Consider the following 509446-nt stretch of genomic DNA (forward strand, 5'->3'; position numbering starts at 1 on the left):
TTCAATTCAGAAATTTCAATCATCAGAATTCTCTCCCCCTTTGGGCTCTAAAAACTGTCTAATTAAAAGCTGTTTTCTGCATCTGGAAATAGGTGCAGCTGTAAACTTAGGGAACATGATCTTTTCACTTTATAGAGAGTTTAGTTTCATGGATGAGCCATAGTCCCAGCTATGCATTTGCAAATAGTTTATGGAAAAAGCTTAGGGCTTTCAGAAGTCATTAATAATAAAAGTTTGGGTGTCTTCTGTAGTCTTTCTCATTACTTCACTTAAAACACAAACATGATACCCCAAACTCTTGAGAGCTTTAAGATATTTGATAGAATTAAAAATAATTGCAGGATAATTTCTGTGGGCCATAGGAGACCATTCATGCCATCTACATAGGCAATCCAGCCCAGGTCGGGTAATTATGAGGCATTTTTTTCACTTGAAATAATGTAATCTATATGCAGCTGGGAACTAGGAGACTTTCCTGTGATTTCAGGTTTTTCTTTTAGACTAGTAAAATCTTTACTATCCTCATCCTAAAAAGAAAGCCTCATTGGCTCTAACTTGGACTGCCTCCCTGGAGAAGGGGAACGTCCCTGTAAAGTCTTGCTGTAGGCTCAGAGGAAGACTTAGTAAGGTATGCATTATCTCACAGGAGAATTAAGCAATTATGTTTAACTGCCACTTAATTTTTTATTATTCTACCATTCCAGTTTCAGGCAGCATGGATATTAACTTCAGAAACCTGACATGCCAGCAGATGAGAGTGAATATGCAACAGTCAATTATCTGCATTGGCAATGATACAACATCTAGTGTACCTGTGAGGTAGGGAGGACGTGATAAATCCCAACTGTCTGATCACATAAGATACATAATTATCAGTAGCTTTTGGTGTAAATCTCAAAAGGGAATCTTACCGCCTACAATTCCATGGCAGTTTTGGTAGCTGGTGCACATGGGGTTCGGCAGAACATCAGATCCAGTTGGTAGGTGCACGTGTTGATGGCACTCCAGCAACAGACAGAAGTCTCTTTTACTTGAGAGTTTTGCCTCAGTGTAGTAGTGGGAAATTATACTCCAAGGGAACTTTGAAATGGGTCCTTTCTTCTCATGCCTATTTCTCTAAGAGCCAGAGACAACTCTGAACAGCGAAGGTGACTGCCTAAAAGGGTTAACCACTGAGGATTAAAACAAACATATGAAAGTCTGAACATTTTTAACCTTGTACAAGTTATAATCAGGATCACTGTTTACCTCTGATGGAGATGTTAATATAAACCAGCTCCTATTTAGAAAGAAAAATTCATGTTATAAGAAAAGAAAATGATCCAGGCACCTGTAATCATTTATTTAATCAATGTGGTTTTAGTAAGCCCTGCAATTAACATAATAACCAAGTGCCCGTAGGTTCACCTTCAACAAGGACTGTGTCTTAGGGGAGTATGTGAAAAATATAAGGAAAGGTAATCAACTATTTAATAGCTTTTATTCTACACATTTATAAAAGTAACAGTTTTGCCAGGGAAATAGTTTTCACCCAACCACCATATATCTGAAAGTATTATGCTGAAGTATAAACTCAAAATGAGGCCAAGTAGGATCAGTAATACTGGGGCTCATAATGTAGGAGCTGAGACTTCCCAGGTCTGGAGGAGTTCCATGACCCTAGAAGAGCAGGTTCTATTTTCACTTGGAGCAACAAGAATGGTAGACAGAGGTCCTGCATCAGCTACACTTTTTAGTGTTGGTGAAAATGAAAACCATCCATCTGTTTTGATGCCTGTTCAATCACACAAGAGAAAGCCGTGAATGGTTCCCCGCTTTGCACAGTCCAGTTTGCTTAGGGAGGACGTTTTCCCTGGGCATGTGGGAAAAATGGGGAAAACCGTGATTTCATCTGTTACACCTTTTTTTGCACACACTTTTCAGCCATATCATTTTCCTTGTAAAAAAATGAAACTATCCGAAGAGTAAAAATTGACTTAATGTCACAAGAACCAAGTTTACCTGATTCCAAGGAAACAAATTTACCTGAATTTTATAGAAACAGAAGCCAGTGGGTACTTTCACAGCATCCAAAAGCTGGGCCTTTCACACTGGTACCAGTTGATTTTTTTTTAATACGGGGCAGCCTCACTGCTGGCCTGAGAAAGAAGGGTAGTTGCTTTGGGATAGAACTGCTCTGCCTTCCAAGGTGGTGGCTAGAGTGTCCTGCCCCATTGTGCAGAAGGCTGAGGAACTTGTGTCATGCCCTTTGAAAGCATCTCATGGACACGGGGAAGTGAATGCAGTGACCTGGTCATAAGCAAAACATAGTGAACTGTGGCACTGGGCGTATTTCTCATAGGTGACTTCAGGTGGGTCTTCAGGTGCTACAGAATAAATGGCAAGTGGTCCTTTAAGATGTATCAGTCAGCGTACGGCAGCGACAGAAGAACTGAAAAAAGTGGAAGGTGCAACAGGGAAGGTTATAGTAGAAAAGGGATGAAGAATTGATTTTAAAATGGAAGACCTTCCTGAAAGAATTCAGGTACTTTGTTCCTGCCCAGTCCCGTCAGCATTTTGCTTGAAATTTCCCGTTGAAACACCATATGCTACCCATCACCGTGTCTCTGGGGGATAAAAGGAGGCCTCAACGACCCTTCCCTCACCCCCTGCCCTTTGTAAGAGGAGGAGTGTAGCCTGCAAAACATTATCTACTCAGCATCCTGCCTCTTGCCCTTAGAGAAATAGAGGCAGGTCCAGAGCTAACTCCATGTTCATGTGGATGAGCTCTGACTCGTGTAGAACAGCAATTATGTAGTGCCCTGGGGTGGTGGAAAGTACTAATGCGTCTCTGCTCCTGACAACAGTTTAGTTCCCTTACACGTATCAACGGGATCCTCTCAGCTCCAAGCCTTGGCTGTTAGTAAGGCTCCACCAGGACGGGGAAACCTGTCTAAAGAGAGCTCCCTGCCCAGCCCTGCTTTCACAGTGAGAGGTGAAGGAAGTTCTCATTCTCCCACACAGAGTTGTTCAGACCCAACTGCTCTACCTGTAGCTTCAACATATCTGGGACAGTAAGGAACCCCTGTGTGCCATCTGCCTGCGCTTGACATCCCAGAACACCTCTGAGTGACAGCCTGTGTCTTAAATGTTGATACCTGGGACTTGAAAACCAAAGCCTGGTTGCAATAAACAAAGCAGCAGTTCTTCTAGATGCTGAGCACTGTCTCTGCCCCCCCCTGCCCTGCCCCGCCCCCAGCAGTTTTCCCCTGAAGGAGAAGGAAAGAGGAGAAATTAGGGATGTCAGAGAGAAGGCTGCTGTCCACCAAAAAGAGAAAAAAAGAATGGCAAATCTTGGAACTGATGATGCCTGGATTATACCACCAATGCACAAGTTCCAGAACAGAAAGGTGGGAGAGTGATAGAGCCAGTGCTGAAAGCAGAAGCAAGACCTGCGGAGCCGGCACACACGGCAGGGGTTCCCACGCTGTCCACAGCCCAGGAGGGGAGGGGCAGGATCCTCTGGATACAGTCTACACCGCGTCCCAGGGCCACTCGCTCCAGGGCTGAGTTCAGGGCACTCCATTGTCCAAGTGCTGACCTACCTGCCAACCTTCCCTTTTCTCCTTCTCCCAACAGGTTACTCTGTCCTCTGGGGCCGCTCTCTCAGCGACCTGCTAGACTTTAGCCTCCACGGACAGAACTGTGGAGCCTGAGTGCCAGTTAAAGTGAAGTTTCATTGGTGTGAGGCCTTGAGTTCTCCTCCTCCAGCAGAGCTATTCTTTGCTTGAGCATCCTCACTTGGGTCTCATGTCTCTCCACCATGGCCATCATCTGAGACTCCAGCTTCTTCAGTTTGTTTTGATGCTTCTTCTTTGCTTTCTCATAGGCAGCCACCAGGTTGCTATGTGGGAACAGAAGGAAATGAGAATGAAGATTTATCCTAAGTAGCACTGAGATGCACTGCACACTGTCCTGCCCACTGGGTAACCTGGTCCAGTAAGTACCACTCCAAACAGAGGACACTCAGCCTCTTCAGTAAGAATTTGAAATCAAGTGGTTAGTATTTCAACACTCACTGCCTCTCGTGTATTGACTTAACCACGATTCATTCAGCCTGACTGCTAGAGGCTTGTCGCTAACGTATTGGGAGGGGTTTAAACCAACAATCCAGACTGGCCACATCCAAAACAGATGAGCAGAAAAGGTAGCTGAACTCCAGAAATCTGTCATGGAAATACAAATAGTGGATCTACTTGCTGTTCCATGGCTGCTTGCAGCATGCTCAAGTGGCAGTTGTAGGAGAGAGTTCCTCACACACTGCAGTCTAAGTCACCTCACCTAGGATGAGGACAGAGAGGCACCAACTGTTTCCCTTTATGCTTTGGGCTGATGGGATTCAGAGCACACAGGCCATAAGCTAATGCTGCCAGCCAAACACAGGACACAGGCCTCTGGGGAGAGAGGGCAGGGGCTGAGCCCAGAGCTAGGAAAGTCCCCATACTCTCCCTGGTCCAAAACAGCACCCCAGATCCCTTCCATATACTGTTAGGTTCTCAAAGTGTAGTCTGAGAACCGACCCCCAGTATTCCCAAAGCCCTCTCAAGGGAAATCTGTGAGGTCCTTTATTTTCTAACTACAGATGTACATGAAGCTGGGTTTCCTCAGTATGTTTCAAAACAACATATTGCCTGGAGAAGCAGATGTGAGAATCTAGCTGTCCCAAATTAAACCAAACATTAAAGATATTTGTAAAATTGTAGAAACAGTGCCACTCTTTTAATTATTTTTTGGAAAATAGTAATTTTTAAAATAAATGCCATTTGTATTATATGTAGTGAGTTGTGGGGTTTTTTGTAAATGAATAAAAAAAACTTAAAATTTGTTTTAGTTTCTCAAATGAAGTTTATCAAGACAATTTTTAAGAACAAAACTCTTTGAGGTCCTTTTTTACAGGGGTCACGAGCCCAAAAAGTTCGAGGCTGCTGTCTTAGAGCAATGCTCCCTAATGTGTTCCACCCGATTTCTGAATGCTGCTCAAAAAAAAAGTTGTGTAGCCAATTTTGCTTGGAAAACGTTGGCTTAAACATAGGCTGATTTTTTTTTTTTTTTTTAACTGAATGACTTCTCAGAACCTTTCCTATATGAAGTGTTAGGAAGGGACCACAGTCTGCTGCATCTCCCAGACACATCCAACCCAAGGACGTGTCCTTACAGAGCATTTCCTAGGTTTCTGTGGAACACTGGGAAGTAATACCCTAGGGAAGGTCAGGCCCTAAGGGAGACAGCTGAGGATTCACTGTTCTCTACAGTTGATTTCCAGCAATTATGGAAACGTTCTCCCTGGTGTATGAGTCCAAGTACTACTGTGGATTACGAACGGAGAATTTACCTGTTGGCTCGCTTTAGGTCATTAACGAACTCCGCTGATTGCTGGTGTCGGATTTCACTGCTCTTGGTGAGTCTTTCCAAGGCATTCACCAACTCTTGAACTCTGGCCTTTAACTTCTTTTCTCTGTATCAAGGAGAGATGCAGCATGCTGTGAGTAACGTGAGAGAATGGAGATGGCTGCTGCCCTGGCAGAGAGGAGGAGGGCTTAGCCTGCCAAGTCCAAAGGCAGGAGTACAGACCAAAGGGGAGACACTAGAGAGCACAAGAGCGCCCCTCTGCAGAGCCCGAACACCTCACCACTGCAGTCTCGAAGGCCTGCTGGAGTCTGCTTTCAATGATAAGGGCCCTTTAGAGATCTAAGTGCGTGTTGCAAAGGAACAGGACAGGAAGTTGTTTCTCGTCTTCCAGATGGGGAAACTAAGCCCACGGAGAAGTTCCTTCTTGCTGTGGGCGGACCAGATGCTCAGCAAGCAGAGTGCAGTCTGACCACAAACCCCTGTTCTGGTCTCTGTGCTCTTTTCCAAGTGTGCTAAGCATCTCCTGAACCATGCGGGGATTCAAGAGTATAAACCTGGTCTGGGTGCCTACCTGGGATGAGTCCCTTCTCAATGAAATCAACACGATCCTACCAGGCAAAATAAAAAAAGGTGTGGTCGTGGTAGAGGGAGAATAGGTATTCTTATCATTTTGCAGGTTCTTGATCACATTTCAAGTACGGAAGTTATATTCGCGCTCATTGGACTCCCCCAGTCCCTGGCTTCAAGTTCCATTGGGTCTTTACTACTGCAGGGACCCAAGCCAAGTGACTTAGGAGGTTTTTGGTGTCCAGTCAGCTTACTGCCTTCCTCTAATTCCCACGAGAGCACAGACCTGGGCAGGGAGGCGTTACCGACCGCCCTCCTCCCTCCTGAGGTCCCCATCACCGGCACGGTGCCACTCTGTTCTGTCGCACGTGGCACGCTCGACACAGTCGGCTGTAACCTGCTCAGCAGACTCCCCCACCAGCATGCAGGCCCTAGGGCGGCAAGGACCTTATTTGGTTTCTTCCCCGATGTATCCCCAGTGCCGAGCGCCATGCTAGCGGATAGCTTCACAGTGACAACAGCTGTTAATAAAACAGGTCACTTAAGGTATGGGATACCTTGGAGCATACCGAGTAACCAGGATTTATGGAAGAAATTCCTCTAAAAACAACTCATGAGTGTATGAGAAATGTAAATTAGCATGATGGTTCTGGAAGGCATTTGCCAGCATCTAGCAAAATAAAAAATGAACCCATCCCTTGACTAAGAAACTTTATAGGAATTTTTCTTACAGAAACAGTATGAGTGTAGGTTCCTATACATGCGATTACAGTTGGATTCACTTCAGCTCTGGTTATTATAAGCTTAAGAATGGGAAACAACCAGGGGGCTGGTTAAGTCACTCAAGGTCTCCTAGTGGTTCTCTTGAAATGCTCTACCCTGTTAATAAAACATGCAGACTGACGTGCACTGGAATGGAAGAGAAGCTGATACACTGTCAAGTGAAAAGGGTGAGTTCTATTGGATGTCATGTTTCCAAAAACAACCAAAAATGTGTGAATAGCTGATATACTGTAGTGACTGACTAAGGCTAAACACTCAACAGTGCTGAACTCCCTGAAGGAGGATGACGGGATGCTTTCACTGACTCACCGCTTTCGCTGCTTTCACCTGACTCATTTCGAGTTGCTTTAAGTGTTTATAATTTTGGATGCTTTTGTAAAGTGTGTGCGGAGTCTCAGTTGTGCTTCCTGTAGGATGGGCCTGGGGGGTGACCTTCAAGGGGAGGACTCTCAGGTGCTCAGTGGTTCAGCCCTGGTTCTCCCCTCCTGGCTTTTCAAGTATCTAATCTTTTAACATTTCTGCCTCCAGCTACTCTAAGTGCAGTTTCAGCTTTCCAAATTCATTAATGAAGAAAGGAATTGCAACACAAAACTCCAGGCCTGCTTCTGTGAGTGAGGATAAGTGTGCATAGCCCCCAGTGACTTCCTCCCACCAGCCCTAAGGGAGCTGGAGCCCCCACAGAGCCTTCCAGCTAGTGCCTCCTGGTTGCTGAGGTTTCTCCTGGGCCCTAGCGGCCACCAGGAAATCTCAGATCTGGCTGCATTTCCCACTGGAATCCCAGAGTGGCACCATTTCCTACCAGAAGTGAGAATGGCGTCTCAGGAGGGCGGCTTCTCCCTCCTTCCCCAGCCCATCCCCTCAGCCTTGCAGGCAGCCTTCCGTCAGCTGAGGGAAAGTTAGGAGAGCATGAAAGATTTCTCCCCTCTTCCCTCTGGCTACAAAGAATAGGGAAGGGTTATTTGTTTTACATTTTGTTACTGTTTCAAATTCTTTTAAGTCGATTAATAGTGCAAAAGGAAAGAAGAAAATTATGAAGAGAATTTAAAATCTAACCATGAATTCAAATTCACAACATAAAACTGCCTGGAGCAATATGGCTTCTTCCCCACCCCCTAATTACATCCACATCCCTGTCCCAACCCCAAAGGGTGAGTGTGCAAATCCCAGCTCCCGCAAAACGAAGGGCCCAGGCCCCTGGGGACTGGAGGGAACCTTCCAGAACTGGCAGACTCCAATGGAGGATGGAACCCAGGACGGCAAGAGAGGCCCTCATAGACCCTGCCCAACCCTGGCTGGGGGTGAAGGGAGATGGGGACAGGGCTGGGAGTGGGAAGCCATCTCTGGGAGCTGAGAACTGTCCCCAGAACCCCTTAGGCCTCGGGAAGGGAGGGAGATGGGAGTGAACTGCCGTCCAAACAGCAGGGTAGAAAACCATGATGCTGATTTATTTAAAGCTACAAAGACAGGCTAAACCCCAAACTTAAACCTAAAATGTGAGTTACTTTATACCTGTTTTTGTTGGAGCAAGGCAGACACCCGCAGTAAGAGTCACGCCTCTGGTGTCGCTTGTCTGGACAAACGCTAAACCCCTGTGCAGTAGCAACTCTAGGGCCGCTTCCCACACGCAGCCTAGAGGTGTCAGGAGGCCATTTGGGCACTTGAAACTCGGCCAGTCTGAACTGAGATGTGCTGTAAGTGTACAATACACACTGGAATTTGAAGACTTAATATGAAAAAAAGAAGGTAAAATAACTGAAAAAACATTGATTATATGTTGAAATGATAATATTTTAGATACACTGGGCTAAATATGTTAATTTCCCTTTTACAGTTTTTTAACGTAGCTACTGGAAAATATAGTTACACACATCATGGCTTGCCTTTGTGGCTCATGTGATGTTACTAACGGACAGTGCTGCTCTAGAGCATGTGTTTATAGTAACAGTACCAGGGGTATCCCTGGATTCTGATTCAGTAGGTTTGGGTTGAGACCCAGGAAGTGTAGTTTCAAGAAGTGCTCCAGGGCTTCCCTGGTGGCACAGTGGTTAAGAATCCTCCTGCCAATTCAGGGGACACAGGTTCGAGCCCTGGTCCGGGAAGATCCCACATGCCGCAGAGCAACTAAGCCTGTGAGCCACAACTACTGAGCCCGTGTGCTGCAACTACTAAAGCCCACGCGCCTACAGCCCATGCTCTGCAACAAGAGAAGCCACCACAATGAGAAGCCCACACACCACAACGAAGACCCAACACAGCCATAAATAAATAAATAAACTTATTAAAAAAAAAAAAAAAAGAAGTGCTCCAGGTGACTAAAATAGCATGGTATTGGCATAAAAAGAGACACATGATCAATACAACAGAATAGAGAGCCCAATTATGATAAAGGAGCCAAGAGTGTGTGTGTGTGTGTGTGTGTGTGTGTATAATGGGGAAAGGACGGTCTCCTCAATATATGGTCTTGGGAGAACTGGACAGCTACATGCAAGGGAATGAAACTGGATCACTGTCTTACACCATACACAAAAATTAACTCAAAATGGATTAAAGACCTGGTAAGGCCTGAAGCCATCAAACTCCTTCCTAGAGAAAACACAGGCAGTAAGCTGCTTGACATCAATCTTGGTGATAATTTTTTGAATCTGACACCAAAAGCAAAGGCAACAAAAGCAAAAATAAATAAATGGGACTACATTGAACTAAAATTCTGCACATCAAAGGAAACCACAAAATGAAAGGGCAACCTACTGAATGGGAGAAAATGTTTACAAATCATGTATCTAGTAAGGGGTTAGTACCCAAAATATATAAAGAATCCATACAACCCAATAGGAAAAAAACAACCTGATTAAAAAATGAGCAGAAGCCAGGGTTTGAATGAAAGAGAAAATTAAAAAAAAAAAAAAAAGAAGAGAGAAGATCTAAATAGACATTTTTCCAAAGAAGACAAACAGATGGCTAACAGGCATATGAAAAGATGCTTGACATCACTAATCATCAGGGGAATGCAAATCAAAATGACAATGAGATATTGCCTCATACCTGTCAGAATGGTTATTATAAAAAAGACAAGAAATAACAAATGTTGGTGAGGATGCAAAGAAAGGGAACCCTGTGTACTGTTGGTGGGAATGTAAACTGGTGTAGCCACTATGCAAAACAGAATGGAAGTTCCTCAAAAAATTAAAAATAAAACTAACATATGATCCAGCAATTCCACTTCTGGGTATTTATCCAAAGGAAATGAAATCCCCACCCTGAAAAGATATCTGCACCCCCATGTTCACTGCAGCACTATTTACAATAGCCAAGATATGAAAACAACCCAAGTGCCCATCGGTGTATAAATGGATAAAGATGTGGGATACATATACAATGGAATATTATTCGGCCATAAAAAAGTGAAATTTTGCCATTTGCAACAACATGGATGGACTTTGATGGTATTATGCTAAGTGAAATAAGACAAAGACAAATACTGTATGATCTCATTTGTATGTGGAATCTAAAAAAACAAAAAGCGGGCTTCCCTGGTGGCACAGTGGTTGAGAGTCCGCCTGCCGATGCAGGGAACGCTGGTTCCTGCCCCGGTCCGGGAGGATCCCACATGCCGCGGAGCGGCTGGGCCCGTGAGCCATGGCCGCTGAGCCTGCGCGTCCAGAGCCTGTGCTCCGCAACGGGAGAGGCCACAGCGGTGAGAGGCCCGCGTACCGCAAAAAGATAAAAAAATAAAAAAAATAAATAAACAAAAAGCAAGCTCATAGATACACAGAACAGACTGATGGCTGCCAGAGCTGGGGCTGGGGGCGGGCGAAATGGGTGAAGGGGGTTAAAAGGTACAACCTTCCAGTTATAAATAAGTCCCGAGGATGTAATGTACAGCATGGTGACTATACTTAATATTACTGGACTGCATATCTGAAAGGTGCTGAGAGAGGAGATCTTAAAAGTTATTACAAGTAAGAAATTTTTTTGGTAACTATGGTGACAAATGTTAACTAGACTTATTATGGTGATCATTTTGCAATACATACAAATATTGAGTCATCACGTTGTACACCAGAAGCTAATATAATGCTATATGTCTATTATACCTCAATAAAAAAGAATGCCTCAGGTGATTCTTATTATTGTGCAAATTTGGGAAACTCTGGTAAGGCAGCAGTGCTATTTACCTGGGTCTACAAATAAGCTTCATGTGGTCTTGAACTCTCTGAACTTTTATGCAGAATTACACGCACGGTTCTACTTTTCTGAAGACCACAGCTTTCCTCTGATTTTCAAAGGATGACCTGAAAAACACTGAGAGCCATAAACCTGCTAATCCAAGTCACTTTGGAACCTCAACCATTCATTTCCTGTTCCTTCTAACTTCTGATTCAAATTTGCTTGGCTTTCAGTTCAGAAAGAATTTCTATGGTTTGTCTAGGTAATAAGGCTAAAAGGAACACTTTCATAGGCTCCACGCAGATGAGAAAGTACAAATTAAACACTACATGTTCCACTTGCCCCTCCATGGTCATGTGTTCACACGGTGTTTTCCGGAACGACCAGAACTGTGTAATCCCTTCCTTGTGTCTTCACACTCAGTAATACAGACCCTCAGGAATATGCACCTACAGCAGCAAGCAGACAATCCTGGCTCCTACTCTCACCACGCAGACCCACAGCCCCCAGCACACACGGGGGTTTCGCTTACAGGTTCCGCCCCATCCCCAGGTTCACCTTTGGTCACAAAAGGTCCTCCGAATCTTACTTTAGCCACGCAGCCGGAAGTGCTTTTTATTTTTAACTGAAGCGTAATTGTCAGCAGTGGCATACACACAGGGGAAGTGAGAGGCAGACTCAGTGGGAGTTTGCTGGTGACGAGAAAATCCAGGCGGGCAGCCTGGGCAGGAGACGGCCTCGCAGGCCTCTGCAGTGAGGCTGTCAGTGTGCCCGGGGGTCTGGAAGCAGGATTCTCGGGGCCATCAGGGAGGAGGCCGCATTCTCCCGCAAAGAAAAAGGCCAGCCACAGTGCTTTAATCACTAAGTCCAGATGAGGAGGCTGGGGAGGCAGGGCAAGAGCCCGGGCCTGATGAGGTGGGCAGTGGCTGCACCAGCCAGGAAACCTTCCAGAGGAGCTGTAATCAGACCAAACCGCAGGGAGTCGCAGCCACAGGGCCTGGAATTTCTTTGTAATTGCTCATTATGTGGAATTAGACAACGAGAGAGAATGGTCTGCCTATGTGGTTCCTCTTCCCCACCTTCCATTATCAGGCTTCTGTCTCCACTGAAACTGCTCATGAGGCCACCGATGATCTGGGCATTGACGCATCCAAGGGTCCCCTCTGGCCTGATCTTACCTGTCGGCACCTTCTCCTCTTCCCCGGGCGCCTGGATTTCATCCCACTTCCCCAGCTGTCCGTGCCGTCTTCTGCCCTGGCTCCTCATCCTCTCCTCCACCTCTACATGCTGGGAGTATTTAGGACTTGGGCCTGGGCCCTATTTTGTACCCCACCCTTTCTTTTTTTTCTTTCTTTTTTTTTTTTTTTGCGCTACGCGGGCCTCTCACTGTTGCGGCCTCTCCCGTTGTGGAGCACAGGCTCCGGACGCGCAGGCTCAGCGGCCATGGCTCACGGGCCCAGCCGCTCCGCGGCATGTGGGATCTTCCCAGACCGGGGCACGAACCCGTGTCCCCTGCATCGGCAGGCGGACTCTCAACCACTGTGCCACCAGGGAAGCCCTACCCCACCCTTTCTTGACTTGATTCTCTCCATTCGCATTTATTTTCCTAGAAACTACCTACATGCTAAAAACTTCTAAATCTTCAGGCCTTTCCCCGGAGCTCTGGACTTGTCCTTGTGACATCTCTACTTAACAGGCATCTTCAGTTCAGCGTGTCCAAAGCAGACTTTCTGAGACGGCCTCCCCGACCCGCGCTTCCTCGCTTGTCAGAGGCCGGCAAGGCCATTCACCCAGTTGCCAACACCCGTCTTCAGTCAGCCTTGACCCTCCCTTTGCCTCATCCTCCACGTTCGCTCAGCAGCAAACCCCACCTACCAAATGGGTGCCATTCCTGCCACCATCCAGGCCCAAGCTGCCATCATTTCTCTCCTGGACAACCACAGGAGCCTCCTCACTGGTGTTTCTGCTTCACCTTTGTACCCCAGAATCTAGCTTTCACAGAGTGGCCAGAGGAAGTTTTTAATATGACAACTCAGATCGTATTTATTGCCCTGCACTTGGAATAACGTCCATGGTTTTACTCTAAAGGCCCTGCCTGACCCAGCCTTTGGTATCGCCCTCCCCCTCGCACCCTGGAATCCTATCCATTCTTAGCACACACCAAGCTTCTTCCCAGGACGGAACCCCGTGCAGTCAGCCCCCTCTGCTTGGGATGAACTTCCTCCCCATGGCTACTTTTCCTCCTTCTCATCTCAGCTTAAATATCACCTCCTCAGAGCAGCCTACCCTGACCACCCATCTAAATCAATGTCCCAGGGTAATGACATCCCAGCACCCTGTCACTTCCCCATTATTCACTGCAACCTATATTTACTTTTTTGGGGAAAAAAAAAATCTCCGCAGAGAATATGACCCTATTTCTTTCCTTCATGGTAGCCATGACAGTCTATAACTACTTCTCTTTTAGAAAATCCAGCCAGCAGTAACAGCTCTAAGTCCTTTACAAGGAGGAAGTTACTTCTCACCACAAGCCTTGGAGGTCAGTGCTCTATTATTATTCTAGTTTTCTAGATGAGGCACTTGAGGCACAGTGAACAGTCTCGGCAGGTGCGCCTGCGGAGCTGGGATGCACCCAGGGGTCTGTCTGCGAGCCTGCCCTTCAGCATCTTGCTGAAGTATGCTGATTCACAACGAGCAGACAGTGGGGCAGGAGAGCAGACAGCTCTCTGGTGAAGAGCCCAGGCCTGTGGAACTAAGGAGGGGGTGTCCCAGATAATCATGTTCTGCAGGTGTTGTGCTGGGGTGAGTTTGCCAGGAGTAGCCACAAGATGACAGCCCAGACCTCCCTACGACCACGTTTCTCGCACATCTGCACGCTGCTGCCTTGCCCATGCTACAGGGTGCTTCGATGTCCTCCATCACTCTGCCTTTATGTGATCCAGGGCAAGGCCTTTTCTCTGAGCTTTTGGAACGTGGGGGGAATGACAGGGATACAAAGAAATCTCAGTTATCCAAGCAACGCCTACCTCAACCCCCAGGATGAGCACTGGTCTTTCCCGGTGCCCTCTGAGGCCGGCTCTGGACCTCAGCCGTTTGTTGACATGATAATGGACTCACAGGTGCACGTTGTATTCCATTAACGTCCTGCAGACCCCTGTGCATTTATGGAATTCTGAGCACAACTTCCACTGCCTGACTGCTCTTATAAATCAGCCACATAGGAAGAATCAGCAAGTGCAAGTTTAATAAAACAGCACCTTTAAAAATAATGGTCCTACTAATAAAATGGTGAAGATTCTGCTGCTTGTTTGCTCAGTGGGGTCTCCCTCTTTAAAGGACTCCAACCAGTTCCCTCTTCATTTCAATCCGCTATGTGTACGGCTCAAAAACAGTATTAAATCCATAGCTGCTGAAATCGGGGTCAATCAGTGCCATCTTCTTTCCTTTCATGGACAGTTGTTCTTTCCTACCAATCTGGAAGATTTCTAGAGCTGGGCAGATATTTTTGGAACTCGGACATGGATCTGAACTCAAGGAGGCTTGCTGTGGCTTGTTCTAAGGCCCTCTGACAACCACGTGCTCTGCGGGCACCGATGGACGATGAGTGGTCTGTACCATCAGGGGCGCAGAGAAGAGGTGACACAGGAAGCTTCCGGAAGATGAGTGTCCTACGGGAGGGGATGAAGAGGAGGGGTCCCCAGGTTGAGAGAGATGGGGCAGGGTGGGGGGATAAAGCAAAGGGCATGCTCTCGGAAAGATGAACTGCCCAGATGAATCTGGACCGCAGGTTACATGTAGGGAAACATTTGAAATATGGGCTAGGAAGTTAAGTTAGGGACCTACAGATGATCTTGCAGGCCAAGCCACTGAAGGTGTACCTGCAGAGCAGCATGATCAGAAGTGTGTTTTAAGGTATTTTTGGTGGCAGAACACAAGGTGAGACTAATGGCAGAATGACCCATCGGGATGCTACTGAGTTCTGAGGGATTGAGGGCTAAACTCAGGAGAAGGCAGTGCAAATGGCATGGGATGGATGGGACTCTAACGGAAAAAAACAATACAATCTGCAGACAAGAGACAGAGATAGGAGACTTCAAAATTATAATCCTAGATCACTAGAAGAATTTACTTTTTTTAATATAAATAGGAATTCTGAAAAGAGGCCAATTTCAAAGGGCAGGAGGAAACAGGATTATAATTTCTGTTTTAGACATGGTGTGTTTTAAGGCTCTAGCCTGATATTCGGGGGAGATGTCCAGTAGGCAGAGAGAAATGTGGCTGAGATCACTGAGGGATCATTTAGAAGGAACAAAGTCACCAGAGTCGTACAGCTGGGTAAGTCATGACCCCTGCCCGCCCCCCCAAGGGACTCTCCTGCAGGCAGCGGAAGGTGAAGCAGGGGAAGAAGAGGCAGGCACGTAAGAAACAAAGCAATGATGTGTTCTCTGATAGAACGCAATCAGGGCTCACTAGAACCAAAAAATAAACACATTTTATAGACAGGGAAGAGGCACAGTGCTGTGAGTGCCTGGGACCTGGGCTTTGGTGGTGTGAGGTCAGAGGTGGCAGCAGCACTGAAGCCCCAGAGGCACAGAGAGGGCGGGCGGCCTGGTGTGGCTCAGGGTGGGAGGGGGCATGTGATAGGGCAAGGGTGGAGAAGGAGGCAGGGGTCACATCACACACTTGCGAAGGAGCTTAGACACAGACAGCCGGAGTCACTGGAAGGTCTTAGGTAATGAGGTGTGGTAGGCAGAGTTCTAAAATGGCCTCTGAGATTTTGGCCCCTTAGCATACACACACCTCCCAGTTATTCATTCATCCAGGTGCTGCTGTGAGGGAATTCTGCAGATGTAATTAAAGTCCCAAAGAGCTGATCTTAGGATAAGATGATTCTGGGTAGACCTGGTGGACTTAGGTGAGCCCTTAAAAAGGACTGGGCTCTTCCTGGAAAGAGATTTGAAGCAGGGACGGGATGTGATGAGAGGGAGGTGTTTGCTGCTTTGAGGACCAGGAAGTCTGTGCAGAAGGAGTTCTAGAGGCCTCTAGGAGTTACCCCTGGCCAAGAGCCCCAAGAAAATGGGGTGTCAGCCCTACAACCGCCAGGAGCTGACTTCTGCCAACAGGCAGAACGAGCTTTGAAGCAGATTCCTCCCAAGAGCCTCCAGATAAGAACAGGGCCCTGGATGACGCCTTGACTGCAGCCTTGTAAGACCCTAAGCAGAGAAGCCAGTCATGCTGCCCTGCTGACCCACAGAAACTGTGAGCTAATGAATGGGCATTGTTTAAGCTGCAAAGCTTGTGGTACTTTGTTACACAGCAGAGGAACACGAGTGTGAGGGTACCATCAGATCTGCATCCTGTAAAGTTACTCTGTGACCATGAGAGAGCCCTCTCTTACGGGGTCATCCTCAGGCGCACACAGATGCGCTCCGGGGTCTCCTTCTTAGACAGAGTTCCCCCAGAGTTCCCTCTCTGCACAGCGACCTTCTCCCACCAGCTGTCTTCGCTTCTTGCCTTTCCCCTTCTTAACCCACCCCAACCTGAAGTGGTCGCTTCCTTGCTTTGAAACATGTTCTTTGCTTGGCTTCTGTGTCAGCGCTGTGGGTTCACGTGTCATCTGGAGTCCCTTCTATTAGGAGTAATTCAGCCAGCGGTGGAGGCCCACGGGCCAGGGCTGACCGGGGAGTTCCCACTCCGCCTCTTTGAACTCCGAGACGCCGCCTTGTGTATCTTCCTGGATGGCCCAGCTCCACCCCCCACAGGGGCACATCCACGTTCTCCAGATCTGGTCTCTTGTGACCACCCTAACCAGTCGGGGCCCACCTGCCCCCGATGTCTCCTTACAGGGATCTGACACACAGCCCTCTCCCGGCAGCAGCGGCTCGCCCGTAACTCATCAGAGAGATGAAAGGAAGTCTAAGTGCCCCTTCTCTGCTGATGAGTCGGGCGCATCCTGTCCCTGGACAGAGCGGCCGCTGTGATTTGTTGATTGCCTTCACTTAGCGTTTTATAGAACCATCTGGCACTTGCAGACACAGGTGGCAGCTGCCAGTGCCCCGAAGCTCTCAGCAGAGCCCCTGGCGGGCCTGTGACTAAATGAGCACAGCCTCCTGCAGGGACAGGGCGGCCGACCTCTGCGGTGCCTGGGTGGGAGCTGGAGCTGGTCCTGCCCTGCCTTGGGGCCCAGGGACAGGGGTGTGGAAGCATCTGAGGTGATGCTACATGCTGCTGCTCACCACGTCACAGCCCTTTCCTGATTCCTCCCTGTCCCTCAGCACTGAGGGGCACAGCATCCTTACCTTTGAACCGCAACGACCTGCGCTCTGTGCGTCTGAGGAAGTCCGCCCTCACCACCAGCACTTCACGTGCCCTCAGCCTTCGGTGGACAGATGGGCGGCTGTGTACCAGGAGCACAGGGATTCCCGTCCGCCCAGGCCACGCACACTACGCCGGGTCCAGGTGTAGGTGAGCCCACACGAGCGGGCTCAGCTCACACTCACCTGTAAGCAAACCTCTGCCAGCACGCGGGGGTCCGGCAGAGACGCGGGGGGCGGGGCCTGCGATTTCCCCGCTGCCTCACTGTGTGACCTTGGGAAACCGCTGGGCCTTGCAGTGCTGGTCTCTCCCCACCCCCCACCCCCGCCCCTGCCTCTTCCCGCATCATATGGAGACCACCACCTGCCCCTCACTGCTTTCTAAGCATGGCGAAGATGGAACAGCCTGCTCAGCTGTGCTCGGCTCCCGAAGGCACGCTACACGAATACCGCGTTAAGTCCAAAGAAAACTCATTTCTGAAAATTCCCTCTCCTTAACCGCATTTGTATAGTTTACTTCTTGGGTGGTTCAGTTAAATTTTACTAGGACAACGAGCAGGAGAGGGATCTGGGATGGAGAAGGGTTTTGTAGCACGCAGCCTATGCAGACGACGGCAAAGACAAGGTGCCCTGATAAAGAAAAACCTCATGTGCAAGACTGGAAAACCTGGTCATCCAGATGGGGTTTTAGGGCAACCCCGGAGCCAATAAACGTCCATGGAAGTGGAGGGAATGAAATCAGACCAGATGGGAGGTAGCCGGTAAATGTGTGACTGCACGGAGGCCTGGTTTTGCTCCAAACAGAAGAAGGTTGGGAGCAGACACACCGAGAGAGCAGGGTTGCAGGGCAGGGGCCCCACCGAGGCTGCAGCCCTGCTAGGTGTTGCGGAGACTAGGCTGGGACAGGGCAGGAACCTAGGACCAGTGACTGGAATGTCACAAGGCACCTGCCTAGGGGCTCTCCTCCAGAAAAGACCATGCCTAGCCTCTGCTCCATCCCCCTCTCCACACTCGCTCTTCTCAGTCTGGTTCCCCTGGCCCACAGCTTTGGTATTGAGAACCATCCTTTTCCAAGGTAGGAATATGTCTGAAAATTCTGGGAAGGTTCCCTCAACTGACTCAACCACTAGTGTGGCGGTGATTTAATACCTTCAAAGAAGGTGGTAGTCTCCACTGGATTTTTAAAAATAAAAACATCCCCAAACCTCAGCCTTTAGGTGTCTGTATTATATATCCTCATGAAATGACGATTCCACTTTCTAAGCTATATTTACAGTATAATTATGTTATTTTCCTTTTTCCTGTAGCCCTGTGGGTTCTTTCTTGGCTCCATGTATCTGGGGCTTGATTAGAAATCCATGCTAAGCAACTTAGGGCTGGCTATTGGAAATCCATTGTGACTGACAGAACAAATGAAATCCCTTTATGCTTAGTCAGCAGAACCTGCATCCTGCTTGTGCCAGCAAGGCCTCTGAGGTTCGGGGAACTGGAAAAATGCAGGGGCTTAGCTTACAGATACAATATCCAAATGGCTCCCTGTTGGCAGCAGGGGGTGGTTTGCATCCCGAATTTCTGGCGCAATCACGTCATTAGGATTAGCTGAGGGCATTTTCTGTGCAACTTCTCTCTTCCTGCCTCAAGCAAAGCGATTACCATTTAACCACATGGCCAGAGGCACTGGCAATGTAAAAACTGAGCTATTACAGCTTGGAAGGAAAGACAAAAAGTGGCAGTGAGTAAATCAGGAGGGTAGTGAGGTTCCCCACATGGCAGCCTGCAATCCACCCTTAGCCTGGAGGCTACACTATAAGATAAACAGCCCTGGCTGGACCAAGACTGCAGCCTGAGCACACACTGTAGCCTTCCCCTCCTACCCCAAATCCCCTCAAGCACGATGGAAACTAAGGAGTGCTCTTCGTCTGCCAGAAACCATCAGGAATCATAAAAAAGGAAAGGCAGATTTTTATTCTTCTTGAAAAAGGAAACCACAACTCAAAATGCACACAGAAGCAAGCTGCTAAAAAAGGAAGAAAGGGATTCAGAGGTGCTTCAGTGAGAGGTGCTGGCCATTAGAACCGGAGGGGACCAGACGCTTGGGTCAGATATGCGGCCTAGAGACCAGTTGTCAGCCGGGAGGAATAGAAAGCCCAGAAGGCAAGCTTGTGAGCCAAAGCCAAGAAAGAGTCACAAAACTCAACCTTAAAAACTCACATGTGAGGAAAGTTAATACAGTAGACAAAATAACATTTTAGAATAAGTATAATAAATATCCTCAGAGAGATGCAAGAAGATATCATATCATGACACAAGAGATGATAAGTTTCATCAACAAAATAAACTCAACACAGCATCCAAACACCATGATGGCTCTAGCTAAGGAATAAATGAGTGAGCTGGGAAACAAAGCTGCAGAACCTCCCCAGAACTGCACTATCCGATCGGGCATTCATGGCCACGTGAGCTACTGAGCACTGGAAATGTTGACTGGTTTGAATCTGAGATGTGCTGTAAGTGTAAATTTACTAGATTTACAGTAGATTTTGAACATTTAGTAAAAAAAAAAAAAAAAAAAATTAGAAGAAAATAAGATATCTCATTAATATCTTTTAAAAATATCGATTTATATTTTGAAATGATATATTGGATACAATGAGTGAAATGAAATACGTTGTTAAAGTGGACTGTACCTGTTTCTTTTTACTTTTTAAATGTGGTTCCTAGAACATTTAGGACATCAGGCATGGTTTGCATTACCTTTCGACTGGACAGCCCTCCTCTAGAACGGAGTGCAGAAGGGTGGCGAGAGTATGAAAAGTTAGGAATATGGAAGACAGATCCAGAGAGAAAGAAGAGAGGGAAAGAAACAGCCGCAATAGAGGAAAAACGTCCAGCAGTGAATCAACAATGAGACCGTCTGATTGGAAAGAGCCAGAGATGCGGAGGGAGGCATTCTCACTGAAGCTAGAAACAAGATAAAGATGCCTGTTTTTTTTTCCTTCAGTTAACTTAATTACCTTTATATTTGAGAAATACGATACATGTATAAAGCAGCCAAAGAAATTGTTAAAAATTCCCTAAAGATCCAACAAAATTTACTTGCAATATTCCATCCCAGTGATATGAAAAGATGCCTGATTTGTTCCTCACCATTTAACACAGTCCTGAGATTCTAGCCAATGCCACACCACAACCAAAAGTACAGAAAGAGGCCTCTTCTACCTGCAGGTGAAATGACTGTATATATTCTCCCCGTCATTCCCCTTTCTGGCCTCCAGGTCTGGGCCAAAGAAGCCCGTATGGGCGCCTCCTCCTTCCCAGGCAGCCTGTAATGCTCCACGAGGAGCACACGGGGAGAACCTGGCACCCAGCCGTCACTCCTGGAATAAACTGCCCGGCGGGGCTGTGAGCAGGGCGCTTACCGACGGATGGCGTTGGCGAACTCCGCGGCCAGCTCGCTGTCGCTGCACGCCGTCCTCAGTTCAGCCAGAGACAGAGCTGGGGAGGCAGCGTCCGCAGACTCCTGAGGACGCAAACACAGCCGGGTCAGGTCTCGAGCCAAGCCGAGGGCACCCGGAGGCAGACGCGGGAGGTGACGGGCGGCGGCGGCGGCAGCTCCGCCCCTCGACGTCCCCTCGACGTCTGCCGCCGGCTGCCCTGCGCTCCGAGCCCTCACAGGGAGCCGCGCACTGGGCTGAGCCCTCTCCACACATGTTCTCTTATCTGATCATCGTGACGATCCTCTGAGGCAGATACTGTCATTATCCCCTCTTTGCCAAGGAGAAAAACTAGGGCACAGGGAAGTTACACTGCCCCAGGTCACCAGCAGGGACACGGTGGAACCAGGATGCCAACTGATGCCAGGTCAGTGCCCCTCACCACTGGGTTAAGCCTCTGGTAGCTCATAAAAGTGGGAAACACATGTGAGTATCCTTGGGTCGTCCCTCCCTTCATCCCGCGTCCCCTGGGGAGAGAACCAATCTTCCCTAGAGTTAGGGGCTTTACTGGGTTCAGTGTAATCATCTAGAAGACCCAGGAAAGGAGGAGGACAACAGAAGCACACATTCACAGAAGATGTGCCTTAGCATCAGACAGGAGCTTTGACACCACCTAAACCAAATCCTCCCCTTTTACAGATGAGGAAACATAAGAGCCAGAATGCCTAAATCCTAAATGGAGTTAGGACGATTCACAAAGCAATGCTCACACCCCTCCGAGCGCTCTGCCTTCTCTGCATTTAGACAGAGGGCAGCTGCTGTGCTGTGAAATAAGCACAGGGGACGGCGCTCACCTGATAATTTGCTCAGCAGACATTTACAGAGGGCTGACTACAGCCCAGGCTTGAGAATAAAAAGCCCGTGATCTGTTATACTGAGACAGAATGTAAACAGAAGGCTGTATCATGATGGAATGAGTGCTTCCATTAAGTATGAACCTGGCTCTAGAAATCCAGATGACAGGGGGCACTGGGTCCCCTCAGCCCACTGGCACAGAAACGCCACCACACGGGGCTCCTCTGGAGGAGCCCGCAGCACCTGAACTCCCCCCACCCCCGTGCTCCTCCAGCTCTGCTTTCCCTCCCTCCTCTCCGCCTGGCGACCTGCAGACCGGAGCCCCCATCCACTAGCCTTGGAGTCTCCCCAGAGTCCAACACCCTCTTCTAGTGTATACAGCGACTCCCCTCGGGGTTAACATTTCATAAGACTTCTTAAGGACAAGGGACAGCTTTGTCTCACCCAGTGCCCTTCACTGAACACGTCTGGTAATCTCTGTTGCACACAGACAAGAAGTGAAAAAACCTAGTATCACGTGGGCAAGATCTGGGACTCAGCTTGTTGGCTGGAGGGAAGTTTTAAACCAAGCATGACAGCCCCCCGCCTCAGAAGCGAGAGTGGATGTTCTAGACCCCAATCTGGCCTGCCACCTGTTTTTATAAAAGGCCCACAGGGCAAGAATTGTTTTTGTTTTTAAAATCATGGAAAAAAAATTCTAAGGAATATTTTGTGATGTATAGAAATCATATGAAATTCAAATTTCAGCGTCCATAAATAAAGTGTTAGAACACAGCCATGTGCCTTTGTGTCTGTATTGTCTCTGCCTTCACAGTACCATTCCGCAACGGCAAAGTTACGTAGTTGCAGCAGAGTCCACATGACCCCAAAATCCTAAAATGTTAACAGTATACCAGCCTCTGCTCCAGACTGCTTGCCTCATCTGCCAACAAGTAAGACCAAATGAATAGCCCAGAAGGGAGGTATTATTGATACAGTAAATGAATCTAACTTTTTTTTTTTTTTTTTTTTTTGCACTATGCGGGCCTCTCACTGCTGTGGCCTCTCCCGTTGCGGAGCACAGGCTCCGGACACGCAGGCTCAGCGGCCATGGCTCACGGGCCCAGCCACTCCACGGCATGTGGGATCTTCCCGGACTGGGGCACAAACCTGCATCCCCTGCATCAGCAGGCGGACTCTCAACCACTGTGCCACCAGGGAAGCCTTGGATCTAACATTTAAAAAAAATAAATTTATTTATTTTATTTTTGGCTGCATTGGGTCTTCGTTGCTGCGTGTGGGCTTTCTCTAGTTGCGGTGAGCGGGGGCTACTCTTCGTTACAGTGCGCGGGCTTCTCATTGCGGTGGCTTCTCTTGTTGCAGAGCACGGGCTCTAGGCGTGCGGGCTTCAGTAGTTGTGGCACGCGGGCTCAGGAGCTGTGGCTCACGGGATCTAGAGCGCAGGCTCAGTAGTTGGGGTGTGCGGGCTTAGTTGCTCCGCAGCATGTGGGATCTTCCTGGACCAGGGCTCGAACCCGTGTCCCCTGCATTGGCAGGTGGATTCTTAACCACTGCGTGACCAGGGAAGCCCTGGATATAACTTTTAAAAGGCAAAATAAACAGCTTCCTCTAATTTCATTACCTGAACAACACAGAGCACTCTAATAAAGCTCCTTACCCTAATGTAAGAAAATAAAAAAAAATAAATCATCTGGCCTTTACCATCAAAGAGATTTCTGTTCTTTGAAGCCATTCCACGAAACACAGAGCTTCCCCCAGTCGAAATAAATACTAAGAACCAGGGGGATGCTCAGTCCCTGGGCCTCTGGCAAGAGCCTGAGCAGTCCGTTTGCACCACTCCCTAAGGGCGCACGCATGAACGCTGGGGCTCTCTCAGGCTCTGTCCCAAAGTGACTGCTAACAAACTCAAAAGGCTGAGCAAAGATTCTGAAGCTGTTGGCACAGAACAGAGCCCCAGATCCTCCCGTGTGAAACAGCCCTGCAGAGGCTGCTGCTCACCATGATCAGACTCCCCAAGCACCGGGCACGTGGTTTCAGGGTGCACCCACATGGTGACATTTCCAAAGCTCAGACTGTGTCACCTCACCCCCTGCAAAAACCCCTCAGCGATTCCTCCCCATCCTCAGGACGGCACAGCCAGCTGGTCTCCCCAGCCAGCGTATGGATTCCTCCTCCCTCCAGGTTTTGCCCTTGCCATTCCATTGGCCTAGGGTGGACTTCCTGGTCCGTCCTGGCCCTCTTCCTCAGGCTAGCACCCACTCTCCACTGGCTCTCAGTTCAGGAAACCTGTCCTGAATCTCCAAATCTGGATCGTGGGTCTGGCCTGTGGCCTCCCCTCGTGCCGGGCATTGATCCTTGCACCCAAGACCATTGTGTCCCTGTGTTGTGATCATCTATTTGCCCACTCCAGGGCAATCTAAACTCCTGGAAGAGCCTCCAGCATCTTGCCTGGACCAAATCACATCCATCACATGAATGGATGACTGAGAAGCAGCTGGGGCCTCAGGAAAGTGGCCCAGCTGGGTACCATGGCTATGGACTCCCTTGGTGCCCTTGCAGGTGAGAGGCAGGCAAAGGGTAGCTGTGGCCTCTGTGGAGCACGTGTCAGTTCTTGGCTGTTTTAGCTGTTTCTTCACTGCCACACAGTATCATCAAGGTGCTTTCTTCGCAGGTACACTACTCTCGTGAAGACATCACTGCATCTGGGCTGTAAGGGGCCACTCATTAGACCAGCAAGTCAGCGTAGGCCCACAAGTCCTGGGCCTGAGACAAAGCGGGGTCAGGAGAAGCTGGCGTTTGTTAGCAACAGAAAATCCGACGCACAGAATTCCAGCACCCTGGGGCGAGGGATATCTTTCTTTAAACTCTGGACTGTTTTTTTCTCCAGTGCAGTATCTGGAATCACTCTGAGATAGAGGCTGATGGAATGAGCTTGGATTCTAGAAAAAAAGACTTGTGGGCTAATGAAAGTGTGAGTTTGCAAGATGACATCATCGATAGCCCACTCTCTGTGATATCCTCTGGGTAATGCGGGGCTCGCCTTCCTCCTTCTCTGACTCATGGTGCTTCCGGCCTCCCACCTCTTGGAAGTCGAGGAGGAAACAGACGAGAGGAGGAGTGGCCATCAGCCAAACTGGGGCTAAATCTTGATTCTGCCATTCACGAGCTGTTGAGACCCCCTCAGTTCTTTTAAACCTCATTATCCTCATGTAAATGGGGATAACTCTTCCTTCCTGAGAGTCGTGAGACTTAAGGGAGATGATACATGCAATGATCGGGCCCAGAGTGATCAACCAACGATGGTCACTGTGTGACACGGGATAGAAGGAAGAGGTGGAACCAGTATCAGACTCCTGGACCACTGCATAGATCGCTCCCTGGATCAGACCGTGATCTGTGAAAATGCTTCAACTGTATGTAACAGTTGAATTGTATGGAATTTTAACTGTCCATAAAAGTGAGATTTTTTCAAACTGTGGATTTGGTTCTTTGCCCGCAAAATGTCCCCTTCTTTCGAATTTCTAGAATGGCTTTCGGCTCCTATGCAAATAAGGAAGCTGAGGCAGCAGGGTGGTGGGTGGCGGTGGCTGGCGGGACCTGGGCAGGCGGCGAGGCCCGAGCCCCAGGGTCCCTGTGCCCCTACCTTGCCGGCCTTGTCCTTGCCGCCGCTGCTGGTGGAGCTGAGGGACCGCGTGCGCTGCTCCTTCAGCTCCTCCACCTCGGACTTCAGGTGCTCGATGTGCACGAGGTAGGCCTGCTCCTGGGCCTCCCGCGTGCTCAGCTTCAGCTCCAGGGCCTTCTTCTCCTTCTCCAGGAGGTACAGCTGGGCCTTCAACTCCGCCATCTCCTCCTGCGGAGCACAGAGCGCACGAGGCGCCCACAGGGTGAGAGCAGGGCTGGGCGGGGGAAGGGGGTCTGTAGCTACCACCCACAGCCCGGAGGGAGGGATCACTAGGCAGCTGGGGAGAACACGACCCTGAGGAGACTAGATGGCCGTCTTCGCACATCTTAAAGGACGGACTCGTGCACCAAACCATGCGCTTGTCACCAGGCACCGGAACTGAGATCAATGGGTAGAAGTTACGGGCAAGCAGACCTTGGCTCACTATAAGGAAAACCTCTCTAACAACTGGAATACCCCACGCCCACGTCCCCAGTGGTCACATCAGCCAAGACAGAAACCAGTTTTCTGGCAGGCAGAGGCCAACCTTCATCAAAGAGGTTGTAAAAGGGTCATTCATATTAGGCTGGGTCTGATTAGGTCCCTTCCAATTCCCATTTCCTTTTCCATTTTCCATAGCACCAATCCACATATGTAATCACCCCTGATGGCAGTCTGGGGCCCTGAGCTGTGCCAGGCAGCTGGGAAGCGTGCAGAGCAATGATACTGCCCCCAGCTCTTCTCTACTTTAGGCCCCAAACGAAATGAATCGAAACAGAGCCCTTCCCGGGTGACTACTCCTCAGGTAACTTCTTCAAGTATCTTAAAGAAGCCAAATCAGAGTTTGCTATGGAGAGAAAGAAGTGACTCCCAAATGGGACCGTGCTGTACTGGGACCAGAGCCGGGCAACAGTGGTAATCACCAGCATTTATTGAGCATGCAACACTGTCTTAAATGTTTACACTAAGTACCTCACTTAATCCTCCCAACCTGAGGTAGGTATTATGAGTATTTCCATTCATGGAAGGGAAACTGAGGCATGCAGAGGGAAATCCACCAGCTCAGCCCACAATTACTGGGTAAACTGTGGAGCCCGAGTTTGAACCCAGGACGTCTGGCTCAGAGCCCAGGTAACCACTAAGCTATACTCCCCCTCCCCTGCCCCGCTTTCAAGGTGAGCCCACGCACGACTCTTGTCCCTCACCTCTGCTGGACGGCAAGTCCACCACCCCATGTCCACCCGGTCTGTCTCCCCAGCTATCTTTATCATCTTACTTCATAACACTGAGGCACTGCCTTGAGAGGGATTCACCAAGGTCACCCCGAAGTGACCCTCCTCTGAGGTGACAAGCCACAGGCCTGCTGTGCTCTCCTGGGTAAGCCAGACCTGGAGAGTAGATGTTCTCACCTCCAACATGGGGAAACACCTAGAGGGTACCCACCACGGCCAGTCATACTCAGGGCTGGGGGCGTTAGCCATGGAGAAGGCCATGTGCCGAGCCGAGCGACCACTGAAAAGAAGACGCCAAACCTTTCCTAACAATGACATAGAACCAGGATGAAAGGTGTTTCCATACACTGAATCTTCTCATCTTTTGCCATCAGGAGCCGGATTCTGAAGGTTCTGACAGCACTGCATCCTGAGCTAACGTGGACAGTCATACCCAGAACAACCATACAGACACAAGCTTGAAAGAAGTAAAGATGAATCCATGGGTGCCAGAAACAAAGCAGGCACTCCACCCAAGAGGAAAGGCAAGGTGGCCACAGCGCCAGCCACCTGAGGCATCAGGCAGGCAGGGAGGCCCCAGGCCCTGGGCTTTTAGCACCTATGCAAGGGCAGGGCAGACAGCCAGGACTGAGACCACCCCCCCCCACCACAGGAGCCAGGACTCTCCAAGTGCCGCCTCGAGAGGAGACGAGAAGACTTCCTCCCTGTGGCGAGGATGTGGCGAGGAAACGTGTCATCACTCAGGCTTTGGGTGGGAGAAGAAAGAAGAGCCTCTTCTGAGGAATCACGTAGGCATGAGGCATGTGTAGATATGCTACAGGAATCCTCAGCCAAAAATATGGCAAAAAGTAGCCCTAAACCTCTGAAACCCACGGGCCCCAACAGATCTAAGGACACAACCATTTACAGGGACATCTCCACCCAGGACCCGCGGGACCCCACGGAAGACACAACCTCCACCAAGGAGGAGCTGGCACCCACGTTCTCCCCCCAACACACACACACACGAAGAGAAAACAGAAGTGAGTCACGGTGAGGTAGAATCGGCACTTAAAGAACCAGAAGTCACAAGGGAGAAGACAGAAAATAAATATTTAAAGCAATTAAAGAGGAAGAGGAAGAGGAGTCACAATGAAAGGATAGGATGTTCAAAAAAGAAGAGTGGTTTTGAGAAGGAGCCAAGTCAATCATCTAGAAATCAAAAGCTGTTTACTGAAGACCAAGTACAAGAAGTGAAAAAAGCCAGGAAACTCGAGTCTCTCAGCAGTTGTAGCCTAGAACCAAATGGTGAAATCCGACAAAATCTGCAGCAATGGATTTGGTGTGGGCAAGCACACATCCTTGAACATACCGTTAGGGACATACAGGGAAGGGAGGTGACTCTGATGTTTTTCTGCAAAAACTCCTAGTGAGGGAACCCAATGGCTGCCCCTGGGTCACGATATGATGGGTTATTTCTCTTCCAGCTTTCTATAATTCCTATTTTTTTGGAAAATTTCTCTGATGTGTATACATTTTATTTGCAAGTAGCAAAGGGAATATTAGAGCTTTTATTTCACCAAAAATCTCTCTCCTGGCCAAAATAACACTGAATTTGTCGCACAACATATTGGCCTGAATATAAAAGAAATCTGGAGTCTTTGGCCAAAGGAAACATGATGTTTGGAAGAAGTAATGGAAAGGCAGCTTCACAGTTCATGCCACAGGGTGCAAAGGCCCACAGAGAGGGGAAAAGGTACTGCGGTTATGGACACAATGCCCGGCTCCTGGGCAGTGAGAGGGGACATCAGCCAACGTCGCATGAGGATTCCCTAGCAGGAGTCAAGTGAGGGTCTGAGCTGAGACGGTGAGGCCAATATCTGACCTGAATCTGCTGCCACGGCCCAAAGTCCTCCCAGGCTTCACCCAGAGTCCAGCTCGAGCAGCCACCGAAGGCAGGGACGTGCTGAGCAAGTCACCCCGGAGGGTGACAGGGGTGAGGGTTACCGATGTTCCACACAACACCAAAGGGACAAGGGGGTCAGGAAACCAGGGCTCTTGTCCGAATGCCGCAACTGGCCTCGCCCTGTTCTCCCCGCCTCACCTTAACGTCAGCATCAACCCGGGAAGCACCTGCAAGCATTCTGGAGACCAGGGCTCTTTTCACGCGGACAGAGGCTGCTCCCCACCTGCCCTGCAGAGGTCTCTCCTGGCTTCTCTTGGAGACAAGGTGTTCCATTCTGGCCTGGGACCCCCTGAGGTTTCTCCAGTGCTCAGCTCACCTCTCTAGGAACACATCCAGCTCAAGTGACCCCCAGACGTACTGAAACCATCCCTGTCTACACATGAGGCCCTGCCTGTCCTCCAGGGGAGAGGCGGCTGACCACAGATGGGCTGACCACTTCCGAGAGGCCTTTTCATATTTCCTCCTGGTGACAGAGGAGTGAACGGGACCCGGGCCTGAGAAGAGCCCCCCATGCGGATACCTTCATGGCCATCAGCTCCTGCATCAGCACCGCGTTTTCGAGGTCTAGCCGCTGGCTGTCTCCCCGGGGCTTGACGTCGTAGCTGAGAGGATCGATGTGGATGCTTTCCAGCTCCAGCATGGTCAGCTTGACGGCGGCCCTGTCATTCCTGAGCTGCTGGATGTAATCCTTCAGCCTCTGCTCGTCTTCCTTAGTAAACTCCGTGTCGCAGCTACTGGCTGTGGAGCTGGTTGTGCTGAGAAGACAAAGAAAACCCATCGCACTTCCAGTCGCTGCCAACAGGTCTTTTTTCCCTCATTCTTCTCCACATCCTCCCCTCTCCAACAGTATTTAGATGGTAATCCAAAAACAACAACAAAGAAAGCATTCTTCATGGCACAGTAAATTGATACCACCTTTTGGGAGAGAAATGAGTATGAAGAATATCAGAAAATGTTTACACCCTTTAAGACAAGGTGTGGACCCTAGAAGTGAAGTCTAAGGAAATGATTCCATAGAAGTAACAAGATACATATGTACAAAGACGTTTCACGGAATGCAAAGTTTAGTGAATTACAGTACATATCAAAAAGAAGGACATGATGTGGACATTACAGGAATAATTATGGCAATGGTGGAGAGAGTTTGAGTGAGGAAATAGGATGAAAAATATTTCATAAAAATAGGTGTATATATGCATAGGACTTAAAAAAAGGGATATGTTAAGGGAACAAAGCAAGGTGAAGAACAAAATACCTATGGCATGACCTACAGATTGTTTGTGTGTGTGTGTGTGTGTGTACACATATGCATTGTGCACACACACATCCCAGACTGCTGACAGCAGTCCCCTGGGGGTGGCAGCTGGAAGGAGTGGTAGTGATGGGGGACCCTCTGTGTGTGTAATATTGCCACAACTTTAGAAAGCAGGGTGCCCCCGGGCCTCCAGAGCTGTTCCTCTGTATCATGGCTGAGTATAAAGTCCACCACAGGGACTCAGGCTGGTCCAAGGGGCCCCTGGCCACCCATGCTGAATGGTGACCAAGCAGGGGCTGGCAGTTCTGAGGAGCACCTAGGGCTGAACCCCGGGAATGTGGTGGTCCATGGAAGTTTCTGTGGGTTCCAGAGTACCATGGAAGGGTGAGAACCACAGGAAAACTGAGGCTTGGTGCTCAAGACGGTTGTAGGCTGTCCCCACTGGCTCAGAATGAAGCCCACTGTACCCAGTTCTCAAGCACTTGAGGCCAGCATGCACCTACGGCAGTTTCTCTGGACCCACCTACACTTGACGTAGCCCTCATGGAACTGGCTTTGGAAAGATGGCAGAAAAACAAGCAGGGGCCCATTTAACTTTCATCACAATAGTGCAGGTCGGCATTATCATCTCTGACGTTACAGATTTGGAAATGGAGGTTCTGCGTCATTAAGTAGCTTGCCTGGTCATGAGGATGGAAACTGGTGCAGCTCCACTTGGGCTGCAGTCTCCCCATTCCACAGCCCTGTCTCCCCAAGATTCCTGTTGTTGGAAGCTGTGCCAGGAGCAGGGACTGGTATCCATAGGCTGTTGGCTGCCCTGAGGCCAGGCCTGCCCTCCTCAGCTCACACTGGAACAGGGGTAACAGGCCAAAACCCCAACACAGCAGATGTATCTCCTCCCCATAACCTCGATGTGACCAAGGGCCATTCCACTCTTGTACGTGACACATTATCAAGAAGTCGAGGCTTCCGGGAATAGAAGGGTGACAAGAGATGGTAGGCCATGCACACAAGGAAGAGAACTTCCTAGGGCCTGGGGTGGTCTTCAGGTCAGAGAACCCCTGCCAGGACTGGAAGCTCCCAAGCACCACAGACTCTCTGCGGCCCCTTACCATCCTTCACCCCCAACCCCCATCAGGACAGGTGGGATGTTCCTTAGAGATGAAGGGAGCAAGATCAGTCTGACCAACACACAACAAACACCTTTTCAGAGGTTGTGATGGCTAGTTACACGTGCCAGCTGGGCTAGGCTATGGTGCCTAGCTGCTTGGCCAAACACCCCTCTTAGATGTTGCTGTAAAGGTATTTTTCACATGTGATTGACATTTAAATCAGTAGACTCAGTAAAGCAGATTACCCTCCACAGTGTAGGTGGGTCTCATCCAATGAGTTGGGGCCTTAAAAGAAGAGATGGAAATCCCCTAAGGAAGAAGAAATTCTGCCTCCAGACTGCCTTTGAATTCAAGACTGCAACATCACCCCTTCTTGGGGTCTCCAGCCTGCCTTCCCTGTAGATTTAGGACTTGCCAGCCCCCATAATCAAATGAGGTAATTCATTAAAATCAATCAGTCAATCAATCAGCCTCTCCATCCATACACACACACACACACACCTGTTGATTCCGTTTCTCTGGGGAACCTGAATACAGCGGTGCTGCCTTTACCTGGGACCCGAGCATCTTATACACTTTGTAGATTTAGAGGTAGCACGACTCAAACTCTCTGTGCCTAGTTCCTTATCTTTAAAATGAAGGTAAATACAGTACATGCTTCCTAAAGTTGTGGTGAGGATTGAATGAGGTAAACCGAAAGTGTCTGGAATAGTGCCCAGCACACCGTAAGCACTCAGTAAATATAGCCATCATTCATTCATTCAAGAAATATTGGGGGGGCTTCCCTGGTGGCGCAGTGGTTGAGAGTCCGCCTGCCGATGCAGGGGACATGGGTTCGTGCCCTGGTCTGGGAGGATCCCACATGCCGCGGAGCGGCTGGGCCCATGAGCCATGGCCACTGAGCCTGTGCGTCCGGAGCCTGTGCTCCGCAACGGGAGAGGCCACAACAGTGAGAGGCCCGCGTACCACACAAAAAAAAAAAAAAAGAAAAAGAAAAAGAAATATTGGGGTACTTACTGTGGGTCACTTTTCTAGGCCCTAGAAAAATCTCTGCCTTCATGGAACTCATATTCTAACAGGGGAGACAAGTAAAACAGACAGCACATCAGACAGGGAGAAGTACCAGGGAGAAAAATGATGCAGTTATGGGGATCACAAAGAGGGGATGGGGTGATTCTTGCAAATAGAGTTCAAGGAGTAGACATGAAGAAGGTGAGAAAGGGAGCTATGTGGGTATCTGGAGGAACAGGGAGCCAAGCAGAGGACACAGCAAATGCAAAGGCCCTGAGGCAGCAAGGCCGGCTGGCCAGCAAGAATAAGACTGTGGCTGAATGGGGGTCAGCCAGGGGAGAGGGAGGAGAGCTGGTCAGACAGGAGGGTGTGTATGTGGGGGGACAGGGTGCCACGTCACATAGGGTCTCGTAAGGGCTGTGTCTTTTTCTCTAGAATTAGACTTAGAAGCCACTGGAGGGTTTGTAATAGAGGAGTGACGTGATCTGCCTTCCATTTTAACAGGATCCCTCTGGCTGCTGTACTAGGAGAGATGCAGGGAGGCAAGGGCAGAGGCAGGGAGACCTCTTGGGGGCTACCGCAACAAGCTTGGGGGAGACGGTGGAAGCTGAGAAGGCAGGAAGGAGGTTAAAAATTACTCATCATCAATGTTATGTGTTCTCAAGCTGTATTTTAAAAAGGACGAGATGGGACAAGCAGCAATACCCTCCAGCTGGAACACTTCAGGTGCAATTGCATAAAGAAACAAAGCAGCCCAAGAGAAGCATGAAGGAGCAACCGGTACTGCCAGCAGAGGGCGCTGGGGAGCCAGCGGGGGCTTCTGAGGATGACAGCTGCCCAACAAGAGGGATTCATCCTAGGGAGGAAACAGGGTCCCTCCCTCAGGATCTCAGCCTTCTTTGGTAAAGATCTGTTTTGCAAACAGCTTGGTGACAGGCATGCCTTACACAAAACCATTCAACAGGACTCGGAGCTTGCCTTTATGGATTGTCAACACAACGTGGAAGGACAGATGCCTAAGTTTCCACACATGAGTCACAAAATTAGACCGAACTGAAGCGGTGGCCCTGTTCACGGAGCACTGTACGGGGTTGAATGTGGAGATGCGCTCCCAGGCATGATGTGTTTAGATAGCGCGGCTCTGGGAAATAGCAATACTGCTCTTCCAGTGAGTGGGGAGGAGGCTTCAGGTAGGAGATCCTTTCCTGTGAAGCTGGGACCCAACACGAGAGGCTCACTTTACAACTGTAGTCCTTCTTTTCATTAAAAGTCGCTTTGGAAAATTTTAAATATAGAGAAAACGCAGAGCTAAGCCAATACCTGGGTGACCTTTTTGTCATATTTTCTTTGAAATGCTTTTTTAGAAATATAACATACTTGAGCCACCCTTTGATTCCTGTCACTTAAAAAAGAAATTTCACGCAAATCAAAACTACAGTGAGGTACCACCTCATGCTGGTCAGAATGGCCACCATTAAAAAGTCTACAAATAACAAATGCTGGAGAGGGTGTGAAGAAAAGGGAACCCTCCTATGTTGTTGGTGGGAATCTAAGTTGGTATAGCCACTATGGAAAACAGTATGGAGGTTTCTCAAAAAATCAAAAATAGAATTACCATATGATCCAGCAGTCCCACTCCTGGGTATATATCCAGACAAAACTGTAATTCAAAAAGACACATGCATCCCTATGTTCACAGCAGCACTGTTTACAATAGCCAAGACATGGAAACAACCTAAATGTCTATCAAAAGATGAATGGATAAAGATATGGTATCTATATACAATGGAATATTATTCAGCCATAAAAAAGAACGAAATAATGCCAGTTGCAGCAACATGGATGCAACTAGAGATTATCATACTAAGTGAAGGAAGCCAGAAAGAGAAAGACAAATACCATTTGATATCACTTGTATGTGGAATCTAAATTACGGCACAAATGAACCTATCTATGAAACAGAAACAGAACCAGGGACATGGAGAACAGACGGGTAATTGCCAAGGGGGAGGAGATTGGGAGAGGGATGGAGTGGGAGTTTGGGGTTAGCAGATGCAAACTGGTATATATAGAATGGATAAACAACAAGGTGCTACTGTATAGCACAGTAAACCATATTCAATATCCTGTGATAAACCATAATGGAAAAGAATATGAAAAAGAATGTGTATATATGTATAACTGAGTCACTTTGCTGTAGAGCAGTAATTAACACAACACTGTACATCAACTATACTTCAATAAAAAATTTAACAAAAATTTCAAAACTCTAAGGATGGTAGAAGTTAGAGTTCTTTAATTATTCTGCAGGCCCTGAAAGGATAATATGTTGGCATATTTTCCATTTAGCGGGACTGGTGTTCCCCAGTGGTTGTCAAAGAGCAGTCGAGGGGCTGACCACGGCAGCATCCCCTGGGAACTTGTTAGGAATGCATGTTCCCAGGCCCCACTACCCAGACTCACAGAGTCGGGAACTCGGGGGTCAGCGGGTGACCAGCCATCTGTTTTAATGCACTCTCCCACTGATTCGAGGCACAGCCTGGTTTGAGAACAACTGGTCCACCCCACAGGATAACTGGGCATTTGCAAAGTAGCCTGTAAAGTAACGGCACCCCGTCAAAATTCTCTAGGGAGAGCCACTGTGCTCTTGGGCTGACCTGGTGGGTACCAGTGATTTCTGAGCAGGTCTCTGACATCAGGCAGACCTGAGTAAACATTCTTCCTCTGCCAATGCCTAGCGTTATGGCCCAGAGTACATCACCCAACCTTTCTGGGCTGTGACAAAGTGGGGATACTAACAGTTCCCATGTCACCAGGCTATGGAAATGAGACAATGGGTCCTGAGGCCGGCAGCCCACACACAGCACTTGCTCTGGGCGGGGAGGAAGCACAGCTGTGCCACTGGCCCTGAGACACCCAACACCAGGCTCAGGGCCTCCCTCCAGGGATGTCAGCCACCTAGCAGGTCCTGCAGAAAACCATCCGTCTGTGGGGAAAGCAGAGCAGCAAGTGTTGACTGGACTTGCAAACCCCCAGAACTGCCTGGGAGACACCAACATGGGGTGGAGGCGGGCAGAGGCTGCCAGGCTTTGGGTGGTCCTGGAACCCTCTAGGGCCTGGCGCCCGATCCCAGGCCAGGTGAGGAAGGCTTTTGTTTCACCATCCCTGCTGTGGGTATAGTTTTAAGAAAGGAAGAAAAGAAAAAAGGACAAAAGATCTCCCTCCACTGATTTTACCCCTGTGGGAAGCTCAGAACTGTAAAGTGCTTTTCCAGGGGAAAGTTTAATTTCAAGGTAAGCACCTAGCCCCGCTGCCCCTCTCCAGCTTCCCACTCTCCCTTCCAGGACACCAGCGGGGAACAGATCAGGCGAGGTTAATTACAATTCTGCTTTGTGCTCTTAATGGTCTACCGCGGAATATGATTATGACAATGGTAAGAGGAGGGGAAGCCGCGGCCTTTACTCCGGCCTCCTGCAGACAAAGGCGCTGTCGGTCTCCCGAGGGCCTGCCGCCGGCTGCCGGCTGCCGGGCTGGGGTTAAGTCATCCATTAACTCTCCCGGCTCGGAATGCCGGGTGAGCTCAGTTGTCAAGGGGGAATAAATCACTTTCCCAGTGGGCCGAGTTACTCCTCTCCAGGGTGAGAGGGATTGCGGGGAGGGCTGCAGAGGAAGCAAACCCCAGCTGGTCCCAGGATTCTGGGGCCGCACATTTTTATCTTCTCCCCTGGTTTTTCGAGGAGCTGGGCCAGGTTGCGTGGGTTTCTCCTTACCATGATGCTCTCTGCTTGAGCTCCCCTCGGCTGGCTCTGCTCTGCGTCCATTAGTTGCCAGCTGACAGCTGATCTGTTTGCTCACCGCACACGAGCGCACGCCGGCCAGCCTGGGGCAGCCCACCCTCCTGCCTGCCCTGTTCACAGTGGGACGTGGATACAGCAGTTTATTTAAGCAGCCGTCGATTTCAAATGTCCTCTCTTCTGTCCCTCTCCACCATGTCCCAGCCCTGTCCTCAAGACAACTCCCCATCCTGCTTTTAGAAGAAAAATCCTTTTTTTTTTTTTTTTTTTTCCAGCTTCCTCATCTTGTCTCGGCAGAAAGAGAAAAGAACATGTTTCTTTTGCCTTGAAAACAGAGGTGGATATTTCCTGAAGTCTTTATCAATGTCTTACCTGGCCCCAGTTAGGATCTCATTTACACCAAGGAGGAGCTCATTTTCAGAAGGAAAGTGCCACCAGGGGGCCTTCTGTTGTCGAGCATTTTAAATTTATTTGAAGGAGGGGGTCAGGCCAGTGACATTCGACCCCACTCCTCTAAGCAGAAGCTTGGGCCTTGTCAACTGCCTGAATTTTGCAGTGTTGTGCTGGGTATCCCCCCATGCCCCCCTACCTCTTTTTTTCTGACAATTCTTTGTCACATAGGACTAAAAGTCCTCAACACAATCCAAACCTCTTAGGTCTGAATGCTCTCAAAGGATGATCAGAATTCTCAAGGAGCAGTTTGGGGAGGAAAAATTATCTAAAAAAATACAGTTGAGGGCTTCCCTGGTGGCGCACTGGTTGAGAGTCCACCTGCTGATGCAGGGGACGCGGGTTTGTGCCCCGGTCCGGGAAGATCCCACGTGCCGCGGAGCAGCTGGGCCCGTGAGCCATGGCCGCTGAGCCTGCGCGTCCGGAGCCTGTGCTCCGCAACGGGAGAGGCCACAACAGTGAGAGGCCTGCGTACCGCAAAAAAAAAAAAAAAAATACAGTTGACTCTTGAACACCATGAGCTTGAAGTGTGCAGGTCACTTATACGCAGGTTTTTAAAATAAATACAGTACTATGTTTATGATGGGGGCCGGGGGAGTCCATGGTGGGTCCTGGAACGAATACCCCGGTGGATACCCAGGGGATGACTACATGGGTAGGGGAAATCTTCTGCCAGATAACTGAAGTCCTCAAAAACTGCCTGGTTCCAGAAACTCAGCTGACAGTGGAAGGTAAAATGAGAGACACATTTAGGGGACGGATTCTATTCCTGCAGGTCTTTATATGGTGCCGTTACGATGGGGTTGGAAACCAGGCATCTCTAAAACAAATATTCAACTGCTCCTGATTTGGCTGCTGATAACACACCAAGATAGACACCATCTAGACCTGACACCTATACTGCTGCTAACAATTTCTCTGACATTAAAAACATTAAACATTTTACAGTCGGCACTCCCTATCTAAGAATTCTGCATCTGCGGATTCAACCAACTGCGGGTGGAAAATCTTTGGGGGAAAAAAAAATCCAGAAAGTTCCAAAGAGCAAAATTTGAATTTGCTATGTGCTGGCAACTATTTACATAGCATTTACATTTTATTTACAACTATTTACATAGCATTTACATTACATTAGGTATTTTAAGTAACCTACAGATGATTTAAAATATATGAGAGGATGTTTATAGGTTCTAATGCAAATATTACAATGTTTTATATAAGGGACTTGAGCATCCTCAGATTTTGGTATCCACAGGAATCCTAGAACCAGTCCCCCAAGGATACTGAGGGGTGACTGTAAATGATTTTCAACATCACTAATAATTAAGAGGCACAGAGTAAAATATTAAGGGCATTTTTTTGCCTAGAGATTGGCCAAATTAAAAAAATGTATACTACCCAGTTTCAGCAAGGGTGTGGAGGAAGAGGTCCTCACACACTGGCTGGATCATGTATGGAAGGGCTATTTGACATTTGAAACAATAGTCATTTTTGAGTCAGCACATTCTGCTTCTCAGAATTGGTCCCACAGAAACTGCACGAGGTGGGTAGGTATAAGGACAAGGATGGTGACTGCAGCAGTGTTTTAATAGTAAAAAACTGGATACAAACATCCAAACAAGAGGAAGCTGTCTAAATACATGACGAACTGCCATCCAATGGAAGACTGGGCACTACTGAAAAGAACGACACACATGGCAAGATGCCTGAAAATATAATAATAAGGGGAAAAAGCAAGTTTCGAGAGAGTCCACCTTAACAGGGTCCTTACTGGGTTAAAATGAGATGGAGTCACATTTTTAAAGATGCCATGTGTTGGTCTGCTGACGACACACCCTCCGCCTTCTTCTGGGACCTACCCATTCTCTCTGCCCACGTGGCTCCTGCAAGAACTGTCATGGCCACGGATGACTGGGTAGGCACTTGAGCCCAGCTGGGCGAGATGTTCCTTCCCAGGATTTTCTTACTTGACACCAGAGAAACCAGTCAGCCTGGTATACTAAAGCAGGTGGTGTGCTGGTTTTCTGTCATCTGGGGAGCAGCCTGCAGCAGGGAAGAGGTGAAAGCCATGTGCGGAGTCCGGACTGGCCAGGTGTGGTCTGGCCCGGCTGTGCTCAGGTGGCCGGCTCTCCTCTCCCCAGGTACGTGGCTCCTCTGTGGGAGACCTGATATCCTTCCACCAAGACCCCCTTTTAAGCTATTTGAGTATGTTTCTGTCATTGGCAACCAAAGGTCTAGGTCATAAAAAATGGACACTTAAATCTGTGAGGATACGCTCCAAACTGTGTGCAGTGTCCTTTCCAGGGATGGTCCTAGCATGGAGAATTTTATCTCATGCTTGGATTTTAACTGTTCAGTTTATTTTTACAATGAGCATATAATTCTTTTGAGATCAGCAAGTTAGGTCTTAAAAAAAGAAAAGCAAAAGCATTTCAGGTCTCTAGTTCCCATAGAATCTAAATGATAAGTGACAAGGACACTTTTGCAGGAGTCCTGAGCACCATGCTGTCATGTGCAGGACTGTGTCTGAGCTGGGCTTCAGAATTTACCAGCACTTCTAGCATTAATCCCAAGGACTTTGGATGGACTCTCCTGGTACTTGGATGGGGAAAGCACCTCTGCTTTTCAGAGGGAAGTAAAGACGCCTATTACGACAGGCAGACCTAGTCTGACTCTCATGCCCGGAAGCTTGCTGGTGGTGGGGCACAGGCCAGTCCTAACTGGATGGCTGTTTCAATCCCATTTACCCTTTCAATGGACGTGATTCCACTGTCCTCAGCCTTTCTTTCCGTCCCAGTGAAAGTTCATCTTAATCAAGACCGACTTAGAGGGTGAGGGCTGGGAGCTCCACCACTCTCCATTCCAATTTGGGGATTACGCCCCAGTGTGAGTGGTCAGCCAGGTGGGACCCCGGCTCCCTGGATGTTCCCAGAGCTCACTGCAAGGCTGCAATCACCAGTCTCACAAGCCTCAACCCAATCCACACCTGATGGCAGGACAAAAGGGACTCCAGCCTCCATGAGGACAGACTTGCTGTGGCTTATTCTATCTTGGCACCTTGTCCTTTCATAGATTTAGATTGATGATTGTGCTTCCACCCAGTGAGCTGAAATTGTGATGCCTGACCAAAAGGGTGGGCTTGACTAAGAATTCCTATTCCCACTTCTCATCAATTTAGTCCATTTGCCTCTCTGTTGTGATACATTGATAAAGCTATCCAGGCAACCCACGTTACCTAGTTACTCTGTCCATTAAGATAATTACACTTTCTGATGCGGTGGCCATGGCTGTATTTTTGCAAAACATGAAATGTTTCAAAACTGAAACAGCAGCATCCCTGGGCTCGACTACAGAGTCAACTGATGGGCTGCCTACCATTTTCATTCTCCTTGCTGGTAACTGCCCCTCAGCTGCTCCCTTCTGAAACCATGACCTTGCTGTTACCGGGGGCTGCCCTGTGCTGCCAGAAAGGTGTCTGGAGGCCTGGTACTCAGCATTCCCTTCCTGAGACCTGGAGGAACAGCTGGCTGACTCTCTGATTAGAATTCTGCCAACTGGCTACAGTGGGAGGAGGGGAGGCGAGTGATGGAGCCACATAAAGCTCCAACTCAGAAAGCCTCTTGTCTTTCTTTCTTCCATAATCTTGACATGTGGGAATGGCTGAGTGGAATGGCAAGATTTACAAACAAAATTAATTATTATAATTATGAAAGCATCTGGTGGTCTGGGACTTTTTTTCTGAGCCACACTGAACATAAGCAGTCTGGCTGTATCAGGTCCCAAGAATGTGTGTTGCCACATGAATGCCTGTAACCCCCTCTCTGAGCTGCTCTGATTTGGGTGGGAGTGTGAAAGGGAATTTTTAAGGAGAATTGAGTAAAATCTGAGCTAAAGGTCTCTGTACTTTGATGCAAAGATCCACTGAAGACTGAATTTAGTTCAAGAGCCCTTCTTCAGTGAGGTCATCCTTGCAAACTGAAACTATGTTCTGAGTTTATGTCAACCTACAGAAGTACATTACCTAAAATTAAGCTTCTCTAAGAAGGCTGTCTCAAAAACCAAGGCTCATCCATACATTAAAATATTTCTAAGAAATATTCACAATCAGGGTCTCCACTGAATAGCTGGTGAGAAAACATTCCCACTCCTGACTGGCTCTAAATTTGTCTCTGATTTAGATTAAAACAACAAAATTATTTTGCAGGTGGGGAGGGATGAGCAAAAGATCTGTAACACACCCCTTATAAGCCACTGAAATGGTACACAATTCCTGTCAACCCAATTCTTGTGTTCACTAATGCAACAGAACAGTATCATTGACAACATGAGAACTACATTTTTATGCTAAATGAAGGTAGAAATTATACACATTGGGAAAAGTCATTAAGAAGAGCATCTGCTTTCTGTGTTTAAACAGAAGAATCTGGTTTTAAGAAAAAAATAAATGATAATCTGTGCTTCCCCAAATAAGACAATTGTTGCTGCAGTCCAGAGGAAATAAGTCCCTTGTGTTTGTGGGCACCTGACCAAGTACATTACTGGGAATGTCCCCTTTCCTGAGGCACCAGGTCCAGGACAGTTAAATCTGCACTTAGGCAGATGGCTGGGTCCTACCAGTGGGAAAGACAGATGGGACCATTAAGTTTCTCTCAGGTACCGAAAAAACATCAGTATCTCTCCTTTTGCTCTTAAGATTGAATCCACCCTTATGTGGCTTTGGTCACTTGACCTTCAAGCAGACACTTTTTTTTTTTTTTTTTAAATCATGAGATCCAACCTGGCCTAGTGAAAAGAATAATATGCTTGGTGCCAAAGTCCTGGGCTCGGGTTCTGATTTCCCTCTTATCTATCAGCCACGTGACCTTATTTAGGCAAGTCACTCTCTCACCTCTGAGCCTAGGTTTTCTCACCTGTACAAATGGGGTAAGTTACCCTTCCTGTCTTTTGTGATTTGGTTACCACATGACAATCTCTAAAAAGTACTTTCTAGACAGAACTGGGATATAAAGGGAAGGCATTCTATTTGCAGCAACAGGGATGGACCTAGAGATTCTCACACTAAGTGAAGTCAGACAGAGAAAGACAAATATATGATATCACTAATATGTGGAATCTAAAATATGATACAAATGAATTTATTTATGAAACAGAAATAGACTCATAGACATAGAAAACAAACTTATGCTTATCAAAGGGGAAAGGGAGTGGGCTGGGGTAAGTTAGGAGTTTGGGATTAGCATATACACACTACTATATATAAAATAGATAAATGACAAGGTCCTCCTGTATAGCACAGGGAACTATATTCAGTATCTTGTAATAAACCATAATGGAAAAGAATCTGAAAAACAAATATCCATATATATATATCCATATATATGTATCCATATATCCATATATATATATCCATATATCTATATATCTATATGAATCATTGTGCTGTACACCAGCAACTAACAAAACATTGTAAATCAACTATAATTTTACAGAAAGAAGGAAAAAGGGAAGGCATTCATGTTTTTAGGAGTTTTGGTGGCAAGAAATGAGAAGGTCATTAGAAAAAGTTTCATTCTGACCCTCCACCCCACATCCAATAGAATCCAATGGCTTCCGCCAATTATGCTTAGCAAGGTGTTCACTGCTTTCCTCCCCATCTTTTTCAAGTACCCACTTCAGTTTTCTAGATCCACAGATACTGATCTTGAACCCAGGTTCATGACTAAGTGTCTGCTAAGCACACGCTATGATTATGCATCACTCTACAAGGCCAAGAGGGGAGAAGGGAAGTCTGTTGCCTGAGAGGGGCTTACAAAGGACAGACGCACAAGAGGAAGGGAGAGAATGGAGCCTGGAAATAGGATGCGGTCTGGGTCTTGGGTGCTTAAGGACCATCTGCAGCACATGGGCCTTCTTCACCGCCCCCAATACTTCTTGAAAATCAAGGACTATAACGAAATGGAGGGTAGAACCAAAAGGGGGAAGTGTACCGGACAGAAAGGTAGGTTTGGGTTCTACCTCCTTGAGCAAATCACCCCTTCTCCCTGGGCGGCAGTTCCCACACTGGTGAAGTGAGAAGGCGCTTTCCAGCTCTCCCATTCTGATTCCTGGGAGCAGGATGAAAGCTGGGGTGGGGGTGGGGGGTAGAATTCTGCCCTCCCGCAAGCCTCACAGTCCTTAAGAGCCGGGTCACTGCACGTCAAGCCTAGTGAGCGGACTACCCGTGGGCACGCATCCAGCTCGTGGCAGAAAGGCCGAGAATTACCTGGTGTGGCTGTTAGAAGACAGGCTCTCCCAAGGCTGCACACTGCAGCCGGCCACAGCAAAGGCTCCCCCGCAGCTGCCGTCCAGCTTCATGAGCAGGGCCTTGGCGGCGTTCTCGGCTGTCTTCCGGCAGTCGTGAGCTCGCTTGAGCATCTGAGTGATGTTTTCATCCCCTGACGGGTCTCCTGCGTGGCAGAGAAGCCATGGGTTAATCAGCGCTGGTCTAGAGGAGTGAGTCTGGATAATCAGTAGCCAGTTACTCAGGGTGGAGGTGGCGCAGTAGAGAGGAGTCCAGTGGTGGATGCCAGTGAAGAGATGTGCGTCCCGGGCCTGGCTCTTCACTGAGAAACTACACTGAGGAAGGCATCTTCTCTGATCGGGCCTCCACGGTCCTCCCCGACAGATGAGGGGCTGGCCAGTAGGAGCTCTGTGGTCTGTTTCCAGCTCTAACCTGCTATGATTTTCTAATTCCCCAGGCTCCTGGCTGCTCCCCGCGTCCAGCCCCAAGTCTCCTGCGTGGCCCTTCTCCCCTGCGCTGGTCAGTACTTCCCTGTGAATGAGGCCAGGGAGAAACTGAGGCCAAACGTTGCGATCTCTCCACAAGTCTGCAGCTTTGCTGAAAGCTTCGTGTAGGCACGAGACACAAAACTAATGGTTAAAACGAGACCTTGAGACTGGCTCTGACTGTCCTCTAGGGACGCTATCCCTGACCTTTCTCTCTGAGCTAGGTCATGGCCAGGGGCGAGCTCCCCTGCCTCCAGAGGCCAGGAAACTGGGCTGGAGCAAGACGTCAGGGTCGTGGCCACCACCACAGAGCCAGACAGGGAATTCCCTGCCCAAGACAGTCACTTTCTTGTTGTGTTTTCAAAAACCATGCCGGCCAAATAAGTCATTGGGTTGTTACCTCTGCAGCCCAGACCCATGATCTTCCAAGTATGTATATATGAAATCTTATGCCAAAGCCTAAGATACAGAACTGGTAAATTTGGAACTGGCTGAAGTGGGCAGGGGTGGGGGGCATACACTCAGCTTCTCCACCCTCCACGCCCACCACTGAGGCCCAGAGAAACTCCTCCAGCTTCCCAGGCACAGTTAGAAAAGCACTGGTCTAAATCATCTAGAATGAACGCCTGTGCAGTCAACAAGAAACAAAGAAAAAACCCACAATAACTGATACTGTGGGTAAATGTTACAACTAGTACTTGCTTCCCTGTGCAACTACATGGCACGTTAGGGCAGGCTGACAGGTCAGCAGCCATTGTCAGCAGAATGGAAGAGTTTTTTTTTTTTTTTTACATCTTTATTGGAGTATAATTGCTTTACAATGGTGTGTTAGTTTCTGCTTTATAACAAAGTGAATCAGTTATACATATACATATATCCCCATATCTCTTCCCTCTTGCATCTCTCTCCCACCCTCCCTATCCCATCCATCTAGGTGGTCACAAAGCACCGAGCTGATCTCCCTGTGCTATGCGGCTGCTTTCCACTAGCTATCTATTTTACATTTGGTAGTGTATATATGTCCATGCCTCTCTCTCACTTTGTCACAGCTTACCCTTCCCCCTCCCCATATCCTCAAGTCCCTTCTCTTGTAGGTCTGTGTCTTTATTCCTGTCTTAGGGAGCTGCTAAAAAGTCAGTCAACGCTCTGCTTTACAGAGGAGGGGGAGGAAACGTGGGTGTGCGTGTCCCGCAGGCTAAGATTCCCTGGACCTCCCTCTGGCCACTTCTCTGACAACTTTCATGCTTTTTTCTCCTTCCACAAAAAAGGTATTTTACATATGTCGCACCAACTGACTGCTCTCTGAATTCTGAAGAGGCGTATTACTGACTGCCACATTTTATAAACAGACCCATGAGCTACCCAGGATTATGTTAATACAAGGCATTTTATTATTGATTTTAAATATTTAAAATGCAGATTTATTTAAGTCCTTTCAGCTCCTACCAAGTAACTGTGCTGCGTAGGTACAAGCCTCATAAAAGGTACCTTTCAAGGATGGAACAGTTTAAGACATTCCTCTGATACAAACTGGAAATAAGATGATTGATTTTTTCCTTTAACTGATCATTTTCCTTAATACTTACATTAAAAAAAAAAAACCTGACAGCAGGCCAAGATCATTTTAGAATCTGTTTAAGAGGAGGAATAAAGTTTTATAGTTTGGTTAAAAGACCCTGAAAAATGAGGTTCCTAATGGAAATGCTGGCAGAGTTTCTACTTTCTGGGCTGGGATGGTAATCCTATTTAAAAAAAAAACAACAACCCAGAAATCCCAGAGAGGGGGGTGGAGGATGGTCACCCATACCAATGGAGGCCTGCTTCCTCGCTGGGTGACTTGGATATGAAGCAGGAAATTAATACCCAGGATACTTCATTCCCTTCAGACTTGCTTCAGATTCCTGTCCATGTCAAAACTGAAGGAGGAAAAATAGGTGAGTGTTCAGTGCAAAAGCTAGAGCCCATGCAGGGAGCAAGGAGCTGGCGAGGACAGGGGTGCATTCTGGAGGTCCCTGACGGCGACCTTCTCTGCAAGGTGTGTCCTGGAAGGACTAGCTCTAACGTGGGCTCACAGCCCACAAGGAAAAGCCAGTCCATGACAGGTGGCCTGGTCCCCAGCCTGCCCACACTGCCCACCTTTGACTCTGGAGTGGTCTGGTCAGTTTTTTGTTTACCTGCTGTGCCTTCTCAGGAGAAGCTGCTGTTATCAGGTGTAGGCTGAGGGAGTTTGCAGGCCTCAGCAACAGAGATGGCAACCTCTGTCCCTGGAGCTTTCTTTCCTCCCAAACACTATTTCCACTGCCACTGTCCTCTTGTTATCTCAAGGCCCAGAGCCACAGTCACTGGTGAAGTTTTGGCAAACGATGGTAACTAGGATGCCACACTCGTGTCTTTTTCAGTTCACAGCCCTTCTAGTTACTCAACAGTGAGGGTCAGCAGTGGGAAGCGGCGTGGATCTGGAGGGAGGAATCACGCCAACAGGACGCATGACCCCTGGGGTGAGGGAGGGGCAGGGCTTCGAGGTGGGCTGGCAACACCTCTACTTCCCCGCAGGGGCAGGACGGGGCTCCTGGGGCTGGCATTCGGTGAGGCTGACAAGAGCAAGGTATGAAACGTTCCTCTGCATTCCCACGACACCTGGAGACCAGGTAGGGGGAACCCACGCTTCCAACCTGCTCAAAGGAACAAACCTGGAGAAAAAGCACAGCCAACAAAAGCAACCACAAGAGGCAAAGGCCTTGTGGGCGGCAAAGGGACCCTCAACAACCAGCATCAGAGAGAGGCTGTGGGAAAGCTGGTCCCTTTCATCGTGAACCTGGGCCTCCCACTCCATCTGGTTCTACTGCCAGCCGGGGAGAGTATGTTTCCTGAGATGGTTTGTTTGTTTTAACTTGTCTGTAATGCTGTTTCCACTCCAGTTCTTGCTGCATTCAACATAAACAATTTACTCACTCAGTCATGAGGAAAAAATGAAAAACACACTTGACAAGGGAATTTCATGTTGTCGGGAGGCGTGCCAATGCCAACAGCCGAGATGGGGGCAGGAGAGCAAGAGAGGCGGGGGACGAGGAGGAAGGGGACGGAGGGACTCCGGCCACACTTACCAGGAGACGACCCCACACCAGCCGCGCGGAACTGCCCCAGGATGAGGCTCTGCTCGCTCTCGGCCAGCGCCAGGAGGAGTTCATAGGCTTCGATGCACTGCTCACTGAAACAGAAGCACACGGCATCCTCAACTCGGGCAGAGGATGGCGAGCCTCTCCAATGCAGCGCTGTGCCCGGGGTGGGAAGCAGCTCGGAACCTGGCTCTCAGCCTCGCCGTCCATGTCAGCAAGGAAATACCCAGGGATACTCCTGGCCAGAGCCAGGGTCTTGCTCTGTTATGTGGGCCCCCTCCCCTGCCCGTTTTTTTTTTTTTTTAACTTTAAACTAGGATCTAGAAAAATACAAGAGAAGCAATAACGATGAGGGAGGCAAGTCTGTTGGCCCTTTGATGATCAGCTCAAAGGGAAAGGTAATACGTTCCTGACGGCCAGCCTCCGAGATGCTCTCCATTCGCCCTCATCTCTACACACTGCTATCCACACCCTTGGAATGATCCCCTTCCACGTTGTTGCAGGGTTGGTCTGTGTGACTAAGTGAATAAGGCAGAAGTCATGGGATGTCATGTCCGAGATTAGGTTATTAAAAAACATGGTGATTTCCATCTTGGTCTCTCTCTCTCCTCCCTTCACTTTCCCTCTTGGATCATCCTCTTTAGAGGAGGCCAGCTGCCGTGCCTTGAAGACTCTTGAGTAGCCCTATGGAGAGGCCCATGTGGTTAGGAACTAAGGTGCCTAGCCAACAGCCAGTGAAGGACTGAGGACTCTACCCAAAGCTTCTTTGAAGCAGATCTGCCAGCCCCAGCTAAGGTTTCAGCTGATGCAGCTCTGGCTGAGAGCTTGACCAGAACCTCATAACAGACCCTGAGCGAGAACTACCTAGACAAATCATTCCCAGATTCCTGATCCTAGAAACTGTGATGTAATAAATAGTCATACAATAATAGGTAATTCATAGAGCACCCTAGAAAGGGGACTATTTTGACCCAGACCCGCCTATTCAATAGAATGGCCACTAGCCACATGTGGATATTTAAATTAAAAAGAATTTAAGGTAAATAAAATGAAAAATTCAGTTCCTCCGTTGCAATAGCCACATTTAATATGTTTAACAGCCATGTGTGGCTAGCAGTTACCATATTGGATAGCACAGAGAACAGTTCCATCATCACAGAAAGTTCTATTAGATGTTTGTACAACTGTTTCATGAAACACTCACAAAACCTCTGACAAGAGTTTGAGAATGGATTTCTAAGAGGAAGAAAATTAGTCTCTCTTTGGGTACACCAGGTAGAGGATCAAAGAGCGACTTCTTGAAAGTCACTGCTGCCTGTGACCCCACATGGACCCACGTCTGTACTGGATGGAGTGTGTGCCTAATGCCTCAGTCATCCTGGCTAGATGCCTGCAGTAGTGAAATTCTCACCCCCCAAGCAAAGAACTGATTAGCTTCTCCAAGCTGAGCAGGGGAAATGTTGCTTTACACAACACTTATTAGTCAACAGGCTGTTTTTTATTGTCTTTACTTTCAAGGTCCTTTACTAAGAGATAAGGAAAAGGGTCCAATGACTGCCTCTGGGTACTGGCAGCTCCTCCTCTCAAGGGCAGTTGGTCTTTCAAGTTAGAGATGCTGGGACATTGTTTCTTCTGTACGGATGAAAGGCAGACTGCTGGTGCACAACGGCCTGTTTCAAGAGTTGTCATAGACGATTATCTGTTTGCTTTGCTGTGTCTGTCAACTAGTAGGATTGCTTTCTTGCTTTGGTCTCCTGTATTTAGGTTTGATATTGTTTTTTGAAGAAGCAATGTTTCTTAAAACAATACTGAATTTTGTAAAGGATGCCAAGAGTAAGATATAATCGCTACTCTGGGACTTCGGTAAATATGCCCAAGTGGTGACACTAATAAATCTATGAAAACAATAAAGCATAGTTTCGTAGCTTTTACCAAGCAGTAATTTAAAAATAGATAAATTCCAAAGCTGATGAGGCTGAAAAAAAAAAGTGGTACATTCATATACCCCTTGCTCATCAATGAATGAATCATATTCATTTCAACTGGTTTGTTTTTATGGGAAAAAACTGGCAGCACGCCTGAAGAGCCATGAAAATATTCATACCCTTTGACCTATAATTCCTGCTTCAGGGGTTTTATCTTGAGGAAAATACTCACAAGAATGAAGGCTTTTGTATTAAATTATTCACCATAGAATTATTTTCAATATCAAGAGTCTGCAAAAGTGTACATGTCTTTTAGAGAAATGAGTAATAACACCATATGAACTTGAGGTAGGGGATACAGCGAGTCAAAATAAATGGAGACTTTTAAGCAACGTTCAAAACGCTAACAAACTGAAGGAAGAGAGTGCACCAAATTTACAACAATGTAAAATATATATGAATATGAATAAAGACTGGGAAAAAAGATTAGAAAGAACAAGACTTGAACATGTAACACAAAACTTGATGTTTTGAGGGATACTACTCGAATGAAATAATATTTAAGTTGACCATGCGAACAGAAACATACCTGTCTACTAATACCACACTCATTACCCTTATTTTCTTAATTGCTGCCACCAGGGTGCTAATTGATTTTCAATATATATCACACTAGCATTTGCTGGTTATGTTTTCTACTTTCATGCAGAAGCTTGCTATGGATGCATTTCTAAATTAAAGTGGCTACTTGCCTGCCCCGCCCCACTTCCTACCTGTACTGTAGGGCCAGCCTCAGCGCGGTGGCATTGGATTCGTATTTCCCCACCAGCATGCTCATTCTCTCAGCGTTGCTTTTGCATTCTTCCAGGGTTATGGTCAGAAGGTCATTTTGGGATTTGAGGTGTTCGATTCGGCTACAAAGGAAGGAAAATCACGTTCACAGTTTTACACCAGGACTACAATGAATTTGCCAAGATTTTAGCTATTGACTCTAGATTCCGGCCAAAATGCACGTTGGATGTGAGCACATCAGATGTTTTAGTAAATGTAACTGACGACAAGTAATGAAGGAGAAGCTCAAAGCTGAAGAATCACTACATTCTGTGTGAATGAGAAATAAAAAAATAAACTCCTGGTTATTTCCCAGCCAGCCACAGATGAGCCATTTGCTAGGTACTGCACTAGGCTCTGGAGATATACCAAGGAAAGGAACCAACCACGTGACCTCAGGCCCTCATGAGAGTTACAACTGGTATGCTTCCACGAACCACCGTCCACAGGGACAAATGAAATCACAGTAATAGCTACCATCTGTTGAGCCCTTGATCAGGAACTCTCCTAACAGCCCTCTGAGCTAAGTAGTATTAACCCCATTTCTCAGAGGCGGCACGGAAACGGTAATTAATCCTTGGGATTTGAACCAGGCAGTTGGACCCCAGATCCTTGACTCAGAACACTCACTACGAGGCAGGAGCAAAAGATGAATCAGCGAATGAACAAGAAACTGCACTTAAGGGGCCTTTGAATGGCAACTGTGGATCGTGTCCAAAGCTCCTTCCAGCTTGGACAGACCCCTAACTGCTAACTACTGGGAGGATAACTACTGGGAACTTTAAATTTTATAGGAATCAGAACTGTACGTTTAGGGCAAAAGTTCATGGCAAAGTCAGAAAGCAAATCAGAAAAAGGTTAAGCCTTCAGCCTCTCTGTTTTCTGTCCCAGGACACTGATGATCTGGATGCAATGATTCATTTCCCATGGGACATGCCCATCTGTAGTACTCTGACCACCAAGTCTTAAAGAGACACAGGGTTTCACACACACAAAATGTTAAGGGGCTTGGAAGTCATTTGCCTTGAGGATAAATCTTAGGGGCACATATCTTAGAGCAGATTACGGAGACACTTGGCAATGCAGGACATGGCCGGCGAGTGTACAGCTAAGACCGCTGTGTGGCTTTGGCAACAACAAGGTCAGTTCAACGTAAGGTGTTACAAGGACACAGTTTTCTGTCCTTGTTCACATTCAGACTTCCTCAAACAGTCCCCACTCTCTCGTTTACTTCTCAACTTGCTCCAGTTACATGCAGTCCCTACTAATTAGATGAAATTGTTTACTCAGCTCACAGACCTCCATGTGGTCAATTCTATCTTAGAGGCCTTCTCAGGCAGTACCCCTGTAATCGGGTATGGCTTTCTGCTTGAAACGTTCTCCTTTACTTGGGTCACGATAGGTGTCTACTGGTTTTCTTCCTACCCGAAAGGTCATCTCTTCTGTCTCCTTTGCCGACTCCCTCTTCTCTATAAAATCTGTGAGGGTTGATGTTCCCTCAGGACTCCATCCTGGGCCCCTTCTTCTATCAACAATCTCCCCCTGGGGGTGATTTTATCCAGTGCCACAACTTTATTTATTTTATTTTATTTTTTGTGGTACGCGGGCCTCTCACTGTTGTGGCCTCTCCCGTTGCGGAGCACAGGCTCCGGATGTGCAGGCTCAGCAGCCATGGCTCATGGGCCCAGCCGCTCTGCGGCATGAGGGATCTTCCCGGACCGGGGCACGAACCCGCGTCCCCTGCACCGGCAGGCGGACTCTCAACCACTGCGCCACCAGGGAAGCCCCAGTGCCACAACTTGAACAGGCACTTATATTCCCATGGCTCCCAGATTTCTTCAGTCCAGACCTCTCTCCTGAGTGCCAGTCTCACATATCCAGGGTTTCACACGGACACCTCCAATTTAACATTCCCAAAGGGGACTCTCGATCTTCCTCAAACCTTATCTTCTTCCATCTTCTCCATCTCAGTAAATGCCACCGCCGTGTACCCAACACCACTAGTAAGACATCTGAGACTCTCCTTTGAGACCATCCCTTTTTCTTACATCTGTGGGTTTTTAACACCAAACATATACTGACCCCTTCACATCACCACCACCTGGGCCACGCTGGTCCACTGCAAACCTGGCTCAGCTTCCACTCCTGCCTACCTCCTTCCATTCTTCACACCTGAGTGAACTTTCAAATTTTAAATCAGATCTGTTCTTCCCCTATATAAAACCCTTTAACAACTTCCAGTGACACGTAAAGAGTAAACTCTGTCCATGGCCTCAAAATCTGTATCCCACCCAGCCCTGCCTATTCTGCCACTTTATCTCATGGAACTCCTCCTTTCACTCATTCTATTTCAGTTCCACTGGCATTTGGGCAATTCTAACTTCATGCCAACCACTTCCCAGCCTTGAAGTTGGTAAGCTGGCCCGTAAGTCTCCTCCTAGTTTGTCATATGGCTGTTCCTTTTTCCCCTGAAAATCTCAGTTGACATGTTCCCCCTTCAGAGATGCCTTCCCTGGCTGCCTACTAAAATCAAGCCTTCCTCTTATTCTGTCACAGTGTCCTATTTATGTGGAGCTTTCTTATGCTCTTATTTACTTGTCTCCTTTTTGTCTAGCTCCCTTAACAGGATATAGCTCCATGAAAGCAGGGATCTTGTCTGTTTTACTTTCTTTTGCATACAAATAGTCCAGCATATAGTAAGTGCTTAATACGGATTTGTTAAATGAGAAAACACACTTTTGAGTAGATGTGACACCCACCCCTGCTCCCCCCTACACAAACACAAGTTAAAGGCTGTAATATTTTTGGAGGGTAATAGGACTCCAACTCTGAGATAGGTAGTTAAATAACAGACACCAGAACATACTGGTAGATTATTTACAAGAATTCCCATGTTCTAGCAGTAGCTGTGATAATATAGAAAACAATGGAGGTGAGGTAGAGGGGCAGGGGTCCATCAGCTGGGCTATTTAACAGCTCTGGACTCAGGCAAGTCATTCAAAGTCAAAGCCTTTGTTTTCTCATTTGCGAAATGGGACTATTCTGCCTTCCCAAGTTGAGGGTTAGGAGGTTGTCAGTGGGAGCCTTTTGTAAGCTGTTAAACTCCATGATAACGTGAGCTACAAGCACCAAAGAGTTCCCCCTTCTTTGGTCTCTCCTAGGTGCATATAATTGAAGAGAAAGGAACCTCCCTTCAAATTCAACAACAAAGCAGGCTTGTTAAATCCCAGGATCTGTAGAAAGGAGATCCTCATGACACAGAGGGCCCCTGAAGGCATCTGACTTCATTAAACTGCAAAGGGCATATCTGATTCAATTTTTAAGCACTCCTCTGCCTGTGATACTGAGAGGGCTGCTTCTTTACTGCTACAAGGCAATCATCAGGATTGTCACTCTTAAGTATTTTGGATTTAATAAGGAAACCATTTAATTTCAAGACTTAAAATGACCTAGATAGCCATATTTCCTTGGTTCTCAAGTGCTATATTAAACAGCTTCAAATCAGGGAGGACTAAAAGGATAATTCAATTTATTCAGGTTTGCCATACACCAGGGGAATGGCATCCACATTTCTTACTGGTTAGCTCGTAAACCTTTCCAATTCTGACTGTGCTCTCCCACTGAAGACTGCGAGGTCAGGGCAGCCACAGCACGCTTGGATGCCATCACTAGTCCATTCTGCCACCGCGGAGCCAATTCTGAGTCGTTACCATGGCTTGCCCCTGGTCCTTCTCTTTTGCTTTTTTAGCAGCTCTCTTTCATTGCTGGGACAACACACAAGCCAGTCTTTGCCAAGAGGCAGGAGGGAGGACAAACTCAAACCACCTCTGGCGTAAGATTTAGGAAAAGAACCCATAAAACTGGGTACACACAGTTGAATTATTCCAAGCAGGATAGTTAGACCTACTTAGATAATCAGAACTAAGTAGGATAGGATGTAGGGATGGGGGGATGTGCACATTTGCAAAAAGCATAAATAAAATTAGGCAACCCTCAGTTCGAGCAGGGAGGATTAGACCAGCATGCCTGCTCCATCGCAGGAGCGCCTTCATCAGACTGCTTCTGCTGGCTCCAGGCACCCCCGGGTGCTGAGTCCATATCCCAGGGCTGCTCTCTGTGGTTCTCAGCAGCTCAGGCTGCATGCTTGGGAGCCATCTTGCCATCCTGACCTACCTGTCATTCCATATGGACTGCTCCCGGGACTTGCTCCTTAATTTGCCAGGGCCAGTGCAAAATGAAAAGGCGGGGCCCCTGGTTCATAAATTATTAAGAATTTAAAACAGTGACAGCAGAGCAGTAAAGCAAGTGTGGGGTCCTTTTAAGCACGAGGCCCTGTGCATTTGACGACAGGTCACACGATGCCCATGAAGCCAGCCCTCCTGTGATGAACAGGATGGTGGAAACTCCCCACCCACCAGCCTGACAGCATCACTCTATGTCACAACACATAAGCCAACCTGAGTTGATCTTTGGGAAGGGAAAGGAGTTGCCCCCAGTGCCACCATCCAAATATGCAGAATTTCTCCTTACCTATTCAACCGTTCCGTTTCCACCTCAAACTCCCTAATTTTGCTTTCCGAGATGGCAGATCCATGGGAGTAGAGTGTCTGGAAGATCTCTTGGATGTTGGAGCAGTCCTGGAGAGAGTGGGCCAGGTGCTCCGCCACACTGCTGGATACCTGTACAGGTGAGCATTAATTCCCCTCTGGACAGTGTCACTTCAGAGACGCTGGTTCCCAGGCATGCTTTGCATGCAAAACAATTGAAAGCCGATGTTCCTTGAGAATCAGGCACCAGGAGATATCTACCCCGATCTTTCTCAGTTTGTATAATATAATGCTAGTATAAAAAGTTAACTACTGTGAAACAGTACATAAAACAGTGTCAAAATGCAGCAGCATCTTCTAAGCTGCATCCTGGGCAGCAGGCATGTGGGATCATGAGTGTTTAGAGACCTAAAATTTTGGATATTAAACAGAGGCTGGACATCCTTCCCCCTTCCGAAACCCCCTGCCACCCCCAGACTTGTCTCCGGCTGTTGTAGTTAAGGGAAGCGTCCCACTCCTTTATGTTCATAATTTGGCTTTGGCATGGAATCTGGGTGCATGCAATTTCTGCCCAGCACAAAAGTCTAAAATAGGGCCCTAAGAGTGCTGTTCACATTTTCCCCACCCCTGAGGATCAAATAGCTGGATTTCCCAGCCTTACCCCAGAATTCTAAAAGACATCCCCAGGGAACTGAAATTCCCTTTTCACCATTTATCAGCTTACAGCCCCACGGGGTTCAGGGCTCTACAAATGAAAACTCTAGTACTGAGCTGGAAGGTTCTGGTCTGTCACAGCATTGGCCACACTTCAAAGGCAGCAATCCTCCTCACTGGAGAGCACCTTCCCTTTCAAGTGGGATGTGCAAAAGGTAAAGTTCTCTTAGAGCTTCCTGACTTACTCCATCTCTGGGGAAGCAGGATGATATAAAGCAGATACTTTAAGACTTTCATCTACATTGCCAGTAACCAGACCTAAATCATTTCTTTCTGAATGGTTTCAGCTAGAGAAAAAAAAAAATCTCCCTTAAAGCTGAAGAAGTGATTCACCACGTGCAAACCACTATACATTTTCATTGGATCTTTTGGAAGGAAATCAGGTATGATTTCTTATTATAACTAACTGGTTTACTGGGGGTGAACTTTGGAAGTTCTTCTATCATGGATAAACCACTGTGTAGCTTTACTGGGTACTTTGTTGCCTTGCTTCTCATGAACACTCACCCCTATGCTGCTGATTTCTGAGCCCAGGACTGGCCGATCAGACGATGAAGATTCGGACCTGGTCTTTGATAGCTTCACTCTCTCAGCAATCTTAAAAAACAAAACAAAAACTTTTCAGAAAACAACACGTAACTCCCCATATAAACTGTTGAGACTCTGTTTATACAGGGCTACTCTTTAACTGTGGCAACTAAACTGCTTCATCAAGTCTTAAAAACGACTCACTTGTCCAGTTTTGCTGCTTAACTCGCGGTTTTTCAACCTTAGCACTTCTGACATTTTGGGTTGGATATTCTTTGCTGCAGGGGCTGTTCTGTGCATTGTGGGGTGTTTAGGAGCATCCGTGGCTTCTAGCCATAAAATGCCAGTAGCACTCCAGCTATGACCATTAAAAAGGTGTCCAGACACTGCTAAATATCCCCTGGGGGGCAAAAATCACTTCTGGTTGAGAAACACTGGTTTGACTTAATAAACTTGATGGTTGAGAACCGACCTTCTTGCGGAGACGGGTAGGGCTACCGGGGAGAGGACATGTATCATTCAAACGGTCTCTCTGGGGTAGACTCGACTTAGGAGCGGGGCGGGGGGGCTGTGGCTGAGAACGGAGGGGCTACTTCTCACAGCTGCCAGGGCCTGCCCATCACAATCTATTTTTCTGTTGGCAGGGCTGTCAGTCCTGTGAGCGGGGAGATCATTGGTTCATGACTCAGGGTCCCCTCCTGGGCTGAACCCTATCCTCGAGAGCAGCCCTCCACCCACCCCTTCGCACCGCAGAGCCTGACAAAACATCTCACTCTCCACAACGACCTGTCAGCTGTGACACGCTCCAGCTGGCTGATTAATGAGAGCTGGTGTCCAGCCTGCAGCCGAGAGAGACTTAAAACATTAGTGGGTTATCTCTCCCTGCAGCTCCAGCACAGGAGACCTCTGAGGGACCCCAGGAAGCCCCTGGGGGCCAGCTGAGCTAACTGCATGCCTGCACAGCCGCCCTGCTCCACAGAGGCTGGGGCAGCCAGGTAACAGGAGGTGTCCCTGCCGTCCCCGGGAGCTCACCTTGGCGATGGGGATATCATTGCTGCTGCTGCTTGTGCTCAGCTCTCCGGTGCTGGGGTTAACAGGGCGATTGGCGGAAGTGAGGCGGCCAGGGCTGGAGGGCCCTGTGGCCTGCACGCTCTGCAGTCTAGTTTGAAGCTCTCGAACCTGAAAAAAAGAACACCTTCAGATACAGCGGGTGGGTTCCCCGGCCAAAGAGGAGAACGGCCAGATTGGCGGAGGAGAGGGTAGAGCTTTCATTTACGTTAAGAAACCGGCTTCCCTGAAAAGCTAAGTCAGTTGAGTCCACATAGAATGCACTGTTGTTCTTAACTAGTCCGCCACGTGCTGGCCAAGTATATCTGTTCTTCAAAAGTACAAAGGAAACGTGTTTCCTAAGGCACTGGAAGCTTCCAGCAGAAGTAGAATGACCACCTTTGAGGGATGTTTATTCATTCAGCCTCGTGTGCCTGACACACATGGGCACAGGGGACAGAACCCAGGATGAAATCTGTACTCGCGTGGACCTCAGAGCTCAGCAGAGAGAGACAATTTCAACACAAGCGCACGTGCATGCTATAAATATCTATCCAGAGTTTGCAGGAAGCAGAAAAGGCGAAGAGAGTGACTCCACCTGAAGTCATTAGGGAGCCATGGTTGAGTAGAGCCTCACAGGTGAACAGGGCTTAAGGGATGAGATGAGTAAGGGGCTGGCTTTGGTGGTGGGGCAGGGAGAGTAGCTTGGATGACACACTGTGTCTGAAGAACTGCAAGTTATTCAGTGTGCACAGTGTAGGACAGAGACCTGCCCTGGGAAGGAGGTGAGGCTAAGATGACAAGGCAGAGATGGTACCCATGGCTTCTCTCCAAGGGACTTCGAGATGAGATTAACCTGGGGACAGTGGGAAGGAATATCTAAATAGTCCTTTGGTACAGAGAAACACAGGGCCCTTTCAATTACATTTAGAACACACATTTACCTGCACAGAATTTAAATGTCCAAATCCTGCTTCTCTATGGTTATGGCTCACGGACTTCCAAAGAGAGACATGTTCCAAGTAAGTGAAGATGATTGTTAGAAATTGGTCTCTCTGATGACCTTGATCACAGTTTTATCATTACGTACAGTATCTATCTTAAAGGGCCACACTGACTGCAGCATCCAAGGGCCCTTACAAATGGGCACCAGACCCCACTGGGAAAAATTAGCACCAGGACATCTAAGGCAGGGTTTCCCCAACTTGTCAGTGTACCAGGATGTCCCAGAGGGCTTGTTAAAACACAGAGCCCAGGGTGCCACTCTCAGGGATTCTGATTAGTAGGTGGAGACCAAGCCTAGGAGTCTGCGTATCTAACAAGCTCCCAGGAGATGCAGCTGCCAGGTCCCGGTCAGGGGCTCGCACCTTGAGCAGCAGTGACCTAAGGGACTGCCAAGGCCACGTGGTACTTGTGTCCCCGGCACAGAAGGAGCAAGGCTGCACCCCTGCCAGCCCTGACGCCAAACCCTTCCAGGCAAACCCTTCTCTAAAAGCGACTGGAGAGCTTTTCGTATTCAATATCTTGCATGTCTCCACTCTGCTAAATTGGGAACCAAAAGTAATTGAAATTTCAATAATTCATCAGCATATTAGAAGCCAAAATAGGAAAATTCCCTCGGAGAGAACTGCATTCAATGGTGAAACAGCTCAAAAGTGCCTGATAGCTGGCTCTGCTGTGGCTTCCAGTAACTGGGGGTTAACAGAAATGTGTGTCGTCCTCATAAAGGGCCAGACACAGAGCTGCCCTCAAAATAGTTTAAAGGCTAGAAAAACACATGCCTGTCAAAGTCAAGTGGTATTGCTGGGGGGAGATTACAGGGCTCATTCTGGAACCGTCCTGATAAACTGTGCCTCTCTGTGCCCCCATGGCAGAGGGACAGGACCCATTTTTCCATCAGGCCAGCTTCCTGGCACCGGGGAAACCACTCTGGTAGAGACCATGGATTTCAAGTTCCACCACTGTGAAAGTCTGACGAGGTCCTGAATAATCAACAGTGTTAGCACCACTCCCAAATCTAAAAAGTGTCTGAATCATTCCCAAAACAATCAGTGGTCTGGGCTTCCTAGAATCTCAACTGGCCCACTCATCTCTCTTTTAAAAAAGCAAAAATGGTCCTGGGCATTTTATAAAAGCATCATTAAAACTACCCATGTTATAAAAAAAAAAGTTTCTTCTTCTAATCACTAAAGTCAAACATGTCCACTGTAGAAAATTTAGATGACACTGAAAAATGAAGCCAGAAAAAGTACCTATGTTCTTTCTTACTCTACAGAGTAAGAGCTTCTAGTCATTTTCCATGGTGTGCTTGTGCATGGGCACGCATGCTTAAAATGATTTCTAAATCTAAATACCCATTCTCATATTAAAAGCTCTGGATGCGGAGAATGTCTTTGAAAACTAAAGGATGATAATCATGTTTATTTTGGTCTACCGTTTATTAATTAATGATCATGGTTAGGCAGTGAAAAAAATCCAGCTGAAAGGGGTGGAGTGAGTCTGTCATGGAAAGAAAGAGAGACAGCTGGTTGAGTTAAATAGCCTCTCTCTTCTGGCTTGGGAGGTGGGGTCTTAATTTAAATGAATAAATGCACAGAAATGAAGGCTATAACCAATCTCCTGATTCAGCTTAGGTAAGGCTTAGGAGAAGGGAGAGAGACTGCTGTTAGAGTCCTCACTTTTATTCTTACCCATTGTAGTAAGTGGAATTGTGTCCCCCTCAAAAGATATATCCAAGTTCTAAACCCCCAGTACCTGTGAATGGGAACTTATTTTGAAATACGGTCTTTGTAGATGTAATTAAACTAAGGATCTCAAGATGAAATCATCCTGGATTTAGGGTGGGTCCTAAATCTAATGACTGGTGTTCTTGTAAGAAAAAAAGAGAAGGAGATTTGAGACACAGACACACAGAGAAGAAGGCCGTGTGAAGATGGAGGCAGGGATTGGCCACAAGTCAAGGGCTACCAGAAGCTGGAAGAGGCGAGAAAGGATTCTCTCTAGAGTGCTTGGAGGAAGTGCAGCCTGCCAACACCCTGATTTTGTAGACTCCAGAATGGTGAGAGAATATGTTTTTGTTGTTTTATGTCACTAAGTTTGAGGTGATTAACTAATATACCCATCTTTCACTGAAGATATGTTATTAAAGAAAATATCTTTCTTTCAACCAGATATGTGGTTTGGAGTCAGGGGGTAGCTGGGAATCACAGGAACCCTACGTAGGAATCGATACTGTGGGAAAGTAATTCATCACCCATAAAGCCTTTTCCAATTGCTGTTGACTTCTTCAACAGCAGAACACAGAACATGACTTCAGTGGCCATTTTTTCATTTCTCCTAAAGTGAGTATGGAGCCAGGCCCCATCTAGAGGCCCAGAAGAGAAGTTTGTCTGTTACGTACATTTGAAACCTGCAGAGTATGCAGGTGAGATTCTCGTCTTTCAGTGGCTCAGAGTCCTAGGCTCAGATGTCTGCCCTAGCCAGACATCTCGTGAAACATGCTCTGAGAAGAGACACCAACAAGGAGTGTCCGCGTTGTGAAAGAAGCATTATTTTGCCTTCCCAGAGTAGGAAATGCCGGCATACAATCTGGAAGGTTGGGTAGCTGTTTAACAAGCAAATAAAAAGAGGAAAAGTCATGGGGGGCTCTGAAGGTTCAAGGAAGGAAATGACAATGACAGCAGTCTGCTTCTCTCGCTTAGGGTTCAATGACTTCCCAAAGAGCGAAAAGGGCTTCATAAAATCATTTTATTAGAGAAGAGAATGGACTGGAGTGAGGAAGAGAAAGGAAGTGAGTCAAAGCTGCACGTGAGAAATGATGAGGGCTCAAATACCATCAGTGAAGTGGGAGCAAAGATGGCTAATACTCCCTAGGTCAGCATCGTCCAATAGAACTTCCTGTAACAACAGGAATGTTCTATAGCCCTCCGTCCACAACGGTAGCCACAAGCCACATGTGATGCGCCTAGTATACCTAAGGAACTTTATTTTTAATTGTACCGTATTTTAATTAATTGAAATTCAAATTTACATAGTTTTGCATGGCTAGTAGCTACTGTATTGGTCAATGCAGTTCTAGAACGATTCAAGAAAGGGACAAGATACCCAAACTTGTGGCTGGAATGACTTAGCGGATCATGGTACTACTCAGCAAAATGGGGAAAACATAAGCAGCTGATTTCTCAGAGATAAACAAAGATGCTAACTTTGGATACACTGAATTTGAGGAAACCATCAGATGTATGAAGAAGGATATTCAGTCAACAATTAAAAATATAATCTGAGGGAAGGAGATCAGAACTGGATTTCTACATGTGGATAAAGTTGCCAAGGGAAAAGGTGCAGCCATGTGGGTGGGAGGAGAGACTCTACGTAGCTGGTTGGACCGAAGGCTCAACTGAGGACAGTAGGAAGGGGTAGCTTTTGCTCTAAGAGAGAAAGAAGAGGTGAGAATAGATAATAAGAAAGGTGTGTTTGCAGACTGGAGAATGAGGATGGGAAACAGGAGGCTCCCACCTGATGGTTTTTGTCTCTCTTAGAGACAAGAGTTAAGGTCCTCTGCTAGGAGAGAAGGAGGGAATAGTAGCTGTCAGAAATGAGAAAGGGGGCTTCCCTGGTGGCACAGTGGTTGAGAGTCTGCCTGCCGATGCAGGGGACACGGGTTCCTGCCCCGGTCTGGGAAGATCCCACGTGCCGCGGAGCGGCTGGGCCTGTGAGCCATGGCCGCTGAGCCTGCGCGTCCGGAGCCTGTGCTCCACAACGGGAGAGGCCGCAACAGTGAGAGGCCCACGTACCACAAAAAAAAAAAAAAAAAAGAAAGAAAAGAAATGAGAAAGGAAGCTGACCAATAACCCAAAGAGAGACAGAGAGACAGGGAGACAGAGAGACAGAGAGAAAAAGAGAGAGAGAGAGAGAGAGAGGCTTAACCAGCAGCACTGAGAAGTCAGCTGAGCTTTTTCATTCTAGACAGCAGACTGATTCAGGCATTATTTTCTTCAAACCCCAAAGACCTCATGAAAATGGTAGTAAAGAATAAAAAAAGAATCAAAACCGTAACAGTGAAAGGAATGTGCTTGGGGCATTAGCGGACAGAGGATTTGGGCGCATTCCTTAAAAGCAGAGTCGAAGGAAGAGTACTGATGAAAGAAACAAAATGGAAAAAGGCAAATTCTATAAACTATACAAGGGGAGGTGGCCAATCTACCCAGAAGAAGGTTGGCAGGCTTTAGATGCAGCCTCGGCAGGTACTACGAAGGACAAGAATGAGAAGTAGCGCTGAAAACAGGAGGGGTACCTGTCTCTATACAGAACAAATGGAAATTTCCAGCATATGACAGCCTCAGCTAAAGTAAACAGGCCTCCTATGAAAAATGCATAGAAATGCTGCATAAAAAGGAACAACGAGAAAGAAATTCATTGCTAAGGTTCAAAGAAAGATAGTAAAATCTCCAGGTGCCAGAAACGAAGTGAAAAATAAGGTTAGAGAGGTTAGCAGGGAGCCATGGGATGGAGAGCAGGGCGTGGAGTGTGCACGCCGGGGTGTGTTGTGGGGAGAGGAACAGGGGCCCCTGCAGGCCAGGCTTTTTGAGCTGATCCTCCGGCATCAAGCTGGGAGCCTTCCTGCCCAACCCATCTGTGAGAAGCGGACTCAGCACGCTGCCCTGGAAGCCGGAAAGGAGCCCCTGGGCTGTGCAGACGGGTCAAGCCTAAGAAACCAACATCTCAGACCTGTGACACATTTGGGTGTGGAGTCCAAGTTTATCCTAGCTCCCTAGTGTGGGACCCCAATCTTACAAATTCACACTGAAAACTGGTCTGGATTTTGCCAGGCCACTCACTGCCCCAGAAACCTAACTGGTAAACCACCCAATATCATTAGAGAACAGGAAGAGACTTAAGCCTCCCATGACGGGGAGCCCAGGACCATGGAGCTGCTCAACATGGAAGGATGACTGCAGGGAGAGGAGGATGAGACAGGAGAGCCAGCAGGCTAAATCAGGAGATGAATCCACTGGAGGAGAAATCAGAATAAAGCAACCAGTAAACCACATCACAATCACAAGTATGTTTAGGGCCCTTAAAGAGATAAAAGGAGTAATTTCTGTACACAATAAATTACGAAACAAAAATAGGCAGATATCAAACAAGAATAGGTAGATAAAAAAAAAAGCCCATGGAAAACGTAGTCAATGAAATAAAATCAATGTACAGGTTAAGCTTTAGACTGGATAAAATTGGAAAGAGAAGTAGTGAACAGGAGCACAGTACAGAGAATTCAGAACACAGCATGGGCAGCTAAAAAAGGACAAAATATGCAAGTGTCACTGGGTGGCTTCAACACACTTTTAAAGGAGTTCCAGAGGACAGGAACACAGATAATGACAGAGAAACACTATTTGAAAAGATAACAGGTGAGTTTTCCAGATGTAGAGACCAACGTAAATCCCGAGACTTAAGTATCATGTCAGGTGCTAAGTAGTTGTGGCAGTTTTTAGATGTGTCTGCAAATGCTTTTTTTTTTTTTTTGCGGTATGCGGGCCTCTCACTGTTGTGGTTTCTCCCACTGCGGAGCACAGGCTCCGGACGCGCAAGCCCAGCGGCCATGGGTCACGGGCCCAGCTGCTCCGTGGCATGTGGGATCTTCCCGGACTGGGGCATGAACCCGTGTCCTCTGCATCAGCAGGCGGACCCTCAACCACTGCGCCACCAGGGAAGCCCTGCAAATGCTTTGATAGTCCCTCCGTAACTGGACTCTAGTTCCCCTCTCGTTGCACACGCGTGGCCTGAGAGATTGCATCTGATGAACAGAGTGTAGTGAAAGTGCTACCACATAACTTCCAAGGCTAGGTTAGAAAAGGCAATACAATTTTGCCTAGCTCTCTCTTGGGATGCTGGCCCTTACACGCCACCGACTCTGTCGTGAGGAAGCACAGGCCACATGGAGAGGATGCTGGTGGGTGCTCTGACCAACAGTCCCTGGTAAGGTCCAGACAGCAGCTAGCCTCACCCACCAGACAAACGAGTAAGGAACCCTTCAAGACGACTCTGGCTCCAGCCACCATCTGACTGCGACCACATCTGAGCCCAAGAGAGAACTGTCTACTGGAGCCCGGTCATCCCCAGGAGGATGCAGTTATCAGTAAATGATTGTTGTTTTAGGTCTCCATGTTTGGGGCGGTTTGTTATGCAGCTGGTGCTAACTGGAAGAAAAGGATGAAAACACGGCGTTATCTAGAAACACTGCGGTGCAAATGTAGAGCGAGGGGAAAGGATAAAGAGAGAATCTTTTTTTTTTTTTTTGCAGTACGCGGGCCCCTCACTGCCGTGGCCTCTCCCGTTGCAGGGCACAGTCTCCAGATGCGCAGGCTCAGCGGCCATGGCTCACGGGCCCAGCTGCTCCACGGCATGTGGGATCCTCCTGGACCAGGGCACGAACCCGCGTCCCCCGCATCGGCAGGCGGACTCTCAACCACTGCACCACCAGGGAAGCCCAAGAGAGAAGCTTAAAGCTGTCAGGTGGGGAGAGATGACACAGGCTCTGGGGCAGGGGGGTAGGTTTGTTTCACTCACTACTGTATTCAACACATTGAACAGAGTCTGACACAGCATCAGTCTCAATACAATCTGCTGAACATCGCCAAATAAAACTGTCACCCGAAAATCCAATACCTAGCCTACTACAGTAGGCTTGAGTAATGGCCCCCAAAGATGTCCACACCTGAATCCTGGAAACCTGTGAATATATTACCTTAGGTGGTAAGAGGGAGTTTGCAGGAATGACTGGAAAAGGCAAGGAAGCACAACTGAGAAGGAACACAGCCCTAATGACACTCTGATTAATAAATCTGTGTTATTTTACGCCACTGGTGGTTGTAATCTGTCTAAGCAACAAGAAACTATACCCCTATCATGAAGAGTGTGGGCAAAAATAAAGATATTCTCAAAGATTAAGAATTAGGCACCCGTAGACCTTTGCTGAAAGAACTTCCCAAGGACACAGGCTTTTCAGGAATTAGAACATTGAACTCAGAAAAAGAATGGGGTAAGAGGAATAGTGATAAGCACAAAAACTGGCGGAGATGTAGGGGCAGGAGGAACCTTCCTATGCTGCCGGTGAGCGGACAGATGGGTGGGCCAGTCTGGAAAGCTGCACTTCAGGACTTGGTCCAAGTAAGAACACGCACACCCCAGGACTCTGCAACCTCACTCCCGGACATGTATTCCAGAGGAATTTCCACACAGGACCAAAGAGGACGTGTGCACGGGAATATGCACTGGAGCGCTATTTGTGGTAGTGGGAGGTCTGGAGGTCAGGCGCGGTAACCGTGGCGGGGACACGACAGAATGTCAGGAGGCCATCGGACCTCATGCATACACAGCGACATGCACAGACCTTAAAAAGCAGAGCGCTCGGGGGAAACAAAGAAAGAAGTCTACAGCACGACACGACTGATGTAAATTAAAAACAACACACAAAACATCGTGTATAAGGACACACATAAAAGTGAGGGAGAGGGAGTGGGGGAGAAAAGCAATACATAAATCAAAAGAGGGCCTTTTCACGATCAATGAGTGTGCTTTAACAGAGGGGTGTGATTAGTTTATTTCTCTGCCCCGCAGGCCAAATTGAAAAAAAAAACCAAACAAATGAAAGAAAGTAAACACAAAGATGGGCACTAGGGAGCCTGAGAAATTGTGCAGAGCCAGAGAGCGAGATGCTGGCGAGGAGGAAGAGTCTGGGGCTAGAGCTGTCGCGGACAAAGATCGCTGGGGTGGGCACAGAGGTAGTTTTCCGGGAAGGCGGGCAGTTCACCGGGAGAGTGAGGCAGGGGCGGGCATAAGCGGAGCAGCTACTGGCCCTTTGCTCTCCCCAGGACCATGGTAGGAGCACAGACAACGAGATGACCGAGTGTGCTGATGAAGGCATCTGTGAATGTGGTCCACAGATGAGTGACAAGCACGAAAGAAAGGTGGCACCGGAGTCCTGAGTAGGATGAGAAACATTATTATTAGCCACAAAAGAACGAGCCTGTTCCGCCGATGATAACGGAGGAATGGTCGCTGCGTAGCCGTAATTTCAGGCGGTTAGGTCGTAATCCATAGTTTCACTGTGAATTGGGGCTGGCTGAGATGAGATGATTTCTACCCTGCAGCGGGCTGAGGATCACGGGGCCAGAAAAGTTCTACTGAACAAGCTTGAGGCGGTGAGTCTGGTGGAGTCTCAAAAAAGCTGCCTCCTCTAAGTCCAGGCTTGGGGAGTGTTTTGCAGAGAACCACTTTATCCTATTGGAGATTTTATAAGACTTTTCCTTCTTGGAGCCCTCCAACAGATAAGAAATCAGAATTTATTTACAGAAGGAGGAAAGCAAGCCCAGCAGCATTTCCATTCTCTGAAGATGTGATGGGTGTATTGTGTTCTTTTGTTCTACAGCCCACGAAGGAACCTGGACTGGATTACCTAAGTGGCTGTGTCAGGGAAAAGGTCAGCGCTTTGGCTGTCTTCCTCATTTCTTACCAGCTTTCAAACAAACGGAGTCAGCTACGTGCTTTATAGCCAAGAGTTCGCCTTTACGCAGCTGGACTTCCTCACAGGAGCAGAGGCTGGAGAAGGGAGACAGGGATGGATAAGCCAACACCGGTGCCCACAGCTAAAAAAGTTGCTTCACAGTTTCCGTGGCACAAATGTGCACAAAGCCCTTTTAGAAACAGTTTCCAAAGAAGACACGAGGAAATCAGAGTTTTGAGGGTTCTCTGCCTTGGATTGCACTTAAAGCTTCTTCGAACTACAGAGAAGGGGGTGACAGGCTTTGCCAATAATGCTCCGTCGGGCTCAAGACAAATATATGCACACATAGCCCTTTCTCTATGAAACAGATGTATTTTGTCTTCACTTTGTGTTGTTTTGGAATGCCAGGAAGACCGATGGGTGGTACCCTAAGTAGTCTGGCACCCACGTTACTATAAGAGAGGGTGCTTTACTTCTGGTCTGTGTGGAAGCAGGAGAAGAAATGGGAAAAAAGGCAGAAAGAACGCAGGAAAGGAGTCCAAACAACAGAAAAATGAATGCTGCATCCCACAGTAAGGCTACCAGAGCTGAAGCTTTGGTGCTAAGAGTTAATGTCAGCATAGACCATCATTAAACTTCTGTGGGCCCCAGTTTTCTCATGTCTAAGAAGGGTATAATAGTACCTCTTGTAGAATTCTCGTGCAGACTAAATGAGATGTGCATAAATCACTGCTCATCACAAGTAAATGCTCAAAACATGTTCAGTGTCACAATTCAGGCTCTGCAACCTGCTTTGCCTTCAGAGGTATCTATTTTTAGTCCAAGAGGGGTATGTTTAGCCTGAAAATATCCAAAGAATGTTAATACTATTAATATTATTAATGCGTCCTTAAAAATAAACTATCAAGACTGCACTGAAAAAAAATGCATGGGTAGGTGGCACCTTGTAAAACTATTTTCCTTCATCAGGTAGCACGGAAAGTCCTCCCCTATGCCAGGCAATGCACCTTGCCTTTGGAGCCCCAGGGTGCCCGTGTCGTGCTAGATTCTAGGATGAGCACACCCCTCTCCGCACCCACTCCTATAGCTCACGTGACCCGGGTGAGTGGACAGACAGGGTTGGGAACCTCTCCTGTTTCAGATGCAAGATTCATCACTGCCATACTGTGGCCCCTGGAGGAGCAGGCTAGGCATGAATAGAAAGTGCCAGAAGGCTGTGGTTCTCTCTCATTTCACTCCACCTCTGGGGAGAGAGGTAAAGATGGCTGGAGAGGCTCTTGGAACACGCCCAGTGATTGAAGGACGCTGCCTTCCCTTTCCCGTCTGGGAGATGGCTGGGATCACAACAGGGAAGTGTACGAGGGTCCTACACCCCATTCATTGATTTGGTGGCTCATGGAAGGGCCTGGGCATCTATCCTTTGAAAGAACTTCCCAGTGATTTCTGTCACGCATGTTGCGAGCCACCTTGAGATGGATGAGTGGAACCGCCAGTTTCTCTGGCACCCTGATTCCTGTCCAAGTCTATCTGGTATCACACTCAGAGCAAATAAATCAGCAGTGTTAGGAACATTTACGGCTCAACAAATACCCATGTGCTCCTTCATACTTCTCAGCCCCTCTACGGTTAGGTGGAGCAGCTGTACAGTTCTGGCCAATGGGCTGTGAGCAGAAGCATTCAGATATAGGGGTGACTCTGTTCAAGTGATGTTTTAGATAATGGGTTACCATCAGCCTGGGTTCCTGAGTGAATACATGGAGCAGAGATCTGTGCTCATCTCTAAACCTGCATTGGACGTGCAGTGCAACCAGAAAATAAGCTCTTTTGGTGGGCCACGCCACTGAAATTTGGGGGGTTAGTTTGCTACTGCTGTGTAACCTATCCTCATCTTGACTAATACTCCAGTCACACAAAGGAAGAGCCAGCCGGGACTCCCAAACTGAGGTGGAAGGAAACACTGGAGCAAGATCGCCCTCCTCTCAGCTCCTTCCTACAAGGCCAGATTAGGGCTGGGAACGTGAAAACAGGGTTGCTGTCTTTTGTGTGTTTTTTTAAAATAAGTATTTTATGAATTTAAACTTCGCTAATATTGGCATCTTCTTCCTCATATAAAGAAACTCCTAAGAGAAATGGAACAGGTAAGATATGAACAAATTTCCATCAAGGACAAAAGAGAATAACTGTGCTTGTGTGTGGATGTCAAGTTATTAAAGCTGGGAGATACTGATCATGGCCCATAATCCATACTTTATTTTTTTGTTTCAATTTGAAATTAAGGAAGAGTAGAAAGAAAAAAAACATGCCTATCTTTTCACAGCCTAGACTTACTATCCTCTTAATATTTTAGCATAGTAGCTTCCCTTCTATTTCTGTGAGTCTACTTCTATATATTAAAAACCATACAACTGGGCTTCCCTGGTGGCACAGTGGTTGAGAGTCCGCCTGCTGATGCAGGGGACACGGGTTCGTGCCCCGGTCCGGCAAGATACCACATGCTGCAGAGTGGCTGGGCCCGTGAGCCATGGCCGCTGAGCCTGTGCGTCCGGAGCCTGTGCTCCGCAACGGGAGAGGCCACGAGAGTGAGAGGCCCATGTACCGCATAAAAAAAACCAAAAAACAAAACAAAAAAACCATACAACTGTAAGAATACACACTTAAAAAAATAAACTAGGACACTACAGAAGTGTTCAAAATATCCTTTGACCCGTACTCGTAGGTACTTTCTCCCCCCACCCCCATAACTATTATGAGATGGGCTTAAATTGTTCTGCTCTATTTTAAATATTTTTGCATACACACATGTAGAATTCAGGCACATTTATACACATATAAATTCACAGGAAATATAAAGTACTGTTTTGCAGTCCTGCATTTTCAATATACAGACAAGAAAAGTATCACAGAGAGGGAGGCTGAGTGGGAAGAGTTCACATGAGATCTAAGGCTAAATAAGGCAAAACGGAGATGAATCTTTATTTAACCTATGTAAGGTCACAACAGTTTCACTTCTAGAAATATCTCTGCTGTTACTGATTTTTAGTTAAAAATATCAAAGTGATACTGACGTAGCCTATCATGGGAGATAATTCAGATGAAGTGAATGGCTGCTTCAGAGACAGACCGGCTCTGGACACCTCAGCATGAGGCTTTACATCTTATCTCCCAGTAGGGGTGGTCAGCCTAATAGTAAGTACATATTATAAATGAATTAATTAGTAGAAAGAAGTACATAATAAAACACATGGTTAACCTTTAAGGTCATTACTCTTTCTAAGCAGACTCCTTCATTTGGTTTGGACTCCTCTTTCCCTTTAAGCATGAACACTGATTGTCAAGTGCCCTTCGAGATAACGTGGGCGAACACTGAAAGTGGATTCGATCAGGTGTTCAGAACCAGTGCAGTAGTTAGAAACAGGCACCAACAGATTTAGAACTAATGGCTTTAGGGGTAGCTCTTGGGCTCATACAAGAGGATGCTCAGTAAATCGCCACAGGCGGTGAGTTTACAGGATGAGTGCTGCACGCTGCACACATGCCCGAGTAGGAAAGTGCCGGACCCCTCACACCTACGAGATTCCTCCTGCATTAGAAGGACTATGGGCAGACGCAGTGCAGCACTACTCACCCTGGCAGACTCGCAAACTTAAAAGTGGCCCAAAGGATATGACTCACAGACTTAAAAATGGCCCAAAGGGTATCAGCCTGATATCCCTAAAGGAGAAGGAACTGGGAACTGAATCCAACCACATGGCCAACAATTCAATCAATCACATTTACATAATTAAACCCCAATAAGAACTTTGGATTCGGAAGCTTGGGTGCACTACCCTGGTTGGCAATGCTCTAAGTTGGCCACACATCACAGCGCAAAGGAGGTAACACCTTTCAGGACTCCAGGGGAAGAAAACAGTTGGGAGCTTTGCCTTCAGACCTCTTCCAGATTTCAACTATATGTCTCTTAGTTTGGCTGGCTCTGATTTGTATCTTTTTGCTATAATAAAACTATAACTGACTTTGCAGAACTTTCTGAAGAGTTTGTACAAAATCTCATAAAGAATGTGTGTTGGGCTTCCCTGGTGGCGCAGTGGTTGAGAGTCCGCCTGCCGATGCAGGGGACACGGGTTCGTGCTCCGGTCCGGAAGGATCCTACATGCCGCGGAGCGTCTGGGCCCGTGAGCCATGGCCGCTGAGGCTGCCCGTCCGGAGCCTGTGCTCCACAACGGGAGAGGCCACAACAGTGAGAGGCCCGCGTACCACAAAAAAAAAAAAAAAAGAAAAAAAAAAAGTGTGTTGCCTGTGTTTGATTCAAGTCTATGGTTCAATGGGACACAGATTCATGAGCCAGTGGTCACATCCAGTTTGCTTTACCAAACTATCTGAGGAAAGCACTGATAATTTTTGCTACACGGCAGTTGACCTAAACAATTAGGTAAAAAATACGTAATATAGAGAGGCTGGACCTGCCATCACATATCCCTCCTATGAGTTCTCAGGGCTTCTCCTGTGTTTATCCCTCCCTATCACTTGACATGTACCATTGTAATAACCTGTTTATTTGCCTGTCTCCCAAACATCCTTCAGGCCAGGGTCTGTGTCCTGTTCATCACCGTACCCGCTCTGCCTAGCACAGAGAAGATGACCAATCATGTTTACAAAATGAATGAATGAAGAGCCACATGCTTCCCTTTCTAGAGTAATTAATTCTACTTTGCCTAAATTACACCAGCTCCTTTCAGTGTGAGGAAATGAGTGGTTCTATTACAGAGCATGCAGACCTAAATGATTACCTCATTTAATAATGAGCCAGGACCAGTAATAAAAACTGTCTGCCTGTTGTTCCTTAGTCACTGCTCTGCCAAGTAGCCCAATCTGTTAGCTGACATTAAAGATCTAATTTAATTAAATCTTGAACAAGGCTCAGAAAACCTCCTGAGAGCACTCTGTTTAATTACAGGCAGGGGGCAAGCACCAATCCTATTGATCTGGTCAGTTCAAATTCTATACAATGAACGTGGGCAACGGAAAAAAAAAGTGGCCTCTATTGCTTTCCACACAACTTTGATGAACTCTGGATTCTGAGTTGCTAGAAAGACAGGAAAGGCCAACCAGCCATGTTATCGGGTGGTACCACAAGGATGGAAATGAAACTAGAACTCAGTCATTCCTCAGAGCTATATATCATGAAGAAGACACAACGACCAACCACAAAAGACAGATTTCTCTTCAGGGGAATAAAATATATTGGGTGGTGGTAGGTAGAAGTCATCCAGCATTTAAAATCTAGCAAACTGGCATTTACAGGCATCTAGCAAATTCTGACACCCACAATTGTCTTGAAATAAAGAGAAATAAATCTAATTCGTGGGTATGTATACAAATTCCTGAGGAAATTTCCAGTTGAGGAAGAGAAACAAGTTCCCCAATATATTTTTATTTGGAAATATAAATTATATAAATTTATATAAAATATATAAATTTATATAAATTTAAATAAAACCGTATTAACTGCAAAACTTACACGGTAATAAATGTGATCAGAAGAAAGATTTTGAGTATTGTGTGTGTGTGTGTGTGTGTGTGTGTGTAGTTATTCAACGTCCATCTAAGAGTTCTAAGAGTCCTTCAAATATATAAGAATTCTTGGGGGAAAAAAGATGGTATGGTGTTAACCTTTCCAGACTACTAACCAGGTATCTCTGGATTTCATCCCAAACGATTACTGATAATTTTTGAGCATTTACTACATGCCATGCATTGGTTAAGTGCTTAGATAATTCATGAGGATTACCTAGTTTCCCTGCATGGGGTACTATTATTACACCCACTTCATGGCGGAATAAACCGAGAGGTTAGGTAACTTGCCAGAGACTCACAGTGGCTTGGGAGATCAAGCTGTGACTCCAGGTGGTCACAGATCCCTGGCACAGAGTGTGGTACCATCACACTATGCTGTCCTTAATACTAACCTCCAGAGTTGGAGAAAATACTCGAAGGGGAACTGGCTTTTTCTCCTTTGCTAGTCACAGTCAAGGGCTGTCTTGTGCTTTAGTAACCCAAGTTAGAGGAGGAAATTTATTCTAAACCACAATATGTAATTAGGCCTACGACCAACATTTCCTTCACAAAGTAAGCACCATCAGAACGGGCACGCTAAGCAAGCACACCTAATTAGGGCATTAGTCATAATGATCAGGGAGTGTAGCCCAGGAAATTACAGGTGCTGTGGGCCCTAGCACTAAGTAAATGTCCTCAGCTTGCCCAGAAGTCTTTGCTGACTGCAGTGATTTACACCTGCTGTTGCAAGGACGGAGACTTGCATCCGATACAGCTGGGTTCTGAAAATAAGCTTATGCGTGTGAGTTCACACAAAATGACATTCAGATATGAGAGTTAGGAATGCTGGCAATAGCCACAAATGAGGAAAAGAGTTGATAACATTCAAAAATAGTAATTTCTTCTATATTCATAAATAATGGCAATTATGAAAACTGCACGTAGATTAAAAGGAGAATGATGTACACACACTGATCTTACTGAAAAGCAAGTTAACAAGTAATGGTGTGGGCTTCCCTGGTGGCGCTGTGGTTGAGAGCCCACCTGCCGATGCAGGGGACACAGGTTCGTGTCCCGGTCCAGGAGGATCCCACATGCCGCGGAGCGGCTAGGCCCGTGAGTCATGGCCACTGAGCCTGCGCGTCCGGAGCCTGTGCTCCGCAACGGGAGAGGCCACAACAGTGAGAGGCCTGCGTACCGCAAAAAAAAAAAAAAAAAAAAAAAAAGAGTAATGGTGTGATCAACTGGATGTATTTTTTTCTCCTCTGTGTGCAAAATTACCAGTCACAGCACAACTCGAAAGCAAGCTTCTAATATTGCCACAATGGAGAAAGAGAATAAAGTAGGTCTAATAATTCAAAGTGAAGTTCAGAGGGAATTGTCTGTGATTGCAGAATTCACTGCTTCACCTCCAGTCCAATCACAGATCAAATTAACAGCCAAACAAAGAAGTACTTGTGGGTTCCTAAGAAAAAACTCCATCTTTGGAAAAGTGAGTGCTTTAACAACTCTGCCAAACATTTCTATCCTGAAACATCAGCTCCTTTAGTAATGGCTGTATTTCCTAAGCAAAGTGGTTCTCAAACCTTTTCAGGCCATAGAGCCATTTAGTGAGCTGGGGTGACTACCAGGAATTACACACACACACACACACACACACACACTCTCTCTCTCTCTCTCTCAGAACACACACACACACACACACACACAAATATATATATAAGATTATTAACTTTAATGAGTCTGCACTAGAGGAGAGGACATGTCACAGTAGACTCAGTATGGATATGTGAGAGCAGGTACTATAAGTTTCAAGAAAAATTTACAGAAGAAACTGCAAAGGGGAAATTCTGTATATTTTTGCAAATTATAAAATATTGTTATCCTACCTCAAAGGAAGAACATTTTAATTGAGCTTGGGGAAAGATGTGTGTACCCAGAGAATAGTTGAGAATCACTGCACTGGGATACTTTTTAGCATCCACTTAGATCTGCGATTGCAGAGAAGAGCGTTTTTAAAAATCTTACCTGCACGTCTCAGAGCTTTCAGAATACTTTCAAGAACGACTTCATCATCAGAAAGGGATGGTGATTCACAAGACTAGAAACGCCACCAAATTCTTGGGGCTGCCCTTGGCTCGACCAGCTGGCTGCTCCTTTGGCCCCAGCCCCCAGGGAAAGGCCTGGCACTCACCCTCCTGCGCAGCCGGTCCCGCTCCTCCCGGATGGCGTTCATGGTGGCCTTGGTCCTGTTCAGCTCCTCCTCTTTGCTACACAGCATGGCAGTCAGGCTCTCGTTCTCTTCCCTCAGCCCAGCCAGCTCCTTCTCCCATCGAGACCGCTCTTCAGCAAGGTTGGGATACAGGTCCCGGCCAAGGACCCCTTCGATCTCCTCCACTGTCTGGAAAACACAGCCACAGAGACAAGCCAAGTGAGTTCCCTGGGAGAAACGGGAGGGGGAGAAAACAGGCCAGCTCGGGGTGAGTGTGCCCAGAGGGGTGGGTTCCACAGTCACTTCACTGCAGAAAGTAATCAAGACTGGCGAGAGCCCCCGATTATCTATCCTCTCCCCATTTTCAGATGAGGCTCTGTCACTTGCCTGGGTCACAGTCTGTGTGACCCAGCAGTCCCCCCGGTAAGAAAAGCACAATCCCTTCCTGGTATTTAAGTCTATCAGTAGTGCTAACTGCCAGGTCCACACAGATGTTTATCTCTCTCACCCACGGTCCAGAGTCGGTGAATACACATAACCAGACAGCAAGCCAGTTAGTGATCCAGGTAAAGCAAATGTGAGGTTGCAAACTGCATACAAAATCTAACTTGAAGTTTCCTAAATTACAGGCTTCCCATGTTCCAACTCAGCAATAGGATAGGTCACATCACTGTTTACAGCTTTTAGTGTCACAACAGAATCAGAAGGTGTGAATGAGGTTCAGTCCCAAGATAAGAAAGACAAAAATAAACCTCAGTGACACAGAAAAGAGTAAGTTCATTGTGGAGGTTTCTAAGACAGGAGGGATTTAATTAATAACACAGCTATGTGCTTAAAAAGAACAGAATCTTAATACTATGTGGAGAGTTTTTTTTTTAATTCATTAAAAACACCAGTATTAATGGAGAAGAAACACGCATAAAATTCGAGAAAAAAAAAGGAACAACTCATTCTGTTTGCTGTCAGAAACTATTCATTCACAATTACTGTCCTTTGGAAAAGGAAGCATGCACCAAATGATCTGGAAAGACGAGGTGGGATTGCCATGTAGGGGTAGAGGCAGTGAAGAGATGGGATGGGAAACAGGTCTCAAAAATGGGTGGCGTAAGGATGTGTCACTCTTGGATGCTCACATTGGTTCCCTGATGAGGACAGTTACCCAAATCGTGCTGCCACTTTCCACATGCAGTGCTTTGTCCTTCCTCTCAAGTCAGAGACTCATGTCCTACTCAGCCTGCTCTGTCCCTTGCTGGCTGGCAGACACCCTTGGCTTCCTCCTTCCCTCTCAATGCTAAGGCTGGGGCTAGTACCCAAGCTGACATTACAATCAAATACAGGGTCTGGAGATTCCAAAGAAAGAAATACTAGTGGTTACTTCCCCAAACCACATCAACTATGTATTTATAATTGTGATGAATAAAGATGGGAAACCAGATGTATTATAAACATGAATCATGGTTTACCTCGAGAGACCACGGCTCTTTTGTGAAATCCAGGATTCCTGTTGATAGAAACTTGCGCCCAGAGTCCTCAAACATTTTTCAAATAACACATCACATTTTCCCTTTTATATAGGCTCCTCAGACTTTTCAGTTTGAATTGTGATGCCTAGGTCACTAAGCTCTGGTGAAGTAACATAAAGATACCAGAGGCCCTGTATCAAGGGGACTTGACATTCCCATTGCTCATGATGAGTTTGTGCAGATGCAGCAGATTCTTCTCACCTGGTCCTCCCTAAGCAGTAAGATAAATGCACATGAAAGGCGGGACTGAGGTCCAGTCCAGTGCACTCAGGATAGATGACTCGTTCAGGCCCTGAACTTCCCCCTTGTTAGCACCATGAATAGATAACTCCGGAAATAATATTCCAGAGACCTGAAAGCTTTAACAAAATTTCCAAGTTAATCTTACAACCCCAGAGTGCTACATGATGAACCACACTAAAATGACATGGCTCAATACTAGTAATCTAATAGTTTCCAAGGAAGTAGTCATTTTTTGCAGCAAAGCCAGTGATCTTGACTATTGATATAATGACTTTTTCTGATGTGAGTCAACCCAGCAAAAATTTATAGGGCTCCTGCTTCTCCCTGGTGGCCCAATCTTTAGTATGGCTTTCTTAGAAACACTCACTCTCTAATAGGTCTTTGAGTAAAACCACACTTCAGAAGAAAGGCACCTGATCATTTCCCTCATATGATCTGAAAAGAGCCAGAAAGAGAGGATGGGGGTTGTGGGGGGGTCCTACCTTAATAGCCAAGTCACAGTGCTCGCTGGCAGTGGTGAGCTGCTCAATGTGCCTGTCCACCTCTGCCACCGAGAGGCTGCAGCTACTCTTCTTCCTGCAGCAGACCACATTCTCCAGCCCCGTCAGCACTCTCTGCAGCTCCGAGTTCAGGTCGCTGCAGTTATCTGCAAGTGGATGCGGATACGACGAGTTAAGCAGGCAGGTGGGCAATGAGCGCTCTCTGTTTCGCTTATGGAGAGGAACCCATTCAGATGAAATGGATGGCAGTGGAGCTGGACATGTCCAAGTTTAACACCGGTAGCCTGATCTCCCAGCCTGCTGGCCTTCTGAGGCCTGGGGCCAATGCAAAGGCTTTATTAAGGAGTTTCAGACCATGGCCATTTTCTAGACAGCCATGCCATGCCGCATTCTCTCGTCTTTCACTCAAAGGCAGACACAGCTCAAGTTTCTCTAGTAAGAACAAAGAAGTGTCCCCAGAAGGGGCTGTTAGGACATCTGGTCAACTTTCCTGCTCAGCCATTCAGATAAGGACTGATTTCAGGAAGTGTTTCAGCTAAAAAGGTCTCATAACTTTATTAAACAAAACAAAAAACAAAAAAAAACCCAGAGTGAGCAGAGACACTAGGTGTTTAAAAAAAATAGCAACTGTATAAGGGACAGTCCTTGCCCTCAGCGGGCTTATAATCAGGGCTTTTCCCCCTGATATAACCAATCAACAGGCTCTACCACTGCAATTTATACCACTTCTTCCATCAGGGGGAAAACAAACTATTCTAACAAATTCCATATTGTTCTCCATGTAAATGTCTTGTAAGCAATTCTAATAATTTGATTCTGACTTAAAAGTCTGGGTTACTTTTAATTGCTGGACACCCAGGGCTTAGTCCAGGGAGGAGAATTAATTATAATCTTAATGTAAACTAGACATATCTTTTTTTTGGGGGGGTCGGGTATTTACTTTATTCTAGACACAACACCAAGCTCCAAGGATGCAATTTCTTGGAGATTTTTTTTTTTTTACATCTTTATTGGAGTATAATTGCTTTACAATGGTGTGTTAGTTTCTGCTTTATAACAAAGTGAATCAGTTATACATATACATATGTTCCCATATCCCCTCCCTCTTGCATCTCCCTCCCACCCTCCCTATCCCACCCCTCTAGGTGGTCACAAAGCACCGAGCTGATCTCCCTGTGCTATGCGGCTGCTTCCCACCAGCTATCTATTTTACGTTTGCTAGTGTATATATGTCCATGACACTCTCTCGCTTTGTCACATCTTACCCTTCCCCCTCTGAACTAGACATATCTTAAAAGATAATTTTGGGGGGGCAAAAATCCCCTTAAGTCAAATATAAATATGTCAACCTATTTTGGATTCTATGTATCACTATGCCATTCAATTCTTTTATTTTTTTATTTTTTTTTTTTTTGCGTTACGGGGGCCTCTCACTGTTGTGGCCTCTCCCATTGCGGAGCACAGGCTCCGGACGCGCAGGCTCAGTGGCCATGGCTCACGGGCCCAGCCGCTCCGCGGCATGTGGGATCTTCCCAGACCGGGGCACGAACCCGCGTCCCCTGCATCGGCAGGCGGACTCGCAATCACTGCGCCACCAGGGAAGCCCTATGCCATTCAATTCTTATAGCAAGACAGGTGTTAACTACAGCGATTTATCAAAGTACACCTTTCCCTTACACTCGGCCTGACTCCTGTATGAAAGAAGCTTAATGTCTTCACACTTCCCTCCTCTGCCCTTCTCATCGCAGGTTCCATGCCCTAAAATAGTCAATTGCCTTTGGCGCTCACTTGCAGAAGACTTCAAGAAAACTCCGAGCATTACACTAAGAGGATTTCTCAGAATATTCTGGGCAACTTTATTTCACTGCCTATATCTACAAGTTACCTAAATCTAGACAGAAGAGAAGTGTGACGCTTTCACTGCAACCAATGAACACAATGATTCCCCCTCCTCTCCAACCTGTTTTCCCCATCTCTCCCAGCTCTGTGAACAGCACTACCATCCTCCCAGTTACTCTGGCAACCTTGATTTCCTTTTGTTTCACACCCTAAATCCAATCCATTTTTTGACTGCAACCTCCAAAACATATCCCCAAACTGACCTCTTCTTACCACCTCCACTGACACCAGCCTTGGTCCCAGCCACCATCATTTCTTAACTGAACCACCTGAACAACCTCCCACCTCCAGTCCCCAGCACTGTAGCCAAAGTGAGTCTCTTAAGGACATAAGCTGGATCATGTTACTCCGCTGGCCCAAACCGTTATATGGCTTCCCACTGTCATTCAACTAAAGTCTAAACTCCTTACCAGAGTCTCTAAGGCTCTGCACGATCAGCCCTGTTGATGTTTCAACCCAGGCTGTACCATGGAACTTCCTGGGGAGCTTGTGCAAAACACCAATGTCCAGGCCCCACCCAGGCCAATTAAATCACAATCTCTATGGGTGGAGCTTTGGCACTGGAAAAATTTTTTAGGCTCCTCAGATAACCCTAATGTGTAGTCGGGGTGGGAACCACTGGCTTCTCTGGTCCTTGCCTCATCTGTCCACCTTCCCCCACATCACTATGCTGTGTTCACGCTCCTGCCTTCTCTCCATCCTTGGAAGATGCCAACCTCTCATCTGCCCCAGGGCTTCCTTTTCCTTTGTTGTTCCCTCTGCTGAGACTGAATTCTACCCAAATCTCCTCCTACATTCAGCTCTTAGCTCAAATGCCACCTCCTCACCAAGCTCTTCTCTGTCTAAAGCATGGGGTTCCATCTCTTCCCCCTTAGTCCCTGTCCTATTATCCTATCTTCTCCATGGCAATTATCACTATCTGCTCTGACCTATGTGTCTGTCATCTCTCCTCTACTGAAGTGTAAGCTTCAAGAAAGAAGGGACTTTGACCTTCCTCCTCATTTCATCTCCAACACAGGATAGGCAATCAAGAGTTATTTTTAAATGACCAAATATAAATACCACATCATTATATATTTAAGAGTCAGCAAGACTAGAAATAGACTGTCAAAAGCAGCATGTTTTACATCTACCTTATGCTTTTCGTCCTCAGTATGGACCATGCCCTGAACTGCTGACAACAGGAGGACAATCCCCACTGCCGAAGCCCTCTGGAGATGGACGGCAGGTACCCATCACCAACTCAAGACAAGGACATCCAGAGCCAGGCGCAGCACTCCTTAGTTCCCACACACGCTGATGAAACTATCTCCGGAGCACACTTAATTCCAGGGTAACAAATGGAGAAGTTTCTCCAAAGGATCATTTACCTTGAGGTGCAGGGTTTCCTGGTACCCTGAGCTGAAGTTAACACACACCCCTGAATTATTTGCATTATTCCTGAGTGGGATGAGGAAGGAAGATGTCTCTATTCAGCCATTCATAAGGATTTCCCTAGCACGGCCCCACCTGATGCAATGATCACCCTGGACGTGTCTGCTGAGGGGTCTTCACAGCAGGACTGGAGAGGTGCCACCAGGTTGTGTCCTGAGGATGTTGGGCTACAAGCAATGGGAGGCAAGTGTAGGGACCTGATCAGTCTTTCTTTCTCATTCTTTAATCAGTTGCTGAGCCCTGGCCTCAGGCTAGAAGCAAGGTACAGAGATGAGCATGAGACTTTCAACTCTGAGAGGCTCACAGATGTACGTGGCAAGAGCCACAGTCCTCTCTCCCACTATCCTGGGGAAAGTAACCACAGAGAGCATGATGCAAGTATAGGACGGAGCATCAGGAAGATGGAGGACTTCCCTGGTGGCGCAGTGCATAAGACTCCGCACTCCCAATGCAGGGGGCCCGGGTTTGATCCCTGGTCAGGAAACTAGATCCCACATGCGTGCCGCAACTAAGAGTTCGCATGACACAACTAAGGAGCCCACGTGCTGTGACTAAGGAACCCATGAGCTGCAAATAAGACCTGGTGCAACCAAATAAATAAATAAATAAATAAATAGGAAGATGGAAGAAGGCATTTAAATTAACATGCAGACTGCAAACAGCTCAGGAGCATATTCTATTCATACCTAGGAGGGCTATAAATGCTTTTCTTGGTCTCAGGAAGCCCAATGTGTATCACACAGGCTGGATGATGAACCCCACACACTCTTGCCTATTACCCACTGGTTTTACATAAGCCCCACCAGTAATCAGGTGACCCTTGGCTGTCTTTTGTCAGTGTTCCCAGTTTGGGGCCTCACAGTAGGACAGGGTGGCCAGGCTGGCAGAAGCAGATATTCTGGGTCCCCTGTTGGTGCTGTCGCATAGCACCAATCACTCACCACCACTCACCCCACCATCAACGCTACTCAATACAGGGTGGCCTTATCTTTCAGTTGGTGGCATATTCTTCTAAATATAGACTTTGAATAAATCCTCAGTTCCTTCCCTTGGCCTCCAATGCCCTGCACGGTATGGGCCCTGCCAGGCACTGGAGCTTCAACACTGAAGGCCAAGGTAGTTGGAGTCTTTATAAAAGACCCGAAGTTTAAGTTACGGGACCAGAGGAACAAGATAAGCTCAGACCAGGGACCAAGAGCTCCAGAACAAACAGAAAGTGCCTCATTTATAAACCACAATGAAATATCATCTCAGGCCCATTAGGATGGCTACTATATCAACAACAACAGAAAATAACAGGCATTGGTGAGGAAGTGGAGAAATTGGGGTCCTTGTGCACTGTTGGTGGGAACAGTAAAATGGTGCAACTGCTTTGGAAAACAGTATGGCAGTTTCTCAAAAATTAAAAATAGAACTACCATGTGATCCAACAATTCCACTGCTGGGTACATACCCAAAAGAATGGAAAGTAGGCCCTGAGACAGATCCTTGTATATCATGTCCATAATAGCCAAAAGATGGAAATAACCCAAGTGTCCATCGGCGAATGAATGGATAAACCAAGTGTGGTATATACATACATCAGAATATTATTCAGCCTTAAAAAGGGAGGAAATTCTGACACATGCTACAACATGGATGAACCTTAAGGCTATTAAGAGCTAGGTGAAATAAGGCAGTTACTAAGAGACAAATACTGTATGATTCCACTTATATGAGCTATCTAAAGTAGTCAAATGCATAGGGGACAGAAAGTAGGATGGTGGTTACCAGGGGCTGGAAGGAGGGGGACGGGGCAGGTATTGTTTGATGGGTACAATTTCAGTTTTGCAAGATAAAAAAAGTTCTGGAGATCTGTTGCACAACAATGTGAATATAACTAACAGTACGGACCGGTACACTTAAAAATGGTTAAGATGGTAAATTTTATGTAATGCGTCTTTTACTACAATGAAAAAAAAAAAGGCTCCTCATTTAGGTGATGATCACAGTGACTTTGGTTTGATCAGCACTCTTGACACTTCAGAAAGGGCTTTCACATACATCATCAAGTTCCACCCCAGCAGGAAGGTGGTAAGCCTCGCTCCACAGAGGAGGAATCTGAGACTCGAAGACACCCAGTTACTCACCCACGGCTGCACAATGCGGGGGTGGGGGGTGGGCAGGGCTCGAACTACAGTGTTGGCCTTCTGTGTCCAGGGCTATCTTCACCACACTGCTCCAACCCAAAACAAGTACTGCTGTGTGGACAAGAACAGGCCAGCTCAGCCAAGCCTGTGAGGGTACCTACTCATAGCCGTTGTTTCCCAGGAGAGGCAACAGAGGACATATATCAGAATTAAAAGAGGAATATTAACTGTGAGTGGGCTCGGAAAAATTAATGATGTATGATGTAAGTCTTAGAACAATCACTAGAAAATAACGATGAAGAGGCATAGCCAGAAGCCAATAAATAGAATAAAATTCTAAAAACTATGCGGTTAACCCAAAAGAAGGAAGACAGGATGGACAGAAGAACAAAAATTCAGAAGGGGCAAACAGAAAACAAATAGGAAACTGAAAGACCCACAATCAATCAATCATTAACTACATTAAATGTTCACAGACTCCCGAAAAGGAAGATACTGTCAGCATGGATTAAAGGCAAGACTGACACTATGGAGAGGATGGTAGTTATCAAAAACAACAACAACAACAAGAGAAAAGAACAAGTGATGACAAGAATATGGAGAAACTGTAACCCTTTCACATTGTTGGTGGGAATGTAAAGTGGTGCAGCCACTGTAGAAAACAGTTTGGTGGTTCCTGAAAAAGTTAAACATAGAATTACCATATGACCCAGCGGTTCCACTCCTAGGTACATACTCCAAAAAACTGAAAGCATAGACTCAAACAGATGCTTGTATGCCAATGTTCACAGCAGCATTATTCACAATATTCAAAAGATGGAAATAATCCAAGTATCTGTTGACAGATGAATGGATAAGCAAAATGTGGTATAAACGCATGACAGAATATTATTCCGCCTTAAAAAGGGACAGAATGCTGACACTGCTACAACATGGATGACCCTTGAAAACATTAGGCTAAGTGAAATAAGTCAGCTACAAAAGGACAAATATTATATGATTCCATTTATATTAGGTACCTGGAATAGGCAAATTCATAGAAAGTAGAAGAGGGACTTCCCTGGTGGCTCAGTGGTTAAGAATCTGCCTGCCAATGCAGGGGACATGGGTTCGATCCCTGGTCCAGGAAGATCCCACATGCCGCGGAGCAGCTAAACCCACGTCACCACAACTACTAAGCCTGCACTCCAGAGCTTGCGAACCACTACTGAGCCCACGTGCCACAACTACTGAAGCCCACATGCCTAGAGCCCGTGCTCCACAACAAGAGAAGCCACCACAATGAGACGCCTGCGCACTGCAACGAAGAGTAGCCCCTGCTCACCGCAACTAGAGAAAGCCTCCATACAGCAACAAAGACCCAACATAACCAAAAAAAAAAAAAATACAAAAAAATACAAAAAAAGAGAGAAGAGAGGTTACAGTAGTTGGGCAAATGGGGCAATATTGTTTAATGAATACAGAATTCCTGTTTGGGAGGATAAGAAAATTCTGAAAATGGATATTGGTGATGGTTGCACACCTCTGTGAATGTACGTAGTGCCACTGCACTGCACACTTGATGTGGAACTCCGGTGTGAAGGGTCACACGAGGCAGACCTGCTGTGGCACCTCAGGCTATGCTGTGCTTTGTAAAGTAAAGCTAATGGCTTGGTTCCGTGTCCATGGGACAAACAGGATGTCATAGTCCTTTGCAGCAACTACTCATTCCTCTACCAGAGGTTATATCTTTATAAAAATGAATTTGAGGTAGCACATAGCAAGCAACCACGAATAAGGGAAAAACACAATGACTGGGACCAGGGAAAGGCTGAGGAAGCAAATGGAGGTGAACACAGCTGCTAGGGCTGACTCTTCTACTTAGTGCCGTGCTCCCTGGCAGCCAGGGCAGAAATGAATGCTCTCCTGTCAGAAAGGGGGAAGCATTCCAGTTGCACAAGGGACGCAATGTGTTTTTAACAATTCGATGCTAAAAAGAGTTTAGGTACCTGGGACTTCATATGTGGTGTGAAGCGATGTGATTGCGAGTCTTTTCAGCCACCATTTCCCACATATGCAGATTTCATATGGTTTCTTCTGATACTAACTTTCAATTAAATTTAAGCTGTAGACCATTCAAGTACAACGTAAAGGGAATTCTGGGCAAGGCTAAGCTCACACAATCTTGGCACTCTGCCTTCTAGCTGTCTAATTTGCTGTAGAGATGAAACAGAGGATAAAAAAGAATAAATGGAAGGGACATCTCCCTTCAACCAGAGGATGCAAACTAGCCCCCTGCAGCCAAAGATGTGTTTTGTTTGGATGGCAGGGTTTCATAACTGGTGCAGCCTTTTTTTTTTTTTTTTTTTTTTGCTGTACGTGGGCCTCTCACTGCTGTGGCCTCTCCCGCTGCAGAGCACAGGCTCCGGACGCGCAGGCTCAACGGCCATGGCTCACGGGCCCAACCGCTCCGCGGCATGTGGGATCCTCCCAGACCGGGGCACGAACCCGTGTCCCCTGCATCGGCAGGCGGACCCTCAACCACTGCGCCACCAGGGAAGCCCTGGTGCAGCCTTTTTTAAAAAACATTTTTGAATTAATTGCCAGCATTTAAAAATTATTAGAATTTACAGCTATTCCTGTAAAATTAGAAGGTCAGGAAATACCGGGCCCAGCTCTTCCCATGACAGCAATGGGCAGAGTGGCCAGCAGCTGCCCCTTTGGACTCGTCTGGCCATGGTGCTCCACTGTTCTGCCTGCTTTCCTCACCCCATCTGCTGCCCACCGCTGTCAGAGTCTGCAGCACCTGCCCGGGTGGGCCATCTTTTCCAAACGCAACTTGCCCCAGTTAGACTTCTGATAGCAGCTGGAGAAAAGACAGCTCAGGTTCTACTTTTCTAAGGAGAACCCAGAGCCTTAGGTTTTTATGTTGCTGTCTAAAGGAAGACCCAAGCACCTGGGAAATCTGGAAAGGAAGCCAGAGGACATTCATGGCTATGGAAATGACGCCTCACCAGCATGCTTTCTTGGTTAAACACATACTAGTGGGCAAAGCTGGTCTTCCTCTTTCCTCTCAGGATCAATTAGACCTATCCCCAGTGCTGTACACAATAAGCCATACCAGAGTCGGTTCATTTTGAATACGGTGTTAAAGGCTGACTCTACTTTTGTTGAACCCCCTGTCAGAACCCTAACCCAAATAAAAATATGCCTAAATAGGCTAGATGTTAGAAATATTCCCCTGGTCCTTTGATTCCAAGCAACGTGCATTTACCAGAATGAATCTGCTCCAAAATATGGTCCCAACTTCAAACGTACTTACTCCTGGGGCTCAGCATTCACTTCACAGTTAATGGTTATGTGTCTGCCTAGTTTGGAAGCTCCTCATTCTCTTTTCATAATGGTTCTTTTTAAAGCTTTGCCTTAAAATCTGCTCTTCCAGTAAGCCTTCCCTGATTACCTATAGTCTCGTATTTACTTCTTTCTTTGAGGCATCGCATTCCCCATAATTACTTATTACCTGACACATGGACCCTACGAAGTCTGGCTCTGGGGAGCAGGGACTCTGTTCATCCATCCTTGTGCTCCTAGACGCTCACAACACGGGGCACGGAGTAGTACTCGACAAAGACCGCATGAGTTGAACGTGTAAAGGTAATGAAAGACTTTTTCTACGCTAATTTTTAAAAGTATCAAGTTTTTTTTTTTTTTTTTTGCGGTACATGGGCCTCTCACTGCTGTGGCCTCTCCCGTAGCAGAGCACAGGCTCCGGACGCACAGGCTCAGCAGCCATGGCTCACGGGCCCAGCCGCTCCGCGCAGCATGTGGGATCTTCCCGGACTGGGGCACGAACCCGTGTCCCCTGCATCGGCAGGCAGACTCTCAACCACTGCGCCACAAGGGAAGCCCAAAAGTATCAAGTTTTATTAGACTGCTCACTGACCAAGTATCATCAACTTGGAAAATGTGCTTGTGGCATGCCAATGTGGTCTGCAGAACCTCTTCTCACAAAAACAATGTCCACAGCGATGGGTGGGGCTGCAGTAACACTAGTGAGGTCTGTACTTTATTACCATTATAGACGAAATAGGCTTCCAGGGCTGGTCTGGGCAGCTAACACTCCTCTATGACACTGGTTTTAAGGAAAAAGATGTCATGAGTTCCAAACAACCCAAAAAACAATCCAACCTGAGAAGACATGGTCTGCTTAGAAAATAAAGGCTGCTTATCTTAGGAAAGGCGTTCATGAACCTGACAATCATGGGAGCTCATTCTGAGCAAACGTGGTGGATCGATGCCTTTCCATATCTAAAACTCTAAGTCTCTTTTGGGCACTGAAAAATTACTGAATAGTAGAGTTTGAGGGAAATATTTCAAAGTACCACAAAGTGAAGTGGAGCCATAATCTCTCCTGCTCTCAAGCTTGGTTACTCTGTAAGGAAAGTTCTGGAATGATATTAGGTGGCCTCCTTGGCCACTCGGCCCTGCTAACATTCACAGACAGGCCTCGTTTGACCAGGCTCAGATCCCCGGGAGGAAGCACACAGGCTCCTTAGAGAGCCCCCCGTGAGTCAATGTTCGAAACTTCTAAGCCTTCCCTGGGCTTGGTTCTCAGGGATGACCAACATCATGAACCTCTTGGGATAAATTAAGCTGCCCAGTTAAAGTAAGGAGAAGAAAAACAAAAGCAACACAGGGCTTGGGCTGTTCCATCGTCATGTCAGGGTACTAGTTTCAGTCCTGTCTAACTTTTCCAACCTGGGGACTGGTTTCTCAAAGTTTCAGAATCAGGTTACCAATGATCTGATTCTCCTCTAAAAATTCTCTGCTGGAATATAACTGCCTACTTAGTGCCTCATTCCTAACAAAAATCCAGTTTCCTCTGGACAGGCTGCCTTGCCTTTGTAAACACTTCTCTCCCACTCTGCAGAAATCATTTTTAGAGAAGGCGGGACTGCTTTCCCTGCCCTGACCCCGCTTTGTCCCCACTGCGAGGGGCTGCTCGACACTTTGGAAGATTTCTCCTGAAGCCTTTAAGCCTCATGGACCATTAAGCCAGGAAAATCTGGCTTCAACATTAAACATATTTCATAGTCACAGTCATGCCAAATAGCCAGGTTTCATGTGTAAATTCTTCCTTGGTTGTCCTCCAAAAACTACGCACAAGGAGGAAATCTCTATCTAAATGATCACACCAGCAAACATGGTATCATATGCTTCCTGTCCTCGCTAAGGGTTTAATAGTTCAGCATCGTTAAATTCCATAAAAATAAGAATTTCTCACCTAAAACCAGAAAAGATCTCAAAACACAGAAGCAGAATCCATCACAGCCTGTGCAAAGGTCCATCAGATCAGGGATTTTGTTTGGTTTACAGCCAATTGCTCCAGACAAGCTTTGCTGTTCCATGAACCGAGTTGGGAAGACAGCCTGCTAGAGGGAGTGCACCCCACAAACGCTCACAAGCATGACGCAACGCTGAGCCCATCTCACACATCTGTGCTGGGCTCTACTGCAACTCCCAGAATGGTTTGGTCTAAGGGTGTTGTTTCTAAGATGGAGATCTGCAAGATCTCCGTGAACAGCAAATACTCTGCTAGTAAAGCCAGGTGCTGTAATCAGACAGCTGCTCCCTAAATTCTGCCACCAGTACTAGAGACCACAAAGGAGGGCAGTAAGCGGAGCACACCATCCATAAGCATGCTTCACCATTTAAGCAAGGGTGTGTAAAAGCAAAGCCATCTATAGAAACACGGGCAGCAACAACAAAGACAGCTGCTTAGCTGTGCGGTCTTGGACAAATGACTTGCCCTCTCTGAACTCTGTCATCCCAGTTTTACAGATGAGGAGATTTACAAGGCCTCCTTCAAGGCTGAGGATTGAACATGAGGATGCATGTAAATGTTCAACACAAAGTAAGGGAACAAAGCATGTTAGTTATGATATGCAGCCTCCCTCTGAACTAGAACTCTTGGCCAAATTACGAAATAGAAACCCCAACTCATAATTCCTACCTTATCTTTGTCTACTTAATTACCTTTACTTTACAAACGATTATGTGACCAGGTTTGAACAGAGGTAATGCAATTTATTTTAAGATGCAGTGTGATACCACCGGGACCTTTCTGCTGTATATGACTGCTTAGGTAAGTCAAAACCCTTTCTAAATTGCTGGTTTACTCCTCCAGGCTCTGAGGACCGCGCCCTGGAGCCAGCTTATCGAGGGGGCAGCCAGGCTGTGATGAGTGGGGTTTGAAAACAAAAGAAAAGTGCATTCTGATGAAGGGAATACTCCTGTTTTCTTAAGTGAAGATCGGCAAATATACTGCAGCAAACTCTGTATATAAAACCCAGCTCAAGAAAACCTCTGGGTTGCTAATGCAAGTTTGCAAATATAGCAGGCATAATGAAATGGCTGCTTTTTAATGATTTCCTATGATGGTGTTTATAAATGGTAGCCTTTTTCCCTACTGAAGCAATTTAATTGGAAAATGGCACAGGAGTAGGAAGACGCAGCCAACCAGTTCCAATGAACACGCGGGGGCGGGGCTCAGCTGGGGCCTTAGACAGGTCCTCCTCCTTGCTGTCCCGGTGCCTGCCCTCCACGGGGACCTGGCAGGTACCGGCCGTGCCCACAGCACTCTCCTCCTGCCCCCTGCTCTTTGCTTGCATCGTTCCCACTTATCCCACAGCTTTCTGCTTAGATGTGACTTCTGGCCACGTCTTCTGATGCTCCCACTTGAGGGTGTTGCTAGGGGCCCCTGTCCACCTCCTTTTGTGGTCCCACTGCCAGTCATTCCGTTTCCTTTGCATCCTCCAAAGAACCGTGAGCTCCAAGATGGTGTTCACTGTTACTCACATATCTGGGAGCCTCCGACGAGCGGGCACTGTTACTTCGGTAAACAGGAGAGCCGAAGTCCCTGCCTGCATGGAACCTGCATTCTAGTGCAAGAGACTAATAAAGACTGGTGATACATATATAAGGAAATAAATGCAAACACGAGGTATCATCGGGTAGTGCTAAGTGCTGTGAAGAAAAATGAAGCAGGGATGGGAAGGGAGTGCCTGCAGTGTGAGAGTGAGTGACAGTGCCAGGACTCTACCAGGGGGCTGGGGAAGGCCTGTGATGAGAGGACAGCTGACTGACATGCATCAGAGAGGCATGTGTGGATGCAGAAACCCTGAGGCCAGAGATGCTGGTCAGGTCTGAGGGACAGCAAGGAAGCCGATGTGGCCAGAGCTGGGAAGAAAACAAGGAGAGTTGGGGAGGGACTTCCCTGGTGGCGCAGTGGTTAAGAATCCGCCTGTCAATGTAGGGGATGCAGGTTCGAGCCCTGGTCCGGGAAGATCCCACATGCCACGGAGCAACTAAGCCCGTGCGCCACAGCTACTGAGCCTGCGCTCTAGTACCTGCGAGCCACAACTACTGAGCCCATGCGCCTAGAGCCTGTGCTCCACAACAAGAGAAACCACTGCAATGAGAAGCCCACGCACTGCAACGAGAAAGCCACGCGTGGCAACCCAAAGCAGCCAAAAATAATTAATTAATTAATTTAACAAAAAAAAAAAAAAAGAAAGGGAGAATTGGGGAGGATGAGGCCTGAGGTGGGGATGCCCAGGTTCTGGGGGCCCTACAGGCCAGGGTAAGGAGCGGGGATGTCACTCTGGAAGTGAGGGATTTGAGCGTGGGAGCAGAATGATCTGATGGCAGGTTCTGAGTCTCACGTGCCCAGTCTCCAGCACAGCTCCCAGTGAGCTGCTGCATACATGAATGAAGGTCTCTACTGTGGACAGAGGACATACACAGGCATCAGGCAGAGAGGGTCCCTTCCCCCACAGGAGCCCAGTCTTGTCAGGAATGATACTACCAACAGTTACAATGAACATGTATTTTTACTGAAGGAAAAGATGAAAATAAACAATTTGGGAAAACAAAGCCAGCTCACAGTACAGACAAGCAGACAATGGCTCCTGTATGGGGTGCCCGGGCTACAGATGGTCCCTCACAGCTGGAACCCTGAGATGCCCCGCAGTGAAGGCGCCCTGCCCACTTGATTGGGGTTTGCCCTCCATTCCCGCAGCTTATTTGATTAAGAAATTTTGTTGGGGCTTCCCTGGTGGCGCAGTGGTTGAGAGTCCGCCTGCCGATGCAGGGGACATGGGTTCGTGCCCCGGTCCGGGAAGATCCCACATGCCGCGGAGCGGCTAGGCCCGTAAGCCATGGCCACTGAGCCTGCGCGTCCGGAGCCTGTGCTCCGCAACGGGAGAGGCCACAACAGTGAGAGGCCCACGTACAGAAAAAAAGAAAAAAAAAATTCAATGTGATGTAAGAAGGAAACCAATGGGGCAGCAAGAGTCAGCACAGGGACTTGCACAAACTGGTGCTCACAAGATGCTTTTGGAGGAGATGCATTTAAACTGAGACTGAAAAGCTGAGAGGTGCATCCCTGCCGTGAGCTGCTGCTGAGTCTCCTCTTCAGCGGGTGGCCCCCTAGGCTTGGTCTCCAGGTCTCTGCAGTTCTCACTCTTCACATCGAATTCCATTGCTTCAGTAACTATCTGCAAACAGCCTGATGTCTCCCAACTGCTTTCTTTAGCCAGACCTTTATTGGCTTATTTATACCTACTGCCTTCCCAACATATCCACCCAGATACCTCCAGATGCCTGAAACTTATGCCCAAACAAAACACAAGATCTCTACCCTACTCCACCCTCCCCCAAGCAAAACAAAATACAATTCAGAGCAAAACCACCTGGTCCTTCTTCCCTGCTTTCATATTGGTGATTGGCCCTACTGTCTATCCACTGTGCAAACGAGACACTTATGGTAGATCCCCACATGCCTACTTCCTCCTTCACCCTGTTACTGATCCTTTAGCAGATCTTGCCGACTTTCTACACTCATCTGCTTTTCCACACCTCAACTGCCACCACCCTAATCCTAGCAACAATTTTGCCCGCCTAGACTTTTGCAGTGGTTTCCTAGCTGGCCTCCCCCATTCACTCTTTTTTATTTTTTATTTATTTTTTTTTTTGCGGTACGTGGGCCTCTCACTGTTGTGGCCTCTCCCGTTGTGGAGCACAGGCTCTGGATGCGCAGGATCAGCGGCCACGGGCCACGGGCCTAGCCGCTCCGCGGCATGTGGGATCTTCCCGGACCGGGGCACGAACCCCCGTCCCCTGCATCGGCAGGTGGACTCTCAACCACTGCGCCACCAGGGAAGCCCCCCCATTCACTCTTGATCCACTGATTCTTTCTCTTCACCACAGAGTAACTGATTCAAAATGCAAATTTGATCATTTCATTCCCCCGACCCCCAACTATCAAAATCATTCAGTGGTTTCTTGTGGGTCTTTGAATAAAGGTCAGACTCTCCAACATGGTATATAAGATCTTGCACCATCTGACTCCTGCCTACCGCTCCAAGCCTCCACCTCACATCTCTGTGCCCTCCACACAGGATGATCTTTTCTCACGGCCTTGAATACATCTCTCCCTTCTCCCCTGAATGCCGTTTCCTCTTTTATGTACTCAATTCCTACTTATCCTCCAGATCTCAGCTCAAATGTTACTTCCTAGAGGAAGCTATCCTGGAAATCCTAAACTGAATCCCTTTGATACACTGTCATGGTACTATGTTCTTGGTGTTATAGCACGTATATAGGTTGATAATTAAACATAAGTGTTTAATACTTGATTAAAGTCTCTCTCCCCAACGAAATTTTGAGTTCTATTATAAGTCGTAGTATACTTTCTCTTCCTTGTCCTCACTCTTTTCCCATCTCTGCCCTGTGCATGAACATCTCCTAAGATATAGTGCCTCTCCCCATTTTGACTCCACACCCTTTCAACCATAGGGATCTCCTTACCTTATAACTTCAAAGCCTTTATCCTCAACCCCAATCTCTCCAGAGATCTAGTTAAGCATCTCCAAGTAGACCAGAGGTTTTGCAACCTTTTGACTGCAACCCATAGTTGGAACATTTCACTTGGCAACTTACAACATATAAACATCCAACAAATACGTTTCGTGAAACAATACTGTCATGCTGTTTTTTTCCTATTTGATTTCATTTTAAAAATATTTTATTTTTTTACATAATTTCAAGACCCATTAATGGGCCACAACCTGTAGCTTAAAACACACCATACCAACACACTGTGCCAGGTATTTCCACATGGACATTTCTCTACAACCTCAGACATAATAGATCTGTTTCCCAACTCATTTCTCAACCAAGCTTCCTTACTAAGGAACATAATCATTCTCTTAGTCATTCAGGATGAACATGTTAGTCATTTTGGATTCCTCCTTACCCCAAAGTTGCTGAAACCTATTGGTTCTTCCACTGTGATATGTCGCTACTTACTCCATCCTTTCCATTCCTGCCATCTCAGCTCAGATTTTACTGTAACTTGGAACACTGCTACAGCCTTTTTAACTGGTTCCCTACTTCCAGAATTTTCAGGCAAAAGGTGACGTATATTTGAATCACAAGGCAGAAAGGGAATTCAGCTCTTTGGTTCCATTTTGACCAACAAAGGAGTATGTAAAGACCTGAAATGGATGTGCCTTCATCTACTCAATAAGCTCCTTGACTAATTAAATTTTAATTCAGGCTGCCTTATGTTTCTAAAGTTCCTATTACAATCCAGAAACCGAACTCCGGCTTTGTGGTAGGCAGGCAGACTCACCCATGTCCGCAGTGACCATGGTGGACTGGTTTTCAGGGATGGAGACAGAGGTCTGGTCTTGGTCCACACTGCGAGAGTCCTCATTGACCTCGTGCTGACTCTGGCTGAGTTCTGATCGCAGTTCCGAGTACTCATCCTCCTCCCTGAGAAAAAAAAAGGAAGTCAGCCTCCACTGACAGAGACGTATGACAAATCCCTAGAGAATATGTCTTTTAAGGACAAGATAAAGACACTCAGAAAGAAAACAGACAGGTCTCCTCTCCAGGCCACATGGATCAGGATTCCTCTCAGACCAAATAGATGGGCACATCTACGGTCAGCGTTTGAAATTGAAAGTTTGCTTCTGTGTCAACATCCATACCTATACACCAAACAAGATTCATCTATCAGTCTACCAGAAACTTTTCCCTTTCAAAGATTTCCTCAAGAAATTAGATTTCTTCACCCCCTCAAATTCCGAGGTGAAAAAGAACTGAGACTACTAGCACTGAGGCCACGGTGAGCAGAAGCATCAAAAGTCTGGTGATGGTGGCGCAGTGGTTGAGAGTCTGCCTGCCGATGCAGGGGACACGGGTTTGTGCCCCGGTCTGGGAAGATCCCACATGCCGCGGAGCGGCTGTGCCCGTGAGCCATGGCCGCTGAGCCTGCACGTCTGGAGCCTGTGCTCCGCAATGGGAGAGGCCACAACAGTGAGAGGCCCACATACCGCAAAAAAAACCCCAAAAAACCCACAAAAGTCTGGTGAGTAGGAGTGGCTCAGACCATCACCAGCAGGGTCCTACTGGTGGGTTTCCTTCTGGGAAGAGGACATAAGGAGTATTGAGGCTGCAGCGACTAGAAAACCAGCACCTCATCTGTGCAGATCAAAACCAATGCTCCGAGAAGTATATGGGTCAGCATGCCTGAGAAATATCACACATAGTTTCTCTAAAGGAAGTAAATGGAGTTAGGGGATAGGAAAGGAGGATGGGGTGAGGAGAAGAATAGAATCAGTGAGTGAGAGAATACCACACAATGGTCTATTTCCTCCAATTTGCGTTTGCTAGCAGGAAGACAACATTGAAATGCAACCATGTTTCATCTGCACAAGCACACCCCACCGCCTTCTCAGCCTCTCATGGAGCCCTCACCACCTCTGGTCTCTGAATTAGCTATGGGCAAGCTAAGAAAACTCAAAATTGGAATATCTATTTCAAAGCACACGCAGACCTTCTCCCCACACCACCACAAACACCACACACACACTGGATACAGAAATGGAGAGAGCAAAAATTAGCCCTCTTTGAAGCATTTATTTTGCAAGTAAGCCAGAAAAGAAAATTGTCAAGGGATTTAACTCTGAGGTTGGAAAGTCCACAGGTGTGTCTGCTCAGCCCCAGGGGGAGGGTGTCTGTGAAGAAAGGAAGGAAGAGAAGAAATTCTCTCAACCTGGCATTCACTTCAAGTTGCTGACGACCAGGGGTGGGGTGGGCAGAAGGTCCACAGTTTTGGGTGGACCAAGATGGTGAGTGGTGTTCAGTGGAACTTGGGGAAGAGGCAACTGCCGTTTGAAGCTGGAGAGACACATCTATATTAGAGAAATGGGAAGAACTCTCCAGAGTTCTTGGTTCTCTCAAGAAATTAACATCCTCTCAGGGAAGGAATTCAGCTGAGCCCCTGCTTTATAAAGTATTTCTAATAAGAGCCACACAGAAATCTGGGAAGACTTTAAACAGATATAAAACCCCCAGACAGTCAAAATATGAATCAGAATGGGGGTGGTGAAGGCAAAAAATATAGGTTAACGTTCTATGAATAAGTTAATTATTAGACATCTGCAAAGTCAACAATAATTAGGTTTAGGAAAGAAAACAATGAAAAAGTACTCTTAAGAATCACCTGTTTGGTCTAGAGGGTAATTGTGCCCTGATACATCAACTCTCCTTTCAATCAGCAGTTAAAACCCTGATTTTAGTTAAGGGGAGATTTTGTGTATGATGAATAAATTATCTTTGTTGCATGGCCAATGTAATCAGCTTCAGCTTGGCTGAGACTGTTTTCCAGCCAAAAAAGCCAGATAAATGCTGCCGCTGTATCTCTGGTATAAATGGCATTTGAAAAATCTTTCATAGCCACCTTCAACCCTCTTGGCTTGGCAGGTCCCAAAACACATAGTGCCTGCCAAATCTCCTGCTTTGTAAACATTATTTTATTAGGATGGATTTTATAAAGGAGTGAATAGGGAAGGGGTGGGAGAAGGAAGCTGTTGAGGGAAACATTCCTTACTGAGGTCAGAGCACAGACTGAAGAATGATACCACACTAGAAATGTCACCTTCGACAGAAGGCTTTCAGTGTCATGCAATGCAAACTAAGGGTCCTCATTCAAGGTATTTGATTGAGCACCAAAACAAGGATAGGATGGCAAAAACCAAACAGATGCTGTCTTCTGGGAGTCAAATATGTTCACAACAAATTCTAACCTAAGAAGGATGCTCCGGGCAGACACAGGAGGAGCATCTGGGGCTGCAGGTGTGCAGTGACCAGGGAAGACTTCCTGGATGGAGCAGCACTGAAGGTGAGTCTAAAGGCAAGCAGGTTTTAGATAGGTCACGAGGGTGCAAGGGCACACGCAGAGACTCAGAGGGGCCCGTGAACGTGAACTTGGACATGTGGAGCTTGGGATAGAGGTTCGGGATAGCTGAAACCAAAATGGGGTGCAGGATGGAACCATGAGGCTGGAGGAGCACTCAGGCCACTTGCTGAGTGGGCAATTTTGATCAGAAGGAGAAATGATTGTATTGAAGGAGGCAAATAATCAGGGTTAGATGGCAGAAATAAAGGAAAACAATGTGTGAAATCGAGGAATTCAGAGGAAGGAGTAAGTACTGCTGAGAACTTTCATGGAGACAGATAAACTAAGCAGCAGGGAAGTGCAGATGGTCTGTGTTTTTGACCTCACAGGGAGAGGCTGAGGTGAGCACATACCATGCATGGTTCAGGTTCCCCCTTATGGTCACCATAATGAAGGTTACAGTGCAAAACAACACAAGCAAACGACGTAAACAGTAGTTAGAGGTAGAAAGCAACCTTGTGAGAAGATCGCGTGCATTTCTGTGTCCCAAAAATGAGGCATTAAAAGGTTAAACTGAACCTAACATGAGAAAGTTTGTGCAACCCTGTTTCTCCAGCTGACTTGGTAAAAAATCTTGGAGTTGCATATCTTTGTCATCTCCTGAACATCCTTATTGGCATCGTTCCTGAAAGGAGATTGGAATCTGCGACTGGAAAGTGACAAAAGCCAATGGTCTCCGGGCCCTTTGTAAGTTGACAGTCAATCTGGGACTGCAGCACTTGCAGAAGACTGATGCTGGGGGTTCTCTCTCTACTGTTTTATTCAGAAGCATTGGTCCATCCAGAGAAATGGAACAAGAAGTCAGAAACACCCTGCTGGTCCATGGCAGTTTTACAAAGGCAAGAATTTGAGGTGTGTTTTTAAGGCTGCTCTGTGCAGCAGGGCATCACCTAGCTGGTCAGGGTGTCTAGCAAATGACACAGCACTGGCATCTCAAAGTGACTTTATTGTTTGCTTCCTTCCATGGTGTATATGGTAACTTTTGGTAAGTGACATCTTATTTCTTTGGGGAAAAAAATGCCTCCCCCAAGAACACTAACTGCTAATGCTGGTGATGAAAAGGAAGAAAATATGAAAAGGTCCAAGAAGTGATCAATTTAAGTCAAAGAAACAGAAGCTCTGATAAACTGATAAATGTTGCTAATTGTATGCTACTGTGGCAGTTTCCTAATTATGGAATTACAAAGTTCTCAGGTGTTTTTCTTTGGAACATAAGGGATCATCTCACAGGATTCTAAATGCACATTATTTCATTTACTTTGAAGCATCTGTGAAGTGCTTCCACGTTGCTTAGAGTTGCAATGATTAATGCTCGCTACTAGCTTAACAACAAAAAAAACCCAAAAACGCTCCTAAGGGGGCAGGGATTAGATTGTACACACACCTACGTAACTAGCAGAGGCAGACAAGTCACAGACTGGCAGACTGGAAGGGATCTTGGTGATCACCTAAGACAGGATCAATACCTTTGTTTTACAGATAAGACCACTGAAGCTTCCAGAGCCTAAGCAACTTAGCTAAGACTATACAACCAGTTAGCAGCACAGCCTAATTCCTAAACCTAGTACCAACAAAACAATAATATGATGGCCTAAAGAAAAGATTTCTTTTTTTTTAAAGATTCTTTCTCATTATTAGCTAGGGGTGAAATGATCTAATTAGAAAAGGAAAAAGTCAATGAAAGTATAATTCTTATCATGCTTTCCAGACCTTGAGCTGAAGTACTATGGAATCAGCAGCAGTTAATAAAAATATTAACTTCAGTAGCAGTCTCTATACCTGTTTTATTTTGGGGTGCACATTCATGCCTTGTCACTGGATTGGAGTGACTGGTGAATGAGACCCAGAAGAACATCTGCCTGCCTTGGTAACTGCCAGTCAACTATGTCCAGCTAGCCCAGTCTACCTGAGTGTGTGGTCTGTCTTCTGAAACACATTCTGTCTCTCTTGCAATTAAAGGCCGACTTGCCCTGAAATGGTCATCATTCTTTTTTTTTTTTTTTTTTTTGCAGTACACGGGCCTCTCACTGTCGTGGCCTCTCCCGTTGCAGAGCACAAGCTCCGGACGCGCAGGCTCAGCGGCCATGGCTCACGGGTCCAGCCGCTCCGCGGCATGTGGGATCCTCCCGGACCGGGGCACGAACCCGTGTCCCCTGCATCGGCAGGCGGACTCTCAACCACTGCGCCACCAGGGAAGCCCGGTCATCATTCTTTGAAAGAACAAAGATTTTTTTAGATACAAGGAGGAAAAGTATTCCTTTCAGTTCTCTTAGAGGATCTATAGCAGGACATAAGTGATGAGTAAATACCTCTTTTTATTTTTCCATATAGTACAGAGGAAGTTCAGACTCATCTAAGAATCTTATGGTGAATAACTGAACAAATGGGACTCTGAAATGCTCTCCTATGTATATAATAATCCATCCTTGTCATCAATGAAGACCAGTTTTAACAAGGTCTGATATAAGATTCATATTCAAAAACTTCAAATAGTGAACAAGGTTGGAATATGTACCACATAGGAAGACAGACAGAGAGAGAAAGCTACCTTATCTTCTTGGGTTTTATTTTTTGTTTCATTATATTCTACTCTTTAGGCCAGAAGTTACATCAGAACGACATGTTTTACTGGGAAAGAAAGAGGTTTTGCTTACACTGTTTGAGATGCAGCAACATGAAGATGGTTAGACAGATGTACCACACAGGCCCAAGTGTGGGCCTGAAGATCAGGAGAAAGGTCGGGCGCATAGCATCGGCATGAGATTTTAGCGAATGGATTATGTTGGAGTACAAGGAGGCTTTGGATACTATCTCAGTCACTAAATGAGGAGCATTTTGCAGACAAAGAAGCAGAAAGGTCAAGTGCCAATGTCAATGTGACACAAATAGGAGAGGTCAGTGCTTTAGGGCTGCAGCCATCCTGGTGAAAGGCATGGGGGAGAGCCCAGGGTAAGAGCCAAGGCTGAAGATGGATCTTAGGGACAGAGGAGAAGATCTAGGACATAAAGGGTCATGCAGGTTTGAGAAGAGTACACCAGTTGGGAAGGAGGATTTAGGGTTAAATGCTGCAAAAAAGGGCCAGAAACAAGAAAAAGGTCACCGGATTTTTCGGTTAAGAAATCATTGGTGGGCTTCCCTGGTGGCGCAGTGGTTGAGAGTCCGCCTGCCGACGCAGGGGACATGGGTTCGTGCCCCGGTCCGGGAGGATCCCACATGCCGCGGAGCGGCTGGGCCCATGAGCCATGGCCACTGAGCCTGCACGTCCGGAGCCTGTGCTCTGCAGCGGGAGAGGCCACAACAGTGAGAGGTCCGTGTACCACAAAAAAAAAAAAAAAAAATCATTGGTGATTTTCAAAAAAGTGTCTTAGCTTATGCTGCTGTAACAAAGTACCACAGACAAGCATAAACAACAGGAATTTATTTTCTCATAGTTTTAGACTTTGGTCGGCAGTCCAAAATCAAGGTGCCAGCATGGCTGGTTTCTGGTAAGGGCTCTCCTCCTGGCTTACAGATGGTTGCCTTCTCACTGCGTCCTCACATGGCAGGGAGAGAGCTGGAGAGCAAGCGAGCTCTCTGTCGTCTCTTTTTATAAGGACACTCACTAATCCTATCATATAGTCCCCATCCTCATGACCTCGACTAAACCGAATGACCTCCCAAAGGGCCCCATCTCCAAACACTGTCATATCGAGGGGTTCACCATGTGAACTGGAGGTGGGGGGCACAATTCAGTACATAGCAGAGGGAGCTTTGGCAAACTGTTGGGGTCAGAAGCCAGACAGCTGTGGGCTAACTAGCAAATGGGAAATGAAGTAGAAATCATGAACCACTCATGAGAGTTGGCAGTGAAAGGTTGATGTTATGAGAGCAGCTTTTGGGAAAAGAAAATAATCTCCTTGGGAAACAAAAGATCTCATGTTTAATTTGCTTAGACATCTTTTTTCCTCTCCCAGATCCAAAGTGAGCTACTGACGTATTTTTCCGTTTTACCCATCCCATTATATAATCCCCCCAAGTCAGATGAGCGTTAAAAAAAAGCCACAACATACAGTTAAGTGAAAAAGCACATATTGCAAAACAGTGTGCGCTATATGATCCAATTTGTTTAAAATATTCATGAATAAAATTTTTTTAGAAGGCCATAAATACAAACTGTTCAGTGTTTATTCCAAGCAGATGCGATTTAGGACACATTAGGCAGGGTTCAGTTAGGAAAACAAACTCTTCTGGGTGTTTCAAGTAGGATTTAATTTAGGTAGTTTTGTGCTTACAAAACCATCGGAAGGAAGGACTGGAGAAGAGAAAGGTGGGTGGAGGCCACCCGGGGCTGTGAGATTTGCCATCAGAGCTGTGGTCCCCTCCAGGATGAGGAAATTGCTGCTGCCTTCACACCTGCCCACAGCTCCAAGGTCAGGCCAGTCAATGCAGGACCTCATGTTCACCAAAGCCTGTATGTCAGCTGCCACCATTATGGCCTGAGGGACAATGGCTCCCACCTCCTTTCAGCCTTCCAGATCCAGGTGAATGGATCTCACTGGCAGAACCAAAACTGTATCCTAGAGCCCAGCTGTTAAGGGAGTTTGGGAAGCAGTCCCCAGGGTCAATCTTCTTTGATTTGGGAGAGAGTAGAGAGAAGGGGTGGGAATGGTACCAGGTGCCAGACAACATCCTTCATGCTGTCTACAGTACTGTCTACAACATCCATCCATACTACTGTCTTTGGCTACTTGACAACCATACACATCCTCTCACACATTCTTAAATTTCCAAATTGCAATAGCAATGACATCAAGCTTCTGTAACTATCCCTCGTTCAAATGTAAATGTACTCACCTTCTCATCAAAATGGGAGACCCAAAGTCCCATCGGTAATTATATCCATTGTTAGGTGAGCCTTCCTCTTCTAGTTTAATGACAAATTCACCCAGGTATCACGTAGTCTAACTATTAAATGCTAAGCTTCACCAATACCAACTCACCTTATATAACAGGAGAAAGTAAGAGAATAAAAAGGAAATGGCATATATACATAAAAAAGCAAGAAATTATACAGTCTAGTCATCCTGGAGACTCCGTGATCAATTAGCCATTATCAAAAATCTCTACGGGTCGAATCGTTTTGATTCCTACTGCAGCCCTGTGGACCAGTACAAGAGCCAAGCCCACACTGACTCCAGTAGTGAAGTGGCATAAAAGACCCCATTTTAATGACGTCAACTCCCACCCAACATTCCCGACTCCCACGGCCTCCGGACTCCTATGTTATACTAGGGAAGTTCTGGCAGTTCAACATTATTTAATGTAATCCTCCAATGACTCTAGTTTTCATTTAATCAAACTGCTGGAGCTAACACACTAAATCCAGAATGTCTGATAGGAACAGTTTTATCAGTAAATTCATCATCAATCTAACACTATATTCCTCCCTCCCTGGTCTAGAACACTTAGGCCCTAATCCTATACATATTCTTCTCAAGTTTCTGTGAATATAAATGAATAAAATCTTATAAATCTCTTACATATTTTAACTGTATCTTCTACTTATCCCCCCTGGGGCATGATTGAATTTGGCTACTTTTAGGCCTAAAGATAAAGAGGAATGGAGTAACGGTGAGGTATAATGTATCTGGTACCCTCTACCTGGGATCGGATTGCTACAGAGTCTCCAAGCAAGGTAGGACTAACTTTATCAGACTGGGAGTGGGACTGCTTCTGCAGTAGGGGAAATTCAGTGGCGTTTGCAGGCTCTAGGCATTTTGATTCATTTGAATCTACCCAAATGTGTCCATTTAAATTCTCACCATTTCATCTTTTCCTATCAGTGCTTAACCTTTAACCTAAGAGATCTGATGTGGCTTTGAGTTCAACTTATGTTAAAATTCAGCAACCTGCAGTGTCTGATTCTTGACTACAGTAGCCCTGTGGCTATAAAAGATGGGAGAGTCTTCTAGAACAGAGAAGGTTCCTGGTTCTCTGATTGTGACCTGAGAAAAAAAATTTAAACTATGAGACTGTCATATCTTTTTCTTATGTAATTCAGTATGGCTTAAATGTAGATATATCATAAACCACTCCCTTATTGATGATTTTTCAGCTTTTCCAATAAATTCTTAACTCAGGCCCTGATTGAAGTGACAAGAAAGTCTATAAGGTGCCAGGAATGTACCTGATTAGCATGACAATTCTCTATAGCCTGGATATGCCAGGGCAGTTAGAGTTCGTCCAAGGCATCTGGCTCCTCCTGCACTGGGTCTATTATCGCATCTCAGGACCTGAGAGCAAACCAATTTCCTGGAGTGATGGAGGCTGGGAGATACCTTGGCTGCTAGAGCTCAGAGGACAAGAAGAGCCTTGCCTTACTGGCCCACATGTCTGCTAGTCTTCCAGCCTTGCAGGGAGTCCCCACCTCGAGGAGGGGCTAGCGCATTTACATAATGAAAACTGGCAGAATTTAATGTGACATCTGTACAGATGCAATCTTCCTTTAAATAAAAGGTACCGATAAATGTTTATGCTCAAGAAGCTCACTGTAGATAAAGCGAGAGAGTGGCATGGACATATATACACTACCAAACATAAAATAGATAGCTAGTGGGAAGCAGCCGCATAGCACAGGGAGATCAGCTTGGTGGTGACCACCTAGAGGGGTGGGATAGGGAGGGTGGGAGGGAGGGAGGGAGACGCAAGAGGGAAGAGATATGGGGACATATGTATATGTATAACTGATTCACTTTGTTATAAAGCAGAAATTAACACACCATTGTAAAGCAATTATACTCCAATAAAGATGTTTAAAAAAAAAAAAGAAGCTCACTGTATTTTAACATGAAGCAGTTTGGCCATTATATTCAATTTAAACATCCTGAAATTGAGTTTTCTAGGTGATGCGTGATGCATTTTTTTCACAACTCACTGAGTCCATTTGTCTTCACCTTCTCAAGTGTTTAAAAGTGCAGCATGTTTTAATGGAAATTACAAATTTGCCAGTGTACTCTGTCAGCCTCCTTAAAGTCTGCTATAATCATTTCTTTGGGCTGAAAATCCTTTTCTGCTCTTCTAACCTACAATCACTCTGAAGACCAGGATACAATTTAAAAGACTTGAGGTTCTAAATTGGAATATGAGATGTATTGTGTGGCTCCAATTCAGTGCAAAATTTTCCACAACTTTGCCCTGAAACAGAGGCCCAGCAGTACTCTCATCAAGTAGCCCCATCATTACTGTAACTCTCAGAGTTGGAACAAAATGCATCCAAAGTTTCTTCTAACCCAGGACTTCCAGAGGGAGAGTTTAAAGAAGCTGCCTCTAAAACTGTTTTAATTGAGGCCTATACAAACAGGCAGAGTACAAAGCACTCTTTCTCCATAAAAGTCAATGCCAACCATTTGTTTTCCTGAGGGCTATTCCCTCAGCATGGGCAGGAAGATAAAAGTTCTCTTCCTTGACTCAGTAAGTCACTTAAGGCAAAGCCCTCTTGTGGACAGCAGGGCAGACACCAACTAAGTGCTGTGTGCGGGAGACTTAGGGGCCAGCTGACTGATGAGCAAGGAAGGCAGAATCCCCAACAATCACTTTTATGGAAAGAAAACTGAGTAAAGGCAGAGATATTGCGGGTTCTAACTCCACCTCTATCTGCCCTCTCTTAAGGGTAACTTCAAAGTAGTCACTTAACATTTTTAAGCCCCAGCTTTTCCACCAATAACGTGATAGATCAAATCTTCCTCCTCCCCAACTGCCCGCCTTAGGAGTTTGTACGAGGCTACGTCAATGTTGGTCAGTCAACTTCAAGTGAGCTCAAAAATTTTTTAGATTATCTAGAAGCATACGTGATGTTTAGTTAAAAGCCACGTTCATAAATCTCTCAAAATCCCCAAGGGATGCACTGAGTTTGTATATCTAGAACAGACCTGGTGAATAAAAGGGCTGGTAGGGATGCTGGTCTCTAAGACAGAAGAGGCTCCATTTAGAACCTGTTGATAAAGCATCTCAGTCAACCTCCCCTTATCAGTCAACTGAGGATTACAACTCCTACCCTGTCTACCTTTCAGGGTTACCATGAGGATCAAGGTCAGAAGAGAAGAATGGACGGGAAAGCACATGGTTAACAAAGTAAAGAGAAAATACTTATCAACTGTAAAAATATTAGTTCCAAGTAAAACACTGTTATAATTCATAGGGGTGACTTCAAGTCCGAAACCCAGGTTACCACCCAGACGGGCAGAGAGGGAGCCTTGACTTGGAGCTGACTACCTGATGGTGGTGCCTTGCAAACGGTCTATCTTCTTATTGAGCTCAGCGATGATGCTGTGGAGTTCGGTGATGCGTTCCTCGTACCGAAGCGTCGTTCGCTCCTGGACGTCCTCATGCTCTCTCATGAGGTGGGACTGCTCGCACTGGGATCGAGAGAACAAGACAGAAGTGCCAATGAGTTGATGCACCTACAGGTGAGTGATTCTAAGTTTTATGGCCTCAAACTATCACAACCTCAATGTTGAGTATGCCCCAAATAAACATACACCTGCACATTGGCCATGAATCCCAGAAGACACAACAATAGCTGAACTTCACAAAGCCCCTGGTGGACATCTGAGTCTTTACCTTTCAAGCTCTCATTTGCTCTTTGGGGAAAGGTCCCTCTGCCATGGCACACTATCCACACCTCCTGTTGTTCCTCAGCCACAGAGTGGGCAGATACCTTTTTTTTGGAATCTGAATCTTGAGCGCATGGATCTAAAGTTGCATGCTGTCAATTCACTTGATTGAGGGTCCTGATGAGACTGCCCTCCAGTTCCTGCTACCTCTATCCCCAGAGCTTTCTTCCTAAGTTCTTTTATGGCTGCTCATTTTTTTCCTTTTTACCAATTCATTCCTTTTTTGCTGAAGTTTGCTAGGGTATGTTTCAGCCACTTTTCAATCAAATAATCCTAAATTGTATGACACCATTTCTTATCTGGCTGGTTATCTGCACATATAATGTTTTCCAATATCCTTTCCTACTAGACTATAAACTCCGGGAAGGCAGGGGCTGGGTGTTTTCATGACTTAGCCCTAGCACCTGGCACACAGCCTGGTTCACTGTGGGTGACCTAGGCGTGCGATGGGACGAATAAATCGCTGCGTTTCAAGAAGCTGAGGAGCTCCCCTTGCTCAGCATTTGAAGGATTAAGAAGCAGCAGATGCTATAAAAACATTTTTGCATCTTGAGTTTAAATCCTAAGGAACCTGTTCATCTCCTTCACTTCTCTCCCCTCTCCTCAACCCCCAACCAGTCACTGTACATTTAATCTCATTTACATAATAATAAAACACAAGTCAGTGATAGAACAAGGAGTCAAGCTTCTGGCCCTGTCTACTGCGTTCAGTCCTGATTAATTTCCTGCCCAGCAGGAACTTAATTTTCGGCAAGGTTTTCCTAACGCCAAGAGCCACACGTACTTGCCAGCTTTGCACTTTCAGGGCTGGGGGCAGGCGGGCAAGGTAAGACTTCTCACCCACCACGTCCAATGTTCTCCCCGTCCCTAAATCTGCCAGGCTTCCAATGGTGTAACCCAGAAGCTACTGGGCAGGGACACAAAGCCTTCAAAACAGACTGCTACCTGAAACAGAAGTACTCAGCAAAGTATGATAAATACGTTGGTATAAATCATGGCAGGGACCATATCTATGAACAACAGCTTGATCACTATGAATGTAGTAACTTCCTGGGTGCTGCTCAGAGCTCCAGAAATAAGACTGGAGAGGAACCTGTACCACAGACCTTTGTGAGATGGTGACTTTCAGAGAAACAGTGATGTGAACTTCTGTTCTTAGTGACAACCCAAAACGTCAAATAACCTCCACTCAAGGTCCAACGCACAGGAAGTAAGTGGAACCAGAGGCCAGGAGGAAGGGCAAGTGAAAGTCTCATCTACATGGAAGCTTTCCTAACCAGAACAAAACCATGACAGGCCACAAATACTCTTCCCATGAACTTATGCCTTTTCACCTGTGATCCACCACTTTAAGAGGAACAACAGGGGCTTCCCTGGTGGCGCAGTGGTTGAGGTCCGCCTGCCAATGCAGGGGACACGGGTTCGTGCCCCTGTCCGGGAGGATCCCACATGCCGTGGAGCGGCTGGGCCCGTGAGCCATGGCTGCTGAGCCTGCGCGTCCGGAGCCTGTGCTCCACAATGGGAGAGGCCACAACAGTGAGAAGCAGGAAAAAAAAAAAAGAGGAACAACAGAAGTCCACAAAATGACAGTGTCTCACGGATAGTACCTGTCAGTAAATGAAAAAGCTTCTTATTTCTCTCCATAAGCAGAATACTGCTTCTCTCCATCCCCGCAGAATATCTATGAGCTTTTATTACTGGTCTGTTTTCCCATCTTCAAATTGTGTATGTGAGTGTGTGTGTGCACATGTGCACGCACGCACCTGCATGTGTGTAGTATGTGTATGTGTGTATGTAGCTGACGCTCTCATGAAGGTCACCAGTTCCAGATCTTACAATAGTTATAAGATAATGCCCAGTCTGACCTTGATCTTGTGGATGCCATGACTCCTACTACTTGGTCATCTTGCTGGTTCCTGCTCTGGGGTTTCCCATATTCCGTTCTCTAGGGCTATAAACTGCTGTGAAACGCTTCCCCTTACAAACTCCACGAGCTCCACTCTCCGTGAAATTCCCCACTTATTCCTCCTCCTTCAGTCTTTACAGGTCAACAGGCCGCCACCACCACCAAGGCAGACAAGAAACTGCAAAATCCACTTAAAAATGAGGATGCGTAAGTGTTTATTCAAGAAGAAGGAACAGGATCAACTGATAACCACCAAGCCCACTCTAGGTGCCCCTGTTGGCTGTTAGGAGCTATCTGAGAGGTGAGCTCCTGTGGGGCTGCCTGGCTTGCAGGGAGATCAGATGGTTGGTACCCAGATAACGAGAGCATGAGAGCTGGTGTCGTACCATCTTCCCCCTGCCTCTAACTGGAAAGTCCGCCTGGAGGGTATGAGTATGAACAAGACTCAACAGGAAGCCCAATAATTCAGTGAGACAGAACAGCGCTTGCAGCTGAAAGGATAAAAAAGATTCATAATGTCTATTTGGAACTTAGGAGTTCATCTGGGAGTAGCAACAAGAACATCTTAGAGGAAAAAATTTCTCAGCTGAAGGCAAAGGTTACATTCCTATATTTTTCCATATGTATGTTTTTTCACAATGGTGGAAAGCCTCTATAATTTAATACTTCCTCTAAAATAATAGATATATCTTGATTTCCTAAACTATGATACGGTGCTAGGTGCCATAGGGAGGGTCACTATGACACCTACCTTGAAGGGAAATGTGGTCGCAGCTTCCAAGCAGACTTCTCTGCTGGTGCATAAGAAACATGGACAGGGCTTCCCTGGTGGCGCAGTGGTTGAGAGTCCGCCTGCCGAGGCAGGGGACACGGGTTCATGCCCCGGTCTGGGAAGATCTCACATGCTGCGGAGCGGCTGGGCCCGTGAGCCATGGCCGCTGAGCCTGCACGTCCGGAGCCTGTGCTCCACAACGGGAGAAGCCACAACAGTGAGAGGCCCGCGTACCACAAAAAAAAAAAGAAAGAAAGAAAGAAAGAAAGAAACATGGACAGAATTGGAGGGGTGGGGGGGAAGAAGAGATGATAGAATGGTGCCCTGGAGAGTCTTTTCCCATTGAAAAGAGAATACTGGAAAATAATTATCGAAACTCCTAGCCTCCAGATGAATGAATGACTGAGAAGACATAGCTCAGGACATAGCTCATAGTTGATGTTACAAACCAAAATCCCCTCGAGGTATCTCATTAAACACGCTTCACCCATTCCATGCACACTCATCATGCCCAGCCAAAGATGAGCGGAAGCGTTGCTCTCCAAGCTGAATGAAAAAATCCCTTGAGCTTTTCCAAGCTGTGGTGCTGGGAGAAATGCATCAATTCCCACAAGGGCAACAGTGCAGGATGAAACAAGTCATCACCTGCAGGAGCCAAAAGAACTCAAAAAAACACTCTTGTTAAACAGCTCCCATTAAACTGCACAAGACCAAGCCCAGGAATGGGGCACATCAGTGTGTTAAAAGTGGCAGATGAGTGGGGAGCACCCAGGACAGACAAAGCCATTCTGTGAGCAATCAGTGCCTTCCTGCCCTGGGGGCCTCCCACACAAGCAGGACTGGCCTGTTAAAATGAGGCCCAGTTCAAGTATCACACTGCCCATGCCTCTCACTAACCCAAGTTTCCGAGAGTGTTTTTTAACCCAGGAGGCTATGTGATTTCGGGTATTCTGTTTCACAAGGACACAGGCTAGGTCAAGCTGTATACTGCACCTCCATATGAGAGTCACTTATGGGCAGGTATTCCAGTAAAGCCTCATTTAAGAAGGTAATATAACAATGACAACCAAACAGGAAAAAGAGTATTACTCCTATGACCACTGAACGTTTGCACAAGTTTTTCAATTTTAAGTTACAATTTAAGTACATTATAGAAATTTTTTTTCTTTTTTTTTTTGCGGTACGCAGGCCTCTCACTGTTGTGGCCTCTCCTGTTGCGGAGCACAGGCTCCAGATGCGCAGGCTCAGCGGCCATGGCTCACGGGCCCAGCTGCTCCGCAGCATGTGGGATCTTCCCGGACCGGGGCGCGAACCCGTGTCCCCTGCATCGGCAGGCGGACTCTCAACCACTGCGCCACCAGGGAAGCCCCATTATAGAAAATTTTAAAGAATGATAAAAAGACATCCACTTTTTCATAATCCATTAACAAGATCCTTTTTCAAATGGTGTTCATTCTTCTCCAGTATTTTCTTAGGTATGTGGGGCACCGCCAGGACCATCATAAGGGATGCACATCACATAAGCATCAGCACCCTGGTGGCAGCCTGCAGGGGCGTTTACCAAGACTCTGGTTCACCTCCATCCATGCACGTGGAGGAATATTTCTCCTCCCCCATGAAGCTGAATAAGGCCATGTGACTTGCTTGTCCAGCAAGATATGAGTGAATACACACCATTTTTGCCTAGAAGCATTTAAGTGCTTCTGCAGGCTTTCCCGTATTCTCTTCCCCTGGGCAACACTCCAGATGGTAGAGGCTATCAGCTTGGGAGGCTGGGTGAGGACAATGCAGCAGAGTTTCCTGCCAGTCCCAGTGAGCTCCCAGCAAGAAGCCAAAAAATAAACCTTTGATAATTTAAGCCACTGAACATTTGGGGTTATTTGTTATCATTGCATATCCTGATGATACAACCACTTTATAGATGAAAGCAGAGCAAATGCACAGGGACTATTTATTAAAACCCAGATAGCAAACAGAATGCTCTGCAAAGCCCTCAGAGTCCTGTGTATGCCATCAAGGGGCTGAGGCTGTTGTAGCCACAGCCTTCTCGCCTCTACTCCCTTCCAGCTCCCTGAGCTGTGGGCTTAACTCCTCCTTACCATTTACCTAAAGACCTCAAGTGACAGCAGAGTGATCCCCCCTTGGTCTCTTACCCTGAACCACCTCTGGTGAACTCCAGGAAACATGAACGTTATGCCTTACAATACCAGAGGAGAGTTAGGAAACCCCAATAGCTCTCTCCTCAACCCCCTGGGAGCACCGAAATAGAAAAGTAGACAGAAGGGGGTATAAAGCAGGGAATTCTAAGTCCTTCCAGCTCCCATCAAGCCAGCTTTAGCCACCAAAGTCAACTACTCAGCAACAACTTTCTGAACAGAAAGCAATGGCGGCTTCTTCTACCAAAACTTGCAGACGAGGGATTACTTTCGCCTCCTTACTGTATAGAAACATCTCACAGGGCTTCCCTGGTGGCGCAGTGGTTGAGAGTCTGCCTGCCGATGCAGGGGACACGGGTTCATGCTCCGGTCCGGGAAGATCCCACATGCTGCGGAGCGGCTGGGTCCGTGAGCCATGGCCGCTGAGCCTGCGTGTCCGGAGCCTGTGCTCCGCAACGGGAGAGGCCACAACAGTGAGAGGCCCACGTACCGCAAAAAAAAAAAAAAAAAACAACAAAAAAGAAACACCTCACATAATTTCAGCTGAGCAAAATAAGAAATGGTCTTAAACAACATGCTACTGTTTTTTTCTTCTTCTATTATTACAGAGAATTTTACCCAGGGTCCTCCAACCTATACTGCATTTTTGACTGATCCTACAGTACAGCAAAGCCAGAAAGCCTAGGCTTGCAGCATCTTGCCTGCCATGAATTTCTGGAGGTCAGTATCATTAGGAAGCTGGATTTCTCCTGCAACTACAGACTTGCAGTTTGAAAGGCAAAGAAAGAAAAAAAAAAGATTGGGATTAGATAGGATGGAATTTTGCTTTTCCTGAATTTCATCTGGAGCTTAATACATACCCTGAGCTTTTTCTCTAGGTTTCCGCTCTCCTATCATATGATGAAGCAAATTTAAAATCTATATAAATACTTGTCTCTAGCCACATAAATGAGTGAAACTGCCTATATGCAAAAATGTTCAATAAAAACAAGCAATATCATCATTACAACCACTAAGAATAAAACCCTTTAGGCTCATCTCTGCAATTGGTGCAATCCAGGGATAAAGCTGTGAGTCAGCCTTGAGACAGACTGGCCTGAGAACTTGAGCCCTTGTTGGAAAAACCCTGTGTAATGTGGTGATGCTAAGAAGCTTTATGGCTTTATTAATGTTCTTCACTGGGTTTTGTCTTATTCCACAAAGGCCACTGATCTTTAATCATCACATTAGTCCCAGCTGTCAAACCTAAGGGTATTATAAACTCCATTCTTGAAAAATGCAATGCCATCATTCATTCGTTAACCCTCTCAACCATCGTGGGAAGAGGGTCGGCACCACTCCCTTTTAAAATAGGCTAAGAAGTTACTCTACTTTCTCAGGGTCACACAGGATTGATCACAAGTAATTCCACTCAGGATATTTCTACCCTCATTCGAAGTCCTTGCCCAGGTTCTCCTGAGGGCTAGGGTGGGGAACCAAGCCAACTAAACAAAGAGGCTCAGCAGAAATGGAAACATCATTGACAAAACAAAACAGCTAGAGCAGTGTACCGAAGAGTATAAACAAATAAGGAAGGAATGGGGGGAGGGAGATCCTGGCAAAGAGAAGGCATCCATACTACCTCTGTAAGTATCTCATACAAGAGAAAGATTAAAGAAAACACTCTCTTCATTACATTTAATGAAAACTATATTTGTCTTCTTCCTAAAAGCAGTAGAAAATTCAGAACACTTGCTATCTAAAGACAGAGAGCTTAGAAATAGAAGGTGTACTGTATTACTACTGACCAATTTCAAAGGGGCTCAGAAGCTTGTTTTGATATATCTCCTTCTGTAGTACTTTTTTAAAATGCAGTTACTGAAAATAATTGTTGGTATTAAACGCAAAGAAAATATGCTGAAGCCGTATATAACCTTCGCCACTTTCCCACCAGTCTGTTCCCCAAGAAGGTGTTTAGTGTTGGTGCAAATCGCATGCGCAGGTCTGAGCACCTGTTTGATTTGGGAGGGTAGATACTTAAACCAAATTAATCTGTGCCCTATTCCCCACCCTCTCTGAGATCCCCAGGGCAGCCTGGGCAGCTTAAAAAACAATACAGGACTAGTATAGCTATGGATTCCCACGAAACCTAGATTCATACCCTGACTTTAGGTGCTTTCTAGCTCCATAATCTCAGGCAAGATATTCAAATTCCCGGGCCTCCCTGGTGGCGCAGTGGTTGAGAGTCCGCCTGCCGATGCAGGGGATACGGGTTCGTGCCCCGGTCTGGGAGGATCCCATATGCCGCGGAGCGGCTGGGCCCGTGAGCCATGGCTGCTGAGCCTGCGCATCCGGAGCCTGTGCTCCGCAACGGGAGAGGCCACAACAGTGAGAGGCCCGCGTACCACAAAAAAAAAAAAAAAAAAAAAAAAGATATTCAAATTCCCTAAACCTCACAATTTCTTCATTTGTAGATGGGAATGTTAAGGTTTTCTCACCACAGGTCATTATGAGAACTCAGTGAGATAAAGCATGAGGAATGCTTGCTATACTGTCTGGCACAAAACAGAGCTAAAGAAGTGTGGTGATCATCACTATTGTAGGCTAATAGTGGCACTGTTAATCAGATCCCCCAGGAAGCTGTGATGGACAGACTCTAAGGTGACCAGATGACCCCTGTGTCTCTTTTGTGTGATTACCATCTCACTGAATCTGGGTGGGACGTGTGACTGCCTTTAACTAACACAATGTGGCAAAGGTGACGGGATGTCTCTCCCATAATTGCATTACATTATATAAGACTGTCTTGCCAGAAGATTTATTCTAGAATCTTTCTCTCCATTGCTGGCTTTGAGGAAGCAAGCTGCCATGAATTCTACAACCACAGAGAAATTCTGCTAATGATGTGAGTGAGCCTGGAGGTGAACTCTTTCCCTGTTGAGTGTCCAGATGAGTGTGCAGCTCTGCCCACACCGTACGGCAAACTTGCAGAGGACCTAGTTAAGCCATGCCTGGGATCCTGATGCACAGGAGATAATAAATGTGTAAGATAATAAATGTGTGTTGTTTTAAGCCAGTAAGTTTGGGGCAATTTGTTACACAGCAGTAGGATACAAATACAGAAGCACTTTGCCTTCCCTATCACCTTGGTATTGGGGGTCCTTTACTTAGCTCTTCCCTTCCCATCACTATTAAAACTCCACCGACTTTTGCCCATGTATAATGAGCCTTCTTTTATTCAACTAGTTCTAGTATCACCATTAATAATTACTCAACAGATTATGAAGCTCTCTTTGATTATTTCTGATGAACAAAAGCACCATTTATATTTTACATTTTAATCATAGCTCTGTAATATTTAGAGAGCTGGTAAAACTTACTAAAGCCACAGACTATACATTTATACACAAACTTGCTCTTCCACCATCTGGTAAAGTCTCAAACACGAATCACTTACCAAGGCATGTAACAGAGAAAGCACGGCACAGACACTTCCTTGCTCTCAATTTTTCTTGCATAAATCTCATCTTTATAAAAGGTATAAGCCTGGCAACACTAACCTTTTTTTTCATGTTCTTTCCTGGGTTCCAGTATCTGAACTGGGAAGACATTTCCAGAGAAAGGAAGAATAATTTTTAAGTATATTTACTGTAAGTATACAAGCAAGAGAGTCAACTAATGGTACTATGATGTAACCATCAGGGGTAAAACCAGCCAACAAAACTATTACATGAGACTATCTTGACCATAAGTTAAGTCAAAAGGGAGCTGAATCAATCCTTGACATAGCAGACAAAAAGTTTCCCATTCTCCTCTTATCATCCTCTGCACAAGCTGCTCTGTCTTTGAGACTTAAATTTTAACAAAAACCTTCCTGGTCATCTTTTAAAATCCAAGACTGGGGTACATGCCAGCTTCCAGTTAAAAGCACTCACAATTTCTTTTTCCTAAAAAAAAAATTCTCACCAATAAGAACTATTAACAATGGCTGGCTTTACACCAGCTTAACACCATTCTATTTTTTCTTTAACGCAAAAATAACTACTTTCTCAAAAAACAAAAAACACCTTAAGAAACAACAACAAAGCATTTAAAAAAGTTTTAATTCACCAGAGTCCACTATAAATATTATAACGCTGTCTTTCCAGTTTTTTCTATCACATTTTTGTTACTTTTATAATCAGAAGGAAACTATAAAGTTTTCATCCAAGTAAAAATTGAAAATTTCTGTCTCTGTAACATCCTGTATGAGGAAAGAACACTGGTAGCCTTGTCTTGGCTCTGGGGCTGGCTGCTCATTTGACCTTGGGTAAGCAAGTTAACCTCTCTGGGTTGCCTGTCAAATGTGGAAGTAGATGATCTCAAGTACAAAGGGTCTTTCCTCTCTACTCGAACAGTCTAAGATTATGAAACATGAGTTTTCAAAACCTGCCATAGGTCATTCTAGACCGATGACTGTGGCAGCCTCGTTCTTTTAATCTCTCTGAATTCCCACACAAATATAGAGAACCTACACATCAAAACCAAATGCTTAGAGATAAGGTATCCTCCTGAACAACGAAACAGAAGCAGGTAGGGACAAACCAACAGCATCCACAAGACCTAAATGGTGTCTGTGTGGGCAGAAGCAGAGGGAAGAAAAAGACTGAGGGACCCGAGAACTGGAAACCCCCAGAACAGCCAGTAAGTATACACAGGAAAGTGAGGAGGGCCAACTGGGAGGGGTTTTGCCTGAGCCAAGAGTGAGTGAGCAAGGGGCCCACAGTAAGATCTGAAGGGGCTAAGGCAACTAGTCCCTATGAACTTTCAAGACCGGCCCTAGGACTCTCTGCCAGGAGGACAAACTGCTGGGAGTAGGATCAAAATTGAACAGGATAGGGTAATAGAGACAAGGGAAAGAACAGATCGAGATAGAAGCAGGTGAGGGGAACAGAGCCAGGAAGTGTCGGAAAGCAGGTTGTCATATTCGTGAATACAAGGAAGCTCTATGAACTTAAAAAGGCCATGTTCAACTCTGCCTCCTAAAAGTTCAAAGAAACTATTTTTTCACATAAAAATGAAAAACAGAACAGTATTGAGGGCAAATCCCACATAAAGTTACAAGAAAGAAGAATGAAAAAGAGCAGAATAACGTCCCTATAAACCATGAAAGCATGCCACAAAATAGAGAACCTCTCTCCCCACAAAAAGTCCCAAACAATAGACTACTATTTCAAAATAAGCTGAAAGACTTTAAAAAGATGAAATGACATAAAACATGGAAGAACATAATTCAAAATTAGAAAAACTCAGAAAGAAGGTAATAGAACACACACACACAAAAGAAATAAAATAAAAATGCAGAAATATATGACTAAGCCAGAAGGCACACAGGAGGGGATAAATACAACATATAAGGCCTAAGAAAAACAGAAGATGGAGAACAGGAAAAACAAGGTAAAAAGGGAGAGATATAAAGGATTTGAGATAGTGACAGATACTGAAGACAGGCAAAGAAGATCTAAGATATAAATAATAAGCATCCTTGAAGAAAAAGAAAAGGCAAGGGAACAAAACTAATATTAAACACTATAATTAGAAAAAACTTCTCTGAAATTAAAAAAAAGATTACAAAATATAATCAAAAGAAAACACAGCAAACATGAGAATATCAAACCAGAATGATTAAGAGTTACTCTAGCTTTTCCAGTCAGCGGCCTGAGGTGACCTCTAAAAATGGTTCACTATTCACTTGACCCAGAAAATCCCACAAAATCATGCAAGTCAAGAGGTTCAAATCTTCGTGTTCACTTTAAGAACACTCGTGAAACAGCCCAGGCCATTAAGGGTATATGCATATCCGAAAAGCCACCAAGTATCTGAAGGATGTCACTTTAAAGAAGCAGTGTGTGCCATTCCGTCATTACAATGGTGGAGTTGGTAGGTGTGCCCAGGCCAAACAGTGGGGCTGGACACAGGGTCGGTGGCCCAAAAAGAGTGCTGAATTTTTACTGCACATGCTCAAAAATGCAGAGAGTAATGCTGAACTTAAGGGCTTAGATGTACATTCTCTGGTCATTGAGCATATCCAGGTGAACAAAGCCCCCAAGATGCGGCATAGGACTTACAGAGCTCATGGTCAAATCAACCCATACATGAGCTCTCCGTGCCACATTGAGATGATCCTTACTGAAAAAGAACAGATTGTTTCTAAACCAGAAGAGGAGGTTGCCCAGAAGAAAAAGATATCCCAGAAGAAATTGAAGAAACAGAAACTTAGGGCCCGGGAATAAATGCTGCAAAAAATAAATGCAAATAAAAGTAAAAAAAAAAAAAAAAAAAGAGTTACTCTAGTAAAATTACTGGAAGGAAGGAAGTTAAGAAGGGAGGAAGAAAGAAAGAAAGAAAGAGAGAGAGAGAGAGAAAGTTGTATTATTAACAGACTTTGAGAGCAACACTCTATGCCAAAATAGAATAAAGAAACATATTCAAGTAAAGAAAAGAAGAGTCAAGGGTTTTACAGCCAGCAAGAATGCCTTTCAAGTAAGAAGGGCAGAGACACATTGTTATTAACAAGCAGGAAGTTGGTGAAGATTATTCCCATGAGTCCTCCCTGAGGAAATCTACTAGAGAATAGCTTCCAGCATTAAACAAACAAACAGAGGGACATTGACATAAAGACCATGATAAACATGAAATATATAATTTACTTGTAGAAGACTAAATAAGGGCTAAAAGGAGAAAGTCTAAGATGTAATGGCCATAGGGTCAGGCAGTGTAGATATAGTACAGTTGCAAAAAACTGGGGGAATGAGGAAAGCATAATGAAAAAAAAACTTTAAAAAATTCTTCTCAGTAACTGTATTTGTTATGATAGTATTAATGTTATTATTTTGAGACTGATTGTATATAATATGGAATGAAGCAAATGAGTAATTATGGAATATTCTTATCCAATCATCCTCTGTAAACTTCAGAACCAAGATTTTTAGTGTGAAAGAAAGGATATACAAATAAAATACAGAAGCTAAGTAAAAGAACCCTGTAGTCTGAATTTAAATTGGAGAAATTATTACGAGCTCCTAAGGTATTTTATCTTAAAATGTATAAATACATACATATGTAGATAAATAAATAAGTAAATTAAGAATTTCCTGGCTATGTTTATAAAAGAGGCCTAAAAATAATGACCAAACTGGAAGCAATAAACACCCTTAGCACCCAGACTGCAGCCTTGAAATACCATTTTCTACAGAGAAAAACCAAGGCTACATGGAGAATGCTTAATTCCAGTTTTGGAGTGAGAAATGTACTAGATGAGCCTGGAGTAAGTACTAAGCTCCTGTCAAAAGACTCAGGAGCCAACTTGAAGAGGTTCTTACTGGCCAAAAATAGTATACTTTGAGTTTCTACAAGGAAAATAATTATAAAGGACTGAAACCCAAATATGTTTAAATCCCTAAGTTCATTGTATTTTAAAAAGTAACTGGCCACTTTTAGAGGATCATAAATAATTCATTATCTTGAAAAATGTTAAATAAATCAAAAGAATGAAGCAATGATTCTGCTTTTCCTCTGTGAACTATATCATTGTTTCAATAAATCACAGATGATGGGAAATGTCTCTATAAAAGCACTTCAATTAATAACTAAGAAAGAAATGGTAGAACTAAAATATCATGATTTTGTAAAGTCTTGATGAATCAGTGAACTTGGGCATTGAGTATCAAGATAGCTGCTAACATCTCAGAAGGCAAGACAACCAGATACTATGTGCTTCCCAGTGGAAAAACAAATACCCTCTACAGTCTTGCCAGAGGGACTGGCCATGAATCTGACTGGTCCTCTGGATCCAGGGCCATTCTGCAGGAAATACAGGGGACAGAGGAACATGCTGAAGTGCACCATGGGTGAACAATCAGCAACATCTGGACTGTGGGAAACTCCATAGGTCAAATGGCCAGCTTTTTTTTTTTTTTTTTTGCGGTACGCGGGCCTCTCACTGTTGTGGCCTCTCCCGTTGCGGAGCACAGGCTCCGGAAGAGCAGGCCCAGCGGCCACGGCTCACGGGCCCAGCCGCTCCACAGCATGTGGGATCTTCCCGGACCGGGGCACGAACCCGTGTCCCCTGCATCGGCAGGCGGACTCTCAACCACTGCGCCACCAGGGAAGACCAAATGGCCAGCTTTTAAAAGACTAAGTATAAAGCCAATAAAGAACGGAGGGAAAACCTGTGGATTAAGAGATTTAAAGGAAACACGTAATTTTTAAACAGGCAAGACAAAGCTCCACTGTCTAGGGACATACAAACTCCAGCGATAAACTGTAAAGAAACAGGAAATATGACTATAAAAGTCATGTGGGGAGGAAAAGTGGGATTGGGATGGGACATAAGGAGGGACTTCTGGGATGACTGTCAGGTTCTAATTCTTGACCTGGACAGTGGTCATGAGGAGGTCTGCTCATCAAACCATCATTTGTTTTGTGGAGATTTCTGTATCTGTTTCATCTTAAAAAATAAAGTAAAAAAAAACCTTTCCAGATCCCTTACCTGTGCCTTGGCCAATTTCTTTTCCAGAAGGTCCCGTTCCCGCTCCGTTTGCTGCAGACGTTTATTAAGCTCCACTATATCTCCCTTGAGTGATGCCAGGGCTGCCAAGTGAAGCTGCAGTGACGGGAAGAAAGGAGCACAAGGTTAGACCCTTCAGCAGACACTCATTTCCTTCCCTTCATTTCCTGTAATTAGTGTGATCACATAAAAATAGGTATCATCTACAATGGGACACCTTGGGTGATATTAATCTCAGGGGACAATGGACGGAAATCAGGTGTGTCACAGGCAAGCTGGATTATCTGGTCACCCTAAATGTAACAGGGAGAACACTATTATGTGCGGGCAGTAGGACCTAATTTTGGATTGTCTAATAAAAATAGAGAGGAAAGCTGCTCATTCTAGGGGCTTTCTCCGAGTTACTCAGCAAGGATAAGATTAAAGGCTGGTGTGGACTGCCTGCTTCTCAAGAAGCAAGGAAAAGGCAGGACCAAATTAGCTTTTACCTTTGGGAAAATATGCGAGTTGAATGGGGCAATTCAATTTTTTTTTTTCAATTCAATCACCCATACTGCCGCATGTCCAGACGAACCAAAGGGCTGAGTATTAAGAAAAAAAAATGGGAGAGCTCATTGTTTCCGATGTTCTCCTCCTCAAGTTGACGCATTAATTTTCTTGCCAGCTCCTCCCTTCCTCATTGTCCCCCAGACAGACTAGATTGACCAGATGATGCTTCTGTGCAAGCAGGCCTCTCAGAATCAGAACCGGAACTCTGATAAATTATGCTATGGCGAGAGAAACCAAGAATCCATCGCTACACCTTTCCCCAGCCACCTCTCTCAGGGTAAGAGGAGCAAGAAAAGAACGTTCTTCAGCAGATTAACAAGCGTATCACGCACTTCCAGGATCTCAACCCGCTCAGCTTTCAGCTTCTGCACATGGAGCCTGGGATGCACACATGCCTACCACACATGTGCCTGCTGTGGCTTTGCAGGTGGATGGCTGGGACCATCCTTATCATCTGTTCAACCATGTCTCCTGGAGCAGCACCTTAGAGCCTTCCTTGCCCTCTGAGTCACTACTTCGCTGTCTTCACTGTCAATCCCAGGTGGAGCACAGACCATCCCTGAGCTGAATTCCACATGACACTTGGGTGAGTGATGCGAATCAGAGCAAACCCTCCCTCTACACAGGGTTTCTGTAAAGCTTCTGCCAAGAGGATGTAAAGTGAGGAGTAAATAAATTTGATCTTTCAAGATGTACACAGTGCAGTGGCACACAACTCCACTTTGAAGATTTTAATTTCAGGTTTAGAAAGATGCTCTTTTCTGCAACCTGCCCCTCCATGCTGCGTGGAGGCTGGGAGGCTTGGGGGAGGGTGAGTAGGCGAGAAGGAGACATAGGGCGGGGGCTAGGGTTTCAAAGCGGTTGTTTGTGAGACTATCACAGCAGTGACTGCGACTTCACTTAACTGCATCGGGGCTGCAAACCAACAGATCAACAGCCGATTTGAAATCAGGAACGCTTGAAATTTAAAAAAGGAAATGTCAGGCAATCTGGTGCTATTTGTCTTCTCATGTAGGGCTAGGGCCGCTCAGAAAAGGTCACTTTGGGTTTCAGATACAGGGTTTCTGTGATGAATTCTCAGCACAAATACCAGTGTTCCCATTGTACAATTTTTTGGAGGCAGTTTTGCTCCCAGCGTGGGGAGAGGGATACAAATTCACTCCCTTACATAGCTGGGTTGCCCCTTCTGCCTCTGAACTGTCAATCTGAGAATGCTCCTTTAGCGACAGACACTGTGGTCTGCTATGCTATTATGTCTGGTCTTGGGAGAAGACCCACCACCTCACCTCTGACAGGAAGGATGAAATACATGGAGAGCGGACATGTTCTTTAAGATATATAGGAGCAGAAACAAGGAGCCCAACTATGAGAGCCTAGACTTGCTTCCTCTCTCATCCATCTCCCATCCTACTTCTGGGGGAAAGGGCTGCCTGCAGGGGTTGGGGGAGAATTCGGGGGAAAAGCTGACAGAGGAGACTATATACTCCATACTGACCTCATGAACTGGGCCAGATGGGGAGACACACAGAGTGGTTATTTCCATCACAGTACAGGGCAGAGGGGTCCAGGCTGGGTCACATTCTATGGAGGACAGCCCTGGGCTGAGAGACGGTAACACCAGCACTCCAGATTGCCAAAGGATCCATCAGATGTGCTTGTGGGGCAAGTCCCTTTGCTTCTCTGGATGGAAGATGCCTATCTATCAAATACGAATTGATCAGTTTTTCTTTTTTTTTTAAATTAATTAATTTTATTTTATTTATTTTTTGGCTGTGTTGAGTCTTCGTTGCTGCACGCGGGCTTTCTCTAGTTGCGGCGAGCAGGGGCTACTCTTCGTTGCAGTGCACAGGCTTCTCACTGTGGTGGCTTCTCTTGTTGTGGAGCATGGGCTCCAGGCGCGCAGGCTTCAGTCATTCTGGCTCACGGGCTCAGTGGTTGTGGCTCGTGGGCTCTAGAGCACAGGCTCAGTAGTTGCGGCTCACGGGCTTAGTTGCTCCGCGGCATGTGAGATCTTCCTGGACCAGGGCTCGAACCCGTGTCCCCTGCATTGGCAGGCGGATTCTTAACCACTGTGCCACCAGGGAAGCCCCTCAGTTGTTCTTAACTTGAAGATTCCTTAAGAATATCATGAATGTGTTGGGCCCTTCTCCTAGAGGAGGGTATAAACTTGGTGCTTATGCATGTGTTCCGCCTAATTAAGATGATGACACACCCCGGAATCTATCTATGAACTCCGAACTAAGAACCACCTGGACTAGACGCCAGCTCTGTGATGCCCCCAAGTTTTGCAGACGGTGTCAAGTGTCATAACCACAGATGTCTGAGTGGAGGAAAGGCCTTCGGCATGTGGCATCTCCCACTTCCACATCTGCGAGTGAGGACTGAAACCCAGAGACTGACCTGCTCACTCCAGGTCCCGTGGAGAGCCTAGCATCAGAACCAAGGTCACCATGCCCCTTCCTCACTATGCAGTGTTGTATGTGACAGTGATTTTCAGGGTTCTTTTCCCTGTGGATGAAAACTTTACTTAAAATGTTTGCCTCTGATTATAAAAATAATGAATATGTAATAGAAAAATAAACTGGAAAGTTGGCATTCTAAGTTTTTGGTGGTGGCCTTTGGGTGGTTTCAAACTCTTCTGGGATACTTTCCTGTTTAATTTTTTTTTTTTTTTGTAAGAGAAAGAGGCTTTTGTATTAAAAAAAACAAGAGTTGGGCTTCCCTGGTGGCGCAGTGGTTGAGAGTCCGCCTGCTGATGCAGGGGACACGGGTTCGTGCCCCGGTCTGGGAAGATCCCACATGCCGTGGAGAGGCTGGGCCCGTGAGCCATGGCCGCTGAGCCTGCGCGTCTGGAGCCTGTGCTCTGCAACGGGAGAGGCCACAACAGTGAGAGGCCCGCATACCGCAAAAAAACCAAAAAAACAAAAAAACAAGAGTTGTCACAGTGTTTTCTGCAGGTGAAGGCTGTAGCATAGAAACCGTAAACGGTTATTATCTTTCCCTGCTGCATCTTCTTTCCCTGTCCACCAGCAATTCTGATAGAAGGTAAAACTTTAAAAACCAGGTGCAGTATACACTTGTTCCTTAGTGTCACTGACAAGTACTCAGCAGAAACTAACTACAAAGGGTGGGACGTGCAGTGTGGAAAGAAGTTTGCCCACAAGTTGCAAGACGTGTTGCTGAGAATGTGTCTGACCGACCCCTCTCTCATTCCCACAACTGAGCACAGGATGAGTCCTGTTCTCACCACAAGGAAGAGTGGACGCTCCCTGCCAGCTGCAGCTCCGGAGCTCCCCTGTTCCACCTTGTCAATCACCCAGTACTCAAGAGCTGACTGGATCTCCTTCTTTTGGGGTTTCACCCCCCTCATTCTGGCAGACCTGGTGGTATCCCTGCAAATTCAATAGCTAGAGAGTTTTCAAGCAATGCTACAAGTATTATGACAGAACCTGTGTAGACCTGTGTCAAGCCCAGCATTAAGAAAATAAGAGAATAGAGGTCTTTCCGGGTAAATTTTAAAAGGAGTGATAGTGGGTTTAAATCCTGGAAAGAAAAATTTACCACAGCAACCAAAACTGTCAACTATCTATAATAGAAAAATTATATTTGCATCATTTTTCAGGATCTCTTTACTTATATTCTGGCTTCTGAAACGGCCTCTACCTTGAGTCAGAGCTTCAGACACATGGACCTCCAAGTACCATTAAAAGATGTTTCACTAACCAAAGAGACGTTTGCAGACCGTGCTGGTCTCTTCCCAAACACACTTTTCTCTTCATGCTCAGGAACAAGACCTCGATTCTTCGTTGGTCAGACTACTGCTCAGCTAAAATATCCCAGTTCCCAGCCTCCCTTGCAGCTGGAGCTAGGTGTAGCCATGTGACAAAGTTCTAGCCAAGGAGACAGAAGCAAAAATATGTGGAAGAAAAAAAAATATGTGGAAGTTCTGGGAAAATCTTTTTGAGGGAGGTCATGCTGTTTTTCTCTTCCTCCAGCCTTGCTGCTTGGTATATTAATGTGATGGATGGAGCTCCAGCAGCCATCTTGCATCAGAAAGATGAGGTCCACACTGTAGGGAGTGGAAGGTGCCTGAATCCCTAACAACTTTGTAAAGCCACCCTACTAGCTTTGGACTGCCTAACTCCAGACTTCTGTAATAGAATAGCAAGAACAGACCTCCGCTGTATAGGCCACTATTATGTTGTGATACTCTGGCAAATGAAGTTGATCTGAGACTAATTTATAAAGAATCAGATAAACCTGGGTTCATGTCTCGTTTATGATTCTTGTTAGTGATTTGTCATTGGACAGTTGATTTAACTGGTTTTTTATAAAAGGGTTTTTTTTGCTGTCGTAAAGGTAAAATGAGATGGCCATCCATAAAATGACCAGCATAGTGTCTGAAACCAAGTAAGCATTCAACAACGTGCATTTCCTCTTTCCCAGCCAGGTTTTAAGCCAGCAAGTTTCAAGTCAACAACCTTCTCAGATGAAGCCTCACTATAGGTAGTGAGAGGTACATTCAGATGAGGAAGTAACACAGTCCTGTCTTGGAGCAGCACACTTCCTGGGGGTTAACAGCACAGGAATGAGAGGGCTTAAGCCTTGGGACTTTAGCAGAAGTCCCAAGGCTTAAGGAGCTGACTGTCAAGGCTCTTAATTCTCTGTGAAATTTTAACCCAAGGCCTCAGCAAGGTTGGGATGGGACCATGACACTTCCTAATACAACTTTGGGTCTAGCACCTGAAGGATATAAATCCATGCATACCTCATAGTTCTGGAGATAAAAGATACTAATTCCCTAGGCTGTTTTGAGCCTGGCTTCACATTCATTTTACAGTGTGTATCCAAAGGAAAAGTAAACCACCTGGAAATTTGGCTTCAAGACAACTGTCAAAATGGTGGTTATTTTTGGATGAAACATTGCTTGACTAATATTTCACAGTTCAGCTGGCTGTAAAGACAAGCTTGCGAAGCCTCTGAGAGATAAGGTGTCCAGCTGCCGGGAGCCCGGGGTAGGGAGCAAGCAGTGCCTTTGTGACGGTCTCTCCTGGTGGCTGCTCCTGGGCTATGTGGATAGATGTGCTTCCTGTTACCCATTAGCCATGAGACAAAGGGCTTCACACTTCTTAGGATGCCCTTTTAAGCCAGCAGCCCAATGACTCTAATGAGCCCCCAGGAGCACCACTGTGTACTTATGGTTATAAGATGCTTCTTTATCTTGCTACTACTGGCAATAAAGACAATAGAACAGATGCCGGTGCTTTCCTGATCACTTGGCACCCTCCTATGCATTATCCCACTGGGTCTCCATCATACCACACCTCCGTGGCCTACAGGGAGGCTATGATTCCCAGTGTGCTGAGGAACAAGTACTCTTCCCAAGGGCCACAGCTGTTGAAGGGGTCCAGAACCAGAATCGAGGCTGCCAAACTCTAGGTCCACCATTTTACTCATCTTTCTGGGACTTGGGTCTGCTCTTTTACAGCACTGCCTTCAAAAGGACCAAAAGCTTCCACAGCCACACCTGAAACAGAGGAATGAGTTCATCCTCAAGTCTCCATCCAGAGACCATGGAGTACTAATGGTGACATGGCTGAGCTAGGCTTTTCCGCTTTGTTGGCAGGTAAGCTCACTCAGAGGAAACTGTGTTCTTTCTCTCGCTGTACTTGGTCTGGCTACCTGAGATGCTCCTGTAAGCCATTCACTGCCAGGGTGCCTCTATTTCCCTCCCACCAGTGATGATGGGAATGCCCATCCTGTCCTTCTAAGTGGGCCACTTGCCCTCCAGCTGCAAGGTATACAACATAGTTCTTGTTCATATTTGAGTGAGACAATGGGTAGTGCCAACTGCTTCCACTTAGAGAACTGTTCTCTTCCTTAAAGGGGAAGAAATAAGGGCAACTAACCTTTACTGAACACATATTCTTTTTTTTTTTTAGAGACTTAAAAATATTTATTTAAAAATAACATTAATTAACCCACTATATGCTGAACACACACTCTTGACAGGCTCTGCACTAAGTGCTTTCTACACTTTACCTAACTCAATCAGCTACAGAGTCCTGCAGAAGAAAGGACACAACCCCAGTGCCAAGCTTTGGGAATATTCTAAGAATTCCAGGCAACTCGATAGTAGTAAGTCATAACATTAATAGTTACCATTTGCTGAATGTTTAGCGGGTACCAGGCACTTGGGCTAAGCACATTTCATGCAGTACCTCATTTAACCCTCACCGCAATGCTATGAGACCAGGTATTATCACCTCCTTCTGACAAATGAGGAATCAAGGCACAGAGGAGGGATAAGAAATCAGCCCAAGGGCAGGGAACTGATAAACAGTAGAAGACATATTAACACACAGACACTCCATGCTCTAATCGTCTCTGCTGTGTGCTTTGCTGGTACTTCCAACTCAACATGCCACTGCCCTCCTGGCTTGCAGGATACACATGTGTGCATGTATGTGGATGGGTGGGAGGATGTGCACACTGGCAGAGGCAGGGACAGGGGGTGAAGCAGGGGGCAGCGGGAGATGGCGTGGCGAGCCCTCTAGTGACAATGATGAAGCTCAGGGCTGGCGGTCAGCTCAGCTCAGTGTCGATTTGGAGACTCTCTTTAACTTTCTGTGCTTTTTCATCTTTTTGAGAAGGGTCTGTACCAGACGGCCCCACCCTGAGCTCTGTGCTTGGGGCTCTTCATACTTTATTTGCCCACTGGTCCCAGAATGGATTTGCTGAAGCTCACTTCCCAAGGAAGCTTCATTTATATACAGAACTGATCAGCAACAATCTTTCCCCTAGAAATTTAAAAATCACACATAACCTTATGGCTGGCGAGGGAACTCAAGAACATCTAGTTCAATTCCTTCGTTGTAAAGGCATTAAACAGACTCAGAAAAACAAGGCTCATCAAATTCAGATTTCCTCATTCCCTATCCAGAGGCTTCCTGCTCTCCCATATGGCAATCCAGGAGCTCCTGGGTAGTGAATAAATGTCTATATCCAGCCCCATCCTTCAAAATAGCAGGAGACATCTGTACACGAGAAAGCAGCCTCATTCAGCTTCCCCTGCAAGACTCCCCACGTGCTGGGTGCTCTAATTCAGATACATAAAGAACAAAATCCCTGTCAAAAGGGGAACGTTCCTTGCCAGATGGACACAATCAGGCCTGTTCAGTGGCTTCCAGGACTGGAACATTCCTATTTACAGCTAGAATTCCAGCTAGGGGCACCTACTGTGTAATATTTCAAGAAAGGATGCTCATAGCCTTGAAATGTAAAAACTCATTAAACACCATCTACAAGATTGCCCCGCTGCAAGCTAATCACTTTTTGCTGACCTAGACCAACTCAGAAAACAGGAGCTTTTTGTCTTTCATTTTATCTGATGATTTCATCGGTCAGTGGTCCCTGAGTTACTTTTTAAACCTCCACTGAAGTTCAGTTGTCGAAAACAGCACTCTAAATCCCCTTCAACATGGTAGCACTAAAATACCACCCAATAGACAAACTGATCCCATCCAAGAGTGCCTGATGTAGGTGATGGTGCCAAATCACAAAGCAGGACCCAGGTACCAACTGTGAAAACAGCAACACCATCATCCCTAGCACCCACCTAAGGCAAATGGGTGGGAGACGGCTCTCAAGGAGGGGAGGTGTCCAAGACTGATCCTCCCAACTTTGAAGATAACCCTCAATTCCACTCCATCTTCAAAAATATGCTCCTCTAAAAATAAGCCACACTGAATTTGTACATTGCCTTGGGTAGTATGGTCATTTTATCAGTATTAATTCTTCTAATCCAAGAACAATGTATATCTTTCCATCTGTTTGTGTAGTCTTCAATTTATTTCATCATCCTATAGTTTTCAGAGTACAGGTCTTTTGTCTCCTTAGGTACGTTTATTCCTAGGTATTTTATTCTCTTTGATGCGATGGTAAAAGGGATTGTTTCCTTAGTTTCTCTTTCTGATCATTCATTGTTAGTGTATAAGAATGCAAGAGATTTCTGTGCATTAATTTTGTAGCCTGCAGCTTTACTGAATTCATTGATGAGCTCTAGTAGTTTTCTGGTGGCATCTTTAGGGTTTGCTATGTATAGTATCACATCACCTGCAAACAGTGACAGTTTTAATTCTTCCCTTCCAGTTTGGATCCCTTTTCTTTATTTTTCTTCTCTGATTGTTATGGCTAGGACTTCCAAAACTATGTTGAATAAAAGTGGCAACAGTGAACATCCTTGTCTTGTTCCTGATCTTAGCGCCACTGAGTATGATGTTAGCTGTGGGTTTGTCATATATGGCCTTTATTATGTTGAGGTACACGCCCTCTAAACCCACTTTCTGAAGAGTTTTTATCATAAATGAATATTGAATTTTATCCAAGGCTTTTTCTGCATCTACTGAGATCATCATATGATTTTTATTCTTCAATTTGTTATGTGGTGTATCACATTGATTGATTTGCAGATATTGAAAAAAAATCCTTGCATATGAACTAGAACAAATATTTTTAAAATTTGTCTGGAAACACAAAAGATCCCGAATAGCCAAAACAATCCTGAGAAAGAACAACAGAACTAAAGGAACCATACTCCCTAACTTTAGACTCTACTACAAAGCTACAGTAATCAAAATAGTATGGTGTACTGGCACAAGAGACACACAGATCAAGGGAAGAGAACAGAGAGCCCAGAGATAAACCCACATACTTATGATCAATTAATTTATGACAAAGGAGGCAAGAATATACAATGGAGAAAAGACAGTCCTTTCAATACGTGGTGCTAGGAAAACTGGACAGCTACATGTAAAAGAATGAAATTAGAAAATTCTCTAACACCATATACAAAAATAAACTCAAAATGGATTAAAGACCTAAATGTAAGACTGGATACCACAAAACTCCTAGAGGAAGACATAGGCAGAACACTCTTTGAGAAAAATCATAAGCAGTATTTTTTTTTGATCCCTCTCCTAAAACAAAGGAAATAAAAGCAAAAATAAACAAACAGGACCTAATTAAACTTAGAACCTTTTTCACAACAAAGGAAACCACTGACAAAACAAAAAGACAACCTACTGAATGGGAGAAAACCTTTGCGAATGATATGACCAATAAAGGGTTAATATCCAACATATATAAACAGCCCATGCAACTCAACATCAACAAACCAAACAACCCAATAAGAACTGAATAGACATTTTTCCAGAGAGAAATGCAGATGGCCAACAGGCACATGAAAACATACTCAACATCGCTAATCATCAGGGAAATGCAAATCAAAACCATAATGAGATATCTCACACCTGTCAGAATGGCTATCATCAAAAAGAACACTAATGTTGGCAAGGATGTGGAGAAAAGGGAACCCTCGTACACTGTCGGTGGGAATGTAAATTGGTGCAGCCACTGTGAAAAACTGTATGAAGGTTTCTCAAAAAAGTAAAAATAGAACTACCAAAGGACATGGCATTTCCATTCCTGGGTATATATCTGAAAAAAAACATAAACACTAATTCAAAATGATACATGCACTTCAATGTTCATAGCAGCATTATTTATACTTGCCAAGATATGGAAGCAACCTAAGTGTCCATAAATAGATGAATAGATAAAGAAGATGTGGTATATATATACAATGGAATACTACTCAGCCATAGAAAAGAATGGAATTTTGTCATTTGCAGCAACATGGGTAGACCTAGGGGGCATTAGGCTAAGTGAAATAAGTCCAACAGAGAAAGACAAATACCATATGATATGACTTATACGTGGAACTCAAAAAATAAAACAAACCAGTGAATATAACAAAAAAGCAGCAGACTCACAGATACAGAGAACAAACTAGTGGTTACCAGTGGGGAGAGGAAAGGGTGTAGGGGAAATATAGGCGTAGAGGATTAAGCGGTACAAACTATTAGGTATAAAATAAGCTACAAGGATATACTGTACAACACAGGGAATAAAGCCAATATTTTATAATAACTACAAATGGAGTATGACCTTTAAAAATTGTGAATCACTGTATTATACATCTATAACTTATATAATATTATGCATCAACTATACTTCAATAAAAAATTAAAATGTCACATAATTTTTACTGGAAATGATATTAGCTAACATGTGGACGTTTGCTATGTGCCATTGCTATATTTAAAGCACGTAACATGCATGTACTTTCTTAATTATTCTTCACATAGCCTTTGAAATAGGTACTATTGTTAACCCCAATTTAAAGAGGTAGGAATTGAGACTTAGAAGTTCAGTAACTTGCCAAACTAGTAAGTGGCAGAGCTAGAATGAAAACCCTTGTCAGTCTAACCCCAGAGCCTGGTTCACAACCATGCCTCATGCTTTGCAACAGAATACCCTAGCACTGCTGAGATCCTTTCATGAAACTATTGAGAAGATAAGGTCTCAGACAGAGAGTTCTTTTTATGAGGGGAAAAAGCGCAACTGCAAAATTAGCATGAGGAAAAAGGTATTAATTCTTTAAAACTTCCAACATTTTGAGAAACACAAGACCATTAAGCTGATATCAGGCCCAGGAAAGCAGAGAAAAATTAATCTCTGGATATGTCCATACCCGATCTATGAGGGAAAGTTAAGAAGGGAAATATTGAAGTGTAGGTGAAAAAGCTCTAACTAAACAGAACATAGGAGAAAAGGTTATCTTAACTGATAAATCTTAAAAAATCTAAACAGAATATTTTATATATATATACACACATTTTAAATTTTACTGTACAATAGTTGCTGGTAAAAACAAGTCACAGCATTTTCCACTACTAAATTCTTACTTTTTGTGGTGTTATTTTCAAGGGAAACCAAAATTACATGCAATACAAGGATATCTGGAAAGAAACACAAACAAAATAAAGACACAGCAATAACCTGTCAGCACCTGCTTAAATTTCAAGGTGGGTTGCATCCTAATGGCACATCACGAAGGAGATCAAGATGTAACAGTTAAATCCTGCTAATCAGAAGACATGAATATTTCAGTGTGTACTAAATACTGATGTGATCCCTGAGGCAGAAAGTCCCACAGAGAATTATATGAACAGGAGTAAAAGACTTCCTTGACAAGGTCTGCATTGTTCCTAAATTTTTATATTGATCCAATTTAGTAGGTATCAAATTCTCTTTTCTAAAGAAACCAAGTACCTTTAATGGTGAAACACTCCATAAACTTTGCAGATCAGGAAAAACCAAGGTACTTTAATAGCAATAGTTGAGTGCTTTGGAAGTTCCTTATTTTTTACTGGATTGAGGACAATGTTTTGTTCTTTGGGAAAACAAGTGAAGATTTAGATTTGAGTGTGTGTGTGTGTGTATACATATACAGATACATACTTATACACACATACAGATATTAACACACATATATATACATATGGACTTTCTATGTATACAAAACTCAAGGCACATGATCTCAGTCTTTTCATTTAAGCACAGGAGACAGCCAAGATGTTGACTATTGAGATATTCAGTACAATCATATTCAAATGTATTCCCAACATTTGAGAGAGATTTTCACATGCACTATTTCTTGTAAAGAAAATCCCTTTAAAATGCTTGATGCCCTAAACAAGTTCCCATTTCAGGGAAGTCTCAGGCGGGCCCTGGCTTCTCCTTCCTCACCATGGGGCTGCTGACTGATGGGCCATTTCACCGCTCACTGCTGCGTCTAATCCAAAGCACCAGGAAAGGGTAGAAGACACATTTCAAATCTGCTCAGTGTTCTCTGCCATCAGGGGCCCTGCTGACTGCTTCAGAGAACAGTGTGCTTAGAGAGAAGAAAAGGTCTGAATCTTCTCTCCTTTCCAAATCACCTAACCCAGTCAATACTAGTCCCAACCAGGACTTGTTCCCTGAAAAGGAAGAAAATGAGAGAGGAAGAAGAGAGAAAGTGATGGGGAAAACAGTTCAGTGGTTAAGGACATAGGCTTTATAACAAAACAAAAACAAATAAAAACCCCAGACCTAAGTACTAGTTCAAGCTTGGTTAAGTTGTTAAAAATTTCCAAGCCTCACTTTACTCATCCTGTAATGATAGCCAACCATACAGAATTGTAAAAATTAAACGAACATACTACAGGTAGCTCACCTGAACACAATGCTGCCTGGCAGAAAGTTAGCCACAATGACTGTTGTCATCTTAATTATCATGATCATCTTGCCATGCCTTTGTGCTTGCTAAAAAGTATCAGGATAACTTGGGGCCCTAAAAGCGTTGATGGGCTACTTTCCTATCTCCTTGTTTACACAAACCCTGATTAAACAATCAGAATGACTCATCATTACCTTGAGGCCCAGCTCACATTAGTCACAGTGATCTACATTTTGCCTGCCTTTCAACATGTGCAATTGGATCAGCAGCTCCCTACATCCTGGCCGGGCCTGCAGGGAAGCAGGCAAACACATTTATCCTCAACAGCCTAGAAACTGGAGGAGCCTTACGCCCAGTCTATATTCCCCACCTCCTGGCTCCTCATAGCACAAGGTAAGAGAGGGTCAGGAACCAAGTGGGACATATACAGGGACCCCAAAATGAACCTCCATAAAAATGTATCTGAAGACAGAAGAGCTTAGTGTAAGCAAGGATATGCACAAAGACCTGTTCGTGACAGTAAAAAAAAAAAAAAAAAAGAAAAAGGAAAAACAGTGGTTGAATAAACTGCATGATATGCATAATAAACTATGCTGCCAACAAAATAGAGAAATATATAATTAACGTGGTAATCATAACTTCCCATATGGATGCTGAGTCAATTCATTCCAGCTGCTTTCCACCTGTCCCCACCCACCAGCCTTCCTTCTCCCCTACTGCTCCTCTAGCCTTTCACTCCTCTTTATTTTTCATAACTTATTACTCCCTGACAATATATCACACGAGTTTTTTGTTGAGTCATTCCCCCATGAGGCTATAAGTTCCAAGAAGGCAGACATGTCACGGAACTAGGGAAGTAGCCAACGAACAAGATGAACTGTGCCTGGTACATGTGAGGACTTCAGACAGATTTGTTGAATGGATACATTTAGAAAATTAGAAGATACAGATAAAAGAACTTACATTATCCTTACCCCTACCACCTAGAGATATCTGTCAAATATTTTTCTATGTGTAAATAGAAGTAGCTTATAAAATAAAGTAAAAATAACTTAGATGAAACAATGTCTAACGTAGTACTGTCTTCCATACTTCAAACTCTCTGAATAATTCACTGTATTGTTAATATCCCCTCTAGGTCACCAAATGGCTACAACAGTTCTCCATCCCCCAGTGGTCCCTCCAGGATGTCAGTGTTTTGGGTTTTTTTTTGATACATGGTACTTAGGACCAAGCACAATACTTCAGATGAATTCTGGCTAGCACACTTCTATGTGCCAGGGACCATGCCAATTGCCTTATATGGGTTTTCACTGAATTCTCACTCAACAAGATAGAAGTAATTATTACTTCATTCTGCAGATCAGAAACGGAGGCACAGTAAGGTTTTCTAGTACTTAAAACCAGAACCTCCCCAGCTGACCTACCCTATTCATCAATACTGCATCTCATTTACCCTGGGTATCCAGGGTCAAATGTTTTTGATCACATGATCTGATGTGGCCCAGGGAGAGAATCTGAGGATCCAAGACTGCGGACTTGGATGGCACCCAGCACCAGACAGTTTCTAGCAGTGCCGCACAAACTGGGAACATCCCTGGCACCAGAAGGGAGTTGCAGTGAGATCCCCTGTACTTGCTTTGTCAGTGCCCAGCGCTGGAGGCAAGAAGCACTGTGCAGGTGAAGGGCAGGGAGAACTCTGTGGCCAGACAAACCCAGACCCCGTTCCTGTAAGTGAGCCAATAACCCACCTAAGCAGGTGTGCCCCCCACCCATCTGCCAGTGGCGGCCTGGCCAGCGCCTGGGGAGTGTTTCACAATCCCTTGCCAAATCACGAAGATGTCAGAACTGCAGATGAAAGATGTAATAACGTGAGCAAGTGAGCCACGGACTAGAACAAAACACTGTGGTTTGGGTCCAGCTTGACAGCATTCCGGCTCCTTTCCTGTAAGGAGCTGCTTTGAGGGGGAAGGCACCCTACCCTCCCACTTGGCCTCTAGAAACCACAACACAATACGAATTCAAAAGGCACCTGACAGCTCAGCATTATTTTTAATAAACAAAGCCTCCCTTTCTTCCCCCTCTACCTACAAAGAACACGTTTTATCACATGTGCCTTGACAACTTTCTCTCTTACGAACTCATTTATTCCTCTTTCCTGTTCCCTCCATTTCGCCAGGCAAACTCTGAAATGCTTAAGTACAGTGGAGGGTGTGGTAGAGCTCACTGCAGATGGGGAAGCTGAGGACAACGTGAGGTCTCCTGCATGGGTGTTTACCTCCACCCCGCCGCTGTCGTGGGCCTGCTATAACGCCCTTGGAAGAGAAGCAGCAGAAAGGATAAAGGGGAGGCCACGCCGGATGGCTGATGAAACAAATTCCTTTGGGTGCAGACAGTATCAGTCGCCTCTGACTTTCTCTAAATGGAAGGAGCCCCCAGTGGGGAGACACTGTCTTTGAGCCTCTAGTGCACAGCCCCCAACAAACCCAAGCACAGTCTGACCTCACGGAAGGATGGCGGCAGAGATAGACACGCTGGTGGCTCAGGAAGGTGGGGAGCTTTGGGGCAACCAAACGGCACACACTCTCCTAGAAGGAAGATGTTCTCTCATCAAACAGTTTGGATGTGGCACTGCTTTCTTCCCATCATCTAGGTTCATGTGCAAACTAAACTCTTCCTGTGCTTGCAAGGGAGGAACTGCCCATTTTCCCAAGCTCACGAAGTGCAACCTTAATCATTAGATCCAACACACCAGAGAAAAAGAGGTGACACCTAATCCTGGAGTTTCCTGCACTGTCTACGCTCTCCCCAGCACCCCCTCCCTCTTATCTCCTTAGAGACATGGCACTAGAATGCAAACAGGAAATTCCCTAAAGCTGTCCAATTTTGTTTCCTGTAAGCAGAAAGGCAGTGTACAGAGAAAGTATTAAAGACTCCTAGGCTGTTTAAGAATTAAACATTTCTACCTATATAAAAATATCAAAGGAAATCCTAAATCTGGCAGTGACTAGAAATACTGGCGTTTCAACAACACAAAACCAAAATTTACTCAAACTATTAAAGCTGAGCTTCGCTGCTAAGGAAGTTGACACTGTCCATCACTAGGCACAGGACTAAACACAGGGCTGGAAAACACGGTGAGCAAGCTTTTGCCTGATATTCAGAAGCCATCTCCTCAGAGGCCCGAGTGAGTTGCCCTGTTCATTTGCCCTGTTGTCAAGATTCTGAATGCTAGTGTGGGTCATATTATACTTTAAACGCAAACACCATTCTGAGATGAGTAAACAAGGTTGACAAAATCCAAAGGCTCTGTGAGATAGTCTTCCCATCAGTCTTAATCCAGGCCATCATTTATTTAAAAAAAAAAAAATTGAGTTTAGCTTTGGGCTCCCAGAAAAATATCACAAATGTGAAGCAGGATTATTTAGCTCCAAGGCAAAGAAGGATGAAGGCAAATCAGCACTAGCCGACAGGCAAATGACGAGCTCTTACACTGAGGGCAGTCACCAGTGTACCCAGTCCAAGATAATGAGTTTACATTTCAGCTTGAGGATTCACGTTTGCTCTCAACACCTCTCCTGACAGTGGAGCTTGTTGTGTCTTCAAAGGTGCAGTAACGCTATGGAATTTCTCTCCGGGAAAACCTTTCAAGACAGGGGCCAGTCTCCTCTCTCCGGGCTGACGTGGGTACAGTCCTGCCTGGGAATTTAGTCTACTGCCTCTCAAAATTCATTCCAGTCTGATTCCCTCATTTTACACCAATAGATGTGCCGGGCGAAAACGGTGAGTCAACACACAGAGTATGGAGGACGTTTCTTTTCATGTGGCAAAGGAAAACTGAGGTTATTTCAAGGGAGGCAAGGGCACCACAGAGTAAGCTTTTTTGATTTGTTTTCTTGGCTTTTTAAAATCCTGGCAATCATGCTCTGGGTAACAGAGCAACATTTACAGAAGCACACGATCGGAGCACTTCATTCCTTGCTGCACTGTGGCCCCCAGAGCTGTGGCATTTACATACCTTCAGGGCCAGGGTTACCCAGAAAATGACTGCAGTGGAACTGGATATTTAAAGTGACTGATACATAAAGGATTAGCTCCACTTCCCCCCATATAGTGGGCTAGAGAGAAAAGGTAAAAACCACCACCTTAAATTTGCAATGGAACAGGTCTCAACTCCCTTTTGACCTTTAAAACAATCTTTCCTGGGTCAGAGAAACCTAATCTACAGCTACCAACTTGCCCTTTCATTGGCCATCTTAAAAGAAAGTAAAATTATTCAAAAGTTGCCTGCTATCTCAAGATTTTAAAAATTAGAAATTTATCTCATCTCATTCCAGATATTACATTCTTTTGGGCAACAGATTTATGTTCATGAAGAAAAAGTGGGACCCTATCAAATCATTTCCTGGGGAAACAAAGAGACTGAGAGTCTCCTTTATAAAGCAAGGTTAAGTTGACTTTTCTTCAGTTACTCCACATACCTAGTGCAGTATAAACCACGGGCTCGCCACAGCAAGCCGACTTGGAGCTTCTGCACTGTACATGCTCAAGTCAACGTGGCAACTAGACAGCCTTAAGGAACTGATAACTCAAATGAGGAGTGTCAGAATTTGGCTGAAAAGGTGCTCTTTTTTTCTTAATAAATTCCAGATGTTAAGAGTAGCTACCCATCTAGAGGCCAGTTCTTTACAGAATCTGTTCTTTAAAACCTTCTGAAAAAATGTAATTGCGTTTCTTTCTCCCACTGCATTTTATGGACAAAAAGGCAGTTATTCATGTACCTCAAAAAAAAAAACTTTAAAAAATTAGTTATTCCCCGTAAGTTAAACGATTTCCACAGAAATACATTAATGGAGTATATGGAATGATAAATCTATGCTATGAAAGATGATAATAGAAAGCAGACCTCACCTATGGTGAGTTCAAATTCCAGAATATATCATATGCACAAAAGTCTTGTGGTTTATGGAATTCTGAATCTCTAAGTTTGAATAGTGGGTGCAGGCCACAGCTTTTCTGATGCGTCTTTTTTTTTTTTTTTTTTTTAATATATTAAGCCTTTCCAGCAAGTGGGGTGGGGGAAGGGAAGAAGAAGGCAAACAGATTGGAGGTGGGAGGGGTGAGCAGGACAGGGACAAAGATTTGGCGAGGCTAATACCATGCACTGCCTTTTACCCCTTAAAGTCAGTACAGCAAAGATCCCCTGAATTGGGGCTAGACCAGTAGCAACAGCTTAGGCAGGCTTCAGCCCCCATCATATCCACAGCTCTCCTGCAGGCATCCAACAGAATCAATCATGTAAAGATGGTGTTGGCTAAGAAAACAGAGCTTTAAGACAAGCTCCCTGTGGCCCCCGCCTCCCCCAATCCCTTGCCCCAGAGCATTCTGTATAGAAATTCTGCAACCGCCACAGTCCACACTACCCTGCCGTGGGAGAGGGAAAGAGGAGACACTGATTTGCATCCCTCTTGCTGTTCTGTGGGGAAGCGGGAAAAGGGAAAGGATAAAGGGGAAGGAATTCAATCCAAAGGGCAGAGGGAAAGGGGAAATAGAATGGATATGCCATACACATGGAGGCGGCCACTAATTCTGAAGGAAGCCAAGAAACCCAGAAGGAGAAAGGAAATATGAGAAAATAATTACAGGAATTAGCATGATAGGTTTAAAAAAAATGGGCCTGTTGGGGAAAAAAGAAAACCCCAAGCTCACAGATACAGAGAACAAGCTGGTGGCTGCCAGAGGAGGGGCGTGGGTAAAATGGGTGAAGGAGGTCAAAAGGTACAAACTTCCAGTTATAAAATAAGTATGTCCTGGAGACGTAATGCATAGCATGGCGCCTATAGTTAATAATACTGTCCTGCATATTTGAACGTTGCAAAGAGAAGAGATCTTAAAAGTTATCATCACAAGAAAAAAAATTCTGTAACTGTGTGGTGATGGACATTAACTATACTCATTGTGGTGATCATTCCTTAATATATACAAATGTTGAATTATCATATCATACACTTAAAAATAATATACTCTTGTATGTCCATTATACCTCAATTTGTTTGTTTGTTTTTTGAAAAAAGCCCATTCGAAAAACTTCTTTTCACAAGACAATTCCTGCACCTAAATGTGACAAGCCTTCATCTTGCATCACCGCCTGTAATGCCATCCCCACAGTCTCCCAGCCAGCATTCCAAGGAGGAGCTTGCATGCTCAGGTAACTGGGTGGAGTGGACCGAAAATCAGCTCAATCAGCTCTTTTGTTCTCAAAAAAGAACTCTCTCATTCAGATCTGGTCCAACTGCTTAGGTGCAGAGCCAAGGGGTTAATGTTCAAGTTCAGAAACTCTGTACGGGTCACATTCTGGCCCTGCGGAGACCCAAGGGCGCGTTTCTTAAAAGTGCGTCGACTTGCTGTCCTCCCGATGACAGGTCACCTTTTGAACTACTGGGGGATGACCTGGGAGAAAAATAGAAAGCTTTGCAGCCAGGCACTCCTGTGTGAATGTAGGGAACAATCAGAGGGCTGCCTAGAAAACAAAATGCCTTATTTTTTTTTTTAACAGTAGCTATTCAGGTAGCAAGAGGTAATTCAGAAATGGCCAGCAAAGCACAATGATTGAGGGATTGGCATAAATAATACATTTCTATTCTGCTCCAGCATTTATGCACTGCACAATTTCACTTTAGTTAAATAAAGTACTTTCTTCTGGGGATGGCAAGTACGTGATACTATGGCCACAGCTACTATAACAGAATAAGATGGATCTACCCCACATACATCAACTCTGATGTAAAATTCTTAGGATTTTTTATAAGATGCACAAATGTGTATTTTTTGGGAAAGGACAAGATCATTAGCAGGTCTGGCCTTCATGGAAAGGAGTAATTAATGGTGTCTAAATTAAATTTTTTCTTTCTTTCTTTTTTTTTTTCTTTCTTTCTTTACAGAAACTACTTCTTTTAAACAAGGACATGTGGAGTCATAGGATTACTTCTTTCATCTTTTTTCTCCTTTTCTTCAATGGACTTTATTTCTACCCCATGGCAGAAACCAACCTTCTCTCGTAGAATTGGGCAATATATCATATATCGTTTTCCCATCTCTTAGGCAGGAAGTTACATTTCTGAAAACTTCTGACAAACCACAACTGCATGAACGGTGCCTTGCATGTATGTGTGCACGCACATGTGCACCCACGCACGCGCCTCTGCGCCTATAATTTAAAGTATCTCAGGGCCCAACCTCGTCTACCCCCGCCCACTCCTGTTTTCTTATCTGTTCTGTGGAAGCTAATACCTACCCTATCCACTTCCCAGGGATACCGGGAAAAGCAGAAATGTTTATGTAAGTGTTGTATGTTGTAAGCACTATTAAAATGTTAGTTGTGATATATGATACAGTTCAAAATGTTATTTACTGACCTTTATATGTAACTCCCCTTACTTGGGTCCTTAAAATTCATCTCCAACACACTTTATAAAGTTTGACAAGAAGTCACGTCATGGTCTACAGGCTCTCTGCTAATAGTCAGTAGTTAGAGCATAAGCAATCACCTCTGACATGTCCTGCTCCCACAAAGGAGCCTTAAGTAGCACTGATCTCTAAGGACAAGACCTGAAATTTGAGGGTCAGGATCCATATACTGCCAAATCACTTTCAATATCATTACACTAATAGGAGTCTCCTAAAGTAAAGGATGGGTATTTGGTTCCCATACTGGGATTATTTCATCCTGAACTGAGACTTCACTGAAGTGCTGGGGATGAGCGTCCCTAAAGCTTTGGCTTCAGATAAGCTGGGTGTTCTTGAGAACCATTTCTGTTTTGTAGGGGTGTTTGGCCATGCCCTTATCAAATCACAGAAAGTTCCTGGAAGTTTACTCAAATGTCTTCCCTCAGCACAAAACCCATCTAATCGCAAACACATACATCCACAAGGAAGTTCTGAGACAAATTCTGCAGAGCACAACCACAGCATGCTACAAGATCATTTCCCAGCAGAAGGGAGCCATTTTCTTGACTCTAAAGACTAACAGATGAAGCACAGACAATAGAGCTGTTTCATCACTCTGGTACAGATTAGCCTGCATTTCTGCACCAAAACGTATTAAGCTCCTGTCTGGCAATTAGCTGACAAGGGCAAAAATGCACAGACAAGCAGAAGGTGGAAACCCCTTTAACCCAGGAAACCTCACAGGTGGCTCTGCCTCTCGTATCATTTCACAGTGGTTATTGGACAGCCTCCAACAAAAGAAGCAGCTATGGCAAAGAAGTTCTCCAGAAATTGTGAAGTTTCAAGGCACAGAAAGTTTCAGAGATGTCTGCTTGTCAACCAGGAAGTCCTGGAACTCGTCAGTAATCGACACTCTTGCAGGAAGCCCCCTCAAAGAAAGGCTCCCTGTCCTTCCCTGTCCCTATGATCCATCTACCAAGAGCCGAACTTTTTGACTTAGAAAAGGTAAAATGGAAAGCTATCTAATTGTGGTTGGCCGTCTTCAGGCACTGTGGGAGCCCTGGGAAAGAAAAGGATTATTACTTAAGGAAAGGATTCTGTGTGAGAACATATAAGATACTTTTTTCCACTCAAGGAGTGGAAGACAATAGCGACACATACCAAGGACAGTACAGACCAAATGAATATAATTCAGCTCAAACAATCCAGGTACCTGACTTCATACTGATGACCAAATCCTGTTTAAAAATGAGACTGTCACAGCTTCTATCCATGTGACCACGGAACAACGCAAGTAAGCATCTTTAGGTGTCAAATCACCTCTTGAAAATTATTTAACAGCCAAGGTAAGATTTTGGAGTTATTACAGCTACTTAGCTTCTTCAGCAATTCATTTGGATACAGAATATGCTCCACTGCCGTTTCATACTATATGTGGTTACCTACTTCTTACAGCTTTATCGCTGAGAAATCTTTCCTTTGCACGTCCATCTCTTCCCCTTTGTACAAAGCCTTGTCTGAATAAAAAGGGATGGGGTCGCAAGTATACCATGTTACTCTTTCCCCACACCTTTTAAACACTGACAGAACCCAGAACAAACCAGGCTACAAGAAAGAAGACCCCCCAGGTGTGGCCATCTGTCCATCTTAACATAATTACCTACATGCTGGAGGTACCATAATTTAACCATCAACCCATTATTGTATGTGTAACCAATTTTCCTTGTTGAATAATGCTTCAATGAAGAACATTAGGACAAATTCTTAGAAATGAAATTAGCATTTGGCCAAAGCTTCTGAGTGTGAAACTGCCTCCCCCACAAAAGCTATTGCAAGATATACTTCTGCCAGCTCTATCTATTTTGCTTTACTCCCAACAGCCCTAGATATATCACTTAAATATGTATTTTTTCCCAATATGGTTCCAAGATGACTTTTAGTCTTCATTTCCTTGATTAAATTTAAACTTTTCCCCTAAATCTACTGGACACGTGGCTTTGTTTTTTAATGGCCTGTTCACATTCTTTGCCCATTTTGACACGATGTTGACTTCTTAGAGTTTGATACGTATTACAAATATTAACCTTTCACCATATGTATTACAAATCTTCTTTCCCAGCTGTCTATTCACCTTTTAGTTTACATAGCATTTTTGACATCTGTATGTTTGATATTTTTATGTTGCCTCCATAAATCTTTTCCTTTACAGATTTTTCCCTCGGCTTTTTGTTTAGAAAGTCCTTCTCCACTCTGTTCAGATAGTTACCTACATTTTCTTTATTGTGATTTTTTAAAATGTGGTCAGTCATTTTTTTAAAAAAATTATTTATTTATTTTTGGCTGCATTGGGTCTTCGTTGCTGCCTGCGGGCTTTCTCTAGTTGTGGCGAGCAGGGGCTACTCTTCGTTGCAGTGCGCGGGCTTCTCATTGCGGTGGCTTCTCTTGTTGTGGAGCACGGGCTCCAGGCGCACGGGCTTCAGTAGTTGTGGCATGTGGGCTCAGTAGTTGTGGCTTGCAGGCTCTAGAGCACAGGTTCAGTAGTTGTGGCGCACGGGCTTAGCTGCTCCACGGCATGTGGGACCTCCCAGGACCAGGGCTCGAACCCGTGTCTCCTGCACTGGCAGGTGGATTCTTAACCACTGTGCCACCAGGGAAGTCCCTGGTCAGTCATTTTTAAAAAAACTTTATTCCATGTGGAATTTCATTGTATACATATATTACAAATCTAAACTTTTTGTTTGTATTTGTATTTATTCCAGCATTACTGAATAATTAAACCTTTTCTACTTATTGCAGCCATTATGATATAGCTAAATCCTTTTTACATTATTTTAAATTATAGTATTAAAATGTTAATGTTTCATTAATGTACAATATCCCCTTTTTATTGTTTTTCAAAAATATTTTAGCTATTTGTTTATTTTTCCAGATGAAATTACTATGAAGATTTAAAAAATCTCACAGGGCTTTGGAACAGAACAACATTAAACTTCCACTCTCCCCCACAAGTCAATGTGGTCATGTATAAAACTGAATTCCATCTAATAACACAGACAGTCCATCTATCAACTGTAATTTTCATTGCAGTGGCTCTCGTTAACCAAGACACAAATTCCTTGAGGACAAACACAGTGTCTGCTTTGCTCCTCGGTGTGTTCCATTCCTAGCATCTAGTACAGCGCAAACACACATACAATTACTAAATGAAATCAACGCGACCTAGAACTGTTTTTGTCTCGAGCATCTCATTTAGTATCTCTTAACCCAAAATAGCTAAACCAGCAACGTAATTGTGAATGCACCTGGTGTGTGTAAACTGAGCAAAGGTGTACAAGGGGTTTATAGGCTACGGCACCCAAACCTGGCCAGTGGAATAACCAGCTTCAAAGATGGTGTCCTGGGCTTCCCTGGTGGCTCAGTGGTTGAGAGTCCGCCTGCCGATGTAGGGGACACGGGTTCATGCCCCGGTCCAGGAGGATCCCACATGCCGCGGCGCGGCTGGGCCCGTGAGCCATGGCCGCTGAGCCTGCGCGTCTGGAGCCTGTGCTCAGCAACGGGAGAGGCCACAACAGTGAGAGGCCCGCATACCGCAAAAAAAAAAGATGGTGTCCTTCCTAAATTACCACAATGGGCAAAAGAAAGAGGAGGGTAACACTGCCGTAAAGATGAACTAAAATCAACAGATTAGGAATTCATGCTTGAGAACTGCAGGAACTTTACTAGAGTGAGGTCCTTTTCATATCACTGCCATGGAGAAGTAGAGATCAGCTAACTATTTTTTTTTTAAAGTCCTAGACCCAGTGCCAAGAGAGATTTCGGACATTTAAAGAGCGATGGCCCAGGACAAGGGTAGGTAGAGAGGGAAGTGTCCTAGGTCAGAAAGATGGCCTGAATTAGTGCTCCTGACCTGTCTTCTTCCCAACGCCTTGCTGAAGAGACTCAACTAATAAAAATCAGCCAGCTGATAGAGGCTGGAAGGAATGATGGTGAATCGCACCCAGATTGCTGATAAGGATCACCTGCATTATTCATGACATCTACAGAATGCCTCTTTTGATCAAACAACTTACTAGATATATTTACAAAGATTATAGCACTGTAATAATGACAAAAACTAAACAACTGAAATACATAAATGCTCATCTATAGGGAAGTGAATGAACAAACTGTCCATATTCACATTCTGCGGCTGTGAAAAATAAAGATCTATTGGAGATTTTAGAAAACCATGATATCTTGTTAAGTTTTAAAAAAAAGAAGACAAGGATGTATATATAGTCTGATCTATTTTTATAAAAATGTTCACCACATATATAAGTACTTGTATATTGTAATGTGAGCACAGATGGGTGTTGAAGAATAAATACCAAGTTGGTAACATGGGTTAAGGAAGGAGATGGAATATATGGAGGAAAAGGGGCTGAGTTGGCTTTTGCAGGGTACACTCGGCCCTCTGTATTCTGGAACGAAGAACCCGCGGGTACGGAGGGCCCACTGTACTATGCTATTTTATATAAGGGACTTGAACATTCATAGATTTTAGTATCCACAAGCACCCTCGAACCAATCCCCCCAGGGATACCGAGGGACAACTGTATACTTCTTTGTCATTCGATTTGTTACAATGGGCGTGCATTGCTTCTGTGTCTTGAAAGGAAAAGCTAATATATTATTATTCTCCAAAATAAATAGACATGTCAAAAAATTTTCCAAAAATGGATATTAACAATGCAAATGTAAAATTATCTCAGAATTATCAAATGTAGAACAAACAAAATAATGAACCTCATTAGAACATACTTGAGATAGTCAAGCTTTGATGACTCAAAGCTGGAAAGAGGTACTATAATTAGTTTTCCTTTGATTTCAGGGACATTTATTCTGCTTATCTCAAGACAGAGCTAATAAACCAAATGATTTTGAAAGGTCCTAAATAATGGTTCTCAACATTTGGGCATATTCCAGGAAGGCTAAGTTAATTTAGCTATTCATAGAGTGGCACATTTGACAGGGAAAATGTAAATCAGATTATTGCAGTTAATGTTTGATTAGCCACTCAAACTGGAGGAGAAGCAGTGACAGGTAAGTAGAGATGATGCTACAGCTGCTGTAATTTATTTGACTTCTGAAAGCCTTGTTTGACTTGCTTGGGAAAAAGTTTAGGAGGCTGTATGAGATTTGCATGAGATGGCAAATTTGCTGTGGAGCCCCTAGAGGATAAATTAAAGGCCAACCACATGATATTCCTTACCATACACTCTAAAACATAGTCAACTCTAAGGAAGAGATAAAATAGTCCTCAGTCAACCATCCTTAGAGTACTTTTCATGAATGTTTTCAATCTGTGGGTCATGACCCATGAATGAGTCTAGAAATAAATTTAGTGTGCTGTGATCAGTATGGGTCTAGGTGAGAAAAAGAAGTTTAAAAAACACTGCCTTAAATACTACCCCCTTTCTTTTCCTGCCCCCATCCGTACATTTCCTACTTCCAACCAGCAGGAGCAAAACACTTTCTCTCAAGTCTGTATGGCCACATTCTGTGCTGATTTTCAAGGAGTTAATTTTTCCATTAAAAAAAAAAAAAAAAGTCAGGTTAAAATATCCATTAGAAAAGGCAAGAGATAACTCTATTTTCTCCACCTCTCAGCAAAGTGTGTGTTATAATGGGTAAGAGGCTTTGCCTTTGGACTTCTCCCTGAGAAAAAATTTGTAAATTCCCTTCTCTTGTATATTAAAATGTCACATAAAAATAAGGGAGATTACAATAATAAAGTTATAATGCTGGGATCTGGCTAGGTTCCTAAGGATTGCACTCATGGCCCAGCACCAGAAGCTGTAGAACAGAGAGGGCCTGTAGTAACTGTATGCAACGGTAGTAAACCCTCAAATCTGAAATGTTACTTCTTCAGCTGGGCTGCTGGCACTTCGAAAGCCAAAGACTACTGCTGCCAGCAGAATCCTCAGGGTAAATGACCTTTACATTTGAAGCTCCAGCACGTGCCTCCCTCTCAGAAGTAAAGCACTGATCACAAATCCGATGGCCATGGGTGACAGCTCCCTTGCACCCCAGACCTGTACATCCAGCTGCCTACCAGACCTCTGTACCCAGAGGGATGCAACTCAATATATTCCAAACTCAACCTGTCTTCCTCCTTTACAAGCCAACCCACCACACACACCCACTGTGCTGCCCTGTGGGATGCTTCAACTAAATGAATAGGTGCCAAGAGCCAGGTTCTTCATGCCCGTTTATCTAAAGCCAGAGACTCAGGCATCCTTTCTGAATTCTTCCCTCTCTCTTATCATCAGTTTCTGTGGATCTTACCTCATACAACTTTCTAGAAAGTGTTCACTCTTCCCCATGCCTCCTACCCTCATTCTAGCTCAGGATACTGCTGCTCACCTGGATTACAGCAACAATGCTGTCACCAGTTTTCCTGCTTTCTCTCCAAACCGTTCTCCAAAACCAGAGCCAAACGCAATACTCAAAATGCGATAATGAGTGTGTCACTTCTCTTGCTAAATATAAATAACCACAGCCCTTCAATGGCTGCTCTTTGCCCTCAGGTAGAGTCCAAATATCTCAATGTGGCCTAATAACCCCCCTGCCCGCAAGCTATCTTCTCTTGCCAATTAGAACACACTGCAGTTCTCCAGATAAGTTAACCCTGCGTCCCCACCCCTGCCACTCATCTCCACACCACACGCAGGTGGCCTCTGGAAAGACTTCTTGGACCCTGGTGGGCACAGCGCACCTGTGCTTCCTCACTACTCTCAGAGCATCTATCACACCACTCAACACCTCCGTTGCTTGGGTCTCCTCCACCAGGCCTGTGAATTCCTTGACGAGTGGACTGTGTCTGACTGGTTTACAACACCCAGCACTGTGCCTGGTGCAAAGCAAATGCTGACTACATATATGTTAAAGATGAACATGAATCAGTTCCTCCGTCTGGGGCAATGGGAATCATGGAAAAGCCAAACCAGGCACTGGAGGTCATTGCTGATTTGCACAACTGCACAATGTGGACTTCCAGCAGTGATTAGGAAATCATAAACCTCTGAGGTGCAGAAGGATGGAAAACCTAGAGCTGGAAGGTCATCCAATGACCCTCTGCTACACAGTCTAAAAACAAGAGTGTTCAAGTCAATTATGTAAGTCTGTTTATGATTATAAACAATATGAACATTAAGTGTATTTTACCTTTAAAACCTGGTTTTACTTTACATAAAGAAATTATACCAAAAAAATCACAATTGTAATAGCTATTAGATTTCTCCCTGGCCTTTCCATTTTTTAATCCATATGTTTGTGTTTCTTGTTAAATAGCTGTAATCACAGCATATGTAGCTTGCTAATTTAGTGTTATTCTGTACAGTTTTTCCCAAGTGGGTACACAGTCTTCATATTCATAATATTAATGACAGAATGCCATCAAGTAAACACATTATAATTTTCTTAATCATATTTAGGCAGTTTCTAATCTTTAGTAGTTTAAATCATGCTGTAACAGATCCATAAAAATATATATATACATTTTTTTTCTAATTAGGACACGATTTTCTTCCCCCCTCATTTTAGAGGATTCCTTTGCCACTGGAAAGAACCTGAAAAGAATGCATGCTTGGGACACTGTCCACGTGAACAGTATTAAAAGGAGTGGCTAGTATAATTATGGAAGAAAGGGCTTGCAGATCAAAACACTTGCCTGGGCTTCCCTGGTGGCATAGTGGTTGAGAGTCCGCCTGCCGATGCAGGGGACACGGGTTTGTGCCCCGGTCCGGGAAGATCCCACATGCTGCGGAGCGGCTGGGCCCGTGAGCCATGGCCGCTGAGCCTGCGCATCCGGAGCCTGTGCTCCGCAACCGGAGAGGCCACAACAGTGAGAGGCCCGCGTACAGCAAAAACAAAACAAAACAAACAAACAAAAAAACCCACACATGCCTGGTAGAGGAATGAGCAAGAAAGGAAGCTGTAAGTGGTGATGGAGAAGACAGAGGAGGAAAGAGATGCTGCTGAAATAGAGGATAAGCAGGAATTCAGACAGGCAAGGTCCAAGTGGGACACGTTCCTGAAGGGCCAGAGAGAAGCAATTCTAGAGTCACGCTCGGTTCTCAGAGAGTTAACTAACACTCTACCCTGCAGCTGTCCTTGCTCAGAAACAGGACATCCCAGGGGTGAGTGGACCATTTGACATCTCAGAGCACAGCAGCTTTTCCAGCAGTGCTAGGTATCCCATATAAACATGAAAGCCATGACTGACAGCAGAGGATTCTGACCTTTTTCTAGCACCCGGGGGAACAGAAGGCAAGAAGAGGAAGACCAAAAAGGGGAACGTGGCTACCAGGGCCGAAAATTTATTTAGGAAGGACACTTTGGGAAGCATAGCGGAAGGAACAGTAGAATCTCAACCTACTCGGCCATGAACATGGGTCACTCCATGCTACCTCCTTGCCCCCAAGTCCAGACCTTGCAGGGACAGTTCAACTTCTGCTAACAGCCGGGTTCCTCCCTCAGCTTTCGATAATGAAAATTTGGTTCAGCACTCAAATAAATGTTATTTCTCACACAACTCTCATCTTCTGTCGTTCTTGTGTTGACCTCAACAATTTCCTCATCCCACTTTCACTGTCAAAGAATAATAAAATCCTCCTTGGTAGCTCATTCTTAATGAACATGCTGTTTTCTTTTCCTCCCGTCCTAGAAGCACAAATCCAGCTCCAATGGAAGGCAAAGGGGATCTGAAGTCTCCCTGCGAACACAGAGCTGTAGTCATTACAGTTCTATTTCTACCTATTCCCTTTACCTTATCAAAAAATCTTAACGTTCCTACATCCTCTAAGAAGCCAGGTTGCTGGGAAGCCTTGAATTCAGCAGAGCTTAAAAAACAGAGGAAAAAAATGGTCAACAAGTCATAGTTTCCTGTTAGAAATGCCGTCTATCTCCTGCACCATCCCCCATCCCCATGCCTCTTCCAAGCCTCGTTCAATACCCTACGGAGACCCTTTAAAAACACGGTCTGTGCTTTCAGCAGTAACTGACATCCCTGTAAATCCATGTAATGTTCAGGAAATAAATCCAGTGCTCTCTGCTGCCCGTACAGCAACATTAATCTCAAGAACAGTACCACGGAACACCCTCCCCTCTGCCTCCCCTCCCCTCCCTCCATCTGCTTTAAGTAGGGCAAGTATTTTACTCATGTTAATTGTTCTGACAGATGAGGATCAACCCTGCTTTAATCCATTTGCAGCCTAGCACTGGGTACGTTTATCTTCTCAAATGCTGTTAGAGGCAAGTACACTGGCTGTGGGGGACATGAGAGCTACTTCAGGGCAACGCTCTGTACTCTTAAGTGACTGACTCGACAGTCCTTAGAGAGGGAAGCAAAGGGAAACGCGTCCCCAAACTGGTTTAAGGTCTTTTGGTGGCCACTGTGGTTGTGTTTTGATCCTTTAAAAACAGTAGATAGTAGGACTTTATTAAATTAAGACAAATTATATTGATTTCTATTGATTTCTTTTCAATTGTTAGCGTGTCTTCTCATTTACCAATTAGTCACATGCAAGTTCTTTAAAAGACAAAAAGATACAGCGGAATTTCATCGGATTTTGCTATAAAATTAGACAACCCAATTAGGAACCGTGAGCATTTTGTAAGGGTATGCCACCTGCTTACAGGTCACACTGGGGAGCAGCAGAACCAAGGCCTGCCAGTGTTTACAAGTGTATAGGCCTTAACTACAGGCACACCTGGGTTCAGATCCCAGCTCCACCATTTGTCACCTCCACACCCAGCCACCATGGACATAGCAGAGTATTGAATGATTTAGCACATTTAACACCCAGCCCGATACTGTTCCCCAGCCGAGGGCTTTGGGTATGTCCCCTTAAGGTACTGTTATGTGTACCTAAATCCTGGTTTTAATTACCTGAAAAAGTAGCTTCATACGCTGTGCTAAATACTTCCTAGATATTTCTACTCCCACCCCAGAAGTACATCACGGAGGACTTGTACAGAGAATGAATGCAGTGACCTGACACCCTCCTTCTCCAATTTTAGGACAGGTGTAGCCGGTCACCCTGTCCTCCCTGAGCACTGTTTCCTCACTGGCATCTGGACTCCACTGGCCCATCTCCACTGCTTATCCCCCATGTGGTTTTGAATTTGCCACTTTCTCATTCCTAATTCCTCTGTCTACTGGTCTTATTTCTATTTCCACTTCAATTCCATCCTGTCTCCTGTGCTTTCAAGGTAATAACGTTATACATTTCAAGTTTTCAGTACAGTGTTTTCAGTTCAGAAATCCAGTGAACAAAAATAAATATGGTACGACTCAGATTTATGGGATGTAGAACAGAGAGAACCCATCTGCAAAACTCACTTATGACCCCCTCACAGACAGGACTAATGATTTCTTCCTCCTTCCCCTCAGCCCTCTGCTTTCAACCCTTCTCAGCCTACAATGGTAAGAAGAAAGTGAACAGAGAGGAGAATATTCTTCTAGATTTGGGCTCTTTCTCTTTCGACTTCCAGGTAAGGGGTGGCCCATGATCAGCTGCTTAACAAAAAGTCCTATTACAGACATGAGAAACGCTTATGCTATAATGTGACTTTTTTTAAAAAAAACCATTTTTCAAATTGAAGTATAGTTGATTTACAATGTTGTGTTAGTTTCAGGTGTACAGCAAAGTGATTCAGTTATACACATATATATGTAATCTATTCTTTTTCAGATTCTTTTCTATTATAGGTTATTACAAGATATTGAATACAGTTCCCTGTGCTATACAGTAGGTCCTTGTTCTTTACCTGTTTTATACGTAGTAGTGTGTATATGTTCATCCCAAACTCCTAATTTATTACCCAGCACCCCCCCACTATCCCCTTTGGTAACCGTAAGTTTGTTTTCTATGTCTGTGAGTAATGTGACTCCTTCTTACCCAAACAAATATATTTATACATTTGCACATACATTTGCATCTCAACAGTATAAAAAAATCAATTCTTTTCTCTACGTAACAGAAAATATTAAAACGTAAATGGTAAATATATCTGGATGCAGGATTTTAGGTTATTATGGTTTTAGCATTTTTCTGATTTTCTGTATGTTACATGATGAGTAGAATTACTTTTCTAATCAGAAAAGTTCTAATTATGTAAAGTCATTTATGGCCTGCCCATCCCCATTCAGCACCCTATTCTGCATGCCCTCATTAACCCTGTTTACAACTTAATCTAAAATGATCCTGAGTAGCCACTTGCAATTTTGCAGAGCAAAAGCTTCGACTTGCCAAATTGATTAAATTATATTAATGTAGTAGTGCCTTAAAACCTACATATATTCTTCCGAGCTCCAAGTTGAATACTGAGACCAGTAAATGTCTACATGAACTGATGACACCCATTAAGAACAACTTTGTTTAAATCACCAGACACAGACAATTTAGACAGTTGCCAAATTTAGATAATTCCTAAAGATGGATTTTGATGGGAAGCTTTGATTCCCAAGAAGCACTTTTCCTGGTTCTGCTCCTAACAAAATAAGGCTGGACGTGCACAGGCTCCTGTAAGACCCTCTCGGGCAAACTGTAGACTAGCACCACTTGTCGGAATACCATGACCAGCCTTGATATGTCCTGATTAGAATTTAGAAGTGGATTCTGGTGAGCTACACCTTTACTGAGACTCAAAGAATTTACCTTGGCTGTTCTGTGGTTTGTAATAGTTGAAGTTAATATTTAAGAAACTAAAAGAGAACGTATGTACTCCAAAGACTAAACTGATAGCATTCAGTGAAAATACCTTGAATCTCTGACTATGAACAGGAATATAAATGAGAGGATGCACTGGCCTTAGCTACCTTCTCACTGTGCACTGCTGTTGGAGAGTGGAGTCAAATCTGACTTTACTCTCAGGGCCTCGGTTTTCTCAGCTGCAGAATGGGATAACCAGTCCCCTGGAGATGATGTGGTGAGAGGGTGCATATGAAGGAATGGAAATAGTAAGTCACAAATACGGGCTTACAGTATTCATCCCCAAAGGCAAACCTGAAACCAAAATGAAGATCATCTGCCTGGATAGTTCCTTTCTCCCCATGTAAAAGTCACAGTTCCAAAACCAAAATTGCATTAAAAACAAACAAACAAGGGAGATATCACCTCACACCTGTCAGAATGGCTACCATCAAAAAGAACACAAATAATAAATGGTGGCAAGGACGTGGAGAAAAAAGAACCCTAGTACACTGTTGGTGGGAATGTGAATTAGTGCAGACACTGTGGAAAACAATATGAAGATTTCTCAAAAAAAAAAAAAGCATAACAAAATCCCTAAAAACAGAACTACCAAATGACTCAGAAATTCCACTCCTGGGTATATACCTGAAGAAAATGAAAACACTAATTCAAAAAGATACACGCACCCCAACGTTCATAGCAGCATTATTGACAATAGCTAAGATATGGAAACAACCTAAGTATCCAACAACAGGTGAATGGGTGAAGAAGACATGGTGTATATACACAATAGAATACTACTCAGACATAAAAAAGAACAAAATTTTGCCCTTTGCAACAACATGGATGGACTTGGAGGTTATTATGCTAAGTGAAATAAGTCAGACAGAGAAAGACAAATAGTGTATGATATCATTTATATGTGGAATCTAAAAAGCAGAACAAACTAGTGAATGTAACAAAAAGAAGCAGATTCACAGATATAGAGGACAAACTAGTGGTTCGCAGTGAGGAGAGGGAAGGGGGAGGGGCAAGATAGACAGAGGAAAATAAGAGGTACAAACTATTAGGAATAAAATAAACTGCAAGGATATATTGTACAACACAGGAAATGCGGCCAATATTTTATAATAACTATACATGGAGTACAATCTTTTACAATTGTGAATCACTATACTGCACACCTGAAGCTCATGTAACATTACACATCAATTATACCTCTCTGAAAAACAAGATGACAGTGGCAGTGGTCACTGTGCCGAGGAAGAGCGAGTTCTGTTACCCGTGGCTGCAGCCCCGCCAGCAGCTCCCTGTCCTGCGCCTGCCTGTAACAGTCGCCACGCGGTAGGGCGCTCTCCCCACCAGCTGTGGCTCATCAGCATCCTCTGTTCTTTCCTAACAGCCCAGCCAGAGCCTCTCTGCAGCTCCAGGGCAGAACCACCCTGCGCTCCGGGTCAGCTCAAGCATCCTCGAGCGTTTCCCAGGGCACAGCCACAGCGCTCTTCCTCACCTAGGGTTACTCCTTAACCTGTCAGTTTAGTTTCTACACTAGGGGAGCTCCCCATGGCTGAAGTGCTTTTACGGAGGTCTTTATAGGAGAGAAAGGATGAAACTGACTTACACACTATACAGAATTTCTTTGTTCTGTTAGCATTTACCGGATGGTTTCCGTGAAAGGTGTTCTAGCCTTCCACAGCTTCGTGTCTATTCTTCCACCAGAGCACTCAAGCCAGACCCAGTGTTCCACTGTGGTGGACTGGACACGCCTCCTTTTTCTAACTAGATGGTAAGTGATTCATTCAATACGCACCTATCAGGTACCTCTTAGGTGCTAGGCATTCTGTTAAGAATGGAAGTAAAAGACTGCTAAGATGCTCTTCAGCTTCAAAAGGAAAGGCCTCAGAAAGCTACACAGAGACACTCACATGAAAATATTAAAGCATCTGATATCTCCTTTCACTTTACAACATCCATCATGGTGAACTTTTTTTTTTTTTGGCCGTGCCACAGGGCATGCAGGATCTTACTTCCCCCACCAGGGATCGAACCTGTGCCCCCTGCAGTGGGAGCGCAGAGACTTCCACTGGATCACCAGGGAAGTCTTGAATTTTATATTTACATGCCGGTCTCCATACGTGGTGATGAGCTCCTAGATTTACCTGTTTCCAGTTCCTAGCACAATACCTGACACACAGTTGGAACTCCGTGCAGGCTTAGCCCGTGAGGAGCTGACAAACCAGATAACAGAGAGGTGCATACTGAATAACCGTGCTGCCACAGGAAGCTTGTGTTAAGGGCCACAGTGGAAGTTCCAATAATTTATCACAAGACACAAGACAGTTCCGTGCAGTTCCCACTTGAGATGGTTTAGAGGATCTTTTTGGAGAACGGGCATTTGCCCTAAGCCTGAAAGTAGGATTTCAACAGGCATGAAAAATGAAAGTTCGGGGGGAGGGAGTGTCCCGGTGGCCAGAACAGCTTAAGTGAAAGCGTCGTATCATTTACAATGGGTACAGAGCTACCAGGAGATAGGCTTTATGCAGCTGGGGCTTTAGGTCTCCCAGTGGCCCCATCTGCTCCTGATGTTATGATTTAAAAGGTTAGAAGCTGCTCTAGTAGCCAAAAGGCAGGTTCCCTACACTCCTGAGAGAAAGGCTCTGACTCAAACTAGAGAGAGATCTGAAAAGTTTAAGCTCTGTGTGAGTGTGTGTGTGTGTGTGTGTGTGTGTGTGTGTGTGTGAGAGAGAGAGAGAGAGAGAGAGAGAGAGAGAGAGTGTGAGAGACAGAGACAGAGAGAGACAGAGAGATTTTTCCTTTAGAGTACAGTAAGCTTCTCTAAATTTCAATGTTTTCAATATATGACTCTTCCCATCTATCTTTTCTTTCTTCCTTCCTGTAAAACTACTCTTAAAAACATTCTTTCTGGGCTTCCCTGGTGGCACAGTGGTTGAGAGTCCGCCTGCCGATGCAGGGGACACGGGTTCGTGCCCCGGTCCGGGAAGATCCCACATGCCGCGGAGAGGCTGGGCCCGTGAGCCATGGCCGCTGAGCCTGCGCGTCCGGAGCCTGTGCTCCGCAATGGGAGAGGCCACGACAGTGAGAGGCCCGCGTACTGCAAACGAAACAAAACAAAACATTCTTTCCTTACTTACCTCAGAAGAAAGAAGAGTGTACCACTGCTGTTCGGCCCCTGACTAAGCAACCTCCCCGCCGCACCCCCCATACCTCTCTCCTCAGGAGGGGCCTGGCTTCACTTCCAAATAAGCCTGGAGGGGACACTGCATTAGTGTCCCAAACGACAGTCCAACCTCCCCTGCACTGACAGGAATACTGTATCCAGCACAGAGAAGGGCGGGAGTCTAAGCATACCCACAGCCAGTCAGGCGTCTGGAGGAATGTGCTGATGCAAAAGCCCCATCCTAGGAGCGTCACGGGGAAGCCGGACCATCCAGAGGGACGGGAACTATCTGGAAACTATGACTAGTGAGGAATGACTGTCAGGTTTCTCTGAGGTTCTGCCTGAAGAACAACTTGGGGAGAAGGGGTGGGAGGTAAAGAACTACCATCATTTTGTTCCTTCCACCTGCTCCCTCCTCTGTCACCCCCTCCTTCACCCCCACCTCACAATTCCCAATTCTATTTTTCAGTTGTGCAAACTGAAGCCCACGGAGGTTACAGTGACTATCCGAAGTCACAAAGCTGGTTAGCAGAATGAATGTCTGATGCCACCTCCCACCCCGACAAAGCTCAGCAGAGGAGACAGCTGGCATTTAATTTTCAGTGATATTCCAAAGACCTGTCACCTCTTAACATTAGAGTTTGCTCTTATCAAGAGTGGTTTCCCACTTATTAGCACCATGTATTTGTTGAGATGAATGTGGATAATATCAGTGCTTTGGAAGAACATAATAGGATAGTTCAGGTCCTTAACCCAAAGCTCTGTTTCAAGTTAAGACAGCCTAAAAAAGCTACAACAACAGCTTCTAATTCTCTGCCACCCACTCTCCCACCAACTCAATTAATTTTCCTTAACTACTAGGTATAATTTAACTTCTTTGTTTGGACTGGTTAGAAAGATGTTGGAAGGAAAATCAGACCAACTTGTAAAACTTTATTTTGCTAATTTGTGGAATAGCACATGGCTTTCCTCTATAGCAGTTCAGTTTCTATAATCCTATAGGAACCGATGTCAACCAGGCTTGCTTTTATTAAAAAATATCGAAAGAAGAAATGGACAGGTGTAAGTCAAACGAAGAAGTCTGCAACTGTAGAACACATAACCTCTGTGTAAAATCTTTACATTCCACTGACAGAGGTGTACTAGATAGCTGAGCACTTCAACCTCACAGCTCATGGCCCACGGGCACAGCCGCTACGCGGCATGTTGGATCTTCCCGGACTGGGGCACGAACCCGTGTCCCCTGCATCGGCAGGCGGACTCTCAACCACTGCGCCACCAGGGAAGCCCTTCAGTTTCTCTTGATGAAAAACGGGTGAGAGCACCCTTAGGGGACTAAGTTGTCATGACGATCAGAACTTAGACAAGGGAGTCTTTGTCGGTCTGGGGATACCCTCAGGGCAGGTTCACTCCAAATCCCACAGGGATACTGGGGCTTTCTGTAGGAATCCCGTTTGCGCAGGGAGGGAGACAGCACCCGCTTGAGACACACCCTGTGTTCCCCAGAAACAGTGCCACCTGACCCCAAGTTGGGATTTCTCTCAGGAGCCAAGAAGGCACTGAGAGAGTGCCTATTCTTAAAATAGAGATTAAATACCCACCCACCTATGCCCACAGCCTAGAGCCTAGTTCCATTTGTGTGTCTGCTGTAGAATTCTTAAAATAGGTCTCCACGTTTTACTGGGACTCCTGAATACCATTCCAGCACTAACATCATTCAGAGTCGAAGCTGGTTGTGTAGACCTTGTCTCCCAGGTGGTAACGAATGCTCAGCAAGCTCCCAAACACCCTGTAAGTATCATTTAGTCCAGCAGAGAATGTTGTAATAAAACACACCAACAAAAGTATGTGCACCCGGCCCGCGGCCCAGCCTGTGCTGGTGGCCGGAGCCCCCGGGCCGCCCCTCGAGAGCAGGCGGCCCTGGAGGCCAGCGGCTGGAGGGGTACGGCCTCTCCAGCCTCACAGGCGCCCAGGCAGGGCCTCCGTCCCGGGAGTGGGCGTTTGTCTGGCCCGCGGCTGTACACGGCCGGGCCCGCTGTCCCCCTCTCCAGCCGGACAGCAGGTGCCACAAGTCGGGCCCCGGACCGCGGTGAGCGTGGCAGCCTGACTGTCCGGGGTCGGCCCGGAGCCCCCTCCCAAGCTCCCCCACCGAGCGCCACCAGCCTCGTGTCCCTTTGCTGGGAAGCAGGGTGGTTGTGAGGGCTCCCAGTGGGCGAATGCAGGCAGCTGGTCCCAAGGCGTGATGGTTCTGCATGGCTTGTCGGGAAGGTGTCCCTGGGGGCCGAGCAATCAGCTGTACTTCTCTCGTGAAGCACCGCTTTCCATTTGCCTTCCTTTGCCTTTCCCCTCACCCTTGCTGTCCTGGGATTGCACCTCCTAATAAAATCTTAGCGCTTAAACTTGGCCTCAGGCTCTGCTTTCTAGGTAATTCCTTAGCAGCCTTTGGTCTTTCACTCTGTGCTTTACTGAAAACTTCACAGCCACAATAGCAAACAAAATTAAGATTCTTTTTGGCTCTGGCGTACTGTCCTATTAGCCCTGAGCTGCTACTTGAAAAAGCAACCAGCTGAAACCAATACTAAGTACATACATTTATATACACATACCTCTGTGTGAGTTAGTAGAGATTAAAAATTTGTTTTTCCATTAAAAAAAAAAAAAGTATGTGCACCCATGACCAAAAGAGAAAAACCAAACGGACTCTCCCAAAGAGGTTAAGTTATCACAAACGTGAGCCCCACCAGGTTAGATGGAACCCACGTTACAAGCCGGCCTCCTTACAGCCGTATTGCATATGCAGAACAAGGTGGGTATAAACAGATCAGATCTGGTGTGCGCCCCGCTTGAGCATGATCTCGTTATCATTCTAGAGATGCGAAAGGAGGAGCAAGTAAATCAAGCCATCAAGGAGCCTCTTTCACTCCCAGGGTTTTGCAAAGGGCATGTGAAGGCGGCCATGCATTACTTAAGAGTTAAGGATGTGGCGACCTCACATGGGAATTGAAATAACAGAGAGAGCTTATATCAGAGCCAGTTTGTCCAGATTACACGCAAGCCCGTCCCTTGTTCCCGGATGCCCCCATTTTCGTTTATAAGTTCATCACAGCCAAGATTGGATACTGTCAAGCTTCATGTAAAGAGGAGACCCGGCTGACAAACTAAATTCATCTCATTATTTACCAAAAGGAGGTAAAAAAGATTCTAATTATTCTAGCACCATCATGAAACAGGTAACCAAGATTCTCAGGTAACCAATTATTCTCTGCCATAGAATACCATACAGTCCGAATTTAGCTTCAAAGGACAGCCACAGTGACTGCAGGGGTATGGCTGCAAAGTTTATATTATTTAATAAGTAAATGTGATCAAGAGGCTGAAGGCTTTATGTTTTCATAATCATTAAGTAGAGATGTATTACGTAAAACACAACAGCAGAGAGAAGAGGGAAATCAAGACTGAGATTGCACACACTTCTCAGAGGGTATGGTATGGAGATGCCAACCCACATTTAAACCTGAAAGTCAAAGGCAAGGTCCTATACACACATCACCTCATTTAATCATAACAGCCAGCCCTTCATGGAAGGTGCTGTTGATATTCTCATCTGAGTGTGAGGTGACTGAGTCTCAGAGACGGAATGATGTGTCCAAGAAACACAGCTGGTCAGGCAGAGGCAGAACCAGGAATCAAAATGTTTGCCCGACTCCAAGTCCCTGCCTTTTACTTAGGTAAACGCTGAGCTCTGTGAATGATAGAAAACAGAGCAAAGAACGCTGCAAGCCAGAATTAGACAGTGTAAATGAGAAGAGGATACGAAACAAGGAAAAGTAAATGGGAGAAGAGAAATGCTCGTTCCTCCATGGGACAAAGCTGAACTTTTCACAACAGATTTTCTGCATGCAGAGCCCAGAGGCAGCTTCTCCTTGGAGAAGGCAGGCGGCCACTGAGCCCTGAGAAGAGCAATCACAGTGCAGAGTATCCAGGGGGCCAAAAGAAGCACCTGAGCAGACTCTTTATCACCTGAGACTGCCCACGGCTTCCAAAGGCTTCTACCGGTATTCACGAAGCAATCCAACGTGTGCAGTCCGAGCGGGGGCCCTCACTTTGCTCTGACATCCTCTCTGGAAGAGGCTGATGTCCTAGATTGTGACTAACAGTCAGCTGTCACCTGTGCGTGAGGCTCTCAGCTGTGGTTCTGGTGGAGGGACTACTATAGACCATCCCCTGATTTCACAGGACAAGAAAAAGAAACTTTGAAGTTTTAGCCTAATTTTTCACGTAAACAGAAGAGAACGGTGCTTGAAAGGACCAGACGACTGCAGCAGAGAAGGACCGTGCAGGTCTGTCGAAAGACATTCAGCATGGTTATGGGGCAGGTCAACAGCAAGGGTAACCTACTAACAAGCAGACCCCACTTACACATTCACGTGGATGCATCCTGTCCTCCTGAGAGGTCGGCTCGAAGGGACAGGCACTAGCTTCCACAATGCTACCTCCACTCAACCATTCACGGTCTCTGACTGCCACGTCAAATTCTAGTTAAAAACCAGCACTCTCCTGATTTATTATCTACCTCACGCAGATTCAATGCAACGGCCTTTTATTTTTTAAAAATCCAATTTGCCCCCAAAGGATGAAGATTTGTGGCTACTGAGAAAAGGTCACAAGAATGTGCAGCAATCTTTGCACGGAATTCCAAACGGAGAGCTCCCCAAAAGTCATCTCTGTGTTTCCTCCCCTTTTATCAGAAAAGATTTAGAACTCACAGACGACTAGAGAATTGTACTGTGTATTGCCTACCTCGATTTAATGAATGTCAACCTTTGGTCATAGCTGCTTCCAGATTTTTTGAAAGGAAATATTATGTTACAGCTATCCTTGAAGCCCCCTTTTGTATCCATCCTTGACCCCATTCTCTTCCTCACAGCCACTCCACTGAAGCTGCTATGAACCTGCCCTGCCAGGTTTCCATACACCATAACCTCCCATACATGTGTAAAACTGTTCATCTTTCTTAAATTGTAAGTGTTCTCTTCTACATTGCCTTTGATATGTTGCTTTCCGCCCCCTCCATTCACCATTACAAGATTATCTATACTGATACAGCAATATTAATGAAGTATTAATTTGAACTGCTTCCTCTTCACAACCTTTAAGAAGTGTTCATTTTAACTGCTGTGTAGTATTCCATCATCTGACGATCCCACAGTTTGTCAATTCACTTACCGCAGGAAGTTTCAGCTGCCCTTCATTTATTTACCACTATAACCAATGCTGTGATGTCGAGTCCTCTATTTGTCTCCCTGTACGTGTGGAGGAGCATCTCTGGGACATACCTAGAAGTGGAATTGCTAGACTACCTTCAGTCTTCCAAGAAGCTGCCCATATACTTTTCTAAATGGTGGTACTAATTTACACTCCCACGAGCATCGCATGAGAATGGCTACTGCTTCTCATCCTAATACAAATCGTACAATTAGAGTTTAATTTTTGATAAATGAATGGGTGTGAACATCTTCCTTTAATATTTATTTCTATTCACATTTCAATGTGATGAAGAATTTGAGCTTTTGAATCAGAATCCTGGCTCTGTAATCTGTAGTTCATGTTAACACTGGTAAAGTTCCTTGGCCTCATTAAACTTTGGTTATCATGTATGTAAAATGGTGGGTACAAGAATAGCATCTTCCTAGAGGCATTATGATGATTAAATAATGTGCTTAAAGCACTTAATATCAATGCAATGTGTCTAGCACATAGCAAGTGCTCAGTAAATGTTAGTTGCTATCCTCCTCCTCCTCATCATCAAAAAGTAGTCTCAAGGTAAAAGCCTGCCCCCTTTAGGTGTAAGCCCATTTTACAGGTGGTGAAACTGAGCCTGAGAAGTTAACCAGATGGACCCTCCAGGATCACTCTGACTTGCTAAAGCAGAGCAGGGGACTCCAAGCCCCACAGTCTACCTATCACCATGCTGCCCTGCCTCACATATCCCTCTGTAATCAAGCTGCACAACAGTCAGAGAATAAATCAAAGTGAATGCAAATCAGCTAAGCAACCAAGAGGCTTCGAGTGCTGTGGGAATGACCAGAATATGGTCAAATCATGATGTAAGCTTGGAAAGAGACGTACTTTTTGATCAAGGACATGGGTGGGTACTACCACATTTAATTTTAAGAGGCTGGCCGCTTACTTTTTATTAGCCACAGTCTTAATTAAACGGTCACCCATAAAGAGGCAGCCCATAACCACCACCGACCCAGCTGTGTGATGCTCCTGCAGGAGGAGCCCCAGGATTCCTCCCTAGCTAGGGGTTACTACAGCCGCATTTGCCTCCCCAGGTCCTGGCCTAAAGGGCCAGTCAAGGTCCAGAGACAGCCTGTCAACCCAGCCAAGCCACCTGCAGCCCGCCACCCCTCCACCCGGGCTCTTCTATCAGCATCCAATCAGGTGTTAAAAGTGCCCATGAGGTCCCTGTATTTCCTCCCTGGAGAGCTGCTATGACAATCTTGCTCAATCTTGCTGTTGTAAAGTGAGCAAACTGCACAGCTTACAGGTCAGGTGGCCAGATGTGAAAAAACTAGCTAGTCGTCTTTTGCTTGAATTCGCAAGGCTGCTCCAAGTCATGAAGGCTTGGACAGGCTACTTGGTCTCCATTTCCATATGAAGCTCAGCAGGGAAGGGCTCTTAGAAGAACTCTCCAATGTTAGGAAACTTTAAATGACATACTCCACAGGAAAAGGAGGGGCTTGGAACACAGAAAACAAATGGCTCTGGATCAAAACAAAGCAAAGCTCCAAATCTAGGGAGGAAAACTTGTTCGTGAGTCACGGCTAAAGAAGGGAGAGCTAGTCGGTATTATGCTCCCTTCTGCTGGTAAAACTAAATGCACAGACAAAACAATCACAAAAATTAGGGTGGGGTGGGGCAGAGTGAAACGCAGAAGCTGCTACAATAAAATCTACCAGGAGCTGGTACCGTAGTACAGAAATACCTTAATGGTTCAAGAATTAAAGCATCTAGAGACGCAAAAAGGCTCTGCCAACGAAGCCTGGGCAGGGGTGAAGGGAAGGGCATGAAGATACCCACCAAGCTGATTCCTTTCCCTGGGGACCTGCCTCATTCTGAGAGGCAAAGAGAAACAATAGATGCCCCTCAAGTTTCAGAATGGAAACGTCTCTTGAAAACAAGCCCATTACCACAACTACAACCGTCTTCAGGGCCAAACGGAAGTACCCTGAAGTGGGAGAGGAGGATGAAGTGGAGGCCAGAGCTCGGTGCCACTCCCAGCGGGTGTGATCAGGGCCGCTGGTCCTCTCTGGATTATATGAATAGTTTTGAAGGCGCAGAAATCATCAAATGCAAACATTCCATCACCTCCTTTTGGCATTATCCATCACACTGCATGTAAGTTTCCAAATGTCACTGTGGAGAAGGTGGAGACTGTTTACCTGTCCACGCTCCTGATTTTTTTCCATCCCGTCACGACAAACGGCAGAAGTGGGAAGGGTTGGGAAGGGTGGTCTGCCCCCATCGGTCTCCACAGCAGCTTTCCACACATTTTTCCGAACAGGGTTTGAGAATTCTTTGCAAGTGTCTACTCTGTTCTCAGTTCACCCAGCCTCCCAGTCAGCTGTCTACACCTCTCACTTCAGGTCAGCCCTGGCCTTTGCTGCTGCCGCTCTCCTCTCCTCTATCCCTTCAGAGGAACGAGGAAGCGGGGTCTCTTCTCTTTTTTAACGTGGCCCTTTCTGGCCCTGGCTCAAGCAGGAGCATCGGTGGTCCTGGTGAAAGAGAGTTTCACGTGGGGAAACAGGGCTTGTCCTGAGCATGACGTTACAGAATCCAGAGGGCACCCAGGCCCTCCCGCTGGACCATGTTCTCCCACAGCCAGGCTGCGGCCTTCAGCTGGAGCAAAGGAAGGACGGGCAGATGGAAGAAAGAGGGGCGCAAGGGAAACAAAGATGACAGCTGTAGGGGCTCCCTGATCTCACAGAGATGCAGGCAGAGATTTCCTCCCTACCTCTGGCAGCACTGCTTCTTGAGCCACACCTCTGTGCACATGAAGGGCAACAGAAAGGAAGCAAGCTCACGGGGCTAAGGGTGGTGCCACCATTTATGAGTTTCTTTTCTATGTGATGGTGAAGGTGACACAATCGATCATAGAAAAGTGGCCAAAACAAGCAGCCTGCTGGTAGGCCATCAGTCCCCAGGACTGCACCTTCCACATTCTGCTGGTCCCAGGGCCACATGTCCCACCATCTCTGTCCCTCCCTTTACCACGGCACCCTGCCCCCCCAACCCGGCCCCAAACACGTGCCCACACCTGAGAGTAACCAAGGACAATACCTGGAGATGTTTTGATAAGGCCAACTATTAGGTCAAGGCACCCTTTGACAACCACCTTCTAAAGTGCTTTCTAGAGGGCTTCTGATTCAGAAAAGAACATTCTCTGGGAGACTTTGTTCTCAATGAGAATAAACCATGAGAGGCAAGGTACCAGTCTTTCACTAAAAGCTTTTCCCCCTTCTCCTGAACTTAAGATTATATACTCACTGTAGAAAATTTGTAAATAAAAAAAAACCATAAGAGGAAAATATCACTTATAACCCCACACACTATTTACAGGTTAGCATATATCCTTTGCACATACTCGTAAGTGACACATACATAAAGACACATACGTATGGGGTTTGGGGTCATGTGGGCAGATAGACTCCTAGCTCTGACACTAATGGTGTGATGTACAGTTTAACAACTTAAGCCTTTTACTTTACGTACTTGCAAAAACGAGAGTTATACCACCTTCCCCATAGATTTGTGAGGGTTAAGAGAGATGATACAGGCTAAGCACACAATTCAGTCCAGACACGGAAGCACTTGCTAAGTGACAGCAAGACATCATCACTAGGAAAGTTTCTCATTTATTTGGGCTCTGTGTTAGTTTCCTATTGCTGCTGAAACAAATTACCACAAACTCAGTGACTTAAAACAACACATATTTATTATCTTATGGTTCTGGAGGTCAGAGTCTAAGGTAGTTTCACTTACGCCAACATTAAGACTCACGGAGGCTCCAGGGGAGAATTCATTTCCTCTCCTCTTCTGGCTTCTGGTGGCTGCTGGCACTCCCTTGGCTTAAGGCCTCTTCCTCCATCTTCAAAGCCACAGCCTTGCTCTTCAAATCTCTCTCAGACTCTGACTCTCTGTTTCTGTCATCACATCTCTTTCTTCTGACTTTCATCTTCCTGCCTCCCTCTTATAAAGACCCTTTTGGTTATATTGGAGCCACCTGGTAATCCAGGATAACATTTCCATCTCAAAAGTAACTTAGTCACATATGTAAAGTCCCTTTTCTCCTGTAAGGTAACATATTCATAAATTCTAGGGATTAGGAGGAGGGTGCCGTTATTCACCTACCAGATGCTCTCAGCATAGACGACGCTAGTTGAGGATGGTAACATGAATATGTTGGAAATATTTTTCTTCAGTTTGTCTAAATTCTTCCCATAAAAGTAACATAGTTGTCGTCAAATCCGACTGATCTATTCTTTGGTCATTTCTCCCACTAATTTTTTTTTTTTTTTTTTTTTTTTGTGGTACGCGGGCCTCTCACCATCGTGGCTTCTCCCGTTGCGGAGCACAGGCTCCGGACGCGCAGGCTCAGCGGCCATGGCTCACAGGCCCAGCCGCTCCGTGGCACATGGGATCTTCCCGGACCGGGGCACAAACCCGTGTCCCCTGCATCGGCAGGCGGACCCTCAACCACTGCGCCACCAGGGAAGCCCCTCTCCCACTAATTTTAAGCCTAGGAATTCCTTCCATATCCAGTCAGGTTCATATATGTGTACATGTGCACGTATCTGTGTGTATCTGACTCACTGTTACAAATCCAAAAAAATACAGAAACACATAAAGTAAGAGTAAATTCTGCTTCGCATAAGAAACCACTTCATAGCTTGGGATCCACTCTGCCAGAGGTGATGCTCCTCATTCGCACACACATGTGCATCTCCATTTGTTTGTGGGGCCAATTTGCACACTTAAGTCTAGTCCGTCTGGGAGTTCCTTTACACCTGAATGCTACACATCTTGGAACTCCTCCTCTAACCTGTTTCTCTTCTGAAGAATGATTAACCAAAGCACTATCTACGTAATAGGTGTCACTTTTCTATGAAAGCATGTTTTATGGGCTATTCCTGTTTTTTTTTTTCCAGTTACCCACACCTGGGGATCAGCCCGCTGCCCGTTATACTTCATGTCTGCAGGTGCCACCATTCACCTGGCAGCTGTTGCACAAACTGCAGAAATAACACTTGGGTAAAATTAACCTGCCTCCAGAGGACTCATTCTTTAAACCCAAGTCCATTAAGTGACATAAACATCACATTTCTGGTTTTATGGTTTGGGAAAAAGAAAAATGGTTCTATTTGACAAGTGAATGGTTCTGCCTTTGAATTTGTCACAAAGAAGCCCAGGAATCCAGCAGGTGTGCACAATGGCCACTTATTTGTCATCACTTCTCCAGGGCTTTGAGGAACACTTAGTGCACACAAAACAGGACTGAGAAACTTCTGTTGAGTGAATGGGGAAAAGAAGTCCAGCACTGCCCCACAGAAAATGACATAAGGCTATCTGAAAGGCCTCCTGATGCCATGTGGCTGCTATGTGATGACCACTCCACTCTAGTCAAGGCTTCTGCAGTCTTGAATTCCTCTATCAACAGTCATTTCTTGAGGACCCATTGCGAAAACATATCTAGATGCAGTGCAAAAAGCAAATGAAATAAACCAGACCTAAAACAACCACAAAATAGATAAAGGAATAAGCATCCCTGCAGCTCAAGGGGCGGATCTCACTTCTCTGCTTTCTGTGGCAACATCACAGCCAGGCTGGCGGTTCCGTCGCTGGGGGCAGGGATGTTTAACTGTGAGTGAAACCAGGTCATCGCAGCTAAGAAACATCTGTACCCGTTTCTGATGGTGATTATGCCACAGGCTTTCCGAGGGCACAGTGCAGAGTAGACATATCAGACCGTTCGCTGAACAGAGCAGCAAAGGAAGCCAGCTCCAAGATAGCATGTAGATCACACTTGGTGAGGACAAAGGCAGACTTCGCGAAGGCATCAAGCAGTAATTATTCAGCAGTAGCAGCAGTGTTCTTAGTAGAATGTGCTCCGAAGGGGACAGCAGTGTTTCTCACCATCACCCAGACCTCGGCACCAAACACCAGGAAGGCAGCGTCTCTGCCAGTGCTCACTGGCGGGAAGCAAATTAACAACTATCAGAACCTAGTGAAGTCTCACTTAGATAATCAGACTTACAATCTGGCTGGAGCCAGACACAAACTGTCCGAATTAGTCTGAAATAATTTAGAGCAGCCCAAGATACACTTTTTCCATCTCTGTATCTGACAGGCAGGTTAAGCTCCTATTTAAGTGTCACCACACCCCTTTAATGCACTTCAGATTGCATGTGAAATTTATCACCTGTCTACGGGCTCTGGGCCTGACAGTGTTGGGACCCTGCCAACCTGACAGAAGCCACAGGCCTAAGAAGGAAAGGGGGTCTTCCCCACCTCATCAGAGCACCCTTGGAAGAAGCAGCTTCAAGAAGCAGCAGGATGGAGGGCGCAGGGGACAGCCAAGCAAACATGTCCACAGCCATTTCTACCTTTGGGATGTTTGCTGACAACTGAACAAAGTTTTCATTTCTCAAGCTCCTTTGATTGCAATCTTCTCAAAAGTCTTTGGCAGCTCCCCACTGCCTATGCTCCAAATGCCGCTATTTGGCCTTGAAGGCCGCTTGCCTGACATCACCCCCTCTTTTCAGTTCCCTCTGCTCCTTCCCATACGGGTCAAACTGGTCAAGTCACAGCTGCCTTTTCCTGCATATGTCATGCTCTCGGGGGAGAAGGCTGCTTTCTCCTCCAGATATTGAAACCCTATCATCCTTAAAGAGCTGGGTCTCACTCAGGGGACCCCCATGAGCAGCTCAGGCAGAGGCAGCGACTCCTTCTTTCAGTTCTTTACTTGCACCGCTCATTTGGCAGATACAGGCATTCACCACAGTCATCCCTGAACCTACTGGTGACAGACATGAGCTGGTCCCGTGCTCCATCTCTGCCTCCCTTGCCCTCCCTCAGCACCCAGTGCCAGGTCTTAGAAGATGCACTACATGAGTGAGAACTCCCCTTCTGGTATCGGGCTCTCAGACCATAATGGGGATTGGGCCCCCAACGCCTGTGAAACCTAGGAAATAAAGTGCTTAATACGTAGTGCCCTGTACAAACTCCAGGAGGCCAGGTGGGTGCAACACGAGGGGACAGTGCTGGGTGAGCATCAGGGAGCGGCGGGGCCTATCGTAAACTGGAGAGCGTGGGCCCCATTTACCACTGGGTGTCTGCTTCTCAGCTCCAGCATTTGTTGCCAGGTGGGAATGTGGGCTCCATGTTGCTAGATAATTCTGCAAGGAAAAAAAATCCAAATATCTAGATTTGCAAGTGAAATATTTTGATGTGCAAGGGCCACTTACTAATTTAAAAAAAAAACTGTGTGGGTAAATAGAAGCACATCTGTGGGTTCCAGGTGTGAGTCTGGTGCCTGTGATCTAGAACCTCCGCTGATGGTCTCAGCATCTCTCTATTAAGGGTGTTGTCCTGCGTGTAACAGTGAAAATAAAAGAGAGCCTCTGCCCTCAGAGAGTCTGAACCCTAGTTCTGGACATGGAACAAAACTGTGGTAACATGAGCAAGAAATGGCAGCATGTGCTAATATTGCAGAAGTAGGACTTTAGACCTTTTGAAGTGAGAAGGGTTGCCGTGGGCCAGGTGGTCACTGCGACAGGCTTCTTTCTTCTTAAAAGAAGTTCTCAATATGACCCCTCGTACACAGGAAGTCTGATGCCTCAGACTGCAAGGGACAAAGCCAATTTCTTTAATTTCACCTCCTACTATTTCTCAGGCTGTAGCAGGCCAAAACAACAATTAGTGACGGCATCAAATATCGAGGACCTACTTCATACAGGGCACTACAATATTAAGTACTTTATCTCATTGATTTCAGAGATAAATTAAATAAAGCACACTATTTCATTCAATCCTCACAGCAACCGTTTGAGGGAGTATCACTTTCATCACTTTATAGTTGAGGAAAGAAGAGGGAGGGCGTTAAGTAACCCAATCAAGGTCATAGAACAACTGTGAAGCCAGGTCTTGAACCCAAAGCTGCAGACACCACAGCCTGTGTTCTTTGTACCGTGCCAGGCTGCCCTCCAAAAACCTAGACAGGAGGAGAGGTGAAGGGGAGGGATGTGAGGAGGAGAGTGAAGGCGTGTCACCTGAGTCTGAGTGTCTCAACGTGACCAAGGGTGCACGGATAGGGCTGTGCAGATGTGACAGGTGGGAGATGGGCTGCTGGCATGCAAGGAGAGACAGCGCTTCAGATACGAGGAAAGTGGGTGCACTGCAGGGCTCCACACCTCCTCATGTTTATTAGTCTGGCATAAAACAGGTCTCCTTCCATGTAGAGACATGGCAGCATCCACAGAAGGTGGCTCCACTTGTTTGTGTCTCTGCTGATGTAAATATTTGAGTTTAAAGGGTTTTTGCATCTTTCTGAGCTGCGAGACAACAGGGGCTGTCCTTCTGTTCCCATCTTCTCCTGCCACCTAGTAGGTGCTTGGGCATTTTAAAATAAATGAAGCTTGGACAATTTCTATATTTCTAGAGAGCATTTAAGAACAAAACCACACCCCAGCTAACCTTTTAGAAATGTGTAAATGTGACAAAATTATTTCCGAAGACAGCAAAGAAACAATGGGTCTGAGACCCAAGGGGTCTCACGCTGGGTTGTAGGCAGGACTGCACAGGCTAAGGTGAACAGTGTCACATTCTAGTTTCTGTGTTGGGGGTGGACTCACAAGTGTTGTTACACAGAAATAAAAGTGATTTCTGCATAGACCAGAGATGAGCATTATATAAACCGAAGACTGTGACTAACCCATTTCTGGGCACCTGAATTCCAGAAGTAAATAATAAATGGAGTCACACAATATAGAGAACAAAAAATCCATAATACAGACTGCAATAAGATAAACTGCCCAGTTTCAAAGCAATCTGTGTATGATTCATGCCAGGGGTCTTTAACCTGGGTTCCTCCCCCTTGATTAGGAACTGCAGAATCCCCTGAGAGTAGACTTGAATGTGTGTGTATTTTCTCCGGAAGGAAGCGTTGCAGTTTTCAGATTCTTGGAAGGATTCCTTATCTAAAAAGAGGTAACCCTAGGGCTAGAAAGGGCAGGAAGTGAAGCAGCAGCACTGCAGCAGCTGGCACCCAATGTCCTGGGCTACGGAACCAAGCCCTGGGATGCTCCAGGAGATGGTGAGGGTGGGAAACCTGTTGGGTTCCCACGTGGATGAGATCATTACTCCCCAGTGGTTGCAGACTTCCTGAAGAAAATGACAAAGAGGAGAAAGAAGCAACAGCTCGCCAAGGCTGACCCCGCCCTCTCCTTTCCCATCTGCTAATTTACACAGGAACAAGTGACCCCATTAACACATCCTGGACCTTCGGAGGACAGTCCTGAAACCCAAGGGAGGTGTTTTCCTGGTTTCTTTCAGGTGAAGGTCATTGATTTTTAAAGATAAAGGTGGACAGGGATTATAGTAACATACATGATAATGGCAAACAGGATTTGTATTTATTATTGTTATTTTTTTAGGTACGTGTGGAAGGTGCTAGAATGATGACTCCTAATGGGAGAAAGAACACCTCTTGACCACGAGTGAAAAGAAATTCTGCAGTCAAGAAACTGACAAGGTGAACAAGTTTTAATGTACAATTTGGGAAGTGGAGAAAGACACTTAGGTAAAAACTTAACACCTAGCTACAGTGGAAGGCAATAAATATGATAAATTAGCAGAGAAGGGGTTTCAAACCTAAAAGGAAAAGATAAAAGGGAACTGGAATATCATCATAAACACACAGACTGTGGGTGGTAAACAGCACGAGCCTGAACTTCCAAAGGAAAGGAAAGGCGATCTTATACAATTATGGCCTTGGTAGAAGGGAAAGAGAAAGAGGAAGGTGTGTCTTGTTCAGTGAAAGCCATCCAGAGGAGGGTACAGGAGAGCAGCTGTGTGTCAAGATGACAGCTTCAGAGTGGAACCATGAGTGGCTATAAGAATACATCACTGGCTGCCTGCCTGCACAGACCGTCTCCCCATTCGAAGGCAGAAGACTATACGAAGGAGGGCTGCGGCAGGGCTCCTTCCACCCCAAGACGTTCTGGTTCAACTTGAAGAAATGTTCTCACGTACTGAACTGCCCAGTTCCATTTAGTTATGCTACAGCTTGGGTCTGTATAGCAGACTGAGCTGATACAGGATTACTTTTACTCATTTCAAATACATAGAAATGTTGGATAAAACATAAGAAATTAAAAAAAGAATCCAGAAGCAAAAATATCAATACCCCCAAACAAAGAGAAATTTCAAAATTTGAGCAATGAGGGGGTTTGAAGCTAAACAGTACCCCCAGAGCTATCCAGGTGAGACCAGGGGGGAGGCCAGAAGACCCCTTAGCTGGACTTTGTGTCAGGCTGTACCTGTAAGTGTATTCGCATTTCTTGAACAAAAATTAACTTGACCATGCAGCAGACAAAGGGCTAACATTCTACACTGGATAATCTGCAGGTTATTTGGAGTATGGCAGTTTATTTAACATCAAACATTTAAATTCTTACGTTGAACCATTACACATGGGAAAAAAGATTCCGATCTATTCCCCTAAAACTGACTTGCCACCACGAACGCTTGGATCGGGAGTTAGAAACGACTGGCCCACTGCAATCTAGCCTTCCCACCCCTCCATAACCTAGGGCCCTAGGTTTGACGAAGCCCCGATCCACGGCTCCTTGCTGGTAACTTACAAAACCCAAGAACCAAATAGCTTTTGTTTTTCTCCCCCGTTATGAGTGTTGCTAGACAAACTTCTTGCATTTCAGAGTTGATTCTTTTGACATTCTCATTTTTCGAACTTTACTTAAAATTTGAAAGAAATATTTAAACCATGTTCCGGGTCATACTCCAACTCTTAAATTTTTAGGTGCTCTTTTAGTTCAAAGTAAGTAATTGAATTATTCAGGAAGGTTAGTTTAGCAAAGGTTCATTAATGCCCAAGACACACATTCCTTTTTCTTTAAAAGGGGAAACTCTTACTCTGCTAGAGGGACATATTAAACCAAGCAAGTTTTTACAGCTAATTGAGACCAGGGGAGCCAGAAATGAAGTAGTTTTCTGATGGGCCATCCAAGCAACATGTTATCCGACAGGCTCCACTCATGCTAGCCAGAAAAGAGGTGACAGCAGCAAGAAATGACCCTCCCCACCCCATTCTCTTCATCTTTCCTCTCCCTCCCTCCCTCCCAGGCCTTACTGGCTGCCAACACCACCAATTAAACAGCAAACATTTCTAGCACCAAACAGGCTTTCCTTCTTCCATGACCCTGTGCAACCTCGATCCTCCATTACTAATCCCCCCTTTCCCCGAAGCCACCAAACATCCACTGTCTGCTTTTCTTGCCTTAGACACCTCCGAACCAATTGAGATGAACAGGATTCAGTGTTCAGTTTGGCAAAGGGGGAAAAAAAGGGAGGGAAGGAGGAAGAAGTTCAAAAAATAAAGCAACCCTGTGTTCTGCCTGAATGCTCGGAGAATGTCAAGGAGAAATGACTCCTTAGTCGTTCCTTTAAAAAAAAAAAAAAAAAAAAAAAAAGACTCACATAGTCCAAGCAGTCACTTTGCCAAAATCAATTCTCCAGAACTAATAACCTACACTGGGGGAGCTGCTCCATCAGTTAGAGTTTACTTTATAAAAGGTTTTCTGCAGGCACTGCCACCAATTTTCAATCTTTTTTGACAACACACACGCATACACAATTTGTCTAGACCCATCTCTGTAGTTCTTTCTTTGGACGTGTTCTTGTATTAACAGTCACTCAGCTATGTCTCCGGTGTATGTGGTGAGGACACAAGAATACACACGCCATCTCCATCCAGCACGCAGCACACACTCATACACAGAAGGAGGACTCGGTGTCTAAGGCTGGGGACAAAACTTAAGGCAAAGACCACACAACTACTCTCTTTACTTAGAGAAGTGAGACGATTTATTGGACTTTATGACTTCTGCCCCAACTGTCCCCTCCCCCATACCTTCTACTTTCCTGCCCTAGCCCCAGTGCAGACAAAAGTTTGCCGTACTTGTACTTTTTCTAGAGGTATAGAAGTTTCAGACTAAGAAAGAACAAACAGAGGCTTAACAAATTCTCAACCCTATTTTTCCACCTACATCAACAATGCCTGCTCGCTGCCAAGCTCACACGTGACTTTCAATAATGCTCAAACTGGAAAAACATTTGACAGTATTTGACTGCTGGCTACGTAAGTAAAACATGTACGATTTCCATTTCCCCCTTTCCAAACTTTTGAGCCACCGGGTCAGGAGCTCTTTTGGTGCAGAGCCCCCTTCCCATCAGTATGGAAACCCAACACTTAGGACCAGAGGCTGTGGACCCGCATTTCCGCTGGGGCCTCACTCGGCCACCACGGGGACTGTGCGCAGCTGTGTGACTGTCACATAGATCAGCTTCTCCAGTTCCTACCTTGTCAAGTGCTGCCGTCCTCCTTGCCGGGCACAGAGTGGAGCCTTAAGGACGTGGAGGTGTGCGTGTGGCGGCAGTGCAGAGTCCAGGGTTGGTCTTCCCAGCCGGCCGCCCATGTAGTAGCCTTTTAATGAACTCAGTGACTCAGCGGCGTCCCCTCCCCCCTGCAACTGGCCTCCCATCTCACTCCTCTCCATCGCAGGGATGTCCATGTGACAGCACGGTGTCTCCACTGAGACTAATCCCATATCAATAAGAGCTTTCAGCACGACCCAGACCAGATTACTCTGGCTCACAACCACTCTGCTGACCTTCCCCGGGGGCCAGAGAATACTCCCCCAGCGCATACTATTTATGGAAGAGTTGACATAAGCCGGATCGCTTGGTGTGATGATTTCACTTCCAAACTTTGTGGCTTTAACAAAGCAACTAGGCATCCAATATTCAACCACTCAACCAGGCGCTGAGGATTTTACATAGATGCAGCGATAAAAACCACTCTTGGGTTCTATGAAACACAACCACCATGGCAGAGTATCGTTCCTGTATGCACCACCACTGCCACCAAATCAAAACATTACAAATAAAGGCTGCGTATTAAACGATGGGTTAAGACGAGCTCAAAAATACCAGATGTATGGGTTTTGCTATTAGATGTCTTTGCCACAGAGCCAAGGCAAGGCAACGTGGTGTCTGATTCTCAGATTAATTTGGACTAAATGCGATACGTTTTCAAAGAATGCTGAAACAATTACTAAGACTGGTTCTTAACCAAAACAGTCTAAACTGGTTCTGAACAGAAGTCAATGAAACAAAACGTGAAGGTTCCAGGGAACCAAACCGAGTGGGCCAATTCCCTCCCCTTTCCCATCTTTTCCAGCAATTTTTATCCCTGTTCCTGGTCTCTCTCTACAGCCTTTCTGAGCAGACAAGATAAATAAGAGGAATGAGTACAGAGCCTACAAACTGTCAAGGAGATAACTGGGTGTTCCCAGAGAAGCCGACATACATGCCTGGAGAGACAGTCTTGAGGTTTTGCAAGAACAATTTCATCAGCATTACGTGCAAGAACAAGAATGCTAGGCCATATATAAAGTGATCACAAAGGATTTTTCCAGCACGAAATGTTAAGCTGTGAAACTATCTCAACAGATGAAGCCCTTTGCACATACAAATCTCTTCTCAGAAAAGCTCTACTTATTGAAAAGCAAGGTTTTTAGTTCTAAAACTGTGATGAGAGCCATTGAAAAAGTCAACCTCTTTTCCTTAGAAATGCATTAAAATCGGGAAAAAAATGCACCAACTAAAAATGTACTTTTAGTATTAAAATACTTGAAGCTTATTCAAGTCTCTGTTCAAACCAGTTGGGCAGGTGGGAGGGAGCTGCAGAGAACATCACAGAGGAGAGATACGGGGAGGGGGGTGCAGAGAGCAGGCTGTGGGCTACAGAGGCGAGCTTCCAGGTAGAAAAACATGAGGGGAAAGCATGGACATCAAGGACCCAGGAGAAGTTCAGTAAGGGTGGGGATTCCTTCCCAAGTTGCTTGCTCTCCGTCCCAGAATTCTAATTATTACCAGAGAGGAGGGTAATTCCAAGTACTTTCTGATCCTAATACCTTTTGCAATTTGTCAGATATTAGACCTCAAATTCAAGGTGGATTAATTTGGAAAATTAAATTGAATCCATTTTGAAGTCTTCGTTTTACATGCAACAATTAATAAATGCAAATAGGCAATAATAGAGGATACAGACAAATACTTAGAATTTAAAGGGGAACTGTCTGTAACTTTCCCCTAAACCCATGACAGGGCTGAAGCAGGGGGTATGGAGCTGGTTTCTGGTTTTTACAGACAGAGCGGCAGAGACTTCCATCGCTGAGGGCTCCTTCCTGCTCTGGGTTTCGGAGGCAGGCAATGCAAATGCTGGTCTTCGCCTTCCCCCTCTCCCCATCTCCTGACCCTGCCTTACTAGCGTGTTCCCCAATGAGGTCCTGAAACATGATGTCTTTTATGTCGGTGAGATGAGGGCCCTGCCTGAAGCTTTCACAGAATGTGCTGAAATGAAAATCTACCCATAAGGTGAACAGAGCAGGCCCAGGAGGCAGCGGAGGTAGATCAGAGGTCTGACAGCCACAGGCCCCCGAGTAGGTCAGCATCTGAGGCCCGATCTCCTCAGCTGTAATGACAGTATTATCACTGCCCTGCTTGCGTCCTCAACAGGACCGAGCTGGTGCCTGCATGGCCAGGTAGGTGACAGTGGCTTTGTACTGTTGAGAAGGTGGACAAAATATGATGGCGAAAACAAAATCCGAGCCTAGCGCTGCCATGTCCCTTGTGTGCCTTCCTTCCCTTTTTAGGCTCCTTTGTAAAATGTGGGTAGTCATTCCTGCTCTGTGTACCTGCTAGTGTCAACATGACGCTTAAACAATGCACTCGAAAACAAACATTACAAAACACAGGATGTTATCAGAGGACACACTCTTATCAGTCTCAAAGGCTTTTCTATCCAAAGACTAAGTTTGCAAAGTATAAATAGCTCCAAGGTTGAAAGAAAGTCTTAAAGAACATCTTTCTATTGTACAGTAGGAAAATCTCTTACTTGCTTTACGTACAGGAAATCTAACAGTTTTGAAACAATGGATTAGAGGTGAGATGGTAAAGAAACGATGAGGGTGGCACGAGGGGGCAACAGAACATTCTCCCAAATAAGACTGCTGAAACCAGCGCTACAGGCGTGAAGGAGGAGTTGATGCAGGGCACAGACCAGCTTTGGGATCCGGCATCTGTAAGGTACCTGAAGGCACAACACAGGATGGGTCCTCTCCGTTGCCTCAGCCTAGGAGGGTCTGCCCAGCCTTCTGCCAGCATGTGAAAAAGCCCAAAGCTGGCAGCCAACTCTGTGCTGGCATCCCCAGTGAACAGTGACAGCTATGCACCTCAGTCCTGCAGGGCTGCCCCAAACACACAGGTTTACAATGATAGGTCACTGGAGTCATTCAGTCTAGGTATCTCGTTTACAGATAGGGAAACCGGAGGCCTGGCAACAAGATGAAGGCACTTCCCCAAGAAAGGCAGCACCCAAGCCTTGCTAAGCACCCTGGTCCCTGAATGAACTCTTCACCCAGTGTACGTTCCACTAGCCTGGGGGGATATTTTTTCTAACTGGAATCCCTAGTTTTTGCCCATCTGTCAGTTATGTGCATGAACACCATAAGACTTTAAATTTATCTTGGAGCATTTTCTCCTCCTGGCTTGATAAAAATCTTTGTTCCCTATCTCTCTTTAGGCCACTTATTCTCCAAAAATTTAAATATTTCAGGTGCTCTGAGGAACCCCAGGCTTGAACCATTTTGAATGTACAAAATGGGTAAATCAGGTAATTGGTATATGAATCCTTCTTAACATTTACACAGCTCCTCAGGGTTTCCATAAGGTCTTTCTCATTTGATCCTCACAACAGCTCTGTGATATAGCCAGGGCAAGGATTACTTCCCCACTTTATGTGCTGCTCTAGGGAGCTTCAATGATGTACCTGGTGCCAGCACTAGAGTGGAACCCAGCTCTTCCTTCGCCATTCATTCAAATTAAGAGCCTTTTACATACCAGGCATGGTGGTTGAAACTGAGGAGACAAAGACGTATAAAAACAGAGCTCAATGGGAGTTCCCTGGTGGCCTAGTGGTTAGGATTCCGGGCTTTCACTGCCGTGCCCTGGGTTCAATCCCTGGTCAGGGAACTGAGATCCCGCAAGCCGTCCGGTGCAGCAAAAAAGCAAAAACAACCCCCCCACCACGCAAAAACAAAAAACAAACAGGGCTCAATTTTTCCAGGGAGCTGGCATCTAGTGGCAAGACAAACACACATTATAAAGACATGAGGGCTTCCCTGGTGGCGCAGTGGTTGGGGGTCCGCCTGCCGATGCAGGGGAGACGGGTTCGTGCCCCGGTCTGGGAGGATCCCACATGCCGCGGAGCGGCTGGGCCCGTGAGCCATGGCCGCTGGGCCTGGGCGTCCGGAGTCTGTGCTCCGCAACGGGAGAGGCCACAACAGTGAGAGGCCCACATACCGCAAAAAAAAAAAAAAAAGACATGAATTCAGGGGTTAGAAGCTTTGGAATCAGACAGACTCACATTTGTGACTAGACCATACTGTTTACTAGTTATGTGAGTATGGCAAGCTTTGGGCAAGCCTCTTTAAACTGCACTCTCCTCAGCTCATAGGATTGCCTCGAGAATTAAATGAGATAACAGACTAAAGATGTCTGGTACAGGGCCTGGTTCATGGTAAGCACTCAGTAAGTATTACCTGTTTTAATGAACATTAACACAGTGCAATGATAGAGACACAGGAAGGCCATTACTGGAGCAGGGTCCAGCGACACCCACCCAACTTTGGGAGACAGTGTTTTTGGAGGAATTGAATCTTAGAGAATGCCTTTAATAAAGGGGTTGTTCATATAAAAGGATCCTTCTTTTCATCCGTCCATCCATGTAGTTATCCAGTGTCTACTGTGAGCACAGCACTTTAGAAAATGATTCTCAGCAGGGCTCCCTTAAATAAGGGGTTTTCCTAGAATGCTTAAAATATCAGCTCATTTATGAGTTATACTCACATGACTTTTCAGAGTTATACCTACTGGGTGAAATGGGGCAAATCTGTGCTCCATTTTGACCCTAGCCAGTGGTAATAAATAGCTTAATAGAAATGCATCTATGAAAAGAACCTCAACAAAATGACCTTATGAGAAGGAAGCTGGCATCTAGCTGTCCTTTACCCTTTGATGGACAAGACCAATTCCTTTCTACAAAGTTTCTTAATCTTATGCGGAAGGAAAACTACAATCCTTCAAGAACACCCAGCAGCTCTTTATAGCTGGCCTCTTGAACGTTTCTCACCTGTCTCAGGCTGCTGCCTTGTGTTAAAAAAAAAGAAAAAAAAAAGGACCAAATCCTCTGGATAATGATCTTTACTACTTTCTTTCACTAAGTTCTTTGAGATAGGATAAGATTTTCATTTTCATCTGAAATGCGAGGTGAAGAAAAACTGAAAAAAAGCAAGTCTTCCCACCATAAGAGACAAGTACAATTGCTATAAGAAGGTAACACTAACCTTTTAAGTTTACTACAAACTGAGACTAAGAGGAAGTCACAGACGTTTTAGCTAACAAGAATACCACGTAAAAAAGCAAAAACACCTCCTTTTCTGGAAAGCTTCAGTTCTTTCAAGAGACATCTCTCACCTCAAGAATTATAGAAGTCCCCATGACATTACCCAAAGGCAATGTCACCAAGAACATGGGTCACAAAATCCACACATGGACATGTATATTACAACTCACTACAAAATTCAAGGGCCTAACACTGAGGTCAGATCCTGAAGACACTCTGTGAGGGGTTAAGGGATGTGGAACACATCAACATCCTATAGTGGTCTAATTTCCTACAGTGGTCTAATTTTATCCAAGGACAGATCCTAAAATACTTCAAAAGAAGTGGATTGATACAGACCGCCTCTTCAATTGTCGTCCTGAAATAATATCTCTTACAACCAGGGTTTTTATAGGAGCTGTATACCCAACAGAGCAAGATTATATTCTGTATCTAGAGTCTAGGTATCCTGACAGGCTCTTATATTCCAAGATTGACGTTCTAAGCAATTCATTACTCCACACATACAAAACTCATTCAGATTTGAGGGATTACTTGACATGTTTACCTAAAGTCATAAAGAACAGACTTATTAAAATGCTTCAGAAGTAGAGAAAGTAAGGCTTCAAAAATTATTTTCATTCCCAAATGTTATTGCTCCCAATTGTCATTTGTCAACAGTGCCCAATCAGTCATGCTCTGCCTAAGCAACATGTAAAACATCAGCCTGTACCTATGGCAATTCCACGGGGCTCCTCCAAACAGAGCCCATAAAGACCACAAAGGAAATAGAAAGATGACAGAATATATACACTTTGAGACCTATCCTGATTTCCTTTAGGCTTTGGGTACATGACTACCTTTATGGATGCAGTAATTTTTATTGTAAAGACCTGGTACAGAAATTTCTTCTGGAAAAGAGTTTTATATTAAGTTGTCAAGGAAAAAGCAAGTTATGTTTTTTTCCATTCAAGGACACCATTGCACTCAGAACAGGAAAGTAGCTGCTTTCAAACACTGGACTGTAGCTCCTGGTGTAAGCTGATCCTGGACACTCTCCTTCTTCTGTGGCCATTTCTACAGGGAATCATCTACTTCCTGGATCATCACACTTTGGTCAGGTCCCACACTTATCTTACCTACTCTTCGTAAAAAAGAAACGCCAAGACTGGAAGAAAAAAAAAAAAGTGGGGTTGGGGAGGAATGGAGAGTGTTTTCATTAAATTTATAAATATCTGTGTCTAGAGTGTTCTTGCATTTTTTGCTAATAAAAATGGTGTCCATGCTTATAGCCATCTGTGTCAGCAGTGATAAGATTAAGATACAGTCTCCACCTGACTTAATGGACATATGGTTGAGTGTTGTGTTTTCTTTTTATGTAGCGACCACAATTTGATCTACCCTATTCCATTTATTAGGCTCTTGTAGCACATATTTTAGCATTAACAGAGGGAGAAAATAGGGCAGGGAATGTGGTGACAAGACTGTGGCTGGCAACAGTGAAGCGTTAAGCCCTCAACAGTATAACAGGACTTTAAAAATTTCCCCAGACAAGTGACTGACCAGGAATTAAAAGGCATCTAAATATACCTTCCCATAATTTGCCCATATTCTCTCTCTTAAATATTTATTGTGTTTAATATGAGTTTTGTGCTCTGCTAAACTGAGGGTGAAGGTAGTTTAGATCTTGCATACAAGGTCCTTATCTTAAACCCTATATTTTAGTCTGGGACATAAAGAATATAAGACTACCATCCCACCCCCCTCATTCAACACACACATAAAACCAATTTCGAGTATGAGTCAGCCAGTGTATCTGATGAATATATGTCCCCAGACTCAGTGTGGTTGGGATGCAGAAAGGGGCTGGGAATTTGGAAGTCCAGTGTGGTGAGGAATTTGAAGATGGAATTTGCGGAGGTGAAAGAGGATGTGTATGTGTGTGTGTGGGGGGACACAGGCCATGAACATATGTACCCAGGCAAAAAGAAGAACTTGATGTGAGTGAGCATAGGAAGGAGAAGAAACCAAGGTTGACTGGTACCAGGGAAGCTCCCTAAATGAGGAAATTACTTCCCAGGAAGAGTCACATGAACATAATTTACTTTAAAATAGTCTAGTGCAGAAAACAGGACAAGGGTGTTAATCTACCCTCCAGGTGTCGTGATCTACCCGAAGCAGGCACACCTACTGTGGAAGTGTTTGGCCAGCATTTGAAAGATGCTCATCAGAGGCATCACTCGAGAGGCAGCTACTTCAGACTCTTCACCTCCCTCTTCTCAACACTAAATGCTTTGTAAATTAGTTCAGTGGAGGTTGGCCAAGATTTCTCACTGGTGAATCCATGGTGTTTAAGATCTGGGGATTGGCTAGAAATGTGGACTAGGCACTCCACCCAAGGATGAACAAGCTCAGAGCATCTGAGGAACCCAACCTTACCCTGTGCAATGGTGCCCTCAGCCCAATTCTGCAACAATCCCGTGTGCAGCCACTGGCTTGCAGGCTTCCTGTCACCTGACCCTGACTCAGTTAGCAAGATCCCACCTCAGAAATGTCACATTTGCTTCAAAACAATTTTTCAGGTAAGGTATTGTCAGAGCATCTACAAGTTCAGAGAACAGACTCGATGACTGTTTCCTGCCTACTAATGGAATGAAGTGTTCACATATATAGCCGGGTTTGTAGGAGTCTGCTCTCATATCTGAGACATGATTGAGGGAGAAGACGTATCCCTCTTCCACCTCAACTGAAGGTGGTTGCTGATACCAACCCCAACCCCCACTTAATTAAACATAAGCAAATTGGCTTAGAGGTCAGTTTGTAGCACACTTGAATGGAGATGTTTTATTTGAAACAAACATATCATAAAAACTGACATTGTCAGAAGCATAAAAAATGTGAGGAGTGATGTGTGAAACATGCCTGAACAACTGAAACTGAAAACTACATGGATTTTCATTAAAATCATAACCTAAACATGCTAACCTAAAAAGTCAAGCATCTACATTTTTTTAACTTAAAAAATATATATATTTATTTGGTTGCGCTGGGTCTTTAGCTGTGGCAGGCAGTCTCCTTAGTTTTGGCATGCGAACTCTTAGTTGCGGCATGCATGGGGGATCCAGTTCCCTGACCAAGGATCTAACCCAGGCCCCCCGCATTGGGAGCACGGAGTCTTAACCCCTGTACCACCAGGGAAGTCTCAAGCATCTACAATTTTTAAACTCATACAATACATGGTTTCTCTCTGAGGATGTCCCTATTATGCTGTAAGATTACAAATGATTATAGAAAGAGTACCTATTTGCAGCTTAATAAAGTGCACTAAGGTCTGGCATTTAAAAAGTGATAGATATTTGATAATTAGGATCCCATTAGATCTTTCAATAAGAACACATCAGTACATAAAACTATGTTGATGTATAAATTATATATATAACCAATCTTTATCAATTCACTTACAGACAGTACACACCTATCCAATGCTAAAAGGCAAGAAAAAGCCAATTCCCCTTTCTCTGCCAAGCAGCATGCTATGCATTTCCTTCTCGCTAATCTTAAATCCCTAGATATTTTGAACATGAACATTTGTTGCTGACAGCCACCGGCAGACAAAGCTTTATGACCTGACTCCGCTCCAGGGAAGGCCACAGAAAAGGCTTCATACCATTCTTAGAAAGCACTCAACTGTCACATGCAGCCTGATTTTTTTTTTTTTTTTTTTTTTTTTTTGCGGTACGCGGACCTCTCACTGTTGTGGCCTCTCCCGTTGCGGAGCACAGGCTCCGGACGCGCAGGCTCAGCGGCCATGGCTCACGGGCCCAGCCGCTCCGCGGCATGTGGGATCTTCCCGGACCGGGGCACGAACCCACGTCCCCTGCATCGGCAGGCGGGCCCTTAACCACTGCACCACCAGGGAAGCCCGCAGCCTGATCTTTTAAAACCAAAAAATCCCACACTGCAGACAGTGTCACTATAACATTAGCATTCTCAGTTGTTACACACATGCATGCAAGCACAACAAAGATGTAAGCCTCTAAATATAACCACCTTTATTTTACAATGCCAATATTCAAACCCCAAATCTCCACCCTTTCAGGCAACAGTGATCACTGCCTGCAATTTCATTCTCTCAACTCCCAGCCCCTTACTCCAAAGATGCAAGAGACTGTTCCTCCTACTGTTCACGTACCAACACTGACTGTATGCCAAGACACTGTGCCAAGCACAGAACACAGAACGACAAAATCAGTTCCTGCCCACAAGGAGCTCAAGGGGAGACATTCTCGCACTTTGGTAGATTGCACAGTTTCTAAGGTGTCGGTCCTCCTCTGATTGCTGCTTTAAAAAAAAAAAGGGCAAAAACAAAAGCCACCTTGTTCCATTGCTAATCTACCCTCCCTTCTACTAGTGCTTCCCTTTCCCATACAATTCTGAGTTCTCTTTACCTTTGATTTACTTTAATTGTTTTACTCTTTAATTCCTCCCAAACACGGCTTCTCTGTTTGTAGTGCTCCTTCTTTCTTCTGAAGTGTACTTGTTTTCCTTGCACTTTAAAATTCGACTTGCTTTCCAGTGAAAATGTTCCTTGACCTGTATTTCAGGATAATGTAACCAAGACTGTTTCTACAAGATTATGATAACTGAAATTGCTACTATCGTGTGCTGGGGGCATTGTTGCAATTTGCCACTTTTTCTACAGTCTCTGTAACTTACTGAAAGCCCCATACCTCCCTAACTCAGGGAACTAGGAATAAACATGAAAATAATCAGAGTCCTCAAGGAGCTAAATTAGTGGGCTAATAAGATATTCCATGAGGTATTAAAATATGAAACAGAATGCAAACACTACCCTGAGAGTTACACAGAACCAAGGAGGCTTGGAAGGGAGAGAGAACGAAATGCTTTGTAGAAGCCATATGAAATGTAAAGCCTTCTGGTCTCACAATATTCGTGGCTTTCAGTAAGTGCTCATAACCGCCACGACCCTTCAGGCAGTTCATAGCAAGCAATGTCCTAATAAAAATATATCGTTATAAAAGGAGAACAATAACGTAGCCTGAAGACTGCATGGAGCCTGATGATGGAAGGCAGGCTGTACCCAACTAGCTGCCCAGGGACTTGACAGCCTCGTGTCAAAGCATGTCTGATAAGAGAGGGAATGCACGCTGAGGTCCTTTACAGGAAAGAGAGAGGGCAGGACCCATAACCGTGTTCTGAAGCTGCCTAACTCAAATGTATGGTCGATTTCTAATTCCTGACGCATGTGCTCTTTCATACACACTCACGGAGCCAGCAACTTCCCTTTGTTATCCCATCACCCACAGTTCTGTAAAAAGCTACTCTGTCCGGAAAAGGACACACCAGCTAATCCTCAAGTCCTATGGAATGCTAAAGTATTTCCCTGCAGGGTGCATCATTTATTTTTTTCCCCCCACTTCCTAAGTCCACCTCATTTCTGAGGCACAGAACACAGCACAAGGGACGCAGGCAGCCAAGTCAGAATTTGTCAGACTGGCGGTTTTTTGCAGTGCTGTTGTCTCTCCTGTGTCCCTCTTCCCACCAGGTCTCCACACTCCAGACTTTAAATACAAGGTCACGCACAGTGGTGTGAATGCACAAAAGCCGAAAGCCACACACCAAGCAGCTCCTGCTTCGGTCCTGAAAGGCCTTCGGCCGAGGTCCAACTGCATCCCCACCCCCACCCCCCGCCGCTGCCTCATTCCCTTGGGCCTGCTTTCAAAGCCTGCAAAGGACAACAGAGCTGAGGACAGAAGGCACCACCACATGCTCAGTCCTCTGCTCAGGGGTCCCTTCTTGGGGGCCACATCCACACATCGCATAACTTGACTTCCCATGCATGTTCCTGTTGCACTCCTATATTGGGCATCGTGGATACAATGGTGAACCCTTGAGTAAATTAGAGTTAAACTTGGGAATCTAAGAAACAAACACTTAAAATACAATGGGACATGTGCCGTTAGAACAAAAGCAGGCATGAGATCTCACAGCATGTTAGGTCTGTTCCTTGACTCCTTCACCTTCTCCATCCAACCACAAGGGTTATCAGTTCCAGAACCTCACTTCTGAATCTCTACTCTTCCCCTGCTCCACCACTCACTCAGTTTAGGTCACCAGCATCTCCCCTGGATTACTTCTGTCTGCTGACTGTTCTCACCACTTCTAATCTCATCTCCCTCCAAGTCACGCTCCACAAGGCAGCCAGGTACATCTTTCAAAGCTTAAACTTGATGTGGTTCCCCCCACTTCCAACATAGAAAAATATCAGCTAATGGATCCTCATCACCATCAGGATAAAGTTCACATGGTAATGCCATTTGTAACCCCTCTGTTTCCCCATGTCTCATAGGCACCTGGCTCAGCCATACTGAAAAACTTGTAGTACCCCCAAATCACCATGCTCAACCCTGCCCCGGGACTTTGCACACAAACCATTCCCCTCTCTTCAGAAAGCGATTCTCATTTCCCCCCAACCCCCTTACCCTTTACTTATCTAGCTGTACCTAGTCCTTTAAGTTTGGCTATGGATATCATTTCCTCCAGAAGCCTTTCCTGACCACCTTAGGCAAGGCTACCTGTCTCTCCTTTAAATTCCTCCTGTAAAACTTATGACCTTGTATTATAATTGCTTGATAGCTTATCTCTTTTCTCCACTAGATATCAAACCACTTGGGGGCCTAGAATGGAACTTTCCATAGAGTCGTCTCTTGATGTCTATTGAAAATAAGGGATCATAAGGACAGGAACTATGACTTTATATCTTTGTCCTTAGCATAGCGCCTGACAGAGGCAGACAATTGTTTATTGAATGGAAGGTCTAACTCAGTTTGGAAGCTTTGGTGGAAGGTTTCATACAGGAAAAGATCATCTGAGTCTTGAAAGAAAGAAAATGGTTCACCTCAGGTTTGGTACAGCCAGGTTGTGACCATGCTGTCAGTGGCTGTCACTCTGGGAAGATCCTCAAATTAAAACAAATGCCAAGCCTGTATCGGGACAAAACTGCAATTCAAAAAGTTACATGCACCCCTATGTTCAGAGCAGCACTATTCATAATAGCCAAGATATGGAAGCAACCTAAATGTCCACTGACAGATGAATGGATAAAGAAAATGTGGTACATATATAAAATGGAATACTACTCAGCCATAAAAAAGAATGAAATAATGCCATTTGCAGCAACATGGATGCAACTAGAGATTATCATACTAAGTGAAGTCAGAAAGACAAATACAATATGATATCACTTATATGTGGAGGCTAAAACATGACACAAATGAACCTATCTATGAAAAAGAAACAGACTCACAGACAAAGAGAACGGACTTGTGGTTGCCAAGGGGAAGAGGGGGTGGGGCAGCGATGGACTGGGAGTTTGGGGTTAGTAGATGCAAACTATTATATACAGAACAGATACACAACAAGGTCCTACTGTACAGCAGAGGGAACTATATCCAGTCTATATCCATAAACCATAATGGAAAAGAATATAAAAAAGAATGTATGTACGTGTATAACTGAGTCACTTTGCTGTACAGCAGAAATTAAACAACACTGTACATCAACTATATTTCAATTTTAAAAAAAGACAAAAACAAATAACACAACAAAGAAAACCCCAAATGCCAAGCCCACCAACCCATTAGCCTCATCCTTCCACATCAATCACAGCTGCCAGAGACAGATTCTGTCTTCCCCAGTACAGGAGGAAGGACAGTTGACCCTTGAAAAACACTGGTTTGAACTGCGTGGGTCCACTTAAACATGGATTTTTTTCAGCAGCAAGTACTATAGTACTATTCAATCTGTGGTTGGTTGAATCCATGGATATGGATGTGCAGATACTGAGGAATGTGGGTGGCCACGGAGGGCCCGCTATAAGTTACATGGGGACTTCTGACTGCACGGAGGGTGGGCGCCCCTAACCCTTGGTTGCTCAAGGATCAACTGTGCTTCATTTTGGTACCAGAAAAAGATCACTAAGCTGAATTATTAAGACTAATTTTTTTTGTACAACTGAACCGTGGACAAGTATTTGTCACTGTGACTCAAATAACAGTAGAACTGGTTTGTAGATAAAATAACAAACTTATGAGTACCAAAGGGGAAAGGGGATGGGGGAGGGATAAGTTGGGGTCAGCAGATACAAACTATTATATATAAAATAAACAACAAGGACCTACAGTGTAGCACAGGGAACTATATTCAATATCCTGTAATCAACCATAATGAAAAAGAATATGAAAAAGAATTGTATATACATATAACTGAGTCACTTTGCTGTACACCAAAAACTAACACAACATTGTAAATGAAGTATACTTCAAAAAAAAAAAAAAAGAACTGGTTTGTTATGCTTTCACAGATGTTCAGAAGAAAGAATAGTGCCAAATGAATATCTTACATCAGTGGGATGTTATTAAAATCACCTAATGGCATCAACATATAAATGGATACCTTGAAGTTTAAGCCTTATGAAAACTCTGGTCATGTTCAACACGTATTCTGCCTGTGCCCTGTGAATAATATACATCCTCAGACTTTCAATGAGAGATCAAAATTTTCTTCCGTTTCAATGACTTCAATATCTTTGGACAACCCTTCCCCTCTCCCCACTACCACCCCACCCCCCAAGAAAAAGTCCTGAAAACCAAACCAAATATAATGGTATGCCTGCTGGGCCCCAAACAGGTGGCCATCATTATGACTCCATTTAAACGTAAAAATAAGCTTTCAGACAACAGGACCTTTTCTTTTTCTTTATAATAAAACACAAGTAATTTAAAATTTGAATCAAATTCCTATCACATTCACCTCTCCCTTCATTACCAGATTGCCTCAGTTACTATCTCCAGCCCAAATAGAAACCATCACTTAGTCATTTGACAAATACTTACTAAATGCCTAAGATATTCTACATAGGGGCTGGAATGACCACACTGATCTCTCAAAGTAGCCACCAACTGCTTTGCTGTTCAGTCAAAACTGTTCCTTTCCAACCGGACAGCTACGTGTAAAAGAATGAAATTAGAACACTCACTAACACCATACACAAAAATAAACTCAAAATGGATTAAAGACCTAAATGTAAGGCCAAACACTATCAAATTCTTAGAGGAAAACATAGGCAGAATACTCTATGGCATACATCACAGCAAGATCCTTTTTGACCCACATCCTAGAGAAATGGAAATAAAAACAAAAATAAACAAATGGGACCTAATGAAACTTAAAAGCTTTTGCACAGCAAAGGAAACCATAAACAAGACCAAAAGACAACCCTCAGAATGGGTGAAAATATTTGCAAATGAAGCAACTGACAAAGGATTCATCTCCAAAACATACAAGCAGCTCATGCAGCTCAATATCAAAAAAAACAAACAACCCAATCCAAAAATGGGCAGAAGACCTAAACAGACATTTCTCCAAAGAAGATATACAGATTGCCAACAAACACATGAAAGGATGCTCAACATCATTAATCATTAGAGAAATGCAAATCAAAACTACAATGCGATATCATCTCACACCGGTCAGAATAGCCATCATCAAAAAATCTACAAACAATAAATGCTGGAGAGGGTGTGGAGAAAAGGGAACCCTCATACACTGTTGGTGGGAATGTAAATTGATACAGCCACTATGGAGAACAGTATGGAGGTTCCTTAAAAAAACTAAAAATAGAACTACCATATGACCCAGCAATCCCACTACTGGGCATATACCCTGAGAAAACCATAATTCAAAAAGAGTCATGTACCACAATGTTCATTGCAGCTCTATTTACAATAGCCAGGACCTGGAAGCAACCTAAGTGTCCATCAACAGATGAATGGATAAAGAAAATGTGGCACATATTACTCAGCCATAAAAAGAAACAAAACTGAGTTATTTGTAGTAAGCTGGATGGACCTAGAGTCCGTCACACAGAGTGAAGTAAGTCAGAAAGAGGAAAACAAATACCGTATGCTAACACATATATATGGAATCTAAAAAAAAAAAAAAAGGTCATGAAGAACCTATGGCAAGACGGGAATAAAGACGCATACCTACTAGAGAATGGACTTGAGGACACGGGGAGGGGGAAGGGTAAGCTGGGGCAAAGTCAGAGAGTGATATGGACATATATACACTACCAAATGTAAAATAGATAGCTAAGTGGGAAGCAGCCGCATAGCACAGGGAGATCAGCTCCGTGCTTTGTGACCAGCTAGAAGGGTGGGATAGCGAGGGCGGGAGGGAGGGAGACACAAGAGGGAAGAGATATGGGGATATCTGTATATGTATAACTGATTCATTTTGTTATGAAGCAGAAACTAACACACCATTGTAAAGCAATTATACTCCAATAAAAATGTTAAAAAAAAAAAAAAAAAAAAAGCTGTTCCTTTCCAGTCATCCCTTGTTTGATAACAAGCCCCTCTCCTTCCCCCATTCCAGGGGTCAGGAAACTATGGTGCATGTGAGCCAAAGCTGGCCTGCTGCCTGCTTTTGTAAATAAACTTCCACTGGAACACAGCCACGCCCATTCATTTACGTGGTGACCGTGATTGCCTCTCCTGCTACAACGACAGTTCAGTAGTTGTAACAGAGACTGTGCTGCCCACAATGCTTATGCTATTTTCTTTTTGGCTCTTTATAGAAGTTTGCCGAGCCCTGCCCTATCTGTGGTAACTTTTTCCTGTGGGTTTCCTTCCCACCTCCGTGATTGTATCTTCAGAGGCTTTTGTCTTCTGTTGCCCTGTGGAAGTGGAGGCTGGTACTCCCCAGAGTTCTGTCCGTCATCTTCTTACTGACACGTATTCCCTCCCTCTGTCATGGTTCCCGTGGCACCTGAACATCCTCCATCACACACCTGAAGCGTTAAGTGTATATGTAAGGTGCTTTGTCTTCCCCAACAGACAAGGCTCCTTGGGACAGGGCCCATGTGCTACAGCTATAACTCAGCATAGCTCCAGGCACATGGTAGCCACTCAAAAAATATCAACTAGGTGGATGAGTGTTTACAAGGCATTTCAAAAATATCTTTAAAGTCTCTGGGGAAAGTTCAGCCATAATCTCTTGAGAAAAAAACAATCATTTGATTCATGAAGTTTCTATCCTTTTGTGTTATCAGTTTTGATCTGTCTATAAGTGGCATAGGTGACAAAGCAGAAACGGTGAGAGGGGATTTCTCATCCAATTAAGAGTTGAAAGTCTGAACTTGCCATTTACTAGCTGTACACACTTAGTAAGGCATCTTAGTAAGATGCCTATTCTCAGAGCCTCAGCTGCATCATATGTAAAATGGAAATAATAGGTGGTTGCGAAACCAAGAATGTGTGTAAAGTGTCTACCACCTTGTCAAGCAATTTAAGTGCTCAATAAATAGAAGTATTATTTTTATGGACAAGTTCTTCTATTTTAAGGCTCTAAGTACACTGGCAATGAATGTGGCTGTAACTGGCATCTCTGCGTTAGAGCATCACACTAATTTTTCATGGCAGGAGCCCAGGTTCAGGTTGTTGTTTCATATTTTACATTATAAAGACAAGTGGCTGGGTCTTAAATGAATAATTATCCTTCTAAATAAAAGATTAAACTCTAAGAGAGGAGATTTTCCCTCTCCCCTGTAAAGCTTCAGTTAAAAAATATTAGTGCTTATATTAAATGGACGCATCAACAAACTGTCCTGTAAACTGCCTTTTCCGGATAAGACTTCACCATGACTTGCTGTTCCAGCTCTGACACATACATTAGAACTCAAGTTGCAAACTTTTAAGAGTAGATGTTTTGGTAATCAAAAAGACAATATTGTATAAATGAACTTTTAAGGTCTTATTATTGCAAAGATACTTTTTCCAAGTTAATGAATATATGTGAAACTTTTTCTTTCTTTAAAGGTAGAGCTTATTATATGGAGGCTAGAACAGAGATACTTAAATTCTGCACATGTCAAAACAAAAAGGAGTAATACCAATAAATTCACTGAAAGGAAACACACAGATATCCCACCAGTATATTAAAATATTTGGAGAGGCTGGGAATTGAGGAGTGGGGGGGAGTGGAGTTTTAAGCTGATGAGAGGAAAAGCTCTGCCTTCCACCTATATCCCTTCATTAATGTTCTGGTGGCACTGTGTGACTATGATGGGAAGCCAAAGCCCTGTCATTTATCTTTTAGAGTGAGACCACAGAATCCAGGCAGAGCCCACTGAGCACTGTTCATGGCAGCGCTATCCTATCTACTCCCAGAAGAGAAGAGAGACACTGAGAGGTCAGAAAGGACACATGCGCCGTGTGTGTGCGTGCGCGCGCGCACACATCACACCCAAATACTCCTCTTCCAACTCAGCACATTTTGGGGGGCTGAGGAAATAGGGAGTAGATAGGCAAAACAGAATTCTTTTTGTTTTGTTTTGTTTTGTTTTTTTTTTTTTTGCGGTACGCGGGCTGCCTCTCACTGCTGTGGCCTCTCCCGTTGCGGAGCACAGGCTCCGGCCGCGCAAGCCCAGCGGCCATGGCTCACAGGACCAGCCGCTCGGCGGCATGTGGGATCTTCCCGGACCGGGGCATGAACCCATGTCCCCTGCATCGGCAGGCGGGCCCTCAACCACTGCGCCACCAGGGAAGCCCCCAGAATTCTTAACAGTATTTTCTGCAGGTTGATCTGCCCCATGTTGACCAGGCTATGCAAACAGTTTGGCTTAGAAAGGAGCCACAGAGCTTCCCTGGTGGCGCAGTGGGTAAGAATCCGCCTGCCAATGCAGAGGACACAGGTTTGAGCCCTGGTCCTGGAAGATCCCACATGCCGCGGAGCAACTAAGCCCGTGTGCCACAACTACTGAGCCTGCGCTCTAGAGCCCGCGAGCCATAACTACTGAAGCCCGTGTGCCACAACTACTGAAGCCCGCACGCCTAGAGCCTGTGCTCTGCAAGAAGAGAAGCCACCACAATGAGAAGCCTGCGCCCCGCAACAAAGAGTATCCCCCGCTCACTGCAACTAGAGAAAGCCCGCGTGCAGCAGCGAAGACCCAATGCAGCCAAAAATTAAATAAATGAATAAATAAATAAATGTATTTAAAAAAAAAAAAAAAAAAGAAAGGAGCCACAACTTCTCATTAAGGGTCTGGCTCCTAAGCAGCAGCCAGAAGGAGGGCGGGGAGGGGGGTGATGGAGCCCTCAACCCAGCTTCTCTTCCTCATCAACCTGATACTGGCTTATAAATGCCTCATCTACGATAAATAATTTTGGAAATGTATGCTGGGTAGATGGATCCCTATCCTGGCTTTTATTAATTTTATTTTTTTTGCATCTCTAACATTTACATCCTCTTAAGATTACCTGGTAGTTTTGTCACTGAGCTGAAAGGTTGGGGGTTGGGTGAAAGAGCGTTTCAGGAACAGAATGAACGTCAGACAAGGGCAAAGGGCAGAGTGTGATCTGCTGAGTGCCTCTGCTTTCTCCTTATTACTGACATTACCATCCACTCAACCAGGAGGGGAGAAGGTAAGTCAGAATCATGAATTACGTGCATTAGGGTTTTCCCCCCTTCTTTCCTACAAATCCCACATGGGCAACTAATACGAAAATGCCTAGAGGTAGAAATGAACTTCATAACACCAAAGTGTAGGTGCATTTCAATTTACGCAAGTCAAAAATTAAAAAAAAACAAATCACCCTCAAATAAGTGAAGCTATTTTTTTTCACATCATAAATGAACTCACTACAGAATTCGTTTAGAATATGAATGTCCTCTCAGGCATTTAAAATAATTAAACCTTTGATTTGCATACAACGTGTTTGGCATATATTTTGTGCAAGTCAGAATATACTCAGACATGAAGAAACCTCAGTTTAGCTACTTTAACAAATAAAATTTTTTTTTTAATTAATAACTATCCATCAATAGAAGGAGCAATGTTATAGGAGCAGCTTTGGAAATAATCTAGAACTAAGATTATCCACAGAAATTCTCAACATATTATGGATAATACATAATTTGTGGGGCGTTTTCTTGATGGGAGTAGGGAGAGTCTTAAAAAAAAATCCCCGTATACGAGAAATGCAGTAAAACAGCAGTTTTGAGATTGTCCTCTGCCTCCTGAAAATGTTTATAAGTTTCTGTAAACAATGAAGTATTTGCCGTCAAACCTGGAATAAAATGCCTAAGGAGGTGACCTGTTCATTGCTTTTATCTTTGTGGTTGTTTTAAATGTTCGGATGCTGAAGGTTTCATGTGAACAAAGAGATCTGTTGCCAAATAAGTCTGGAAACTATTGTTTGGAAGGTGCCGTGCAGTCTGTGCGCAGGAAGGTTTGAGGAAACAGCCCTTGGCAACAAACTCACTCCTGAGGCCTTTCCTCAGGGGCCCTTAACTCCTGCTACAACCTCCAAAAGTTACTAGCATTAAGAATCAGCGATTAAAACACCACCAATGATCACTTGTTGTATTTATCCACAAACTTACCTAGAAATAGTTTTAACATGATGTTTTTATTCTCAAAAAAATTTATTTGAGAAATGTGAGGTTAAAACATTAATATCTCATAGAATATCATTTCTCACTGTATTAATAATAGCATATTATTGATAGCCATATAATCATTATTTTTAAATTTTAATAAGAAGTCCCAGCTGGGGAATAGTATAGTGAATCCCATTATATCTATTTTCTCAATTTTTGAAATTTTCCACAAAAAAGACACATTTTAAGCCTTATAAGGCTATTAAAGGCTAAACTTCATGTCCTTTAACCATAGTCCAGGGCTACCCTGGTGGCGCAGTGGTTAAGAATCCACCTGCCAGTGCAGGGGACCCGGCTTTGAGCCCTGGTCCAGGAAGATGCCACATGCCATGGAGCAACTAAGCCCATGCACAACTACTGCGCCTGTGCTCTAGTGCCCGCGAGCCACAACTACTGAAGCCGCGTGTCACAGCTACTGAAGCCGTGTGTCACAACTACTGAAGCCCACGCGCCTAGAACCTGTGCTCTGCAACAAGAGAAGCCACTGCAATGAGAAGCCTGCGCACCTCAACGAAGAGTAGACCCTGCTCGCTGCAACTAGAGAAAGCCCACACGCAGCAACGAAGACCCAATGCAGCCATAAATAAATAAATAAATAGATGTAATCTCTCATCATTTCAAAAAAAAAAAGCAAAAACAAAACCATAGTCCTGAAGGTTTGGGTCTGCTGTGATGAAGGTGTTGATCCCTCTTCAACCAGCCCAAACTGGACTGCAGGATAGTTCTTCTTGTTTTTTTCCTACACCCCTCTCTGCTCTATAGCATGATGTGCTGTGGAGCCTTGACCAGCCCGGTACAGGGAACTGTGGTGCATCACATACTCCTGGTCAGTGACTGAAATAAACCCAACCCATCTGATCAAGAGCACTTCTGTCCATGTCATTTTGCTTGGAGGCACCGAAAACAGCAATACACGAATCCAAAGACAAAGTGACTACGGTCATTTCCAGCAGAAATACAGAGGTACATTATTAAGCAGAATCAGACTCTATAATTTGTATTCGGCAATTAGCCAGGTTTCCTTAAAATAGGAATAATCTTCCCCGTCTCTCTGAATCAGGCAGAAAAACAAACAAGAGTGGCAATGTGACTTGGAGAAAGCATCTGCCACATAGGATTAATGAAGAGGAAAGCTAATAAACGTGAAACCATTTTATGTGAAGGCCAACACTATGGTATCAGTCTGGGTTCTAGAATTCTTCAGGTCTGGTTTACTCACCTATAAAAAGTGAAGTTTGCCTTCGTATTATTTAAGGCCCACTGGGAACAAAGGTGTACACGTTTAAGGCTCTAACTATCAGAGCTAAAAACCAGCTCTATTTTAGTCTTTTCTTCCAGAAACAAGTCTACTGAAGACAAGAAAATAACAGTGGAGTAGATTTAAAAGGATAGGTGGTCCCAGCCGGCCTCCATTTGAACAAATAAAGCTGAGACCATAGAACTTGTAGTGGTTTTTCCCACATTTTCCTACTCCCCTCTCCCCCACATCCAACTTTACTTTTAAAAGAAATTTGCTTTGGGAATTAACAAGCACCTATTATAAGCAACGATGTATTCTAGACAACGGACAAGATCAAAGAAATAGAGACCCTGTCTCTTTATTTTCAGTTTTGAGGCATAATAGTTCACAGAAAAAACTGCACTTAAAGTAGACAACCAGAAAAGTTGACATATTTACACATGTGAAAGAATCACCACAATCAAGAGAATGAACACATTCAATGGTCCTCAAAAAGGTCCCTTGCCTGTTCCCACTTCCCCCAGGCAATTACTCATCTGCCTTCTGTCACTATAGATTTGCATTTCTACAGTTTTACATAAATGGAACCGTACACTCTGAACTTTTTGTCTAGCTTGTTTCACTCAGCATAATTATTTTGAGATTCATCCACGTGGCTGCGTGTATCAGTAATTCACACTACTGAGTATACTTTACTGTGTGGCTATTACACCCTTCGTTTATCCATTCACTTGTTTACGGACATCTGGGCCGGTTCCAGGTTTTGGCTGTTGCAAATAAAGCTGCTACGAACATTCGTGTCCAGTTGTTTGGAATGACTGAATGATACAGAAGGTGTTATGTTTAACTTTTTAAAAAACTGCCGAACTGTTTCCTAAAGTGGTGAAAAATATTACATTCACACCAGTAGTGTACGGGAGTTCCATTTGCTCCACGTTCACACCAGTGCTTGTTCTATTCAGTCTTTTTAGTTGTAGCCATTCTCATGGGTGCGTAGTGGTTCTGGGTTGGTGAACACATGGTGATTCAAGGACAGGGGCATGCTCAGAGAGCATGGACGCTCCACGCCCCTTCCCACATATCCTGCCCTATGTACCTCTTCATCCGGCTGTCATTCCTATCCTTTGATATCCTTTTGTAATAAACCAGGAATCTAGTGAATAAACTACTTTCCTGAGTTATGTGAGCCAATCTAGCAAAATAATAAAGCCCAAGGGGGTGCATCATGGGAACCTTTGATTGACAGCCAATCAATCAGAAGCAGAGTAAACAACCTGAACTTGCGACTGGCATCTGAAGCGGAGGACAGTCTTGTGGGACTGAGCCTTTAACCTGTGGAATGTGATGCTATCTCCAGGTAGACAGTGTCAGAATTGAGCTGAATTGTAGCATACTCAGCTGGTGTCTGAGAATTGGCTGGTGGTGTGGAAACACCCACACATATCAGATCTGGGTGCAGAATCATACTAGGGTAGGTTGTAGGAGGAGTCTTCAGGGAAGACCCCCTGAGGGTATGACCCCTGAGCCAATGAGAGAATGCAAAGCACTGAAGGCAAGGAAGATCCATCTCACTCATCAATGAAGCACAGTGCCTAGGGCTCAGATATTTTTCTGCAAATCCAAGAGTAAGAGGGCTTTGCCTGGCTAAGTGTGAGGATGTGAGGAGGTCAAAACATGCACTCCAGGCAGCGAGGACTTCACTAACAGGGGTAGAGGCACAGGTCTAACAATGGGATGCAGAAGAAAAACTACCAGCTGCAGGGGCAGCTTCAAGTGTGAAACAGGAAGTGCAAGACGATGGGGCTGGAGGCAAGCAGGAGACTTCTCACGGAAGGTCTCGGGTGCCCATAAACATGTTATGTTTGTGAAATATCAATAACCAAAGTTTAAAACTCTGGGGATTCACACACTAATTTGGATTTTGGGCTTCTCTTAGGACGATGTGGCCATACAGAGTCCATGATTCCCAGATTCAAGAGGCATCTGTCCCCCTTAGAGCCACCCTAGTTCACCAAGGTCCCTACCCAACGTAGGCCCTGAGAAGGCATTTGATAATGAGACTGGGTATTAGGTAAAATCATTCTGGTGGCAGCACCAAGCCTATAACAGAATGACTGGTTGCAGGGACAGGGTAGGAGACGCAGCAAGCCTGTACTAGGGCAGTGGAAACAGGAACTGGAAGAAGGAGGAGGATTGAGAATTTTTTTTTTTTTTTAAACCAAGGATTAAATGACCATTCAAAAGAGGGAGGAGTCGAGGTTCTTAGCCTAGGTAACGGATGGGCCAAGTCATCAACGTGGGTAGTTTAGTTTCTATTACCTGGCTATGGATTTGACATTTTACCAAATAAGGACTTCATTTCCATATGTCTTGCTTGAAAACTGTCACTCCTGCCAAGCCCTCCAATACTGGCATTACGACCAGGTGTCTAGGCCAAGGACTTCTGAGGCCTTCTCTGTGTGAACCCCCATCTTCTTGCTCCACTGCTGTATCACCAACACTTCCTGAGAGCTTACTATGTACCAGGTACTATTTTAAGTCTTTTTACAAACAGTAATTCAAGTCATACTCATAGCAATTCTTGGAGTAGGTATTGTTAATATCTCTATTTTACAGATAAGGAAATAGGTTAAGCAACTTGCCCAAAGACACACAGCTAACAAGTGACAGAGATGGAATTTGAACCTAGGCAGTCTGACTCTAGATAGACCTCATGTTCTTAACTATTCTTCACACTGTATTCAAATACTTTGTAACTGAGAGACCCGGAAAACTCAGAGTATAAAGCAACTTGATAGGTTAACATGCTGATCACCTGTACCCCACCTCTACCCCCTCCTTGATCTAGCCTGGTTGTCTCCGAACCTGACTCATCACACTGTCCTAACGAACCGTTTACAAGTACAGATCTCAGCTCCCTCCCTAAAGACTAAGTTGGAGGACCGAGGAATGCTCATTTTTGTACCACACCCCTGGCCAAGCCTCAATGCTCCAAGTGGGCTGTGGCGGCCCATTCTCCCTGCACAGCACATCGGATGGCTACACCATATGAGTGACACTCTCATAGGTTCTACCTATAGATACTGCAAATTGGATCAATTATCTCATGAATCCCAAAAGATGTATCTAATACCATTCTCATGTGAATGTCCTTCAAAAACCTCAAGCCAACTATCACCAGTAACCCCCTTCAGGTTTCTCTTCTCCAAGTTTCTTTTGCTCTATGGGTAGGGTCCTAAACCATTACATGCAAGTCAAATTCTTTTTTCTCTCCAACACTGTTATCATACATGTTTAATCTCTACTTTTGATTGATCTTCAATTAATATTCACTTCTAGCATTTAGGCTTTAAGCTTCATTGCCACCAGCCTAATATTTGAAATAATTTAATGATCTAATGAAGATTTGGTAGTATTTATAGCAAGCCTTTTTATAGATCACTCAATTCCCCTCTACCTCTATTATCTCTTCAAGTTCAAAACTTTTTGTAATAGGATATCCCTTAAGTGGGGCATACCTGTACAGTATTTCTTCTTCGATCCTTTATTTCTTCCTCTCTATGCGCTTTTAAAAAGCCTACTTTTAGGGCTTCCCTGGTGGCGCAGTGGTTGGGAGCCCGCCTGCCAATGCATGGGATGTGGGTTCGAGCCCTGGTCTGGGAAGATCCCACATGCCGCAGAGCAGCTGGGCCTGTGTGCCACAGCTGCCGAGCCTGCGCTCTGGAGCCTGCAAGCCAAAACTCTGAGCCCACGTGCCACAACGGAAGCCCACGTGCCTAGAGCCCGTGCTCTGCAACAAGAGAAGCCACCGCAATGAGAAGCCCACGCACCGCAACGAAGAGCAGCCCCCACTTGCTGCAACTAGAGAAAGAAAGCCCGCGAGCAGCAATGAAAACCCAGTGCAGCCAAAAATAAATAAATACATAAATAAAATTATTTTTTTTAAAAAAAGCCTACTTTTATATAGTGAATGCATGCAAACTATTTTTCCTTATTGCAAGTCTTAATTGGAGGGGATTAAAACTGAAAATACCTGTTTTCCTTGGAGAAAATATCCTTCTTTTTAAGAATATTCTAACGGTGGCATAACATTTAAGTTTTTTTTAACATCACTGTGGAAAGAATAGAAGCTTTTTAAGGCTCTCAGACTCAGTAAACACTATGTTTTCTTCTGTGTAAATTCCAAAAGTCCTACCACTAATCCGAAGAGCAGCTCTTCAAATGGCAGTAAATAGAGAAAAAAACCTCAACTGAAAGGTCATCAAAAGAACCTTCCTAAAGTACAAACAAGGGCCATGTGCAGTTGCTACGAACTTCAAATCTCTTACAGACGCAATGAGGTAAGTCTAAGTACACACTCCCCGTTCAGAGACAACTGCAACCAGGGAATATCAAGTGACTCCTTAAGAAAAATTTCTGTCTGAGATCAAATGCATAGGATAGATAGACGGAAAACTGAACACAAGTTGGTAGAATATAAGACATATAGAAGTGGTGGCCCTGCTCCCAGTTTACACTCAGTTTATAGAAATAAAAGAGGTTGAAGAATGAGGTCACATCCACATGGGCCAAACAATAGCCAATTATACCTGCACAGTACTCTATGATTTTCCTAAAACATTTATAAACGTTGCCTAATTTGGCGATAACCTGAGATGAGTATTTACAGATTCATACACAGAATCAAAGATGCCAGTATCACAAAGCTGGTCATTATCTGCATTTTGACCTGAACCCAAGTATATCACTAAACTTCATACGCCCTCCCCTATATTCCACTGAACTATAACATTATCAATGAGTTTCCTTCTAAAACTCTTGCCACTGAAGTGTTCAGACTGCCACCAATCTAAAGATCTCAGTTCCAACACACCCTAAGCAGTCACCATATATACCTTGGACCATTTAGAACTGCTGTGCCTCTGACACTTCAATACCAAGATCCCATTCTTCAACCAAACCTCAACTACCCTTCCACCTGTTCCTCCTTACTCCTAGTGAACTTCCGTTGGGTCTCAACTGTTACTGCCAGGCATTCACTGAACATTCATGGGATTCGGCTAAATTCTCCCAGTCACTTCCTCTGAACACTCACACCCTTATCAACCCTCAAGTCTGATGGGCACTTCATGACTACAAGCCCCAGAGAGTCCTTCTCCCTCTTGATCTTCTAACACTATTACAATGGGAGGGTGGGAATCACAACCCAGGGAACCTATACCAGGCACCTCCTCTGCTCCTGGTTCACTGATGTGTGCTGGACTGTCACAGACACACACTCATTGGCATCTCAGGAAGCCGTGGGAACAACAGAATGTCAGAGCTGAAAAGGATATTAAATGACTGCATCTAATGCTTTAACTCTGAGACAAAGAAACCAAGGCTTAAGGTGAGAATGCTGGCAGGCAGTTTAATCTATGCTAATACTAGGAACCTTCCTGGGGGACAAAAGTTTTACTGAAATACTTAGGGCCAGGATAGGACCAAAAGCAATGACTTTGAGTCCCTCATTAAGGACTAATATGACTGGAAGGGCAAGAGCCATGATGGAGAAAAATGAGATGTGCTCAAATTTTAGTTTGCAGGCAACAAGAAATCCATTAACACTTCTACACAGGGATGTAGCATGATGAAAAGGTTTGGAGAAGACTGTTCCAGCACCCAGGCATAGAATGAAATCAGGCTTTCAAATGATAGCTTTCATTTTCAAATTAAGTTACATGTGTCTAAATGCTACAACGTTTGCAGGTAACTAACAATTTAATATGAGGGTCTAGAATTATGACAGTACATTTTAGAAAAGATGTTACATTTAAATAAATTCGATATGCTCTTTACAAGCTTTAAATTAAGCTAACTGAACACTTTCTCAAACCAATAATAAACAATATCCCTTAAAATGTTAAGTGTTTATCTCTGGGATGTGAAATTATGGGTAATTTTTTGAATTCTAACTTTACAGTGTTTTTCTTTGAGGTAAGTACTATTTGTTGTCAGGGGAAAAGCCTTCTGAAAAAGTCTTGGCCTCAAATAGACCTAAGTTCAAAGTTTGTTTCTGCTATTGACCAGATCAGTGACTTCAATTTGATTACTTTATGTTAATGATGATTTTTGCATCTGAAAATGGGGATAACTGTACCTGCCTTATATATTCTTGTGAAAATTAAGAATGTATATTGTTACTTGCTAAGGATAAAGTAATGCGATTATGTCAGATATATTTAACAGCAGCAGCAAAACCAAGTCTCAGTTATCATTTTACTTTTCAACCAAAGTGATAAGACAACCTATTTCTAGAGGGGACTAATTAAGTAATTTTGTTTAGCATTAGAGCATTATAAACCTTTACACTGTTAACAAAAATTGCCCATAATGCTCTAATGCACATTTTAATTTCTTGCAATCACTTCTATTACCTTATCTCTAGAGTATCTATCGTATCCCTGTATCATCTTCGAAGAATAAATTTCATCCTTTCTCCAATGCACCAGAAAATATAAGCATGCTCAACTTTGCCAAATAATCTGCTGTTAGGTACTCTAAGAGATGTCAAAACATTAGAGAAATCAGGATATGAAACCTCATCGAAAGATATCATATATTGTATAGAATATAACCATATCTTCGATAACTCAGACATCTCTTTTCCAAATATTTCACTCCTTAACTCAAGCATACTTTATGGCAACTTAAGTTACCGATGTGATAACTTCCAGCTGTGGGACATGGTTCCCAAATTTTACTTCAGTTCCTGTCCTGTAGCTGTGGTACTTAGTTCACTCATATAACCAATCTTTGTGCTTTAAGTAAAAAGGTTTATAGATCACCTCCCCTGCCACTTCCATTTAAAAATTTTGAAACAAAGGTCAAATTACATATTTTGGTAGACTGCAGAACTTAATCAGATCTGGAGGAAACAATATTGGGATAGCTTATAAATTTTTCATGGGCATATACTACTTCTGTGTGACTATGATGACTATAAAGTAGGAGGCAGATGTCAAACTCATTCTGCTCCTATCATAAAAGTGACGTAAAAGGCAGTCTTTCCCCCCTATAAGATGTATTACTTTCCATTAGTCCCCATTTTGTAGCACTCCCTTATGAAAATCCTGTACTAAAGAGTAAGGAAGCCTTCTCATTAGTCATATGTCTGATCTTTTACTCCTTCTGGCAAAAGGCTGGTCTAGTCTAACCAAAATCAGGTAAAGGTATTAAGTGCAACAGAGCTGATGCCAGGCTACTTGCTACCCATCCACAGGTTATATACCCTTTAGCCCCAGTGAGTCTGGGCTCAACTAAAGCCAAGAGGCCAAAGTATTTGACTACTCAAGTCCCTGTTAAACCAACAAACTCATTTCTAAACCTAAGGTATCAATATTATCTGAGGAAAGTTTTTAACGATTCAGAAGAGATATGGAGCCCAATCCAAAGAGTCAGATTCTGTAGATCTGGAAGTTTACTAAAGAAAAAAAAAAAAAAAAAAGATTAAAATAAATAAATAAAAATAAGCCAAAATAGCTCTCCTGGTGATTGGCTACATTTGGGTACCAGTGCTGCAGTGACAGATTCAAACTTCTCAGACTCTGCCAAATTGCCCTACTCAGGGTAGGAATGATTCCAGGACAGAAGGATCCCAGTTCCAGACCTGCCTCAGCCTGAATGACATTTATACAGTGGCAGGAAGCCAGTTAAACAACGTTGTTCCCTCTGGGACACCCGAGACCTCTTCATTTTCCCCACAAAGATTCCACTATACTATTGTTCTCTTTAATGTTATGCAATTATTAGGAAACTCCTTTATCTCTTCTGACTATACTGAAGAAAAGATGCCTCAATTATTTTCCCCATCAAAACTGGAATACAGAACTCCCCCTAGCCAAATAACAATTTGGGTATCAAAATGAATAATGTAATGAATTAGAACACACTGGATATAAAAGAATTCATGAATTTATACTGATACCAAAAAAGATTTTAAAACAAGAGACAGAAGGGAAAGTTTTTACAGACAAGTATCAACTAATAAACATAGAAGGAATGATAGGAAAAAAACTGCCATTTTTACATACACCACAGTAATTGTTTCAGGTAAGGATCACTAACAGATAGTGATACCATTGGGTCAAAGATTGCTGGGGAGAAGGATTTTCACATAGTCTCAAAGTATCACTTCAGAGACCACTGACTACAAAAGAAAAAAGACACCTTTACAATAGGGCAGTTTGGTGGACACCATCTTAACCTAATGATCCAAACTGGCATCACCAATGATGAGACCAGGTGATACCGTGGGCCTGCTGATGACAGTCGGAGAAGCACACCACATCACCTGTGTTCTATTCCTGCCAAAATCATTTCCTCTTGATTGACTCAGATTACGTAATCAGGCAAATCCAAATTGAAGGATGTCCTGCCAAACATCTGGCCTAGATTCTTTAAAAATGTTAAGTTGTGACAGACCAATAAAATCCAGGGACCTATATCCTAGGCTAAAGGAGGCTAAAGAGGCAGGATGATTAATATAATTGATGAAACTTGATTAGACTCTGGATTTTAAGAGACAGTTACAATGGACATTATAGAGATAATTGCGGAAATTTGCGTATGGACTATATTAGGCAGTAGCACTATATCAATGTTGAGCTTTTGGAAAATGAGATTTCTTTCATGGATATGTAGGAAAATGTCCTTGTTCTTAGAAGATACAAATTCTGAAGCATTTTAGGCATGAAGGGTCATGGTACCTACAACTAATTCAAATGGTTTAGAAAAAATTATATAAACTCAGGCACAGAAAGAGATTAAACAAAAGTGGCAAAATATTAGAATCAGTGAAAGGTATACGGGTGTTCACTATACTACACCTGCAACTTTTCTAAAGGTTTGCCATTTCTCAAGAAAACTGTAATATGCACAGCTGAGGCTTTTTTTTTTTTTTTTTTTAGTTTCTGCTTTATAACAAAGTGAATCAGTTTTACATATACATCTGTTCCCATATCCCTTCCCTCTTGCATCTCCCTCTCTCAGCTGAGGCTTTTTAATGGAGAGAAATTAAAAGGAAATTATCCAGTAGGATAAATAAAATTACTGAGGACCAACATAACTATCAAAAGTAATATAAAATAATGTACTCTTGCAACTTTTTCAGGGGAAAAAAAAAAAGGATACGAAGACCATTTATTCTGTTAAACATCGATTGCGAAACTACCAAGTACACGGCTCTATACTGGCTTCCCAGAACACAGTAGTATGCAAATCAAGTTCCTGCCCCATGACGTTCCGATGGTGTGGGGAATGTAGGAGTAGAGGGGTAGGAAGGGTGTTGCCGTATTTCTAGGATGGCCCAAAAGGCCTTATTAACAAGGTGGCATTTGAGCAGGGACCTGAAAAAAGTGAGGAAGCAAATCATGGGGCTATCTGGGGAAAGTGTGCCCCTGAGAAGTAAGTTGTCGGCATGCTTAGAGGAACAGCATGGCAACTGATGGGTCTGGGGCCAGGAGAATGCGAGGGAAATTGTAGACGGTGGTGGTGGGAGATGACCATACACCATAAAGTGGGACAATTAAGCCCACTTTTAGGACTTGGCAGCTTTTATACTGAGTGAGATAGAAAGAGGGTTTTGAGCAGAGGAACAACGTAAGTTGAGTCACATTTTAAAAGGATCACCCAGCTGCTGTGGTGAGAATACACCGTAAAAAGGCAAGGGTGGATACAGAGAGTCCAGTTACAGAAACAACAACACAAAACAAAGAAAAATAGATGACCCAGGTGATAATGACTTGGCTGTAGGTACCGTGATGAGTGAACAGATTCTAGGTAATTTATGAAGGTAGAGACAATCTGGTTTGGTGACAGATTGAGTGTGGGGTATGAGAAAGAAGTTCAAGGATTCTCCAGGGTTTTGGCCTAAGAAAATGGAGATATTTCCATATGCAGAAAAGACTACAAAAAGTTCATGGAGTTGGGTTTCAGCCTGTTTAGTTTGAGATACCTGTTAGATATTCAAGTAAAGATGATGAGGAGGCAGTTGAATATGGATCTGGAATTAGGAGAGAGCTTTGGGCTGTCGATATGGACTTGGCAGTCAGCATTTAGATGGCTGTTTCAGCCACAAGACTGGATAAGACACCCTCACATGAGGAGCTGGGGAGGGATGGGAGGACCAGCAATGGAGACCATGAGGGGTAGCCAGTGTGTGTGTGTGTGGGAGAGCCCAGGACAGCAGTGTCCTGGCCACATCTACCACAAGCGAACTAAAGGCCTATTTAAAGCTTCAGAAACCGGAAAAAACACTGGTATATACATAATGGTGACTAACAACCACTATAAATTACAATTATATCTTTCTAAGCATCTAATATTGTAAAATACTAGTGATTCCGACTAACACACAAACGGAAAAGTTGACTTAAAAAAAAAAAGATGAAAAATTCTCAGGTCAGCAAAACTGAGCCTTTTGAGGATTATGGGCCCAACACAACCATTTTCCGATGCCCTCTATACAGGTTTAGACACATACTCCAGGCAGATCTAAGCAGTAACCTACAGAACTACTTAGCAATTACTATATATGCTACATTTCTGTTCCCCTGGAATTCTTCTCTCTGGCTAACATGTAGGCAAAGGACGAAAGCAAACTGAAGTCTTCACACAACCTCAGTGATTCTCAGTGCCCGGCTGAGAAGACATTAAACAGTGGATTCTAAAAACGGCCACTGGGTAGTTCAACTACCTAATCTTTTTTCCTAATAAATTACGGTAGCGATAGGATTTTTACAAACTGTTAATGGATTTTAAAACTTGCTTTCATCATTTTAACATACTTTCATTAAAAATTCAGTTTGGGGCTTCCCTGGGGGCACAGTGGTTGAGAGTCCGCCTGCCGATGCAGGGGACACGGGTTCGTGCCCCAGTCCGGGAAGATCCCACATGCCGCGGAGCGGCTGGGCCCGTGAGCCATGGCCACTGAGCCTGCGCGTCTGGAGCCTGTGCTCCACAACGGGAGAGGCCACAACAGTGAGAGGCCCGCGTACTGCAAAAAAAAAAAAAAAAAAAAAAAAAATTCAGTTTCAGGGGGGCACCTTCAAGATGCCAGAGGAGTAAAACGTGGAGATCACCATCCTCCCCACAAATACATCAAAACTACATGTACATGTGGAACAACTACAGAACACCTACCGAACACTGGCAGAAGACCTCAGACTTCCCAAAAGGCAAGAAACTCCCCATGTACCCGGCCGTGTGGCTGACAGGGACACGGTACTCTGGCCAGGTGTCAGGCCTGAGCCTCTGAGGTGGGAGAGCTGAGTTCAGGACATCGGTCCACCAGACCTCCTGGCCCCATGTAATATCAAATGGCGAAAGCTCTTGCAGAGATCTCTATCTCAATGCCAAGACTCAGCTCCACTCAACGACTAGCAAGCTACAGTGCTGGACACCCTAGGCCAAACAACTAGCAAGACAGGAACACAAAGCCACCCATTAGCAGAGAGGCTGCCTAAAATCATAAGTTCACAGACATGCCAAAACACACCACCAGACGTTGTCCTGACCACAAGAAAGACAAGATCCAGCCTCATCCATCAGAACACACGCACCAGTCCCCTCCACCAGGAAGCCTACACAACCCACTTAATCAACCTTACCCACTGGGGGCAGACACCAAAAACAACGGGAACTATGAACCTGCAGCCTGTGAAACGGAGACCCCAAACACAGTAAGTTAAGCAAAATGAGAAGACAGAAAAATACACAGCAGATGAAGGAGCAAGGTAAAAACCCACCAGACCAAACAAATGAACAGGAAATAGGCAGTCTACCTGAAAAAGAATTCAGAGTAATGACAGTAAAGATGATCCAAAATCTTGGAAACAGAATGGAGAAAATACAAGAAATGTTTAACAAGGACCTAGAAGAACTAAAGAGCAAACAAACAATGATGAACAACACAATAAATGAAATTAAAAATTCTCTAGAAGGAATCAATAGCAGAATAACAGGCAGAAGAATGGATAAGTGACCTGGAAGATAAAACAGTGGAAATAACTACTGCAGAGCAGAATAAAGAAAAAAGAATGAAAAGAATTGAGGACAGTCTCAGAGACCTCTGGGACAATATTAAATGCACCAACATTCGAATTATAGGGGTCCGAGAAGAAGAAGAGGAAAAAAAGGGGACTGCAAAAATATTTGAAGAGATTATGGCTGAAAACTTCCCTAATATGGGTAAGGAAATAGTCAATCAAGTCCAGGAAGTGCAGAGAGTCCCATACAGGATAAATCCAAGGAGAAACACGCCAAGACACATATTAATCAAACTATCAAAAATTAAATACAAAGAAAAAATATTAAAACCAGCAAGGGAAAAGCAACAATTAACATACAAGGGAATCCCCATAAGGTTAACAGCTGATCAAGCTAGTAGCGAGCTGCAGGACATATTTAAAGTGATGAGAGGGAAAAACCTACAACCAAGATTACTCTACCCAGCAAGGATCTCATTCAGATTCAACAGAGAAATTAAAACATTTACAGACAAGCAAAAGCTAAGAGAATTGAGCACCACCAAACCAACGCTACAACAAATGCTAAAGGAACTTCTCTAGGCAGGAAACACAAGAAAAGGAAAAGACAATAACAAACCCAAAACAATTAAGAAAATGGGAATAGGAACATACATATCGATAACTACCTTAAATGTATATGGATTAAATGCTCCAACCAAAAGACATAGACTGGCTGAAGGGATACAAAAACAAGACCCGTACATATGTTGTCTACAAGAGACCCACTTCAGACCTAGGGACACACACAGACTGAAAGTGACGGGATGGAAAAAGATACTCCATGCAAATGGAAATCAAAAGAAAGCTGGAGGAGCAATTCTCATATAAGACAAATTAGACTTTAAAATAAAGACTATTACAAGAGACAAGGAAGGACACTACACAATGATCGAGGGATCAATCCAAGAAGAAGATATGACAATTGTAAATATTTATGCACCCAACATAGGAGCACCTCAATACATAAGGCAAATACTAACAGCCATAAAAGGGGAAATCGACAGTTACACATTCATAGTAGGGGACTTTAACACCCCACTTTCACCAATGGACAGATCATCCAAAATGAACATAAATAAGGAAACACAAGCTTTAAATGATACATTAAACAAGATGGACTTAACTGATATTTATAGGACATTCGATCCAAAAACAGCAGATTACACTTTCTTCTCAAGGGCTCATGGAACATTCTCTAGGATAGATCATATCTTGGGTCATAAATCAAGCCTTGGTAAATTTAAGAAAATTGAAATCATATCAAGTATCTTTTCTGACAATGCTATAAGACTAGATATCAATTACAGGAAAAAATCTGTAAAAAATAAAAACACATGGAGGCTAAACAGTACATTACTAAATAACCAAGAGATCACAGAAGAAATCAAAGAGGAAGTCAAAAAATACCTAGAAACAAATGACAATGAAAACACCACGACCCAAAACCTATGGGATGGAGCAAAAGCAGTTCTAAGAGGGAAGTTTATAGTAATACAATCCTACCTCAAGAAACAAGAAGCATCTCAAATCAACAACCTAACCTTACACCTAAAGCAATTAGAGAAAGAAGAACAAAAAACCCCGAAAGTTAGCAGAAGGAAAGAAATCATAAAGATCAGATCAGAAATAAATGAAAAAGAAATGAAGGAAATGATAGCAAAGATCAATAAAACTAAAAGCTGGTTCTTTGAGAAGATAAACAAAATTGATAAACCATTAACCAGACTCATCAAGAAAAAAAGGGAGAAGACTCAAATCAATAGAATTAGAAATGAAAAAGGAGAAGTAACAACTGACACTGCAGAAATACACAGGATCATGAGAGATTACAAGCAAGTATATGCCAATAAAATGGACAACCTGGAAGAAACAGACAAATTCTTAGAAAAACATAACCTTCTGAGACTGAACCAGGAAGAAATAGAAAATATAAACAGACTAATCACAAGCACTGAAATTGAAACTGTGATTAAAAATCTTCCAACAAACAAAAGCCCAGGACCAGATGGCTTCACAGGGGAATTCTATCAAACATTCAGAGAAGAACTAACACCTACCCTTCTCAATCTCTTCTAAAATACAGCAGAGGGAGGAACACTACCAAACTCATTCTACAAGGATACCATCACCCTGATACCAAAACCAGACAAGGATGCCACAAAAAAAGAAAACTACAGGCCAACATCACTGATGAATATAGATGAAAAAATCCTCAACAAAATACTAGCAAACAGAATCCAACAGCACATTAAAAGGATCATACACTTTGATCAAGTGGGGTTTATTCCAGGAATGCAAGGATTCTTCAATATATGCAAATCAATGTGATACACTATATTAACAAACTGAAGGAGAAAAACCATATGATCATCTCAATAGATGCAGAAAAAGCTTTCGACAAAATTCAACACCCATTTATGATAAAAACCCTCCAGAAAGTAGGCACAGAGGGAACTTACCTCAACATAATAAAGGCCATATATGACAAACTCGCACCCAGCATCATTCTCAATGGTGAAAAACTGAAACCATTTCCACTAAGATCAGGAACAACACAAGGTTGCCCACTCTCATCACTATTATTCAACATAGTTTTGGAAGTTTTAGCCACAGCAATCAGAGAAGAAAAATAAATAAAAGGAATCCAAAGTGGAAAAGAAGAAGTAAAACTGTCACTGTTTGCAGATGACATGATACTGTACATAGAGAATCCTAAAGATGCTACCAGAAAACTACTAGAGCTAATCAATAAATTTGGTAAAGTAGTAGGATACAAAATTAATGCACAGAAATCTCTTGCATTCCTATACACTAATGATGAGAAATCTGAAAGAGAAATGAAGGAACACTCCCATTTACCACTGCAACAAAAAGAATAAAATACCTAGGAATAAACCTACTTAAGGAGACAAAAGACCTGTATGCAGAAAGCTATAAGACACTGATGAAAGAAATTAAAGATGATACAAACAGACAGAGAGATATACCATGTTCCTGGACTAGAAAAATCAACATTGAGAAAATGACTATACTACTCAAAGCAATCTACAGATTCAATGCAATCCCTATCAAACTACCAATGGCATTTTTCACAGAACTAGAACAAAAAATTTCACAATTTGTATGGAAACACAGAAGACCCCGAATAGCCAAAGCAATCTTGAGAAAGAAAAACGGAGGTGGAGGAATCAGTCTCGCTGACTTCAGACTCTACTACAAAGCTACAGTCAACAAGACAGTATGGTTTTGGCACAAAAACAGAAATATAGATCAATGGAACAGGATAGAAAGCCCTGAGATAAACCCACACACATATGGTCACCTTATCTTTGATAAAGGAGGTAAGAATTTACAATGGAGAAAAGACAGCCTCTTCAATAAGTGGTGCTGGGAAAACTGGACAGCTACAAGTAAAAGAATGAAATTAGAACACTCACTAACACCATACACAAAAATAAACTCCAAATGAATTAAAGACCTAAATGTAAGGCCAGACACTATAAAACTCTTAGAGGAAAACACAGGCAGAACACTCCATGACATAAATTACAGCAAGATCCTTTTTTGACCCACCTCCTAGAGAAATGGAAATAAAAACAAACAAATGGGACCTAATGAAACTTAAAAGTTTTTGCACAGCAAAGGAAACCATAAACAAGACAAAAAGACAGCCCTCAGAATGGGAGAAAATATTTGCAAATGAAGCAACTGACAAAGGATTCATCTCCATAATTTACAAGCAGCTTATGCAACTCAATATCAAAAAAACAAACAACCCAATCCAAAAATGGGCAGAAGACCTAAACAGACATTTCTCCAAAGAAGATATACAGATTGCCAACAAACACATGAAAGGATGCTCAACCTCACTAATCATTAGAGAAATGCAAGTCAAAACTACAATGAGGCATCACCTCACACTGGTCAGAACGGCCATCATCAAAAAATCTACAAACAATAAATGCTGGAGAGGGTGTGGAGAAAACAGAAACCTCTTACACTGTTGATGGGAATGTAAATTGATTCAGCCACTATGGAGAAGAGTATGGAGGTTCCTTAAAAAACTAAAAATAGACCTACCATACAACCCAGCAATCCCACTATAGGGTATAAATCCTGAGAAAACCATAATTCAAAAAGAATCATGTACCAGAATGTTCATTGCAGCTCTATTTACAATAGCCAGGACATGGAAGCAACCTAAGTGTCCATCAACAGATGAATGGATAAAGAAAATATGGCACATATATACAATGGAATAATACTCAGCCATAAAAAGAAACGAAATTGAGTAATTTGTAGTGAGGTGGATGGACCGAGAGACTGTCATACAGAGTGAAGTAAGTCAGAAAGAGAAAGACAAATACCATATGCTAACACATATATATGGAATCTAAAAAAAAAAAAAGGTTCTGAAGAGCCTAGGGGCAGGACAGGAATAAAGATGCAGACACAGAGAATGGACTTGAGGACACGGGGAGTGGGAAGGGTAAGCTGGGACGAAGTGAGAGAGTGGCATGGACATATATACACTACCAAATGTATAACAGATAGCTAGTGGGAAGCAGCTGCATGGCACAGGGAGATCAGCTTGGTGCTTTGTGTCCACCTAGAGGGGTGGGATAGGGAGGGTGGGAGGGAGACGCAAGAGGGAGGAGAGATGGGGATATATATATGTACAGTTGATTCACTTTGTTATACAGCAGAAACTAACACACCATTGTAAAGCAATTATACTCCAATAATGATGTTTAAAAAAAATTCAATTTGAAGACTCTCTTACAAGAGTTAATACATCAACGTCCTTGAGATATGACTCTCAGGTAGTGCATTTCTAGACAACACAGAGGGAAATCTCACCTCTCATATATCAACAACACAGAAACCACTGCATTTTCAGAAACGAATCAATCTGATGTCATAAACGTTAATAAAAGGGCCCTAATCAAATTCTTATAGGCAACAGGGCCCATCTTACCATTCTTTCTAGCACAGTGAATTGAAAGCTACAGTAACTTGACATTTCTTCCTTTAGAGATAGAATAAGGCATGCTGATTTTTTTCCAATTTAGCAAAGCTACGTCTCTGATCCAATAAGAATTAAAGATTTAGTCCATCCAAAGCAGAAAGAACATGCTAATGTAGCCTAACCTGGAAAAAGATCTACTCTTCCTCTTCTTTCGAAGCTTCAATTTAGTGTACTAATTTTCAGATATAAATATGAATATTTAGTCCAACTAGGAAAAAGCCGTGGTGTCCATTTCCACATCGGTTATATGAACTTGGCCTTGTGACTGCACCTCCACATTGTGATAGCTCTAAAACGAAAACATACGGTTGCACTGATTTTAGGTCATATGATTACAGAGGATGGCAGCCCATTCTCCCTCTCTTTTTTGTTTTTAAATTGAAGTATAGTTGATTTTCAGTGTCTCAGGTGTACAGAAAGTGATTCAGTTATACATTTATATATTCTTTCAGATTCTTTTTCATTATAGGTTATTACAGGCTATTGCATATAGTTCCCTGTGCTATACAGTAGGTCCCTGTTTATCTATTTTATAAATAGGAGTGTGTATCTGTTACCATTCTCTCTCACTTCTTCTTAGCATGCTCCTACGTACTCCCTATACCTTACAAGAGTTTTCCGATCCTAAAGAGATGAGCGCAACAAACACTTTTCCCCAGCTACAGAAATTCCCTGGATTGCAGAATTTACATATTGCAGTCAAAATTTTTAAGTCTTCATTATGAAAAGCTAATCGTATTCTCCAAAACTCCTATCTAATTCCAGTAATGTTTCCTCAGGGTGAAAAAAATTCAAAAGCTTGACCTTCAATCACTGGTGAAAATTACAGAGATTACATCCTTTTTAAAAAAAATTGGAGTATTAAGGTACCACCACATTTCCCTATCTCTGTGCTTCTCACTCCCTGCAAGTTTCTCCCCTTCCTCGTAAGTTTCCCAGCTTTAGAGATTCCCTAATGTCACACTTCCAACTCTAATTTAGGAGCTCAGTCTGTACTGCATTCTCGCATGTCACCAGTAAATACTATGCTCCCACCTAAAAACTATCTTAGGACATAAATCCTTAAAAAAAAAAGAATCATACTGCTTCAGTTTTGTAAAGCAGATATTCTTAACATGTTTCCTTAAAATGAAGGAGGCCTGTTATTTGGTCAGATCACGACTGAGAACATTCGCATGACCACAGGATATGGGTGATGTTTCACCCATTACTCATGGCTATTGCCCACGTTTGCTTTGTTCCTACAGCCAAGTATGTTAATAATCATCCTCATTAATCCTTTCCCTCTCATACCATCTCCAAACTGGAATTTCCTCCTAGAAAGAAAAAGCTCACAAATTTTCTTGACAGCTATGAAAGTTACAAGTAATGTCTCTAAGATAATCATGATGACCAACTTCCCAATACGTACGAAAGAAATCAGGAAAATATATGTTGAACTTCGAGACAATATAGAATATCATGATTTTGTTGATACTAAGAGAGTTTTGTGAGTTGTGGTATTTATTTCAAGGGTATTTCACATGGCCATGTTCCTTACAAACATCCAAATCACATGCTAATATACTGCAATTCTATCTATACCAATCCCTAGTTTTTATATGCCAACAATGACCTGACACTAAGTTAAGTTCTATAGGACCTATATAACTTTTAGCGTAATCTTCTGGTCTTATATTCACTGTATAGTGGATTCATCAACTATGAAGTCCAATTACCTAGTTTATCACCCCTTCAAACACAAAGACTGTACATTATTAACTAGCTTCCACCTTAATGGAAACTCAAAAATCACAAGGAAAACTAAAGTTTATCACTTCTAACATCGGATTTTCCAAACTCCAGAGAAAAAACATCAACAAGTATGAAAGCCACATCCATGTACATTGAGGTAGGGAAATAATGTAATGGGAACTTTTTCAGATTTGCATTAATCATTTCTGCTTAATCTATTTAATACAGTATGACTGTATCCCATCTGTCAATGCTGGAATACTAGGCCTCAATGGGTGGATAAGGGGTTAATTAGTTGACTTTTGGAGTCAATTTTCCACAACTAGATGCCTAGACACTAGCACACAACAGCAGAGGGCTATGTGAGCCTTCATGTGCACACCCATGCCTTGGTCTGCCAGCTTTTAGGTCACCCCAAACGGTCCCTTTGCCTTCCCATGCCGGATTCACTCGCCTGAAAAGCTCCAAACGGGTGAGCCTGGAGAATGTGTCAGTTTATTTGGTAAGTTTTTCACATTAGCGTAAAGTTCTGATTAATGCATAAATTATATACACATATATTCAAGGTATTAACCCTTCAAAAAACATCTAATTCTAATGAAAGGTACTTTGAAAATTGATTAAAGCAAGAAAGGACCTGTTTGAACACTAAGAAGCATATAGGATTGCATATTAAGTATAATTAATCTAACATTTCTATGAGGCAGAACTTTTATACAGATCTTCAGAAAAACCCAGCCTCTTTCCTGTGGGCAGAGCGCCTCAGGGTTTGGAGCCAGACAGCCTGGGCTTCAAGCTCGGCTCTACCACTTACTGTGTGACCTGGGGCAGATTTCTTAACGTCTGTCTTCTCAACTATAAAATGGAGATCATTAAAAGTATCTACCCAGGGGCAAAACCAGGTTTGGAGGAGCTACTGCTTACAGAGTGGGGAGTCATTTGCAAAGACATATGATTAAATGGGATTAAACGAGATATTATACATAAAGCATCCAACATGCAGCGAGTGCTCTATGAACTTGACTATCACTAATATTAGTGAAACAAAATTTCACAAAAGAGCAAATGGCATAAGTCCATTCACTTTATCTCAAACTTTTAGAGCAAAGGAAACAGGCTCCTTTGAAACAAACTGTTGGGGGTGGTGGGGGAGATGGAATATTTATTTACACAGCAAGTTGCCATGAGTTGAAATGTCCAAAAATACGCATACTCGGGAGAGTACATGTTATCAAAAGGGTTTTTATGGTTTCCTATAAATACCTTAGATAACTAAACACAGACCCCAAATGCCTCTGGATGGCTCAGATTAGGAAGCACCTCATGTCGTGAATTTAAGAAAAGGTGACCAAAGTAATCACATTTACTGACTCCAAACACAAACATGAATGCAATGAAGTTTCCTTAACTTGCCAGATTCTCTGAAACCCCAGGTGTTAAAAGTCCTGTGTTATTCCAAGAGACAATCTCGTGACTGAGAACAGAAACAAGACTGCGATTTCTCTGTGATCTGTCGTTCTGAGGTGATGCTAACTTGTGCGTGCGCGCGTGCGCGCTTTCCCTCCTGACTGTCTTCCCCATCCCCACTCAGGCCAGATGTTAACAGCAGGTCTGCCTCTTTACGAGAGAAAGGCTGAAGCATTTACCATTAAATCAACATTTCTGGGCTTCCCTGGTGGCGCAGTGGTTGAGAGTCCGCCTGCCGATGCAGGGGACACGGGTTCGTGCCCCGGTCCGGGAAGATCCCACATGCTGCGGAGCGGCTGGGCCCGTGAGCCGTGGCCGCTGAGCCTGCGCGTCCGGAGCCTGTGCTCCACGAGAGAGGCCACAGCAGAGAGAGGCCCGCGTACCGCAAAAAAAAAAAAAAAAAAAGATCCGTGAAACTGAAAGAAAAATAGGCACTCAGCATTTGTCGACTAACTGAACTTAGTGGTGCTGACCTACTTTCAGGAATATTGTTGATAGTTCATGAAAATGAAATCGCCTCATCATCACGTTGATGACTGAAGGCATTTTAACACGTAAAAGAAACCTCTTATACAAATACTGCCATACTACTGAAAATTACTTTTAAATAAAGTTGCTTACTGTGATTCAGTCACTTTCAACATTTAGCACATATCAGATGAATGACTGACGCTCACTCAAGTTACTAGAAGAAGTCTGAAATCTCAGATAAATGAATATGTATTTGATTAAAATCAAGTGTTATGATGCTGCCAAGAAGAGGAGGCCTCCGAGAGCAACACTTTGATAATAAAATGCAATTAGCTTACCAGCTTCTTCCTTGTGAAACGTGTCTGCGAGCAGCGACTGCATCAGATCAGGGCAGAGGGACATGCTATAGCACCGTATGATGCTTGAGGATGCGAGGGCAGGTCCCCCCTGACAGGCTTTCTACAAAACCAAAATCCCTGAAGAAAAGGGATTTACCCCTAGTTTTCAGTTTTCCTTCCAAAAGACAGAAAAATAGAAAGCTGCCCTGAGGATAGATATTATATATAGAAAACAAGCGGGAGTTAAAATTGGACTCTTCTTCCTGCCCATTTCCTCAAGGAAACGCACAGCCCCACCCAGCCTTGTACATAATACTATACTTCTTCATGGATCCCGGATGTGCAGACTACAAATAAAACATAAGCTGCTAAAAAGCAGCAACAGGTCCCTCGCTGAGTGACAAACTCTTAGGTTCTAGCAATTCAGCACGAAGATACATGAAAGAGATATGAATGTCATCTTCAAAGAGAGAAAACCAAGGGCCTGATCCTTAGTCAGGATCTGTAGCCCCCTCCACGGATCGAGGTGGTAACTTCCAGCTGTGTGTTATTACCAACAATACTCCTAAAACGCTGCCTCCTTGGTTCTGCTTCTCCTAGGCTGGGCCGAACGGATTTTAGGGGTAATTATTTAGGGGTGAGATGACTTGGCTCTCGGAGCTGCACAAAACTGTTCAATCGTTCCACAATAAAAATAGGGTCTATTTTTTAAAAAATAAATTCTGGGAACAACACAAAACTCTCCTCATCCTCTTCTTTTCACTTCACATTTTGGGTTCTTCAAAAGTACGATTTCAGTATACATAAGAAATGAATCAAAGAGGAATTTTCCTCTAAATAAAAACACTGGCTTCCTTTTTAACTTAGATTCCAATAACCAAACACATACATATACCATGCTATTTCCCCAAAGGAATTCCCAAGTAAACTTAAATCTGATTCAGCTTGCAAGTGGATTCGTTTCTTCAACACATTCAATATGAGAAAAATACACGATCCTCTGAAAAAGTATATTTAAATGGAATTTAGTACTTGAGAATTAAGAAGACCCAATAATACTTGGAGGAACTGGGTGCAGGGAGTACAATAAAATGGTGGACGTGGATTTCACTGTCTTGGCATTTGAGAGCAGACTGCCTGGGAAACTCTCCTGGTCCACATCCTTTCCATAACAGAACTACACAAGGGGATTTAGTGCTTGGAGAAGCACATCTTCACTTATGGTGCAAAGAAGTTTCTCTGGGCATGAAATCTTCTGCAGAAAACCACTGTGATGAAAAGACTTTCAGACTTCCATTCCCCCAGGAAACAAAACAGTTTCAAAAGGACATCTTTTACTTCAACTTTATACCAAGCTCGACAGCTCCAACTTTGCAGAAGCAGAAAGAACTAGAATCTGAACATTCTGTTCACTTTACCTAATTTTAGTAACCGTAAGACTTTGGCAGGGTCTGCCAGACTGTTTGGGAGTCCAGGAGACGAAGGCAGCATTAGTGGGGCTCCTACTACCATGTCCTTGGTATCCTGGCCTGCGTAGGCTGGTCTTCCCCATGTTCATGGCAGACCCTTGAGTGCCCCCATGGGGGAATCCTATGATAGGGCATGATGCTGGCGGCAACACCCCCTTTTCAGGCTTCTCTGGCCCACACAACTAAGCCATGCTCCTAAGAGGGCGCGAGATGGCAGCTTGTAGGTGCAGGATACTTGATCTTGGGTTTGAAATGACATTGCATCATTTACTGCACAAACCAAGAAGGACACCAATAATCTGGAATGCAAATATCAACCAATCCCAGAGTTGCTGGTAGCAGACAGGCTTACAGGCTTGCAGGCCCCCAGGGAGGCAGTGTAGTGGTTAGGAGCACAGGCTCTGGAACCAGACTCCCATGCTTCAATTTTAGTTGTGATGCTACATAGCTGTGTGACTTTGGACAAGTCACTTAATTTTTCTGTCTCTGCTTCCTCATCTGAAAAATAGGGATAATTACATCTAAGGTGTTGAGGAGTGAAGGATTTGTTATGCTAATGAATTATAAAAGTGCTTAGGATGCTGAGTGCCATATAATGTTTGTCTTCATTATTAGTGTTACCAGCTATAAATATTATAATTTCCCAAGTGAGGCACTCTCAGCACCAGCAATAGCACATTAAGCTCAAGCCCCAAGTTTCGGGCAGGGCAGATGAAGAGCCACATAACACTCAGAGAAGAGAACCAAGCTTCTCCAAGAGCTGATCCGATGTCTGTTCAGGGGGACTACATGGGTGCAGGCTTGGGAGGCTGGGCCAGGAGTGTGTTCCTGAAGGGCTGATGCCCAGGAGACTGACTTTATAACGAAGTTTACAAAATAAGAAGTCAGAATGTGTACATTAAGAGAAAAGAAATCAAACCTTGGAATTAAGTTGTATTCACTCTGACACATTTTTTTTAAAATTGGGAAGGAAAGTAGTAAAGGGGGCTCCTAATGTACTAAAAGCCCTTGGGGTATTCATTAAATACTTGCTAATTGACTGAACTTGCCTATTCAAACAGAACCTGGAAACGTATATGCCTTCAGGGAATAACTCTTCGCCGTATACAATTCACTAAGTATCTGGCTTCTTAACAGTAACCATAGAATACAGTTTACATGTAAGTTAAATATTTAATTGGTATAAATATACTACTCAGCTCACTGAGGCAAAAGTGTGAACATTTTATTTCTGCTTTATAATGAGTACGATTTTGGCCATCATGTTTCAAGCTAACGCCACAGAAATGTTTGAGTTTCATACCTCAAAGATACTTTAATAAAATTTAGCTATTTTCATTGACATCAATGAGTACCACATGGTGGGGAAGTAAACAGGCAGAATCCATGAAAAGCAGCTGCTTCTACCGGTCATTTATCTTCACGGTCATTTATCTTCACGTTCTTAAAATATTTTTAATGGAGAAACCCAATTTAAAAAAATTGCAAACGAGGAAAACTGGTGCCTCCAGATTTAGGAGGTCATAAAATTACCTAATCTTATTTCTGCTAAGGAAAATCCAAGTAAAGTTCAAATCTACAGAAGAGTCATTTACATTAAAATGATAGCTGTTCACTAAGGAAGCGGGGAAGGGGGGAAACACAGAAGCTTCCGGGCTAAAACAAGTAAGAGAATAAGAATCAGTTGTATTTTAGAAAAAGCACAGACACACACATGGGCTACAAGAGAGATAGAAGGTGTCTGAAAAATAAAATGGGGCTTCCTCATTGATTAGTCTCAGCTCTACTGTAATTTCTGACTGATTCAGAAACTTCCAAGGCTCTCAAAGCCCACAGGCAGGAGCTTTGATGTGTGTTGGCTGGATGCAAAATACTGCTGGCAATTTAATTTCTTCTAAGGCAAGAGCAGTGAAAAACAATCAGGGTCATCTCACGCTTGAAGGGTCAGAATTGAATTATTTTTCAACAACTGCAGAAAAATAATTTCCATGAATTGAGTATGATGGAAGGGGGGTAGGCATAAACTAAAGGAGGCATTCAGAGGTGAAGAAGGAAGTGTGCTTTGTGGATTTTCCCTCCTTTAACAATAATGGAGAGTTCAAATATTTCTGGCTGTTAGACCCACATCAGACAGACGTCAAGAATGCAGCTGTATTTGGCTTCCCACATGGCATAAGCAGCAGTCACAGTAATATACACTCAACTTCACAGTTACTTAAATTTTAAAAGTAGGCAGTGCAAGAATTACAAAGCTTTGGGGGCGGGGACACCTGGGTAGTTTAGAATATAAAATGTAGTAAAATATCAATTTACGTTTCAATACCTATCACTGCCTACTGATGTAGACATTCTTAAATCAGGCTGATGAGATTTTGGCACTTTTAGAAATGGCAGTAACATTTGGGGGAGAAAACTTTGTTTTGTAAACAAAGCAATTATATCTGATATAATTGAAAACTGGGGAATGAAGAGAAAAAAAGCCACCTACGCGATCACTTTCCACAACTTATTGGCATTTTGTATATTTCATTCCAGTCTTTTTTTTTTTTTTCCCCTATTTCCTACCGTGGCAGTTAAACATAACACACAAAAAACCCAGTTCGGCATTACATTCTCTCTTCTTAAAAAACTCTTCACTAAAGCTGTTAAAACAGAAACAACCTGGTCACTTAATCGAAACCAAATTTTGCTCACAGATTTCTCCCAACCTTAAGGTTTTGTGGTGGTGGTTGTTTGTTTGTTTTTAATTCAAAAACAAAGGCTGTTAATGCTAAGACTTCAAAAGTATAGACAAAGCCAGGAGATTAGAAAAAATTGTCAACACATTCAGGAATTCCGGGGATTAGCCAGTGTTTGTCCTCCCAATGGGGTGTGGTGAGGACAGGATCCAGTCCTTACCAGGGTCTGACTCAGTCTCAAGGTGATGCAATGTGGCAGCAGGAAACGACTCAGGGTCTCAAATTTATAACAAAATTGTAGTTTCAATTTTTGTTAAACTGTTGTTTAGAACTTAAAACATATTTTCAAGGGAAATAGTACAAGAAAGGGGCTGGGGCATATTTCTGCAAAATCTATTTAATCCATGTAGTTTCAAACAAAGTTCTCAAAGACAAGGTAACTGTGACAATTCACTGAAGTGTGGAAAGAATATTCGTCTATCTGTTTATTTCTCACCTTGTCCTTAATGCCTAGTTTGTGTTTTATAAGGTACAGAATATTAATACAGGAGGAGAAGTATTTAATTTCTAAATATACAGAAATTGGCTATACAAGCTGTAAAAACTCAAACTACTTATTTGTTAGAGAAGTTTGGAGACCATTAGTTTTAAACAGTAACACCAGCATTACTCGTTTGCTACCATATTCTTTTTTTTTTTTTTGCGGTACGCAGGCCTCTCACTGTTGTGGCCTCTCCCATTGCGGGGCACAGGCTCCGGACGCGCAGGCTCAGTGGCCATGGCTCACGGGCCCAGCCGCTCCGCAGCATGTGCGATCTTCCCGGACCGGGGCACGAATCCGTGTCCCCTGCATTGGCAGGTGGACTCTCAACCACTGCGCCACCAGGGAAGCCCCCTGCTACCATATTGATAACAAGATTTTTTTATAAAAATATGTCTCCTGTTTCAGCTGGGACAGCCCCAGGAATATATCTGTCATTGGAACATGCCATGACACTGTGGGTCTCTTTCAGAAATAAATTGAGTAATGGGAGTTTGGAGTCCCAGAAGAGGGGTTCTGAGAGGAAGCAGGGCTACTTCATTTCTCCAGGGGGACTTTCATGAAGCAGTGGTTCTGAATCTCCTTCAGTTCAGCCCCCTCTTAATCTGACAAGTGGAATGGACCTTACATATGTTCAGGGGTTTGACTGATGTACTTGTTGAAACCACTCATGGATTCCTGGGACCATGATCCCAGGAAGCAGTATGTGGCCTCAGCCACACTAGACAGGATCTCAGTTGTCAAGTCCAGATGGGGATGGGGACTTAAGGTCCAATAATATATCCAAATGCAGCGCATTTGTGGCAAATCCTCCACTGGGAAATGGCTTGTGTGGATAGAGCCTCAATCTGGGATGCTCATCTTAGTCAACCACGGTGTATACACTCATTTGTCACACACACATTTCTCATTTGTCAGATTTCCCACAGCGAGCTGCCAACTCTTCTCTGGGTGAAATCCAAACACGGAAGACAGATTTCTGGTTCTGTGCCAGGTGCTACCAGTTTTTGATCACTACCTGGTCTCCTATTTCCAACTCAGTTTAGGTGACTGATTCTCCATATGGAGCCCATGTTGAGCTTTAAGATACAAATCCCATCAGGTCATTCATTATATTGTTTGTATCCTCCAATGGCTCCTCTCTGCCTACTTTAAAAAGTCCAAGCCCTGCTCCTTTCTGGTTTCCTGTTCTGCAAATTTCATCTTCTCAAGTGACTGTACTTTCCATGTATGAAGCAGAGAGTGGTGGGGAGCTGTTGTTACTGCCCATCCTGTTCGTTTTGGGGAAAACCTTCCCTTCTGTGTGGTTGCCAGAGGGCTGCTGCCTGAGGAAGGACAGTCATGATACCCACTCCCCATAGGGGCTGGTTTGGGGTCAGAACTGACCCAAGTGAACCTTCCCTGAGCTCAACATGCACAAGCACAATGAACAGAAGTGCAGAGAGTCAGGTCTGAATCTAACACCTGGGTCTCAGGATCTAGCCAAGGTCACTCATAGACTTACAAGTTATATGAGTTAATTTTGTTGTTGTTTTAAGCTAACTTGGAACAGGTCCTCAACTTCCAATTGAAATAAACCTAGAATTCAGACCGTACTGAACTGGCCCTCCTATGACAGGTGCACCATCTTTTTATAAGGCTATAGGAGTAAATATGTCCGGATTGTTCAACAAAATGGGACGTAAGGACATCACACAGTCCATGATTCCCATGCTCTAGTTTATAAAGCTTCACTGAACGTCCTTCCTCCAACACAGCTTGTTTTATAGTTCAGTGGGACTTTTTACAATGAGCATAGTTTCAATGGAAATGGCCCGGATAACACATTTCCCTCCCTTAGAAAGTTGAATGCTAACTGAAACAGAGTTTCTAGTCCTCTAACCTGTACTTCACTCAGAGCAAACCGGGCCATCTCGTGAGCACGTGGGTGTGTGCGCTACAGCCAACAAGCATCTGTTCTCCGGGAACCACAGCCTCGGGACCAGAAGAGCTGAGAACCGGAGCAGTCCCCCAGGCTACACTTTACATGCAAGCAATGACATTTCATAGGACTTCAGTTCCCATGTGCTTGTGGGTCTCCAAGTCCAGATGAAAGACCCTGGAGGGAGAGGCGTGTGGCTTTTACACAAGCCGTCCTCCCCTTAGCTGGCTGCATTTGCGCCGGGAGTCACAGAACGCGGACCTAAAAGGCACTTCAGAGACCAGACCCTCATCCACAAATAAGGAACTGGGTCCTAGAGGGGGAATAATTCAACTCAGAGCACCGCACAGTCAGGTGGGAGGAGACTCCAGTCCCCGACCTACAAGGGATGTGCTCGTGGGGATGTCGAGCTGCCTCTAGAACACAAGTGCCAACGTGCTGCCACGGGCTTTGCTTGCCCTATAAATCTGTTGGATCAGAGACTGAGTAACATCGGCAGGTCAATTAGAAATTATGTAGGAATATCTTGAATTTCATAATAATAATAGGGTTTAAGTTACATGACATATTGATATAACACTGTATAGAGACTCAACTAACTTCCAGCCTTTTCTCTGGAGCGCGATAATGGGCCGCTGGTTAAATGTAGCAGAATGACTATATACTACTCACCCTACTCACCTCTTCTGTGCAAAGCCATCCAGATGATGGCAAAGTCCACCCCGCCCCCTCCCCAAAAAAAGACCTAAAGAGGAAGGTGAGGGCAAGAAATGTGAGGGCAAGAAATAGGAGGGAAGACAGCAGAGGAGCCATTTCAACAAATTTGGGAAGACAAAGCAGAGCAATCCCTGACCTAACTTCCCCACTCTGCTGTAGCCTCTGAAGAACCTGCAGAGAGGATACTGAGAACAAACTGCCCTCACAAAAATCCAAAAAGGCGCAGGCCTGCAGACACTGTGTACCGCGGAGGACAGGAGTGAGACGTGAGACTAGAAATGAAGAGACTGTTTGGAAGTTTATTTAGACCGAGACTGGACCCCACGTCTCAACCTTAACCCTTCACATCTCTAGGACTGTGTCTTCTGACCTTGACCTTCTTCCCTCAACAACAGAGAACCCCGGGCAAAGTGAGGTATGAGGACTGCGGACCTCAGGCACTATAGGCAACACAAGTGAGGCTTGAATTGAGAGGGGAGGGAAAAAAGGGGTATTTTTAAAAATATGCATTCTGAGCCCTGGGATTCAATTGCTGTTTTCCTTTTCCGAAGTTTTGTTTCTCCAAATGTAAGAAGCCAGGCAGACACCCTTAAAGAAGGAAATTAGAGAAATCTTCTCTGGAAAAACTAAGAAAAAATCTCCAGTTACTGTATAGACATTCAAGTTGGCAAAATAATTGGCTCCAAAGCCCACCTGTTGGTTAGTCCACCCTGCTCCATAGAGCTTCCAATGATCTTTTTCACATTTTTAAGTAGGAACAGAGGACCAAGAGCACCATACATACATTTCAGGAACTACTCCAACAGAAAAGAGAGACCAAATCACATAATACAGTATAAAGGGAAGACTCTCCCTCTCATAAACCACACTTAATTTCTTCCATGACCTCTCACCCCTTACCAGGAGTAACCTAACACCCCCCACCATAGCCATCTTTGGCAAGTAGACCAATATGCATTGTATACCTGGATTCATTCACAATATTCTGAGCATCAACAAGGCATCAACAAATTCTTTCAGGATATCATCTGAGTTTCTATATGTTAGGAGATAGCTAGGCTAAACTTGGGGAAGAGGCCTTCTGTGGTATGTCACAAGGCATCCATTCTGGCTTACTCAACACTCATGCAAATTATGGATAAGTATGTCAATGGCATGGTTCTCAAACTTCTGGATGACACCACTCTAGGAAGGACAGCCAAAATATACGCTGACAGAACAAGGATCCTTCCCGAACCAAATTTTAAATGATAGGCAGAGTAAAGGACAAAATGGACTGAACCAAAAATTGTCTTACATTCATGTTTTTAGAGAGTTATACAAATAGAGGGAGATATGAACTACTAAGAATTATTAATAAATTAAGAACAAATATAGACAAATGGGACCTAATTAAACTTGAAAGCTTTTGCACAGCAAAGGAAAAGACAACTCAGAATGGGAGAAAATATTTGCAAACGAAGTGACCAACATGGGATTAATCTCCAAAATATATAAACAGTTCGTAAAGCTCAATATCAAAAAAACTAACAGCCCAATCAAAAAATCTAAAGATCTAAATAGAAATTTCTCCAAAGAAGACATACAGATGGCCATGAGGCACATGAAAAGATGCTCAACATTACTAACCATTAGAGAAATGCAAATCAAAACTACAATGAGGTATCACCTCACACCGATCAGAATGGCCATCATCAAAAAGCCTACAAACAATAAATGCTGGAGAGGGTGTAGAGAAAAGGGAACCCTCCTACACTGTTGGTGGGAATTTAATTGGTACAATCATTATGGAGAACAGTATGGAGGTTCCTTAAAAAACTGAAAACAGAGCTACCATATGATCCAGTAATTCTACTTCCGGGCACATATCCAGAGAAAAGGGTCATTTGAAAAGATACATGCACCCCCAATGTTCACTGCAGCATTAGCCAGGACATGGAAGCAACCTAAATGTCCATTGACAGAGGAATGGATAAAGAAGATGTGGTACATATATATGATGGAATACTACTCAGCCATAAAAAAGAATGAAATAATGCCACTTGCAGCAACACGGACGGACCTAGAGATTGTCATACTGAGTGAAGTAAGTCAGTCAGAGAAAGACAAATATATGATATCACTTATATGTGGAATCTAAAAAAACGGTACAAAAAACTTATTTACAAAACAGAAATAGTCACAGATGTAAAAAACAAACTTATGGTTACCAGGGGGAAAGGCGGGGGGGGTGAGGGTGGGAGGAGGGATAAATTGGGAGATTGGTACTGACATACACACACTACTATACATAAAATAGATAACTAACTAGGACCTACTGGAGAGCACAGGGAACTCTACTTGATACTCTGCAATAACCTATATGGGAAAAGAATCTAAAAGAGAGTAGATAGATGTATGTGTATAACTGATTCACTTTGCTGTACAGCAGAAACTAACACAACATTGTAAATCAACTATACTCCAATTAAAAAAAAAAGAAATTAAAAACAAAAAAAAATGACCTCAGGAATCTGCTTCCTACACATTCAGCAACTCTTCTATAAAACGGTTCTCCAAAGACTAACACCATGTTGGACGGCAGCAGGAGAAGATGAATGCTGGGGCGCTGTGCACCGGCGCCCCACAGCTGGACCTGGCTGAGACAGCTCACAGGCACCGCGCTTCAAGAGGGCGCTGGGCAGGGCAGCACGTGACAGACAAGCGCCACCAGACTGGCACAGCTCAAGACCACGCAGGCTGAGGAAGTGTGCACTTCCCACGGAGGGGCTTGAGAAAGCGTTCTCTCCAATCTCACCAAGAGGGACAGAAAACTGTGTCATGGGAAACTGAGGAGGTGAAGCTGTGACTTCACAAAAACCAGTAACAAGAATCGGACAGGACCAAGAGATGTGAACACGCACCCAGCTACAGGAATCGGTGGTAGAGAGTGTTCCCACTTCCCATTCAGACTAGGATCAGCAAATAAATCCAGTTCACAGTGCGATGCCATATGGGGAAACTCTTCTGTTTCTAGTCAATTATTCATTTTACAAATTTAAGCCATAACATCCAGTCAAGTAGTCTACTGATTTCTGAAAATAACAACCATGCCTTCTGTATCCCTCATCTTGCAATCGATACATTCCAGAAGCCCAGGTCTAAAAATGGCTGTCTAACCATGATTTTCCTTTTCTTTCTTTTTTTAATGGGATGGTATCAAGTACCGGCATGATCTAGAATTTTACTGCAGTTACAACAGCCCATTTCCGTTAAGGAATCATCAGCCCATATAAAAGGTAAAGAAAATGCTACTTTATTAAAAGAAACAATTATTAACTCACATGGCCACAAAGCAGTCACAGATACAGAATAACCATGAGTTCCAGCCTGGCACCCAAGGCCCTGCAGTGGGGCTCCTGGTTCTCAGTTCTCAGGGCTGTCCTTCCTTCGCCTCATATGGCAGCCAAGCGACCCCACATCCAACATTTCTCTATCTCCTTTCCTTGCTTCAGGCTCTCCCACCCATTCAACACCCAGGTCGACCCACATCTGAGTTCTCTACACGATGCTATGCAGTGTATTAGAACACTAAATACCCAGCAACGGTGAGCACGTACCAGGATCCCCTTCTACTGTGCAAGCAAAGTAAACATATAAGAATCTGGTTAGGATGTTTCTTTGGATAGTATATATGGAAATACTGAAAGTATCTAAATCTAAATAATTGATTGACACATCTGGCTTATCTAATAAACAAATTTCCAAATGGGAACATGCCTCTGTGACTCCCAAATTATGTATGTAATGTGATTATGATTGTTGGCCTCAGTTGCTGATATACTTCTAACAACACATGGAATGACCATCTATGTTTCCATGAACTATAGATAAACAAAATAAATACCCACAGATAAGTGATTGCAAGTAGACTTAAATATTAAAGCCTATAAGAATAAACTAAATGTATTTTGATCTTCTAATAGTTACACTTTGAGTAAATGGAGGAAACACTCCACATTATATAATACTTGATATAATCTCTGGAATTGTAGAGAGAATGCATTAAACATCTGCTCTGAAGTTTAGCCTATACACTTCGAAACTTTAGATGTGTCAGCTTAAAAAAAGAAAAAAGCCTTAAATAACATTTCTAGATACATTTGGCTACTAGGAATATCTCTTGTGACTGAGAATTTACTTAGTCAGAAAGATAAAATGTCAGACTCCAAAAGGAAGGAAACAAAATTAGTGCAAATCCATAACCACTCTCTCACTGGAGAAAGGATTTCACTAAGTGAATTTACTGAGTTCTACTCTTGGAGGTTAGTAGTATAGATAGCTCAACAATGGGAAGAGATGCCTCCCTAAAGTAATTAGGAAAATAATGTTTCACTTTACTGCTATCCCCAAACACCACATCTATATATTCTTATAAGTACAACACTCCCTAAGTATGTACAAAATATAAGTCCACTGTGACAATAAATGTGTCAGATAAAAATCTGAATTTTCCTTTGTTGTTCCACCAGCAATGTTGCCCACAAGTATACAAAATTTAGTATCAGTCGGTTAAAAAAATTATACAGACTTGCTGGATTAAATCATCTGGGTAGCTCTTGCTTCTGGAAAGCACATAAAAATATTTTTTTCCATGGAGGTTCAACCCAAAGACCCTTGAGGAGTGAACCACAGAAATATCTTATTTCCTCTTTTTTGTGTTGTCCAAGTCATCTGGTTTCTTTTTTTCACCCAACTGAACATTTTAAGTTGATTAAATTAAATGTGCTGAAGCCATCGGCCATCCAACTAGTCAGAGAAAGGTTAGCAGAGTGGAATACAGTCTTTGCCACAGTATCTTTGCAGCAATCAAGGACATAAAGCCTATAAGAAGTATACCACCAGGGTATGGCACAGTGGTTAAGAATCCACCTGCCAATGCAGGGGACACGGGTTCAAGCCCTGGTCCGGGAAGATCCCACATGCCGCGGAGCAACTAAGCCCGCGTGCCACAACTACTGAGCCTGCACTCTAGAACCCGCGAGCCACAACTACTGAGTCCACGTGCCACAACTACTGAGCCCACGTGCCACAACTACTGAAGCCTGTGCACCTAGAGCCTGTGCTCCGCAACAAGAGAAGCCACCGCAATGAGAAGCCCGCACACCGCAACGAAGAGTAGCCCCCGCTCGCCGCAATTAGAGAAGGCCCGTGCGCAGTAACGAAGACCCAACGCTGCCAAAAATTAAAATAAATAAATTTATTAAAAACAACAAAAAAAGAGGTATACCACCAGGGTAAAAGTTGGTTTGGAATTCAGTGTAAGAAACGGGACTCCTAGTGATTAACGTTGAAGCTGTGTCATCACGCTGCAACCTTCCTAGGGGATGTGCAGCCTCTCAGTTTCAGTAACACATGTCTGACAAACCTCATAGTTTTATTTTAATCCCCTCCCCCTAAAAGATGGAAAATCCAAAGAGATCCAAGCCATAAAGAACTCCTACTGAGACAATTTAAAACCCATTCAATCACAGCAACTGCCACTTTGAAAGGAAAAAAAAAGTCACCAGGAGTAAGGGCCAACAATGTAATCAACATCTAATGGGATCAGAAAACGTCTGGATGTCTGGGCTTCTCGATGACATGGGGGCCAAGGAGAGCAGTGTTACTTCAGAGGTTTTAGAAAAAGATCTTGTTAGAAAGGCTTTGAGATACGGTCCTAACCAAAAGTATTTCCGAAGGCGAAGATGGGGAACAAAAAAGAATGAAGTTTCTGTAGAAAAGAGAGACATGTGGATTCAGTTATAGAAGATGGTTTTCTAGAAGAGAATTTGATAAACAATGGCAGGGAAAAAGCATGTAGCCAGAATTTTGAGACTCTGTGTAGAAACTCAGATTCTAGAAGTTTTAGAGTTCCAGAGACAGTTATGTTTCTGCTTGCTTGCCCCTAATCAGAGATTTAGTACAATGAAATCCCTACCCATTGAAGTATTTTTTAAAATTGATAAGTGGGAAGTCAATTCATTCTTCCAAAAGCAGTTTCTCGTGAAAAGTAGCCTCATCTTGATTTAGAGGAAGAGAAATATAAAGGGGGAAAGCTTATCCCAGCAAAAAGAAGGACAGTGATATATCATGGAACTGAAAGGAACTCAGATTATGTCTTCCATATTGAGGGGTGGCATAGGGAAGAAGAGGGGGACTTCATTTTTAGGAGAACAGGAAGGCCAAGTGATGACTTTGCTAAGTACGTGCTACTTGCCAATTCAACCAGGAATTCGGAGGAATGGAAAGAAGTGGCAGCTAATCCTATTTAGGACACAGACAGAGGCTGACAGCCAAGTAAATCAATCCTAGGAGGAGAAATTGTCTTTTGTTTCCAGTTGTGAGCTCTTCATTATTATTATTTTTTTCCGAAAGTTGTCTCATCACTTTCTGTGATTCTGTTTAAGGAAAAATCCTTCCACTTTGTGAACTCTCCATCCTGTCTTTATTAAGTTACACATTGCTTCTGTAAACCACTCTATTCTCCTTCTTTTTTTTTTTTTTGCGGTACGCGGGCCTCTCACTGTTGCAGCCTCTCCTGCTGCGGAGCACAGGCTCCAGACGCACAGGCTCAGCAGCCATGGCGCATGGGCCCAGCCGTTCCGCGGCATGTGGGATCTTCCCAGACCGGGGCACGAACCCGTGTCCCCTGCATCGGCAGGCGGACTCTCAACCACTGCGCCACCAGGGAAGCCCTATTGTCCTTCTTAATCATAACAGGGAAGCAGAGACTGCAGTGCAGATATCGTTTCCAAATCCAATCCCTGGAGTCATTCATATAACATTAGGTTTAGGACCTGAGAAATGGCTTCAGCTCCCTTCATAGTTAAGTATGCAGAAATGGAGGCCCAGAGAGACAAGGAGATATGGCCAGGTTCTCTGTGCTTGTAGAGGCGGAAGTAAGATCCTAACTCAGTTTTCTCCACTTGGTTCATTGTTCAGTCCATTATGGAACCCATTCTTTCTACCTTTGTTCTGAAATGGTCTGATGAAGAAGAAGATGCTGGACATTGGAGGTGGAGTCTTAAGACATGACCCTTGCCCTGGAGCAGTTTACAACTGGGCGGACACATGAAAACACAGCTGATAATATGGTCAGCGAAAAATCATAGAGGAATCCAAAGAGGGAAGCTTTGCCAACGGGCAGGGCCAGCAGAGGAAGGCTTTGGTGGAGAAAGAGTAAAGAACAGGGGAGGGCCAGAGGAGACCACTCTAAGTAGGGAAGGGAAATGGGGGTACAGTCCCATCCCCAGCACACAAAGATAGATGTTGGAATGACTCATGATACATTTAAGACAACAGAGAACAATGTGAACAGAGACGAGAAGGAAGGAGAAAAACTACAGAAAGACTTCAATGCCAAGCTATGAAATTTGGACTGTATTCATCAGACAGCCAGTAAAGACGTCTGTTGGTATCAGGAATGAAAAGCAGACATTGCTAGAGATGCTGCAAACATAAACAAAAAGAAGATATTATAAATAGCTTTCTGCTGATAGAAGTTTTAGTAAAAATAAAAGTGATGTGTACAAGGCAGCCTTTTAGGAGAATAACTCTGGAAATATGGTGCAAGATAGACTGAAGAAAGACTGGAGTCAGGGAACCTGGGGAGAGGAGCAGCTGAGGTATGAGAGGATGGGGACTGGTAAGCAGAGGAAGGAAGGACCTTTCTTCCTCAAAGAAAGGTCAATGGGGTTTGGCCATCAACTGGATGCGGGCAGGAAAGGAGATGGAGCAATCGAATTAGGCTCCAGATCTTCAGGTACAGATACGAGAGGATGGCATCTCCCTGACCAGAGAGAGCAAAGTCAAATGCTGAACTAAAGCTCTGGAAAGACACCAGGAAGCATACTGTTGGGTGTCATACAGAAGAGCCAAACCCTGAGGGTGACTGAGTCATGCGAGGAGTCCCAGAGCTCAGCCTGCGGTGCAGGCCATTGTCAGCAGGGCAGGAAGAAGCAGAAGTCAGGGAAGGGAACAGACAAGGAAAAGCCTCAGGAGGCGGCGAAGGACGAAAGGCAGGAGGGAGCTGCATGACAGAACTAAAAGTCCAGGTAATCAAAGTCAATGAACACAAGAGAAAACACGCTGGATGAGGTGATTAGAAGATCATGGATATTAGAAGAAAAAGTAAGAAAGCCGTTGGTAAGCAGTAAAACAAAAAGAGACATGGGAATATGAATAATCTACATTGATTATTTGTGAGTAAGAAGTAAAACAGCAAAATCTAAAAGGCAGTGAGATATAACAGAAGGCTCTGTGCACTGTGATTCCAGGAAACTGGAGACTTAACAGTGATACCAGCTCCACGGTGCTGAGCATGAAACACGGGGCCTGCACTGTGCTCCGCGTTTGACCTGTGTTAATGAACTCAGACCCTACAACAGGTCTGCAAAGTGAGTTCTATTAGTCCCATTTTTTAAATATAGAAACTGAGGCACTGAGAGTTTCAGGAACTTGTCCAAGGTCACAAGCTAATGCATGGTAGACCCGCGGGCCCCAGGCTGTTAGGCTGCCCTCATCTGCACCCTTAGTCGCTATGCTCTTCTCCACCAGGTACTGTGTAGCCTTGGACAAGGACAAGTCTTTCGAGCCTGTTTTCTCACCTGGAAAATATGATTAGGCATCACTGATACCTGGCATTTCCAGCCTTAACATTCTAAGATGATGGGGCTCTGTGTTAGAGGCTGTCTTTGAAAAGTCTTTAATGAAAGACACAACTTCTTTCCCTTTTTTGGGTTCTTCCCATCTCAACGAGACACTTCACTTTATTTACAATGAAGCCAGGAACCCAACAGAGGGTGCTAACCCTGGCTCGCATCTTCTTGCTTTCAACAGGCAGTTGGAGATTAGAGTCACCCTGGAGGATGTGAATCAGACCAAGCGCAGTACTATGCTTTCTCATGTGTTACCACTGCCTCACTGCTTCAGTAAATATAACATAAATTTTATACCTAAGTGAAGTTGATATATGAGGACGGTGTAAGAAATGATCTGGCTGCTTCTGCAATTTCCTTAGTGTGGAAACCCTGGTGGTCTTCTAAACACTAAAGGGACATAGGTCACATCTTCTTGGTCCGATACATTTACCATAGTAAAGGTACTGTCACCATGCTATCCCACGGTAATAGTGAGGTTCTGATTTTTTTTTTTTTTTTGCGGTACGTGGGCTTCTCACTGTTGTGGCCTCTCCCGTTGTGGAGCACAGGCTCCGGACGCGCAGGCTCAGCGGCCATGGCTCACGGGCCCAGCTGCTCCGCAGCATGTGGGATCTTCCCAGACCGGGGCACGAACCCGCGTCCCCTACATTGGCAGGCGGACTCTCAACCACTGCGCCACCAGGGAAGCCCGAGGTTCTGATTTTTTAAAACATTTTCTGCACCAGGAGCAGGACAGAACAACGCTGTCTGGTGCTTGGCGCACGTGCAGCAATCTCTCTCGTGTAAATGCCTGACTGAACGCCACTCTCCTCTGCTGGCTCAGAAAGGAAATGATGAGCTGATGGAGAGCAAAGCCGAATCCCTGTTGTTTACTCTACAATTGTTCTCCTTCAAATGCCAATCTCAACAACATAAAGATCCACTTAGAATCAAGTAAAACACAAAAGGATCAGGAGGTCAGGGGAGAGATGAGGACAGTAAGACTTCCCTACATGACTGAGGACAAGTCAGAAAAAAAAACAATTCCTCATGGCCCCATCTCCCCAGCGTCCAAGCTGTATACGAACTCATTCTTTTCCTTCACAGCTTTCGGTGATGACGAGATTTCCTTTCACATCTGGCAAGCCCTTACCCTCTACTTACATTCCAACCCCATTCTTTCCAGCCTCCGCCCTGCTGCTGTTCCATTAGTTATTTCCTCTCCTGTGTATCTTCTCCCTTCCTCCTGGTTCACCCCACCAATGTGCTCAGGTAGATCTGGATGTCTCTGCACTTCTGTGCTAGGGGCATGTAGAACACACCTGCCTCTGCTGGGTTTCAAGGGCAGGAAGCAGAGCTATGCAGAGCGGCATGCTTCCTCTCTCCCTTTCAGACCCGCTCAACCAGAGCCAGTCTGGACACATTTATCAGATGGAAGAAGATGACCCTCAGGCCCTCTTACCCACTGTGCCTTATTCTGGTGTCACTGTCTACCCGTAATCCTTTGGTTTTGCCATTTGCTAAACCAATCCTGTGTGATGTTACTAGCCTCTTCACACTCCAAAACACAGTCTTTAAGAAGGAAAACAAAAATGGTTAAAGAAAAAAGAAATATTGTAGAATTTCAGGAATCACTAGCAAAAAATAAGAGAAACCTCCAGAAGGAACAGAGCTTCCCTGGCATTCTGAAACCCAGACAGAAAAGACCGTCTCCCTATAAAGCCAGTCTTGCTTCCCATAGTGTGTCCAGATGCACAGCATACAGAGGAGTGGAAGGCAGCCAGTGAGGACTCGCCAAGTGTCCTAAGTGACACAGGACATTAGGTCATTTTATCAGGAAGAAGAGTCCAACCAATATCACTGATGAGACAGTCAGGGAGGAGCCCTTTCCGCAGGAGAGTCAATGACTGCTCAGAGTGTCGGAGATGGGAATGCTGCCTTGAAGATCATCAGTTCAACCTCCTTAGTTTACATGAAAGGAAACGGGGATGTAGAGGAAATCTGCTCAGCGGTCACACAGCAGGACACAGACAGTGCTGGGATTAGAGTCTATGCTCCTTGGGTCGTCATCCCAATTCACCCTGCTACCAGCACACTGCCTCCCGACCTCTGTTCTTTTACGCACTGAGACATGGGCCTTTATAAACTAACACAAGTCTGTAATCCTGTGTTCTTGCTATTGGAATCCAAACATCAATCACAAAGTTATGTCACACTTCCTGAGGAGTCCATGGAATTGTTTATGTAAGCAGTGTGGGGAATTCAGATCAAATGGTCAGTGAGTGACTCAAAACTGAAGACAAAGACGGCCAACACTGGAAAATGCATGTGCCTTTTTCTAATGGGCTAGATTCCAAACATGTGTAATACTACTCCTTCTACTTCCTACGTTTTGGTGACTGGAAATCTTGGGGTTAGTCCAAGGTCAACCTACACGCACAAAGGGAACTCCCTAGGATGGGCTTAGAAAAAAAACATGGCCCCCCAAACAGGTACATTTAGGGCACATCACTCCAATAAACTATCTCAACTGATGACTTTTTTCCCAAGTGTTATGTTGCACAAGGGATATATACCTTTTCCTTATGGGCTTAAGAGGCAGAGATTTTATCCGGAAGGATTTCTTTCCCTCAACAATACAATCAAAACTGTTTTATTCAGCTCTCCTTTCCTACATGTTAACACGTCGCTATTGGCCAGAGGAAAATAAAGTTATCCAGTCTCTTAGCTTATGAACCTCAGAAGGAGATTTCTAGTTGTCACCTCGTTGCCTTTGTGAATGGCAGCTGTGGTGACCACATCATCAGGAATATTTACCTAAGTATGGCCAAGCCAAAAGATATTCTTCTTAATAACTTTTCATCAGTACCGCCTGCATTTTTCTTTTTAAACAAAAGATCAAGCATTGCCTAGGTTAGATTCCAACCTTTTAGAATTTAAATTTCCACGTTATCCCGTTTGTTTATACTTGGAAAAAAAGTGCCATCAGAGAGTGTACTAAGAAAAACCTTAAGATAGCGACGGCCGCTCTGATAGTTTGGAATCCTTGGCAGTGGGGTCTCTAATAGCCTGGATGACTAATGGAGAGCTGCGGGGTCCTGGCAGGTAACTGAGTGAGTCACAAGACCTGTGCCCAGCGGAGAAGGTACGGCCTGCCTACAGGGGCGGCAGCTCTTCAGGCTTGGCCAGTTACTACAGTGAGGAAGACCATCTCAGTGCAGCCAGATCTTCCTCTTCCTCTTCCTCAGGAGAAACCATGCAACCAGGGTTAGAGGAGGTCTCAGCTTTGTAAAATGTTAACTCAAGTAGAAGACAAAACACTGTTTGTGCCTGAGCAACTATGCCCACGGGCTAGACGTGGTTGCCAGTTGGCAGGCTCTCCTCTACGGGAAGAGGGAATAATGCATATTTGATGCTACTGTTAAAATTACTTTTGAATGTTAGTCTCAAATCCTCCAGTGGCCTGAGGGAATGTGTAAAAGCAATAGGAACATGAGCAGAGACAGCCAATTATTAAGGTTTTATGGACATCGGGGACAAACGAAGCATTCAGTTTCTCTGTAAAGTCACTGGGTTAATGCAAATAAAACCCCACCCTCTGTCCACTACCAAATCGACCTGAAGGCTTACTCTCTTTTCTCCCTAACCCAATTCCCCCATTTACTCCGGCCTCCCCTGACATCTTGCCAACACCAAAGCAGTGGCTGGATCCTGTAACTCCTGGAATTCTGTCTCACCCCTCATTCCCGGCCCATGGCCTTAGTGCAGACCCTTAGCCATGGCCTAAACCACTAATGTCACCATGGCACCCCCAGACTCCAGTTTCTCTCTCTTCCTACCTCACTCCAAGCCCAGCCCCTTCTACACACAACTACCGAAGTGAATTTTCCTCAATGTCCACGTGGTAAATTCTCTGGAAGTATGCAGGAAACTGCTGACAGTGGTTGCCGCTGGGAGGGGGGCTTGGAGAATCGGGAGCCTGAGTTTGAGGAAGGCTTGTTTTCCCCTGCATCTCCTTCTATACTTTTTGAAGAATTTTTCTCACCATATGAGTCTCACTTTCTCAAAAATATAATAAGTTTTATGATGTAACATATTAGTATCTCATTCTGATGTTTGATCCTTTGTCTGGAAAATGTGTATGATTGTGCCTTCGACTGGTAACAGGTGCAACAGTTCTCAGAGCTTTCTGAGAATCTGTCTCCTGGGTTATAATCCTCATTTTGGCTCAAACAAAGTTCCCTTATTTCTTCTTCTTAAAAAAAAAAAAAAAAATATATATATATATATATATATATATATGCACACATATATAAGTTTAGAAAACTCTATTGCTGCAGGAACTCTAGATTGAGAGGCAAGACATCTCTTCATCACAACCCACTGAGGCACATCCATGGGCTAAAGATTTTTTAAGTGAGATGAGAGAAGATTGAGAAGTAAACCACAGCTGAGCTTGGGACACATCCAGGTGAAGGCAAGAGTGGAGGTGGAAGATGGTAGGAAGGTGAGATTAGAAGTGTAGACACCGGAAGGAGCGTCTGTCTCAGAATGGGTGGCACAGCCTGAGCTCCCCTTTCCGCCAGCCTGTGAGGGCAGCACAGCGTCCTCCCCAGGCCTGAAGTCAGACATCTACTCTCTAAAAGCAGCAAGTGACCTGTCAGGAGGGGTTGGCATCCCTCAGCAGGGGCCTCTCCTCTGGCACTGAGGGAACCTCAACTTGTCCTGCTGGTCGCACCCTGACACACCCTCAAGGGAAACCTGCTCTTTCACATCCTGCACCTTCAGTTTCAGAACGCAGTCAGCTCTCCCAATGAAGGGAAAGGTGAGCAGGGGCAGCAGCTGTTTGTATGAGGAGGGAAATTAAATCAGCTCTCTAGAACAATCATCCTAGGCCTTCTTTTATGAATCTGGATAGGTAATCAAGGATCATCAGATTTGAGGAAAGCTAAAGGAACAAAAGAAAGACTAGTATAAAACAAACAGAATCAATCCCACAGAAAACAGAGACAGTAATTCATAAAGCAGAAGAGAATTTAAGGGGGGAAAAATCTGAGTATAGTCAAAGATACTAGGAAGCACATAATACGTACCTGAAACAAAAACCTTATTATGTAAAGGAAAATCACATATTGAAAGTAAAATTGGATTTGTGAAGTTAAAAATTCAATAGAAGGGCTGAGATAAAAGGGTAGATGAAATTCTCAGAAAACTGGGAGGGTGGGGTGGGGGAGGAGGAAGAAGAGAAGACAGAATGTTTGAAAGGTAGTAGAAGAGTTAATCCAGGAGGTCTGATATCAATCTATTGAATTCACCCCCCAACGCCCCCCAAAAAAAGACAAGAGAAGATAGTGAAGAACACAGGTCTTCAGATGAGAAGCCCCACAGGTAGTGAGCAGAACAGGTGAGAAAAAACAGATTCTCATGAAAGGTCACACAATCAAGGAGAAAGAAAACTTTCTTTAGAAAGAAAATTCTAAATTTCCAAAGAAAGGTTTATATGAAGGCACAGGCTCAGTAACATTGACTGCTAGAAATAAATTCCGTTCAAATACTGAGGGAAGAATATTTTGCACTTAGATTTTCATACCCAGCCAAATTACCAGTTAAGTATGAGGGCAGATAAGCATGGGTTCAAAGTATGCTTGCCATGCAGTCTTTCTGAAAAATTTCAAAATATACTCAAGAAAAATTAAAAATAAGTCTAAGAAAAACACAGAGCTCCAAGAAAAAGCGGAACTAGTCTAAGAATTTTTTTAAAAAAAGAAATTTCAGGATGACAGCTGTGTAAGCACGTCTAGAAAGCAGTTAGTTCATAATAAAGCATTCAAAAAAGTTGTGTATTAAGAGAGTAAATTAGTGTCGAGAGAAAGAGAACACATGTTACTTCTCCTAATGAGAAAACAGGCCATTAGAAAGTCCAGAAAGAACAAGGCTGTACAAGAATACTGTGGTCCATACATGAAGCAAACAGAAGTGTGCCATGATCCTAAGCAAACGACCACACATAAAGTAAGAATTTTACTTAGACGCTCAGAACATCTTCATTTAAGTAGGCTACACTTAGTTAGTAACATAGGATTCCATCTTTATGATCCATTCAAATTTTTGAATACCACTTTAAGAGAGGTGTCTGAGCCTCTGGATCCAACCAAGAAAAAAAGAAAACCACCTCCTTGGATTTTCCCAGTGTAAGAGTGTGAAAGACACTGTTAGTTGACTGAGTAAATCCCCATTTCCCACCCTTGATTTCCCAACCCCTTTTGCAATCTGACCACAATTAGAGCCAAGGAAATGTGAGCCACCAAAGTTCTTGGGATGGTTGCCTGTAGGATAAAAAGGCCAAGACTTGCTAAAGAGAAAGCCGTGCGCTTTTCCATTCCCTATTTTTTCTGCCACTTTGTGACTGAGGATGAAAAGCACGTACTAAGAATGGTGGGGCAGAATAGTAGAAGGTTTGAAATGATTTCCATGAGTGGCTCGACCTGCCTTGGATGGACTTCCTTCAGGCTTCTTGCTACAAGAGAAAACTAATCCCCTGTCTATTTAAGATGTTAGTTGCACATTTGTTGTTGTTCTTGGGGAACTCATTCCTAACTAAAACAAATCAATTTCTTGTTTTTAATGACACCCAGTTTGAGTTGGGTTTCCCTTATCTTGCAAGCAACACTGGGTTGGCCAAAAAGTTCGGTCGGTTTTAAGTAAAAATAAGACATTTTTCATTTTCACCAAGAATTTTATTGAACCACATATTCGTTAACTGAACGAAATTTTTGGCCAAACCAATAGATATCCTCTTTCTTTGCACTTTGCTTCAGAGGAAAAAAGAGCCACAATCAAAGACCAAATCTTTTACCTTCAGCTTCAAGAGGAACAGGATGTTGTGGAGGGTCCCACAGCTTTCATTTAAACACTTACTTGGCCCAACCACAGGCTAATTTCTGTGCTGAACACGGAACACGTAACATGCCTAACGAGACACTGCATTTGCCCTCGTGGGCCCCAGGAAAATGGGGCAGAGAGTTTACAAACACATAGAATATTGTAAGAGTATGGGATTGTGTTATACAACGATAGTAAAGGAAATTTAGGCCAATCTAGTAATATTTCAAACATAGTAAACTCTAAAATGCAAGAATGCTTGTTTGGTCTGATTCAGCTACACCACCATTTTATTCAGTAAACTCTTAGTTATTCACTGAATAATAGCACAGATAAGCCAAAATAATATTTGCCTTGAATGAACTTATATTTTAAACTGGGTGTGTCTGTTGTTCTGGGAATTCACCGCACCGCAAGTAAACTGAATCCATATGGAAGGTTTTAATTCAAAAGAAACCAGCAATGTTGTTCAGCTGTGCCAACGTTACTCTCCTTATGTAATTATTCCTGGTTCTCCCCAGTTTCCATGCAAGAGGCAGCTACATCCCACCATACTAACTGAATCAAAGCCCATCCTCATCCTTGCACTGCTTATTTTGGTCATTTAATACTATTAAACAAGCACCTTCTAGGTCAGATGCTATGCCAGGTGTTGTGGATATTCCAGAAAATCAGAGAGTACCTGCCCTCAAAGGGCTTATGTTTACTTAGGCCAGAGGGTAAAGGAAGGATTCAGACAGGGAAGAGTCACCAAACTATTACAACATACTATACTGAGTCCTAGGGAGGGGAAATTAGAGAGTACTGTGGAAATAAAGAACAGGGACTTGGCGGGGGTGGGGGTCAGGGACTGAGTCCTAAAAAAAGAAAAATAAGATATAGTTGGGATGGGTTCTGCTAACACAGGGAACAGCACATGCAAAGGTCTAGCAGCAAGACAAAGCATGGCACAGGTAAGGAACCTGGGGTTCAGGTTCGAGGAAGCTGTCTACCTGCACATGTAGGCAGACTGAAATTAAGAACTTTAGGGGAGGCACAGGTTTGAGATATTCAAACAGAATTCCAACGGGCAGTCACACAGTTTAAGAAGTACGATTCCTGCAAACACTGCCACTCATTCTTCCAACGTGACACAGACACTTAGTGTTGCCTCAAGTCTGAGAAAAGTCACTGTGGCCTTCAAACTGGGGATAATGCCAGTGTTTGCTTTATTTCTACACCATACCAGCTTTCTGCTTATTTTGCAGAAAATGCTAGTAAAAGCAAAAACATATCATTGTGAAAGCCAGATGACAACCTCCCTTGATTTCTCCAAGTTGACTCATTTCAATTCACATCTTTGCAGCAGGAGGTGAAACCTAGCAGGAGCTTATCATGCTCCATTACCCCTCCTCCCATATCTGGTGGCATCAGTGGCTGTCACAAACTCACCTCTTTTTGCCTCATCCTTTCTATCTTGTTAGTGGAGATTACCAGAAGTTTGTGGTATCAAGATACATAAGCAGCTGGGGATTTATGGGCTGAGCATGTTCAGTTTTAAGGTTCATGGGCATTTGGCATACACTCCAGGCACGACTGCCAGTCACCCTGGCCCAGCATGGTATGTGGGACCAGAGTTCAAAGAGCGATGCCTATCTAGAGCACGTGTGGAGAAAAGAAACCTCTTCCAAGAAGGCAGAGAGAAAGGACAGATGAATGGATGGTACCAGTACAGAAACTTGCAGGTTGGTGACAAGCTGAGGAGCCGAAACTCAGGGGCTCTTTCACTGTAAAGCAGGGGGCCAGGGCGTTGGCTAAAATTGAGGGAAGTGGTCCGATATGAGAGCAGAAAAGATAGCAGATGACCACTGTGGTGAGTAGCAGACTGAGTTGGCCAAGTTGGTGTTTTTCAGTGAGGTGATTGCAAAGGGTCCTGGAATCAGTATTTTTTAAAAAGAGAATAAAAAATCAGAGTACTATTCGTACCGTAAAGACAATCATTGTATATAATAAGTTAATATAATATATGCTTATGTGTATACTGAATCATGATGTAAAATGTTCTCTACGTGGGTGGCAGTCAAAATATTTGAAAACCAAAAGACTACAACAATAAAAGGAATCCCTTAAGAGCGCTGAGAACCCAGGTGAGGGTGGAAACAATTTAGCTTGTGGTGGCACTTATCTACATTGTTATGATTTGTGCCTCACACCTGGCCAACAGTAGAGGCGGTAATTAAATTGAAAATCTCCTGTTAAATGCGGTGACTCAAGGAGAGAATACATATAAAAATACATAAAGTGATATATCTTATCACTTACTCTACTTAATTATGTTAATTAAAACTTTTAAAGCAATTTGACAGTAAATTAAGAGACCATACTACTCTGCTTGACTGCATAATTATGCTTTTTGCTTTCCATTAAAATTCTTATACCAAAAGATCTTTAAGTGATCTATTTAACTTGTAGGACATATCATGTGCTCGGAGTAAAAAGGTTAAAAGGTGTTTCACTTTAAAACCACCCACATTTTTATGATTTACAATAGCAAAAAGCAAGACCCAAAACTCCACAAAACCCCATTCTTGTTAAATACGCTCTAATAACTGAAGCCAAATAAATTCTCTTAGAAAGAGAAAGGTACCACCCCCAAAGGAACCATAAAAGTGCCTTCATTATAGAAAAAGGCATTTATTTTCCATTCTCAGTCATTTGTGAGATGCCCCATTGTTACAGATAAATCCCACTTGAAACAGTCAAAAAATGAACACTGCCATCTTTCTCATTTACCCAAATACCATTCGGAGATCAAGACTGTCCTTCAAAATCATTCAGACCTGACATCTCATTCCACAAGTCTACGGAACGGGTTAGAAGACAGCCTTTGAAAAGACAGAAAGTTGCCAGGTAATGGACTCCACTCCCACCTCCAAGTCATTTAATAGATTCATTATCATTTACTAAAGGAAAACAAAATTGATTGAAAAGCATGTTGCTCTTAATATGCTTCAAAAGTCATCTGCAAAGATAACTGTGAAGCCACTTGTTTCTTTATCTCTAGGAATCAGCTTAAACTTGGGGGGAGGGAGAAGAACATGGCTCTTATTTTTTCCCTTTAGTCCAATTCCCAGAACACGTTAATCATCACAATAAAAGTGAACCTATTTTACATGTGTGACACTGTACTCAAGTATCACAGATCTAGGAAAAGTCAAGCCTCAACTCAACCAACATGTATAAATAAGCTCTAAGCACAAAAAACTCTAGAAAAGATAGAAAAAGATGAATACTTTAGTTGATTAATAAACAGCTTTCAAGGTGGCCTGAATTCATTACAAATTCAAGAGTAGTAAAAGGAATCAATAACCTCCAACTCTGGGAAAAAACGAAAACTTTAAACAAAGAAATTCATCGAACCCAGTGGTTTTCAAAGTTTTTGGTCTCAGGACCCTTTCACACTCAAATTATTGAGGACCTCAAAGAGCTTTTGTTCTGTGGGGTATATCAATCACTACTCACCATACTCAAAATTAAGAAACTTTTAAAAGATTTATTCATTTATAAATAATTTTTTAGATTACATATTAACTTGAATACTGTTAATGAAAAATATATTTTCCAAATGTAAAAAATTTATTGAAAAGAATGGCAACGTTTTGCATTTTTGCAAATCTCTTAAATGTCTGGCTTAATAGAAAACAGTAGAGTCTCAGGCCTGCTGCTGCAGGCAATCTGCTGAGATACATTGTTTAGGCTGAAGGACATAAAGAAAATCTGGCCTCGTACAGCTCTGTAGTTGAAAAATGCAGGGGTATTTTAATGGCCTTTTTCAGATGACTGTGGATGCTTCTTTGGTGCTTCCCTAAAATTCAGAAAGTAGTTGTTTCTCTCTCTCTCTCTCTTTTTTAAACCACTTGATTGAAATAAGACTGGCATACAAAAAGGTGGACATATTTAAGGCATACAACCTGACGAGTATATACAATTTGATGAGGGTAGTTTCTCAAAAGTTAATTGCAATGTGGAATCTGAAACAAACTCTCTGTACTCTGTTACATTAAAATCCAATAGTCTGGGCTTCCCTGGTGGCGCAGTGGTTGAGAGTCCGCCTGCCGATGCAGGGGACGTGGGTTCGTGCCCTGGTCTGGGAGGATCCCATGTGCCGCGGAGCGGCTGGGCCCGTGGGCCGTGGCCGCTGGGCCTGCGCGTCCGGAGCCTGTGCTCCACGATGGGAGAGGCCACAGCGGTGAGAGGCCTGCGTACAGCAAAAAAAAAAAAAAAAAAATCCAATAGTCTATCTTGCACTTTGATAGGATCTTTTACCCATGCATGCTTTTGAAAAATCTTGGTTCAATGAGTTATGCAGATATTCTAATAGCTGACACATTTCTTTAGGAAATATTACAAAAATCATATCACCATCGGCTTTAGCAAAAATGTCTTTAGGTATTGAAAAGCTGTCACGCACAGGGTTTTGAATACAAGTTTTCCAAAATTCCAATTTTCACTTTTCACTTGACAGCTCAAATTTTATCACTGGCAACATATACTATCAGGCGTTTTCCTTGAAGTGATAGGCTCCTCATTTATTTCTGAGAAAATATCAAATGGCTTAAGTGCTCAAAAAGAGATAAGTTAGGATACATCCTTATGAGGAATTATGTGGCCATTATACTGTTTACAAATAATTTAATGGTATGAGAAAATGCTCATGATATAACGTTAAGTGAAAAAAAAGGAGCAACAGGGCTTCCCTGGTGGCTCAGTGGTTGAGAGTCCGCCTGCCGATGCAGGGGACACGGGTTTGTGCCCCAGTCCGGAAAGATCCCACATGCCCCGGAGCGGCTGGGCCCGTGAGCCATGGGCGCTGAGCCTGCGCGTCCGGAGCCTGTGCTCCGCAACGGGAGAGGCCACAGCAGTGAGAGGCCCATGTACTGCAAAAAAAAAAAAAAAAAAAGGAACAAAAAATTCTTATATATTATAGTATCAGCTATGCTTTTAAAAGTTTGTGTATCTCTACTTGAGGTTTTTCTGTATTAGACAACTAGCCACAAAACAAAGCCTAAAGCTTTTAGGCAGGTATCTATTCTTTTAAAAGAATTACAAATAGTCATTAATACCAAGTATTAACACTTACGGGGGAGCCTGACAAATATTATAATTTGTTAGATTTAAATTTTTAAAAAACCCAACTTGAGTTCAAATCAGTGACACAAACAAAAACGAAACACAAATCCTATTGTATTCCACCCAACATGGAAGGAATTAAGCTCTCTTTTGGCACAGAAGGTAAAAATAAGGATGCATCTTTACACATTCTTTCCCAAAGCCTGATCTTTTGAGATTTTGACAGAACAAATTGGTTTTGTCCAAAATCCAAGACATTTCTGCTAATCACTTTTTTAATTATAGAATCTGCACAATGCTGTATAACTCCTGAAATCTACTTCCAAAGTACAAGGTTTGTGTATACTTCAGTAATATTAAATGATGTTACTGAAGTATACACAAAGCTACCTGGTTATTAAAAAAGATTCAAGGGTCCACATGTCCATCTACCCATCTGCTAATAAAGAACTGAAAAATATACCTCAGTAAAACTGGGTAGGGGGGAAGAATTGGAAAGACTGATTAACCAATCCCTTACACCATCTCAAAAGCATTAACTTTTCACGTATGTCTCAACAGCTTTTTTAAAGTACAAGGTCTACTAAATGTAAGACCAGATATTATAAAACTCCTAGAGGAAAACTTGGGCAGAACACTCTTCAACATAAATCACAGCAAGATCTTTTTGGACCCACCTCCTAGAGTAATGAAAATAGAACCAAAAATAAACAAATGGGACCTAATTAAACTTAAAACCTTTTGTACCGCAAAGGAAACCATAAGCAAAACAAGAAGACAACCCCCAGAATGGGAGAAAATATTTGCAAATGAAGCAACCAACAGGGGATTAATCTCCAAAATATACAAACAGCTCATGGAGCTCAATATCAAAAAAACCCCAAACAACCCAATCAAAAAATGGGCAGATCTAAATAGACATTTCTCCAAAGAAGACATACAGATGGTCAAGGAGTACATTAAAAGAGGCTTAACAATGCTAATTATTAGAGAAATGCAAATCAAAACTACAATGGGGTATCACCTCACACTGATCAGAATGGCCATCATCAAAAAGTCTACAAATAATAAATGCTGGAGAGGGTGTGGAGAAAAGGAAACCCTCCTACACTGTTGGTGGGAATGTAAATTGGTACAGCCACCATGGCGAACAGTATGGAGGTTCCTTAAAAAGCTAAAAATAGAACTACCATATGACCCAGCAATCCCCCTACTGGGCACATACTGTGAGAAAACCATAATTCAAAAAGATACATGCACCCCAATGTTCACTGAAGCACTATTTACAGTAGCCAAGACATGGAAGCAACCTAAATGTCCATCGACAGAGGAATGGATAAAAAAGATGTGGTACATATATGCAATGGAATATTACTGAGCCATAAAAAAGAATGAAATAATGCCATTTGCAACAACATGGATGGACCTAGAGATTGAGAAAGACAAATATCCTATGATATCACTTACATGTGGAATATAAAAAAATGATACAAATGAACTTACTTACAAAACAAAAACAGACTCAAAGACTTTGAAAACAAACTTACAGTTACCAAAGGGGAAAGGTAGGGGGGAGGGATAAATTAGGATAATAAAGTACAAGGTCTATAGAAAACGAAAGGGTATTCTCCTAAGGTTCCCTCAAACAAAGGCACCCTCTAGGATGCCTTTCAGGCCTCTTAAACCTCTTTAGTATATGACTATGAATACAGGCTTAACAGATTCCCAGTAAAAGTAATGTCAACCCCATGACTATAGGCACATTACTACTTCTACTTTCTCCAACTATCACATTTGCTACCAGAAAAGGAAAAAAGTCAAGGGAAATACCCTTGTTTTGGGTTTTCTGACAAAGGTTACCATTTTTGGAGGTCAGGCAATCATTCATATGTAGGTCACCTCTTCTCATTGCAAACTCTTCAGGGCTGAGCCCATCTTTTATGCCTTTATCTCATTTTTCTATCACCATACCTTTTAAAAGTTGGTACCAAATACCAGCAGTTATTGTTTACTGAGTACTTACATGCAGATATTTATACTCATCATCTTAATCCCCACAGTGACCTTGAAAGGTAGAGATGGTTATCCTCCTTTTTTTGGGGGGGGGGGTACGCGGGCGTCTCACCGTTGTGGCCTCTCCCGCTGCGGAGCAGAGGCTGCGGACGTGCAGGCTCAGCGGCCATGGCTCATGGGCCCAGCCGCTCCGTGGCATGAACCCGTTTCCCCTGCATCGGCAGGCGGACCCTCAACCACTGCACCACCAGGGAAGCCCTATCCTCCTTTTATAAAAATAAAAAACTGAAGGAAAATAACTAGTCCCCAGTTAGCCAGGATCCAAACACAGGTTTGGCGCGAAACAAGTGGCTCTCAAACTTGGATATGAATTAGAATCAGCTGTTAGAAAAAAAATTCCTGGGCCCACCTCCTGATTTTCGGATTCAGCAGGTCTGGAATGGGGCCCGGTAATTTGCATTTCTAACAAGTTCTCCCATGATGCTCATACTGTTGGGTCCAGGGACCATACTTTGAGAATAATTGCTCTAAACCAACATGACCTTGCAGAAGGTTCAATGTGTATGCAGAAAGCAAATGAAGTCTAACACAGCCTCCATTTTCATGGAGGAAAAAGGATGGAATTCTAACATATTTTTCAAAATTCAATTTCAGAAATGCTTTTTTCCCACTTGTGTATTTTTCTACTCTCCATCCATGCCCTTCAAGAAAACCTAAGTCAGTCACAGCGCCATCAGTGAATCTGCAGAACAACCACCACTGGTCCCCACCATCCTGCAGAAAAGGGCTGGTGAGAAACCCTAAGTCTCTAGAGTTCTTCACCTGGTAGAGGGAGAGTGTTCTCAAGGTAGGAAAGAGCAAACAAAGAGACTGGCCCTAACAACTAGAGTGTTGGTTTAAAAGAGCACTAAAATCTGCATGTCTTTTCATTCCCAGAACACCCCTGTAAAATGAGGAATTAAAGGACCGAATCAGATGTGCGGCTTAGGCAAAGTCAGGTGGTTTGGCTTCCAGTCTGACCAGGGTTGTTACATTGTGTCTCTTTTAAACCAACCAACAGTTTAGCAGCATCTGCTGGAGTTAGAGCAGACAGCTTTAACTTGACTAGTTAGGGAGGACTGCAGCTAAATGTAAGAGACTGTGATAGGGAGAACCCTTAATGGGAATGGAAGCTGAAGGCAAAAAGACCAGGAAATGCAATATACCAGAGGAGACATCTTCTCAATACATTAACTCTGGATCAGATACTGGCTGCCATACCCAAGAATCATAGCTGGGTTACTATTGATTAATCAATAGTGGCCCTGATTCAGTTGGACAGCTGAAGAGCTATGGGTTCATTGTAACAAACCTCCACCTAGCAAGCTACGAAATTGGCACTGTTAAGACATGGCTCTTTTAAATTGTTTAAAACTCCTACTGAGATGCACACATTTCCAGCAATATTTCATTTCTCAGACTAACATAACTCGAGGACAGGGCAAAAAGACGGCAGTAATTTTATTGCAGGGAAGCCACTCTGAAACGTGAAAACTGTAATACAGCTATTACCCCAGGGGTGATGTCCAGGAGCATCTTAATTTTCCTGAGACATTCATGGTGCGACAGGAAACAGCTTGATTCTCACACACCAATTCCACACAGATCGAGACGCGTACCACACACCTCACACCTCAATGTGGCAAAAGCAAAACAACTGAAGGAAGTAGAAAAGGAAAGAAAGGGAAGCCAGTGGACTTACGTTTGAAGGAGAGAAAAAGAAAAAGAAAATAACAACCCTGGTCAGACTGGAAGCCAAACCACATGACGATGCCTAAGCCACATATCTGATTCGGTCCTCTAATACCTCCTTTTACAGGGATGTTCTGGAAATGGAAAAACATGCAGATTTTAGTGCTCTTTGGAAACAAAAATTAAGGGATTCTAGAGGATGTGATTTTCTGTATTTAAAAGAGTTTATAACATAAATGTCCACTAAAACTGCTTCCTTAAACCAGCACACTTAGTTGGCGAGCATGTGGAGGAACTAAAATCCTCCTACAATGCTGGTGGGAATGGAAAGCGGTACAACCTCTTTGGAAAACAATTTTGGAAGTTTCTTAAAAAGTTAAATACAGGGCTTCCCTGGTGGCGCAGTGGTTGAGGGTCCGCCTGCCGATGCAGGGGATACGGGTTCGTGCCCCGGCCCGGGAGGATCCCACATGCCGCGGAGCGGCTGGGCCCGTGAGCCGTGGCTGCTGAGCCTGCGCGTCCGGAGCCTGTGCTCCGCAACGGGAGGGGCCGCGGCAGTGAGAGGCCCGCGTACCGCAAAAAAAAAAAAAAGTTAAATACATACTTTCCATGGGACCAGCTATTCCACTCCTAGGTCTTTACCCAAGAGAAATGATACCGCATAGGTCCATAAAAAGACCCATATGCAAACATTAACAGCAAATTTATGGGTAAGGTCCTCAAAATGGAAACAGTTCGGATGTCCTTCAACAGATGAACAAATTGTGATACATTTATACAATGCAATGTACTCAGCAACAAGAAGGAATGAATTACTGATACATGAGACATGGATGGATCTAAAAATTATGCTGCATGAAAGAAGCCAGAGCAAAAAAATAGTACATATTGTAAAATTCCATTTACATAAAATTCAATAAAATGCAAATTAGTGTAGAGTGACAGAAAGCAGATCAGCAATTGTCTAGGAAAGAGAAGGAATGGAGAAGGGGAGAGGCAAGAGGAAAACTTTTGGGGGTGATGGATACGTTCAGTGTCTTGATTGTGGAAATGGTTTCGTGGAGATACATATATATATATGTACACACACACACACACATACACACACTTCTCAAACTGTGTACCTTATTTTATTTATTTATTTGGCCGCACCTGGCGGCTTACGGGGATCTTAGTTCCCAGACCAGGGATTGAACCTGGGCCACGGCAGTGAAAGAGCTGAGTCCTAACCACTGGACTGCCAGGGAATTCCCTCAAACTGTGTACCTTAAATACGTGCAGTTCATTGTCAATAACACCTCAATAAAAGTTTTTTTAAAAAAACAGCATACATATTTAGATCTTTCAAGAGCAAGGGAAGATGTGGATTTCAGTGGCTAAACTACAGAAAAATTAAACTCTGTAATTCTAATCTGGGCTTCACATAAAGCATTACACAATATTTCAGGAGCCTTGATGTCTCTATACGTGCTTATATGTGGAAACAGCACTGTTTCCACTTGGCAATGCACCAAGGGCCTCAGTCATGAGTCAAGCACCTAAAAGCTCTGGAAATTATTAGCTCCCAGTTCTAAAACCAGCTCACTGAACTTAAAATCTTTCCTCTTTCTCAAGGATTAGTTACTATACTAGCCATCTATCCCACAGAGGTCTGGTGGTATTAGTGGAAGGGTTAAAATATTCAGGACTCACACTCTATGAAAACTGTTTTCATCCACCTGAGCTATTATAAAAGCACACGCGTCCCTCTGCTTCCATGTCGCGCTTTAAGGGTCTGCAAACTACAATCCATGGGCCAAATCCACCTCACTGGGTGTTTTTGTGTGGCCTGTAAGCTAAGGAGTGTTTTTACATTTTTAAATAGTTGAAAAAAAAATCAAAAGATTATCTCATGACATGCAAAAATGATATAAATTTCAAATTTCAGTGTTGGTACATAAAGTTATACAGGAATACAGCTACGCCCACTTGTTTATATGTTATCTATGGTTGTGTTTACCCTACAATGACAGAGTAGTTGTGACAGAGACCACATGACCCACCAAAGTTAAAATATTTACTATTTGGCCCTTTCCAGAAAAATGGGTGCCTACCCCTGCTCCAGGCCCAAGTCCTACATGCGTCTGAGCATTTTGAGACTGAAAATGAATGAATTCCAAAATGAATCCCAGAGACAGACAATTGTCCTGAAAAGCAACATAGCGGTCGTTTTATCCCAACTGGTACCTTTGACAGATGTTTCTCCTTCTAGTTCAGAGCAAGGCTATGATGTCACCAGATGTGCCCCAACTTCAACGATGGCTCAGGGAAGGGCAGAGCAGCCCCCTCTATGGGGCTACATTTTCAGTAACTCAGTCCCCTACGTCCATCCCCTGCTTTACCTTACAGTAGGTCCTCAGAGCAGCTGTAAAGATTTCAGGATGCTTTCAACTACTAAAGCAGGATTAGGGCTCCTTGGGTTGCAAGTTCCCAAGACAACTTGAGACAGTTTAAGTGAAAAAGTCAACCAACTCACTTTTCATCCGTTCTAAGTACACAGGGCTCTCTTGGAGCTTCAGGGCGCCATGCAGGAACTTGAGCTCATCTCTGGACTGTGTCCTTCTCTGCACATCTCCTGGTTCCTTCCCTCACTGCAGACCAGCCCCTTCCCAGTTCATAGGCCTCCAGAGTTAACAGCTCCCATGATTCAGAGACAGACTAGGAGTAGAACATACTCCATTTCCAAGTGCGCAGGAGATGGGCCAAGTTTATAGGGCCTAACATAGCAGCATAAATGGAGTGTGGAGTGGTGCCTAGCAAATGAGGACAGGGAGACCTAGGTAATATTTTAAGCATCCACTTGGGCTGCCATCATATAGGCGGGGAGAACAAGCTATGTAAATTTAGAAGGAGAGAGAGTAAGTCTCCTTCCAAGGACAAGTCTAGTAAGACTCTCTCTCACACTATGGGGCATCTCAGGGATTTGATTTCAACTTTTATTAAAACCCTAGGTCCACTGCCAAAGTCCAGGAAAAACTGAGCTTCCTTTTTTTAAAAAAATTTATTTTATTTATTTATTTTTGGCTGAGTTGGGTCTTCGTTGCTGCACGCGGGCTTTCTCTAGCTGCAGTGAGCGGGGGCAACTCTTTGTTGTGGTATGCGGGCTTCTCACTGCAGTGGCTTCTCTTGTTGCAGAGCACGGGCTCTAGGTGCACAGGCTTCAGTAGCTGTGGCTCGCGGGTTCTAGAGCGCAGGCTCGGTAGTTGTGGCGCACGGGCTTGGTTGCTCCATGGCATGTGGGATCTTCCCGGACCAGGGCTCGAACCCATGTCCCCTGCATTGGCAGGTGGATTCTCAACCACTGCGCCACCAGGGAAGCCCTGAGCTTCTTTTTTATGTCTCCTCTTCACTTCATTCCTTCTCCTGGAAAACTGAAAAATATCTAACTTTTGGGTCCTGGTTCAGGTGTCCACCACCTCCAGCTTCCATCTACATTTCTTTTTGCTTACTTCCTCTTTCCCACTCCACCTTCTCAACACACACACACACACACACACACACACACACACACACCTACCACTAGCAGCACAAAAGTTATCACCTCTCCTGGAAAAAACCTAAGCGGGGTGGAGTCAGTCTAGATGGTCATTCTCCCAAAATGGTACCCAGCAACAATCAATTACACTACTTACAGATGCATTACCCAACACTGCAGAGCTCCTTACAGAGGCAGCCCTTGGGAAATTCCCAGTATCTTCCATCAGGCTTGATTTGTATTTATTTGGCAATAGATGGAACAGCACCACTCCCTTACTTTCAAGGACATTTTAGCACTTACAAAGCCTTTGTGCACAGGTTGTTGCCTTGGAGGTGGTCTTCAACCTCCCAGCAAAGGAACTAACTATCAGGTAGAGACAAAAACAACCTAAGGCTCAAAGAGATCAGGCATGCAGCTCAGGCCAGCACACTAGGTAGCAGAATCTTGGCCTGGGAAGCAGGTCACATTTCAAGCCCGGGGCACTTCATTGTTTTGTTTCACTTTGTTTTTTCAATAAGGCCTAAATCACTGCCCAGTTAGCAAAGGGCCTTGGGCCAAGAATAAACTGGGCCAGAGAATCCTGCACAGACTGGACTTGGCCAACAGTTAGCTAATTAAGAAAACAGCAATGACTGCATTATTACACCATTCCAGCAGGACCGGTTTAGCGCTCCTTCTCTGCAGCTCTTTTCTTCCTACGCTCCGCCAACAGGCCTCCTTCACATCTCAGTCCTCTGCTCTTCCCTCTTTAACCTCTCTGCCCTGGACAATCTCATCAGTCCTCAGGGACTCCACCTGCATGAGTTCCCAAGAGGCTCTTCAGCCTGGCAATTCACACATGTGCTACCATCCACCCAAATGTACTGACGTCTCAATTTCATCCCCTTACACCTAAAACTTGTCTTCAGCAAAATATGCCACGAAGATTTCTAAGTTTATATGAAATAAACAGATCAACAGACGTTCATACACGTGATCTGATCTTCAGAATGACTTTGGGAAGTAAAGAGGATGGTTGCTGTCATTCCCATTTGGCAGGTGGGGCATGGCCACCCCACCTCTGGGCTTCTTTCTGTCGGAGGCACCATTTCCCACCTGCTCAATGGTCAAGTCCCAACCCAGCTACACACTGAGACAGGCTACAAAATGGATGACCCTGGAAAACATTACCTCAAGTGAAAGAAGCTAATCACAAAAGGCCACATAGGAGCTTCGCTGGCGGTACAGTGGTTAAGAATCCACCTGCCAATGCAGGGGACACGGGTTCGAGCCCTGGGCCAGACAGATCCCATATGCCGTGGAGCAACTAAGCCTGTGTGCCACAACTACTGAGCCTGCGCTCTAGAACCATGAGCCACAACTACTGAAGCCCACGTGCCTAGAGCTCATGCTCTGCAACAAGAGAAGCCACAACAATGAGACGCCCGCACACCGCCACGAAGAGTAGCCCCTGCTCACCGCAACTAGAGAAAGCCCGTGAGCAGCAAGAAAGACCCCGTGCAGCCAAAAATAAATAAATTTATTTTTTTTAAAAGGCCACATAATATCTGACTTCTAGAACAGGCAAATCCTCAGTGACAGAGGATTTGCGGTCGCCTGGGGGGTGGGAGGCAGGGAGTGACTGCTGATGGGGTTTCTTTCCAGGATGATGAAAACACCCTAAAATCAGATTGTGGTGATGGTTACGCATTCTTGTGAATATACAAAAACCATGGAATTGCACACTTTAGATAAATTTTATCATGTATGAATATCTCAACAGAGCTACTAAAATATCTTCTATATTTATATGTAACATCTAATAAACAAGATATGTCTGCTGAAACAGAATTGATTTTTTTTATAACAGAATCATTTTTTAAAATTAATTTATTTTTGGCTGTGTTGGGTCTTCGTTGCTGCGCGCGGGCTTCCTCTAGTTGTGGTGAGCGGGGGCTACTCTTCGTTGTGGTGCGCAGGCTTCTCATTGCAGTGGCTTCTCTTGTTGCAGAGCACGGGCTCTAGGTGCATGGACTTCAGTAGTTGTGGCACATGGGCTCGGTAGTTGTGGCTCACGGGCTCTAGAGCGCAGGCTCAGTAGTTGTGGCGCACGGGCTTAGTTGCTCCGTGGCACGTGGGATCTTCTGGAACCAGGGATCAAACCCATGTCCCCTGCGCTGGCAGGTGGATTCTTAACCACTGTGCCAGCAGGGAAGTCCAACAGAATTGATTTTAAAGTGGAATGAAATAAAGTGGAATGGATGATTTAAAAAAAAACAAAACACTCAGCTACATCTTCCACTCTGCTCCATTCTTTCACAATCTCTTACCCACACAATCCTGTCACTCTTGCAACCAACACTTTTTCCACCTTAATACACACCTAGTCTCTACCAACCTGGGTTACTGAGACAACTCCTTAACTCTTTTTCCTGAACACCACATCTCCCTATCCAATCACTCCTATGCAGGGAGGTTCAAAATTCCTCTTCCGCAAAGCACCATTTTCCTGCACCACTTTCCTGCTAAAACACTGTAATGATTTTTCCTAGAGTAGCCAATGATATTAGTCCCTAACTATGGAATGGAATGGAATACATTCCATGCTGCATATTCAGCATGGAATACACAGAGGTCCTCAGGAGGCAAGCTGGACCCTACCCTCTCCCCCTCCATCTAGAGGTCCCACACCTCGTCATGCTAGTCTGCTCAGCTCTCCCAAACCCATACAGCACCACCAGAAATTCCTTCTTCCTGCTTATGGCAAGTCCTTCAGGATGTACCATCTTCACCAATTTCCCTTGACCATTCCAGACCATAATGTTGTTTCTCTCAACACCTATCACTTATAAGTCTGTATGATTCACCTGATACTTAGATAACAAGAGAAGCCAATTTTGCATTCTGTCTCCCAGTGAGGGTCAAAAGACAGCTCAGGCAGGTAGATGGTGTTACTTTTTCTGTGCCCTCCTTCCATCCAGTAGCTCTAGAATACTGTTATACACAAAGTGTCACTCAATTTAGCTACCATTAAAGATGATCCTGAGCTCCTAGAAATAACAGTTCACCCATTTACTGTCTAATATAACACTCTAGAAGTTGACGGCAAAAGAAAAACTTCTTAGTTTGGGAAATGGATTTTTCTTAAATCAACCATTAATCTTTGGTCATCTGCAAACTATTATAACTGGCTTCTAGAATGGTTCCAAACAGTTTAAGGGGAAAGAAACTTCAGCTAAAATGTTTTCTTTCCAAGAAGTTTGACTGAATTACTGTATACATTTACTGTCCTATGTGACCATTCTGTCATTGTTAGAGATTTCAGTAATTAAAATAGGAAATAGAAGCTTAGGTTATTGTCCTTATCAAAACTATGTTCCTTGGAGCCACATTATTATGATGGTTTTCGTGCTCTTGTACACTGGATGTCTTAAGCTGAGTGCAGTTCAGGGGATTCATTCTAATTACAGGAAGGTACTTCTTTCCTTCAACACTGTGATCTGACCTGTGACAAATCTATCCTCTACACTATGCAAACAAACTGAACGTACAAATCTTAGTGCTGGTGCTGGGATCTCTACAGAATAGTCATCATGATCTCAAAGTTTGTTTCAAAATTTGCAAGCATCAAGTGTCAATCAAAACTGAAGATGAGGGGCTTCCCTGGTGGCGCAGTGGTTGAGACTCCACCTGCCGATGCAGGGGACGCGGGTTCGTGCCCTGATCCGGGAAGATCCCACATGCCGTGGAGCAGCTGGGCCCGTGAGCCATGGCCGCTGAGCCTGTGCGTCCGGAGCCTGTGCTCCGCAACAGGAGAGGCCACAACAGTGAGAGGCCCACGTACCGCAAAAAAAACCCCAAAAACTGAAGATGAAACACTAATGAATGTTGAATTCTCATATTTTAGGTTTATTTCCTTTTTAGACTTTTTGGTTCTCTGCTATTTTTACTGTACTTTCATTTACATTTCCTACATGCTAACTCTGTGTGATTGAAATAAAATTGCAGTATATATATAAAAAAAAAAAGAAACATCAGCTAAGACAGATCAGCTTGGAGAGGCCAACAGTTATACACAATGTTATCTTGACTGGACAGGAGTATTAACACTGACTGGTGTTATCTGTAAGGGTCAGACTTTCTTCTCAAAGATGAGAAGGCAAGGAAGATGCAAAGAGTACCAGAGAGACAAACGGAGAATGGCAGCAAAAATTAGAAACAGTGAAAGGAACAATGGAAGTAACAGGACTAGGGTGGGCGAGCACGGGACAGAGAAGACAGGGATGAAGAACAGAAGTCAGACCAGCTTTGCAGGCTGGAGGGAAACAGGGAATACGGATTCTCTGCTTACAAAAAGCCTTGCAACTCCAGAAGGCAAGTTCCTTCCCCAGCATCAGAGCACTACACTCTCTCTCCAGGCGGGGACTGGGCCCCTTGACTCCATCAGGCTCTACCTCGGGGAACCAGAGGCCAATGAACTCTTTGCCATAAGCTTTCTCAAAGAAAACCTGAAGGATTGGAAACAACCTAAGTGTCCATCATCGGATGAATGGATAAAGAAGATGTGGCACATATATACAATGGAATATTACTCAGCCATAAAAAGAAACGAAACTGAGCTATTTGTAATGAGGTGGATAGACCTAGAGTCTATCATACAGAGTGAAGTAACTCAGAAAGAGAAAGACAAATACCGTATGCTAACACACATATATGGAATTTAAGAAAAAAAAATGTCATGAAGAACCTAGGGGTAAGACAGGAATAAAGACACAGACCTACTAGAGCATGGACTTGAGGATATGGGGAGGGGGAAGGGTAAGCTGTGACAAAGCGAAAGAGCGGCATGCACATATATACACTACCAAACGTAAGGTAGATAGCTAGTGGGAAGCAGCCGCATAGCACAGGGAGATCAGCTCGGTGCTTTGTGACCGCCTGGAGGGGTGGGATAGGGAGGGTGGGAGGGAGGGAGATGCAAGAGGGAAGAGATATGGGAACAAATGTATATGTATAACTGATTCACTTTTTTATAAAGCAGAAACTAACACACCATTGTAAAGCAATTATACTCCAATAAAGATGTAAAAAAAAAAAAAAAAGAAAAGAAAACCTGAAGGATAAAGAATGCTTATGTGGCTCAACTCCCGTCTCTCGAATTTCACTACTGCCATGATAACACATCAAAAAAGCACTTCCTTCATAACTTTAGCATAATGTGTTTTTTCCACACTGACAGTGAAACAAATTGTTAAACTGTGGTAGTGCTCTACATCTGATCAATGTTATTCAGGGACTCCCACAAACTGTTTGCCATTTATTACTCTTGCTAATTAGGAGCTGGAAGGTCTTTATCTGCCCCAACCTACAGTCACATGCCCAGGATGGAGCTTTACTAAAAGCAGGACTCCTGGCTAATACTGTTAATGAGGTTAGCACTGCCAAAATGTCAATGGTCATTTAGTTGGTCAGAAAGGGCCTAATTTATCTAGTTCAGCTGCCCTCCGTAATTTTCATGGAAATGTCAGAGTAGCAATCAGGAGAAATGAATGGCAATAAAGATAATTACTAGAAGGGTAGCAAGAACACCCCACTGACAGATTGCTTTTATATTTCTTTCACCACTGCAAGACCTAGTTCAGAGATAAGCCAACAGAGTACACAGAGCTCAGTACCAAAACATGCCCACGTATTTTGTCTGAAGTACAACTGCATTTTGGAATTCTGAAACGTATAAGAAGCTTCACTATAGAAGGGAGAGAGCATAAGAAACTGTTTTGGTGGGGGGAGAGATGGAAGAGAAGGGCTGTTTAACAAAATTTGCTTCCATTCATGACAAGTCTTAGGATGCTAAATAAGGGTACCTGAAGGAGCTAGATCTAGATTGCTTTCATCACTTTTGCGCTAAAAAAATTTTGCTTATGACTTATTCAAGACAAAATAAAAATAGATTCCTTCTTTAGCAATTTCAACTTATCTTTCTTATATAAGCATAAGTAGTAACACATGTAATCAGTCTGAGAGTCAGTAATGGATAACAGGGCTGTTCACCTTTGGGTCATGGGTGTCTGGACATCCCAACATGGGAGGCACTCACTTAAGCTCATTGCAACAGAATCGGGGGAGAAGGCCGATTGATGCATGGGTGTTGATTTGAGGAGCTGGATCCGGCCTTTCACTGACAGAATTCCAAAATTTACCTTGGGGACACATCAAATTCATTCCAATTATGATGAAAAAGGATAGGCAAAATGAAGGATAAAGAAAATAAAGCACTCAGTCTAGTTCACAACAGCTGAAAAGAAGTTCCAGGCTCCCAAGAGAGCAACAGGTCATCCTTTTTGCACCCACCCCAATCTCTCCCCGACTCTCTTTACCCCACCCCACCTAATGGGATACAGAGATGATTCATGGTTTCTGAATCGAGGCCCATTTTAACTTTTCAATTTACTAGAGGAGGCAGAGAATATGGTAACAAGGCCCCTGCTTAGAAAGTTGAGAAATGGAAATTCCAATACCAAATTCCATGTGACCTGAGCTACATCCCTAACTTCTGCCCGTTACCTTCCAAGTAGCCATGTACGTCTTTGCTCTTTAAATTAAAGGGCCCAAATACTACCAAAATAGATGTTAAGAAAAACTATTGACAGAAAGGTAACTATGTCACTTTACCTCTTAGATTTCCCTGCAAAACAAATATACAAATAAAAAGTTGGCATATATGGGCTTAATTTAATCTCTCCTTGAGGAAAATTAACAGTTTGCTAAGGATAAAAATATTTGCTTCATTAAATGCTCTATCAATTAGTCTAGCTTAACTGAGCAATTTAACCAAGTCCTTGATTGCAGCAGGACTACTTAAATGACCAAGGATGTTTACTTTAAGATAATGGAAATATTTTTATCAGAGAGGGCTTTGTTTACATTTCCAAGCACAGACTCAAGGCCGTAATGCTGCTGATTCAGATGCTGTGGATTCCCATGGCCATTAGAAATGCTGCGCTTTTCCTTGACTCAGTTTCCCCATCACTAACAATGGCACAGTTGTCACCTCTTCTACAATGACCCAGAACATTAGGTTCACAGATTATTAAGTAAGTGTTAAGCATTGTGTACACAGTGATGGTGTCCAGACTCAAATCTTAAGTGGAAGACAGATAACACAGGCAAGAGACTTAGCTTATAAAGAGAAAAAGGTTTCTAATAATCAGTTAGCCTTGCTTTAGTAAAAAATTTCCTACTGCAAAATTAAAAACAAAACTTGGAAAAAAAACAATACAAAACAAAACTTGGTATCAGCACCAGAAACAAGGCGACCAACCATCCCAGTTTGCTCAGGACTATTAAGGTTTTTGCACTGAAATTCCTGGGTAAACCGAGAGATGGTTACTTTAACAGAAACCCAAATGAGTAAGAATATTTGCATAATCAGAGATGACTAATCAACTTTAAACTCAATTCTCTGCATTAAAAATTGGAGTTTGAGGGCTTCCCTGGTGGCGCAGTGGGTGAGAGTTCGCCTGCCGATGCAGGGGACATGGGTTCGTGCCCCGGTCCGCGAAGATCCCACATGCTGCGGAGCGGCTGGGCCGCTAAGCCTGCGCGTCCGGAGCCTGTGCTCCGCAACGGGAGAGGCCACAACAGTGAGAGGCCCGCGTACCGCAAAAAAATAATAATAATAAAAAATAAAAATAAAAAAAATTGGAGTTTGACCAGCTTTAGCTTGTATATATTTGATCTTCTTGAATTTTTTTTTTTTTTTCAGTTTCACCAAAGAAAACTAGGTAATGATTTAGATATCTGAGGCTCTGCCACTTACTCTGTGGCTCTGGGTAAGTTATTGAAGCTCTCTATCTCAAGTTCTCCTCATGACAGGCACACAGTAAGCACCCCAACATGAGGCAATAATATCATCTCTATTTAACACTGTAAGCCTAGTGGCATGACCTTATTTTTTCTACTGGTGATTTTTAAATTTCACCCATCATCTCTACAAATACAGTGTATTTTCTTTTTTCTTCTACTTTTTTTAAATCTCAGAAGAGCCTACAAATACAGTCAGGTTGATATGTTCTCCTTAATTCTTCCCCTTTTTTTCTGGCATACCTACATAAAAAATAAAGAAGCAATTTCATTTCCTATGTCATTTTAAAGTCAGGCTCTACCATGCTCATTTTAAATAACCAAGTGTTAGAAAACTTCTAATAACAAAATATCATTATTTCTTTCTCGGTGATTTCTAATTACCAGGGTACACTTGTCCATGTTAGGATATGTTTCCTTTTCCAACCTAAGAAAGAGGAATAAGCTTATCAGAATTCTAGCAACACTAGTAACAAAATATAATTAGCTTCTTGGAATTTATGAGCCTATTCTTTCAACAAAATACAGTAATTATTCTTTAAAAATGAATACGATAATGCATGGATTGCAAAGAAACACTCCAATGAATGAATTAAGGGACATTAGTCTCCTATCATATCTGACTAGGTTCCTTTTACTCTGTGGTCCTTTATTCATTTGAATTTTCAATCTCAAGCTAATAAAACCACAGACTATCAAGTGGGTAGGCAGCACAGAAATCATTAAAATGTAATAATGTCAACAAGGTGGCTGGTGAATCCTGGGGCTGCCAGCAACAAGGACTGTAGAAATGGAGCAAGGAATGGTTTACAGAAGTTACTGTTTCAACGATGTGAAAGCATTAATGGACTAAGGAGAGAGAACTACCAGTCCTATGATAATAGAAAGGAAAATGAAAGAACCTCTTCATCTACTGTATTTACCAGAACAGTGCCTGAGGGGCTGAGAGTGACACTGGACAAATGTTTGGAGTAGAAAGAGAAATGCAGCATTTCTTCCAAATCAGGAAATTGATTAATCACCAATTACCGAATCAATGTCTAGTTCCTAGCAAACAGTAGGAATGCTGGAATGTGTGTCGTTTTCCCATTCTGGCAAAGTTCCATTATCAGCTACAGCTACAGCATAAGGGGATCAGAGGTTTCCGACTTGCTCGGGGGTTTTCTTAAAAGCTGCCTGCAGGGAAAGCACTGTAGATGAGCCAGGAGATCTTAGGAAGTTTACATAAAGCTGAGAGTGGGGGATTCTGTGCTCCGAGTCATGCCTTCAACATGCAGGGTCTCTGTCAATTGGATCGTCTTTGATTTTCTCATCTTGTATTAGGTATTACAGAGGGACAGCAGAAGAGTACATGAAGTACCAGCCATTCCCAGCCACTGAAGGTACTTACAAGCTCGTAGGGGAGGAGAAAGTTAAGCATGATAAACAGGATGAAGCCATGTTTTAAAGCACTTAACGTGTGCTTGTAGCAACTAAACGCAACAGGATTTTTAGAAAGGAGGGATGAGAGTAGGCACATGGTGGTGCCAGCTGGACCAAACAAGGGCATATTCACGATGAAATTGGATTAAGTAAAGAAGTACAAATAACACGATGCAAATGGCCACAGTAATCAAGATCAGGAATCTCTTCACCCATGATAAACAACTGGATGATGAAAGAAACACTGAGTCATATGAAGGGTGGACAGGTTAATAAATCCTTCCTCCATGAAATACGCTCTGATCCCTGTTTCCTGTCTTCATCTCCCAGTTCTGCCTATCCTGTTATGCTCCTAAATTCCACTAATTATGGGCTGCCCTCAGGGTTTATCTGTACCACTGACGTACAGAGGAAGAGAGGGTTTTGACTCTGTGCAGAGAAATGCCAGTGTCTCCAGCATACATGAATTGCTGAACATTGTATATCCCCTGGCCATATGAAGCAGGGTGGGGGACTTCCAGAAGGTCACTGGAAGAGTATTGCACGGGGACTTAGTTCAGTCATGCTATTAGACAACACCCACTTCCTATGGTAGCCTCCATGTTTGTCACAATGTGTAGCAGTAGCGTGGAGCATAAATCAGATTCCGGCCATTAGAAACTGGTCAGTTCCTTCCTCCACTTTGCTAAGAATTCTTAGCAAATCAACTTCTTCCTAGGAAAGCGGGAAACCAGCAGAGAAGCATCTGTGCTAAGCTGGGATCATTTAATTTTGACTAAAGACACTTTTGAAGGCTAAGGAAACTAAGGCCAAATGAGCACTCTGACAGCTATTTCCAATCATTCAATCCATCAAGTTTCCACTACAATCCTTTGATGGGCCAAATACTGGGCTATTGAAAACACCAAGTATGAATGATTTCGTCATCCAAGTTCCCACAATCAACTCTATTTTCATAAATACTCATTGCTGAATGAATGTTATATCTTAGGATTCAGAAAATATGTCTGCAAGCAATGACATTTCTGAGTAAGAAACCGGACTCTGACACCTCCCTGCCCCCTGCCTGGATTCCCAGCTTGGCTTTTAGGCTGCCAGAGAATGGGGACAGGGGGCTTCACACACACAGCTTGTGGGCTTCCCTTAACTTTTTGAAAGCAACAAAGACCTAAGGCCATCCCAACAAGCAAAGCCTCCAGCCAATACATGATCCAGGGTGGGCCATCCAATTCATGAACTCCTTAAAAAAAAAATGAAAACAAAAAAACACCCTGAAGCTACAAGTGGACCCTCCTCCATTCTGCCAAAATAGTTACTCCAATTCCAAGAGCTAAATTGATTACATAGCAGAGTTTCCCAAGCCAGTAGGTTAAATGTTGCTCTAGATTAACATTTTGGTCACATCCACTTTAAACAAAAATTAAATAAAGCCTTTAACTGCAGACTAGTACGTGCAACGTAGTTCAATTTAGGGATTTCCAAGTAATCATTTTGCTGTTATTTATAGGAAGTCACCATTAAAACAGAGGAACACTAGCAATTCATAATGGTCATACTCGGCCAGAAAATAAAACTCAGCAGCTCCTATGATTGAAAAGGACTCCACTGGGCCCCAGGGACTGAGCTTCCTACAATTAGACCGGTTCATGAAAGACTTTGCAACAATAGGTTAATATGAGATCACTCAGAGAAAGGTAAGTATCAACATACATATAAGAAAGGAGTAATACATTATTAGATGTTCAGGTGAAATATCCGTTTTAAAAGCATCATTCTAAAATTTGTGTTGCCTGGTGATTTAAAAAAAAAAAAAGGCAGGCTAACTCACCCTGCTCCCATCTCCCACACCTCTATGGAGCAGAACGTCAAGGCCACAGTGGCCACAGTAACGCTGGCCCCAAAGGGTAACCAGCAGGGAACTGTGCAGCAGCCATGCTGTGTCTCTGCACCCCTGCCCTGGTGCCATCTGACACCAGGCAGCCCTCCTTCACCAGTTTAAAGGCATTCTTAAATAAGCAGCGGCAGAAGACTATGTAAGCAGGCCAAGGTAGAACAACAGATGGTCCCAATTTACTTTAGCCAGTGTATTTGTGTTTTTTTTAAATCGGCCTTTTCAGTCTTTGTCTTATTTTACAAAGATCACCCCAAGACCTCAAGGTACCCTTATTTTTTCTTAACACCAGATACCAACTCTGCATAATACGGTGCTCAGTTTCTTCATCCACTCACATTTTTTTCTCTCTCTCTCTCATTCGTCTCCCTCCTCCCATCTACCCTAAATATTAATATATAAGAAAACACAAAGTTATATAGGTGCATTATTTATATGAACAAAATATTTATTCAATAGCTACTTTGGCATGCATATAAGATGGGCTATTAAAGTTATTAAAACTCAAGTTTTTTTTAAAAGAAAACATATCAAGGAAAACTTGAGGAAAGCAGGATATAATATTGTGAAACTCAAGTATAATCCCTTTAAAGAAATATTAATAACTAAAAGAACATACCAAAATGTTACCAATAATATAATTACAAGACTTTTTTACTAATTTATTTTCCAAATTTTGTATGTACATGCATTACTTTTGTGATCATACCTATATACCCCTTACCCTGCCCTTTCCTAAAGAGGAATCAAAGGTAGAAATGCCCAGGTGATGTCATGAACTAATGGGTTTTTTTTTAATTTAAAAGAAAATGTGACTATAAAAGCACAACCTGTTTCAGTTATAATGGCAGATTCTGAACCATAAACATATGTGCATATATTATATACACATAAAATGCGAGAAGGCAAAGACTATGGTACTTTGACCTGCACTGGAGTATGCAACAGTACCATTTGGTTGCTTCATATTACTCCTCACTTATGTGGTACATGAGGGTAGGCATCTACCGTGGAGAGGCTGGAATGGACTACAACATTAGCCGTCAACTCTGTACTGTAAGTGAATAGCCATGAAGACCAAAGATTCCCAAACTGACCTCTTTCTGAGCCTTATTAGCCCACAGCCTACTAGTAACACATTTCCACTTACATAACAGGCATCTCAAAATCAGCATGCCTAAGGCCAGACTCATCATTCCCCACAAATTGGATTTTACATGAAATCTCCAATCTCTCCCGCCAACCTAACCTTCTCAGAAACCCGGACATTGCCCCCAATGCCTCTCCTTCCCAGCAACCTATCAACCCACCCAGCAACCCCAGGTCTTATAGATGTCAGTTCTAGAGGCCATGACGACATGGTCTGAGAGGGCTGTAGGCATCATGCAAACAGCAGGGACTTCTAGAATCAGACCCAAGTTTAAACTTGGCCTTGACAACTACTAGATGTATGACCTTGGGCAAGACCCTTAATCCTTCTGAGCTTCCAAATGCCCCTAAAGATAGGACCTATGTAACGGGACTGTTGCAAGGTTTAAATAAGGTCATGCACTCAAAAGGGAATATATAGCTGGATGCTATACACGTGCTAGTGATCAATGCTGAACAGCAGCCACTCTGATAGGAATGATCACGTCTGCAGTCCTGTACAGTGTATTAAGTGCTATAATGCAGAAATGCCCAATGCTGTGGGAACGTATGGGAGAGGATGGAACCTAGACCAGAGTGGGAATGTCAGGGAAGATTTTCAAGGGAACTAACACTTAAACTAAGTTCTATGAGATGAGTAGAAGGTAGATAAGCAAAGGTGGAGGATATGGATAGTGTACCAGCAGAGGAACAGCAAATGTGAAATTCTAAGGTCAAGAGACACCCAGGCACCTTGAAGGTATTGCAAGTAGTTGAGTTGGCTGGAGGCTAGAATGTGAGAGTGAGAAGTGGCCAGATATAGCTGGAGAGGCCAACAGGGGCTAAGGAGCTGGGAACCCTGAAATGAAGGGTTTTAAGCAGGGAAATGCCATTTTTAACATGCACGCAAAGTGCTCAGCACTTCTGAGTGCTATTCCTGAATACTCTACGTAACTGCTTCATTTTCACTACTATGTACTCTCGTTTATGCTGTCCAGAAATTTACAACCTTATGTTTTTTTCTTAAGCTACCCTCTTCCTACTAATTATTAATATGTTAGAATTTTTTTAAAAGCAATTTTTTTAATACGTGAAGGTGTAAAAATTTACAAAGTAATTTTACAGAGTAATTCAAAAGTGTTTTTTTATTTACATAAAAAAAGATTTGATTACAGAGATTGCCTTTAACATAAGCTTTCTTAATACTTTCGGGTTTCCACGTAAGGATCCCCGGTGACTTCGTGGAAATCCTCGACAATAATTCAGAAATTATTGTTGGAAGTAGAAGCAAATTGATGATCCATAAGAGAAAGTTTAATAACAGCCTCTCAAATCACAATATAAATTAATGGAGATAAAAAAATTTGCAAACGCAAATTTGACATTTTTGAAGTTCTACAAGTCCAAACAGTACTGTGTAAATGCAAAGCAAGGTAAACTAGATTATAGCTATATCTTACCTTCAACATTATTTTGAGTCTGAAAAGATGCAGGTAAACCACGTTTATATATGTTAACTCTTAGTTTAGCAGTGGATGATTCTCACTCGTTAGTGATACCCTATGTTTAAGGAGAGTTAAATCTCATTACTGACATGGTCTAGTCTCTGGCTTACTCTTTGACAAGATCTGTGTCGCTCTTTCCCCCTCACTCACGCCAGTTTGATCACTTTGGCCCTCTTTATGTACTTTGAACCAGCCATGTTATTCCTTTCTCAGAACCACTGACAAAGCCACACTTTCTTCTGGGAACAACCTTTCTCCTGAACATTTCTTGATTACTCTCAGGTTAGCATGGTGGCAACCTAAATGTGCCTGATACAATTCCTTCCAACCTCCCATTAAAATGAAACATTTAAAATACATATGCTTATGATTTTTTTTAAAAACTAGTATGTAACTTTAAGTTCTGTAAAATCCCTATCCACTAATAATGTTACCAAATTCACAGGAATGTTCTCTTGTCATCCAGGGTCCTACGATGATATGCCAACCACTTGTGCTACCACCGGTCAAAACTATGGATGGCCCTACCTTCAGGTATTGAATATGAATATATTACAAAAGAACATTCATGACTTAATGAAAGTAACATGTTGGATTTCCAATGAAGCTGAGGATAATATGAACACGTTATCATAAGAAAGATTTCACAGAATGATACATAACTCTAAACAGTTTCTGAATCAAAGTAAACTTTCAAAGACAATCTTACAAAATACTGATAAAGATGTACTTGTGGACCTCTGTCAAACCTACAAAGTCGTAAAAGCAATTTTTAAATTTTCCTCAATTTACTTGTTGAATTAAAGGCAGAAATGTAAAGGGAAAATCCCATCAGTCTTTACCTGGCCTCTTTGGCAGTCAGAAGAGCAATGAAAAGGTTAATTTCTTATGTAAGTCATAAACCTCAGAACTCTCCACATAACCGATCACACTAACTTCTCAATTCCAACTGCTGTGCTAAGCAGTGTTTACAAGACACCACAACAGCCTCATCATTTCATAGCATAATACGCTCCAATCTTCCCATCCAGCCCACATAAGCACCAGTGGTTCAGGGCACTCAGAGTCACCCAAAGAATCACGGGCTGATTGCTTTGATGAAAATGTAATTCTACCACTGAGGACTATTGCAGTCACACTTTGAATGAAATCTACCCAGTAACCCAGACCTCACTGGAATCCCTTATTAGCTCCATACTGCCACCTATGAACACCGATATGTTTAAAAACCTAGTGAAATGAATTGAAATCTTTATCATTCCCACCAGACTAAGAATGATTCACCTAAGAAAAGCAATTAACATATTCCTGTCACTTGCAAATGAATGCTGAAGCTTAACTGCAGGGACTTCCCTACCTTTGCAAGGATGTCTTTTTGCATGTAGGGCACAATTACATATAGAATTAATCTCCATGCGCTCATCCTTAAATATTACATATTTCTATTTTGGAAAGAACCTTGCTAAGGCTAAAGGCATTAAGTTACCATTCTCACTAGTTCTAATGATTTTACTTCAGTCAAAGTATCAAAGAACACTAATCTCTTAAGAAAAAACTATAATGGATGCTTTTGAATATCAAAACTATTCTTGTGCATCAGTTTTGTTGTACTGCAGGCAACATGTTTTAAAAAGCACAGATTTAGGGCTTCCCTGGTGGCGCAGTGGTTGAGAGTCCGCCTGCCGACGCAGGGGACGTGGGTTCGTGCCCCGGTCCGGGAAGATCCCACATGCCGCGGAGCGGCTGGGCCCGTGAGCCATGGCCGCTGAGCCTGCGCGTCCGGAGCCTGTGCTCCGCAACGGGAGAGGCCACAACAGCGAGAGGCCCGCATACCGCAAAAAAAAAAAAAAAAAAAAAAAAAAAGTACAGATTTAGGCTTTGATATGCATAAAGGGAGGGAATATTTGCAAGATGAAACAGAAGTAATTTTGCACCATATTGTCTCACTTGAAGTATTCCAACAAAATATCTGCATTGCCATCCTTCACATTTATCATTTCTAATACAATAGCACAATCTAGCTCCTGGAGCTACTCCCACCATCCCAGGACAAGACCTGCTTCCAAACAGCTTCCACTCTGATCTCCTCTCTTCCTAAGAGAGAATACCCAGAGCAGCCCAGATACGCCCATGAGACTCGGCTGGAAGCAAAGCTCTCCAACCTCAGTCATACTGCGTGGGTCCCTAAGGGCCCAGTGTTTGCTTTCAGAAGGAGATGGAGGGGAGGTGCAACCCGGATCCAGCTTCAGGGAGTGGGGACCTGGTGGTGGACGATGAAGTTTACACCATTAATTGGTACAAAAGTAGTTGCCTTTGTGTACTTTTTCTATCTTAGTCTTTTCTTTTTACTTCTTTTCATCATTCATAACTATCATGTGTCCTGCCAACCACGCTGCAATAATGTGCTCTGAGAACAGTGCATTTCTCCAGCCACTGGCCACTCCCCTACCAGGGAAGCTTCTGAGATGATAGAGCACTTCCGGTGAAGCAGTGTTGCCAGACAGAAGGGGGTACTTGACAGAGAGTTAACTGGGAGCTGACAAAGGCCTTCTAGAGACGGGCCTGAGTGTCTGCGAGAGGGCAGGAGGGACAAGGAGGAAGAATACTGGCTACAAGAAGCTTTTGTATTACACAAGACCTGCACTTCTCCTTTTACCTGTCTGGTATTCAAATCGATCTGGGTTGGAGGTACGGACTTTTGAGGCAGCAGCTTAGAGATGGTAGTTTAAGCCATGGCAACGAGTAACGTCACTTGGAGGAGCATTCTCGAGACTCATGTTCGCTTCCTTCTCGTTGCCCTCAGGTATATCCTCTTCAGCAAATGATCAAACTGTCTAGCAACTTCAAAACCCGAGAGGATGGGCTTCCCTGGTGGTGCAGTTGTTGGGAGTCTGCCTGCCGATGCAGGGGACACAGGTTCGTGCCCCGGTCCGGGAAGATCCCACATGCCGCGGAGCGGCTGGGCCCGTGAGCCGTGGCCGCTGAGCCTGCACGTCTGGAGCCTGTGCTCCGCAACGGGAGAGCCCACAACAGTGAGAGGCCCGCATACCGCAAAAAAAAAAAAAAAAAAAAAAAAAAAAAACCCAAGAGGAAATATTCCATCACTTCCTCCTTTCTGACCATCAGACAGAACCTCAATCAGGAAGCTTTTCAAAAATTATTTCAAATGAAAAAGTTAGCTGTACACAGCAATAGAGATGGCCTTCACTGCTGGCGGGCACATCCCAAGTCCTCCTCAGACCCACATAGCAAGGCTCCCCTGGTCTCCAGCAAAGGAGCCTCCTCCATCTGCTACTGCTCTTCCAGGCAAAGCTCCCACCCGCACTGCTGCAACCTTCTTCCAGTAAACAGATCATAACTTGGAAGGGAATCCACAAAGTGTGCCTCACTGATAAAAGCCTATCTCCATGAAAGAAACAGTTACACAATAGCAATACATGAACATCGTCTGTTGCTCTGCAATGTATCCTTATTCTGGGTGCTGGGAGTGGCCTGCCGTGCCTTCCCTCTCCCACGTGACGCCATCAACTAGAATGGTTGTGCTACGGTTGGTCCTGGGCACTATAGCTGGGACAAAATTAGGAGAAATTAAATAAAAGTGATAAAATAAAATTTAAAAAGTGATTACTACTGCCACTCGTTAGCTCATTAACGTTCTGGCTCTGCATATACAAAAAAGGAAATACCTTTCTTTTCTAAGACTTGTCAATATTCGGAAGAACATTTTCCCAGATAATGAGCTTTTGGCATTAAGGTCCAGCAAACATCAGCAGGCTGTGAAACTCTTAAGATTCCTGGATACTGTCTTCATGACAAGTTTGCCTCCACTTAAGAACTTCTTTTAAATAATTTTAGTGCTCACTTACAACCACAGCTACTAATGTTCTGTTTGTAGTAACAAAATAATAATAATAATAATACTGCAAGAGCTAACCAACAGTATTTATCAGGCACTTTGATAAGCACTACATAGGTTATGTCACTGGTCTTCCCTAAGGTGGATACTCTTATTTTCACCATTTTATAATAGGGAATGTGCAGCCAGGAAAAGCAACTTCCCCCAGATCGCCTAGCTAGGAAGTGGCAGAGCTAGGATTTCAGAGCTCACAGCTTTGCCACACATGGTTTTGCAGACAAACTGAGGTGATGAATCAAGTAACTTGGCCCAGAGGAGAAGTTAATAAAGAAGGTGGCCAAAAAAACAGAGACCTGGGCTTCCCTGGTGGCGCAGTGGTTGAGAGTCCACCTGCCAATGCAGGGGACACGGGTTCGTGCCCTGGTCCGGGAGGATCCCACATGCCGCGGAGCGGCTGGGCCCGTGAGCCATGGCCGCTGAGCCTGTGCGTCCGGAGCCTGTACTCCGCAACGGGAGAGGCCACAACAGTGAGAGGCCCGCGTATCGCAAAAAAAACAAACAGAGGCATTTTCTAGTCACTCGACATATTACCCTGACCCCAATAGGTCATCCTTGCTGGCTGGGACATGTTAATACCAAATAAGAAAGATGCCCCATCTTCAACACTCGGAGAATTAAAGGGTTTGAAGGCAGCTTCATCAACATCGGACACTTTCTTTGGCCATAATTACATGTTTGTCCTGACAGCATTTTCATTAGCAACTCAGAAGCCCCAAATGAGAAACGGTCTTAAAAGTCACTCTATCATACTAGAAGGCATACTGCTTTCTGCCCTATCTGTACATCAAGGCATCCTGAAAAAAGGGGATCCCACTTTTAGTTTAAATCTACCCACTGGAAGAAAAAAACTCTTGTCCTGCAGTCCAACTCACCTATTTTCCCCTGCCTCACTGTTAACCCCCTATTAATAATCAGCCCAGGCAGAGCAGCCCTGCACTATCTCATTCCCACAGTACTCCTATTCCATGCTCACTCTCATCCAAACACATCATCAAAAGTGCCCCCAATCAAGCATGAAAATAAATTAGGTTTTGGTTTAACCAGGATTAGATTCCCAGCACCAAGAAATAAAGTAACAGTTATCTAATCTAACAGGCCAGCCTCAGACTTCCTGGCTACTCTCCACAGGCCCCTGTTGCCAAAGCCCTCTCCTAAAAATCCCCTTTAAATACTGTAAAATCACCACATGCTGGGGGAGCAATGTAACTCTTCAAGTGCCATGAACATAACTCTTAACTCTGGTGCCTGCCTAACCTTGCTCGAGATCTTCTAGTCTGTCCAGAGGGAGAGCTGCTGGCTGCCAGCCTGTGAAATGAGCACTTGCCCCACCATGCGTCAGGAAGTTACTTCTTCCTGGACACCGTGGAGGAAGGAGTCCTCCTGGGTTTGGGCAAGCCCGTTTGTTTTCCGTGGAGAAGCAGTGCATGTTCATGCCTCATTTTACACTCACTGTAACTCCATCTGGAAATAGCCAGTGGCGGTGCAAAGCTCCAACCACAGAGAAAATCAGACCTGGACAAAGGAGAAAAGGGACAGGGACTTGATATCCAAAATATATGAAGAAAATATTTTGCAACAACAAAAGATTCCTAAACAACTTGATTAAAATTGGACACGGACTTGAATAGATATTTCTCTGACGATGATAGGGCCAATAAGCACATGAAAAGAGGCTCAATATCAGTGATCATTAGGGCAATGCAAAGAGAAACCACAGTTAGATACCACCTCATACCCATTATGATGGTTATTATTTAAAAAGCAAAATAAAACAGAAAAGCAGTGTTTGCAAGGATGTGGAGAAGTTGGAACCTCTGTGCATTGCTGGTGGGCATGATGTAAAGCGGAACAGTCTCTATGGAAAATGGTATGGCAATTCCCCCCATAATTAAACATAGAATTACCACATGCTCTAGCAATCACACTTATGGGTATGTACCCAAAATAAATGAAAGCAGGGACTCAAACAAATATTTGCACACCCATATGCATCACAGAATTATTCACAATAGCCAAAAAGTAGAGGCAACCCAAGTGTGTGTTGACAGATGAATGGATAAACAAAATATAGACATACAGTAGATTAGCATTCAGCCATAAAAAGGAAGTTCTGACACATGCTACAGTATCAATGAACCTTGAAGACATTATGCTAAAGGAAATAAACCAGTCATGAAGGGATATTTTATGATTACACTCACATGAGGTATCAAGATTAGTCAAATTCATAGTGGGGCAGAAAGTAGAATGGTAGTTTCCAGGAGGGGAGGAGGGAAACAAGGAGTTAGTGTTTAATGGGTACAGAGTTTCAGTTGTGAAAGATGAAAAAGTGCTGTACACGGATGGTGATGATGGTTGTACAATAATGTGAATGTACTTAATGCTACAGAACTGTACCCCTAAAATGGTTAAGACTGTTAATTTTTTTTTTTTTTTTTTGGCGGTACACGGGCCCCTCACCACCGCGGCCCCTCCCACTGAGGAGCCCAGGCTCCGGACGCGTAGGCTCAGCGGCCATGGCTCACGGGCCCAGCTGCTCCGCGGCATGTGGGATCTTCCCGGACTGGGGCACGAACCCGCATCCCCTGCATCGGTAGGCGGACTCCCAACCACTGCGCCACCAGGGAAGTCCCTGTTAATTTTTTATGTTATGTATATTTTACCACAATTTTTTTAAAAAAGGACAGAAGGGTGCAGATTATTACAATATACCCAAAAATCACAGAGCTAAAAATAAATTCTTCCAATTATTTTAATAGTGTCATTAGTAGTCATGTCCTATGTATATGAGAATACTGAAGAATTAGGACTTCCACCTTTTAAAATAATTACAGACTGTTATACAACACATACTTTAAAACAAATCCTATGATATAGAAACTGAGGAAGTTGAGGTAGAAGAGGAAAAATTATCCCTGAGAGTTAAGGAAAAAAATCTGAGTTCTACACTTCCCCCTCTGCTGCTAGCCAGCCTTCTTTATGCCTCAGTTTCCTCATCAGTCGTGCAAATGGTTTCGATAAAGTAAACTGCAAATCAAAGAATAGCTTAATGGCACCACCCAACAGAATTAGACAATCTCCCTTGTCTAATTCCAAGCTTACCTGGAATCTTTCTGGTCATAATCTGACTGCCAAATACGTTTTCAATAGGAAAAAAGGTCTCAGCATTCCAGGTTCCTTGGAGCTATACTGGTTATAAATCAATAAACTGGATACAAAAGTTCATTAAAAAATAAAATCAGTGATTCTAAATAGAGGAAGGAAATTGGTCCAAGTGAGAGTGGAAAACAGAGCTCAGTTTTCCTAATTCTGAACCCACCTATATTTTACAGCATCAGCATCCATCAACACTGAACCATCCATCAGGGAAGAGAAGGCAGTTTTCAAATCCTTCTTGGCCAGTGGCCACATCACTTAGTTCTTTAAACCATTCCTTTTAAGGGGAAAATACACTCACATACTCTGAATATGTCCAAAAATAATTATAGTTTGTTTTTAATGCATATAACAATTATTTCTGCTTGTAGAAAATGACACCATTTGAAAGTCTGGGACTATGCACAGGCTTTAAGAGTGAAAGAAACAAAAGGAGAAGCATCTGACTGATTACTCTACCCTTTCCTTTCACTGGCTTTTGCAGCACAACTTTCCAGGTTTCTTTGCTAGCTCCTCCTCTTTCCGAGGATATCTCCCTGCCCCTGCCCCACAATAAAATACACACACACACACACACACACACACACACACACACACATACATGGAAAGGATTTTAAAAAATCAGTTCAGGCATATTTTCAAATCATTCCAGAGAAATCCAGATTCTTCTCCAAAGCCTACGAGAATATAGGTGATCTAGCCAGAACTATTTTCTCTGACCTCACCTCCTTCCGCTCTCCCCTTGCTCACTGCACTCCCAGCCAGGCCTCCTCCTTGCTGACACACACCATGCATGCTCTGGCCTCTGACCTTGACCCTTATCAGTCTCAAGGCCTGAAATAATCATCCTCATCTTTGTAAGGCTCTATCCCTCCTTGCATTCAGGTCTCAGTTCAGAGATTCCTGCAGGGCTTCCTTGGTGGCGCAGTGGTTGAGAGTCCGCCTGCCGATGCGAAGGACACAGGTTTGTGCCCCGGTCCGGGAAGATCTCACACGCCGCAGAGCGGCTGGGCCCATGAGCCATGGCCACTGAGCCTGCGCGTCTGGAGCCTGCTCTCCGCAACGGGAGAGGCCATAACAGTGAGAGGCCCGCATACCGCAAAAAAAAAAAAAAAAAGATTCCTGCAGACAGGTCTTCCCTGATCAGTATAATAGCGTCCCTCCCTCTTTCATTCCTCTTTCCTCCTCTTCATCACCACTGGATCTCTTCATCACCATCACCTCTTCATCACCACGACATACATCTGTCACGTGTACTGTCTGTCTCCCTCTAGAATGTAGTATCCATTAAAACAGGGACTACATCAGTTTGTTTCTGTATCCCCACACCTAAGAACAGCACCTGGCATACAGAAGGCACACAGTGCTTGCTGAACAGAAGAATGAACTAGGAATAGAGAGTAAGTTACAGTAATAATGACCAAACTAAATTTCCTCAAATGTGTCCTTTAACCAAAATATATAAGTGGTCAATCCAACACATCTGTCACACTATAATGGCAACTGCTGTTTGGTCCAACAAGTGAATTTGAAGTTTGTGGTTGCCCTATGTCACATATTGACTAGGTACTGGCAATACTGTGATGGGTTTCGCTCTGTCCCTGCCTTCAAAGATCGCATGGTCTCCCAGGGAGGCTGTGGATAATTAAAGTAAGTGTTGTGAACACAGATGAGGGAAGGACAACTAACCTGGGAGGTTGGGAGGGACCCAGGCTGAAGCAAGAAGTCATCGCAAGTGTGCCATGTATTCTATGGACGAGTCCACACAACCCACAGGAAACAGGGACAAGCAATTACTCCCACTCCTACCCTGAAACCAACCAGAGGACTCCATTGCTTTTCTAATTGACAGGCAATCTTTTTTCACGTTGGCATTCTTCCCTTGACAACTACTTCAATATTTCTCACAAATCCAGCTGGAGTCGTTCACTGACATGCACGCACACTGAGGCTTTCTGAAACTTTCTGTTCTCAGGTGATGGAACACCACAGCCTTTGGCTTAAGATGCATTTGCATCTCGGGCCCCATATGTCCCATCATGTGTTCCAAGCACTGATCAAACCTCCTGACAAGCAATCTGCCTCAAAATATCCCACCAGCCAAGGCATTGAGTAGCTTTACCGTGCAATTTTTCCAGTCCAACAGACTTTGATTGCTATTTACAAAGTTAACAACCCTAACCTACAGCTTTTTGCATGACAAGTGGAATCAACAGCTGCTAATGCTGAATTGTTTTTCCTAAATTGTCTCAAAGTTTAACTTCTCTGATGAGTTTCAAAAATATCCTGAAAGACTTACATATGTAAAGTGCTTTATAGCCTCAGTCACTCCTTATAACAGTGCAAACCTTCCAAAAGGTGGCTTCTATTCCCCCATGAATTAATTTTTTTTTTTTTTTTGCGGTACGCGGGCCTCTCACTGCCGTGACCTCTCCCGTTGCGGAGCACAGGCTCCAGACGCGCAGGCTCAGCAGCCATGGCTCACGGGCCCAGTTGCTCTGCGGCATGTGGGATCTTCCCGGACCGGGGCACGAACCCATGTCCCCTGCATCGGCAGGCGGACTCTCAACCACTGCGCCACCAGGGAAGCCCCTCCCATGAATTAATTTTGGCTGTTTCTGTTCAGCAAGAGAAAAAGGACATTTGCTAGAAAGAGAGGACAGCTTTGTGGTCCCAGTACATATTTATAAATTGAACTTCTTTTTATCTGCATAATCCAGGTTATTCTCTTCTTGTTTCTTTCAAGAATGAAAGATGGCCACTGCTAGGAATTTGGATGTGGTTGGGGGAGATGAGAAAATAATTGCAAATAATTTATCTCTGCCATGCCACCCCCTCGCAGATGTAAAAATCTACATCCTAACTACTATCAATTTTCTGTGTCTTTTTTTAGCTTGTCTGATTCTGTAATCTCGCCAACATAAACCTCTTTCCCAGAATCTGGAGTTTACTTAAAACGTCGTAATCTTGGTTTTCTGAAATTTGATTCCTTGGATCAAAACCTAAATTTGCAATCTTTGTTCATCAACAACTTCTTAATCTTTCCGTAAATGCAGTTTCTATTTTCCAGTTACAGTCTGGCTTTGGAGGAAGCCTTCCACATGACATGCACTGGGTAAATTAGCTTCAGGCAGCTGTTAAAACAGCACCTTGAGTTTATTTCCTGAGTGTCACCATCATATTCCCTACTCTGGATGGGTGCCTCCACTCAAAGTTCTGGCACCTCAAATCTGGTAGCCATAGTCCTGTAAATAATTCATCAGCATGAAAAGTCTTGGGATTAATTTTAAAACTTCCTGCCTGAACAAAGCACTTCTTCAGAATCAAGGTTCTCTCTCTGCTTTCAGGTCTGTGGCCATCTCAGTTCCTGGTCTCCTGCCTGGTCTTTGACTAACCTCCTCCCCTCACATCCCACTGCTCCTTCCGTTTCTTGACTACCACCTGGTTCCAGCCATGCTTGATCTACTGGCCCCACCCACTGGGCTCCACTCAGGGTCTTGCTGGCCCTTTTAGCACCTGCTTCCTCAGGACCAGGCCACCAGCAGCTGCCTTGCCACACAGCCCTGGCCGACCACTTCACCAGCTTTTTCATCAAATTCAGCGCTCTGCAGCCCCACAGTGATTTAGCCAACCGCAGTAGAAGCCTAGAGCCCCACCTGCAGGGGTAAGAGAACCCTAATTCTTGTCACAAAGGAAATCTTATTCTCATCTGGCACCTCAAATACTGTAGCACTAATTCCTCAGACGCCTCAGAGCACACAGGCAGTGGGACAGAGGTCGTGGCGCCTCTATCTCCCTTGCAATAAGTGGGAACAGAAGGAAGGCCTTCCTGGATGATGATTGCCTGATTCCTTATTAACAAATCTGCTCTAGAAAATCAATGTCTACAATTCTTCAGCCACTTGAAGGTGACAGCAATGAGCATATCCATACCACTCTTATCAAAAACATTTATCTGGGTATTGCATAGAGATTACAATACAAATCAAGTTAAACAGGCTTATTAGATAGAATACTCCCTCCTAGGAATATGTGATCAAAAGCTGAGAGCACAGAAATGACTCTTCTAGGAATTCACTCTGAAGAAAGATCCTTACCAATAAAAAAACTCATGTGGGAAGATTTCAGCATTATTTGTAATTGCCAAATATTGCAGGACTAAATATCTAGACAGAGAAGTCCAGTTGACTAAACTACGGTATATTTACCAAATGAAGTACTATGAAGTTGTAATCGAGAATAAAGAAAATTATGAACTAAAAAAATAATAAAAATAAAAAGCTGAGAGCAGTAACAGGAACTAACGAAAGGAAACAGTGGAGGAATGGAAGACTCTGGAGAAAGACTACCTGGCCTCAAATCTTGAGGTCACCATTAATAGTCTGTGCAATCTTGGTAAGGGTTTTCACCTCTTTATGCCTTAATTTCTCCACCTGTAACATGGGCATAACAGCATGTATCTCATAGAGTTTCTGATAATTAAGCATGTCAATACCTGGGAAATGCTTAGAATGTGTTAGTTATTACAAACCACTAAATTAACAGCTAAAATGACAAAATGACAAAAACTACTGCCAGCCATTGGGAATTAAGAGAACAGGGTTTTAGACATGGCTCTTGTTTTGTGGCCTCTAGAGTAGATTTAAAATGGTTGCAAATTCTTTATCACATCCCCCTTGAAGAGGTGGGATCTATTTCTTCACCCCTTTGAATCTGGGCTAAGCATACAGCTGTTTTAACCAACAGAACACACAGACATGACCCTGTGCCAATTTTAGGCCTACATTTTAAAAGAACTGGCAGCTTCCACCCCCTCCTTGGAACCCACCTGCCATGCTGAGAGGAAACCCAAGCAGTACCTGGGCAGGCCCGTGTAGAAGAGAAGTGAGGTGATCTCCCAGTCCACAGCCAGCACCTGCTTGCCAGCCACGGGACTAAGCCATTTTGGAAGTGGATCGTCTCGCTGGGGTTACAGACACAAGTCTTCCCACCCTCAGCTCTGCCCCAAACTGCGAAACCTTGAACAAATAAGATTGTTATTTTAAGTCTCTAAATTGGGGGGGGGCAGTTTGTTACACAGCCATTGATAGCCAAAAAAGCCTCAGACCAAGCACTTAAATCACTTTCCCAAATTTGATGTTTATAAAAAGGGAAAGGGAGAGAAGAGGCAAGGTGTTCATTCAAACATCTGTAGAACACCTGCTATGTGCCAGCCTCCGTGACAGGCTGTGACACTGTCATTCTGATGCTTATGGTCTGTGTCTAAGACAGACATTAAACAACTCATTACAAGGAAGAGTGATTCCATAAGGACAGAGGAGTATAAAGAAGTAGAAATGGGTGTGGGAATACCAGGTGATCTCAGTCTCTGCCAACCCTGATATTTTGTAACTTCATGGTTTAGAGCAAGTACATCTGTGAGACGGCCACTTAAAGACAGTCATACAAGATAATCTATCTAGAGAGTAATTTTCTCCTATGTAAATCCACTTCTTAATTAGAGTATCAACGAAGATGTGGGTTTCAGTAGCTACGCAACAAGTGAATGCTGAAAGCATGAAAAGTCGCCTCTATAGCCTGCATTCAGGAGTGGAATAATCTTATGAAAGAGGCTTTGAATAAAGAAAGAAGGACAGAGTAAGGAAAAGATGATTTTCTGGGGCAACAGAGGTTTCAAAGTAAATAGTGCTGGGAGAATTTTACCTATTCATTGCTTAATGTTTAAAAAGCAAAGGATATACGTTGATTGCTTTGGACAAGAGGTTTTAGGTATTCCCAGCAAAGAACAAACCCTTAAATATAAATATTTAGTTTGTTACATAAATAGGCAGCTGTCTACCAGGCAAGCAGATCCAGTCCACAGCTATTTTGTGAAGATGAGTAAATTCAAGTCATACCCTCATAACGCTGTGCCTTAAGACATCTTCCTAAGGTCTGAATTATTCTAAGAACCAAGAAATGTGATTGTGACAGTAAAATAAGGTTCAACTACATACTGGTCCCACAAGTGTTACCAAGACAAACAGAACTAACTGCTGAGGGAAAACCCATGGCGACGAGGAAAAAGATTTAGTGGCCTTCCCTTGACACGGTTTGGGAGAATTTAATCTAACGCTGCTGAAAGTGTGTCTACTCAGCTTCTTGACCGTGGGGGAGGGAGCCTGAAAGTCAAACATTTAATTTTCTAAATACATTTGATTTGGCTGATGTTGAAGTCCTTTCTTAACCTCACATTCGGAAAAGAAAAATACCCTTTGAGTCTTTGCTAGGGAGAGCTATTTGCCAAGAAAAAAGAATAGCCAATTTATGCTTCTCAAATTTTCCTTTTGTAGTACTGTTGTCAATGCTAAGGACTAGTTCACTTTGGTTCAAGTGTTTAGACCTGATAAAACCATTTGTGGTCATTGATAAATAAAAATATTTTGAATGTCCATAGGTAGAAACAATTTTACTGTCTGTTATAATCATCTCACAGGATCTTACACAGCTATTGTTCAAAATAAAGACACAAAAGGAACACATTCATGAATTTCCTGTTTTTCCATTTTAAAGCCCTCAGACATACCGTGAACACCTCATGCGCAATACCCAGCTAGGTCTCCTGATCATGTATCCCTCACACCCAAATCCCTCCTGCCTTTCTTGCACCCAAGCATTCCTGGAGCACTGCAGGCGGAGCTCAGCACCTCAACTGCTGACCAAAGCTAGCTGCTTTCACGAATAGGACAAGCAGATTACAACAAGAAATTGATTCCAGTCACTCCCCCTTGTTTAGGATGTTATGGCATCAGTGTCAACAGTACTGTCAAAGAGTCAATGACTCCTGTGGCGAGAGAACCCTTGTAGAAGGGGTAAGCTCACAAGTCAACACCAATGAGAGAGGACTCTTGTTTATGATACCCAGGATAATGCTAGGGCCTTTCACAATTCTTCCTGCCCCTGAAACGCCTGGTGAGCATCAGGTTGAATCTGACCCTACAGTGACCCCCAGACAGCTTTGAGGCTCCTGAGCACCAAATAAGAGCACCAATAAGAGATATGGCACCAAAGGGGGTTTTTATTAGCTCTGCTTTCAGGTGAGAAGGAGGAACCGACCACGAAAAGAGAATGGCAACTTTGCCCCCCAGGACATTTAAAGTAAAACCAGTGTTTAAGAGAAAAATTACAGTGAAAAGAAGAAACTCTACATCATAGACCTTATGTGAGAAATACAAATTAATTGTATTCAGATCTATGGATTCATATGGATACTGTCCTATGGATATTATAGAAAAGGCAGATGCTACAACTGTTGCCCATGATGAAGTGAACTGAGATTTAGCGTCCACAAGGTATGAATCACACATCTCCCCTTTGCTTACAAATTCTCTTTACATATACCCTAATTGAAAATATGTAAAAAACTAAAAATAACTATCCTTATACTCCACTGCAATTACTCAATCTGCAGGGAAACTCAAGACCAGGGGGATGGAGTGGCAACTAAATCACTGAACCTAGAAAGAAGGCTGGAAAGAGGGCAAGAGGCAGAAAATGTGGTGAAGGACATGGCTGGGGCAGAAACTTGTTTACTTTCTTAGGGACAAAACTATGTCCTATAATGCTCTAGTACTACAGCTCCAACTAAAGCAGGGGCCACAAAACACCCTCAGCTCTTTCACCTGGCCACAAGTTTCCAAGGAACACTTAAGGAGTGGATAAAACCAGGCAAAGAATGGAGAGTTTTAGTTCCCACCTGAGTTTCACAGAGACTCTCAGCTAATCTAATGCGCCCACTGACCGTGCCAGTGCTCTTCAAGTCAATCCTGGCCTCCTCTCTCTCTCTTCAGCCTTCTAGCCACCTTCATCCTAAATCTGTGATTCATTTTTGAGCAAAGGTACCTGAATAGCACACTTCAGGTGACAGAGAGTTAAAGCTGCCACACAGAAACAATGTGAAGGACCTGGCAGAGACTCTGCAAGATAGGTGCCTTTAGTTTCTTATTCTTAAATGTCCTTAGAAGTCAAAGGCTTCTCCTAACAGTGTTGTTAATGGAGTAGAGTCGTGGGTTCTGTTTTAGATCTGAAACCTCTCCCTGCGTGTAAAATTGGCAAAAATCACTTAGGTCTCTGAGCCTCTTCCCCCACCTCCCGTTTTTAAGTGAAGCCCTCACTCTTAGCATCTCCCCAGCTTTCTACATCACAGGGAAAACCACAGGGATTAGGAAATGCCTCTACCTCATTTGGCCAACATCTCAAAATGCTATCTCAAACTGGAGCAGGGAAGGCTCAGCACCAAGACACTTAGAGCACCAGGCAGGGGCTGACTGTATTCACTGCTGAATACCAGCCACAGACCTGCTCGGATTTCCCCCATCTACACCCCCCTTGCTTCCCCAGCACCAGCCCTCACCCCTCAAAGAGGGCTCCATCCTTTCCTTTTCCCTTCACTGTCGGTCATCTGACATCACCTCCATCTGCCTTCTGCTGTCTTTATACGGTGCCTTTTCTCTCTTCAGCCATACTCAAGAAGCACAGACCACGTTGCCCCATGAATGGCTCAGTGATGATGCTAAGAGGAAAACCCACAGCCACCAAGCCTCCTGCTGCAGACAGATTTCCTCCTCTTCAGAGCATCGTTCTGTGGGTTTCCCATCACACTTTTCAGGTATTCAAAGCCTGCGGGGTGGGGGGTGGGGGGGAGAATGTGCCAGAGGCATCCCTACAGTCATCAAAAAAAGGTGGCCTCCAGCATCTGACCACTCATATACTTGCATACCGTTTGATGTCGACTTAATCTCAAAGCTGGTCTCCAGCACTCAAGTGGATTTGCTACTGTGAGAGCCAGGAACTGCAACTGCGCTTGCCTCAAAGACTCAGGAGTCCAGTCCCGGGCAGGAAATAAAGTTCTAAGCCGCTTTGATGTGCTTCCTCTCCACTCTTCTCCCTAACGCGGGTCATTCGTCTCAGCCAAGGAAAGACCACCTTGCCTGAATTGAACCAAACGCACCACACGTGGGAGCCTGCGGCCGACTCAGTACTCCGATGAGCTCCCCGGCCCCACCAATTTACTCACATCAGATTAAGTTCAGCTGGGATCCCCATGTATTTTGCCGACTACGAAAGGTTATGTGGTACATACACTGGAGGAAGGGGAGTGGGAATGCACAGGGAATCCAGACCACGGAGAGTAAAAACGCCTTGGCGACGCGGTGAGAGCCTGTTTCTTTTTTAAGCCGCTCGTCTCAGACTGAAATATCAAGCCAGTTCAGGTCATTTCCTGAGTAGCACAACAAGTTAAAACAAGATCCAGAAAATCTATTTATCTTTAATTGTGCCGCCTCCAGACTGGGAGCGCGAGGCGGGTGGCGTGTAGAAAAGTGGGAGACGGGGAGGGAGGGGGATTTGTCGCAAAGCAAATGCCTAAGAAACCAGAGCTCCCGACCTCAGCTGCTTCTTACCTCACTCAGCTCGGCCGAGTTGTCGTTTCCATATTTCATGGCAACTCCAGAATTCATGACTGCACTTTTCAGAGCCGAGCTCCTCCTCCTCCAGGTCTCGGCGCTTACGAGTTGGGTTTAACAGGCTGGATATCCACTGCTTGGTCCCCTCTGGCACATTTTAGTCTAGACAGCCATTTTCACCCAGGACAGTGGTGAAGCCCACACGAAGGATGCAGGCACTCCGAAAAGGAACAGAGCCGGCTCGCGTTTCACGGACGAGCCATTGCTGCAGAAGGCTGGGCGGCGAGGCGCGCTCGCAGCGGCCGGGCCGGCGCGGGGACCCGAGGCAGTGCCACGCTCAGCGCCGCCTCGCGTCTCCTATGGTGCCTCGCCGCCCCCCATGACCAGGCTGGAGGGCAACCCCGGCAGGATCCGGCCTCCCTGGAGGGCTTCCCGAAGAAACCAGGGCGGCGGGGCGAGGAAAATCCGCGTCTCGGGTTCCGGGGAGGGAAAGCCAGCTAAGAGAGCGCCGGAGCGCGACTGCACTTCACGCTGAAGTTTCCCGTTTGAATCCTCGGGAGTTTTAAGTGCTCTGATTGAATACAGCTGTCTAGCTGCTGGCTACGGGGTGAGCGGAGGAGGCGGGGCCAGAAAGAGAAAAGGCTGGGGGAGGGGTGGGAGGGAGGAGGCCGAGCAGAGGAGACCTCGCCGGGAGAGCAGGCATCCTTCCAGCTCCCTGCGATAGTAATTACAGGACCCAGGTCCAGGAGAGAAGAAACAGGAAAAGCCACCTGAGTAATTGTGCAGAAAAATTAAAAAACAAAACCAAAAAAGCTTCCCTCCTAGTAGCCACTTTCCATAATTTAAGAACGTCAAGACAAATCTTAACACTGTACATCAGGCAGCGCTGTGCACTTCTCATGGTACATTAAGATTTTACAAGATTGTGGGGCTGTCATTTTCCCTGATCAGTCTAAAGTCGACACTGAGGGTGTAAATTCACCGTCAAACTCCCCCCACCCACACCCCGGGCAGATTACAATTTCTGCATGTTCTTAATAAAGATTAAGATGCTCCATCACATGAAAGACAGGCCCAAATTTCCCATCCTCTCAAACCCTCAGTCCTTAAAAATATTACATTTCCCATCCACTTCAACCCTCAGATCTTCCTTAGAAATCTTACAGCTCACCTGAGCAGAGCTAGATTTGTATTTTTGGGGTTTGGAGTATGAATCAGGAAAGATTCAAGAGGCTGTTAAATTCAGTGGACTCCTGGAATCAGAGCTCCCCTGCAGCCTTGAGGTTCCCTGAGGTAAAAACATCCCTCTGTGTGTGGCAGGGTGGGAGGAGAGAGCTAGAATTTTTCCCTCCATAAAGGTTAAAGTCCCACTGAACTTGAGATGCACTGAAAAATATTCTGATCCTTTAACAGTAGGTCTGCAGGATTGCTTTAAATGCCTCATCAGTCACTTTCTACACAATGGGAACAAAATGTCTCCATCCCCAATGACAGACCTTGGCACTTCCTGAAGCCTTCTATGAAAAAGCCATTAATTTCCAAGGCTGCTTTTTTTTTTTTTTAATGAAGTAGGATATTTATTTTGCTCTTTAAGAAGAAGGAAAAAGCTTGACCATTTGCATAGATCTTCTTACTCGTATGCCTTCCTGCTGAGTTCATTCATTGCCTGATGAAGGCTCTACTGGGATGAGGAAGAGTTGGCAGCTTTTTTGGAGCACTGGTCCCAAGTTCTGGGGCACTGCCAGACTAGAGCACATTAGGAGAAGCTCTTCAGTATGGGGAGGGTTTGGGAAGCCACATTATTTTACATATTTAATTCATTAAAAACTGTTGAGAACTGTGGGCTTGAAGATGGAGATGGTGGTGAAAGAATATAAAAATATAAAGAAGACTCAAGCATCAACCCTGCCCATAAGGTGTTTATAGTCTCATAAACAGAAATGACTATTCTAAATATAAATGGAAACTTGCCATAAAAGCAGAACAAATTAAGACCTACAGCAGTTCAGAGGTGGGAAATAGGATTTTGGCTGGGTTGGGTGGGAGGAGAAGACTGTGAAGGACTCTTAAAGAGGCAGCATGAGTTGATATTTGAAGAATGGCTGAGCCCAGCAGAGATGGGGAGTGAGGAGAAGGTATCCCATGATGTGGGCCCACTGTGAGAGAAAGTGTGGGTGGAGACTGGAATGTGCAAAGCATGTGTGGGGAATGGGAGATATTCCATTCTGGAATGGAACCTGGATTAGATAAGTGAGTTGAAGCCAGATCATGGACAGTTTCGAGTGCCAGGCTAAAGAAATGGGCCTTCCGATTGGCAATGGAAAAAAAAAAAGCCTCTAAAGGTTTTCAAGCAAAGAAATAATAGGATCAGAGCTGTGTCTTCTTAGACATTCCAGTGGATTTGTATCACACTCATGAGTAACTAACATGAAGTCAAGCAGACTAGTGTTGAGTGTGATTCTGGTGTTTAAAGAAACATATTTTTCACACTAGATGGCCCTTAAAAACCAAGCAGATGACTTCATCTGGTGTTCAACCAAAAGAAAAGTGATCTGTTCCAAGAGTGGAGGAAAAATTGGCAGTACTGAACTTATTAAGAAGGAATATGTCTGCAGATTCTACTTTATGGACAGTATAAGGCATTTTCAAGAGCAGTGTTGATTATATGGGATTTTCTTAAACAATGACTTTAATACTTAATCCCCACATAAGCTGGAACTCCACTACAATCTGGCATCTAAATGTGGTAAACTGGAAGTAGGAAATAGACATGCCAATTGGACTATCCCAACAATCCAGCAAGAGGCTAAAAAGGCCTGAATTAAGTTGGGACAATGGAAAAGAACCAGAGGTTCCTTTAAGATGTAAGAGGTTCTAATAGAAAGATAGTAAACAGAAACTGTAGTGGAAAGAAGAGAGCTTAAAAATGACTTGTAGATCTAGAACTTGACTGACTGGGGTTTTCAACAATGTTCTCTATAAAAATATGTATTCCAGAGAAGAAATAGGTTAAGGAGGAAACTACATTTGGGATTTTTTTTTTTTTTTTTTTTTTGTGGTACGTGGGCTTCTCACTGTTGTGGCCTCTCCCGTTGCGGAGCACAGGCTCCGGATGCACAGGCTCAGCGGCCAGGGCTCACGGGCCTAGCTGCTCCGCGGCATGTGGGATCTTCCCGGACCGGGGCATGAACCCGTGTCCCCTGCATCGGCAGGCGGACCTCTCAACCACTGCGCCACCAGGGAAGCCCATTTGGGATATCGTATGTTTGAAGTGGCATCTTTGTAAGTTTGAGGTGGCATCTTTGTAAGTTTGAGGTGGCATATTCAAGTGGAAATGTTTAGAAGGAAGCTTGAAATGGAGCTATAGAGGTAAGTCAAGGTTGTGATGGAGATGGAGGTTTGGGGTAACTCCTATTAGAATTATAAATAAAACCATGGAAACAGGTAAGGTTGCCAAAGAAGATAGGACAGAGAAAAGAGAAGTGCTCTGAGGACATTATCTTAAGGCACATCTTTTTCATGGAGGGAAAAGAATAAAAGAAGAAATGGTAGGAAAGGCCAGTTAAAGAAACAGGAAGATAACCAGGGGGACTCCGAGTCTGGGAGCCTAAGGGAGATGTCAAGACAGAAGGGAAAGCATCAATATTACATGCTATAGAGCGGGGAGAAGCCTGAAGACTGATAAAAGAGCACCTCTAAGACATTAATGTCCTTCAAAGATAAATCTCGGGCTTCCCTGGTGGCGCAGTGGTTGAGAGTCCGCCTGCTGATGCAGGGGACACGGGTTCGTGCCCCGGTCCGGGAAGATCCCACGTGCCGTGGAGCGGCTGGGCCCATGAGCCATGGCTGCTGAGCCTGTGCGTCCGGAGCCTGTTGCTCCGCAATGGGAGAGGACACAGCAATGAGAGGCCCGTATACCACACACACAAAAAAAGATAAATCTCTACACAAGGAATGAAGAGGAACTAGGAGTAGTAACCATGTACTACTCTTTACATAAATTTGATGGTGACTGCAAATTGAGAGATGGGAGAGTTTCTTCAGGTACGTAAGCAATGTTGAGTAGAGGGTAGAATGACAGTATTTGTAGTCTGGGGCTAAAGGAAAACCTGAGGATACAGAGGAAAGGAAGATGGAGCAAAGTTCTTGAAAAAGGAGGGAAGGAAAGGGCCAAGGACAAAAATAATGAGCTTAGCTTTGGAGTAGGCTTGGAGAGGAGGAGAATTCAGATGCTCCTTCCAAGGAGGCCAGGAATAGTTGGGAGAGCTGGAGAATTTACAGACTAGTAAAGAGAAGACTTCAGAGATACACGGTAACTAACAGCATTTGTTTGAAGAGCCATCCAACTTCCTCTGTGTGATTGTGGAGGGGTAATGAAGACGAATGAGAACTTATCATCAAATTTTAACTTAGTAACAGGAAGACCACAGAACTGTCTGTCAGTGCAAGGAGAACAGAGTAGTTGTGCTCCCCTCCCCTGAAATTGTTCAAGCAGTGGTTCAAGGCTGGCAGGACACACTGAAAGCCAGTGGTATAGAGAGTAGAGCTTCATGCAATCAGGGAGAGTCCAAATCAGTTTTCTTCCAATCTAAGATTCCATGAAATGAAGATTTTTTTTTTTTTTGCATAGTTTAAATGTTTTGTGGTTTTCTTCCACCTCTTAGTTAGTTAGGAATCAGGCTGGGAATATCTACTATCAAGAAAGCTAAGATATTGCGGTAGACAAGAATGAAACTGGGTCAATGTCCTAAGTACGTTAGGAATGCAAGGAACCCCTCAGCATGTTGTGTCAGCACACCAAAGGAGAATGAAAACCCACGTGCATTTCCAATATTATGAGAAAGAGGTCGCAAAATTAGTGTTCACTGTAGTTTACCAAGTACATAACTGCATGCCTGCAAATCCTTTCATACTGTGGCTGCCTCAGCATGACCCCTCTAGAAGAGCTTCTCCAAGTCCTGCTTCAACAGAGTGCAAGCCCCTGTCCACAGAGGTGTGGACCGGTGGCAGGGGAATTTATCAAGATGTGGGAGCAGGTCAGGTGAAGGAGGAAAACCTGTCTTCCAATTTGGCAATGAGCTGGGTTCCCCTTATTTCTGGCCTTGTCTTCCCAAGAGGTTAATCTCTTCGCATCTGGTTTCTGGGAGGAGAAGAGGAGGCAGCGGTAGTTTCAGGAGCATTTCTGGGAAAGCAGAAGTTGCAGTTTGCATGAGTGGATGGGTCTGTGCACCGATCACATGCTGTAGCGCACTGGCATTGCCTTTCTGCTGTCAGGGGCAGGCTGGCCCCTCTATGTATGGCTGCTGACCTCAGTGAATTTCTACACAGTAGGGATTCTATTCCAGGTCTTCTCTGTACCCTACATTGGTAATGAACATCAGATTCACTGAAGCAATCTTGGGTAAAAGTCTTGAACCTCCGGCATTAAGGAAATTGAACTTTGGGGCTGGCTGACCTAAGCCCTCGTCTCTACCCCTAGGGGGTCCAAGCCAGCCTTGCCCATCGCATGAGTCCACTGTGCTGAGTCACACTGTCCTCCTCCAGCCCACACAAGGAAACAAACTCCAAAATTGCCCCCTTCCCCCTTGACTCTCTTAAGCTAAACCCAACTCAGATACCTCAGATTTTAGGAAGAAGGCAGCCTAGTTAAGCTACTTCACACGAAGGTGAAAAATACTCATAATCTTCTCAACCAAGCCCAAAGTATTTGCATTGTAAAAGAGGATGCTTTGAAATAGTGCGAAATTGGTGGTATTTCCTGAAGAAGAAAGTGACTTTTCAGAGGAAAGAGGGATTTCAGAACCCTGTGGAGATGCAGGAAGTCCCAATCCTCTGAGTCCTTGACAGTCATAAAAGTCAGGGAGCCCTCAAAGTATACACTCAAAAGAATTTCCTGCCCTAAATCTATAAGCCCACCCCCGTAAGTCCAGAAATGATCTCCGTAACCCAACTCCTGTGGCCGTCTGTTCAGGCACCAAGCCAGGTGCAGAGAGCCAGGACTGAGTCCCTGGCTGTGAGCCACCAGCCAGCCTCAGTGGCCTACCCTATCAGACATCATTTGCTCCAGGTGCCACAACATAAAGCATTCAGGAAGCACTGCACTAGACGAGCTTGGCCTTGGTCTCTGTGTCCTCAGAGAACAATGTTAAAAACAATCACCTAGCTCGTCCCTGCGTTCCACTTATATCGGTGAGGATGTGCAGCAAGTTCGTGGTGTTGATTCAAAAAAGAAAAGCACCTCCTGTGTGCCAGACACTGTGCTGTGCCTTGGGATCCAGTGGTGTATGGGACAGGAAAAATTCTTGCTCTTACAAAGCTAGCATTCTTGGTGGAAAATGATTAATAAACAAATAAAGAAGATAGCTATAGTTTGTTATGGATGCTATAAAGGAATTAAACAGGAGCTACAATGAGGGAGAGCAGGCCCCTTAAATGAAGCAGTCAGAGAAGGCCTTGATGAGATGACATTTCAGCATGAAGGTCAAGAAGGAGCCCACTAGGCAGAAAGTGGGGGAAGATGGCCAGGCAGAAGGATGAGCAAGTGCAAAAGTCCTGCGGCAGAAAAGGGCTTGACCCTTTCCCATAAACTTCTTTTTAATTTAATTTAAATTTCAACAAAAAAGTAGACACTATGATGGAACATGACAAAAAAATGATGGAGGAGCCCATGCAGTGTGTGTGTTGGCCATAGATTTCATTGTGTGTGCATAAAGATGCCACAGCAAGGTTTTAAGCAGGGCAGAGATATGATCCAATTTATGTTTCTTTGTTTGTTGTTTTTTTGTGTGTGTGTGGTACGCGGGCCTCTCACTGTTGTGGCCTCTCCCGTTGCAGAGCACAGCCTCTGGACGCGCAGGCTCAGCGGCCATGGCTCACGGGCCCAGCCGCTCCGCGGCATGTGGGATCTTCCCAGACCGGGGCACGAACCCGTGTCCCCTGCATCGGCAGGCAGACTCTCAACCACTGCGCCACCAGGGAAGCCCCAATTTATGTTTTTAAAAAGTAAATCTAGGGACTTTCCTGGTGGTCCAGTGATTAAGACTTCACCTTCCAGTACAGGGGGTGTGGGTTCCATCCCTGGTTGCAGAGTTAAGATCCCACATGCCTCGTGGCCAAAAAACCAAAATATATCCAACAGCAGCAATATTGTAACAAATTCAACAGAAGACTTTAAAAATGGTCCATGTCAAAAAAAAAATCTTTAAAAAAAAAAAAAGGTAAATCTATTCCTATACAAACTTTACCACTAGGTAACCTAAAAAGTAGACAAAAGAAAGTTCCTCATTTACATGAGTATTCCTGCAAATAAATGAAGAATTGATACAATTAGAATATCTCTATTTTGCAACCTCTAATGAATTAACAGATTAGGCATAAAGCACAATGGCTACTAACATCACAAAAAGACATGCAATTAAACACATGACTTCTGATGGAAGAATACAATACCACCTATGAAGCCATCTTAGTAGTTTTTAACATTAAGGAACATGTTACGTTAGCCACAGAGATGCAATCAGCAAAATCTAGACTATAACTCTACAGGGCAAACAATCTGGTTTTTTAAACATGTAAATTGAAAGGGGGAGAAAAAAGCACATGAAGGAGTGAGATATCAATGGAAGGGGAACCCCAGAGACACATCAACCAGTTGCAATATGTGCTCCTTATTGGGATCTTGATTCAAATAACCTGACTATAAAAAATTATACTTTATGAGACATTCAGAAATATACTTTTTGAATATTTGATGCTATTTTAAATTATTAATGTTTAAGGATATGTTAATGACCTTGTGGTAATTTATAGATATATATTGAAATATTTAGGGGTGAAATGATATGATGTCTGGGATTTGTGTCAAAATCCTAGAGGAGTCAAGGAAATCAATGGGGTTTTCAATGAAACAGACTGCCATGAATTGATAACTGCTAAAGCTGGGTGACAGGTGTAGCTCATGCTACTCTCTCTCTGTCCACTTGTGTATATTTGAGAATCTTCATAATAAAAAGCCAAAAAAGGACAATTTTACCTTTATGTAGAGAATGGGTTGTAGCATCATAAATGTAGTCGAGCAAGGAAACTTGTTAAAAGCTATTATAGTTGTAAGAAGATGCCTGTGGCTTGAAACTCAGTAAAATCAATGAAGACGGTAAGAAATGGATGAACTTGAGATATATTATTTAGGTAAAACTGACCCCAACTTGGTGAATAATTGGATGTAGGTAATGAGACAGAGAGAGGAATCAGGATGACCATCAGTTTGGGGGTTGAACAATTGGGTGTGGGGAAGGACTGGGTTTGGGGGAATCAATGCTTCCACTTTAGACACATTAAATTGGAGATTCCTATTTGACATTTAAGAGGATGCCAACAGCAGTTGGATAAATGAGTTTGGGGTTCAGGGGAGAGTCAGGCTAGACAAATGGATTTGGAAGTCATCAGCATATAGACTATAGTGGATATTGAAAGCCACAAGAACACATGAGGTCACCTAGGGAGAGAGTGAGTAAAAAGATGCAGTCCCAGGACTTATCATTGAGATGCTCCAATATTTCCAGAGGATAGAGGAAGAGAATCCAGCAAGGAAGTTCAAGAAAAAGTAACCAGTGACAAGAGCAAAACTGAAGATATGACATCATAGATACCAAGAGACCAGTGTGTCAAGGAGAGTTGCAACCTATGTAGAATGCTGCTGAGAGTTCAAGAAAGTGACAACAAAGAAGTGTCCTTTGGTAATGGAGATTACTGGGGACCTTGAGAGGAGCAATTTCATTAAGTGGTGGCGATGGATAGAAGCTAGATTAGTGTGGATTGAATAGTGACTAGGAAGTGAAAAAGTTGAAAGAGTACATGGAGGTAACTTTTGAGAAGCATGTTGCCCAAAGCCTTACTACTACTGAACAATCTGATGAGACCTTGAACCAGTCCTAACTTCTACTTCTGAACTTTTCTCCCTTTACTATGCCCCTTCAGTCAAGTTATCTTGGAATCCCTTGGCTGGGATTAGAGACTCTGAGTTGTTAGCACAGTGGACCCCTCCCTAAACTGATAACTGTTCCATCATGCTGGGTCTTCACCTTACTGTTTATGAAATCAGCTATATCACTTTTAGACCCAATGACTTACTGCTGTGAAATAGATGGACTGCAGTAGATAATCTGTGTTTGAAATTTGCTAAGAAAAACCCACACACCTATGATCAATTAATCTTCGACAAAGTAGCCAAGAATATACAATGGGAAAAAGACAGTCTCTTCAGCAAGTGGTGTTGGGAAAGTTGGAGAGCCGCATGTAAATCAATGAAGTTAGAACACACCCTCACACCATACACAAAAATAAACTCAAAATGGCTTAAAGACTTAAACATAAGACATGACACCATAAAAATCCTAGAAGAGATCATAGGCAAAACATTCTCTGACATAAATCGTACCAAAGTTTAGCTCAGTCTCCCCAGGCAATAGAAATAAAAACAAAAATAAACAAATGGGACCTAATCAAATGTATAAGCTTTTGTACAGCAAAGGAAACCATAAACAAAATGAAAAGATAACCTACAGTCTGGGAGAAAATATTTGCAAACAATACAACTGACAAGGGCTTAATTTCCAAAATATACAAACAGCTTTTCAACTCAATAAAACAAACAACCCAATCAAAAATTGGGCAGAAAACCTAAATAGATATTTCTCCACAGAAGACATACAGATGGCCAATGGGCACATGAAAAGATGCTCAACATTGCTAATTATTAGAGAAATGCAAATCAAAACTATAGTGGGTATCACCTCACACCAGTCAGAATGGCCATCATTAAAAAGTCTACAAATAAATGCTGAAGAGGGTGTAGAGAAAAGGGAACCCTCTTGCACTGTTGGTGGGAATGTAAATTGATACAGCCACTATGGAGAACAGTATGGTGGTCCCTCAAAAAACTAAAAATAGACTTACCATATGATCCAGCAATCCCACTTCTGGGTATATATCCAGACAAAGCTATAATTCAAAAAGATACATGCACCCCTATGTTCATAGCAACACTATTCATAATAGCCAAAACATGGAAACAACCTAAATGTCCATTGACAGGTGAATGGATAAAGAAGATATGGTACATACATACAATGGAATACTACTCAGCCATAAGAAAGAATGAAATAATGCCATTTGCAGCAACATGGATAGAACCAGAGATTATCATACTAAATGAAGTAAGTCAGAAAGAGGAAGACACATTCCATATGATATCACTTACATGTGGAATCTAAAATATGACACAAATGAACATATGTGAGAAACAGAAACAGATTCACAGACATAGAGAACAGACTTGTAGTTGCCAAAGGGGAGGGGAGGTGGGGGATGGATGGAGTGGGAGTTTGGGATTAGCAGATGCAAACTATTATATATAGAACAGATAAACAAGGTCCTACTGTATAGCACAGGGAAGTATATTCAATATCATCCTGTGATAAAGCGTAAGAGAAAAGAACATAAAAAAGAATGTATATATATATGTATAACTGAGTCACTTTGCTGTACAGCAGAAATTAACACAACATTGTAAATCAACTATACTTCAATTAAAAAAAAGAAAAAAATTTGCTAAGAAAGGAAATACTTGAAAACTTTTTCCAGATTAAACCTCACACACAGAACAAACAAAAATCCAGCCTTCTCAACTGCAAATATAACTCAAGCACAGAAAGCACCCCTGTGGTGTGTGTCGTCTCATTAATTACATTCACGGACTGTCTCACACCCGCCTAGGCATTCTACTAACCTAGAATAATTTGGCATCAAGATCCCTGACATCATCAGTGGGGAATTCCTAGTTGAGATTCACAACCACATGCACGCATCATGTGATGCTTCCAAAACTTCTTCGCTGTCTGATAAGATGTTTTGGAGTCCAAAACTTAGTATCTGTGTCATCTTGCTTTAAATATTCAGAATATTTTTAAAAAATCTTTACTTATTTGTTAAGTTTCTTTAAACAATATCAAATTCTCTATGGAAAGGAAAAATAATCAGGGGAGATTAGGGATTTGGAAATCCAAGGAAGTAAATAAAAAGTCTTAAATCCTCCCAGGAGTACTTGCATATGGCCAGTCTCCTGGAGAGGAAAAAGAAAAAGAGATGCATGAAAATAGATGTAGTAAAATTTGGAGAAGTTGCTTAAATTAAATGAAATCCAAATGCCTGCCACTGTTATTTCTGGAGCTCTTTGGGAGGCTAAAACAACATCATTCCATTTCTCTTTTAGTTAGAATATGTTGCAGCAGCTGCCCAGAAGGGGCAAAGAGAGAATTAATATAATATAATGTCTCACAGACCTAATGACAAAGGAGGCAGTTCGCCTGGCATCATACCAAGCTGACAGATGAAGACGGAAGATCTGAGAGACAGGCTGGGGAAAGCCATCATCCTGGACTTGGAGTCCACTAAGTGCCACTGGCTGGGTGCTTTGGTAGAGATTTCCTATAGGGACAATCTGGGCCATGAGGAACAGGCTCTGCCTGTCTTGATAAGTCACCTTCCCTCTCCCAGCCATCCTCAATTGTTCTGCACAAGTGCCATGTGAGCTCAAACTTTCCTTTCAGAGCAAATGCTCTTTTTTTTTTTTTTTTGCAGTACGCGGGCCTCTCATTGTTGTGGCCTCTCCCGTTGCGGAGCACAGGCTCTGGATGCACAGGCTCAGCGGCCATGGCTCACGGGCCCAGCCGCTCCGCAGCATGTGGGATCTTCCCGGACCGGGGCACGAACCCGTGTCCCCTGCATCAGCAGGCAGACTCTCAACCACTGCGCCACCAGGGAAGCCCAGAGTAAATGCTCTTTAATTGGCATGTCCAGCCACGACCCTTACTTGTGTTCCAGTTCATGTTTTTTTATGTGACTACCAGACACTTTTAAGTCTTGTCATCACCATAAAGCATGTCTAAAACTAAACTTGTCATGTTCCACCAAAACCCAGGTTAAATTTCAGCTTGCACATTTCTGTAAATAGAATCACAGTTTCCAGTCAAGTAACTCTGGAGTCATTTTCAATTCCCTTCTCCTTCATCTCCTCTTCCAGGCATTTAGCCCTTTCTCCACTTTTCCTGATAGCAGCATCTTCCAGGCCTTATCTTTTTTTTTTTTTTTTTTTGGCCACGCCGTGCAGCTTACAGGATCTTAGTTCCCTGACCAGGGACTGAACCCAGGCCCAGACAGTGAAAGCGCTGAGTCCTTACCACCGGAAAATTCCCGGGCCTTGTCTTTTTATACATTGCTAACTGCACTTAATGATATGACTCAACTCTAAGTTATTCTGCATACTCTAGCCCAGCTATTTTTCTCCAAAATACAGCTTTCTTTCATGTCATTGTACAAGTAAATCTTTTTAAAGATATTTTATAAGCTTTATTGAAATACAATTCATATACCATAAAATTCACCTTTGAACATGTACAATTCTGTGGTTTTTAGTAATATTCACAGAGTTGTGCAACCATCACCACTATCTACTTTAGAACATTTTCATCACCCCTCCCCCAAAGAAATCTATAGTCTTTAGTCATCATTCTCCATTTATCCCAACCACCAATTTACTTTGTGTCTGTATGGATTTGCCCATTCTGAACAATTCATACAAATAAAATAAAACAATATGTTGCACCTTATATCTGTCTTCTTTCACTTAGCATAATAATTTTCAAGGTTCAACCATACTGTAGTATGTATCAGTATTTCTTTCCTTTTTATTGCCAAATAATATTCCATTGTATGGTTATACCACATTTTGTTTATCCATTTATCAGTTGATGGATATCTGTTTCCATTTTTTGGCCGTTATGAATAACGTAGCCGTGAACACCTGTGAGCAGGTTTTTATATACATATGTTTTCAGTTCTCTTGGGTATATGCCTAGGGATGGAACTGCTTGGTAATTTGGTAACTCTATGTTTAACATTTTGAGGAACTACCAAATTGTTTCCTAAATGGCTGCACCATTTCATATTCCCACCAACAATACATGTAGGTTTCAATTTCTCTACATCCTTGCCTACACTTATTGTCTGTGTTTTGATCTTTCTCTTCTCCAAAATCCTTCAGCATTTCTGGCCTTGATGGCTCCATTAAAGGCTAAGCTGTATGATGGTGAACTCAATTAAATAAAGGGAAAACCAGGACTCATATGGCTGTGTCAGTATTAGAAAATGGAAACAATTCTGTTCCAGTCAGTAGATAACTGCCCCAAAACCAGGGAATGCCCACTCCCTGACCACTCACTGCCCAGGCTGCACCATTCCTACCTCTAAAAACCCTCAGACCTTTCCACAGTTTAGCAGCCACAGGACTAACACTTGGCACAATCAAGGGCACTAGAACCTTTCTGCATTGTTATGGCTGGTCCCCGTTGTCAGGTATTTTGAGTATCACCCCCAGAGAAAGGAGGCCATATTTCTTTTTTTTTTTTTTTTGCGGTACGCGGCCTCTCACTGTTGTGGCCTCTCCCATTGCAGAGCACAGGCTCTGGACGCACAGGCTCAGCGGCCATGGCTCACGGGCCCAGCCGCTCCGTGGCATGTGGGATCCTCCCGGACTGGGGCACGAACCCGTGTCCCCTGCATTGGCAGGCGGACTCTCAACCACTGCGCCACCAGGGAAGCCCAAGAGGTCATATTTCTTAAATGAAGACAGAATCAAAGAATAAAGTTATTATAGATACCCAATTATATGGTTCCATTAAACAATTATCATACTCTTAAAGGATTTCCTAACAGCATTTGAATCAGTATTCCCCAACCCCTTTACCACTCTCTGAATATGAAACCCACTGAATGTTCCACAGTCCTGACAATGCCAATCTCCCTTTCCAACACAACTCCCTTCCTGCTTGTGTTTCATTCCTGTACTGATCTTTTTAAGATTTCATGTTCCAGAACTAACCAAAATATCTGACTTATTTTCCCAGTTATTAGGAACACAACTCTCTGAATCATCATCAGACTTCTCTTGGCCCTTCAGAGTCTGTTCTGTGGAATTCTATGGCATGTGAGAAGGTGTGCAAAGACCACTGTCCACACTAGTGAAAACTACCCTTATTTTTTCCTCACAACCAAAATATTAAGATTTTTCCCCCTTTCTTCACACAGATGATGTTTAACTCTTTTCATTTCAAAGTATTTTTCACACACCATTATCTGGCACCAATGATAGAGAGGGAAATGAATCTCATGGGACATGCAAGCTAACCCTAAGATGCAAACACTTGTTATTTGGAGGAATTTGGAAATCTGAAGAGCAAGAAATGGATAACAATTTTAAACTAATTTCTTTTACTTTTCTTAAGGCAGGAATCTACTTCAAAAGTGAACATCCCTCTAGAGTCTTGAGACAGTGGCATCAAATTAATGCCTTTTCATATTCAAGAAATATTTAGTTATCAACTACAACATTCACGCATCTTGCTAGGTACTAGCAATATAAGGGTGAAGAAAAACAGATGCCATCATTGCCCTCAGTTGATCCTAGAGTCACGTTGTGGTAGAACACAAAGATGGCCCCATCTTCACAACTCCTTGGAAACATGTCTTTGTCTGCAACTTTGCAGTGCCCTCCCACTCTGATTCTGGACTTGTCCAGGTGACTTAGCTTGGGCCACTAGAATAGGCCAGAAGTAATGGTGTGTCTGTGCCACTTCAAGAGGTCATTTGTGTCTCCTCTTGAGCATCTGCCACTAACAGGTGATCCCTGAGGCAGCCTTCTGGAGGATGACAGACATGTGAGCTGTTGTCCCAGTCACCCAAACTGAGGCTTAGATCAGTAGTCAGCCAGCTGATCCCCAGATATTTGAGCTAGCCCGGCCTCTACAGCCAAGAGCAACAGTTGCCCTGCCAACCTGCAGCTGACCCCAAATACACGAGCAATAAACACTTACTGTCGAGTGCCAATGAGATTCTGTGCTATTTCATTACACAGCATTATGTGGCAACAGATAACTGATATATCACTTAATCATAAAAATGAACATAAGGGACTTCCCTGGTGGTCCAGTGGTAAAGAATCCACCTTTCAATGCAGGGGACGAGGGTTCAATCCCTGGTCAGGCAACTAAGATCCCACATGCTGCGGGGGCAACTAAGCCCACGTGCCACGACTACTGAGCCCATGCACCTCAACTAGAGAGCCTGCGTGCCACAAACTACAGAGCCCATGCGCTCTGGAGCCCACACGCCATAACTAGAGAGAGAAAACCTGAAGGCCGCAACTAGATAGAAGCCTGTGCGCCACAACGAAGAGCCGGCATGCTGCAACTAAGAGCCGGCACAGCCAAAATAAATAAATAAATAAATAAATTTAAAAAATGAACATAAACTCACAAGCTGCCAGTATGAGCTCTTGAGGCAGGAGATAGATGGGCCCCAGGCTGAGCAGCTGGAGTTTGTCCCCTGTGGACAGATACTCCAAGAAGAAGAGGAGGAGGAGCTAAGCCCTGCCCAGATAAGAGACCACATATTTCTCATTCTCAAGGTCAAGGAGACCTTCCCAACTACACATGTGCAGAAAGGCTCCTTGGGGGTCAAAAAGGGAATGATGTCAACCTACCCATAGGCCTCTTCACTAGAATCCATCTTGGCCAAGAGATGTGTGCACACACATGGGAGGACACTGAGATGAACCAAGTATGGACTCAGAACCAGGCAAAGCAAGATGACTGGCCAGAGGAAACCCAGAAGAAATGTCCCATATAAGTGATTCAAACTACCATGAGGGCGCGACTCTCTTTCTGAGCCCACCTGTGTGTCTATCCACCTGTACTCTTTTTCCTCCTAATAAACACTTTACTTGTTTCACTACTTGCCGTCATTGTGGGAATTCACTTCTACAAAGCCGAAGGGCCAGGGCTTTGTCACTGGTCACTGGTCTAGTGGCTAGGATTCAGTGTTCTCACTGCGGCAGCTTGACATCAATCTCTGGCTGGGAACTGAAATCCTGCTTCAAGCCTCTGCAGGCCAAGGCCACCTGAGATCACTCTGAAGAACATGAATACAGAAATATGAGAGCACATGAGAGCTAGATCTAGCCTAGACTGGGTGGGGAAGGGAGGTCAAAGAACACTTCTTTAAGGAAGACATGTGTGAGCTAAGATCTAAAGGATGCACAGAAGTTAACCAGGTGAAGAGTGGGGGGAAGAGTTGCTTAGGTCACTGGAGTGGCATGTGCAAAGGCCTTGCAGGGAAGGAGTACAGACTTTAAGTCACTGTAAGAAGACCAGTGTGGGGCTTCCCTGGTGGCGCAGTGTTTGAGAGTCCGCCTGCTGATGCAGGGGACGTGGGTTCGTGCCCCAGTCCGGGGGGATCCCACATGCCGCGGAGCATCTGGGCCCGTGAGCCATGGCCGCTGAGCCTGCGCGTCCGGAGCCTGTGCTCCGCAACGGGAGAGGCCACAACAGTGAAAGGCCTGTGTACCACAAAAAAAAAAAAAAAGAAGACCAGCGTGAGAGGCCAGAATGATAGGCAGTGACTGGAGCAAGCAGACAGCCTTATAGAACACATGAAGGGTTTGAGACTTGATCCAAACAACAGTGAGAACTACTGAGTGGTTATAAAATGGCAGTAACAGTGGTTCTTCTCATGTGCTTACCTAGCTGTGGAGTGGGTACAGGGTTTCTCACACAAACACCTTGTAATTTGCCCAATTTTTCAAGCTCACTCTAAAACAAGGATATCATTCATCCAGCCATTTATTCAATGAATGTTTATTAAGAGGCTCCAATTTAGAACGAATATATGATTCAGAGATTAAATGAATGAATGAGCCTGCACCAAGCAATCGAATAGGTACTGGAGAGACCCAGAGACAGGTCTCCTGTTCTTGATCTGCTCACGGTCTAGTAAGGGAGGTAGACATGAGAAAAAGACACCCTTTCTAGTCGGAGACATATGAACAATGTGCTTTAGACGTGGAGAGAAGGAGTATCTAATCCTGTGAGGGACAAATTACACACATTGGAAGTAAGATGAGCTTGAGGAGTTGACAGTTCCAATTCCGACCTGAAAGCACCTGTCATACCTGACACTGATGGCTGAGTGGGTAGCTAGCTGGGCTGACGACAGGCTAGAAAGGGGAAGCAAACAAGGGGGAGAGATCCAGCGTACCTTCCTGTACGGAAGTCCATCTCCAAGTCACAGATCAGTTCAGAATTCAGCTATTTTCTTGGATTCCTATTGTTTTGGGATGTTCTTTGTGCATCCTCTAGTGGAAACCATAGTATGTGAGAAGATATCTATACTTCAAAATAGATATTTCAGATTCCCTCAAAGCTTGTGAAGAGGCCCATATAAGAATGTTCCCTTTTTTTTTGGGCTTCCCTGGTGGCGCAGTGGTTGAGAGTCCGCCTGCCGATGCGGGGGACACGAGTTCGTATCCCGGTCCGGGAGGATCCCACATGCCGCGGAGCAGCTGGGCCCGTGAGCCATGGCCGCTGAGCCTGTGCATCCAGAGCCTGTGCTCCGCAACGGGAGAGGCCACAACAATGAGAGGCCCGCGTACCGCAAAAAAAAAAAAAAAAAAAAAAGAATGTTCCCTTTTTAATAAATTTATTTAATTAATTTATTTATTTGGCTGTGTTGGGTCTTCGTTTCTGTGTGAGGGCTTTCTCTAGCTGCGGCAAGCGGGGGCCACTCTTCATCACGGTGCACGGGCCTCTCACTGTCACAGCCTCTCTTGTTGCGGAGCACAGGCTCCAGACACGCAGGCTCAGTAGTTGTGGCTCACAGGCCTAGTTGCTCCACGGCATGTGGGATCCTCCCAGACCAGGGCTCGAACCTGTGTCCCCTGCATTGGCAGGCAGATTCTCAACCACTGCGCCACCAGGGAAGCCCAAGAATGTTCCCTTTTTTAGAAAAAAAGATGAAATAAAATCAAAAGATCATGGAGCTTCATTTTGCTTTTAGCTGGCGTTTTAAAATGATACAATAGGCAAACAAAAGGCCATTTTCCCATTACAATATGGATGGGCTTGAGAATGAAGGTTGGATAACTATAACTCCCTGTTCTAGAGATTTTTATGGGGACTCCGTTTTCCTGAAAAGTCCTGATTTATTCGTAATAGAAGGAGGGCACCTAAGTGCTGCTGGTGCCAGCAGTACCACCTGAGAGAACTGTTTTGCCCAGCCCCACACGGCATGCAACCAGATATTCTGAGTGGTGCTGAGTGCACATTTGCCACGGACCAGGAAAGAGCCTCACCAGGATTCTAAACTCTCCACATTCGGTCCCACTGGGCCATTATGTTCACTTCAACAGGTCAGTATGAAGATTCAGTTGGACCGTCTTAGTGCTCTTTCAAGGGTTTGGCTCATTTTCGCCTTTGCTGATGGCCTTTGATTCCCATATTCCCTTTGTTTGCAGATTTAATCTGCCAGTGAGCTTTGCTCTCCACCAAGCAATAAAAAACTTTTGTAAAGAAATACATTATAAGCTCTATTCAGTATTCATGTTCTTGGCACATAAAGTTGGCAATTCTTATTATTAGATAAGGCTCTTCTAAGGTGAGGATTAAAAGATGTTAAATTATAAATCCCAAATTCAGCTCTGGTGCTCATTCCTACATCCTCATCCCTGCCCGGAAATCCCCAATTCCTAACAATATCCATGTCAGCAAACTTTCCTTCAATAGCAGTTCCCAAAGGTACTGTCCCTTTTATTGTTAGAATTACAAGCATATTCTTCCTATGCTGAATACAATTATTTATCTAGTGGGTGCCCAACAACTTATAGGTATTTGGTTAAACCTTATGAAATTAGTGAATAGCAGCATCAATTTTAAATAGTTCAACTTAATACTAAGTCCTGTGGCACAAAGCCAGTTTAGAAGGTCAAATTTGAAGTATGTAAGTTATTTTGATAGCATCCAGAGAGGTCAAATGCTCTTCATTTGACCTTTTGAAAAAATGACAGAAGATTGATTGGGATGATTGGATTCTTTCTCCTTGTAAAGTACCCAGACACTGCTGGGCACAAAGCAGATTCTTAGAAGATGTTTCTTCTACTAAGTAGGAGAATCTATTTAACATTAGTCATATTTACAATTGAAAGGGTATAGAGGTAACTTGAGAACACTGCTTAAAGCCCTTTGCATTGCTAACTGAATTAAAATAACAGTAACAAATAACAAGAACAAAGGAAAAGATAAATTTACAGGCCTCATCTGCAAGCAAAGGCAACTACCTACTCTTGATGGAAATGAATTCTCATAAGAGTTGAATATTGTCCTAGAGCTCATTTATATTTCTGTCATGATTCAATAAGTTCCAAGAGTGAAACTACATTTCACATGGCCCACGTGAGCCCTGGCACATCTAATCTACAATCTCTGCTTTTAATTTACAGCTGAAAAATGAATGAATGAGCAACTACAGGGATATAAAAGGCAGGGTCACATAAACACAGTGCATAATTCTATTACACCTGATACCCAGCTCTGAACAAATAAACTCCATTACATGTGCTGGCTTTGTATCAAAGAGGGTACACCAAACTGCTTTCTCATCCCATGGCAGACATGCGAAATCTGTCAAATAATAGCATTCGGCCCAACCCACTGCCTTCATCATATATATATATATATATATATATATATATATATATATATATATACACACATACATATATTTTTTTTCCTAAAACCAAGTTTCATTTTAATAGCATTCCTTTTTAACTTAAGCAAAGCAAAATGGAAATAACACTGGAACAGATGCAAGAGTATGGTAAAAATGTCTTCTTGGACAAAGCTATTTTAATGAAAGCAACACTCCATGCAGTCTCCCTGATTCCTCCTCAGTATTCAACCATCCAAATTAGATTCACTTCACTGGCTGTCTTCATCAGATTTCATGAAACTGGGGACTATCCAAAAGAAATAAAAGGTGAGGGTTTTCCTTAAAGTGGGGTGCTAGGTTTTGAACACAAACATTCAGATTAAGTGAAGGAACTTGATTAAACCCACAATTCAAGATAATGATGAACTGAATGCTGGCACTCAGCTGCCTGACACACTTTAGCATGTGAATTAAATTTTCTGTTAGCTAACCCACTTAAAAAAAAACTGTATTCAGACATCTCCCTTCAGGGAATTGGCCGTATGTGGAATTAACAGACCCTTGGGTCAACATGGAGCTTGGCTTGCAATTTCTGAGTTTGCTGGAAAAGTGAGTTTATTGCATTATATTAAAATGGACACTGGGAGACTTATTTGAACATATGACACTCTAATGGGCATGTCTATTTAATCATATGTGCCATCACTCAAATATATACAGGTGTACCAGCAGTTACTTTCATGAGCGATAATACCAAAAAGGGATGTGTACGGCCAGATGCTAAGGAAGGCACTTCAAATAACGGGGTGACTTCATGTGGCAATGATAGGGAAAGAGCTGTCATGATGTATGACATGAATCCTCCTAAGCACATTCACAACTCTGTAGCAAAATGTTTTCCATAAAACCTTCATTCCACAAATAGAATTAAAAAATGAGATGGTAGCATATGGCCATGTAAATTTTAATTCAAGCCACGTCTTCAACAATGCCAGTGTGGATGGCCTAAAGATGATACAAATGGGGAAAGGTATACTATTAAGTTGGCTACCTCACAACATCCAGATGACCCAGAAATTCCAGAGCCACTCTGTCACTATCCAAAGGAAAAATATGATCAGAATCTAATTTCAACCTTCTTATTCACAGCCTATAGACATAAGATTTTACATAGCTTAAATATCACAAGATGCATAGGGAGACCTAAGTGCTTTATAAATCACATAAGGACAAACGGGAAGCAAACCAATTATAAAGAGGTGGAGACCAGATGATTTCCAATTATTGATACTGCACTGTTGGGAGATGGATCGAGATGGATTTGTGAAGGGAATTAGATATAAATGATGAAGTCTTCAAGAGTTTAGTTAGCTGGAGAGTAGCTACATTTTGAATACATTCATTTTTTTTTAACGCACTGTACTACATAGTTTACATATATACATGGTATCATAGTTATTGCCATTTTGAGATGAAGACAATTAAAGCTCAGTGATGAAATAATTTCCCCAGAGTCACAAAGTTAGTTAAGTGCCTGAATAGAGATGTGAGTTCAAAGGCTATCTCATCTGATTCCAAAGCCTGTTCTTTTTCTACACAAGTGTTCACAAAGGTATTCTTTCATGTATCACCTTTATAACTTTTACCAGACCATGTACCATGTGTGTTATAATCTACTTAATATTTTTTCTCTAATTAATAGATTTATACTTCATAGAATATTTATTTTAAAAGAAAAATTTATAATATTATTAATGGAAACTATCATTTGCCATAAGCAGAAGGCAACTGAAAAATTAATTAAATTCTGGCTAAACATGGTTGCCTACCCAAAGCTCAGAACCTGGGGTCTGCCTTTTCCTTATAAGGAGGGCTCAGACAGTAAAGAATTAAAGCACCAAAATGGGGCTTTTCTCTTGATGTAAACAGAAGAACTGAAAGAGAACTAAAATGGGAATTCTGTTACTGTCCTGTGATACAGTCTTATCTGACGTGTGTGGCCCATGTGGCTATACCACCTGGAGTCGCTCTGCCTGCCACCTGTGGCCAGCTGGCCACGCCTGGGGAAGGACACGTCATTGGCTGACCATTTTTGGTAAGGAAGACAGAAGGAAATTGGTTGGATCCTATCCTTTTTTCAAATCAAAATTCAGCTCAAAAGAAACTAGATCTCTGTTTCCATGTATGATTCAATTAAATTTTATATGTAACAAATCTCAGAGCAAACTAAAAATTAAACACAGGGCCAAATTCTTACAGGACACCAATGTCCCACAGCCTTGTCCTAGAGCATACTGAGTCTAGGAACTGTTGAGTATCCTTTGCCAAGCTTCCTGGTTAAACTATTGCAGGACATCATCATGCGAGCCTCACTGGACCCCTCGTCCTTACAAAACTTCTTGGAGAAGACAGGCTAGAAGTTCTTAGGACCTTGCCTACTCCTGAGCAAAGCTGACTCAAAGAGAGGCCACTTGAGGCCAAAAGTCATTTCTCAGCATAATTCTGTCCTGGTTTTCTCCTTACTTCTCTAAAAAGTACAGAATGACAGAATGGCTATTAGAGTACCAGGAGCATCACCATAAAATACTAAAAAATTGACACCATGTATCAAACAGAACAACCAAGAGATATTTCTACATCCCTATCTCAAAAGTATTTTGTTTCCTAATCTTCTATACTTTGACTCCTTAGCATATATAACAAGTATATAAACTTCTGCAAAAATAAAAACAATATTTTGGTTTTCTGTATGCATGTACTATGTTTTCCCAGAAAAACCTACATTCATCTGTACATATTCAAACCTACTATGTGGTAACACACACACACACACACACACACACACACACACACAGGCTGTTTGTCTCAAAAAACTGAATTTCAGTAGCAGAGATGGCAATAGATCCTAAGTGAGAAATACATTGAAAATGGAAGAAATACAAATTCAGATCATGTCAGGAAAACAGGATTTTCCAATGGTGATAAAATTATATATGAGGCAAGACTATTTAGAAAAATGCACCAGGGCTTGCCTGGTGGTGCAGTGGTTGAGAATCTGCCTGCCAATGCAGGGGACATGGGTTCGAACCCTGGTCTGGGAAGATCCCACATGCCGCGGAGCAACTAGGCCCGTGAGCCACAACTACTGAGCCTCCGCGTCTGGAGCCTGTGCTCCGCAACAAGAGAGGCCACAATCATGAGAGGCCCGGGCACCGCGATGAAGAGTGGCCCCCACTTGCCGCAACTAGAGAAAGCCCTCGCACAGAAATGAAGAACCAACACAGCCAAAAATAAATAAAATTAAAAAAAAAATGCACCAGACTCACTGCAAAAAAACAATTTAAATGTCACCCTGGGAGAAACAGAGTATTAACTGGCAAAGAAGCTTGATAATCTACAAGCCCTCTACTTACTCTGAATATTTACATTTGGAGAAATACATGTTTATTTTAGAATTAGGAGAGCATATTGCTTGTATCTTAAAATTTTCAGGAGCCAGCAACTAGTTTAATTATTAACAGAGTTCCCTGACCAAACTATCACTTCAAAAAAAGTGGTTTCCACAGACATCACACCCTCCTCTTTGCAATGTAAGGCTGGGCTCAGCGCCTGGCACATGGACATTACCGAATGAAAACCATGGTACGTAAGTTAGTATACAGGTGAGGTCTTGCCCTTAAATATAATATAATTTGGCCAGATTTTGGAAATATGAAGAAAGATTTGACTTGAATGACAATCCATTCACCTCCCTCCAACAAGGTGTCAATATAGCACTAATGATGCTTTCTCAAATATTTTTAATATACTATCCACGTACTTCCTTAGTTGACACAATTATATCAATAGCTTTAGGAAATTCAATTGCTCTGATTTTCTAAAGCTAAATTTTTATTTAAAAGGAAAAGCATGGCCGTATGATATTTCATCATACACTCATGAGTCAATAATCATTTTGCTCTATTTTAGTGAAATGTCCTCAAGACAACTGAGACTGAAGCCTAAAATGTTAATGTGGAACAGGAACAAATTTACTTTTCGGTAAAGGTATGATTTTTTAAAAATATAAACAATTTTTTAAGGATGTAGATAATGCTCACTGTAGGAGAATGAACATTTATTTTGCAGGTAGTGTGCACTGCAGAAAAATTAAAAAATGCAAATGTGCAAAAGAGAAGAAACTAAAAATTACCAGTCACCTGATTGTGTCAAGATAAACACTGTTTTCATGTTGGCAAGTATCCTTCTAGTATCCCTATGACTACATGTAATATATACTGGTTACAACTAAGATTTGTTTATTTCAAATTAAAAAAAAATCAATTTATTTAAACTAAAAAACCCCAAAACAGTTCACCTATTTCTCCCACTTCCCACCCTCTGCCCCTGGCGACCACAGTTCTCTGTATCTATGAGGTTAGTTTTATATATGTATATATATGTGTGTGTGAGCGTATATATATATATATATATATATATATATATATATATATATATATGCAAGTGTGTGTGTGTGGATTCCACATATAAGAGAGATCATATGGTATTCGTCTTTCTCTAACTTATTTCACTTGGCATAATGCCCTCGAGGTCTGTCCACATTGTCCCAAATGGCAAGGTTTAATTCTTTTTTATGAATGAATACTATTCAAATATATACTACAATTTCCATATCAATTTATCCATCGATGGACACTTAGGTTGTTATTTACCCATCGATGGACACTTAGGTTGTTTCCTTACCTTGGCTATTGTAAGTAATTCCACTATGAACATAGGTGTGCAGATATCTTTTCAAATTAGTTTTTCTTTTCTTTGGATAAATACCCAGAATTGAAATTGCTGGATCATATGGTAGTTCTATTTTCAATTTTTTGAGGAACTTCCATACTATTTTCCATAGAGGCTACACCAATTTACATTCCCACCAACCATGCATGAGGGTTCCTTTTGGCATCCTCGCCGACACTTGTTATTTCTAGTCTTTTTGATAATAGCCTCTCTGACAGGTGTGAGATGATATCTCATTGTGGGTTTTTTGGGTTTTTTTTTTTTTTTTTTTGCGGTACACGGGCCTCTCACTGTTGTGGCCTCTCCTGTTGTGGAGCACAGGCTCCGCGCAGGCTCAGCGGCCATGGCTCACGGGCCCAGCCGCTCCGCGGCATGTGGAATCTTCCCGGACCAGGGCACGAACCCGTGTCCCCTGCACTGGCAGGCAGACTCTCAACCACTGCGCCACCAGCAAAGCCCCTCATTGTGGTTTTGATTTGCATTTCCCTTATAATTAATTATGTAGAGCATCTTTTCATGTACCTGTATGTCTTCTTTAGAAAAATGTCTGTTCAGATCTTCTGCTCATTTTTAAAATTGAATTATTTGGGGTTTTTTGCTCTTAAGTTGCATGAATTCATTATATATTTTGGATATTAGCCTCATTAGATATATGACTTGCAAATATTCTCCCATTTGGTAGGTTGCTTTTTCGTTTTGTTAATGGTTTCCTTTGTTGTGAAGAAGCTTTTAGCTTGGTGTAGTCACTTATTTATTTTTGCTTTTGTTGCTTTTGCTTTTGGTGTCAAATTTTAAAAAATCATCACCAAGACCTATGTCAAGGAGGTTACTGCCTATGTTTTCTTTTAGGAGTTTTATGGTTTCAGGTCTTACATTCAAGCGTTTAATTCATTTTGAGTCAAATTCTGTGTATGCTGTAAGACAGTGGTCCAGTTTATTATTTTGCATGTGGCAATCCAATTTTCCCAACACCATTTATTGAAAAGATTGTCCTTTTCCTATTGTATATTCTTGGCTCCTTTGTTGTAAATTAATTGACCATAAGTGTGTGGGTTTATTTCTGGGCTCTCTGTATTCTGTTCCTTTGAACTATGTGTCTGTTTTTATGCTAATAAGATCCCGTTGTAATTACTATAGCTTTGTAATAGATTTTGAAATCAGGGAGCATGATGACTCCAGCTTTCTTTCTTCTTTCTCAAGATTGCTTTAACTATTTGGGGTCTTTTATATAGTTCCCTACAAATTTTAGGATTTTTTTGTTCTATTTCTATGAAAAAGCCATTGGAATTTTGATAGGGATTGCAATGAACCTGTAGAGTGCTTGGGTAGCATGGTAATTTTAGCAGTATTAATTCTTCCAATCATAAGCATGAAATATTTTTCCATTTATTTGTGTCTTCTTCAATTTCTTTCATTAATGTCTTGTAGTTTTCAACATACAGATCTTTCATCTCTTTGGTTAAATTTAATCCTAAATATTCTATTCTTTTTGATGCAACTGTTTTCTTAAATTCTCTTTCTGATAGTTCTTTGTTAGTGTATAGAAATGCAACAGATTTTTATGTATTGATTTTATATCCTGCAAATTTACTGAATTCATTTATTAGTTCCAACAGTTTTTTGATGGAGTCTAGGATTTTCTATATGTAATATCATTCAACTTCAAATAGTGACAATTTTACTTTTTCCTTTCCAATTTGGATTCTTTTTATTTCTTTTTCTTGCCTAATTGCTCTGGCTAGGGCTTCCAATACCATGTTGAATAAAAGTGGTAAGAATGGGCATCCTTGTCTTGTTCTGGATCTTAGTGGAAAAGCTTTCAGCTTTTCACCATTGAGTATGATGTTAGCTGTAGGCTTGTCACATATGACCTTTATTACATTGAGGTAAGTTCCCTCTACACCCACTTTGTTGAGAGTTTTTAATCATGAATGGATGTTGAATTTTGTCAAAAGCTGTTTCTGCATCACTTGAGATGATCATATGATTTTCATCCTTCATTTTGTTAATGTGATGTATCACACTGACTGATTTATGGATGTTGAAGCATCCCTGCATCCCTGGAATAAATCCCTCTTGACTGTGGTGTATTATCCTATTACTGTATTGCTAAATTTGGTTTGCTAATATTTTGTTGAGAATTTCCACATCTACGTTCATCAGGGATACTGGCCTGTAATTTTCTTTCCTTGAGCCATCCTTGTCTGTTTTTGGTTTCAGGGTAATGCTGGCCTTGTAAAATGAGTTTGGAAGAGTTCTGGTTCAAGATGGTGACAAGCCCTCAACACATTTGGCTTTCAAAAACAACAAGGCTTGTGTCCCGAGACCTACAAGACTCTAGCCATCTGAGAAGCCATTCTTAAAGGGCTCAAGTGCTTGGACTCACCTATCCCTGGGCCCACTTCAGAGGCAGCCGATGGCACCCAGACTTAGTAAAGGAGGCTCACCTGCTTATATAAAAGCATCGGTCTGAGGGGCAGGCATCTAATTCAACACATACATCTAGGAGTCTGCTGGAACAATCTCTGGGATGGAGGCTGGTGGGCACTGTATTTGCATTCTCCCTTTGTTGTGCTCCAGAGCACCAGTGTCTCCTGAAGGGGAGCTTTTGCAAGAATTTGGTGTCCCAGTTTTTATGACTGCCACCTAGGGGATGGCTCTTGACTGCCCACCCTGGAAGCCAGGGGAGCTTGAGTTCCTGGTCCCATGGGGGTATAATAATTGATGTCACTCAGAAAGGAGCTAATACCCCTGTCTGTTGCCCCAATTTGGTGACTGCTGCCAGGGGACAACTCTACATTGCCTGGCACTGGTGTCCAGTGGGGCTTACACTCGTGGGTCCCCTAGGACTGGGACCAATGGAAAAAGTACTCTTAAACAGCTATGACATCCAGGGCACAGCAAGAAGTAACAGGCTCAGGAGCTTGGTCTTTCTGTGAAGAAGGCCTAGTAGCTGATGATCATGACTGTGGCCTGAGGGAAAGGCTTCTGGCTAGGCATACATCTTGGGGCCAACTCTAATCCTTCCCAGAGACCTCAGAGGGTGGGCACTCACCCTCTGCCAAACTCCAGAGTGTCAGAGTCTCCTGGAGGGGAGCTTTACATGCACCTGGTATCCTGGTTTTGTGTTTGGTGCCCTGGTTTTTGTGACTGCTGCCCAGGGAATGCCCATTGATCATTTACCTCTGGTGGCCCAGTGAGGCTTATGCTACAGTCTCACAGGACTGTATATATTTGAATACTTTTAAAAGCTGATGCCTGAGTGTCTGACTTTCAGTCAAACTGAATGTAGGTGCTGAATGCCTTCCCTCTGGGACATTGAGAGGTGTTGGCACATCCTCAACTACTTGGAGCTACTAAAAATATAAAAGACTGCTTGGACAAGCACACAGTTTTGAGAGACAACAATGAGCTGAGGCAGGGTTGAATGAGAACGTTCATCTCCTACACAAGGCCACTGCTTCAAGATGGGAAGAAGTGGTTGTTTCATCTACTGTATAGAAACCACCATAAAGAATCAAAGAGAGGAATATCTTCCAAATGAAAGAATAAGATAAGGCCTTAATGAAATGGAGATAATAATTTACCAGATAAAGAGTTCAAAATATTTGTTATAAAGATACTCACTGAACTGGAGAGAAGAATGGATGAACACAGTGAGAATTTCAACAAAAAGATGGAAATTATAAGAAAGTACCAAATGGAAGTCACAGAGCAAAAGAATACAATAACTAAACAAAAAATACTCTAGAGGAGTTTAAGAGCAGACTAGATGAAGGAGAAGAAGGGATCAGTTAACTCAAAGAAGGCAGTGAAACTCACTCAACCAGAGCAGCAAAAAGAAAAAAGAATGAAAAAAAGTGAAAATAGCTTAAGAGACTTATGGAATAACATCAAATGGACTAATATTCGCATCATAGGGCTCCCAGAAAGAGAAGAGAGAAAGGGGCAGAAATCTCATTTGAAGTAATAATGACTGAAAACTTCCCTAACCTGGGGAAGGAAACAAACATCCATATCTAGGAAGCCCAAAGAGTTCCAAACAAAAGGATGCCAAAGAGATCCACACCAAGACACATTATAATTAAAACATCAAAAGTTAAAAGACAAGGACAGAATATTAAAAGCAGCAAGAGAAAAACAGCCTGTTAGGTACAAGGGAACCCCCATAAAGCTAGCAGCAGATTTTTCAGCAGAAACTTTGCAGGCCAGAAGGCAGTGGCATGAAATATTCAAAGTGCTGAAAGAAAAAAACTTCTAACCAAGAATACTCTACTTGGAAAAGTTGTTGTCGGAAGTGAAGAAGAGAGAGAGTTTTCCAGACAAGAAAAAGCTAAAGGAGTTCATCACCACTAAACCAGCCTTACAAGAAATGTTAAAGGAATGTCTTTAAGTTGAAAAGAAAGGGAACTGATTAGTAACAAGAACACATATAATACAATAAATCTCACTGTAAAGGTCAATTTATAGTAAAGGTAATGGATTAATCACTTATAAAGCTAGTTTGAAAGTTAAAAAACAAAAATAGTTAAAATAACTATGATTAAAATAATCAGTTAAGGTGTACACAAGATAAAAAGATGCAAAAAACCCCATAAAACATGGGAGGGGAGAGTAATAATGTTGAACTTTACAGTGGAATCAAACTTAAGTTGTTATCAACTTAAAATAGACTGTGATAAATATAAGTTGTTATATGTAAGCTTCATGGTAACCAAAAAGCAATAATCTGTAGTAAATATACAAAAGATAAAGAAAGAAATACAAATATACCACTAAAGAAAGTCATCAAACCACAAAGGAAGAGAGCAAGAGGAAAAGAAAGGAACAGAGAGGAACCACAAAAAAGCCAGACAACAATAAACAGAATGGCAATAAGCACATACTTATCAATAATTACTTTAACTATAAATGGATTAAAATCTCTAATCAAAGACATAGAGTAGCTGAATGGCTAAAAAAAAAAAGACATGTCTTACACTGCCTACAAGAGACTTGCTATATCTTTTTTTTTAAACTTTTTTTTATAATAACTTTTTTTTAACATCTTTATTGGAGTATAATTGCTTTACAACAGTGGGTTAGTTTCTGCTTTATAACAAAGTGAATCAGTTATACATACACATATACCCCATTTCTCCTCTCGCTTGCGTCTCCCTCCCACTCTCCCTATCCCACCCTTCTAGGCGGACACAAAGCACCAAGCTGATCTCCCTGTGCTATGCGGCTGCTTCCCACTAGCTATCTGTTTTACATTTGGTAGTGTATATATGTCCATGTCACTCTCTCACTTCGTCTCAGCTTACCCTTCCCCCTCCCCGTGTCCTCAAGTCCATTCTCTATGTCTGCATCTTTATTCCAGTCCTGCCCCTAGGTTCTTCAGACCTTTTTTTTTTTTTTAGATTCCATATATATGTGTTAGTATATGGCATTTGTTTTTCTGACTTACTTCACTCTGTATGACAGGCTCTAGGTCCATCCACCTCACTACAAATTACTCAATTTTGTTTCTTTTTATGGCTGAGTATTATTCCATTGTATATATATTGTATATATGTGCCACATCTTCTTTATCCATTCATCTGTCGATGGACACTTAGGTTGCTTCTATGTCCTGGCTATTGTAGGCAGAGCTGCAATGAATATTGTGGTACATGAGTCTTTTTGAATTATGGTTTTCTCAGGGTATATACCCAATAGTGGGATTGCTGGGTCATATGGTAGTTCTATTTTTAGTTTTTTAAGGAACCTCCATACTGTTCTCCATAGTAGCTGAATCAATTTACATTCCCACCAACAGTGCAAGAGGGTTCTCTTTTCTCCACACCCTCTCCAGCATTTACTGTTTGTAGATTTTTTGATGATGGCCATTCTGACTGGTTTGAGGTGATACCTCATTGTAGTTTTGATTTGCATTTCTCTAATGATTAGTGGTGTTGAGAATCCTTTCATGTGTTTGTTGGCAATCTGTATATCTTCTTTGGAGAAATGTCTATTTAGGTCTTCTGCCCATTTTGGAATGGGTTGTTTGTTTTTTTGATATTGAGCTGCATGAGCTGCTTGTATATTTTGGAGATGAATCCTTTGTCAGTTGCTTCATTTGCAAATATTTTCTCCCATTCTGAGGGTTGTCTTTTGTCTTGTTTATGGTTTCCTTTGCTGTGTAAAAGCTTTTAAGTTTAATTAGGTCCCATTTTCACAATGCTGATTCTTCCAATCCAAGAACATGGTATATCTCTCCATCTGTTTGTATCATCTTTAATTTCTTTCATCAGTGTCTTATAGTTTTCTGCATACAGGTCTTTTGCTCCTCTTAGGTTTATTCCTAGGTATTTTATTCTTTTTGTTGCAATGGTAAATCGGAGTGTTTCCTTAATTTCTCTTTCAGATTTTTTTATCATTAGAGTATAGGAATGCAAGAGACTTCTGTGCATTAATTTTGTACCCTGTTACATTACCAAATTCATTGATTAGCTCTAGTAGTTTTCTGGTAGCATCTTTAGGAGTCTCTATATATAGTATCATGTCATCTGCAAACATGACAGTTTTACTTATTCTTTCCACTTTGGATTCCTTTTATTTATTTTTCTTCTCTGATTGCTGTGGCTAAAACTTCCAAAACTATGTTGAATAACAGTGGTGAGAGTGGGCAACCTTGTCTTGTTCCTGATCTTAGTGGAAATGGTTTCAACTTTTCACCACTGAGAACAATGCTGGCTGTGGGTTTGTCATATATGGCCTTTATCATGTTGAGGTAAGTTCTCTCTATGCCCACTTTCTGGAGGGTTTTTATCATAAATGGCTGCTGAATTTTGTCACAAGCTTTTTCTGTGTCTACTGAGATGATCATATGGTTTTTATCCTTCAATTTGTTAATATGGTATATCACACTGATTGATTTGCATATATTGAAGAATCCTTGCATTCCTTGGATAAACCCCACTTGATCATGGTGTATGATCCTCTTAATGTGCTGTTGGATTCTGTTTGCTAGCATTATGTTAAGGATGTTTGCATCTATGTTCATCAGTGATATTGGCCTGTAGTTATCTTTTTTTGTGACACCTTTGTCTGGTTTTGGTATCAGGGTGATGGTGGCCTTGTAGAATGAGTTTGGGAGTGTTCCTCCCTCTGCTGTATTTTGGAAGAGTTTGAGAAGGATAGGTATTAGCTCTTCTCTAAATGTTTGATAGAATTCACCTGTGAAGCCATCTGGTCCTGGGCTTTTGTTTGTTGGAAGAGTTTTTTTTTTTTTTTTTTTTTTTGCGGTACGCGGGCCTCTCACTGCTGCGGCCTCTCCCGTTGCGGAGCACAGGCTCTGGATGCGCAGGCTCAGCGGCCATGGCTCACGGGCCCAGCCGCTCCGCGGCATATGGGATCCTCCCAGACCGGGGCACGAACCCGTATCCCCTGCATCAGCAGGCGGACTCTCAACCACTGCGCCACCAGGGAGGCCCGAAGAGTTTTAATTACAGTTTCAATTTCAGTGTTTGTGATTGGTTTCTATTTTATGTTTCTTCCTGGTTCAGTCTAGGAAGGTTGTGCTTTTCTAGGAATTTGTCTGTTTCTTCCAGGTTGTCCACTTTATGGGCATATAGTTGCTTATAGTAATCTCTAATGATCATTTGTATTTCTGCAGTGTCGGTTGTTACTTCTCCTTTTTCATCTCTAATTCTATTGATTTGAGTCTTCTCCCTTTTTTTCTTGATGAGTCTGGCTAATGGTTTATCCATTTTGTATATCTTCTCAAAGAACCAGCTTTTACTTTTATTGATCTTTGCTATCGTTTCCTTCATTTCTTTTTCATTTATTTCTGGTCTGATCTTTATGATTTCTTTCCTTCTGCTAACTTTGGGGTTTTTTTGTTCTTCTTTCTCTAATTGCTTTAGGTGTAAGGTTAGGTTGTTGAATTGAGATGTTTCTTGTTTCTTGAGGTAGGATTGTATTGTTATAAACTTCTCTCTTAGAACTGCTTTTGCTGCATCCTATAGGTTTTGGGTCGTAGTGTTTTCATTGTCATTTGTTTCTTGGTATTTTTTGACTTCCTCTTTGATTTCTCCTGTGATCTCTTGGTTATTTAGTAGTGTATTATTTAGCCTCCATGTGTTTGTATGTTTTACAGATTTTTTCCTGTAATTAATATCTAGTCTCAGAGACTCACTTTAGATTTAAGGACACACACAGACTGAAAGTGAAAGGAAGGAAGAAGATATTCCATGCAAATAGAAACGAAAAGAAAACTGGAATAGCTATACTTATATCAGACAAAATAGACTTTAAAACAAAGACCATAATAAGAGACAAAGAAGGCCATTACATAATGATAAAGGGGTCAATCCAACAAGAAGATATAACATTTGTAAATATTTACATAACCAACATAGGAGTACCTAAGTGTACAAAGCAAATATTAACAGATCTAAAGAGAGAAATAGAGAATAATACAATAATAATAGGAGACTTTAATACCCCACTACATCAATGGATTGATCATACAGACAGAAAATCAATAAGGCAACATCAGCTTTAAATGACATGTTAGACCATATGTACTTAACAGATATTTAAGTGTGTTCCATCCAAAAGCAACAGAATACACATTCTGCTCAAGTGCACATGGAACATTTTCCAAGATAGATCATACGTTAGGCCACATAATAAGTCTTAATAAATTTAAAAGGACTGAAATCATCATCAAGTATCTTTTCCAAACACAATGGTATGAAACTAGACATTAATTACATGAAGAAAATTGGATCCACAAGTATGTGGAGATTAAACAACATGATAGTGAACAACCAATGGGTCAAAAAAGAAATCAAAAGAGAAATAAAAAATATCTTGCAACAAATGAAATGTAAATGTAACATACCAAAATTTATGGGATGCAGCAAAAACAGTTCTAAGAGGGAAGTTCATAGTGATAAATGTGTATCTCAAGAAATAAGAAAAGTCTCAAATAAGTAACCTAACTTTAACCCTGAAGGAACTAGAAAAAGAAGAACAAATGAAGTCCCAAGTTAGTAGAAGGAAGGAAATAACAAAGGTTGGAGCAGAAAAAAATGAAATAGAGACTAAAAAGACAATAGAAAAGGTCAATGAAACTAAAAATTAGTTCTTTGAAAAGATAAACAAAACTGACAAACTGTGAGCTAGTTTTACCAGGAAAAAAAGAGAGGACACAAATGAATAAAATCAGAAATGAAGGAGGAGATATTAAACTCATACCACAGAAATACAAATGATCATAAGAGACTACAATGAACAACTATACACTAACAAATTGGACAACCTAGAAGAAATGGATAAATTTCTAGTAACGTACAATGTACCAAGGCTGAATCATGATGAAATAGAAAATCTGAACAAAACAATTACTTATAAGAAGATAAAATCAGTGATCTAAAACAAAAGTCCAGGAGCAGATGGCTTCAGTGGTGAATTCTACGAAAGGTTCAAAGAAGAATTAATACCAATCCTTCTCAAACTCTTCTAAAATAAAGACTAAAAATTTACAAGTTTTTTTCTTCTCCATTATAAAAACCTTAGATGCTGGTTTTAGGTAGCTTTGAACACACAGAAAATGTAAAGAAAAAAATAAATGGAACCAATAATACTACCTCCATTTCTTTCTGAGAATCCTAAGGCAGCTGGAAACTCATTCAAGTCTGCAGCTGTCACTCTGAGCTGCCATTTTACAAATACTCATTTCCTTAATTTCATCCTACCCCCTTAGCTCACTCGAAAAGGAAAATAAATGTTGAGGACTGTTCCCTACTTTATTTTTCTTTCTTTATTGAAGTATGGTTGATTTACAATGCCTCAGGTATACAGCAAAATGATTCAGTTATATATATACATACACACACACATATATGTATATATATCCTTTTTCAGATTCTTTTCCATTATGAGTTATTAGAAAATATTGAATATAATTCCCTGTGCTATTCAGTAGGTCCCTATTGTTTCTCTATTTTATATATAGTCGTGTGTACCTGTTAATCCCAAATTCCCAATTTATCCCTCCCCCCCTTTTCCCCTTTGGTAACCATAAGTTTGTTTTCAATGTCTGTGAGTCTATCTATGTTTTGTACATAAGTTCATTTGTATCATTTTTTTAGATTCCACATATAAGTGATATCATATCATATTTGTCTTTCTCTGGAGGACTGTTCCCTTTGTAGAGGGTTTTCACACCATTTTTATACCTCACATTAAGATAAATAAGGTATAGGGGATAGGAAAAAGAGGTTCCTTCTCACCACAAATCCTAGTCAACAACTCCCCTCCATAATATATTGTAGGGTCAGTACTAGTAATTCATACAATAAGTATGTTCAAACTGAATTTTCAACCTCAAAACAAAACCTATCTAGACAAACATTAAATTCTGGTTGTCCTGGTTGCCTAAGTTTCTCTCATTATATTTCTAATGACCCAAGTCCAAGTTTTAAGTAAAAATTCTTCCACTTCTGGACATTAGCCATCCTTATTCTCATATTATTCCTTGGACTTCCCTGAAAAGTCTTTTGTTGCTATCTTAGGCAATCGCCCAGAATCATAAGTGCTGTAAGCCCAGGAAAACTTAAATCTCAGTGTTAATCTTCAATATTTTACTGAACAACTAAAAGCCATTTACTTAATGGAAAGTATTACCATGCATGATGCTGTTCCAATTGAGGTTTAATTAATTTGAAGGCAGACTCAACTTTTAAGAGCATAAACATGTATTTTGCTTAAAAAGGAGCCACTACAGTTAAATTTCACAGGAATTTTTAAACATCTATCTGTAGCCAACTCTGATATGGTTTTACCACTCTGATACTACAGTTACCTGTTTGGGTTCTTTGGGAATATTTTTAGCCAACAGGGTCTAACAGAGACATGATCTTAATGTATCTAAACTCTGGAAAGCTGTGGTGAAATTGGGAATTTGGACTGCATTATAAAAAGGTAACCTGAGATGCCTCTGGGTGTGTGTGGGGCAGGGCGGGAGAGGGAAGGCAATGAGCAAATACATGAATTAGGGTTTCATTTACACCTTTGGTTGTAAATTAGATGTTTTGTCTTGATTAAATCCATTAGTGGACACAAGTGGAGATGTGTTTGAATGTGATATGGTTTGAATTTCTCATAGCTAATTATGGGTCAAAACTAGGGACATGAGTAATATGGGCCCACAGAAAAACCCAGCCAGAACCAGAACTGTCTGTTTAAAGGTTACATCTGGTTTCATAGTAAAGGAGAAGTATGATTATTATAGAAATCACCATGTATTATTTATATATCATTTTGGTGCTATATTAAGTTTGTTTGTTTTTTGCTGCCTTGGGTCTTCGTTGCTCTGCACGGGCTTTCTCTAATTGTGGGGAGTGGGGACTACTCTTCGTTGCGGTGCGCGGGCTTCTCATTGCGGTGGCTTCTCTTGTTGCAGAGCATGGGCTCTAGGCATGCGGGCTTCAGTAGTTGTGGCACGTGGGCTCAGTAGTTGTGGTTTGCGGGCTCTAGGGCACAGGCTCAGCAGTTGTGGCACACGGGCTTAGTTTCTCCGTGGCATGTGGGATCTTCCTGGACCAGGGCTCGAACCCGTCCCCTACACTGGCAGGTGGATTCTTAACCACTGCGCCACCATGCAAGTCCCTATACTAAGTTTATAGAGAATTTTCTATGGTTCTCACTACAGAGTATGGATTTGGTCATTCCCAACACTATTTTTGTCATCTTCATAAATTCCCATGCTAGTGAGCTCCTTCAAGTATTGTTAAATGTAAGATACCTGAATTGGGTTGGACTATATCAGACTATTTAGAATTAAGATTCTGTAAATAGTCCCTCATTTCAGAATTCGGTCTTAGTAATGCTGATTTCTATAATGGAATGAAAATGTAATATCCTAGAATTTCTTGTAAGGAGTTTCTTTGTAAGGAACACCTCAAACCCAGGACGGGTGGAAGCATAAGATGCTAAGGACATGTTTAGTAACAAAAGATGGTTTATAAACTATAACCTATTAGGAGAGCAATTTGCATCCCTCCTAAGAAAAAGAAGGAAGGACATAGAGAAGAGTGAGCAAGGGCACTGCTGGGGAGAAGGGTGTAGATCATAGAGAGAAAAGCCTCAGATCTGGGACAGAGAGGGTCTCTAGAGGACAGAGGTGCCTAATATGGACTTAGACTCCTTGCTTAACAAGAGGCGAGTGTGTGTGGGGTGGTGGTGTGATAATAGATCTCCTCCATGACTTCTTCCCTTACTAAAATCAAAATTGCTCACCAATTCTTTTATGATCATAGATTCTTCTCTCTGGGTTCCAAATCTGGGTTGCAATGGGGGCAAAACCAGAGATAGCACAGACGCTGAAACTGAAGGACAAAGGGGCAGCTGACGTTTGGGTTATTATAATATGACTACTACTACTAATTATTATTATTATTTTAGTATAAAACATACTGATGTCTGTAAACATGAAATAAAATCTAACAACTAGGGCCTCCCTGGTGGCGCAGTGGTTGAGAGTCCGCCTGCCGATGCAGGGGATACGGGTTCGTGCCCCGGTCCGGGAGGATCCCATATGCCGCGGAGCGGCTGGGCCCGTGAGCCATGGCCGCTGAGCCTGCGCATCCGGAGCCTGTGCTCCGCAACGGGAGAGGCCACAACAGTGAGAGGCCCGCATACCGCAAAAAAAAAAAAAAAAATCTAACAACTAGCAAATTATTCTTCTCAGTAGAAGTGTAATTGACACCCTAATTCATAGATCTGCTGATCCTTTTGTGCCTTAGTCATTGGCAACGTTTACTTCTTGAGCTTGTATGAATGCCAGTGTTACAAATAAGCAGTACCTTCTCCCTCCCCTGAAAGAAATAAATAGCAGAGTAAATGATAGTTGGGGGAGGGGTCAGGCTTGAAAGAGGGGTTGACCATCTAAGGAGTAGATGAGATGATACAGGCAAGGCCCTTTCATCAATATCCAGCACATAATAAACACTTAACAAATGTGACCAATTATTATTAGTAGTAATAGTACGGACACATAAGTCCTTCTACCTGCTTCTGTCTCTAAAAGAAGGTTTTACCTTCATCTGTGACACAAGGACTATTACCTCAAAGACCAAGGGAGACAGGACTGGGCAAGGGATGACTCCTCTGCCCCTGAAGAATCTACTGTCAAGTTAAGGTGGGGTCCACCTCTGTTTCCACTAACTACTTTTTCTCTCCACCTTTAAGTCTAGCTGAAGAAAGCCTACAGCATTCTTGGCAACAAGATTGAGGTTTCTGGGTTCCAAATGCATCTTTGATAGATGCCTCTAACTGCATCAAAATGGCAGGAGCATTTCTCTCAGCATTTAATGCTAACTAATCTCCCCTGCCATCTCAGCATAAGTACCTACATAACCATGTCAGGAGGCCCCAACATAAATCCACCAGGAGTTTTAATTATTCTCCAGCGACAATGTCATATAAAGTCAGAGAAATGAAAACCTAACCAGTGTCTGTGTGTGTGTGTGTGTGGTGGCCCAGGCTATCCCCAGAGCAGCCAGGGCATCATTTCTGTCCTCTGAAGGAATAAGATCAAGAACCCATACCCAGTTCAGGGTGTGTGAGATAGCACTGCACTCTGTAAGGTTGGTCAGGAGGGATGATTTCACGATGGAACTGCCTGCAGCTTCGCTCTGTCCTTTAGGGGCACATAAATGATGGTTATAAGGTCAGAGGCAGGCAAACCTGAGTTCATACCTCAGCCTGCTGCATCCTCACTGTTTCATCCCAGGCAACCTCTCTAATCCTCAAGTTCCTCATCTGTAAACAGGGATCATAACCATGCATATGGCATAAGGTTGTTGTGAGAATTAAGCAAGATAATCTATGCAAGACACTTAACACAACATGTAGTATATAGTAAATGCTCAATAAACATTAGCAACACCAAGAGAAATGCAGAGGGAGTCCCATGTTGCAGCCTGTTGCAGAGCACAGGCTGCTACGAGGGTCTAGGTGTTCCTTCTCCCACCCAAGACCTGGTTGGGTGAATCCAAAGAAGAATATCTTATCTCCCTCCTGTGTTTAAGAGTAAACTTAGTGAACAAACACTTAAAAATAAATATAAAGGAACACAATTGCTTTAGATTTCACAAATTCAAAAACAAACCGTTGCAAATTCATTCAATATAAAACATTTATAAAGGCATACCTCATTTGATGGTGCTTTGCTTTACTGCCCTTCAAAGATACAGCATTTTTTACAAATTGCAGGTTTGTGGCAACAAGTCTGTAGGTGCCACTTTTCCAAAAGCATTTGCTCACTTCATTTCTATGTGTCACATTTTGGTAATTCTGGCAATATTTTAAACTTTTAAGTTATTATTATATTTGTTATGTGATCTGTGATCAGTGATCTTTGACGTTACTACTAAGACTTGCTGAAGGCTCAGGCGATGGTTAGCACTTTCTAGCAATAAAGTATTTTTTAATTAAGGTATGTACATTGGTTTTTTAGACCTAATGCTATTGCACATTTAACAGACTACAGTAAAGTGTAAAGATAACTTTTATATGCACTGGGAAACCAAAACATTCATGTGATTCACTTAATTTTGATACTTGCTTTATTGCAGTGGTCTGGAACTGCAATATCTCTGAGATATGCCTATAAATTAAGGGACCCACATAATCCAGTTTTAGAGGGTTATTCTTTTCAAAGAAACAGTCCAACAACCAAAAGTAATTAAAAATAAATCAAATCCTTTATTTAGGTTCCTCAGATTCCATCAAAGGCAGATGCATAAATAACCCACTGACGTACCTCTCAATGTCCCTTTGTTTTCCTCTTGAACTTCATTACACTATTCAGCTGCACTGGAACTTCTCTCTTTGCTACCCCAGAGTTCTGCAACCACATGGCCTAGTGGCTCTACTATCTCTCAGTCTCCTCACCCCAGCCCTGCTCTTGACTATACAGGTCAGCTTTGCCTCTCCCAGTGAGCAGGACTCTCTCCTACTCAGAAGTAGGCAGGAGAGGTAAAGCTGAGCTGAAACATGATTCTCCTTAGTTATTATGGGGAAGGGGGCAGCTCTGCAGACTCACATAAATGGTTTTAGCCTCTGCATTTGCAAAATACAAGAATACCTCACTGTACCTTTCTTCTTCCTCATTCTTAATTCATGACTTTATTCACAAAGATGCAAAGATAGAAAACATTAATACTCCAAATTAGGAATGCATGTTTCCTATCTCTCCTTCGCCTTGTGTTTAGAAAAGAGAAAGATCATTAAGATGTTAATATAACTGTTATTAAAACCCCACTGAGATAAACCATTGGAAGCAGAACGGAAAAGAAACAACAAGGAATGACAGGGTGCTGCCAAGCAGCTGGTCGATTTTCAGAAAATACTTCAGGCGTAAACGGCATTTATATGATGTGGAGGAGACTTCCCTCTCCCTCTCCTACACACAAGAAGGCCAGAGAAATGCAGACAGTGGAAATTGTCAGGTACCTAGGTATGGGGCCACTGCCCTCTAGTGTGTACTTTAAGATTTGCAAAATACCTTTGTCCTGGTAAATCAGATACCTTTACCCCAGAGACAGTAGAACACAGAATAAAACTTGAACCCCTGTTGAACTATCCAGCAGAATCATTTTAAAATAATGTAAATTATTAAGAGAGTGAGATTTGATGGCTTCCTACTACCTTACTATCTGTTCCCACACTCTTATCAGGCCCTAAAAATGGATTTATTGTTTTCAGTCCAACAGACTGCCCAAAGGACAGAAGAGGTATCAAAAATATTTGACAGGGCTTCCCTGGTGGCGCAGTGGTTGAGAGTCCGCCTGCTGATGCAGGGGACACGGGTTCGTGCCCCGGTCCGGGAAGATCCCACCCGCCGTGGAGCGGCTGGGGCCGTGAGCCATGGCCGCTGAGCCTGCGCGTCCGGAGCCTGTGCTCCGCAACGGGAGAGGCCACAACAGCGAGAGGCCCGCGTACTGCCAAAAAAAAAAAAAAAAATATATATATATATATATATATATATATATATATATATATATATTTGACAAACGGTGTGGCACAGCCACTGGCAACCAGAATAGACGCTTGCAAGATGCCAGCTGGCAGCGGTGCTGGGGCCCCTGAAGGGCCAGCATTCACCCCTTAGAGGCTGAATCAGGGGAGGCAGGGGCCTCCTGAGAGAGGGGACCAGGTAGCCAGGAGAGGAGTGGGCCTGGCATAGAGTATGCCAAGATTTGAACAAATGGTTGTCTGTACTAGAGTGTTCTGGCTGAACATTAGCTCATGAAAGAGACTTGAGGATAAAGAGCAGCACTAGTACCACCCAGCAGGGCAGAAGAGTGACCCAGCGTCCAATAGCAAATATGCTAAGGAGAGATGCAGGGGTCCCTCGTCTCCCACCAGCAGCTGTTTCTTCTCCTGCCAATGGCAGGAGACATGGCCCCAGCACAGGGCAGGGGCATGGTGGTGTCAGTGCAGGGCTGTCAGGACACCTGCCCTCTAGTCTCCCTTCTCCTTCTCCCTGTGTAACATTAGCAGATAGTTTGATCTGGGACTCCATGCCCCCATTCTTCAAGTGAGAGGTTAGACCAGGGTTTTTTTTAAGGGCCCTTTTATCTCTAGGTAGGAATTATAATATTATGCTTTTTCATGATCTGGTATTTCCAAAAATATCCTATGTACAAGTTCATTTACTATAATTTTTTTTTTTTTTTTGCCCCGATCTCCTTCCCGGATCGGGGCACGAACCCGTGTCCCCTGCATCGGCAGGCGGACTCTCAACCACTGCGCCACCAGGGAAGTCCTCATTTACTATAATTTTTTTTTTTTATTAGTTTCTGCTTTATAACAAAGTGAATCAGTCATACATATACATCTGTTCCCACATCCCTTCCCTCATGCATCTCCCTCCCTCCCACCCTCCCCATCCCACCCCTCCAGGCAGTCACAAAGCACCGAGCTGATCTCCCTGTGCTCTGTGGCTACTATAATTTTTAACGGTATCTTTGAGACAGCTCTTAGCTCATAAAAAAGTGCTCAATAAATATCTCGAAATCTTCTTGGAAGATCTCATTTCTTCACAATTTTTACATTTCTGTTTCCAAATTGTACCCCAAATGAATCCACTTGTAAGTAACTCTCAAAAATTTGTTTCTGATAATGAGCTGGGGGAAAGAGCCATAACAACTACTACTGTTTACAGAGCATCTATTTGCATGAGGCATTGTATTAAACACTTTATATGCATTATCCATTTAGTTCCCATGACAACCATATGAGGAAGGTATTATTATTCCTATTTTCCTTAATGCGGATGCTAAAAGAGGCTAAATGACTTGTCCAAAGTCAGACCTAAGAGCACGATGTGTGTTGCTAAAGTCCACATCCTTAGCTACTCCCATCAGTTCGAGAAGAAATGTTAAAAACAAGAACAATTGTGATTTCTTCCATGATGTTAAATGTATCTTTTCATTTATTTACTTATCTAGAGATAACTACCTATCTTTGAAATGACAGTAGATAGTGGTACTGGATAGTAGATAGATTGGCTTTTGATTTTTAGCAACATAAAAATTTGGCAAGTTTCAATCTTCTTAAGTGTTATCAGTCCATGAAATTGCAATGTCTGGGAGCAATTGTTCCTAGTAGTATGAGGATTTGTTGTGTGGGTACTCTGGTCATTTCCAAGATTAAAAGCTTCTGAAGGGTGGTGTGCCTGCTTTTTGTATGTCTTGTTGATGATAACTTTTGGTAAAAAGAGGGTCATATTATCTCTTCACAGTCTGAACAGACTATAGGTGAGGAAGAAAGAGATTCCTCAGGCCATTATATATGTTAGTCAGTTCTTCCATGTGTGACAAAAGACATGGAGGAAACAGAAGCTAGGCTAAGAGGAGTGGGAAAAAAGTAAGAGTAAGCTCAGATTCCTCTAACCAAGAACAGAGAAGCTCTCCAGAAAATAACCCAGAACGTGAACCACAGATCCTGCATTTGCAGATTTTATAATATTAATAACAATAATAGTAACAGCAACAATCCTTAAACAGCACCTTCATTTTCATAAATAAAGACCTTTGTCAAATTTAAAGTTCTTCTCCAAAAGAGTACTATCATTTCAATATGATGTTAGAACTTAATCTCAAATTTATGACTGCCGAGTATTTTAGAGATTAAAAAGTATTTGTGAAGACCTTTTTTTTTCTTTTTTTTTTTTTTGCGGTACGCGGGCCTCTCACTGTTGTGGCCTCTCCCGTTGCGGAGCACAGGCTCCAGACGTGCAGGCTCAGTGGCCATGGCTCATGGGCCCAGCCGCTCCACGGCATGTGGGATCTTCCCGGACCGGGGCACGAACCCGTGTCCCCTGCATCGGCAGGCGGACCCTCAACCACTGCACCACCAGGGAAGCCCTTGTGAAGACCTTTTAATAACTCAATCTTTGTGAAGAATTAGAATACACCATAATAAATCATCTCTGTACAACTGTGGAAATCTCCCACAAGGCAAATAAATATCCAGAGAAATCTTCCTTTCTCATCCCTTTTATTGCAGGGGGTAGGGGGGCAACTTCCTTATGCTTTCATGCCGCATACTTAACAGAAGTGTGAGCTAAAATGATAGCTTTGCATATACACCCATACTCTCCTTCATACTGACCAAGGATTGAACCAAGGTGACTTGTTTATAAAACCCGGCAGAGTGGGCTTCCCTGGTGGCGCAGTGGTTGAGAGTCCGCCTGCTGATGCAGGGGACACGGGTTCGTGCCCCGGTCTGGGAAGATCCCACATGCCGTGGAGCGGCTGGGCCCGTGAGCCATGGCCATTGAGCCTGCGCGTCCGGAGCCTGTGCTCTGCAACGGGAGAGGCCACAACAGTGAGAGGCCCACATACCGCAAAAAAAAAAAAAATAAAACCCAGCAGAGCTTGATGCTACCAGTTCCAAGTTGCCCTGGGGATGTAATGAATTTCTTTGGAGATAAAGAATTTACAGGACCCTATATTTCTTTCTATTCCTTTACAGGAAGTACCAGCTTCAGGACCTAAGACATGGGGGTAGGGCCATGTGGGGGGATTTTTTTTCAAAGAAAGGAGGTGAGGTTGCTGCGAGTGGAGTTGAGGATGGAAGACAAAGAAGAATGAAAGGATCAGAAACTAATAAAAAATAAATAAATAAATAAATAAAAAATAAAAATAAATAAATAAATAAATAAAGAGAAATGTTTATAAGCAAAAAAAAAAAAAAAAAAAAAAAAAGAATGAAAGGATCTAAAGTCCTATAATATAAATGAGAAAGGGAGAGTCAGTAAGCAACTGGCTGGGCCTGCCTAATCTAAAGGTAACGAGGTAATTTACACAGAAACGACCCTTGTAAAGTGCTTCATTTGTTAACTCCTATCTACTTCTCTATTTTCACTAGCAGTAAGCAAACAGAAAAAGAACAGGAAGTATACAAGAAGTATAATTTTCATAAAAGGAAAAACAGGACTTTCATATAAATATAGGGTAAGCATTTTTCTTAAGATTTATTTAATTCATTGAGGAACCCAGAAGAATAGAGCTGATTCACAGAAGGAGGAGAAGAAAAAGAATGCTGGAATAAGATGGCAGTTACAAAACTGGTTAATGTCTCACCAGGGCAAATAAAATGTAACAGTTGTCTGTTAACAAAAGGTTATCTTTTCTGCTGGACAAAAATAATTTGTATCTCTATCAAAACCACTGATAATTTATCAACCTTCTGCAAATTAACATCCACATTTGAAGAGTCTGGACCCTAATTAACAGTGTAGGGGAGGAAAAAAAAATTTCCCTCTACCCCCTGAATTCCTAGCTGAGACTCTATGATAAAAGATTAACAAGAGAAAAATAAACGAATTTACTAATATGTATACCTCATGTGTACCTGAGAGAAACCCAGTGGGTGGGGGGGAAAAAAAGAGTACCTCCTCAAGGTGGCTTAGAATTCAGGATTAAATACCATCTTAATAGGGAAAGGGTTGGGGGATGTAGGATTCTTAGGGGAGAGTAAATGATTTTTAGGAAAGATGAATGGGCCCTTAGAAGAATAGGTGGGAGGTGTGATCATCTATCTGTGACAAAGTCTGTGAGGGTGTGGTGTTGACTTCTATTCTTTCCTTTGAAAGAAGTCAATCTTCCCTGGTTGATGAAACTCCTGGAAGGGGATCTATTACATCTGAGTTCCTTTTGAAGGATCAGTTTTTAGGCAGATAAGGGGAATTCAGAGAAAGCCTCTCCCTGCATTTATGGTTTTCCAAGTGCCAGCAGCTCAAAATAATCAAAACGCCAAAATGACATATTTTAGGGTGGCAGGCACTGAACTCCTATAGTCATATTTGGGGTGGTATATTCTGCTACCCTTCATTCATACATGGTAAGACAAACGAGGTTACATCTCCTGTAGCCTCAGATGACTTGTAAGGAGCTCTAATATGACTTTGAAAGGGTAATCAGTAATCTTCCATTTCCAAATTTTTGATAATTCTTTAAGAATTTTCAAACTCCTTGATGATTTATTTTGAAATTCAGCTTCAATCATTTGGAAGTGACAGTTCAAGATTCTGAAGAAATTTTTTTATCAACCCTATATTATAGAACCGTCCATAGCTACTCTCAAAAATCCAATATTTTATTTGTACTGTTTTAATTTCCTGAAAATCCCAAAGCTGATAAGCATGCCCTATGCTTAAGAATTTCCTGTTCATTGATTCTGAACAATGTCCAGAAGAGGGTGCTGACAGAACAATCAGCCTTGCTCCGACCACAAAGACAGGACACATTCTCTTGACCAAAGGTTTCAATATGGGAATCCCAAGTCTGGCAAGTACCGTAATGATCATAGCATTATATTAGGATCATTAGCATCACAGTAATTAATACTACCAAAGAAGAAATGGAAAGTTCCTTATATTAAAAGCAAATCACGGATACATAAAAAAATTGGTGAAGACCTTTTAAATGAGGGAAGACATGGGGAGACAAATGACGACTTTAACTTTTCATCAACTTTCTATATTGGTTCAAATACTTTATATCTTTTTTTTTCATCTATAAGTTGAGCTTTATTTTGAGTTCACATGATCCCCAAGGCAGCTTCTATTTTTATTTTTTTTCAAATATAATAATCCTGTTGTATCATTTTTTAACATCTTTATTGGAATATAATTGCTTTACAGTGGTGTGTTAGTTTCTGCTGTACAACAAAGTAATCAGCTATATATATACATATATCCCCATATCTCCTCCCTCTTGCGTTTCCCTCCCATCCTCCCTATTCCACCCCTCTAGGTGGTCACAAAGCACCGAGCTGATCTCCCTGTGCTATGTGGCTGCTTCCCACTAGCTATCTACTTCACATTTGGTAGTGTATATATGTTCATGTCACTCTCTCACTTCGTCCCAGCTTACCCTTCCCCCTCCCCGTGTCCTCAAGTCCATTCTCTATGTCTGCGTCTTTATTCCTGTCCTGCCCCTAGGTTCTTCAGAACCTTTTTTTTTTTTTTTTAGATTCCATATATATGTGTTAGCATACGGTATTTATTTTTCTCTTTCTGACTTACTTCGCTCTGTATGACAGTCTCTAGGTCCATCCACCTCGCTACAAATAACTCAATTTCGTTTCATTTTATGGCTGAGTAATATTCCATTGTATATATGTGCCACATCTTCTTTATCCATTCATCTGTTGACAGACATTTAAGTTGCTTCCATGTCCTGGCTATTGTAAATCAAATACTTTATATCTTGTACATGACTTATTTTCTAGTATAATCAGTCATAATTAATCATTATCAATGAATTATCAATATTTTTCTTAATAAAAATTAATAGACCTGGTAATAAATACTTAAAAAAACAAGTAGCATGACTGCAAGAATCTATGAAGAAATTGATATTTTGTTCAGTAATTTATCAGGGTTGTAGCTAGAAAATAAAACTTCAGTTGTGTTTTATGCTTTATAATACTTAAATATGTCACTACTTAGAATCTGTTACATTATAATTTATACTTGCACTCTTCTTTGAAATACAAATCTTTGGAGAGAAAATCCATCAGCAAACAGGCAGTATATCCTTTCCACTGCATCTCTTCTCTACTAAACCAAAGTGTTTCATTTTGTTTTGCTGATAGTTTTAGGAATACAGTACAGATTGCACTGGCAGTTTCTCTGCTGCTCTGTGGTGCTAAGTCAACTTAGCTAAGCTGGAACTATGTTTCCCAGAGTTCTCTTTCCTGTATGGTTCTGTCTGGACATGAGAGACACTCCATGTGAAGGCCAGAGGTAGAAGTGAAGAAGTCATACTATTTATGCTCTGAAAGTTGTTGCCAATCTGCTGATAGACGTAGAGTAACTTTAGACTCAACACAGACGCAGAACAACAGCCTGCATAGATTGCTTCACCATAGATCCTTTATTCTTTTTTTAATTGAATTATAGTTGATTTACAATGTTGTGTTAATTTCTGCTGTACAGCAAAGTGATTCAGTTATACACATATATATTCTTTTTCATATTCTTTTCCATTCTGGTTTATCTCAGGATATTGAATATAGTTCCCTGTGCTATACAGTAGGACCTTGTTGTTTATCCATCCTATATATAATAGTTTGCATTTGCCGAACTCCCACTCCATCCTTCCCCCACCACTCCTCCCCCTTGGCAACCACAAGTCTATTCTCTATGTCTGTGAGTCTGTTTCTGTAGATCCTTTATTCTATATCATGGGTAGCCATTCTGCTTCTCAGATAAAACTCTAATTGCCACAAGTTTCTATGTACAACATCATCTTGTTGCCTTTGCATTTTAAACTGTGTGTTAAGCCTCAAAGTCATAATAGGCACTGTGTCTGGCAGAAGGATAAGAAGACAGGTATTTGGTAGTAGAAGAAAAGAAGGGATGCTTCGAAAGGTAAATCTTGTGTAGGATGCTATCAGAAGCTTCTCAATGTTAAAAATGCCTGTGCCAGTTATCAGTTTATCTCTCTCATCTCCAAACCCATCTTTCCTTGCCCTGCTTTATGATCCTGAAGCTGGACATTTGTCCCCTGTCAGCAGGGGCACTGGAGCGCCACTGAGGGAGAAAGGGAATGCTGGTTCTTCTGGACTCTTCCCTGCTGGCTCTTGTGTTGGGTGGAGGCCAGTAGCACAGGACATGCAGTGGCACTCATCCCCAGTAAGTTTCAGTGCCACCATTTGGGGCACTTCTTGGTGGGTTTTGCTACCACTCTGGTGGGCAGCTTCCCAGTGAATTCCTCTGTGGGCACTTTCTCAGTGATGCACCAGTGGGTGGCATCCCAGCCAGCTGGGCCGACACTCCAGAGAGCTGGCTTCCTGCTGCCAACCCTGGCCCACGGCATCTCAGGAAATTTCTCTGCCATCCAGTGGGTACCAGCCACTCCTTGTCAAGGGGGTCTTAATCTCAGCCCTGGGTGAAGGGAGGGCCCTCTTCCAAATATATTCCTTCCTTGGGTACTTGACTCAGTTTTAGAAGGAGTGATTGCTCTTCACGTGTACTATTCCTGTATTCATTAAATTTTCTTGACTCCCCAGTAGGTAATCCCCTGCTACTAGTTAATCACTTTTTATGTTAAACTTTCCCTGTGTGAATTAGTGTGTGCTTCTTGTCTCCCAACTGGGCACTGATAAAATGCCTTTTGGGGCTTCCCTGGTGGCGCAGTGGTTGAGAGTCCGCCTGCCGATGCAGGGGACACGGGTTCGTGCCCCGGTCTGGGAAGATCCCACATCCCGCAGAGCGGCTGGGCCCGTGAGCCATGGCTGCTGGGCCTGCGTGTCCGGAGCCTGTGCTCCGCAACGGGAGAGGCCACGGCAGTGAGAAGCCCACGTAATGCAAAAAAAAAAAAAAAAAAAAAAAAAAAAAAAAAAAAAAAAAAAAAATGCCTTTTGCTCTTAGTAGCTACTTAAAAAAAAAACAAACCCAAACCCCAGAATCTAATTTTATTAGTTCAGGATTTGTTTTAGAAGGAACATAAATTACTTTTAATATGGTTTTATAAGTGAAGGGATTGCCCAAGTGTGCACTTTAGAGAGGCTATTTGCTTTCTTTGGCCACTTATAAAGGGTATTTCTCAATCTGGGCTCCATGGATCACTGCGAGCAGACCCTGAGCCAACTATTGCTATGAAACAAACCACCCTAAACACAATAGTTAAAACAACAATCTTTTATTATTTCTCACATATTTGACAGGAAGACACCAAAGTCACATGACAAATGGTGAAGATATAGGAAAGGATGAAGAATTGGGGTTCAAAAGTCCCTTTACCACAGGGTCCAAGGAGTTATCAAGGGTCTATCAGTTTAAATCATATTTTTAAGTTGTGGATTTTCCACTAACAATGAAATATCAGAAGGGAATTTAAACAAACAATTTCTTTTAAAATCACATCAAAAAAATAAAATACTTAGGAATAAACCTGACGAAGGAGGTGAAAGATTTGTATGCTGAGAACTACAAAACATTAATAAAGGAAACTGAAGATTATTCAAAGAAATGTAAAGATATCCCATGCTCTTGGATTGGAAGAATAAATATTGTTAAAATGGCCATATTACCCAAAGCAATATACATATTTAATGCGATCCCATCAAATTATCTATGACATTTTTCACAGAACTAGAACAAATAATCCTAAAATTTATATGGAAACATAAAAGACCCAGAACTGCCAAAGCAATCCTGAGGAAAAAGAACAAAGTAGGAGGCATAACTCTCCCAGACTTTGGACAGTACTACAAAGCTACGGTAATCAAAACAGTGTGGTACTGGCACAAAAACAGACATATGAATCAATGGAAAAGAATAGAGAGCCCAGAAATAAACCCACACACCTACGGACAACTAATCTTTGAGAAAGGAGGCAAGAATATACAATGGAGAAAAGACAGTCTCTTCAGCAAGTAGTAGTGGGAAAGCTGGACAGCTGCTTATAAACCAATGAAGTTAGAACACACTCTCACACCATACACAAAAATAAACTCAAAATGGCTTAAAGACTTAAACATAAGACATGACACCATAAAAATACTAAAAAAAAATAGACAAAACATTCTCTGAGACTTGGTCAGTCTCCCAAGGCAATAGACATAAAAGCAAAAATAAACAAATGGGATCTAATCAAACTTATAAGCTTTTGTACAGCAAAGGAAACCATAAACAAAACAAAAAAAAAAACTTATGGACTGGGAGAAAATATTTGCAAATAATGTAACCAACAAGGGCTTAATTTCCAAAATATACAAACAGTTCATGCAACTCAGTAACAAAAAAAAAAAAAACCCAACTGAAAAATGGGCAGAAGACTTAAACAGACATTTCTCCAAAGAAGACACACAGATGGTCAAAAGGCACATGAAAAGATGCTCAAAGCTGCTTATTATTAGAAAAATGCAAATCAAAACTACAATGAGGTATCACCTCACACCGGTCAGAATGGCCATCATTAAAATGTCTACAAGTAACAAATGCTAGAGAGGGTATGGAGAAAAGGGAACCCTCCTACATTTTTGGTGGGAATGTAAAATGGTATAGCCACTATGGAAAACAGTATGGACGTTCCTTAAAAAACTAAAAATAGAGTTGCCATATGATCCAGTAATCTCACTCCTGGGCATATATTCAGAAAAGATGAAAACTCTAATTCTAAAAGATACATGCACCCCCCAATGTTCATGGCAGCCCTATTTACAGTAGCCAAGATATGGAAGCAAACTAAATGTCCATTGACAGATGAATGAATAAAGATGTAGTATATATACACAATAGAGTATTACTCAGCCATTAAAATAATGCCATTTGCAGCAACATGGATGCAACTAGAGATTATCACGCTAAGTGAAGTAAGTCAGAAAAAGGAAGACAAATACCATATGATATCACCTATATGTGGAATTTAAAATACAACACAAATGAACGTATCTATGAAACAGAAACAGACTCACAGACATAGAGAACAGACTTGTGGTTGCCAAGGGGTGGGATGGACAGGGGAGGGATGGAGGGGAAGTTCTGGGGTAGCAGTTGCAAACTAGTATATATAGGATGGATAAACAACAAGGTCCTACTGTATAGCACAGGGAACTATATTCAATATCCTGTGATAAACCATAATAGAAAAGAATATAAAAAAGAATGTATGTATATGTATAACTGAATCACTTAGCTGTACAGCAGAAATTAACACATTGTAAATCATGTATACTTCAATAAAATATATTTTAAAAATTGTGCATTTTCAATTCAGTGAGAAAATAAAGAACATAATCACTGTCATAGATTGCAAGTCCCTGCATTTGCATTTTGGTCTGGTTCTCACCAAGGATCACCTTAAGTGAGCATGTACAACTTTTCTTCATTCGTGGAGTTATAACTTTAAAAAATAACTTATTCAATGTATTCTAATGAATACTACCGAATAGGTCACCACCATTGATTATGTGTTTCATTATAAGCTTTTATAGACATATAACATTGATAAAAAAGATTTTCACATTTTGAGTTATGGAGAAGTCATTCTGGCTTATACATGAGTTAACCTGAATTTTATGCTAAATAAAATAGCCTGTTTGTGGCCTATCAAACATACTGTACACATCTGCTTTAATTAATAAAGAAAAGGGCCAGAAGTAAAGAATGTTTATGTTAGAAATAAAGATTAAATGCCTCCCTTCCTGGGACGCCAATGCTAGTACCCCCTCAATGATAAGACACCCTTCCCAGCTGCCAAGGCCATGCTGACTCGCTATGTATGTGCTGATCTGTTTTTTTTTTTAATCTTGAAGGAATGTATCCCTGACTTGTTTAATGTTCTTTGTTCTGACAAGATATAAAACTGTGCTGAAAACCATGCTTCTCCAGGGCAGTTCCTCAGAGCTATCTGAGAGGCTGTCTTCTGAGCTATAGTCCTCAGCTGGGTTCAAATAAAACACTTTTCTATTACTATTTTAGGTTGTTTATTGATTATTTTCATCAACAACATATATACAGAAAAGTGTGCCCACTGAAAGTATATGAGTCATGACTTTTATTTTTTTTTGGCTGCACTGTGTGGCCTGTGGGATTTTAGTTCCCTGACCAGGGATTGAACCCCGGCTCTCGGCAGTGAGAATGTGGAGTCCTAACCACTAGACTGCCAGGGAATTCCCAGGTCATGACTTTTAATAAAGTGAACACTCCTGCATGAGCTGGGTGCTCAACATGTAAGGGGAGTGTTTCTCAAACTGGTCTCTGCAAAGGCCATCACAGGCAGGGTTCCATCAGTTCCAAAACCTCACCAATAATACAAAGAGAGAACCTGGCTGTGGGAAGCCCAGGGGCTGACCAGGATTGAAGGGAGAACAGAACAAAATCCAAGCAGTTACTAGAAAGGTTAAGAATCAAGGAGTCAAGCAGAGGTAGGAAACAGCCAACTCCTACTGTTTTCACCAGGAGGTCTGCTGAAGAAAACTGGTGGGCCTCAAGCCCTGAACCCTTCAGAGCGGGGGCCACTAAATTTTGATCAGTCTGTAACATAGATTCTTGCTATAACCCATACTGCCACATCAGTGTCTGTCTTGAAAAAGGCTGAGCTGATATAGTAAAGTTCAACTTGCTGCAAATTATTTGTAAAAGCATAGCCTAAATCCAGGCCCATGCCAGAGAAAGATGACTTATTTCCTGCTACTTGCCTAGTCTTCTGGGCACACAGGAAGATGAGATTAGGAGAGTTAATAGTTCTACTCAAACTGAGCAAGAATGTCCTTGAAGGGTGACCAAGTGGCAAACAGTGCAATAACTATGGGTTCTTTTACAGGTTTTATGAGACATGGTTACACCGTAGTAGTGATTGTGTATGTGTATGTTTTTAATATATTCAAAAATTTTTTAGAAAAGTTGCAAAGATGGGACAGAGAGTTCTCACATACTTCACGCCCAATTTCCCCTATTATGAACATCTTACATGATTATGGTACAGTGTCACAATTAATGAATCAATACTGATAATTATTATTAACTAAAATCCATAATTTATCCAGGTTTCCTTAGTTTTTACCTGATGTCCCAGCCAGGGTACCACAAATAAGAAGTTGTCAGATCTTCTTAGGCTCCTTTTAGCTGTGAGTTTCTCTTTCTCAGACTTTACTTACTTTCGATATACCTGACAATTTCAAAGAGTACTGGTCAAGTATTTTGCAGAATGTCTTTTAATTGGGAGTTGTCTGATGATTGTACTGTAATTTTTGCTGTGTATTTAGGATTGTTAGTGCCTTCAAACACGTCACCAAAAATGTCAGAATTAGAAAATATGCCTCAAACACAAAAAGTCTGAAAACCACTAGTCTACCTCAAAGCAGATTGTAAATAGACGTAAATGAAGTTGTCAAGATGCTTATACCACCTCTGGTTTCAAACTTCAGTTTCAAAAAGCAAGGTAGGTTTAGGGACCTTTCACACAGTGGCTAGATAGCAACCCTAATTTATGAACTGTCTGCACGTCACCCCAACATGGCCCAGGTCATCAGCCAACCCCACCTCGTTCTCCAGCTCCAGCTTAAAAGGGAAGACAATAGCTTTCCACCCAAAGGTCATCACGGTAATAATTCATCCTGAGGTAAAAAAGTTTAAACTAAGCATAATGGAATTCTAAGCTGTTCCGTAGTTTTCAACAGAATATGTTTTTAAAGTACAAGCAGAAACAATGATCAAACTTTCAATGAAATATTTTCTTGTTTGTTTTTCAAACGAGTAAAGTCCAAATTAGGGAACACAAAGAATTATATCCTATTAACTTGTAATGTCTGGTCCCAGAAAATATTCTATGGTGAAGCCATTGTAGATATTCTAGTAATTAAATCTGTACAACATACAGACTTAAAACATTTTTTAGACGACCAATCTGCTCTCATAGTGAGTGAAGTCACCAATCTTAAGTATTTGGAGCCCTTAACATTATTGGCAATGCTGGGAATGGTACAACATTTAGCTCAATAAAAAAGACAATACTCGGGCTTCCCTGGTGGCGCAGTGGTTGAGAGTCCGCCTGCTGATGCAGGGGACATGGGTTCGTGCCCCGATCCCGGAAGATCCCACATGCCACGGAGTGGCTGGGCCCGTGAGCCATGGCCGCTGAGCCTGCACGTCCGGAGCCTGTACTCCACAACAGGAGAGGCCACAACAGTGAGAGGCCCGCATACCTCAAAAAAAAAAAAAAAAACAAGACAATACCCGATATGTCCCCTGGAGCTTAAAATTCAAATTTTGTATTGGCATACACACAGGCCTAAAGATGTGTTCTCTGAATCAGAAAGGACTCACCGTGTTGGCCAGCTCTAAATAGCTTCCTCCTACAGAGTTGCCAAAACGCGGGGACTGTGTGAGCAGCTTGTGGAGAGCAGCAGCCTGCTGATGCAAAGAGCTTCCCCCATACTCAAGAAGCTTCTGTAGGGCTGACTGACTCTGCAAGTCCGGGCTCTGGAGGTCCCTGGCTCCCGAGTCGTATTCCCAGCTTTCCCTGGCCGCTGATAAGGCACCTAGGTCCAGGAGAGGCAGGGGCGAAAAAAAGATGTTTCCTGCATTAGCCTGGGGGAGGCCAAGAGGCAATGATTTGGAACCTCCTAACTCATCCACGTGCCAGCGCGTCAGAACACATGTGGCGCCCAGGCTGCATGCTAAGCACTTTCCCTTTCAAAGTGACACATGGGGAGCTTGGAGATAAAAGCAGTTTTAGGCAAAGCATTCAGAAATAACTATCCAATGAATATGTGCCTTCCCCCCACCCCAAGAGAAATGTTTAGCAAAAAGCACAGAAGAGCCAAGAAAAGGGAATCCAGATCAGAGCTACAGCTGTCTGTGATTTACACAGTGTTACTGTATGATTAGCCTTCTTACTGTCATCCTTTTTCCCAGTCGAGGAGGATGGAAGCAAGAGAGAAGATAGAAAGTTAGATATGGCACTTTGTCATAATTTTCTAGTGTCCATGTACTCTTAACTGGAAGAAGCTACAGGAAGCTAGACTGTGTTTGCCAGTTAGGTGTAGCCACATGGCTGAGCTCTGAACAATAGAATGTGAACAGAAGTGAAAAGCATAGCTTCGGAGGCTAGCTCATAAAACCCCCAGCATTTGATTCTTCAGGCCCTTTGCCTCTGGCCCGGTTCAGATGGGCATGGCACCCTTGGAAGCCACGTGGTACAGATGGCAAAGCTGCACGATGGAAGATGCCTGGATCTATGAATTACCTCCTGCCAGGAGGCTGTCGGTTGAACCCAGGTACCATTTTAACTTTATGTGATCAGGAAAGGGAAACTTCTTCTGTGATTGATCCACCATATATTTTTGGTTTGTGAGAGCAGCTAGGATTACCTTAACTATCACAGCAGATTAGAACCTAATTAAAGATGATAATCATTATAATAGCCTGGGTAAGTACAATGAAAAGTAGACCTAGAGAAGGTCTAAACCCGACTGCCCTCAAGAAGGATGGGCGATATTCAGGGAAACCTTACTGGAGGAGAAAGACTGATGCTTCAGTCTCCACCTTTGCTAGAAAAATTAGATTTGGGGTAAAGCTTGCTTCTTTGTGTTCACTTCTGAGTAGAAGTCCACCAGCTGGCTGGTGGATCCTGGGTCACATGCCTCTATCTTAGCTGTAAAGGAGGCTGGGAAATTTGTTTTCTGGCTTCCACTTTGGGGAGGTAGGATTTGCAAGATGAGACCTTTCCTAAGCATAGGAAGAGTACGCAAAAGGCCTGGGCGGCCAGAAAATACGACAACGAGCTACACACTGTTCTGCGGACAGAGCAGTGAGCATGATGAATTGCAGTCCCTGCTTGTTGAGTTTTCATTTTGGTGGGTCTTTAATACATGACTTTTAATTTAAAAAAAGGGATTCATTAAAATGATTTAATTTGTACTATGAAAGGAGAACATATACAGATTCCTCTATAATTTACTTGAGTATAATTACATAGAGCAAACTACAAATTATGTACAGCGGGTTCTGATGTGAATTTCCAATCTTCCCTTATTGGGTATTGGTGAATTTCATCAATGGAATTAGGAAAACTGTCTTTGTCTGGAACCACTTCAGATGGTTTCCCTCTACTGTCCATGTTCTGCTGATCTTCTTCAGTCAGCCTGACACAACACTTTTTTCATACAATGCTGTATAGCTGGGGTGACATGTCTTTGTACCAAAGCAGACAACTCTGTTGTTATGCTTGCAATTGCCCAAAGTTTATTTTAATATTAAAGTCTATCAACTGTACTGCAAGGGTGGCTTTGCTTTCCATATCAGCATAGGCTCCAAAATACCTGCCCTTCCTCCCCACTGCTCCTCTGAATGCTGTCTGCCTAGCTGCCACACATTCTCTGTCCTGGCCCCAGCAATGTGTGGCCAGAAGACTGATCGATCTTAGAGTTGAAAAATGGGTTGAATCATTGATGGCCTGATAGCTCATACATAAGGCAAAAAAGCATAGCACTGGGCCCCTGCCTTTTATGTTTCACCACGGTATCCCCAGTACCTTGCACATAGCCTGTGACATATCAGGAATTTAACACACATTTATTGAATGGATTGCTGAATTATTCACAGTTGTAGTACCCCAGGGTTTCACTTCTTAACCAGGAAAAGCAACATGGAGATTAATTTTAAAAATCAAAATAAATTATACACTTAAACTTTTTCTTTACGCAAAGTTCTTTATGAGAACTTCATTTCAAATAATAAATCACAACAGTTCTGGGATAAGGCAGCCCAAGGAAGCTTCATTTGAATGTATTATGCTGCATTAACAGAGTGAAACCCAGTTTCGGGCAGAGGTATATAATCAGGTTAGCCAAGCTCCATGTTAATCAGAAAGATCAAAAGGCCCTCACTCTATTACCATAACAATTTTTGCTGAAGTGATGCTGAGAACTCAGATCCTCTGCTAAGGAGCCAAGGCAATCATATTAACATCCACATAAATGGACCACAAAAAAACAAAGTGTATTTTTAAAAAAATACAGTAGATGTGTATAACTGAGTCACTTTGCTGTGACAGCAGAAATTAACACAACATTGTAAATCAACTATACTTCAATTAAAAAAATACAGTAGACTATTCCCATTACTCTCTTTTAATCTGTCTTCACATTACATTTTTCTGGATAAAACCCAACATTCCTGAGGCAAAATTCGCCATTTAATTTGGAAGAACTCACTGAAAAATTTCAAAAATGTAGGTCTGGTAACCATCTTCCTTTTGCCCCTTGAAGCATGATGGTACCTGAGGTTTACAGGCTCACTCTCAGCCTCATGCCAGTCTCTTTTCACTCCCTTGCTCACCTCAAAAGAAGCCTGTTGACCACAGGCAGATGGCCATGTTTTCTTTTTTTTTTTTTTTTTTTTTTTGTGGTACGCGGGCCTCTCACTGTTGTGGCCTCTCCCGTTGCGGAGCATAGGCTCCGGACGCGCAGGCTCAGCGGTCATGGCTCATGGGCCCAGCCGCTCTGCGGCATGTGGGATCTTCCCAGACCGGGGCATGAACCCGTGTCCCCTGCATTGGCAGGCAGACTCTCAACCACTGCGCCACCAGGGAAGCCCATGTTTTCTTTTCCTGAACGTGGATACCATGTTCTATTGTCCCCCATGCTCCCCATGCTCTCTGATGTCTCTTTATATAAGGACACTAATCCCATCATGAGGGCCCCATCACCATGACCTCATCTAACTATTCCCTTCCCAAAAGCCCCATCTCCAACAACTATCACATTGGTGGTTAGGGCTTCAACATATGAATTTTGGGGGGACACAACTATTCAGTCCATAATAACCACTGAGCAGTTGCTCTCCAGGCCAGTAAGGACAGTGACTGTACAGCATCCCATTAAATACCAAAGGCCAAAGTATTCCCTGGGCCTAGAGGTCTCTGCATACACAGAACCAAAGGAGGCCATAATATCTGCCACCATAATACTCTAGGGTGCTCTGAAGTAAGAAGTAAGATGTATACTTTTAAAAATCTGAATATTTAGTGTTTAAAGGTTGCAGAGCACAGATTCCAAATGCTTCTCTTATCAGAAAAGCACAGGAAACAAGTGGCAATTTGACATCTTTATAAAATACATCACTGGGAAAACCCTGCTTTCAGAGAGGATGCTGCAACAGAAAATCTGCCAAACACTGAGATCCTTGCTCTGCTAGGTACTTGGCTATAAGCTAGGGCTTTAATCCCATTTTCAAACTGCCACCCAGGTTTGGTTCCAAAGCCTGCAATTAATGCACTTATTCACCAAAAGCACTATGCCACCTTCCCATGGGCCAAGCTCCTTGTGAGAATCAGGCAAACCAACATTTGGAACACCTGAAATTTACCTTAAAGATACTACAACAACCATGACAGCTAACATTTATTCAAAGCCAATAAGGGCCAGGCACTGTTCTAAGAACTTTACATATATTATCTTATATAGATCCACCCACAGTCTATGACTAGCGAAGTCATTTTTCCATTTTAAGAAAAAAGATATTTTCTCTCTTTTAGCTTCATTTTATAGACTTTGCTCATTTGTATAGAATAATGGTTAAGAGCTGGGGTTTTGTGGTCAGATTCACTGAGGTCAAGTCAAGAGTCACCATGACCAGCTATGTGACCTCAAGCAAATTATTTAACCTAAGCTTCAGTTTTCTCATCTTTAAAATGGGGATAATAATATGTATTTCATAGAGGTGCTGTGAGAGTTAAATAAGATTAAAATATGTAGAACGTATAAGACAATCCCTGGTATATGACAAACTGATCAAGAAATGTGAGCAATTATCTGGTCACACTTCACAATTTTAGTTATTTGGAACCCATTTTGGACAATTTATTAGGGAACAGATATATGAGAGAAATGTGTACCTCCCAGGTTCTGAAAGGTACCTGTTAAAATTACCAATTCCTTTTTTTTTAATTTATGAGCTGCTTTTTTTTAATTTTTAAAAAATTTATTTATTGTTGGCTGTGTTGGGTCTTCATTGCTGTGCATGGGCTTTCTCTAGTTGCAGTGAGCGGGGGCTACTCTTCATTGTGGTGCGAGGGCTTCTCATTGCCGTGGTTTCTCTTGTTGCGGAGCACAGGCTCTAGGTGTATGGGCTTCAGTAGTTGCAGCAGGCAGACTCAGTAGTTGTGGCGTGTGGGCTCAATACTTGCTCCGCGGCATGTGGGATCTTCCCGGACCAGGGATCGAACTCGTGTCCCCTGCATTGGCAGGCGATTCTTAACCACTGCTCCACCAGGGAAGTCCAAAATTACCAATTTTTTAAAAACAAACCTTTGGCACCTAACCAGTGGCTAAATTTTCATCAATAGTTTTGTACTTAATATCAGCATTACAGACAATAAAAATAGCCAATTAGGTCACGGCCAAAGTTATGTTTCTCTGAGTATGGAATATTCCATTAACAACTCACAGTCTTTGGTTATCAGGTTTGATAGACTTTGCTTCCCTATTCTACCTGGCCAACTCCTACGTCCAGATGACACCTGGCCTTCCTAACACCTGTGGCCAGCACTGTAAGGAAATCTGCACAGCCTGGCAGTGGCGGCAGCAAGGGCTGAGTAGATATGATTTATTCATCAGACTTGTGCTCTGGCCACCCTAGGCACCCCTGTCTTCTACCTCCAGTTTTTTCGTTTCCATCCTTCATTTGAATGCCTGGGGCCTCTCATCACATCACAGGCAGGTGATAATGCAGAGTGTTTAGGGGATCCTGAGACATGTATTAACAGTATTTTATGAGTGGTCATTCATCTTTCATTTATGTGGATTGTTTAGAGAACACTGCCTAACTTATTACCTTCAGTGGCAAGAGAAAAAATACTCCTTTCGAAACACTGGAAGCAGCTACCTTTCTGAATTCAGAACTACCACACCAACAGAAAGAAGCACAGGGGAATTTGAACAAATTGGCTGCCAGGTGTCAGCCTTCCCTGTCATAGCACATTTACTATTTCTAGATAATACTAACATCAACAGAAGCAGCAGTAAATACTTTAGTCCAAGGGAGAATCACCATATGAGTCTTTGGTCATTTATTAATGTCAATTCTTGGTACAAAATTCAGGAGCTCAATTCCCATGAGGGCCTCTAGCTTCCTACAGCACAAATTACATGCAAACACAGGCCAATTGTCTTAAAATCTGCATCTGTGGTCTCAAGGAGAATTGGGTAGGAAAGGATAGTTGAAAAAAACCTATGTATCCTACTGAGAAAAAACAAAAAAACAAAAAGTAATTCGAAGCACATATCCTACTAAGGGGAGGTGAACCTGCTGTAGAGCACAGGGAGCTCAGCTCAGTGCTCTGTGATGACCTAGATGGGTGGGATGGTGGGGGGGAGTAGGAGGGAGGTCCAAGAGGGAGGAGATATATGTAAAATATAGCTGCTACACTTCGTTGTACAGCAGAAACTAACACAACACTGTAAAGCAACTCTACTCCAATGAAAAAAAAAGTCAGTTCTTTGGCCTTTGGCAATCTTTAGGAAGTGAGTCTATTAGCATCCTATTTTGAATACAGGTCACACGTGTCCTATCTGGGGACAATGCACTGAATTTCAATGGAACATTAGGAATACAGTGGAAGATGCATTTTGAAATGCAACTCCCTCCCCTCTCCCCTGACCCCAAGACTATTGATAGGTGACAAAAAAGAAATGAAGAAATGTATTTCTTATTGAAGTGCGCTTACCAACATCATCATCATTAGTGGATATTTCTTAATGCTCCACTCTGTACAAGTAAATTCAACAGTCCTTAATGTATTTAAGCACAGGCTTGAGAACACTAAATGGAAGATAGTTTAGAGACAACCAAAGGGATAGCTGGAACAAACAGCCTTTAAAATTCTTCTCCAGCTTGCAAGTCTATTGTTCTGTTCTTTACCAAATATAATATAAAAGGCAAAGTGTCTGCCCTTCAGCAGTTAATAAAGATGCGGTGGTAATCATCTTTAACCATTTTAAAAAACTAAAAATAATATTTGGCAGCTTGTTATCTTGGTTTGTCTAAACTAGACATATGAAGGAGATAAGCAAGAGGGTTGATTCGGGGCTAAAGAATTCAAAGGAGAATTTAGGGAAAGTGTGTTAAAATGAGGAGGCATTGGAGTAAAGAAGAGTTAACTGAGTTTCACTTGACCCTGAGGCTGGCTTGGGGTTGTGGGGGTAACACCTATGGTCTACAAGACTTTAAGATTTTTTTTTAAAGATTTGTTTCTCTTGGTATTTTGGATCAACTTATCCTTCTCTTACAAGGCATATTAATGGACCATGTATTCAGTAAGCCCTTGGGAGTCACTGATTTTTAAGTACCATAAGACTAAATGGGTATAATGCTAATCTGGACCTATTCTCTGTGGTGAGAAGCATCATACACATCCTTTGGTTGGCATGCCCATAGGGATGGTCGTATTTCTTGGCTGAAAATTAGTCTAATCAAAATGGGAAAATGCTGGGGAAGGGTGGGGGGAGGCGGGCAATACACAAATAGGAATACAAAAATTGAATGCTGATTCCAGGTTTTTAGCAAAAAATAGAATTATTATTATTATTATTATTTTTTGTAGTACGCGGGCCTCTCACTGTTGTGGCCTCTCCCGTTGCGGAGCACAGGCTCCGGACACGCAGGCCCAGCGGCCATGGCTCACGGGCCTAGCCGCTCCGCGGCATGTGGGATCTTCCTGGACCAGGGCACGAACCCGTGTCCCCTGCGTCGGCAGGCGGACTCTCAACCACTGCGCTACCAGGGAAGCCCCTAGAATTATTTTTTATTCCTCAAAAGTTGGCATTTTCGTTTAAGCTTTTAAATGAATTATTTTTTATTCCTGAAACGTTGGCATTTTCGTTTAAGCTTTTAAAAGGTGGTAGGTTATATTACTTTTCCAATGTTAAACCAAGCTTGCATTCAAGAGACAAATCCAACATAGTCAAAGTATGTGATATCTTGTTTATATATTATTGATTTCGGTTTGCTAGTATTTTATAATTTTTGCGGCTCTGTTCAAAAGTAAAATTGGCCTATAATTTTTCTTTCTTACACTGTACCTGTCATGTTTTGGTATCAAGGTTATGTGTGAGTCTATGTGAGACTGGAATTATTTGTTCTTCCAGTGTTAGGCAGACCTTGCTGGTGAAGTTGTCTGGGTCTTGAGTGCTCTTTGTGGAAAGATTTTTTTAACTTACTGTTTTAATTTCATTCTTGGTTATAAAACTATTCAGATTTTATATTCCTTAATGCATTATAAAACTATTCAGATTTTGTATTCCTTAATGAATCAGTTTTAGTAAGTTCTATTTTCTGGAAATTTCTTTTATTTCTTCTAAACTTTTAATTATATCAGCAGAAAGCTATTTGTAATATCTTCTTTTTGTTTATGTTTGCAGCATCTCTAGCAATGTCTGCTTTTCACTCCTGATACTGGGTATTATAATCCCTTATTTGGCTTGACTGCGTGACATAATCTTGACTCAGTTGCTATATGTGAAAATTAGAGGCCCCTGGATGCCCTATTCCTGCTACAAACATGCTACGCCTATAGAGCATATGACCTCAGCTAACAAACCCAGATATTGCTAATCAACAGTGCCCAGGTGCTTTGCATTCCTAATGCTGGACCAAGAGAGTTCATGGTCTTTTCCTCTGACCTCAACCTGGAGAGCCTTCCTGGACTCCATGCTTGATTGGGTTGCCTGTTTGGCATTAAAACTTTCCCACTCAGTATTCAATCCTTGCTCTCTAATGGTCTTTTTTTTTTTTTTTCCTTTAACAACTATTTGTGCCTTATCTTTTTTCACTTTAGCATTCTTGCCAGGAAGTTATCAATTTCATAAATCTTTTAGAAAAACCTTTATCTTTAGTCTATACTGTGCCTCTATATTGTGTGCTTGTCTTCTACTTCATTGATTTTGGTTATCTTTATTATATCCTTTCTTTTCTTCTATTTGTGTTTATTTTGCTGTTCTCTTTCTAAATTCTTGGAATGGATGCTCAACTCAGCCCTTTTTCTTTTATCTTCTAATATATGCATTAAAAGCTATAAAATTTCCTCTAAGTGCTGCATTTTAATTGATATTTTCATAATCTTTCAATTCAAATTATTCTGAATTTCAATTCAAATTATTTTCATAATTTTGTCTTAGATCGAGGAACTATTTCAAGGTATGTTCTTAATTTCCTATCATATGGGGTTTTGGTAGTGTTTTGATTTATAGATTCACTGCATTATATTCAGAACACATGGTCTATGTTATTTCAGTCCTTTTAAATTTGTTGAGACTTGTTTTATGGCCTGTACATGATCAAATTTTACAAATGTTCCATGTACACTTGAAAAAAGAAGTATATCTTATAGTTGTTGGATGGAGTCTGCTTTATATGACCATTAGGTCAAGTTTATTAATTGGGTTGTTCAAATCGTACAGAGCCTTATTTATTTTGGCTTTTGTTTGTTTGCTTTGGTCTGCTTATTCCAGCAATTAATGAGAAATATTCTAATAATCCTTCATAATGATTACGGATTGGTATATTTCTCTTATAGGTGTCAATTTTTACTTCATTTATTTTGAGAATTTCTTTATTGGGTAAATACAAATTTAAAATTGTTACATCTTTTTGGTGAATTTAATCCTTCACCATTTTGAAATTTTTGTGGTGTAATAAAAAATATATATTGGCTTTTGCTCCCTTTTCCTGGCACAGAGCTCCTAAAATTCTTGGAATTTCCTGAATAAGAGTATCATTTGTATACTAATGAGATGACTCAAACGGACTGGAGAAGGGGAGTTACAGGGGCAAGAGACTGAGTTCAGCCATCAGCAGTTGATTTAATCAACCACGGCTACATAATAAAATCCCCTTAACAATGGGGTTCAGGAGCTTCCAAGTCGGTGAACACATCTACGTGCTGGGAAGGTGGTGCAACCCAACTCCATGGGGACAGAGGCTCCTGTGCTTGGGATTCTCTGGGTCTTGCCCTATATACCTCTTTATCTGGCTGTTCAATTATTATATCTTTACAATAAACTGTAATAATAAGTATAGCACTTTACTGAGTTCTATTGTCATTCTAGAAATTATAAAACCTGAGAAGGGTGTTGTGGAGACCCCCGAATTTGTAGTTGGCCAGGAAGAGGTACAGGTAGCCTGGGGATCCCCTTTGTGGGTGATGTCTGAAGTTGAGGCAGGGTTGTGGGATTGATGCCTTAACTTGTGGGGTCTGTGCTAACTCCAGGTAGCATCAGAGTTGAATTTAACTGTAGGACACCTGGTTGGGTCAGAGAATCAGAGATTTGGTATTAGAGTGATCTATTTGGTGTCAGGAAAAACCCCACACCCTACTTTTTAACTTAAAGACAATTTTGTTTCCTATTATTATAGTTACTCCAGATTTCTTTTGTTGAGGAAGGCTTAACATACATTTTGCCATTGTTTTTCTTTCAAGCTTTTCATTGTTTTTTTTTAATATTTATTTATTTATTATTTATTTATTTAGGCTGTGCCAGGTCTTAACTGAGGCATGTGGGATCTTCATTGCAGCATGTGGGATCTTTAGCTGCCGCATGTTGAATTCTTAGTTGCAGCATGCACATGGGATCCAGTTCCCCAATCAGGTATCGAACTCGGGCTCGCTGCATTGGGAGCGTGGAATCTTACCCACTGGACCACCAGGGAAGTCCCTCATTGGTTTTTGATTTATCCCTTATAAACAGCCCATAAGCGGATTTTTACAATCCATTCTTACCACTTATATCTTTAACTACAGAATTTAATCTATTTACATTTAATTGAAATACTAATACAAGGATTAATCTCTTTTCATCTTATTTTGTTATTCCTATATGTCTACTTGTTCTATATTTCTTTCTCTTTTCTTGCCTTTTGAAACATTTTCTCATTCTATATTTTACATCTATAGGTTTGAGAGTTAAATGCTTTCTATTTTACTGATTATGATAGAGGTTACAACATACATCCTTAATTTATCAAAATCTAAAGTTTATCTATATCTTTACCTAGCTCTGGACAATATAAGAACCTTAGAAAACTTAAAATCTATTCATCCCACTCTCAACCTATGTGCTTCTATTTTTGAATATTTATTTTCTCTTAAAACCCCAAGAAAAGTACTATTGCTTTTTACTGTTTATTTAATTTAAGCTTATTCACATATTTACCACTTTCTTTATTCTTCTTTCTCCCTTCCAACTCAGAACTTCTATCTGGAACCACTCTCATTTTGTTTTAAATATATCCTTTAGAATTTATCTTAATGAAGGTCTTCTCTAGGTTCATGTTTGTCTTTAAATATCTTTATTTCACCCTGATTCTTGAAAGATACTTTTGCTGGGTATGGTGTGTTAGCTTGTCAATTACCTTTCTCAATACATAGAAGACAGGAATGCCATTGTCTTCCACTATTCTTGAGAGTCTGCTCTCAGCCTAACTGTTGTTCCTTTGAAAGTAATCTGCCTCCTAAAAAAATACTTTCCTAGATTTTCTCTTTATCTTTGGTGTTCTACAGGCTCACAGTAATGTGTCTAATTATCTAATTATGTTACTTGATATGTATATTTCTTGTAATTTTTCCTGCTCAGGCCTCATTGGGATTTTGGAATCTACTGGTTAGTATCTAGTTTTCAAAAATTCTAGCCATTACTTCAAATGCTTATTCTGCTTCATTCTTTCTTTCCTCTTCTTCTGAGAATCCAATTTTATGTTATGTCTCTCTTTCATATTTTACCTTTTACATGTGTTTCTTCCTCTGTGCTTTATAATGTCATCTAACCTTTTTTCTATTTCACAAATTCTCTCTTTATCTCTAACCAATTTGTTACTTTTAATTGTTTTATTTCAACTATAACATTTCTCCTTCCTAGATGTCCATTTGGTTCTTTTTCAAATCTGCTTGGTTTTTTGGTTTTCTTTTTCTACCTTAGATTTTCTTTCTGAACATAGTAAACATAATTACTTTATATTCTGAGTCTGATAATTCCAATAAATGAAATCTTGGTGGCTTTGTTTTTTATGTTAATTCCTGCTCGTGGTATGTAGTCTCCTGATATACTTAGTAATTTTAGATACTGAGTTGCCCGTATTCCTTGGAAAATTATTTGTGGAGATACTTTTAGAACTGCTTTATTCATCACCAAGGCAACTTCTCTTAGAATACTCTGAGGGTTGTGGACTTCTGGTTCAACTTTACACAGAGGGTAGAGCCCTCTAATATTCTAGCACTTGAAATAAGGGTATATTTTATAAAATTCCATACCTGAGCAGTCCTTGGAATTTGTCTTCTGTTCCCAGAACCCACAAAGTCATGTAATCCAAAATTCAATTTTACCAGGTTCAGACAATAATCTCAAGGTAAAAGTGGCTTGATGCTCCAGGCTTCCTCATTGACATATTTTAGATTCACAAATTTTACTATTTCACTAGATATTCAGTGTGTTAAAGGAGGGCTTTAAAACTATAGTCATTTCAGCTTTACAACCTGTTTCAGCTGGAAGATACATCCTGATATCTAGTTATGTTACTTGATATGGGAATCCATATTTGTTCTTTAAAATATGACTTGTGTGAATTATGATGATGTAAACTACATATTCACAAATGGGCCATGCCTACTTTTCTTTTCTTGAATAATCTTGTTTTCCCTAAAATTAATACTTTGTATCTTTGTTTAGTTTTCTACATATCATGAATTCAGCCTCAGTTTCTTAGCTAGTTATCTAAATCTCCTCTTAATAATCTAAGATGCAGAGATATTCCATCAAATTTAGTCAGAAAAACTTCTCCTAGAGCTTTTTGACCTGCTGTAGTCCAGACTGGTTCCAAAGACCATTATGTTTCACTTCTAACTTGTTTTCACTCTTTGTTTCATGGTTCCATGTATTTTTCTTCCTAGGTTAACTCCTTTTTTTTGGAGGTCTAGTAGATTTCTAAGAAATTAGGCACGGGAAATAAATTTTCTGAGACTTTGCATGCATGAAAACATTTATATTTTATCCTTATACTTCATTAATAGTTGGTAAAAAATTCTAAGTTGGAAACAATTCTTCCTCAGACTTTTGAAGACAATGCTAATTTAATGTCTGTCATTGTTTTTGAGAAGTCAGAAGCCATTCTGATTCCAAATCTTTTATATTTGTGCTCTTTTGTTTTTCCTCTGAAAGTTTGAAGAATCTTTTTTTTTTTGTCCCTAGTGTTATGAAATTTCACAATGACGTGCGTCTTAAAATTCTGTGGTAGGTGATGCTTGGTCAGCACCTTCTATCTGGAAACACATTCTTCAGCTTGGAGGACAATTTCATGGGCCATTTTGTTGACGATTTCTCCCCCTGTGTTTTCTTTGCTCTTTTGAGAATGCCTATTATTTGGGTGGTAAACATCTTGCACCAGCCCTCTAATTTTTCTTATCTTTTCTTTCCTATCTTAAATTTCTTTGTTTCTCTGCTTCTCTTTCTAGAAGATATTCTTATCTTTATTTCTCATTCTTTTTGTTGAGCTTATAATTTATGCTATGTTTTTTCCAGAGCAGGTTTTTTAATGTTTCTCTTTATCCTGTTTTTTTTTTTATGGATACAATATTTTTTCCTGTATTTCACAGTATATTAAAGAGGGACTACTGTGAGTATTCTCCTTACAGAGTCTCTGTTCCCTTTAAGTTTTTCTACCTGTTTTAGTCTCTATCTTTCATTTTAGAGGAATTCCTCAGATGTCTTGGTGCTCCTTGGTTGATTGCTCCTTTGGGCATTATGACCTCCTTATGACCTGTTCCAGCTCTAAGATCTCAGTTCCCCATTCCCCAAATTATGGAAGCCTATCAGGCTTAGCTTAGGAAACACTGATCTGTGCCATACTGGATGAATTGGTACTTCATCAGACCAGGCATACGCAGAAGTGAAAAAGACAAAATGTTTTTCCCCAGCCTTACCTCTTTCTTCCTTCCTCAGGTTTCTTCCACAACACTAATTCTCCCCTTCCCACTTGTTCTTCAGAATCTCTCCCTTGGATTCCCCTCATCAGAGAGCCAGCTCAAGTAAAAAAATCTGATCATTTTACTAACACACAGTATGAATGACTGATAAGGCTAAATATATTCTCCGGTGTTTGCCTTTTAAAAAATGAGGACAGGGCTTCCCTGGTGGCGCAGTGGTTGAGAGTCCACCTGCCGATGCAGGGGACACGGGTTCGTGCCCCGGTCCGGGAAGATCCCACATGCCACGGAGTGGCTGGGCCCGTGAGCCATGGCCTCTGAGCCTGCGCATCCAGAGCTTGTGCTCCACAACGGGAGAGGCCACATCAGTGAGAGGCCTGCGTACCGCAAAAAAAAATGAGGACAAAAGCATTCCTTGGGATAAACCAAAGGAATAGACTCTAAGAGTACAGCTTAGTCAACAACAAAGCAAATCAGCAGAAATGTATAAGAAGATAGACAACTCGCTTAATAAAAACAAACCTGGCAAGATGGCGGAAGAGTAAGACGCGGAGATCACCTTCCTCCCCACGGATACACCAGAAATACAGCTACACGTGGAACAACTCCTACAGAACACCTACTGAACGCTGGCAGAAGACCCCAGACCTCCCAAAAGGCAAGAAACTCCCCACATACCTGGGTAGGGCAAAGCGGAGAGATCCCCGCACAGAGGATCGGTGCCGAGCGGCACTCACCAGCCCGAGAGGCTTGTCTGCTCGCCCGCCGGGGCGGGCGGCGCTGGAAGCTGAGGCTCGGGCTTCGGTCAGAGCGCAGGGAGAGGACTGGGGCTGGCGGCGAGAACTCAGCCTGAAGGGGGCTAATGTGCCACAGCTAGCCGGGAGGGAGTCCGGGAAAACTCTGGAGCTGCCGAAGAGGCAAGAGACTTTTTCTTCCCTCTTTGTTTCCTGGTGCGCGAGGAGAGGGGATTAAGAGCGCTGCTTAAAGGAGCTACACAGACGGGCGCGAGTCGCGACTGAAAGCGCGGAGCCCAGTGACGGGCGTGGGACGCTGGGGCTGCTGCTGCCGCCGCCAAGAAGCCTGTGTGCGAGCGCAGGTCACTGTCCACACCGCCCTTCCGGGAGCCTGTGCAGCCCGCCACTGCCGGGGTCCCGGGATCCAGGGGCGGCTTCCCTGGGAAAACGCACGGCGCGCCTCGGGCTGGTGCAACGTCACGCCGACCTCTGCCGCTGCAGGCTCGCCCCGCACTCCGTGCCCCTCCCTCCCGCCCGGCCTGAGTGAGCCAGAGTCCCCGAAGAGGCTGCTCCTTTAACCCTGTCCTGTCTGAGCGAAGAACAGACGCCCTCCGGCGACCTACACGCAGAGGCGGGGCCAAATCCAAAGCTGAGACCCAGGAGCTGTGAGAACAAAGAAGAGAAAGGGAAACCTCTCCCAGCAGCCTCAGAAGCAGCAGATTAAAGCTCCACAATCAACTTGATGTACCCTGCATCTGTGGAATACATGAATAGACAACAAATCATCCCAAATTGAGGAGCCAGGAGTCAGTGCTGTGCCTCTAAGGTGGGAGAGCCATCTTCAGGACACTGGTCCACAAGAGACCTACCAGCTCCACATAGTATCAAACGGCGAAAATCTTCCAGAGATCTCCATCTCAACACCAGCACCCAGCTTCACTCAACGACCAGCAAGCTACAGTGCTGGACACCCTATGCCAAACAACTAGCAAGACAGGAACATAACGCCACCCATTAGCAGAGAGGTGGCCTAAAATCATAAAAAGTCCGCAGACACCCCAAAACACACCACCAGACGTGGACCTGCCCACCAGAAAGACAAGATCCAGCCTCATCCACCAGAACACAGGCACTAGTCCCCTCCACCAGGAAGCCTACACAACCCACTAAACCAACCTTAGCCACTGGGGACAGACACCAAAAACAACGGGAACTACGAACCTGCAGCCTGCAAAAAGGAGACCCCAAACACACTAACATAAGCAAAATGAGAAGACAGAAAAACACACAGCAGGAGAAGGAGCAAGATAAAAACCCAACAGACCTAACAAATGAAGAGGTAATAGGCAGTCTACCTGAAAAAGAATTCAGAATAATGATGGTAAAGATGATCCAAGATTCTATTTCCAAGATCCAAAATCTTGGAAATAGAATAGACAAAATGCAAGAAACAGTTAACAAGACCTAGAAGAACTAAAGATGAATCAAGCATCGATTAAAAACACAATAAATGAAATAAAAAATACTCTAGATGGGATCAACAGCAGAATAACTGAGGCAGAAGAACGGATAAGTGAGGTGGAAGATAAAATAGTGGAAATAACTGACGCAGAGCAAAATAAAGAAAAAAGAATGAAAAGAACAGAGGACAGTCTCAGAGACCTCTGGGACAACATTAAACGCACCAACATTCGAATTATAGGGGTTCCAGAAGAAGAAGAGAAAAAGAAAGGGACTGAGAAAATATTTGAAGAGATTATAGTTGAAAACTTCCCTAATATGGGAAAGGAAATAGTTAATCAAGTCCAGGAGGCACAGAGAGTCCCATACAGAATAAATCCAAGGAGAAATACGCCAAGACACATATTAATCAAACTGTCAAAAATTAAACACAAAGAAATCATATTAAAAGCAGCAAGGCAAAACCAACAAATAACACACAAGGGAATCCCCATCAGGATAACAGCTGATCTCTCAGCAGAAACTCTACAAGCCAGAAGGGAGTGGCAGGACATAATTAAAGTGATGAAGGAGAAAAACCTGCAACCAAGATTACTCTACCCAGCAAGGATCTCATTCAGATTTGATGGAGAAATTAAAACGTTCACAGACAAGCAAAAGCTGAGAGAGTTCAGCACCACCAAACCAGCCTTACAACAAATGCTAAAGGAACTTCTCTAGGCAAGAAACACAACAGAAGGAAAAGACCTACAATAACGAACCCAAAACAATTAAGAAAATGGGAATAGGAACATACATATCGATAATTACCTTAAATGTAAATGGACTAAATGCTCCCACCAAAAGACACAGATTGGCTGAATGGATACAAAAACAAGACCCATATATATGCTGTCTACAAGAGACCCACTTCAGACCTAGAGACACATACAGACTGAAAGTAAGGGGATGGAAAAAGATATTCCATGCAAATGGAAACCAAAAGAAAGCTGGAGTAGCAATTCTCATATCAGACAAAATAGACTTTAAAATAAAGACTACTAGAAGAGACAAAGAAGGACACTACATAATGATCAAGGGATCGATCCAAGAAGAAGATATAACAATTGTAAATATTTATGCACCAAACATAGGAGCACCTCAATACATAAGGCAAATACTAACAGCCATAAAAGGAGAAATCGACAGTAACACAATCATAGTAGGGGACTTTAACACCCCACTTTCACCAATGGACAGATCATCCAAAATGAAAATAAATAAGGAAACACAAGCTTTAACTGATACATTAAACAAGATGGACTTAATTGATATTTATAGGACATTCCATCCAAAAACAACAGAATACACATTTTTCTCAGGTGCTCATGGAACATTCTCCAGGATAGATCATATCTTGGGTCACAAATCAAGCCTTGGTAAATTTAAGAAAATTGAAATTGTATCAAGTATCTTTTCCGACCACAATGCTATGAGACTAGATATCAATTACAGGAAAAGAGCTGTAAAAAATACAAACACATGGAGGCTAAACAATACACTACTTAATAACGAAGTGATCACTGAAGAGATCAAAGAGGAAATTAAAAAATACCTAGAAACAAATGACAATGGAGACACGACGACCCAAAACCTATGGGATGCAGCAAAAGCAGTTCTAAGAGGGAAGTTTATAGCAATACAATCCCACCTTAAGAAACAGGAAACATCTCGAATAAACAACCTAACCTTGCACCTAAAGCAATTAGAGAAAGAAGAACAAAAACATCCCAAAGTTAGCAGAAGGAATGAAATCATAAAAATCAGATCAGAAATAAATGAAAAAGAAATGAAGGAAATGATAGCAAAGATCAATAAAACTAAAAGCTGGTTCTTTGAGAAGATAAACAAAATTGATAAACCATTAGCCAGGCTCATCAAGAAAAAAAGGGAGAAGACTCAAATCAATAGAATTAGAAATGAAAAAGGAGAAGTAACAACTGACACTGCAGAAATACAAAAGATCATGAGATTACTATAAGCAACTCTATACCAATAAAATGGACAACCTGGAAGAAATGGACAAATTCTTAGAAATGTACAACCTGCCAAGACTGAATCAGGAAGAAATAGAAAATATGAACAGACCAATCACAAGCACTGAAATTGAAAGTGTGATAAAAAATCTTCCAACAAACAAAAGCCCAGGACCAGATGGCTTCACAGGCGAATTCTATCAAGCATTTAGAGAAGAGCTAACACCTATCCTTCTCAAACTCTTCCAAAATATAGCAGAGGGAGGAACACTCCCAAACTCATTCTACGAGGCCACCATCACCTTGATACCAAAACCAGACAAGGATGTCACAAAGAAAGAAAACTAAAGGCCAATATCACTGATGAACATAGATGCAAAAATCCTCAACAAAATACGAGCAAACAGAATCCAACAGCACATTAAAAGGATCATACACCATGATCAAGTGGGGTTTATTCCAGGAATGCAAGGATTCTTCAATATAAGCAAATCAATCAACGTGATACACCATATTAACAAATTGAAGGAGAAAAACCATATGATCATCTCTATAGATGCAGAGAAAGCTTTCGACAAAATTCAACACCCATTTATGATAAAAACCCTGCAGAAAGTAGGCATAGAGGGAACTTTCCTCAACATAATAAAGGCCATATATGACAAACCCACAGCCAGCATCGTCCTCAATGGTGAAAAACTGAAACCATTTCCACTAAGATCAGGAACAAGACAAGGTTGCCCACTCTCACCACTCTTATTCAACATAGTTTTGGAAGTTTTAGCCACAGCAATCAGAGAAGAAAAGGAAATAAAAGGAATCCAAATTGGAAAAGAAGAAGTAAAGCTGTCACTGTTCGCAGATGACATGATACTATACATAGAGAATCCGAAAGATGCTACCAGAAAACTACTAGAGCTAATCGATGAATTTGGTAAAGTTGCAGGATACAAAATTAATGCACAGAAATCTCTGGCATTCCTGTACACTAATGATGAAAAATCTGAAAGTGAAATCAAGAAAACACTCCCATTTACCATTGCAACAAAAAGAATAAAATATCTAGGAATAAACCTACCTAAGGAGACAAAAGACCTGTATGCAGAAAATTATAAGACACTGATGAAAGAAATTAAAGATGATACAAATAGATGGAGAGATGTACCATGTTCTTGGATTGGAAGAATCAACATTGTGAAAATGACTCTACTACCCAAAGCAATCTACAGATTCAATGCAATCCCTATCAAACTACCACTGGCATTTTTCACAGAACTAGAACAAAAAACTTCACAATTTGTATGGAAACACAAAAGACCCCGAATAGCCAAAGCAATCTTGAGAACGAAAAATGGAGCTGGAGGAATCAGGCTCCCTGACTTCAGACTATACTACAAAGCTACAGTAATCAAGACAGTATGGTACTGGCACAAAAACAGAAAGATAGATCAATGGAACAGGATAGAAAGCCCAGAGATAAACCCACGCACATATGGTCACCTTATCTTTGATAAAGGAGGCAGGAATGTACAGTGGAGAAAGGACAGTCTCTTCAATAAGTGGTGCTGGGAAAACTGGATAGGGACATGTAAAAGTATGAGATTAGATCACTCCCTAACACCATACACAAAAATAAGCTCAAAATGGATTAAAGACCTAAATGTAAGGCCAGACACTATGAAACTCTTAGAGGAAAACATAGGCAGAACACTCTATGACATAAATCACAGCAAGATCCTTTTGGACCCACCTCCTAGAGAAATGGAAATAAAGACAAAAATAAACACATGCGACCTAATGAAACTTAAAAGCTTTTGCACAGCAAAGGAAACCATAAACAAGACCAAAAGACAACCCTCAGAATGGGAGAAAATATTTGCAAATGAAGCAACTGACAAAGGATTAATCTCCAAAATTTATAAGCAGCTCATGCAGCTCCATAGCAGAAAAACAAACAACCCAATCCAAAAATGGGCAGAAGACCTAAATAGACATTTCTCCACAGAAGATATACAGACTGCCAACAAACACATGAAAGGATGCTCAACATCTTTACTCATTAGAGAAATGCAAATCAAAACTACAATGAGATATCATCTCACACCAGTCAGAATGGCCATCATCAAAAAATCTAGAAACAATAAATGCTGGAGAGGGTGTGGAAAAAAGGGAACACTCTTGCACTGCTGGTGGGAATGTGAATTGGTACAGCCGCTATGGAGAACGGTATGGAGGTTCCTTAAAAAACTACAAATAGAACTACCATATGACCCAGCAATCCCACTACTGGGCATATACCCTGAGAAAACCATAATTCAAAAAGAGACATGTACCAAAATGTCCATAGCAGCCCTATTTACAATAGCCCGGAGATGGAAACAACCTAAATGTCCATCATCGGATGAATGGGTAAAGAAGATGTGGCACATATATACAATGGAATATTACTCAGCCATAAAAAGAAATGAAATTGAGCTATTTGTAATGAGGTGGATGGACCTAGAGTCTGTCATACAGAGTGAAGTAAGTCAGAAAGAGAAAGACAAATACTGTATGCTGACACATACATATGGAATTTAAGAAAAAAAATGTCATGAAGAACATAGGGGTAAAACAGGAATAAAGACACAGACCTACTAGAGAATGGACTTGAGGATATGGGGAGGGGGAAGGGTAAGCTGTGACAAAGTGAAAGAGCAGCATGGACATATATACACTACCAAACGTAAGGTAGATAGCTAGTGGGAAGCAGCCGCATAGCCCAGGGAGATCAGCTCGGTGCTTTTTGACCACCTGGAGGGGTGGGATAGGGAGGGTGGGAGGGAAACGCAAAAGGGAGGGGATATGGGAACATATGTATATGTATAACTGATTAAATTTGTTATAAAGTAAAAAAACAAAAAAAAACAAAAAAAACATATAATTCCCTAGAGAGCTTAAGATATAAGTAATGGATCCACAATCATGATTACCTGTTTGAAGGACACACAGACATGTTTCTTTATAGCATCCTCAGTATTGCCGAGAAGACATGGGGATGGGGCAGTATAATGAATTAATGGAAAGATAGTTAATATCATTTGTCAAAATTGCCTGAGAGATTTGATCCCAGGACTATTTATATACACACTTTTCCTGTATCGACCCCTGTAGCTATGTAGGGGTATGTTGCTAGTTCCACTTATGAAGGCATGACAAGTAAAGTAAGTGGACGCTTTTAAGCCTCAGTTGTACCTTCAGTGTCAATGTCATCAAAATATTTTAACATATAATAAGACATTGTACTTTCGAATCAAATTGCAACACAATCTCATATCACTTGTATTTCCCCTGAATGAGTACAAGACCTACTGACTGCCAATTATTTCCAGTTTTATTTTTCCAAGTAAGAGCAATCCTGTGTCACAACAACATGGATCGACCTAGCGATCATCATACTAAGTTAGTCAGAAAGACAAATACCATATGCTATCACTTATATGTGGAATATAAAATATGACACAAATGAACTTATCTCCAAAACAGAAACAGACTCACAGACATAGAGAACAGACTTGTAGTTGCGGGGGGTTAGTAGATGCAAACTATTATATATAGATTGGATAAACAACAAGGTCCTACTGTGTAGCACTGGGAACTATATTCAATACCCTGTGATAAATCATAATGGAAAAGAATATGAAAAAGAATATATACATGTATAATGGAATCACTTTGCTGTACAGCAGAAATTAACATTATAAATCAACTATACTTCAATAAAATAATTTTTTTTAAAAAAGTAAAAAAAAAAAAAAAAAAAAAAAACCTGGCAATGGAGGGAAAATCTCCACAACAGATGATGTAACAGAACCTCATAATCTCAACTGTTATCATCCATAATTCACCTTCCCCTTCAGGATTTCCCTCTAATTATCCCTGCAACCATTCCCAGGCCATGAAGAGGCAGAGTTGTTTCCCCTCCGACATTGTGGCCTAAGAATGGACAATTGTTCTTCCTTAATACCACAAACAAAGCCAAGTGGCAGCATTCATAAAAGATTTTATAAACATCAAAAGAGAAATTAACATAGAAATGGCATGAAACTTGATAATCAGGCATATCAGTGGAGATATACTTTTTGTGGCTACTATCCCTATCCCATCCTAATTCCCAGTCCAGCCTATGTTATGATATTATCCCAATTCCCAGCATTTAAGAGCATAAAACTAGATAGTCAAATTCCTCTTATTACAGAAGCAAGGGGCAAAGGCTCAAAAAGAAGTCACCTCCTACTCTGTTGACTTAAGACTTCCTTCTGACAGAAGCTGCAGACTGGTGGGTATGAACTATATCTGGTCCACAGTTATATTTTGTTGATTCTACTCAAAAATCATTTTTTAAAAATTTAGTTATCAAGGCTTCCCTGGTGGCGCAGTGGTTGGGAGTCCGCCTGCCGATGCAGGGGACACGGGTTCGTGCCCCGGTCCGGGAAGATCCCATGTGCCGCAGAGCAGCTGGGCCCGTGAGCCATGGCCGCTGAGCCTGCGCGTCCGGAGCCTGTGCTCCGCAATGGGAGAGGCCACAACAGTGAGAGGCCCGCGTACAGCAAAAAAAAAAAAAAAAAATTTAGTCATCAGTATTAAAAATTTGGAGAGATCATATTTTTAAAAAGTAAAAATATTTTCTGGTATTGAACACGCACACATGTATACACACACACACACACACACACACATACAATGTCTGGAAACATTTGGCTCCCATTCCCACATTTGGCTGTAGTTGAGCATTGGCTGCCTCTTTGCCAATGTGCACGTGTCCTCCAGTTTGCTGGAGCCTCCATCTGGTCAACTTTACTCATTTATGTTGTCTACCTGCCCTCAGTAAGCATTTGCAACCTTTCCTTTTGAGCTACACTTCTATATCTGAGGACCTACTCTTTCCCAGGTGATGGACTGGGAGGAACAATCAGAAACCACCTTCCTGTTCAGGGGAGACCCCACCCATCCCAGGGCTGTGGCCTTGTAGACCTAAGTATATATCATAAACTATAGTCTCAATTTCATACACGAGGTGGACACTAACAATGGAGTCCTTTTTTATCAGGGTTTTTGCCCAAGAACCAGTACCATCTAGTGGCAAGTTTGGAGATAGATGACATTTAAGTACTACGTTGACATACAAAGGGCAAGGTGAAAAGGTTAATGTTTACATCCATAGATTCTAGACCTAGTTAGTTATCCAAATGAGATTAAGTGAAAAATCCCTTGAAGAATAGTATAACCTAAGTTAAAAAAAAAAGGGCAAAGTGTAAAGTGTTAGAAAAACATAAGCATTTTGAGTGTCTTGGTTGTGGCATTAAAGCAACTGAAGTAGGTGAGATTGGTAACTAAATTTACTCTTTAGGAGTTCAGGGAGTGCAGAGTTCTAAATCCCTATCTAGAAATTCCTAATAGAAAAACAAACAATCCTAGAGGTTGGAATTCTAAGTTTTTGTTAATACAGCAAGAGAAAAAGAGGAAAGAACACAGCAGTGTGAATTAGGAGAAGAACAAACTAGGAGCTAGGAGAGCTCCAGTCTAGTCCCAGCCATGCCACCAACTAACTCTGTGACCTAACAGTTATTATTTAAACCTCCAGTTCTCCATTTCCTCATCTATACTAAACAGATGGTGAAACTAGATGGTATTTAACAGATTCTCTGGGCTGTAATCTTATAATTCAAGGGCAAAATCTTATCAAGTACTCTAAATCTTAAATCAGATAAATCAAAGAAAACATTATAAATACCAAGGGAGAAATCTGACATGGTAATTTTTTGCATTAAAATTTACCTAGAACTGACTGATATGTATTCATAAATGAGAGCTAAATAAATACACAAGGTATCGGATTAAATTCTCCTTCAACTAGATCTTCTTGTAGATAGCAAACTTAAATGTATCAACTGGAAACCATACAAAATTCTTCCAAAACAACCATAAAGATTTAACTGATTTAAACAGTCATTTATGAATGCTCTTTCATTTATTTCTCCAACAAACTTGCAGTAGTCTTATAAGAGATAAAACAGGAAGCAAAATAAGCCTTCCAGTGCTTTTGTGCTTATAATGTTGAGTGACAGTTTCTCTAAAATGAACAATGGACAATGAAATAGTCTGGCCAAACTAAACACTTTCTGCGAGCAGACTGAGCCTTTATCTCAGCCAAGTAATCATTTTTATTCCACGAAAAGTATCTAAAATCATGCCAAGTTGTATCACTGCCACTGAAATTGGAATGGTTTCAACATCCCATAAAAACAGTGACACTTAACGAATTGGTGCAGTTAAATCATGCTGGAGAGAAAAAAGATGAACAATTTTATTGGGTTCCATGTGGTTCAAAAGATACAATCAACACAGGTAATCACTGGCACCCTTCATGCCAGGATTACCACCTGAGATAAACACACCTGGATTTCCATGAACTCTTTGTCTTTTGCTGACTAAAATGAAGTGATTAATGCCACTGGGAATGAGGCTAAAATAATATATTCAAAAAGAGCAGCATCAAATAGCTTGAAATGCTGATAAAAGACAAAATCAGGAAGTAAGACAGAACCAGTTTGCACTACTTGAGACATCACTTTACAAGAATTTAGACCACCACAGAACAGTGTATTTTATTACGTGAGGTACTAATCTACAAGAGAAATCTAAATTATTTAATATCTCAAGAAATACCTGAGAATCCACTGATCTTACACATGCTTGCTTAGAAGTTTAAAAACAAAATACATCATATTCTGTTTCTTTGTTCTGTCTGCAGTAACTTCAGAATGGAGAGATGAAAGCCAGTGTACCATAAATAGAATTTGACATCTTAAGTGTAGAATATTTAAAGTTTACATGCACACACACATACAGAATTGAAGTTCAAATATACCCAATAGAGAAACATTTCCATTCTGATAGATAAGTAACATACAAATGACTCTTGATCATTCTCACTGTCTCAGATGATGTCAAAAACATTTGTTGTCTTCGGTTTTGTTAGCTGTTTTATACTTATATTTTAATATGTGTGTTCAATCTTCTGAGAACACACAACACCTTAAATAACCAATGAGGACATAACTTGGTGATGCTGGGGACGGGGGAGAAATGATTTACAATATCCTATCCCACTGCCTTGTTCAGAAGGTCGCTTAGTCTGTTCACGGCAAATGACATGACTTCTCAGGCTAAACCCAAACAGATTTTCTATTTTAGTGTTTCACACTTTCCCTGGGTTAGGGAAAAGGAAAATGTTTGGTTTTAATGGATGCTGCTGATCTTCAGGTTACTAAATCTGTGAGATATATTAAGGCCATTATTATGTTACATCCTTAATTACGCTCATAATTTGAAAGCAAGATTTGCCACATATAAGCTGCTGCTGGGTAATCAAGATTTTCCTGCAGGATTGCTTCCCTGTATATGCTGAGTTGAAACCTCTATTCCCTTTTTTTTGTTGTTAAAACTATCAAAGCCATTGCAATAGCCACTCCAGAAAGTGCCTTTGCTGGTGACCGTAACAGTGTTTGGGCAGCCTCTTTATTCCTTGACCCTGATGGACTCTGTAGGTTATTATCTGGTTCCAGAGTGATTGTCAGCTCAAATGTCAAAAGCCTTAAACAGCCCAAGAAAACAAACTAGAAGAGAAAGAAGCTCCAAGGTTCATAGACTTTTAAAGAGATCCTTTAATACAGTGTTTCTCAGTCTTTTCCACCAAAGTACTCCAAGGCAGATATGAGAGAGAGAGAGAGAGAGAGAGAGAGAGAGAGTGTTTGTGTGTGTGTATACACACACACATATATATATATCATCTGGTTTCTGTGGCTAGGACTTCTAATACTATGTTAAGTAGAAGTATTGATAGTGGGCATCCTTCTCTTGTTCCTGAATTTACCGGGAAGGCTTTCAGCTTTTCACCATTGAGTATTAGTTGGCTGTAGGTTTGTTATAAATGCCCCCTATTATGTTGAGGTATGTTCCCTCTATATCCACTTTGATGAGAGTTTTTATCATGAAGGGATGCTGAATTTTGTCAAATGCTTTTTCTGCGTCTATTAAGATGATCATGTGGTTTTCGTCTTCCCTTTTGTTAATGTGGTGTATCACACTGATTCATTTGCCTCTGTTAAACCATCCTTGCAACCCGGGAATAAATCCAATTTGACCAAGGTTTACGATCATTCATTGTATTGTTGGATTCAGTTTGCTAATATTTTGTTGAGGATTTCTGCATCAATATTCATCAAAGTTATTGGCCTGTAATTTTCTTTTTTTGTAGTGTCTCAGTCTGTTTTCGTATCAGGATAATGGTAGTCTTGTAGATTGAGAAGGATAGGTTTAAGTTCTTCTTTATGTGTTTGGTAGTCTTCCGCAGTGAAGCCATCCAGTCCTGGACTTTTATTTGCAGGGACCTTTTTTTTTTTTTTTTTTTTTTTAAATTACAGATCTACTTCACTTCTAATGATCTGTTCAAATTCTTTGTTTCTTCTTGACTCAGTCTTGGCAGGCTGTATGTTTCTAGATATTTGTCCATTTCTTCTAGTTTGTCCAATTTGTTGGTCTGTAACTGTTCATAGCATTCTCTTATGATTTTTTTGTATCTCTGTGGTATCTGTTATTTCTCCCCTTTCATTTCTTTTTTGTTTATTTGGGTCCTCTGTCTTTTCTTCTTGGTGAGCCTGGTTAAAGGTTTATCAATTTTGTTTATCTTTTCAAAAAACCAGCTCTTGGTTTCACTGATATTTCCTTTTGTTTTTTTTTGATTTCTGTTTTATTTATTTTTTCTCTGATCTTTATTATAGCCTTCCTTCTGCTGACTGTGGACTTTGTTTTTCTTTTTCTAATTCTTTTAGGTGGTAGGTTAGGTTGTTTATTTGAGATTTTTTCTTGCTTTTTGAGGAAGGCCTGTATCTCTGTCTAATTTCATTTAGCATAATACCCTCAAGGTCCCTCCATGTTGTTGCAAATGGCAGGATTTTCTTCTTTCTCATGATTGAATACTATTCCATTGTACATATATACCACATCTTCTTTATCATTCAGTTATCAGTGGACACTTAGGTTGTTTCCCTATCTTGGCTGTTGTGAGTAACGCTGCAATGAACATGGGAGTGCAGATATCTTTCTGAATTAGTGTTTTCATTTTCTTCAGATATATATCCAGAAGTGGGATTTCTGGATCATATGTTAATTCTATTTTTAAATTTTTGAGGAAACTTCATAGTATTTTTTTTTTTTTTTTTTTGCAGAACTTGGGCCTCTCACTGTTGTGGCCTCTCCCGTTGCGGAGCACAGGCTCCGGATGCGCAGGCTCAACGGCCATGGCTCATGGGCCTAGCCGCTCCACGGCATGTGGGATCTTCCCAGACCGGGGCACGAACCCGTGTCCCCTGCATTGGCAGGCAGACTCTCAACCACTGTGCCACCAGGGAAGCCCCGTAGTATTTTTGACAGTGGCTGTACTAATTACATTCCCACCAACGGTGCACAAGGTTCCCTCTTCTCCACACCCTCACCAACAACCTATCTCTTGTCTTTGATGATAGTCATTCTAACAGGTGTAAAGTGATATCTCATTGTGGCTTCAATTTGCATATTTCTGATGATGAGTGATGTTGAACATTTTTTCATGTGTTTATTGGTCATCTGTATGTCTTCTTTGGAAAAATGTCTGTTCAAGTCCTCTATTTTTAATCAGACAGTTCTTTTTTTGCTATAGAGTTGTATGAGTTACTTACATATTTTGGATATTAACTGCTTGTCAGATAGATAGTTTGCAAATATATTCTCCATTCTGTAGGGTGCCTTTTCATTTTGCTGATTGTTTCTTTGCTGTACAGAAACTTTTAAGTTTGATGCAGTCCCACTTGTTTATTTTTTGCTTTTGTTGCGTGTGCTTTTAGTTGTCATATTAAAAAAAATCACTGCCAAGACAGTATCAAGGAAGTTTTATATTTTCTGCTAGTAGTTTTACAGTTTCAAATCTTACATTTAAGTTTTTAACCCATTTCAAGTTAATTTTATGAGTGCTATAAGATAGGGGTCCAATTTCATTTTTTTGCATGTGAATATCCAGTTTTCCCAACACCATTTATCAATGAGACTATCATTTCCTCATTGAGTATTCTTGGCTCTCTTGTCAAGTATTAGTTAACTGTATATGCGTGGGTTTATTTCTCAGCTCTTGATTCTGTTCCATTAGTCTATGTGTCTGTTTTTAATACCACTACCATACTGTTTAGATTACTATGCCTTTATAATATAGCTTAAAATCAGAAAGTACAATGCCTCCAGCTTTGTACTTCTCTCTCAGGATTGCTTTGGCTGTTTGGGGTCTTTTGTGGTTCCATACGGATTTTAGGCTCGTTTTTTTTTTTTATTTCTGTGCAAAATGCCACTGGGATTTTGATAGGGGTTGCAATTAATTTATAGATGGCTTGGGGTCTTTTGTCTTGCCTCATATTCATAATACTTTCACAAACTTCTTAAGGGTAATTCCCTATATATCACTTATCTACTGCTATGTAACAAGCCATCACAAAACTTAGTAGCTTGAAACAGCTGCAACTTACTGTTTCTTGTGATTCTGGGGTCAACAATTTGGGCTGGGCTCACCTGGGCAGTTCTCCATCTTATCTTACCTAGGATCATTAACATGACTTGCAGTCATCTGGTAGCTCAACTGGGGTTGGAGAAACTATGATGTGCACATTCATGTGTCTGGGGCCTCGATGCTGGTTATTGGCTGGGCCTCTCTGTGTGGTCTCTCATCATTTGTTAGTCTAGCCTGGACTTCCCTTCATGGTTGCAGGAATGTTCCAAGAGGTGAAGCAGGAAGCTGCAAGGCATTTTGAAGCCTAGGCTCCAGAACTCGCACAATTTCACTCTTGCCACATTCTGTTGGTCGAAATAAACCACAAAGCCACCCTAGGTTCAAGGGGTGTGGGAAAAGAACTGAAAAATATTGTGGCCGTATTTTTCAATCAAGGACAGCAAACCTTCTCCTTCTTTTGTCACTTTAGCAGCAAGTGTCACAGTGAAGGCACCTACTAGACACTAGCTGAAATGAACTCAATGTTCTGGTACATTTATTACATCCAGCTTGAGACTATAGCCTCAAGATAAGAATAGATTTAAAGGAAAAAATTCATCTTGAAACGATTGATCTGTAACACATTACTTGGACTAATTTTCTTTTTAAAAAAATGCCTAGGTCCAAACACATGTCTTATTTGAAAGGAATAGTTCTACTTCAAAGAAAGAGGCCCATGCTTTGAAGACTGACAATAAATCAGCAAATAGTTACTAAACCTAAGACTAGGTACTATGAGTACCAAACAGTTTTGCTCATGGATATGTTAATTTATTGATCAAATGTTCATCCAGTGTTTGGCATGTGTGAGGCTCTCTGTTATTCACCCAGGATACATAATCTAGTTGAGAAGAAATATAAATGTACAATTATAACACAGGATGGTTCATAATTACAATGACGGATAGGTATAGGATATAGTAGAAGCACATTTAAAAAACAGAATGCATTAAAATTTTTACAATTTGGTTTTATGACAAGACACATGTGAATCTCCTAGTTGCAAAATATATGTGTACATGTCAGTTTAATGTAGCATTATTAAAGCCTTTTGAGGATTGCAAGAGTATATATTGAATGAAAAGATAGGAGGCAAGATTTACACATAGGACCATGTGGTGGCCATTTGCTCTTTTTACCTGCCCTGCATCCATTTACTCTTCTTGTGGTGACAGTACCTTGATTCCCTCCCTCCTTTCCTCAACTCTCAGTCCATATGATGTGGATAGAAACAACTCCACTCCAATCTTATAGGTTGAGTGTGTGGTCCAGGCCTGGCCAATCAGACTAATGCATTCTTCTGGCCACAGGGATTTGTTCAAGGATAGGTGTATGACCCAAAAAGACCTAATGAGACCGATTTCCAGGATTTTTGTGGAGTTGCTGTGAAGAGAAAAATCACTCTTTTCTCTTGTAGTTACTCAACAAAACGGGAGTAATCCTGGGGCTGCTGTAGGCCACAACAAGGAGCCTAAGAATAAAGCTATTTCTGAGGGAAAGGGCTGAAACAGGGAGAGAAGAAAACTGATGGCATTTGAATCTCTGGAGCTATTCATGCTAGATCTAACTGCCTAGATCCTCCAATATATTCACATGTTCTCTCTCTCTCCTTCCTCCCTTCTCCCTCTCCCCTCCCTCCCTCTCCTTCTCTCCTTCCCCTTTTCCTTCAAAATATTAGTGTTGAGGGTTTGTGGCTTGTCACCAAAAAGCTCTAACTAATATAGTACAGAAGGAACAAAACTCAAAACGTATGCTTGAGGAGAATGTATCAATTAGAAGGTCAGCATTATTGAAGCTAAGCGTCCATGTGAAGAAGTAATGGGGAACAAGATGGAGTAAGGTAGGATGAGCCCACTGGATGGTAAGGAGTCTTGACATCCAAAAGAGTTCAGAGAGTCTCTTAAGTAGGCAAGAGAGAATCAGTGCATTTTTACCATAAGTACGTATTTAAAATATTTGGAAGTCATAGCAGCATCAACTGGAATTAGACAAAAAGAACTGTTAGAAGGAAACTGCAGTAATTCAGAGGATGGGGAGGAAGACCCAGATCCGGACCATGGCAGGTCTAATCTGAGAAGTATGAATAGGTGAATCAGTGGGTATTAGGAACTGCTCAAGGCCAGGAAGGACAATGATTAATAAAAAGGGATACAAGTGGACTAAGTTAATCAAGAACTAAATCTACCCAAATTAACTCTAAAAACAGTCAATCTATGGACAGTTGTTGACAGTATTCTCAGTATGCAACAGAAGAACGTAAACATGGTACCTATTATTTAAAGAATTTAGAAGCCTCTAGGGGTAGGATAAATTAAATAAACATATTGTTAACCCTATGACATAGGGGCTTAGAGTATGTAAAAAACTACCAGTACCACCAACAAAAAAACAAACTTCTTGAAAACTTCAACTGGGCTAAAAACTGCTGTGACTTTAGTCTGGTTTTATGCTAACTGGGCAGTATTTTTAACAATGAAACACTCTCAATGAGTGATTTTACTTAAAAGACTCTGTGTTAATTATTAATTTCTCATCCAGAGTCCATAGAGAGCTTAAACCACATTTGATTCTCTAAATTTACCAGCCATAACTCTACATACTAGTGTCAATGCAGCTGAATTGGAAAATGCCCTCACTTAATTTAACCTGTTTTAAGAGTTTAGAAAAATATTTATACACATAGACCAAACCCCAACAATACTTAAGAGTACCATTCATTCTGAAAAAATTGGGTTGTTTCAGGACTAGACAGGTTTTGCGTATATTAACTAATTTTAGTTTTAATTTTTTAAAAGCAAGATACGAAACCAAAATTCAGGGGGTTGCTTGTCTCTTTAAATGTGCCAAGGAATCAGGATATCTCCTTACATTTCCTTCCTCAGACTTGTGAGGTTTGGAGTCCTTCCTGTCTAACTATGTATTCTTCGATCTAACTTTTTACTTTGAGTTCCATTAAGGAAAATTCTTCCTATTAGTTTCTCCAAGAAACTACAGTACTTTATATGCCCCTTTTGGACCACAGGGGCACTATCAGAGCAGTAATTAATGAAGCTGACACATCAGGTGGGAATATATACTAAGGAAAGGCCAATAAAGCATCTTTGAAGATGCAGGTTATTGGAAACTGTGCCCAGTGCTCTAATCTTAGCATAAATTAAATTTAGTTGCATTAATTAGCAGATTTTAATGTCTGCTGTCTTAAGCAATGTTTTAAAACCATGGGGATTTGATTCAAATAAGTTCCTGGGCTCTCTGAGACCTGACCAAAAGAAGAAAAACAAGTGCTCCCAAAGATATGAAAAGCACAGACCTCATTAGGCAAGCTTGCAGGCTCATATCAGCTCTCCGCAGACAATTCAGCCATTTTTTTTTTAGTGGTCATCACCCTGAAGCAGTACCTCTTTCACATAATTCACACATTTGACAGGAATATGTAGAAATCATGTCTGAAGTTCACAGCTTAGCTGAAGTAAAAAACTGTTTATTTAAAAGGGCACGTTTGAATAAAGGCTCTGTTGGAATTGCTAACATACAGAAATACCTAATGCTAGGAATTTTTTAAAATTCCAGAGTATTCCCTCATCAGAAAGAAAATTGAAAAAAAAATTTAAATCACAATTTTTATATGTGATTTAAATTAAAAAAATTTTTAAATGAAAAAAAATTTTTTTAATTTTTATTGGAGTATAGTTGATATACAATGTTGTGTTAGTTTCAGTGTACAGCAAAGTACATCAGTTATACATATACATATATCCACTCTTTTTTTAGATTCTTTTCCCATATAGGCCATTACAGAGTTTTGAGTAGAGTTCCCTGTGCTATAAGTAGGTCCTTATTAGTTATCTATTTTATTATTTTTTTCCCTTTAAATCATATTTTATTGCATTTTCCTTCACCTAGTCATATTATGGGAAGTAAGAGCCTGTTCTTGTTGTAGTTATCTATTTTATATACAGTAGTGTGTATATGTCAGTCCCAATCTCCCAATTTATCCTTCCCCCCCAAAATGAAAAGCTTTTAATCACAAAATTTTTTAATGAAAATTACAAATAATTATAACGAATCTAGATTATTTATTTTCCAATGGGAAATTAGGTAGCATACACACAACCTTGTAACTATTTTGGCATAATGTATGCTGTCACTTTGCTGCCAAAGAGATGGGCTTCTCTAACAGGCCTTGTCCTCAGATCCCTCCTCAAGACCCTGGGCACCATGTGTCTGCAATTGCTGGAAGTGGTCTCTGGATGGCAATGTTCTTTTTAGTTTGCATCTTGGTCATGAAGATGAAGTTTCTAAGCAAAAGTTGCAGGGGACTCAAAGAATTATCTCTTTCAATAAGTGATGTCTTAGTGTTCTCAACTCCTTAGTAGCTCTGTGGCTTAGAGCAAATCATTGAACTTCTCTGAGCCTCAGTGTCTTCCTCTACATAAGGAGGGTTCTATTCTAAACTTGGAATGTAGTCGCAAGGATTAGAGATGATAATGATAATTAACGTAATGTTATTGTTTATTGAAAACCTAATGTGAACAGGCACTGTGTAAGAACTTTACAAGTGATATCCCACTAAGTCCTTCCAAATACCCTATAATGCAGGTATTACTACTCTACTTTTAGAGATAAGAGAAGTGAAGCTCAGAATAATCAGTAATGTAGCCTAAGTCCCACAGCAACTCAGTGGTGAACCTGGGGATTTATCATTTTAGCATATAATACAAGTTCCTAGAAAACTGCCTTGTGCATAGTAAATATTGGTAATTTTTAACCTTTATTATATTATTATTATTATTTATTAATTTTTTTTTTTGCGGTACGCGGGCCTCTCACTGTTGTGGCCTCTCCCATTGCGGAGCACAGGCTCCGGATGCGCAGGCTCAGCGGCCATGGCTCACGGGCCCAGCTGCTCCGCGGCACGTGGGATCCTCCCGGACCGGGGCACGAACCCGTGTCCCCTGCATCGGCAGGCGGACTCTCAACCACTGAGCCACCAGGGAAGCCCAACCTTTTTTATTACTGCTATAACTATTAAATTTTATATAGCTGGTGCCTGAAAGACAAAAAATTTTGAATATTATTTCTAAAATGACATAAAATGATACAAAAATCTATTATGATTTAGTTGATCAGATATCTTAATTTTTCCCCAAAGTGTATTTGAGAAAGGTCAAAGAGAAGATTTGTAAAAAGTTTAAGGTCAATTAAATGTGGGGAACGCTATGTATTTTATTCTTCTCCTGGAGATTCACAGAAAACATTAGCACATTAAAGACTCCGAGATGTCTCAAAGTAAACTCTTCATCTAATTTAACCCAGTTTTCAAATGTATGTGTCGAAGAAATTCTTTCTTCACATAATATTTATGAGCATCTCTTGAAATCAGTGTTCTGAGGAAAACATTTGGGAAAAATGAATCTATCGAAACTCCTATTCCAAGTAGAGCCTGTAATGTTTTGACAGGTCTTTTTCTGTCAACTCGACTCCCTGCTGAGATGTGCTGTGAAATGTTAGGGCTGACAATAAAGTCTTTCTGACACTTAACTGTTAAACCTAAGTTTTTCTCAGGCTTTTCTCACAACAGCACAACATTCTTTCTACTTCTCTTCACAATGCAGTCACAGGTGGAATCTCAACCCTTTCCTGAAACGCCTGCTCACGGTATTTCTTAGATCTCCTTAGGGACCTTATCTTCTGCACCATTCAATGGCCTCTAAAGTTCCACTGACTCTAATTTAAACCTTACTGCTACCTAATTTGTCATGTGCTTATGACTCCACAATTAAACTGTAAGTTACTTAGTGTCTGGAACTATGCATTGCACTTCTGTGAAGCCCTAAAAGAGCATGAACACAGTGCATTGCTCATTCATTCATTCAACAAATATGCATTGAGCATGTCTCATGGGCCAGGCACTGTTCTAAGTGCTGGGGTATAGCAGGATCCCAGCAAGGCCATCAGTATTCTAGCGGAACTTTTATTGCACTGGGGGAGATGGATAAATAAGTGTTCAAGTGAGCATATAATGTCAGATAAGAATTAGTGGTATGAAGCATAAGGGCATGTGAAGGAGTAAATGAGGAGAGGTTACATTAGCTTGGAAAGGCCTCTCCAAAGAGGGAATATTTAAGCTGAAATCTGAATAACAGGAAAGAGTCAGCCATGCAAAGAGAACGTCAGAAAGAGAAGGTCAGAAAGAAGAGTGTTTTAGACGAGAGGAAAAAGCCAGGGCAAAGGTTGGCGGCTGGCTAAATTTGCTAAGTTAGCGGAATAGCAGGAAGGTCAGTGTGGCTGGAGCCTGCAAAAGAAGTCAGGGGAACTGCTATGAGATCAACTTAGAGTGGTGGGAACGGGGTAGACTGCGGTAAGGAATTTGGACTTATTTGAGTTCATATGGAAGCCACGGAGCGCTGTAGGCACAGGAATGACCTAAGCATGTTTTCATAATGTTAAAAGACCACTCTGACTGCAGGGTAAAAAATGAAATGTAAGGAGTCAAGGGAGGAATCAGGGAGGCCAGTTACAGGCTCTTTTAGTAGCCAAGGCAAGACACGACGGTGTTAGAAAAGGGTGGTGGCAGGAGAGCCAGGGAAGTGGACAGTACTCTGGCGAAAGAGGCAATGGGACTTGCTGGCTTGAGCAAACTAGTGGATGGTGATATTTCCTAGGTGGGGATATCTGGGACAGAAACGACCCTGGGAGGAAGGGTAGGGAAGGGAATCAAAAATACTTTTTGACCATGTTAAGGTTGAGTCGTCTATAAGATATGCAGGAATATGTGTCAATTTTACCTGATTCTGAAGCTCAAGGGAAAGGGCAGGGCTAGATACATACATTTGGGAGTCACTGGCACAAAAACAGTATTTAACATCATGAGACCACATGAGATCATCTAGGGAGAAAATGTAACTCCAAGGCACCTCAAAATTTGGAAGTGGTCCAGGAGAAGAGGAGTAAAAAAAAAGAAAGAGAGGGAGAGAGAGACAGAGAGAGAGGGAAGCCAAAACAGTATGCAGAAACCCAGGAGAACGTCGTGTTGAGAAGTCCAGGAAAATAAACTGCAGCTGAATGAAGGAGTAGTCAGCTGAGCCAATGCCAAAGATCTAGATGAGGACAGAGGAGGAACCACTGGGTCGGACAGTGTGAAAGCAGTAAGAGCAGGGTCAGGGGAGTGCTATGACTGGAGCTGGGAAGAGTGGGCTGAAGGAAGAATGAGAGGTAAGGACAGATAAGCATTCAGTGTAGACAGACTCCTCCAAAAGTTTAACTGTTAAGAGGAGCAGAGAAGTGGGGCAGTGGTTAGAAGGCACATGCAGTCAAGAAAAGGCTTCTCCTGACCTCAAGATGGGAGGTACTAGAGTTTATCTATATAGAATCAGAAGGAAAGATTGGTGATGTAGAAAAGAGAGGGACTGATTGAACACATAAAGCTTTGTTTAATTATTATAGACTTTTAAATGCATTGGATTCACATTAGACTGAATAGGAAGTTGTTTTCCAACATGAGTGTAATTGTGACAATCTCCAGCAAATAAAACTGAGTGGCAATAATAATAACAATATTAACTTGCTTCTAGGGCTTATAGCTTATCTTGCTATGCTAGGCATCATTTCACATGCCTTTCCATATATATTAGCTTCTTTTTTTTAATTTAAAAAAATTTTTATTTTCTTTCTTTATTTTTGGCTGTGTTGGGTCTTTGTTGCTGTGCGCAGGCTTTCTCTGGTTGCGGCGACCAGGGGCTACTCTTTGTTGCGGCACGTGGGCTTCCCATTGCGGTGGCTTCTCTTGTTGTGGAACACAGGCTCCAGGTGCGCAGTCTTCAGTAGTTGTGGCACTCGGGCTCAGTGGTTGTGGCTCATGGGCTCTAGAGCACAGGCTCAACAGCTGTGGCGCACGGGCTTAGTTGCTCCGCGGCGCGTGGGATCTTCCCGGACCAGGGCTCGAACCCATGTCCCCTGCATTGGCAGGCGGATTCTTAACCACTGCGTAACCAGGGAAGCCCTATATTAGCTTCTTTATTCCTCCAAATAACAAAAATTTTTCTCATGTAATACTTAATGAGGAAACTGAGATACAGAGAGATTAAGTAACTTCTCTAGTGCTGTGTAGGCAGTAAGTGACAGAATCAGGATTCCCACTCACATAAGCTGCCTCTGAAGCCTTAACTACCAGGGTAAATTGGTAAATGGTCTTATGTGTTCTGGGATTTCCTCAGTTCATGGTAAGTTTTACGATTCACCTCCTCTCACTTACCTCTTCTTTCTCTAAGGGTATGTGGTTATAGAAAAGGATAAAAAGGAATTGTTTTTCAACTCTTTCTTTAGTTGGGGCAATCTTATGAGATGGTCAAACCAATTAGATGTGGGCAGCAATTCCATCAAAACCGTTCCTTTCAAGATATTTTATAAAAACCACACATTAAAATACAATTTTCAACAGTTAGTATAATTTTTTTTCATACAAGTATTCCTTCTGTAAACACATTTGATACACATTTATATATTACTTTTATGGCTGTATGGTATTCAGTTGTTGAGACATACCACAGATTACTTAACCCTTCAAATATATATATGTGTGTGTGCTTATGTACTTAAGGAAGAAGTCTAAGTTCTTGGCAGAATAATTAGAAAATACAGCTTAGCAAAAAGAATTCTACTCATCCTTTCATTTAATAAACCAATTCTTAGTGTCCATTTTACATGATGCAACCATTACAAATCATGCTTTCTAACGCTATTTAAAAGCATGAGGAAAATGCAGAGGAAAAACTGCAGGATACAAAATTATATGGAAAGTATGTGAAAAAATATGTAAGAAACAATTAAATCACACATACACGCACCACATGAGAAAGAGAGGGAGAAATGTAAACAGTAGTTGTTATTTCTGAGTAGTAAGATATTAAGGATGATTTTTGTTTTCTTCTGCTTGCCTTTTTTTCCTTATTTTTCTATAATGAACATACACTAATACTCAGAAAAATGTTAGTTAAAAAATTAAATATTTCTACATATTTCACTAAGAGCATATGAATTACCAGATACCTAATTTGCAGCTAAAATGGAATCCATTAAGATAGCAAGGCATAGGGGATAGGAGGGCATTTTTATTATTTCAATTACTCAATAATAATGCTCCCAATTATTCCACTGCCCAGAACACCATTCAGGGTGTGCATGTCTGTGTGTGTGTGTGTATGTGTGTGTGTGTTTTCTGTGGGGCAGAACAGAATCATCCAAGCTAATTAGTATGTATTTAACAAATGATGGACAATTAACATGGAACTTCACTTCTTGCCACTAGATCTACCGAGCGGAGAAAGAAACAGAGAGGGAGATCCAGGAGACATTTCCAAGGAAAAAAAGTTCCCTAAAGTATAGGCAGAAAATTCAGATACTTCCTGTATCCCTTGGTTCAGGCTATCCCTTTAAGATGCATTTTTTCTTTTAAACTTTTTATTCTGAAAATTTGCAAACATACTAAAAATATGTATATTTGAGTTCTCAAAAACATGTACAATAAACCGCATGTTCCCATCACTCACCTTCAGTAATTATTAACACTTTTCAGAATTTTCTTTCTAGTTGCTTATCTTGCATTAGTAGGAAACAATAATACTTAGGAACAGGAAAAAAGTTTGTAGAAACATTTTTACACATTAAATAAAAAAGAAATGGTTAAAAACCTCACTGTGTAGATCTGAACCAAGCTTTGAAGAAGCCCCTAAAGAGTTTCTGAGGCCTGCTGATTCAATTACCACCTTTCCTATCCAGTTTGCCCTTTCTCCCCAATAGCTATTTGAGCGCATTATTACACTTGGGAAATGAAGAACTAAAATAAAAAGCAGTAAACCAGGAACTGGGAAGCCACAGGACAGAACTGGGGGATTAGCAAGTGCTCACCCAGAGCAAGTGTGGTCCAGAGGACAGCCTGGGGACAAGCAGGCCAGTCTCACGAAGGTCACGAAGTGGGGATAGGGTGCATTATCAACTGTCACGGGGTTGTACCTACCCAAACTGTTGTCACTGCTCGTGGGCCAGGAAGCAATTCTGTCCCTCAGCTTCTTCTTTTTACAGGAATTGTCTGACTTCTCAGAAAGGCCTACTTCCTCCTTCCTAATTTCTCTGACGAGCTGCATGCGGCATCTTGTAAAATCCTGAAAGGAAATCTTCCCATTTTCATCAGCGCCCAGTTGGTTCATGATCTCAGCCACAGACTCTTCCATATTCAACTGGCGACAGACCATCAACAAGTCGTTTCTACAGAAGGGATTGAACAGAAAAACGGCTTGTTAGGAGAGACATTTAAGCTAGAGAAAATAGTTAATGAAAAAAAAAAGAGTATTTCTTGAATACATCCACACGAAGGAAACCTACTTCCACATTTCTCATTGCTTCTGGAAAAGTGCTAAGTGTGCAAAAAGATCTGTTCCACCTGGGTTATTCTAGACAAGAGCTCTATTATTTCTTGGAACAGTGAGGCAACTTTAAATCCTTTGTTCTCTTTTTCCTTCCCATGTCCATGCCCTTTTCCTCCTTTTCTTTCTTTTGAAATTGACAAAGCACCTGTAGAGGGTAACGTTGTTACCTAACTGTAAGATAAAGTTTCAGAACATAGAAAAGATATTGTTTCTACTCTTGGCAGAGTTGAAAATCTCCTCAAATTGTAAAGGAACAACAAAGATTTTAACAAGCTTGACTTTTCAGCTTTCTGGACCAATCAGCTAATTTTAGTACTTCATTAAAATGTTATTTAATTTCAACGTTCATGACTCAGTGCTCGCCTACCTCTGGTTTTTCCTGATTTTCTTTGAGTATTTTCCACCTTCTCATCAGCAATTAGTAAACCCTACGCCTTAGGGCAGGGATCAAAATCCCAAAAGTCTTCCAGGTCTAGGGCTTAATGTAAACGTGTGAAGTGGGTGGATTTAAGACAAGAGGGGTTTCTGGAGTCTGTGGCTGGACCAGAGCAATATATTCAGCCTACAGGTTCTCAAGTTAAAGAAAGAGAAAGAAAAAGAATAAAAAAGGAACAAGAACAACAACACTATGCTGGCCAAGAACATTTATCTGGAGGACATCATCTGACCCTGCACATATAATCTTGTTCTTTTCTCTCTTTCTAAACTCTTTGGGAAAATACTTTGTTCAGATTGCTCCAACTCTAGGTCTCAATAAAGGTAAAAGGATTATGAATTTAAGAGCTGGAAGAGATATTAGGAACTGGGCCATGGTCACAAGAACAGCTAATTAGTGCTCCTGTTTCAACACACCACCAAACCCAGTCATCTGGAGACCATGACCAATTTGATGTTTGCTGATACCTGAAACCTAACCATGAAAAGACCAACCCTTCTCCAGTCACCCTTTACAAATTCCTTCTGGTCCATGCTAATATGATTCCCCAAGTCCTCTAGGCTCACAGAATTGTAGATATTTTTAATATCTTCTCATTCACTCCATTTTAACCCTAATTCCCCCCATCCTCGTCCCTAGTATCCAATCTCTCATCAAATTTCTGTTGGTCCTGTCCCTGAAATGCTTCTATATTTACTCTTTATTATGTTTTTCAATACAGATAACACTCTCCAAAACCTTCTCAGTTTATACCAGGGCCATTACATTAGCTTCTTTAGTTGATCACCTTGCTTCCATATGCCATCTCATTTTCGTGTTTCATAAAGAATTTTGACACACAGCTACAAGTTTTAGTTTATCTTGCTTGTATGTCTGTGTATATATGTATAGTATATAATACTTATGTGTATATATTTATGCTTTTATTTGTAAGATAGATGGATGGGTAGATAAATAAATATACACATATGGAAGGAAGTATGGTAGATTAAATTAGTCCTAATTTTTCATTTCTCTGTGGAACTGTTACACGTCTATACCCTTGCCTTGGCCTTGGGGCCAGGGACACTCATGGTAGGTATGATCTTTCCCATCATTTTAACTTCAGGCTTGACATCTAACTTAGCCTCTGGGATGTATGTGTTTATCTAGTTAATCCCCTACTGGGCTTGTCCCCTTTTGCTTCTGCCATTATTATGAGAAGAACAAACCATGGTAGCTATTAACCCTCTAGCCTGGACCCCCAAATGAGCCACTTCAGCTGATCTGCAGACCTGTAGCATAAGAATCACTGCAGCTGACCCAAAGGTATGTAATCAAGAATAAATTCTTATTGTTTATGCCAACGAGATTTTGTGATTGTTCCCCAGCAATAGCTCACTGATACATTGGAATAATTTTTTGATCTATTCATATGTTTATTTTTTTGCCCTTTGCTGAATACAACCTGTCTGATATTCAGCTGGATTCATCCAAGACAGGAATGATTATGATTCCTGTAAAACAGGAATGCAGTACTGTTTATGTACTGTTTACATAACAGTAAAACAGGAATGCAAACAAAAAGAAAGGGCCAATGTTCAGGTTCTACATCTAAAAAAAGAATAACATGTTTTTAGGCAATAATCTTAAAAATTAGGCTTCGTGGGAGATAAATAAGTTTTCTAAATTTCAGAAGTTCACATAATAAGATGTTAACACTAATATTTTCTGAATAGTAGGAATATGGTGTTTTCATTTTCTTATTTTTGCCTATTGTATTTGTAACTTTCTAGAATGTACTATACTACTTTCATAAATTGCTATGTCATTTTATAGGTTTTAAAATGAGGATAATAATAGCACCTATCTCTTAAGGTTGTTTTGAGGATAAATGAGATGATGCATGTAAAGCACTTAACACAGTTCCTGGCACATATTAAGTAGTCAATAAATAGTAGCCATTATTATGATTATTTTATAATTCTTTTTTTTATGGATTTCACCCACGTTTCTTTTCTTTTTTTTTTTTTTAAACCCCACATTTGTTTATTTATTTATTTTTGGCTGTGTTGGGTCTTCGTTTCTGTGCTAGGGCTTTCTCTAGTTGTGGCAAGCGGGAGCCACTCTTCATCGCGGTGCGCGGGCCTCTCACCATCACGGCCTCTCCTGTTGTGAAGCATAGGCTCCAGACGCACAAGCTCAGTAGCTGTGTGTGGCTCACGGGCCCAGTTGCCCTGTGGCATGTGGGATCCTCCCAGACCAGGGCTCGAACCTGTGTCCCCTGCATTAGCAGGCAGATTCTCAACCACTGCACCACCAGGGAAGCCCCTATTTTATAATTATTGATAATAAATCTTTAATAATGCCCCAGTTTCACGATTAAGTCTTTAGTAATTAAGCACAAACTGCTCAGGGGAAAATAATGCTTATTGAACTGAACTGACTCCTTCACTAAGTGGAGCAATCTATCTGTAGAGGCTCGCCTTCCTCCCTGCCTGTGGCCCACTTACACTTGGGCGCCCTGGTGAGAAACCCAAGCCTGTCCAAGCTTGAGAAGCCCCATTCCACAAAAAGCAGCTCAAAACAGGATTTGTGTTCTAGAAATGTCAAATGTCAACTCAGAGGAGAATGCATAATTTTGCATTTTTATTTAAAAAGTGTGGGTCACTGAGAGACTCTCATAAAAGGTCAAAAACAAAATACAGTACATCCTACTAAATTAAGTCAGACAGTAATCTTTAAACAGCGGTGCTAGTTTCTAAAAACTAAATGAAAGCTAAAGTTTCTCAGTATAGAAACACAGAACGGGCTTCCCTGGTGGCGCAGTGGTTGAGCATCTGCCTGCTAATGCAGGGGACACGGGTTCGAGCCCTGGTCTGGGAGGATCCCACATGCCGCGGAGCAACTAGGCCCGTGAGCCACAACTACTGAGTCTGTGCGTCTGGAGCTTGTGCTCCACAACAAGAGAGGCCGCGACAGTGAGAGGCCCGCGCACTGCGATGAAGAGTGGCCCCCGCTCGCTGCAACTAGAGAAAGCCCTTGCACAGAAATGAAGATCCAACATAGCCAAAAATAAAATAAATAAATAAATTAAATTAAATAAAAAAAAAAAGAAAAGAAACACAGAACTAGCAAGGACAACTAACAAACCTGCAGGGGGGAAATGCTATTATCCCCATTTTATAGATGAAGATGTGAAGGCTGAAAGAGTCCCAGAGCTAATATGTGGCAGAGCCAGGAATCTAAACCAAATCAGTCTGATTCCAAAGCTCTTGCCCTTTCCCTTCTACCAAACACCGCCTTGGATGTCAATGATACTTAAACTTTGGCCTCTGAACACAAATAAGGATAGCAATAATAGGAACAGCTTGATAATCAACAGTCATTAATGAATAGTACTTTTATCTTAAACCAGAAAGACTACATATATCTATATATGTGCTACCCGACTATGTTAAATACGGATGAGAATAATATTACATTTTGTTATCAACATGAGAAAACAGTTACAAGAGAGAGAAAAAAAATTCCAGGGAGTTCCCTGGCGGTCCAGTGGTTAGGACTCTGCGCTTTTACTATGGGAACTAAGATCCCGCAAGCCTAGTGACACAGCCAAAAAAAAAAAAAAATTCCCAAAGCTCTCCTTTACATATAAGAGCAAGCCCAGAGAACGTGATCACAGTTTCACTATCAGCCATTGTGCTAGGGCTGTTTCAAACAGCTCGCAATGAATTACACGCTCCTGTGACTACGTCCCTTTGCACATGTCTTTGCCTTTCCTCTCATCAACAGATGGAGGCTATTTCCCTGACCTTGAATCTGGGCTGGCCTTGTGACTTGCTTTGACCAGTGGAAAGTGGCAGAAATAACTAACTTTCTAGGATTCATGAACACACGCCGTATGATGCCTGTAGTTTCAACTTTCAGCTCAAATCCTTCCAGCTTCATGCTGGCCTTGTCGCCCACTCAAGGCCACAAGTGGTCTCTTCCTTCTAGCATTTAGCACCTGTACCATTCATTCAGTGACTATATACAGCTGTGGGACAACTTTTAGATTGTTGTACTAAACTTTCATTTCTCTTTCTCTTTTTTAAAAAATTATTTTCACACACTCAAGTCTTATCTTCCCAACCTGACCACAGGCTCCTGGAAGCCAGTGGCCATGCATCAATCTCCCTTAAGATCCGTGCAGCACCCAGCACATCACCCTGTACACAACAGAACTCCATCACATTTGTTTTGATAGATGGATTTGTAAACTCTCAGAAGTTAAACATGATCATTCTTTTGAAGGGGTTCCCCACTTCATCTGATATCTTCCCACAATACCTGTCTTTGTATCTTCCCACAGAAGGCAGCAGCACATGGGATGCTCAGTGAGTATGAATGACCAATGGGCACTGTAAAAACAAACAACCTTGTAGCCTTAGTGACAGAGCAACGTAACAGTTTCTCCGCACTAGGCCAGGAACGTTTCTCAGAGGAAGACATAATAAGCAGCGGTTGTCCAAAACTAATATAGTCCAGTGAAGAACTACTTCAGTAGTAGTAACATCATCATATAAAGCACCTGCCTTTAAAATAAAAACCAACAAACTTTTGTATATTATTTCAGAAAATACACCCATTCATTTTAGAAAATGTAGACAAGTAAGAAGAAAATACAAATTACAGGCTACCTTTCTACCCAGCAATAACCACAGTGAACATTTTAACTAATTTCACAAAATTATGGTAAATATTTTTCCTCTAAGTTTCCTCTAAATAAATAAATTTCCTCCAAATAAAATTTTCCTTTCATCATTGTTACAACAGCTCTAGAAGGTGTTACATATTTATTCATATTCATATATGCATATCTTATCTTCAGAGGATATAACCATGAGGAATAGATTCCGGTTTAGCAGAGGAACTGGTCAAATCAGGTAATATTTGGCTCTGCAGAGAACACCAATCACCAGGCAGCACTGAAGATCAATGCTTCTAGCTCAAAACTGCATGGTTTTACAAAGCATAGCTATTACTTTCTGTATGTAGAAGCCTTTTGGGCTCTTGGCTATTCTTTTTCTTTTAACTTGTAAAGAAATTGAGTAGGAAGTGAAAATTCAGTGAAGCTATTCATCATTCAGGGAAATTCACAGCCTAACATCAGGAATAGATAACGGGAAAGATGGGCTTAGGTCTCTCAAGCTCAGATGCAGAGAAAAACACTATTCTTCCCCACAATGATACTAAACCCCAAACCCAGTCGGAATGAGGGCTATGTGAAAGCAACTGTTACTCTGAGGAAGGGTTAGATGCTTCTGTTCACAGTTCTCAACGAACAGACACCTTTGGAACTAATACGTATGCCACAAATAGCAGCTTATGAAGGAACTCAAAACAAGTCTAAAAGTTCATTTTGCCTCTCTAACTGTTCAATTTGAGTCACACAAAAATGTAATTTACGGGACTCTAAATTCAGTTCCATAAATATTCAAAGTGTGATCCTTCTCAAACTCTTCCAAAATATAGCAGAGGGCGGAGCACTCCCAAACTCATTCTACGAGGCCACCATCACCCTGATACCAAAACCAGACAAGGATGTCACAAAGAAAGAAAACTACAGGCCAATATCACTGATGAACATAGATGCAAAAATCCTCAACAAAATACTAGCAAACAGAATCCAACAGCACATTAAAAGGATCATACACCATGATCAAGTGGGGTTTATTCCAGGAATGCAAGGATTCTTCAATATAAGCAAATCAATAAATGTGATACACCATATTAACAAATTGAAGAAGAAAAACCATATGATCATCTCAATAGATGCAGAGAAAGCTTTCGACAAAATTCAACACCCAGTTATGATAAAAACCCTGCAAAAAGTAGGCATAGAGGGAACTTTCCTCAACATAATAAAGGCCATATATGACAAACCCACAGCCAACATCGTCCTCAATGGTGAAAAACTGAAACCATTTCCACTAAGATCAGGAACAAGACAAGGCTGCCTACTCTCACCACTCTTATTCAACTTAGTTTTGGAAGTTTTAGCCACAGCAATCAGAGAAGAAAAGGAAATAAAAGGAATCCAAATCGGAAAAGAAGAAGTAAAGCTGTCACTGTTTGCAGATGACATGATACTATAGATAGAGAATCCTAAAGATGCTACCAGAAAACTACTAGAGCTAATCAATGAATTTGGTAAAGTAGCAGGATACAAAATTAATGCACAGAAATCTCTGGCATTCCTGTACACTAATGATGAAAAATCTGAAAGTGAAATCAAGAAAACACTCCCATTTACCACTGCAACAAAAAGAATAAAATATCTAGGAATAAACCTACCTAAGGAGACAAAAGGCCTGTATGCAGAAAATTATAAGACACTGATGAAAGAAATTAAAGATGATACAAATAGATGGAGAGATGTACCATGCTCCTGGATTGGAAGAATCAATATTGTGAAAATGACTCTACTACCCAAAGCAATCTACAGATTCAATGCAATCCCTATCAAACTACCACTGGCATTTTTCACAGAACTAGAACAAAAAATTTCAAAATTTGTTTGGAAAAACAAAAGACCCCGAATAGCCAAAGCAATCTTGAGAACGAAAAACGGAGCTGGAGGAATCAGGCTCCCTGACTTCAGACTATACTACAAAGCTACAGTAATCAAGACAGTGTGGTACTGGCACAAAAACAGAAAGATAGATCAATGGAACAGGATAGAAAGCCCAGAGATAAACCCACGCACATATGGTCAACTTATCTTTGATAAAGGAGGCAGGAATGTACAATGGAGAAAGGACAGCCTCTTCTATAAGTGGTGCTGGGAAAACTGGACAGGGACATGTAGAAGTATGAGATTAGATCATTCCCTAACACCATACACAAAAATAAGCTCAAAATGGATTAAAGACCTAAATGTAAGGCCAGAAACTATCAAACTCCTAGAGGAAAACATAGGCAGAACACTCTATGACATAAATCACAGCAAGTTCCTTTTGGACCCACCTCCTAGAGAAATGGAAATAAAAACAAAGATAAACAAATGGGACCTAATGAAACTTCAAAGCTTTTGCACAGCAAAGGAAACCATAAACAAGACCAAAAGACAACCCTCAGAATGGGAGGAAATATTTGCAAATGAAGCAACTGACAAAGGATTCATCTCCAAAATTTGTAATCAGCACATGCAGCTCAATAGCAAAAAAACAAACAACCCAATCCAAAAATGGGCAGAAGACTTAAATAGGCATTTCTCCAAAGAAGATATACAGACTGCCAACAAACACATGAAAGAATGCTCAATATCATTAATCATTAGAGAAATGCAAATCAAAACTACAATGAGATATCATCTCACACCAGTCAGAATGGCCATCATCAAGAAATCTAGAAACAATAAATGCTGGAGAGGGTGTGGAGAAAAGGGAACACTCTTGCACTGCTGGTGGGAATGTGAATTGGTACAGTCGCTATGGAGAACAGTATGGAGGTTCCTTAAAAAGCTAAAAATAGAACTACCATATGACCCAGCAATCCCACTACTAGGCATATACCCTGAGAAAACCATAATTCAAAAAGAGACATGTACCAAAATGTTCATTGCAGCTCTATTCACAATAGCCTGGAGACGGAAACAACCCAAGTGTCCATCATCGGATGAATGGATAAAGAAGATGTGGCACGTATATACAATGGAATATTACTCAGCCATAAAAAGAAACAAAACTGAGCTATTTGTAATGAGGTGGATAGACCTAGAGTGAAGTAAGATACAGAGTGAAGTAAGTCAGAAAGAGAAAGACAAATACTGTATGCTAACACATATATATGGAATTTAAGAAAAAAAAATGTCATGAAGAACTTAAGGGTAAAACAGGAATAGAGACACAGACCTACTGGGGGTGGGCTTGGGGATATGGGCGGGGGGGGCTGTGACGGGGCAGGGGAGAGGCATGGACGTGTATACACTGCCGGGCGTGGGGTGGATGGATGGTGGCGGGTGGCTGCATGGCGCGGGGGGATCTGCTCGGTGCTTTGTGGCCGCCTGGAGGGGTGGGATGGGGAGGGTGGGAGGGAGGGAGACGCAGGAGGGAGGGGATGTGGGAACAGATGTATGACTGATTCACTTTGTTGTAAAGCAGAGACTAATAAAAAAATATTCAAAGTGTGAAAAATCATAAATAAGTCATTAAAAAACAGGCTTCTGGGCTACAGCTGGTAATTTCTGAGTATAATTGTTGGAGGGAGCAAATGCATTTGCCGTTCACAATTGCTTCTGAGTTTATCTGGTCTAAAGTGAAGACCAAAACAAACAACTAAATAAGCAAACAAACTTATCGTTAAAAGGAGAATAGTTGATCGATCTGAAGGACTTCAACAAAATTCATAAAGATAGTAAAGAGATGGGAGAAGCTGGCCAGTATGCTGCATGATGAGAATGAGAATTGGGGCTGCCAACAGTGGGGCTACCTTACCTTTCAGAGCATGGAACAAATAGATGTTCAAGGGTGATAAATCAGGATACTTACACAGTGGTATAAGCACATTATGGAAAAAAATCATCAAGAGAACTAAAAGCACAAGTGGTAAAAAACTGTACCTGGGGAGTGAGCTTGGGCATTGAGAGGTGGATGGGGCAAGAGACTTGTGTTTTGTCATGTGCCCTTCTGTACCATTTTATTTTATTTTATTTTATTTTATTTTACCATGTGCATGAATTATTTTGATAAAAGTAATGTTTTCAGGTTTAAAAAAATCGAATAAGTCATTAATTTAATCTGAGCTATAACAGACAAAAGATTAGTATTTAAATATACAACAAATTCCTACAATGTAATATAAGAAAAAGATAACAACCCAGTTGAAAAATGGGTAAATGATAAGAACAGAAAATTAACAAAAAATGGCAAAGATATGGAAACAACAAAGATGTGGAAATATTCTCAACCTCAATAAACATAAGGAAAATGCAAATTCAAGTAAACAATGGGATACCTTTTTAATAGGTATAGGATTGGCAAAAATGTTAGTCTGACAATACCAAATGTTGACAAAGAAGCAGAAACTTCATGCGGTGTTGGTGGAAAACAAAAACTGGTACCACTTCTTTAGAATGAATTTTGGCACCATCTAAAAAAAATGCACACCCTTCAACCAGAAATATCACTTTTAGTTATAGATGTTAAAGAAATTTATGCAAGGATGGAAGGAGACATGCACAATATCTGTAAGAGCAAAGATTTGGAAAAAGGTTAGTATTAATAATCATGCTAATAAGAACAGCAAACATGCATCGGATGCTTACTGTGTGCCAGGGCCTGAGCTAGTGGATACGTAAATTGAGGAATTGTCAGCTAATGAAATATGATCAGAGTTTTCAGAAGAAATACATTTTTAATATGTCATAATTAATAAATCTCAAAAACAGCAGTGAGTAAAAACCTCAAGAATAACATGAATGACAGGATAGTATTTATCTAAAGTTTAAAAATATACCAAAAAACACTATAAATTATATGTGAATAATAAAAACAAAGTCAGGAAGCAAAAACATCAACCATAAAGTGGTGAGGGAGAGAGGGGAATAGAATTGGGAAACGGTATAAAGGAGTTTTAACATGCATTTACAATGTTATATTAAAAAATCAGGGCTTCCCTGGTGGCGCAGTGGTTGAGAGTCCGCCTGCCAATGCAGGGGACACGGGTTCGTGCCCCGGTCCGGGAAGATCCCACATGCCGCGGAGCAGCTAGGCCCGTGAGCCATGGCTGTTGAGCCTGCGCGTCCGGAGCCTGTGCTCCGCAACAGGAGAGGCCACAACAGTGAGAGGCCTGAGTACAGCAAAAAAAACCCAAAAAACCGAAAAAAAATAGGCAAATATGACACAATGTCTACATCTTTTCAATGTGGGTATGGATACATGTGTGTTTACTATACACTTTGTAGTTTTCAATATTCAAAATCTGTCTTAATAAAAAAAATCTAATGTATGAAAGGCAACTTAAAACAAATTTGGTCTGAGGCCACGGTTGAAGGATAAAACATTTAAAATGAGCAGTGTCATTCATATCAGTAAGCACTTGTAGGACATGTCTCGTGGAGTTGATCAAATTAGATGATCCAAAATGAACTGTTCATCCTTACAGGCTACAGAGCATCTGATTATTCTCCTGGTATGATTTTCTAAAAGTAGAATTACTCATTGTTAAACAGTCTAATCTCTCAATACAGTTTTTCAAACATCCCTTGAGAAACATCCACCAATTTTTAGCCCCACCAGCAGTGTTTCGGCTACTCCCACTTGTTTTACATACTTTTCTGGAAAGCAGAATCAAATTCCCCATCTCTATGGTCTCACTTTCTTTTCTGTGAAGGCATTTATACCACACATTCCCAGAGACACATTTCCTTCCTTCTCTTCAGCACTCAGTACTGATGGCTGCCTTTTTCTTGAATCTCCTTCCTTCATTCGCCTGTGTAACAGCCCTGTCTTCTAGTTTCCCACCTCTACATGACTGCTCCTTCAGAGTTCTTGTCCTTAAATATCCATGTTACCCAAGGCCTTGTCCTTTCTATTTTCTCACTTTATAGACTCTCTATAGCTGATCTAATCTAAATTTATGGCTTTATCTATCACTAGGAACACTGACTCCCAAATCTCCCTCTCCAGTTAAGTAGTAATCCATTTTGAGTGTATAGCTACACTTCAGTGTCATACATTTATCTTGAACTCAAAGTCCTAAACTGCATTCATCATTTTGTATCCCTTTACAAGTTGACTCCTCCTCTCTACATAAATTACACCATTGGTCACCCACAGCAGAAGTCTAGAAATTTTCTAAGTTGCTTCCTTCTCATTTATTCCCCCTGCAATCAGTCACCCAAAATAGTGTCTGTTGTTCTAAATGGCTCTCATATCCATCCCATCCTGATCATTCTTATCACCCTCATCGTTTTCCACTTGAACTACTATAATGGTCTCCTACTGGCTCTCCCTCTTTCCAACTGGTAGGCGACATGTTATTTTTCTCTGCTTAAAATCCTTTCTTTGTGTCCCTCAAGACTTTCAGCTTCATACCCATGTTTCTCACTTCATAGCTAAGGCCCTATCTCTCTAGACTCACTCTCCTGCTAAAGTAGGCAACCTGCATCCTAGCCCACTGAATTTCTTTTAGGTTCCATAAGAGGCACTGTTGCTTTACATGCCCATACTTCATATATATTTAGCCCTCTGCTTGGAAAATCCTCTCTTTACCTTTCTCCAAATGCCAGCCCATGCTTGTAATTCACTTGAATAGCATCTCCTTCAGAAATCTTCCCTAAATATCTCAGGTAACTCCCAGTTTAATTTGATGCCCCTTCCCTGTGTTACTAAGTCACCTGTGCTTGCTTTGATCACTTACCCCACTGTACAGTAATTACTGATTTATTTTTTTCTCTCTTCTACTAGACCAGAGACTGGTAACTAAAACCTACAACCAAATCCAGACCATTGCCTGCTTTTGTAAGTCAAGTTTATTGAAACCCAGCATACCCATTTGTCTATGTATTGTCTATGGTTACTTTCTCACTACAACAGTTGAGTTGAATACTTGTGACAGAGACTATATGGCCCATAAAACCAAAAATCTTTACTATATGGCCTTTTATTTAAAAGAAGTTGCAAACTTCTGTACTAGACTGTAAATTCTTAGAGGAGAGGGTTCAGTCTTTGTTCATCTTTGAATCACTAACACCTGGCATACAAATAGCTGTTAAATAAATAAGTGGGTAAATAAAATGTTAGATTTGAGGTAAAAGAGGTGGGGAGAGAAGTTAATGAGAACCTTCAATCCCATTTCTTCTTTGCTTTTTGCATACCCCAATTTATAATCACAAATGAAAACAAAACAAGTTGATATCATTAGGGTTTTTTTTTTTAAGATTTTTTTGATGTGGACCATTTTTAAAGTCTTCATTGAATTTGTTCCAATACTGCTTCTGTGTTATGTTTTGGTTTTTTGGCCTCGAGGCATGTGGAATCCCAGCTCCCTGACCAGAGATTGAACCCACACCCCCTGCACTGGAAGGCGAAGTCCCAACCACCCGACTGCCAGGGAAGTCCCCATATCATAAGATCTTAAAATATCTTCTAGTATATATGAGAGGCTCTGTACCCTTCAACTAGTAATCTAAGCCTTCTATGCTAATGGTACTCAACTCTGACAGCATATGATGTTCGCCTGGGGTGATTAAAACATATTGATGCTTACGCTCCATTGCTGACAAACTAAATCAGGATGGGGAGGAGGGGACAGCATCAATATTTGCTAAAAGGCTTCCTAAGTGATTCAGAGTAGAACTTCTACACCAACAGTCTGAAGGGACGAGAGCTTTGAGGCAACTCAAAAATCTTAATTTAAAACCAACCAACCAAAGAAACACACTAGATGTTGATAAGTTATATATTAGTAAGATGAAAAGAAAGACATATTTTAGAAAAGTTATCTACAAAGGCGGAAACAAAATGATTCCTCCTCTGGCATTTAAGCTCCATGAGGATGGCGCATTTTGTCTCTTCTGTTCACTCTTGTATTCCCGATACCAAAAACAGTACCTGGCATGAAACAGGCGATCAGTAAACAAACAATGAATGTATGAATAAGTTTTTCATTTGCTTTCAGTCAGCCAGAGGTCCCAGAAAATTCTAGTTAATTGAAATTTTATACACAAGGAAGGCAAATTGGCATATATAATCTTCAGTTAATCAACAGACAACATTTTTTAGGGGCATAAACATTACATTCTACAATTTAAAAGAGTGTTTTGATTTTAAAAAGGGAAAGAAAAGAGACACTGCTGTGGGTAAATGCAGCCCAGCCTCTAAAAAAATTCATTATTTACTTTTAAAAAGGTTAGCTGTCATCTGCAAACTCATGGGAAGAAAACATGAAAAGCCATGAAGGAAAGATAAAATTGGTGACATTACCTAAACAAACCAAATGCCATACGACATGCATCTTAAGGAATTAACAGAAATCGTCTTGGACCTTCCCTCTTAAAGCACTAAGCATGCTAGCCCAAGGAAGAATATCTGAGGCTGGCTAATTCTCTCTGTTTCCTTGTTTCTTCTCTCTCTTTCTCATAAAACATACACTAGAAATTATAAAGCTGTTGGCCTAATTTTTATATCTGAAACAAATGCTTTTGGTTGAGGTTACCAACTTGAAAAAATACAGAAAAATAGGAAAGACAAAAGTCAAGATTGAAAGAAGACACACTTTGTCATCGAATTTATATTATAAAGATTTTTCTTTTGAAATTTCACTCCTAACGGAATATTTGAGATATAAGCTCTTTGGAAAGCCAGAATTTCCCATTACCAGCTCTCAATATTGTCTATGTTGAAACCTATTTTAACTCCTGTGGATTAATATTTACAGTCTTGAGTTGCACTGTTCAAAATGGTAGTCAATACACACAGGTGGCTATTTAAGTTTACACTGAAATTAACTAAAATTAAATATGATTAAAAATTTCCTCAGTTATACTAGCTCAACAGCCACATGTGGCTAGCGGCTACCACACTGCACAGAACAGTCATAGAACACTTCCGTCATCATAGAAAGTCCCATGGGATAGCACTGGGAAAATAAAGAACAATACCTTCAAAGGCTTCAGGCAAATAGTATCAGTCAAGCAAGGAAATTGTTACAAATGTCAGTTATTATTTCTAGGTAAAGAAGGAATGACAAAACTGATATATAAAAAGTCTGAATATAGAAAAGCCATTATGTCATAAGACTGTTAGTTTTCTTTGCAGCTGATTTTCGAGTTTGGGGTTCACTCTTATTCACAGGACACACAAAAGTCCCCACTTTTTGATTAAGGAAATCTGACCAGATTCAAATTCATGTCCAATACACTACCCACCGATGAAAAAACATAGGTTGAAAGATTTATCAGACTTTAGAAGGCAGGTGGAGGGATGCATATATTCCCTAGAGGAAGCACTAGCTTTGCCTTCTTAGATTTAAGTTATCATAATAGTAATTCTTTCTGATGTTTAGCCTGAACTTCCTGAGAGTTCACTGTAATAATGAATAGCCAAGATTAATCAATGATATGATGGTTTCCCCTTCTCCAGATGAAATGTCAAGAGTGACTAAAAGCCAATACTCAAGAAGAAAGCATCTACAAGCAAGTAAAATACTACTTTTACGTATTTTTTAAAAGCTCTTTTATTCTGTAATTCTTTTACATGTGACTCCTAATACTCTTACTCTTCATTCTTTTGGCAATCTCTCATTCTGGCGTTTCCCATCGATAGTCCAGTGGGAGAAAATATTTAATGTGTTTGCCCTTGGATTATTATTTTAATCAGTAAGTTAACATTCTTTATTAAGCAAGATTCAGCCTACCTTCACAGTGATTTGTAAAAGCTTCTTAAAAGAAGTTTCTGCCATTCCTGGGGAAAAATAGTCATTCAGAGTACCTATGATTCAGGGGCTGTGCTAGGTGCTTTAGAAATCTTATTTCATTTAAGCCTCATAATAACTTTAAGAGATATTATCCCCATTTTACAGGGTTTATCAGTTCTGTGTGAAAGGGAGCTTGTCCCAAGTTCCTGGCACCATACTTGGTCCATCACAGGTACTTCAACAAGTTGGTGGATGCATGAATGAACAGAAGGTAGCTCTTCTGTAATCTCAGTGACAGACACAGAATCTTGTAGTGAGCACTCAGAAAATCCTTACTAATTGAATATACTAACAGTAATGGTCAGTATGACAAACAGTTAAGTGATTCTTAATATGTAGATGTTCCTGCAAAACCCCACTAAAGCTAAGCAATTGACTCTCGATCCAAAAACTACATAAGGCAGTCATGTCTGAAAGATATAGACAGAGAAGATACACAGAAAAGGCTGATAGATATAAGTTTGGGGGCAATAAAAGAATTTGGGAAGTGTGCCACTTTTATAAAAACTTATTTATAAGTGTATATTAACAACATCTCAAGAACAGTTATCCTTTCAGATTATTTCAGATCACACTTTCATAAGAAAATTACAGCACACACATAACACCATTATTATAAAAAGACAACTGCACCCAAATTTTTTCATCAAGGCAAAAGATTTATATTACAACACGTATTTAACATATAAAAGACACACAACCTACTGTGAATGATAAACTTATATTTATTTTTTCCATTGTAGAAAAGGAATACCTAAATGTGATAATAGGAGATAAAGCAAAAAACTTCACCAAGTGCTCTTAAATTGAATCACCAAGGCTAACACATTTTTAGGCTAGGCTCCAAATGTGCCCTTAACCCCTGGCAAATGGAAGTGACCCACCCAGAGGGTCTGTCACCATGAGACTGAGGCTCAGTCACCCTGGAGGCCTCCCACCCACCCCTATTCTTTTCAGTCCTCTGTCCCATGGTCTCATTCTCTCTCTCATCTAACATCCCTCAGTTCTTCTTGCTTCACGTGTCATGGGGACATGTACATCTGGCATCCTAACTTCCATCGACTCTGCTCACACCCAGGGAAGGCTTGTCGCATCCACACTCAGAATAGGAGATGTTGTCAATATTTATTCTGGCTCCTTCAGTCTTCCTTTGGCCAGGATAGAAACCCAAACCTCTTTCTAAGGATGACACTGTGGGGCTTGCAAATTTCCCCCAATTTTATTATGTATATACTCTCCACCAGCACTTAAAAACATTCAGCACACAGAGATTTTTTTTTCTCAGTGCAAAGCCACTGTGTTAAAATTGTCCTAAATATCTTCCAAAGTACTTTAGTTTTAGAAAATGACAGTAAAGGAAAAATAATATGGGAGGAAATGCTATTCACATTTTTCTTTGAAGGATAAAAAAAATTGCAGGATTCTTTTCACGAATAACTTTCTTACTCAACTCACTCTCTCAGATTCTAATTAAAATATCATAATGTGAAAAGCCAAAGCCTTGTAGTCTGATCACAGAAATGAGAAGGGAAAGATTTAATCCCAGTATATGCAGCAGCCTGAGGCAAGAAATTTTGTCACTGTGCCTCATTCCCTCACGTCTTACGTGGGGATGTCACACTTGTCCCACTACGAAAACAAGCCAGGGCAATGATGTTTAGAGCACTGCATCTGCCTTACAGGCTAGAGAGTCACCAACATTTGAAGAATTTTCTAGATTACTTTACAAAATCTAAACTGTAATAGATTGGTATTTTATAGAATAAAATAAAATGAGTTTTAAAAAAATTTGCAAAAAATATAGAAAAATACAAGCTCAATCTTTTAAACTTAGGTTCAATTCTGTCATATTGGTTTGAAAGTTTCTGAACACATATTTCCAATTCCTATGCTTACCTTGTTGCAGTCAGGTATGAAAAGCACCACTCTGTGGGCCACTCTTGGAGCAGTTCTGTTTTCTGGATATCATGATGTGACTAAAGCAATCCCTGACTCCATAAACGAGAGACCAACATGGGATGAATGGTACCAAACAGCAGCAACGCCATTATCCTTGGTAGCTCACCACCTTTGTTTACCTGGACTTATCATTCTAAAGAACGTAAGTACACACTGTGATAATGTTTAACTCTATGTTCAGTCTTAGTGAACACTGGACTGGGAAATCACCTACAGAAATGCCATCATAGTTTTATAGTTTATAAATATATTTAAATTAAAATATATTTATATTTTAAAATACAATATATAAATATAAAAATATATTTCTATAAATATATAAATGCATTTATAAATATAAATATATTTAAATCAAAATAAATTTAAAGCTAAGTTTTTGAAAAAAAAATCTCTCAACTAACCACAGTAACATATATTTAAGTAAGCACTGTGAGCTAGGTGCTTTACGTAATTGAACAGAAAGTGTTCTTTATGTTTTAGAAGTTTGGAATACAGACTATAGCACAGATTACAAAATAGTAAGCACAGGGAGAAAGATCTGTAGATACAAAAATCAAAGGGGGCTTCCCTGGTGGTGCAGTGGTTGGGAGTCCTCCTGCCGATGCAGGGGACACGGGTTCGTGCCCTGGTCCGGGAAGATCCCACATGCCGCGGAGCGGCTGGGCCCGTGAGCCATGGCCGCTGAGCCTGCGCGTCCGGAGCCTGTGCTCCGCAGCGGGAGAGGCCACAGCAGTGAGAGGCCCGCGTACAGCAGAAAAAAAAAAAAAAAATCAAAGGGAGCTCGCTCTGCTTTGTGCCTGAACCTGTCGTGTTATGATGGTGGCTTAGGGGTGGAGGCTTCTGTGGCTCGGGGATTCGAATTTTTTATTATGATGGGGATGATAGCTATTATGTTTATTTCAAACCCAATTCAGGCAAATAGTCAGTGAGAGCTGGTGGTTACGATTACTGTGCCTAGGATGAGGGTTGTTAGAATAATAGTAAGGATGGGTGGGTTTATTAGTATGGGAAGGATATAAACCAGTATTAAAGTCACTTTCGTGGTTTAGCTTAGTTTTAATTATGGCTTTTTACAGCTTAATTAAGATTTGACTTTATTCTGTGTAATTCGGAGGGTGAGGTGGACTAAACCAAACACAACTCCGAAAAATCATGGCCTACTCATCAATCGCCCACATAGGATGAATAACAACCATCCTACTATATAACCCAACCCTAACCTTACTAAATTTACTAATCTACATCACAATAACTTTCACCATGTTCATATTATTCATCCAAAACTCAACTACCACTACATTATCACTCTCTCAAACATGAAATAAAATACCCGTCACCACAACCCTCACCGTACTCACCCTACTCTCCATGGGAGAACTCCCTCCACTTTCAGGATTCATACCCAAATGAATAAGTATTCAAGAATTAACAAAAAATGACATCCTTATTATACCAACATTCACAGCCATTACAGCACTACTCAACTTATATTTCTACATACGCCTCGCCTACTCCACAGCATTAACCCTATTCCCCTCTACAAACAGGTAAAGTTCCAACAGAAGCCATAAAAAGCTGTTTGGATGAGAAGGAGAAGAGGAAATGAAGGAGAGGAACCAGAATAGGGAAGGAAGCCGCAGAGGGAGAGGGCTTCGCACACCCGCCCCCAACGGTGTCCCGGGGAGAGCTGGAGGGGATCCAGACCCAGGAGAGCGTGTGACGTGGGGCTAGCAGAGAGGGCTCAGGGGTAAAGTGATAACCATAAGGCATCACCAACACTCTAGCGTTAAAGGTCAAAACTTCAGTTTGTTTCTCTGTTTGAGGGTGGGAAGATTCCTTCCTATGTTGACTTTCAAATCAAGGAAAATAAACTAACTCCTCTAATGCCTCTGCATCGCCTAAACTCTGAAAGGCTCTGAAACATCAGCAACGCCCTAATCCCCGTGTCTATGGGGAAACTCATATAAAAATAAGCCTATTTCCTATTGAGGCTTAAGCAACGACCTCAAGTAGTTGGAGAAGACCCACAGCATCCCGGAGTGTTGAAAAATGAGTCCTGATCACAGACAGAAAGCCACCAACATAACACAAGTGAACCCAGAGGCTCGGGACTGTGACTAGACTCAGAAAAAAACACCCTTCGTGACAAAGGCGAGGTCTAGGATTTAAAAGCACATGCCACTCTTATACCCCGCTGGGGGGAGTATAACTTGTATGACATCTCCTGCACTTTGGCAGTATCTGTCAAAATAAACAATGCACAGACTGTTTGATCCATCAATTCCATTTCTAGGAATGTGTCCCACAGATATGCTGATGTATGCAAAACAATGAATGTACAGTTATTCAATGCAGTTCTGCTTGTATTATTAGCAAAAGATTGGAAATCATCTAAATTTTCACCAGTGGGGGTCTGGTAAATAAATTATGGTCAAGCTACACAATGCAATGAATACTAAACAAACTTTAAGAAGAATAAGGCAGCTACGTATCATGATGGCACAACTTCCAAAATAGGTCAAGTTAAAAAAAGGCAGGTGAAGAGCAGTGAATAAGTTTTATGACCATATGTATAAAAGCAGAAGTAGAAGGTGTCCTTATGCACTTGATATGCACAGATTATCTCTGGAACGACACCTGAGGAACTGTGACCCAGGACTGCCTCCGGAACGGGGACTGTGTCTGGAGGACAGAGATGAGACAGAAATTTACCCTGCCTTCCACCTTTTTGGGCACACTGTGAATTTTGATTCATGAGCACATATAAGGTCTTTTTTAGAAAGCTACATACCAGGTCTTCAGAATCCTGGTATCTAAAGAGCAGTGGTAGAGAAAAGTGAGCCAGGAGTTTAGCTTTGTCACCCAGTGTCCCGCCAAGAGGAAAACCAGATGCTTCCATATCGTGTATCAGCTTACAGGTTATTCCAGTTATTATCCTGTCAAGATTTTTTAGTAGCCTGCAGTTCACATTTGGCCTTGACAACAGTTCATTTCTATTGTCCAAAACTACTTAGTAAATCTTCAGTAGGTAACTTATGTAACAAAGACATCACTTTACAAGATATTAAAACAAGACTTAATTACCTGGTAGTTGGAGAGAATTTAATTCTTTTCACTTTCCATACTTTGTAAGGATAGAAAAATGCTCAAAATCTACCAGGCAAAGTGATTTGGGGAAAATGAGTCATACGATATATACTGTGGTTTTTGCAAAGCAAAAAAAATAATAAATGACATTATTTTAAGTATTTAGCTTACATCTGCATGACTGTATTTTCCTTTTGAGCATTAGTGTATGATTTTCAGTGAAGATTGTCATTTTTCTTCTGAAGATTTAGAAAATCAAGATGCTCTCTATGGTCCATCCCTCTTCTAAAGAAATATAGACAATTCAAGGGCTAATTACTCCAAACCAGTGTATAAATTAAAAGTACACAAGTTCATCTTAAAAAGTACAACCAGGGCTTCCCTGGTGGCGCAGTGATTAAGAGTCCGCCTGCCGATGCAGGGGACACGGGTTTGTGCCCCGGTCCGGGAGGGTCCCACGTGCCGCAGAGCGGCTGGGCCCGTGAGCCATGGCCGCTGGGCCTGCGTGTCTGGGGCCTGTTTTCCGCAACGGTAGAGGCCGCAATGGTGAGAGGCCCGCGTACCACAAAAAAAAAAAAGCAAAAAAATCCTAAAAAAAAAAAGTACAACCAGGAAAAAAAACATTTACACTTGTTAAAAGCCTTACTTCTTGCCTGCCCTATCTAATGTGCAATTTGTTCATCCTGAAAAATTATGGTTAAGTTAAACACAAACAGTACTTTCTAAGTTAATTACACATACATCTACTTCCCTGCAATTTACATCTTAGAATCCAGCTCTATGCTGTTTTATTTGCTTCCAGCTGAAGGAAAGGAGTTGTCAGCTAAAATTGTCTTGCATGTGGATATTTACTTTTAGCCAAAAAAAGCTGCCATAAGAGCCTCCTTCTCGGGGACAATGAAAATGCAACTTGCAGATAAAATTGTTAAACAATTGCGCGTTACATCTAAATCATCACGATAATTCTTACCAACTGAAATTTGGTAATTTTAAAGAAAAATAAGAATCATGTGCTCCTCACTCACTCCCAGCCCACTCCAGTACTCAGGACAATTTATGTATCAGATCATGAGGATAGGGATGTTTAGGTGGTCTCTGTCCCTTCCCCAACACGTAGACCAGAGGGTTCACACACGGTACATACTTAATAAATGTCACCTGAATGAGTGACTTTTCAGTATATTCAGCAGGTTTTTTGTTTTTTGTTTTAAGAGAAAATATTTAATACATACACCTTGATTCCAGAATATACAGAGAATTCTTATACATCAATAAAAACATAATAATAAAAAAAACAGTACAAAACTGAGCAAAAGATGAACTGGCATAGAAAGCAGAGGATATCCAAATGGACACTAGGAATATGAATAGAAGCTCAATCCCATAAGTAATCAGCAAAATTCAAATTAAAATTGTCAAGGGATTACCAACAGAATGTCTCATATTGAAAATAACTACATCTCCAAGTGTGGGGAGGAGGTGGAACACATAGAACTCTTTATGCATTGCTAGCAGTTAACATGCTGGAACACTATCTACCAGCATTTACTAAAGCTAACATATGCATAGACTGTGGCCTAGAAATTCCACCTTAGTTATAAAGCCATCTGAAACATATGATGTTCTTCAGAAAACAAGTTCAAGAATGTCCCTGCACATACCAAAAACTAAACAACTCTATTTTTTGTCAACAAGACAGCGGATAAAGAAATTGTGCTATACTCACACAATGAAATTAAGCCATGGAAATGAATAAACTGCAACTACATGTACAAACATAGATTATTTGGTGCTATGGATTCCACATAAAAATTTCTTTCCATTGTATTATTTTGTGATAATAAATAAAGCACATGCTAATTATAAAAATTTGTTTATAATATAGGACATAATAAAAGCAAAGAAAAATTATCTATATTTTTGGTAGTATATAATGATCGTATGTCCTGTTACAAACATGTACATTCTTACAGACACTGCTCCAGGTATATATATGCATATATATAGGTAGATAGATAGATCAACATTTGCTTATATGTTTATGTAATGCTATTTATTTCTCAAATTGCATATCTCTGTATCTATCTCTCCATATCTTCCCCCTAAATGGGATCATGCTGAACGTACTGTTTTGTAACCTGTGTATTCATGTAGCCAAAAAATCATAAACATCTTTCCGTGATAATAAGTCAGGCTCTGCGTATGTTTCTTTTTTTTTGACCCAGCAATTCCACCTTTAACCTAAGGAAGCAGTCAGACAAGTGCTTATAAGAGAAAAATGATGGAATAAACCAAATAAATAGACTTTTAAAACATATTATGCTGTAGCTATACAGTGGATACCTTGTTAGTATTAAAACATACGCAGAGGACTTCCGGGGAAGATGGCGGAAGAGTAAGACGCGGAGATCACCTCCGTCCCCACAGATACACCAGAAACACAGCTACACGTGGAACAACTCCTACAGAACACCTACTGAACACTGGCAGAAGACCTCAGACCACCTAAAAGGCAAGAAACTCCCCACGTACCTGGGTAGGGCAAAGCGGAGAGATTCCCGCACAGACGATCGGTGCCAACCGGCACTCACCAGCCCGAGAGGCTTGTCTGCTCACCCACCGGGGCGGGCGGCGCTGGGAGCTGAGGCTCGGGCTTCAGTCGGACCGCAGGGAGAGGGCTGGGGCTGGCAGCGTGAACACAGCCTGAAGGGGCTAATGCGCCACAGCGAGCCGGGAGGGAGTCCGGGGAAAAGTCTGGACCTGCCGAAGAGGCAAGAGACGTTTTCTTCCCTCTTTGTTTCCTGGTGCGCGAGGAGAGGGGATTAAGAGCGCTGCTTAAAGGAGCTCCAGAGACGGGCGCGAGCCGCGGCTAAAAGCGTGGACCCCAGAGACGGGCGTGGGACGCTGGGGCTGCTGCTGCCGCCGCCAAGAGGCCTGTGTGCGAGCGCAGGTCACTGTCCATGCCCCACTTCCGGGGAGCCTGTGCAGCCCGTCACTGCCGGGGTCCCGGGATCCGGGACCCCGGGATCTGGGACGGCTTCCCCGGGAGAGCGCACGGCGCGTCTCACACTGGTGCGTGCAACGTCACGCCGCCTCTGACGCTGCAGGCTCGCCCCGCACTCCGTGCCCCTCCCTCCCCCCACCCCGGCCTGAGTGAGCCAGAGTCCCCGAAGCGGCTGCTCCTTTAACCCCGTCCTGTCTGAGCGAAGAACAGACGCCCTCCGGCGACCTACACGCAGAGGCGGGGCCAAATCCAAAGCTGAGACCCGGGAGCTGTGGGAACAAAGAAGAGAAAGGGAAATCTCTCCCAGCAGCCTCAGAAGCAGCAGATTAAAGCTCCACAATCAACTTGATGTACCCTGCATCTGTGGAATACATAAATAGACAACGAATCATCCCAAATTGAGGAGCCAGGAGTCAGTGGAGTGCCTCTGAGGTGGGAGAGCCAAATTCAGGACACGGGTCCACAAGAGACCTACCAGCTCCACATAGTATCAAACGGCGAAAATCTTCCAGAGATCTCCATCTCAACACCAGCACCCAGCTTCACTCAACGACCAGCAAGCTACAGTGCTGGACACCCTATGCCAAACAACTAGCAGGACAGGAACACAACGCCACCAATTAGCAGAGAGGCTACCTAAAATCATAAAAAGTCCACAGGCACCCCAAAACACACCACCAGACGTGGACCTGCCCACCAGAAAGACAATATCCAGCCTCATCCACCAGAACACAGGCACTAGTCCCCTCCACCAGGAAGCCTACACAACCCACTGAACCAACCTTAGCCACCGGGGACAGACACCAACAACAACGGGAACTACGAACCTGCAGCCTGCAAAAAGGAGACCCCAAACACAGTAAGATAAGCAAAATGAGAAGACAGAAAAACACACAGCAGGAGAAGGAGCAAGATAAAAACCCACCAGACCTAACAAATGAAGAGGAATTCAGAATAATCATAGTAAAGATGATCCAAAATCTTGGAAATAGAATAGACAAAATGCAAGAAACAGTTAACAAGGACCTACAAGAACTAAAGATGAATCAAGCAACGATTAAAAACACAATAAATGAAATGAAAAATACTCTAGATGGGATCAATAGCAGAATAACTGAGGCAGAAGAACGGATAAGTGAGGTGGAAGATAAAATAGTGGAAATAACTACTGCAGAGCAGAAGAAAGAAAAAAGAATGAAAAGAACTGAGGACAGTCTCAGAGACCTCTGGGACAACATTAAACGCACCAACATTCGAATTATAGGGGTTCCAGAAGAAGAAGAGAAAAAGAAAGGGAATGAGAAAATATTTGAAGAGATTATAGTTGAAAACTTCCCTAATATGGGAAAGGAAATACTCAGTCAAGTCGAGGAGGCACAGAGAGCCCCATACAGGATAAATCCAAGGAGAAATACACCAAGACACATATTAATCAAACTGTCAAAAATTAAATACAAAGAAAACATATTAAAAGCAGCAAGGGAAAAACAACAAATAACACACAAGGGAATCCCCATCAGGTTAACAGCTGATCTTTCAGCAGAAACTCTGCAAGCCAGAAGGGAGTGGCAGGACATAATTAAAGTGATGAAGGAGAAAAACCTGCAACCAAGATTACTCTACCCAGCAAGGATCTCATTCAGATTTGATGGAGAAATTAAAACGTTTACAGACAAGCAAAAGCTGAGAGAGTTCAGCACCACCAAACCAGCTTTACAACAAATGCTAAAGGAACTTCTCTAGGCAAGAAGCACAACAGAAGGAAAAGACCTACAATAAGGAACCCAAAACAATTAAGAAAATGGGAATAGGAACATACATATCAATAATTACCTTAAATGTAAATGGACTAAATGCTCCCACCAAAAGACATAGACTGGCTGAATGGATACAAAAACAAGACCCATATATATGCTGTCTACAGGAGACCCACTTCAGACCTAGAGACACATACAGACTGAAAGTAAGGGGATGGAAAAAGATATTCCATACAAATGGAAACCAAACGAAAGCTGGAGTAGCAATTCTCATATCAGACAAAATAGACTTTAAAATAAAGACTACTAGAAGAGACAAAGAAGGACACTACATAATGATCAAGGGATCGATCCAAGAAGAAGATATAACAATTGTAAATATTTATGCACCCAACATAGAAGCACCTCAATACATAAGACAAATACTAACAGCCATAAAAGGGGAAATCGACAGTAACACAATCATAGTAGGGGACTTTAACACCCCACTTTCACCAATGGACAGATCATCCAAAATGAAAATAAATAAGGAAACACAAGCTTTAACTGATACATTAAACAAGATGGACTTAATTGATATTTATAGGACATTCCATCCGAAAACAACAGAATACACATTTTTCTCAAGTGCTCATGGAACATTCTCTAGGATAGATCATATCTTGGGTCACAAATCAAGCCTTGGTAAATTTAGGAAAATTGAAATCGTGTCAAGTATCTTTTCCGACCACAATGCTATGAGACTAGATGTCAAGCGCAGGAAAAGATGTGTAAAAAATACAAACACATGGAGGCTAAACAATACACTACTTAATAACGAAGTGATCACTGAAGAAATCAAAGAGGAAATTAAAAAATACCAAGAAACAAATGACAATGGAGACACGACGACCCAAAACCTATGGGATGCAGCAAAAGCAGTTCTAAGAGGGAAGTTTATAGCAATACAATCCCACTTTAAGAAACAGGAAACATCTCAAATAAACAACCTAACCTTGCACCTAAAGCAATTAGAGAAGGAAGAACAAAAACACCCCAAAGTTAGCAGAAGGAAAGAAATCATAAAAATCAGATCAGAAATAAATGAAAAAGAAATGAAGGAAATGATAGCAAAGATCAATAAAACTAAAAGCTGGTTCTTTGAGAAGATGAACAAAATTGATAAACCATTAGCCAGACTCATGAAGAAAAAAAGGGAGAAGACTCAAATCAACAGAATTAGAAATGAAAAAAGAGAAGTAACAACTGACACTGCAGAAATACAAAAGATCATGAGAGATTACTACAAGCAACTGTATGCCAATAAAATAGACAACCTGGAAGAAATGGACAAATTCTTAGAAATGCACAACCTGCCAAGACTGAATCAGGAAGAAATAGAAAATATGAACAGACCAATCACAAGCACTGAAATTGAAACTGTGATAAAAAAAATCTTCCAACAAACAAAAGCCCAGGACCAGATGGCTTCACAGGAGAATTCTATCAAACATTTAGAGAAGAGCTAACACCTATCCTTCTCAAACTCTTCCAAAATATAGCAGAGGGAGGAACACTCCCAAACTCATTCTACGAGGCCACCATCACCTTGATACCAAAACCAGGCAAGGATGTCACAAAGAAAGAAAACTACAGGCCAATATCACTGATGAACATAGATGCAAAAATCCTCAACATAATACGAGCAAACAGAATCCAACAGCACATTAAAAGGATCATACACCATGATCAAGTGGGGTTTATTCCAGGAATGCAAGGATTCTTCAACATACGCAAATCAATCAACGTGATACACCATATTAACAAATTGAAGGAGAAAAACCATATGATCATCTCTATAGATGCAGAGAAAGCTTTCGACAAAATTCAACACCCATTTATGATAAAAACCCTGCAGAAAGTAGGCATAGAGGGAACTTTCCTCAACATAATAAAGGCCATATATGACAAACCCACAGCCAGCATCGTCCTCAATGGTGAAAAACTGAAACCATTTCCACTAAGATCAGGAACAAGACAAGGCTGCCCACTCTCACCACTCTTATTCAACTTAGTTTTGGAAGTTTTAGCCACAGCAATCAGAGAAGAAAAGGAAATAAAAGGAATCCAAATTGGAAAAGAAGAAGTAAAGCTGTCACTGTTCGCAGATGACATGATACTATACATAGAGAATCCGAAAGATGCTACCAGAAAACTACTAGAGCTAATCAATGAATTTGGTAAAGTAGCAGGATACAAAATTAATGCACAGAAATCTCTGGCATTCCTATATACTAATGATGAAAAATCTGAAAGTGAAATCAAGAAAACACTCCCATTTACCATTGCAACAAAAAGAATAAAATATGTAGGAATAAACCTACCTAAGGAGACAAAAGACCTGTATGCAGAAAATTATAAGACACTGATGAAAGAAATTAAAGATGATACAAATAGATGGAGAGATATACCATGTTCTTGGATTGGAAGAATCAACATTGTGAAAATGACTCTACTACCCAAAGCAATCTACAGATTCAATGCAATCCCTATCAAACTACCACTGGCATTTTTCACAGAACTAGAAAAAAAATTTCACAATTTGTATGGAAACACAAAAGATCCCGAATAGCCAAAGCAACCTTAAAAACAAAAAATGGAGCTGGAGGAATCAGGCTCCCTGACTTCAGACTATACTACAAAGCTACAGTAATCAAGAGTATGTTACTGGCACAAAAACAGAAAGATAGATCAATGGAACAGGATAGAAAGCCCAGAGATAAACCCATGCACATATGGTCACCTTATCTTTGATAAAGGAGGTAGGAATGTACAGTGGAGAAAAGACAGTCTCTTCAATAAGTGGTGCTGGGGAAACTGGACAGGGACATGTACAAGTATGAGATTAGATCACTCCCTAACACCATACACAAAAATAAGCTCAAAATGGATTACAGACCTAAATGTAAGGCCAGACACTATAAAACTCTTGGAGGAAAACATAGGCAGAACACTCTATGACATAAATCACAGCAAGATCCTTTTTGACCCACCTCCTAGAGAAATGGAAATAAAGACAAAAATAAACACATGCGACCTAATGAAACTTAAAAGCTTTTGCACAGCAAAGGAAACCATAAACCAGACCAAAAGACAACCCTCAGAATGGGAGAAAATATTTGCAAATGAAGCAACTGACAAAGGATTAATCTCCAAAATTTATAAGCAGCTCATGCAGCTCCATAGCAGAAAAACAAACAACCCAATCCAAAAATGGGCAGAAGACCTAAATAGACATTTCTCCACAGAAGATATACAGACTGCCAACAAACACATGAAAGGATGCTCAACATCTTTACTCATTAGAGAAATGCAAATCAAAACTACAATGAGATATCATCTCACACCAGTCAGAATGGCCATCATCAAAAAATCTAGAAACAATAAATGCTGGAGAGGGTGTGGAAAAAAGGGAACACTCTTGCACTGCTGGCGGGAATGTGAATTGGTACAGCCACTATGGAGAACGGTATGGAGGTTCCTTAAAAAACTGCAAATAAAAGTACCATATGACCCAGCAATCCCACTACTGGGCATATACCCTGAGAAAACCATAATTCAAAAAGAGTCATGTACCAAAATGTTCATAGCAGCCTTATTTACAATAGCCCGGAGATGGAAACAACCTAAGTGTCCATCAGCAGATGAATGGATAAAGAAGATGTGGCACATATATACAATGGAATATTACTCAGCCATAAAAAGAAACGAAAGTGAGCTATTTGTAATGAGGTGGATGGACCTAGAGTCTGTCATACAGAGTGAAGTAAGTCAGAAAGAGAAAGACAAATACTGTATGCTGACACATGTATATGGAATTTAAGAAAAAAAAATGTCATGAAGAACACAGGGGTAAGACAGGACTAAAGACACTACTAGAGGATGGACTTGAGGATATGGGGAGGGGGAAGGGTAAGCTGTGACAAAGTGAAGGAGAGGCATGGACATATATACACTACCAAACGTAAGGTAGCTAGCTAGTGGGAAGCAGCCGCATAGCACAGGGAGATCAGCTCGGTGCTTTGTGACTGCCTGGAGGGGTGGGATAGGGAGGGTGGGAGGGAGACGCAAGAGGGAGGAGATATGGGAACATATGTGTATGTATAACTGATTAATTTTGTTATAAAGCAGAAACTAACACACCATTGTTAAGCAATTATACTCCAATAAAGATGTAAAAAAAAAAAAAATTGCCAGCTAAGAACTCCCCTTAGGCTAAGGCTTCCCAAATGGTGTGCCATGGTGCACCTGTGAGCTTTCTTATAGATATTACTTGAGCTTGATGGCCCTAGCCTTTGGGAGGGACTCAGGGCAGCCAGAGTGCCAGGGCTGGTCATCTCTAGAAGCAAGTAGCTTTGTCCATTTATCCCAGTGAGACAACAAATGCAAAATTTTTATGTGCCCCATTATGGTGATTTTAAAATGTGTTCAAAAATTCTTTAACACTCCTCCATTCCAAAGGTAGAGCCTACTTCTCCTCTCCTTGAATGTGGACTGAACTTAGTGACTTGCTTCTGAAAAGCAGAATATGGCAGACAAGAGAGAGTATGACTTTTGAGACGAGGTCATAAAAAGACACTGCCACTCTTGCCTTGCTTCTCTTGAACTGCTCATCAAAGGGGAAGTCAGTGAGCACTCATGCAGTAGGGGCTGAGGTCCACAAGCAGAAGAACTGAGGCCTCCCATCAATGACCAGCACCAACTTTCCAATGTTATGAATGAGCCACCTTGGAATAGAATCCTCCAGCTTCAGTCAAGCCTTCAGATGATGGCAGCTTTGGCCAATATCTTGATTGCAACCTCATGCAAGACCTTAAGTCAGACTGCCCAACTAAACTAATCCTAATCCACAGGAACTGGATGAGATACTGTTTATTGTTGTGTTAAGCTAATGAGTTTGGGGGCTATTTGTTATGCCTCAATAGATAACATTTATATACCCAGAATGTGAAAAAGGTTAGGAAACACTGTGGACATACCCAGCATTCTGGAATATAATAGAACCTTTAGTTTTAGTTTTTTGGGTTTTTTTTGAAATGATACTTAGTCAATAGCAGCTTTACAACATTTGAGATAACAAGCATTTAAAAATACATTCAAAGAAAAACAAAAGCTCCCTGTGTTTGAAAACATACTTGCAAACCACAATTACCAGTGACAGCTCTAAAAGTTTTTTGTTTTACAACTAATCTATTGTCATGGAAAGGACTTCTTACTGAATAGAATTATGGAGTTTAAGACAATGTGTGGCATGACAAACCCAAACAGGTCTATGCAGTATATTCATGTTTCACTTTCATGAGATTCTTAAGAGCTGGTGACAGTTGCACCCTTGACCTTGCTAAAGGAAAAGAGGCAAGAAGCTAATCAGATTTCTCCCATAAACTTTCATTGAAGAGTTTTCCAAAGTAACATCAAGAGGCTTACCATGGCATAGAGGCTTCTCCAATCTTCAGGATTCAAAAAGCCTCATGTGCTTTACTCTTAGCAATGTTTGAAATGCTTCTTTCTTAACCCTGTATTTAGGATACATAATCAGAGGACCAATGCCCAAGTTCTTTGTTTATGCCGTTACTTATGTAAGTGCAGCAATGCCTCCATTTCATTTATAACTGTTACATAAAGAACAACTAAACTATCTGGAATTGAGAAAAGAGCCAGGGTTAGCCTAGAAAGAGTATGAGCTTAGGCTTCCCTGGTGGCGCAGTGGTTGAGAGTCTGCCTGCCGATGCAGGGGACGCGGGTTTGTGCCCCGGTCCGGGAAGATGCCACATGCCGCGGAGCGGCTGGGCCTCCACACTTGCCAACTCCACCAGCTTCACTTCTAGGTAAGCCCATGGGCTCTCAGTCAGAATTCTGTCTTTCTTACTCTAGACAGTATTCTTCCTACATTGGTTATCTATAGTCTGAGCCCACAGATCAGAGGCATCACGTTATAAAAGTTGGAAGCTTCTGGAATTGTACCATCCAATACAGTAGCCACTAGCCACATGTGGCTATTGAACACCTGAAATGTGGCTGGACTTAATTAAGTGTAAAGTGTAAAATCTCTAAATATAAAACACATACATACATATTTTGAAGACATAGTATGAAAAAAAGAACGTAAAATACCTCATTAATTATTTTTCATATTAATTACATGTTGAATTGATAATATTTTGTACATATTGGGTTAAATGAAATGTATTATTAAAATTACTGTCACCTGTAAAAAATAAATAAATAAATAAAAAGATCCCAGCTCAAAAAAAAATACGCAGAGGGCTTCCCTGGTGGCGCAGTGGTTAAGAGTCCGCCTGCCGATGCAGGGGACGCGGGTTTGTGCCCCGGTCTGGGAAGATCCCACATGCCGCGGAGTGGCTGGGCCCGTGAGCCATGGCCACTGAGCCTGTGCGTCCGGAGCCTGTGCTCCGCAACGGGAGAGGCCACAACAGTGACAGGCCCACGTACCGTTAAAAAAAAAAAAAAAAAAAAAGGAGAGTAGACTCATATTACAGAAGTGGAGAAGTGGGACGGCAATTGCATGCTGCTTTTGTGGTCATTTTTCCCCTCATGTATTTTTTTCACGTGCAGAATTTGAAACTACATGGTCGTTCTGTCTAAGGCTTTTTTCTTTTTTCCTTTCTGTTTGATATAGGTTCAGGTATGATCTCAGTTTTCAAATACAGTAGGACAAACTAGAATGAATAGTCATAGGTAAACCTTTCCAAGGAGTCGGAGGCCCCAGTCTGGCAGCACTTTCCTAATGTTCTGTCAACCTCCAGCTATGTGAAATGTCTTCACTGATTTAAACCTGGGTCTGGCCTCGTGAAAAGGGAATTTAAAATATCCATCTCAGAAGCACATTGTGAGGATTAAATAATGTATATAAAGCTCTGAGCACAGTGCCTCACACAAGGAAAGCAGCTAACAAGTTGTGATGTGATCATCATCATCAAGAAGATGAACACAGAATGTGGCCATTTATCAAAGGTGAAAGCAGAATAGACCATAAACCAGAAATGAGTCTACATACAGCAGTTCTGGGAATATGAGGGTCTTTGAATATTTCCTGACAAGCTGCAGACAAACAGAACAAAACAAAAATCAGTGACTTGCACGCTCCCTCAAGCAGCACCTCTTCCTTGTCATTTCTATCACAGAACATCACAACTGGCACAACCTACCAGAGAGGGACACATATTTGGAGAGAACCAAACAATAAAGGACGTAAGGGTAAGAGCCTAGCAGAGATGAATTCACTGGAAAACAGTTTGGCGGTTCCTCAAAATTTCAACATAGAATTACCATATGACCCAGCAGTTCCACTCTAGGTATTTATCCTGAAAAATTATCTGATAAGGTATGGGGTTTCTTTTGGGGGTGACAGAAATGTTCTGATATTAGACAGTGGTGATGGTTGCACAATGTAGTGAATACATTAGAAACCGCTGGCTTGTACACTTTAAAATGGCAAAGTGTATGGTATGTAAATTATATCCCAATTGAATAAAAAAAGAAATGAATACATTGATGGTGCCAAAGATTGCCCATATTTAAGATTAATATTGTAATCTTGAAGGATGATTTTATGTTGTCCATGGGAAAAAAAAGCAAATGCAACAACACAGCACTAAAAGCAAGTGAGACACGAACTGGGAACAGTTCAAATAAAGAAAAGGAAAAAAGAAATCTGATAGGACTATTCACAAAGTCTCTGTTATGTGGACATTATACCAAACCCAGGAAAAATATTTTTGCCTTTTCCCTTGAGCAGCTTTGTGAAGTCTTTCAGTTTACTTAAAGGGCTAACACTTCAAGCAAGGATCATCTTTGTGAAGCAAATTTTAATATATAAACCTGTCAGCAATTCTTTTTCCCTCAGAGACATTACACTAAAGGGTCCCCAAACTAGAGTTTGGGACAAGAACTAAGAATCAGTATGACAGTATGCCCAGGGATGTGCCTTCCCCTACCCACCAATATGTTTGTGACTATGAAGAGGAATCATTCTGTTTTTAAAATATAAGCAGTTTTTTTCATGACAATGATAGCTATGAAGGACAGCAGCACTACTATTTTCTTTTTTGTTTTTGAATTGGAGTATAGTTGTTTTACACTGCTGTGTCAGTTTCTGCTGTACAGCAAAGTGAATCAGCCATACATATACATATATCCCCTCTTTTTTGGATATTCTTCCCCTTTAGGTCACCACAGAGCACCGAGTAGAGTTCCCTGTGCTATACAGTCGGTTCTCATTAGCTATCTATTCTATACATAGTAGTGTGTATATGTCAATTCCAATCTCCCAATTCATCCCACCACCCCTTTTTTCCCCTTGGTATCCATACATTTATTCTCTATGTCTGTATCTCTATTTCTGCTTTGCAAATAAGATCACCTATACCATTTTTCTAGATTCCACATATACGTGTTAATAAATGATATTTGTTTTTCTTGTTCTAGCTTACTTCACTCTGTATGGCAGTCTCTATAAGCAGATTATTGCATGACAGTGATAGCTATGAAGGACAGCAGTGATTCTATTTTCTATTTTTACCTTCTACATTGATTTATTTCCCCCGCTTAACTGCCTTTCCAGGGATATATCAGTCAATTCGTTTTTTTAACTCTTTGGAATCAACTGATTTGCAAGCACTGAAAGTTAAATCAAACACATTTAAATCTCCTAAAAATACTTACTGACTTTATACTATAAGCCAGTAACTTGAACTTCACAAGGATCTACAACTAGTAGAAATTTCGTAAAGTAATTTTAAATATGATTTTTTCCTTCTGGATTTTCCTGCAATAATTATTTCAACAAACTGCCCTAGAGCTATTGCTCAGGGAAAACACTAACTTTTACTCTAATCTCACAACAGTACTAACTGGTCACTGAAATAAGCTATTATATGGGTCAATCATCTCTTATTCACACATATTGAGTTTCCTAGCCAATATGATTCTAACTGCGTATCAGTAATTTTTAATCCCCATCTGTTCATTATAAAAGTTTACCTTTTCCAAGCTCATATATACTAGACCCTGTGGCTCAGTTGGGTCATATTCTATAATAAATACATTGCAAGAAAGACCCAGATTCTTTTTCTGTGACTCTGTCTGCCAGTCTTCATTTCATTTTCTTCTTTATTCTGCTTAATAAACATCCAAGTAGCTAATGTATAACTTTGGATCTAGCTAACTGACTCCTTCCCCATTCCCTTTGTCAGTTAATTTCTACTTTTACTCAATTCCACACAATTTTTCAGGCTATAGGGGTATGTTGGTGAATGTTTAACAATGGGCTCTCTGGGGGAAAAAAGTCCAGATTTGGAGCATCTGCTAATTTTCACAGTATAAATACTTCTGTCACTGCTGATTTTAAACTATCAATGTCATGTCACTGAATGTGAATTTGGGAGAGATGTGCAGTAGCACACTGTGATATAGTTTTTTCACCAGAGAGATTCAAGAGACGTAAATAACCTCAAGAATATAGCTAATAGTAAATAATCAGGAAGTGATGAGTTTTAAGTGTTTACTACCTCTGTTGTTAACGTAATTTACTTAATTGTAAGCTATGTGATTTGATTTTTAACAATGGTCATGTTTAACAATGGCCTCACAAAATTCCTGAAAAATTAGCAATTGTTTTTTTAAATTAATTAATTAATTAATTTTTATTTTTGGCTGCATTGGGTCTTTGTTGCTTCGTTGCTGCATGTGGGCTTTCTCTAGTTGCAGCGAGCGGGGGCTACTCTTTGCTGTGGTGCGCGGGCTTCTCACCAGTGCGTGGTGACTTCTCTTGTTGCACAGCACAGGCTCTTGGCATGCAGGCTTCCTTAGTTGTGGTACATGGGCTCGGTAGTTGTGGCTCGCAGGCTCTAGAGCGCAGGCTCAGTAGTTGTGGCGCACAGGCTTAGTTGCTCCTTGGCATGTGGGATCTTCCCGGACCAGGGCTCGAACCTGTGTCTCCTGCATTGGCAGGAGGATTCTTAACCACTACACCACCAGGGAAGCCCAGCAATTGTTTTTTGTAAGCCAGTATGAGCCAGGTCCAGCACACCACTGGTTACACACTGCCATCAGTATGTTGTGACAAGGTCAGGCGCGACCCAGCTAATTGCAGAGGACCTGGACCACCTGAGAAGTGTTAGGTGCACCTGGATGAGCCCAGTGGGGATGCATAAGGATGAAAGAGGCAGATTGCGCTAGGAAAATCTGACATGTCACTGTAGACAAGCAGTATCAGTGGGTCCTATACAAAATAACTAGGATGAATGACAGAGACTTCCAGTTAAAGGTGGTGGATTTAATATGCTCATTTATCTTACTTGTTTCCCTTCGATCCTTCCTGAAGCCACTCTAAAAAGATAACAGAATAAAAAAGAGCATAAAACTATGGTCAATCCTCATTATTTGCAGATTCTGTATTTGTGAACTTGACTACTCTCTAAAACTTATTTCTAAACCCAAAGAGCAATACTCATGGTGCTTTCACTGTCATTTGTGGACATGCTCAAGGTGGTGAAAATTTTAAGCTTACTGATGCTCATGTTTTCAACTGAGGTTGAACAAGATGACCCTTTCCCTTCTTGCTTCAGCTCTCACAGTGTAAACAAGCATCCTTTTCACTGTCTATTTAGGGAAACATTTTTCAAAGTTTTGTGCTTTTTGTTGTTGATTTTGCTGTTTAAAATGGCACCCAAGCAAACCACTGAAGTGCTGTCTAGGTCCCTAGGCATAAGTCGGCTGCGATGCACCATATGGAGAAAATGTGTGTGTTGGATAAGCTTCATTCAGGCATGAGTTATCGTGCTGTTGGCCATAAGTTCAATGTTAATGAATCAATCATATATGTTAAATAAGCTGTCTTTAAACAGAAGTACATTGAACACAGGGTTATGTGTTGATTAGTTGACGAGGTTTGCAGGTACCTAAACCCTGTATTTCTCCTTGGAGCAATGGTTCAGTATTTACTAATTCAGTGTTTGGAGCGACTTTATAGAACATAATTTTTGCAAATAATGAGAACTGATTGTATAATGTCAAGGACAGATTAGAACTCAATTTCAGAAGTCACCAGGCAGAGGGATGAGTGGATTTAGCTCACCAGAGAAAGCCAGAGTGAAGCAACACCTTGAACAGGCTCAGAAACAAGAGAGCCAGAGAGTGAAAGTAAAGCCCAAAATAGGTGGATTAGTTGAAAGTGTGGGTAAGAAGCTGTGAGATCCCTATTTCCCATCCTCAACCCAGCAGAGTCAAGTCCTCCCAACCCAGGCAGAAAACTAGAGGTTTATTTTCTACAGAAGTTGATCCCAAATAGATTCTGGATTTAGTGCCACCACTTAGAGGATAAGGGTGCTGTCCTAAAACCAGGGAGTTAAATGAAGGTCCACATGTTGAATGATAGGACCCTGGCCTCCTTTTCCCCTCCTCAGCTCTGAGAACCCTTGCTATTAGCATTATACCATCCAGGCTGAAAGAATGTCCCTCTGGGGATGATACCTGGGCCAAAAGAAAATACTTGTATATAATAGGCAGCTATGGTGAAGCCCACTGACCAAAAAGTCTTCCTCTCCTAAATACACACATACATACTCACCCATACACTATTTCTAAGTAGCTTTGTTGAGCCTTACTCTTCAATAGGAGGAGATAGCCAGCAACAACTGGATAATGGAAGAGAGCATCTAACATAAAAGAGAGAGACAAAAACAAACAAAAAAAGAAAAAACAATTCAGAGGAAACAAAGAAATAGCGGTGGAACAAAAGAACACTTCCTCAAAACTATCATGGGACTCTGTATAGAGTTAAATGATGATATAACATTCGTGGAACAAGAAAGGAAGATTTTAAAAAGACACCCAGAGAATAACAACATAAAAAATTCTTGGAAATTAAAAGCAGAAACTAAAATTTTAATGAAAGAAATGAAAGGTAACTTTGAGAAAATCCAGGACATAATACAGCAACACTATGAAGAAAAAACAAAGAACTGGAAAATATGAGAGATAAAGTAAAATTATTAGATCATTTTAGAATATTTAATATCCAAATTACAGGAGTTCCAGAAAGAATGACAGAGAAGATAGAGAGGAGGAAACTATCATAAATGTAAGTTTTTTAAATTTCCCAGAACTGAAAGATATCAGTTTCCATAAGAGAGGGTCCTTCATGGGACCAGGATAATGGACTTAAAAAAAAAAACCTACACCCGTACTAAGACACATCAACATGAAATTTTGGGCAAAGAGGATTCTAAAAGCTTCCAGAAGAGAAAAAGAGAAACAACAAGAGCTCTCATACAAAGGGCTGGGAGTCATAACAGAACCTACTTTTTGGATCGCAACCGGGTGCTGGAAGACCCTGGAACAATCACTTCAAAATTCCTAGAGAAAATAATTTCCAACTTCAAATTCTATGCCCAAACTATCAATCAAATGAAATGGCAGACTTAGGACATTTCTCAAAACATTTAGCTGTCATGGATGCTTTCTTGGGAATCTACTAGAGGAGGGATCCACCAAAAAGCATTCACAAGAAAGACAGAAACACGGTATATCAGCTGCATATAATCAGTGACCAAGTAAAAATGGCATTAGCTAGAAAGTTGACTTTTCTCCTGTGTAACAAGAAATCTGAATATCGATCTAACAAAAAATTATAATTAGGAGAATGGGTAAAGGGGAAGTAGGTATGTGTTTGGGGAGGGACACTAAATCAACATATTCCTTTGTAGAAAATCAATAAATAATGTCTACATTTGAAGTAAAATGGAAGAAGCAGCAATATAGGCAAATTATAAATTATGGAGGCAAATGAAAAGAAATAGTTGACAGTATTGTAAGTTTTATACAGAAAAGAATGGGAAGTAGGGAGGGGTGGACAGAACAGTGCTCTTTTTCATTATGAATCTCAAATATCTACCTGATATTTTAAACCATGTATCTTTGATCAAGCACGTGTGTGTGAGTGTGTGTGTGTGTGGGGTGAACCAGGAAGCGGAGACCAGGCCAGGGATCTGGTGTCATGGGAGCTGGCAATGATCTGAAGCCCACAGCATTATTAACTAAGTCTGTCAGTAGACAGTAGAACCCCAGCCACCAGGCAGAAGCTCAAACCTAGAATTTCCCTCCCTAGAGGGGAGCAAGTAAGAACTAGGCAGGCCAAGTTCTCCAGGGACTGAGGGCTAGTAGGTTTCCAAGGCAGGGAGTCAGCCCCAGGAAACAATGTAATATGGGGGCTTGGGGATCAGAACTGGGACACCAGGCTCGAGCCTGTATGGCAGACAACGTGAGTAGATGCTGAGGCCCACGGTGCTTGGGGCTCACTCTCTACCTATGTCTTACGAGAGCTAAGCACCGGCTGAGCCTGGAAGACAAGGGCAACAAGGGAAGCAAAACTATAATAGAAACCTGGGTAGCCTGACAAACGCCAAATCAACACCAGCCTCTAGATCTGAGAGCTGCAGGTCATTCTCTTCCTTTACAATGTCTGTTAGTCCCTACCTGGGTGCCATATGTAGCCCAACAAAATCTACCCCGAGGACTAGTTAAATTGTGCTACATCCATACAATAAAATAATATGCAGCCAATGAGACAAACACTGAAGGTTCCTGGGAAAGCTTTCTTTCCAGATATGGATGCCACAATTTCCTACTTCCTTATTCCATCTTCTTCATGCCTGGAATATACCTAGAAATGTAGCAACATCTGCATGGGCAGAGCATCTTACAACCCAGTGGCAGCAGGTATTCTAAGGATGGCAGAGCATAAAGATGAAAAAAAAAAAAAGAAAAGAAAAAGATTTATTGAAGGCATCATTGAGCCACCTACCCCAGAATTCTTGATGCTTGAAATAAAGTAACTAAACACATTCTTAACGGATGTGCCTTCCCAATACGATGGGAATGGATTTGATTGGAAACTACAACTTCTTTTTTAATATTTCAGAATCTCAAAATTTACTCCTCTATAACCCACTGGGAGTGAAAAATGAGTTCAATATTCTCCCCCAGGATTCCTGTTTGGAGTGATCATCTTTCCGCAAACAAAATCCACAAAATTCATCCTCAAATGAAATTGCCTTTGAGGACCCTGGAGAACTCAAAGTGTGCATACTTAATCATGCACTGCCTTATCACATCCTAATTGGCATTTTTTCCTATCCCTACTGTGCAGATGGGAAAACTGAGGGACATACCTCCCCCAGGTCCAAACAATTCATTATGATAATAAATTACAAAACATCATCCTGAAAAATTTGCTAAAAATAATTTTGAATATACCATATAAAGGGTATTTATTATCGGTTTAGAAGTTCTTAGCCGGGCTTCCCTGGTGGCGCAGTGGTTGAGAGTCTGCCTGCCGATGCAGGGGACACGGGTTTGTGCCCCGGTCCGGGAAGATCCCACATGCCGTGGAGCGGCTGGGCCCGTGAGCCATGGCCGCTGAGCCTGCCCGTCCGGAGCCTGTGCTCCGCAGTGGGAGGGGCCACAACAGTGAGAGGCCCGCGTACCGCAAAAAAAAAAAAAAAAAAAAAAAAAGTTCTTAGCCAATTTAAATGAACTGCTTACTCTGGAAAAGCTATAATAAGAAGTTTGTGTCATTTCACTAAAATGCAGTTAAAACAAAACATTTCCCAAATGCTTATGTGGATCACTGCTGATACAAGCTTCTGCTGTTCAGGAGTTGATTAGAGAGTTCCCACTGATTTCTCTACATGGAAGAAGCATATTGTTGACACCTTGTAAGAAAATCAAGTTATTCAATTTAATGGATCAGTACAGAAAACAAAACGCTGTTTGCCAAGCAGAATATTTTGCTGTGCTTGTGTTTCCTCTGATCTAAACTTGCTAGCTTTGAATGCTGCTTTTAAACTAACACCCACAAATGGCATTTGATATGGCCTGCTTTATTCATTAATACAAAGTGAAGATCATTATGGAGTCACTTTGAAAGGTAATTTGGGTTTTCTTATTTAATTAATCCATTTCACTTAACCTTCCACTATTTTACTCTCTGAAAGTCCTACAACCATTATTAACACTCTACAAATAAGTGTTGCATTATTAAATTTAAGAATTTAGTACCCCAAAAACTTCTCAACAGGAATATTTTTCTTAAATGAGTTCATTAAACCTAACCACACTAATTAACAGTCAAGTGTTGAGGTACAATTATACAGCAGTGGACCATCTTCCACATTCATAACACCTCTGCTGATTCTAGTAAAAGAATTTAAACAATCTCAGGGAAGAAAAAGGCCAGGAAGGGGGCTTCCCTGGCGGCGCAGTGGTTGGGAGTCAGCCTGCCGATGCAGGGGACACGGGTTCGTGCCCCGGTCCGGGAGGATCCCACGTGCCGCGGAGCAGCTGGGCCCGTGAGCCATGGCCGCTGAGCCTGCACGTCCGGAGCCTGTGCTCCGCAGTGGGAGGGGCCACAACAGTGAGAGGCCCACGTTACCGCTAAAAAAAAAAAAAAAAAAGGCCAGGAAGGTTACAGAAACTACAGGTACCCCTGTGGAAATCAGCTCCTCCAAAATAAATGTCCAGGCTTGTCTGAAACTGGCTCCTCATCACATCATCTATCAGTCATTTTCAACTAAGTGTACAACTGGTTCTAGCTCCTCCCTCCCTTATGCTTGTAATGACATAACTGGAAATATTGTGCATTTTAGTTTTACATTAATTACCAGTCTTAGCTAGCCACAACCCAGAATTTTCAGAGGGATCCTACATACAAAATCTTTAGCCTCTAGCACAAGGATGATCTTTTAGCCACAAGTAAAAAAGTGTAGAAGAATGTCAACAGATTTTAATGTATAACTAATGGCTCCTTGGTCCCATGTAGTGGATGCAGTGATGCATCACCAGACCACCCCCCACTTTATGGACTGAAGCTGCAAGAAGTGTTACCTTCTTAAGGCTTATGACTGAGTCCCTTCCTGGGAATTTCCCTCTGGGTAAGGGAGCCAACTTGTCCAAAGTTATGCCCCTTCCCCAGAGGCAGCCAATACCTAATAACTGGTTGACAAAGGCCTGGCCCTCTTTCCTCAAATCTTGGATATGCTAAGGGCCATTTTACTTCCAGGGCTTCCACTAAGATTAGCTGAGATACCTCTTGTAAATGCATCACAGTTCCACATCTCCATCTGCCTAATCCTGCTTCTTTCAACTCTCACACAGGTGCTCCCAAACAAACCTTCTGCACCCAAATCTCTACCTGAGTCTGTTTCCTGGGGAACCCAACCTAAGACATCCCCATTTGAAGAACACAAACTCAAGAAAGGATTTAAGGGGGATCCTATCTACATAGTTTGGCTTTCTGTAACGAATTAAATTAACTCCAACCAAACACAGTTGAACTTTCTAGATTTAAGGGTTCAAGTTTTCATAGTCCATGAGACATTAAATGAAATTTAGACCTCCCATTAGAATAACTGTCTTAGAAGCCCCTAGGTTCACATATCTTAAAATAATAAGAATTCGAGCAGGCTGAATTGCTTCCCAGTCTCTAGCTACTAACCTAGAACTATTAGGCAAGTATGTTGGGTCAGAACTTACTACCTCTACTCACACTGTACCTAAGTATCCCACTATTCATCAGCTCTCTTTCACTTACTGGAGAAAAAAACTTTACGTATACTTTTTTGGGAGGGGGGGTGCTATGGACTGAATTGTCCCGGCCCCCAAATTCTTATGTTGAAGCCCTAACCCCCAATGTAACTGTACCTGGAAATGGGGTCTTTAGGAGGTAATTATGGTTAAATGAGGTCATAAGGGTAGGGCCCTAATCCTATAGGACTGTGACCTTCTAAGAAGAGGAAGAGAGAGAGACTTTTTTCTCTGCCATGAGTGGTCACCTGTAACCCAAGAAGAGAGCTCTTGCCAGAAACCAAGTTGGCTGGCACCTGGATCTTGAACTTCTTAGCCTCCAGAACTGTAAGAAAGTAAACTTTTGTTGTTTAAACTACTCAGTCTATGGTATTTTGTTATGGTGAAGATCATTATTAGTTAGCCCAAGCTGACTAAATTTGTGGGAGGGGGTAATGTAAGTAAACTATAGTATGGTACTATTCCTCACAAATGCATCTTTTGTTTTCTTCTTAGCTCTGCTTCTCTCCTTTTGTTTTTTTAAAAATAAATGTATTTATTTATTTATGTATTTTTGGCTGCATTGGGTCTTCATTGCTGAGTGTAGGCTTTCTTTAGTTGTGGTGAGCAGGGGCTACTCTTCCTTGTGGTGCACGGGCTTCCCATTGCAGTGGCTTCTCTTGTTGTGGAGTACAGGCTCTAGGTGTGTGGGCTTCAGTAGTTGTGGCTCACAGGCTCTAGAGCGCAGGCTCAGTAGTTGTGGCTCATGGGCTTAGTTGCTCCACAGCATGTGGATTCTTCCCAGACCAGGGATCGAACCTGTGTCCCCTGCATTGGCAGACGGATTTTTAACCACTGCGTCACCAGGGAAGTCCCTGCTTCTCTCCTCTAACTCAATTTCTTTTCTTCAGCTCCTTTTTTTTTTTCCTCATTCAGTGTCAGTGCCCTTAACTCGAGGGTATACAGAATATACATATAAATCAATGGCATACATTTTAAATTTCTGACCCTGGCTGGACCAGCTAATGTTGTCTGTTCAGGATTCAAAGGCTGCTGAGTGGTAGACTAAAACCTATTCAGAGAAATTCAGAGGGAGCTCCACAAAGTAAGGAGCCCTTAGAATCTGGAGATAAGGCAGCTGAGTGCTAAATTAGCAAACATATAAACAAATGAATGAACAAAGCAATCAACACTGTGAATGAGGTTAGCCGCCTATAGAGGTAATACATCCTGCGAGAGAATCCTGTGGTTATGGAAAAACTAAAACTCAGTCAAGGCCACATCTTGGTATACTCAGATATGCAATGCAATTATAACAGGTACTGTGTCTTTCAAGAATTTTGTTAACATAAATTAGCTCAGCTGAACCAGGTCATCTCTAAAGGAATGATAAATCTAGTTTCAGATCATGAAGTTTCCATTAAGGGACGGAACCGAGTAAAGCTCTGTGTTGACAATTGGTCTCCCTTGGTTATTTTAGGGGACAATATTGAGGTGAGCTGTGGCTGGATCAAAGAGGGGCCTTGAATGCTAAATTTAGATGGGACTTTACTCTGTATGCAACCAGGGCCCAGCCCGGCTAAGGTAGCGACAGGAGTGTAATTCTATGTTGAGAAGATGACTCTGGCAGCCTACGAAAACCAGGCGGAAAACTGGAGTAACAGGAAGGGCAGTAAGCTACCCTAGTTGTGGATGAGGATTTGAAATGGCTGAGGGAAATTAGAAAGTATGTATGTGAGAGGCACTGCAGAGAGAGTATCAACATGTCTTGGTGACTTTGTTTGCAGAAGGCCACGGAAAAGAAAGAAAGTTTTGGGGGTCTGACTGACTGTGGAGAAAGAGAGAAGCAGCTGGTACAGAGGTCAGATGACTTGCTCATCGTAGTGTGTGGCCGGGATTGAAGAGTCAGCAGCTGGAACTGACAGAAAAGTGGTTGTGAGTGAGGGACGTGGCCTCTGGAGAGAAGCTGGACCGCAGGAATAAGCATCAGAGTTCACAGTGCAGGGCTGATACTTCAAATTATGGAAATGAATATGAACACTGGGAGGAGCACGTAGAGAGAGAAAAGATGGAGAGGGACCAAGCCTGCGGAATGCAAAAGGGTGAATGATAGGAAGAGCAGTGGTCTGAGGAGAAGAGCCAGCGGTGACAGAGGAGGAGGGAACGTGAGCGGTCTCATAGGAGGCAGCGAGGCCTCAGGAGAGTAGAAGCTGTGATCATCTGCTGAGGGAGTGAGGAAGGAAGGGGAGGAACCTGAGATGGTGAAATGATGGGGGAAGCAATCCATGGGATTAAGATGGAGCTGAGGGCTTCCCTGGTGGCGCAGTGGTTGAGAGTCCGCCTGCCGATTCAGGGGACGCGGGTTCGTGCCCCGGTCCGGGAAGATCCCCACATGCTGTGGAGCGGCTGGGCCTGTGAGTCATGGCCGCTGAGCCTGCGCGTCCAGAGCCTGTGCGCCACAACAGTGAGAGGCCCGCGTACTGCAAAAAAAAAAAAAAAAAAAAAGATGGAGCCGAGAGGGGCCGGAGAGAAGACTCGCTGAGCGGTGCTGAGGGGCTAACCAGTTAGATGCATAGGGGTGTTTTCTAGGGCTGCCGTAACAAACTGACTAGCTTAACCACCAGAAATTTATTGTCTCACTTTTCTGGAGGCTGCAAGTCCAAGATCAAGATGTTGGCAGGACCATGCTTCTTCTGAAGGCAGTAGGGAACGATCTGTTCCAGGCCTCTCTCCTGGCTTCTAATAGTTAATTGGCTTGGGGCAACATAACTCTTATCTTCACATGCAAGTATCCCTGTGTGCGTGTCTGTGTCCAAATTTGCCCTCTTTTTTTTTTTTTTTTTTTAAATTTGCCCTTTTTATAAGGACACCATCATATCGGTTTAGGTGCTTACCTGACTCCAATATGACTTCATCTTAAATAATTATATCTGCAATGACCCTGTTTCCAAATAAGGTCCCATTTTGAGGTACTGGAGGTTAGTACTTCAACAGATAAACTTGGGGGCATACAATTCAACTCACAGCAGTTGATGAAGGGCTTTCTGAGGCACTAGGAAAAAGGAGGCGGAGGTGCTGTTCAAGGACCCCTGGGCACTAACTCTGAATTCTTCCCACCGCCCTCCTGCAACGGGCCATGAAGATGTGGGCCTTAAAGGGGTCCACTCTGAGGCAACAGCTTAGTAGTTGAGAGTGTGGGCTCTGGAGCTGGAGTGTCTGAGTTTCAAGCTCAGTTCAGTCACTTATTTATCTTGTGACCAAGGTACTAAAACTGACTTTTCCTCAATTTCCTATTTATAAAATGGGAATAACAATAAGATCTATCCCATGGAATTATGAGAAGTAAACACATTAATAAATAGCACACCTAATGAGGTTGGTACTATTATTTTTCTCATTTTATAGACGAAGAAACCAACATTCATACAGGTTAACTGACTTGCACAAGATGGTGCATCTAGTAAAAGAGTTTATAGAAATCAAAAATTCACATAATGATTATGTTTTATTGCTTTCAGTGTTAGCTGATGCATTTGCCCATTAATGGGATATCAGCATTTAAATAAAAGTTTAAATTTAAAGAAAAGAAAAATAAAACCTTTTCCTTAATCTATCAAGTTTTCTTCTGGGGGGGTGATAGAGGGTAATTAGCTATAATATCAGTTACAAAGAGAAGGCTCAAGAATACAGAAGAGTGGTATTTCCCTGGTGGTCCAGTGGTTAAGAATTCGCTTTCCAAGGCAGGGGATGCGGGTTCGATATCCGGTCAGGGAACTAATATCCCACATGCCACGGGGCAACTAAGCCTGTGCACTCTAGAGCCCACGTGTCACAACTAGAGAGCCCATGTGCTGCAACTACTGAGCCCAGGGGCTCTGGAGCCCGCGTGCCACAACTAGAGAGAAGCCCGCACACTGCAACGAAGATCCTGCGTGCCGCAACTAAGACCTGAGGCAGCCAAATAAATAAATAAATAAATAAAAAGAATACAGAAGACTTAGAAGTGGAAATAAATTTTTCAAATATAGAATACTTACCAATACAGAATTTGAACAAGCGACAGAATAATGAGATAAGAAAATTAAAATTGAATAAACTCGAAGTTAAGTCAGCTTCTATTTCTTCTTGTCTTTTCTTCCATTTTCTCCAGTCTATGCTATTCTTGAGAATCTTAAGATATTATTGAAAGAAGCACATATGGGGTAAAAGATTTCCAGCATTTCCATCGGCTTAATGCTTTAAAAATATTTTCCAAGTGTTCCTTAAAAGTTTATCTTTATTGCTGTCTACAACGACAAACATCCAGTGTTATGTTTACCCTTAGGAATAAAGCAGCTGAAACAGTTTTATTTTGGTCCCAGTGCTATTATCTTACAGAGGAAATAAAGACAAGCAAAGGCAAACACAAGAGAGAGGTAAGGAAGACAGCTTCTTGCAAACTGGGCTTTCCCATCTGTGTGTCCCCTGGCTGCCCTCCGCACAAGCCTCACACACAGTCACGCGCTGAATAAACACTGGCTGACTTGACTGACTGTGGCAGAGAAGGGGAGGGGAAAAAAACCATTTTCCTTTATTATTCCTTTACCCTTTTTGTGTTCTGTGTAGTCCAAGGATAAAGACAGTGAGGTATGAGGTATTCACTCAGAACGACAAATAATTACCTTGGGATTATGGAAGAACAACATACCTAAAATCCTAAATTGATGGGGTCATTGAATATTTGCATTTCACGAAAATCTGGGCGACAGATGATACACACACAGTCATACATAGACATACATACAAAACACTTGGAGATAAAGCAGAAATACTGCAGCACTCATAATGCTATCTGGTTTTGCTCAAAATTCTCTGAGCATACTTCTGAAATCAACTCTCCAGTCTCCCCCACCCCTTTGGTCCTCCTCTGATTCTTCAGATGCTTTCAGTACAAAGAGCTCCTTATCTACTCCCAAGCTATTCCAGAGTTCTGACTAAGGCATTTTATTATTGATTAGATTGCTCTTGGGTACAGAATGAGTGGATAAATGTATTATGTGAATTCTGGTGTGGGGTGAGGGACAGGAAGACCCCCAACTATTGCTGCTTCACGCCGCATGTCTGTTCCTTCAGTGGCTCACGGGATTCTCTTTGAAAACCATCCCATAGGTTGATGAAGTGTCCTAAAATCGACACCCATCAAGATGGGTGATCTTGCTAGCATCACCCATCTGTAAGACCTAGTGGTAGAGCAAGCGGAACTCTGAGGATCTGGGAAGGAAAATAGTTTTCATATGTGGAGTGCCTAAAAGGAGACCCACTCCTGGTCCTAGGGCTCTGACAACTCATTTTGTGACTTTAAGCAAATGATCTGTGCCTCTCACCCTTAGCTTTCTTATTGGCAGGAAAAAAAAAAAAAGGCATTTTCTCTAGAAATTCTTAAGGTCCTTTCCACATCTAGCATTTTGTGACTCTATATCTGAAGAGATGGGTCTTCAAGGGCTCCATCCGCCGTATGGTGAAGCAGAAGAGCCGAGGTAAGTTAAGAACACCAGATATGGAGCAGATAAATCTGGTTTTAAATCCCAGTGGCCCCACCTTATCAGCAGTGTGACTTTGGGAAAGTAAGTTGTGTTCTTCTCTGATTACCATCTGTGAAATGGGGATGCACTACACACAATTACTGTAAGGATTAAATGTGGTAATTCCTGGCATATTACCTCTTCTTATCCTAGGACTGCGTTATGTCATAATGGTGTAGAGCAGAGCCACTCTACTATATTGGGCCCAGGTTATGTACAAAATGACATCCACTATAATGTAAATCTATCTTAGAACATTCCAGAAGGGATCCTGTAAACAAATTAGTTTCAAGTATCTACTGAACACTTTTCTCAATACTCTTGGGCACTGTGGGAAAGCTAAAAAAATTAGGATATGGCCCCATCTTTTAAGAAATTTTTATACTTGGAGAAATCACTATAATATATGTGAATATTATAATATTAAAGTATTAAACTTATGCAGCAGCTGGGAGGTGACCCATGGCAGGGTGTGGGGACAGTACCTTCTAAGACCACAGCACTTGAAACCAAAGAACAGATACCAGGAGCATAACCTTCAGTGGCCAAGGATCACTCTGGGTAGACATTCCACAATGCAGGGCCAAGGTCTGAGCGAAGGAAACCATCAAAAAACCAGGCTGAAAAACCCAAGGGATCACATGGAAAAGTGGGAACCAAAATTCAGTTTGTAAAGGTGTAAAGAGCCCAGGTGACTGATCAGGTAGGCAGGCCAAAGGTATGGGGTTGGAGAGCGAGACAAGTGGTGAGGAACTGGCTCAGAGTGAGTTTCAGTCAAGCCTGAGACCTGGTTGTGTCACGTGGCTAACAAGGAATAGGTAGAGGGCTGCATGGAGGTGATGAGATCTTTGCAGCCCTGAAATCAGGGTAGGAGTTATACAGGTAAATGCAGCTAGGGTAGATAGGAAAGGGAAACATCTGAAGAAAACAGAGACATGAATGACTACAGCAAGGAACAAACCTTTATTACATGGAAAATGCCACGGGGGAGACAGAGGTGAATAAAACATGGCAGGTGCTCTCAGAAGGTCTCTCAATGTCCTGGGCTACCTCACAGTTGATAGGACTAGAAAGCAAAATTTAATGGTTAGTCACAAATTTTCTGCTAGAGATCATGCTGATGAGAGAGGCAGAAGCAAAATCCTAGGCTGGGGTCACAGTTAATCAACTGATTCCATCTCTTTGAGCCTCTATAACCACATTTGTAAAATAGGGACAATAACAGTATCTATCTCATAGGATTATTGAAAGGAACCAATGAGATAATGATGGATAGTGCTGAGCAAAGGTTAGCACACAGTAGGTGCTTAAGTCATGTTAGCTGTTATTATTGATGGTCACTTTATCACATCTGGGCCATGACTGCTGATGCTGCCTTCATGTATACCCTCATCTTTTCTCACCCAGTCTCTGTGACAGCCCCCTGACTGGTCTCTCTATTTCCAGTCTAGCATTTGCCTCCATGTAGCCTCAGCGTTCTTTATTAGAGACAAATCCAGATATTTTATTCCTCTGCTTCAAATTCCTAAATAGATCTCCACTGTCCTTAGGAAAAAGTACAGATTCCTTCAGAATCTCAGGCCCTTTGGCATCTAGTTCCTGCTATTCTCTCCTGACTCCCTCCAATATTATACTTTCTCTATGTTTTTCACGTCTCTCATCGCTGAGCCTTTGTATGTGTTGCCAACCCTGCCTCTATTGCCTTGTCCCCTCTTTTTGGCCTGGCTCTGTCTTCGGTTCAACCTTCCCTGACTTTCCTCTTCACCACATCCCCAGTCAGGCCACAACACCTTGATCTCATTTTTATCACAGGAGCTTAACACTCTACAGTGTAGTTGTTCATTTACTTATCTGTCTCCCCAGCTAAGTGTTTCCATGACAAATATCACATCTTATTTGTCCCTGGATTCTCAGTACATAATGCACTGTAGGTCTTCAATAGATATTTGTTTAAAGAAACAAGAAAGAAAGAAATGACTACCATACAGTCCAGCAATCCCACTCCTGGGCATATATCCGGAGGAAACCATAAATTGAAAAGATACATGCACCCCTATGTTCACTGTAGTACTATTTACAATAGCCAAGACATGGAAGCAACCTAAATGCCCATCCACAGAGGAGTGGATAAAGAAGATGTGGTACATATATACAATGGAATACTACTCAGCCATAAAAAAGAACAAAATAATGCCATTTGCAGCAACATGGATGAACCTAGAGATTGTCACACTAAATGAAGTAAGTCGGAGAAAGAAAAATATCATATGATATCACTTATAAGGACCTACTATACAGCACAGGGAACTCTACTCAATACTCTGTAATGACCTATATGGGAAAAGAATCTAAAAAAGAGTGGACATATGTAAATGTATAACTGAATCACTTTGCTGTACACCTGAAACTAACACACCATTGTAAACAACTATACTCCAATAAAAATTTTAAAAAGAAAAAAAGAAAGAAATGGACGGAAAGAAAGAGGGAAATAGGCAGAAAGAGAGAGAGAGAGGAGAAGAGAGGAGGGGAGGGAAGGGAAGGAGAAAAGTAAAGGGAAGGAAAGAAAAGATGCCTATGTCTTTAAAGGGAATAGGTAATAACTCATTTTCAGTAAATTTGTCAGCAAATGAAGAAAGTAGAGAAATAAGAGAGAATGGGAAAGAGGGAAGGAGAAGAAGAAAGAAATAGAGCATTTTTATCAGGAGAAGTTTAACATAACATAATTACTATGGTTGATAATGAAAGAACCACCTCTTTTTTCACATTACTACTGGAATTGTGGTGTGACAGGGACAAAAACTGTTAAACTCGTGTCTACGAGTTTACAGCTTCTTCTCTTCTCTACCCCCATCCCCACTGTGTATTTGCAGATTAGGTTAATAAGGCAGGTGAATAACCAAGAAAGATAGATGCAGAATTAGAAACAAACAAGGTCTATGAGTAATAGAGGAAAGGGAATGGTGTAGAACAGGTGTTGGTAAACATTTTCTTTAAACAGCCAGGTAATAAATATTTTAGGCTTTGAGGGCCACATGTGCTCTCTGTCACAAATACTTTTTTATTTTTGTACAACACTTTAAAAATATTAAAGCCACTGTTATCTTGAGGAGTGTACAAAATAGGTTATAGGTCAAATTTGGCTGGAAGACCATCATTTGCACATTCCTGTAAGGAGAAGGAAGAAAGAACAAAGAGCCTGAAGGCCTGGAAAGAGTTTTAGTTGAGAATTGAAAGTGAGGGATGAGAAGAGAGATATTGGGTAGCTACGAGGGAAAAGATACTGAGACATTGGAATTATTAAAACTGTAGTTGTAGGTTATGAGCTGGATCTCTTTTGATGTCCTTCAAGAGTTACTGGATTGAATTTCTTTGAAGGAAGAAAGAAGAAAGAGTCAGAATGGCCATCATCAAAAAATCTACAAACAATAAATGCCGGAGAGGGTGTGGAGAAAAGGGAACACTCTTGCACTGTTGGTGGGAATGTAAACTGATACAGCCACTATGGAGAACAGTATGGAGGTTCCTTAAAAAACTAAAAATAGAACTACCATATGGCCCAGCAATCCCACTACTGGGCATATACCCTGAGAAAACCGTAATTCAAAAAGACTCATGTACCACAATGTTCAGTGCAGCTCTATTTACAGTAGCCAGGACTTGGAAGCAACCTAAGTGTCCATCGACAGATGAATGGATAAAGAAGATGTGGCACATATATACAATGGAATATTACTCAGCCATAAAAAGAAACGAAACTGAGTTATTTGTAGTGAGGTGGATGGACCTAGAGTCTGTCATACAGAGTGAAGTAAGTCAAAAAGAGAAAAACAAATACCGTATGCTAACACATATATATGGAATCTAAAAAAAAAAAAAAGGTTCTGAAGAACCTAGGGGCAGGACAGGAATAAAGATGCAGATGTAGAGAATGGACTTGAGGACACGGGGAGTGGGAAGGGTAATAAGCTGGGACGAAGTGAGAGAGTGGCATGGACATGTATACACTACCAAATGTAAATAGATAGCTAGTGGGAAGCAGCTGCATAGCACAGGGAGATCAGCTCGGTGCTTTGTGACCACCTAGAGGGGTGGGATAGGGAGGGTGGGAGGGAGACACAAGAGGGAGGGGATATGGGGATATACATATATGTATAGCTGATTCACTTTGTCATAAAGCAGAAACTAACACACAGTTGTAAAGCAATTATACTCCAATAAAGATGTTAAAAAAATAAAAATAAAATCGCCAAAACAACAAAAAAAAAAAAAAAGAAAGAAAGAAGGAAGCAAGACTGGGTCGTGTGGATCCCAGATTTATTTGGGTAACAGTTGTATGTTCCACATCTAGACCATACAACCTTGAGGATAATCAAAGGAAGGATGGGATGGGTGGCCATCTGTATGGTGTTTGGCCGTCAAACAAATGTCTGGTTTCATTACTGGAAATCAAAACCCATCTATCTCCTTAATGTTCCTACGGATTGCTGGCTCTTTTATTTCACTAATGAAAAAGCTTCTTTTGTTCATCAATTATTATAGCTCTTTTAAGTTAATGGCTCATTTAGTATTATAATTCTCTATACTGGAGGCCTTGAATTGGTTTCTAGGCCAATGACCCAATGGCAATAATAACAACAATAATAATGTTAAAGTGGGCTTTAGATTGCTTTATGTCACTTATCCTCACAATAACCCTAGAAAGGAATTACAGCTGTAGATGAGGAAACTGAGGCTCAAAGCATTTAAGTAACTTATCCAAGGTCAGGGAGAGCCAAGGGTGGAGCTGCATATTTAACTATAACATGACATGATGCATAATCTTAAATCATTCAATCTCCCTGAATGACCACCTTGGAATATGGTCCCTTTTGCATCCCCACTCTCCAGAAAGGCTGGAGCCACCTTCTTTGTCTCACTGAGTCATAAATTGGGTCTAGGGAACATGATATAATTTTTAGTAACTGGTCCAGTCCTTCCTTCACCCTCCTTTTCTCAGCTTTGATTAACCTCTCTCCCTGAGGGTCTGCAGGTATCTGTGTCCATTATGATCCCACTTTGATTTCTCTACAGCTGAACTGAGAGCTAGAAGAGGTCTTAGAGATATCTACTCCCACCACCTCCTTTGACAGATGAGCGAGACCACATATTCAATATGAATACATTCTGACATTCACTTAGAGTTGGTTCATTCCCCAAGAATTTTTTTTAAAGATTTATCTTTTTTAAACACTTGAGCTACTATTAAATTGGCTAGAATTCAAACAAACAGATCCTCCCCACATTCTCTCTCTCCAGATCTGCTCTCTCAGAGTTGGAAGATGCTACCTCCGAGACTGTAAGACACATGGGGCCTTTGTGTTCGTGCCAAATGTCCTGCAGTGTCTGCAATGCCGAGGGAGAGCGTTCTGAGACAGAGGGCCAGCTGCCTCACTCCGGGGCAATCGCTGGGAGAGGACCAACAAATAGCTGTGGCTTTTGTGACCTTCTTCAGGAGTCCTGTGGGCTGGAATCCGGCCATTATGTGGGAAGACGGAAAGGGGCTGGAGGAAGGAAGGAAAATGAAAAGTGCCTGGAGAGTAACAGAACTAAAGTGTGGATTTCACCACTGCTGTAAATAAAATGAGGAACACATATGACATCTCACAACAGGATGTTTCTGTCATTTGCCTACTATCAGCTTCCAGAAGTTTTTAATTATGCTGAGGCTTAGAGGCCTTCTTTGAGAGATGGAGAGTCCCTGGGGTGGGCGGGCAGGCAGCGCCATGCTATTAGCGGGGCAGTGGGTCTGCCTCTCCTTTCTTCTCCTTTCTGGTGCATAACCTCGGAAGGAAGAACATATGGGGAAGAGCTGTGTCTGGTAAGGACACATAACTCATGAAAATATCATGGTTTCAGACACAACTGGCTTCACGTCAGAAAAACTTTCCAAGGTAAACATTTTGTTTAAATCTTAAACTTAAGTAAAACCAGACACAAGAATACAGTCTAAGTAACAAAGAAAGGCAGTGATATCCTCAAGTGAAAGGGAATTCATAAATGCTTCCCCAGACTGTCAGACCCTGACACAGAAGGACAGCTGTAGATTCAATGACCCCTGACATCTTTTATTTTTCAGATTTGATACACTGCCTTCAGCTGTGATGCATACAGACCCCAGGTTCTTAAAACTTTAGCCTTTATATTGATATTAGGAATAAACGCTTTGTTTTACATATTAAGGATTTCCTCTTTAATGTTTTTTTCCTGGCATTACTAAATTGTCACCTTAAAAAATCATTACTGTAAAGTCCTTAGATCTCAGTGCTCACAGGAAAGGAGAGAAAAACAAGAAGGGATGATCTTTAAAGAAATCTCCAAAGCAACTACACAAATGAAGGCATAGCATTTGATCCTGACCTTGTCAATCTTGTATTTGACTTATTACTCTCTAGTAAAGAAGGCTTGCAACATAGATTCAATTTTTAACTAATCCATTTTGTGTTACATATCCTGAACATAACAGGTAAAAGTTCACACTGTCTGGGGCTCTGACTTCCTGTTGACGTCCAACCCCTCCTCAGTGCCTGCCCCATCTCTCACGGTCACCAGGAACATCCTACAAGGGTCAGCTCGCCTGGTTACTGGGAATAAATGGCACAAATGGCTCACGAATGAATCAATTGTATAATTACTCTCAGGTGAGGGCAGATCCTTACTGGAAGCCCATTTGATATTCTTCAGCCCTGGGGATTTAAGTGAGAGAAAAACAGCTAATTGTAAAAGCTAGAGAATAGGACCTATGAGGAAAGCTAAATGAAATAAATTGCTTAACCTGGAAAAGACAAAGCTGAAGAATGTTGTAATAAAGGTCTTCCCGTATACATCAAAAGTGGAAAAGATAGTTGGGGCGAGGAAGCAAGAACAAGAATAAAATGAGGCCAATATAGTGATGTCAGGGAGTCAACACTGTAACTGGGAACTGAGAAAGGGTCCTCTCCTTCCTCCCTCCCTCCCTCCCTCCCTCCCTCCCTCCCTTCCTTCCTTCCTTCCTTCCACAGTAAGACCTAGGTTTCTAGCCCCAGCAAGACACTGGTTGGGTGCTGCCTCAGCAGAGGCCAGTCACCCCCTCTTCTGTGATGATTTCTGTGCAGTTTTACCTAAAGACAAAGGGATAAATAGGGATTTCACTTGATTCTTCTCTTCCTTTCTGAGGGAAGCAGAGCAGGGTAAAGTGAAATAGGAAAAAAGCAATATTCGAACTCGGAGCAGTCATTGAGCAGGTCTTTTTTTTTTAAGATTTTTTGATATGGACCATTTTTAAAGTCTTTATTGAATTTGTTACAATATTGCTTCTGTTTTATGTTTTGGTTTATTGGCCGTGAGGCATGTGGGATCCTAGCTCCCTGACCAGGAATCAAACCCGCACCCCCTGCATTGGAAGGCAAAGTCTTAACCACTGGACCGCCAGGGAAGTCCCCACTGGCCAGGTTTTGAGGTGAGGCTGCCCGTGAGTTACAGCTGCTAAGACCCAGGACAGTCTACAAGACAAAAACTTGGCGTGAACTTATCTTTACAGTCACATTTGCCTAATCTGATCCTAGCAATATCTTCAAAGTCACAACAAATAAATGATGATTTTAAAAGTATATGTATTGCCAGATGAGAAATTTCATTTATAGTCCTGCGTGGGACAAAGAAAATAACACCTTTCTTTGGACAGGGAGGCCTGGGTTGTGTCACACATTGGTGAAGTCTATGGCTGCATTTGGAGTTTGACTTTCTCGATTTTAAAAGGTTTACTTCTTTCTTTATAAAAGGGACACAGCTCATGAGGTACAATGTGAAAAATACAGTGCCAGCATTTTAGTGGACTTTTTTAAAGACATGATTTTATGGACACTGGAAGGGTCTCTCCCTGTATACACCCTTCCCTAAGGCCCTAAGAATGAAGTTCCTTCACTGAATTCTTCCCTTGAGTTAGAGTAGAAGTTCACAGTAAAATCAAATGCTGGGTTGAGGAGAAATAACATTAAATGTTACCTTGTTATTAATACCGTATTTTGAGCTTGTTTATTAAGTTGAGCCTAGAGAACGGCCTCTTGGCAGCCGGGAGACATCAGAGTGGCTCAGGCTGTGGAAGGGCCTCGGGGAGAAGGCGAAGGTGAGCTCCAGGCTGAGGTGGACCTGGCCCTGGGGGACCCGGCAGCTTGAGGCAATTCTTTTGGCAAATATAACTGTCTTTGACCAACATGGTGCCCCCAAACTTGGCAGCCCCATGAACAGAAATGTGTGTGAACCCTGGGAGAGAAAGCGTTTTGGCTGGGACCATTTGCTTATTAACATGAGCCTTATGGGACCCTGCACACCTTTGAAGCCATTTAACAGATGTTTTACTGCATATGCCACATTAAGAAACGCTTGTGGGGCTTCTCTGGTGGTGCAGTGGTTAAGAATCCACCAGCCAGTGCAGGGGACACGGGTTCGATCCCTGGTCCAGGAAGATCCCACACGCCACAGAGCAACTGAGCCCGTGCGCCACAACTACCGAGCCTGTGCTCTAGAGCCCGCGAGCCAAAACTACTGAAGCCACGCACAACTACTGAAGCCTGTGAGCCTAGAGCCCGTGCTCCGCGACAAGAGAAGCCACCGCAATGAGAAGCCCATGCACCGCAACAAAGAGGAGTCCTTGCTTGCCACAACTAGAGAAAGCCTGCACGCAGCAACGAAGACCCAATGCAGCCAAAAATAAATAAATAAATAAATAAATAAAATTAAAAAAAAAAAAAGAAATGCTTGTAAGGTAGTGCAGAATTTCCACACCCCTCTCGAAAGCTGATTTTGAATGTGTTTTTGTAAGAGTTTTCAAATATGTTCCCCTTAAACAGCCTCTTCCATTGTACACATGTACATACACACCCGAGAAAAGGGTGGTCTCGAGAGGGAGCGCTTCTAAAATGCACCATCAGCAGCTTTGGTAAAGGCTGCAGATGCAAATTCCTGAAACACGTTTACAAAGACTTACCTTTCTATTCTGAAAGAGGCCGGTTAGTGTTCATTGTACTAACAGAAGGGCCTTGCAGGTTGAAATGCTCTAAGGAGAGCCGCTACCTTCCTTTTCTTGGCTTCTTTCTCCTTGATTTTTCCCTCTGACCCACAGCCTTATCTGCTTTGTTTATTCTCATTCATCTTGCCTTTTCCACAACTGTATATTTTTCTTTCCTACCTGTGACGTAGGCCAGCACATGTCACAATACAGTTTGGCCCCCTTAAGTGGAATTCGGGAAGTAAAATAAGACTTCCTACCTGGTGGAAGGAAGTCTTATTAGTCTGGACCAGTATGTGGTCCACACTCCTAACCACACCTGATGAGAGGCTCTACCCATTCACCTCTTCTTCAGACCCCTGAGATGAAGCCAAACGTCTGTGGAGGGTTTGGAGTGGGTGGTGTGGGTAGTGGAGCCATTACAGAAAGGTGATAGGGCTTCATTATAATAACTATAGCTAACACCTACTGAGCCCTTACTATGTTCCAGACACTGTTCTACATGCTTTCAAATTTACGTAAAGCTCCGTATTTCAATAATACTTTCTCCACTTCATACTTAACAATAGAAAAGAGAATATGTTCCCTGTCCAAACCCTTTCATTTATATGACCTGCATGAAATAATTTAGAGAATCTCTTCTCAACCAAACATTGAAATGTTTCTACATTTGCAAATAAATAAACACACTCATACACTATACACATCAAACTGTCAAAAGGAAAAGGGTTAAATGTAGAGAAAAAAAATAACACCAAGAAAAAACGTTTTGAATACCCTGAGGTGGAATTTCTTTGCTTGTATACTCTCCACAGGGGCCTGCCTTCCCTCTGTACTATAACAAAAGGCCCCAAGGTAAAAACAAGTGCTTCTTCAGGAGGAGATGAAGAAGGAATAACAATGAAACAATTAGCGTTTTAAATTCAATTTACAGTTTATCCGGAACATTTACCTATCTTACTGGTCACCATGACAAACCTGTGAGGCAAGTGTCATTTGTATAATCCCCATTTTACAGATTAAGAAAATTGAGGTTTGGAATAGTCAAATCATTTGCCCAAGTCACACACCAAGTGTTTCAGTTACCTACTGCTGTGTAACTAACTACCCCAAAATGTAATGGCTCAGAAAAATTAACTTATAATTACTCATGATTCTGCGAGTTGGCCGAGCAGTTCTGCTTCACAGAGTATCCACTTGGAGCTTGGCTGGGGCTAGAATAATCAAGAGGGTCTCACTCTCATGTTTGGCTGTAGGTGCTGGCCATTGGTGGGGGCAATGTGGCTCTCCTCCACGTGGCCTTTCATCCCCCAAGACCTCTCTTCTCATGGTCTCTCTAGTAGGACAGTCCAGACTTCTTTACATGGCAGGATCTCCAGAGCGCAAAAATGGAAACTGCCAGGTCTCTTAAAGCCTAGGCCTGGAAGTCACACAGTAGAACTTCCACTGCATTCTACTGGTCAAAGCAAGCCACGGCCAAGCAGATTCAAGGCGAAAGAAATAGATTCAATCTGTTGATGTTGAAGCCACATGCATGTACAGGAATGGGAAGAATTGTGGGCAGCTGTATTTGCAGACAATCTACCACACCAGGAAGGGTATAGTTGGAACTCAGGAAGATCAGTGAGAATGCCACTATTCTGCTAATTCTTTATGTTCAAGTCTAGGGTTAAGTTTCATGACAGACACACAGGAAAGTAATTCCCTACTTGCTCTCAGGTGATGCTGGCATCACTGCACCTTTGCCTTTACGTGTCATTTATTTGGAAGGCAGAGATTACCTTAGGCCCATATATAATTGTGGGCCTAAGTTAATATAACGCCAGTGTTCTCAATAAGGACTTTAAGAGCAAGGTATGAGGTGACAAATGACCGGCTGCACAAGGGGACTTGCTGATGAATGTTAATGGCAAAGAGCCAGTTGGCAGCAGAAATCATGGGAAGAAGGTTTTTTATGTGACTGACTCACAGCCTTATTGAATTTTCCGGCTTGAAGGCACATTTCATGGTCATCCAATTAAAACCTCTCCTTAGACAGATACATGGTTACAGCTGAGATTCTTTTAGACATGAAATTCCTCCATGCCTAACTCACCTGACCCCCCCCACTTGTCTGGGTCCCCAGCTCCTGTGCGATCACACGCACGCACACACACACACACACACACACACACACACAGAGTCCCACCACTATAAAATGTTGTGGAACAGCTATTTTAAATAAGTGAAAATTAAAGTTGACATTTTTTTCAGATTTTCACAAATCTCCTGAAGTAACTGGAGCCCCCATGGAATGTCACAGTCTAAGTTGTCATCACTCGTGCTTCACAAGCAGTCAGCAGGCAGCAGTGGCTGTGACTCTTCCACAAGGGCAGGTATGATGATTCCCTTTCTGGTATTGAGCCACTAGGAGAGGTGTTTCCCTCTGTGAAAGCAGGCCTGGTTTATAAGGGACTTCACAGCTTGCCTTGCAGTTGTTTTCTGTGTCATCACAGTTAAACTAGATGAAATAACAAGAACAGAGTCACAGAAGAGAAGATCCCTGGAGGGAGGGTGCAGGGACTAATTTAAAAATTATTACAGTAATAAATATAAAGAGTATTTTAAAAAGAATTCCCTAAAAGTTGTTCACATTCCTCCCTGTTAAAAACTGATTGCTTTAGCCGCATAGCACAGGGAGATGAGCTCGGTGCTTTGTGACCACCTAGAGGGGTGGGATAGGGAGGGTGGGAGGGAGACGCAAGAGGGAGGGGATATGGGGATATATGTATATGTATAGCTGATTCACTTTGTTATACAGCAGAAACTAACACACCATTGTAAAGCAATTATACTCCAATAAAGATGTTAAAAAAATGGATTGCTTTGTTTGTTTTTGTTTTTCAGGGGTCTGTAACAACTAACAATTTATATGATAGGCACTTGCAGTAGATTGCCTATGTGTAATCCTCACAGCAGCCCTCTGAGGTGGAAAGTACAAGTCCAAAAACCCTTTTCCAAATCTCTTGGGGTTAGATAGGGTGTAAACTTCACACATTTTTGTATTTTAGAAAGGCAATATATTATATTAAAGAGTATATATAATAACTCCAGAGGGATTTTTGGGGCATCACTGATAATCATACACATATAATCATATACAATCAGCCACATATATGAATAATCACATGAAGTGGAATAAATATGGACTGTAAGTAGACTGATTAGTTCAGGTCAAGTTTTGCTTCCTACTGAGTTTGCGGCAACCTTATGAAAAAAAGCTGTCAATTTTGGAGCTTTTGGATTTCAGAAATGCAAATAAATGTGTATGGACTTGCACAATTGTCCCTATATATTTTAGAAATGAAGAAATGGGACATAGAAAAGTTAAGTAACTTGCCCTAAATCATACAGTGAATAAACTAAAGTTCAATGCCTGACTCCAGAACTCAAAATTTTGAAAAGGTTAAATGATATAGTATTTGATACACACAAAATAATATATGTGGTATTTATGAAAATTAACACATAATAATTAAAATAATAAATTAAAAATTAACCTGCTACCCAACTTACCGAGATGAATACTGATCTTAACCCCTGGATACAGCACCCCAGAGCAGGCTAAGTTATTACCATCACATTGCAGTGGGTTTTATTTTTTAAATTTTATTTACTATTTTTTAATTGAAGTATAGTTGATTTACAATGCTGTGCCAATCCCTGCTGTACAGCAGAGTGACTCAGCTATACACATATAGACATTCTTTTCTTATATTCTTTTCCATTATGGTTTATCACAGGATATTGAATATAGTTCCCTGTGCTATACAGCAGGACCTTGTTGTTTATCTATTCTAAATGTAAAAGTTTGCATCTGCTAACCCCAAACTCCCAGACCATTCCTCTCCCTTCCCCCTCCCACCTTGGCAACCACAAGTCTGTTCTCTACGTCTGTGAGTCTGTTTGTTTTGTAGATAGGTTCATTTGTGCCATATTTTAGATTCCATATGTAAGTGATATCATATGGTATTTGTCTTTCTCTTTCTCACTTACTTCACTTAGTATGATAATCTCTAGTTGCATCCATGTTGGTGCACATGGCATTATTTCATTCTTTTTTATGGCTGAGTAGTATTCCATTGTATATACATACCACATCTTCTTTACCAATTCATTTGTGGACATTTAGGTTGTTTTCATGTTTTGGCTATTGTGGATAGTGCTGCTATGAACATAGGGGTGCATGTATCTTTTTGAATTATAGTTTTGTCCGGGTATATTCCCAGGAGTGGGATTGCTGGATCATATGGTAATGCTATGTTTAGTTTTCTGAGGAACCTCCATACTGTTTCCATAGTGGCTGCACCAACTTACATTCACAGTGGGTTGTTTTTTTTTTTTTTTTTTGCGGTACGCAGGCCTCTCACTGTTGTGGCCTCTCCCGTTGCGGAGCACAGGCTCCGGACGCGCAGGCTCAGCGGCCATGGCTCACGGGCCCAGCCGCTCCGCGGCATGTGGGATCCTCCCGGACTAGGGCTCGAACCCGTGTCCCCTGCATCGGCAGGCGGACTCTCAACCCCTGCACCACCAGGGAAGCCCCACAGTGGGTTTTAATGATTGTGCTACACAGGCTGGGTTTTAAAGGCTTCAAATGTCAGCTTCTAGGGTGGGGCCCAGGAGATCACACCAGGGGAAATTCAGTTCTTTTATAATAGCAAGGGACCTATGAAGAGGAGGGGACAAAGTCATATTGCTTCCAAGTTGTAAAAATGATGCAATTTGAGGTATAAATGAATGAGGGCTCTTATACAAGGCACCACAGTGTATAAAAACGTAATGGTGTGTGACTGGAATAGACCGGTGTGTGCTGCTCATGGGGCCAGCATAACAAGAGTGTGGGCTGTGAGCTGACCTGAGCTGCTGGGCCAAGTGGAAGGGATTAGAAAGGAAGGCTTGAGGGGTTACATACAGAGAGAGTGCCCCAGGCCCTGAACCAGCAGGTGTCTGGTGTGGTTGTCCACAGATAAAGATAAAACCCGTGGCCTGGCTTATGTAATAAGATCTCACTTTCAGCACTTCAGTTGACCAGAGGAATCTTCAACTTACCTAGATCAAAGGTTCAGAGGATGAAAGGGTTTTCACCTCAGCAAAGTGGAACTGACTTCGTGGGAGAGTTTTCCTGAGAACAAACATCCCATTGGTGCCAGGCACAGGCCTCTCCCAGACAGATTGCTCAAGAATATCCAGGCAAGCTGAGAGGGCCAATCAAGACCAGGGCTGAGGGAGGGAGGGAGGGAGAGAGAGAGAGAGAGAGAGAGAGAGAGAGAGAGAGAGAGAGAGAGTGTGTGTGTGTGTGTGTGTGTGTGTGTGTGTGTGTGTGTGTGTGTGTGTGTGTGTGTGTGTGTGTGTGTGTGTGTAGAATACAAGTGAAGACCTTGGAAAAAGAGATCTTTTGAAAAAATCAGAATTCTGTGTTCAAAGAATTTTATTTAAACTATAAACACTGTTATTCTCTGACTGGTGGGGGAGGAGGGGTAATCCTGATTTAAGGCAACTTTTGGAGCAGAAGTAGCCAGTAATCATGTGCTACCTCAGAAACCTGTGTTGCTACTGAACCAACTGATCTACCTTTAGATCAATGATTTGAAAGTCAAAGGGCAGACAAATGCTTCAAAGGAAACTAGATGACCCACACACCCATTCCAAAAAAAAAAAAAAATCCCAGAATTACTATGGAAACATGCATGCACACATGTGGCACACACACACATACCTGAGTCGTATTCTGTGGATACAGACATTTAAAGAAAGGGAAACTAGACATCCTAGGGCAGGGAGCTGAGTTGTAAACTTTTTCTCTGTTCACGTGATATTCCTGGAAAGCTGAGAGAAAGGGAAAGCACTGAAACAATAGAAAGTAGGTTGCCTAAGAGAGTCCCCTGCATGAAAACAGATACAGTTTTTATGTCTAAACTATAAAAAAATGTTTAGGGGAAAAAAAAGAACCTCCCAAGTGGCTGTAGCTGAAATTATTTCTAGCTTTTCATTATCGCCATGGTTGGATTTGGGGAATATCTTGTATAAAGGGAACCCTCTTTCCACTGGCAATCCCGACCATCTGTGGAGCCAGGAAAGAGGGTCAAACCCGAGGCACGTGACAAATCCTCTGAGGCAGCTTGTCAGTGAGGATCCCTCAACCGAAGAGGCACAGGAACCTTTATTTGGATGTGACCATTTGTTCTTTTGTTCAACTAATACTCGGATGAATATCTCTTCCTGTGCATTTTCTCATCAGTCTGCCCTCTTCCTTCTCTTTCTCGCCAAACACACAGCACACGTGCTGCCTCAGTAGCTCACCCCCAGCTGATCAGAGAACAAACTTCCAGCAACAAGGATGCTGGCTTCTCTCCCCACTGAAAGCTGTGGGGACCAGAGGAGCCTGCAGACCTCTGGAGGCTCCCTTGACAGCCCCATGCTGCATGCTGTGCCCATGTAGCCACAGAGCTGCAGAAGAGAGGAGCATTTGGGAGCCCCAGTTTCTTATAAATGCAGCACGTCACACGCGGGCAGAATTTTGGAGACAGGTGCAGCTTGCTGTTTCTACTCCAAGTGTGGTCTGTGGACCTGCAGCGGCTGCAATACCTGGGAGCATCTTAGAAATGCAGACTCTCAGGTCCCACACTGGAACTGCAGAGTCAGAACCTGCAATTTAACCATATCCCCAAATGATTTCTATGCACATCAAAATTTGAGAAGTACTGGTTTATGTTATGGAACTCTATCACATTTATTCTATTTAAGAAACCTCATAGTAAGTACTAAAACCCAAGCACTCTTAAGGACACATTCTTTCCAGCAGTAACTCATGTACTCCTCAGAACAACCTCATTTATAATAGTATAGTAGATACTATTATACCCCCATTTTATAGATGAGAAACCAAGGTTTGAAAGTATTAAGTAGTTGCCTAAGGTCACACAGCTAGTGTGTGATGGAGTCAGGATTAGAACAGCAGAACCCATTCTGAATGTCACAACTCTATACTGCCTGCCTCTTGGAGACATACAATAAATAATTACAATTGATTATTAAAGGATGGCCACTTTGCACCATTAAAAAATATCCACAGGTGTTGAAAACAATAACAGTTCTGGAAGCTATGGATTACACTAGAATGTCCAGAGGGATCCTTCTCTTCCAAAAGGATTGTTAGTTCAGGAAGAGCTGTAAGAAGTGAAAACTTCTTCCCATCAGATGATCAGGAATTCAAGACAAGTAGGAGTGATAACTTATTTAGTAAATAAACAAAAATTGTTATACTAAATAAACAAAAACTACTATACTTTAGTGATACATTTTAAAACGTTTTTAGAAACGAAGGTCAGTTTGAATGGTAAAGTAAAAAGGTTTAACCCACACGTTTGGGAACCTTCACCAGTTAATGCCCACACAGCACATTAGAAACTGAGGGAAATAAATAAGATTTAAATATTGGGACTCTTCTTGCTTGACTTGTCAGTCAGATCAAAGTACCTCAAAATTAGTTTCAGACCACCCACAGAGTTGGGCCTCTGGAACTGTCTGTGTGGCGATGTGACTTCAGCAGACCCAGCCATTCACCCACTTTCTACTTTCTTTTCTGGGCCTTGCATCCTTTGGAAACACCTCACAGCTCTGATCTCAAATTTGCCCACAGATTTGGGTTTCCTGGCTGCCTATTTCATAGTCCCCTGGGCAGTGTTCAACAGAAACACCAGGAAATAGCACCTCACATTGCAATATTTTCCTGAAGCCTCCAGAAAGTGGATTTCACCCTAATCAAAACAATACCCTTAACACGTTTGGAAAAGTCATTAACAGTGTTGGATAGCTATCATCTCAGAATGTGTGTGTTTACTCAGGATTTCCTGAGTCCAGGGGGCACGCAGGCACAAAGAACAGAGGAGTTATATCAGATCTTGATAAAGTAAGAAAATACCCAACAGCAATTTCTTCTCTAGCAGCTCCAGAAAAACTCAGAAACCTCTCAAAAGGGGTGCTTTTATGTTTATAGAAATAAGTTGCCTACGCAAATAAAAATACCTGTACTAGAGTGCCAGTTATGCAAAAATGCAACGTTTGGTTTAGTTCTAAGAAGCAAAAAGGGCTTCACTAATTCTTTCCTCAAATATTTACTGAGTGCCTACAATGTGCCAGGTTTCTGCGGCTAGGCCTGAGGATTTAATGGTGAACAAAAACAGTCCCTGTTCTCCTGAACTCATGGTTGAGTGAGCCAGAAAGACATTCACCAAGAAATTCCCACAAATGAACACATTGTTACAAATTGAAATAAGTGCTCTGAAGGCAACAAAGATGGGAGGGAGGGCCAAGGAAGGCTGAAAAAGTGATGTTGAAGTTCAGGTGAGGAGCCTGAGAACAGCTGGCTATATTCAGCCACACGGGAACTGGATGGGAACTGACAGCAGAACAGGATGGAGAAGCTTAAATTCAAGGACTAGAGTGGTTGGTGGACAGAGAGCCAGGAGGAGAGAAAAGATGAGGCAGGAGAGGAAGTTGGAGGTGGAACCATGCAGGGCCTGTGGTAGCCAAGTTCAGAATCTGAAGTGAAGGGTTTTAAGCCAGGGTGACGTGCGCAGACTGGCACTTCAGAAAAGATCTCCTCTGGCTACAGTGTGGAAGGCTGGATGGGAGGAGGGCCAAAGGAGACACAAGAACGTCAGTTAGGAGTATCTGCAGCACTCCAAGAGAGAGAATTAGGCTGGCAGGAGTAGACATGGAAAGAAGTGGACAGATACGAGAGAGATTTAGAAGGTGAAATAATAGGACTTGGCTACTGTATAGCACCGGGAACTCTACTCAATATTCTGTAATAACCTATATGGGAAAAGAATCTGAAAAAGAATGATTACATGTATATGTATAACTGAATCACTTTGTTGTACATCTGAAACTAACACAACATGGTAAATCAACTATATGCTAATATAAAATAAAAATTAAATTTAAAAAATATTAGGAATTGGTCGTGAAACCAGTACGGGAGTTGATGGAAAAGGGGGTGTCCAGGATGATGCCAAGATCTCTTCTGGCTTGTGTAAGTGGATGTACATGGAGACACATTTGCTGAGATAGCAAGACTAGGTGGCAGATTATGAATCCAATATTGGACTGATATAATTCAGCATGTTTTAGAAATTTCTGATGGGACATGATTTATAGGCAATTGAGTTAATTTGTCCTGCAGGTCTGAGGCTCAGAAGAGAAGTCTGAGCTGGACATTTACTATGGGAGTCAATGGCCTCTTCAAAGACAACTGAAGCTGAAACATAAATAAGAGAGATGAAACATAAATGCCCAGACAGAATGCATGAGGTTAAAAGAGGAAGGGGCAAAAGTTGATGCCTTGCGAAATTCTGACCCCCGAGAGCTACGTAGAAGAGGTGAGCCTGCAAATGAGACAGAAAGGAGGAGCCAGACAGATGGGAGAAAAGCAAGAAGACTGTGGGGTCGTGGGAGCCAGGAAGAGACGGGGCTGCGAGCAGTGGGCAATGGTCAGCATGGTCGACTGCTGAGAGGTAATTAATACAAGGCAAGGACTGAAAATGCCCATTTTATTTACTGACAAAGTCACCAGTGACCTTAGCAATGTCGTGAAAGTATGGATTGATGACAGTGACAGATGCCAGAACTGAGTGGGTTGAGGACTTTATGGGGAGTAAAAAAATGGAGAACGTAAGTAAAGCCAGTCCTACAGAATCAAGCAGGAAACTCTGACACGGACTAAAAGCCAAAGTCCTTACAGTAACCTACCAGGCCATACCATCTACCCCTCCTTACTGCATCTTCCACTTCTCTTCCCTTTCTCACGCGGGCCACACTGACTTCCTTATTCTTTGGATGCACCAGCTTCTGCCTCATGACTTTTGCATTTGCTGTTCCTTCAGTCAGGAAACGTATTCCTCCACATAAATAAATGGCTGCTCCCTAACTCCTCAGGTCTTAGCTCAAAAATTATTTTCTCAGTGAGAAACTGAGAAACTACCCTATTTAATATTAAAATTCACCTCTTCGCTTGTGCTGACTATTCCCTTCCCTGCTTCATTTGGTACTTCTTACCATCTGACAGATCATATATTGCTTTTGTGTTTACTATTTATCTCATCCCCTCCCCCAAGAATGTAAGTTTCTTGAGGGCAGAGAATTTTGTCTATTTTGATCACTGCTGCAGTCTCAGTGATTAGACCAGTGTCTACTACTTAGTAAGCACTCAAAAAATGTGTTGAAAAAATAAAATATTTGAACAAATAAAATAAATAGCTTTAATATACACCATCAATGATCAACTAGAAAAACAAAGAGGTTTAAAAAAAAGCTCCATTCATGATAGCAGCAAAATCTGGAGGGAAAGACAGAGAAACAAAACAAAACAAAAAATAATGTGCAAACATGAGGAAAACCACTGAGTGACATCAAAAAGACTTGAGTAAATGTAGAGATATACAATCCCTCTTATGAAAAAACTGGCTTGCAAAGATATCAATTCTTCCTACATTAATTTAGAAATGTATCACAAGTTAATGAAATTAAAATTAACAGACAATTAAAAGTCAATGAAATTTCCACATCAAAGTAAAAAGCTTTTGCACAGTGAAGGAGACTACCAACAAAACAAAAAGGCTGCCTATTGAATGGTAAACAAAGTACCTGATAAGGGGTTAATATCCAAAACATACAAAGAACTCATACAACTCAACATCAAAAAAAAAAAAATGATTCGATTTAAAAATTGGCAGAGAAACTGAATAGACATTTTTTCCAAAGAAGACATACAGATGACCAACAGGCACATAAACAGATGCTCAATATCACTAATCATCAGGGAAATGCAAATCAAAACCACAATGAGATATCACCTCACACCTGTCAAAATGGCTATTATCAAAAAGACAATAAATAACAAGTATTGATGAGGAGGTGGAGAAAAGGGAACATTTGTGCACTGTTGGTGTGAATGTAAATTGGTGCAGCCACTATGGAAAACAGTATGGAGGTTCCTTAAAAAATTAAAAATAGAACTACCATATGATCCAGCAATTCCACTCCTGGGTATTTATCTGAAGAAAACAAAAGCACTAATTTGAAAAGATATATGCACCCCTATGTTCATCGTAGCATTTACAATAACCAAGATACGGAAGCAACCTAAGTGCCCACTGATAAATGAATGGATAAAGAATATATATATTAAGAATATTATATATATTATATATATATAATGTAATATTACTCAGTCATAAAAAATGAAATCTTGCCATTTGTGACAACATGGATGGACCTATAAGGTATTATATTAAGTGAAATAAGTCAGACAGAGAAAGACAAACACCATATGATTTCACTCATATGTGGAATATAAAAAACAAATGAACAAACAAGACAGAAACAGAGTCATAGATACAGAGAATAAATAGATGGTTGCCAGAGGGGAGGAGGTTAGGGGGAGGGGAGAAATAGGTGAGGGAGATTAAGAGGTACAAACTTCCAGTTACAAAATAAATGAGTCACCAGATGAAAGGTACAGCATGGGGAATATAGTCAAAAATAATGTAACATCTTTGTAAGGGAACAGATGGTAACTCGACTTATCATGGTCATCATTTTGTATTGTATGGAAATATCCAATCACCATGTTGTACACCAGGAACTAACACAGTGTTATAGGTCAATTATACTTCAAAAACAAACCAACAAACAAACTTATAGAAAAAGAGATCAGATTTATGGTTACCGGAGGTGGGGGGGATGGAGGAAGAGGGAATTGGATGAAGGCGGTCAAAAGGTACAAGCTTTGGGCTTCCCTGGTGGTGCAGTGGTTGAGCGTCTGCCTGCCAATGCAGGGGACACGGGTTCGTGCCCCGGTCCAGGAAGATCCCACATGCCGCGGCGCGGCTGGGCCTGTGAGCCATGGCCACTGAGCCTGCGCGTCCGGAGCCTGTGCTCTGCAACGGGAGAGGCCACAACAGTGAGAGGCCCGCGTACCACACACACACAAAAAGGTACAAGCTTCTAGTTATAAGATAAATAAGTACTAGGGATGTGATGTACAGCATAATAAGTATAATTGACACCGCTGTGTGTTACATTCTATGAAAGTAGTTAAGAGAGTAATAAATCCTTAGAGTGCTCATCACAAGGAAAAATATTTTTTTCCTTTCTCTTTCATTTTCTATCTATATGAGATGATAGATGTCCACTAAACTTATTGTGGTAATTATTTCATGATGTAAGTCAGTCAAATCTTTATAATGTACACCTTAAACTTATACAGTGCTGTATGTCAATTATACCTCAATAAAACTAGAAGGAAAAAAAATTCAATGGAATTTCTAAAGTTCCTTTAGATGGGAAAAATGCCTGGAAATAGCCAAAATGGTTTTTTTGGGGGTGAGGAGAGACAATGAGGGAAGCCAATCCATATGGCATATTTAACCATATTATGAAGTAACAGTATTAATACAAGAACAAGATCAATAAAAGAAAATGTAGGATCTATAATCAAATGCAAATATATATACTTTTAAAGTTAGTATATAATAAAGCTTACATTCAGATCGTCAGGGAAAGAATGGATTTATTAAATGGGATTAGGACAAATGACTAATCATTTGGGGAAAAAATGATGCTTCCTATCATGTAAATCATATACACATAAATTCCAGAAGAATTAGATATTTATAAATGAACCATAAGATAGCTATAAGAAAATAATGTCAATATTTATCTACTGAGCTCGATAGAGCCATAACATGTGCAAAAGTAAAAGAAGAAAGTGACAGATTTGGCTACATTTAAATTTAAAACTTACATTTTGCAAAAGATACCACAAATTTTAAAATAAGCAAAAATTTGGGGAAAACATTTGCAACCTGACAAAAAATTAATATTCCTAATATACAAAGACTTCTTATAAACCAAAGAGAAAAACACAAATCCTCTAACAGAAAAAATATGAGAATTGAGAAAAGACACAAATTAGAAACAGAGCTAGTCAATAAATAAATCAAAAAGATGTCCAAATTTACTAGGATTCAAAGAATTGTAAAATTAAATAATGTGATACCATTATTCAGAGGTCAGATTGGTGAAGGCTAAAAAAGGTAATAATGTGTAATGTTACTGAATATGTGAGGAAATGGGCACTTTTACAGGTTCCAGAAGGCACAGTAAATTCTGGAAGGCAATTAGTAATATATTAACCCAGATATTCATAGAGGGGTTTATTAGTTTTTTAGTGCTGCCATAACAAAGTACCACCGACTAGGTGGCTTAAACAACAGAAATTTATTTTCTCGATTCTGGAGGCTAGAGGTCCAAGATCAAGGTACTAGAAGTGTTGCTTTCATTCTGAGGCCTCTCTCTCCTTGGCTTACAGATAACTGTCTGTAGGTCAGCAAGTGGGATAGGTAGCCTTCTAAAATAGCTTCCGATGAACCCTGCCCCCTGGGAGTCACACCCTTATGTAATCCCCTCCCCTTGAGTGTCAGCTGGACCTTGGGACTTGAGTCTAAAGAACAGGATACTGCTAAAGTGATGGATGTCACTTCTGAGATCATGGTACAAAAGACTGTGGCTTCTGTCTTGCTGGCCCTTCTTGTTCGCTTGCTCTGGGGAAGAAGAGCATCGAGTAAGGAACAGAGGGTAGCCTCGGGTCAACAGTGAGGAAGGAACTGAAGCTGTCAGTCCAACAGCTCTCCAGGAACTGGATCCTGTCAACAACCGCTGAGGAAGCTGAGAAACGTATCTGCCCAGTTGAACCCTGAGATGACTTTGGCTCCAGCTGATACCCTGACTGCAGCCACTTAAGAGACCCTTAAATAGAGGACCCAGCTAAGCCATGCTTGGATTCAAGACCTACGAAACTGTGAGATGATAAATATGCGTTGTTTTGAGCCACTGAGTTTTGTGGTAAGCAACAAATAGACTAAGAAAGTAAAATAAGATTTCTGTAGAGAGACAACTAGTATAATATATCAAGTTTCACACACACACAAACACACACACACACCATGCAATACTTAATTTTAAATGGTGATATGAGGTCTATATTTACATGGCAAATTTACATGATATAGTATGTAAAAAAAAAAGTAGATTACAAGACACCCTGCCTAGTAAAATCCCATTTATATATAAATACATTAGTATGCTTTAGGGCATGAGTAAAGAAGATACAACTCAAGAGATCTTAAATAATAAAGAAATGTATTGTGCAGCAGGAAGGCTAGAGGCAGAGTGGTTCAATCAATATCATGAAGGCTCTAGCTGTTTCCATGCTGTTCCTCTCCCTTAAAAGTGTGGTCTTCTGGGCTTCCCTGGTGGCACAGTGGTTGAGAATCTGCCTGCTAATGCAGGGGACATGGGTTCGAACCCTGGTCTGGGGGGATCCCACATGCCGCAGAGCAACTAGGCCCGTGAGCCACAACTACTGAGCCTGCGCGTCTGGAGCCTGTGCTCTGCAACAAGAAAGGCCGCGATAGTGAGAGGCCCGCGCACCGCGATGAAGAGTGGCCCCTGCTCGCCGCAACTAGAGAAAGCCCACGCACAGAAACGAAGACCCAGTACAGCAAAAATAAATAAATAAATAAAATTTTAGAAAACTGTGGTCTTCTTCCTAATATTAATCTCCTTTGGATCTGTAGTGGCTACTACTGGCAATCAAGGGTACATGCATCCTCTTCATGTTTATCTCCCATTTGGGAGGGAAAGAGAGAAGGAACTGCTTTCAGAAACTCTACCAGAAGAACGTGGAAGCCTTTTCTAGCTATCTCCAGCACACTGTTTCTAGAGACTCATTAGTGCAAGTCTTATCACATGTCCATTCCTAACTCAAATGTTATCAAGAGGCCGGGATTACCTTTAGATCTATCAGGCTTCTCCTTACATTGGGAGGTGGGACCCTGCAATACATGGGTTTCTTGTAGGAGGAGAGGCTGCCTGCACTTTTGTTAGGGATCTTCTGGAAAGAAGAGAAGTAGGGATAGATGTGGGCAACAAATAATGAGCACTACATCATATCTGTGTGTATCTGTTGTGTATTTACTCTTACTATCTCTGGGTAGATGAGATTAAGAATGATCTCTTTTTCTTTGTATTTTTCCTTATTGAATGAATTTTTTTTTTTTTTTTTTTTTTTTTTTGGCAATTAGGTTCAGGGCCAATGAAGCCCAATGTATTTAAACAATAATCTCCTTTTTGTGAGCTGTTTATACGGGTTCTGTCTTAAACTTACATGCTTATACATTATTGGGGGTGCAGTCTCAGAAAAGCACGAGTGAAGGGAAAAGCTGAGTGAGGAAACAAAGCGGGGAAAGCTAACGTAAGGGGTGTGCAAGCAAGTTGGCCACAGCTCTGCAGCACACGTAGCTGGTTGTCTGGTCTTACACAGGCCAGAGGAAACTACTGCATTCAGGACAGGTCCTCAGGGGGGAGGAAGGAGGAGCAGCCTCACAGCTGGTTCCCTCCTGTTTCCTGTCTCTCTCTGGTTGCTGCCCCACAGGGTGTGACCTCCACAACAGCTCAGGGTTGTGCACCTGACAAGTCCAGGCAGTTGCTGAGGAAGCCAGGGCCTCTGCAGGGCAGTCTCTCCTTGTCATCAGGGCTGCCCTTGGCTCCTTTGTCTGTGGGAGGGTGCAGGGCAGCAGGGAAGCCATCGCTAGAGCCACTCTGGCTGAAGTAAAGACAGAGGCCATGATCTATGATGGGAGGTGAAGCTAAGGACCATTCTGGGCCAGTTTCCTTGCAACAAACTTACTAAAACAATATCCTCCTATAAAGCCCAGTTGTTTTCCTCCCTTCCCCTGAACCTTCCTAGATGCTTTGCACTCTTCCTTGTTTCTGGTCATGTGTGTACTTATTGCATAAGACCAAATACTCCTTAAAGGAAGATGTTGTAACACACCCATCTTTGAATTCCTCTGTGCATACAGTGGGCATTCAATAAACATTTTAAAATTCTTAAATTTGCTCTGGTATGACAGCAGATGCTATAGGGACTGAAGATTGAGAAGGAATCTATAAAGTAAAAAGCCACTATGGTATAGCAAATTATTCCTTTAAGGGAAACTTTATATTACCAAAAATAGGGGACTTCAACAAACTAACTTACATGGCAATAGTCTGTGTTTTCCTTGTTCCATGTTATTTTACTGATGGTAAATCTGGAAGCATGTAAGCATACAGTTAGAGACAGGTTAACACTGACACAGGAGTTTTTCTCTATTTTAGGAATGAGAAAAATCAAAATCCTACCTTGCAAGTGTAGAAGTAGCAACATAATTTTGTCTTAAGGTAGTATTAATCCATCATTTCATTCATTCAACACTGATTTAACATCTATGTACACAGCATTTATGTACAAGGAATAGTGTCAGGTGGTGTGAGATATAAAAGGCATGGTTGTTACATTCATGAAGTTTATAATCTGGTAGGTGACAGAAACTGAATAGAAGTTACTGTAACACAAGTTTGGATTAAATAAATTCCCTTAATTCTATTATTAGTTTTTTATTCTGTGTTAAGTTTAAAATGTTTGTTCACTGTGAATACCCAGTAACCAGAAAGGAAGAGCCTAAGAAAAGTAGACTATAAATATTAATTTGAAAATATTTTTCAAAGCATATATATACCCTGAAAGAGTCAGGATAGAACCATGTGGTCAACTGCCAAACAACTTTTTAATAACAACTGGAATACACAATTAAGAGTAGTTTTTTTTTTTCCATTTACTTCATCTTATAATCTTTACTCAGGAACTGACACAAAACCTAACCAACAGTTCAATGCTTTTGAAAATACTACTAACTAGATGGTATTGAAGCCTATTGGATGATAACAGCTACTAATACAGAGAAACTATGGATTTATCACAGTTAGTTCACAAGCAAACACCAACAGTTGCCCAATGGGACTAATTTAAACAGTATGCTTTTCCAAAAAAATATGCTACCAAAAAAATCCTAGTACCTACAGTCCATAAAATAAAACTTTTTCAGTCCTGAAAAAGATGTTAAAATGACTTTATAGAAGAAGACTGATTGGAGAGGTTTGTGTGACTTGCCTAAAGTCACATGACTAGTTAGTTGAAGGGGCACAGAGTCCCCATCACTCTAATATTCTAGATTGGGTAAGATGCACATGATACGTATTTTCAAATATAAATTTCTCAGCTTCTTCTTTTTTATTGAAGTATAGTTGATTTACAATGTTGTATTAGCTTCTGGTGTACAGCAAAGTGATTCACTTATATATATATTCTTTTTCATATTATTCTCCACTATGGTTTGTTACAGGATATTGAATATAGTTCTCTGTGTTATAAAGTAGGACCTTGTTATTTATCTGTTTTATATATAGTAGTTTGTATCTGCTAATCCCAAACTCCTAATTTATCCCTCCCCTACCCCCTTTCCCCTTGGTAACCATAAGTTTGTTTTCTTTGTAAGTCTGTTTCTGTTTTGTAAATAAGTTCATTTGTATCATATTTTAGATTCCACATGTAAGTGGTATCATATGGTATTCGTCTTCCTCTTTCTGATTTACTTCACTTAGTATGATAATCTCTAGTTGCATCCACGTTGCTGCAAATGGCATTATTTCATTCTTTTTTATATATATGTTTTATATATTATATATTATATTACATATATTATATATTTTATATATTGTATATATGTACCACATCTTTATCCACTCATCTGTCAACAGCCATTTAGGTTCTCAGCTTCTTCTAAGTTGGACAAAGCCTGATAAATCTTTTTCTAAGTATTCTAAAGTGTTTGAAATTACCATTACACATGAACAATTTTATTTGATCAATATTTAATACATTTCTATTATGTGTTGGGCACTGAGTTTATGAAGACAAAAGACAAAAGAAGTATAGTCTCTGCCTTGAGTGTGGGAAGCAAGGAAATGGAAACAGTGAGAATATCAAAGGTGAGCTGTGCTGGCCTAGGAGTGTGTATAACGTCCTGAGGCATGAGGGAAGGTCTCCAGAGAGAAAGAGCTGCATGAGAACTGAGTCTAGGAAAACTGAGAAGGTGCTTACCAGACAACAAGGGGAAAGAAGGGCACTTACAGAGGAGCTGCATGTGCAAAGCACTGAAGTTTGGAACAGCTGGGCTTACCAGAGGAGGGAGTGTGAAAGATAATGCTAGAGGGGATACAATCACTGTGCCAGATGGCCAGGCGCTTCAAATCAAGCGGCCCTAGGAGGAGTCTGAAATTAGCTGTAAGAAACAGGCAACTAACTGTTGAAGGACTTTACGAGGAGCTGCCTGCTCAGCTTTATTTTATAGAAAAATGACTTTAATGTCCATGTAAAGTGGCCTGGAGGAGCCGACCCTGCATATTTCGACACTAGGAGAATACTTCTGGTCAGAGATGAAGGAACTTAGGAAACCAAGAAGGGGGAGGGAGATGAGCAGCACTGATTTCACCCTTTGCTTACAGTAAATATAAAACTGCCAACATATTTTTAGAAGAGTAAATACTTCCCCAACAATATTCTCTCAATGATTTCCACCCTGTTTATCATGAAGTACACTCAGGTTAAGACTCTACAGTACATACAATGGTTAAAGTAAAACTCTTGCCTACAAGCATTAACTTCTAATGTGGAATATTCTGTTAAGGTTGTTATTCTCAGAAAGAAGTTCTGATTTTTTTGTAAATAAGTGAAAAATTCTGACATTTAAATGCAATGCAGTCACACTTTTACATAAATGCCCTCCTTCATCCTATCTGTTTTTACTTCATCTGTATCACAAATGTGTACATGAGAACTTTTAAACAATAGACAACAGGTGTCTTATCTATGGCACTTGCCACAATGTTGAATAGATGCCCAATTAATACCAACATCAAGTCTAAGATGTATTTTCAACTATCTTCTACATTGTGATGTGAATATTTAAAAAATTAAACAAAGAGCTCATCTATCTAGAATTTTCCAAGCCAAAGTTTCACAACTAAATATTCAACTGAGGGCTACACTTAAACTCAACTAACAACTATCACATTTAATGCTTATTGGGTCAACCTAGCAATTTGTTCCATTTACATTTTCACTTTGCTAAGGGACAGGGATCCAAATATTTGAACAATGAATAGGTCCAGAGAGTCCTTCTGCCCACCCAACTCTTTTTCTCCCATCAGAGTCATCAATAATCAATTGCACGGATTTAGTAATTACTCATTTACATATTTAAACTGACATTTTGAAATGACAATGAGAAGCTGACAATTAACTGTTCTCTAAGGAAATGCCCTTTCTCTCCATATGGTTTCTACTCTGGGACTAACACTTAAAGAGATTTTCAATTTACTGAACAACAGAGTCTCCCCAGCTGAGACCCCAATGGAAACTCATTTAGAATGCAAATGTCTCACCTTCTGTACCAAGAATTTAAATGCCATTCCCACTGATGCTAAGAAGCCAGTTTTAAAATGAAAATTCATCTGCACCATACACCTTAGGTAAATTAAACAGGAAATAACTTTAAGGCTTTAGGGGTTTTAATAGGTTTTCTTGTGTTAGCTGCACAGCATTTATGGTAAAACAGGCTCTCAAGTAAGGGCCACAGGTTCATTCTTTTTCCTTAGAGGCTATGTTATCTTGGCTCCCTGTCTTAAAACAGAGATATTAATTCCTGTTGCAAGAATTAAATGAGATAATATATGGACCAACTGATTGTAAACTATAAAAGCTTCTATACACATTTGCTATTATTACTTCAGATGTTCACTAACCTGCTGACTCCAAATTAAAAGACTGTAAAATAAAGGGCTGGTGGAAAAAAAACAAAACTATCTTGAAAAATATACTTACTAAAAATGCATGTGAACAAATTGGTCTATAGATTCAACACAATCCCAATCAAATATTCCAGCTGCCTGATTTGAAGAAATTGACAAGCTGATCCTAAAATGTGTATGGGAACTCAGAGGACTAAGAATAACCAATCTTAAAAAGAGAAGAACCAAACTGGAGGATTCACACTTCTCAATTTTAAAACTTACAACAAAGCAACAGTAATCAAAATAATGTGGTACTGGTATAAGGAAAGGCATATGTACCAATGGAAAAGAACTGAGAGTCCAGAAATAAACTCTTATGTTTATGGTCAATTGATTGTTGACAAGAGTGTCATGAAAATAGGAAAGAAAAGTCTTTTCAACAAATGGTGCTGGAACAAGTTGATAGCCACACGCAGAAGAATGAACTTGGACCCCTTCTTCACACCATACACAAAAATAAACTCAAAATGGATCACAAACCTAAATGTAAGAACTATATCTATGAAACTCTCAGAAGAAAACATAGGAGTGAATCTTTGTGACCTTGGATTAGGCAAAACCTTCTTGGATATGACACCAAAACACAAGCAACTAAAGGTCACATAATGCATGATTCCATTTACATGATATATCCATAATAGGCAAATAAATAGAGATAGAACGCAGATTAATGGTTACCTAGGGCTGGGGAGGTTGGGGCGAAAGGGGGGAGCATTGTCATCATACCAATATTAAAACTTCCTAACCGTGAACGTGAGATGCCTTTCCTTTTATCGAATCATTTTAAACGTACTAGAGGAATGATATGGTATAGATATGTCACCAGGAAAACAGAAATAACACACCTTAATTATGGGATAATGGGTAATTTTGATTTTATTTTTATATATTTCTGTATTTTGCAAATTTTCATCAACAAAAATACCTTTTATACAACCAAAAAGAAGTTATTTTAAAGGAAAATATTATATAATAAAATATACTTACGTTTAAGTATCTCATAAACATGGAAAATGCTTGAAAGATTTTTCAACCTATATGAACATACCACTGCTTATTCTTGGTCATTTATTCATCAGAATTTACTGATTGAGTGCTATATGGCAAATACTGTGCTAGATCCTGAGTGTACTGTTTTCATAAAACAGACATGATTCTGGCCCTCATGAAGGCCAATGGGAGAATGACAATAAATGGGCAAAGTAATAAATAGAAATGCAATTACAAGTTGTAAAGAGTGCTTTGGAAGAAAGCCAATGGTGGGATCTTAGTTCCGCGAACAAGGAATTGAACCCATGCTCTCAGCAGTGAAAGCGCTGAGTCCTAACCACTGGACCGCCAGGGAATTCCCTAACACTTTGATACAGTGGTCATGGAAGTCCTCTCTAAGGCAACAGTGTTTAAGCTGAGGCTTGGGGACTAGATATAAATGTTAAGTGTTGGTTTTAGATATTTGTCAAAATGCTCAACAGTTTCTTAAACTGAAGGATAAAAACAAGAAGCTTTAAAATTCCAAAGGGAAATTAATTTCAACAAATAGAGTAAAACCACCATCTCCTACAACATGATATATAGGGCTCCCAAAACTCATTGTAAGGTTAATAAATGCACCAGAAGAGCCTACTGTGGTCATACTGTGCAGCCCAAATCCTGCCCTGTCCAAGCTATGGCTTGGCTCCACCTGATGGTAGTTGTCTGCTCCACCTTAAGTATCCATGGTAATGATTCTGGGTCCCTCTGGCAGGCTGGAAGTTCCAGGGCAGAAGTAGCAACTCCAGGAACCTCCAGCTAGCTAATACCCTTTTTGTCAGTTTGATGGGGAAGGCTGAGCCAAGGGGATATTTAAGACACAAAGCCCTAACTTTTACCTCCCTGTTTCCTAAAATGACATACCCTGATATTTCCCCAATGGCCTCAGTCTCTCTTCCACTCATCCTTCCTCCAAATATAACATCTCCAGCTCACTCCTGTTTGAGGATAATGGCTAGGTAAAAGGACTGGAGCCAATATAGTTGAACTTAGGTTAACATGGGGAGTTTTATTATACGTATTGGTTGCTACTTGCCTACCCAATATCCATTTCCCGCTCTTAATAACAGAACGCAGATTTTGTATAGGAGGCAATGTACCCAATTGGATGATATACTTCCTTAAACTCTACTGAAAGTAGGCATGGTACAGTGATGTAGTCTGACCAACATGATATCAATTTAGGGATCTGGGAAAGCTGCGCTTTGATGATACAGGCAGCATTCATTTCAGCTTCCTCTTACACCTTCCCTCCCTAGAACTTGGAGATGAAGTTGGAGACAGAGCAATCATTTTAGGACTGCGAGATAACCATGAGGATGAATGCTCCATGTGAAGAATGCAATGCAGAAAGACACAAGGAAGGTGGACATTGATACCATTCTGGAGCTGCTGCCTCAGCGTGGATGGCCCACCTCAAGACTTCTAGGTGTGACAGTAAACACTTATTTGACTGTGATTCTATTATATATAGACAAACTGAAATCCTAAAGGATCCAGCTATTTATGATTACCATAAACTTGACATCTTCAGAAGAATTCAAGGTTTTCAAGGTTTTAAAGCAGAAAGCCCAACTCTCATATTTAATAAAAGAGAAAATTCACAGCATTCCACACCTTATCTCCCACTGTACAGTGGTCAGTAAAGTCATTAAATAGGGGCAGCACAAAGGAGTGACATTGGAAAGGGAGTCATTATTTTCATTAACCCCATTCCTCAAGCATACCAAATAAACATATATTGCAATAAAACTGTGCTTGCTATGTAAACACACTTCTAGACAAGTTCTCTGGTGCTTGCTCTCAATGAGATTGCCACCCCTGAACTCCTCCTATATGGAAATTCTGTCACAGCCTAAAAATAACTTCCAGGGCAACTCTGCCCACAGCTAAAGTTTTGGCTTTGGGTCCACCACTGCACATGCCTTCCAACTTTCAAGCAGATATATTAAAGTGATGTGGCTCAAGGAAGGATAACATTTTTTCCCACTTTTGCCCCAGCAGGTTTCTACCTTCATCTAAAATTCCTTCTTTAACATCATGCCCTCACAATGCTTCACCCTCCAAAACAAAGTTCTCAAACTGTGCTTAAAGAATTCATTGTCCTTCAGTGCTCATATAGCCCCCATTCAAAACACTATGAGCATTTACACAGAAAGTGTAGTTCAGGGAAAGCAACATATTAATAGGATTAGTGGGAGGAAAGGAGAGAATTTTGCTAGTTTTCTATACGCACTCTTGCCCATGTGAAATTAAATTCTTTTTGCATTCTAATATGAAGAATGTAGATAATTTTTTTTATTGCAAATGAGGTAACGGCTTTTCAAGTAGGAAAACAACAAAAAAACCCTAAACGGGACTTCCCGCAGTGGCTAATAATCCGCCTGCCAATGCAGGGGACAGGGGTTCAAGTCCTGGTCCGGGAAGATCCCACATGTCGCGGAGCAACTAAGCCCGTGAGCCACAACACTGAGCCCGAGAGCCACAACTACCGAAGCCCGTACGCCTAGAGCCCGTGCTCCGCAACAAGAGAAGCCACGGCAATGAGAAGCCCGCGCACCGCAACGAAGAGTAGCCCCCGCTCTCAGCAACTAGAGAAAGCTCGCGCGCAGCAATGAAGACCCAACGCAGCCAAAAATAAATAAATAGTTAAAAAAACAAAACCCTATAGGATGAAATTTTTTTAACCCAGAACCAAAACAGGGAAAGACTTCCAGATAAAAATCTGTATGAGGTCAACTAGAGTTACCTGTTTTTTTCCATTTCATAACATAATTACTCCATAGTTTTCTGATATTTTTCTAATGTTTCCCAATGAAACTTCAGAAGAGTAATAAAGTTCAGCTAAGAATTATCATGACTGAGTGAAGTCCCAAGTAAATAATTTTTTAACTGTCAAATTCTTTTACATGTCAAACCACCTGCTTCAGAGTTTTTTTTTTAAATTTGGGGGTGGGGAGGGATTCCCCACTCTTTTTTTCTCTAGGTAGGCAAGGACAATCAGCAGGAGGCATCCTGGAATTTTCAGAGATCTTCGGCATCACCAAGACAAAGGCTAAAGAAAGATGCAGTACACAATTCAGGCTGCCTACGCCTTTGAAGGCAATTCACTTTTCGGCGCGTACAGGCTTCAGCGCCCGGTGTCGACCTTTCATATAAGCATACGAGAAAACATTACTATTACCTTCTTCACCATCAGTGTCTGATAAGTGATAAAAATTTGGGCAGAAGTAATTATTTTGCCAACCCCTGCCGCTTGACGTTGCAACACCGCCCCTGTAGGGGAGCTGGAAGCAAGCACACCGAGGGTTAGGAGTGGTCGCGCAGAGGCACCCCGAGACCCCGCCGGAGGCTCACCTGGTTAGAGCGCGGAGCCGGGCTAGGGCGTAGGGTCTATTTCCAGCCTCACCTCTAAACCCCCAGTTTGCACCTGAGCGCTTCGTTCCCCTCAGGCTAACAGGTTTATTAAATCAGTACTGAGCGGCAAACTATGCCCATTCTTTGGACTCCGAAGTTGGGAACGCAGGGTCTCTGTGCCACACGGAAGTTTTTCACAGCTTGTTTTCATGGTCAACTCTGTCACTGAGAGCGCATCCCTATCCTGGTCCGGCCCCGGGTCTGTCCACCGAGCAACCGGACAAGATCGCTGCCCGGTGGCCCAGCATCTTGACACCCACATCTGCAGGACAGCCTCTTCTATCGGGAACAAGTGGCCATAACTCGTCTCCCCACAGGCAGCAGCGCTCCGGGCCCCGGGGGAGAACTCGCATCCGACAGAGACGTCTCCCAATGCCCAGACAAAGACGGCGCTGGGAAAAGTTGGACCAACTGGCACCTCCAGAAGACAAGCAGAGCAGCCCCTCGGCCTCAGTGGCCGAGCTGGCGACGCGCTCTCAGAGTCGCAGGCAACTTTTCGCGTGAGCTTCTGAGCAACTTGCTGGAAGTTGGGGACGAGGGGGCAGAGGAGAGGTCAAGGGCAGCGCCGAGAGGCTGATCGCGCCCCAGCCCGTTTCGCGGACCTCCCCGAGTACCTGCTAATGTAGCCGTCGCCGTCGCCGTCGCACGTCTGGAAGAGGCGCCGCATCCTCTCCTCCTCGCCGGTGCTGGACGTGTCGCTGCTGCTGCTGCTGCTGCTGCTGCTGCTGCCGCCGCTGCCGCTGCCGCTGCCGCCGCCGCCGCTGCTGGCGCTGCTGGCGCTCCCCGCCGCCGCCGCCATCATGCGCCCGCTCCCGGCTCGGGAGGCGGAGGACGCGCGGCCGCAGGAGGAATCTGCGAGGCGCACACGCGCTCGCGGCGCCGAACCTGCCTGACGACGGAGCATGCCCAGTGGCCGCCCGGGCGCTCCAGGAGAAGGATTCCAGCTCTCCGGGTTTTGCCCGGCCTGGGAAGATGGGCGCTCTGCAATCGCGGGAGTAAGCACCTTAGGGGTGAGGGAGGAGGGGGAGGAGGCTCGTGGAGTCTGGGAACTGAGGGTGGCGACGGGGACGCGAGGGGAGGCCGCCCGAGTAGGTTGTCAGCGTCGTGCATCCGGCTAAGAAGCGGGCTCTCGACACCTGCGGACGCTCCAGGCTGAGGGAGCGTGTTCTCCGGACAGAACTCTTTCCACTGCCCCAAGTCATGGATTTCTTTTTCAGGAAAGAGATAAACGCTTCCGTTTTTGCAAACTCAAAGCGGGGCTCGTGGTCCTACTCTGCTGGACTGCGCTGGATTCTGTACCCGTAACCCCAAGTAAGACCCGGAATGACTGATCTTTTATGCATTTTTAACTCCTATCAAGAAATCTAATCCTCCTTGGGCCTTCCGCACTAGACTGGGAACAGTCTGCGCGCCTACGTGGCATTGTGCACATTTGGTCCATTTCTGGAAATGGCTCACCCTCCTGACCTGGCATCACTAGAATTTGCCCCATCAGGTTTAATAACGTCAAGAGGGAACGTAATAAGTCTCATTTAATCCACACCACAGACACACCTGAAAGATGTCTCTATTATTGTCAACCCTATGATTTAGGAGGTAAAGTAACTACCTCATGGAGTTATCTTGGTGATAAAATAAGATAGTATATAATGCACTTATGACAATGCCTGCCACCTACTAAGTGCTCAATAAACGTTATCTCTCATTATCTCCAACTTATAAGAAAACTGAGGCACCGGAACTTGTTTAAGGTTTCAAGCTTAGTAAGTGTAAGAGCAGAGGCAAGCCCAGGCAGGCATTCTAACTCCAGAGCAGGAGCCCTTAAACATGGCAGTATCCATCTACCACAGCAGAAAAGGAACCACAATGAACCAATTTGTGGTTTAGTGAATGACTCACTATTCTGTCCCAGACTTTCTGCCAGAGGTCTATGAAATCCTGTGGAAGTTTAAAAACACATCTGTAGATTCTTTGGCACACCTCTCAACAAGAGGTGGAGTCTGTCTCCTCCCCTCCAACCTGAGTGGACCTTTGTGACTGTCTTGATTTCTGAGGCCAGATTAGAAAAGAAAATACAGATTCCATTTGGCTGTCTCACTTGGGACACGGATCTTTGAAGCCTTGAACTACCTTGAAAAATGTTTGGCTATGCTGAAGCTACCATGCTGGAGAAACCATGCGGAGAGACCATGTAAAGACAGAAAGAGATGCCCAAGGAGCCTTAGGTGTTTGAGGCTTCCCAGCCCAGGTGCTACACCTGAGTGAGTCAGTGAGTGAGGTTGCTAGCCCTAGAAGCTGCAAATGCATGAGAGACCCTGAGCAATAATTGTCTAACTGAGCCCAGCCAACCCCCAGAGATATTAAAAGGATTATTGTTTTAAGTCATAAGTTTTGAGGTGATTTGTCACGCGACAAAAGATAACTAGGATACATTCATATGTTTTGAGACTGTCTGCCAGGTCATGAGGAAGGTGTCTCTGCCCTCTTCTCTCGTCTCTACCCCATCCACCTATTCCTACTTTAGTTCTTTTTAATTTTGTAAGTTCCCAGTATTTCAGAGCACTTAAAATCTTATGATGAATAAACAGTATGCCATCTTAGAAAAGTCTTATCAATATACCCAATAATATTTGCTTAAAAGATGCTGCTAGGGCTTCCCTGGTGGCGCAGTGGTTGAGAGTCCGCCTGCCGATGCAGGGGACGCGTGTTCATGCCCCGGTCTGGGACCGTGAGCCGTGGCCACTGAGCCTGCGCATCCGGAGCCTGTGCTCCGCGGCGGGAGGGGCCACAGCAGTGAGAGGCCCGCGTACCGGAAAAAAAAAAAAAAAAAAAAAGATGCTGTTATCAATACAGATATTGCTGTCTACAACTGAACAAGGACTAATGGCCAAGTTTCAATAAATAAATAAATATTTAAAATCTTTATTTTTCCGATTTTTCATAAATAAGACTTTATTATTTTCTGACAATAAACAGCCAGACAGGAGTTGTTATCTTCAAGTTCTCCTAGAAAGTTGATAATTTGGGGGGAAAAAAAGAAAAAAGGCATTCTTATAAATATGCATGGAGGGTCTGGAAACCCAAAAGGTTTTCCAGTATCTGAGTAGATCTCTTCATAGCCAAACTCCATTTACACAGAAAGTGGAGTGTAAACCTCAACCAATTACATCTCAAAGCAAAGAATGTTTTTCTCCTGAGAGAATATGTGCATGACAGCTCTGGGGATTTAAGTTTAAACTATCTTGAATTAAATCTGAACACATAAAAAGCGGATCTTGACAAATTTCCTAAACAATATTTGTTCATGCTTGAGTAACTCAGAAATGGCTGAACAGATAGGTTCAACCTACCAGAAAAAAAATTTGCTTCTGGGGCTTCCCTGGTGGCGCAATGGTTGGGAGTCTGCCTGACAATGCAGGGGACACGGGTTCGAGCCCTGGTCTGAGAAAATCCCACATGCCGTGGAGCAACTGGGCCCGTGAGCCACAACTACTGAGCCTGCACGTCTGGAGCCTGTGCTCCGCAACAGGAGAGGCTGCGAGAGTGACAGGCCCGCGCACCGCGATAAAGAGTGGCCCCCGCTCACCGCAACTAGAGAAAGCCCACACACAGAAACGAAGACCCAACACAGCCAAAATTTTTAAATAAATAAATAAAAATTTGCTTCTGAGCTAATATGAAGCATATGAAATTTCAGCTGAAAAGGTTACTAGGAGAGGGAGAAATTTCTAAGACATTGAAAATAGAGATGCCATATGAATATAAGGCTGATAAATGTAAAGTAGGAGCTTGGAATGAGAGCAATACCCATAACCATAAATCTAACAGTACTGGTTATGTCATAAATTCAAAGGTTTTATGCATTTATTTGCAATATCCTTCTCAGATTCCTCTTGGTTATAATAATACTTCATATTTATGTAAAACATATCAAAATACACTGTATACATTACAAGATATACTGTCTTCCATGTCTAACGTTGCCAGTTAAAACCACTAAAACAAGAGCAGGACTGTGCAAACTTGATTATCTGGTACTTGTGCTTCCAAATTCTGTTTACCTGAACTAGAACTACACGCTAGAGTTGGAATGAGGACCCCTATGGTGTCTTCTCCTGGCCCTTCTCTCTTTCAGGTGTTTTTATGAGCCCAGCTAAGTTCCCATATCCCTCAAGAAGCCTTCCTTCACCTCCCCAGGTCACACTGATCTCCCAGACCCCTCCTAGCTTGAAGCACACATTTTGACAGCAGAATTATGTAGTTTAGTGGTGACTTGCCTCCGCCACCTGGAATATCAATTATAACAGTGAGGTAGAGTTGAGGGGGCTTGACTATCTTTCACTGAGCCCTTGTCATAGATCAGTAATGGTGTTTAAATACACTAATGCTACCTAGTGGGGGAAAGTGTTTATCATTCCTATTTATGGGGCAGGGGATGGCAAGTGAGGGGAATTAAATCCAAAAAGTTTAAGTAATGTGACCAAGTAAAGGAGCTGGAATTGAACTCATATCTTCCTGTCAAGCTCATGTTCTTCATATTTACTTCACATTGTCTTAATATCAGGGCCAGTGCAATTCATGTTAGGCATTATACTTTTTGAGTGACACTGAAAAGGGATAACAATGATAAACTTCACTATATTTGTTAGTCATATATTTACAATCATAGGAAGTTGACATGAGCTTTTACAATCTGTCCCAGGTTGGTTTTCTGGGAAGCAGACTCCAAGACAGAGTTTCACGTGCAGGATGCTTACTTGGGAGTGCCCTTGGTGCCCCAACATGTGTGGAAAGGAGGTGAAGGGAGCAGCATGGAAAGAGGGAGAAGTCACGCTATGATGTAGGCCCCAGAGCAGGCTTGTTTGACCTCACAGAAAGCTCTGGAGCTAAAATGGCCTATATTGGTTCCCTATTACTATTGTAACAGATTATCGCAAACTGACTGGCTTAAAACAGCACTAATATATTATCTTACAGTTCTGAAGATCAGAAATTTGAAATGAGAGACTTTCCTCGTGGTCCAGCTGTTAAGCCTCTGCGCTCCCAATGCAGGGGGCCTGGGTTCGATCCCTGGTGAGGGAACTAGATCCCACATGCCGCAACTAAGAGCCTGCGTGCCGTACTGCAACTAAAAGATCCCACATGCCGCAACTAAGACCCAGCACAGCCAAATAAGTAAATAAATAAATATTTTTAAAAAACAAAGAAAGAAATCTGAGATGAGTCTCACTGAGCTAAAATCGAAGTGGCAGCAGGGCCATGTTCCTTCTGCAGGCTCTAGCAGAGAGCCCATTTGCTTGCCTTTTCCACCTTATTCTCTTTCTTCACAGCCGGCTCCTCTTATTATGTCCATCATCCACGTAGTCTTCCAAGCCAGAAACCCCAGAGGCCTTGCCTCCCTCTGCCCCTCACTTCCCACCTCCTGTGAGCCACCACATCCTGGTGAATCTACCTCCTTAATATCTCCTCATATTGGTCTCTTTTCTCCATCCCCATTACCACAGCTTTTAAAGAGGCTCCTATTATGTCTTTCAAATAATCTGGCCTTCCAACCCATTCTCAATGCTATAGCCCAAGTCCTCAGTATAAAATGAAAATGTGTTCAGGTCCCTCCAGGCTTAAACTGTAGCTCATTGACTCACCTTTGCCCTCAGGATAAAATCCTGCCTGCCAGCGAAACCTTCCAGGCCTTCCATGATCTGACCCCTTCTCTCCTGCTTCTTCCCTTGCCCCTGTGCTCCAGTGCAAGCCATGTTGACTTTTATTTTTCCTACATAAGCTATCCTCCCTTATGCTTATATGCCACTGCGGGAGTCTCATACTTTCCAACCAGAAATGAATGAAGGAGGTGGGGAGTTCATACCCCAACTCTAGCATCTTGGAAGGAACAAGACATCCAGGGACAACATGGGTAGTGGCAGTTATGAAGAGAAGAAAGCAGGCTGAGGCCTAGAGATCTGTGATTAATAAGGAAATAAGAGTAGGATTTAGAAGTTTGAGCACCTCTGTGGGTTTTTCCAAGAGGAAAAGCAAGGGAAATGTCTGGAGAAGAAAGAGAAATGTCACGACTGACAGAGCTGAGGGAACCATGAACCCCTGGGACTTACTGATCCCCACAGCTCTCCAGTAGGCATTGGGCTATGACATTTTACCTATCTTCTCAGGCCCTTTCCTCTCTAATTAACAATGAAATTAATAATGGCTACTATTTACTGCGAATTTAATACGTACCAATCATTTTTCTTAAGTGCTTTAAACAATGTCTTATTTAATTCTTACATCAACCTTAAGAGGCAGGTGGTTTTATTCCCATTTTACAGATGAGGGCACCGAAAAACATATGTCAAATGGCATGAAATAACTTTCCATAGTAGCACAGCTAGAAAAAGGAATAATTTGCTCATATATCCACCTAGACTCAGATTTAGAGAAAGTTGACATCTCTTAGCCAGCTTATCTCTTTTATCTGTGGGTCAGGACTTTGTTTTCATGGTAGTTTTTTTAATTGTAAGATAATTATCTTATGATTTATCATAAATGTATTCAATTTTATCTCCTTTGTTTAATGATTGCCGTGTGCATACAATGAACTTTCTCCTTGAGAAAAAGTGGAGTGTGATGATTATCTTTGTTAGATTACTGTTTTCTCCTTTAAGCAGATACACAGAGTGAGAAATGGTTAATCGTGGCAGTTTGGGCTTTCTTAACTGAATTGAATCTAACGCAAGGTTAATTCAATCAACTGATTCAGTGGCCTTGTAGAGGCATGACCTTTTCCATGAGAGAACTAGAGATACAATTTATTAATGACATCACTCCAAAGCTCTATGTGTATAAACAAAAATCTTAAACGTGGAGGATACTCAAAAATGTGAGACACCATGAACCAGACTTAGTAGCATGTATTCATGCCAACGTTTTACTGGCATCAGAGCCCAATGTCACATCAAATTAATAAGATGTCATAAAAACAGAGGAGGTTTTTAGCATCTAAATGTGTACCTTTCTTCCCCCATACCAAAGATATTTAGGAGGAAATATTTTAAAAACCAATATAAATAACAAGCCTCTAACAAACACAGCACCAATCAGAGTGTCAGATTTAAAAGTGCTGAAAAAACATCTTACATATTCTTCCCTTGAGAGTCCATCTTCTCATATGTATTTCTCATGCAACTGTTTTTCATTCCAGCATATATATTGCATCAATCTCCATGTGAACAAATCAGATAATTATATTAAAAATACACTGTAATTGATATAAATGAAGCAGAAGAATGGAAGCTGTGAGGAAGAGATATTTGAAAACAGAAGCTCATATTTTAAGAAATATGGTTTGGCTCAAAAGACCTCATTCTCTTTGTAGTTAGAAAAAATCCTTATGTTCTAGCCTGAGCAAATTAATTTGGATGCACTTTATCGTGAGACTTGTATGTGATGTTATTTCCTTGTCATCTGGTGGTCTGGACATAACCAACTTTCTGAGACCTGGCAACTAATAATTTTTAGAAACACGTTAACTCTTTCATGTGATGGGACCCATTTAGTAACCTACTGGTGCTGTGGACAAAATGCTACTCTAGTGGCCAACAGGAACTGTTGGTCCACAATTGCCTAAATTAAGTCTCAGGAGTAGAATAATGCCCTTGCTTGATAAAAAAACAACAACCATATAATATTTCATATTTTTTGTGTGTGAGCCTATTGAAACCCAAGGTAATAATCAGGCTGTGTCTGGTAGACAACATACTAAGAAAAAGGATGTTGGCATGGCATCTTCAGCCATCTGAGTGGCTCAATAGGGTTACTGCTCAGAGCTGACTAGAAATTGTCTGGTGGATTTAATCAAAATAGACACCAGTTCTGGATAATTCAGACCAAAAGAATAACGTGTCCTCTTACTAGAGAGTCTTGAAGAGGGAATTTGAGATCAATGCGAACCATGTCTTCAATGCTTCCCTTTGCTGTGTGAAGGTGAAGTCTTGGCCTGAGTAGGATCACTGATGGGACCACGTGAGGGGCAGTGTTTTCGCTGATGGACAATTGGGAGCCATTTGGATACTCAAATTCCTTTCCCAAAAGTAACCAGCATAACACCCATGAAGGTTCTTTTTGGTGTTACCATCCCTGAGTGTCGCTAACAGAGAAAGTGGAAAACTTAGTGACAAAACTGAGAATTTGGATAAAATTATCCAGTCTTTGAGCTGGACTCAAATTGAGTGGTAGTGTGTCCTGTTAGAATTCTGGTCACTCAACCTAAGGACACAAACTATTCAAATTAACAAGAAACAAAACAAAACAAAAAAACAAGTCATATGTGGTAAATAGGTGAGGGAAAGTAAGTGCATTTATTGATGTAATTAGTCAGTTTGATGGAAAGGTCAGTCAGTGAAAACAGTCGGAATAGCCTGTATGAATTGGTAAGACTTAGTTTAGCAAATATTTATTCTGCATTTCCAACCATGAGATCATGACAGTACTGATGGAATAAGATACCGTCCCTGCTTCAAATACCTCAAATATATAAATCAATACTTGCAGTTCAGTTCCATATACTGGTGATGGATGCATGAACAAGAATCAGAATTTCTATAGATTTTGAAGTAAAAAATTAGGGATGGGGAAAGAAAGAGAAGCAGGAGACGTGTTATATTTTCAGTGACAAAAAAGTGGAATTTAAAAATAAGTGACCGGGAATTCCCTGGTGGTCCAGTGGTTAGGACTCCCGGGTTCAATCCCTGTTTGGGGAACTAAGATACCGCAAAGCCATGTGGCGTGGCCAAAAATAAAAAAAAAAATTTTAATTAAAAAAATAGGGACTTCCCTGGTGGCTCAGTGGTTAAGAATCCGTCTGCCAATGCAGGGGACACGGGTTTGATCCCTGGTCTGGGAAGATCCCACATGCCACAGAGCAACTAAGCCCGTGTGCCACAACTTCTGAGCCTGTGCTCTAGAGCCCACGAGCCACAACTACTGAGCCCACGCGCCACAACTACTGAAGCCCATGTGCCTAGAGCCCGTGCTCCGCAACAAGAGAAGCCACTGCAATGAGAAGCCTGCGCATCGCAACAAAGAGTAGCCCCCGCTCGCCACAACTAGAGAAAGCCTGCGCACACAGCAACGAAGACCCAACACAGCCAAAATATAAATAAAATAAATTAACTAATTTAAATAAAAACAAAAATAAGTGACCAAATGGCCTTAAGTTTCCCCTCAGCTTGGCAACTTTAGAAAGGCTTGCTTCTGACTCTAGGCCCTGACCTCCCTTTTCTTAGGGCAATTCTTTAGAAAACTTGTAATTGTAAATTTTTTCTCTGCCCTTTGAGATGTAAATCTTCTTAAAAGCGGCTTGCCAGTTTTACAACCCAAGACTGTAATTTCTCAAGGACCTGGGAACCATTCCTTTGAAATGTAATCATCAAGAAATATGGCACCCCCATACCCACTCTCTGTGGGAGAAGCCTAACTTCTATGGCACCAATTGGCAAACACATGGCCTAATCACAGAGAAAACCATTTACATAATCAGGAGTTACTCAATGTGCTGGACACACATGATTAGCCTCCTTCTAAAGTCCCCAAGTACTCTTCCACTAGCTCATTTTGCTCTTAAAAACCCTCCTGCCCTTTGTTTCAGTGGAGTTGAGTTAAGATTTGGTTCTGGATCCTCTCCTCAATTGCAATAGCTTTGGATTAGGTCTTCCTTGCCCGTTTAACTTTGCTGCAATTTTGCTCCGACAACACAAAGTCAACAAGTAGACAAGAAAGGAGGACCTCTCCAGGCAGAGAGCAAAGCATTGGTCAAGGCCTGGAAGCATTATATTCTGCTTTGTATATGGGGAGATCTACCCGTATTTGCTACATAAGTGAGGCTACAGTTCCTTCTGCCCACACTCCACTTTATATACACTTGTATCTGACAATTTTCCATCTCCACCCCATCAGCAGTGCCAGGACACAGTTAGGTGCATTTCTGAGAATCCTCCTAGTATCTTCTCTCCCTCCCAGCCTGGAGGAATCTCATCCAAGACCTACATCTTCAGTCCTCTCCTATTACTATTTCCCTCTGCTCCCTCCATTCAATGGCTAACTGTCTGAATACGGCATAAAGAAAATGGAGGGGCTTCCCTGGTGGCGCAGTGGTTGAGAGTCCGCCTGCCGATGCAGGGGACACGGGTTCGTGCCCCGGTCTGGGAAGATCCCACATGCCGCAGAGCGGCTAGGCCCGTGAGCCACGGCCACTGAGCCTGTGCTCCGGAGCCTGTGCTCCGCAAAGGGAGAGGCCACAACAGTGAGAGGCCCGCCTACCGCAAAAAAAAAAAAAAAAAAAAAAAAAAAAAAAAAAAAAAGAAAATGGAAAACTGAGACAGAAAACATAAATTAATAACTCAACAAAATTTACCAGACCAAGTCCAACCTCCTCTGTTAAGCAGTCTTGAGTCCCAAACTGATTTAAAAGCCATACTTCTGTGGTCCCAAAGCCTCACCTACCCAGCTAATGGGGTCTCAGCTCTGGGGCACTCCTGCATTGAGTCCAGAGGTACAGAATTCTCTTCAGTCTGTTTCCTCTTCAGATCTGCGACTAGAACTCTCCAGTATTCACTCAGTCTTTTTCATCTTTCGATGAAAAGGTCCTAAGAGGTCTACTAGTGTAGTTCTGCCATTTTATACAAAGGAAACTAAGGCCCAGGGAACTGTGAGCACAAACCTACATGCATGAAGCTGGTTAATCACACAGTCTGGATTGGCACCCAGAACTCCTAACTGTCTGTTTAGGGCTTGCTGAGCCCTGTAGCCTCTACTGCACCCTGAGCTACTGAGCTCCTGTAGGCAAATTGCTAGATCCTTCTAGATTTCAGATTCCTTATCTGCAAAATGGGGTAACAGTAACTACTTTACAGGGTTATTATGAAGAGAAATGAAATGCCTAAGCACTTTGGTGCAGTCTGACAGTTTGTGTTCCATACACACTAGATCTCTAGCCAGTTCTCTTCTTTCCTTTCTCATAGCGTTTATCACACTGCGCTGATATCATTTATCTATGTCTCTATATCAGTTCATTACAAGCTCCTTTGCTACAGGTTCCTTCAGGTATTTATTTGATTTCACCCAGTATGGTTGCCTAATAAATGTCTGTTAAAGAAATGAAATAACAAAGTCCTTTAAAAGAGGTGTAAAAACAGCTGCAGGTTTTGTGGGCACCAAAACTGTTTACAAGTAACCCCCTGAGGGAGGAGGTAATGGGAAGGTTTAGTCCAATGTGCACTGGTTTTCTGTTTGCGATGATGAAAAACTTCTGGAAATGGGTAGTGGTGATGGTTGCACAATTTGTGAATATACTTAATGCCACTGAATTGTGTATTTAAAAATGGTAAATTTTATGTTTTTTGATGTTTTTACCACAGTAATAATAACGAATCCTCCTGAGTAGTGGCATCCGTAAAGAACATTTAGAGTATTGCAGGAGAATGGAGTCTATGTTTAGACCAATTGGAGACTTGACCTGGATCTGGAAGTTACTCCCCAGCAAAAGGAGGATGGGGTGTGATTCTCTCTGAGCTCTACACCTGTGGCAGGCACAGGCAGCAGCCAGAGCCATACAGACATTCCTCCTGTTGGTGCAGAGAGGAGCTGTTCCTTGGCAAGAAGTGACTGGTGGGGAATTCCCTGGCAGTCCAGTGTTTAGGACTTGGCGCTTTCACTTCCGTGGGCCTGGGTTCGATCCCTGGTCGGGGAACTAAGATCCTGTAAGCTGCGTGGCACGGCAAAAAAAAAAGAAAAAGACGAAAAAGAAAGACTGGTGGCAGCCATCTTGGGGAGAATATATTCAAGAACTTTAAATACAGTGGACAATCCCGTATTTTAAATCTGAATGTTTAGGACCTGCAGATACAGAGACTAAGAGAATTTTGTATTTTTATATTATTACAGCACTGACTCCTAGGGACTTAAGACCTTCCCTTGAACCTGGACAGGTTGCTCATATGAGTCACCAGCAACCTCCCCAGCATTAAACCTCATTTCTGTCTCCATCTTCTTGCTGGATGCCCGTGCCCTATCATGTCAGACCACAGCATTGCTCTCGCCTATGGAACAGTTAAGCCAGAGGGAGCTTGCAGGTAAAGAAGCCTTCCCCCATTATTAGGCGGCAAGTGATGGAAAAATCAAGATTCCTCATGTCCAGAGTGCACAGGTCAGGCAAGCAGTGCTTCTGATAGAACACGACCTTTGCCAGGCTTCTCGTCAGGGTGTGCAGCCAAGCTAGGGAGGTCCCTAAAATACTAACTCCTCTGAACAAGCCCCCGGTCTCAAAGAGGAAGAGTTCTGACTCCTGGTTCCCTTTCTCTCCTTCTTCCCTATTTGAGGAGGGAGCAATTAGAAGTCATGCAAGTAAATGTGAAATATGGAACATTTCTTTAAATTATGAATGTTTTTTATAGTTGATTTTAAAAATCATGACTAGTCTTTTGTCGCCACCTTGTGGCAAAAATTGGGCTTTGCAATGGACATTTAATTTTCATTCCGCTCTAAATTCTAGCTTTATTTGCTGCCTAAATACTGCTTGGAGACAGATAGCATATGAGAAATCTTAAATTAACTAAGGAGACTAAATATTAGAAATTCAAATATAGGGGCTATTTCAGAATGCTTTCTAAGCCCTTAAATTTCCAGGTTTACCAAAAGGACACATATGACTGAGACTTGGCTCTAAGGTTGTGATGATAATAAAAACAATCATTGTAATAATATAGCTAACATCTATTGAGTGCTTACTATGTTCCAAAAAACATTCTAATACTTTTCAGTACTACTTATTTACCCCACAGCAACTCTATGAGGTAAGTTCTCTTTTATACAATTTTTAAAAGAGAAAACTGAGATAAAGGGAGTTAAAAATTTCCCCCAAGATCAACCACCTATTAACAAGGTAAAGCCAAGATTTAAAACCCAACAGTCTAGTTCCAGAACCTTAAGTCTCCGTAGCATAGGGTCAACATGTACATTAGTACTGTGGAATCAAAATTCTCCCCACTAATCTAACGCTTGCTTATCCTTTAACTAGAACGTGGTTAAGTGCCAAATGTATGGGAAAGACAGAAGTGCCATAGGAATTCACAGATAGAACTTGACAAAAGCATTTCTCAGAGAAATTTCAGAGACAGCAGGAACTTGACTTCAAACTTTGGGGTGAAGTAGAAAGGTACAGAGCAGGAAGCATGGCCCAAGTAAGAAGGGACAGCAATGGAGGAAGGGAGGGAGGGTGGGTGCCGGGAACAGAACCAGGTAAATGAAGCAGAGAACAGGAGGACTTGCAGGGGAAGAGAGGAAAGTCAGAAAGGTCAGTCTGGGCCATATTGTTCATGGAGGATCTTAACATCAGATTAAGAAGTTAGATCTTTAGCCGGGTAGTTATAGAGAATTATTGCGAGTGTGGATAATATGGATTACCTTGCCTTTGTAATATTTTAAAAGCTAGATATGCCCAATGTAGAAAACTTGGAAACCAGTAAAGAGAAAGCTAAAAGACCATCTGTAACTCCATCTCTCTTTGTATTACCTGGAATATATTTCCATTCTTTATATTACACACAACCCCCTTTTTTTCCCCAATAATACTGTATTGCACTTTATGTAATAATTATACAGCATTTCAATGTTTTGGTTTTGTCTTTTATTACAGTGTATATCTATTATAAATAAACAAAATAGAAGCATAAACATTAAAAGCAAAACTAAAATTATAAGCAATTCCAAGCTCCTACTATTAACAATCACTATTATATGTGTATGCATGTATTTATCTGTGTGTGTATCCTTTTGAAAAAATATAGATCCTACTCAAAAATAGAACAATAATTCATAAACGGTTTTAGACCCTACAGTTTTCTCTTAATGTATTATGAACATGTTACTATGTTGACATATGTATTTTTACAGCAAAATTTAATGGCTGCATCCTATACAAAATAATTTACTCAATTAACCTCATACTTTTAATTGCCTCTGCATCTTTGTTGAAAATCAATTAAGCATATGTATGTGGGTCTATTGCTAGATTCTGTATTCTGTTCTACTGATGTATTTGTCTTCTTAATTCTAATATCACAACCTTGATCAGTGTAACTTTATACTAAAACTTGAAGTCAGAGAGTATAAATTAGCCAACTTTGTTCTTCTTTTTCAAAGTTGTTTTGGCTATTCTACATCCTTTGCATTTCAACATGAATTTTAGAATTAGCTGTCAACATCTACAAAGGAGGCTGCTGAGATTTTAATTGGGATTGTGTTATACCTATATATCAAATTGGGGAGAATTGATATTTTATCCATGTTTATCCATAAACATGGCATTTCTTCCCTATTCATTTAGGAGTTCTTTATTTTCTTTTTTTAAAGATTTATTTATTTATTTATTTATTTATTTTTGGTTGTGTCAGGTCTTAGTTGCGGCACACGGGATCTTTCGTTGTGGCACATGGGCTCTTCATTGTGGTGCACGGGCTTCTCTCTAGTTGTGGCGTGCAGGTTTTCTCTTCTCTAGTCGTGGCACACAGGCTTCAGGGCACATGGGCTCTGTAGTTGTGGTGCGTGGGTTCCAGAGCGTGTGGGCTCACTATTTATGGCACTTGGGCTTAATTGCCCTGCACCATATGGGATCTTAGTTCCCTGAGCAGGGATCGAACCTGTGTCCCCTGCATTGTAAGGCAGATTCTTTACCACTAGACCACCAGGGAAGTCCCAGGAGTTCTTTAATTTCTCTCATTATATTTGTAGTACACAGGTCTTCCACATTTTTTTTCTTATATTTATATCTAAGTAGTTCATGTTTTATGTGATCATAAATGGTATTGTTATTTTAATTTCAATTTCCAATTGTTTGTTGCTAGTATATTGATCACACATCTTCCAACCTTGCTAAACTTACTTATTGGCTCTAGTAAATATATAGATATATAGATTCCATAGGATTTTCTATATAGATGATCAAGTCATCTGTGATTAAAGACAATTTTACTTCTTCGTCTCCAATCACGATGTCTTTTATTTCTCTTTCTTGCCTGGTGGACTGGTGAAAACCTCCAGTACGATGTTGAATAGAAGTGGTGAGAGTAGACATCCTTGCCTGTTTCCTCATCTTAGCAGGAAGAAGTTCGCCTTTCATCATTATGTTAGCAGTACATAGATGTCCTTTGTCAGGTTGAGGCTATTACTTCTGTTCCTAGTTTGCAGTGTTTTTATCAGGATTGAAGTCGGGTATTTGTCAAATGCTTTTTCTTCATTATTGAGATGATGATATTGTTTTCCTTTTTTAGTCTGTTAACATGGTAAGTTATATTGATTGGCTTTTCGAATGCTAAACTAACTTTGCACCCCTGAGATGAACCCCTCTTGGTAACGATGTATTATCCTTTTAATATGGTGTTAGATTTGATTTGATTCAATATCTTCAACAGATATCTAGTCCCTGACTAATTTTCCTAAATCACTGCTTTCATGAGGTCAATATTTTCCCAGAAACTAATGATCCACAATATAATTTATTATGCTTTTAATATGGTGTTAGATTTGATTTGATTCAATCTCTTCAACAGATATCTAGTCCCTCACTGATTTTCCCAAATCACTGATTTTATGAGGTCAATATTTTCCCAGAAACTAATGATCCACAATATAATTTATTAAAGCATTATGGAAATTTGTCCCAAATTAGAAAGAGCCAAGATGTCCAACAAGAGAGAATTATTAAATACAATTTGGTGTATCAATAAAGTATTATGCAATCAGAAAGAACATGTTATCGAAAAAATTGATCTGAAGAAAGTATTTGCACATTATTGACTATGAAGGAAAGCATGAAACAAGCCACCTAATAGTATGTACAAATTCTATAAAAAGTAAACACTCTTTGACTCAGAATTTTTGCTTCTTGAAATTTACCTAAGAAAATACTAAAGAATGGGTGCAACGATTCCAAGTTCATCTTTGTCCAAGAGTTGTTTTTAATAGCACAAAAATTAGAAACAACCTACAAGTCCAAAAATATGGGATTGAATTTCCGTTTGTAATCAAGATAGAGTAACAAAAGACATGCAAAGTATGTTCTCTGACCAAATGGAATTAAATTAGAAATCAATAACAGAAAGTTATCTGGACAAAACCCTACTTGGAAATTAAGTGACACACTTTTGAATAACCCATGAGTCAAAAAAGAAATCTAAAGTGAAATTAGGAAAAATTTTAACTGAATAAAAATGAAAACATAGCATAAGAAATTTTATGGTATACAGCTAAAGAAGTAATATTACCTAAAGCAGTAATATAGAGGGAATATTCTTCCTGTATATACCTATATTAAAAAAGGAGAAAGACCTTGAGTCAATGGCATCAGCTTCCACCTTAAGAAACAAGAAAAATGTCAAATTCCTTAAAAGATACAAACCACAAGCCTTATTCAAGAAGAAGTAGATAACCTGAGGAGCCCGATATCTACTGAAAATATTGAATTTGAAACTTTAAACCTTCCCGTAAAGAAAATTCCATTCTCAGATTTGGGCTGAGAGGGACTGGAAGTAGGGAGATGTATTCCATACCATTAAGATTCTAATATAATACTATAAACATGAAGTTGTGGTGGTGACAGAGGAATGAAGACGTCAGGATGGGTGGAAGAAATATTAAAACAAAAGATTCAAAAGACTTATTGACTGATGTAGGAATTCAAATTAGTTTATCTTTAAAGCAGTGGCATTTTTAGGTAAAATTGGGTCTTCACTTTTATCTTTAAAATATCTATTTTCTTAGCATTTATTTTCACTTGTCAGGCAGTAATATTTTCTAATTACTCAATAAGGGTTTCTTCATAGAAGGAAACCAGGGCAAGTGTTTCTAAAGCAATTATATCTGAGAAAGAACAGGATTCATATAACTCCACATTACCTTCGAAGAAATTCTCTTAGTCCCTTTTGAATTATATCCTTTCCACATAAAGCAATAGCAAATTTGAGAACTATCTCTATCTTATTATAACTTTATTTGTTACCCGGCAATGTGTAGAAGCAAAACCTGTTTGGTCACTTGACTAGAGAAGGAGAACTCATCCTGTCTTCCTGTCAATAAATCCCTGAGAGGACACAGCCCACCCCTGGTTCCTGCAGTGCCTCCAGAGTGCCTGGAGCTGGGCAGCGGCTTGTTGGGCTTGTTCAATGGATGGAGAAAGCCCATGTCTAAGCCTTCCACTCACATCTTTCTTTACCCACCTCCTTTCCTTTGTACTTCTCTTTCCTACCTCTCTCACCTTATAATATTTTTTAAATTTATTTTTTATTGAAGTATAGGTGAATTACAATGTTATGCTAATTATTGCTGTACAGCAGTGACTCAGTTATATATATGTATACATTCTTTTTTTCATATTCTTTTCCATTATGGTTTATCACAGGATATTGAATATAGTTCCCTGTGCTATACAGTAGGACCTTATAATTTTTGAATGCTAAGACCTAAGAAATGTTCATTATTGTGTGCCTTGCACAATTTATCTCTTATTTTAGCAGATTATTTAGCTCTTTGCTCAAAATTTTAAAAATAAGATCTGTCATCTCATTTTAAGTTTTCTTCTGAGAACTTACCTAAAACCGTTTGCCCTGGCCGGGTTGTCACAGTCACAGCAAGGTTAAAAAATAGATGCTTGGCGTCATTGCTTTTAGGAGGCTCGATCAATGGCCAGGTACAACTCATTAGACTAAGCAACACATTTCTTCACAAACCCCCCAGAAAAATAGGAAGTACACTCTATGTTTCTCTATTGCTCATTTAATGTCAAAAAGCAATACTATGATGATCTAAACATGCTTGAAGAAAGCCCAGTTTCTGTTTACCTTTTGGTCTTCGGGAATTTTCTATTAGGTCAGTCGCATAACTACCTCAACCACAAACTCAGTTTCACAGCAGTCAAGAAGCACCAACTTTAAATTTTTCAATTTATGAATCATTTCCCTCATTCCTTAAGCTCCACTTGCAACTTTGATGGTCTTAAGCTGTTTAAATACCCTTTATGTCATGTGCATGTAATAACATCGGTAATGACTACTCACCCCAATCCTACCCAAAGCTTTAAAAACACTCTGAACTTCTCCACTACCGTCTCAACGTTCATTAATGAAATCTCTGAAGTGAACACATTGGAAGCATTTATACCATGTGATGTAAATTTCTGCTTAGTGTAAATGCTGGCAGCCCAAAACTCTCCTGATAATGTTTTCTTTTTCCACTTTGAAATAGTTCAGTGTGTTATCTTTAAAAAAGATAGACGCGGGCTTCCCTGGTGGCACAGTGGTTGAGAGTCCGCCTGGTGATGCAGGGGACGTGGGTTCGTGCCCCGGTCCGGGAAGATCCCACGTGCCGCAGAGCAGCTGGGCCCGTGAGCCATGGCCGCTAAGCCTGTGCATCGGAGCCTGTGCTCCGCAACGGGAGAGGCCACAACAGTGAGAGGCCCGCGTACCGCAAAAAAAAAAAGAAAAGAAAAAAAAGATAGATGCTTTCTTATATAAATGTAGTTCCATTATTGCTTTTAACAACATTCTTTAGAATTCCTTAATATTTCTAATTAACGTTCTGTAGTATAATGGTTTTTTAGGCAGAATAAATATCATTTTATTTTCAATCTTTTTGTTAAATACTTACTGACTTGGTACCTTGGGAAAGTTACTTAAATTTTGTAACCAGGGGTGTGTTAGAACAGGAGCCAGCTTGCAAGAGCCAATTGTTAAACTTTCAGGAATTTTGCCTAAAAGTTTTTAAACCTTTGGAGACTTGAAATCAGCTATGGTAGGAGTATTTACCACAGATGGTGTCAAATGCCACAAATGGGGGCATTTTTTTCCCCATAGAAAGCTGGTTTACCTCTAAGCCTTAGTTTCTTCATCCATAAAATGAAAAAAAAAATTCCAATCTGTATTGGACACATTCAGTTGCAGTAAACAGAATCTCTCTGCTAGTTTTGTTTTGTTTTTAATTTGGCTGTGCTGCATGGCTTTCAGGATCTTAGTTCCCTGACCAGGGATTGAACCCATGCCCTTGGCAGTGAAAGCGTGGAGTCCTAACCACTGGACTGCCACGGAATTCCCTCTGCTAGTTTAAATAGAAAAGGAATTTTCCAGAGAGCACTATTGAACTGTAGGGAAGACTGATAAAATCAGTTATAGTTTGAGGTCTCAAAAATAAATGAGAGTCATAGCATAAAACTAGGCCACCAAGGGACCTATCGCCTCTTTCTATGTTCAGGAAGCCACCTGTCCATTTGGGAAGCTGCTGCTATGGTTACCGGTTATTTATTTATTTATTTATTTATTTATTTATTTATTTATGGCTACACTGGGTCTTCATTGCTGTGCACAGGCTTTCTCTAGTTGCGGCGAGCGGGGGCTACTCTTCATTATGGTGCGCGGTCTTCTCATTGCAGTGGCTTCTCTTGCTGTGGAGCATGGGCTCTAGGCACACAGGCTTCAGTAGTTGTGGCTCGCTGGCTCTAGAGCATAGGTTCATTAGTTTTGGCGCACGGGCTTAGTTGCTCCGTGGCATGTGGGATCTTCCGGGACCAGGGCTCGAACCTGTGTCCCCTGCATTGGCAGGATTCTTAACCACTGCGCCAACAGGGAAGCCCTGGTTACCAGTTTTAAAACTACTTTGCTTCTACCATGACCAGGAAAGCCCCTCTGATCAAGAAGCCACTGCAGGCAAAGCAGAGACTTCCACATTGCCTTTCCTGGCTCTTGCCTTCTAAATGTTTCAAGAGAGCATCTGATTGGCAGAAACTAATTCATAACCACAGCTGTAGCTGCATGGGAGACTCAGATATATAGTCTTTATTTGGAGTGATCTTTTTTTTTTTTTTTTTGCGGTACGTGGGCCACTCACTGTTGTGGCCTCTCCCGTTGTGGAGCACAGGCTCCGGATGCGCAGGCTCAGCGGCCATGGCTCACAGGCCCAGCTGCTCCGCGGCATGTGGGATCTTCCCGGACCGGGGCACGAACCCGTGTCCCCTGCATCGGCAGGCGGACCCTCAACCACTGCGCCACCAGGGAAGCCCTGGAGTGATCTTATGTCCAAATAAAACATTGGAGGTTCTATCACCATAGATTAACAGAAAGGGGAAGAACAGCTATTGGAGAACATCTAGCAGTCTGCCATAGACCACCACTTCCATCCCTGAGATCTGTGAGCACCCTTTTTCCCAAATAGGGAAAATTCATACCTTACCTAAGAGGTATGACTTCAAAGTTCCATCTTCCAGAGACTAAACCCAGCTCAACGACCAGGATATCTGTGTGACACAAAGTTCTCTCCATTAGGTCCAGATGTGGCTACCTGTGGACAGGTGATCCAGGAAGTGACTGGTGAGTTATTCCCCCATGCCCAACACACACACACACACACACACACACACACACACACACACACACACACCCACTTCTATAGTGGAATAGGAACAGGATAACTATAACAAAAAGTTCCTTTCCAAAAAAAAAATATTATAATGGGCAGAAATTTCAGAGATGTCTGCCCTGGCAATACACTATTATAATTTTCTAGGTTAGCCCATCCAAACCCTCTGGTTCCTCTATCATCTCCATGACTACTGGCTTTGTTTTCTTGGAGGTCCTTCTTTGTCCATTAGCCTCCTCGATCACAGCTTCATTGGGCATTGGAGAGTCTGCCCTTCTTGGGGCTGAAAAACTTTCACATCCTGCTTTTTGCTAGTGTAGGTTTGGGTACTTAAGTTTGCATTGTACTCAGTCAGGCTTTGGCAGGCCAGGTTTATGGTTTCCCTGGTAAAGAATTTCCTCTTAATAGGCATCCGGTCTTTCTTCTGCTCAGTTGCAGCGTAAAAACTGTACCCAAAGAAATCATCTAGACATTATATATGTGTGTTTGTGTGTATACACACACACATGTATATATGTATATACACATATGTGTATATACACACGTGTGTGTACATGTGTATATACACACATGCACATATATATGTATTATATATATTTATCAATCAAATACATATATATATAAAAGTCTGAGACCTTGTTTTAATTATTACCTGCTATGATCTGCACAGCCTCTTTTCAACCTAATTATGGTGTTTATGGGTTGAATTGTGTCCCCCCAAAAAAGATATGTTTGATTCTTAACTCCCAGTACCTCAGAATGTGACCTTATTTGAAGACAAGATCTTTACAGTGGTAATCAAGTTGAAATCAGATCATTAGGGTGAGCCCTAACCCAGTATGGCTGGTGTCCTTATAAAAAAAGGGGAAATTTGGATGCAGTCATGCACACAGGTACAATGTCATGTGAAGATAAAGGCAGAGATCAAGGTAATGCAGCCACAAGCCAAGGAACACCAGAGGTTGTCAGTAAACCACCAGAAGCCAGGGGAGAGCCATGGAACAGATTTTCCCTCTCAGCTCTCAGAAGAAACCACCCTCTGGACACCTTGATCTCAAACTTCTAGCCTCTAGAACTGTAAGACAATAAATTTCCATTGTTTAAGTCACCCAGTTTGCAGTGTTTTTTTATAGCAGCCCTAGCAACGAATAGAGGCAGCTTCCATAACACCCTAAAATAAGGGCCTTGAGTGGTAGGGCAACACCCTTAATCTGATCTGTGCTGCTGTACTGATTCTTCTTGCCCAGCCCAGAAGGCTTTCTAGAGATTCTTATAAATAGTTGGGGCCACTGTACTCCTTCACAGCTAACTCTTATTATCACTTCAGTGTGGAGGTACAGACACAGTGGACATTTTTTAACGCTGTGAAGCACCAAATCGTCAGGCTTACAAATATTTTAGATTCTCTGACACAGGTTGAGATTCTCTGCTACAGCTTTAGGTTCTCTATCCTTTCCTTAGGAGAGATACAGCTTGCCCTCAGTATCCTCAGGTTCTGCGGTTGAACTGGTGAATGCAGAACTCGTGGATAAGGAGGACCTACTGCTACCTGTCCTCATCATCTGCTTCTTGGATTGCTAAGTCAAGAAAACGTACATTAATATCCTTTAGGGCATCACCCCATTTCTAAATTCCAAATTTTGTATTGGTCAACGTTTACTTGCAAAGAACAGAAGCCATTTTAACTAGTCTAATCAGAAAAAGATTTAGTACAAGTTTTGTTATTGCTTACAGAATCAGTTGGAGGGTTGAAGAAATCCTTTCTGAACAGTACAGCAGTGTGGAGCCAACAATGCAGATGTTCCTACAGCTGTTGGGAAACCATCAGGATCATAAGGCAACCTTAAACTGGGGCAGGGCATTGGGAGACAGAAGCCTGCCTAGAATTGCAGAAGCAGTAAAGCATGATTTTGACATCTTTTCAGATCTCTCACGGGTACATCTTATTGGCAGGACCCAAGTCCATTCAGAGCTCTAGCTATCAGAGTGCCTGGGAAATGTCTGTTTTTCTGGACTCTGATGTGCCCAGCTAAAAATTAACAGCTCTAATTCTGTGAGAGAAAAGGAAGAGAAAAGGGGGAAGGAGATAAATAAGAAGTAGTCAGGATTTCCCTGGTGGCGCAGTGGTTGAGAGTCCACCTGCCGATGCAGAGGACATGGGTTCATGCCCCGGTCCGGGAAGATCCCACATGCCGCAGAGCGGCTGGGCCCGTGAGCCATGGCTGCTGAGCCTGCGCGTCCGGCGCCTGTGCCCCGCAATGGGAGAGGCCACAACAGTGAGAGGCCCGTGTACCACAAAAACAAACAAACAAACAAACAAAAATAATAGTAATAATTCTATCAGAGTTACCTTGCTGATCATATCAGTCCACAGGTATGGACTATAGTTGGTCCTTTCTCTTCTCTCTCTGCGTGTAGAGTCCTTTCTTTTACACAAACACTCAACCTAACTTCTGGTGTTTGAGACCGGCACTTCCCTCTGCTTGGTTTCACTTTACAGTCATGTATCAATGTTCTGACCATTTGTGAACCTAAACACAACAGGAAATTTCTTTAACTTCAATAACCATCTTTACAGTGGAGATAGCAAGTTGCTACCAACTGTGCTCAGCCACACGTGAAGCAACCAGTGTGTTTTTCTGTCGGCCTCGGCTGTGGGCTGGCTTTGCCTACAGGCTCCTGATCTTCAGGTACCGTGAGTACACATGAGCTGGCATGGCCTCCCACACCCAGACAAATTCTACTGCTGTCCCTGATGGGGCATCAGCTTTCCTACTGACATCTGACCTCTGTCACTCATTAGCTATGTGATTTTAGGATAATTACGTAAACTTCCTAAGCTTCAGTTTCCTAGTAAGCAAGATGGAGATCATGATAATATCTACCTAGAGCAGTGCCTGGACTATATTAAACAGCCCATAGATTTTATCTACAAGGGTGAATTTGGTAACAGCCAGTTATATAATTTATGATGATTATAATATTGCTGGTTGGCCTTCATTTTCATCTGAATATTTTGATATATGAACAACAAGTGAAATGCGAGTTTTGTTTGCTTTTGTTCATTTTAATCATGGTCTAACATGAATATTTTCTATACACTGGTAGAGCATGTTTTACTATTCAGTTGCCCTAAATTTTCTTAAAAGTGCACTTAAAAAAAAAAAATTAGCTGGGTTTCCCTGGTGGCGCAGTGGTTGAGAGTCCACCTGCCGATGCAAGGGACATGGGTTCGTGCCCCGGTCCGGGAAGATCCCACATGCCGCGGAGCGGCTAGGCCCGTGAGCCATGGCCGCTGAGCCTGTGCGTCCGGAGCCTGTGCTCCGCAACAGGAGAGGCCACAACAGTGAGAGGCCCGCGAACCTCCCCCCACCAAAAAAAAAAATTACCATAAGCTTTAAACAATAGAACAGACAGCACAAAAGAGTAAAGCACAAAATTAAGTAACAGAAATAAATACTAAGGACAATTCAGTATTTTACCCACTGAATCTTAACATTTGCCTGTGCCTCTGGCCCACTCTCTTCTCACACAAACCTTGCTTCCTTTTCTTTTCTGGTAGTGCTTAAACACTAGTCAGACTGGTTTTATTTTATTTTATTTATTTATTTTGTAAATATTTATTTATTTATTTATTTGGCTGCACTGGGTCTTAGTTGCGGCACATGGGCTCCTTAGTTGCAGCATGCAAACTCTCAGTTGCGGCATGCATGTGGGATCTTGTTCCCTGACCAATCCCCTGCATTGGGAGCGTGGAGTCTTATCCACTGTGCCACCAGGGAAGTCCCCAGACTGGTTTTAGATTTGCTATGGGACATCATCCAGAAGTCACATTCCTAGATCCCCACCTCCAAAGATTCTGATTTAGTAGTTTCAGGATAGGGCTTGAACTCTGTATTTTTAAATGCTTCCCATCCATGAGGCAGATGTATGGGAGATTTGGGGACCTCTGCTCCACACTCTAACGCGTGTTCTCTTCCAAGGGCTTCCCCCCAACCCCCGCTACCATTTCTCTGTGCCCACCAGTGCCAAATCTGTGCCAGCCTCCACCCTCTGCAGCCAGTCTTGAACACTTACAACGCTGCAAAGAAGATATTCTTCTTTTAAAGTTTTTTTTATTGAAGTATAGTTAATTTACAATGTTGTGTTTCAAGTGTACAGCAAAGTGATTCAGTTGTACATATACACACATATATATATATGTACACATTCTTTTTCAGATATTTTTCCTTATAGGTTATTACAAGATATTGAGTATAGTTCCCTGTTCTATACAGTACGTCCTTGTTGTTTACCTATTTCATCTACAGTAGTGTGTATGTCTTGTTTTCTATGTCTATGAGTCTAATTTCTGTTTTGTAAATAAGTTCATTTGTATCATTTTTTTTAGATTCCACATATAAGTGATATCATATGATATTTGTCTTTGTCTGACTTTACTTCACTTAATATGATAATCTCTAGGTCTATCCATGTTGCTGCAAATGGCATTATTTCATTCTTTCTTATGGCTGAGTAGTATTCCATTGTATATATGTACTACATCTTCTCTATCGATTCATCTGTCTATGGACATTTAGGTTGTTTCCATGTCTTGGCTATTGTGAATAGTGCCACCAGAACATTGAGTGCATGTATCTTTTCAAATTAGAGTTTTCTCCAGGTATGTACCCAGTAGTGGGACTGCAGGATCATATGGTAGCTCTATTTTTGGTTTTTTAAGGAGGCTCCATACTGTTTTCTATAGTGGCTGCACCAATTTACATTCTCAACAACACTGTACGAGGGTTCATTTTTATCCACACCCTCTCTAGCATTTATTATTTGTAGACTTTTTAATGATGGCCATTTTTACTGGTGTGAGGTGATACCTCACTGTGGTTTTGATATGCATTTCTCTAATAATTAGTGATGTTAAGCATCTTTTCACATGCCTGTTGCCCGTCTGTATGTCTTCTTCGGAGAAATGTCTATTTAGGTCTTCTGCCCATTTTTTCATTGAGTTGGTATTTTTGTTTTTGATATTAAGCCTCATGGGCTGTTTGTATATTTTGAAAATTAATCCCTTGTCAGTAGCATCATTTGCAAATATTTTCTCCCAGTTCATAGGCTTTTTCATTTTGTTTACGGTTTCCTTTGCAGTGCAAAAGCTTTTAAGTTTAATTAAGTCCAATTTGTTTATTTTTGTTTTTATTTCCATTACTCTAGGAGACGGATCCAAAAAAATATTGCTGCTATTTATGTCAAAGAGTGTTCTGCCTATGTTTTCCTTTAGGAGTTTTATAGTATCCTGTCTTACATTTAGATCCTTAATCCATTTTGAGTTTATTTTTGTGTGTGGTGTTAGAGAATGTTCTAATTTCATTCTTTTACATGTAGCTGTCCAGTTTTCCCAGCACCACTTATTGAAGAGACTGTCTTTTCTCCATTGTATATTCTTGCTTCCTTTGTCATAGATTAATTGACCAAAGGAAGAAAGTGTCGCAAGAGAAAAGGGGTCCTCTATTCCCTAAAAGCTCTTTTCATCCTAAACAAGGGAAAGTCAGCTCAAACTGATGTTAAAAAAAATTATTGGATTATATAAATAAAAGGTTCAGGATTCAATCCAGCTCTGGAATTGGTTGAGGGTCACTTTATAAACTGCCCCAGCTTCAACAGGTTTCCTACAGAAGGGATTTAATAAATACTTGTTGACTTGAATTAAGGCTATGAATTTTTCTAAGGGGTTAATATTTATTAATGTTTAATTTATTAATATTAATGTTTGCAACATGTTATTAACATTCTTCAGTATGTAATATTTGATTTTCTTTTTGATCAAAATTTGGGGGACAGATTATTTTTTTTAATTTCAAGTAGTTGGGGATTTTTTCCATGTTTTTATTTTGCTTTTTAGTTCTAGATTTATTGCCTCCTGGCAGAAATAGTAGATATATTATTTCTGTGTTTTGGAATTTTTTCTGTTTTTCTTCTTGACAATTCCTTTTTTAGATTTGTTAATATATTCAGTCTGATTACAGTCAGGGATTGGCAGGGAAGCTATTTTTCCTCTCTAGGGTGACTTTCTATAGCTGGTCAAATACATTATATATCTCTTTTATACTTGAACTTTAGATGGAAAGCTAATTTCTATCTACTCCACCTATTCCAAACTATTTGGATAGGGGACCGGTCTGTTGCCCTATATATTACTGTTCTCTTGTGAGTATAATAATAATAATGCATACCTTATGAGGTTATCAGGATTAAATGAGTTAATACATGTAAAATGCTTAGCACTGTGCCTGGTCCATGGTCCTCAACAATAGCTTCAGATAATATTATTTAATTTTTTCTGAACCTGCAGTTTTGCTTTCAGTAGCATTCCACTTTGATAGACACAGAGGGGTTTTGAATTAGCCCAACTTCTTTCTAACCAAGAAAAACAAGGCAAAAGATGAAGAGCAAAGGGCAAAGAAACAAAACCTCCCTACAAGAGTAAGTGTGATGTATGACTTTACGCAGCAACCCCTTTCAAAAAAAAAGTCAAGTTGATTTTCTTTTAAACATATTCTACCAGGTTCTGTAAGAGAATATGCAAAGCTACTGAGCAATGTACCCAGCTCAATTCTAATAATGAGAGATACTAATCTTCTACTTTTCTGAAATGGTTAAGTGGACTTGTTCCTCTCCACCATTTAACTGTGTAAACCTTCCCGGCAGGGATTAGGGCTTTCATTTCTGGTCTCGCCTGCTGTGCACAGGTATGTGCCTGACAGCCTGTGAAACACATTATGAGTTTCATGGGGGGTAAGAGCCGCAGTTTCAGAATCCAGCAGACCTGGACCAAATTCCAGTTCAGCTACTCAGAAATTACATAATCTGCCTTAACCATCTATGCCTGGGGCTCCATTCACTTGCTAGTTATTATTGGCCAATTATTGTGGTTCTTGTTGCATGTATGTACGGATAATACCTTGAGATAGTCATGGAAAAGTGCTTTGGTTAAAGTTTTACATACTTTATATCTCATTAACTCCACACAGCCCCCCAAGGTAGGTGTGTTTTACAGATGAATACATGTAAGATGATAACGGAAAAGTAATCACCAAATTATTATTCCTTTTATATGTAAACAATGAGGTAAGATTTTTTAAATCTGCCAATAATAACTAGCAAGTGGTGTTTGGTGATTCTTTTAGTGATGCTAATTAAAATTTTTATGAAGTATTGCTTATTCTCAGTGCAAGTCTATCAAAAGTGACTAATGGTGTAGCCTTGCATTCCTTCCTATTCTTGGTTCTCAAACTACATATCCTGGTATATGTAATTTGCAAACACCTGATTTTTACTATTCAGATTTGCCAAGCATCCTATCAGATGGGTGACTTCAGAGACACTGGTATAAATGTTACTCACCTTCAAACAGATGAAAACCAGAACACTTTGTGAGGCTGCTAAAGCCACCTGCGCACCCCAACTCTTCCCTACTTAAAAGGTTGTCCTCTGAACTCCCATATCTGAGGGTAAACATTTGGCGAAAGATCAATTCACACTGTGGCAGTGACTTTGTTTACATGTTTTCTCTTATAGTACTCTCAGCTTTGAGTCACGGAAGGCCACAGGAAGCCGAAGAGTCGGTCACCCTCGCACGGGTGCATTTTTTTTTTCTCATTTCTTATTTAACTTCTGGCCTTGGGAGGGGCAATGCAGCCGCGGGATGCTAATCTTCACAGCGAATTTAAGCCAGCCTTATCCCTCACCGTCGTCATTCACTCCCTCTTCGCGTTCATATTCTCCCAGCTGGATTTACTGCCACGCGAAATTCTTTCAGAATTAATTGGCCACAGGGCACCCTTCCAGAACCAAACCCACAGGCGACTCCACACACGCAGGTGGCCCGGAGACCGTCAACTCTCACCCGACGCGGAATCAGTCCATCTCTCGGCGACCAATCAGCGCTCCGCACGCTGCCGCGCCAACCAATCCCTGCAAACACACGTTGCTTCTGCCAACTTTTGCCGCTACCCACCCCCGGAGGCCAGTGTTCGAGCCGGGGGAGTGGTTGCGGGGTTCGGCCCGCCTTCCCCGGAAGGCTTGATGCCTTCCAATTGGCTGCAACTGGCAGTGGCTTGGCGACCATTGGCTGCTGCCACCGGTGGCCTCGGCGGGCGGGGAAGCCGAGAGAGCTGTAAAGTTAGTATTGCAGAAAGCGTGAGTTTCCTGTCTACCTGGCACGCCTGATCTCGGTCGCACTCCCTGCTTCACCTCAAGTAGCGTTGAGGTGAAGCACGGAGGTGAGGCCGCCTGGAGGCGGGGCGACAGGGTCGTCTTCCCGGAGCTGCTTCGGGCAGTGGGTGAGGGAAGCCGTCGTGGAGGTCCAGGATGGCGGAACCGGCGTCCGGACGCGTGTGGACCTCACAGGTGAGAGAAAACTGAGGGCAAGGGTCACGCTGGTTGGATCCCAGGGCTTGCCCCTCTCCTCCTCCACCCAGTTCACCAGCTTTAGGACGCCGATTAGGCCTAAGTTACTTCATCTGTTAAATGGGGAAAGGGCGGTAATAACCTGGCTTCGGGGGGCCTGGGTGAAGATTCACTGAGATACCGTTCTGTGATGGGCACAGTGCTCCCTGGTTCTTAGTAGGTGCACAGACAACAGAAGGTCCATTCCCTCACACCAGGCTTTCACGGAGCTGTGTTGTTAAGAGGCAGTGTTTTCTGAGTGCTTACTATCTTCCAAGTTCGGTACTAAATATATTAACTCTTGTAATTCCTCAATAAATTAATGTTGCTGTTATCCCTAATTTACAATTAAGAAAGATTACCTGAGATTTTTTAGGTTCAGCAGCCAAGACAAAATACGGCAAATTCAACATGATGTCAGATTTTTAGAGTCTCTTGCAGCCTTTGATCAGCATCCAGTGTTTTACAGAATAGACCTTTAGTCTCTGGAGGCAGAGGTCCTGGGTTGGAATTCTGGCTCCATCACTTATGGGCTGTGTGATCTTGGACAAGTGACTTAACCTCCGTGTTGATACTTTTTCCTTTTTTGTAAAATAGAGACAATAATAGGATGGGCTCTTAAGGTTATTTATGAGGATTAAATGAAATAATACAATTTGAAGTGGCCAGAAAGGCTGATCACATAGTAAATGATCAATAAATGTTAGCTATTATTATTTTTTCAATAAAGGATTAGAGCATTAGGAGCTTGAACATTAACTTGGACTCAAACTTAAAGCTGTGACATTATTAGAAATTAATATTGTCTTAAGTGTTGTAAAAGTCTCATTGGTGTTGTAAAGCTTGTCCTAAAATAAGCCAAAGTGAGCACTGAATCGGAGTATCATCAGTCACATTGCAGATGAAGACTTACCCTGTTGCATTCCTGCTACAGCCAGTCTCAAAAATGAGAAACTACCATACTTGACTAATTGGAAAAGCTAAATTACTAATTCAAAATTGATTGGCAATTAAGCCTATGCTGAAATTTTTATGTTAGGTAGAAAATATAATTTAATTTACAAGGCCTTGGTTTGCACATCTTGGGGAAGATCTATGGCATGTTAAATTGAAGCTCTTCACAAACATGAAACATATCAATCAGGTAATGGAAGGTAAAATGATTCTGATATGAGTTTCTTTAATACGTGAATTCTGACTCAATCATACTACATAAGTACAAACGGATTTTTATGGCATTCACATTTTATTAGAGGTTAAAATGTTTATTATATTCCATAGTTAATTAAAACCTATGGCCATTTCACTGACATTTGACAAAAATTAAAATTGTATCGGTCAAAGACTGTGGTGCTGATAGATGGCCTCAAGAAAATTTTTTAACCTGTGAAGGCTGCCCACTCAATGGTGGCAGCAACTGCCTACACTAGTAGTCACTTCAAAAACATAAACATAGAAAACGTGACCAAAAAGGTTAGAGTAAGAAAGAAAAAAGGTGGACATTACTCAGCACCTGGCTGTAGAATTGTCAAGAGTATATAACCCATTTATGGAGCTGTTAGATTCTGATACACTTAAGTGGTACCTGTTTTCTCTGACATGTAAGTGTTGGAGAGTTTCCTGCTATAAGGTTCAGAATGGTATTTAAAACATTTCCTGACATTCTCCACAGATAGAGATTGCAATAGGGCATATTGCATGCTTTCTTTTCAATTAATGTGAGTGCCCTATTATATTAAGAGAGCACCAAGACCTTGATAACCCCAATATTGTTCCCCTATCCCCACCCCACCTTGGTTCTTGAGAGAGTCTCTGTCTTGCCTGTCTAAACACAGATGATCAGTCTAGAAAGTAACTGTTATTCCCTTTTGGACTTAACCCTTGCATGGATTTTTTTCATCAAGATTAACTGCCTGGTTAAATACTTCATTGGCTAAAAGAGAGATTTCCAAGTTTATACTTACTTTATTTTCTTCCTTTCCTACCTCCTACTCCACCACCACTAGAGAGGCTCATTAATAGGAGTTTTTAACATTGGCAGGGGAGCTAACATAGTCTTAAGAGGGGTCCAGGAAAGAAGAGTAGAAATTAGGCAATGAGCTTGGCCAAAATATAAAAGGGCCCATAAGCCATATTAGGGAGTTTGGATTTTATACTAACCAGTAGGAGTGAATGATAACTAAGGTAAACACCTTAAAGTTTCAGATTCTCTTCTTTATAGGTAGTTTTTATTGCTTACTTTTTGTATGCTAGATTTACCTAAAGGTAATGTTGTCTATGCTAACAGTAGCTTTCCACTTCATCTTTGATTTCTATCAAAGAGTTTTGAAAATACTCTTATCTGCTAGCCACAGGAACCTGGCATGTGACCTTTGGATTTAAAGAATGTTGTTTAATCATAATGATCCTTAGTAATGGATAAATTAAATTTCTTTTTCAAGTCCTCTCTAAGAACTTGTGTTTGTTTATAACATACCCTTAAATAAGGTCATTGTACTGGCTATCAAGTTGGCAGTCTCTTGAGTGGAAATGGGATCTACTCCTGACTGGCAGACTTTTTTAATGAGCTAATCCACTTCTTATGGGTAGGATCTATAATTATTAAATATTTCACATCACTTTCATAGATCCAAAATTCTATATTACTGACTTTTCTATATATACTTTCCCATGTTTCTGAAGGGATATGCCACCCCAAAACATGCCACTTCAGAATGAAGGTTACTTTGAGCTGAAGGCAATTAAGAAGCAGCAGACACAGAAAGAACTATTTTTCCTTCCACTATCTGCCTAAAAATGGGACATAAATATCCTTTGGTGAAGGTCTTCCCTATTCTCTCTCCTATACCAGGAGAATAACTGCTATCACTGGAGATAGAAAGTTGACACTGAGATGGTCTACACAAACAAACTTCATTAAAATAGCCTTTACCTTTTTTTTTTTTTTGCCTTTACCTTTTATTAGTGTCTTCCCATATATTTATCTTGCCATAATTTACCACCCCTAGAAGCTCAAACCCCTTTTCCCTTGTCTTGTCATTTCTCCAGAGTTTATCACCCTTTAAGATGGTGCATAAGCTCCGGGTATATAAGCTTCTCTGGGTCTCCAGTTATTTTCTATGAAAGCCTCTCTGCATAAAAAAATTAAATATTGACATCAAGTAAACTTTGCCTTTTTTTCTGTTTATCTTTTGTCAATTTAATTGAGGTCTCAGGGACAGGGCATAAGAGAATAGAGGAAAAGCGTTTTTTTTTCTTCCCTGAACTTCTGTATCATTTTATTTTATTTTTTTTCCATTTCATATCTTTTTTCTTTATTTTTTCAGCCTTATTTGTTTGCAGTATTTACTCTTTTTTTTAACATCTTTATTGGAGTATAATTGCTTTACAATCGTGTGTTAGTTTCTGCTTTATAACAAAGTGAATCAGCTATACATATACATATATCCCCATATCTCTTCCCTCTTGCGTCTCCCTCCCTCCCACCCTCCCTATCCCACCCCTCTAGGTGGTCACAAAGCACCGAGCTCATCTTCCTGTGCTATGTGGCTGCTTCCCACTAGCTATCTATTTTACATTTGGTAGTGTATATATGTCCATGCCACTCTCTCACTTTGTCCCAGCTTACCCTTCCCCCTCCCCATGTCCTCAAGTCCATTCTCTACTACGTCTGCATCTTTATTCCCGTCTTGCCCCTAGGTTCTTCATGACCTTTTTTTTTTTTTTTTTTTTAGATTCCATATATATGTGTTAGCATACAGTATTTGTTTTTCTCTTTCTGACTTACTTCACTCTGTATGACAGACTCTAGGTCCATCCACCTCACTACAAATAACTCAGTTTCGTTTCTTTTTATGACTGAGTGATATTCCATTGTATATATGTGCCACATCTTCTTTATCCATTCATCTGTCGATGGATACTTAGGTTGCTTCCATGTCCTGGCTATTGTAAATAGACCTGCAATGAACATTGTGGTAATGACTCTTTTTTAATTATGGTTTTCTCAGGGTATATGCCCAGTAGTGGGATTGCTGGGTCATATGGTAGTTCTATTTTTAGTTTTTTAAGGAACCTCCATACTGTTCTCCATAGTGGCTGTATCAATTTACCTTCCCACCAAGAGTGCAAGAGGGTTCCCTTTTCTCCACACCCTCTCCAGTGTTTATTGTTTCTAGATTTTTTGATGATGGCCATTCTGACCGGTATGAGATGATATCTCATTGTAGTTTTGATTTGCATTTCTCTAATGATTAATGATGTTGAGCATTCATTCATGTGTTTGCTGGAAATCTGTATATCTTCTTTGGAGAAATGTCTATTTAGGTCTCTGCCCATTTTTGGATTGGGTTGTTTGTTTTTTTCATATTGAGCTGAATGAGCTGCTTGTAAATTTTGGAGATAAGTCCTTTGTCCTTTGCTTCATTTGCAAATATTTTCTCCCATTCTGAGGGTTGTCTTTTTGTCTTGTTTATGGTTTCCTTTGCTATGCAAAAGCTTTTAAGTTTCATTAGGTCCCATTTGTTTATTTTTGTTTTTATTTCCATTTCTCTAGGAGGTGGGTCTAAAAGGATCTTGCTGTCATTTACATCACAGAGTGTTCTGTGTATGTTTTCCTCTAAGAGTTTGATAGTGTCTGGCCTTACATTTAGGTCTTAATTCATTTTCAGTTTATTTTTGTGTATGGTGTTAGTGAGTGTTCTAATTTCATTCTATTACATGTAGCTGTCCAGTTTTCCCAGCACCATTTATTGAAGAGGCTGTCTTTTCTCCATTGTATATTCTTGCCTCCTTTATCAAAGATAAGGTGACCATATGTGCGTGAGTTTATCTCTGGGCTTTCTATCCTGTTCCATTGATCTATCTTTCTGTTTTTGTGCCAGTATGATACTGTCTTGATTATTGTAGCTTTGTAGTATAGTCTGAAGTCAGGGAGCCTGATTCCTTCAGCTCTGTTTTTCTTTCTCAAGATTGCTTTTGCTATTCGGGGTCTTTTGTGTTTCCGTACAAATTGTGAAATTTTTTGTTCTAGTTCTGTGAAAAATGCCAGTGGTAGTTTGATAGGGACAGCATTGAATCTGTAGATTGCTTTGGGTAGTAGAAAGATCCCCATAAGGTTAACAGCTGATCTTTCAGCAAAAACTCTGCTAGCCAGAAGGGAGTGGCAGGACATATTTAAAGTGATGAAAGGGAAAAACCTACAACCAAGATTACTCTACCCAGCAAGGATCTCATTCAGAGAGACAGATAGAAATAGAAAATAGAAATTTTCTATTTCTTCCTGGTTCAGTCTTGGAAGGTTGTGCATTTCTAATCACAATGTTGATTCTTCCAATCCAAGAACATGGTATATCTCTCTATCTGTTTGTATCATCTTTAATTTCTTTCATCAGTGTCTTATAATTTTCTGCATACAGGTCTTTTGTCTCCTTAGGTAGGTTTATTCCTAGGTATTTTATTCTTTTTGTTGCAGTGTAAATGGGGGTGTTTTCTTAATTTCACTTTCAGATTTTTCATCATTAGTGTATAGGAATGCAAGAGATTTCTGTGTGTTAATTTTGTATCCTGCTATTTACCAAATTCATTGATTAGCTCTCGTATTTTTCTGGTAGCATCTTTAGGATTCTCTATGTATAGTATCATGTCATCTGCAAACAGTGACAGCTTTACTTCTTTTCCTATTTGGATTCCTTTTATTTCTTTTTCTTCTCTGATTGCTGTGGCTAAAACTTCCAAAACTATTTTGAATAATAGTGGTGAGAGTGGGCAACCTAGTCTTGCTCCTCATCTTAGTGGAAATACTTTCAGTTTTTCACCATTGAGGACAATGTTGGCTGTGGGTTTGTCACATATGGCCTTTATTATGTTGAGGTAAGTTCCCTCTATGCCTACTTTCTGGAGGGTTTTTATCATAAATGGGTGTTGAATTTTGTCGAAAGCTTTTTCTGCATCTATTGAGATGATCATATGGTTTTTCTCCTTCAATTTGTTAATATGGTGTATCACATTGATTGATTTGTGTATATTGAAGAATCCTTGCATTCCTGGGATAAAGCCCACTTGATCATGGTGTGTGATCCTTTTAATGTGCTGTTGGATTCTGTTTGCTAGTATTTTGTTGAGGATTTTTGCATCTATGTTCATCAGTGATATTGGCCTGTAGTTTTCTTTCTTTGTGACATCTTTGTCTGGTTTTGGTATCAGGGTGATGGTGGCCTCGTAGAATGAGTTTGGGAGTGTTCCTCCGTCTGCTATATTTTGGAAGAGTTTGAGAAGGATAGGTGTTAACTCTTCTCTAAATGTTTGATAGAATTCTCCTGTGAAGTCATCTGGTCCTGGGCTTTTGTTTGTTGGAAGATTTTTAATCACAGTTTCAATTTCAGTGCTTGTGATTGGTCTGTTCATATTTTCTATTTCTTCCTGGTTCTGTCTTGGAAGGTTGTGCATTTCTAAGAATTTGTCCATTTCTTCCAGGTTGTCCATTTTATTGGCATACAGTTGCTTGTAGTAATCTCTCATGATCCTTTCTATTTCTGCAGTGTCAGTTGTTACTTCTCCTTTTTCATTTCTAATTCTATTGATTTGAGTCTTCTCCCTTTTTTTCTTGATGAGTCTGGCTAATGGTTTATCAATTTTGTTTATCTTCTCAAAGAACCAGCTTTTAGTTTTATTGATCTCTGCTTTTGTTTCCTTCATTTCATTTTCATTTATTTCTGATCTGATCTTTATGATTTCTTTCCTTCTGCTAACTTTGGGTTTTCTTTGTTCTTTCTCTAATTGCTTTAACTGTAAGGTTAGGTTTTTTATTTGAGATGTTTCTTAAGGTGGGATTGTATTGCTATAAACTTCCCTCTTAGAACTGCTTTTGCTGCATCCCATAGGTTTTGGGTCATCGTGTTTTCATTGTTATTTGTTTCTAGGTATTTTTTGATTTCCTCTTTGATTTCTTCATTGATCTCTTGGTTATTAAGTAGTGTATTGTTTAGTCTCCATGTATTTGTATTTTTTACAGATTTTTTTTCCTGTAATTGATATCTAGTCTCATAGTATTGTGGTCAGAAAAGATTGATAAGATTTCAATTTTCTTAAATTTACCAAGGCTTGATCTGTGACCCAAGATATGATCTATAATGGAGAATGTTCCATCAGCCCTTGAGAAGAAAGTGTATTCTGTTGTTTTTGGATGGAGTGTCCTATAAATATCAGTTAAGTCCATCTTGTTTAATGTATCATTTAAAGCTTGTGTTTACTTATTTATGTTCATTTTGGATGATCTGTCCATTGGTGAAAGTGGGGTGTTAAAGTCCCCTAATATGATTGTGTTACTGTTGATTTCCCATTTTATGGCTGTTAGTATTTGCCTTATGTATTGAGGTGCTCCCTTGTTGCGTGCATAAATATTTACAATTGTTATATCTTCTTCTTGGATTGACCCCTTAATCACTATGTAGTGTCCTTCCTTGTCTCTTGTAATAGTCTTTGTTTTAAAGTCTATTTTGTCTGATATGAGAATTGCTACTCCAGCTTTCTTTTGATTTCTATTTGCATGGAATATCTTTTTTCATCCCCTCACTTTCAGTCTGTATGTGTCCCTAGGTCTGAAGTGGGTCTCTTGTAGACAGCATATATATGGGTCTTGTTTTTGTATCCATTCAGCCAGTCTATGTCTTTTGGTGGGAGCATTTAATCCATTTACATTTAAGGTAATTATCGATATGTATGTTCCTATTGCCATTTCCTTAATTGTTTTGGGTTTGTTATTGTAGGTCGTTTCCTTTTCTTGTGTTTCGTGCCTAGAGAAGTTCCTTTAGCATTTGTTGTAAAGCTGGTTTGGTGGTGGTGAATTCTCTTAGCTTTTGCTTGTCTGTAAAGGTTTTCATTTCTCTGTCCAATCTGAATGAGATCCTTGCTGGGTAGAGTAATCTTGGTTGTAGGTTTTTCCCTTTCATCACTTTAAATATGTCCTGCCACTCCCTTCTGGCTAGCAGAGTTTCTGCTGAAAGATCAGCTGTTAACCTTATGGGGATTCTCTTGTGTGTTATTTGTTGCTTTTCCCTTGCTGCTTTTAATATTTTTTCTTTGTATTTAATTTTTGATAGTTTGATTAATATGTGTCTTCCCATGTTTCTCCTTGGATTTATTCTGTATGGGACTCTCTGTGCCTCCTGGACTTGATTAACTATTTCCTTTCCCATATTAGGGAAGTTTTCAACTATAATCTCTTCAAATATTTTCTCAGTCCCTTTCTTTTTCTCTTCTTCTTCTGGGACCCCTATAATTCGAATGTTGGTGCATTTAATGTTGTCCCAGAGGTCTCTGGGACTGTCCTCAATTCTTTTCTTTTTTTTTTCTTTATTCTGCTCTGCAGTAGTTATTTCCACTATTTTATATTCCAGGTCACTTATCCGTTCTTCTGCCTCATTATTCTGCTATTGATCCCTTCTAGAGAATTTTTAATTTCATTTATTGTGTTGTTCATCATTGTTTGTTTTCTCTTTAGTTCTTCTAGGTCCTTGTTAAACGTTTCTTGTAATTTCACCATTCTATCGCCAAGATTTTCGATCATCTTTACTATCATTATTCTGAATTTTTTTCAGGTAGACTGCCTATTTCCTCTTCATTTGTTAGGTCTGTTGGGTTTTTACCTTGCTCCTTCATCTGCTGTGTTTCTCTGTCTTCTCATTTTGCTTAACTTACTGTGTTTGGGGTCTCCTTTTCGCAGGCTGCAGGTTTATAGTTCCTGTTGTTTTTGTTTTAAAATGATCACATTATAGAATCCCTCATTATATTAAGTTTATTATCTTTAAAGATTAGTAATCATTTCCCTTTTAAAGTATTGTTGAACAATAACATACCTTTGGAATTATTAATGATATAGTACTTTCCTCTCTGTATAGTTAAAATTATTGCCTTAAAATTATAAACCACTTATTTATGCTGTACTGATGGTTCTAAGGTCTTCATATCACCTCCTATGTTACACAGATACCTCACTGAATCCTGTGACACTTCATCAAATGAAATAAAACATTGAAGACAATAGAGTTCTTCAAACTTTTGAAATTCTTCAGAGGTCTCTAGTCCTATCCTTAAAGGATGTAAGAGGAGGTTTCCAATTGTGGTTGTCATTTGTTTGCTAGAATGAGTCCTATATCTGTTGGCTGGTAAAATGAAAATTTTCAGTGGCTGAATCGCTAAGGAATTTTAAAAGAGTTTATGCCTTGTGTGTTATTTTTGTATTTTTGAAAAAGCACTATTTTTTTTCTTTAAGTTATCTGGAATTTTATAATTTATTCTTTTGGGTTAGATTCTATTAGAAAGGGAAATAGGATTGTATTTTATTTTTTATATGAGTGATTTTAATAACTCAGCATATATGATTCTTATCCCTATGTGTTCCACACCTTGGAAGCTTTTAGAAAAAAAAATCTAGGCCAGGTCTTACCCTCAGGGATCCTGATTAGTTGATTTGGGATGGGGTCCAGGTATAGGTATCTTTTACAATTCCCCAGGTGATTCTTTTATGAAGCCATATTTGAGACCCATTGGTCTACTGCATCTAACTCTGGTGTTTGCTGATGATAATCTTAGTCTCTGTAACAGGGAAAACAAATGGAAGACCTGCCTGAGGCAGCTGTTTTGGCGACTAGACTTAAAAACACTCTCATCCAATACCACAGCCTTGAAGATGAAAAGTGGCGAGTTGCTAAGAAAATGGTAAATTAATTAAATTACTTATGTATGAGGGTGTATCTTCTGTCTAATGAGCTGGTGGACGACTTTCAAAATGGTATGGAAAAATATGGACCATACTTTAGATGAATGTGTGGGATAGATAAACGTGCTAATAAAGTTGATGGTTTACTGTCTCATAAAGGAAGGAACATAGTAATCCTGCACTGCTTTCATTAGTTCTTCAGATATTGGACACAAGAATAGACTCATGGCAACAAGATTGTAAAGAGCAGCCTCTCAAGTCAGTAAATAAAATGTGTCATTGTCAGTTTAAGGAAGTATGGTAATTGATAATTTGAAATTGTTTCAGATATTTTGACAAGTCTTTGAGAATGGCCAGTTAGTATTCTTTTTTTACCAATATGACGTACCTGAGTGTTGACAGAGCCAATCCTCGAACCCAGGACCCTTCCAGTTAAGTCCTCTGGCTATTCTGCTGTTCAGAATTTCTTGGGAAATGATCTGGAAAAAAATGTAGGGACTAATTCAAGGTAGCACTGTCATAATAGATTTGAATTGTTTAATTTTAAAAAGATGTGAGCAAGTTCAGAATGAAGTATTTAACATTTCTTTTATCTCAGTCTAAATGTGTCAGTAATGGTAAATAGATGAGATTGGAATGAGGCAAATAATAATGGCCAATGAGATAGTGCCATCACCGAATCTTAACAGTGTTTTGGTGTCATTAAGCTATTGAAAAACCTTTTGTAGGGGGTTGTAATTTAAGTAAGATGTGTACTACTTTCAGATACAGAAGAAATTCAGATATGGATTATTTTATGGTATAAATTACTTTTGCATATTTCTTTGAATATTTACTTATGTTTTATTTTCATGCAAAAGCTAATGCTGTAGAGTTTATGAAATTGTCAGTTTTATATCCAGGTTTATATCCAGATATTATATGTAATTATCAGTATACACTGTTTTTATTTTTCTAGAAAGATGTAACAATTTGGAGGAAACCTTCAGAAGAATTTAATGGATATCTGTAAGTAAATTCCTGTAGTGTTACATAGCTCTTAGGACATTGCTAAACTTCAGATATATACACACCTACACACATGATCACTGAAAGATCATTGCCAGCAAAATTTGGCTTTTGCTTTAAGATGTTAAACTTTCTGAGAAGCAAATCCTGTTATGAATTCAAAGCCTTTAAAATGTTCATATCCCTGGTGGACAGAGTTGGTGGTGAGGGGATTATAATGATATCATAATGATATCAGATAGCTGATAAAATCTTAATTTCTTACTATGGTGTATAAGACCCTTCTAATATTCTTTCTGCATTTATTCAGTGCTGTAGCATATTTTATTCTAAGAAATTTATCTTGAAGAAATCATGGGAAAATTAATAGTTATTTAAACTTGTCTCTTCCATCACAGTATTACTTAAAATATTAAAAATTACAAACAACCCAAATAATCAATTGTTGGGGAATGATTAAATTATAAAGTGTGCTATTTTACAGTCTTTAAAAACATAATAAAATGCTCAAGATACAATGAAAAGTGAATAAAGCAGAATACTAAACTGTATGTAGCACAATCATGGGTTGACTTTAAGTATATATTTTTTATATATTAAAATGTTTTATTTAACACAAAATATATACCTCTAGATGTCAGTTTTATGTGTGATTTTTATTTCTATTTTTTGATTTTTGCATATAGTTGAACACGAATTATGCCTTTAACCAGTAAAAAAATACTGTTTTTTAAAGCCAGAGGAGATAGTTGCCATGTGAAATTGGAGCGGAATAGTCACATCCTTGGGACTCAGCACTTTTTAAAATGAAACTGTTGACTGAACTTACTATATACAGAGTATTTTGAAGTGTATTACCAAAGATAGCATTTCCAGGAAGATAAGTTGTACAGTATTTATGAGAAGGACAGGGAAACTGGAGTTGGATTAAACATTGTAAGCAAGTGTAGAAGTTAATCCTTTAGATTATCCCTGCTGGGGCTGAAAAAGTGTAAAAAGTGCCAAAGAAGCACTATGCTTGGTGATATGGAAAAACTTCATAGGGGAACTAATATTGGAGCGGAGTCTTAAAGAACGAATAGGTATTTCTTAGGGAATGAAGGATAAATTCATATTCTAGGCAGAGAGAATTTCATTTACTACGTTCACACAGATGGGAAACACTTTAAGGAGTTTATTTAGGGAAGTTGAAGTTGTGTTTGTATAGCTGGAGCATTAAGTATGGGGGTGGGGAGAGGATGTCTGAAGGATTTTTATTTTTTATTTTTTGCCATACGCGGACCTCTCACCGTTGTGGCCTCTCCCGCTGCGGAGCACAGGCTGCGGACGCCCAGGCTCAGCAGCCATGGCTCACGGGCCCAGCCGCTCCGCGGCATGTGGGATCTTCCTGGACCGGGGCACGAACCTGTGTCCCCTGCATCGGCAGGCGGACTCTCAACCACTGCGCCACCAGGGAAGCCCTGAAGGATTTTTGAATTCTAAACTAAGGCATTCAGTTTTGCGTTACCTACTGCTCAACCCTACCCATACATCCCAAGTCCTCAGAGGATTTTGCATTTATTCTAATAACAATTGTGAAAGACAGAAATGAGCATGGAAAATTTAGAGAAGAGCTTGTATCCTGGGGGTCCATGGCTAGCTTCTTGAAATGTCCCTAAGATTGTATACAAAGTTTTGTGACAATGTGTATATTCCTGGGAAGAGATCTGTGGCTTTTTTCAGATTCTTAAAGAGTTATATGATCAGAAGAGCTAGAAACTGATGCAGTGTTGAGTTGGACACACAGTTCCCAAACTAAGGCCATAGCATGGGAGTTGAAAAGGACAAATGAACTTGAAAGAGATTTATGATAGTGATGGTGGTGGTGATGATGATGATGGCGATGATAACTAACATTTATTGAAAACCAGATATTGTTCTAAGCAGTTTACGTTTGGAAAATCATCTTGATGAAACATGGTGACTTATTAGTTCTGACTATTGGAATGGGGTTAAGAGAGAAAGAAGAGTCGAAATTGAATCCTAGATTTCTAATTTGTGCCTGAAGTAATTTGTATTACCCACCTCCTACCCCCACCCTCACCCCAAGTTAGAGAACACAGGCAGAAGAGCCGACTTAGGATGGAACATAATATAAGCTTGAGCTTGAGAGATTTACAAAATGATAAAAAGGCTTCAGATGCTTAAAAAGAGAAAAAAGACCCTTGAAAACAATGATGGAGTTAAAGCCAATCTATCTCTCTTTTCTTTCCTCCCCAGAGATAACTACTCTCTTGAAGTTGTGTGTATTAATTATTCCTATTTCACACTTTGACCGTGTGTGTGTGTGTGTGTGTGTTTGTTTTAGTAATGCGCTTTAATTTTTTCTGTTCAATACTGTGTTTTCAAGAGTTACCCATGTTGTTACATGTTGATCTAGTCTTTCACTTCTGTATTCATATACCACAATGTGTTTTTCTGTGTTTGCAAGTTTGCCTACTGATGAATTTTCAGGTTGTTGTGAATTCTTCTCTACAGTAAGCTTTTTGGTACATGTCTCCTTCTACACACATGTATCATTTTCTTGGGATGTGCCTGTTTCTTAGGGACATACATCATCCCACTTTACTGCATGTTGCCAAATTGCTCTCTAAAGTGGTGGTAGCACTTTGAGAGTTCTAATTCCCTTCCATTCAACACTTGTTATTAAGTTTTTAATCTCTGCCGGTTTTTCAGGGGTATGAGATGGTATCTTGCTAGTAATTACTTGATTATGAGTGAAATTGAGCATCTTCTCTAAGTTTATTGACATTTCAGGTCAACCTTGTCCTTTGCCCATCTTTTGTTTGGATTGTGCTCTTCTCATTGTTTCATAGGAATTAATCATATATCCTCTATAATAAGTATATATCTGTATATATGTGTTGCACTTATCTTCTTCCACTCTGTGGCTAGTTTTTAAAGAAATTACTTATTTTGTCATTTGTGGTATGTAAGTTTTAAATTTTAACCATTTGTGTAATTTGTGTTTTTGTGTGTTTTATGTATTCAAGTAATCCCCCTGTATCCTGAGGTCACAAAGATGGTCACTTGTATATTTTTCTCTAAATTAAAAATTTTTACCTTTTACATAGTGGTATTTAGTCTATCTGGATTTATTTTGAATGATGTGAAGTAAGAATTCAGTCTTTATTCTCTCTGTTAGGATAACTATTGAATCCAAACAATATTTTTGAACTAGTATATCTTTTTCCTACTGGTATGTAATGCCACCTTTGAAATATGTCAAGTTCTGATATTATTCATGAGTCAATCCTGGGCATTCTATTCTTGGGTGACCTATATTTCTATTCCTAATAAAAAGGTTTCAAAAGTTAGGGTAAGAATACGCATATACTAATAACATGTTAGAGCATAGCTGAGAAAAGAACAGCATACGAAATAAATAGAAGCATTACAGTGTTCTACAGACTGCTCTTGGCTACACCATAACATGAAGGTATTTTACTATGTTCATGATAATGCATAAGATAGCCTTCAGATCTCTTATTAGATTTGAGGACGTTTTAGAGTACATTCTGATGAAATAATTGACAGAACCTAATTTATCAGAAAAGTCGGGATTTACTCTTTTTAAAAAATCTTCATTAAATTTTATTTTTTTTGATGTGAGCTCTGAACTGTGAGAGCATGCTGAAAATTTTCATTCTAATAGCATTTGACTTTAATATGTTTTCTCCAGCTTCAAAGCCCAAGGTGTTATAGACGATGTCGTCAATAGTGTAATAGACCATATACGCCCAGGTCCCTGTCGCTTGGATTGGGACAGCTTAATGACCTCATTGGATATTTTGGAGTACTTTGAAGAGGTATTTGTTTAGAAATGTTGCTTCAAATTGTGTGTGTGTGTGTGTGTGTGTGTGAGTGTTTGGGTGAGTGTGTGTGTGTGGGGGGTGTATGTATGCGCATGTGCACGTGAACACGTGTGTATACTTGCATTCATTATATTCATTGCTTTGAGAATAAGTAGTCATGGCAAAGATCTCACAGGGGAATCCTTGCTGCCTTTTAAAAAGCTTGAGTTTCCTCATATTAACTAATGAGTGTTAGTCAGAACTGAGTTTGTTTTCTGCAATAGCTTTATCCTTGCTGCTTAAGAAAATCATCAGTGTCTTTAATTGTAAAACTTTAGCTGAGGTTCTGAAATCTAAAATTCTGAAAATACCACCATCATATTCAGGTTTCTAGGTAATAGTATGTAGGTTTTCCATTACTATTTAGCCAAAATCAAAGATAAAAATGCCACCTTAGGCATTAGAGAATTATGTAACCTAAGTGGCTTTCTTTCTTTGTCTGTTTTTATTAATTCATTCCTTGCCATGTTTGAATTCCTTTATTGATATATTTGGTGTCTTAGTCAAAGTACTTGTGGATTTTATCTTATACACCTACAGTCTATACTACCTGCTTCCACTTTTATCATATAGGATAAGAGGTGACTCTACTGAAACAGAGATTAGGATACTGGGTAACTTACCTCTGTGTTTTGATTGTATATCCTCTTCAAGTCCATACAGTCACCGTGAGATATAGAATAGAGATCTAAACCTGTCAGAATCACTGTAAGAAATGTTATTAATATTTATTATAACACATTTCAAGTGAGTGTTAATTTTTTACTAAAGATTAACTTATGATATATGAGTCTATGTATGTGTTTCCTATAGTACTAACAGCTGTTACCTGTTCTCTTTCAGAATTGCTGTGTGATGCGTTATACTACTGCTGGTCAGCTTTGGAATATAATTTCCCCAAGAGAGTTTGTTGACTTCTCCTATACTGTGGACTATAAAGAAGGACTTTTATCCTGTGGTAATTGTCTCAAAACCTTTTACTTTCTCTTGGTTTGTTTTAAACTTTGTTTTCTAGGCTGGATGTTTCTTTCTACACAAGATATATTTGCAACTTTCATAGTTATTTAAAAAATTTTTATTTTATTTAATTAATTTATTTTTGGCTGCATTGGGTCTTCGTTGCTGCGCATGCACGGGCTTTCTCTAGTTGTGGCGAGCGGGGGCTGCTCTTTGCTGCGGTGCGTGGGCTTCTCATTACGGTGGCTTCTCTTATTACGGAGCTCGGGCTCTAGGCACGTGGGCTTCAGTAGTTGTGGCATGCGGGCTCAGTAGTTGTGGCTTGTGGGCTCTAGAGTACAGGCTCAGTAGTTGTGGCACATGGGCTCAGTTGCTCCGCGGCATGTGGGATCCTCCCGGACCAGGGATCGAACCTGTGTCCCCTGCATTGGCAGGCAGATTCTTAACGACTGCTGCGCCACCAGGGAAGTCCCCATAGTTATTTTATAATCACTAAGCTCTGTTTGCAAATGCTAAACCCTAGGGATTAAAATAACAATATCGAGAAGGTTTTTGCAATCTTTCTGATGAGTTTCTGTTCCCCGTTACACAGTATCCTTCAGGTCACAGCTAACAAATATGGAACGCATGACTGCCTCTAAGAAAGGGATCTAGTCGTTGGGTTTCCTTCTAAGTCACTCTCAAGAAACAGCTTCTTAGTCATATACTTAGAAAAAATAGGCTTGGTATGTGTTAGAGTACTTTTCCTTCCTTGATCTGTGTAATATTTTTCTTTTCAAAATTAAAGATACTATTAGAAGGCTCCTGCTTTCTAAAATATATCTATAGGTAAATTAATATTTTTGTATGTACGATATATTTGAGTTGGCAGTTGTAGGTACACATCTACCTGTTTAATCTGAACCAGCCAGAACCAAAGTTTGATATGGTAGTGCCTGTGGGGAGCAGTGGTTGTACATAGGTTTGATTATTAGTACCTTGAGGCCTGGCTGCTACAGAGAAGATTTGTAGTTTCCAAGGAGTTACCAAGATGACATGATGCCATTTATTCTGAAGGGATTAGAACTTTCCCCATTACATATCTACCAGCCTCTGTCAGAATTCCACTTAGTAATTATCTTTTTCATTCTTCCACGGTCACTCTTGGGGCTTAATTTTCATCTACATGGATGAGAAGAAAAATATGTAAATAAGAAATCTGATAATATTTTTTAGTGAGAGTTTTAGATTAATGTCAGTCATTGCTATTAATAGTGTCATTTTAAATTGCCTTGTAGGGGTAAGTCTTGACTGGAGTGAAAAGAGATCAGAATTTGTTCGTGGATACAACCATCCCTGTGGTTGGTTTTGTGTTCCTCTTAAAGACAGTCCAAACCGGAGTCTTTTGACAGGCTATATTCAGACGGATCTGCGTGGAATGATTCCCCAGTCTGCAGTAGATACAGCCATGGCAAGCACTTTAATCAACTTCTATGGTGATTTACAAAAAGCCTTACAAAAGGCATAATATGTTTAAATTTATAGTATTATATTCCCTGAATCAACTCTCTCTCTTAGCTGCATGGCCTGTAAAAATCATCCTTTCCTGTCTTCTGCATAGCCTGTAGAAAATTTTGAGATGTTTTTGGTTTATTTTATTCCTAAAGTAAATAGCTATCTAGTGTGGGCATTTCAGTTTTCCTAAACAGTTATTTGCACATTGTTTGGTATGGTGATATGTCTAGGAATGGAGAGTATGACAGAAATCCACCAAGAAGTAGATATAGTTCTTTGACACAAACTCTTAAGAAATTGAATAGGGCCTCAGTATGAATATTTTGGCTACTTAGAAATTAGAGAAAGCCACGCTTCATGCTGGTAGGTTAAAATCACCTATTTTAGAGCTTTATGAACATTCTGTAAAAGTTTTAATTTTGGGAGGAGTTAAATATTAATGCGTCTCGTATGCTCTGAGTTCAACAATATCTTGGACTAAAGAAGAAAAGCTCTTCTCTATACTTTATAAAGATGAACTTCATTGTCAGTTGACTTGTACTACTTTACCTATTGAAAATATCAGAAATAAGAAAAGAATAGGTATCATAGTAAAATGTAACTCAGTTTTGATACCTGGATAGCATTATTTTATAGATATCTTTAAAAATATATTCATATCTTTATGGGCTTTTATTTGGGGAGTCTTAAAAGCATTTATGAATGATTAAGACAGTGTGAAAAACTGCCCGATATATGCTGGGACACCACATTGATCGGACAGTATTCTGGGTTATGTGAAATGGACGGTGTTATCCAATACTGACCAATAGAGAATCATCTCTCTAGAAAGTCAAATTCAGTGAATGTTTTATACATGATTGAGTTTTAAATGTGTCACTCAACTCATAAAGTATAACTACGTCATAAGCATTCACAATTGTGATGTAACTTCAGTCTGGAACTAGAACAAATGCATTCATAGATTTATCTAAATGCCAGGATGAGTCATTTTATAACTAGAATGGACTATAATATGTCCCTCGATTCTGTGGCTGCATTAAATGAACATTCCTAAATGATTTTAACATTCCACATGGTCTTTGGCTTTTGAACTATCCACCTAGTTTACATCTAAGATGAGAACTTGAGGGAACTCAGGGTCTGTGCAAATTTTTGTCTGTATTTATATTTGTGTACATGCACACATCTTGAAATCTGTTCCAGTGTTCAATGTGAGTTATTTATGTGTTATTATTACTGTTTCCACTGTTTCATTTGCTCTTCTTTTTTTTTTTTTGGCTAATATGGGGTAAAGAGAGCTCTGGAAATAGTATTTATTAGATAGGCCACAAAAAGCACAAAACTGTATAGTGGTTCAATTGCATGAAGGTGTGATCTGTGTTTTACTTTCCTGTGTTTTCCTGAGTGTAAAGAAAGCATAAGTCATAGTTCTTCAGACCCATTTTGCTAAAGTAGAAAAAGTAGAGCTGACTTATTTTTATTTTTTTGGTATGGAGATGATGTTCAAAAAAAGCAAAAGGTGGCAGCACCATAATATCCATAGTGAATAATCTCACAAATTTTAGATTGAAAATAGTTTGTTTCAAGGTATGATAGAAGCAATGCACAAACGATCCTATGTTCTTAACTTGAAATTTATTAATCACCAATATGTTTTTCCAAATTGAGTATAATTTTTGAGCTGCTGGATTTCTCTGCTACTTTTTTTTTCTTGCAATAGGGAAGAGAAATGAGCAGTTTAGCTTTCAGTTTTGCAGGGAAATTGTTAAATGTTAATTTTGACTCAATCTATTGTCTTTTATTTGGTTTTATTAGTGTAGAGCAGGAGGTTTCTTACATTCCAGTATTCAGTCTAGCATGGCAAAATACCAGCAGATGTCCAATTATAGGGTGCCGAGATTGGGTAAGTTTGCAACAAGATGTACATTATTATAAGGGCTATTATTGCCTGAGCTGGGTGCCACTTATAAACTGTCCACTTTCAGCTACTCTGTGTTCCCTTTGTTTTTTGTAACTTATACCTCCAACTAGTGATGACATAATCCACTGTTGAATGAGGACCCATTGCAGGTAACAAGACCCTCATGGAAAAATTTTCATTGCAATGTTGAGCCGTATGATGGATTCAAGAATTATATTTGAATTACCTGAAATGTATATGCAGCTTCTAGATGGCACTTTAAATCTGCTGGGCTCTAGCTGTGTACTTAAAAAAAAAAACAACACAGCTTTATTGAGGTATAATTTCCAGTGCTATACAATTTACCAGTTGTAAGTATACAATCCATTGATTTTTGAATACATTTATAGTTGTGCAGCCATCACAACAGTCCAATTTTAGAATAGTTCTATCACCCAAAAGATCCCTTTTGCGTGTTTGCTGAGTCATACATAACCAAAGTTTAGCACAGTTGCTAGTATACAGAAGATGATGGAAAAGATTAGAGCACGTTTTGTTTGGTTTTGTTTTTAAGAGTAGAGATGTATTTGATTCTAAGCTCAGGAATCTTGTGATAATGTATTAAATATGTTATGTCAAATATCATAATGATATGAAATTTAACAATGTGGATTGGGATTAATATTAACATGTAATAGAGTCTGCTGTTTCTATAGCAGTGCTGTAGAATAGAAAAATAATGTGAGCCATATATGTAATTTAAAATTTTCTAGCAGCAGCATTAAAAAAATTAAAAGAAACAGCTGAAGTTAATTTTAATAATACAGTACATTTCACTCAGTATATCCAAAATACTATCATTTCAACATGTAATCACTGTAAAAATCTTTAAGATAGCTTACATTCTTCTTTTATACTAATTTTTTGATTTCTGGTGTATAGTTTACTAATTTGGGCTAAACACATTTCAAGTTAATTTTAATAACTTTTAATAACACATAGTTCTATATTAATCTGTATATTAATTTGTCTTTGTATAATATGAAGTAGAGAATTTCATAGAATCACTCTCTTAAATACAAAATCTTTTCTGTTCTCTGAAGCCTTCAGTGCTTGCTAAACGTGGACTCCTTAACATTAGAAATAAATCAGTTGTAATTGTCAGTAAAATAAAAATTACAGCCCCAAAAGATTTTCCTTTGAAGATAATTAACTTTTCATAGGGCAGCTGATGAAATGAAAGAATAGAATCTGCCTTGTAGTTATGTGGTTGATTATTTTCTCTGGCTTATAGCTAGTTTGTATTAGAAACATGTGTATGCGGGAAACACTTGGCATAGTAGTGTTTTCAGTACATATACCTATTTTTTTAAGGAAATTAGTTTCATACAAGAAAAAAATAATTTATCATAAGTGATACTTCTGCATGAAATATTAGTTTGTATTGATAATCCTTGATTAATCCTTGAAGTTTAACACGATACTCAGCAAAAATAATTATGAGAATTTAGTGTTCTGCAGTTATGTATAATATAAACTGCTAGAGTATTAAAGACAGATTGTTAATGTTAAAAATCTCTTCATTTCACCATTCATTGAGGTTGGATATATTTGAAACTGTAGATTTCTATATGTAAAATTATCTCCCAATAAAAAAGTCCTTTCTTACTCTCCTCCCTCTTTCTTTCCTAACTGAAGGACATTTTATCAACACTCAAGTTGAATTAAATTAACCTCTCAAGCTAAAAACTCTGTAATGGAGGTTGCCTCTGGAGAAGATAGGAAAACATTGCACAATTTAAACTCCTAATGTCTATTGAGCTTTTAGGTATGAGTAATTCCCTTTGATGTGGATAAAAGCTTTACCTGTTTATTTAAGAGCACGCTAGCATCCTTAGAATCAGTTGTTAAAATCCAGTTTCTTTTAATTAAGTGGATACTGTAGCTATCCCAAACCTATGCATAAATTAACAGAACCCAGAAAAGCTAGGGGACTTGACCAGGTGTCCATTAGACCCTGTGTTGTATAATTACTTGTCCAGTCTATCTCCCATGCCTTTCTTATTCAAATTCCAGAAGTAGGGGATGGTGGGATCTGAGCTTAGGAGAAACATTAGATTAATCCCAGAGCACAGGAAATTGGAATTATAATTTCCGTATTATTTTGTTGTTTCCGAAGATTTACATGTATGGTTAAATAAAAATTCATCTCTTGCAATTCAATAAAAGCTATACTATATATAGATTTTATTTTTAAGAAGTTTATATTTCTTTTATGGGCCAATGTGTAAAGCTGGAACCTTCATTAAACTAATAAGAGCATGCATTAATATAATAAAATGTGTATTTATTTTAAAATTTCTATGAAATATATCAGAATAAAATTTCTAGACGCTTGTGTATTGACCATTTATACTATCTAAGTTGCTTTAACCTTATCTGAATTTAAAGTATGTAGTTTAGCTTCCTGAACTCTTACAAAAGAAAAATATAAACTGGAAAATTAAGATTAACAATGCATATGCTAATCCCCTGCCAATGTCTCATATAATATTAGCCACAATACTGCTGAATTTTGATTTGCTGTTATATAGCAAGGATGATGACATATTCTGCTCTTACCGCTGTAACATATAGGTAAGGTTTATTGCATACATTTTTAAATGATTGTACTAACTTGATTAGCAATTGTAGTGATGATTTCCTTTGGAGTTAAAAAAGGTGGAAGTGATTACAAAGGAACTGTTGATCTATATTATAAGAAAGCAGTTATGGATGCTGTGGGAGATATGCAGTAGAAAATATGACTATTAAGTGGTTTAAACAAATAGAGAGTCGGGAATTCCCTGGCGGTCCAGTGGTTAGGACTGATTGAACCTGCTGAGGGTTCAATCCCTGGTCGGGGCACTAAGATCCCATAAGCTGTGCGGTGTGGCCAAACAAACAAAAAACAAAAACAAAAAAACACACAAAAAACAAACCAAATAGGGAATTATTTTCCTCATTTAATGAAAAATCTGGATGTCGGTAATTATTAGTATTAGGATGTCAGGGCCAGTGTTTCTTCAGTTCTCATATTTTCCTCAGATATGATAGGTGACCAACTAGCCCTGGAAATTACATGTGCATTCAAGTAAAGAAGAAGCAGGGGAAGGCATGGTACTACTCATCCGTCTCTTTTATCAGGAAAGTAAAAGCTTTTCCAGAGCCTCCAATAGCTTTTCTTTCTAGTAGTCTGGGTCACGTGACTACCACTAGCTGGAAGGCAAGTATTTCCAGCCTCTTGGAGAAAGGGTTGGTAATGACTCTGGCTAGCCAATCGTAGCATCTCTCAGTGGGTCACCTCTGGAAAGTGTGTATAGAGCTCCTTTCAATGTCAATAGGAAAACGACAGACTCACAAAACAGAAATGAAAATAGCAAAGTAGTCCTTCACTCCTCCATGAAACATTGATTAGGCCCCTTCCATATGGCAGATTCTACATAGCTGTCCGTCACTGAGGTAATGAGGTGATGGAGCTTCCTCGGAAGGTTGTTAATTAATGGTTGGTGTCACATGGCATCCAATGTGAATGACTTATGTCTATAGTACACCATTTCTACTCCTCTGGAGCAAAGGGTCCACTATGGATGAAGACTTCTAGACTAGGAGATGACAGAAAATTGCTGGAAAACATGAAATGCAAATGTATCCCAGGAGATAGACGGTGGATCCATGTTACTTGTGTTAGCTGTACAGGTGATTAGTGGGGTGTAGTATTCTGCCAATAAAAATTATGGAGGAAGCATAGTGTACAAATACCAAAACTGGCTTTTTACTCATTATTTGGATGGTACCGTTCTTTTTCAGGAGCTTTACCTTCCTTCTTAGGTTTTGCTTTAGTGACATTCCTCAAGTACAAGCAGCTGGTTTTTTATTAAAGGAAGTAGTCCAGAGATTGTGCAAAACCAGGTTGAAATAAAAAGATGTTTCATATAGTCAAAAATGGACTTGCAGGAGAGGTTTTTGTTTTCCTCTAGCATTTCCCTCAATTCAGAAGTCATTGTTTAGGTGAGGATTTTGGACCTAATAGTAGTTAGTAGCAAGCTGCAATTCTGAGAGTGAAGCTCACTGACATATTATGCCTTCCCCCCAATATTTCACACAAACGTTTGCTAACTGATTGGGTGGCCAAGCTCAAGAAAGACTTTTAGTTCCTTTTACAACGATTGTTGCTAACAGTCAGCTTCTTAGGAGGGAACATAAAGGTTTTTCCCTTTCATTCTCAGGTCCTGCAGGTTTGAAAGCATCATAATGAAGGGGCCACTGAATATCATTTGGCCCGACAATTCCACATTAGGATTCTTTCCTTAGGATAGATTTCCCCAAACTCAGAAAAAAAGCTTTATGTACTGTTAACTGAGAAAAGAAAAAGAATTGAGAATGGATTATTATGCAGCTATCAAAATTGTTTCTGAAGATTATACAGAAAATGCCTGCTGTAGTGGTAGGTTGACATAAAAAAGTTACAATATGATTAAAGTCTGTAAGAAAAAAATAATGCTAGATTTTAAAAAAGACAATGCTTGTCTTTGGAAGGCATTCTTATGGTAATCTACTTTTCTGTATTTTCATATTTTTATAATGAAAATCAATTTTTATATGAATCACTGGATTGACTTTGTATCCAGTGCATTGACTTCTCAGTCGTGAGAGCACTGGACTAGGAGATGGGCAACCCAGATCTCTTCTCAGCCACTAACTGCGATCTTAGATAAGTCATTACCTCTCTGGGTGTTACTTCTCTTTAATAAAATGAGCTTGTTGGGTTAAATGATTACTAAGATCCCCTTTTAACTTTGTGATTTTATGACATCACTGTATAATATTAAAAATGCTATGAAACTCAAAGTATAATGTTGCCTGAGAGAATGGAAAAACAATCAAGAATGCTTCAACTTCATATTTCAGATATAAGGAAAATGTCCATTGTGTCACTCTTGAATTGTGCTAACATTTCAAATCACGGAATGCAAAGTATTGGTGGGCTATTAGATGATTTATTATCATACCATACATGCAAATTGCTTTACAAGTTTCCCAGCAGTAAGGTGTATGCTTCTTTTGGCATGCTCTGACAAATCTGAATGAACTTACACAAAGCAACATTGGCCCTCACTAAGGTCAATTTCAACAGTCTCCCAACATCCATTTTGCCTCATGTCACATATTATTCTGTTATGTTCCTGGGAAACACCAATAAATGAGCATGTTTACTCATTTACTTGGGTTGTCTAACCTGAGTCCAAGAAGAAGCCAGTTGTCTGTGGCTGTCATGTTGTCTGCCCCAGGCTTTGGGCAGCTGAGAGCCAGTGACTCTTATGTGTCCCATATGCTGGAAGCAGGGACTGTCAGTCACTGCCATTGAACAAAACGGTAGCTCAGTCAAAAGCAAATGGGCATGATTTTGATGAATTCTCTGTAAACATTCTCTATATTTACATTTATGGCCAGGTCAGACTTACATGTTTACCTAAAAAATATTGTAATATATCTTTGTATTAAGGAGTCAATAGCACCATTTCGACAGGTTTTAAAAATGAAATGTTCACAGCTCCTTTTCCAGTACTTTTCAATCAGAAATTGGGAAGGCAGCCTATAATCTTGGCAGTGTAAACTGCAATATTTACACTTTTTCTTTGTCCTCCAAATCCTACATGCAGTTGTTTTTGGCTAATGATTTGCAGTCTAAACTACTGGAGATGTAGTTTTCCTGTATAGAGTGGTATTCCATTATCTAATTCCCCAAGCTGCTGTTGAGCTGCTTATGTCCTTTTAGTCCAGAAAACTTTCGACAACGCATCAGTACAGATTTCTCCTCTAGGAAAAACTAGAAAAAACATACCAGATACTGTCACCTAAGTGTGAAAACCCTAGTAAGAAGTATTCCTTTCTCAACGCCTGCTAAGTTGTGTTTTCTGTACCCCTACAGTATCTCCACGTCTTAACTCCTCTTCCATCACTCAGATGATGGTCAACCTTTGTCCCTTCCTTCGTTTCATTTGCCCGAATAATATAGCCAGTTACTAATCACAGACATTATCTGAAACACACAAAGTGGCAAGACAACTAGAGGTATATATACTGTAATGATTATGTTTTTAAAAGTTTATTGAAGATGGATGTAAAATACTGCCTGCAATGAGTGATATAAAAAGGAAATTATAGAAAGGTGTCTAAAGGTGCAAAAGGGAGAGATGGGGACGAAAGGACTTCACAGGATCGGCTTGAAGTTTGGGGAAAGCAGCTCCGAAGATTTTAAATTTCATTGTCTGAGGCTTAGCACAGGTTGTCTTTTGAAGTCTAAACTTTCAGGTATAATTCTTTCTTAGATCCTGTGGGAACTGCCCTTTCAGGTCAGATAATTTAAAAGGTTAAAATAACTGTGAAAGAAGTAACCTTGACGTAGCCTCCACCAGCAAAGCTTTAGCAAGTAGTTAGGTGATTTTCTAGTCACCGGGAGTTATTCAGATACTGGAGTTTTGCCAAACTTCCTCAAATAATCACTATCTTCTCTTACTCTGCTTTGTCAGTGGAGATCTTGCCAGTGCAGTTTTTGCTTTTAGTGACTGAAACTTTATTTCAACTGGTGACTTGCAAAAATGTCTTTGATGTGTTGGGTGATTTTTATTCTGCTTGGGGACACACCAAATTAGCCACATATGTAGGAGATCACAGAGGGCTACATGCTCTGAGGAAATGCTGCACAAATGTCTACCCAGAGTAAGAAAGGGGTGAAGAAGTCTAATTCAACTTTGCACAAGATCTGATACTCTTATGCAGACTTAGCAACACTTCCCTGCAGATTTCAGTCTTTCACACCCAGCATTGTTCCTTCAACACATTCCTCCACTCTGCAGATTTCTCAGCCAAATGTTCTGCCTTCTTCCTCCCTACCTGCAAAGGTTCTCCCCATCCTTTATATTTAGCTAATATTCCCAGGAAGCTTCCCTTGATCATTCCAAGCAAAGGAGAGCTTTTCCTGCTTTCCATCCCTGGAGGGCTTACTGCCTGCCTAGATTTAGCACAGGCTATATATACACTTGTTTTTTCTCTCCAACGACAAAGCTCAATCCTAGAGGGTAGCATGGGTTTAATTCAACTCTGACTCTTACATTGTTTTTCAGTGAAAGTTTACTGAGAAAATGGGTCCCTGGCATGCGCTGCTCCTAGAAAGCTTCAGAATCACCGAATCATCTCCTTAAAGCGTGCTTGCGATGTAGGCCTAATATTCCCTAAACTACACTGTTTCATTTCTTATTCTGGGAGGAAAATTAGCTACTGGCTTTGGTTTACTCATTTCTAAGGGAAGCTGGTGCCCCAGATATTGAGAGAAATTTTAAAATGATAAGTTTAGTCCATTAACAACTGCCTTCAAACTCTGAGCAATCAAGAAAAATGGGTAGGTGGGAATGTGGAATCCTAATCTACATTTTACCTTTTCCCTCTTCCATTCCGGTAAAGTCTCCCTCCTACTCACATCAACCATGAGGAGCAGGCAGACGATTCATCTCTTTTTTTCCTGAGTTCTATAGTGTATCCAGTGGCTACATCATATTGATTGCTGCAACAGTTTAAAGAAAACAATATATTATTTAATTAGAGTCATGATATAATTTTAGGTATTCCTAATAATAAGCTGATAATAGGTTTTCTACTCAATATCTCATTTGTAACCTTTTGGCTATAGATATTCAAAGTCAAACACAAAGGTCATGAATGCCTACATTCTCAATATCTGGGCCACCTGCTTCCCTTAAGGCAAGTATTGTGGAATGAATAATTTCTCTGTGACAGAAATAGTCTAAGAAAAGGGCCCCTCTTGGATTTCTAAATATGCAAGAAAAGGAAAGGAAAGCATTTGCTCGAGGCCTTCTCTTTCCGAAGAAATGAAATATATAACACTCAGAAAAACACAGGGATTGGAAAGTAGCTTTCTTACATTAAAAAGTTGGCTATTTGCCTATTTCCTGAGCAATTGATAAGTCATTGTCATAGAATGCCACATAATAAAGCATGTTATTTCCTAAAAATGATTAAATGAAAATCCAATTGGTATAAATTACTTGAAAATATTCTGAAGGATTCAGAACCAAAGGGGGCTCTCATTTCTTGGCTTACTAAGTAACAGCTGCAGATTGACTTAAATGTGGGCAATATAAAATGTCATTTACATGATTTTAAATAAAAGGATCAAATTTCTAAAACATGCTTGATGTGCTAGAAATCTTTCTAATTCCTGTCTCTTAAACAAGTCAATTCATACTCTAAACTTTTCTTTTCAGGAATGATGCAATTTTGAATTTTTAGTTCTGTAGGGAAATTTTACTGTTAAGTTGTACTTCCAGCAAAATTATCGTTGAGACCATCTGCACAGAAACAAACCTCTCCTAACTTCCTAAGAAGCAAATGGGATAAGAACCCTAAGCTAAGGAGAAGAAATCTGGAGTATGGGAATCTGTATTCCTAGATGTTACCAAAAAGGCAGGGTGCCATGAAAAACCAGGGTCATCAGTTTTTTTCTGTAAAAGGCCAGATAAACATTTTAGGCTTTTCTGGGCCATACAGTCTCTGTTGAAACTAGTCCACTCTGTCCTAGTAGCATGAAAGCAGCCATAGCCAATGTATAAATAAATGAGCATGGTTGTGTTCTGATAAAACTTTATAAAACAGGGTTCTGGTGGATTTGGTCCATGACCCATAGTTTGCCTGACTCTTGAAAACTGATCTTTGGAGATTTAACTTTTATTTCCTTGGGTAGTTATATGGAAATTACTTTTTAAAAATGCACTTGTAAATTTTATGTGTATATCACAAAGACCATAGATAAAAGAATGATTGGCATTCAAATAAGAAAGAGTATAAACATTAGCCCCAACTTGTTTACTAATAATCCCTTTTGTCACCTGTCTGCTGTTCCCACTCAGTAAACTCAGAGGACATTTTAACATGTCAAAGGAAACACACAGCAACATCAGTCGGACATGGAATGCACTACTACTATTATGTTGTTTGGACCTAACTACTTAAAAAATGGGCATGTTAGGTAATTCTTTTGGCTTGGTAGGTAGGGGGTCATGAAAATATTACTGAAATTAAGGGTGCATGAATATAAACATTTTGGGAACTTCTGAAATAATAATCTTGAAAATAAAAATCATACTCATGAATATGCTATTTGTATGCTACTGTATATTAGCTGCATGATAGGCTATAAAAATAGGTCAAGTTAAAAGGAGGCAGTTATGAGATGACAGTTGTCACTTTATAGTCAGTCTTACTTGTATCCTTTACAAACCAGATTAACTACCATACATGTATCAAGGACTACCATACATGTATCAAGGAAAGGACAAAGAAAGGACAAACTTAGTAAATTTTTATCATCCACAACTGATTGTCAGAGTGAGAGAGTGCTTAGGGAAAACAACAGCTTTCAAAAATTCTAATATGAAGCCTGTTATATTTGAGTAGCCCAAAATAATCTTTTAAATGGAAAATAAATATTATATAATCTGACTGAAGATTAAGTATCTGTCATTTTTAACACAGTGAATCACAGAAAAGACTACACAGATATAAATATTCCATATCCATGGGTATTCCAGGTCAGTTTTCAAAATGTGCTGAAAACAACTAGTTAAGAAGAACAGTATGATTTTGCTGACTTAGCATTGCTGTTTAGAGTTTCAAACTAAATTCTGGGCCACCAAGGACTCCATATTTCTTAGACCAGTCTGGGATACTCTTTCCAGGATCTTAGAGGACTTCAAAATTCGAGAGGGCAGCTTGATGGCCATAGGGATGGAAGAAAACATTGATCTGGGATAAGTGGTAGCAAACCAAGTCATGGGAAGAGCAAATGATTTTTGAAATCTCATTTTCCATTACTGACTAACGGCACTGTACCAATATTCAAACAGTATCCTGGAATAGGTGTTTCCCATTTGGCTCATTTGAGCTCAACCAATGTCTGATTCCTGTCAAGGACTCACATGGTCCACTCTCATGGCAAGGTTTCCTCCTTGTCCTATGTAGACCTCTGGGCCAGGTGACAGAGAAAAGACAGAATCTTGAAGGAAGTTAAAATCACAATCAAAGCCTCTAGAGTACACCACAGAGAGTGTCTGAAAATTAGAATTTTAAACAAGCAAACATAAATTAGTCAAGTTTGTTATTGCTCTCCAAGAAAAGTATATAAATGGTTGGGCTATGTGAGCTGAGACTATATTATCTGATCTCAGGTGATATTTGAAAGTAATGATGACAAAAACTGGCCCTTAACAGATCAGGATATAGAAAGAAGAAATGCTGAGCTTGGTTACTATGGGTGGATAGCTGATATCTCTCCAGTGATCTTTTAGGTTCTTTTTCTATTTGTCAAGGAGCCAGAAACTCACCCTGAGTTGTGCCAGGGGAAGAAAAGAACTTTGAAAAAGTTTTATAGAAAATTATTGGTTACATTTCTGCTTAACATGTGGTTATGAATATTATACCAATATTGAGATTATATGTGCATAAATGTTAAAAAAAAGTGAAGACACACATAGAGTCTAACCAGCAAGCAGTATTTAACCAGTAAATGCTCAGATGTTAGCAACGACCTTGATCAGAGACATATCTATGCTGAACATTAAGGAAATTTAAATATGACCTAATAGGCAGTAATTACAAGGATATTACAAATCCTATTATGTAAGTAGATGTCGGAAAATTTTGCACCAGCTAAAGTAGACCTAGATAACCAGACTGAATACTCTGCAATGACAAGTAAATTACATAATGGCACTGTAATTATGTAATTGACTCTTCCCAGTATATTTATGTCAATTTATGTGGAGTCAGCCTCATCAAGAAAAACCTAGTGCTGATTCACTTTTTTGACTTGTTTTTGCATTTGCTCTGCAAAGACAATCTTAAAACAGAATAAATGATTTACTGATTTTATCCTTTGCCTTTTTTGGCATTTACTTCTTTTATTTTCTGATTTGAAATGCAACCAGATGCTTCTGTGAAACAACTGAATTATGAAACAAAATGGCTTTCTCTAAATTTTCAGTCTACAGGCAATCTTCAAGCAGTTACCTTTCATGTGAAACTGGAAAAAGGGATTGCTAACATTCTAAATTACAAAATATGTTTAAAATACTATGTAATTGAGGTCACAGTAAAAGGCAAACTGTTCTTTTCTTTTAAAGTCTGCCACTAAAAATGGCTATAGAACCTTGAGGATTATTCTAAAATAGCAATATGTAAGAAAATTCCAAAAAGTCTTTTGAATCCATGTGTAATGGCAAAGTTGATTAAACTCTTCTAAGGAAATATAAAAAATGCCAGCGGATGGTCATATTCTCATTTTAGGGATAACTGGGGTGATATCATCCTCATCATACAGTCTTTATCCTGCAAATTTGGTATATTTCAGGAGATTTCTATAAAGAAATATTGCCTGCAATACAAGGATGGTGTCCAGCCTTGTTGGTGGCCAGGCCTACAAAATCCCACTAAGATTCTGTGTGCAGTCCTTCCTGAATGAGGACACATGGTTTGCCCGCAGAAGATTTTGGTATGTGAGAACACGATTGGCTTCATGGCAGTACTCAGGAGACGCTAGCCTGTAGTCAAGATTCCAGGGCCCAAGGAGATGAACTGTAGCCAACAGACAACTTGCCAATGCCCAGGAAAGTTCTCTAACAGTCATGCTGGGAAACACTTCTCTTCTGAAGCACATGAATAAGTAGACGTGGCCAACAGAGTTTTTACTCATTTCAGTCTATGACATTTCTGAAACATTTTCTTTTTGGCCTCCTACCAACTCATCAGTGTGGAAAACTGAGGCAGCTCAAATCTAAGCATAGAAATTTGTGTGTCATTTTCCTTTGAAAGTGCTCTAGACCAGCGCTCTTCTAGTACCACTGTAGCCACCAGTCACATGTGGCTATTGAGCACTTGATGTACTAAAGGTGTAACATAATCCTTCTTTTGAAAACTTAGTACAAAAATAAAAAATTTAAAAGGTCTTGTTAATTTTTCATATTGATTATGTATTGGAATAATAGTATGGATATAATGGATTAAAATATAGTTAATTTTACCAGCTTTTTTTTCTTTTTAAAATGTGGCTAGGAGAAAATTTTAAATTACATATGTGGTTTGTATCATCTATATTAGGCAGCACTTGTTCTAGACAATAACTTCTACAACCATATTATTCTAATTTCTACCTTATTTATGTGTTCATGGGACAAATGAGCTCTTACGGTTTGAGAAAAACCACTGGGATTCCAATTAGACTTTTTAAATGGGAGAAATAATTCAAGATTGTCCTTCTCTATGGCAAAACAGTCTGGTTTATGCCATGTACCTGAACTTATCTGAGAACAAAAATCAATAATGTAATAACTGTCATCTCTAAAATGCAAAATGTATTGTTTGCTGAAATTCCCTTAATTATTTGCTTTGTGACTATATTGTCAATTACAGGAAACATGAAATAGTTCATCAAATTAAGGTTCTATCTGCATTAGTCTACTATTATAAATAAGTAATCTTTGAGATAGATAATATATCCCATTTTAAAAAGCAATATAAATGTTTACTGTTTTTTCAAAAACGTTAATTTAACTATCCTAACTTAAATAGCATCTCTGTGAAATCTTAAGTTGAATCATTTGGCTGAAATGCCAGATTTTTGTGAAGCTTTGACTTGTTTTCCACTGAAATAACTAACTCAGTCACTTAGGCATTATCAGGATGTAATCTTTAACATACA

At 42.1% G+C, this 509446-nt stretch overlaps 2 protein-coding genes and 1 pseudogene across 4 annotated transcripts; 2 read left to right on the forward strand and 1 right to left on the reverse strand.

Moving 5' to 3' along the window:
• Positions 1-3702: 3702 nt before the first annotated feature.
• MCC (MCC regulator of WNT signaling pathway) lies at positions 3703-449457 on the reverse strand (the record flags this gene model as incomplete). 2 transcript variants are annotated; one of them, XM_079702132.1, is made up of 19 exons in its annotated part: positions 3703-3883; positions 5372-5494; positions 20639-20739; positions 25152-25358; positions 28867-29101; positions 42231-42414; positions 45838-45941; positions 48548-48688; positions 53136-53284; positions 54374-54463; positions 55427-55573; positions 72694-72900; positions 74960-75123; positions 91115-91257; positions 101978-102120; positions 115722-115835; positions 329703-329917; positions 368188-368435; positions 449390-449457. In XM_079702132.1, 19 exons carry the CDS (start codon positions 449440-449442, stop codon positions 3703-3705), a joined length of 2949 nt encoding a protein of 982 aa, XP_079558258.1. The 2 variants fall into 2 exon arrangements, with proteins under 2 accessions (XP_079558258.1, XP_079558257.1); XM_079702131.1 differs by lacking the exons at positions 329703-329917; positions 368188-368435; positions 449390-449457 and adding an exon at positions 275987-276043.
• LOC307051453 (large ribosomal subunit protein uL22-like) lies at positions 112907-113463 on the forward strand (annotated as a pseudogene). The gene has a single exon. The product of its transcript is annotated as a large ribosomal subunit protein uL22-like (transcript).
• A 28127-nt stretch (positions 449458-477584) lies between the features above and the next one.
• Positions 477585-494745, forward strand: STARD4 (StAR related lipid transfer domain containing 4; the record flags this gene model as incomplete). Its single annotated transcript, XM_079702262.1, has 6 exons — positions 477585-477623; positions 487266-487379; positions 488339-488388; positions 492110-492236; positions 493125-493239; positions 494516-494745. 6 exons carry the CDS (start codon positions 477585-477587, stop codon positions 494743-494745), a joined length of 675 nt encoding a protein of 224 aa, XP_079558388.1.
• Positions 494746-509446: the final 14701 nt, after the last annotated feature.

This window comes from Hyperoodon ampullatus, assembly GCF_949752795.1.
Source record: "Hyperoodon ampullatus genome assembly, chromosome: 4".
Lineage (NCBI taxonomy): Eukaryota > Metazoa > Chordata > Mammalia > Artiodactyla > Ziphiidae > Hyperoodon > Hyperoodon ampullatus.